This window comes from Kogia breviceps, chromosome 14 (assembly GCF_026419965.1).
Source record: "Kogia breviceps isolate mKogBre1 chromosome 14, mKogBre1 haplotype 1, whole genome shotgun sequence".
Classification (NCBI taxonomy): domain Eukaryota; kingdom Metazoa; phylum Chordata; class Mammalia; order Artiodactyla; family Physeteridae; genus Kogia; species Kogia breviceps.
In genome coordinates, this window is record NC_081323.1 from 85,972,620 (window position 1) to 86,547,442 (window position 574,823).

The window sequence follows — 574,823 nt, forward strand, 5'->3', positions numbered from 1 at the left end:
GGTTTCCCTCCAGACGCCACCCGGCCCTGCCCCAGGGTCCTCTCCCCGCCGCCCCACCCGCACCCCACGCCCCCCTTACCTGGGGATCCGTGGCCGCACGCGCTGGGGCTGCCCACGGGGGACAAGGACACGTCGCTTTAGGCGCCGCGGGCGGGGCGGCGGCCGCATGTAAATGAGCCCGTGGGGCGGGGGCGGGGCGGGGCCGGAGTCCGCGTGTCCCCGCCCCGCGGCGGGGGCGGGGCGCACCTGCGGGCTGGGGACCTGGGGCCCCTCCCCGCCCGCGAAAGGTTCCCGGGCCGCCGGGGCCCCGCCCGGCGCAGGCCCCCGGAGCCAGTTCCGCGGGCCTCGCTGCGAGGCGGCCTGCGCGGAGGGGAAGCACCTGGCCGCCGCACCTGGCCTTGGGGTTAAGGCTCAGCACACGGAGCCAAAGTCAGATTCGTGGAAAAGCCGCTCCGCAGTAATACGAGTTTCTCAAACGGGCGGCGGCCACAGCCCCGAAGAGCAATAGCCCAGGCACCCCGCGCCCTCACCCCGCGTTTCGGGAGGACCCTGCAGCACCGGGGGCTTGAGGCCCCGACCCCGCCACGCCCGCGGCGCCGAGCCAGGTGCGAGCGGGCGGAGCCCTGCCCGGCCGCCTCTGGGCAGCTAACCGAGCACCCACTGGTCATCGGTTCTAGGAGGTCTCCAGGGGGGAGAGGCAGCTCGAGCTCAAAACCCGCTGCCACCCACCTGCTTTACTTCATCGTCCCCTGCCTCAGTTTCCTCACCTTTGACCGGAGCACTATAAGGCGTTAAAAGCAGCAACTGCACAGGGGTCTTGGGGGCTGATGGGAGGCACCGGAGCGCAGCAGGCCCCGCGGTGGCACACGGGCCCGGGCTCCCACGGGCTCCGGTCCTGCAGGCCCAGGGTCTGCGCTGCCCCCCGCACTTCCCCCGGACACTGCACTCGCTCCCTGTCTTGGGCTCTGGGAACGGGGGTTCACAGGTCTCCTCCATCTACTTCCCCGAGGGTCACTCTGCAGTTGGTGTAACCTGAGCCGGGGCCAGGCCCCTACTTTGGTAGGAGGAGCCCCATTTCCCTGCTTGTGACAGCCGGGACCAGGACAACAAGGAGGGGACACTCAGGGAACAGAAAGGCTAGTTTTGAGCCGATTAGCCTCTGGGCTTAGAGCTCCTTAGAGGCTGGATCTCAGAAATTAAAACGCTTCTGGGACTTCCCTGGTGGCCCAGCGGCTAAGACTCCGCGCTCCCGCTCCCAATGCAGGGGGCCGGAGTTCAATCCCTGGTCGGGGAACTAGATGCCACACGCATGCCGCAACTACGAAGCCCGCATGCCGCAGTGAAGATCCCGTACACGGCAACCAAGATCCCGCGTGCCACAACTAAGACTTGGTGCAGCCAAATAAGTAAATAAATATTAAAACAACAACAAAATGCTTCTGAAGTTCATCAGTAAGTCCAAAGGTTTGAATTACAGGTACACTTTATGGCAGCGCAAACAGTCCATGCCAGTTTTCCGTTGATTATGCAAAGCTTCGTGCTCTCAGGAGCGCAGGGTTTAGGTCTGTCACAGAAAAGGGCCTCTCATCTCTAGAGACCAGGGCGGCGAGTGACCCAGGGCTGCAGGCTCCAAGCACCCACAGTGGGGCGGTGCCAGACCGCCCACCCCAGGCCTTACACCGTGGAAAACACACAGAATCAATGCGGTAACAGAATCTATAAATATATAACTATATTTATTTTGAATATTAAATAGTTTTTAAATTACAAGCAGTTTATTGAATCACACTATGCATCAATATACAGTAAAAATCTTACAATTTAAAAATGTACACGATTTAAACTGAAAGTTCATTAACTATTATATTGCCGTGAACTTCTTACAACTGTGTTAAAGCACAACAGGGAGACCTCGGAGGTGGGATGGCCCGATGCGTCCTCATTTGCGGCCAGAATGAAGCAGTGGGTACTCACAGCGGGCCGCTGTTACCGTCTGTCTATGCCCGTGCCAACTTGAACTTGGCCATGTTCCAGCCATTCAGATAACAGGTTGTTGGCGATTCAATACTGTCCACACATCTTTGAAGAATTAATTTACATACTAAAGAGAGTTTTCCTTTTTGATAGCCAAAGCTTGGGCCAACCCCGTTACTGCTTAGGAACATTGTTTTTGAGACTTACACCCGAAGTAACTGTGTACACCCATTCTTATTTTAAGGCTACTTCTCCTAAGGCTAGTATTTTGAAACCCCTCGTAACTGAAGCCCGGCATCTCCAGCCTCACACTTGGTTCGCTTCTGGAATTTTCAGACGACGGGCTGAGCAGAGTAAAACCAGGAGCTGGAGCTGCCTCCCTTGCACCTGGGCCCTCAGGACAAACGTACAGAAAGTCATGAACCCCACAAACACCCTGTGGAAAGTGTTAATAAAAGGAGGCGGCTTTGAAAGGGGCTTCAGGGCAGCAAGACATACAAAGACCTTTCTTAGGTAAACCCATTTTCATAGAAACAATCGCCGGTACACTCAAAAATAGAACAGATACTCTGTTCTCCATTCAGCTTCCTGGAGCTTCTTCACCCTTAAGATGAATGGCTTCTTACCCAGACGCACAGTCCAAGTTTCAGAAGGATTTGGGGGGAGCGCTTTTTCTACATTGCTCCTACTGGCTTATGGCCAAGTCCTTTGGATAACACAAATTAACATCTAGCTAGGAAGGAGATGAAGGTTAGATTATTTTTACTGTAGGACTTAAGATAGGTAAACTCCACCAAAGTAAGACAGATCCCAAAGGAGGCCAGGAAATATCGTTGTGAACCAGGTACGACAAACCTCACCCACCTTAGCTAGAGAATTCCACTGATATTATTTCATTGTGTAACTTATTAGAACAAAAGCAGTTTAAAAACCCACTACTGGTAACCAGGTGAAAAGAAAACTGGAACAAACAACAAAGCACATGCTGACATTTCGAAAATGGGCAGAAAATTTTAATCTATATAATTTCCTGTGTATTGCTTGAGATTTCAAAAGAACATGTTAATTCCCATGTTTATTATAAATATAAACTCTTCCTGACCATGCGACGCCACACTGAGACCTACTGCTCCAGCCCGGCCCCACCCCTGGCGCCCTGGATAAAATGTTTTTGGCAATTCATTGTCAGAGGGATGTAGACCTTAAAATAAATTACAATGGGAATTATGTTGTTAAAAATCTCCTTAATCATAGTGAAAAATGTACAGCCCCAAAGCATCAAGAAATTTTTACCACAGGCTGACTGTATAAGAAGACTATCTAGTCTCTGGATCTACTTGATTTTAGTCATCAGATCTGAACTCCTTAAACCTGTAAATTAAAAAAAAAAAAAAACGAGTATAACTGCCTCTCATTTTTCTTTTAACCAAGACCGGGAGATGTAAAAATTCAGAAAACTCTGGAGGGCTCCAGAGCAAGAAGTTGAGAGTTGTGACAGTTTTGGCAAAATCACCTCCTAATGCCCTGTTAACCGTGTCTTTAACACGCTCGCCCCAGGGTCCGGCTCGGGCAGTGCTCTGTGCTCACACCGGGGGAGGGGAAGGGCGCCCCTGCCGCTCTGGAAAGTCACTGCTAGTATGAAAAGGGGGCGAGCCAGAACTGAGAACACAGGTCACAGCTGACTACTACGTCAACTCTAGCCAGCGGCGCACACACCTGCACCGGGCCCCCGGGTTCCCGTGACCGACGTCCTGCAGCCCCAGGCGGGCCTGGGGGGGTCATCCGGCCTCTCGCTCAAGTCGGGAAAGCATGTCAGCACCGGACAGCCCTGGGGTGAGGGGCCCGTGTGCGGGGAACCCAGCCCCAAGGCCCCACCCGTACGCACTGGCTGCCACGCTGCTGGCAGAGAGCAGAACTCGAGGGCCGCCGAGTGAGGTCAGCTTTTTATTACCAACACCCGACACCCGCCGACATCACGAGGCTGCACTGGACGCACTCGGTCCTTTCAGAGCAAGGGGAGAACTGGGGGCTTAACGCAGAAGGGGAGGGTCAGTGCAGATGAGCCCGGGGCGGCGTCTGGGGGCGACGGCCACTCGGGCTGCCCGAGGGCCCGACCAGGAGGACGTGCTGGCTGTGGAGGCTCCTCCGTGGTCCTCACGGCTGCGGGACGTAGTGTATCACCTCGGTTACAGACACCAGGCCACGCACGGACGGGACACGATCCGGACTGGCTCTGGGGGCCATGAGAAGCTCACCACCTCAAGGGCACAGACAGAATGAACTCAAACCGTCCTCGGCCCCCAGGGCCCACTGTGGAGCAGCTTCTGTGCTCCTGAAGGAAGGAGTGACCACACAAGGGCCCTGAAGCCACCGCCGTCTGCGCTTCTAGAAACCAAGCAGAAGAGCCGGCTCTGAGGGGAAGTGACTTGGGGCCCAGCTGGGAGGAGGCCTCGTGGCCCCTGGGGACAACGGGGGGACCTGGATGTTCCAAGCAAGCTGAGCTCTGGGCACCACCTGTCGACTTTTACCCAAAGGGTTTTTTTGAAGTTGGGGGAGGGGCGGGTGGGAGAGTCACACAGCGGAGCTGCAAGGCCCGTCAGCCCCTCAGAGAAGCCTCAACTGCAACAGGCGAAAAAACCACCTCAGAGAGAAGAAACAGAAGTGTGTTTCATTCAATCAGCAAAACAGAGCAGTCTTCTTGGACTCATCAAAAATACTTCCTATAAGAACATAAAACACTAACATTCAGAATCATTTATCATTTACGAAAGAGTACCGTATGTACAAGTCCAACAATTTCTAAAGACAGCGTTAACACTCAAAATACTTAAGCTTTACAAGTACCATGCAAACAAACTATAAAACAGAAGAAAAAAAAATCAAACTAGTGGATAGCACCAGCTTGACCTGCCTTATTTTCCTTGAATAATTTAAGATTCTGTACAATATCAGGGACTCTCAGGACATTTACCCACAGTGCAATTACAGAAAGCAATTAGTGATCTCTCTAAAAACAATAAATATGGCTCACTGGCGCCAATTCCCGTCGTGGTCCTCGGGGGCCTGCGCAGGGACGGGACGCACAGGCGCGGGCGCGGAGAACACCCCACGTGGGAACCAGAAACCGCCCGGAGACGCGACAGCCCCGCACGCCGGCCAGGCTCGGGCTCCCCGCGGACGGCAGGGGCGCGGGCCCTTCCAGCGGGCGGGGCGGCGAGGGCAGCAAGTAGCTCTGGGCGAGCTGGGAGACACGCCTGGGCCGGGCGTCCCGCGGCGCTGTTCCCTCGGCCTCCTGAGTCCTCCTCCCCGTCCCGTGTCAGCAGCTGTCGAGTGGGCGCCACTGGGCAGCCGGGAACGCCGCCGCCGCCGGGGAGCCGCCTGGGCCCAAAGGTGCCTCAGCATCACCTAATCTTTCTCCCCGTCTTCGCTGCTTCCTATTAGGAGAGAACAAGCACAGCTGTGTCTTAAAACGATCGTCACCGATAAAAACAGTGTGGACGGCGTCTGAGCTTCGCTGCGGAAAGAGGAACTGAAGCTAGAAGTGTGGCTCTCAGCCGCCTGCCCGGCTGCTCGCCGCTTCCTGCGACAGCAGCACCTGCCAGGCTCTCTCGCAGACACATCTGTGCGGCTCACACGCTGCTCGATGCCAGCGCTCTGGGCGCGGGAGAGAACTGGCTCTGAGCCCCACACATCTGCCCCCGACAGATCGTTAGGTCACGGGCGTTATCTAATCGGCACAATTAAACCCAGGACAAACACAAATAAAGGCCTTCATATTTCACAGTTATTATTTGATCTGCAAACTTCATATCAAAAAAGTGTACCTATTAACATTTATCTTCGATCTAGTTGTGGGGAAAAAAAGGATCCATATGTTCAGGTACCACTACTTCAAATGTGCCCGGCCCATGACCTCCCCCGGGCCTTCTGGTGGCACACGAAGACTAGGACTTAATGGCAAAATCAATACCCCCGGGGTAGGGCCAGAGTGCATTTGGGTTCAAGCCCGAAGTCAGGGCCAAGTGTTCTTTAAAGCAGGAGCTTTCTGAAGAGCCACTCCTCTCTGGGGGAAAGAAGGAGAGATGGGGGTTGGGGGCTAACAGAAAAAAGGGAAAAAGGAGAAGAAAGATGGCGGAGCAGCCCCAGGACCAGCGGGCCCAGCAGGGCAGAGACGGAGCCCGGAAGTGGGGGACGAGGCCCCGGAGCACACCGTCAAGGCTGTGAGCTCCTCGGAGAGATGCGTACGCGCCTCTCTGCCAGCGCCGGGAGAGCGTCCCCTCCCCTGGCTCCGCACCCTCCTCACCTCCCTGCTCCATGTCCGAGTCTGTGAGGTGCGTGAGGGAGAAGCTGGCGATGCTGGCGGGCGTGATGGAGAACCTGGAGTAGGGCGCCGCGGGGGGCCAGCTGGGCTCCGTGCCCCGCGGCGGTGGCGGCGGGGAGAAGTACTTGGACGCCTGCAGGGAAGGCCTGGGGCGGAGGAGGTGGCTCGCTGTCGTCGACATAAAAGGGTCCGGGGAGAAGTCGTCGTCCCACTCAAAGCCTCCACCTGGCAGTAAGAAACAAGAGTAACTCTCCCCTCACGACCTCCTTCTAAGGAACAGAGAGGGCAGTGCAGGCGTCCAGGCGGGCTCAGAAGGGCACCGACGGCGGAGCTGCCCATCCCCCCGCCCCGGGGTCAGAGGGGGGTCTACGAAAGCGACATGTGAAGTTATCCTCAGAAACAGCTCACATCACACTCATGTTTAGTTGCTTTTTAAACCCGCCAACGAGATACCTTCTTCATCAGTGGAACTTTCGGAATTCGTGCACCTGCTCGGGTAGGGGGAGCCTGACGGCGGTGCGGGGCTGCCCAGCTCCGGCCCACAGGCCTCTCCTCCGCAGTGGCCCAGCTCTTTGGTCGGCGTCTCCTGAAAAGCCCAGCGTAAGTTCCCATCAGCCAGCACCTGCTCTCAGGAGCCCTGGGGCAGGGGCCCTCGCTGACCGTTTGTGACCTGTCCCTCCCACCCCCTGGGGAAGGTGGGCCAGGAGTCCCTGCCCCATCTCTCCCGTGGAACGGGCTCCAAATCCTGGGCAGACACACAAAGCGGCCACGGGAGACCTCGGAGGAGGAGATGCAGCAGGCGGGTTGGGGAAGAGCGCTGGAGTCAAAGGACACCAAGCCAGCGGTGAACCAGCCCCACCCCTCCACCCACCCCCCGCCACTTGGGTTCTGGCTCCAGATGCAGGAAGGGGGGGGGGGTCTTCTGATGCTTAGAAAGAGGAGAGGAAATTCCAGGGGTTTGCTTTTTTCCCCCCGTTCTCTTGCTCCCAGCCCAAGCAATCCTGGGTGACAGCAGCAGGGGCGGCAGGCACCTGAGGGCTGTGAGCTTCCTCTCTGCCTGGAGAACCCACACGCCTTTTCCCTCTCTGTCCTGCCGCCGCACAGCTGCACAGAGTACTGTGGTAACCCAAAGCCCAGCCTTCTGGCCAGAGGACCAAGAAGAGAGGGACCAAGACACTGGACAGTCCAGGGAGGGGGGAGCTCAGAAAAGGGATCCCATCAAGTTGTCTATGAGCTCCCGGCTTACCCCCAGCTGCTCAGGGTAGATCTGACCCTAAACAGCACACCAAAGCGTTGGGAACTGAATTTCAGGGAGACCACTGCCAAGGTCCAGTCTGGCCAGGGGGTGGCACAAGCACAGGACAGGTTCAAAAAGCACAACAAAGGTTTGAAAGGGGACCCCAATCCCCAGAAGGCTGGTTGGAACTTGTGACCTGAACCCCACTGGGTCAACACCTTCCAAGAAGAAAATATCAACATTCTCCATAGAATCTAAACAAGGCACAGAATCGGAAAAAATAACAAGGGTACAATCTAAAATTTCCCAGCAAACAAAGAATAAGGAAAACCTCAATTCCCAGGAGAAAAAAACAATCAACAGATGCCAATGCCAAGATGTCCTTAGATGTTGGGATTACCTGAGAAAGACTATTATAAATATGCTCTTACAAAGTATGGGAAAACCCACTGGAAATGAATGGAAAAGTCTCAGCAAAAGAATAGATAAAAATAATGAGTTGCGGATTTCGGAACAGAAAAATACAATAACCAAAATTTTAAAACTCACTGGGTGGGCTCAATAGCAGGATGGACATGAGAGAGGACAGAATAAGTTAATGTGAAGGAGATCAACAGAAATGATCCAATCTGAACAACAGCAAAAGCAAACACTGGAGGGAAAGAAAAGAACAGAGCCTCAGGGCCTATGTACTAGGATATTACCAAAAGGGGTAAAGCTGGAGTCCCAGAAACAGAGAGACAGAGTGTGGTGAAGAAGAAAAGAAGACACTAGGGCTGAAAACTTCCCAAATCTGGTGAAAGACATAAAACTACAGGTTCAGGAAGCTTTGCCAACTTAAAATGAGATAAATACAAAGAAATCCATGCCTGTAATCCAGAAATCCATAATCATACTACTGAAAACCAAAGACAAAGACAAAAACTCTAGAAAGCAGCCAGGGACAATGCTGAAAGAAAAGAACTATCCCCTCAGAAATCTATGTTCAGAGAAAATATCCTTAAGAAATGAGTGTAAAATAAAGACACTCTCAGATGAAGAAAAACTAAGAAAATTTGTTTAAAAAAATTAAAAAAGCCACACAAACTTCTTCAAACAGAAGGGAAATGATAATAAAAAGGAACCTGGAACATCAGAAATGAAAAAAGAACAGTAGTAACTATCTGAGTGACTATAATCCTATTCCTCTCCTCTTCAGTTTCTTAAAACATGTTTGATGACTAGAAGTAAAGCATAGAGCACTGTGTGATGGGATTTTTGATGAATAAACATATGACACATCAGACAACCTGAAGAAAAGGGGTAGGGGGGGATGAAGGGCCCACAGGGTACAGGGGTTCTTATATTCCACTTGAAATGGTAAAACACTGATTCTAAGGAGGCTGTGAAAAGTTAAGTATGTACATTGTAATCCCAAGAACCACTCCAAAAACTACACTAAGAGAAGACATATAGTAAGAAATGCAACAGATAAAAGGTAATTCTAAAAATTGTTCAAATTACCCAAAAGAAAGCAAAAAGAGGAAGAAAAGAAATAATAACCAGAGGAACAAAGAGAAATACTGAATAAAATGGTGCACCTCAATCCAAATACAAATAACTCTATTAAATGTAAGTGGCATAAAATACCAATTAAAAGACAAAAAGTTTCAGAATAGATTTTTAAAACCACCCATGTGCTATCCACAAGAAACTACTGTCAAGTACAGGGATGCAGGTACGTACAAGGATGAAGAAAGAGACATCACACAAATACTACTCAAAAGAAAGCCGCAGTAGCTTTATGAATATCAGAGAAAGGAATAAAGAATGACATCATATAATGACAAAAGGTCAATTCACCGAGAAGATATAATAATCTTAAATGTGTATGAAGCTAACAACAGAACTACAAAACAGATGAAGCAAAAACTGACAGAAATGAAAAGAGAAACAGACAAATCCATAATTATAGCCAGAGACTTCAACACTTCTCTCTCAGTAATAGACAGAACAAGGAGACAGAAAAATCAGCAACAATACAGAAGAAATGAACCACCAACTGCATCTGACATTTATAGAGCAATCCACCCACCAGAAGCAAAATACACACTCTTTCAGGTGCACATGGAACATTCACCAAGATAGACCATATCCTGGCTCTACAGCAAAACAACACATTTAAAGGAGTTGAAACCCTACAAAATATGTTCTCTGACCAAAATAGAATTACACTAGAAATCAGTAGCAGAAAGGTTAAAAAAAAAAAAAAAAATCTCCAACCCTTGGAAATTAAACAATATTTTTTATAAATAATCTGTGGGTCAAAGGAAAAGTCTCAAGGAAAATCAGAAAATGTGTTGAGGGACTTCCCTGGTGGCTCAGTGGTTAATAATCCGCCTGCCAATGCAGGGGACACGGGCTCGAGCCCTGGTCCGGAAAGATCCCACATGCCGCGGAATAACTAAGCCCGTGTGCCACAACTACTGAGCCTGCGCTCTAGAGCCCGCGAGCCACAACTACTGAGGCCGTGTGCCACAACTACTGAAGCCCGCATGCCTAGAACCCGTGCTCTGAAACAAGAGAAGCCACCACAATGAGAAGACCGCACACCGCATCTGAGAGTAGCCCCTGCTCACCACAACTAGAGAAAGCCCGCATGCAGCAATGAAGACCCAACACAGCCAAAAATAAAAAATTAATTAATTAGTTAATTAATTAATTACGAAAAAAGTCAATCACGTTTCTATATACTGGCAAGGAGCAAATGGAAACCAAAATTTTTAAATTAGCTCCCCAAGAAATGAAATACTTAGGTATAAATCTAACAAAACATGCAGAGGATCTGTCTGCTGAAAACTACAAAACACTAAGAAGAACTGAATAAACGGAGAGACATACTGTGTTCATGAGTTGAAAGCCTCAACATAGTAAAAATGTCAACTCTCCCCAAACTGATCTATGGATTTTATGCAACTCGCATCAAAATCCCAGTAGAATATTTTTGTGAATATAGAAAAGCGCACACAGGCCCCCAGGCTCCCCGTCTGCCCCAGGACAGGCAGTCCACCTCACATCTCTGGGGGCTCCTGGCTGTAAGACTACGACACAGGTGTCCCAAGCATGGCTCGACACGGCTCCAAGGCCACACTGCTGAGTCCCGGCCCCGTCGTTCCAATGACCAGCGCTGTGATGCATGGGACTGAGCTCGGAGCTCATCTGCCCTGTGACAGGCTGGAGGGCAACCACGCGTCCCGTTGACTGCAAGCATCACTGTCCACCGTTCTGGCCTCGAGAACACCGTGCATCCGGAAGGGGCAGCGTGAGAGCTGAGGGTCAAACACCCTGCCAGGCTCATTTAGGGCCCATGAAAGGCACATGGGAGACCACTGATGTGTGGGGAAGCTAAGGAGACCCTGCACGTGAAGTGCCAGCACCCGAACCGCTCACTCACTGGGCCGTGATTTCACGAGAAAGTTGCTTTACATACAGTAAGTGTTCACCAAGCATCTGCTGAACCAACAGTGAAATAACCAAGACACAGAGCTGCCAAAACCCAGGAGTGCTCAGTGAAAACTCTGGAGTTAAGGTACTGAAACTACTCAAAAACGAAACTACTTCAAAACCAGCTCATCAAGCTGCACAGCAAGAGCAGAAGAAAATCTACCAGCCATCAGCCTGAACCAGCAGGTAGTTCTTACTCCAAGGAAACTGCATGGAACGCAGGAGAAAACTAACTAGAGATCACAGAAAGACAGACTTTTCAGGACTTCATTCTGGACTTCACCCACTTTCCAACTTTCTCTACGACACTAAGCCTTCTCAAATCTCACATCTATTGAGCATGTCTTACACTTGATTACTGTACCTTCGTTCTCATGCCTCAAATCTCGATCTTAGGCAATCCTGCCCTGTCTTCTGAAGCCACCAAAACATCACCTCCCCTCCACCCAAAGTCATCACACGAGTGCAGCCCTTCTGTAGCCCAGGCGGGGGCTTCCACGGGAGCTGAGTCCATCCCCCTGCTGCAACTAGCCCCCCAGACGTCTTCCCCGGCACGCACTTTGTATCTCTTTCTATCCCACCTACAGATCGTCTGCTCTGTGGTGAAGTCTCGTACAATTCAAGGTCACAGAGCAGGTGAAGAAAGGGATACGGGAATTCGAACGACTGATAATAAAACACAACATCTGGGGCCAGGTGATCCCTTCTCTCTTCCACTCCCGGTAAAACAATGGCAAACCAGTTTCCTAGGCTCCCTGAGCCCTCAGGTTCTGAAGCTGGGATGTGCATAAGCCTCCAGGCCCCTCTCACAGATCGGATGAACTGAGGTTGGGGCCAGGAGTCTACTTTTTCTTTTCCCAAACACTTACCTACCTCCACCCTCCCTGCCCCACATGTCACAGTTCAAATTTTTTTGAGCGACACCGTAGAAAGACAGCCCACAGAAGCGACGAAGCGTAAAGTAACGAGCAACTGCAAGCAGGCCCAGCCCCCAGGGAAGAGGCGGGGCAGCACGCAGGACCCCCCGCGGGTGTGGGCGGAGCCTCGAGTGTGGGGCCCAGAAGGCCCAACGCTGAATGAGAGGCTGAGATACCAAGGCCCGGTTCCAAGGACTAAATACACAGGGAGGGCAAGCAGATCCAAGAAGAAATCATCAAGGACTCCCACGCCTTCTAGAACGGGAGCTTCACTTACAATCCAGCTGATTCAAGAAGCAAATTCAAGGGCTACAAAGACTAGTCAACAAAGAACACACACACACACACACACACACACACACACACACACACACACACACACACACACACACACACACACACACACACACAGCTTGAATTGGAGGCTGCCTCATTTTTAAAGAAGCCAAAGGCTGGCCCCCTGAGTGCTGACAGCAGGCAGCCCGCCCAACGGCAGGGAGGAGGGCAGGGCCAGCCCCTGGCTGGGAGGGCCACAGACTCTGTCCTGCTGCCCCGTCCCCGTCCCCGTCCCCATTCCACAGGCAGGGCCGCTGGTCGGTGTCTCCAGGGCTACGCGTGAGCCTTGGACTGTTCGAGCAGCAACTGCACGCCGGGCGTTACTTCCGACTGTCAGAGTGTAAGAATCTGGTCTGGAAAGGGTAAGCAACTTCAGCGGGACTCTGCCAGGACACCCAGGAAGAGCATGCAGATCTTCTTCCTGTAACGTAACGGGAGCTCCCTGTGCAAACCCCATTTCTGCGTGTTCTTGGAACTGACACTATAGCCAAGACCAGATTCCTTTTTCTGAGTAATCACAAAACAATCCGTGGCCTCGAAGCGGCAGTCGGAAAAACCAAGCACGCTCGTTCCCCTAACACGTTCTGGAATTCTCTAACAGGACAACCTGGAGGTGGCAGACCACAGATACCTGGTCAAAGAGGTAGACCGTGACGTCATCGAAAAAGGTCACCGCCTTCTTTTCTCTCTTCCAGCGGTCGGGCGGCGGGCCCGCAGAGGCCGGGGGCCTCAGCAGGCTGCGCAGGTGGCGGCCGTCCTCACGGCTGAGGACCACGGGCGCCGGGTGCCCCGCCTCGTCCTCCGACCCGGAGCTGAGGCTGTGCGGGGTGCAGGCCCGCAGGTCCTCGTCCTCCGACCCGGAGCTGTCTTCGTCCTCCTCATCCGCGTCGATCCCGTCCTCGGTGAGCTCGAGCACCCCTGGCACGCCGAGTTTCCCCAGGTACTTCCCTTCGACGTCTGGCTCCTTCAGCTTGGGGCCCTCGGAGTGGCCGCGCGAGGCCTTCTCCGCCATCGGGGCTGCGGGGCCGCCAGGGCGGAGGGGGGCATCTGCACACGCCGGGAGTCCGCTGGCGTCGGTTCCGGTGGAAGCCGGTGTGCTTCCACTGCAACTGTCGCGGGGGGGCTCCCCCCGGGCCTCGAGGTCATCCCCGCTGCTCAGCTCCGAGTGCGACAGACTTGAGGGGCTGCCGGCCTCGCTGCTGTCGGCGGGGCGCATCTGTCTGGACGCGCCAGCGGGTGCTGGTTCTCCCGCTTCTCTTGATTCCGGGGGACTGGCGTTCCGCGGAGCAGGGGGACACCTTTGGCCAGGCTGGCTGCTGCTGGTTTCCAGGCAGCCGTCCAGGGGGCTGGGACTCTGCTCTGGGGCGCCTGGCTCAGTCAGGGGCCGGTCCGCTCCCAAGGCCGCCGCCGAGGCTCCCGGGACCCCCTCCGGCTTCTTATCGGGCTCGGAGTCATTGTCTGAGAAGTAAGCGGAGTCGCGGTACGAGCCCTGGCAGCCAGCGGCAGAAGTCTGAGAGGTGACCTCTGCACCCCCGTGGCCATCGGCTGCGTCTGAGACGACGATGATGGGGTTGGGAGGTGGCCCCCCGCGAACGCCGTCGCCCGCTGAACCTGCGTCGGGGGCTACGGCGCCGTCGGGGGCCGGGTGCAGCGTCCACTCGGGGGACTCCAGGTTCTCCGTCTCGTAGCCACTGTCCGCAGGCTTATCGGGGGGCAAGAGTCTCTGTGGCGTGTGAGGGCCTAAGGAGCCCAGGAAAACCTCCCCGACATCCACCGAGTCCAGGGAGCCTGGGGTCTCCACGGACTGCTCCGAAGTCGGGATGGGCGTCAACAAGCTGTCCTCTAGAAGGCTGTCCTGACTGGCAGAGGCCAAGGAGAGGGCACACAGCAAGCCCCGCTCCCCTGGGGCAGCATCTCCACAGCCCAGCTGACTCGGAGCCTCCGCCGCCCCCGAGGCTCTCTCGGGCAGGCCTCGACCGCAGTGGTCTTCCAAAAGTGGTTGACTTTGCAAGTTCTGCCGCAGTTCTGGAAGGCTGTTCCCTGTACTCACCTTACTGGCAAAAGTGCTGTGGACAAGGCCTGAGTCGCTCTGGGTCAGTCTCAAGGCCCCCTCCCTCTGGGGAGTCAGGTCTCGGGACCTGTCGCTGGTGGGAGCTGTGTCCACCGGGGCAGGCGCGGAGTCTGGGTCCACCTCTCGGCAGACACCGTCTTCATGGACACCGACATCCGAACACGTGGGCTTGGCTCCGCCCTGCTTCAGGGACACACCTGGAGGGACATCGTGAGGCAGCCCCCCTGTTTCGAGCGAGGTAGGAGGTACCTGCGCCTGCGGGCAAGGCGGCGAGGCCGCGGCCCAGGCGCCGTCCTTGGGCGCCACGCCCGGGCCTCTGCCCTGCGCGCTGACATTTTCCTGCAGCAAAGAAGAGCCCGGTTTATTTTCGGCAAACTTAAGCTCAGCATCTAGAGAGTTTCTACTCGGACTTTCTAAAATGGTTTCAGGAAAACCAGCATTTCTAAGTTCTGTTTGAAGATCATTTATATGTTCTTTGCTGGACAAGGAGTCTTTCAGTAAGTTCTTCTCTTGAAGAAATAAAAAGTTTTCTGACAATTCTTCAACATCCAGCTGATCGAGACCATCTTGGTGCACGAGGTTTTCTGATAAGCAAAGAGGCTCACAGTCAAAAAGCTTACGGGTCTTTTCTTTCTCCAAGTGGCGCGTAATTACTGACTCTCTGGGGTCATCCAAACTTGAGCTTAAGGTGGTCGGCTTGAAGTCAGCTTGGACTCCATTTAGTTCCATCAAGTCAAATATTTTTCGGTGACCGGGCAACGCCTCTGATTTGTCAAGATCACTAAATATACTGTCGAAAGGGCTCTCGGGACCCTTGGTGACATGCACATCCTCGGGCACCCTGGCATCCCTGGGGTCTGCAGTGTTCTGGAAGAAATCCTCATCCGTACTGGACTCCTCCAATCCCACATTCCTGAGGGTCAGAAGCTGGGACGCTGTGTCACTGGCCCTTTCTGGATTATCCATTTCCGTGGTGAGCAGCGCAGCTGGGTAGTCCAGCTCCAAGTTGCTACCGCTTTTCTCTTCTAATTGGATGTAATAGTCGCTCCCGACGGAAAGGTTGTGGGCGTCAAAGACGGGCACTACCCCGGGGGCCCGCACGGGGACATCCTGGACACTGTCATCTTGCTTCCCGGGCCCGGGATCTGAGAGCGGACTCTCAAACGCTTCGGTGGCAAAGATGATGCCGGTGTAGGACACGGCTTCGTCCGGGGGGCCCCGGCCGCGCTCCTCGAAGTGGTCGTGCTTGGCCGCCTCCCAGACGTACTCGAAGCTCAGGCCCTGGCTGGTCTCGGTCACGGTGAGGACCTCCTCCATCTCACGACCGAGCCGGTCCCTGGCGAAGTGGTCGAGGATGGGGAAGGCGGCGTCACTTGCAGCATCTCTGCTGTTGGTGTTTGGCTTGAGTGCGTTCCACTGCTGCTCAAAGTCGACTTCCGGGTCCCTCTGGCTTTGCATCCGCAGGTAGGTGAGCAGCCGGTGCACGTCCTCGGCCGCTGGCCTCTTGTCTGGTGACAGCCAGCAGAGCTGTAAGACTTCATACCTGAGCGACACAGACAGGTGATTAGCGCACGGATGATAAATTGTTTTAAAGTAAGGAAAGAGCTCACAAGGACCCCTGGGCCAACTCAACACCCCAGAAGCCTCGACACTTTAATCACTGCCGACCACCTGAAGGAGTTCAGCTCACGGTGATATCGGCGTGAAAGGGAAAATGGAGACAGAGAAAACGTGGCTCATTTTCTCTGTCCTCAGGACACTGCACAGCGTCACTGCAATTCCTTTGCTTTGTCATCTGTTCTTCTGGCGTCTTCCAGGGACTCAGCCACCGAATTCAGAAACAGTTCTAAAATGCTCTCCTCTTAACACTACTGCCATAGGTATCCTGCTTAGTAAAGGATGCACGTATCTAACGTTCTGAGATTCACTCACTTTATTTTGCAAGAATTCACACAGACAGATGCTGTTGTGACTCATCTCTAATTATTCCCCCAATAAATGATCTCCTGCAGCACATGGTTTCCTCGGGTCATAAAAGGCGCTGAGGGTGGAGGGAGGGAAAGAGTAGAGAAAGAAGCCCCAGAGACGGTGGCAACCAGGAACTGGTTGGCTGAATACGGCCAGCAACTTAAACTGTAGCCGTGAGTGGAAGGGAAGACAGAGGCGATGTCATGGTATTAAATTTACAGCGTGAGTGTCCAGTTTTTCTGGGTGAGTTAGTTCTAGCCATTCGGCGGCGGGGTGGTGGTGGTGGAGCTGAGCAACGGCCACACAGAGGGGCACCGAGCTCCAGGGGCAACATCAGCCGGGCACAGGGTGACGCAGACAGAGGCCTTGACACAGGTGAGCCCGATCCTAACTGGAAACTGAGTAAGAACTGGTCTGGAGCATCATACGAAGTAAATTTGTTTTGCAAATGTCAACACACATTATGCAAATGAGTCTCATGTGCCAATTTAAATATGATCATGTCTACGCCACCCATCTCTCTTCTCGCACGTCGGGTATCACTTAAACCAACAGCCTCATTTAAAAATAATTCCACAATAGGAAATTCCCTTAGAATTGACTTTTCTAATAAGTTCAGACTTAACATTTTTCTTATTGCATGTAATACCTAAATTCCTGCTTGTTCTACACATTTTTAAAAAATAGCATTACATTAAAAGAATGGATGTTAATTCTAAAATCAGTCTGGAATAATATACAAACGATTGCTTTTCTTTTTTTTTTTTTTTTTTTTTTTTTGCGGTAAGCGGGCCTCTCACTGTTGTGGCCTCTCCCGTTGCGGAGCACAGGCTCAGCGGCCATCGCTCACGGGCCCAGCCTCTCCGCGGCATGTGGGATCTTCCCAGACCGGGACACGAACCCGTGTCCCCCACATCGGCAGGCGGACTCTCAACCACTGCGCCACCAGGGAAGCCCACGATTGCTTTTCATAACATTTACTGTTCAAAATTAGAGAATACATAACTAAGACCCATGCAGACAGGATTTCCTTATCTTCTGAAAAGAACGTGACGCGACGTTACCCACCATCTGTCGGAGTAAGGCTGCCCCAGCTGTGGCTTTGGGAGTTTTGTGTCTCTCTCTCGAATGACCTGGTTGAGAACCTCTACGTTGGAAAGGTTGGAATAAGGCTGAGCGGCATTCTCAAAAAGCTCCCAAAGTGTCACACCCAGGGACCTGCAGAAAAAAGAACACGGTTATTTCTTTCTCCCTTGGGATGTCGAAGTTTTAACACCTACATTTTTAGTTGTACGGTCACTAGTAATTTCAAGCACAAGGTGTGTCTACTGAAAAGGTTACTCAAGATAGCTCTTTAACATGATTTAAAAAGCAGGCATTTCCATTAAAATGAGGCCCACAACAAGAATACCTCCTCAGATTTACTAACGGAATATTACTTTAGGAATTTTGGCCAATGCAAAAAAATATGAGATGGAGCCAAGAGGCATAATTACATGGAGAAGCGAATATGAATGCCAACCTTAAAACTTCAAGAAATTAGAAAGATCATCACGATGACTTTTAAGAGTTCAGCAACACAGCTAGGTACAAGGTAAATACACTGAATTCTAGACTTTTGGTGGGGAGAAAACATCCCATTCACAACAGCAGTAAACGTCGGAGATCTTGACACGAACAGTCCTTCCCTGTTTGCCCCGTGTATTTCTTGCCGTAGCTATTCCTGAGTATCCGGGGCTCTCTGCTCTTCGGAAGGGCGCCCCCCACTACTCTGCCAGAAGCGGCCACCTGCCCGAGCCCCTCGCCACCTGCAGGTGCACAGCCGTCAGCACGGGCAGGGCCAGCCTTCGCAGCACCCGGCCCACTCGCCCGCGCGCGCCCGGGGCTGTCCCCGTGGAAGCGGCCTCTGGGGCTGAAGCCAGAGGGACGCCTCCCCTCCACTCCCTCTGTGCGACCCCTGCGTTCGCTCCCACCGCCTCCACTTCCGCCGCACACTGCAGTCTATCTTCCGCAACGGCCCCCAAACCTGGCTGACCGTCTGTGTCATCTGGATGCTGGTACTTAGGACCCCCCCCCCGCCCCTCCCACCCCGAGGACTCTTCGTTGGCGGCCGCGGGTGTGGCTGCCTCTTTAAAAAGCTCCCCCACGGTTCTGACGTCCAGCCAGGTTTGGCTATTGATGGACTCCGTGACTACGACCAAAACGCACCAGAATGCGTGTGTGAATAATGAGCCGGGCTTGAGCAAATAAGTTTATTATTTGACGTGGTAGAGGGCACGGTATAACGTATGAGTTAAACTCTCTTACACTAATCTCACAGACCAGTGAGAAAAATCAACATATTCAGTACCTAAGTGGAGAGGGCATTTCAACCAAAGGAGATAAAAGGACCCAAATCTCCCAATCCAGTTCACGAAGGGAGAAGTTTCCCTGGCACAGAACTGCTAGGGGCAGAGGGCTGTTGTGGATACAAAGAAGTTTAAGACACTGTCAACGACTTTAGGGGATTAACAACGTATGTGACTGGAGGAAAGTAAGAAGCTTACATGAAACGCTAAAGACCCCGAAGGTGGCCTACGATGAGGGGCAAAACGAGCGCGGTCGGCACCAAGGCTGGTTTGACCCTGGGCGCGTACCTCTGCCTGCCTTATTTTCTCCACATCCCCGACGTAACTAGCTTGCTCTCTCCCAGCAAGGCCTGTTCCCAAACCAATCCCCTCCCCAGTTCTTCAGAGACAGTGAAGCATGGGTTTTCTTCTAAACTCCCCACCCCCCCCAGCTCCTAGCACCTCCCTTGAGCATCCCTTTCTCCTGGCACAGGCCACATAGAAAGAGGAGACGCGTGCCCACCCTGCCCTGCAGCTCTCTATTCCCTAGTCTTTCCCGCCCAGTCTCCTCGGGGACAAGTGCCATCGGCCACCGCCAGCATTCCCTCCTCTCCAGCTCTTTGCCACACACTGGCCTGTGTCTCCCTGAGGACCGGCAAGCCTCTTCCTCCTGGGAAGAAAAAATGTCCTGTAGCTCTTATCCCCTCTTCCACCAAACTCACTGAGAGAGGACCCTCTCATTCACCCCTGGCACAGGGCAGTTTGGTCCCTGCCTCTCGTGGAAGCTGGCACCACTGCCAGCCCTGCCACCAGAGGCTACTCAACCCGTCAGAAACAAGGGGGAGGTTCTGCCTCTGGGAACGCAGGCTAAGTTTTCAGGTCAATCACCCTGTAGGAATAGTAAAAATACGAATGAAGCATGGAAAGCAACCTCTTAAAACACAACAAACAGCAGATAAGATAGCAGGGAATTACCTGGACAAAATCTAGAGCTTAGTGAACTAAGTAGAACACTAAATCCACCTCTGACTGCAGCATCTGCTGAAGCACAGAACTCGGGCTCCTGTGTCTATGGTGCACCAGGCTCGGTGGGGGTGATGGTGGCGGTGGACAGGCCAAAGCCCTGGGCCTGCACAAGGTAAGGGGTCTCACAGAGACCTCCTCACAGTGGGAATAAACTGCCTCTCTCCCTGCCTCTCTCAGGGGCCTGGAGGGCAAGCTGCCTTGGCACTGAGGTCCTGTGAATTAGTGGACGTGTGGGAGCGTGAGTACGTGTGTGTGTATCTGTGTTGGTGGGGGAAGTGCAGTCCCAAAGAAGTTGTAACCACAGAGCTGGCCCTTACTTGGACTTACAGCCCAAACTCACATCATCTGAGCGCTCTAAAAGACCTTGAGCTGCATACATAAAGCCCTGAATTAGAGTAGTCCCTTACATGATGGGACACCCAAGTACCTGACAAAAGCAAATGTGGACCCTCTCTGGAGAAATGTTTCTCAATTCTAGGTTTCTAAGATCCTCACCATAAAAAAGTCCCGAAGGAAACAAACCACCATCTAGAGCCAGCAAGATCAAATCCACAAAGACTTCAGATACTGGAATTATCTGATGTAGATCATAATCAAATAGACCTCCTAAAACCGAAAAGCCAATATCTGAACTACAGAATTCAATAGAGAGATTTAACAGAAGAATAGACACAGCTGAAGAGAGAATTTTTTAAGAGAGAGAATTAGTGGATAGAGCACAGGTCTGAAAAATTATATAGAGTGTGGCACAGAGAGTCAAAGAGATGGAATATATAAAAGAGAGAATAAGAGACAGAAGACAGAGCAAGAAGGTATAACACATATCTAATCAGACTTCCAAAAGGAGAAAAAATGGGGCAGAGGCAGTATTTGAAGGGTAAATAAGGGCTGTGAACACCAACCTAAGATATGAAAAGCCAAATAAATCCCAAGCAGAAAAACAAAAAAATCCACACCAATACACATTATAGTGAAGCTACAAAAATCAAAAGACAAAGAGAAGAGTTTAAAAGCAGCCAGAGAGGAAAAAGTCACGTTACCTTCAAAGAGCTTAGGGAGATTTACAGCTGACTTCTCAAGAGCAACAATGGAAGCCAGAAGACAGTGGAGTGAGATCTTCAATATGCTGAGAGAAAATAACTGTCATCAAGTAAAAATATACTTCAAGAACGAGGACAAAATAAAGGTACACTCAGACCTACGGAGAAAGACCTGAGAATCTATTACCAGTGGAACCTCACTAAAGGAAATTCTGAAGGACATACTTCAGACAATAGGAGAGTGATCCCAGATGGAAGGTCTGAGATTTAAAAACAAACAAACAGCAAAGTGATTTGATTACGTGGATAAAACTAAACAAACACTGATGCTAAAAAAAATAATAGTAACATCTTGTGGGGTTAAAAGAAAAACTCAACATACCCAACAATAATGACATATAATTGCATGTGTGTGCGTAGAGTAAAACTAAACCAAGTTAAAGTATGTTAAAGTAGCCTGGGGTCCTTGTATTGCTCAGAAACAGGGCCAAGATGAGACCTACTATTAGACTAAGTTAAGTGAAGTACACGTTATAATTTCTAGGGTAACCAATAAAAGTATAGGAATAGAGTATACAGGTCCCAAGTTAAGAGGAAAAAACAGTTTAAAAAAAAAATCAAAAGAAGGCAAGAAGAGAAAAAGAAAATAGAAAAAGCAGGACAATAACACAAAAAAGTGTAGACATAAATTAAGGAAGCTGTAATAGAAGTTGCTAAAGACTCAGATACATTTTTTCAACTTCCATTAAACTAACATACATCTCAGTACTACATAATGGTCCAAACCTTTCTGTTTTTCCATTCACTTCAATAAATATTTACTAAACATCTATTATAAGCCAGGCCTTGTAGGAGGCAAAGAAGATAGGCTTGGTCTCTGCTTTTATGGAGATGATTCCTGTCAAATGGGTAAGAGAAAAGTTAACTGCCTCATGGCCACTGTGATAACCGCCATGCTGTCAATAAGTTGTTTTTTTTCACACAGTCGGGCACTCTGGTGTTCCTCTGTCTTATTCAATTACCTTCCCTTAAGAAAGTACTTGAGAAGAAAGAAGTCAGGACTTTGCTAACAACAAAAGCCTAACAGAATGATAAATCAATACATACCAGATATTACTATACTTAGTTTGATCTGCAGTTAGTAGTCTGTCTTGAAAGCTGGTTACTAATTCTGGAGCAGTCCATCGCAGAGGGAAAAATTTTTTATCATCTGTTTCAATATAATCCTCCTGTTTTGTTAGAAAGCATACAGAATTTTGAATTTTATAGCACTTTTAGTGAGCTCAATGATTTAATTCCAGGTCATTCTCAGAAAACACAAACCCCACCCCAAAAAAACATGTCAGGAAAAGAAGGCAGCCCGAGACCGACTTTCTGGGCAGAAGGTGGGTGAGGGTTTCCCCGAAGCCTCCTGGGCCTCGTGAGCTGGCCTCTGAGCCATGAACGTTTGCTCAGTCATCCTTCCTGGAAAAGGAAGGTACACCGTGTCTGATGCATAGAACACAGACTCTGAGCAAAACATCTTGTAAAATATACTGGGCCGTAACCCCGAACAGGGGAGTGGGGCGGTTAATGAGTAAGAGCGCAGGCTTTCCAATCAGACAGGCTGGCTGAGTCCACGTTCAACCATTTACCAGCTCTGTGACTCTGGGCAAGCAGCAAACATACTAAGCCGCCTTCCTGATCCGTAAGATCAGGAAGACACCCCTACCTCCCTTTACAGGGAGGGTTACATGAGACCGTGCGGGCAAGTACTTCATAGTGCCTGGGTGGTATGCAGCAAGAGGTCAAGACGCTAGAGCTACCATGTAGGCAAAGAACTGACTTACACCTGTGTGACATTTTTTTGCCCCACATTATAGCACCTCACTCAGCTGGGCTACACAAACACACACAAATAAAGATCTCTCATACTTCATTTATTTTCTCTGGGGGTATAGTTATAACAGAGTTTAAAAATCCAAATCCCAAGCTTACCGAATCTGAGCTGAAATTTTACTGAACATGTAACAGAGAAATATTTATATGATGTGTATTTTATTATACAGGTAGCAATAATGATTTACCCCGCTTTCCAAAAAGGCATGGCATTTCGTGATATGACCACTTCATGAGTATGAAATTAAATCAGGTCAAGGAGAGGACCCTTAAACTTTTTGCTTACCTTGTACCTGCTGAATCCTATTCCATAATCTCCCACTTTCACATTTAAGTCCGAGGTAAGAAAACAATTCCGCAGGGCTAAATCACTGAAAACAGAAAGAGTGAAGTGAACACGAGAACAAGGAGAATCAACACCCAGGATGATGTGACATGAAATTGCTATGGCTAAAGGCTTTCTTGAGTAATCAGTTAATGTACTGAGCTCCCTACTTAATAATTCGTGTTTTAAAATCCTTTTTCACAGAAAAAGGTAATACCATATTTCTAATTACTTAAAGAATGGAGATGATCAGATTTTTTTGTAAATCACTCTGACTGCTAAGGTTAAATACTGACCATATCCGTACCTTGTTCTGCATTAATACCAGATTTATGGCTCATTTCCTAGTATTTTTAGAGTTACCAAGAAAGAATTCCAGATTGGCTAAATTGTCTGAATTTTTAAAATAAGTTGCATTACCTGAGCAATAGTCTAGTAGTAGCCTCTTTAATGTAAGTAAAGAAGAATAAAGTTACAACTTCAAGCACCTGAAAATAATCCACATTATTAAAAAGGTTTGGTTTTTAACTCCTTTTTCAAAGATATGCAAACGTTATAAGGAGACCCTTTCCAAATCACTCTCATCTCTTCCAAACTCCACCTCCCCAAGAGGGAGGCAAAGAGCATATTTTCAAGACTCACTTAAAACAACTTATTTACATAGTTTGTTTATTTAAGAACAAGTTAATTTTCAAAAACACCTAATTTGCAAAGTAAAAACTACTTTTTCTAAAGGAACTTCCCATAAAAACAGCAGGTTACATTTTTTGGATTTTTTTGGATCTCTAAGCACCTGACACGTATTAACTCACTTAATCTTCACGACAAGCCTTTGAGGTGGGCACTATTATGTTCCCCGTTTACAGAAAAGGAAACTGAGGCGCAGAGAATTGGAGTGACTCTGCCAGGGTAGGTATTTCCATCTTTCACAGCCGATAACCACCACCACCAACCCACTACCCGTCAGAGCACGTGCCGTGTGTGCGGCCTCTCCTCAATACACATGCTGATCTCAATTTCCAGTTAGATGTGTCCAATTCTTCTTTACACTATGTTTACAAGCCGTATTTCCACGGCGCACCATCCAGAAGCCATCAGGCCTGTGGAGGCATCTGCGGAAAACCTCGGGACACCCCTACTGTTATAGACAGTATGCAGGTACACGTGGGAGATACTGCGGGTTTGGTTCTAGACCACCGCAATAAAGCACATCTCGCAATAAAACGAGTCCCGTGAATTTTCTGCTTTCCCAGTGCATAGAAAAGTGATGTCTATACTACACTGTAGTCTACTGAGTGTGCAAGAGCATTACGTCCAAAAAAGAAAAAACAATGTATAAACCTTAATTTAAAAATACTTTATTGCTTAAAAAATGCCGAAATAATTACAATAAGTAACATCAAAGATCACTGATCACAGATCATCATAACAAACATGATAACAATGAAAAAGTCTGAAATATTGCGAGAATTACCACAATGCGACACAGAGACGGGAAGTGAGCAAACGCTGTTGGAAAAATGCACTGACAGACCTGCTCAGCAAAGGGCTGCCACAGGCCCTTGATTTGTAAAAATAAAACCGCAGCACCTGCAAAGCGTGATAAAACGAGGTGTGCCTGTAGAAACTTCCCATCTCAAGGAGAGAAGCGGTCCCTGTCTTTTGGAGTGAAGGAAGAAATGGAGGGGGGCCACATGTGGGCAGGAGAATACAAGGCTCTAAGGCAGCCCGACCCTCTGGACCAAGAGCTGCACCCGTGCGGCCCCATGGGTCCTGCCACAGAGGCCCTGAGCACCTCCAACCAGAATTTCTGGAGCCCCTGCAAACAGATCCTTCTATTTATTTATGTACTTATTTATTTATGGCTGTGTTGTATCTTCGTTGCTGCACGTGGGCTTTCTCTAGTTGCGGCGAGCGGGGGCTACTCTTCGTTGTGGTGCGCGGGCTTCTTACTGCAGTGACTTCTCTTGTTGCACAGCACAGGCTCTAAGGCGCACGGGCTTCAACAGTTGTGGCACGTGGGCTCAGTAGTTGTGGCTCGCGGGCTCTAGAGCGCAGGCTCAGTAGTTGTGGTGCATGGGCTTAGTGGCTCCGCGGCATGTGGGATCCTCCCGGACCAGGGCTCGAACCCGTGTCCCCTGCATTGGCAGGCGGATCTTAACCACCGTGCCACCAGGGAAGCCCCAACAGATCATTCTCAACCTCCCCAACACCTGTGTCCTAGGACCAGAATTAAAAGCTGGGTGCCAGCATTCCGGCCGGGGTGTGTGCATGTCTGTGGTGAGGCCAGCAGGGCACCTGCAGAGCCCCTGGCACCTTCCACTCAGGCCACTAGAGCCACTCCAGGACCACCCAGCTGCCTCCCTCCTGGCCTCTCTCCTCACACGTCTCCTGCAGGTCTTCAGATACAGGAAAGGAGAAGCTTAGATAAAAGATGAAAAGTTATACCTGCAAAAGACCTGCGGCTCTCGTTATAAACGACATTGTGAAACTCTTGCACAATTCAACTGTTGCTCTCAGAGAAGGAGGAAGCGCTTCTCATTACCTGAAAACTAGGGGTAATGAGGAGGAAAACAATGGTGTGACTGAGAGAATTTCTTCTAAACCTGCTCCCTCCCTCTACTCCAAACATCCCGTCACCAGAGTACAGTGGCAAAAGCACTGGACAAAGTCAGAGACCTGGGAACGAGCCTTGGCTCCACTGCTAAGGGCTGTGTGACTTCAGGCTAAGTCAATTCACACATCAGAGCCTCATCTTTCCTTGCCAGAAAAAGGGGGGGGGGGCCTAACCTGTAAGGGTTAACTCACAAGGTTTTTATAAGAATAAAATTTTTTAAAATATGAAATGTTTTCAAAACATTGAAGTGTTATCCAGATTCTAAATGATGATATAATTCAATTCAAAATTAGCAAAAATAAACACTCTCTGAAGGCCAATAACATGCCAAGCTAAAGAATAGGAAAACGCAAAGGTGTAACTTTTGAATGGCAGAGGTAACTCTTGACGTCAATGGCTGGTTTGGGTCAGGAAATACAAACATACCCAGTATATTCTTCCTTCAAGTGGAAAAACAGGTCTAGTGGCAAAGCTGCCAAGCGATCCAGCCCTGAAAGGCTCTAAAGCGCTGGCCCCGTCCCCCTTGGCTGACAGCGCTCGAGGTGGCCTCAGCTGTCAGTGGGACCCAGCCGCGTGAGCAGAGCCACCAGACACAGGAAGCGTGCGTTCACAGAGGAAAGGGGTTCTAAACGGCTTCCCATCCCGAGCCACAGGAAGCATCACCACTTGTTCTCTGCTTCCACTGGCATGAGAGTACACCCATCTCCAGGAGGACTGCTCTCGTGGAAACGGCTCAGCGTGGCTGGAGCCACTTCCAGAACCATCCTCTCCTCTATTCACGTTACCCCTGAGGGTCTCCCAAGAGACCCTGAATTCCTGATCAAAAGAGCAACACACAAGCGAAAGTTACAGAATGCTCTTCTAGGGCTTGGCCCACCGTTACCTGATGTAATCTTGACCAGAGCGCTTCAGGGCAAGATTATCCCCATTTCACAGAAGAAACAGGCTCAGAAGGGTTAAGGAACGTGGCTCACACTGGCAAAGCCGAGGAGAGGCCACTTACCAGCACCAGCCTGCCACTGGCAGCCACGAAGGTGTAAAAAGAAAAGAGAAGAGACTCTGTGAAGAGACTCTGCCACTTAACCACTTGAAGGTGGGGTGCAGCTCACAGAGACGCAGGTCGAGGAGTAAGGCAGGAGGACTCCGACGTGGCACCGAAGAGGCAACTCTGCTTAGGGTTTGGAGCTTTCACCCCTGCTTATCAAGTCAGCCCCCATCATGCTTCTCCTCCCCGACACACAACACAGCCAGCCCACAGGTCTACAGCAGTCCTTCCTAACCCTCCCACAAGTACCTTCTGTGTAAGCTGGGTTAGATGAACACTGGGCTCCTGGAACACTGGACACCCACACTCTCGGGGCTGGATGACTTAGTCCCCTCGGTGTTTCTCAGCAGAGAGTAACTTTAAAACTGGGAGAGCCCTACAGAGGTCCTTTCATGCACAGCTGCCACCTGGGTACTCCTCAAGGCCACCGTCACACAGGTCTCCAGCTATGTGAGCCACCACAGGGCCCACGCCGCGGGCTGGATGCCCTGTGCACTTAGCTCATCGCAGTGACCTGGCGGCTTCTCGTGGGAGCTGCTCCTTCAGGAAGACCGACAGGCTGGGGACAGCAAGTCCCAGGCTCTTGGCCGGCAGGGCAGGGCAGGATGGCGTGGAGCGTAACACACCGGCAGCTCCTGCTGTTTATGCGGCCTTCACGAATGTCACGTGTTTGACTGCAGAAACACGGGCTACCCAAGACCCAGGCATACGTCTCCTCTGAGACGATAAGTAAAAATAAAATTTAATTGGGGGTGTTTTACTGGATCAGCTTCCAGTTGGACATGTAGGATATTCTATTTTCAACCAACACAGAAAGTCCGACTTTGAGTTAGCAAACAAATATTCTAAAGTCCAACTTACAAATACGCTACTATGTATTCAATATCTTATAATAACCTATTGAAATAATGACAAATAATCTGAAAGAAATATATATATATAACTGAGTCACTATGCTGTACATGTGAAGCTAACACAATACTGTAAATCAACTATACTCCAATTTTTAAAAGATGCTATTATGCTGTGCTACCAACAAAAAAAAATAAAGCACAAAATTTTGCCCCAAATGGAAATTTTACATAAAATATGGTTATTTTTTTAAAATAAAATGAAACAGTTGTCAATGGTTTCAAAACTTTTCTTTATCTTGAGTTTATGCACCTGAATTAAATCCAAACCACGTGAGTAAATTTATCAACTTTATTTGTTCTAAAGTTCTTAAGATTCTAAATTAAGTAAAACTTTAACCTAAAGACACTCACGGGAAGCTAACATTTACTCTGACATCTTTGCCAATTTTTAAAATACAAGAGTAGAAACCGACTTGGGCTTTAAACACAATTTCTAGCTGTCTTTGATAACTTTATGTCGCTGATTCTGATATGATATTCTTTTTAAATGCTCCAGTCTCCAACATCTAAAAATTCCTACACCAAGTATTAGGTAATAATCATCTGTGTTTCACAAAAGATTAACAATACAAATATGCTGGGAATTAACCTGTCATGACGTTAAAAAACAAAATATAAGATTTCTCCTTATAAAATAAATAGATCTTTATATTTTGAAGTTTTGTGTAAGGGTTTCTGCCTTGGCTCTGAAGAAACTCATGATCTTCTGGGTCCCTTAAAAAGCACTTTATCAGAATGATTCACTCAATATGCAAGGCAGACAAGACAGATGTGTAAGAAAAATGTTAATTTTCTTCTTCCCACCCTGAAGTAATGTTGAGAATCTGATAGGTACTTTTCCATGTCTGTTCACACACACACACGCACACACACACGCGCACACACGCACACACCCCTACAAATACAAGAGTGGTTTTTTTGAACGTTGTCATATTATAAATATATTCCTGTGCAACCTGCTTTAAAAAATATACAAAATACTTCATAGACATCCTCCACGCCAGTACACACAGGGGCTCCTTTCCAGGTCTTTGGATTGTTAAGAGTTAAATGACTTAAAGTCAACTAAAGAGACACTGGCCGGTTTGTCCAGAGACCTGATAAATCATTTTAAACATAAAATCAGAGCCCATAAGGCTATCCAGAGTCATCATCTCGGACAGGACTCAAAGCCCTTTGTTGTCTGAATTACAGAAATTACAGTGCCGATCTGAACAAGATGCGACGCGCTCCAGAGAGCTGCAGCCATTCACGGAGGAGCAGAAAGCCTCGGACAGAAGCGTGTTACCCTGACCCCTGTGCTGCTCGCACACAAGCCCCGATCACCCCCAGCCTGGTCTGGGTGGCGCTGGCCGGAGAGCAGTGCTGGGACCTTCTACGAGAAGATGACGTCAGCCCTTCGGATCCCTTCCTCCCATCTCCGGGACGGGAGGCGGGGCCACAGCGTGAAACCCAGCGGGCAGAGTCGGAGCCTGAAGCTGACAGGAGGGGGATGCGAGACCGGAACTGTTCCCTCTGCGCTCTTTTGCATTCTTTGAGACCCTGGGACTAACTTCTAGGCCTTAGGCTGTATTAAGGCACTCTGTTCCCCGGGAACTGGAGCAAATGGAGCCCAGCTCAACCCTCACTCTGACACTGGACGGGAGCGGACACCTTGTTTGTACATCGCGATTTCCCATTACAGCTGGTCCTCCTTGAGATCCCTGCAGGGCCTCTTCCCACACGTTTGGGGTCAGCAGTGCAGGAGGTGCACGCAAGCAGAGGGACCCACCTGTGCAGGAAGTGCCGCTTGTGCATGGCCGCCAGCCCCGCCGCGATCTCGCACGCCAGCCTCTGCAGCAGCGCGGTCTGCGCGTCCCCCCGCGCCGGCTCGGGCTCGCCGCCGCGCAGGTAAGCCTTCAGATCGCCCTGCGGAGACCAGCCCAGGTCAGTTTCCGAAGAGGACCGGGGGGACAAACGGGCATCTCCACACACGCCTCGGCCGACCGAGACGGCTAAGTTTACTTACTGGAAATTATTTCGATTTGAGCTTAGCAAAGAATAATCTCACCCTGAACGAGTTTGAAATTACAAAAAAGCAATTCCAACCAAATACTTCGAAGGTAGAGAAAACACTACTCTCCTTTTAGGATCATTCTAAATTAAACATTGGTTTACCTTTGTCATATAAACACACAGATAACAACAGTTAAAAAAGGTAAATTGGCAATAATGCACAATTTAAGTGCAGAGGTACAGAAATTTCCAGGTAACTGAGAGATGAGATGGAGAGTAAAAGAAGTGCCATTCACTTCTTTTACTTCACAATCCACCTTCAGGGATTCCAGGAGAACGTCACGTCACAAAGGCCACCACCAAAGCACTCGTGAGCAACAGAGAGGGAGACGAGGAAAGAAACATGGGTGGAAGAGGAAGAAAAAGTACTCTCAGTGCCAGTAACTGCTTCAGTTCTCTGCGGGCTTCCCCAGGGCCCTGGGTTGCCCAGAGACCACTGCGAGAAAGTACATTCTAGCCACTCCAGAAAACTTCGTGATGGTAATTTAAATAAGCCTGTTCAAAGGACAGCAGCACGGGCAGGAAAATGGGCAAATCCACATTTTTAGACTCCCAGCACACGTGTTTCAATGCCGAGTACCCCACGTTCTCACACAGGACTCCCCTACCTTATCCTGTTTCTGTTCCGTGACTTTCATTTTAGGGCTGTATGTCTTGGGGGATTATAGTGTATCTCTTCTGGGAAATACACTTTTGAGGCAAACTTCCACATTCTGCCTACCACACGAGTAAGTACTTATTGATGTGATTTAATTCCAAGTTTAAGCTTTATATAATCAGTTAATAAAATTTAGAGAGCAAGCCAACAGCTTTCACTTTTCTTTACATCTGAGTCAAAAAAGACTCCAGAGGAAGGAAATTTTTCTCAAGCAATTAAAGATTCTGATACTTTTTTTTTTTTTTTTTTTTTTTTTTTGTGGTACGCGGGCCTCTCACAGCCACGGCCTCTCCCGCCGCAGAGCACAGGCCCGGATGCACAGGCCCAGCCGCTCCGCGGCACGTGGGATCTTCCCGGACCGGGGCACGAACCCATGTCCCCTGCATCGGCAGGCGGACTCCCAACCACTGCACCACCAGGGAAGCCCTGATACATTTCTTAATAACTGCTACTGAAGATAGCAAATTCCTCCCAGAATTAAACTTTAAGACACAATATCCCTTACTAGCATTTGTCCACAATGGATGACAAATGCACTCTAACGTAACTTCTACCCACAGCGAGAATCGAAATGTGTTCTCATCATCTTAATATGAACGATAATGTTGACATCAATAACTGTTACCACCGGAGCTTTCCAACGTTCGCCAAGCACCGTTCGGCGAGTTTCCACACCTGCCACCCTCCTATAACTCTCCCAATTTAAAACACTTTCCAGATGTGGAATAGGCTTCGGGAGGTTAAGAACTTTGCCCAAGGCCACAGAGCTAGCAGTGGGGCTGCACTTCTACAGTTTACCAACTTGTCAAGACAATTCTATTTGGTGAGTGAACCAACTTAGTACGTAGATCAAATCGATTATTCTATAAGAATGAGTGTCCAGCAAATTCAAGCCACTCACACAGCTGTGGAGGAGTCTCCCAGACTTAGTGAACTGCTCTGCCAGGGCAGCAGCTGCGCCCCTCGGGACCACCGTCCTCCTATGTCTTCGCGAATGTGCTGCTTTCCCCTTTTGCTCCCCTAGCAGTTACAAGCTGCTCCAGCGGAGCAACAGACACCTTTTCTTCCCCTTTAAAAATGCATGCCCCTCCCCCATCCCAACCCCACCTTCACCCAGGCTAGGCTCTGTCCAGCATGGGAGTGGTGGGAATAAACCCAGCTTTGGGCGACAGTTAAATTAACCCAGAAAAACTCCAGCAAAAAGCACCGGGCTACCGGCTAATGGGATTTTCATAAGGGAGCTCATACGGAAACGAAATATGAAAACAACGAGCTGAAGTTTATTTACATTACCAGTGAAGTGACCACTCAAGTGCATTTGTCAAACCCCTTTCTTGCAACGTCCATCTAAGGAAAAAACTACCCTCACACAAAAGTAGGATTATGCTGTGCTGCATCTGGCCACTTCTCAAAACAAACAGAAGCCTCGGGCAAACAGCAAGTACTTCCCAAGGGACTCTGGCCACCAAGGCAGGAGTGGCAGACCGGGTGTAGTTATTTTTCAAGGTTACCTAAAGCACATTCCTTACCACTCGCTGTTCTGAAGTTATCATCTTCTCCCCACAATAGGCCACTCCCCAGATTTCACTAGAAGATAAAGTATAATAAACAGAAGGGGATTTTGCTTCAGACTGCTAACGCTCTGAAAGTTTCCAGCTTGGCAAAAACTAAAAGCCTCTCCCAACCCGCACCTGGAGGGGGCGCAAAGTGAGCGCGACCCCGGAAAATACGTCTCTAAGCTGGGGAGTACACACGGGCGATTACAGAGCGGCCCGATGACTGTTTCTCAAGGATGAGACCTGTGATGGGTTGAGAGGGGCTCTTTCTGTGTTCTGGAAAGAGCCTCAGAGCTCTCCTGGCACCACCATTTAAAAGAAAAATCAGCATAAAACCTTTAATTACAGAAAAAAATCTTTATATTATATAAGTACCAAAAATGGACTCATTCTATCCAAAACAGATAAAGCTGTATTTAGATATCTGGCTTATTTTATTTATGTTTTAATGATGCCTAGTGAGTAGCCAGGGATTATTACTTTGGTCCATTATTTGAAGAGAAAAACACTGAGAACAGCAATGTATTCTGAACTAAAATAAAGTTTCCTTTACCCAAGTTTTAAAAATTTCTCAGATCCTCCCCAAACTGCGCCCCTCTGCAAAATACTCAAAAAGCAACATGTATGACACTAGATGGCAGCAAAGCGCTTATACTAAGAGCTCAGATACCAGAGCAGCCCCTTGGCGGACTTCTTGGACCTAGTCACTGGAAGACCTTTAGATGGTTTTACTCACAAGGCTCGTCCCCGTAAACCCCAGCCTCAGCTGCCATGAGGGCTTTTCGCAGGACACTGAGAACAATGAGTGAATTTCAATACAATGTAAAAACCCAACAAGTAAATAGCTTTATAACTGAAAAATTAGTTGTTTATACATTTAATAGGATTGGGGAGGAAAATTTATGTTTTTAAACAAAAGTCTGAGGGCTTCCTTGGTGGCGCAGTGGTTGAGAGTCCGCCTGCCAGTGCAGGGGACGCGGGTTCGAGCCCCGGTCCGGGAAGATCCTACGTGCCGCGGAGCAACTAAGCCCGTGCACCACAACTACTGAGCCCGCGCGCCGCAGCTACTGAAGGCCGCGCGCCTAGAGCCCGTGCTCCGCAGCAAGAGAAGCCACCGCAGCGAGAGGCCCACGCAACACAACAAAGAGTAGCCCCCGCTCGCCGCCAACTGGAGAAAGCCCGCGCGTGGCAATGAAGACCCAACGCAGCCAAAAATGTTAAAGATTAGAAGAAAAAAAATCTGAGTGAGAGGAGGAAAGAACAGCAGCAACAGCCGCGGCGTGCCCGTGCTCGGTGCCCACCGACAAAACGAAACAGGGAGGTAGGGCGGGAGCCCTGGGAACGCCCCCAGCCCCGGGGTTTCTGTTACCCTCAAGCCCTCCGACTGCGCCTACTTTTCCCTCCACCACTCGAGTCCCGCCCCGCCCCCCAACTCCCACACCTGCACGGCACCTTCCGTCATCATGGATTATTCCCCCTGAGCCCATCCCTTCGGTGCTCAAATACCTCTCGGGCGAACCCCTCAAAAAAACAGCAAGCGCCCCTCTGCCTCGAAACCCGGTTCCCGCTCCCACCCCACTTCCCTCCCCTCTTCACGGACAGGCGCCTCAAAAGCCGGATCCGTGCTGGCTGGCCTGCCTCCTGGCCCCCCAATCTCTCTCGAACCCCCTCACCCCCCAAAAGGCTGGGCTCTAGCTGCTCCTTCTGGGCAGGACCAAGTGAGGGGCCCGTTCCTTCCTTCCCCACCTGTCTCCTGGCTTTCTTCCGAGCTCACTGGCCACTCCTTTCTGGGGCCCCTGTGCCGGACCGTCCCCCTCTTCCTGGTCTGTGGGCGTCGGCACGCCCAGGGCTCGCTCTGTGGTCCTCAGCCCTCCTCACCGGGACACTCATTCCCGGTGACTCTATCACCCTGTGGCTTTGAAAATCATCTCTCGTACATCTCTCTGGCTCAGACCCCTCCACCTCCAGAGCCCCAGACCCATCGGTCCAGCTGCGGACTCGACGCCCTTCCCTAGATGCCCTAAGAGGCACCTCAAAGCAATACGCCCAGTGCAGAGCTCCGACGGTCTGCTCAGGAAATGGCATCTCCGCTTTCCCAGTGGATCAGGCCACGACCAAAGCCCTCATTCTTGACTTTGCTCTCTCTCTCGATGCCCACATCCAACCCATCACCAAGGCCCAGGTCTATTTTCACAAAGAGCCAGGGCCTCGGGGCCCAGGGCAGCAGCCACGTGTGGGGAAGGGGAGCCACTGGCAGGGCCCGGGGACCGGGGATGTGCCGCCCCCACCAGCTGCCCCCCTTTCAAGCCTGCTGATGCCGTGTCATTGCTCTGCACGTGTCCCTCCTGCTGGCTCCGAGGGAGGGACACCGTCTACGTGCACCTCTGTTCCACGGTAAGCCCACGTCCTTTCTTTTCTACTCCCGCTCCCGAGTGGCGGGGACACAGCACCCATCTCTGCCGTATGCCTGGGAGGGTCCCGGTGCATGCGCTTTTATAACGAACTCATTCACAAATAAGACGCGGACACGGACTAGGCATTTTCTGTACAAAAGGCCAATTTGAAAATTGAGGCTTCCCACTGGTGGAAGACAAACGTACAGCCATTCAACTACCTGATACAGAAGTACACAGAATAAAATTAAGTCATTAGTTAAAATCCCCACTTTGCCAAGCAATCATGTGACACCAGGCAAGTCAATTAACCAAAGAAGAGAAGACAGAAAGCCTGGTGCTGAGGTTGGGCGTGGGTGTGGCCCCGAGAGAGGCCTTTCATCTCTGGCAGCCCGGTTTTCTAATCTGTAAAACAAGAAGACCCAGCGAAGGAGAAGCAAACACCTCAGGCCCAGCACAAGGCCCGGCACAGGTCGGAGCCCTCCCTCCTCACACCGCCACCCCTGTGTGGGCAGCGGCCAAGCTTCCCACAGCCCTGGGAACCCGGGACCCTGCATCCCTGCCTCTCCTGAACGGCTGAAGCAAGCCCGGCCCGCAGAGGACTGTGGAAATCTGTACACGACACCAAGACCGCTCCCTTGCAAAGAGAAGACTATCATCTCTTGCTTCGGAGTCCGGCGACAGAGGAAGAAACTGCTGACTGTCATGGGAGATAAGACGGAGTGGAGGTGATCTACTTCCTTGTCTTTATCACGTGGGCCTGCAGTCTGGCCTCCAAGCAGATGGTCTCTGCTTGTCACCTTTCCAGCTGATCTTTCCCAGCGGACGCCAACCAGCCTCTCCTGACGTAGCGCTCTCTCACCGGGTCCCCAGGCCACCCACGGTGGGACCATCTATCGCCGCCCCCCAACCCCGGTCCGCACGCACGGTTGAGCTTCCCTGCCTGGCTCAGGCTGTTCCTATGACCCTTTGCTGCGGACGAAAGTCCATCCACCCACCTGTCCACACTCAGACCAAACGCCACTTCCTTCGTGACGCCTTCCCAAAGGAGCCAGTGAGCCTAGTTAGAATTGCTACACAGAACTACTCAAACCTTTAAATCATGATCAACAAGAAACTGAAAATGAATAAAAATAACTACTTCCGGAGCGCCTACCAGGCCTACAGGGCGGGCAGCAACACTCCCACGTTACAGGTGTCTGCACTGAGGCTTAAAGGGGCCAGGTCGCTCTGCGGGGTGATACGCAAGTCAGCGGCAGGGCCGGCATCGGAAGGCAGGCCCGCCTGGCTCGACAGGCGGAAAAGGCAGCATCAGGGTGACGCACCCGTGTCCCCGCGAGCGCCGGGCACAGCTCCTCGCGCTCAACAGGTGCTTGTACATTTCTGCTGAGCGGCCCCCACCCCCAACCACCTTGCCCGCACAGACATGCGAGAGCGCAGGTGAGAGCAGGGCGTACCTCCTACGGCCACAGGTCGCACACAGCGCCCTGCGGCGACCTCTGCCCTCACGGACGCCGCACCGTCAGCAGTGCGCGGCGGTGACTCTGGTCCGGCTACCAAACTCCGAAGAGTTTTCATTTTCTTTCATAAAAATTCTAAGATAAAGTGCTTTTCAGAGACTGGTAATTCCATCTCACAAGGAATGACTTAAGTAAGTGCGAAAATATTCTCTCCTTTCTCCTTAAAAGATGTTATCGCTGAGCATGGTCACTGCCTGGTGACGACGGAAAAGGCCAACGTTCACTCAATAGCTCCTGACCTACTAAGGACATGTGAAGGTGGTGGCTCCTCTCCCTGTGGCCGCGGCTGCTGCTGACCGACCCCGGGCTACAGGCCTCTGGCCTCTGGACCCGGGCCAGAAGGTGCTTTTGCCCTGAACGACGCCCCTCTGCTCAGTCTGGCCTCTTTCTGGGAGGGCTCTGGGGCATCCAGGCTGGGAGCAGGGCTCAGGTGAAGCCAGGCTTTGGGGTGTTCCGGGAACGTGCCCGCAGTCCAGGCGGGAGAAGGCACCTCGATGGCTCCCGGGCCTGACACAAGCTGCCCGTTTCTGCCGCCTGGTCCCCGCCCACACTGAGTCCCGAGGACCTAACTGCAGGGCCAGCGCCCCCGGTCGAGGCCCAGCCCTTGCTGCTCAGGAGCTGGTCCCTCTGCCACTTACTAGGGTCCAGAGATGACGAGAACGAAACTGCCCTCGGAGATAAATGTGGCGTCACTGCCTGGCAAGGGGGGGGCTCCCTGGGTTAACGGCCTTTACCTCGATACGAGGCTGGGCATTCCAAGGGCTGACTGGCAGGTCCCCCAAGGGCATACCAGCCTCCTCCACGTACAGTTAACGGTGGTACAGCCCCTTCCATAATAGTAGGTAGTTACCAATGTCTTCTGGGTGGTAAAAACCACGTAACGTAGAATGACCCCCTTAAGTGTTTCTAAGTGTACAGTTGAGTGGCGTTAAGGACACTCACACTGTGTGCAGCCGCCACCACCGCCTCTCCACGGAACTCTCTTCATCTTCCCAAACTGAAAGTCCGTCCCCATTAAACACTAAGTCCCCCATCCCCTCCTCCCCGCAGCCCCTGGCACCAACCCTTCTGCCTTCTGTCTCCGGGACTGACCACCCCAGGGACCTCATGTAAACGGACTCCTACAGTATCTGTGTTTCTGTGACTTAGCGCCTTTCACGGAGCATAATGGCCTCAAGGTTCTTCCATGTTGCAGCACGTGTCAGGATTTCCTTCCTTTCTAAGGCTGAATCATGCGCCAGTGTACGGACAGACCCAATTTTACCTGTTCAACCACTGATGGACACCTGCGCTGCTTCTGCCTCGTGGCTACTGTGAATAGTGCTGCTGTGAACACGGGCATGAAAATGAGACCCTGCTCTCAACTGTTTGGATATATGTACCTAGAAGTGAAATTGCCAGATCGTGTGGAAATTCTATTTTAATTTCGGTGAGAAAAATGACTGTTTTTTAATTTGACTATTGATCAATGTACCCTTGGGCAGTGCACTTAAATAAAAACGACTATTAGCTCTGCACAGCCGGTGAAAGCTTTTGGTGGGGATGGGCTCTTTCCGGATGTTCAGCCTTCGGGAGTGACTTAGGAGAGCCACATAAAATGTGTTTCAAGAAGTCACATTTCCTAATTCTGGAGGGCTGTACCCATAACCTTCATCCCAAAATATGCAAGCCACCAGAAATGTAGGTAAGTTAATATGTATGTTCTGAATACTTAGTCTAGTGTAAGTACTTGGAGAATATGCATTTGAATCTGAGATAGGGCTTCCCTAGTGGCGCAGTGGTTGGGAGTCTGCCTGCCGATGCAGGGGACGCTGGTCCCAGTCCGGGAGGATCCCACGTGCCGCGGAGCGGCTGGGCCCGTGAGCCATGGCCGCTGAGCCTGCGCGTCCGGAGCCTGTGCTCCGCAACGGGAGAGGCCACAACAGTGAGAGGCCCGCGTACCGCAAAAAAAAAAAAAAAAAAAAATTCTGAGATAGAAAAGTACGAGGGAAAAATTCTATAAAAAGAATGTTGGGGGCTTCCCTGGTGGCGCAGTGGTTAAGAATCCGCCTGGCAATGTGGGGGACTCAGGTTCCTGCCCTGGTCCGGGAAGATCCCACATGCTGCGGAGCAACTAAGCCCGTGCTCCAGAACAAAGAGCAGCCACTGCAATGAGAAGCCCACGCACCGCAATGAAGAGTATCCCACCCGCTCGCCACAACTAGAGAAAGCCCGTGCGCAGCATCGAAGACCCAACGCAGCCGATAAATAAATAGATAGATAAATAAATAGAATTTAAAAAAAGAATGTTGATTTAACATAAAACATGTATGTATCATATTTATATAAAAATAATGTCTGTACAATGACAGTAATAGAATCTTGTTGATACTGGGTCATTCGTGGTAATTGTAACGGAGTTATTTGTGTTTTTTGTGATGTCTTAGTGTTTCTTTATAAGGTATAAACTATTCCCAAGAAAACCAGGCAGCTTCATTTAAAAACAAATTAGAGGGCTTCCCTGGGGGCACAGTGGTTAAGAATCCGCCTGCCAATGCAGGGGACACGGGTTCGAGCCCTGGTCCGGGAAGATCCCACATGCCGTGGAGCAACTAAGCCCATGAGCCACAGCTACTGAGCCTGCGCTCTACAGCCACAACTAATGAGCCCATGTGCCACAACTACTGAAGCCCTCACGCCTAGAGCCCATGCTCCACAACAAGAGAAGCCACCGCAATGAGAGTAGCCCCCGCTTGCCCCAACTAGAGAAAACCCGCAAGGCAGCAATGAAGACCCAATGTAGCCAATAATAAATAAATACATTTTTTGTTAAACAAAAGCAAAACCAAATTAGAACAGCACTAAAACTAAACCCATTACCTGAAGCCACTTAGAAGAAAACAGTAAGCTTTTACTATTCCAGGAAAAAACAACAACACTGTCTAGTAAAACTTTCAGCAACGGACAAACAGGGTGAAGAATAAGAAAATGCCAAAGTACATGAGCTAGTTTTACAAACCACCTCGATTAGCCTGGAAACGTGCTACTTCAAGAAGACGGTGATTCCTGCTGTTACTTCTGTTACAGTCACTCATGAAGAACGTTCCCATTGTTATTTATAATCAATATCAGGAGCTTAGGGACCCAAAAAAGATACCATTAAATGTCTCAGAAAAGCAGGACTCTGACAAGCAGACTTGTCTCATCACATAAAAATGCATCTTTGGTCTTGTTTCCTCACCTGCTGTGTCACCTATCATACTGGTCACCGAGAGCTAGACTAAAAGGAGTTATTTTCACATTATGATAAGTAAGGATCATACATGCCGTAGCTCTGATAATTCTGAGATAATCAAAACCAGCTACGCAATAAAACTATGAGAAACATCCTTGCGAACTCCTCCCTCTTCGTTCTCGTGCCCCTATTAAATAATCAGACTAAAGGACAATTATCACGTGTCTGCTCCCTCTAAGTAGGAGACCTAGGGGACAACGACCAGTTTTCTCTCTGGGTCCCTTGAGAACAGCATGCTGCCTTCCTACACCAAGCGCTCAATCAGGAAGCACCCTCCAAGATGGAGGAAAACGCGGGGAGGGCACAGAAAAGTAGGATTAACTCTGGTTTCTTTACACGGAGAGAGAGCTTTATGAGGTCCCAGCACCTCTGGAGAAGAGTTAAAAATATTAATTTTAGACCTTGTTACACTAAATATGCACGTTGTAACTTCCAGCGTAACCGTACACAAAATTAAGAAACAGTATCTAAAATAGTAGATGGGGAAAACTGAAACAAACAAAAGCATTCAAGAATCTAAAAGAAGGCTAGAAAAAAAGCAAAAAAGAAAAGTTGAAACAGGTAAGAAAAATAATACACAACAGGCACATAACATCCCCAATTATCTCGTAGGGACAATAAACATAAATGGGTGACCTGTTCCATGTTAAGTGACCGAGACCGACAGGTTAATAAAATTCTAACTAAGCTACTTACAAGCGATGCCAACCAGAGAAGAGGACTGACAGAGACAAACCAGGCACACTCTCACCAAAAGAAAGCTGGCATAGCTACATTAAGGTCAATAAAAACAGACTTAATCCCCGGTCATGCGTTCAATCTTAAAGCGAGTGCATTCATAACGATAAAAGTTTCAAACTAAGGGAAGTTATATCAACTCTAAATTTGGATCCCTGACACAGCAGGGCATCAAAGTGTACAGAGCAAAACAACTAGAACTATAAAGAAAAATAAGGAAAATCCATAATCAGAGCAGGAAATGTTAACATGCCTCTCGGTAACTGATCGGAAACTGACCCGGGCTCCCTCTGTCCCTGCCCCTTCCACACCAATCAGAAGGATACAGGAGACGTGAACAGTCTCATAACCTTGACCCAAAAGATCCATACAGACATACTGGACAGATCACCAGAATACGCGTTTTTCTCCCCAGCATCTACAGATAGAATAAAACACTGACCCTGGGGGTAGGGGTGAATATAACCTGGAACAGAGCTGCAGCTGACCCAGAGCCAATGAGAACCACTTTGCTCTTATCAGCCACTAAGATCGGGGGGGGGGGGGGGGCTGGTTGACTATAATATAACCCACTGAACGCTAATATATCGAGTTTACTAATAATTTTTCTTTGGAATTAACTAGCTGGGACAGAAGTGAAAGCAGTCCCTCATCCAGCATTTCTATCTGTCAAAAACACTTTGGTAAAAACTTCTGAATACTTGACTTTGAATTTCTACTGAAAACTTACCAAGTCACAGAACTCAAACACCAGAAGATAGGGGATTGCTTCTACACACTGTCCAACACACTGAAGAATATTTGGATGTTGAAGAATACTGGTAAAAATAAAAGTCATAGTATTGTTCATGAGGGAGCAGGCTAGTAAAATTGTTCAAACAGTAACCGCAAATTTAACACTCTTAACGATTTAAATATGATCAACTGAAAAGAGCACAGTAAGATTCTATTTAACAGATGTATTCTAAGTTACGTAATGATTAAGTAATTCAAAGCCAATCAGAAAACATCTCCTAACATAAGAATCTTTAACTTTAGTCATTTAACTTTATAGATATCATTTTGAAGCATCGTTTAAAAGAAGGCAAACTATATTCAATGAGCATTTCAATCCACATAATAAAATATCAGTTACCTCTTAGGCTATCTAGCTTATATACTATTTTCATAAATCACAGTACACACAAACTCTTTTTGGAAAATATTTTGTCCAAAACAAAGTTAAAAAGAAAAAAAGATATGCCAAAATGGTTTTATAAACTTCAAAACCTTATTTTGAAGCAATAATGAATTAAAAGTAAGTTGCAAAGATAGGACAAAGAGGTGCCATGTCCCCTTCACCCAGTTTCTCCCACTGGTGACACCTGACACAATCACTGCAATCCCGAAACTAAGGCCCTGACACTAGGGTGCGGTGTGTGTGTGCTTGTAAGCCCTGTTATCACATGTGTGGATGTGTGCAACTACCACTCGACAGAAAGGCACAACTGCCCCCCCCCACCAAGATCTCCCATGCTACCCCTTTCTGCTACCCCTTTCTAGTCACATCACCGCCACCCCCAACCATTCCTCAGCCCTGGCAACCACGAATCTGGTTCCCTTTTTTATAATGTTCTCATTTTTGAGAATACTATGTAAATGAAATCACACGGCATGTGGCCTTCTGAGATTGACTTTTTCACCCGACACAATGCCCTCCAGATTACCGGAGTCACTGCCTGCACCAGCAGTCCCTTCCCTTCCACTGCTGAGCAGGATTCCATGGCTGCACGGACCACAGTCTGTCTAGCCGGTCACCTATGGAGGGCATTTTAGTTTTTCCAGTTTGAGGCTACTATGAATAAAAGCTGCTATAAATAATCACACAAGAGATTCTGTATGGAAATAAGTTTTCGCTTCTATGTGATAAATGCCTAGGAGTGCAACAGCTGGGTTACAAGATGTGATAGTTAATTTTCTGTCAACTCGGCTGAGCCACAGTACAGATATTTGGTCAAACATTATTCTGGATGCTTCCGTGAGGGCGTTTTTGGATGAGATCATCATTTAAATCAGTGGACTTTCAGTAAAAGCAGACGGTGCTCCAAAATGTGGGTGGGCTTTGTCCAAAGAACAAAGACTAGCCTAGCCCAGTGAAGAAGGAATTCTGCCAGCATAGATGGATGGATCCATCCATCCATCCACCCATCTCTCTCTCTCTCCATCCATCCATCTACCTATCTATCCATCCATCCATCTTTCCATACATCCATACATCCATCCATCTATCTACAGATTCTACCGGCTCTGTTTCTCCGGAGAACGTTGACTAATACATACAGTGGTAAGCGTATGTTTAGTTTTTTAACAAACTGTCAAACTATTTTCCAAAGTGGCTGTACCATTTTACATTCCCACCAGCAATGTGTGAGAGATCCAGTTTCTCCACATCCTCACCAGCATCTGGTATTGTTGCTATTTTATTTTAGCTTTCCTAATACTTGTGAAGTGGTCTCTCATCATGATCGAAATTACCCTAGTTAATGATGTTGCTCTTTTCATTGCTATCCACAGCTCCTCTTTGGTGTCACTTGATGTCTTTTGGATAGTTTACTTTTGTTTTTTACTGTTGAGTTTTGTCTATCTCTCTGCCAAAAACGCAGTCCTAATTATGTAGCTATATAAGAGGTCTTGAAATTGGGTCAAATGATTCCTCCAATTTTTATTCTTATTTTTCATAACTGTTTCGGCTATTCTACTTTTGCCTTTATATATAATTTTATGATAATCTTGAATATAGGTTTTTAAAATCTTGCTGGGATTTTGATAGGAATTGCAGGAATCTGACAGGGAAGAGTGGACATCTTCACGAATCTTCCAACCCATGAATATGGTATGTCTCTGTTTATTTAGACCTTGATTTCTTTCATCAGTTTCTATAGTTTGCAGCATACAAGTCCTGTACATGTACTTAAGTTATTTCTTTTTTGTTTTTGAGTGAATATGAAAGTTATTTTATTTAATGTTGGTTTCCACATGTTCATTGATAGTATACAGAAATAAAAGTGACTTTTGTATGTCGATCATGCATCCTGCAACCACGCTGAATTCTCTTACTAGTTCTAGGGGATTTTTGTGCTTTTTTGGAGATTACTTGGGATTTTCTGCATAAACATTTTCTGCATATAAACACAGACACTTATGTCTTTCTTTCTGATCTACAGGCTTCTGAATGTTTCCTTTTCTTGCCTATTGAGCTAGTTAGAACTTCTGGCTCTTATTGAATAGCAGGGATGAGAGCAAACATCTACGTCTTTCTTGATCTTAGGGATAAAAGCATTCAGTCTTTCACCATTAAGTATGATGCTAGATGTAGATTTTTTGTAGATGTTCTTTAATAAGTGGAGGAGAGTCTCATCTAATTCTAGTTTTCAAAGAGTTTTTATCATGAATTAGTGTGGAGTTTTGTCAAATGTTTTTCTCCATCAACTGACACAGGATCATGTGATGTTTCTTCTTTACCCAGTAATTATGGTAGATTACACTGATTGATTTTCAAATACTGAGTCAGACTAGCATACCTGGAATAAATTCCAATTGGTCATGATATATAACTTTTTATATATTTGCTAATATTTTGGTTAGAATTTCTGCATCAACATCGATGACAGATATTGGTCTATTTTGTGCTATCTTTGTCAGGTTTTGGTATCGGGGTAATACTGGCTTCATAAAATGAGTTAGGAAGTGTTCCCTCCTCTTCTATTTTCTAGAAAATATTGGGTAGAATTGGCATTAATTCATCTTTAGTCGTTTCGTAGAATGCTCTGGTCAAACTGTCTAAGCCTGGGGATTCTTTTTCAGAGTTTTTAAGTTGCAAACTCCATTTCTTCAATGATTATAGGTCTATTCAAATAACCTATTGCATATTGGGTGAGTTGTGGTGGTTTGTGCTTTTTGAGTAATTGGTTCATTTCATCCAAGTTGTCAAATATATATATAGAGAGAGCTGTTTGTCCCTTTTGATGTCTGTAGGGTCTCTTTCATTCCTGATATTAGGAATCTGTATCTTCTCTCTTTTATTCTCTGTTAGTCTTGTTAGATGTTTGTCAATTTTATTATCTTTCCAAAGAGCCAGCTTTATGTTTCAATGATTTTTATCCAATGTTTTTCTGTTTTCAATTTTATCGACTTCTGCTCTTATCTTTAATATCTACTCCTTCCTTCTGTTTGCTTTGAGTTCATCTTGCTCCTCTTTTTTCGGTCCTTTAAAGTATGAGCTTAGGTTATTGATTTGAGACGTCTCCTCTTTTCCAATGTAACCCCCCTACAGGTGAGGTGGTGTTTCTTTCTCCCTGCTTCTGAGATTTTTTTGTCTTTCAGATTTTTTTGTTTTCAGAAGTTCGATTATGATGTGTGTTGGCATGAATTTCTTTGGGTTTATCCTGTTTGAGATTTGATCAACTTACGAAATCTGTAGGTTTGTCTTTTCAAAATGTGGAACATTTTCCAGTTAATATTTCTTCAAATACTTTTTCTATCCACTTTCTATCTCCTTTCAATCTGGGATGTCTTGATCTTTTGTTCAAGTTCCCCAAGTCCCTGAGGCACTTTTCGTTTTTTTAAACCTATTTTCTTTTTGCTGTTTGAACTGGGCGATATTTATTGTTTTATCTTCAACTTCACTGATTTTTTTCCTCTGTCCTCTCCATTCTGCTGTTGAACTCATCTACTGAGTTTTTACTTTATTATACTTTTCAGTTCTAAAGTGTCCACTTTGTTCTTCTTTATGTAGTCTATGTCTTTGCTGAAACTTTTTTTCTTCATTTGTTTCAAGGGTAGTATAATTTTTTAATATAAATTTATTCATTTTATTTTTGTTTTTTTGGGTTTTTTTGTTTTTTTGCAGTATGCGGGCCTCTCACTGTTGTGGCCTCTCCCGTTGCGGAGCACAGGCTCCGGACGCGCAGGCTCAGCGGCCACGGCTCACGGGCCCAGCCGCTCCGCGGCACGTGGGATCTTCCCGGACCGGGGCAAGAACCCGTATCCCCTGCATTGGCAGGCGGACTCTCAACCACTGCGCCACCAGGGAAGCCCTATTTTATTTTTGGCTATGTTGGGTCTTCATTACTGCACATGGGCTTTCTCTAGTTGTGGCGAACGGGGGATACTCTTTGTTGCAGTGCGTGGGCTTCTCACTGAGGTGGCTTCTCTTGTTGCAGAGCACGGGCTCTAGGCATGCGGGCTTCGGTAGTTGTGGTGCACGGGCTTAGTTGCTCCGCATCATGTGGGACCTTCCCAGACCAGGGCTCAAACCCGTGTCCCCTGCACTGGCAGGCTGACTCTTAACAACTATGCCACCAGGGAAGTCCCAGCGTATTATAATTTATTGCTCACTGAAGCATTTTTACAACAGCTGCTTTAAAATTCTTGTCAGATAATCCTAACATCTCTGTCATCTTGGTGTTGGTATCTGCTGTCTTTTCTATTTTTTTTGTGTGTTTATTGAAGTATAGTTGATTTACTATGTTGTGCTAATTTGTACTGTACAGCAAAGTGATTCAGTTGTAAATGTATATATATATTTTTTCATATTCTTTTACATGATGGTTTATCACAGGATATTGAATATAGTTCCCTGTGCTGTAACAGTAGGACCTTGTTGTTCATCCATTCTATATGTAACAGTGTGCATCTGCTAATCCCAAACTCCCAGTCTATCCCTACCCTGGCCCCCCTCCCACTTGGTAACCACATGCCTGTTCTCTATATCTGTGAGTCTGTTTCTGTTTTGTAAACAAGTTCACCTGTGTCATATTTTAGCTTCCACATGTAAGCGATATCACATGATATTTGTCTTTGTCTGACTTCCTTCACTTAGTGTGATAATCTCTAGGTGCATCCATGTTGCTGCAGATGGCATTATTTCATTCTTTTTTTATGGCTGAGTAGTATTCCATTATATATAACGTACCACATCTTCTTTATTCATTCCTCTGTCGATGGACATTTAGGTTGTTTCTATGTCTTGGCTATTGTGAATAGTGCTGCTATGAACAGAGGGGTGCATGTATCTTTTTGAAATTAGAGTTTTGTCTGGGTACCTGACCAGGAGTGGGATTGCTGGACCATTTGGCAACTCTACGTTTAGTTTTTTGAGGAATCTCCACACTGTTTTCCATAGTGACTGCACCAATTTACATTCCCACCATCTATTGTCTTTTCTTACTTGAGTTGAGTTCTCTTGGTTCTTGGAAAGATGAGTGATTTCAGCTGAAACCTGGACATTTTGGGTCTTATGCTATGAGACTCTGGATCTTATTTAAATTTTGTATTTTACAAGCAGAAATCCCAAAGGCGTTTTAAACATCTGATTTTCAACAGACCACAGACCACGTTTACAAAACATTCATTACGGTTTACTTACTAGTATGGTTCTCCATTTTTCAAAAAAGTATCGTGTTCCTTTGGGCTCGCACTTGCTTTTAACTCCTTCACTATTACTCTCACTACACTAGTGCCCGTGTAGATCTCTCCAAGGAGCACCTAAAACCAAAGAATAGTTTTTTAACTTCACTTCCATCAACATGATAAAGAAGTATGTTACACTTACCAGGAAATGGAATACAGGAAAACAAATTAAGCAACAGTCAGATGGCTTTCTATTATTTTAAATTCTACCTCACGAAAAGGTTGGAAAGCTAAAATATTTTCCTTAAGTTTTAAAACAGTCATCAGATGTTTACAACATTCATATATTTATATGTATTTCTTTTGTATTTACTTAAAAATGTTTTATACTTTCACGGAAATTGCCAATGACATTACAGAAGAGTAATTTATTAGTTTGGTTCAGATATAACCCAAATATTTCTCAAAAACACTTCAACTGGGCTTCCCTGGTGGCGCAGTGGTTGGGAGTCCGCCTGCCGATGCAGGGGACGCGGGTTCGTGCCCCGGTCCGGGAAGATCCCACATGCCGCTGAGCGGCTGGGCCCGTGAGCCATGGCCGCTGAGCCTGGGCGTCCGGAGCCTGTGCTCCGCAACGGGAGAGGCCACAGCAGTGAGAGGCCCGCAAAAAAAAAAAAAAAAAAAAAAAAAACCCAAAAAAACACTTCAACTGAGTTGTGTTATTTTGTTATGTCTACTTCACATAGGACAAAGTCAACTGACAAACAGCCAGTGTACAAACTATCATTGCATTATAGCTTTACAAATCCATGGCATGCCAATTATTCCAGGCCTTTATCTTGTACTAAGGCTTCAGTCAAAACACAGGGAAAAAACGCTCCACTGAAATTAACAGAACACAAAATACGAATGAAAATAAGAACAAGCCACAGGTGATATATTAAGTATTAATATAGGACAGGACAAAGGCGCTCCAAAATACAATATTTAAGATGAAAATGATGATGAAGTAAAGATTTTTATCTAATTTGAGAATGGTCAAAACTAAAAGGCTTCCTTTTAAAATAGGTTTTTTATATTTTTATAAAATAGATTAATTTTAATGCCCTGAAACTAGAGAATAAGAACCTGAACAGAATTTAATGTTGTATTAGGAATATAAGGGCAGAAAAATGCATAGAACAGGAAACTCTGATAATTAACTAAGCCATATTCTCTGTTTCAAATAACCAGTTTGCACAGATATAACAAGCCGAACACGTCCATGGTGCCGATTTGCAAAGAGGGGAGAATAACCAGGGGACCAGGACAATGACCTGGCTCTCTGTCTCTCTCTCTCTGTCACCAGCACTGCTGTCATCCTTGGAGGGCAACATCTGCAGGGACTATTCACTCAACACCGGGACCTCTCAGTTCTCTGACCTCACTCCCGCTCATCTTTCCTACGACCCCATCGCAGCAAACACTCCCAGGGGTCTAGACCTAGCTAGTAATTATGTTATGTCCAAAACCTCGAATTTCAACTTCTTCTCTACCCGTCCTTTGATTTCCAGCTCACTTACTTCAACAGTCTAATCCAACAAGTGCACAACTTGCCCCCCAGTAACGATCCCGCTTTTCCACCCTCCTGTCCTGACTGCAGGCCCCGCTCCCCTCCCTGACAGCTTAGAGCCCACGACCCTTCACTCCCATCGCCCCCGCGCCCTCTCGCTGAGGTCTATTAGCTCAGCCAAGCCTCAGCGCTGCTTAAATCCATCTGTTTGCCTACGATAAAAAGCATCAAGAGTCAACAAAAGCCATGATGAGTGGTCTCATTTTAAATCTGTGAGGGTCCTCAGCGCTGCTCACCGCCCCCCGCCATTTCCCCAGTTGATATACTTTCCTACCTCCTCCTCCTGTTCAAACTTCATGTACATCTTTTCACTCCTGCATTTCAAACGGGCCTCCTATCTACTGAATAAAACGATCAGAAGTGAACCTGCACCTGTGTAGACATCCTGTTTCTGCTCCCATTTCAGGAGAGAAACTCTCTGTGCCTAAGACCAAGTCCTACAAAAATGCTATGGAAACCCCTTCTACGCGGACACCCCCTCCCACAGTATCAGTCCCCCCTCCCATATAAACATGCTAAAATAGCAGCATGTACTATATAAAAAAAAAACAATCAAAAAACCTTCCCTTGGCCCTTGGCTGGGCCCAAACAGCTCATAGTTTCTCTGTTCCCTTTAAGATTAAAACTCCTCAACAGGGTTGTTTAAATGCGCTGTCTCCAGTTTCTCCCTGGAACCCACCACACGTGAGGATGTGACGTGGCCCTTTCTTTTGAGGTCAGAGGGCGCCACGGACCGCGCGCTGCTGGGCCCTGATTCTCCCAGCCTGCGTCTTGCTCCGTGTGTCCGCCGCTCCTACTGCAACTCCTCTTCCGGAGCTCCTCCTCGACCTTCAGAATAGTGCTCCCCTCGCCTGTGCCCTCTCCTGCTCGCCGACTGACCCTTCCGTCCCCCTCACAGGGTCTCCCTGACTGAGCTGACCCCCCCGCTGCAGGGCCTCGGGGCTCCGTCCTCGGGCCACGCCCTGTCCTCTGTGTCAGCGTTCCCGGTGATTTCATCTAGCCTCGAGTACCCCCTCGACACCGAGTGCTCCCAAGTTTGTATCTCTGTCTTGAACTCTCAGCTTGCGTTTCCAACTGCCTACATGGTACCTCCACTTGCACATCTGAGAGCCATCTCAGCCCTGATGCGGCCAAAAGTGAACCCGTCCTCCTCCTCCACGTCCGCTTCTCCCCAGTCTTTTCCACCTCAGATCACAGCAACTCCATGCTTCTTGCCGATCGGGCCATAAGCCGTCATCCTTGACTTCCTTCCCTCTCCAGGCTCTGCATCTGCTCCATCCCAAACCCTGTGTGCTCCTGTTGGAACCGCGACCTCTCCAGGCTGTCACCCAGGTCCAAGCCTGCCTGCAACTCTCCCTAGACAACTGCGGCAGCCTTCTCACCAACTCCCCTGCTTCGCCGTGGCCCTCTACAACGGGGCGATCCTCTCGACCCGCAAGCCAGGGGATGTCACTCATCCCCAGATCCTGGAGCACCTTCCTAGCCCCCTCTGAGGAAAAGTCAAAGTCTCTAAGTGCAGGAAATACCTCATGGCCCCTGGCTCCCCTACCCCTCTCTGAGCCTGTCTCCTACCACTGACTGTTCACTGTCTGATCACTCCCCAGCCCCAACTAGACATTTCAGCTTTGCCAGGGCAAGGGTTCCATCTCACTTGCTGCCACGTTCCCAGGACTCCACAGGCCAGGACTTGACCATCTTCCTCCACATCTTGGTACTCCCAGCACCAAGAACAACGTCTGACACATAACAGGTTTTGCTAAATGGCTTAGAAGAGCTGGTAACTAATGAAGTTTGGACGACATGAAAGATACAGGACAAACAACTCTTAACAGAGAGACAGGAGCATGAGATGGTTGACTACAGAGCAAATACGTTTTCTGGTCGTGACCACCCTGCTTATGAAGCAATGATCACTCAGTTACACCCTTTTACAAGGAATGATTTTGCTCCATCATAGAAGCAGTTGTTATAGAGAGACCATTCCTTCTGTGGTACAAAGATCAACAAAGTCTGTTATTATAGGTCACTTAACAGGCTACGAGAAACACAACAGTTCTTCACAACGGTTTGCATTATAACCATACTACCCATCTATTATAAAGTGGTTTAAGTGTCATAAGGGAAGGGGGAGAAGAAAGAAGAAACAAATAATTTGAGGAGGACAAAAAGCTTCTAAAATTCCTGTCCCTTTTCCCTTCTTACCGTTGTCTGCCAACTGGAAAAGTCTCTGATATAGAAATGAAAGACCTTCTTGGAAAAACTCACACACCCAGGAATGCTGACGCTCACACTTCCACATGGTTTCAGGGGCCAATGAAGAAATTCAATTGGTACCGTAGTGTGTGGACAGTATGTGGAATGTCACGTAACACAAGTCTTAATTAGCTTTAAATTCTAAACAGTGTCAGTAAGAGGGGAAAAAATGAAAGCGAACAAACTTTACCTTTCCAAACCAGCCATTTCCAATTTCCTGTATATAGTTTAGACTGTGGCGGGCAACTTGAGACTTCAAACCTTCTGTAGGAAAAAGAACATTGAAAACTAAAGGTAAGTATTTAACTGAAATAAATATATAACCTATAAAGTACAAACACTAACATAAATTTAATGTTTGTGATAATAAAGGTAGAAATAAATACATAAAACATCTCTCTCAAACTAATAGTGCCAAAATGGTCCCAAATTTTAAAACTGACAGTATTTGTGAATGAGTATCCTGCCCTGACTTTAAGCTCTTGCACTGAATCCTCTGACCAACTACCCTACTATAACCACCAGTCACCACCAGTCACCACCACCTCACTGGCCTTCACTCAGTCCTTACTTTTATGGCAGAGTAGGGACCGCCGGGGCTGTCCCTCCCTAGAAACACTAAAAATCTTGTCAAAAAACTGTCAGCATCAACCTTATCAGAACTCTGGAGGGTGGTAAAGGTTTACAGCAACCAAAGAGAACCAGGAGGAAGGCCACTGAAACAGGGAGACTTGTTTTGTGGCCTTTAATTTACTCATGTCCTACCTCCCTCGCAGCACACCTTAAAGATGACCCATGTGCCAGAGTGGGTGCTGGTTCCAGAGGGAGCACAGTGACCTTCTTCCCCAGGAACTGTGCTTCTTTTTGACCTGACCGGGGTTTCCCAGAAGGCCTGCTGCCGTGGTGCCCCTTGTTCCACCTAACTTGGGCTCTATCAGGATGGAGAGGCTTCATGTGCCTCAAAAACAATGAAAGCCAAGTGGACAAGGCGCTGCTGCCCGGGGCAAAAAAAACCCAACTGAGGCAATAATAGACAGGCTGGAGCTTTAGCAGAAAAGCCCAGTGAAATTTGGGGGGTTTGGGGGGATATGGGCTTTTTTTAAAAAAGCTATTATTACACAAACAGGGAAACTTAGAGAGCCACATGCATGCCCAGGGAAGCACACACACTCAGAAGAGACCCAAGAAGAACAGAGGCTTCACCTCTGGCAAGTCTCATGCTCAGCAAAGCAGGAAGTGAAGGCTAAAGCAGAGCTGTCAGTGGCCAGGCTGAGGACTTGCCCCAATACAGAGCCAGTCTGCCAGGACCTAGACAGCATCTGTCGTTTGTTTCCTTTCTATTTTCTTCTTTTTTTGCATATTATTCAAATTGTCCAGTTTTCAACAAAAAATTACAAACCAAATAAAAAACAATAAAGAATGCTACATGCACTGGTACAAAAGATATTTAAAAGAAAGTGTCCCTGAGAAAACAGACATTGGCCTTACTGGACAAGACCTTAAATCAACTGTCTTAAACACGCTGAAAGGACTAAAGGAAACCACAGACAAAGAACCAAAGGAAACTTAGAGAATGATATCCCAGTAAATAGAGAAGACCAATAAAGTGATAGAAATTATTAAAAGGAGCCAAATAGAATTTTGGAGCTGAAAGTGCAATAACCAAAAAAAAAAAAAAAAAAAAAAATCACAAGACGGTTTCAACAACAGATTTGAGCAGACAGAATAATCAGTAAACCTGAAGGGAAGTCAAATGAAATTATCCAATCTGAGAAGCGGGAAGAAAAAAGAATGAAAACATTAATGAATGAAGTCTAAGGGACTTGTGGGATACCATCAAGTGGACCAACATACATATAAATGAGAGCCCCAGAGGATGAGGGAGAAAAGGAAGCAGAAAGAATACTTGAAGATATAATGGTAAAAAATGTCTCAAATCTATGAGAAACATGAATGTATACATCTAAGAAGTTCAACGAAGTCCAAGTAAGATAAACTCAGAGATCCACACCAAGACACATTATAATCAAACTATCAAAAACCAAAGATAGAGAATTTTGGAAGCAGCAAGAGAGAACAAGTCATCACGTTCAAGGGATCTTCAATAAGAATAACAATTCCATGTCTCATCAGAAACCATGGAGGCCAGAAAGCAGTGGGATGGCACATATAAAAAGTGCTAAAGAACAGTACCATCAACCAAGAATTCTATACCTAGCAAAACTGTCCTCCAAAAATGAAGGAGAAATTAAGACATTCCCAGATAAACAAGTTTAGGGAGTTTGCTGCCAGTATACCTGCCCTATAAGAAATGCTAAAGGGAGTCCTTCAGGCTAAAATAAAAGGACATTTAAAAAAATAAAAAATAAAAAAAGGACATTAAAGAGTAACTAGAAGTCATATGAGGAAATAAAGATTTCTGGTAACTACACAGGTAAAATAAAAGCCAGTATTATGGTATTTTTGTGTGTAGCTCCTCTTTTTATTTTTTATATGACTTAAAAGACAAACACATTAAAAAATTGTATAGTTGACCCTTGAGCAACACAGGTTTGAATTGCACGGGTCCACTTAAATGTAGATTTTTTTCAATAAATACTATAGTACTACACAATCCACAGTTGGATGCAGAACCATGGATACAGAAGGCCGACTATAAAGTTATACACAGATTTTCGACTGTGTGCAGGGCTGGTGGGTTGTGGTTGTGTAGGGTGTGGGTCAGCACCCTTAACCCCTTCCTTCATTGTTCAAGGGTCAACAATAAATCTATGTTAATGGGCACACAATGTATAAAGCTGTAATGTGTGGCAACATAAAGGGAAGGAACAGGTTTTATATGCTGGTGAATATAAATTCAATTATAAATTCACACTCAGTTGTTAAAAATTTAAGGTAATTGTAATCCCATTATACTTTTTAAAAATTTAAAAATATAAAAAATATACACAAAAGGGAAAGAGAAGGGAATCAAATGATATGTATGCATGGGCACACACACACCCACATACACACACACACACACACACACACACACACACATATACAAATTTCAGTGGCCTGTCTTGCAGAAATGGAAAAACTGATCCTAAAATTCATATAGAATTGCAAGGGCCTCAGAATAGCCAAAACAATCTAGAAAAAAAAAAAAAAGTTGGAAGACACATACTTCCCAATTTCAAATCTTACTACAATGCTACAATAATCAAAACAGTGTGGTACTGGCATAAGGATAGACATACAGATCAAAGGAATACAACTGAAAGTCCAGAAATTAACCTAAACGAATATGGCCAACTGATTTTCAACAAGGGTGCCAAGACAATTCAAGGGGGGAAGAACCGTCTCCTCAAAACTTGTTGCTGGGACAACTAGTTATCCACCTGTAGAATTAACTTGGATCATTACCTCACACCATATACAAATATTTTGTATGAAACACACCAGCTGTGTCATGTTTTAGCTAGCTTTTTTTTTAATATAGCCTATAGCAATATTAATCAACTGTTCAGTTTATACTGCCCTAAACATACACCACTGTGTGTGCAGTACCAAGGCAGGCTTGGTACATACAAAGATTTAAAGAACCTTCTCAGCAGTATTAGAAATCCCTAATTATTGAACCACTAGTGATATTCTATCTTATAATAAGAAATTAACTAACATCTAGTCAAACCTCTATCCTCTATCTTAGCATGAAAAGTAATATCCAGATTACCCCTCCTCCCCAAATGCAGGACATCCCAGTAGAAAACAGCAGTGTCCTACTCAGCCAGACAGGCAGTGTTGAGAACTGGCAGAGAAGCCTGCCTACCAACACAGAGGCCAGGAGCCTCTGTCAGAGTATTCCATTTTGAAGAATCGAGGAGACCAATTTACTCTTATGCCAGAGCCAAGGTCCAAAAGGAAAGGACTCAGCTTTTGCAGGAATGCAATGGGCCTGACCACTAGAATTCAGCTTCACCAGAGAGCAGAAGAAAGAACAATTAGCAAGCAGAGGAGACAGGCAGTCCAATTATTTTATGATTAGTAGCAAGTCTCCCTTTCTCACTTCTCAGAAATTATTCATGGAGACATGAAATCAGGATGGAAGGTCTTACCTACAGAAGGCTGGAATTGTGATGGAGCTGGTAGTGAAATATTTGGTACTGAAAGTGTGAAAACTTCTGCTGGGGACTGAACAGAGGGAGTATCTTCTGCTGGTGGTGTGAAGTCAATCTCATCATCAAAATTATCTTCAAATTCCTAAAAAAAAAGGACGAGCAATGTTATATCTAATATAAATCAGCTTGAGAGTAAATACCAAAAACATCTGCTAACACTTAAGATATGAACATTTATTCACTCATTTGGAACACACTGCCGTAATATTTTTTTCCAATTTGTACCGACTTCAAGTAAAAAGCATATGTAATTGTGTTCTCCAACTCAAAATAGCAAAATAAATAAGATCTGAAAATAAATTATACATATTTTATGTAACTTTTTAAACTGATAACTTGAAGTTAAATGCAAAGTTTTCTGAAATGACCCTGGAACTTAAGAGGGAAATACTCTTCCAGTTTCAAAATTTTAAGTTTAAGTTACTATAGTTTAAGGTATTCTTTTTATTACTATTATTCACTTTCACAAATCTCTTCGCATATTGAATCAAAACATTTATTTTTCAATTGTATATGTACTTCTAGTTGCTGTATGATTTCAGTCAAAATAAAGATAGTTAAAAGACTCAGAAAATAGATTTTTAAGCGAGTCCTATTTCTCTGGAAAGAGTAATAATGGATAAATTATTAAACTGGGTAGAAAAATCATCAAGGTCTGAACCAGGAAGGTCAGTACTAAACTCTGTATCACATAAGTGCAATCAACATTCTAAGAACATCCAGCTTTCTAAAGATGGCAACTTTACTATTGAGGCTGCACCAATAAAGCTGTGGAAACCTTTTAAGTGACTCTGTCCAGCAGAAAGCTATCCTGATTCTTCCTATCATCATTCCAGTGAGCTGGGCCTACCTTGGTGTCCACGTTAACTTAACATTAGATACAGATGATTATCAAGGTCTTTCATTCAGATAATTAATGAGCATTACCCCACCAGGCGCCATGACAGAAGCTGAACGAGACTGTTTTCCACTCATCTACACAGCTCCCTTTTCTACGACCTCCCTCTACCCCACCCGCCCCCATGCAAGGGAGAAGCTGAAAGTTGCAAGGGTGGATTTCTCTGATATAACACTTATGCTCTCACACGCATGCAAGAGGGCATATTCTTATCTATGTCATACACGTTGTCAAATGCATTAGGACACTATCACTATTTGTATCGGGGGAAGGGAAAGCAGGACACTTCAATCTGTGAGGTCACCTCTAAACACAATAGCTTTGTCCAATTTCCCCTTCAGACATTCCTAAAGGTTCTCTCACTAAAAAAAAAAAAAGACTTCATCCATCACTCCTAACCCTGGCAGCGGCAGGATATACCATTAGGCAGCAGATGATTCTAAAGATTCACAGAAGTAATACAGTATAACAACAACAGTATAACAGCAATAAGAACAACAGGGCCGAGAGAGAAGACCGGGTCACTTGTAAAAGACTGCAGCTTCTTGGCCTGTAAATGACTTCCCAGGGACCATTTAGTTCTGAAACGCCACACTTCTAAGTCTAAAGGAAACCCACGAATGATAGATGGTGACACTCTTCTTCAATTACAGTCTGGAAGCTGGAGAGGATCCTCTGAACGGGGTGGTCCCTGAGCCGCCTGCATCAGAATCGCCTGGGGAAGCCCAATAAAAACACACCCTCCCTGAATCTGAGTCGTCATAAACGCCCTGGCTCCACACTAAGTGTCAGGGGGGTTAGAACAATTCGAGGCAAGAGTGAGGTATCGTGATGTGACAGAGAAACTGGCTTTCATTTTCAGAAACACTGATCAGGCTTTATCTTTGTCCCCAGAGGGCCAGGGGTCTGTGCAAAGTCCCTCAGCAAGACTGACAGTCAAGGGACACAGATTCTCTGCCAAATCTGTGGCCCCGTGCGGCGCAGTCGCTGGGTTCCCACAGAAGCGTCTGCACTGATCCGAGGGCCTAGGCGCTCATGTCCTCCATGTCTGGGGTGAAATCTTCTAAAGAAAATGACCTGTGCTCATGACCCTTTTCCCCCAGACCCCCACCCGAGTCCTCGACCCTCCATCCTCTGTGTGTATAACCCTGGTGTCCAGCCAAAGGGACAGCACCTCTTCTGTCCTCAGAGCTGCCACCAGACCCAAGGTAAAGGGAAAACACGACGGAAACAGGCGTGAGGCTCGAGAAATAAGGTCCACACGTCCATGAAAAAGGTTTTCCCCTGATCTGAACCACAGTCCTCAGGACTCCTGGGACAGTCCCAGTCCAGTTGGTAAAGCTCTATATTAAAGACCATTTCCTCTGCATGTGCACATTCCTTTTTTTTTAATAAGTCTTCACTGAGCCCTAACACATGCCAGCAGTAAGTTCTAGAGGGGATATTCCAGCTGGTTTCTGGCAGACTCCCCCCATCCTCAGCAGCTATGACAACAGTCCTTCTATATTATCACCTCCCCCACCTCCACCCCCCACCCTGGGCAAGCTTTACAACTGGCACCCTTCTTTTCTCCTCCTTAGGGAACTCAGGGCTCGAGGTAAACTGAAAGATGCTCTTCCTCACGCACAAAACACACTGGCCTCAATGATCTCAACAACCACAAATTCACCAGCACACAGTTTGGAAAAAAGTCAAAACCAGCCTGCTTCTCCTTATAGGCCTTATAGCAAGCGAAGTCAATCATCATTCCTTATTCCTCACTTGACAAAACTTAAATTAAAACAGGCAAGTGGCTACTGTCAATGATGCTGAGGCGGGGCCAGCACATGCAGCCAGTGAGGCAAATCCAGACCACCTACTTTCTTCTGCACACGAGATTCCACTGGCACACAGCGGTGACCACCTGCTCCCAGGCTGGCTGTGGCTCACGTGGCCACAACGGCCGAGGTGAGAGCTGAGTAGCCAGGACAGAGACTGTATGGCCCACAGTATTTACTATTTACAATAGCTCTTTATTTAACTTTCATATTTACTATCTGGCCCCTACAGAAAACAATGTGCCAACCCCTGCACCCAAGGGGCTGTGATATACAGCCGTTCTATTGGTAAATGTATCAGAGGATGACTTTAAATGCTCCTGGCAACTGTGCTCACCTTAAAGTCTATCTCTGGGTCCTTACAGCAGGATACACAGTTTGCAATTAACACTATTAATATCATTAAACTGCACACAGACAGGATCACAAAAGATGAGGAAATTTCAGCAGCAGGTGCCTCCCCTGGAAAGAGAAATAAACAATATTAACATGCACATTCCAAAATCAGCTTTAATAAGTGAGTCAATATATTTTCTGCCAGATACAAATGGGACCAAGAGTTAATAAAATAATGCTCAAGGTAAAGCTGAGGACCAAGCCAGGATAAGAAGTTAGAGGTTTTTTTTAAAAAAAAACTTCTGATTTGGGGACGTCCCTGGCGGTCCAGCGGTTAAGACTTCACCTTCCAATGCAGTGGGTGTGGGTTCAATCCCTAGTCAGGGAGCTAAGATCCTGCATGCCTCAAGACCAGAAGCAATATTGTAACAAATTCAATAAAGACTTTAAAATTGGTACAAATCAAAAAAAAACATCTTAAAAGCTTCTCATTTTGAAACAATTTCAGATTTACAGAAGAGTTGCAGAGACAATGCAGACAGTCCTCATATACCCTTCACCTCGCTTCCACTAACATTAGCATCTTACGTAGTGTATTTATCAAAGCTAAAACAGTAACACTGGTACAATACTATCAATACTAATTGAACTTCTGACTTTATTTGGATTTTACCAGTTTCTCCATCAACACCGCTTTTCCTTTCCAGGATTCAATCCAGGCCACCAATGTTGCATTTACTCATCATGTCCCCTTAGTCTCCTCCGATCTCTGACGTCTCTCTGTCTGGGTTTCATAACTCCAACACTCTTGAAGAGTACTGGTCAGTTATTTAGTAGAATGCCCCTCAAATGGGGTTGCCTGCTGTTTTCTCATGACTGGACTGAGGTTACAGATATCTGGGAAGAATCTAGAACATCACACGGTGAAAGGTCCTTCTCATGACATCGTATCTGGGGCATGTGATGTTGGCACAATCATTACCAGTGACGTGAAACTGGATCCCTTGGCCCGGGGGGTTTCTGCCAGGTCTGACCACAGTGCAGTTACCCTTTTCCCTTCGCATACGCCTCTCTTCAGAAGCGGGTCACAAAGTCCAGGGAACACGCACGGTAAGGGAATTAAGCTGTACTTCCCGTAGGGAGGAGTGTCCCAGGATGTGCCCACACAGGTTAAAAGGACCTCCGTTACTGATACCCGGGGATACACTCGGAGGCTCTTCACACACCCCGGGTCTCCGGGGAGCTGTACCCCGTACTTTTCACCGGAGTCGTGCATCTTCCCTGCAGCAACGAATACTGTGATGTTCTAGTGGTGATTTTTCTATTTCCCTTATTCCTTCTACATTGATTACCTGGTACTCTTCTGTCAGGAAGATTTGCCCCTCCTCCCACACTTATTTATTCAGTCATTTACAAAGTTATGAACTCATAAGATATTTATCTTATTCTTTGGGTTATAATCCATTATTCTCATTTCTTTGCGACTCAAAGTGTTCGAGCTTTGGCCTCTGGGAGCTGTTTCAAGCTGACTCCTGGGTCCTTCAGACATGCCCCATCCTTTACTTTTTTCCTCCTATACTTCTTCACTCTCTGATGCTATGGGATGCTCCAGGCTCCTCTTATATTTTCCCTCCTCCGGCTTTAGTATCAGCTACTTCTCCAAGGATCTCCTGTCACAATAAGGAAACTGAAAACTACAGCCTGTGACCAGTTTTTGCTTGTGGGGGTGGAGGCAGCTAAGGAAGATTTTTACATCTTTAAAGGGCTGCTTGTGGGGGAGGGAGAATTTGTAATAGATACTGCATGTGAGCCATTGACAGAAAAAGTCTGCAACCCCTGTCTAGAGCAGAAAGATTCTCTCCGCTTACTTTCAGCAAAGACTTAGTTATCTGGAAAGCATCTTATTCAACTAGGGCTAGTTTGAACCTTTTTTTGTTAGAGCAAATTGTCAAGTCTTACATACCGGCGTTTTACTAAGCAATACCCTTTTCTTCTTTTCTCTCCTGCTTTGAGATATAACTAACATATAACACGGTGTAAGTTTAAGGTGTACAACGTGATAATTTCATATACATATATATTGTGAAATGATTATCACAGTTAAGTCGGAAATAAACTTTTCCTTAAAATCCTCACCAACGGCTAGTTATGTGTTCGAGGCACCAAGCAGGAGGCCTGGAGACAAGTTAAGGAACGATGCCACCATTTTTCTTAAATGAGATCACAGTACCTGAAGAAAGCAAAAACTAACCAAACTCTTATGTGAGTAAAACACATTCTTGAACATCAAACGCTCTTCTTTAGTGAAGAGCAGAGAACCTAAAGGAGCCAGCACATCAAGTGCAAAGCAGGAATGAATTCCTTTCCAAGAACAAAAGGCTATTTGAGGGCTTCCCTGGAGGCGCAGTGGTTAAGAATCTGCCTGCTGACGCAGGGGACACGGGTTCGAGCCCTGGTCTGGGAGGATCCCACATGCCGCGGAGCAACTGGGCCCGTGAGCCACAACTACTGAGCCTGCGTGTCTGGAGCCTGTGCTCTGCAACAAGAGAGGCCACGACAGTGAGAGGCCTGCGCACCGCGATGAAGCGTGGCCCCCGCTCGCCGCAACCAGAGAAAGCCCTCGCACGGAAACGAAGACCCAACACAGCCAAAAGTAAATAAATAAATAAAATAAAAAGTAACTGTTAACCAAAGGTTGTCAAGCACCTGCAAGCTCTAAACCCACAAAATTGAACACTGAGGGAAATCCACACGTGAACACAGAAGAACGCAGAATTCCCTAACTAGGGACACTGGTGTCCATCTGGAAAACTAAGCGTAGCAAGGAGCCTGAGCCACTGAGAGTCGACCTTCTAGAACCAATACACAGCTTGGCCTGTGCTGCTCACAGGTATTTTCTTATAACTCTGTTTCACTCCCCCTGACTCCTATAATAAGGATTAAATACGACTCCTGAGGCTTATGTGGCAAAGCACTTTCATATACACTGTATTTTATTGATTTTTTTAAAAAATTAATTTATTTATTTATTTGTTTATTTTTGGCCACATCGGGTCTTCGCTGCTGCACATGGGCTTTCTCCAGTTGCAGTGAGTGGGGGCTACTCTTCATTGCAGCGCCTTCTCTTTGTTGCAGAGTCTGGGCTCAAGGCACGCGAGCTCAGTAGCCAGGTTCCCGGCTCTCGAGCACAGGCTCAGTAGCTGTGGTGCACGGGCTTAGTTGCTCCGCGGCATGTGGGGTCTTCCCGGACCAGGGATCGAACCCGTGTGCCCTGCGTTGGCAGGAGGAGTCTTAACCACTGCGCCACCAGGGAAGTCCTATTTTACTGATTTTTAAGATGAGGTTTGCCCACTGCATTTTAAGATCTCTAAATTTCAGGGCTATCTTTCACTCAAAAGAAAGCTGTTTTCATTGGCAGCATTTCTTCTTTCTTAATGGCACAAAAATAAGGGTGTGTCATTATCGGACATATCTGAGATTTGATAAAATACAGTATTATTTCATTTGATCATCACAACGCCAGCTCCATGTCACAGACGAGGACACCGACGTGCCTAAGGACACGAGGTGGGAAGGCGGCTGGGCCAGACTCTGGGTTCAGGGGTGCTGGGTACAAGTCCCTTGACACCACATTGATTTGCCTCATCGTTTTTAACATTTAAAAACAGCCTAAGTGCTTTGAACCGAAGCCTCTCACTGTAATTAAGACAGTTCATACTTCTCCAAACTCCAGAGAATGAATAGTAAACAACTTTTTTCTCTTTTCATCTATAATTTATCATCACACCCTATCATAAAATTTGATCAAAACTGCCTGAGGGCCGCCAGCTCAATATCTGATCCATCAAACTGTCTTCTGTGAGTCATCAGACAGGCATGAAGAGCCATACCCGTGTTGAAAATAACTAGTTACGGGCTTCCCCGGTGGCGCAGCGGTCGAGGGTCCGCCTGCCGATGTGGGGGACGCGGGTTCGTGCCCCGGTCCGGGAGGATCCCACATCCGGGAACCCGTGAGCCACGGCCGCTGCGCCTGCGCGTCCGGGAGCCTGTGCTCCGCAACGGGAGACGCCGCAGCAGTGAGAGGCCCGCGTACCGCAAAAAACAAAACAAAACAAACAGGGCTTCCCCGGTGGCGCAGTGGTTGAGAGTCCGCCTGCCGATGCGGGGGACGTGGGTTCGTGCCCCGGTCCGGGAGGATCCCACATCCGGGAACCCGTGAGCCATGGCCGCTGCGCCTGCGCGTCCGGAGCTCCGCAACGGGAGAGGCCACGGCAGTGAGAGGCCCGCATACCGCAAAAAAAAAACAAAAACAAAAAACTAGTTATGCGGAGTTTTGCCCGACTTTGATAACGTATTTATTTCTGTTAAGACACTGCAGGGGCCTCTGCTCTCCTGGACTCAGATTTTCTCAAGGCACACAAGTCTACTCCACCTCTGTGTCTACCAGGCCCACTGAAAGAATTCTAAATCACTACCTGAGAAATTTACTAGATAGCCTCTAGTAGAAATTTTTACAGTTTTACCACTTCTAGAAACTATTTTATTTACTGTATTTTTCTTTTGATCAGCCCAAAGTCCTATGCTTTAAAAAAAAACAACTGTATACCAACAAAGGAAAACTTCCATACAATAAAGAAAAACTTGTATAAAATGAAGAAATCAAACCAGAGTCCTATATAGGCTGGAAGGTGAGATGGGTTTGCATAAACCTCAGAGAGGAAGTAAATTCTAGACTTGAGGAACTACAATTAAAATCCCCGTGGCCCCAGTGGTCAAACTACAACCCAGGCCCCTGGAAGGTTCCTGGTTGCGACAGCTGGAAACTATGAAGAAAGACAGCTTTCTTTTTTTTTTTTTTTTTTTTTTTTTTGTGGTATGCGGGCCTCTCACTGCTGTGGCCTCTCCCGTTGCGGAGCACAGGCTCCGGACGCACAGGCCTAGCGGCCATGGCTCACGGGCCCAGCCGCTCCGCGGCATATGGGATCTTCCCAGACCAGGGCACGAACCCGTGTCTCCTGCATCGGCAGGCGGATTCTCAACCACTGCGCCACCAGGGAAGCCCAAGACAGCTTTCTTTTGACATTCTCAAGTCAGCAGCATTCAGAGATGTGTTAAGTCAAACCAATCATCGCCTACAGAAAAACATCAATAATGACAGGAGTGTCTCTGCACACTGAGGCTGCCTCGCAGATTACAAACTGCGAACACGGATAATTAGAGGTTTGGGGTACTTCGTACACCTCCCCAAGACACCAATGCAAAAACACACGGCATCTCCAAGGTGCAGTCTATGAGTTTTCATTTTAGTTTCCAAACCATTTAAATAGATACCTAGCACTTGATTTAATAAGCAGAAAACCTAAGAAACTCTGAGAGGTAGGTGCATATTATCTGTTTTATCAACAGGTAATCTAAGGAACACAATTTCTCAGTAATGACGCAGAGTAAGTGAGGAGTGCTATCCGATTATTAATTCAACCATTATAAATCCCTGCCTAGAACCATGATTAGAACTTGAACACATGCATAATTAACTGAAGAGTCACCTGTGAATCCTTTTTCAGATTAAATTAAAAATTTTAAAGGTTCACAGATAAAAAGAAATGATGATCAATGTCTAGATCCATGAGGGACTGCAAAATGCTGATATTCTAATTTTTTGTCATTCCCTCTTTGGTTACCAGCTGATATACTGATATCAGTTTACAAAGAAAATTTCCCCATATTTACTTAGCCAGTGGTTCAAGTCATAAAGGGTGAGACTGAAACTTCAAACCCTTTAATCACATGGTTGGTTCCCCTGGCCACCGGCCCCCACCCTGAAGCTACTTAGGGGCCAAGAGTCACTTCAATAGCATAAATTCGGGTGTGGTTGGAAGGCGCTTGTTATTAGTAACAAGAGGTGCTCCTGTCACCCCATCACTCAGGAAATTCCAAGGGTTTCAGGAGATCTGTGCCAGAAAAGGGGACAAAGACCAAATAGATATTTCCTATTATGTCCAAGATATACAGACCCTAGAACAGGGCTCAGGAGACAATGGCCTGTCGGGAAAGACTGCCCACTGTTGGTTTTGGTATGGCGTGCTGGCTAAGAATAGTGCTTACATTCTTAAATAGCTGTTTAAAAAAAAAACCCAAAAGAAAAATATTTCATGACAGGACATTTGTATCGATAGCTAATAATGCGAAAAGACAGACAACCTGACATTACAGTGCCTGCAGATGGAAAGACACACCACCACCCACTACACAGTACTACCCAAAACAAACAATCCAATAGTAACAAAATATCAAACCTGTATCTGACCAAGCCTCTAGATCTAAATACCAATTAACAGGAAATAAAGAGAAGAGTGGAACATATTAAATTTCACAACAAGAACATAATCAGCAAAATTCAGGCTACGAAAAACACTCAAGGAGAAAACCCTGATGAATTAAAAGGAGACAGACACAGAGATGGAGAAGGAATTAAAAGAGATTTTAAAAGACAAACCAACCAACTGCAATGTACAGGTGTTAATTTGAATCATGATTCAAAGACCTTAAAAAAATTATGACATTGAGACAATTGGAAATCTGGACACTGACAACGGACCATATTAGGGAAGCACGATCTAGTTCTCCTGGGAGAGGGTGATACTGGCTCTGTTTTTAAAACTTGTCTTTATCTCTCAGAGATAGTGACCTATTTAACAATGTCTGGAATTTGGTTCAGAATAGTATGAGGGTAGAGAAAGTGATGGGGGTATTATGAAAAAAGATGGCCCTGAGCCGAGACAATGTGGGTGAAAGGTACGTTCGTGGGAATTCATTATAGCCTCTGTCTAGTCTGGTGTATGTTTGAAGTTTTCCATTTATTAAATAATTTCTTCACATCCATTAAATTAAAAGTTTAAAATAGGAAAAAAAAACAAGTAGATGTAACAATTTACAATCTGCGTGTCACAGTTTGCTAGAAATGCTGTAACAAAGTCCGAACTGGTATGGACAATCCTAGAGGCTGCAAGAACAAGATGAAGCAAGGTTGGTTCCTCTGAGGGCTGTGAGAGACCCATCTGTCCCAGGTCTGTCTTCTCCCTGGGAATCTTCACATCACCTTCCCTCGGTGCCTATATCTCTGTGTCCAAATTTACCCTCTTTATAAGGACACAGTCATGTTGAATCCCAGTCCTCCTAATGACCTCAGTTTAACTTCATAACCTCTGTAAAGACCCTGTCTCCAAGTAAGATCACACTCTTTGAGTTATAAGAGGTTAGGACTTCAATATGTGAATCCGGGAGGGGGATACGATTTAACCCATCTCCAGGATGTATGTTTAAATGAAAACAAGAAAGAAAAAAAAAAAAAAAAACAGAAACGAACAGAACAGGTCGGAACAGCGTGTACACAACGTCACCAGCAGGCAACAGTGGGCACCTACAGGGAGGGAGGCCAGGAGGAGGGGACACGGGGAGGTGCTCCGTCCCTTCACGTCTTGACTTCTGCACCAGGGGCTTCCCACGGTCGTCAGCCGAAAGTCCAAACCCCTTCACAAGCCTTTCAGCGTCCCTGGTCCTCCAGCGCCCGCGCACCTCTCCACCCTGCACCCTCATCACTCGCCCCAGCTCTCCTCCTGGAGCCACGACCGACCTCTCCCAGTCCTTCCAGGTGGATTCTCTGTGACCTCAGTCTTCAGGTTCACCTTCTCCCCCACCAGAAATCCATCATTAATCTACTGGTTAACAGGATAAACTCATGCTTTCAGGGTCAAACAAATAAGACCCAAAAGCAGCGTTCCTTCAGTAATTTTATGCTCTTACTCAGCAAAGATTCTCCCCCATCACTAGTCACCCTATGTCCACGGCACGGGGGTGTCCTTCCCTTGCCCCGGTCGTGGCTCAGCCCTCGTTCCCCAGGTTGCACACGACCCCCACACTCTTCACTCGCCCTTTCTGCAATTCATGTTTAGCAGTGTAACTCTTAAGTTGTTTTCTTTCAAAAATAAGTTTTCTTAAAGAGTGGAAACGGTTTCCCCCAACTTATACTCTCCTGTGATAGTGGGTATTCATTTCCACGCGCCATGCTCTTTGCACAGCCTCATCTCACGGGAAGCCATCACAGTGGTTTCACCCCACGCCGGCAGAGAGGACCCAAAGGCACCCTCTCCTCCAAGGGCCCCCGATGGTGCTGGATGAGGAGCCTCCACTGTCGGTACCCCAAGTAACAGGGACTCTTAACAGATGCCTTTTTTTTTTTTTTGCGGTACGCGGGCCTCTCACTGTTGTGGCCTCTCCCGTTGCGGAGCACAGGCTCCGGACGCGCAGGGCCAGCGGCCACGGCTCACGGGCCCAGCCGCTCCGCAGCATGTGGGACCCTCCCGGACCGGGGCACGACCCCGCGACCCCTGCATCGGCAGGCGGATTCTCAACCACTGAGCCACCGGGGAAGCCCCAGATGCCTTCTAAGACACGAGGCTAACCCTGCATACGTATTAGTCTGCTTGGGCCACCATAACCAGACACGAGACACTGGTGCAGCTTCAACAACAGAAATCTGTCTCACAATCTGGAGGCTCGAAGTCCAAGACCCAGGGGTCAGCACGGTTGGTTCCTTCTGAGGCCTTGGCTTGCAGATGACCATCTTACAGATGACCATCTTTTTTATTTTTTTTAAAATTAATTTATTTATTTTTGGCCATGTTGGGTCTTCGTTTCCGTGCGAGGGCTTTCTCTAGATGCGGCGAGCGGGGGCCACGCTTCATCGCGGTGCGCGGGCCTCTCACTGTCGCGGCCTCTCTTGTTGCGGAGCACAGGCTCCAGACGCGCAGGCGCAGTAGCTGTGGCTCACGGGCCCAGTTGCTCCACGGCACGTGGGATCCTCCCAGACCAGGGCTCGAACCCGTGTCCCCTGCATCGGCAGGCGGCCTCTCAACCACTGCGCCGCCAGGGAAGCTCCCAGATGACCATCTTCTTGCTGTGTCCTCGCGTGTTCTCTCCTCTGAGCGAGCATCCCTGATGTCTCTTTGTGCTCAAATTTCCTCTTCTTGTAAGGACAACAGTCATATTGGATTGGCAACTAGAGAGCTAATGGCCTTATTTTAACATATTCACTTCTTCAAAGGCCTGATCTCCAAATACAGTCAGTCACCTTCTGAAGTTGGAGAGGGATTGAGTTCAGCCCCGAACACTGTAAATTTATTAATTTAGGAACACCACCCCCACTGGTAGGGGATCCATTCCTGCCGGCACCAGAGACAAGTGTGCGCAGCCTTCCTCCCTGGCTTCCCAGGACGCAGTGGTCTGAAAACGGGAACGGGCTCTGTAGCAGTTAAAGCGAGTGTCAGCTACGAACCTAACCCTTCTGTTCCCCGCCCTCACCCTCAGGAAACGCACAGGAGAGATGTGTGTGTCTACTTGACACTTAAAGCTGGCGCCCACTGGGCTGACTGGACAAAGGACACCTGGCAGCGCTCAGAGAAGCTAAGGACTAGCAATCTGCCAAACTGGACCTGACATCAAACCCAGGCTTTTTTTTTTTTTCTTTTTTTTTAAGGGTAGGACCAACAAGTCCGCCTTCCTTTTCCAACATCCTGACAAGCAGCTCTACATCTGGGAGACCAGTCAAATGAATCATACTACTCAAGGAAAAAGATTCAGACAATCATTGCGAATCACACATTTTTATTTAACACCTCAAAATTACAAACCCATCTATCATGAAGGTTTCCTGCGCACAGAATCTTCAGTCACTAAGTGTTTTCCTTGCCTCTGAATTTAACAATACACCCATTTATAATGACATTAAACACTCTAGAATCTCCCCCGGTGAATTCTAATATTAGGAAGGGAAAGTGAAGCAGAGCACTATATATACACCCAACCGCAGGGAACAGTAAAGAGTGCGTTGGTTGATGATCTAGCTGATGAGTCAGAGATTCCACAAAGACCCCTAAGCCAGGACGTCAACAGCCTAGAAAAGCAAACCATGCTGTGTGCTAACCAGTGAAGTGCTCTTCTTGTTCAAAAACAACTTCCAAGGTCAGCCAACCCCACTGTTCTCACACCTGCAGAAAGGTTATATACTTTGAGCGCTGACTGGATACCGGTGAATGAGATCATTTTAGATGAAGCTGCCGTTTCTCTCAGCTGTGTCCATTAAAGTCTGTTATCCGAGGCTCATTCTATTCCAATTTGAAGATCACCAACTAGGACGGACACTACCACAAAAGAGCTCATCTCCGGCGAGCTTGGCCACAGGAATGTCGGGTTTAGATGGCCTCTGCCAGACTACCCCGGACCCACACCCCAGGAAATGACGGCAGGGGTAATATTTTATGCACTAGAATCTTAATTAGGCCGATGGCATAGTTAAGGTGTGGAGCCATCCACAGTGCCGGATGTCTGTAACAGCTCTGAATCAGGACCTCCCTGTGGCCCAGGAAGCCGGCTGACGAACAGGCAGCATCTGGTCCCAGAAGGAGAAACCCCGGGCCAGCTTCCCAGGGCTTCTTCCCCCACAACTGGCCACTCCAGTGCACCACTAATGTCTGGGGAAGAGGACATTCTGTCTTTCCATACAACTTCCCATCGAAATCTGCAGCATCGTCACAACACGTAGCCGGTACACCTTCTGCAAAATACGGCCAGAAAGGAAAGGAGAGATGACCTAGATGTGTGCTCCTTACCTCCCAGGCAGGGCAGACCCCAAACATCCTAGAAAAACACGTCTACCTGTTTCTTAATATTTCCTACAACACCCTGACAGAGTCTATGGTCTCGGAACCTTTCCAGCTTCCTAAGGTCTAACGGAACGTCTTGCCAATATAACTGACACATATTCTCGGGCCATGTCTTTAAAAGCTCTCTCTCTGGAGGAAGCAGATGGTGGTATGGATGCAGTTGGACCGGCCGTAGGGATGGCTGGACCTGGGGACAGAGAGTTCACTACACTCTTCCCTCTACTCTGCGTATGTTCAAAATTCCCCATAATAAAGTACTACCTTCATAACTAAGCCAGAAACTGCTTACAATACTGAACTGGACAAGGGTCTATGGAACATCAAGGCAAGATTACCTAGGGCTTCCTATCTGATAATGCTCCTCTGATACTGTCTTTATATTACACAGAAAAATAAACCCAATATAACTCGGTGCTTCCAGACACTCAGGTGTCCAGCCCAAGTCAAGAGACCTATAGAGAATTAGAAGAGCTCTGGGGACAAGGTGTCTCTTATGGAAACAGCTGCTCCATCACCAGACCGTGAAGTCTGCCCACCAGTAAGCCCCACCCAACACATCGATTCATTCAGCAAGTGTTTACCAAGCATCTTCTACAGAACAGGCACTGCCACAGGTTCGGGGAGTACAGAAGTGGAGAGAACAGAGCCCCTGCATTCACAGCTTACGTTCTCGCGCAGGAGACGGACCACAGGCAAATTAATAAGTATATGGTACCTCGGATGGTGATAAGCAATGTGGAAAAATAAAGCAGGGAGGGGGTGTGGGAGACTGGTACTGTATACGAAGTGATCAGGGAACACATTCTGACATTAGAATAATTCACATGAGAAATGATGGTGGTTTGGCCCCAGGTGGTTATAAAAATAGCTAATACATAAATGGTGCTTAACTATGTGCCAGGCACTGTTCTAAACTCATCCAAGCCCCTAACGACCCTTTGAGGTGGGTACTATCATTAGCCCCACTTTAAAGTGAAGAAGCTGAACCCGGGAGAGGCAAAGATGCTTCTCCCAGGTCACACAGCTCCCACGTGGTCATGCTCGGGGGCCCACTCGTACTCCAGGGCACTGAGGCAGGAGTGCCCGGGACCTGGCGGCAGATGCGACAAGGAGGGTGAGGGGACGGGGTCGCAGGGGACACCTCCCATCGGTGCCCCTCATTCTTAAACACGGGCAGGCTTTCAAGGATCGCCTGACATTTGAGAAAACCCTCCTTAAAAAAGGTGAAAGAAAGTGACCAACCCAAAGAGGGAAAAAGGGATCTGAAGGAGGCAGACCGTACAGCGGTTAAAAAAAAAAAAAAAAAAAACCTAAAAATTATTACAAAGCCATAATTAATATCCTCAGAAATAAGAGGAGATACTACACTCGTGAGAAGATGCTATTTAGAAAGGGGGTGGGGGAGGAAGGAAAAACTCTTGGAAATAAAGTGTAGTAGAAAAAACAAAGGCCGTCACATAGTAGAACGAAGAGATGAAACATGAACGAAAGGAGAGTCGAAGCTCACTCCAAAAAAGCCCAACATTCGACTAACAGACGTTCCAGGAGGAAACGAACACAGAAAAGGAAGAGGAAATAATTCCCTAAAAAAATACGTGTATGAAATTCTTCTGGAACTAAAGGATGCCACTTTCCAGATTCAAAAGGCCCACTGCGTACCCACCTTGATGAGTGGGGTGAACGGTAAAGACTCACGCCAAGGCATCGCTTTGCAACCTTCCGGAATTTAGAGAGAAAGTCTCAAAAGCTTCTATCCAAGGCAGGGAACGGAGGCCACGTGGGAGAGGAAATCAGGCGGCCTCAGGCCTGGCAGCAGAGCGCCGGGGGCAACGGGAGAGCCACCCAAGCCACGCACAGAGCGCAGCCAACCCACCGAGAGGACATTTCAACTCCTGCCAGGGAGCGTGGGACAAATCAATGACATACTCACCAGGAGCTAAGGAAATGACAACATCTAGCGAAAACAAAAGACGCCGAAGAAATTTAATCATCAGAAACACTATAGGCTCAGCTGTGGATAGTATTTGTAGTCGTAAAAATATGAACGCTGAATGCTGATTTAACCAAAAAGTGTACATAACGATGCTGAGGAGGGGGAGAGTGTGGACGTGTGTAAGTACATAAATCCACTCCTTCCACAGCAGAGATTCAGTACCTACTGAAACCAAGAAACGGCGGCTCCACCCTGTTCTTTAGCAACACGGCTAAAAGAGCTGGCGGGCAACGCCCAGGGGAGCAGAGAAGCCCAGGATGGGACAGGGGCTCCCTAAGCTATGTTTATTATAAGCCTGGGAACACTTTCACTTGAAAAAAAAATCTCCATGCACTAATTGATGCAAACAGAGGGGCGACGGGGAGGGGAGTAGAAAAGAGAGAGCCAAGGGGGTGGAAACAACATTTAAGGGATGGGGGTGGGACGAAGAAACAGGGTCAAACGGGAAACAGGACGCTGTAGAGGCAGATGGAGACAAGGGTGTACGGAAGGCAGAGGAGGAAAGCATTTTAAAAAGTGTCTTGGAAAGAAATATGGTGATTAGTAGCAAAAGAACCATAAGAATGGTTCACCTTTTTTTTTTTTTAACTACTCCTGAGAACTTACACTAATAAAGTTATTCAAGAGTAGAATAAAGCTATGCGGGAAAATATATACATTAAACTGTCATCTTTTACACGTGAACTGAGAGAGAGGGTCCAGGAGAAAATATGGAAGCTACTGCTGCTGCTGACTGAGCCCTGGAGGGAAGCAAGAGATGAGCAAGGATGGGGTCAAGGTCATCACTCAAGGAGGTGGTCTTAAAGAGCTGAGAGAAAGAGGAGGAAAATGACTTGTCTAAGACGCCACGTACATTTCTTGACACCTGCCTGTGACTCTTCAAATCACACACAAACTATCTGCTCGCGAGCACTCTTCTTGGAATTCACAGCCTCCAGCAGACATGGTCCACGCCTCCACAAAAGCATTTATTTAATCACAGTGTTTAAGTATTTTTCACGTTCACAAGCGAATGTTTACAAGTTTACGATTACATTTCTTTCAAGTCAGAAATATTTTTAAATCACCGTTAATTAAACAGTGCAAATCACTTCATAGGTGGAAGCTGTTGTACTTACAAGTTAAAAAAAATTAAATATGAATGTGGTTTTGTGAGCCTAACTATGGAAGTTAGCACATTTCCTAATTCAATAAGGAATTATCTATAGTACTTCAAGAATCAAGTATATCAGAAATATTTTTAAATTTCACTCAGGACTTTCAGATAATAAATAGAAATAAATATCCAAAGGAAAAATAACTGGAATCAGTCTATGGGTGTGCATCACACTAATCAAAAGTTTTCCTGAAAGTACGAGGCAGTGAACCAGAGAACAGGGTGGACTGGATGTCAGGTCCCCTCAACCCAGAATGAAGTCAGCCTCTGACAGGCTGTACGGGATTGAATTTACTGCTTCACGTCTCTGGGCCTCAGTTCCCTCCCCTGTAAACTGGCATTTCAGCTCTAAAGTTCTATACAAAAGGATTATAATTCAAAAATTGCATGAGTTCGCCAAGCGCCTCTACAGTGAAAATTGGTAATCAGAGCTTTTCTTGAAATTATTTTTTTTAAAGCAAACAGAGTTAAATTACAGACTTCTGGATTGCACTGTGGCATCAGGCCTCTGGTGGAGTGTTCCCAGGGGACTATTTTGGTAAGTTCGTTACTTTTCAGTGCCTCACCTGCAATCAGTGTCCGGGTGTTGCATTTTAATAACAGTCTGAAGTCAGAGTCAAGTGGGGCTCTGAGCAGGGAACCTGCAGCCTGCATCCTTGGAAAGTAACACTTGCTGCTGACACAGAACCATTCTAGGAGGCACACTGCCAGGTAGCATCAGGAAGAGGAATTTTTTTTCCTTCTGAAAGGAGCGCAGGTTGAATTTATTGAGGGTTCTGAGGAAGAATCTGCAGCGTGAAAAACACACTAAACTTAAATTCAGAGGCTAATCTGAGAGGTAACCAGTAGATCGCAGCCTTCGGTTTTTTTTTTTTTTTTTGCGGTATGCGGGCCTCTCACTGTTGTGGCCTCTCCCGTTGCGGAGCACAGGCTCCGGACGCGCAGGCCCAGCGGCCATGGCTCACGGGCCCAGCCACTCCGCGGCATGTGGGATCTTCCCGGACCAGGGCACGAACCCGTGTCTCCTGCATCGGCAGGCGGACTCTCAACCACTGCACCACCAGGGAAGCCCCAGCCTTCGGTTTTTTGCAATAAGCTGAAACTACAGAATTTTACAATTACTGGTTGGTTAGAGTAGATATTTTAAATGTGCAAAATGACTGCAAACTCATCCTCCTCTGTCTTCTAAGTCCAAAATGTCTTAGAGATTTACTTGCCATAATTAAAGGCTGCAGTTATATCACATCAAATTCAAGCCTCCTGTTCAGTGTAGCAAAAAGGGGAAAAAGACACATTCAGGATGGACTTTGAACATGGACCTCAAGGAGAAAAAAAAAAAAAAAAAAAAAAACCACGAGATTTAAAAAATTAAATTCTGGGGCTTCCCTGGTGGCACAGTGGTTGAGAGTCTGCCTGCCGATGCAGGGGTCACGGGTTCATGCCCCGGTCCGGGAGGGTCCCACATGCTGCGGAGCGGCTGGGCCTGTGGGCCATGGCCGCTGAGCCTGCGCGTCCGGAGCCTGTGCTCCGCAGCGGGAGAGGCCACGGCAGTGAGAGGCCCACGTACCGAAAAAAAAAAAAAAAAAAAAAAAAAAAAAAAAAAAAAAAATTAAATTCTGGACTTCCCTGGTGGTCCAGTGGTTAAAAATCTGCCTTCCAATGCAAGCGATGCGGACTCGATCCCTGGTCGGGGAACTAACATCCCACATGCCGTGGGGCAACTAATCCTGTTGTGCACAACTAGAGAGCCCACGTGCCACAACTACTGGGCCCACGCACTCTGGAGCTTACACACCACAACTAGAGAGAAGCCCATGAGTTGCAACTAGAGAAGCCGGTGCACTGCAACTAAGACCCGACGCAGCCAAATAAATTTTTAAAAATTAAAAAAAATTAAAATTAAATTCTAGTGGTTTCACTTTAGGATAAGAGCAACTTCTCTCTCAAAAACCACTATCTTAGATTCTTAGAAAGAAATTCTTTTCTCCTATGCAGGCATATGTGTTGCCAAAAAAAAAAAAAAAAAAAAAACCCAACAAAAAACGAAAACAGAGTCCAGAATTATCTGTGCTAGTGTATGGGCCTATGATGTTCTTTTTTTTAATTTATTTATTTTTGGTTGCATTGGGTCTTCAGTGCTGCACGCGGGCTTTCTCCAGTTGCAGCGACTAGGGGCTACTCTTTGTCGCAGTGCACGGACTTCTCATTGCAGTGGCTTCTGTTGTTGCAGAGCACGAGCTCTAGGTGCGAGGGCTTCAGTAGTTGTGGCATGCAGGCTCAGCAGTTGTGGCTCGCAGGCTCTAGAGTGCAGGCTCAGTAGCTGTGGCGCACGGGCTTAGTTGCTCCGCAGCATGTGGGATCTTCCCGGACCAGGGCTCAAACCCGTGTCCCCTGCATTGGCAGGCGGATCCTTAACCACTGCGCCACGGGGGAAATCCCGGGCCTAAGACGTTCTTAATCAAACCCAACTGATTATACAATCATCATACTGTAGCAGTTTCAGAGAGAGATAGTTTGCTTTCTTTAGCTCGTCATAAAAATATTTTGTACATATCAACACACCCACAGCAGATACATCAAAATACATCAACTAGCTTTAAAAAAAGTACCTGTTGAAAAATACAAAATGGGCTACAAACCCGAGGCTATTCCAAAATAAACCAGTTTAGAAAAAAAAACTTTTTTATAGCAAAATGTTAACAACATGGTATTATACTGGAAAAAAATAACCCTGCAAGTTCTTGTACAGGTCAAGAATCAGGGAGTCTCACAAAGCATGCACATCTGTCACCTGGAGAACTAAGAATGCTGAGTTATACTTGCTCAAGCTTAGCTTCCTTGCTGGTCTGAGCTGCAGCGGGCAGAAGCCTGGCAGGCCAGGGCAGGAATGTCTACACCAGGAGGTTCACAGCTCACAGTACCGGCATCTGACTGTCAGGCTACCCGCTCACATTTCTTTTTTACTGAGTATTTATACAGGAGATTCATAAAATGTAAAGAGGTTATTATTTATACTGACTCCCAGAGAAGGGGCTAACATTACCAAAAAAAAAAAAAAAGAAAGAAAGAAAAGGTCTTCGGAGCAGTTAAGTGCCGTAAGTGTGTTCTACCCTGTTTAAATTCCTTTGTGGTTATAGCACACATACTTTTCACAGGAGGTTTCTTCAGAATGATATTCATGTATGGTGGTCAGGAGCAGAGAGCACTTCAGATTTTAGGTGTTGACATTAATTTTTAAATTTTAACTTGTTCTTCCTTCCTTGAGTCTCACTAGCTCTACAAGTCAACAGATTTCTATTAAATAACTGATATTATTTTGTATCTAGTAGAAGATAAAATATTTTGTGTCTCAAGATTGGAGAAATCACCTGAGAAGTACTACAAATGCAGATTTCCGGGCCAACATCCAGAATTCCGATTGAGCTGGTTTGTCTGGGGGCCCCCAAACTTGCATTTCTACAAGTACCTGGGTGATCTTGATGCAAATGATCCTGTTTTATAAAAACATCTTTACTTTTTTCCTGAAACAAGTTCAGCTGAACTTGATACTGTGGCTGGGGTTGATATCAAAACAGTGGGGGCCACTGGGCCAGTGAGGAAGGTACATGTGAACAAGATTCACCATAAGTTCAAAAGTGCTGATGCTGGGTGATGGGCACATGAGGGTTCATTATATTAATTATTCTACTTTTGTGTATGTTTGAAATTTTCCATAATAAAAAATGAAAAGAAAGAAAAGATCACAGCAAGTCTACAGCCCCCTGTACTTTCCAAGAGACTTGCCATTGGACATTTTATCTGAACTTTCACCAATTAAAGGAGTTGCCTATGATCCCTTTCAACAATTTCCAAAGCTGATAGGCCCCCTAAAATAATTCTCTCTAACTAGATCCTTAAGCTTACAAGGTTTCCCTCCTATTCTTAGAGATTAGGCTGCTCTTGGAGAGAGTCAATAAAATCTTTCAAATATCCATTGCTCTGAAAATAAAAATAACATCTTGCCAATACCATTATACCACAAGTGTGGGATGTGTAGTATTTACAATGGTATTAATAGGCGGTTAAAAGGTGGTCAAGTGACAGGGTCAAACATGCGCAGGGTCCGTCCAAGTCATCTGTCTCTTAGAGGCCCTCTGATCCTCCAAAATCTCTCACTCGCTCTCTTTTCCCAACACCTGGGATTAGATACAGGAAGCAGAGGATCAAACCCCTATAATATGGGACCTAACGAAACTTAAAAGCTTTTGCACAGCAAAGGAAAACACAAACAAGACGAAAAGACAACCCTCAGAATGGGAGAAAATAGTTGCAAAGGAAGCAACCGACAAAGAATTAATCTCCAAAATTTACAAGCAGCTCATGCAGTTCAATATCGAAAATACAAACAACCCAATCCAAAAATGGGCAGAAGACCTAAACAGACATTTTTCCAAAGAAGACAAACAGATAGCCAACAAACACATGAAAGGATGCTCAACATCACTACTCATTAGAGAAATGCCATCCTCAAAAAATCTGCAAACAGTAAATGCTGGAGAGGGTGTGGAGAAAAGGGAACCCTCTTGCACTGTTGGTGGGAATGTAAATTGATACAGCCACTATGGAGAACAGTATGGAGGTTCCTTAAAGAACTAAAAATAGAACTACCATATGACCCAGCAATCCCACTACTGGGCATATACCCTGAGAAAACCATAATTCAATAAGAGTCATGTACCACAATGATCATTGCAGCACTATTTACAACAGCCAGGACATGGAAGCAACCTAAGTGTCCATCGACAGATGAATGGATAAAGAAGATGTGGCACATATATGCAATGGAATATTACTCAGCCATAAAAAAGAAACGAAATTGAGTTATTTGTAGTGAGGTGGATGGACCTAGAGTCTGTCATACAGAGTGAAGTAAGTCAGAAAGAGAAAAACAAATACCGTATGCTAACACATATTTATGGAATCTAAAAAAAAAAAAAATGGTTCTGAAGAACCTAGGGGCAGGACAGGAATAAAGATGCAGGCCTACTAGAGCATGGACTTGAGGACACGGGGAGGGGGAAGCATAAGCTGGGACAAAGTGAGAGAGTGGCATGGACATATATACACTGACAAATGTAAAACAGATAGCTAGTGGGAAGCAGCCGCATAGCACAGGGAGATCAGCTCCGTGCTTTGGAACCACCTAGAGGGGTGGGAGGGAGATGCAAGAGGGAGGAGAGATGGGGATATATGTATATGTATGACTGATTCACTTTGTTATAAAGCAGAAACTAACACACCGTTTTAAAGCAATTACACTCCAATAAAGATATTAAAATAAAAACAAACAAAAAAGAAAAACCCTATTATAAATCTACCAGTAGCAGCAAGCAAATCCAGTGCCCAGATACTGGTTTCTCATATCACTCTCCAATAAAAGGAAGCTGCGTGAGACATGGCTGATCCTAGGGCTGGAGCAGGGAATATACCAGGTGAGCCTATAGCTTCTTAGAGCGCCAGAAAACAAGGAAGTGCTTTTAAAAAAAAAAAAAAGAAAGATGGACATATGTCTACAGGACACAGGAGCCAACTGAAAGGGCTCCCAGGGGCCAATTTAAGCAGCAAAATAAATAACAGAATTGAATTATAACCCCAAGTGTAAAATCAATATCCATGTGTCCATAGTGATACAAGTAACTGAATAAGGAAATAAACGGGGAAGAATAGTTAAATACCCTGTACAGAATCCCAGGTAACTGCTACCTCAAGGAGGTGGCATGGAACTCATCGCCAGCGTACGCGCAGCGCGGAGAAGGGAGGAAAGGGTGACCGGCCAGCGGAGAAGGCGGACACACAGCAACTCGGCCGGGGTATCAAGGGACTAGTAGTCTTGAAAGCACGTATCCTTGACATGATGTGATGAGAACAGCATCAACTCTGTGGTCCTCCTCTCCAAAACAGAGAATCCCAGCCTAACAGCTAGAAAAACACCAAACACGCACCAGCTGAGGGATAATCTACAAAACTCCTGACCAGGACTCCTCAAGACGTCAGGATCATCAGAAACAGGGAACAGACTGGAGGGGCCCAAGGAGCCATGACAACTAGACATACTTGTGGGATCCTGAACCAGAAAAAGGACATAAGGGAAACACTAAAGAAATGCGAGTAAAGTCTGGACGCTGCTTAGTAACAATGTATTAGTACCGGCTCCTGGTTGTTACCAATGTCAAAAGGGAAAACTGGGCAAAGGATACACAGGAGCTCTTTGTACCATCTTTGCAACTTTCCTGTAAATCTACATTTGTTCTAAAAGAAAAGTTTATGGCTAAAAATAAAAAAACTATCCATGGTCTCATTCCAGGTGAAGGACTGGGGCTGGATGAAGGTGAAGTTCGCAGGACAACGATAGGGTCTAAGCTGGCACCCCCTCCTTTTAACACACGCACGCTCTGGAGTACTGGTCTGGTGAACTCAGTTCTCCAACAGTTCTCTCAGCACCATCATACTTCAGCATCACCCACAAACTTCAAAACCACGCAAACACGAGAAATACTGAGGCAATGAGACACAGAGCTTACAATCCAGGTGAAGAGACAGGACTTAAAGAAACAGGTGGGACTTCCCTGGTGGCGCAGTGGTTAAGAATCCGCCTGCCAATGCAGGAGACACGGGTTCGATTCCTGGTCTGGGAAGATCCCACATGCCGCGGAACAACTAAGGCCGTGTGCCACAACTACTGAAGCCCACGCTCTCTAGGGCCCATGTGCCGCAACTACTGAGCTTGCATGCTGCAACTACTGAAGCCCACGTGCCTAGAGCCTGTGCTCCGCAGCAAGAGAAGCCACAGCAATGAGAAGCCCGCGCACCGCAATGAAGAGTAGCTCCCGCTCGCTGCAACGAGAGAAAGCCTGCATGCTGCAACGAAGACCCGACAAAGCCAAAAAAAAAGAAACAGGTGGTATTTGCTAAGTGCAAGTGGTAGGCTGGTACAACAAACGCAAACCTTTTTTGATGAGGCAACCCACCAGTAAATTTTCTTCTTAGTCCTTCCATTTCATGTAAATTTATTTACAAGTCATACAAATGCATTAGTGTACCAATACATTCTATCCCTCAAAAGTCACATAAGTCAAAATTTTTTAAGCGCGAAATGAAAAGAAATTAGAAAGTTCCCACGTTTTCATGCTGCGTCCCCTGGAACGTCTTGTCCCACAAGGAAACACTCTAAGAGTTCATCAGGGGTGGCAATCGCCAAGCCTGGGCAAGGAGAAAAGTCTTAGTAGGGAAACTGGGGCTGCAAAGAGGTTAAAAAAAAAAAAAAAAAAGACAAAGAAAGAGATGACAGCACTTAAAAGATACAAGGGGAAGAGTCCGGCAACTGCAAACAGAATATGGAACGCTGGAAGATGGAACTCTGCACAGGATATTTTGCAAACTATGAGCAGATCAATTTAGCTGTTAAGAAAGTGCCATGAGAGGGGGAAAGCAGAGGCTGCGACAGCAGAAACTCAGCTGCCATGACCTCCCTGCCCAAAGCTTCCCAAACTGGGGTCAGATGCCGGGTGCCCAGAGCTATTCCAGCTGCATCACAGCACCAGGTCGTGGCACATCTGTTTGAGGTGATGGGAATTTAAGCTTTTTACAACAAACATATAACACAGTAAAATGCAAAATCTGCCAAGCTGTTAAAAATAAAATGTTAGGTTTACCACCACCCCCGTGAAGCCCCAGGAAGGCGGAAGAGTACAAAGCGCTCTTTTGCAGTCAGGGTGGAGGGCAGCGGGTGGGGGGCGGAGGCTTTCAGAGAAGTAAAGGCGCTCACTGTGTTGTGTGTCTCAGGCACCTGCGACATTCGGCATCAGCTGTTCTCATGTTGCCCACGTGAATCACAATAAAGTCCAATGAAATCTGGAATCTCTGCACTGGGCTAACCTTTGCACAAAACCTTCTTTTGAAATGCTGAGGTTCTTTTTCCGATATGCCTGTTCTTTGTGGCAAATAACTGTTAATGCCAAGGCATGGTTCCGAATCAGTCATTTACTACAGCTTAAAAATCCTTCACTCCAACAACGTTTTGCTCTGACACAGGTTTTGCCACATCTCCTCAGCCTTCCTACAGCGTCTTCATATGAGGGTTCACAGAAAAGCAGGAATTCGAATCTAAAAACCACCCCAGACACAGTAGTTTGTTTTAGACCAGGAACGTTTGTCCAGCTTCTCCTTTATATAATATCCCTTTCCTCGTGTCTGAGTAATAAATTAAAATGTCAAAGAGTGAAGCACCGCTAGAGGACTGCAAAAATACACAATTTTAAAAGAGAGAGAGAGAGAGAGAGAGAGCGCAAGTCTGTCACATTCGTCTCTCCGAATGACATTTTCTTAGGGGAAGCCTCAGCCCTTTGCTGGTCCTACCACAGTCGGCGTGAACGGGGTGCCTTCAGGGACGCTTTCTGCGAGTATACAATTTTGTCTGGGATCAACCCAACTTACATTGCCCATGGTTCCTTCAAGCAAATTAAAACCAGCAATTGTTCACATGCAAGAGCTTTAGTCATCTCGATGTTCAAAAACAGGTTTATTATATAAAAGCAGACTAATCCAGATCATCTTAAAATTTTCTAGCATAATTCCCCAAGACTATGAATTTCAAGAAGTAACACTACCAGCTTATACATCATACTTCAATAAGCCAGACTGCTCTCTAAAGGATCTTCACCCATCATATAATTTGCTGTTTTGAGAAACGCAGATTTTTTTTTACATCCATAAGTTCTAGGCATTCCATGATAAGCAGCTATCATGGTGACTTCCTTCTTTGAAGCCATACCACCCACCACTAGTCAATTCTAGGATAACCCACCAAATTTACAAAGAAATCAGAAGCAATGAAGGAATCTATGTTGCCAAGGGCCTAACCTGTAGCAGACATGGCTATCACGTGACAGCAACCCCTTAGGTAAATATTACCATCATCCTTTTTTAATAGTTGAATTCCAAGAAGCTTGGAGAGGTCAAGGGACTGGGCACAGTCTTAAAAGTTTTAAAGTGGCCGAGGAAGGCCTCACACCCAAACTCCAAAGTCCAAGCTCTGGCCACAACGCCACTCCTCCTGTGACTGGTTCATGAATTTTACTCTCAACTGAGCTGAAAAGGTGGATTCTTTTTATATGTCCACCTACAAGGACTTCTTTGAGGACTAGTCTGTTTAACAGCTTCAGAACCCTGGCTATCCCCGACGTGACATTTACATTACAAAGTGTTTTTCGTTATACGTGCAGCCCTTCTAAGTGACACAGCCCACAGGAGCACAGAGGGCCCGAGGACTCAAAATTTCAAGAGAACTGCGTGAACGGTCAGCCATCAATATCAGCAAAACTGTAGAGATTTGGTAACTTCGATGCCCATCAGCTACAAAGCTGCTGGACAGATTTCCTATTACTATGCAAATGAACACACTTGGTTAACCCCAGAATATCACCCACTGAAAGCAATTAACAGCATTCCCAGTCTAAATCAGATCTCAAGCCTTAGAACCATATATCCTGACAAGAATTTGCATGGAAAGCTCTCAGAAGCTGTTAAAATAAACACAAAAATTCACACTTTAGAAAGCACTTCCTTTAACTTCAGAAATCTTTTTCAAGATACAAGCCTGTTTGCTTAATCTAAAACAAAAGCCCCGGTTTCACAAGCTGCTGTTTAATCAGTAGCTGAGTCCCACCGGCTGCACAGACTTCCGTGAGGTCCTTTATCTGGAACTGCTAAAAGCTTCCTCTGTACTCTGTGACCTAATATGCCACAGAACAATAGAAGTGAGTTTCCTTGTCTCACCACTATCCTAATATTAATAACAAGTTGGGGACTCAGAGGAATGCCTTCACACATACAACATCTTCCTTTATGATGTGAGTTCTGAGAATCTTACAAAAGGCACATAAATATTTGCCAAGAGAAGAAAGGTCCGATAACTATGATCTGGAGAAAAAGAATTTCTTAACTGTAATCTTAGTTTGGTAACTGAACTGTGTGTGCAACAGTGGACTTCCTCTCTTTACATAAGCTTCCTAAGTGAGGGCCAGCAGGATCTCAGTCTATATAACAAGGGCCCTTGCAGAAATACAGATTCTCAGGAAAAGACACCCCCCCCTCCCCAGGGAGGACATAAGGGACTCTCAGAGTGATAAAGAGATTCTCCCCCCCCCCCCAATTCAACCTAGAAATGCCTTCTTGCTTGATGGGCAAAGGCAATCCACATATTTACAAAGCTTATTATGACTGAATGGGTAAATATCGTTTTTTCAACTTTAGAACCTAGAAATGATTTTGGATGACAAAGAAACGTGGGATAAATGAACTTCGATTTAAATGCTGAATTTCAGTGAACTGTCTCATTTCCCCATGCAAACAGGCTGGCAAAGGATACAATTCAAGTCTTTTTTCCCCACCTACTGTTGATAAGCCATGCTTTCTCCAAGGCAGTATTAACCAGTTTGAACTTTAAGCAGAGTAAGGCCAAGGAGGCAAAGACCATATACAATGGATCTGCTCTGAATCTGAAAATGGCCAGCTCTCCCTTTGTAAGGAGTACAGGCCCCCAGGTAATCAAAAGCTTGAGAGTTGTTTTCAATGTTTAACTGCTCTTTTATCTACTATGTATGTTCCAGAGGGTTCCTCTTTCTTGACCAGCCAACTCACTTATCAGGATTAGCTCAAAGGTTTCTTTACTCTTCTTGGTCAAGAATCTACCCCCATTACCAGGATTAACAATCTCTTCCGAATGGGAATAAAAACTCCCAAATCTATGTGGGATTGTGCATCTTTTCCACGTAATTTAACCCTAGTAGGTACTTGTCATTCACAGGCCACAAGTCTCACCATACACCCTCCAAGCAATAGAACATGAGGGAACATCGACAAAAGCTGCTACAAGTCACCAAATAGTTCTTTACATTTTTTTTTAATGCCGAGATTTAATATTTCTATTTATGGATTTTCTTGATTGCTTTGTTTTACATACAACACTCCAAAAAAAAAACTTCAATTTTTTGATTCATACCTCCATGAAATAGTAAAAGAAGGGAATAAACACATTAAGAGGTTTATAGGGACTTCCCTGGTGGACCGGTGGTTAAGACTCCATGCTTCCACTGGAGGGGGCACGGGTTCAATCCCTGGTCGGGGAACTAAGATCCCGCATGCCTCACGGTTCGGCCAAAAAAAAAAAAAAAAAAGGTTTATAAGCAGACACATTTCCAAAGTTTCCTAAATAGAATCTGTTTTACAAAATATGTAAAACTTCAATTAAGAGCAAAGTCATCTGGAAACTTCTTGAATCCCTTTCACATATGTAATCTTTATCCACTATCCTATTCTAGTGCTAATTTTCAATTTCACTATGAATATGTTTCAATATCAACACCGACACGTTCCCCTACAGTCTTTTATAATTTCCCAAGTACGTTCTGTGACTCTTACCTGGGCTGCCTATACATTCCTCATAATATTCACTCTTCTTATCTATCAGGTCAGAAAACAGAATTCACCTTACACATATTTGATCTAAGGCAGTGGCAGAAATTTAGCAATACACGACATGGTACAATGATAACAGTTTATACCCAACTAAAGGGCACTCAATGACATAACCTGGTGTGTCTCTGGAAACAATTATATTTAGCTTCCATTGTAGATGTGTTTGGAAAATATGTCTTAACTAGGGACAGTACTTTCCACATTCTGCACCCAATTAACATCATTCTAAAATAACTCTTGACCTCAAGAGTATTCTAAACAGCTAATAAGAGACCTGAAGTGGTAAAGCAGAAAAATCACACAGCTAGGGCAATCTAAGACCTGGGTTTAAGTTGTGGCTCCTCCTAAAATTTAGCTGTGTCACCTTGGATAGGTCATTTGACCCCCAGGGCCTCACTATCTTCAACTGCAAAATGAAAGAAATTGGACTAAATTTTCTTTAAGGTCTCTCCCATCTCTAAAATTCCATGATTCTATGAAATTTCAGTCTCCCCTCATTTCAAAGATAAGCAACAGATGATAATGGCAAATTAGCCTAGATTATTTTTTCCTTAAAAAAAAATTATCCAACTTGAGATGCTTTCCTGGACTGAAGTTTTATCTGAGAAAATAAACCACAAACGAAAACGATGGGGAGAAAAAAAGAAAATCACACACTGACGTAACTAAAATAGAAACTTCAATCACCCTTGGGCCATTTTGTCAATAGTTATTCAAAGGCTGCTACTCTAATCGCTGGCTTCCTAAAGTAGAGATATTTATAGAGTGGTTTCCTTCTCATCCCCAGAGATTCAATCTGAATAAAACGCACAGCGTCTAAAATCAATTTACAACTTCAGAACAAGTTACAGGGAGCGAAGGAACCTCTGCGCAGCTCTCCAAGTCATTTGCATTTAAGTATGATTAGGGCTAAGAAACGGTTCTTATTATAAGATGTGAGAAAAGCACAGGAGGCAGGTGACATCTGGAAAAGGAAGCAGAACTGCCAGCAAGGGATGTAGGCTGAGGACCTTCAGGCAACAGGTCCAGAGCCGGTGCTGCAGTCTACCCCGGGAGGGGTCGGTCGCTGCCGCCCCGCTCGCAGTCCTCTCCAGCCCCATCCGCATCGCCTCGCCCCCGCTTCGGCCCTCGACAGGCAGCCCCTCCACACACACACACACACACACACACACACACACACACACACACACGTCCCTGCTGCAAAATCTCCCTAATCACTCGCTTCCCCGGGCCTCCCGCCCCGACAGGCCCTCCGGATTCCTCGGCGCCGAGGACGGACCGGGCCTACAGCCTCCTTCCCAGCCACCCCCGTCGCAGCGGCCCCGCAGCCCGGTCCCCTCAACCCCGTCCCTGCCTCGGGCCCGCTCACCTGCACCTGTTTGCGGAAGTGGCGCGGCCCCGGCACTGCCGGCGGCCAGGAGCAGCAGCAGCAACGGCGGGGGCCCCGGCATCTCGCCCACGGCGCGGCCCCGGAGACTGGCTCTCGGGTTGCCTTCCGTCCGTCCGTCCGTCAGTCGGTCCTGCCTCCCTCCGCTGCCTCAGCGGCACCCGCGCCGGCTGCTCCTGAGCACACGTCGTTTCGGCCAAACCTCAGCCCAGATCCTGGTCCGCACCCACCGCTCCAACCACAGAAACACCATCCTTCCCGCCCGCCCGCCTGCGCCGCCACCGCCGCCTCTCAACAGAAGCAACGGCAGCAGCTCTGCGGAGCCGCGGGCCAGTGCAGCCGCGCTCCCACCGCCATGATGGGCTGCGTCATGTGACGTAGGGTGGGGGGCCGGGATGCCGTGATAGACAGCCCATCCCGCCAATCGCCAGCTCCACACCCACCTGGGAGGCCCCGCCCATCACCGTGTCGGAGGGAGGGTGGCCGCCGGTGCGCCCCCTGCAGACCAAGAAGTGCGTGAGCAGCAGGTGATGCCAGCAATTATTTTACAATTTTTTTTAAAAGGGAAGTATAAAGAAGACAATGAAAAGCATCCAGAATCCATTCTGAATTTTTTTCTCAGTATTTCAAAACGTGTAAAAATAGGTCTGTTTTGTCTTCTGCCTTTTTTACTTGCAACAGACGTTTTAGACTCTTCTTAGGTTGACCTATCAGCCACCAAGGAGCTTTGGGCTTTTTTATTTCAGTTCAACAAGAATAGAATACCTCTCCCCTTGCACCCACTAATTCAGCTCCTGAGCTCAAGCTGTTCCTCTTGGCAAGAGTGCCCTTCCTATCCTTTCTTGGCCACCTGGCAGACTCCCTTTCCGCCGTCGAGACTCACCTGAAGAATGATGTCATCTAAGAAGGCCTCTCCCAACCTCAGGAGAAATGACTAGCAACTCCTAAGGTGCCCCTCCCTGTCCCTGGACAGACTGCTATCCCAGCTGCCATATTTTACCGTTCCTGTGACTATAAGCTCCCTAAGAGCAGGAACTGTGCACGTGTCAGCTGGGGGCAGCTCCAGTAGGAATTCTCCAAAGCAATGGTGCCTGGTCCTGGGTGCCCGCCTCGTCCCACCAAGTGACAAGACCCAGCCAACAGGTGAGGAGAGCATCCTTCTGCAGAAAGGGTAGAGAAAAAAATACTTGCCAGGTAGAAGTGACATTGATCAGAAGCCTGGAGGCTGGGAAAATGCTGGGCTCTTCCGGAGAATGCACTCATAGCCCAGTTTGTGCATGAGAGGGACTGTTTTGAACCTTATCAGATGGGGCAGCACGGGGGAGCCTCCCCAATTCTCCAGACTCCCCAAATGTCCATCCCAAATGCCAGCTCTCTGTGGGGGGCTAACCCCGTGTGGACACATGGACCATGCCCAGGGGATATTTGTTGAATGATTAAGGCAAGCCAATAAACACCTAAGTAAACAAATAGCTGGAATGTGTTAAGTGCTGGGTTAAAGCGTATATGGCTGTCTGCTGATCTCTATGTGGGAAAGGGAAGGAAGGCAAAGGTCTGGAAAAGAGACACAATCACCCTGTTGTGCTTCTCCTTGGATCGGGAAGCTCCAGACTTTGAGTTTAAGAAAGCCAGGGAACGCTCACACTGTTTCCCGTGGGGAGTCACTGGATCTGTGTGCAGCAGTGCTGGCCCAACCAAAGCCCTGACTCATAATCCTTGTGGTTGTTAATCATAATTACAGTGAGCTCCAATGACCACATGTCAGACCACAATCCCAAAGCAGGTTTCGTTATTATTCGACCAGCTGAAAAGTTTTTTTAAAAACTTTTTTCCTTTCCACTTCACAGAGCAAGGGTTAAGGTGCACATTCCTCAGACGGTGTCTAATGGAAACCTTTAACCTACCACCTACCTCACTGCTCACACCTTTGCCCAGAGCGTCTCTTGAAGACTTCCAGTTAGAGAATTTATAAAGCAAATAAGAACCTGTTTGCTTTGTTTAGTTTCCTCTAGGAATCAGAAAACAACCTTTGGCACAATTTGGGATTAGATCCCTAAGATGAGAAGCAATATCTTTCAGTGTTTCTATAGCTGTTCTCACCTGTGCTCGGCCTTTTCCAATTTTTCTTACCTGCCAAGCCATCACTTGGATGATTCTACAGGCATTGTCTGTCCTGCCAGCAAGCTCTGGCTGAGGGCTGGATTCAAGGGAAATGGATTCAGTTTAGTACTGGATGAGCATGCATCTCTGAGAATCTGGCACTCAGTGAGTACCCTAAATGTTTGCAGGGCTGAGCTGGGTCAAATGGGTGCATCTGTGAGGGTCCTGTCAGTGGTATACTGGAGCCAGCTGGTACCAGCTTGTGAAAGCCAATTGCTAAACCTTCAGGAATTTTGCACGCCAGCTGTTAGACACAGCCATTGTTGAAAATTAATTTATATAAACTTGCAATTAAATAAATTATATTAAAACAAAAGTAATAAGGGGAAGCATTTTCAGAATGGAAAGCAATGAGAAGACTAGCAAAAATTGTCAAAATCAACTTCTTCAGAACTCTAGAAATTAGCCAAAGGTTTGCAACAACACAAGGAGCATTTATTAAAGAAAAATGGCTGACCTCAGTGAGAGCTGTGAGCTTTGTGGTGTGTTCACTTGCTGTAGCCACATTCTTCTCTCCCATCTCCATGGTAGCCTTGAAAAACATCAGCCTCACAACCATGGTAGCTGTGAAAATGAACAGCCTAGCTAAGCTACTGGAGGGGACAGAACAGGTTTGGAGCTCTCCCGAAAGCTGCATCCCCGGAAAACTGTCATGATTTGACCTGTCAGGCAGCTCCCTAGAAAGGCATTATTCTCAGGATTTGTCTTTATTTGACAGGATTCAGAACTCCCTTAGTGCAAAAGCACTACCCCCAGTTTGTTGAAAACAATCAGTGGCAATTGTTTAACATTGCAGCTTCCTGAGCCAGAGACACCAGATGGCTGATTGAAAATGTAAAAGAAAAATTTAGGAAATGAGGTGCCAATGGGCAGCTGCTTTGGAAAATAGTCTGACAGTTCCTCAAAATGTTAAACGTAGAGTCACCATATGACCCAACAATTCTACTCCTAGATATACACCTAATATAATTGAAGACATATGTCCACGTCAAACCCTGTCCACCGACATTCATAGCAGCACTATTTATAATAGCCAAAAGGTGGAAATTACGCAATGTCCATCAACTGATAAATGGATTAACAAAATATGGTATATCCTTGTAATGGAATATTATTCAGCAATAAAAAGGAGTGAAGTACTGATGCATGTTACAACACAGATGAACCTCGGCGTTATGCTCAGTGAAAAGAGCCAGTCACGAAAGATATGTTGTATGATTCCATTTTTATGAAATGTCCAGATTAAGCAAATCCATAGAGGCAGTAATTAGGTTAGTGGTTGCCTAGGGCCAAGGGAAGAAATGGGGAGTGACTGCTAATAGGTATGGGGTTTCTTTGGGGGGGTGTTGGAAATATTCTAAAATTAAATAATGGTGATCATTGCACAACTCCGTGAATATACCAAAATCCATTTTAGAGGAGTGAATTTTGTGGTTTGTGAATTACATCTCAAAGTTGTTATTAAAAAGCAAAGGTCATAAATACTAAAAAGTCAATTATTTTGCTACATTTACTGTTATCCAGGCTTTGAGGTTATTTACATCTGTTGTAGCTATACAGTATAGCAGAAATGCTATATAAGACTGTACTATGCACAACTCTTGCCAACTCTGACTCCAGTGATATCATGTCTATAGCTTGAGTATTTACACCATGGAAATTGGCAAACATTACTAATCAAGGCTCTTTTCCTCCCAGAGGGCCACTTGTTATGCGCACTAGAGGTCTTGCCATAGGGCACCCTGCATAGGGTCTCTATGACTGCCGCTTGCTGACTTGAATCCTTTTCGTGGTTGCATTACTTTAATTCAGCTTTGAGCACATAAAGAGACCATGCAGCTTGGAAATCACCTCTTCCTAGTTCTCTGCCAATGAAACAAGGGCCACACACCTCATCCTCAACTCTCCTTCTAAATGCCTTTGTATGAAGTCCTCACCTTCTGTTGCCTTCTAGATCCTCTGTCTAAAGCTGACTGAGTCAAGGACAGCTCGCCAGGTGTGGTGGCCTTTCAGATCCCTGAGCTGCCACCCATTTATGGAGGTGGGGCCCCAATATGGTAAAAATGAATGAATGAACAACGCTATCCCCAAGATAATTACAGGATTTATTAAAGTACTCAACAGACGGTGAGATTCAGGAATGGAATACCACTTTAAAATCACATTATGAGCATATTTTTCCCAATCTCATCAGGGGGAAGGCCTTCATTTGGAAGTGAGTTTTACTTAACAATGACTTACAAATCATTTTCTGTATTTCAGGAACTGCTCTAAGCATTTTATTATGACTCTTTAAACTTTATCTAATTTTAGAATATTTTCATCACCCCTAAAAGAAACTCTGTCCTCACTTGCTGTCACTCCTCATTGCACCCCTCCTCCTAGTCCTTGGAAACCACGAATCTACTCTTCGTCTCTATGGATTTACCTAATCTGGACATTTCCTATAAATGGCATCATTCAATATGTGCCTTTTTGTGACTGGCGTAAGCTACTGACATTCCCATTTTACAGATGAGGAAACAGAAACAGACGAGTTAAGTACTTTAGCCAAGGTCACATAGCTAGTAAGTGGCAGGGGCAGGATCCAAACTCAGGCAGCCAGGCTCCAGAGTCCTTGCGAGTCTCAAAATCAAAACTGAATAATGTCAAAAGCAAACACTGAAGGACTTTTGTGAATATGAGCTATGAGCCAAATTGCCCTATGTGTGCCCCTCAGGTGAGAGGTAGGGATGGGGAAGAGAGGAGGTGGGGAAACAAATACTACCCTGAAGGCAATAGTTGCTCAATAAAATAAATCTGTTGCGAAAGACAGATTCTCCTCCCGGGATGAACACTTGGGTTTTTTCACTCTTTGGCCTGTCCAGGAGCTGAATTCCTTCCCATATTGAGAAACCCCCATGATATGAATCTTGGTAGCAGGGAGGTCACCTCCCACCATGAAGACTATGTGCCAGGCATGCCCTCTGGGGCCCCAGCAGCCAGGGTATAGTACATCTTTCCAGGTCCAAGGGGATGCTGGCAGCTGCGTCATCCTGGCACGCAGTTCCCTGCTGCCCAGCCCCCTTGGTGGCTGCTCATGTCCTGAACGCAAGCCCAGCTCTTCCGTGGCTGTCCACTGCTCTCCAGCCACTTCTCAGCCCTGTGCAACCTCTCAGAGCATCAGAAGATCCTTGAAACCAAGTCTCAGCTACTTCAATCTTCTGCAAGGATCCCCGGTGGCTCCCTCCCGTGGGTCCGGCCAGCACCCTGGGGGCTGCTCCTGAGCCAGACCCTCAGGTATTCACCAAGCATCAGCTGCAGTCAGCCACTGCACTGGGCGGAGAACATGATGGACACCTCTGCTTGTTGCCTCCCTTGGTGACCTGTCCCTGTCACCGTCTGACCCCCTACTTGACGTCATCACTCCCCGGAGCACTGTGTCCTCAGGCTTATCGCCCGTTGCCCTCTGCTGGAACAGAAGTCCCATGTAGGGACCCCTGCCTGTTGAGTTCTCGGCTGCACCCCCACCGCTAGAAGGTGCCCGGCGCCAGTGGGATCTCCGTCCACCACCGTTGAATGGCTGTGGGTTTGTGGCGTGTCAGAACCCAGGTGGGCTGATGTCCGTGTGTCCGGCCAACGCACCACCTCCGTCTGCAGGGTGAGCCAGAGGCGGGGCCCGATGTGCACTCACTCGCCTCCGGAAGCTTCTCCAGGAAAATCTGGTGCAGGCTTAGCCCTCTGGTCCTCATTCAGCCAGACACAGGGTTTTACTGTGACTCCTTCAGCGTCTCTCCACACCCACCCTGCTGCCTCCTGAGCACCGCTGCCCAGCCGGGTCCCCGGCTGATCTCACAGTCACTGCGTCACTCTCCCTCTCTCCCGCCTGCCCCAGTCCGCCTTCTGCGGTGTCTTCTTCCTAGATGAAGGTCTACGCGTCAGTCCTCTTCAGTGGCACTTGTCCACCGAGGGCTCCCCCGCTGGACTGGCCGGCAGGCCTTTCTCAGCCTCCGCTGGCCTCTCCTCCTGCCCTGCCTCTCTTCCACTGCCACCGACCCCTCAACCTCGGAGGTGTGCCCTCCATCGAAAAGGCCCTTCCTTCTTGCTGCTGATGCAACCTGGGCTGCTCTCCACAGCCCTCTACTGACTCCTTCCCCAGTGTCTGTGGACCGAGGCTTCTCTAGGGCAGGGCGTGTGTACTGTTCACGCCTGCCCCTCGCCGGTCATTCACCCGCGATGCCGACAAACTTTGGAGGCGGCCGTGATGCGTCGGGCCGGACTGAGGCACCGGAGTGAACGAGAAGATGAGGCCCGTGCTCTCAGGAGGTGGTGTCCTAGGACAGGGAGCGCCAAGGCTGCTTTGGGAATCCCCTCCTGACTCAGCCTCCCTTGCCCCAAACCTGCAAAACTGAGGCTGACGTACAGCGGTGACCGCCTGCATCGGCCCCTGCAGGCCAGCCTGTGCTGGGCGGGGCTGGCACGTGGGCACAGGGTGGCTGGGCAGGCCCGGCGGGTGCCTCGCCCGGACCCATCAGCCAATGCACACCACCCTCTGGCTCTTCCTTGGCACTAGGAAGCGCGGCCTGGGAGCTTCAGGGCAGGGGACCCCTAGGGAGGCTCCCCCAGCAATGCCACCCTGTCCCATCCGAGGTGCCCCTGGTGCCCCAGGAAGGGGCGGAGAAGCAGGAACTTTCCTTATTATTTCTGTCTGTCTCTGCCCCCAGATGTCGGGGAGACAAAGCCTCCGTGGGACCCCAAAGACGAGGACAAGTGAGGAATCGACTCCGCCAGAACCCAACTGGCCAGAACCCGGGGCCGAAGTCACCCAGACGGACCACAGGCCGCTGTTTGCAGTTGGCGCCTCGCCCTACCTGCAAGTCTTTCCGGGCCCAGCGCCCAGGAGGAAGCCTCGGGCCACCTGCGGCACCCTCGCCCCGACCTGCGCTGCCGGAGCCCAAGTCAGGGAAGCCACGTGACTTCCTGCACCTCCCCGCGCCCCACCTGCTGGAGCCTGAGGTTGTTTAGGGCGGTTCCAACATCTGCCAACAGGCTGGGCCTGAACGGGTGGTTCCTTCTCTGTTGCTCAGTGAATTGATTACTCACGAGCAGAGGGAGTGTGGCCAGTTTTTAAATTGCCAGATTTTGTGTGTGTGTGTGTGTGTGTGTGTGTGTGTGTGTGTGTGTGTGAGTGTCGCGGAGCACAGGCTCCGGGCGCGCAGGCGCAGCGGCCACGGCTCACGGGCCCGGCCGCTCCGCGGCACGTGGGATCTTCCCGGACCGGGGCTCGAACCCGCGTCCCCCGCATCGGCAGGCGGACTCGCAACCGCTGCACCACCGGGGAAGCCCAAATTGCCAGATTTGATTAAAACGGGTCTTTCCGCTGCTCTTTGCACATCTGGCTTGTAACCATAAGCCACAGTTCTTCCGGGGCCCAGTGTGTGTCCCTCTCTCTGCTTCCAGGGACAGACAAGCCAGAGTCCACTCAGGATGCTCGGACAGGAGCTGTGGCCTGGGTGACACACAGGCATTTCTGGTGCGCTACTTCATTAAGTCCCAGAATGACCCTCTGGGGTCGGGGCTGGGCCCATTTTACAGGTGCAGGAATTGGGGCATCTTAATTTTCCCTGAGGATGATGAGGCTGTGGGGTGACATTTGATCAGCAGCAAGAAGGGCTCGTAGGGAGGCTGACCTTCCGCCATGGGCTTCGCTTGGGCCCAAGGCCGTAGTCTCCCTCCTCACGCCTGTTTCCTCTTGGGGGCGATGGGCCCCGTCCCAGCTGCTCACCTTTCCTCATGGAGGGCGAGGCTGCCACCTGTGGACAGGTAAGGCTCGTCCCAGGCGGGGCGGGCTGGCGGCGACCCCGAGGAAGGACGGGGCAGAGGGGACCTGGGCATCAGGGACCGACACCAGGTCTGTCCTAGGTCTTGAGAGGACAAAATACCTCCAGCAGCTCTTCAGCTGGACACAGGGCTTTCCCGCTCCTGGGAGTGTCAGGCGTGGGTGTGAGGGATGTCTCCGGGCATCCCCTGGACCCAGCCTTCCTCCTGCTCGTGCTGTGTTTATGTGGGTCGTGCTCAGCCACGCCCCAGATTCCTTCTTATCAAGACAGCTATGGAGTCGAAGCCGCGGAAGCTAATGATTCCTGTGGGGAAACAATCGCAAACTCCTTTGCCCTCCAAGAAAGCATTTCAGAGAAAAGACCCGAGGCCTCCTGAGCCATTTAAATCCAGGCTGGTGAAAGAGCTGGAGGCAAGGCGGGGGAGACTGAATGCAGAGGTTGCCCTGGCTGATGAGAGGCCTGGCCAGAGAACCAGGGTCCAACGGGGCTGGCTGTTGGGTGCCCAGAAGGGTCTGATGGCCTCACACAGGCTCCGAGCACAGAAACTGCAATGAGGAGGCATAAAAAGCAGAAAATCACATCGCAGTAAGGCTGGATGAGAAAGGGAAGTGTGAAGCGAGAGAGAGAGAAAGAGAAAGAGAGAGAAAGAGAAAGAGAGAGAGAGAGAGAGAGGGACCATACCGAGGACAGAGGCCAAAAGGCCTTAAAAGGCAAGAAGGGGATCAAGACCAAAGTGACCACGTTAACAAGGGAAAATGCCATGTTGCCATGTTAAGTTAAAGGAGGCAGCATAATCCCATGTTCATATTCATATGCATATCATACATATTCATAAGGACTAGATGGAAATCACCAAAACACTAGAATACTAACACGCTTATGTCTGAAAGGTAGAACTATGGATGTTTCATTTTTTTCTTCCTTCCATTATTTATTCATTTCTTCTTTTCTTTTCTTTTTTTTTTTTTGGTATTTCCTCACTTTTCTATAATGAGCCTGAATTATTTTATAGGGAAAAGGGAAAATTGTTTTCCTTGTGTGTTTATTTTTGTTTTTAAGCTGGTGGATTTTTACAGGCTCGACTGGGTGATATCCTGTCAGGGACAGAGACTTGGGCACCAGCATCGCTTCCCAAGTAGAGAATCGTGAAGAATTTTTAAAATATGCTTTCCGTAGAGGAAAATATTCCAGATGACAATAAAACGATAATATCCACTTCTAAACATTTATATTCATGGCGTGAGGGCACCGCTGCTCCCGGCCGGGCCAGTCCGCGTTTTCTTTTACACCTTGGGCTTTACTTGCTTGATTATGTACTGTTATCCTCACCAACTCGCTGAATCTGCTGCTTGCTGGGAGGTGTTAAAAAAAAAGCCCTTTTTTAGAGAGATAATTGAATCGGCTAAGGGCAGTGGAGTGTTTTATTTTGGGTGGGATGGTTGGCTATGTTCCAGGTACTCTCTTTTAATTTGACCTGAAAGATTGTTGCTGTCTGGTGATGGTGGGTAGCTTTTCCATTTGGCTCTTCTGCATTGTTTCCGTGCAAGGTATAGACGCATGGAGTTGAAATTCTATTTGTCATGTCTTTATTCAAATCTGGGTATGTGTGTCTATGTTCAGAAGGAAGCTGGAGTCGTGAGCTGGCTTGTTTGGGGACAAGACATCCTATGTGGCTTTTGGAATATCTAAGCAGAAATCGGCACCTTTCCGCGAGTCAGGTTTGAGGGCTCAGGGGGTGTTGTCTCCTTTACGTGAGAACGGGGTAGGGCTGACTGTTATTTTTCTCTGTATTGATTACAATTATTTACGGACTGAGTGAGTTGATGGGATGTTTTGGCAGTAGGTTACTTGGCTTTAGTCCTGCTAGTGAGATCCAGCAGAGAGAGTCTTTGAAGACACTGGGCTCTGAGCGAGCAGACGTTTTCAAATTATTATTATGGTAAAATATATGACATAAAATGCAACACTTTATTTTTAAGTACATTCACATCGTTGTGCAGCCATCGCCTCCATCCGTCTTCAGAACCTTTTCATCTTCCCAAACTGAGACTCTGTCCCCACTAAATAACTCCCCATCCCCCTCCCCCAGCCACCACCATTCTACTTTCTGTCTCCATGAATTTGACTCTTCCAAGTGCCTCATATAAGTGGAATCATGTACTATCTGTCCTTTTGTGACTGTCTTCTTTCACTGAACATAATGTCCTCAGGGGTGGTCCACGTTGTAGCAGGTGTCCATTTCCTTCCTTTTTAAGGCTGAATAATACTCCAGTGTAAGGACAGACCACTCATCTGTTGGTGGATACTCAGGTTGTTTCCACCCTTTTGGCTCTCGTGAATAATGCTGCTAGGAACGTGGGTGTGCAAATATCTGCTCGTGTCCCTGCTTTCAATTCTTTGGGGGCGTATATATACACCCAGAAGTGGAATTGCTGAGCAAGCGGGCATTTTAATAGAAAAGGGGACGAGTCCAGTTGGAAAGTCTTCTGGCTCCCGGTCCTTGGTGTCAACGACACCTGCATCCCGGAGGGACCCCAGGAGGTTTAGAAAATGCAGCAGCACTGAGGCCCAGAACATCAGTTTGGGCTGGAAGGGTCTCCAAGAGCATGGAGCCCAAAGCTCTCTTTGTGGGTGAAGAATCTGCACTGAGTTCAGGTCTTACAGCGAGACAGTTCCTCTGTCCTGGTCGTGAAGCTTGAGCCCTTCTCCTCTTAGGGATGAAGAGAAAGCCGAAACTCCGGAGTAGGAGTTGTAGGGGGAATTTTCTGCTGGATCAGGAGTTACCTGTGCCCCGTAAGAGCTCGCCACACATGCACTCACTTCTCCTAAGCACGGAGGTGAATTTCAAGAGGCGCCACACAGATCGAGTTACATCCAGAGTGGCCGGCAACACAGAGCATTAAAAAGTGCGGCTGATTCAACCCTAGAGATAAGCCCCTGTCCGTCAGAGATCCCCTCCACGCAGACATAAATCGGAGGCTCCGTGCACTGAAAAGCCGTCTGAGATTCTGGTCTGGCAACAACTGTGGGGAATGCCAGAGATGGGTGTCGTGGCCTTTTATCATTCTCTCAGGTCCCCAGTGCCGGCCACGGGAGGCTGCCAATCATTTTCCCAGCCTCCTTTGAAGCTAGGGCCCTGCCATGTGACCGTATTCCACCAGTCAGATGCATAGGTGCCTAGTCAAGAGGCTAGAAACAGGAGCAGGCATATCCACTTTGAAGCAGGCAGGGAATCAAAGGGAATGTTATTCTAACGGGGTTCCCATCTAAACCTGTTCTGTAGTGTGCTTGGGGCTTGCTCCTGGTGGTGTAGACTCCAAGCCAGGTTCTCCAGCCTTTCTGGAGATTGTGAGTTACTTAGTACCCTTTAACACATCTCTTTTCTGTTCAAGGCAGCTAGAATTAGTTTCTGGGGTTACAACTAAGAACCCAGACTGATTCATCAGATTACTGGTTGTCAGTTAGAGTTAGGTTCAGCTGAGAATATCGGCGACTCCCAAATAAGAGAGCCTTAAACAAGACAAAAGCGTATTCCCTTCTCATTTAAAAGTCTGGGCAAACAGTCCTGGCAGCACGAAGGCCCCGGATGTCCTGGCTCCTTTCAGCTTCCTGCTCTGCCATCCCTAGGGTGTGGTCCCATCCTCATGGTCCAAGGTGGCACCTGGAATGCCAGCCATCACATTCACCTTCCAGATTACAAAATGGAAGAAAGGACAAAGAAGGGGCAAAGAGTTTGTCACAGCTGCCTTTCAGGGAAGGTTCCTGGAAACTTAAAACTCATTAGCCATTCTGGAATTCAATAGTGGTGATAGTTGTACAACTTTGTTAATGACACTGAAAATCACTGAAATTCCCTTTAAAAAGGGTGAATGTTATGGTACGTGAATTATATTTCAATTTTAAAAAACCCTTTACTTGCTGTTCAGCATCTTCTCCATTGCCCCATTGGTATATAAGATAATGCTAAAAGAATTTCATTGAATGAAGTTTTACAGAAGGCAGCTTGCTTTCTAACCTATGCACCTTTGGGATTTTAGAAGAAATTTTCTTCTTTGCTGTAAAAAGGAGCTGCTGTAAGAGTTGGAAACTTTGCACCTGCGTACATATATATTTTGGCAATAAAGCAGCATGGGCTGAGAATGCACTGAAAAAAAAAATCATCGCTCAGAACTTAGACACATAGCCATACCTAGCTGCAAGGGAAGCTGGGAAATGTAGGCTTTTTTCTAGGTGGCTGTGCGGCCAGCTAAGAATTGGGGCTTTCAGTTACTGGGGAATTAAGGAACAGCAGACATGGTGGAGAGTTGGCAGTCCCTGTCAGAGTAAAGGGACACAGAAGAGGGTATTCAAACACTTAGATGGTTCAGGTCTTCTCCTTCAGCATTCCCACGCTAGTCAGAGTCCTGGAACTGGTGCCTTTGTTTTCATAAAGGCACATCCCCCTGGTTTCTGATGACCAAGCCCCAGTTAACTCAGAGTGGTTAATTTTAGCATCCTGGACCCTGGCTGGAGAATACAGCCCCAAGTGGCCTACAAAAGCCAAGGTGAAGATGTCTTACTGACAGAGGGTTTGAAGAATATGCTCATCACAAGAGGCCTTCTATGTGCCACCCTTGGGATCTGGGCATCAGAAGTTAGTGTGGTACCCAGACCCGAGGTATCAGCATCATCTGGGAAAGTGTCAGAATTGCACGTCCTCAGGCCCCAGCCTGGAGCTCTGGCAACAGAAACTGGGGGCGGGGCCAGTGATCTGTGTCTAAACCAGCCTTCCAGGGGGATCTGATGCTGGTGTTTGAGAACCACCCTCCCAAGACCACATACGGGGATGCAGTAGCTCTTCCTCTTACAGAGCCGTCTTCACGGGGTTGCATTTTGTTCATGAGTGTAATTCCCAACACCTTGAGCATCATAGGTGCTCAAGAATTATTTGTTGCATGAATGCATAAGATGTTCTTGGCTCTCATGAAGGAAACTCCATTGACATTCATTGCTGATTTTGCTGGCGAGATATCGTTCACCACCACCCACCCACCCCCATTCCCTATCTCCTTGATCACACTCCACATGAGACATTTATTTTCAAACTTAGGGCCAAAGGTGCTTGCCTACCCTGAGAAATGGATATTGTGTCAGTCAAGGTCCCATCAGGATCACTCAAAATAGGGTAATTTTAGGAGGGTTTGTTTACAACGGAGCTATTTACAAAGGTGTGGGTAACAGCAGACGAGTCGTTATCACCCCTGGCTGGAAGGAGTAGGGAAGGAGTTGCCAGACCCAGGAGGGGAGAGGGCTAGGGAGGGAGAGATGACCTTCGGTTGAGAGGACAGCCAGCTCAAGGCAATTTGACCTTGAAGGACGAGGAGCTGGGGATGGAGGGGGAGATGACTAGTCCAACCTCTGATCTCACGCCAGAGCTCTGCCTGGAGTGAACCCATCTGGAAGCTGGAGGGCACAGGAACCTGCTGGTACGGTCCGTATAGCGCCAATATGTGGGACAGAGACTGGCCTGGAGAAGGGCTGAGAGTAGATCTGATGCAGTAAAGGGGAGATATCTGGTGTCCCTGACAACGAGACAGATGTGACTGATGGCATCACCCTTTTCACTTTGCCTGCCAGGAAGCTCTGAGCCAAATAAGAGGCTTGTGTACAGCAACTACGTCAGCCTTTGACTTGCCTTTTGACTTCTTTTGTCCTTAACTGTCACTTTTTTTTCCCCCATTTAATTGGCCCTGTTTCCTTCCTCCTGAGTTGTGATGATTTTATTGCATATTTTCCTTTTGTAAGTCATCTCAGCCTTTGTGGCAGGAATCCTGGCACAGATACAAGGGTTTTGTTTTGTTTTGTTTTCTGTTTTTTGGGTTTTTTTTTTTTTTTTGGCCACGCCACATGGGATCTTAGTTCCCTGACAAGGGATCGAACCCACTCCTCCTGCATTAGAAGGGTGGAGTCTTAACCACTGGACCACCAGGGAAGTCCCCAGATACAAGTTTTTTTAATTAAAAATAAAGTGTCTCAAATGGCTAATTTGTGCCAAACTTTGTAATAGGTGCTACAGAATGTAAACAAACAAACAAACAATAGGTGAAATGCAGCCTCTGTCCTCAAGGAACCCCAGTGTGCATTGTGAGGGCAAATTTCAAGGGTGCAAAGACTCCGCAACGAGGGAAAATAAGTTCGAAGCCATTTGGAGGGAGCTGGACTTGCTACAGTCTCTCTAAAGATGGGTGAGATCACACATCTCTTTTGTCTGTAAAGGTAAGCACAGGGCTGGGGGCTCTGCTTATGTGATCAATTCCGGTTTGTACTCGAACCATCCAGGAGGATGATAGGAAAACCCAAGAGGGCATCACTCCCTCAGCATCAGGCTCCCTTTGTCTTCATGTTTCACCCACGATGATGAGATCCATAAGGAGAACCGCTGGGGTCCATGGCACCCAGCTCCTCCTTCACGACATCCTGGTATCAGGGCTGGCCGATAGAACTTTCCGAGATGACAGAAACGTTGTATATCTTTGAGCTATGGTAGCCACTGGCTACGTGTTGGGCACTTGAAATGTGGCTGGTGTTACGGAGGAACTGATGTTTTTTATTGTGGGAAAATATACGTAACGTAAAACTTACCACGCTAATCAGTTACCATTTTAAATTTACCATTTTAACCATTTAATCATTTTTAAGTGTACCTTTCGGTGGCATTAAGTACATTCACATTGTTGTGCAACTATCACCACCATCATCTCCAGAAGTTTTTCATCTTCACAAACCGAAACTCTGTCCCCATTAAACGCCAACCAACTCCCCATTCCCCCTCCTCCAGCCCCCGGCGAATGCCATTCTACTTTCCGACCCTGTAAAGCTGAGGATCCTAGGTATCTGATCTAAGTGAAATCCTACAGTATTTGTCCTTTTTGGCTCTTTCACTGAGCATAATGTGCTCAAGGTTCAACCATGTCGTAGCAGGTGTCGGAATTTCCTTCCTTTTTAAAGCTAATACTCCATTGTGTGGATAGATGACATTTTGTCTCTCCAATCACCCATCGATGGGCACGGGTTGCTTCTACCTTTTGGTTGTGAATAATACTGTGTGCAAACATCTGTCCAAGCCCCTGCTTTCACTTCTTTGGGGCTTATACCCAGAAGTGGAATTGTTGGGTCATACGGCAATTCTATGTTTAATTTTCTGAGGAATTGCCATACTAAGGAACTGAATTTTACATTTAAATGTAAATAGTCACATGCGGCTAAAGACCGCCTACCAGACAGCACAGATACAGCTCCCACAGCACTCCATTCTCTCCTGGCATCAGCATCTTTTGAGCGACACATCCTTCAAAAAGGCAGAAGGTTCGGACAGTCTACCACACGTACCAGGGCCGTCACTTGAAACTGTTCCCCACACGTGTTTTTCAGCATCTCTGAGGAAAGGTTCACCTCAGAGACATGCAGGTGGGGGGCTGAATATGCAAGGGGGGGGGAGGGTAGTTAAATATTGGGGGCCTTTATAAAGGACACTGACCTACATCAAACCAAAAAACCGCACAGCAAAAGAAACCAGCAACAAAATGAAAAAGCAACCTTCAGAATGGGAGAAAATATTTGCAAATCATATATCTGGTAAAGGGTTTATACCCAAAATATATAAAGAACTCACACAACTCAATAGTAAAAACAGACGAATAATCCAATTAAAAAGTAGGCAGAGGGCTTCCCTGGTGGCGCAGCGGTTGAGAGTCCGCCTGCCGATGCAGGGGACGCGGGTTCGTGCCCCGGTCCGGGAAGATCCCACGTGCCGCGGAGCGGCTGGGCTCGTGAGCCGTGGCCGCTGAGCCTGCGCGTCCGGAGCCTGTGCTCCGCAGCGGGAGAGGCCACGACAGTGAGAGGCCCGCGTACCGCAAAAAAAAAAAAAAAGTAGGCAGAGGAACAGAACAGACATTTTTTTCCGAGACGACATACAGATGGCCGATAGGTACATGAAAATGTGTTCAGTATCACTAATCATCAGGAAAATGCAAAGCCAAGCCACAATGAGATATCATCTCACACCTGCTACGAGGGCTGTCATCAAAAAGACAAGAGATAAGGGTCGCAAAAAGGGAACTCTGCGCTCTGTTGACGGGAATGTAAACTGCTGCACCCACTATGGAAAAGAGTACGGAAGTTCCTCAAAAAGTTGAAAAGAGACCTTCCATATGATCCAGCAATCCCACTTCTCGGTATTTATCCAAAGGAAACAAAATCACTATATTGAAAAGTTATCAGGACGGAGGAAAGAGGGGAGACCAGTCAGGAGAGAGAACACCGCAGTCATTGAAGGCGGAAGTGAGGGGCGAGGTGGCAAGGACAGAGATGACGAGGAATGAGAGGACTGGAGAAAGCCTCCCTAGATGTAACCCACAGAACGTGGCCATCAATTGAGTACGGTGGCCCGGGCAGGGCAGGAAGCAAAAGGGAGGCACGTGAGTGGGTGGCTCTGAGTCTCTGCCTTGGACGGCTGTCCATCTGCTTTAGCCAGGGCCCTGGCCCACGCGCACGTACTAACTCATTTAATCACCCCATCAATCCAACGCGGTAGGTACTATTACCAACTTGATTTTTACAGATGAGGAAACAGAGGCACAGAGAGATTAAGTAACTTGCCCAGAGCCACACAGCAAGCTGAGACTCATACCCAGGCAGCTGGCTGTACAGTCTTTAAGCTAACCAACCACACTACACGGAGTCTCTGCAGTAAAAACCAGACTAAGAAAAAGAAGGAAAAAAACACAACCCCAAATATCTGTACCTACTGATTATAGCTGTGTACAAACCCAAGGCCCTCAAGAAAGATTAAAAGATCATTCGGAGAGAGTGGGGTTTAATGATGTGTAGGTATGTTTTCCCCTGAAATTCACTAGAGTTTCTCGTTCAAAAAAAAAAAACAAAAAAAACAGGTCTGGCGTTGCAAAGCATTTGAGACAGGCAGTAGTCAAAGGTTTATGTCCCACATCACCAGGGCTTGATGTGGTGTCTGCAGAATTCTCCGTTATTGCTTCAAGACCGGCTGCCGCCTGGAAGTCCTACTTCTGAGCCAGAACTGCATGGAGGAGGGAACAGTGGACCCTGTTCAGAGACTCGTGTTTTTTTTCTTTTTTTGCGGTACGCGGGCCTCTCACTGCTGGGGCCTCTCCCGTGGCGGAGCACAGGCTCCGGACGCGCAGGCTCAGCGGCCGTGGCTCACGGGCCCAGCCGCTCCGCGGCACGTGGGATCCTCCTGGACCGGGGCACGAACCCGCGTCCCCTGCATCGGCAGGCGGACTCCCAGCCACTGCGCCACCAGGGAAGCCCCAGAGACTCTTAAAAAGACAACTTTCCCTCAAGTCACGGTAAGGCCCAACGTGTGGCTGTCGGCCCGTTTCAAAGGACCGTGGGACACTGAACACCTCTGAATTCATTCACTCAAAAACACACAACACCCACCGTTTGCCTTTTTATTCCTGCTGTTCAGATGTCTATGAGCCATGGAGAGAGTTCCAGGTGGATCATATGTTCCCCATCTCAGCCCTTTTATTCCACCCCTTGGGTTGAAACCAGGCAGGTCCTAGGCGGGGTTAAATAGACACAATCCCCGCTGGATCACCAATGACTGGATTAAATACTCACTAAAAATGCTCAAGAACTATTCATTGGCTGATTGCATGAATGCATGAGAGCGATAAGGAAACAGGTGTTAGAAATACAAGGTGTTTGGGGCTGTAAAGGAGGTAGAGAGCCCTGGAGGCACCTAGCCAGCCTGGGGGTATCCAGCTTAGGTGTCTGTGTTCTCTGTACGGGGGAAGGCCAGGGGCAAGTGTTAGAGGCAGCTGTGGGGCGCACTGCAGGGCGTGTGTTAGTGCCCAGAGGAGGTGGCCTGGGGAGAACAGAGGCCAGGTCACGGGGTGAGGAGTTGCCAGCTCCAGGGTTTGGATTCTGTCCAGCCACTGTTAGGGACTGCTGAAGGGCTTTTTCACTCAACTTTTTGCTGGGGGCATTTCAAACATGCAAACAGAGATGATGGAGTGTAAGCACAGCCCCCCCCCCCGCCCCCCGCACACACCTGTCACCAGCTTTAGCAAACCTTCAACTCAAGGCCAGCCTGGTCCCACCTCCACCTGCTCCTTGCCCCTCCCGTATTACTACACAGCAAATTCCAGACGTCCTACCTTTTCATTTGTGAATGTTTCGTGGTGCATCTCCAAAAGATAAACACGCTCCATTAAAACAAATATCCAGGGCTTCCCTGGTGGCGCAGTGGTTGGGAGTCCGCCTGCCGATGCGGGGGACGCGGGTTCGTGCCCTGGTCCGGGAGGATCCCGCGTGCCGCGGAGCGGCTGGGCCCGTGAGCCGTGGCCGGTGGGCCTGCGCGTCTGGAGCCTGTGCTCCGCGGCAGGAGGGGCCACAGCAGTGAGAGGCCCGCATACCGCAAAAAAACAAACAAACAAACAAATATCCACAAAAAATAAACAATTCCTTAATATCTCCAAATCTCCAATTCCACTGAAGGTTTTTTTGGTTTGTTTTTAATATTTTATTTATTTATTTATTTATTTTACTTTGGTGGTGCTGGGTCTTAGTTGTGGCAGGCGGGCTCCTTAGTTGCAGCCGACAGGCTCCTAGTTGCTGCTCGTGGGCTCCTTAGTTGTGGTTCACCAGCTCCTTAGCTGTGGCATGAGAACTCTTAGTTGCAGCATGCATGTGGGATCTAGTTCCCTGACCAGGGATCAAACCTGGGCCGCCTGCATTGGGAGTGCGGAGTCTTAACCACCGTGCCACCAGGGAAGTCTCCCATTGAAGGTTTGGTTGTTTTTGTTTTTGTTTTTTTGGCTGTGTTGGGTCTTTGTTGCTGCACGCCAGCTTTCTCTAGTTGTGGTGAGCAGGGGCTACTCTTCGTTGCGGTGTACGGGCTTCTCATTGCGGTGGCTTCTCATGTTGTGGAGCATGGGGTCTAGGCACGCGGGCTTCAATAGTTGTGGCACGCGGGCTCAGTAGTTGTGGCTCGCGGGCTCTAGAGCTCAGGCTCAGTAGTTGTGGCACATGGGCTTAGTTGCTCCGCGGCATTTGGGATCTTCCCGGACCGGGGCTCGAACCCGTGTCCCCTGAATTGGCAGGCGGATTCTTAACGACTGTGCCACCAGGGAAGCCCTCCATTGAAGGTTTTGAATGGAGAAATAAATAACACAGTCTGATTGACGTCTTATAAAGTCGGAGGAGGGAGGGAGGATCAGGAAGGTGGGAAACCAGCTAGGAGGCTGCGGTGTTCCACCAGGGGAAAGCTGACCGCGGCCTGGACTTGAGCTGAGCAACGGAGATGATGCAAAGGCTCAGGTGTGAGAGGCATTGCAGGGTATGGTGCCCCCATGATGTGGAATCTGATAGGATGCAGAGGGGTTGGCATGAAAAGGAAGAGGTGCCCTGGACCATCTGCCCTTCCAGGCCTTTCCAGACGTCAATGGCACACACGCCTGCATCTTCCTGCTCCTTACCTGCTCACAGCATCTCCTCTGCTTGCAAATCCCTTTTCACTCCCCTTCTCAGCCTGGTGAAGTCCCGCTCCTCTCTTGCCCTGCAGTGTTTACTTGTGATCAAAGGAGGATGAAAAACTCTTACACAGTGTATCCATCGTGTCTTTCATTTTGTGTGCTGATGTTTCCACATCTGGGGCCTTCTTAACCCTAGAGGGACGGTGGCTCCCAGGGTTAGCCAAATCCTGGAGATAGTAAATGACCCAGGCGCTCCTCTCCTATGCAAACCAACCAACCCAGAGCCCAACCCCCAACCCCCTCCTCTATGGGGCTCGCACACTCTGGGCCACTAGCCCCCTGCCCCGGAGTCTGTCTGCTGAAATGATTGATCCAAACGAGCCGGTATTAAGCCTGCTCACCCTACCTCGCCCATTCCCTCCTGCAAAAGCCACAGTAAAAGGTCTTGCCCCCAGCTCCACCCCCCACCCCCTGACCAACGCTGATGCTTCCCCCTGTGACCCTGCAAGGCATGGTGTGTCCCTCTTCTTGGGAACTCGGTGAGTAACCAGTTCTTTTTCGATGGCAATCATCTCTTGATCTGCTGGCCTTACTATACCTCACATTTTCTATTAAGTTTTTGGGGAGTACAATTTTTTAAAATTAATTAATTTAACTATTTTTGGCTGCGTTGGGTCGTCGTTGCTGAGCGCGGGCTTCCTCTAGGTGCGGCGAGCGGGGGCTACTCTTCGCTGCGGTGTGTGGGCTTCTCATTGCGGTGGCTTCTCTTGTTGCGGAGCACGGGCTCTAGGCGCGCGGGCTTCAGTAGCTGTGGCTCTCAGGCTCTAGAGCTCAGGCTCAGTAGTTGTGGCTCATGGGCTTAGTTGCTCTGAGGCACGTGGGATCTTCCTGGACCAGGGATCGAACCCATGTCCCCTGCATTGGCAGGAGGATTCTTAACCACTGCGCCACCAGGGAAGCCCCTATTGGAGTATAATTGCTTTTCAATGTTGTGTTAGTTTCTGCTGTACAACAAAGTGAAATCAGCTGTATGCATAGCTACATCACCTCCCTCTTGGACCTCCCTCCCCCCACATTCCACCATCTCAGTCACCACAGAGCACCGAGCTGAGCTCCCTGTAGCAGGTTCCCACTAGCTACCTATTTTACACAGGGTAGTGTATTTATGTCAAACCTAATCTCCCAATTCATCCCACCCTACCCTTCTCCCACTGTGTCCACATGTCCATTCTCTACATCTGCGTCTCTATTCCTGCCCTGGAAATAGGTTCATCTGTACTATTTTTCTAGATCCCACATACATGCATTAATATACGATATTTGTTTTTCTGACTTTCTATTAATGTTTGAAACACACAGTTTTGGGCTGGAGTGTGTGTAGCATGTGGATGGCTCGTGTGTTGTAGGAAAATTCTTTGCTGGACTGCAGAGCCCTCCACTTGGACACACGGTTTTCTACCTTAAAGTTTGAGCAAAGACACCATTATGCATCTATAATAAGGGAAATGCTGGTGATTAAAATCTGGGTTTCAAGGAATTTCAACTACCCCCACCTTCATTCATTGCAAACCCAGCTCTGCCGCCTTTAGCTGTGTGACTTCGGGTCTGTTACTTAACTTCTCTGAACCTCAGTTTCTTCTTCTGTAAACAGGGACCTAGCTCTTTGAATTATTTCGAGGACTAAATGCAAAAAATGTATGAACTGTATTCGCATAACTGGCTGTTCAAGAAATGGTGAAAATCACAATTGCAACAACTCCTGAGACTTGTGTTTAACACCCAGACAGTGTCAGATCCTCAGATACAAGCTCTGAGCCCAAGGCACCTGAGCTAAGATCAGGTTGTGGCCTCCCTCCATGGAGATGCTGGCAGGGCCTTGGGCTTGAGTTCCCAAGGGCTGGCCACTCAGCCCTGCCTTTTGGTGTGAGCACAGCAATTACATGGCGAAAATGAACTTCCACCCCTTGGAGACAAAACCCACAGTTCACCAGGGAGGGGTGCCCACTGCTGCACTTGCGAGTCTACCAGACACTTGGGCCTGAGGATGAGACCCCCCCCTCCCCGCCCTTCCCCCTAAATTCCTTCCTTTTGTTTTTTAATTAACCACCAAACACTCTCGTTTGGGAAGGTCCCCTAATCAAGATGCCCAGGGAGCCAATGTTTCTGGGGAACTCAACTTGGGCTTTTCAGACCCGCCTCCCCTGGCCCCTTCTTGGTTTCCCCTGAAAGGCACTGGTGATTTCAAAGTCTCCAAAGACAGCTTTCAGCTAAATAGTCTGTGTGCAGTAAAGGACTGACCCTGCCCCCAGATAGGTCTGGCCTTTGCCCTCAGCTCCTAGGAGGTGATCTGTAAGCCTTGGAATGTCCTGCTGATAAGAGTGTCTTCATTTACCTGGGGGCCTTGGGCCATGCCGGACTGTCTAACAATGTCACTTAGAGAGACGGCTTGGGGCCACGCGGTATCAGCTTGACCCGCTTCACCAGTTTTGCCATTAATGTCCTTTTTCTGTTCCTGAGGCCAATCCAGGATACCATGTTGCATTTAGTCATCCAATTTATTTTTTTCTTCCAGTTTTATCAAGATATAATTGACACACAGCACTAAGTTAAAGTGTGCGATATAATGATCTGATTTACGCACATGGTGAAATGAACACCAGAGTAAGTTGAACACGAGAAGCTGGCGGCCAGTGATCAAGTCCTGATGGCTTAGGGCTGGTTGCTGCAGAGGCTGGGGGTCACAGTTCTATTTTACTATATGGTCTGGCCATTGTTGGTCTGTATGCATATTCAGAAGTGATTCGTGCCTGCTTCAGGGTTGGGTTTTTACTGTCTCCTCCCTTTCTTTTGTAAAGTATATGCTCTCCTTGATTTACATGCAGATAACCTACAGCCACCAGGGCTGCAGTCTTCTTCCCCAAGTCCAGTGAGGGGCTGGGAGGCTGCTTCCAGTGTTTCTCCCAGGAGCCCCCAGCCAATGGCAAACTAAGGGCAGTGTAGGGGCAGCAGACCCCACCTTCTGACTGCAGGCAAGGAGGTGCAATGGGACTTCCCTGGTGGCGCAGTGTTTAAGAAACCCCCTGCCAATGCAGGGGACACGGGTTCGAGCCCTGGTCCGGGAAGATCCCACATGCCAGGGAGCAACTAAGCCCGTGCGCCACAACTACTGAGGCTGTGCTCTAGAGCCCGCGAGCCACAACCACTGAGCCCACATGCCACAACTACTGAAGCCCGTGCACCTAGAGCCCGTGCTCCACAAGGGAAGCCACCGCAATGAGAAGCCTGCGCACCGCAACAAAGAGTAGCCCCCACTCGCCGCAACTAGAGAAAGCCTGCGTGCAGCAACGAAGACCCAACGCAGCCAAAACATAATAATAATAATTTTAAAAAAACACTAACTGCAGCAAATTTCATAAAACTTAAACCAACTGCAATTCTTGTTTTTCCGAAGAGGAGTGTTTTATCGTTGACATTGTTGAGAGTTGCTGGCACAAGGTGATCATAAAAAGCAGACGAATGTTGGATCAAGCTTATTGTTATTAAATCCTCAACAGATAATGCACCTCCTTCTTTTTTTTTTTTTTTTTTTTTTGCGGTACGCGGGCCTCTCACTGTTGTGGCCTGTCCCGTCGCGGAGCACAGGCTCCGGACGCGCAGGCTCAGTGGCCACGGCTCACGGGCCCAGCCGCTACGCGGCACGTGGGATCTTCCCAGACCGGGGCATGAACCCGTGTCCCCTGCATCGGCAGGTGGACTCTCAACCACTGCGCCACCAGGGAAGGCCCCCCCCCTTTTTTTTTGGTTGCTCTGGGTCTTTGTTGCTGCGCACAGGCTTTCTCTCTAGCTATGGTGAGTGGGGGCTACTCTTCGTTGCAATGCGCGGGCTTCTCACTGCGGTGGCTTTTCTTGTTGCGGAGCAGGGCTCTAGGTGCGCAGGCTTCAGTAGTTGCTGCACGCGGGCTCAGTAGTTGTGGCACACGGGCTTTGTTGCTCTGTGGCATGTGGGATCTTCCGAGACCACAGATCGAACCCATATCCCCTGCATTGGCAGGCGGATTCTTAACCACCGTGCCACCAGGGAAGTCCCTAGTGTTGGGTTTTCATATCATAGATTGAAATTCAAATTTGCACATCCTTTTTTTTTTTTTTTTTTTTTTTTTTGACAGCACCGCACAGCATGCGGGATCCTATTTCCCCAACCAGGGATCAGACCCGTGCCCCCTGCAGGGGAAGCACGGATCCTTAACCACTGAACCTCCAGGGAGGTCCCTGCACATCTTTATTTCTAAGCATTGCATTCTACCTGGAAGTTAACTCAGAGAGCTCCCAGTTAGACAGCTGGCCCCGCCATGCACAGACCAATTCGTAACAGTTCAGTGCTGCTGGAACCGACTTTTGGCACCGTTTGTGTCTCTCACCCCTGTGGTGTTTCTTCATCTTCCAGGGACAGAGACTTGAGTTTCTTCGGTTCTGTCCACTCACATGGCCACTTGGGGATTTGCATTTGGGCTTAAAATTTAAAACTGTGAAATAAAGTGCAAATTGCAAGGTGTGATTGTTTTTTATTAAGTGTAACATCCAGTTCACATGTGAAATAGTTTACTGATTTTTGGATCCTATCTTTAAAAATAGAAATGAATTCTTTCCTAAATCGAGGGTTTGAAAACCAAGGAACAAATCTAGAAAATGATCATCTTTACATAATTATTACTGAAAACCATTTTGTCTTATAGAGAAGGGGGGTGTGAAAAATCATCGGATCGGCGTCGCATGAACTTGGCCCACCAAGCCGCAGGGGCTGGGGCGAGGGGGTGCGTGGGCCTTCAGGCTGAGGAAAATGTTTGCATCTAGATTGAGGAGGTGTTTCCACAACATGGTGAACGTACTAAATGCCACGGAATTGTTCACTTTTAAATGGTTCATTTCGTGTTATGTGAATTCCATCTTATAAAAAGAGAAAAGAAAACAAACCCTTCACGGGCCACGTGGCAGAGGTGCAACCACCAGGATAACGACCAAGAGGAGGGCAGGTGCCTCCTCATTCTTTAGAGCGGAAGGAAGGAGAAGCCGCAGGTCTGCCCGGAGAGGAGGCTGCCGGCCGGGGGGATGCTGCAGCCGGACATCCTGTGTGAGTGCAGCGGAGCTGTGTGGCTTGCTGTGTTTGGTCCTAAGTTAGAAGTGGGGACAAAGAGTCAGGAAGGGGCAGTTCTTGACGGCGTCCCGGCTGCCTGGGGCCGGTGGCTGCAGAGGTGGTGGTCAGAGCTCTACTGTCATCTGTGGTCTGCCCACTGTCGGTTTGTGTGTTGAGCCTCAACGGAGGGCACGGGCAGTAACCCACCTGTTCCCGCGCAGGGCAGTGGGTGTCACAGAAGGGCCAGGTAGCACGGGGAGCGGGGTCCATTACTGTCAGTGTCTGCGTCCAAGAATTTGGGCTCGGAGCGTCAACTCCGGGCGGAGTCCCGGGCTCTCCACTTAGTTCGGGCAAGTGCTGGCAGGAGGTGTGTATCTGTGCGCTAAGCGGTGGCACAGACAGCCAATCCAGGGGACCATCAGAGACATGGCCCTCCTCCATCCCTGCCCACTCCCCTCTGCACCCCTCCCTTGACCTCTCAGTGCCTCATTTTCACCCTGAGACCTGCCTGCACTTGGCCCCCACCCTAAGGCTCACTCTAAGAGAGGCTGGGCTTCCCTCGGGTGGAACATTCCTTCCTGGAGCCGTCCCAGGAGGGCGGGGCTCTGGGTGTGGGGCAAGGGGCACGCCGAGAACACCTGGGACCATTTGCCAGCTATGCCCAATACCTTCCAGTAGGACGGGACCCAGCGCTCTGGGCTTTGTTTCTGTAGAAAGCAAATATCCTCCATTGTCCCAAACCTGAAAAACAAGCCCAGCCCAGCGCTGCTGAGGGAGCCCAGCGACATTCTTCTATGCAGCCCTTGGCTCGGAGATCAAGGCTCCTAACCTCCATTCTTGAAGAATATTCACGTGAGAGCTTCAGGGGAAAGGCAGGAGCCAGGGATTCATTCGTGCTTTCTCAGAAACTTCTGCGCCCAGGAGAACCCCCGCGTGATGCAGGAGAGAAAGCAGGGGAGCCCCACATGGCGCCAGGCTCGGGACCAGGAGAAGGTGGCCACGGCGCTAGGGTGGCCTGGATCCCGCCTGGTGGGTGAGAGGGGAGCTGCTGTGTGCACGGCACGGCCTGACCTCGGCGCTCCATCTCCCGGGTGCCCTGTGGTCCAGGCCCCACCACTTCTTGTCTGGGGACTGCAGCAGCCCCCTCCGCCTCCTCCTTGCTTGCTGGGGTGGCTTCGGTAGTGTTTTCCCCAAATTCACATCCACCTGGAACCTCAGAATATGACCTGACTTGGAAATAGGGTCTTTGTAGATGTCATTACTTAAGCATCTCCGGCTGAAATCCTGCTGGATTTAGGGTGGGCCCTAACTCCAATGACCAGTGTCAGGACACAGAGACACACGTGGAAGCAGTTCACGTGACAACACAGGCAGGGATTGGGGTGATGTGGCCACAAGCCAAGGAACACCTGGGGCCACCAGAAGCTGGAAGAGGCAGGAAGGGTCCTCCTTTGGAGCCTTCGGATGGAACGTGCCCCCCCCCCCCCCCCAGCACCTTGACTTTGGACTCTGGCCTCCAGAATAAGAGAATACATTTCTGTTGCTTGAAGCCACCGAGTTCGTGTGATTTATTACAGCAACCCCGGGACACTCATACACATGCCCTCTGACCTGTGCCCCGACCCCACCCCACCCTGGAGGGCTCTCTCAGGTCAGAAGGCATTCCACCCCCTCCCCATAGCATCGGGCCCTCGCCTGCCTCTCCCCTCATCCCCTCCCTCCCCGGACTCCACCCCTGAACTCTCATTTCCTTGAAAACTTCCACTTCCGGAAACTTCTGTTCCCAGCAAATCTGCTGAGTTTGTCCCCACCTCGGGACCTTCTTGTTTATTGTTCCTTCTTCCTGGAATGCCCTTCCTCTGGGTCAGTGGATCTCCACGGGGGCGATTCCGCCCCCCCAGGGGACTTTTGACCATATCTGGAGACACTTCTGATTTTCACAACGTGAGGAGGCTGCTACAGCATCTAGTGGGTAGAGGCCAGGGGTGGGGGGCTGCTCATCACCCCACGGGGTGCAGGACGCCCCCACAGCCAAGAATTACCCTGCCCCCCAAGGGCCGAGGTAGAGAAACCCGGCTCTGGATCTTTCCATAACTCAGTCCTCCTCTTTCAGGCCTCTGCTCAAACGCCACCTGTTCTTAGAGGCCCTCCAGACCATCCTGTGTGTGAAGGGGGCACCTCCTGTCACCCCCTTCTCCCATCACATGGTTTCTCTCTCTTCATGGTCCCTATCATTGTTTGAAGCTATCTTGCCTGTTTGTTTTGACTTAAAGTCTGTCTTCCTCCACTGGGGCGCCCTGGCGGATTTGCACAGCCATTGTGGATGGAAAGTTTTACTGTCTAGCCATCTCCCCACCAGTCCACACCCCCAGAATCCCCAGGGAGCCATCAACTGAAGGGTTGTTCTTTTCCATTTAGCGAACAGATCCTTTTTCCCTTCTCCCAGGTCTTTGTGTGGAGGTGCGCGCTGCCAGCCTGGACCTGTCTGAACAATCATCACTCCACACAGTTTTTCTAGCACTTTCTAGTCTTGCCAAGGCTGTGAGGGTCACGCTCGCCTCGCATAAAATAAACCGTTCTCGGGCTTCCCTGGTGGCGCAGTGGTTGAGAGTCCGCCTGCCGATGCAGGAGACGCGGGTTCGTGCCCTGGTCCGGGAAGATCCCACATGCCGCGGAGCGGCTGAGCCCGTGAGCCATGGCCGCTGGGCCTGTGCGTCCGGAGCCTGTGCTCCGCAGCGGGAGAGGCCGCAACAGTGAGAGGCCCGCGTACCGCAAAAAAAAAAAAAATAAAAAAAAAATAAAAAATAAAAATAAAAATAAACCGTTCTCCCCGAATGCACCTCCCCAGCTGCGTGTTTCCTCCTGGTCTAGACATGCAGCCCTAGAACCAGGAGATGCTGGAACCGAGGTCCCTATACGTCCACTTCTTTCAGAATGAGAACCTCAAAATAACAGAAAGGGGGCTGTTATGGGATAAATTGTGTCCCTCAAATTCATGTGTTGCAGCCTCAAACCCAGGACCTCAGAATGTGACTCTAAGTAGAGATGGGGCCTCTAAAGAGGTGATTAAATTAAATGAGGTCATATGGGTGGGTCCTCACCCCTTCTGACTCATGTGCTTATAATTTAGAACACAGAGATGGACAGAGGGAAGCCCAGGTGAAGACCCAGGGAGAAGGTGGCCCTCTATAAGCCAAGGAGAGAGGCCTCAGAAGAAACCAACCCTGCCGACACCTTGATCTTGGACTTCTAGCCTCCAGAACCGGGAGAAAATTAATTTTTGTTGTTTAAGCCACCCAGCCTGCGGTTGTGGTGACAGCCCTGGCAAGGTGACAGAGGGGCCAACCCCTCACTGCTCATGTACTCATAGGCAGGTCTGCCTCCCCTCCCTGAGGCTCACTGCTTCCATCAGTGAGATGAAGAGAATGAGACACAGCTACTACACACCTACTTTCTCGAGCTGTTATGAGCAATGAATGAGTCAACATTTCTTGAGCACTAAATACATGCCAAGCCTTTGCTCATGATTTATTTTGCATTTATCTTGTTTGATCCTCACAGCAACTCTCTGAAATGGGTTCTGTTACACCCATGTTATGGTTCAGGAAACGGAGCTCCAGAGAGATCACATAACTTGCCCAAGTCCACACTGCTGATAAGTATGATGGCTACAATTTGAACCCAGGTTTGCCCGACTCCAAAACCTGGGTACTTAACCATAATGAATACAATGTGCCGGGCACACAGGAGAGCCCAGTAACTGTTAGTTGAATTCCCTTCAATAGGCTGAGCTACTTAAAGTCTCTGAGAGAGCATGTAACTTTAATCACTATTAAAGAATTGAAGATCACTGGGGTAACTTAGAGCACCTTCGGGTCAAGTCTATAAACATTTACTGAGTACCTATAGTATTTTAGGTGCTTTAGGGAGAGATTCTGCTCTGAGAGCTTATAATTTATTTCTGGAAAAGGCATGTATTATTCTCCAGAGTTATTTTGTTTGTTTTTGGATTTGTGTCGTTTTGTTTTGCAAGGCAGGAGAGAATACCTGTATTAGTTAGCTACTGCTGCATAACAAATTACTTCAGGACTTGGTGCGGGTGATTTCTGTGGCTCTGGAATTTTTGAGACGGCAAAGTGGAGATGGCTTGTCTTTGTTTTTTGGGTTTTTTAAAACTATTTTAAATTATGGTAAAATGTAAATAACATAAAATTTATCATTTTGACCATTTTAAGTATACAGTTCAGTGGCATTAAGTACATTCACAATGTTGTACAACCATCACCATTATTTCCAGAACTTTTTAACATTCCAAACAGAAACTCTGTGCCCATTAAATAATAATTCCCCATTGTGTTGTCTTTGCTTCTTAATGTTTGGGTTCTAAGATGGAATTCTGGAAGACTGGAAGGCTGGGTACTGGAATCATCTCATTCATTTACATATCTGGCAGTTGATAGGCTGAGGCTGTGGGCTGGAACACCTATACATGGCCTCTTCATGTGACCTGGGCTTCCTCTAAAAATGGTGGCTGGATTCTGGAGGCAAGCACTGAGAGAGGGGGAGAGAGAGAAAGAGAGAGAGAGAGAGAGAAGAAGAAGATGATGATGATGAAAGAGGAGGAAGAGGAGGAGGGGTAGGAGAGAGAGGAGGAGAGGAGAAGGGGCGGGTAGGAAGCTGTATTCTTTTTATGGCCTCATCCCAGAAGTCACATAGCCTCACTCTGGCTGTGCCCCATTGGATGGGGCAGCCACAAAGTCCAGATTCATGAAGAGGGCACACAGACTCCACTTCTCAGGGGGAGGCAAGTCACTCAATTTTTGTAAGAAGAGCACGTAGGATGGATAAATATACTGGTGAGGCCCTCTTCAGAAAACACAATCTGTTGCACTTGAGGAGGCTGAATGCGTAAGTGCTGAGACATTTCTAAGTATGGATATGACCATGGAGGGATGTGGCTGAGTGTGGAGGAGGTGAGTTCTGGTCTTGACAGGAATATAGGATTTTTTGCGGTGGGGAAAAGATAGTAAAGGCAGTCAATGCAGACTGGAGAAGAGTTCAAGGCTTGGCTACTCCTGTTTGTCATGTATGGCCTGCGCTTTTGGACTTCCGTGGGACTCAGCAAAGTGATGCCTTGAGACCATCAGAGCCACAAACATCCAGCCCATGTATGTGGGGTTGGAGCCAGAGCAATGAGCCCAACAGAAAGCCAGAATGGAGATAAGTTTAGAATCTACTACAGGTGCTCTCACAAATCAGTGCAGAGAGATTGGATGCTCTGATAAATAATGCTGGGACAACTGGTTGGGTTATTGTGAATGAGAATAAAATTAGACTTCTTAGGTCTCACCTTATGGTATCAAAATACATTCAGATGGATTAAAGAATTTAATTAAAAGCCATAAAGGCACAAAACATTTAGTTGAAAATGTTTATCTGATCCTGGAGGGGGGGAAGGTCTTTCTGAAAATTAAAAGGAACAAATCATCAATAAAGGAAGCAACTAATAAGGAACATCCTCTGTGGCATTGTTTGTAAAAGGGCAAAGTCAGGAACCCTCAAATCCAAAGGTGGAGAATTGGTTAAATAAGTTATTAGATACATCTGCATGTTTAAATACCATGTGATCATTAAGAATCACGTTCTTAAATAATATTTAAGGATACAGGGTGTGAGATAATAGAAATTATATACTGGTTTCTGCCCCTGGTTCCTGGCACAGAGCTCCTAAACCCCTTGTAATTGCCTAAACGAAAAGAACACTGAGAGCATCTCCTTCTAATATTTGTCTTTGACCCCTTCCCTTCCCTGACCCCGGGCTCCTAAAACCCTTGTCAATTCCGACATGAGAAGAGTGCTAGGAGCATCTCTTGCTCTAATGAGGTGACTCCCGATGGGTTCCTGGATGGGGGCCTCCAGAAAGACCAAGCCAGGATTAGAAGCTTGGAATTTTCAGCCTTACCCCCCATCCTCCAGAGAGGGGACAGGGCCTAGAAATAGAGTTAAAAATTTATCATATCAGGGACTTCCCTGGTGGCACAGTGGTTAAGAATCCACCTGCCAATGCAGGGGACACGGGTTCGAGCCCTAGCCCGGGAAGATCCCACATGCCGCGGAGCAACTAAGCCCACGCGCCACAACTACTGAGCTTGCGCTCTAGAGCCCGCGAACCGCAACTACTGAGCCCGCGTGCCACAACTACTGAAGTCCGCGCTCCTAGAGCCCATGCTCCACAACAAGAGAAGCCACCCGCAATGAGAAGCCCCTGCTTGCCGCAACTAGAGAAAGCCCGCGCACAGCAACTAAGACCCAACACCGCCAACAATAAATTAATTAAATAAATAAATTTTTTAAAAAAATTTATCATATCTACGTGAGCATGTCTCCATGAAATCCCAATAGGAGGGGCTTCAGAGAGCTTTTCAGGCTGGCAAACACATCCACATTGGGAGGGTGACACACCTCAAATCCATGGGGACAGAGCTCCTACACTTGGGACCCTCCCAGACTTCACCCTATGTATCTCTTCATCAGGATGTTCATCTGTATCCTTTATTATATCCTTTAATATACTGGTAAATGTTAAGTAAGTGTTTCCCTGAGTGCCGTGAACCACTCTAGCAAATTAATTGAACCCAAGGAGGGCACTGTTGGAACCTAGCACAGGTGATAACTCGGGCTTGCGACCGGCACTGGAGTGGGGGGGGGGCAGTCTTGTGGGACTGGGCTCTTAACTTGCGGGATCTGACACTGTCTCCGGGTAGACAGCGTTAGAGTTGAGTTAAATTGTAGCACACTCAGCTGGTGTCACAGAGAATTGCGTATCGTGGGGAAAACCTCTTCTCATTTGCTGACCAGAATTGTCACGAGGGAAGTGTTTCCTCTTAGTAAAGGAGACTCACAGGTGAAAGAAACATATAGAGAAGAGCTGGGGTTTTCCCTACATGGAAAGGAAAAAACTAAGGGAAAATGCTCAGGCTGTATTAAATGAAAAAAGTGGGTTGCAAAATATAGTAATTATACCATGCTATCCTTTGCTATAATTTTAGCGATGGCTGAGGTTCTATTGCTTCCTATGTACTCAACACTGTACTAAGTGTTTGTATCACTGAAATTTCCCCAATGACCCTGTGAGGTAGGCACAGTTAATATTCCCATTTTACAGGTTAGAAGGCTGAGGTGCAGAGAAATTAATTCCTTTGCCTGAGGTGGCAGTTAAGCAGAGGAGTTGAGCTTGTATCCCAGGCGTACCTGTCTCCAGAGCCCTGGCGAAAAATCACTCAGGGGCCATGGATTTCCAATTTTGTAAGAAACAAACCCCTCAAAAAATGAATGGAGGGCTTCCCTGGTGGCGCAGTGGTTAAGAATCCGCCTGCCAATTCAGGGGACATCTGTTCAATCCCTGGGCCCGGAAGATCCCACATGCCACAGAGCAACTAAGCCCGTGCGCCACAACTACTGAGCCTGAGCTCTAGAGCCCATAAGCCACAACTACTAAGCCTGCGTGCCACAACTACTGAAGCCCACACACCTAGAGCCCGTGCTCTGCAACAAGAGAAGCCACGACAATGAGAAGCCCGTGCACGGCAAAGAAGAGAAACCCCCGCTCGCTGCAACTAGAGAAAGCCCCCGCGCAGAAAAAAGACCCAACGCAGCCAAAAACAAAAACAAATTAATTAATTTATTTTTAAAAAATGAGTGGAGCAGAGGGATACTGGAAGGATAAAGGCCCAAATGTTAGCTCTGGTTAAGCATGGGTGGTGAGATGATTTTCCACACTCTCCACAAATTTACGTTGCTTTCTTTTTCGGTACGCGGGCCTCTCACTGTTGTGGCCTCTCCCGTTGCGGAGCGCAGGCTCATCAGCCATGGCTCACGGGCCCAGCCGCTCCGCGGCATGTGGGATCCTCCCGGACCCGGGCACGAACCCGCGTCCCCTGCATCGGCAGGCGGACTCTCAACCACTGCGCCACCAGGGAAGCTCTATGTTGCTTTTAAAGTAAGACAAATTTAGGGAATTCCATGGCGGTCAAGTGGTTAGGACTCCACACTTTCACTGCCGGGGGCCCAGGTTCAGTCCCTGGTGGGGAACCTAAGATCCCCCAAGTTTAGCGGTGCAGCAAAAAAAAAAAAAAAAAGATTGAAACAAATCTATAAAACCCATATAAAAGAAGGGGCATACGCTATATATAAGTCCACACCAGCATGTCATAAAAAACTCTCCTCTCTTGGGGTCTCTAAGGAATTTGTAACCACGGGCTCTGGGGTCCCCACGAAGAGACACACCCATAAATGCCCAGAGCAGCACAGGGCTCCAGAAGATGCCCAGAAAACACTTGATGGTCAATGGCTACAGTGGAAGTTTAATGAAAGCAGTTTCTGAAATGAACTGCCATTGCCCTAAGGGCAGCAGACGCAGCTATAAGGGACCTGCTGTGACAGGACAACGCTGCTCTTTATATCTAAGCAGAGCCTCTCAGTGCTGCCCCTCTGACTCACGCCTGGGGACCCCCCTCACAGACCGCGCCACCAGATAGGCCACTAGGTGGCGCGCGTCAGCCTGACTCGACGACTGGTCCAGCCAACAAGGCGGACTCTGGTTGCCGTGGATACCGCTGGGCGGGGGCGGAGCCAAACTGGAGCCAAGAAGGAAGGGGCTGGTCTCATCTGTCTGCCACCCTCCTGTTACCAATCCCCACCCCATCGCCTCCAATCCTGTCGCCCCACCCGCAGCTCTCAGTTTCCCTGTCTTCAGAAGTCAGAGACTGGGGAGGAGTGAAAAACAAAAGGAAAACTTTTCAGGACTTTTTTTTATTATTATTAAAATTATGGAACGGTTCGAACATACAGAAAACTATACAGAGTAAAAAAAACCTCTCATGCACCCTTCATCCAGAATAAATATATGTTAACGTTTTTGTTTTACATGTTTCTGATTTTTAAGAAATCCCCCTTGGATCCCTCCTGAATCTCACTTTCCTCTCCCTGGAGGCAAAATCCCTAACTTGAAGTTGGCCTTTATCCTTCCTGTCTACGCTTTTCTACTTTCACTACCTCAGTAGTATCCATAAGCAATGGAGAGTATTGTTTTTGTTTTCAAATGTACATTTTCACACCAAACATAGTCTTCAAACTGCTTTGTCACCCAACATACTGTTGAGATTTATTCTTGATAGATGTTCATTTTCACTGCCTTAGAGACGTCCTTTGTTTTAACATACCCATTCTTACTTTGTTTAAATAGGGTCATTTCTAGTGTTTCCAGTTTTTTTGCTATTACAAACAATGCTGCAGTGAACATCCTTGCTCTTTGCTCCTGGTGTCCCATACAAGAGATTCTTTCTGGAATACGTTTAGGAACACGAGTTCTGGGTTGTGAGAGATGAGTAGCCTCCAGTCACCAGGGATTGCTGATCGCTCGGTAAGGGAGTGAGGCAATCTCTACTCCCACCGGCAGGGTGCAAGCTCCCATTTCCCCAAGTCCTCACCAGGACTTAGTGTTGCTACCCTTTCCATTTTTCAGCTTCACGTCTTCCTGCCAGCTCCTCAGGGAGGTGAGAGGAGGTGGCTCACTGATAACAGTGGCTGATCTTTGAACTGCATCCCTAGTGGACGTTTTTGGTTGTTTTTTTGTTGTTGTTGTTGTTTTTGCTGTACGCGGGCCTCTCACTGTCGCAGCCTCTCCCGTTGCGGAGCACAGGCTCCGGACGCGCAGGCGCAGCGGCCATGGCTCACGGGTCCAGCCGCTCCGTGGCATGTGGGATCTTCCCGGACCGGGGCACGAACCCGTGTCCCCCGCATCGGCAGGCGGACTCTCAACCACTGCGCCACCAGGGGAGCCCCCTAGTGGACTTTTAAGAATACGTTTTTTAGCTTCTCCTTTTGCACAGACCTGTGGGGAGTAGGGCAGGCTCCTGCCCTGGGTACCATCGGTTTCTTCTAAGTGCCCACAATGCCATCAGAATGAATGCCCTTGACCTCACTCCTTGTCACCTCTGCTTGCTGCCTTCCTCCCACCCCGTTTCCTTCCTCGCTGTGCTCTTAATCTGCCCAGTCCCAGCAGAGTCAGCAGAGCAGGGCTGGCTTCCTGGGTGAGTGACGCGTGCAGTTGGCAGGACCCCACGCTCAGAGGAGATGGGGTTCCCGTGTTTAGCTTCATGCTCTGCTCTCACTGTCTTGAAACTCTTGACAATTTTCTCTTTGAACCTGTGTCTGTTAAGTGAGGCCCGATGGGACAACAGCACAGGTACATAAACAAGAGGGAACCTGAAATAAGCATGTCCGTGGTTGTCTGCCACCCCATTTGCTTACTGACATTCCGGATGCTCCGACGGACCCATGGCGTGTGGGCGTTCAGGGAGGCTCAGAGCTAGGATAAGGGGTAAGCAAAACGGGGGCCATCCATACCATGGAGTGTCCTTCAGCCTTAACAGGGAGAAAATTCCGATACAGGCCGCGCCACAGATGAACCTTGAGGACATTCGGCTCCGTGAGATAAGCCAGTCGCAAAAGGGCAAATGTTGTACGATTCCACTGACATGAACCTATTCTAGGTTCCTGGAATAGTCACACTCATAGAGACAGAAAGTTTGAGGGAGGTTGCCGGGGGCTGGAGGAAGGGAAGATGTGGAGTTTTTGTTGAATGGGGACAGAGTTTCAGTTTGGGAAGATGAAAAAGTTCTGGAGACGGATGGTGGTGACGGTTGCACAACGATGTAAATGTACTTAATGCCACTGCGCCACACTCTTAATAAATGGCTAAAATGGTAAATTTTATGTTAGATATGTTTTACCTTAATAAAAATCATCACCACCGGCAAAAAAAAAAAAAAACCCCACAACAACCCACTTTCCTTGAAATTAGGTGGGAGCTGCTTCATGCTGGGGGCGATGCAGGTCCCAGTGGCAGCCCTGAGTGTCTGCGGACCTGTGAGCACATCAGTATAAGCCCCTTGAAGGAGCCCAGCCCCTCTGCATGCAGAGCACCGCGGACTGAGGCGCTCACCCTGCCAGCCCTCGGCGCAGAGGTGGGGGGCGGACTGCCTGTCTCCCGCCTTGGGAGGCTCTGTACTCACTCCCCCCTCTCGAGCTATATCAACTGCACCACCAGCAACAAAGGACAAAACAAAATGAAAGTTGCCCACGCCAACACATACATCTCTCTGCCTTCCGTCCAGTGTTTGTTCACCCGCAGGTGTATTTGTGCCCGGTTTGAGTCAGCACAGAGACACTTTGGGATCCTGCTTGTTTTACTTCAATGTTGTGGACATTTTCATACATGGCTGCAGTCCTCGTGGTTGTTATTTTTAAGAGCTGGGAAACAACATCCCATCTGGTCAATGTACCATGATTTATTTTGCCCTTCTCCTACTTTTGGACGTGTGGCCTGTTTTTAGCCTCCCGCGAATTTAAGGAGTGGCCTGGCCAGCTGAGCACTTTCGTGCATCAGGATTTCGTCCTTGAGTCTCAGGCCAGCATGAGACGTGCCCTGGCTGTGTCCCAGAGCGTCTCCAAGAACCCCAGGAGCTGGAGCAGGCACTCAAAGAGCCCAGGTTGGGGAAGCACCTGAGCCGTCAGTGGACCCCAAGAGGACCCCAGAAGGGAGCACACACTGCGGGACACAGGCACCTACATGGGCCACATGGATGCTGCCAAACTTTTGCAATTTCAAGTTCGAGGGAGCCCAGGGCCAGCCTCAAGGTCAATAATTTCCCAGAAGGACCCAGAGAACTCTGCAAAGCTACTGTACTCATGGTTATGGTTTATTATAGCGAAAGGACATATATTAAGGTCAGCCAAGGGCAGAGGTTCATGGGGCAGAGTCCAGGCAGGTTCTACACACAGAGCCTCCAGCTGCCTCCCTGCAGCGGAGGCATGGACAGAGCCAAAGAATAAGGTTATGTATTGATCAGTTGATGAAAAGGTGATCAGAGGCTGGTGGGAACCTAACCCCATATTTTCCCCATAAGCAATGGTTCTGTGTTCACTAATTCAGTGTTGGCGGAGATTTTACAGAATATAATGACCTCGAATAATAGGAATTGACTGTAAGTGAAGTCATGGGTGGTGTGAGACTATCACAGAAGACAGCGTAGGGTGAAGGGGGACAGCATCCATCCTGGTGCAGGAGGAGGGGCCTGAAAAGCAGACTGGGAAGGCAGGTCCAGTGAGGCAGAGGAAACTCCACCAAGCCCAGCAGAAAGAACCTTCTGGCATCTCCCCTGCCAAGAGGACAGGTGAGAACAGGACTGAAATGCCCCGGCTCTAGTGACATGGAGGTCATCCCTGATGACCTCAGTGGCAGGGTGGGGACAGACAGGGGCTCGAGAGAGCATGGGGGATGGGAGGCTGTTAGCTTAGAGACATCTTTTGGGGAGTTGGGCTGTGAAAGGGAGAAGAGAGAAAGCTGGTGTTAATTAAAGGGGGTGAGGGGTCCTGAGAGTGTTCTTTTTTGTGTGCTTTGTTTTGTTTCCAATGAGAGAGGTTAAGGGCTGTTGAAAAGCCGAGACGGGGAGGATCCAGTGGCTGGAGAGATGGGGTGGGGGTGGGGGAAGGGGGGGGGGTCCAAGCCCCATGGGGGGTCCGGATGGAGGGAGGGGAGAGGGGCATTGGGTGTTTCTAACTAGAGGCTCCCAGGATCTTTGTGAAGTGGGAGGCGAGGCCACTGGTGACAGGGTGTTATGGGGAGGTAAGGGGCAGAGATCTGAGGTTGGAGGAGAGAAGGGGGAGGTTGAAATAGTTATCGCAGAGTGTGGGGGCGTGCCGTGGGCCCTGGGGGACAGCCGTGGAGGATGTACAGCAGAGCCCCTGAGTCCTCTGACTCTCCAGGCCCCCCGCCCCCTTCGCCCTCTCCTCAGCTGCTCAGGGCCAGACCCAGAGAGAGCACCTCGCCTTTGTTCCTGAAATCCCACCCCCCAAATCAGCTGGCACCAATGTAGCAGAGGGTATCCATGCAAAGAAATCTGAATTTAAAAGATGTCAACATACAAACTACCACCATCTCAGCCCAGGGAATGGAAAGCAACTGTGGGACGTGTTTACAAGATCCAGGGCTTTGGGACGGTGGCTTTAAAAGGGGTTTTGTGGTCACCTCTTTCCGATTTCGAAGGATGGCCCCGTCCCCACAGCCGGTGGAAGAGAACCAGAGCCCGTCTCCCCACCGTCCTCACCGCAGGCGCCATCTGTGCCTGAGAACAGCTCGCCCCATGTGGCTGGCTCTGTTTCTGGAAACCAGCAAGGGGATGAAGTATCTCCGATGTGGAGCCCACGGGAGACCCACACGTATGAAGCAAGCAGGCCAAAAAAAGGCAGAGTCCAAAATAGATTCTGTCTTTGGCAGAAAATGACTTCGTGCCAGAATGGAAAAGATTGACCAAAATGAGCCATTTTCAAGGCCCTCTGAAGGAACATGCATGTGGAGAACGGTGAGTCCAGAGGTGAGAGCCAGCAGAGAAGGGTCGAGAGGCCTTTTCCGGAGCTTTCTCTACATGTGGCCAGTGCTGCCTTCCGCCTGGGCCACAGTGCCGGGCCTGGCCCTCACGGCGCCTTGAGGAAGCCCAGATGCCTCTGGTCAGGGTGACACTGGGGGTTCTGAACATCTCTCCTGGGTTGGCCTTAGTGCTGAGACCAGGCCCCGCTCTCACGGGAAGCCCATCACCCAGGGCTTTCTGCCTAAAAGAGGTCCAAGAGCCACGATCCCAGCAACAGGCTGCCTTTCTCCAAGGGGCCTTAAGCCCAAACGGTAGGTAACTGGGAGATTTCAGGATGGATGTGGGCCCCTGGGGGGTGCAGATGCCCAGGCCACAGGAACCATCTCCCAGGATGCACTGAAGGCAGAACCGTGGGAATCACTTGGAAGGAAGACCTTACTAGAAAAACACAATGATATGTATATCAGGACATTTCTAAGAACAGCAGGAGAAAAACCATGGTGGTTTCCAAGAAAACGGCTTTTTAAATGTTAAGCAAATCTGCAGGCAGCAAAGGAAAAAATAGATAAATTGGAATACCTCAGAATTTAAAATTTGTGTGCATCTAAGGACACCATCAGCAGCGTGAAAAAGCAACCCATGGAATGGGGGGAAATAGATGCAAAGATTACATCTGATAAGGGGTTAATATCCAACATATATAAAGAACTCCTACAATTCAACAACACCCACCCCCACCCCAAACCATATGATTAAAAAGGGGCAAAGGTGGACTTCCCCTGGTGGTGCAGTGGATAAGACTCCGCGCTCCCAGTGCGTGGGGCACAGGTTCAATCCCTGGTCAGGGAACTAGATCCCACGTGCACGCCGCAACTAAGAGTTTGCATGCCGCAACTAAGGAGCCCACGAGCCACAGCTAAGGAGCCCACCGGCTGCAACTAAGACGCGGTGCAACCAAATAAATAAATAAATATTTTTTTAAATGGGCAAAGGGTTCAAGTTGACATTTCTCCAAAGAAGATATACAAATGGTCAACGGGAAAAGATGCTTAACATGTCTAATCATTAGGGAAGTGGAAATAAAAACCACAATGGGACACCACTTCATACCCATAGGATGTCTACTGTATTAAAAAAAACCAAAAAAGACAGTGACAAGTGTTGGTTAGTCTGTGGGAAAAGTAGAACACGAGTGCACTGTTGTTAGGAAATGGAAAATGATGAAGCTGCTGTGGAAAACAGGATGATGGCTCCTCAGAGAACTAAAAGTAGAATTACCATACGATCCAACAATTTCACTTCTGCGCATACACCCAAAAGCACTGAAAGCAGGGTCTTGGAGAGATATTTTCACACCCATGTTCACAGCGGCATTGTTCACAACAGCTAAGACGTGGACGCAACCCGAGTGTCCATCGACAGATGAATGAATAAGCAAAACGTGGTAATACAATGGGATATGATTCAGCCTTACAAAGACAGGACATCCTGACACCTGCTACAACATGGATGGACCTTGAGGACATTATGCAGAGTCAAGGAAGCCAGTCACAAAAGGTCAAATTCTGTATGATTCCACTTCGACGAGGTACCTGGAGCCGTCAAATTCATAGAGACAGGAAGTAGGATGGTGGTTGCTGGGGGCTGGGGGAGGGGAGGGAATCAGTGTTTAATACGGAGAGTTTCAGATTTACAAGAGTTACGGGGATGGACGGTGGTGATGACTGCACAACCGCGTGAATGTACTTCCTACAACTGAACTGCACACTTGAAAATGGTTAGGATGCTAAATTTTATGGTATGTGCGTTTTAACACGATGAAGAAAAACATTTTGCATTAAAATACAAAACCACTATTGAACTAAAAAAATAAAATAAGTACAAGATTCTCTTTCGTCAGTTTGGAGGAAATCTGGAAATCTGCCAACCCAGGGGACAGTCAGCAGCTTTGGCTCCAACATGAGAGGGGTCCCCAAGCGTCCGGGAGATGAGACCCCCTCCACCGACGAGGAGGGAACAAACCAGCGAATCCCACCCTCTTTTCCTCTTTCCAGCATCTGAGTCAACGCTGATTCTGTTCCTTTGCCCCAGAACAAAACCTGAGCTGCATGGTGCAGGACTGGTTCATCCCGAAGACGCTGGCAGGCGGGCCCTGCCCCCGGGCACCGTCTGCACGCAGCAGGGACAAGTTAGCACATTTCAGAGCCTCTCCGCTCCCCTCTGCTGCCCGCTCTCTTGGCTCACCCTGCATCCTGGGGCGCAGCCCAGCACCCGTCTTTGTCCTTGGCTCTGGGCTTAAGGAGAAGTTTAAACTTTCTGCTTAAATCATAAGAAATTTGATCTGGCCAAGCACTTTCCCCAGATTTAGCCACTTATCCTGTTTTGTTTGCAAATATCAGGTGCATTCTCTCAGGATAAAAATAGCGAGAGGTCATTATGTGGCAGGGCCCTGCTTGGACGCCAGGCCCCGGGGTCTGTGCATGGGCTCAGCTTAGGGTGTGTAATGGCGGGGAGTCCCGCAGGAGGCAGCACCCTGCTGCCGGACACCCGTAGGGCCCCATCCAGGAGCACCCAAAGGTGAGCCTGGGAACCTCTCTACATTTCTCCAGGAGGAGCCTGGAGGCCGAGAATGTGCTGCCAGAAACTTGGGGGGAGGTGATTTCTGACGTCAAGTCCCTGGAGTGTGGGGACTAATGGGACAACTGAGGCTGGGGCCAGGCCTGAGCATCTCTGAGGGGCCCTTTCTTGGTGGGCTCAGGACCCTCTTTCAGGCCAGACCCTAGTGATGAACTGATAGGAAGACCAACCACCTGTGGACCAGCAGGCACAGATGCAAGCACTTCCCTCCCCCTCCTCCCCCTCCCCCTCCCCCTCCTCCTCCCCCCCTCCTCCCCCTCCCCCTCCCCCTCCTCCTCCTCCCCCTCCCCCTCCCCCTCCCCCTCCTCCTCCTCCTCCTCCCCCTCCCCCTCGGTACCACGTGCCCGAAGCACAGTCAACAAACTCGCCTTGAAGGATCCCTCAGCTACGAGATCGGCCCTTAGGACCAGCAAGTTGGTCCCTGCGACAGCATGGCTGGCAGTTAAGAGCCAAATTCTAGTGTTGGTGACCTTGGGCAAATCTTGGCACCTCTCTGAGCCTCAGTGTCCTCATCTGTAAGATGGGGATGTTAAAGTAACATTCCCTCCCAGGGTCGGTTGTGACATTTAAATGAGTTAATTTACATACAAAGCACTTAGAACAGTGCCTGGCACAGAATACGCTCTATATGATGTTATTATTGTTACCTTCTAATGAGTGGAGACAGACCTCCCCCAAAGTAAACCAAGGCCTGAGATAATTTCAAAGACATAACACTTATGAAGAAAACAAAACAGGGAAGGCAGACCTGAATTTGGGAACATGGTAATATGCAAATCAGGACATTCCTGATGACCGGGAGAGGAAAACCAGTGGTTTCCAATTGAGTTGTCTTTCAACACTTAAGATTTCATCACCCAAGTAATACACGGGTTACACTTAATACCTTCTCCGTATGAAACTTGGAAACATCACACATAAGGCTGACCTGAAGCGGCTCCAGAGAGGGTGTGAGGCTCACCCAGGAGCCCACCCTCCTCCCCGGCATCTATTTTTATTGATTCCTGCCTGCGTCATCCTGCTCCCAGAGAGATGAGTTAGTTCACGACAGAAAAGAGAAGTTGCCTTGGCCAGTTGTAAAGAGATTTATAAGTTCCCTGATCTGTTAATTAGATAAGTTCTTTTGAGTCCATACCGAGACCTGCTCTCTGGGGGGACCATTCCCAGGCGGGACCCCCTCCCCAGCACGGCTATTTCTGGCTTCCTCTGAAAAGAGGCATAATGACAAGGCAGAAGGGCTTTTCCTTACCGTCCTCCGTGGCTGCAAAGCTCGCACCTCTTTCCAAAGCATTAGCTCAGCGTGGTGGAGGCCAGGTCCAGGGATCCACTTTTCTTGATTAAACGGAGAATGCATTTGCCGACCAGAAGTTCTGGATTCCAGACTTGGTGCTGGACCGGGTGCAGCTGTCTGTGGGGCCCCGCTGGCAGGGGCGCCAGTGCAAGTCAGCCCCGGGGATGGTGACCGGGAGTGCATGTCCTGTCCCCAGCTCACGGGTGTGAATGGGCCAACGCAGGAACGGGCCTGAAATGCGGGGCTTTCCTCTCCTTCTGTTTCTGAGAACGCCTCCCTCATCACCAGACTCCAAACTCTCAGGCTTCGTTTGGGTTTCAAGGGTCAGCAGAGGCGGGCTGGGGACAAAATAGTCCAAGAGACTCACTCTTGCTTGTCACTTTTTAGCGCAGCCATGGCGATGACCAACACTGTCTCCCCAAAGGACACGAAGGCTACTCTGTCCGCAGCAAAGGTGAGGGCGTCTGCTCTCTTCCCCAAGTGAGGAGGGTCCTGGGGTGTCAGAGCAGCCAGACCTTCAGCACTCAGTCCAATCCTCCTGCTTTCAGATGAGGAAACTGAGGCTCAGAGGGGGGTTGGCTTTCCCCAGGGCCATCACCGGGCTTCCAGACTCCCAGGTTCTGCTGCTGGCACGGAGACCACAGCTCCTCCTGTAGCATCTGGAAGGCAAGGGAGTGGATTACCTTGAGAGACAGCACGGGATCACGGTTAAGTGCACAGGCCCTGGGCTCTGCCTGCCCAGCCTGGGCCTCTGCTTGGCCACTTACCAACCCCAGAACACCAAACAGCCATTTAATTCCCATTTAATAGCCATTTCTCCTCAGGGAGTTCATTTGTAAGACGGAGATTAAAAACAGAAGCTGTTTCCTACAATAGAGCCCAGTATCTGACACGAGGTTAAGCGCTCAATAAATTCTGGATACTATTGTTATCAATTTTGACATCTTTCATTGAGACCTCTTTGTGAATTAGAGAAAATTTATATTCTGGGGAAGGACATGAGAGCCTTCCTTTGCTATCTGTGGCCAGGTCTGTAAATCTGAGATATTGCTTCAGTTGCCATTAGCATCCAAGCATGCCTATAACTAGTGGATAAGTAAAAAAGTCTATCTGTGATGACTACTTCTAGATATAGATACCTCGGCTCCTCTAGAAGAGGATATTTGATATGATTTCCTTAATGACTGTATGCCAAATACATCCTATAAAAGCACCAAATCCCTTCACACCCACTAGGATGCATACAGCAGCGTTATATACAATAGCTCAAAGGTAGAAATGACTCAAATGCCCACCCCGGATGCATGGACGAACAAAATGTGATATATACATACCATGGAATATTATTATTATTTTTTTTTTGCGATACGCGGGCCTCTCACTGTTGTGGCCTCTCCCGTTGCGGAGCACAGGCTCCGCGGCCATGGCTCACGGGCCCAGCCGCTCCGCGGCATGTGGGATCTTCCCGGACCGGGGCACGAACCCGTGTCCCCTGCATCGGCAGGCGGATTCTCAACCACTGCGCCACCAGGGAAGCCCCATGGAATATTATTTGGCCACGAAAAGGAATGAAGTACTGACACCTGCTACAACGCAGACAAAGTTTGACACAAAAGGACAAATATTCTATAATTCCATGTGTATGAAATATTAAGAACAGGCAAATCCATAGAGAGCAAGTAGATGGGTGGCTGTCAGGGGAGAAAGAGGGGGGAGTGAGAAGCAATGGCTTATTGGTGTGGGGTTTCCTTTCGGGGGTGATGACAATGTTTTGGAACTAGAAAGAGGGGTGGCTGTACAACATTGTGAATGCCTTCGAGCCCACTGAATTGTTCACTTTTAAATGGTTAATGTTGTGTGAATTTCACCTCAATAAACACACACACACACACACTCGTTACCCATCTATGAGGAACTTCGGAGGAGATGGCAGGTAAAAGCATGAGGCACTGATTTAGGCTGGGCCACACCTTAAGTTAAAAACAAAAGAAAAAAATAACCCTTAAGGGTCTCTGTGTCTTTTTCAGAATCTGACAGCTTCAACCACAAACCTTTCTTTTGGAAAGGAAATTATGGTAGCTGAATGGGATGTAAATGGGATAAACTTTGTCAGGTAAAAATCCTGGAGAAGGGCAAGGGAGGTGGGAAGACACAAAGGTGATGGATGTTAACTAGACTTACTGTGGTGATCACTTCTCAGTCTAGACAAATGGCGGATCACGATGCTGTACGCGTGAAACTAACATATGTTAATTACACCTCGGTTGAATAAACAAGACACGAGGGAGTTAGTCTCATCTCTCCCAGTACAGCATCAATGGGTGATTGCAAAATTAAAACACGGTATTTTAGAAAAGCCAAAAAAAAAAAGATAAAAATTAAAACAGAATTTTAAATATTCCTGTAGAGATATCAGGCCCTAGTTTGAGAAACGCTGGCTGGGACGTGAGCTGAGTTAGTGGCCTGGCCCCAGACCTTCCAGCCCACCTGTGCCAGCCAGGGCTACGGGCCAGGTGCCAGGAATATGGGCTGTGTGTTCCAGCTGCCTCCCGTCTCCCGGAGCCCTGTCCCACCCGATTGTATCGAGGCCTCCTTTACAGAATAACTAAGTTACTCGGAGTAACTCAGAAACCTCCGTTCCGACGAGACCACGCATGCCTGTGTGGTGGGGCAGAGGTGCCCAGATAGGCCTCAAACAAGACGCCACAGACTCCGGTTCTCCAGGTGGCCTGGCCCCGAGTGGCCGTGTGACCCTGAGCACCTCCCCCAGCCTCAGTGCCCCCCCGAGGCCCCATCTTTAAGATGAAGCAGTTGATCACCGAGTGGGCCTTGAGATCAGGATGCTCTAAAGTTCCAGGGGTTCCTACCGCTTGGGGAAAGCGGCCCCGGGCTCCGCTGCCTGGTCCTCCCCAGGCTCCGTGGGACCCGGTGTGCTCCCCTGTCGCGTGGGGAGAGTGATGCTCACCCCTGGCCCACGCGGCAAAAGAGACACCTGACTAGCTTACACATTCTAAATGCATTTTCCGTGACATTTCGCAGCATTGTCACAGCAACTTGTCAAATCTAAGCACATTTGAATGTGATCTCCCATAATTTGAAATTTAAATAGTTTTGTGGTTCTGTATATTATGTTTAAAAATTAAGCATGGGAACCTTTCTTCGTCTATGAACGTTTGAATTAAAAGAAAGTAATGGGGCTTCCCTGGTGGCGCAGTGGTTGGGAGTCCGCCTGCCGATGCGGGGGACGCGGGTTCGTGCCCCGGTCCGGGAGGATCCCACGTGCCGCGGAGCAGCTGGGCCCGTGAGCCATGGCCGCTGGGCCTGTGCGTCCGGAGCCTGTGCTCCGCAACGGGAGAGGCCACAGCAGTGAGAGGCCCACATACCGCAAAAAAAATAAAAATATTAAAAAAATAAAAAATAAAAGAAAGTAATGGAAGGATTAAAAAAAAAAAAAAGTCCTCCACTCTGGATGATGCGTCGGATGCGCTATGAGTCCTGGGAGGCCCCGCCAGACAGGTAGGTGTCCTGGGGGCTGACAAGCGTGCCGTCTTAGCAGGACTTTTCAGGGACCGACTGACCGCCAGGGGAGTGTGCTCACACCTCTCATCCAGGGCCCCAAATGGGACATCAAATGAGGTAAAAAAGCCCCACCAGCTCCTGCTCTGCCCTGCTCCCTCCCCTGCTTCCCCAGCCAGAGCCCTGGCTATGAAGGGGACCCCACGCTGGAGCCGCCTGGAGGCGGCTCAGGACCCAAAGACAAAAAGCCTGGATTTGGTCCCATCTAGATGACCTTGTACACGTGGGAGAGACTTCTGGAGTTAAACTCCATCTCACCCCATTCTGAGGCTCCATGCTTCCGACGCCACACAAGTCCAAGCTCGCTGACCGTGTCTTTTGCCTGGGAATCTCCCAGAAGTTCTCAGCAAAGATGAAAACCTCTTGTGAAGGCGGGAAAGTCCCCAGGCCTGGGGCGCTGGGAGCGGTGGCTCTGGGCCCCCATCGCGTGAAGGCATACGGCCCTTGTCCCATCAGGACCAATGGCCAAGTCAGCGTGTGGGGTGACACAGCCATGGGTCCCCACGGGCAGAACCAAAGGCGAGAGACCGTGGCAACCCGCAATGTGGCACCTCAGCCAGGAGTGAAAAAATACAGCAAAGAGCAGCCTACAAAAGGATGTGTCTCTTTTTCTCTGTGCCGACCCTTGTGGCTGCCCGGCCTCCCGTGACTGGGTGTCTTTGTCTGTGGGATCCAGTGGAGATATTGATCTGCCTGGGTTGCAATGCCTGGGACAAGGAAGCAGTTAAAAGCTTAGAAAAGGGAAATTCCACTAAACATTGCGATAGCGGCAAAGTAAAGTTAACCTGGATGAACCTTGAGGGCAATGATGCTAAGTGAAATAAGCCAGGCACAGAGAGACAGATGCCATGTGATCCCACTTACATGAGGTCCCTGGAGGAGCCCACCTCATAGAAAGCAGAAAAGAGGAGGGAGATGGGAAGTTAGTGTTTAATGGGGGCAGGGCCAGTGTCATCAGATTGCTTAAGTTTCGAAAGAACTAGAAATCCTGATTTTTAGGTTAAGTTCATTGGGAGTGAACTCAAAAAGTTAAAAAAAATACTTTGTAATCTAACACGATGCAGGCCATATAAAACCCATTTGTCGGTTAAAAAAAAAGAGAGACTGTCATCTGAAGCTTCACCCATGAATATGAACTTGAACTGAAGTTAGGGGATGTGGATTTCACTTTCACTCATCACGATATTTTGTCTACTCTGGAGATACAGCTAGGTTGTCTGCTGCCACGATCGCTCCTGTGGTGTGTACAGTAGGTCCAGTGCCCTTTGCCTGTGTTTTGGGACCTCACCTGGCTGCCGTTCTGTCCCTATGGGGACTTGTCTGCCCCGTGGCTGCAGGTGTGAGAATGATCCAGACCCACCCAGTCCTGGCTCAGTCTGAGCTCCTGACCCATCCCACCACATTATACTTAGGTCTGTTCTCATATTCCTGCCCCATCGCTGAAAGCAGGAATGCAGGAATGCATGCATGAATGAATGAATGGAAGCATGGGCAAGTGGGTGGATGAATGAATGAATGACTGGGTGGGTGGGTGGATGAATGAATGATTGGGTGGGTGGGTGGATGAATGAATGATTGGGTGGGTGGGTGGATGAATGAATGATTGGGTGGGTGGGTGGATGAATGAATGATTGGGTGGGTGGATGGATGAATGAATGATTGGGTGGGTGGGTGGATGAATGAATGATTGGGTGGGTGGGTGGATGAATGCATATGAATGCAGGAAGAGGGTACAGGCCCCTTTCCTGCCCCTGTGGCACTCAATGACCTGGACTCCTAAGCGGCATCGTTCAGCTCCCGGCCCTCTCTCCTCCCCATGTCTGTGCCCACGACCAGCTCTTCGCTGCCACCCCTCCTCACCCCTCACCCCCGCCGGTGCCTCATTTCCTCTCCTCCCTTCTCTGGCTCTTAAGTTCCCTGCACAAAACTCCCTCCTCCTTCTCAGGCTTCACCCCAAATCAAACGGCCTCATGCTCCTCGGGTTCTGCACACGGAGGCTGGGAGATAGGAGTGCTTTTTCCCACCAGAAGCATCGGGCACACTGCAGCCAGCTCAGCCACAGAACAGAGAAGACTTTACACCTGAAACCAGGGGGACCAACCATGATGGAGTTGGTAATGAAACACTAGTAAAAAAAAAAAAAAAAAATCATAAAAAGTTAAAAGGCAAACAAGTTGGGAAAATATTTGCCACAAGCCTGACCCACAAAAACTAAGTAGCCTTATCATATCAGGATATCACACAAATCAAGATGAAAAATACTAAGACATAATAAAAGTAAGTTGTTTTAAATATATATATATATGAAATGAATAATTATATGATACATATGACCACACACACTAGAAAAAAATGAATAAATACAAGATACCATTGCTTTGTCTATTAATTTAACAAAGGAAACAATGATAATATTTGATGAAGGTGTTAGAAAAATGGCACCAATAGACTTACTTGATGCAGAGTTGCCACAAACCTTCAATTTGTAAAAAATGCAGTATCTGTGAAGTGCACTAAAGGGAAGCACAGTAAAACGGGGTGTACCTGCAGTGGTCCAGCTTTATTTTTTTGTATGTGGCTGTCCAGTTTTCCCAACACCATTTATAGAAGATGCTGTCCTTTTCCCATTGTATAGTCTTAGCTCCTTTGTTGTAAATCAATTGACCATATAGTGTGGGCTTATTTCTGGTTCTCTATCCTATTCCATTGATCTATTTCTGTTTTTTCTCTCTGCCAATACCATACTGCTTTTATTACTATAGTTCTGTAATACAGTTTGAAATTAAGGAGCATATGCCTCCAGTTTTGTTCTTTTTCAAAATTGTTTTGGCTATTTGGGGGTTTTTGTGGTTTCACAGAAATTTTAGAATTCTTTGTTCTATCTCTGTGAAAAATGTCATTTTTGAATTTTGACAGGGATTGCATTGAATCTGTAGATTGCTTTGGGTATTATGGACATTTTAACATATTAATTCTTCCAATTCATGAACACAGAGTACCTTTCCATTTATTTGCATCTTCTTCAGTTTCTTTCATCAATGTCTTATAGTTTTCAGTGTACAGTTAGTTCTTTCACCTCCTTGGTTAAATTTATTCCTAGGTATTTCTTTCCTTATGATGCAATTGTATGTAGTGGTTTCATCTAGTTGAAGAAATTATGGATAAATATTTTTCTTTTTATTGTTTCCTGTAATTTCGCCCTGATGCACCTATATTTCCTCAATATTCAGAAAAAAGACATTTTTTAAAGGAGAGGAAAAGGAAAGAAAGAACTAACTAAGCAAACATAGCATGCAGAAAGCCACCTTCATTTGCACACCTGAGCCAGGTCCCTGGTGGGGGAGGAAGGAGAGTTGAGAATCAAGCTTCCCAAGCAACATTCCCTCCAAACACAAGACTTGGGAGCATGGGTAGAGCTAGTTCTGTGACCCCAAGCAAGTTACTTAATCCCTCGGAGACTTTATTTCTTTATCTGCAAAATGGGTGAATAACACCAGTACTTACAAGCTTGCTTCGAGGGTCTAATGCTGAACTGTCCAATATGATAGCCGCTAGCCACATACGGCTATTTCACTGTAAATGTATTAAACTTCAGCCTGTCAGTCCTACTGGTCACCTTTCAAGGGCTCAATAGCCACATGTGTCTAGTGGCTTCTGCATTGAACCGAGCAGATACAGAACACGCCCATCAAGGTAGAAGGTTCTGTTGGACAGAGCTGGTCTGGGGCATGTGCAGTGCCCAGTCCATCATTAGGACCCAAGAAGGCCAGCTCTGATTATGATTCACTGTGAACTCTCAAATCTAGGCCTACTGCAGGGGTAAGGGAAATGAGGAGAAAGCCTCTTGCTGAGAACTTAGGAAAAGGAGAAAAAATAGTGGAGGTGTTGTTGCTGAGGAGAAGAGTACAGAGCTCTTATGACTTCAGCTACCCTCCAGGATGGATGCCCGTCAAATTCCTCCCTGGCATCAGCAGCAGAAGACTCCAGCGGCAAACTCGTATGTTTCTCCCTTCTCCAGAGGCAGAGGCCACCTTTCATAATGAAGTGCTGGAGAAATCTGTGGTTACCTTCACTTCTTGCGATTGGCAAGGAGAATAGCTTTCCCTCAATTGGATACAAAATTTCTGAATCACAAAAAATGTTGCTGTGATAACTATCATTTGTTTTAGACAATTCTGTTCCAGCTGCACTGATTTAAAAGGAGCGTGTGTGTGTGTGTGTGTGTGTGTGTGTGTGTGTGTGTGTGTGTGTGTGTGTGTGTGTAGTCAGCTCTTTGGGGAGCTACAGAGAAAGAACCAGAATTATTTTGCCCTTGGTTGTATCATCCTCATTAAAATCTGACTTCGTTCATTCCACGGAAGTTAAGCCTGGGGGAGGCGGTGTGGGATAAATGTGCATGGGAGAGCTGCATTCAGTATTTCACACTTTAGCATTTCCCAAATTAGGGAAATGGGTCACCTCCTCAGGACTGCTTGATCCAGCTGCCCGCTCGGGGTCAGAAGCGAAGGCAAACCGGGACCTCCACCGTAAGTCCTGTCCGCTGGACGCACATGGGGCGGGTGGGAGGGACAGGGCGTCTGGCTGCTTATTGCACCTCAATACGAGCCCGCCCTGCGAAGTCCCAATTCAGCCCCTTAAGAGGCCCCTCTGCCCAGCGCATCTGTGTTGGAGTCCACAGCTGCCGTCACACTCACTGGGTGGTGTGAAGAGCTGAACGTCAGGACTTTCCAACCCCACCCACAGGGACACTCTTTCCTCCCAGCCTCTGCCTCTGCCTCCTGTCCCCGGGGTCCCTCCATTCAGAGGACCATCCACACAGTCCATGGGCAGCGTGAGGTTGACCTTTCAAGGGGCGGTTGAGCCATCAGTGTACAATCAGCAGTTTCTTGGGTCCTTTGGGAGCCCCCAGAAATGCCATCCTGGCAACACAGGGAGTTGTGATGCTCTTATGTTTAAGAGTCTGGCACTGATGCCGTATGTGGGTTATCGAGCGTCTCTTGCTCCTTGGGCAAGAAGTCTTGCGGGAGAAGGAGTGAAGCTGAACAGCTCGGGGAGGTGGGATACAAGTGGGGCTTTTTGAATCTCTAGGTTACTGGTTCAGCTTGGGTCCCAGGGGAGACACCAAAGGACCCCTCCTCCCCCCCCACAGGAGAAGCCGGAGTCCCGGTCTGTCCCTGAGGAGGTGAGTACCAAGGAGCACCTGGCGGCTAAAAACCCAGCTCATCCCCACGGTCAAGGTCAGTGGTATTTCCCATCGGTCACTGACCACATCTTAAACAAGACCCCATCAGAGGATGCAATGCGGCACCCAAGGGCCAAGACCAGCCTGCAGAGCGTTCTGATTGGTCCATGAAGAGTTTGAGAAAAATTGTCCCTAACTGGCCATATTGAACATTTTGGAGATTTCAGGTGAAAAAAGAAAAATCTGCATTTTCAGATTCCCTTGAAAAATGAGAATATCTGGCCACACTGAGCCCACACTCAGGCCCAGCAAGTGACCATGGGCCGGGCTTCAGGAGCAACCACCCAGCACCCCCTCAGAGTTGGTCACGGTGCCCAGGGCCGCATCTGCTCGACCCTGTGGACACCTAAATGCTCCATCCCTGCTCAGAAACTGCAGTCACTCCCGCAGGTGGTCCTGACCAGGAAGGACTCCTCGGGGCCCAGGCCCGGGACTCACGGCTGCTGTCCCAAATGTTCATGAGTACTTTCCCACACATGGCCTCACTTAACTCTCGGAAAAGCCCTCGAGAGGGAAACAGAACATGGTAATTAGCTGCCGCAGGAGATCATTTGGCCCAGATAAATCTGCCTACACGATGGCCTGAAATTCCTGCAGAAGGAACCCCCGCTGGGAGGAACGGGGCACGGGTAACCAGATAAGGTGATCCGGCCTGGATCACTGGGGAACTTCTTGTTCCTGGGTGAAAGCTGCGATACAGGAAGGCGGTTGGAACTGTAGAGTCAAAAGGAACCGGGAGAGAGTAGAGAGTTAGGGGCCAAATGGTGGGAGCTGATGGAGGGCGGAGGCGGGAGGCCATTCCGGCCCAGCCAGGACTCAGCTCCGAGGGCAACAGCGACCTCTGGTGGACGTGACGAAGCATGCTCCCCCCTTTCCCCGAATCTCAAAGCTGACGACAATCATGGTGAAAATGACGGACAGCTGGGTGGGCACCCCGCGCCACCCAACGTACAAAACACGTGAGTTTAAATACCTCTCACAACGATCCTGCGATCAGTGCTACTATCATTATTCCTTTTTACCGTTGAGGAAACGCAGGTTCTGAGAATCAAACTGACTTCTTATCACATCCCACGGCTGTGCCGGATTAGAGCAGAAGCGCCCCGGCTCCCCGAACCAGTGCTGACCCGCTTCAAACACAAAAGCAGATCCAGCAATTCCACTGCTGGGTATACGCCCCGAAGAACTGAAAGCAGGGCTAGATACCTACTTATCCATGTTCATAGCAATATTATTCGCAAGAGCCAAAAGGATAGAAGCAACGCCAAGAGTCCATCAGTGGATGAATGGCGGTCCATCCATACGATGGAAGATTATTCAGCCTTGAAAAGGAAGAAAATTACAACACATGCTGCAACATGGATGAACCTTGAGGACATGATGCCGAGTGAAAGGGCCAGTCACAAAAGGTCAAATACTGTATGTTTCCACTTAGATGAAGTCCCTAGCACCGTCAAATTCATTGAGACAGACCGCAGAACGCTGTAGGTGCCCTAGAGTAGGGTGCCAGGGGCTGCGGGAGGGGGGAATGGGGACTTAGCGTTTAATGGGGACAGAGTTTCAGTTTAGAAAGATGAAAACTTTCTGGAGATGATGGTGGTGTGATGTGAATGTACCTACCTGACCTGCATGTTTTCCCTTTACTGAGCAAGGAAGGATCAGATAGATGCTCTCTTTCCCTTCCGTCACACCTCAACCTTCCTTGCCTCACGACACTCGTGAAAGGAAAGACTTTTGCTGCTGGGCCCTCGAGAGGGAAACAAAACATGCGCTGTTCCAGGCAAGGCTGGTGGGTGCAGGCATCACTCATCTCTCTCCCCCAGAGCAGGGCGGGAATCCATTCCGTCACTGCAGACTCAGGCTCAGCGAGGTTCAGGCTTGGGGGTGGGAAGGGGCTCCTCTCTGGCTTTCTCATCAACCTGGTGCCAGCATCACCCCAACTGAACAACCTCTGCACGTTTATCACCTTCCCTTCCATCCCCGCTCTCCAGAGAGCGGTCAGGCCCTTCCAGCCGGGACCTGGGGTGCACGGTCTCCTCTGAGCATGGGCAACGGGTGGTTGAAGGTTCCATGGGGCAGCAGGGTCCCAGAGGCCTTTGGGACTAAAGGAATTAGACTCCTCACAGCTCGTCTTATAATCAGCCACCGAGTTGCTAGCTTGATCCAAAAATTCTCTGCTAAGTCTGTAAAAAATACATCATTGGTCTTGCCTGTTTGGACTACAGTCTTTCTTTCTTTCTTTCTTTCTTTTTTTTTTTTTTTGCGGTACGCGGGCCTCTCACTGCTGTGGCCTCTCCCGTTGCGGAGCACAGGCTCCGGACGCGCAGACTCAGCAGCCATGGCTCACGGGCCCAGCCGCTCCGCGGCACGTGGGATCCTCCCGGACCGGGGCACGAACCCGCGTCCCCTGCATCGGCAGGCGGACTCTCAAACGCTGCGCCACCAGGGAAGCCCAGTCTTTCATATTTTTGCCTTCAACGTGCTCCTTCTCAGCCTGATTTACAACAAACTGGCAACTTTTAAAATGTACAATAGTCAACACTTTCTTCACCCAGAGAAAACTTTTCCAGTGAGAATTCCCCCACCCAGGCAACTGAGAACCACATGAAAAGAGCAACTTCATTTACTTTACAAAATAATAATGTTTATTGAAACATCAATTTGTCTTATTCTTGCTGCTGGAGCCAAAAGAGTGAGGCAGGTCCTGCTTTTTGCACCCCTTGCTCCTGGAGTGCCCTTGTCTGCAGGGGACAAGGATACATGTGCCAGGGTCAGATTGCTTCGGCTCAGCCCCGCCTCTATCTAATTTACTAAATTTGAGCACAGCCCTCAAGCCTTAAGTTTCCCCGTCTGTAAAGGCACGGAGTTAATCACTGTAACTACATCATATGTCACACAGTGCTGGGCACAGAGGAAGTCCTTTCAGAAATGTTATTATTATTATGTAGTTAAGGACAATGCATGACTTTTTTTCTCTTCCTCACTGTAGGCATTTCGACGGAGAACATGGCAAGGAAGAAAGGACGTGAAAGGACCAAGGGGTGATGTAGGAGATGCTGTTGGTGCCTCACCCTACCCTCTTGCCCGCACCACAGGGGTTTACCCAAAGTTTGTACGCGATACACTTGGGGCTTGACCCGAAGCAATCTGGCCTTCGCACGCTTAGCTTTGTGACTCTGAAGGACCACTCCACGTGCCAGGAAGGCTGCAGGTGCTGGGGAGGCAACGGCCCCAGGTTGAGCATCCCTCAACCAATCAGGGACGGGAGCTGGTGGATATTCTTACACAGTCTGGAAGCCGGAAGTCCAAGATCAAGGTGTCAGCAGGGTTGGTTCTTTCTGAGGCTGTGAGCGATAAACTTTTCCGGGCCTCTCCCCTACCTGCTGGCGGTTGGCTGGCCATCTCTGGTATTTTCTGGCATGTGGATGCATCACCTCAATCTCTGCCTTCATCTCCACGTGGCCTTCTACCTGTGGTGTGTCTGTGTCCAAATCTCCCCTTTTTATAAGGACACACTCATATTGAATTCGGGCTCACCCTAATGACCTTATGTGGACTTGATCACCTCTGTAAAACCTCTATATCCAAGTGAGGTCATTTTCCGGGGTACCGGGGGTTATGACTTTGACGTATCTTTTTTTGGTGGGCGGACATAACCCAAGCCATACCACGTGGTGGGAGTTCTGCGTTTGCTATGACGAGGATAGGAAGAGGACAAACACAAATAAATAACACAGGCCACTGACGGCCTCCTCTGCCTTCACCAACATCATCGTGACCTTGGCCTGAATCGAGTCCTTAGGAAACCCTTCACGGCAGCCCTCTCTCTCCAAGCCATTTCTGCTACCCAGCTTCAGGGAAGCTTCTCTGAGACTCAGGGGGATGTTGCTGAAGCTTCAGTTTTCAGAAACACGCGTGTGTGTGTGTGTGTGTGTGTGTGTGTGTGTGTGTGTGTGTGTGTACTACTGGTGTGGTTAATTGCCACCACCCACCTCAATGAATTGTTAATCTTTGAAACCAGATACAGCATTTTACAAATTGTTTACGATTCACAGCTGGAAGCTGCATAAACGCGACGGATGACTGTGTGCGCCAGGAATCAGCAGTGCACTCACAGCCTCGCCAAATGCACTTTGCCAGGGTCGCTCACTCTCTCTCCTTAGATCCAGAGCCACAGATTTCCTCGCGGGCCTGCTGAACCCCATGTTATCGCACTGATACATTTTTTTTTTGTCCTTTTCTGGGTGATGCTGAGACGTTTGAATATGTGTTCAATGTATATTACAGTGAATACGAAAAGCAAATACCTTACTTTCCTTGTGGAGTTAATTTTTTAAAGGGAAAATAAAAGAAAATGCAGGATGTTCATCAAATCTGGATGATATCATTTTATTTTTTAACAGACTGATATTCTTGATGACACCGTGTGCACTTGCCTATGGATCAAGAGGCGTCACGTGAAGGGAAGTTCTGTGACTTTAAAAAATCATGTGAATTCACTACCTGTGATCCCACACTCTATTCCCATGAACCCCTTTTTAGCGCGGACTTGGTTCCCAAACTATGTCACTTAGCCCCAAATTGGGGTTTCAGTCCAGATTTATCCATCGGGAACAGGATGTGGTGGGGAAAGTAAATGAAAAGTAGAGAAGTATAAAACAGTGAAGAATTACAGGGTGAGGGGCGAGAGGCTGCGGAAGCAGCGGAAGCGCCTGGAGGTCGGGCAGCCCCATGTGAAGAGCGCGGCCTCGGCCCCCCGGAGAGCGGCCCGGGCTCAGAGCACCTGGGACTTTCTCGATGGGCATCACAGAACCTGTGGCCTCGGGAGAGGCCGGTACGGGTCAGATGGGGACAGGCGGGATGACGGCCCCCCAAGCCCCTTGTGCAAGACGCACAGGAAGTATCAGCAGACACCAATCATCGTTTGTGCTCCACAAATAATATCCCTCAAATCTTGAGACAGCGTGTGAATCCAGAGCGGTCAGGTGGTCACCAGGCCCCGGCCTCGGGACCTCCCAGCAAGGACCGTGCTCCCAGCCCCACATCATGCCCCGCCATGAAGATGGGCTGTCCGGCCGTCGAGACACAAGGGGTGGACTCCAGCTGCGGGAGTGACCCAACTGCAAAGTCAGAGGGGACAGTCCTCCCGAGAGCATTTTCACTTCTGATACCAGCTGCAAGTTCGGGAGATTCCCCGAAACCCCTCTCAAGTCTGGTAATTTGCTGGAAGGACGCACAGAGCTCACCGAGAGCTGTTGCACCCACGACTATGGTTTATGGTATCAAGGGGCCAGAAGAAAGTCAGCCAAGGGAACGGGCACACGGGCAGGTCCAGGAGGGTTCCGTGTGCAGAGACTCTGCTGTTCCCGCCCGTGGAATCACGCAGGTGACATCATGCCCAGAGTACCGGCAACCATCACGCTCCGGTGCCCAGGGTTTGGGCTGGGGCTCCGTCACACACGGCCCAGTGGCTTTGCTCTCTCTAGCCCCTCCTGGGGGGAGGGCTACACCTGCCCCAAACCCCGACAAAGATGCTCCTTGACTAACCTTTAGTCACTACGAAAGCTCAAGGCAGCCAAACACGTGCTGCTTGAGATCCACTCTGGCCCAACGCCTGCTCCGCCTAACAGTTCTCATAGAACAGCCCCCTCACGCACCCTTTGTCATTGTCCACTCCCCTGACTCTGCTCGAGCCCCTGCCCATTCCCCCTGAAGGCTCTCTCACCCTCCCTTTAAAACACGCCCAGTCACCTCTGCACGATCAGGGCGGCGCTCAGTTACACAGAAGCCCCTCCTGTACAAAAAGCCTGAACAAAATCTGCCATGCTGCCGGCACCGATGTCTGGCTCTGTCTCTCTTTGGTATAAATTACAAAAAGTCGCACTGCTCGACGGTCCGGTGGCCAGAGCCCCCGCAAACAAAGACACTCCTATCAGGCAGGACATTCCAGGAGCCTAGAAAAATCGCCCCCCAGTAGCCCAGGGCAAAGGGCAGCCGTCTCTCGGGGAAAGGTGAATTCTTCTCTCCACGCGAGGGCAGCGCTCCGGGCCCTGGCCCGGCAGAGAGCAGCTGGGCGAGCCGGGGCTTGGGTGGGCTTCCTGGACCCGGCGGCCCTGGGACGTGGAGACAGGAAGAGGAGCCTGCGGCCCAGGGGCAGTAGGAGCCAGCGAGGGCACGGCAGAGAGTGGCCGTGGCGGTCAGCAGTCCCCTCAACTGCCGCCGGGGAAGAGGAGGGCCTGGGGTCCTGCAAGGACAGCCGGGCACCACTGACTGGGCTTCTTTACGGTGCCCCCTGCATGAAAACACTTTAATAAAATTACTGTGGTAAGGACGCTTAACGTGAGATCTACCCTCTTAACAAATTTGCAAGTGTACAACACAGTGTCGTTAACTATAGGCAAAATGTTGAACAGAACTAGAACTTATGGAAAGACCTTTTACAACCCCCTTTAAAGATGAGAAAACTGAGGTTTGGAGAGGGCAGCTGACCTGCCCAAGACAGGAAAGTCAATGTGTGGACATGTATCCGGTACACAGAATTGCCTGGGGCACCTCATTCCACGTGTTCCTTATAAACACCTCTCCCTGCACTTAGGGGGCAGGTCTTATTAGGACCATTAGCGCTGAGAAAACCGACTCAGAGAGACGACGGGGCTCGCCTGAGATCACGCAGCTTCTAAACGCAGCTGAGTTGGAACCGGATCCGAGCTCTTCTGCGGTCGCCGGGCACTGTCTACGCAACGCGCATGTGCCCGTCCCAGAACGTGCTGGAGGAGGATGGGGCGGGCACTGCGGCCCCTGCAGTCCAAAGACAGGGTCCCAGCCGTCACCATGTCTCCCTCTACTGGAGTTGCTTGGCTTTTAGGATACAAAGCAACTCAGCCGCTTAAACAAGAAACATGTCTAAATGCTTTGCCAAAAAGAGATTCGGACACACGTTAATAAATCTCCAAACCGTTTCCCTAGTGACGGGCATACGGTGACATGAGAACATGAGCTCGTAAGGCAGGAACGGCGAGCCCCTCCGCTGTGTCTTATTTGCACATTAGTGTTTTCTTGTTTGTTTGTTTAATAGTCGCCCTTCCCGGGAAGGTTAGCTTCATGGCAGTGGGGATCTTGTGCCTTGATCAACACTCTATCTTCAGCAACTTGAACAACAAAAGTTGTATTCAATTAATGAGACCCCGCCCACGGACACACAAGGGGCCCTTTATGAGAAACACGTGCTTAAGCTCCAGCCCAAACTCCCAGCTTTTAAAAAGAAGAATTTGATCAAATGTGACCTCAGTTAAATCGGTCCAAATCCCTGAACATATAACCAAATCTTTCCTCATTTGTTTTTAACTTGGACAACGTTTAATTTGGTTGCTTATGATAATATTTGTTTTAAGAAGGGTTTCATTATATCCTTGTTAACACATTTTGGTTTTGTGGATTGATTTTCTTGATTTAAACTACAACCTTCTTCCATTCGTTTTTCTGCCCTCTGCTATGATGCTGCGGTTTTCACTCCAGGATTTCTGTGCCCTCTGACTTGCCTTCCTCTGGTGACACCTACAGGGAGCTGCAAAATTTATGCCCACAAACAGAATCACCAAGGAGTCTGGAGAACTCAGGGTTCCATGGGAAATAAATATTCTGGCATCTAGACACACATAAAAATTATTTAAGTTTCTTATTTACTTATTATCAAGAAGCTTAATGCATTAAGTCTTTAACCAAAAATTCTCCTAGTAACTTACAATTTTTTAAAAAAATTGTGGGGGGCGGCGTCAAGATGGCGGTGTGGGAAGACGCTGAGTTAGTGTCTCCCCAAAACTAGGGTGGCTGCCAGCCACTGGGGCACGACCCTGACACCCAAGGAGACGGGAGGAACCTCCAAGTGAACTGGTAGGACACTGGGGGACTGAGGGGGGAGGAGAAGTGGAGGCCAGACAGGATCGGCGCCCCTGAGGCCCCAAGATCACGAGAGGCCGGCGGGAGGGGCCCTCTGAGAGGAGTGGGAATGAGCGGAGGGTGTCTGCCCCACCCACTCGAGTCCAGGAGGCCTGCTGGGCTCCCAGGTGAGGTCCCCGCCCTCTGAGACCAGGGTGGGGGGCACGCCTGGGCCCCTTCTGATCCGTGAGCCTAAGTCCCACCCCCCCCAGCCCCCAGCCCTGAGGGTCCTGAGCATTGGCCCTGCCCACTACCCAAACCTCGCAGCCAAGCCCTTCCCCCTTTTTTTCTTTTATTTTTCTTTTCTCTCCTCCTCTTTTTTACTATAGTGATACAGTTGTACCTTCTGGTGTTGATTCATCTATATTTTTATTTTTATACTCTTTCTAACATATCTGTTAGTTTCTTAGTCTAATTTTATTTTTTACTTTATTGTTCTCTCTCTTTCTTTTTTTCTTTTTGCCACCTCACACAGCTTGTGGGATCTTGGTTCACAAGCCAGGGGTCGGGCAGAAGCTCCTGTGGTGGGAGCTCGGAGTCCAAACCACTGGACTAACAGAGAACCTCAGACCCCAGGGAATATTCACTGGAGTGAGGTCTCATGGAGGTCCTCATCTCAGCACCAAGACCCAGCTCTACCCAACAGCCTACAAACTCCAGTGTTGGAAGCTTCAGGCCAAACAACCAGTGAGACAGGAACACAATCCCACGCATTAAAAAAAAAAATGAGATGGCAAAAAATTATGTCACAGATGAAGGAGCAAGGTAAAAACCTACAAGACCAAATAAATGAAGAGGAAATGGGCAACCTACCTGAAAAAGAATTCAGAGTAATGATAGTAAAGATGATCCAGAATCTCAGAAATAGAAGGGAGGCATGGATTGAGAAAATACAAGAAATGTTTAACAAGATCTAGAAGAACTAAAGAACAAATAAACAGAGATGAACAACACAATAACTGAAATGAAAAATACACTAGAAGGAATCAATAACAGAATAACTGAGGCAGAAGAACGAATAAGTAAGCTGGAAGACAAAATGGTGGAAATAACTGCCAAGGGGCAGAATAAAGAAAAAAGAATGAAAAGAATTGAAGACAATCTCAGAGACCTCTGGGACAACACTAAGTGCACAAACATTCAAATTACAGTGGTCCCAGAAGAAGAAGAGAAAAAGAAAGGGCCCAAGAAAATATTTGAAGAGATTACAGTTGAAAACTTCCCTAACATGGTAAAGGAATAGTCACCCAAGTCCAGGAAGCACAGATAGTCCCATACAGGATAAACCCTAAAAAAAACACACCAAGACACATATTAATCAAACTAACAAATATTAAATTCAAAGAAAAAATATTAAAAGCAGCAAGGGGGCTTCCCTGGTGGCGCAGTGGTTGAGAGTCCGCCTGCCGATGCAGGGGACACGGGTTCGTGCCCCGGTCTGGGAGGATCCCATGTGCCGCGGAGCAGCTGGGCCCATCAGCCATGGCCACTGGGCCTGGGCGTCTGGAGCCTGTGCTCCACAACGGGAGAGGCCACAGCAGTGAGAGGCCTACATACCAAAAAAAAAAAAAAAAAAAAAAAAAGCAGCAAGGGAAAAACAAAAAAATAACATACAAAGGAATCCCCATAAGGTTATCAGCTGATTTCTCAGCAAAAACTCTGCAGGCCAGAAGGGAGTGGCAGGATATACTTAAAATGATGAAAGAAAAATCTACAACCAAGATTACTCTACCCAGCAACGATCTCATTCAGATTCAACAGAGAAATCAAAAGCTTTTCAGACAAGCAAAAGCTAAGAGAATTCAGCACCACCAAACCAGCTTTACAACAAATGCTAAAGAAACTTCTCTAGGTGGGAAACACAAAAGAAGAAAAAGACTCACAAAAACAAACCCAAAACAATTAAGAAAATGGTAATAGGAACATAATAACCTTGAATGTAAATGGGTTAAATGCCCCAACCAAAAGACACAGACTGGCTGAATGGATACAAAAACAAGACCTATATATATGCTGTCTACAAGAGACTCACTTCAGACCTAGGGACACATACAGACTGAAAGTGAAGGGATGGAAAAAGATATTCCATGCAAATGAAAATCAAAAGAAAGATGGAGGAGCAATACTCATATCAGATAAAACAGACCTTAAAGACTGTTACAAGAGGTAAGGAGGGACACTACATACTGATCAAAGGATCAATCCAAGAAGAAGATATAACAATTATAACTGTTAATGCACCCAACATAGGAGCACCTCAATACATAAGGCTAACAACCATGAAAGGAGAAATCGACAGTAACACAATAATAGTAGGGGACTTTAACAGCTCACTTACACCAATGGACAGATCATCCAAACAGAAAATAAATAAGGAAACACAAGCTTTAAATGACACAATAGATCAGACAGATTTAATTGATATATATAGAATATTCCACCCCAAAGTGGCAGAATACACTTTCTTATCAAGTGCACACAGAACATTCCTCAGGACAGACCACATCTTGGGTCACAAATCAAGCCTCGGAAAATTTAAGAAAAGTGAAATCGTATCAAGCATCTTTTCTGACCCACAACACTATGAGATTGGAAATCATTTACAGGAAAAAAACTTAAAAAAAACACAAATACATGGAGGCTTAACAGTGTGCTACTAAATAACCAAGAGATCACTGAAGAAATCAAAGAAGAAATTTAAAAATACATAGAAACAAATGACAATGAAAACACAATGACCCAAAACCTATGGGATGCAGCAAAAGCAGTTCTAAGAGGGAAGCTTATAGCAATCCAATCTCACCTCAAGAAACAAGAAAAATCTCAAATAAACAATCTAACCCTACACTTAAAACAACTAGAGAAAGAAGAACAAAGAAAACCCAAAGTCAGTAGAAGGAAAGAAATCATAAAGATCAGGGCAGAAATAAATGAAATAGAAATGAAGAAAACAATAGCAAAGATCAATAAAACTAAAAGCTGGTTTTTTGAGAAGATGAACAAAATTGATAAGCCCTTAGCCAGACTCATCAAAAAGGGAGAGGACGCAAATCAATAAAATTAGAAATGAAAAAGGAGTAATCACAACTGACACTGCAGAAATACAAAGGATACACAGAGACTACTACAAACAACTCTAGGCCAATAAAATGGACAACCATGAAGAAATGGACAAAGTCTTGGAAGGGTACAATTTTCCAAGACTGAACCAGGAAGAATTTGAACATATAAACAGACAAATTACAAATAATGAAATTGAAACTGTAATTAAAAATCTTCCAACAACCAAAAGTCCAAGACCAGATGGCTTCACAGGCAAATTCTATCAAACATTTAGAGAAGAGCTAACACCTATCCTTCTCAAACTCTTCCAAAAAACTGCAAAGGGAGAAATACTCCCAAATTCATTATATGAAGCCACCATCAACCTGATACCAAAACCAGAAAAAGATATCACAAAAAAAGAAAATTATAGACCAATATGATTGATGAACATAGATGCGAAAATCCTGAACAAAATACTAGCAAACAGAATCCAACAACACATTAAAAGGATCATACACCATGATCAAGTGGGATTTATTCCAGGGATGTAAGGATTCTTCAATATATAAGGATTCTTCAATAAACACAGATCAATCAATATGATACACCAACAAATTAAGGAATAAAAGCCATATGATCATCTCAATAGATGCAGAAAAAGCTTTTGACAAAATTCAACACCATTTATGATAAAAACTCTCCAGAAAATGGGCATAGAGGGAAACTACCTCAACATAATAAAGGCCATATATGACAAAACCACAGCAAGCATCATACTCAATGGTGAAAAACTGAAAGCATTTCCACTAAGATCAGGAGCAAGACAAGGATGCAGACTCTCACCACTCTTCTTCAACATAGTTTTGGAAGTCCTAGCCACAGCAATCAGAGAAGAGAAAGAAATAAAAGGAATACAAATGGAAAAGAAGTAAAACTGTCACTTTTTGCAGATGACATGATACTATACATAGAAAATCCTAAAGATGCCACCAGAAAACTACTAGAACTAATCAGTAAATTTGGTAAGGTTGCAGGATACAAAATTAATGCACAGAAATCTCTGGCATTCCTATACACCAACAACAAAAAATCAGAAAGAGAAATTAAGGAAACAATCTCATTTACTATCACAACAAAAAGAATAAAATACCTAGGAATAAACCTGTTTAAGGAGGTGAAAGACTTGTACTCAGAAAACTATAAAACACTGATGAAAGAAATGAAAGATGACATAAACAGATGGAGAAATATACCATGTTCTTGGATTGGAAGAATCAATATTGTGAAAATGACTATACTACCCAAAGCAGTCTACAGATTCAATGCAATCCCTATCAAACTACCAATGGCATTCTTCACAGAATTAGAACAAAAGATTTTACAATTCATATGGAAACACAAAAGACCCCGAATAGTCAAAGCAGTCTTGAGAAAGAAAAATGGAGTTGGAGGAATCAGGCTCCCCAACTTCAAATTATACCACAAAGCTACAGTAATCAAGACAGTATGGTACTGGCACAAAAACAGAAATATAGATCAATGGTATAGGATAAAACGCCCAGAGATAAACCCACACACATATGGTCATCTAATTTACGACAAAGGAGGCAAGAATACATAACAGAGAAAAGACAGTCTCTTCAATAAGTGGTGCTGGGCAAACTGGACAGCTATATGTAAAAGAATGAAATTAGAACACTCCCTAACACCATACACAAAAATAAACTCCAAATGGATTAAAGACCTAAATGTAAGACTGGACACTATTAAACCCTTAGAGTTAAACATAGGAAAAACACTCTTTAACATAAACCACAGCAAGATCTTTTTTGACCCACCTCCTAGTGTAAAGGAAATAAAAACAAAAATAAACAAATGGGACTTAAAAGCTTTTGCACGGCAAAGGAAACCATAAACAAGACAAAAAGACAACCCTCAGAATGGGAGAAAATATTTGCAAATGAAACAACATAGGATTAATCTCAAAAATATACGAACAGCTCATGGAGCTCAATATCAAAAAAAAAACAAACAATCCAATTAAGAAATGGGCAGAAGACCTATATAGACATTTCACCAAGGAAGACATACAGATGGCCAAGAGGCCTGTGAAAAGATGCTCAACATCACTAATTATTAGAGAAATGCAAATCAAACCTACAATGAGGTATCACCTCATGCCAGTCAGAATGGTTGTTATCAAAAAATCTAGAAACAATAAATGCTGGAAAGGGTGTGGTGAAAAGGGAACCCTCCTGCACTATTGGTGGGAATCCAAATTGATACAACCACTGTGGAAAACAGCATGGAAATTCCCTAAAAAACTAAAAATAGAACTACCATATGACCCAGCAATCCCACTACTGAGCATATACCCTGAGAAAACCATAATTCAGAAAGAGACATGTACCACAGTATTCATTGCAGCCCTATTTAAAATAGCCAGGACACGGACCAACCTAACTGTCCATCAACAGATGAATGGATAAAGAAGATGTAGCACATATATACAATGGAATATTACTCAGCCATAAAAAGAAATGAAATTGAGTTATTTGTAATGAGGTGGATGGACCTAGAGTCTTTCATACAGAGCAAAGTAAGTCAGAAAGGGAAAAACAAATACCATATGCTAACGCATATATATGGAATCTAAAAAAAAAAATGGTACTGATGAACCCAGTTGCAGGGCAGGAATAAAGATGTAGACATAGAAAATGGACTTGAGGACATGGGGTGGGAGGGGGAAGCTGGGGCAAAGTGAGAGTAGCATCGACATATATACACTGCCAAATGTGAAATAGTTAGCCAGTAGGAAGCAGCAGCATAGCACAGGGAGATCAGCTCGGTGCTTTGCAATGACCTAGAGGGGTGGGATACAGAGGATGGGAGGGAGGCTCAAGAGGGAAGGGATATGGGGACATATGTATGCATATGGCTGATTCACTTTGGTGTGCAACAGAAACCATATTCCAATAAAGATCTATTAAAATTTAAAAAAATTATGGAGATCTCCTCCACTTCTGGCCAAGATGAAATAGCAGGGACTGGATGAACCCTCCTGCCTTAAGCACCTACAAAACTGGACAAAACATAAGAAACAGCAGCTTTTAGACACTGGAATGGCAGGCAGCATAGGACAATGATCCCTGATAGAGGGGGAAAATGAGGTAAAGAGTTTCTAGGCTGCAGTGCAAGGAGGGGGACCCAGGCAGAGCCTGGAAGTCTCCCTGAGTTAGGAGTTTGGGGAGGGAAAAGCAGCAAGAATTTGCAGGGCAGAGTGCCACGGAGGAGACGGTGCTTAGAAAGCCAGCTCTGGAGATTTGCAAAGGAGCCCTCTTGAGTCTTCAGCTGAGTATCATCAGCACATGCACGTGAGGAAACTACCTGGAGTCGGGGGGAAATGCTTGCAATAAGCAGGCAGAAGCCCACAGATTGCTGGGAATTGTCTCAACAGGCAGAATGAAAAGCTCCATAATATACGGGCATGAAGTCAAATACTCAGAAGGTGGGGCAAAATTGGCCCTAAACTAAAGATGGCTCTGGTTCTGTCTGACAAAGCTTAAAAGCAAGCCTCAAAAGGATCAAACTACTTCCAAGTAACTTAACTATGTCCCAGAACAAAGCTCGAGAAGATAGTTTTTTTTTAATAGAAGAATATCTAACACCCAACAAGGTAAGATTCACAATATCTGGCACCCAATCAAAAATGACCAGACATGCAAAGAAGCAAGGACTATACCCCATAATGAGGAGAATAATCAATCGAGTGAAATCACACAGATAAAACTAATAGAAAAAGACATTAAAATAGTTACTACAACTATATTTGGTACGGTCAGGAAGATTGAGGAAAATGTGAGCAGGTTAAGAAGAAACGCAAAAGAGATACAAAACACCCAAATTGAACTTCTGGAGATGAAAATTACACTGAATGGGATTAACAGATTAGACACTGTAGAAGAAAAGAGTAATGTACTTGAAAACACAGCAACAGAAAAGATATGACTAAAATATAGACGGAAAAAATTCTGGGGGAAAAAAAAAAACCCAGGCATCAGTGAGCTATAAGACATCTTCAAGAGGCATAGTAATATATGTGTACTTGAGTCCAGTAAGAAAAGCGGGAGTAGGAGAAAGAAAATATTTGAAGATATAATGGCAGAAAAGCTTTCCATACTATACTGTAATTGCTGTGCATCTATTGCCCATAAATATTTTTTTCTCCATTTATTCCCAGCTCCACCCCATTTTTGCTGGATAAAAAAGTAAATCCTAGACAGAATGTCCTTTACCTGTAAATGCTTCAGTGTGTGCACAGTGTTCTTTATTAAAATTTTTTTTATTATTTATTTTATTTATTTTTGGCTGCGTTGGGTCTTCATTGCTGCACGCAGGCTTTCTCTAGTTGTGGCAAGTGGGGGCTACTTTTTGTTGTGGTGCGCAGGCTTCTCGTTGTGGTGGCTTCTCTGGTTGTGGAGCACGGGCTCTGGGCATGTGGGCTCAGTAGTTGTGGCACGTGGGCTCAGTAGCTGTGGTTCGCAGGTTCTAGAGCGCAGGCTCAGTAGCTGTGGCGCACAGGCTTAGGTGCTCCGCGGCATGTGGGATCTTCCCGGACCAGGGCTCGAACCTGCGTCCCCTGCATCGGCGGGCGGATTCTAACAACTGCGCCACCAGGGAAGCCACTGATGTTCTTTTAATAATACCCAACATCCTTAGAAATTCTTGACTACAAAGCAGGAAAACCTAGTGTTATTTATATGGAAAATTTTAGGCCTGGAATTTTGCATAAGTACATATAATATTCATGAAGTCTTTAAATTGCCCTGCAGTTACAGAACTGCAGCGATTAAAATCTTTATGCAAATGGAAAACTAAAAGTAGACAATTATACCATTATTTAAAAGTTGGCACATTTACCTCACATCTAGATGTGTGTATTCGTTTTGCTTTCCAAAAATGACTCAAGAACTAAGGAGTTCAGTGCTGTCCTTATCTATTTACTTAAATACACAGCTAAACTCACTTTCTCTAAACGTGCTGCCTCAGTGCTGAACAGCCCTCGTGGATCCCTAGGGCACTGCTGAACCTGTTTATTTCCAGAATTTCATTTTCTTCTGTCGCTAGAAGTGATTCATGTTTCTTAAAAAAAAAAATCGCCTCAGCCTGACGAGCTAAGGAAATGGTGTGGTCATCATCCACTACACCTTCATGATGCTCTAAAAAAGCGCTGACTTTCAGGCCAGGTGGGGAGCGCTCCTCCTCTAATTAGTCAGGCTTCTCTCCTCTGGGTTCTGTGACGTTAACGCCACTCGGCATCACCATCTTTCATTTGGGGAGCAACTGTGCGTCATTAGTGAAGCCTCAACTCCCATAAGAAGCAAAACCAGCAAGAAAATTCACCGTGTCCCGGTTTTCTAGGCATCCTCCTCCCAGATCACACCCAGGTGCTTAATAATTTAGCCTTTTGGGCAAAGTTCTCGTTAGAATAGGTCAAAACCATGAATAATTCAGGGCACTGGCGAATCATACTGCTCAGCTGTGCTGACACTGGCCAAAAATACCGTGAGCGCTTATAAAGAGGCTCAAGGTGACTAGATCAGGTGGCTGGGTCATGATGACACCAAATTTGGTTAATGGGAATCCCAGGCCAGATCCAGTGGTATCAAACTACAGGCACTGCCTGCTACGTTTTACAGGTCGTTGAAGTCTGAAATTTTTCACAAAGTAAAACTTCCTGCCAGGAAACCACACTCTGTATCTCTAGTCTCCTCTCTCTCTCCCTCTCTCTCTCTCACTTCCCCAGATCACTCTTTCAACCCTCAAACCCCAAAACTTCTTCATCCTCAGCAGGTGAACTTGCTTCTTCACTGAGAAAACAGAAACCATCAGAGGAGAGCTTTTTGCCCCTCCCCCAAACCAATTTGTCCACCACCAGCACCTGCAACCCACATACCCTGCCTTCTACGCTTATGTATAGGATGCTCCAGCCCCATCCTACCTAAGCCAGCTTCTCCATGTGGACACAGGACCCCATCACACTCAAGGAGGTCACTCGAATCACTCTCCCCTCAGTCATTGATTTTTCACTGCCTAATAAATCTTTCTAATTGGTGTACAAATATGCTGTTATCGATCCTATCTTTAAAACTACAGGCAGACCTCTGAGATATTTCAAGTTTAGTTACAGACCACCGCAATAAAGCGAATCTTGCCATAAAGTGGATCACAATAACTTTTTGGTTTTCCAGTGCATATAAAATTTATGTTTACACTATACCATAGTCTGTTATGTGGGCAATAGCATTATGTCTAAAAAAATGTACATACCTTAATTTTTAAGATACTTCATTGCTAAAAAATGCTAACCATTATCTGAGCCTTCAGCAAGTCATAATAGTAGTGACATCAAAGATCACAGATCACTAAAACAAATATAATAATAATGAGAAAGTTTGGGGCTTCCCTGGTGGCGCAGTGGTTGAGAATCTGCCTGCCGATGCAGGGGACACGGGTTTGTGCCCCGGTCCGGGAAGATCCCACATGCCGCAGAGCAGCTGGGCCCGTGAGCCATGGCCGCTGAGCCTGCGCGTCCGGAGCCTGTGCTCCGCAATGGGAGAGGCCACAACAGTGAGAGGCCCGTGTACCACAAAAAAAAAAAAAAAAAAAGTTTGGAAATTGCAAAAATTACCAAAATGTGACACAGAGACATGATGTGAGCAAATGCTGTTGGAAAAATAGCACTCATGGACTTACTCGATGTGGGATTGCCACAAACCTTCAATTTGTAAAAAATGCAGTATCTGTGAAACACAATATAACGAGGTATGCTTGCAATTCTCAATATGGATGTCTTACTTCATTTAGGCTCCTATAACAGAATATGACAGACTGAGTGGCTTAAACAACAGAAATTTATTCCTCACAGCTCTGGAGGCTGGGAAGTCCAAGATCAAGGCACTGACAGATTTGGTGTCTGGTGAGAACCCTCTTCGTGATTCACAGCCAGCGCCTCCCAGCTGCGCCCTCACGTGGCAGAAGGGGGCAAGGGAGATGCCTGCAGGTCTGTTTGATAAGGGCACTAACCTCACTCATGAGGGCTCCACCCTATTTAGGAGGCGATTTAGGAGGGACCTAATCACCTCCCAAAGGACCCAGCTCCTAATATCCTCATACTTGAGATTAGGTTTCAACCTTTGAATTTTGGAGAGATACATTCGGTCCATAGCATAGGCACATGGAAAGATGCTGAACATCATAGTCAGTAGGAGAATCCCACTACAAATCAACGAAAACGTCCTAATTTTCAAAAAGACCTGCCATACCAAGTGTTGGTGAGGACACGGAGGGGACTGGAAGTCTCTCCACTGCTGGAATTGCTTTCTCTCTGTGTGAACGGGTGTGTTACCCAAATGCCGATAAGATCTCTTGGGCTCTTGGGTTACTTTTCAACATGTTTTCTCTCCTGAATTTAAAATTCTTTGGAAAACGGGTTGACAGGGTCTTCAGACTATATGACCCAGCTTTTCCACTCCAGCTTCCTCCACTGAAGAATCGCGATTCCCAAGGCACGGACGCCCTTCCTCCCATTCAATAAAAAACAACCAGCACCGCCTGCTACAACACAGCCCGTGCCCGCAGCGGGGCTGCCCCCACGTTCAAAGACTTCTTGCCAAGAAGTTTCGGATCATTTTTCAGTAAAAACCTATCCTTGAAGTTTTTGCTCTCTGACCAACTCTGTGATTTATTTGCTAAATGTATCCGTTTTTGACCAAGGGCAAAAAATATTAGGAGAGCCCCCAGCTGCTCGGGCACATATGAAATGTTAGAGGAGAGAAGAAACAAAATGCTTTAGAAGGCTGATTCTTTCCTGAACGAGAAATGTGAGCATCTCCATCTCAACTTACCGATGGGCTGCAGGTAACATTTAATGGAGACTAAGTGAGTTAATTAAGGAGAAATAGCAATGAAACCCGACAGAACGAGAGAGGCGGCAGCTCTCACTCCAGGGCACCCTCTTCTTATCTGTCTGCTCTTCCCTAACATACAGGGGCTATGGCAGGGGCGGGGGAGCTCCTCGAATTGGACGGATATCCCCCTGAGAATCAGACCCGGGAAAACCATCTAATAAGGGGAACTTCAAGGAAGGGGGGCACTGTCATCCAGAAGGTTCTGGAGACCACAGACAGCAGGGCCGGGTCCAAATCTAGGAGATTGTTGTAAAGCCTCAGAGGCCCCTCATGTTCTTAATCTAGGCGTGATCTCGAACAAATACACAATCAGAAGACGGAGAAGCTCACCCTCGCTGTGACTTTTCCAGCTGTCTGACCTTGGGGAATTCACCCAAGCTCTTAGAACATCACTTTTCTTATTCATTTATGCACTAAACCTTTAAATAAGATCCTCTACACACACACATTGATTTGCTACTGAAAACTGAAACAGCACATCAAACATTTTCATTACAATTCAACACGCTGCTCTGGTAATGCTCTAGCCAAGCTACCCGATGTTTTCTTTACATTCCCCTCACAGAAGTTAATTTGTTTCAAATTCTTGATATTGGGTTTCCTCTTACAGACAGGAGGCTTCTAAAACAGGTAATACTTGAGACCTACTAGTGCTTCTTTGTGTCAAATCAAAGTGAAACTAAAGGAGATTCAAGTCATTCAAACGCTAACTACATAGATCCCTTATAAGTTACCTGTATTAAGGCAGAAAAGAAATGCCAGAAAAAAGACATCACAGAACTTATAATATAGGTTATCAAAATATTGGTACACAGTCTGTCTTATGTGCAATAAATTTTTATGGAGTACCTACTACATGCCTGGCATGACTAACAAAATTATTAATTAACTGGTTGGCTAATTAATTAAATATTACTGGTGTAGAAATAATAAATATAAAACCATCATGTACATCACCGAGCGCCAGAGGTCTCACTGTGTACGTGAGATAATAGAAAATATATATCCTGGTCTCTGCCCCCAGCCCCTGGCACAGAGCTCCCGGACCCTTGGCATTTCCTAAGTGATAAGAGCACTGGAAGCATCTTTTGTGCTAATATTTGGTCTTTAACTCCGGTTCCTGACACCAGCTCCTAAGTGCCTTGGAATTTCGGGGGCGACAGGAGTCTCCTGTTCTAATGAGGTGACTCTTGGTGGGCTCCTGGATGGCGGCTGGTCACCAGAGAGACCAAGCCACGATTAGAAGCTCAGAGTTTCAGGCCCACCCTGCATCCCCCAGAGAGGGGAGAGGAGCTGGAAATGGAGTTAATAATTGATCATGCTGATGTGAGGAAGCCGCCATAAAAATCCGCAGAGTATGGAGTTCAGCGAGCTTAACTGAGTTAGACCGTAGGACGCCCAGCTGGTGTTGCAGAGAACTGCTCGTTGTGGGGCAACGCAGCCACACACATCTGGTGTCAGAAGTGTCGTGAGTGGGGTATAGGGATGTGAGCGTTAAGGAGAAACACAGGAGAACGGAGGGTTTCCTAGACAGTAGAGGGTCCATGGCAGTAAACGCAGGCTGTTCAAGAGGGGAGTGCAGCCCACGAACCCAGAAGGTGCTGGTGGATTGGAAAGCTTTGCCCATGTCAGCCTTTTCTTCCTACAATTCTTCTCAAAGCCCGCAAAGACACAGCCAGGCAAAGGCTTATGTGCAAATGAATTAATAGATGTTTGCCATCAATTCCACTGAGTCATTAAAGTAAATCTCAAAGAGGAAAAAAAAGACATAAGTGTGGTCACCTCTGGGATGATTTTAAGGCGTTAGAAGGGAAGGCAGAGAGAAGGAATTGTCCTCTCCTGCAACATTTGGGTAAAAAATGCTGCAGCTTATGCTGTCCTCTGAGAGCCAGTGAGAAGGCTAAGGGAGGGGGTGTTGGGGGCCTGACGCCCATTAGGGATCTAAGGACACCCAGAATGCCAGCTGGACCATTGCTGAAGCCCGGAGCGATGGATCCAACATTCCAAACACTCAGAATACAGTCCAAACAGAAAGCTGGAGGAAGACCTGAGAGAGAAGAACTAAAACCCAGGACGCACCAATGTTCTCACAAGTGGGGTGCTCGGCCCTCTCAGACCCTCTCCTGAGCCCAAACTTTCTGCAAAGCCATTGGCAGCTGTGACATCTGAAAAGATTTCCTGCAGCTCTGCATCCCCTCCTGCTGAACACCTTGGCCTCCCTCTCACCTGTTCGCCTCCCACCTAGAAGCTTCCACCTGCGTTGCCCCAAAGCACTCACATGCATCGTCCCCACATGCTAAGCCTCGTGGACACTCTCAGGCCTCATCTGAACCCCGCAGAAGCATTCGACACAGCTGATCCATCCTTGCCTCTCCAAATATTCTTGCCCTCGCTCCCGGGGGTCAGCACAGAGGCCCACGCGCCACACGTGCATTACAAGTGAGGCGAAGAAGCGTGAGTACATCGTGCTGTCCTCCGACCTTGACAAATGCCTTCTCACAGCAACTGAAGCACAGCTACGGCTTCTCTGTTGTTTTTTTTTTTTTTAACATTTTTGGCAGAGGCGATTGACATCTGCAGAATTCCTTATACACTCTCATAGCGGCCCTTTGGGGCCGGGGCAGGCCCTTCCTAATAACCATCATCTCACTGGGACTCTGCTCTCTGTGTCTTACAAAATTAAGCAGTTAGTCCAGAAACTGTAGAAAAAGCAGGGAACCAGGAAGATTTCAGTAGGAAGCTGAGGACTGGCACATTCTCTGGAATTTAGCTTAGTTTCCTCATCTATAAAGAAGCATCAATACCTGTCTTTCAGGAATGCTCTGAGACGTGACATACACAAGTGTTTCACACACATTTTAAGTGGATAGGCTGTGTACGGCTTTTTGCATGAACAAAATAGGCAAAATATAAAAAATGACTAGCTTTTATTATTTTATATGTCAGTATTGCCAGGTCAACAATGTTTGGATGAATAATAAAACAATGACGAAAACAAAAACAACTCATCCAATTAGGGGAACTGCCTGGCAGCCCAGTGGTTAAGATGCCACACTTCCACTGCAGGGGGCACGGGTTCGATCCCTGGTCGGGAAACTAAGATCCCGCACGTCATGTGGTGCGACCAAAAACAAAAACAAAAAACAATGATGTACGTAATTCATAAATTATTATATTTTAAGTTCACAGAATTTGTTTTTCTTCCCTTCTTTTTAGCAAAAACTATGTAATGATAGCATAAGATTTTCACATAATTAATGTTCTACTGTCAATAATGAGCTCAAGGACTAAAAAATAAAATGCAACTGTAGGGACTTCCCTGGTGGTGCAGTGGTTAAGAATCCGCCTGCCGATGCAGGGGACACGGGTTCATGCCCTGGTCCTGGAAGATCCCACATGCCGCGGAGCAACTAAGCCCGTGCGCCACAACTACTGAGCCTGCACTCTAGAGCCTGCGAGCCACAACTACTGAGCCCTCGTGCCACAACTAGTAAAGCCCCCACACCTAGAGCCTGTGCTCCGCAACGAGAGAGACCACTGCAATGAGAAGCCTGCACAGCACAATGAAGAGTAGCTCCCGCTTGCTGCAACTAGAGAAAGCCTGCATGCGGCAGTGAAGACCCAACACAGCCAAACATAAATAAAGAGTAAATAATAAAATGCAACTGTATTCAAAGTATGACATTTGAATATATTTTCATCAAAAACACATATTAAAGGTAAAAAATTTAAAAATCAAAATTATTTTTGTATGTTTTCACAAACTTGCTTTCTTCTAAAGCATTCAAAGTCAGCTATTACACATAAAAGGTAAACTATGAATTATAGTTAAGGAAAACCAAAATTTTTAATCAAAATGATTTAAATAAAACAAAAATTTTTAATGTTTTAAAATATTCACTGGGCTTCCCTGGTGACGCAGTGGTTGAGAGTCCGCCTGCCGATGCAGGGGACACGGGTTCGTGCCCCGGTCCGGGAAGATCCCACATGCCGCAGAGTGGCTAGGCCCGTGAGCCATGGCCGCTGAGCCTGCGCGTCCGGAGCCTGTGCTCTGCAATGGGAGAGGCCACAGCAGTGAGAGGCCCGCGTACCGCAAAAAAAATAAAAAATAAAATATTCACTGAATTTCATTAAACCTTGCTAAATTTTTCTAAACATGACAGTTCACAATTCTAATATTCAATGTTTAACTAGTTGCCAACATAAAAAGTTGATATAACACTTCTCTCATGTTACATCTAGACCTATATGTACACAAATAAAAAATAACATGAGTTGTTTAATATTGCAAATTTTCCTAGTCACCATGTGCAGTTGTTGGAACTAACAAGCTACTCTGTGAATACCTCTGGGACTAGTCCATACAAATTAACTATAACGATAATACAAATTACAACACCAAGAAAAGGAAAAAAACAGACATTTAGCACTACCAGGAAACAATACTTTGTTATATGAGAATCTATCATATTCACCATATCTGAGAAAAAGGATTTGATGACTTAATTTTGTCTTTTTGTTTGTTTGTTTCCTAAGGTTCCTGCCACTCAAATCTTCCTTCGTCTCCTGTCTCTGGGATCGGAGAGGCACAGCCTCCACATCTTTAGACACAGTCGTCTTTTGTTTTGAGGACACAGAGCAAGAGATGTAAAGAAGCATTTTCCTGGGACCTGAGAAGTGTTAGCCGGGCGAGTGGATGTTTAGTTACAAGTCCCCCCAGGCTCAAGTGACAGGAGGGCCCGTGTTTCCTTTTCTTCTCCATTCTCCCTGCTCCTCCCCTTCTTCTTCTTCTCTTTCTGTATTTAACCTTCACACACACACACACACACACACACAGAGTGCATGTAAGCCAGGCTAGTGGCTTGTTCATTCATTTACTGAAAGTGCCCCAGCCTAGCCAGGTATCATATGAGAGCTTACTATCCTAAGTGTAGTCCAGATACAGGTTATGCTAAGTCAAGCTATCCTAACATTATCATATCTTAAAGCACTGTATCCTGTCTTGCCCTTAGAAATTCCCCCTAAGTACATATATACAATGGAATACTACTCAGTCATAAAAAAGAATGAAATAATGCCATTTGCAGCAACATGGATGCAACTAGAGATTATCTTTCTAAGTGAAGTAAGTCAGAAAGAGAAAGACAAATACCATATGATATCACTTATATGTGGAATCTAAAATATGACACAGATGAACTTATCTACAAAACAGAAACAGACTCACGGACATAGAGAACAGACTGGTGGTTGCCAAGGCGAAGGGGGGTGGGGGAGGAGTGGACTGGGAGGTTGGGGTGAGCAGATGCAACCTATTATGTACAGGATGGAAAAACAACAAGATCCTACTGTATAACACAGAGAACTGTATGCAATATCCTATGATAAACCATAATGGAAGAGAATATTTCAAAAAAAGAATATATGTATGTATAACTGAATTACTTTGCTGTACAGCAGAAATTAACACAATATTGTAAATCAACTCTACTTCAATTAAAAAAGAAGAAATTCCCCCTAAGGAAACAGGTCCAGCCCATACATGACCCTGGGTCTGACGTGAATTATCAAGGGGAACAGGTGGGTAACTCTAGATTTCCACCCACATCACTGTACAGAGGCATCAGCTAGATGTTGAAATTCAGATTTTTTCAGGTTTTCTAACTTGTCACTCAGGAGTTGCTTTCCCATGGGCCTTGGAATTTAATCACCAACATTTAAGAATCTCAGCTCGTAGTGTCCTCAAATTTGCCACAGTCCTGCAAGACACTGGAGACTCCCTTAGACTCGATGGGGAATGACAAAGCATGAGGGACGTTTTTAACCACACTGGCCACTGTTTAAGTAAGACTTCAGACTCCCACCGGATCCACCTTACAACTACTCACGTCTCCCAGATGAGGCCAGGCCCTCTGTTCTCCACTGAGGGGGCCCCTGGTGCTAGTAAGTGCCAGGCCCTGAGGATTAAGGGTGAACAGGACACACATACAGTCCCTACTTTTCAGCAGATTCCAAGCAAACAAAGAAGTAAACCAGGTAATTTCAGACCATGGTAAGTGCTCTCAAGAAAAAAAAAAAATACAGAGTGATGAGATGAAGGCAGCAGTCAGGGAGGAAAAAAACTTTTCCTCCAATCTCTTAGGTTCAGTTCATGGAGCCTGTGAATTAAACTGACAAAAGACAGGTTAACAGGAGAAAAGGTACAATTTTATTTTACCTGCATGGGAGTTGAGAGGGAAGAAGATGCAGACCTACTAGAGAATGGACTTGAGGACACGGGGAGGGGGAAGGGTAAGCTGGGACAAAGTGAGAGAGTGGCATGGACATATATACACTACCAAACGTAAAATAGATAGCTAGTGGGAAGCAGCCGCATAGCACAGAGAGATCAGCTCGGTGCTCTGTGACCACCTAGAGGGGTGGGATAGGGAGGGTGGGAGGGAGGGAGATGCAAGAGGGAAGAGATATGGGGACATATGTATATGTATAACTGATTCACTTTGTTATAAAGCAGAAACTGACACACCACTGTAAAGCAATTATACTCTAATAAGGATGTTTAAAAAAAAAGAAGTAATTAAACTTGGGGGCTTACATACCATTTTAACAAAGGATGATAAATTCTGGAGAAGTGACTAGACCAAGGAACGGGGGTTTGGGCTTCTGGGGGTGACAGATCATGGGGAAGTGACTAGGAAATATATGGGGAACTAAGGGAAGATAAGGGTTCTTTTAGAAAGGACTGTTTATGCAGACTCATCCTGGCATCAACTCTCCACCTCCAGTGATGAGTTGCTCTCCCTTTCCTGGTACAGGAAAAGCACTTTTCTTGCAGGAAATTTATAACCTGCTTTAGGCAGATAAGGGCAGAGAAGAGAACTCTTCTTGCATTTGTTGTTTCTCGATTGCCTTCAGCCCAAAGTGGTCCAAGTGGCATACTTTGGGGCAGCACATTCTAATCCCCTTTACGGCCAGAATGACTTCTTTCTGAGCTCTGAGGTAATTTTCCTCATTCAGTGGGTACAGCCTGGTTCTGGTTAAGCATCTCTCATCACAGCCCCGCTATGAACATAGGAAGCACCCCAGCTCAGAATCTGGGTCTTCTCTGGTGGAAGTCCACAGAACCCCATGGTCATTCAGCCCAGAGGACAGAGAGCGGCGGCAGCCAGCCATGCCTGGTCCCCCCTCCTCCACCCACCACACCTCAAGGCCAAAGTCACAGGGCAGGACCCTCCGTCCTTCTCTGCTCAACCTTCGGGGAGTAGTAACCCCGCCCCCTTTTTTTGGGCTGCATTGGGTCTTTGTTGCTGCGCGCGGGCTTTCTCTAGTTGCGGAGAGCGGGGGCTACTCTTCGTTGCACGGGCTTCTCAATGTGGTGGCTTCTCTTGTTGAAGAGCATGGGTTCTAGGTACATGGGCTTCAGTAGTTGCACCACGTGGGCTCAGTAGTTGCAGCACACATGCCCTAGAGCACATGGACTTCAACAGTTGCAGCGCATGGGCTCAGTAGCTGTGGCTTGTGGGCTCTAGAGCATAGGCTCAGTAGTTGCGCTCATGGCTTAGTTGCTTGCAGTATGTGGCATCTTCCCGGACCAGGGATGGAACCCATGTCCCTTGCACTGGAAGGCGGATTCTTAACCACTGCGCTACTGGGAAAGTCCCACAACCACTTTTTTTTTTTTCTTTTTTTTGCGGTAAGCGGGCCTCTCACTGTTGTGGCCTCTCCTGTTGCGGAGCACAGGCTCCGGACGCACAGGCTCAGTGGCCATGGCTCACGGGTACAGCCGCTCCGCAGCATGTGGGATCTTCCCGGACCGGGGCACGAACCCGTGTCCCCTGCATCAGCAGGCAGATTCTCAACCACTGCGCCACCAGGGAAGCTCCCACAACCACTTTTTAAAAGTAAACTTTCTATTGAAGTATAACACAGGTACAGAAAAGTGATCAATGCATTTCTGTAAAGTAAACACACCATGTAACCAGCACCCAGATCAAGAACCAACACATTATCAACACTCCAGGATCTCCTAACCCCCAGTTACTGTCCTCTCCTTTTCTAGCGCTTTGCATGAGTTTTGCCTGGAATGTCTTTGTTTTAAAACAGCAATAATGGCAACAACAACGGCCACCATTTATTCCTCATTCGCTGAGTGCCTGGCCCAATGCCAGGTGCTTCACACGGATTATCTGTCAACAACCTGTAGCTGGAGTAGGTTGTATCATTATCTCCTCTATAAAAGGGGGAGGGCTTCCCTGGTGGCGCAGTGGTTGAGAATCCGCCTGCCGATGCAGGAGACACAGGTTCATGCCCTGGTCCGGGAAGATCCCACGTGCCGCGGAGTGGCTGGGCCTGTGAGCCACGGCCGCTAGGCCTGCGCATCCGGAGCCTGTGCTCCACAACGGGAGAGGCCACAGCAGTGAGAGGCCCGCATACCGCAAAAAAAAAAAAAAAAAAGGGGGAAACTGAGGCTCAGGATAAGAGACCTGCTCAAGTCCACTCGTTCCAATGTGTTTACTGAATATTTACAATGTGCCAAGGAAGGTGCTGGTGAGAGACTGAATATAAAAATGGACAATGGTCAGAGCACATGTGAAAACAGAACTCTGACCCACCACCCAGGAAACCAGTCTATCAGTCAGACTTGTAGGAAGTCAGAACACTATCTCCAGCAAGTAATCCAGGAAGCCAAACTAACCCCTGTAACAGTCGGCCCAAAACAATCGGGACTTGACTAATCGACAACTCCCCTCATTTTTGTTCCTGCTTCCAACTTAGGACCAATCAGAGAAAGCCAAATACACTCCCCGACACACTCACATAGGATGTCCGGCTTCCCCGCTGACAGCCTCCTATCAGAGCATATCTGAGCCTTCCTTTTTTTCCACTATAAAGCTTTCCTGGGCTTCCCTGGTGGCACAGTGATTAAGAATCCGCCTGCCAATGGAGGGCACATGGGTTCGAGCCCTGGTCCAGGAAGATCCCACATGCCGCGGAGCAACTAAGCCGGTGCACCACAACTACTGAGCCTGCACTCTAGAGCCTGAGAGCCACAACTACTGAGCCCGCGTGCCACAACTACTGAAGCCCTCGCACCTAGAACCCATGCTCCGCGACAAGAGAAGCCACCGCAATGAGAAGCCCGCGCACCGCAACAAAGAGCAGCCCCTGCTCGCTGCAACTAGAGAAAGCCTGTGCGCAGCAACCAAGACCCAACGCAGCCAAAAATAAATACAAAAATAAATTTATTAAAAACAAAATAAAAGAAAGCTTTCCTGCTCCTCTGCCTGCCTTCGGGGCTCTGCCAAACACAAGTGATGGTGATCGACTCCCTTGCCTCACGATGCTCTGAATAAATGGCCCTTGCGTGCTCTCATTTGGTTGGTCTTTGTTTGTGTCCACGTGGGGAAACAGAGTTGAACAAACACAGCCCCTGCCCGTGCCCTCATGTGTCTTACTGGCCAGTAGGCAGAGAGACACTATTCAAGCAATCACAGCAAGTGGGACCGTGCAGCTGTGGTTTTGCTATAAGAGAGAAGCATGGTGGTTCAACTGCCTGTGAAGTGGGGGGTCTGACCTGGTCTGGGAGTCAAGGAGGGCTTCCTGGAAGAAGTGACGCTTGAGCAGAGATATAAAGGCTGTGTATGAGACATCTATGGCGAGAAGAAGGAGAAGAGTGTTGCAGGCAAAGTCAACAGTACAAAGAGGCCGTGGACGGCGGAAAGGTAACTCGAGGGACTGAAGTGGGAGACAGTGTGAAATGAGGCTGGAGAAGTCCTCAGGGGACAGATCAGGCAGGGCCTTCAAGGCCATGGGAAGGACTTCTGTCTTTATTCCAAGAGCAAGTGGAACCCAGTGAAGGACTTGTGGTTTGGCGGCAGAGGCGGGAGAGAGGGATGAGGAGCCATATGCTTGAAGTTAGGTTGAATCGTGCCCCGCCCCCCAACAAGAGATATGCTGAAGTCCTAATCCCCATCCTTCAAAATGTGACCTTATTTAGAAATAAGGTCATTGCAGATGTAATTAGTTAAGATGAGGTCATACTAAAGTAGGGTGAACACAATCCATTATGACTGGTGTCCCTCTAAGAAGAGGACACAAAGGGAGAAGATGGCCATGTGATCACAGAGGCAGAGATTGTAGTGATGCAGCTACAAGCCAAGGGATGCTGAGGGCTGCCAGCAAAACCAGAAGCTGGACGAGGCAGGGACGGATCCTCCCTTAGAGCCTTTCAGAGGGAGCATGGCTCTGCTGTCACCTTGATTTGGGCTTCTGGACTCCAGAACTTGAGACGACAGATTTTAAGTCACTCAGTCTGTTACAGCAGCCCTAGGAAACTAACCCAGGTGGGTTTTTAGAAAGGTCCACCCAGTTAGGTTGCAAGGGGAACCCAAGTGGATGAGGCTTGGCCAGTTAGGAGTTCACTGCAATTATTCCCCAAAGAGACGATGGTGGCTTGGACAGGGTGGTGACAGTGGGACATGGAGAGGAGATGAAGTTGAGAAACGTTAGGAGGTGACATCCACTGAGAGAGTATGCAAGTAGGTCAGCTGTGCTTTTATCTACAGCGTCATATACAGTGTAGAAGCCTCAGACACTTCTAGGAAATGAGTCACCAGCAAGGCAGCTGGGGTTGGGCATAGGCAGCGATGACATCTTGGACAGGCCGGTGGGTCGGGAGATGGGTCAGGCCAGCGTGGCTGCAAAGACGACATCGCAGAGCTACACAATCAGCAGGTGTGTGGGCTCAGAGTAGAGGAAGTCTGCAGGATTAAGAGGCACACCAGGGATTTGGACTGAAACAGGTGACTGGGGACAGCATCAAATATCCGAGACAGAAGCGTGATCTCAGAGTTCAGGGCCCTTGGCAGGAGCAAAGTCCAAATACACAGCACGGCCAGAATCGCCAAGCTCCCTGCTCCCTGCTGCCGGGCTTCCCCACTGCAGACATTGCTAGCCGACCCAGGCATCCATTCCTTCCACTCTGGGAAGTCCCTACCAACCGAGCGGAATGCATACACGAATGAAATACTCTTGCAATCCCAGGACAGGGGTGGGATTCAACAGGGGACCCTGAGACCTCTCTGGACACTTGCAGACCTGCACTTGGTCCCTTGACCCTCCAAACAACCCAGGGAACTTGACGGAGCAGACACTTGCATTCCTCCTATTTCCCACAGGAGGAAATTGGGACCCAGAGTTACGCAACTAATAAAGGACAGATCTGGGCTCAGGTCTTCTACTTCTAGAGCTTCCTGCTACTCTTTCCCCGGAGCAGTTGTCAGCTGGTGGCCAAAATAAGGAAGATTACTGAATCAACATTTTTTATTGCGGTAAAATACTCATAACATAAACGTTACCATTTTAACCATTTTAAGTGTACAGTTTTGTGGCTTTAAGTACACTCACACTGTTGTGCAACCATCGTCACCATCCATCTCCAGAACTTTTTCATCCTCCCAAACGGAATCTCTGTCCCCATGAAACACTAACTTCCCCTTCCCCCTCCCCTCCCCCTCCCCCACCCCACCCTTCCCCCTCCCCCACCCCCACCCCCACCCCCACTCCCCAGCACCCACCTTCTACTTTTTTTTTTTTTTTTTTGCGTTACGCAGGCCTCTCACTGCTGTGGCCTCTCCCTTTGCGGAGCACAGGCTCCGGACGCGCAGGCTCAGCGGCCATGGCTCGGATACTCAACCACTGCGCCACCAGGGAAGCCCCCACCTGCTACTTTCTGTCTCCATGACTTTGACTCCTCCAGGGACCTCATGTTAGTGAAATCACAGACTGTTTGTCCTTCTGTGCGAGTCAACATTTTGACCCCCAGATTGCACGTGGTGGAATTCAAGTCAGAATCCTGGTTACACTGTTGATTCAGACATCATGTTTACTGGGTCTCTGTTATCTTTAGCTTCTATCAGAAAAACAGCATGAAAATCTAGAGCATCTTGGTTTAACCCACATACTGTTTTCATTTAAATGAGCAGATTTTTTAAAATGTCTTTATCTCTGTGGACAGTTGTAAACCTCTCCACAGAAAGAAAGGACTCAGCCAGTTTCCATGGCAACTTAATGTCAGCAGCCTAATTTCTTGATTCTTGAGACTTATTTTCAGAAACTGTTTTTTTAAAGGCTGGGCAAGTGGATGCTGGCTGGTAACATTGTTTTCAAGTTCTCTTTTGCTGTTTTTATATATCTGTTCATGAAATAATGTCCGAGTACCTAACTAGGTCAGGCACGTGCTAGGCATTGGGGCAATGTCATGCGGGCAAGACAGAAACGGTGCTGACCTGAGGTAGGTTAAGAAATGCTGTAGGGACACAGAAAACAAACTTATGGTTACCAAAGGGGAAAGGGGGGGAGGGATAAGTTAGGCGTTTGGGATTAACATACACACAATACTATATATGAAGTAGAGAACCAACAAGGACCTACTGTGTAGCACAGGTTAACTATACTCAATATTTTATAATAATCTATATGGGAAAAGAATCTATATCTGAATATATATATATATATATACATATATAAAAAACTGAATCACTTTGCTGTATGCCTGAAACTAACACACCATTGTAAGTCAACTATATTTCAATTAAAAAATAAAAATAAAAACCTTATAAAATGCAAAGATCATGCTGCAGATGTTCCTGAGAGAAACTGGTCATCGATGACACTCGCAAAAGTACAGAGCAGGGATGGGGGTAGGGAAATACATCTGGGATCAAACTGAAGAGAACTATCCAGCCTGTACCCCCCGGGGGAAGAGTCTGAGGCCCTTCTCTGAAAAACCACTGAATTATTCTGTTTGCGACATGGAATCAGTTTCGACTTTTAAAAAGCTTGAATTCAGCCTTAAAAAAAAGGAGGAAATCCTGTCATACGCTACCACGTGGATGAAGCTTGAGGGCATTTTGCTAAGTGAAAGAAACCAGTCACAGAAAGACAAACACTGCCTGATTCCGCTTCCAAGGGGCATCTAAAGTAGTCTAACTCTGAAGAGACAGAAAGTAGCATGGCGGTGGCCAGGGGCTCGGGGAGGGGAAATGGGGATTTCTTGTTCAATGGGTATAGAGATCGGTTTTGTCAGATGAGAAAGTTCTAGAGATTTGTTGTCCAACCATGTACGTGTAATTAACGCTACTATACGGTGTGTACACTTGAAAATGGGTAAGATGGTAAATTTTATGTGACGTGTTTTTTTACCACAATTTTTAAAAAAGAGTCTAGCACAGTGATGGCCACATAGAGACTCTATAAACGTTTGCTGAAAGTAAAAACAAACAAACAAAAACAAATCATGAGGTCCCAAGTCCTGGCCTCATATATTTTCCGCAAATTTTACCTACGGGGTTGGGAATGGGGTTGTTTTCCTCCTTTTTGCCTTTTTAGTGTGTGCAATTTAAGATACAGCTGAGAGCAACACGGATGCAACTACAGATGATCATACTAAGTGAAGGAAGTCAGAAAGAGAAAGACAAATACCATATGATACCGCTTACGTGTGGAATCTAAAATATGACACAAATGAACCTATCTACAAAACAGAAACAGGATCACGGACACACAGAACAGACTTATGGTTGCCAAGGGGGGAGGACGTTGGCGGAGGGACGGAGTGGGAGGTTAGGACGAGCAGATGTGAGCTTTTATACGTAGAATGGATAACTGACAAGGTCCCACTGTATGGCACAGAGAACTAGGTTCAGTATTCTATGATAAACCATAATGGAAAAGAATATTTTTAAAAAGAATGTATGTATGTGTATAACTGAATCACTTTGCTGTTCAGCAGAAATTAACACAACATTGTAAATCAACTATACTTTAAGAATAATTTTTTTTAAAAAAAAGATACAGCTGAGAAAAACCGAAGTCAAGACTTTTTTGTAAAGTCATCTAACCAGTGCCATCCCCTGGGCTGGACAAGTCCTTCGTACCCATGTGACACTGACTTCGAGTCTGTCAGGCCTAGGCTGAGGTCCGCCTCACGTGTCTACAGTTTCAGAGGCTGACCACAGACCTGCCTCTGGCAGCAGCTCATAACACCTGGGGGGCCCTTTTCAGTTTACAGAGCAACCCCGGATGTGTTTACCTCACTTCAACCACTGTCTCCTCTTTACCAGGCCTCTGGTGCCTTTAAAGTTTGCCAGCAGGGCTGGTTTGCAGAATCGAAACCTTCGTTAAGGCTTGTTGAGGTTTGTTTTTGAAAATTGGACGTTTCCACCCACATTCCCTTGAGATATAAATAGAAAAAAAAAAAGAGGTTTAATTAGTAGAGCAAGACATCTGAGCTACGTCTACCTGATCCTTGAAAAGGTAATCTGAGAGGTTCTTACTATCGCTTTTTCAGTCCTATATAAGGTAGGTCAGTAAGGCAGCAAAACCGCATCTGTTTTTTTTTTTTTTTTTGGCTCTTTCAACTCTCTTCCCTGATTCTTCTTAGAGGAAAATCGAAAACGGTGAGTAGCTGGTGGACCTACCAGACCCCAGACTCTTCTTTCTTACACGCATTCATATTAGGTTGGTGCATGCTGTGCTCAGATTCTCTTTTCCCATGGAGTTGACACATGGATGGATTTTGATCTCTGGTAGATGGGTTTTTTGATGTCTCTGATTCCCATCCTTCAGGACAGACAGCAACCCTCCCATAGAAGGTCTGCAAGCAGCCCAAGCTCTATCCTTCCCTAACTGGAATTTGCAACACTGCATTTCTCTGGCTGGTGTGTTAAAATGCTACTGCATTTGTAACATGGTTTGCTTCTGAATGGTTTGTAGATACCTATGTAAGTGGTCGGTGATGTAATTAGAATTTTTACAAGAAAACAGAATCCAATTGTTCTTTGGGTTGTATTTTTAAATTTCATCTTTAACTCCATTCGGGAGAGGGCACTGAGACACAGGGGACTGGGATCTTTTCGATATTTGCTTTTTGTTTGGATATTCAGTCCCAGCTCTTAATACAACACTATGCGTATCACATTTCAAAATTTTTCAACAAATTTGCATTTTCTGGGGGCCTGGGGGTGGGGGTGGGGGTGGTCCCCCCAGACGTGCATGTTTCTGCTTGCCATTCACCACATCTTGTTTATTCTGCGTGAACAGGTGGAAAATGAGCATCACAGATGTCCTTAGTGCTGATGACATTGCAGCAGCCCTTCAGGAGTGCCAAGGTAAAGCGGAAACAAGGCAGGGGTGGGTTTCTCTCACGTACCTCTACCTCCCGAAAAGCTACAAAAATTCAAATGTGAACTTTGCTGAAAATTCATGGGATCGGAGAAACACTTATTAACTAGATAACTACAATGATAAAAATATGAGATCTGAACATACGATCACATTTCTGTAAGGTGAAAGAAACTTAACTAAACGTGAAAAAAAGGAATCGGTGGAAGCCATGCAGCCGGTTTGAATCCCATGATTGCATTTCTCCCACCAACTAGACCAGTGTTGCTGGCCTCTGGGATACGCAGCCAGTAAAAAGAGCAGGGGGAGGCACAGAGGAGACGAGGCGAGAGCAGGGGAGAGGGACAAAGCCAAGCGGAGAGGGAGAGCTGGGAAGGGTGGAAGGAGATGAGAGCACAAAGCCATCCAGTCTTGGCTGCCTCAAAATCTCAGTCCCTGTAGCTCAATGCTGTTATGAAAAGGAGTATTTTTAATAACCTATGTTTTCAGCACTTTGGCCCAAAGACAGAATGCAGTCCAGTGAGCGTGAGAGTAACCCATTCTCTGTTCTTCAGACCCGGATACTTTTGAACCCCAAAAATTCTTCCAGACATCGGGCCTCGCCAAGATGTCAGCCAGTCAGGTGAAGGATGTTTTCCGTTTCATAGACGACGACCAGAGCGGGTACCTGGATGAGGAAGAGCTGAAGTAAGCTTGTCCTAAGCCCGCCAGGCCCCCCGACATCGCCAGGCGGGGCCGGGGCGCAGTGGGGGCCAGCCCTCAGTGTCCAGCCTGGATGCCGGGCGCTCAGCAGAGTCTCACGGAAGGGAAGAGCATGAGTCGGTGGGCCACATATCTAGCCACGCAAAACACGAAACATGGGCACCAAAGACTGTGGGTGCAAAAATTCATTAGACTTAGAGGTTTCCTTGGGCAAACGGACTTATAACAGAATTCTGGAAAGATGTTTTAAAACAAAATGCCCGTTAGTGTCTACAATGAAGGAAACCTCTGCCTGCTAAGATCTTGACTGATTATTGCAACTGTTGGAACAGACGGTTTGCTTCAAGATAAAGGGGTAAGCATAGAAATGTGTGTGGGTTTTCAAAACAGTCCCCTCAATCTTTATTATCCTGTAGGTTTTTCCTCCAGAAGTTTGAGAGTGGTGCTAGAGAACTGACCGAGTCAGAAACCAAGTCCTTGATGGCGGCTGCAGATAATGATGGAGACGGGAAAATTGGGGCTGATGGTATGTTCACACCTGTACACAGCATAAGAGACTTTAGCTCAGGCAGCATCCGGGGCAGGGAGCTTAGGCCATGAGATCAGACAGGTATGGGTTAAAATCCCCCTTTCTTAACCTTGCTGAGGCTCAGTCTCCTCATCTGCAAAGCAGAACTAAAATGAGGATGCAGATGATTTATGTCAGGACCCTGGCATGATGCCTGGGGATGTACCATAGAAGCTGGTCCCACGGGTCACCGTCTATGAACCAGAAAATACTCTTCACCTGACCAGGGTACTAGCTACTTTCCTGGCCAATTATTTGCAATACACCCTAATGCACCTTGAAAATGATGTAAGGAATCTCCACCAGTGGGATGTGAGTCTCTCTGAATAAGGGAAGGACTGACATTCTCAAGTATGTCTCATACTCAAGAGTCTACTGACTTGAGTAGGAAAGCCTCTTAGCTTTCAAGGGTTTAAACAAATACGTTTTATTGGACAGTAGCCCGAAATATTAGAGAGCAAATCAATCATCATTTATGCAGTCTTCTGTATGCAGAGCCCTATATTCAAATTTTAGCATAATTGCATGGCTGTAGGATTATGTTTCTCTGATTTTGTCATGTTGCTTACGTGAGTTTCACCTACTTTGTGCATGTCAACTCAGGAGAACTTACGTGTGGTTCTTATGGTGGTACTAATTAAAATGTAAAACTGCTACTTTAGATCCTCATTTAAAAAATCTATTCAAAATGATACCACTATAACTTACTACATGGGACTTAACGCACCTTGCATAGAAAGGTTAGAAAAATAACTTAGGTAAGGGAAAGTTGATTTATTTAAACCTAACCATGAAAGACATCCAAATAAGCAAAGCTCACCAATAAATATAAAGCAAATCCCCAGTTTTCAATTTCAGTCTGTAGCATCCACACCTTACTATTATTATTATTATCTTTTAGTAATATAAGTTTGGGGTAAGGTTAGGGTTCAGTAAAGAAAAGTTAGTTCAAAGTCCTGCTCTATTAAATGTTTCCTAAATATGCAATATGTAGCTACTTAATAGAAAAAGAAAACCTCCCATTTCTGTCCTGAATTGACCAGACAAAAGGTTGAGTGAGCACAGACTGTGATGGGCCACTATACTGAATTCACGCATTGTCAGAGAGAAACAACTGGGTTGGCAAATTCTCACACGAGGGGCTCTATCGAAAAGCTAAAGCTGTTTGTTAGATTAGGCAGGAGGACGGGAGGCTGCAGACTGTCAGGACCGGTGGGCAGTGACCCCTTTTCTTCCGTTTGTGCCCGTGGAGGGGGCCATGCCCATCGGCTGACAAGCTGCTTCGTTCCCTTTCCTTCAGGACTCTCACTGGCCATAGCACTGTAAAGTACAAAGCCATCCTCCCTGACCCTGTTCTCACCTCTTCTGTTCTAGAATTCCAGGAAATGGTACATTCTTAAAGGGCCCAGACTATGGAGATAGAATCAGCTGGAAGGCCTCCAAAGCCCCAGGAACTGGGACACCCCGCATCCTCCCCCTAATTTATTTATTAATTTCCCCCGAAATGCTTCTGCAATTTGCCCATTGTTTTAGTGAGGTCATAAGACAGTCATCCATGACTTTTTGGTGGTGGGTATGCCCTGATGACTCCTGTAAGATCCTCAGCAGACAAAAAATGCCTTTTAAAAAAATCATCCAATAAAGACACCTTTCTCATCATCTGCTGATGTGTGGGTGTGGTTTTTTCCTCCGAGAGGTACAGGGATGAAAGTAACTTGGAGACCGGAGGCTTTTAGGAAGAATTCTGGTCTTACCGGGCGTCAGGCTAGGGTTTTCTCCGCGATTTATCTGAGTCTGAAATGCCTATGAAGAGATTTTAGCCAGCAGAAAGTCATGCTTGCTTATGTGTTTTCTGCTACTGGGTGTTAGATTGCCACAAGAGAGATTTACGTTAAAGCAAACAGTACAAGACAGGAAAAGGTGCGAGGCTACCGTGGCCCTAAAGCTAAAGAGACTTGCTATGCTGGTTGAGACAGGCAGACATATTTTCAAGCTTTTTTTTTTTTTTCTTAGAAAAACAAGCTATCAGACACTTGCCGGCTCTGACCCATTCTCCTGTCTCCCCCCTCCCCCTCCCTTTCCCCTCCCCCCCTTTCTCTCCCCCCCCACCCCCTGCTCTCCCTACCCCTCTCCATTTTCTCAGCCACTACTTTCCTGGCTCTTATTTGATACCACCTGAGCCAATTACACCCAGAATTGCCCGAACATTTGAGGCGAGCCTCAGGGTCCCATTACAGGACTTTCATTAGGGTGGGGCAATCTCAAGCCAGGAAATTCTCATTAGGCTGATTTCCAGGTGGCAGGTTCAAGCTGTTCTCTTGGGCTGACCCCGGGGTTGAGGACTCCTGGGAGGAAATGAGGCATCTTCCCGGGAGCTCGTTTAAAAGCTCGCACTTTTTACCCCAACACACAAGTTAACAACGCCCTGGCCTCTGCCATCCTGCTAAGTAGCTTAGCACCTCTGAACTCCTGTTTTTTGGAGGGCTGTGGCAGAGCAGCTTTTCAAAGTGTGGGGCATGTACCACAAGGGAGCCTCAAGATGATTTTAGGGGGACAGGGGTCAACATTGTTAAATTTAATGACCGTGTATTTATTTTAATAGGAATCAGGAAAATAAAAGTAGCACAAACCTGATTTCAACATCGCCGCTTTAGAATGAGGCTATTAGACATTTGAAAGTGTATCAATTTGAAGAATATTAAGTCACGTTGAAGGGACAAAACCCATAAAGGTCGTTTTCAGATGAGTCAAACTGGGGAAACGTAGCCTGAAACTGAAGCACTCTTTGGGGAGAGCCGAAGAATGGAGCTGTGTCATCTCACGGTTCTCTCTTCCCCTCTCTCGGTACACACCTGCGCCTTCCTGCTCTCCTCACTCCCTGGCCATCCTGGCAGGAACTGGTTTAGTTCCTCCCCACCTCTAGCTTCCCTGGGTGTGTGACAATGTCTCCCAGGTACCAGCAGAGGGCTTTCTGGGCCAGGACTGATGACCTAAGAGCCCTGATTCCTAAAACAATCCAATGTTGCCTGCACCGCCGCACCATGTGGCTACTCTGACCCTCCTGATATTTCTATTCACTCCGTTGGCCCTTCCCAACTAAGGGCTTCTTCACCCCAGCAATTCTGAAGGGGGACACTTTAAATAACTCAGTGTGATCCTGTAGCCAGCCCTCTTTCCACGGGGCTCTGGCTACCATATGCCTCGGAGAAACAATGTGAATGATGACGCTTTTAAATAATGGTTATGAGCTGTTAATCGACTGAGCAATCCATCATCCACTGGAGCAGCAAAGGCAGCCTCACAGCATCTAGGTAAAGCTGGTGGATTTCTGTTATTTCTTTTCTGTCACTCAAGAGGGGATCTGTTTGGGAATAATCACTGGAGGGGTTATTTGGAGCACCCAGGGGACACTGTGGCATTGGATCGTACTGATGGTCTGAATGTCTTGCTTAGAGATTGCTTAGAGGATGGATGTATACAAAAGGATGAATCGCCACAAATTTTCCAAATACAGAATGATGGTTATTCATGAATTGTGTTCATTCTACTGTTTCAAAAGTACAATTCAAATTCTTTTTGCCCATTTCAATGACATCAATTTTTCATTCTTCTAACCCAGTCTTAGGAATTTAATTTCAGTCTCTGTCAGTAGATAATAAACAGCAATCAAAAGGAGCCACCTCGCTATATTTAACACCCCGAAAAATGTCAGCTGGCATGCTTAAATGAAACAATAATCTTGTGTGGTCTTGATTCATACCAATTTTTAATTATGTTGTTTGCATCGGGGGTGTTTGGGGCAGGGGGTGAGTATTCTACTCTGAATGCAGGTAAGAACAGCTCTGGGTATTTGAACATACCTGTGAATTAGCACTTTTCATTTTGGGGGTGATTTTTCTAAGTTGAAATTTTGTAGCAACATTAGCATTTCCAAATTTTAGTGTTAAGTATAATTTGAAAACAAAAAATGTTTTCAAAAATTTCCCTAGTTTTAGTCATCATGCAAATATAGTACAAACAATTAATTTTTAAATGTGTCCTATTCAATATGTGCCTCATGGAAAAAAAAGAGTGAAAGGACATATAGCAAAATGTTAACAGTAGTTATCTCCAGCTGGTAGGATTACAGAACAACGAGATGAGAGGGAAGGCTTTTTCAGCGGGGGAGCGTAGTAACTAGAGAAAACAAAAACCAGACACGTAGAATTCACCCAATCAACCTACCTCAAGAAAGCATGTTCTCGGCAGTAGGGTGATGTTATTTTGACTTTGAAATGAGGGCCTAGATTGCCTAGCAGGTCACAGAGCTGAAAAACCTGGTGTCTCTTATTTTCCCTAATTGCTAATAAAATAGGGTGGCAACAGCGGCTTTAATTTGGATATTTTTACTTAACTATAATTTTAGTTTATAGTTTGGTAGTTATAATTTAACGGAACACGATCGCAAAGTCAGCTTCGTGAATGTGCTTAATTGTTGAGACTAATGAAAACTATTAAAATACTTGAAACGTTTAGTATTTTGCTTCAGCCTCTGCACTTTATGAAATACGTGAACAATTTTTTAACGTATAGGTTTTCGCAGTTCTTTCCAGCTCAAACACAAAGTGTAGCAAAATGGTGAAGATGTGAAATATTTGTCTAGTTGTTCAGGTTTACAAGCTACATAGTTAATTCCGTGTAACGACTGCAGTTTTATTTTGTGTAATGAGTACTCAGGAATCCAATTTCAAGCAAAAACCTATCTTATATCTCTTCTGCTAATGTTAAGGTATGGTATTACTTTGCAAACACTTAAGAAGACAGATGAAATTGGAATCACCGGGATCGTTTCCATCTGGCCTGTTAATTTATTCACTGGAAAGGCTATTCATTTACATAATGTTCTAACTGGTTCCAAAAAGTCGACTTCTTTTGGAAGGGGGTGGATTTTGACATCGTTTTCTTACGGGTTCTACAATGAATGTAGATGGACTCACACCTTAAATTGTAAGGTATTTCAAACACACATCTTTGACCACACAGATATGTAGCAAACACCTGTGTGCCTACCGCCTCACCGTATCAAAGCTTGGCAGGAACTATCTGGTTGCTTCGTAATATGTCATCTTGCTTGGGCTGTAGGTATCTGGTAGGGTGGGCGGCAGGGGACATCTTGCCTGGGATTAGGAGGGTGGGAGTGAAGCAGCCACGGTACTGATGCTCCAGAGGTCGGTGCAGGGGTGGCTTACCTGCTGGCTCCCCTCCTTGCTGCTCCCAGCTCCAGGTGCGCTTCCTCCTGTGGCAAAGGACACCAGCCTTTCCTGAAGGACATCAGAGTTGGGGGCAGTGAGAGACTGACATGGGCTCCAGTCTGTCCTCACTCTACCCCTCTTTACATCCATCTTCCCTTCCTGTCTGCTCTGCAGATTTCAAGCTTCAGCGTCAGATGAAGGCAACAGCCTTATAGAGACTATTGAACCAGACCTCACAAGCTCAAATGTATGTATGTAATACATACATGTATATATATCACTGTGTATATTACATGACTATGTAATTGCATCATACCTATAATTCATATCTAAAAAGTTACATTATATATAATACACATATTTTTCTAGATGGTTCTCATTCTCCAGCTGAACACTGATTTACCAAATTTCCTTCAGGTTTTTCATTTTTTAATAAAAAGAATCACATTTTGGAAGATCTTTACAGGTGATCACAGGAGGAGACGGAGATCAAGGACAATCTTAACTGCAAGAGGGAGATGTACCCTCAGGATGAAGGCCACCTCTGAATGACACAGTCTCTGGGCTCTAAGTCAACAGAGAAAAGATCGATTACTTGACTCATGGGTCTGTTATTTCTGCCAGCAGAGAGGAAGTGGCTCTTTGTACAGGTGGCCTTGGAGGTATATATCACACCCAGACCTCTAGCCAGCAGTTTCCTCTTGGAGCTCAGTACTGAGATGAGCGTAGGGTGGAGAGAACTCAGTAAAATGTCTGATCAGCCTGTACCCGAGCTTTGTCTGCACAGCATGCAGCAGACAGAACTATGAAGGGGAAAAGTGTGTTTCTCCATCCTCCCTGTTCCTAAGGACTCCATAACTGATCCATCAATACACTTTTTTTTTTTTTTTTTTTTTTTTTTTTTTTTTTGCGGTACGCGGGCCTCTCACTGTGGTGGCCTCTCCCGTTGCGGAGCAGAGGCTCCGGACGCGCAGGCTCAGCGGCCATGGCTCACGGGCCCAGCCGCTCCGCGGCACGTGGGATCTTCCCGGACCGGGGCAGGAACCCGTGTCCCCTGCATCGGCAGGCGGATTCTCAACCACTGCACCACCAGGGAAGCCCCCATCAATACACTTATACTGCGTCCTTTAAGGCAGGCATTGCGCTGCACAACAGGAACAAGAGGATGACTTCAACTGGGTCCTACCATTGACAAGCTCACTTTTCTTGTTAGCGGGGAGACAGACATATGTGAGAACACGTCTAGAACCTCCCTCCCTGGAACTGTGCCTATATCTTATTCCCCCGGAATTTTGAGTCCACAAATTCTTTTTCTTTTTTTCAGCTTTACTGAGGTATAGCTGACATTTAAAATTGTGATATATTGAAGTGTAGAACGTGGTGATTTTATACACGCCTGGATTGTGAAAGGATTCCCACCATCAAGTTAAGAAACACATCCATTGCCTCATATATTTACTTTTTTAATGAAAATACTTAATTCTACTTTCTTAGCAAATTTCAGTTATACAATAGTGTTAATAACTATAGTCACCATGTTTACATTAGATCCTTAGACCTTATCTATCTTATTAACTGAAAGTTGGTACCCTTTTACCAGCGTCTCCCTACCTCCCTCACCACCACCACCCAGTCCCTGGCAACCATCGGTATTCTACTCTCTGTTTCTTTGAGTTCCATTTATTTTTAAAAAGTTTCCACGTATAAGTGATGCCACACACTATTTGTCTTTCTCCGTCTGGCTTAGTTCTCACTCAGCACAGTGCCCTCAAGCCCCATCCGTGCTGTCACAAATGGCAGGATTTCCTTTCTCCTCATGGCTGAAAAATATTCTATCGTGTACATATATGCCTCATTTTGTTTATTCATTCATCCTTCAATGGACACTTAGGTTGTTTCCATACCTTGGATATCGTGAATCATGCTGCAATGAACATGGGAGTACAGATATCTCTTCTAGATAATGACCTCATTTCCTTTGGATATATACTCACAAGTGGAATGGCTGAATCACACTGTAGTTCCATTTTTAACTTTTTGAGGAATCTCCATGCTGTTTTCCATAGTGGCTGCACCAATTTACATTCCCACTCATAGTGCACCAGAGTTCCTTTTTCTCTACATCCTGGCCAGCATTTACTATCTCTTGCCTTTTAAAAAATAAACCTGACTGGTGTTAGGTGCTATCTTATTGTAGTTTTGATTTGTATTTCCCTGATTAGTGATGTTGAGTAACTTTTCGTGTACCTGTTGGCCATTTGGATGTCTTCTTTGGAGAGATGTCTATTCAGAGCCTTTGCCCATTTTTTTGTGTTATTTTTTTTCTATTGAGTTGTATTAATTCCTTGATATTTTGGATATTAACCCCTTATCAGATGTGTGGTTTGCAAATATTTTCCTCCATTCCGTAGGTTGACTTTTCATTTTATTTATGGTTTCCTTTTGCTGTGCAGCTTTTTAGTTTGATGTAGTCTCATTTTTTATTTTGTTGCTTTCTCTTTTGGTGCCAAATCCAAAAAATCATTGCCAGGACCACTGTCAAGGAGCTTACCCCCTGTGTTTTTCTAGTAGTTTTACTGTTTTAGCTTTTAAGCTCAAGTCTTTAATCCATTTTGAGTTGATTTGTGTGTATTGTTTAAAATAGAGATCTATATACATGGATTTATTTCTGGGCTCTCTATTCTGTTCTATTGATCTATGTGTCTGTTTTTATGACAATACCATTCTGTTTTTATTCCTATAGCCTTGTAGTATAGTTTGAAATACGGAAATGAGATGCCTCCAGCTTTGTTCTTTTTCAAGATTGCTTTGGCTATATGGGGCCTTCTGTAGTGCCATATGAATTTTAGGATTTTTTTTCTATATCTATGAAAAATGTCATTAGAATTTTGATAAGAATTACACTGAGTCTGTAGATCACTTTGGTAGTACTGACATTTTAGTAATATTAATTCTTCCAATCCATGAACACAAAATATCTTCCATTTATTTTCTCTTCTTCAATTTCTTTCATCAGTTTTATAATTTTAAGTGCACAGATCTTTCACTTCAGTTAAATTTATTCCTAAGTAGTTAATCCTTTTTGATACTACTGTAAATAGGATTGTTTTCTTAATTTCACTTCCTGATATTTTATTGTTAGTGTATAGAAACACAACTGATTTTTGTGTACTGATATTATATCCTGCAACTTTACTAAATTTGTTTATTCTAACAGATTTTTGGTAGAGTCTTTAGGGTTTTCTTTATATAAGATCATGTTGTCTGCAAAAGAGACAATTTTACTTCTTCCTTTATGACTTGATGACTTTTTATTTCTTTTTGTTGCCTAATTGCTCAGGCTAGGGCCTCCAGTACTATGTTGAATAAAAGTGATTAGAGTGGGCATCCTTGTCTTCTTCCTGATCTTAAAGGAAAAGCTTTTAGCTGTTCACTGTTGAGCATGATGTTAGCTGTGGTTTTATCATTTATGGGCTTTATTATGTTGAGGTACATTCCTTCTATATCCAGGTTTTTGGAAGTTTTTATCATAAAAGGATGTTGAATTTTGTCAAATGCTTTTCCTCCATCCATTGTGATGATTATATGACTTTTATCCTTCATTTTGTTAATGTAGTGTATCATATCGATTGATTTATGGATGCTGAACCATCCTTGCATCCCTGGAATAAATTCCACTTGATCATGGTGTATGATCCTTTCAATGTACTGTTGAATTCAGTTTGCTAATATTTTGTTGAGGGTTTTTTGCATCTATGTACATCAGGGGTATTGGCCTGTCATCTTCTTTTCTTGTAGTATCTTTTTCTGACTTTGGTGTTAGGATAATGCTGGCTTTGTGAAATGAGTTTAGAAGTGTTTTCTCCTCTTCTGTTTTTGGAAGAGTTTGAGAGTACTGGTATTAATTCTTTAAATGTTCGGTAGAATTCACCAGTGAAGCCATCTGGTCCTGAACTTTTGTTGTTGGGAGGTTTTGATTACTAATTCAATGTCCAAATTAGTAATTAGTCTGTTCAGATTTTTTATTTTTTCATGATTCAGTATTGGCAGGCTGTATATTTCTAGTGACTTATCCATTTCTTCTAGGTTATATAATTTGTTGGTTGTTCATAGTAGTTTATGATCCTTAGTATTTCTGTATTATCAATTGTAATGTCTTCTCTTTCATTTCTGACTTTGGGTCCTCTTTCTTTTCCTTAGTTTAGCTAACAGTTTGTCTATCTTGTTCGTCTTTTCAAAAAACCAGCTATTAGTCTCATTGGTATTTTCTATCATCTTTTTAGTATCTATCTATTTTCAATCTGACTTTTGTTATTTCTTTCCCTCTACTAAATTTGGGATTAGTTTGTTCTTCTTCTAGTTCCTTGAGGTTTAAATTGAGTTCTTTCTTTGTTTTTATTATAGGTATTTATTGCTACAAACTTCCCTCTTGGAACTGCTTTTGCTGCATCCAATAAGTTTTGGTAGGGTATGTTTCCACTGTCATTTGTCTCTAGATTTTTTAATTTCCCTTTTTGATTTCTTCTTTGACCTATTGGTTCTTCAAAAGCATGTTGTTTAATCTCCACATATTTATGAATTTTCCAGTTTTCTTCTTGTAACTGATTTCTAGTTTCATACCATTTGTCATTGGAAAAGATGCTTGATAGGATTTCAATCTTCTTAAATTTATTAAAACTTATTTTGTGGTGTAATATATGATCCATCCTGGAAAATGTTTCATGTGTGCTTAAGAATGGTTATTCTGCTGCTGTTGTCTGGAATGTTCTGTGTATGTCTGTTAGGGCCATCTTGTCTAACACGTAGTTTAAGTCCCATGTTTCCTTATTGATAGTCTATCGGGATACAGGACAGTGAAATTCGTCCAGAGGAGCCTACTCCCTCTGCACTGAGCCCAGCAGTACAGCCACTGGGAGGTGCTCTTGAATCTGTTTAAAAACTGCTTTTTGTTTGATGTGGTGCTGTGGGACTTGTGAATGTAAGCCTGGTTGGCTACCAAAGCCAGGTAAATTGGGGGCCCACACTTGGGTGGCAGCTGTAAATGTTGGGGGACTAGATGTGTGGACAAGGTCCTCCAGGAAGAAACAGTGACTTGGTTTCATTGTTGGAGTGAACCAGTGGGAAAGTCAGGGAAAGCACCCATCAGCTATTTGGGGCTTCAAGGAGGATCACAGCCAGCCTTTAGATGAGTGCTAAATTAGAAGCAGACCCTTAGGCAGCAGTTTGGAAAGTGTGCAGTCAAATCCCTTCCAGGGAAGACAGAACGACAGGCATTTTTGTCTGCTCCCTCTGCACTGAGCCTTGGGGAAACAGCCGTTGCATGTGCTCGTGTGCTCATTAAGAACTGCTCCTTTGCTTGCTATAGTCCTGTGGGTCTGGTGGATACAAATCCCACTGGATTTGAGTCAAGTGTTTTGTGGGACTGGCCCTCAGTGAGACTCCTTTTTTTTTTTTTTTTTTTTTTTTTTTTGCGGCACGCGGGCCTTTCACTACTGTGGCCTCTCCTGTTGCGGAGCACAGGCTTCAGACGCACAGGCTTCAGACGCGCAGGCTCAGTGGCCATGGCTCACGGGCCCAGCTGCTCCGTGGCATGTGGGATCCTCCTGGACTGGGGCACAAACCCGCGTCCCCTGCATTGGCAGGCAGACTCTCAACCACTGCGCCACCAGGGAAGCCCTCTCAGTGAGACTCTTAAAAGTTGAGGTGCTGGATGTGCAGTCCAAACCCATCACTCCTCAAGGAGAAGCTAGGAGTTGGGGATTTCCTCCCAATTGTATGGAGCTGTGCAGGAGGTGGGGCTTATATGGCAAGAGTGTGTCTCAGACTTTGCTGCCCGTTTTGATGTGGGTATTTCCTCATTCACCTTCCATGTGGGAGTCATTCAGCTAGTTTCTAGATTTCTCTCAGATGAAATGACTCTGTGTGTAGCTGTACATTCAGTGCATTTGTGGGATAAAGGATGCTCAGGAGCCTCCTACGTCTCCAAATTGGTCTCCCCTTCTCAGTTCACAAATTCTCTGTGCAAAGGATCTAATTTTCTATTTCTATAACTGGACTTAGTTTTGAATCCCCATCATGCTCGATGACAGAATCATAATTCAGGATGACATAAGGCAATCAGCCTCCTCCTCACCCTTCTTTCCCTGGGTGGAGAGAGGAACTGGGTACTCCAAAGCCCTTCATGGGAAAGGAATATCTGGTGCTCAGTCCATACTAGTGACCACTGAGTCATTCTCATTCCTCTCTAGTCTTGTGGCCTTCGGTGGTGGGTCCACCTAGGCCACAGCTAGCTTCTCTTTGTCCTCATCTTATGGTATCTCAGGTCTGGCTTTCTCTGAATTACTTCTGTGCACAAGTAAAACATTTGGTTGCTTCCTGCATCAAAGTAGCACTTACAGCCTAGATACTCACGTGGCCACAGCTACCCTACTGTTGTTGCATCATGCTTGACACTGAGGGGAACTCTGCAAGGCTTGCCACCTCCCCAGCTCCACAGGGAACAATGTACACATCCACATCCTCTCTCCTCTGAGATCTCCAAGCACATCTAAGTATCTATCATCATTACTCCTCCCACCTCACACCCAGGCAACACCCTAGGACTGTGAGAGAGGGGGATGCATCACTACCTAAGCTTTCTTGCTTCCTTGGCTTTTGAAACTTAAAAGCATTTTGATTTCTGGTTTTGTTTTTTTTGTTTTGTTTTTATATCATTTCTCTCCTGTGGCAATCAATGCAACTGACTGAACGGGGCACAGGAGGCAAAGTAATCAAGGAAGTAGAGGTGTGCTGGGGAGAATGCTATAATGCTATAAAATGTTATCTCACCACATGTATATAGTACTTTGCACTTCATTTGTATCATCTAATGTAATATTTGCAATAACCCTTTGAGGCAGGTATTAATCTCATTTTTCAGAGGAGGAAACTAAGGTCAAAGAAGTTAATTGAGTAGTCAAAGGTCATACAACTGGTAAGTGACAAAACCAGAACTAAAATTCAGGTGTTCCAATCTAAGCCCTGGGCTCTTTCTATTACTCTTCCAACAGCATTTGTTCTGAGACAGAGGAAAGAATTCTTTAATCTGGAGTTTTCAAATTATGGTCCCTGGAGGCCCAGAGTCCTGTGCAGGTGCTTTAGGGTCCCCCAGGGAGATAGAGATTGAGGGGCGGGTAGCTCCTGGAAAAGGCCAGAGGGACATACTCTTAGGTCTCAATCCTCTCACATTCAACCAGGGTAGCTCTGTGTCTATTTAATATATTAGAAGTTCTGACAGACTTTGGGGGCAGGGATAAAAAGGGGAGAGGGGATTTTGCTACCCTAAAATTCTTTGAAAATTATTACTTTAATGTCAAAACAAGTCTTTCTAACAGGAGAATGTCATACACTAAAGCAAGTAAGGACAGTAACCTTTTGTTGAATAATGACTAAGGGCTGGGAACTACTATACATACAATCATAGTCCCATTTAATTTTTTTTTTCCTTGCCCAGCACCGTGTGGCTTGCAGGATCTTAGTTCCCCAACCAGGGACTGAACACAGGCCAGGCGGTGAGACTGCCAAGTCCTAACCACTGGACCACCAAGGAATTCCCACCAATTTTTTTTTTTAAACTTATTTATTTTTGGCTGCATTGGGTCTTCTTGCTGCACGCGGGCTTTCACTAGCTGCAAAAAGCAGGGTCTGCTCTTTGTTGAGGTGTGCGGACTTCTCACTGTGGTGGTTTCTCTTATTGCAGAGCACAGGCTCTAGGCATGTGGGCTTCAGTAGTTGTGGCACCTGGGCTTCAGTAGTTCTGGAACACAGGCTCTAGAGAGCAGGCTCAGTAGTTGTGGCGCACAGGCTTAGTTGCTCCGTGGCATGTGGGATCTTCCCGGACCAGGGCTCAAACCTGTGTGCCCTGCATTGGCAGGCAGATTCTTAACCACTGCGCCACCAGGGAATCCCCACCCACTTAATTCTTAAAGTGAAATTCCTACTAGAAAAGCATTAGCCCCACCCATTTAATCTTAAAGTGAAATTCCTACTAGAAAGGCATTTACTGTTAGTTGTTTTACATGTAAGACACAGAGACTTGAAAAAGGTTACATAATCAGTCGAAGGATGCACGCCTAGGGAGTGACAGAGCTAGAATAAGTACCCAGATCTGTCTGATGTCCAAATTCCAACACCGCCTCCCTAAACGTGAAGGTCTATTTTGCCAGGCTGGATAAGAAGTCCTGTTTGCAAACCTAATCTGTGAGGATCACCTAAACTAAAATCTTGAGTTTGGTCAAGCGGTCTGCTGCAAGGGCTTGAACTCCAAGTGCCAGACATAATGAGCCATTCCAACTGCCACAATTCACAGGCCCCAAAAGCTGAAAAGGGCGATGCCCTGCGCTCCAAGGTCTGGGACTGGGCACTATGGGGAGATGCCACGCTCTGTCCCGCTTAGGCCACACACCACGCCTCGCCATGTGCAGCAAACTTTATCCCTGAAGCCAGAGGAATCCGCGTACAGCACAGTCCGGACAGTTTGGTTTGATCCAGCGGTCACCTGAGGTCTCTGAAAGAGGGGGAAAAAAACGCCCACAAACGCCCGGAGGGACCCTGTAGATGATAAAAATGCACGAGTTGCCTGGCTGAACGCACGACCGCCCCCTAACGCAGGGGCTTCCTTTGCACCTTCACACTACCTTCTACAGAAAACTATGTCCGTCTCATTTTTCTTTAAACACGCAACCCTCGCCTTCAGCCAGGCCAGAAATCTGCGAACAAACTAAAAAAACCGACTTCACCCTCAACTTAACTCTTACAGGTATAAGAAACACCTACCCAGGGCACAAACGGGAACGAATCCACACAGGCGCGCCAGAAGAGGAAGGTGGGAGGCGAATTCTTCTTCCGGGCCGGCAGCGGCCACTTCCGGGACGACGGCGAGCGAGGCGGAAGTGCGGTCTCCGCGCGGCAGCTGTATTTGGGCGGGCAGAGGGAGGCTCCCGAGGCTGGGGGGCCGGGCCGGGATGGCGGCAGCGGCGGCCGGGGCAGGAGCTGGGGCGGCCCAGGAGAAGCAGTTCCCGCCGGCGCTGCTGAGCTTCTTCATCTACAACCCGCGCTTCGGGCCGCGCGAGGGAGAGGTAAGCGGAGCGGGGCCGCGCGCGGGCGTCCGTAAGCGGCCGAGGAGGGCGTGGGGCGGCGGTACGGCGTCGGGCCCGAGCAGCCGCAGGGTGCGCCCGGGAGGCGGCCCCGGCCCTCCCGGAGCCGGGCAGCACCTGTCACCCTGCCCTCGTCGAGCGGCATTTACCGGGCCGCTTTGTGCCAGGTGTGTGCCCGGGCCAGGGGCTACGGCGGGGGCCAGACAACGCGGGCAGGGTGTGTTCTAGGTCCTGGACCAAAGCCTGTGTATGGAGTGAAGGTGCGTCAGGCTAATCACTCCACACAGGTGGAGTCTCTCTTCTCTACATCAATCCTGGGGGATTAAAGTTGAGTTTACGTCTTTGTTGCTAGAAGTCCCCGCCTAGAAGCGTGGAACGAGAGTGGGAGAATGTAGTCCTTTAAATGCAGGCTTGGGGGATCTTCGGAAAGGTTTATTTTTCCAAATTAATAAATTAGATCGGATGGGGGCGGGTGGGGTTTTTTAAATGGTTCTTTTTTAAGGTGGGGACGGTGATTTCCTCAACGGATGTCCGGCGGTAGGTTGTGTTGGCAGGAAATCACGGTCCTTTTAAAGGCTGTCAGTCCAAATGCCTGTGAACCTGCTGGGTTTAATTTGTGAGGAGGTGTAAGTCTGTGCACCTGCACACACGCTTATTTCTTAACAAGCGTTGGTGTATTATAAATTAGCATGAGGAAAGAAATCCAAAGACTGAGTTTTCAGAATAGCTGTCTAATGCTATTTCAGATGGCATATGATTTACCGATTATCACAATTATTTTTCAGGCAGGTGGGCGTTGTTTACACCGTGAGGAGAAGATAATTTTTGTTTTCCTAAAAAAGGGTGCTTTGTTTTGTTTTGCCAGCTACCGTGTATGGCATGAGAGGTTGACAGTAAATGTAGCGCTTTCAACAGCTAAGACGGAAAAAATGCTTATGACAGTGTTGTGATTCTTTTTCTTCATACTTTAGGAGGAAAATAAAATTTTGTTTTACTATCCAAATGAAGTAGAAAAGAATGAAAAAATTAGAAATGTCGGATTATGTGAAGCTATTGTACAGTTTACAAGGTAATACTTTTCCATGTGCTTTTGCAGAGTTCAGTGAATTCTTAAGGCTTAGGCTGGAGAATTGTCCCTAACATTCTTTTAAACTTTTTAGGACCTTTAGTCCATCAAAACCTGCAAAATCTTTACATACACAGAAGAACAGACAGTTCTTCAATGAACCAGAAGAAAATTTCTGGATGGTCATGGTATTTACATGCACAGTACACCTTTTTGAATTTGTATTATAAAGTGACGGGTGATCTTTCCTGTTAGGAATTCAGGAAAGTCCTCTAGTCATTGCATCAGAGGAGAGTTACAGTAGGGTTGGTGGCAGTTTAAAAATCAGACTCCTGTTTGGTGTATTTGTTATTGGGGCTCTTTTAAGAAGTTTTGGGTTGGGACATGTCCACGTTTTTTAATTTAGGGGAAAATTTAAAACACATATAGTTGATACATTGTGTAATTTCAGTTGATCAAACTTTGTAGGTTGTTAGGAATCCCATAATTGAAAAGCAAAGTAAGGACGGAAAACCAGTTGTCGAATACCAAGAGGAGGAATTGCTGGTAATGTGTCATTTCTTATTTCATATTTTTAGAAAAAAATCTGTTAGTATCTTGAGCGACTTATTTTTTCAGATTTAAGCTATGTCACTTCTGCAGAAGTTTCTCAGGGTACACACAGCAAAATTTTATGCTTATCATTTCCATTAGCACAATCTTATAGAAATGTATATGTACTGTCTCTTACGAATGCCTTCTCATCATCTGTGTTTAAAGCCCTCCTAAAAATTGGGCTTGCTGGTTCATAATTGAATTTCCATACCTCTTATTTTCAACACACAACTACTATAGGACCAAGTTTAGGAGCATTGTATTGCTTTGCCAAGAGTCACGGTACCTTTGCTATGCAATAGACTTTTTTTGCCTTCCCTCTAATTAAGATCTGTGCCATGTCTTTGTGTTGTTTGTAGGACAAGGTTTATAGTTCGGTGCTCCAACAGTGCTACAGCATGTACAAGGTAAGCGTGACATGCTTTCTGAATTGAGAGTCCAGCCAGTTACCCCAATTTACATGGGATACTTAAAATAATTCTTAACTCTTTACATGACTGCAAGGTGACTATGTGTCCATTTTAGGGGGAGGAAATAATGGGGCCTTTGAAACAGTATTGAGGTTTACGCGTGCACTTACTCAGTACTGAGCCTTCTCTCTTCCCAGACTTGTGCTAGGAGTATATCTGCATTAGTGAACAGTAGAGTCCATGTTCTTGAGGAAAGTACATAGTGCAGGTGTTTGCATGATTGAAGAAGTCTGGCAATATTATTTATGTAAACTGAAACTTAGGTGTGAGTTCAGGTTTAAAAAAAAAAAAAAATGCCCAAAACAGGTGATTTAATAAAATTTACAGTATCACTTAACAGTGTTTCGGTATTTTGTGACTTATAACTCAGGCTTTGTCATGTAAATATTTTCTATATTCAAAAGGAACTGGGGGATGAAATTAGCAGAATTAATGTAAAAGGAAAAGAAGAACTTGTTATATTGGGAAATTGAAGGACATAAGAAAATGACTGTTGGTTTTTTTTTTAATCTTTTACACCATTAGCTTTTTAATGGTACATTTCTTAGAGCCATGGAAGATGGAGGTGTCAAGCTCCTAAAAGAAAGATTAGAGAAATTCTTCCATCGGGTAAGTATTTTGAATTTTATTTGTAATCTAGATAGTTATCCAAACAGACTGTTAGACACAGACAGGTTTGTTTCTCACATACAAAAGAAACCTAGAAGCTGGAAATGGCAGAGAGCCTCAGGCATAGTGTGACAAGATCAGGCCAGTGAGGAGACTCATTAGATTTGCACTCTTGAATCGGAGCTTCTTGACATTTGTACACAGCTCCTTAAAGCATCTTGGAGATGTCTTTTGGCTTCATCCTTGTCCCACCTGTGTCTGTCCCTGTGGGCTTACTCAAAAGCAAACTTCCTGTTTGGTGGATCGGTTAATTAGCAAAATCTCACATTCTTACAGATCGATTATGTTCACTAAACAGGCGTAATCTGTATTGACTCAAGGTGAAGTCTGTGGCTGTGACACAGGCTTTCTTCCCTTAGAGGTGATGAGTGTGATTTTTCTTTCCCAGCTGATGTGAATGTGTCTGCACAGTTGCCATTCTCCTTCAGTGTGAATTTTGCATATTTGACCTTCCCCTGGTCAAATCCAGTTTATCTTAGAGAAATGACTCTCAATTTATCTTTCTCCCTACACTATTTTTGAATTATTTTGTTTTTATGAAGTACTTTTTTTTTTTTATGAGGTACTTTTCTTTCTTGTTTCTTCACTTTAATGACCATAATTATTCACTCTGACTGTCCCCTCTTCCTCTGAGTCTTCATTTCTCTCCTGTCCGTCTACACTGACTGTACGCCCTTCCAGCGTGATTTTGGCCTAAGATGGCCCATGGTATCATGGGTGGAGGTCAGTCTAATCTGAGGAGCGCTGATAGGAAGACTTAAACACTTCAAAGAGAGAGAGCACAGTGCTGAATGAATACTACTTACGTTTGAACTTGATTTTTTGAAATTGGTACTGATTCCAAATCCAGCTCCCTGTGACTCACCTCTGTGTTGGTCTTGGCAGTGTGCTGTTTGCTAGCATGTAATTGTACCATAAATTAAGACTAATTATTTTCAGTTGTCAGAGTACTATCTTCAATATACTATTAGTAACTTTTGTGCCTTATTTTTTTCCTATAGTATTTGCAAACGTTGCATTTGCAGTCATGCGACCTACTTGACATTTTTGGCGGGATCAGCTTCTTCCCGTTGGATAAAATGACTTATTTGAAAATCCAGTCCTTTATTAATAGAATGGAAGAAAGCTTGAGTATAGTCAAGTACACTGCCTTTCTCTATAACGATCAACTCATCTGGTAGGTATACCCTACGGCTCGGTGTGTAGAAGAAGAAAGTCTTTGAGGATCATAAAATAGCAATGACTCCGTTGATAGCATGTTGTCAAACTGGAAGTACTAGCTGGTGGGGGCTGGAGGGGTAGGATGCGTCTTTTTAGATATTGTTAAAATAAGGCAGTGATTGTTGAAACCCAAATTAGGGTAATTTTGTTTAAAATTGCCAAGCAGGGGAGTTTAAAACTGGTTCCATGGAAGATAGAGAAAATGTTAGGTTGAAGAATCCTTTTTTTTAAAAAGATTAATTAATTTATTTATATTTGGCTGCGTTGGGTCTTTGTTGCTGTGCGCAGGCTTTCTCTAGTTGCGGTGAGCGGGGCTACTCATTGTGGAGTGGGGGCTGCTCATTTCAGTGCGCGGGCTTCTCATTGCGATGGCTTCTCTTGTTGCGGAGCATGGGTTCTAGGCACACGGGCTCAGTAGTTGTGGCTCACGGGCTCTAGAGCGCAGGCTCGGTAGTTGTGGTGCACGGGCTTAGTTGCTCTGCAGTATGTGGGATCTTCCCGGACCAGGGCTCGAACCCGTGTCCCCTGCATTGGCAGGCGGATTCTTAACCACTGTGTCACCAGGGAAGCCCATAATTTTCATACTCCCTTTTAAGGAAGCTAATTTTTAAAAAATATCCAACAAGTTATAAGTGCTATAAAACCAGGAAGTAACCCACTGTCATTAAACTGTTTGCATCCTGTAGTAGGGAGAAATACATAATGTCTTTGATGAAAGCATTGATACTAAAGAAGCAAACATAAACTGTTACGCAAAGCTTTCAACTCCCAAACACGGAACTCTGGAAGAGCTGTGTGAACGTGCCTGAGACCACGGGGAGAGGTCCCTGAAGACTTGAGTGGGAGCCAGCCTATCTTTTCGCAGATGAGAGTGGTCTGCCTGTGATGAGCCGCTGAGGTTCATGGGGGAGCAGCCAGCTGGAAGCACTCCGGCAGCTGCTCAAGTGCATTCGGTTTTTGTGCTCGTATCTTCTGGCACGTTGTGCTCCAAGAACGTTGATGGTGAGCTCAAAGCAGATGGTAGGAAATACCTTAGAGTTCTGTTTGGACCGTGTTGCCTCGAACTCGTGGATTTGGTTTTAGCAGCGGCTGTGAAAGGATTTAGCAGTGGCTCCTCCTCTGTTGGGAGGAGGGTCTCAGTTGACTATCTCGCCCAGATTTTTTGGCCTGTTTTCTGAGAGAACTTTCTTTTTAGTGAATTGATTTCCTTTTTCAGGGGTGAATGCTTTTATGAATAAATGCCTTAGCTATTTCTTAAGTTAGTCAAAGTTGACCAGACTCTTTGATCTTGGCTAGATTATTTTAAATTGAACACTTGACAGTGACATAGTCTGTATGATAGACTGAACTGATCATACCGTGAAGGGTTCTGTTGGATGATGCCCACTTCATTCTCGGTAATGCTCCTGCTGAAAGAGATTCTCGAATAACTTGGCATCGCCACCAGAAACAGAGTTGGCGGGGTCTGGAGAAGTGCACAGAACCCGGACCGTGGCTGTGCGTAGCTCACAGCGCTGGAGTTGAGGCTTCACTCAGAGCAGGTGTGGAGGTCTTAGAGCAGAACAGGTGAAGTCCATTTAGCATTGAAGTGAAAACAAGGCACAGAGTCATATATAAAACAGAAAGAACAGTCAGTCTTGAGAAAGTAGTAGCATCTCATGCACGCAAATGAATCAGTTGAGCAGAAGAATAATTTTTCTTTTTTTAAATCGTTCGTATCAAATGACTACTTGAGAAACTTTGAGAACATCTGTCCTTCTGAGCACCAGTGGGCTCTTTCCTGTTTGATGTGGAGCCACTGACAGAGCCCTGACTCGCGTGGCCCTGGCAGTACAGGGTCTTGTTTGCTTTTATTTGTTTACTTGTGCTAAGAAAGGAACTCTTGTTTTTGGGGGGTTTCTTTTGTTTGGTCTCCCGTTGCGGAGCACAGGCTCCGGACGCGCAGGCTCAGCGGCCACGGCTCACGGGCCCAGCCGCTCCGCGGCACGTGGGATCCTCCCGGACTGGGGCACGAACCTGTGTCTCCTGCATCGGCAGGTGGACTCTCAACCACTGTGCCACTAGGGAAGCCCAATATAAAAAATTATTAACGAGCTATTCTTTTTGTGCTCAATCCTAAAAGTCCAGTGTGTATTTTACACTCATTTCCACCAGCCACATTTCAGGTGTTCAGTAGCCAGATGTACCCAGTAGCTACCGTTTCTGGAAGCGCAGCTCTGGAGGAACTTGCCCAGAGCGTGATTCTTTACATACTGTCTGCTGCTTACCATTAGCACGCTCTCTCCACCAGGATTTATGTCTTGAGTGGAAAGTAACATCCAGAGCCTGTTTTATGTCTTTCTCTTTCTTGCCCCTGCCCTCAGTTCTTTCTGCAAAAGGAAAGAGTGGGGGACCTTCTGTGTGGTTTGAAAGGTCCGTCTGCCCGGTCAGCTGCAGGTTACTTTCAGAATTGGTGTTGTCCCAGGCCAGGCGCTGACAGGTCTCAGCTGTTTCTGTTTTGGCCTCACCTTTGGACCCGAGACTTCGTTCTACTTGGCAGGAAGCTTCAAACCTGCTTCAGAGTGTTTGGCCTCTTTAGAGTTTTAGCTGTGGACAGACATTCTGAAAATGGGAGAGGAGAGGTGGTGTAGGAGGAGGAGGAGATCAGACAAACGGGAGGAGTCCAGGGAAGCAGGCAGCGTTCCTGTGCCGAGCCAGGCCGGACTCCCCACGTAACCTGCGATCCCACTGGGAAAGAAGACAGAGCCCCTGGAATGTGGTGCAGAGGCTTGGTTGATACCAAGTTAGACTTCCTCAAGGATTTTTTCAGTTATCTTGAATAGAACAAAAACGCCAGATTCAGACTCATTGTCTGTGTGTATCCTTATCTGAAAAGCCGGTTTCAGGTGGAGTCCAGCAGCACCGTTAGTTTCTCAGTACTTTTCCCGGTGCCACTTACTCCTGCCTGGTTTCAGGTTGGATGGTTTGCCCAAAAGTTTGTTTCTTTCTCTTCCCACCTTTTGCCTACACTGAGTTGAGAGAATTAAAATCCAAATACATTTCTGAGACGTAGCGTTTTGAGTTCCCCGTCTACAGCATAGCAGTATGTTGAGGATGCCGGGTGAAAGAAAATGGCCTTACTGTGAAACCCAGAAAGCGGACAGAAACCTGCTACCTGAAGGGGAGTGTGGCAGCTGCTAAAGCTCCCTGGATAATCCCACGTGGTAGGCTAATCAGATCTGCTGTGGCTTTTTACTGCAAATGGCATATAAAATGCAGGACTGTGTAGTAGTAGCCTTTAGCAGGTCAGGGTGGAGTTCTAGTGTTGGACTCGAGTTTAATTCATTCCATTCTTGAACTTTCCATCAAGGAAAGGGCTTTTTGGTATCATGTTAAAAAAAAAAAAAAAAGAGATGAACTTTTATCACAGAACAATGGAAAGACAGAAGACCAATTCCAGACTTTTAACACAGTGCTTTTCTGATGTTTCAGGAGTGGATTAGAACAAGATGACATGAGAATTTTATACAAATACCTCACCACATCTCTATTTCCAAGGCATATCGAACCTGAGGTATGATGGGGTACTGATGTCTAGATAAATAGATATATAGACAGACATATATACATACACACACACACACATACTCACACAGATTTGGGGGTGGAGTAACTTGGTGGGTGGGGCAATTCTGATCTCTATTTTGCATTATCAGGGTGCTGTGTAGTCATGTAGCTGTCCGTTGGTATCCATGGGGGATTGCTCCCAGGACTCCCCAGATACCCAAATCCACACACAGATGCTCAAGTCGCTTATATAAAATGGCATAGTATTTGCATGTAACCTACGCACATCCTCCCTTACACTTTGAACCGTCTCTGGGTTATTATAATACCTAATAAAATTGAAAAAAACCACCCTAATACAATGCAAATGCTATGTAAATAGTTGCCATTGTGCGGAAAATTCAAGTTTTGCTTTCTGGAACTTTCAAAAGAAATTTTTGCCCCAAATATTTTTCAACCTGCGGTTGGTTGAATCCACAAATGTGGAAGCTGCAGATGTGGAAACCTCAGATCCGGAAGGCCAACTGTATATATTTAGCGTGCGTCACTTAGCACGGAAAACCACGTATGTCAGCTTTTCTTCATTTTGTTAGGTTCAGATGCAGTTGCAAAGCTATGTTTTTAAGGGGAGCAATTCATTGAGTAGAGGAAAAACTGGATTTTTAGGTCGGGTTCTGGGAACTCTGAAAATGCCAGGGATCTTGGACAAAACAGTGGTTAATTCTGTGGTCTTTTCACGTACAAACATGAGATCTGATTTTGAGTTGATTTTATACTTCCCGCCTGGCTTTTCCATTCTGACACTTAATTTCTCAGTTTTCTGCAGAGAACTGTAAATAATACTGCAGTGTTTTCCGCAAAGTATCTTTTAGCTTTATTGGGTTGGAAGTGAAAAGTGTTCGTAAACCATAACATCATCATTTTGACCCAGGAGCGCATACACGCACCCTCTCCCTCGCTCTGTTTTTTTAAGGCCATGACTTGAAACAACAGGAAAAAAGTGTCTTTGATAAGAAATCTCAAGGTTTTGAGAAGGACCTGGTCCTGCACTTTGCTCCTTTCTGGGTAGTTTGAATACAGTGGCTAACGTTTCTGGAGCGTGTAGCATACGCCAGACACGGTGTAAGTGCCCAGCACACTTGCATTATCTCATGACATCCTGACAGCTGTCCTGAAAGCCGGGTACCTTATCTGCATCTTACAGATAGGAGACCCAGACTTGGGGGTTACGTGATTTAGCCCCGTGTCACCCAGCTAGTAAGCGACAGAGCCAGGACTTGATGTCGGGGTCTGCCTGATGCTAAAGCACCTGCTTCCAACCACACCCTCAGAAGGATCCTTCAGGAGGCTTTCCCATGGTGGACAGTGCTATTGTAACAGCAGAACACTCTGTTGGTGCTTTATTATATGTCTAAAGAGCCGGGCTTATAAAATAGGAATGTACAAAGTGGCAGTAAGGACATGGATGTGTGAAGACTTCTCTCATTACAGGCTGCATGTGTGAGAGCTGTGCATTTTCACTATTGGATTTACTGTTTTTCAATCTTTCATTTTCAGTTACATGCTAGAATTTTATATAGACGAGAAGAACATCAAAAAGTTTTAGAAGAATAAGTTTTAGCTAATGTGACTATTAGATTTGGATTTTTTTTTTCATTTCCTATGTACATTGAAGTAGTGTATCTTCAGCAGAAGAAACCAGGAATGGGTTACAAATACAGATCTGTGAGGAGGCACCATGTCATGGCTGAAGGCAGGGAGTTTCAGGTCACACAGGCTTGGGTTTGATGCCTGGCTCCTCCACTCAGGGGCTGGGCATGTTGGTGAACTTCTCCAAACTTGTTTCCATTTCTAGAAAATAGGAAGACGGCATTCCCCATAGGGGTGATAGGAGATGAAATTATGTAATTTATGTCATCACCTAGCACGTATTAACCACATGGGAGATTTCAGTTATTGCTGTAAGAGGTACTAAATCAGTATGTGGAATTTAGGGCATAGTGAAGTTATGATAGTTCTGTTTAAAACCAGTGAGTTCTTTCTGTAATCCCCCCTCTTTTTTTGGTGGGGAGGAATATGGAAAATTGATATAGAAAAATGGCATGGAGTCAACTAGTAAATATAAATGCTGTTCTTCAAAGCTTTGAATATAGGAAATCTAATAAGTCACTTGTCAACATTAAATTTGTTTGCAGTTGGCGGGAAGGGATTCTCCAATAAGGGCAGAAATGCCCAGAAATCTTCAACACTATGGAAGGTAGGACTTCTGTCCTTTGATAGACAGTATTGGATTTTATTATCTTTTTTGGTAAAGATAAAATCATGACCGCTGAATTACCTTTGTGCTGCTTTATTGACAATAATCAACAAAGGAAATTCTTTTGTTTCCAATGAATTAAGACAATTACTTTTTTATATTCTGATCTGGTGTTTTCTAAGTAATGTCTAGCTTCCCAAAAAGGCTGTATATTAACACCCTTATAGGAATGCACTGTGTATATATTCCTGTTTGTAATCTGCCTAATTGAATCAAGTCATCTCTGTGCTTCCTTTTCAGATTTCTCACTGGACCCTTGAATCTTAATGATCCAGAAGCAAAATGCAGATTCCCCAAAATTTTTGTAAATACGGATGACACATATGAAGCTCTGCATTTAATTGTTTATAAGGTAACAGTGGTTTTTCTCTCCAGGGTTACAGATTGATACTAAAGTAAATCTTTCTTGCACGGGTACACTAGTCGGTGCACAGACCTCATGCGTTTCTTGGAACAGGTGTCACAAGTTCTGATTATTGTAAAACTCAAAATGGGTGCTTTCTGGAGTAAGAGGGTTACTTTCAGTCCCCATTAAACAGTAGTTCCGTGATTATCAAGAGTCACTGTCTGAGGCTGTGACTCAAATGTTTCAAATCCTGCACGTGGACAGATCAGAGGCCGTCAAGGCCGGTGTTGCCTGTTGTTCGATGCCTGCCCACACTCCAGTGGATTCTGCCTTCGCTCTGATTTTAAAGCTGTGGACTTGCTAATTCCATAAGGATAGTCTGAGTTTCTGTCAGGATGTTATCTTGTAAGGATGTATATTTATGTTAGGTTGGGTTTTTTTTTTTATAAATTTATTTATTTACTTATTTTTGGTTGTGTTGGGTCTTTGTTGCTGCGCGCTAGCTTTCTCCAGTTGTGGCGAGTGGGGGCTACTCTGCGTTGCGGTGCGTGAGCTTCTCATTGCGGTGGCTTCTCATTGTGGAGCATGGGCGCAGGCTTCAGTAGTTGTGGCACACGGGCTCAGTAGTTGTGGCTCACGAGCTCTAGAGCGCAGGCTCAGTAGTTGTGGCGCACGGGCCTAGTTATTCCACGGCATGTGGGATCTTCCCGGACCTATTTCCCCCCCCCCCCCCCCCCCCCCAGTACACGGGCCTCTCACTGGGTGGCCTCTCCCTTTGCAGAGCACAGGCTCCGGACGCGCAGGCTCAGCGGCCGTGGCTCACGGGCCCAGTCAGTCCGCGACATGTGGGATCTTCCCGGGCCGGGGCATGAACCCGTGTCCCCTGCATTGGCAGGCGGGCTCTCAACCACTGCGCCACCAGGGAAGCCCCAAGCAGGTGGATTCTTAACCACTGCGCCACCATGGAAGTCCCAGGTTGGGTTTTTTTAAAGCAGTTTTTGGTTCAAGAAAGAAGGCTGAGCCTGTGTTGTTTTTCTTCTTTCCCGCCTGAGAGTGCAGTTACATTTTAGTTCATAAAGGCTTAGAGGTGATGCCGTAAGCGCACAGGAAGGAGGTGAAATCGGGATGAGGGGGATCCTGTAACTTCCGGGAAGATGGCCAGGTGTGTTTGGCAGAGGAGAGTGAGGAAGCTGCAGCCTGGAATGTGAGTGGAGGACAGGGTGCACTGAGGCAGGAGCCCTCCCGCCGCCCCAGGGGGCCTGAGCAGCCCCGGCTTGGGGGCCGGCGGTGACCCAAGGAGTCAGGAGTGGGCAGTGAGCTTGGAAAGAAGGGGAGCGAGTGAAGTGGTGGCTGTAAGCCGGTCAGCCACCTGTTCCCCGTGCTCAACACAGACGCTGAGCGTCTACCCTGGATGCAAACTGAGGAGCTTCTGAAAGGAAGTAATGATCTGGGGAAAGCTGAAGCGGCTGACATGGATGTCAGCACCTGCTGCCCTCAGCTCCAGGCCAGGCCTCTTCACCCCGTCAGCCTTTCCGTTCCCTCATCCGGACGTGCGACTGTAAAAACCAAAACTGTGGGTGCTGAGAGATGCAAGAATGATTCTGGGATCAGAAGAGAACTTTTAAAAATTAACATCCACGAGGGCTTCCCTGGTGGTGCAGTGGTTGAGAGTCCGCCTGCTGATGCAGGGGACGCGGGTTCGTGCCCCGGTCTGGGAGGATCCCACATGTCGCAGAGCAGCTGGGCCCGTGGGCCATGGCCGCTGAGCCTGCACGTCCGGAGCCTGTGCTCCGCAACGGGAGAGACCACAGCAGTGAGAGGCCCGCATACCGCCAAAAAAAAAAAAAAAATTAACATCCACGAAGACTAGAAATTGTATCTATAAAAATGAAATAGGACGACAGAGATTCGGGGTTATGTTAAACTTAGGTTAATTAAAGATATAATTTTAAAATGTTTTATTATGGTAATATGTATAACATAAAATTTGCCGTTTTAACCATTTTTCAGTGCACCATCCAGCGTACATTCAGTATGTTGTACAACCCTCAGCACTGTTTCCGAAACCTTTCTTCACCCCGTGTAGAAATTCCCAACCCCCCAAGCAATAACCCCTCATCTCCCCTCCCTCTGAAAACGTAGTTGTTGACTTCAGAAATTTATTAGAAGTGTTAAAGATGTTGGCCTGTCCCCGAATGTAAGCTAAGATGACCAGCGATAAAACATGAGCAGAAGGATGAGAGAGAGGAATTCCAACATCTAATTAGCAAAGGGGAGGAGGTGCAGTCAGTAGAGTGGCCTCTCATGGAGAGACACGTGCAGCTGAAGAGGAACACGCTGTCCAGGTTGAAAGGCCTGCTGAGTGTCTAGCGCGGTAAATGGAAGTGACCCAGGCCTGCACACAATAGCGGGCAGTTTCAGGAGCGTAGAGAAGATCCTCAAGGCTTCCAGAAGGAAAACCAGGTCACCTATAAAAGATAAAGCTGAGATTAGCAGTTTCCTTACCAGCACTAAATGTCAGGTGACAACGGAAGAAAGACTTGTAGAGTTCTGAGAGGCAATGATTTTTGGGGTAGGATGGTTGCCGAGCCAAACTGTGGATGCTGGCTGAGATAGAACAGAGAGAGATTAAACATGAAAAGTCTCAAAAGGCTCCCCGTGCATCCATTGTTAGGATGTTGCATGAGGTTGTATCTCAACAGAATAAGTCAGGAAACCGAGAAACAAAACACCTTGGAATCCAGAACAGTGGACCTTACCCATGAGAACAGTGAAAGGAAGGCCTGAGATGACAGCACTCCTCAGCTCTGCTGAGGGACTTCTCACCTGAGGTGCTTCCACAGTGGACCAGAGGGGTGGGGGGCTGGCTCTCTGTATTAGGGGCAGGGGCTCCGTAATGAAAAGAGGCTTCATTTGTAAGGCCGTATGACTAAGAGCTTTGACTCAGGGACTTCCCTGGCAGCCCAGTGGTTAAGATGCGTGCTTCCAATGCAGGGGACACGGGTTCGGTCCCTGGTTGGGGAGCTAGAGTCCCGCATGCTGCAGGGCATGGCCAGAAAATAAAATTTTAAAAAACAGTTAAAAAAACAGAGATTTGATTCAATGTGTGATGTGAAGGAGTGGTGAGGAAGGAGGGAATTGTAGGGAAAGTATACAAAAAGGTGTGGTCTGAAAATGAGCCAAACTAAAATGAGGCATAATTTAGAGCAGTAATTGGAGGGGAAATGTCCATGTTTATGTCAAGCGAAACTCATTCTCCTTTGAGTGACTCAGGTGTAATGACTTTGATCCCTTTATGAAGGAAACATGAACCTGGCTTGCTGTGTTGTATATTGCATTTTCATTTTTAGAGTCAACCGTAGAGGTAATTTTAGGTGTGATGATGGCATTTCAGTTACATTTAAGAGTTCGGTCTTTTTTTAAAAAAAAATTTCTTTCTTTCTTTCTTTTTGGCTGCACTGGTTCTTCATTGCTGCACACGGGCTTTCTCTAGTTGTGGTGAGCAGGGGCTACTCCTCGTCGCAGTTCAAGGGCTTCTCACTGCGGTGGCTTCTCTTGTTGCGAAGCACGGGCTCTAGGCTCGCGGGCTTCACTAGTTGTGGCTCATGGGCTCTAGAGCGCAGGCTCAGTAGTTGTGGCGCACGGGCTTAGTTGCTCTGTGGCATGTGGGACCTTCCCAGACCAGGGCTGGAACCCGTGTCCCCTGCATTGGCAGGCGGATTCTTAACCACTGCGCTGTCAGGGAAGTCCCTGTGTCTTTTTTTAAAACAGCTTTACTGAGATATAATTCACACAGCGTGTATTCATCCATTTAAAGTGTACATTTCAATGGCTTATGGTAGCAAAGTTCAAGGGTGCCCAAGATCACCTTCACTTCTCACACCAACTGCTGGTTCAGGGGTCCTTTTGAAGTCTTTGTGTGGTTTTGGCATCAGGGTTAACACCCTTTTTTGTTTTGTTTTGTTTTTAATAAACTTACAAAGGGTCTAATCAGGTTTTTTTTTTTTTTAATTAATTAGCTAATTAACTTAGTTTTGGCTGTGTTGGGTCTCCGTTTCTGTGCGAGGGCTCTCTCTAGTTGCGGCCAGCGGGGGCCACTCTTCATCGCGGTGCGCGGGCCTCTCGTGGCGGAGCACAGGCTCCAGACGCACAGGCTCAGTAGTTGCGTCTCACGGGCCTAGTTGCTCTGCGGCATGTGGGATCCTCCCAGACCAGGGCTCGAACCCGTGTCCTCTGCATTGGCAGGCAGATTCTCAACCACTATGCCGCCAGAGAAGCCCCCTAACACCCTGTTTTTTATAAGACTTTGTGAAGGATTGGTGTGAATTCTTCTTCAAATGTTTGGTCACAGTGAAGCCACCTACATCTGGGCTTTTCTTTGTGGGTAGTGTTTAAATTGTTAATTAGTCTCTTTGCTTATTATAGGTCTTTTCTGATTTTCTATTTCTCTTTGAGTTAGTTTCAGTGGTTTGTATCTTTCTAGGGATTTGTCCATTTTAAGTTATTCAAGTTGGTGTACAATTTTTCATAATATAGCCTTATAATCTTTCTTTTCCTTTGAAGTCAGTAATGATGTCCCTTTCATTCCTGATTTTAGTAATTTGAATCTTCTCTCTTTTTTCCTTGGTCTAGACAGGTTAGCTAAAGATTTTTCAGTTTTGTTGATCTTTTCAGAGCATCATCTTTTTTTTTTTTGCAGTACGCGGGCCTCTCACTGCCGCGGCCCCTCCGGCCGTGGAGCACAGGCTCTGCACGCGCAGGCGCAGCGGCCGTGGCTCGCGGGCCCAGCCGCTCCGCGGCATGTGGGATCCTCCCGGACCGGGGCACAAACCCACGTCCCCTGCATCAGCAGGCGGACTCTTAACCACTGCGCCACCAGGGAAGCCCAGAGCATCATCTTTTGATTTCATTTTTTCCTCTTCTGTTTTTCTGTTCTCTATATTTCTGCTCTAATCATTGTTATTTCCTTCCTTCTTCTTGCTTTGGGTTTAGTTTGTTCCTCTTTTTTCCAAGGTCTTAAGATGGAAGTTTACATTATTGATTTGAGATCTTTCTTCTTTTTAATACATGTGTTTACAGCTATAAAGCTGAGAGACTGTAATACTAAGATGTAGTAGATTGTCTTTTATAACCATTCCTCCATTTGCTGTCTGCTGTTAGGACAATTTCCCTCTGGAAATTTAAGTGATTGCTTTTTATATTTTTCTCCATTGATGGTGTTTCACTGGGAGGGAGCATTAATATGTGGATCGGGGAGGTGGATGGGGCAGGATTGTCCATGAGTTGACAGTTATTGAGAAAGCGATGGTCAATGGGGTTCACGTATACCATTCTGTGTACATTTTTAATATATTTGAAATTCTTCAACTTTTAAAATAGAGACTTTAAAAGGCACTTAAAAAAAAATCAACCCGTGAGAGATCAGTTGTGCAAATGCCAGAGGCAGACATAAGGGAAGCAAGCTGGATCAGGCTTCAGTACCCTGTGACACACAGAGTTCATGTCCCAAGGAGACCAGCCGTTGCACAGGTCTGCCAGGTAGTGACCAGAGTGAAGAGCCAGTGGTCCCAGATTTCTTGATGCTTTAGGAGAGGCTGGAATTGGAATTTTGGTAGAAAACCAGTTGGCATCTAAGTCAAAATTCCTTTAAACACAAAGAAACACCTATATTGGATGGAACTGGCCTGTAAGTCACCCAGTTTGCAGCCTGTTTATGGGCAAATAATAATTATGATTCGGTTACAAAATAGCATAAATGTTATTAACTTTGGCCACTTAAAAATAAAGTTAACAGGGCTTCCCTGGTGGTGCAGTGGTTGAGAGTCTACCTGCCGATGCAGGGGACACCGGTTCGTGCCCCGGTCCGGGAAGATCCCACATGCCGCGGAGCGGCTGGGCCCGTGAGCCGTGGCCGCTGAGCCTGCGCGTCCGGAGCCTGTGCTCCGCAATGGGAGAGGCCCCAACAGTGAGAGGCCCGCGTACCGCAAAAAAAAAAATAAAGTCAACAGCTGATAGAGGTTGAGAGGCAGAAGTGGGGAGAGGTACAGGGACAGGGGCAATGTTAATATCCTCATTCATTCAGAAGTGGCAGTTCAGGAGCTTGTGCCTGTGACTGGTGGCTGAGAAGTGAGCCATTTGAGACTGTAAGGTGACCATCCAGTGGAGGAACTAGAGGGGCTGTAAGCTCTGGGGGTGGGGGGAGCAGCTGGAGAGGGGCCTCATCCATCATGACGGCCAAAGGCGACAGTGGTGTTAACCATATTATCTAGAACGTTAACAGTGGTTGCCGGGGGAACAGGCCTCAGAGAAGGAAGTCTTTTGCATTTTCGTCATAAGCCTATATGTTCTGTTTGACCTTGTTTCTAACACTATACATTGCTTTGATAAATTTAAATATTGGGGGCTATTTATTTATGATCTGGCTTGCTGTAGGTTCCTGTTATTTACTCACGTCATAACTGCAGTATTTGCTATAATAAAAAGTGAGACGAGGTGACATTAATTTGCTGGTTTTTTTAACTTGTGTTAATGTAGATTATCAAACATTCACAAAAATAGATTAGAATAATGAATACCCAGGTACCTATCACAGCTTAATTAATAATATGCTAATGTTTTCATCTCTCTTCTCTACATGTTCTGGTGTTTGGGGTTTTTATAATAAATTTTATTTATTTATTTATTTATTTATTTTTGGCTGCGTTGGGTCTTCATTGCTGCGCGCCGGCTTTCTCTAGTTGCGGCGCGCGGGGGCTACTCTTCACTGCGATGAGCGGGCTTCTCATTGTGGTGGCTTCATTTGTTGTGGAGCTCGGGCTCTAGGTGCCAGGGCGGTAGTTGTGGAACATGGGCTCAGTAGTTGTGGCTCCTGGGCTGTAGAGCACAGGCTCAGTAGTTGTGGCGCACGGGCTTAGTTGCTCTGCGACATGTGGGATCTTCCCGGACCAGGGCTGGAACCCGTGTCCCCTGCATTGCCAGGTGGATTCTTAACCACTGCACCACCAGGGAAGCCCCATGTTCTGTTTTTTTGTTAGAGCATTTTAAATCATCTCCTCATTTCTCTTATAAATAGTTCATTTTGTGTCTGTAACTAATAAGGACCTCGGCTTTAACCTCACCACCCTGCCATTATCACGCTGCACCAAAACAACGTCAGTAACTTCCTTCATACCGTCTATTATCCACACCCTATCCAGATTTCTCCAGTTGACTAAAAAAGTCTTTATAAGGTTGATATGTTTAAATAAAGATTTAAACAAGGCCACTGCATTTGATTATTTAAGTCTTCTTCTCTTTTGTACCATTATCTAATCTTTGCTTTCTTTTCTGCCCTCCCCCCGCAGGCCATGAGTGCAGCTGTGTGCTTTATGATCGATGGTAGGTACACACCTGTATCTGATTTCTCCTGATTAGCTAAGCCTTTTCTCTTTACACTGTGCTGCGGTCTGTTCCTAAATGATAAACAAGTTGTTGTAGCGACAGGGAGCTGTATTAAGCCTCCATCTGGGGCCTCTGCCATCTTCACCAGCTATTTCTAATATTGTCAAAGTCCCAGCTTTCCCGCTTCTCAGCAGTAGGACCTGGGCACCCTTCTGTGCCTTCCTGCCCATGAAGCGACTGTGGGGGTACCCATCTCAGAGGGGGCTTTAGGATTAGATGAGGGGATATTTGTAAAGCGCCAACAGTGCCTGGCCTGTGAGTGCTGTGTAGTGTTTGTTAAATAAATATTTGACCTTCCTAGTTCTACTGGGGGTAGGCAGTCAGTTGACTACCCCGCAGGGAGTGCTTCAGTCAACATTCACAGTGAGATAGTTCTTTGCCTCTTTCTCATCTTAAATACGACTGATTCTGGCTCCTCTCTTTCTCTTCTGTTTGGGCGGGGGGGGTGGGGGTGGGGCGGATCTGATCCTTTCATTATTTCCCAGATCAGTACAGTTTTCATTTGAACGCTGTTAAGACGGTAGAGTGAAAACTGACCTTTTTCGCACGGCGTCCTCACACTCACCGGTGTCTCTTGAATTGCATGTTAGCGTCTCTCCAGCCTACGTTGGACTTTTGCCGGAGACTGGACAGCATCGTGGGCCCCCAGCTGACAGTGCTGGCGTCCGACGTCTGTGAGCAGCTTCACATCAACAAGAGGGCGTCTGGGTTCGTACTCTGCTTTGTGTTTGCTGTCAGGCCCTTAACCGGCTCTGGAAGGATAAGGGCGGTTTTTGCTGAGAGCGTGGACGGTGTTAGGGTTCGTGTAATGTCTGAATCCAGAGAACGGATGTGTCGTTTGGTCCTGTCCGCAAAGCTCCCTGGGGAGCTGCTCCTCAGTTTTTCTGCCCCACGATGACGGCCGGGGCTGGGTCTCCTCTTACTGCAGCCCCTCGGGCCTCCTCAGCAGCGGTAATGAACGTGCGGGGTTAGGCGTGCTAGCTCTGCCTGTGGTCTTGGCCTTGTGAGTTCACCTCACACCCCACACGACCCGCCCAGGCTGTGACATCCACCCTGGCAGAGGTAGTCAGCAGGGTTTTGCTTTGCGCAGACGGAAGGCACTTGGCCTCTCGTGCAGAAATGTTCCTGGTGAGGTGACCCGTGACGTAAGCCAGCAGGCGTCGGCGCTGAGTCTGGCGTCTTGAAAGGCTCTAGGCTGAGTATCAGGAGACTCGAGGCTAAACTCACCTTGGTTCTCAAAACACCCTGAAGAGTCACTGAACCTCTTTCTACTCTTTTCTCTGCACAGCCGAATGACTGTAAAGTGCGTAGATGGACAGGACTTTAAGGAACAAAAGGCTTCTTTATATGGGCTTCCCGTGTGTTTGAGAAGTTACTAAAATGCTGTGAATCCATATATAATCTTGTGCTTGCAGTGATCGTATGTCGTATGTATGTGGTCTTACATAAGCAGCAGCAGCCCACAGAGAGGTCCCACGTGGGCTCCAGGTGAAAGCACGGGTGGGTTTGGTATCTGCAAGTGGATTTTTACTGCTGACAGCTTACGTAGTTTTAGGAAAGATACAGCCAAGGAATGAAAGTGCCTGACCAACTTACATCTTGATAGTGCTGTTTAATCTAATTTTTTGACCGTGAACCTGCCAGATTTTCAATTTTGAAGGAAGCATGTGCCTTAAATCTGTGTTGGATCATGCAGGTTATGAGTGGAGAATGATCAAGTATAGTTACCTACATCCCCAAACCCTTGGGAGATGACTGGACATTTTAACTGCTCTGCCTGTGCTTTCGGCAGAGATGATGAATATCGAGTAACTCACTGACAAATATCCAAAGGTAAACTTGCTGTCTAGTACCTTTTATTTTACAAATCAGGTTAACCCTCTTTGGGATTGTACAGAAGAGAGGAGATGGCCTTGGATATTAATTATCCTATCATTAGACAGCAGTTTTCTCTCCGATATTTTATGAAGATTTTCAAACATAGGAAGGTTGAAAAAACTGTACAGTGGATACACATATACCCCCACTTAGATTCTTCCATTGGCATTTTGCCATGTATGTTTGGGCACAAATCTGTCAATTCCTGTCGAAAGGACAATTTCTTGACTGTTAGGAGAATCACTGAACAGTACCATTAGCCCCTGGAGGATAGGGTCCTGGCAAACGTGATGGTAAAATAAGTGCCACACAATTTAGGGGTGTGCCCAGTAACAGGAATCCTGGGAACGCAGTTGTTCTTGTCTTTGAAACCGTGACCTGAACTAAGGAGCTTCGATTGCCGAACCGTAGCCATCAACTGACTACAGATGAAAGCTTTTGAGTACAAAAGATAATGTCGTTTTCTTCCAGAAATCCTTCTGATGCAAGGCAAGCCATCTTACGTGCCCGTCCTGGGACCTCCCTAAGTCATATCCCAGAGAAATTAGAGGCCGCCCTGAGGGAGGAAAGACCCCAGCCAACAGCACGTCAGGGGCATTGTTGGGGGGCAGAGGGGGCTACGTTAGCCCGCCGTCCTGGTCCCAGAGGCCAGCTCCGGGGCCTCTGTTGTCTCGGCTGCAGCCCCCGCTAGAAAGTGCCCACAGGGCTGTGCACCAGTGTTTAGCGTTGACTCCAGACTTACAAACTGCAGCTCTTAGCGTTCCTTATGGAGTTGGGCTCAGCCTTTAGGGAACACGGTGTGAAGCAAGTTTGTTTGGTGATTAGTTTGTGGCCCACCTCAGTGTTTTTCTTCTCCAGAACTTAAAATGCTACTATTTTTATTTTGAGAGTAATTTATGTCCTTAATTTTTAAACAATTCCAAAATAGAAATACTGGAAATCTTATTTGGCTTCTGTCTTTCTGGACTTGTACACCCATATAAACACAGTGACATACACACATGGTATTTTCTACACATGGACTTTTGAACATATATCATGCTGTAAATCTGTAGCTTTAAATAAATATATGGTATGAGCATCAGTTTAAACCAGTAAATACAGACCTTCCTCATTCTCTTTAATGGCTTCATAGTATTTAATAGGAAAGGTGTGTTCTATTTGCTTAATCGTTCTCCCACTTAATGGTTAGGGCTGGTTATGGCTATTAGTATTTCAAACAGTTCTGTATTGAACAGTCTGGTACTTAAGCACCTAATTATCTCCTCAAGAGAAATCCCTAGGATTGAGCTCTGGGGCAAAGGAAATGCACATTTGCCGGGTGGCTCGGCTCCCGGCTCCCCCAAGGGTAGAGCCCTCTTCCCCTCCCGCCAGTGCCGCCAGCTCCTGTTCTCCCGCGCCCTCGCACGTTCACAGTGACGCTGAGGTTGGGTATCTCCTCGTCTGTCTGTGGGCGTGGCTGTCTCCTCCCCAAATTGTCCCCGTCCTCTGGCTCTTTCCACTGAAGCGCTTTGTCTTTTTTCTTTTACATCAGTAATACCCTTTAGTCATGTTGCATCCTCTCTCCTTTAGATTTAGTCAGTCTGGTTAATCATTGCCTTTGGATTTGTCTTTAGTGGCACACTTGGGGCCTTCCACCGCAATATTGTAAAAATGTCCCATTTTTATCTCTGGTACATTCCTGGCTTTATTTTCTGTGTTAAATCTCTAATTCACCTAGAATTTTTAAGGGCTTGCAGGAGGGCTGTAACTTAAAATTTTCCCCCTTAAAATTTTCCCCCCAATCGATAGTTTTCTGAATCTGAGACTTTAGTTTTTGTTTCTTTCACACACCCCTATTCACTAGCCAATTCTAATATTAAATTTGAAAAGGCAGGAAGGAGGAAGAGGATGTAGGAAGTTATTAGAAAAGGAACCTCTTTCCTGTGAGCAATTTTCTTTTAATCTTTTTTATCAGTCTTCTTGAATAAACGTGTAAAGTAACCCAGTTGCCTAGGAGGCTGACTGCGCTGGGCTTCGTACCACAAGTGAGAAGTGTAACCATTAACAGTAAGGGTTGGTTATGATCAGACCCAGGACTGGACACGGGGAGGAGCAGGAGGAAAGCGAGATGGGAAGAATTGGCCCCGGCTGTGGTCAGTGGTGTTTAGTGGTGGAGCGGGGTAGAGGAAGTCTTCTTTGCCTTAAGTTTGGTCTGATAAGTGAGGAATGGCCAGTAGCCATATTCATCTAGAAATCATCTATCTGGGAACCTTCAGCTCTCTGGAACACAGCCCAGAACAAATGAAAACCACAGCTGGTCCCTGCTCCCAGCCAGCTGCCCAAGTCCACAGGCGAAACTCTGCGAGCAGTTAGGTGTGCACTGAACATCTGGTCATTTCCTCCCCTGGCTCACAGCTCACAGTAACCTTTCCAGGTAGGCTTTGGAAGTTTGGAAATGTTTTCACATAACTGGTCCTTAAACATTTAAGTCTCTGGCATCTCAGTAAAATTGATGCTCTTTACTCATGGGAGATACCCCTGTGACCTCTTTTTTAATATAAATTTATTTTATTTTTGGCTGCATGGGGTCTTCGTTGCGGTGCGCGGGCTTCTCATCACAGTGGCTTCTCTTGTTGCGGAGCATGGGCTCTAGGCGCGTGGGCTTCAGTAGTTGCAGCACGTGGGCTCAGTAGTTGTGGCTCACGGGCTCTGGGTGCAGGCTCAGCAGCTGTGGCGCACGGGCTTAGTTGCTCTGCAGCATGTGGGATCTTCCCAGACCAGGGCTCGAACCCGTGTCGCCTGCATTGGCAGGCGGATTCTTAACCACTGTGCCACTAGGGAAGCCCTGCTATTTTTAATGTGAGCAGATCTTGTTATCTTTTCTTATTTTTTATTTTTTTAATTAATTAATTTTTTTGGCTGCGTTGGTTCTTTGTTGCTGCGCCCGGGCTTTCTCTAGCTGTGGCAAGCGGGGGCTACTCTTCGTTGCTGTGCGCTGGCTTCTCATTGCAGTTGCTTCTCTTGTTGCAGAGCACGGGCTGTAGGCGCGCGGTCTTCAGTAGCTGTGGCTCACGGGCTCTAGAGCGCAGGCTCAGTAGTTGTGGCGCACGAGCTTAGCTGCTCCGAGGCATGCGGGATCTTCCCGGACCAGGGCTGGAACCCATGTCCCCTGCATTGGCAGGCGGATTCTTAACCACTGCGCCACCAGGGAAGCCCCCCTATTTTTAATGTGAGCAGATCTTGTTGACTTTCATTAACAGTACATTGCAAGTAACTGGTTTTTTTCTATTTTCCTTTTTACATCATCCTTCATGGTGAGTGGAGTGGAAAGAGGCCACATTTGCCCTGTCCTAACTACCTAAATAACGTCTCTCATGTGAATGTCCACGTGGGGTTACAAAAGGAAGAATTCCGATCTTCTTAGAAGGGTGTTGTACATGTTATAAATGAGAGAAAGAGGAACGCCACACAGAGTGTTAGACAAATAACCAGAACTTTAAGCCGGATCAAAGGTCATAGAAGTTAGTCTGTCCAAACAACTAAATTTACAACTCTTTCCAATCTTCTTTTAAAATTTTCATCTCTCCAGACAATTTTTCTTGTAGTAATACTTGGTTTTCTTAGATTTAGGGGCCTACTAAAAACAAATTCTGGTTTTATAAGGATGCTGTTTTCATTTTCCTGGGAACTAAATCGTCCACATTCTTTCTCTGCCTAGAGGTAGAGTGTTACAGTAGTAGCCCACTTCCCCGGAGGTCGGATTTCTGGCGCCCTCAGCCCCCCGGCGCGTGGCTGCTCCCCCTGTACTAAGCAGAGGTGGCTTCTGGTCCCCAGTGGCAGGGCTGCCCAGGCCCTCACACAGACCCCCGATTGTGAATTTAAGGCACAGTGAGAGGTGAGGGAGGGGAGACCCCTGAGAGCCGAGTGGCCCAGCTGCCAGGGTGGCTCCCCGAGGGGCCTCAGACTCCGACCCAGGAGACAGCGAAGTAGCACTGCCCAGTCACCCAGGAGAGTGAGAGCGTAAATCCCAGTTAAATCCTTCAGAGGAGGTTCACACGCGTTCGAATGATCTCTGAGTAGGACGACGAAAGCTTTGTTACTCACGGTGCTAAGCTTCCGTCCTGTGGCGGTTTACATACCTGCAGCTGTGGGACGGATGAGATGTGCGGGGGTCAGCAGCCTTCTTCTGCAAAGGATCGAACAGTAAGCACTTTACGCTTTGTGGGCTGTGTGTGTCCCAAGTACTCAACTATCCTTTAAGCGTGAGAGCAGCTGTAGACAATACATAGGCGTGTGGGTGACCCAGTAAAACTTTATTGAGAAAAACAGGGCCTGGTTTGGTCCCAGAGACATAGTTCGCCGGCCCCTTCACTGGAAGGTAAGTGACCTGCATTGACTTACTTTGTGTTTTGTTTTTTAAGTGAACAAATAACTGAGTGGCTGCCATTTATAAAACACTGTACTTAAAAAAAAAAAAAAATCATCGCATAATGGTTAAAATATTTGCGGTTTTCAAAGTACATACTTGAGCTCGCTGGGGAATTCAGTCATTTTGAATACCTCACGGATGTCAGATAAGTTACTGCTGAATGTTACGTCTTAACTGAGGTTCTTGATTTGAAGGGCCAGCCATTGAAAATAGCACCTCAGCCATTCCACAGGTAGAGTTTTTACAGGGTAGTTGCACATTTGGGTAATTGTTGTTCCGTAACATGTTTTCACAGGTCCGAAAAAGAGCCCCAGTTTAAGTTTATCTACTTCAACCACATGAATTTAGCAGAAAAAAGTACAATTCACATGAGGAAAACACCCAGTGTGTCACTTACGTCTGTTCATCCGGATTTAATGAAGATTCTGGGTGACATCAACAGTGATTTTACAAGGTAATTCTAACCACCTCTCCAGTTAGGCGTCCACTTCCTAATAAGAGACACTAAAGGAATCCTCTTCAAAAACCGAGTGACCCCAGGCCCCTTCAGAGGCCTTGACCACCTCCCTGGACACCATTAAGCCCAGAAGGGGCTGGTCACTCACAGGGGGCTCCCTGAACCGTTCACAGGGCTCAGGTCCCCTGTTTCTTGTTGTAGAATGTTTTTCACAACCCAGCTATATCCATAAAATAAACAACTGCGTTTTGAAACTCTTTTCTTACAGAGTGGATGAAGATGAGGAAATCATCGTGAAAGCAATGAGTGATTATTGGGTTGTTGGGAAGAAGTCTGACCAGCGGGAGCTGTATGTTATTTTGAATCAAAAAAATGCAAATCTCATTGAAGTAAATGGTAAATAGGTGTTTGGTGTTTGAGCAGAATTTTAATGCCGCTGATATTTAAGAACCGTCTTGTCAGTGCACTAAGGAGCATGCGCTGAACGGAACAGGTCATGACTGTTGGGGTTCTAAGCAGATGCCCCGTTGCTTAAAAGGAATCATCCTTTGGCCTCTTCGGGAGTGGGGCAGTGGGGCAGTGCACCCCAAGTGTCAACTGTGAGGACAGTCAGGTGTGAGGTTTCTTCTGGGGTGTATGACATTTTTCTCTTGATACCAGTACTTGTATTAATAGTCTATGCACTAGAAACAGCCTCAGGGAATACATGCCTCATTTATTTATTTATTTATTTATTTTTTGGCTGCGTTGGGTCTTCGTTGCTGCGCACAGGCTTTCTCTAGTTGCAGCGTGCGGGGGCTACTCTTTGTTGCGATGCGCGGGCTTCTCATTGCGGTGGCTTCTCTTGTTGCGGAGCACGGGCTCTAGGCGCGCGGGCTTCAGTAGTTGTGGCTCGCGGGCTCTAGAGCGCAGGCTCAGTAGTTGCGGCGCACGGGCTTAGCTGCTCTGCGGCATGTGGGATCCTCCCGGACCGGGGCTCGAACCCGTGTGCCCTGCATTGGCAGGCGGACTCGCGACCACTGCGCCACCAGGGAAGCCCCTACGTGCCTCGTTTAAAACGGGAATTGAGTAAAGTCCAGATAACGACGCCGCTGTTGGACCTCCCGACCCACCGCTCAGGGTTGCAGCTAGAGTTTCTGTATCAGGTTCCCCAAGACTTTAGAAGTTGTGCTCCTCACCCCCCGACCCGCGGGGTCTTAAACACTTTGGGTTTGAGCTATCTCAGGCCCAAAGAAGCAACGTTACATAGCGTTAAAATCTCCTGTGCGTCAGGCCTTTTTTTCTCTCTCGACTTCACATTTCTTATCAAGGCTTCTGAGATTTAAGGTCAAAATTAATGCAGACCTTTATTTATGACCAACTTTACTCTAGGGAATTTAAGGTACTGGTACATATTAAATAACCTTTTAAGTGAGACTTTCTATACCTTACTCACCATTTTCTGTTCTTTTTGCAGAAGAGGTCAAGAAGCTTTGTGCGACGCAGTTCAATAACATATTCTTCTTGGATTGACTGACGAGGGCTCACCGAACCGTCTTCAGCTCAGCAAGCATTCTGTTTACCATTGCAGGTTATCGGGCATGTTACTGACTGGATTAATGACGATAGTAAAGCAGTACTTGCCTTGAAGAATCACATCTCTACTCAGCCTGATCATCCCTGAGGTTTTTAGACTTTAAATGTTTAATGTGGAATTAAAGGCAGCCAGCTACATCTCTTTCATTCCGTTCTTTGGACATCATGTAACTATTTTACTGGAAAATAAGACTAATAAATTGTTAACGTTTTTAAAGCTCTGGTGGTGCATTGAGTCTCTCTGGTTGCTTGTTTGTGGACCACACCGGCCATGGGTGCCTGGTTCACCCTCAGGAATATTGTAGCAGCTAAAGGTGTTCAGAGTTGGGGTTCCTTCCCCAGTCCCTAGGCCTGAAGTGGTAAACGGTGAGGCATTTGCCCAAAGTAATTGCTGGACTTGGTTTTTATCTTGAGCAATAATGTGATTTTTAGACCACAAATAAACGTCAGACAGAGAACTTAATGCAAGTGCCCCAGTCCGCTCCAAACATAAAGCCACGTAGAACTCCCAGGTGGGCACAACCCCACCTGCATGCTCACAACTGAGATTAAGCCTGGCAGGATCTGATTTAACTGAACTTTTGGTGGTCTGTCTGGACATCCCAGAGTTTGGTTGAAAACTAGCCGGGCATGGTCTGGAAAAACCGGTACCGACCCGGCCCTAATAGGAGCTCTCCACAGCCGCCCACACCCAGCCTGTGAGTTAGGGTGGAGCAGGGAAATGACTTCTCATCTATTTGCAGTTATTTTCATTGTCACCCGCTAATTCACAATCTCCCTTATGATTTCCTCTTACCCCGTGAGTTACTTAAAATGGTTTGTTTTCGTTTCCAGTGATCTTAGGCTTTCTTTACTGTGTGTTTATTGCTGACTTTGTAATTGCAGCAAAAATAGACCGTGGTCTCTGATATATTATTTGAAGTTGTTGCAGTTTTCAACCTAAAATGTAGTCACAGTTTTTGTCAGTGTTTATTCTCTGTTGCATCCTGGTTGCTAACTCTGTTAGTTCCAACTTTGTAGTTTAGTTGGTATAAAATGCTCTGTATCCTTACTAAGTGTGTGTCTTCCTGATCTGTTTCTTCCCTCGTGGCTGCCGTCTTCCCTGTAATTCTCTCTGCTCTTGCAAGGCTAGTACGTACGGTGTATGTGAGTAATGTACCTCTCTGGTTGTTGGTCCTTTTACTGTCATCTTTATCTGTATCTGTATCTTGCACACGTTTGCTTTAAATTCTGTTTTGTCTGTTCTTCATATCGCTTGTTACTCCGGTCATCGTGATTAGATTGTCAAGGTACATCTTTTTCTATATCTTTATTTTCAGCCTTTCTATCTGATTTTGTTTAAGATGTTTGCCTTGTGAAGAATAACAGTGAATTTCTATTTTCTTTTAAACCCTATCTAATTATTTATGGGATTTTGAAGGGGAGGAAGAGGTGAGTTAACGTGTTTGCTTGGTGATGACGGGTAGGTTTGTACTTTCCCTGCCATCTTTTGCGTTTTCTGTTTCCATTCTTCTTTTTATTCTTTTTCCCAGCTTTATGTCAGATGATAGTTTCCTTCCTTTTTGCTAGTTTGGAAGCTTTAGATTGTATTTTTATGCTTTTGGTGGTTACTCTTATATTTAACACAACTATTAACTGTAACATTTTCCTAACAGACTTAAAGTATTCACTTAACTGCTGACTGCACACCTGGCTCTTTATCCTACGTTGTTCGGCCTTTTGTCCATGCAGTGCTGTTTGCGATGCTGTGGGAATGGATGGGAAAGGACCAGGGAAGAGGCCACGTAAGAGGCAGCATGTGAAGGACAGGTAGGATGTGGGCCCAGGGCGGTTTCAAGGGGCAAAGGAGGCGTGCCAGGCTCAGGGGAGGCCTAAAGAAATGTTTAATCAACTTCACTCCCCACTGGTTTTATCAGATTCTAAATTTAATCACCAGTTTTATACTTGGATTTTTTAAAAAAACAATGAGTACCCACTCATTTAATACCCACATGTGTCTATTTTCATTCAGCTCAGTTGTCAAAACGCAGGCATTTCAGTGATCCAACCATATTAGAAACCCAAAACCCAGTGGGCCCAGGTAGTGGTATTTCAAGAAACACTTAGACAAGAAGAAAAACACAAGTAATTTTATTGGGTAGGAAATTTGTTACAGGCTTTGGTTCTAAATTCCCTTCATACCTGCTTGTTCTCGTGGCTCATTTACAGACCCAGTGATGTCGACTTTTTCTTTTTCTTATTTGCAGTGGATCTGCTGGACTGGGACACCACTGTGTCGTCTTTCAGGGGGCTCGGCGTGAAATTCAAGGATGTGGCATCCACTGGTTCCTTGATCACGGTGATGGCGACCTCATAGTCTTGCCTTTTGGTCTCTTCGTCTCTCAAGCTTTTCAGCCTAACGAGAAGCAAACACAAGGTAATCTTTTTTTGTCTTTGAAATTTCAAAACCAGTTTTTATGTTGTATGTGGTGTAATGGAGTCCATACCTGGATCGCAGCGGTTTCTGTGAACACAACTAAACTATCATCACTTTGCCTGAAATAAAAAGTGGTGCGATAGCTAGATAGTTCAAGACAAGGTTTTCACACATCTGAGGTGACTTGTGACGCGCTCGTCTCTGAAGCAACTTAGCTAGTAAGTAGAATACTTACTAGCTAAAATACGGTTGTAAAAAAATAAAATACTGTTGTAGCCGTTTTCCTTAAGTCTAATGCTGTCTTCCACAGACCACTGGGCTTGAGATGCCCTTTACAGAGGTCAGACGTTTGCACTTGGGACTGACCTGTCTGCATGGAACTAAGCCTGGACCGTGGTTCTAGAAAGGTAAGTGTGTGGCCTCTGCTAGGTGCTCACCACGCACCAGGCATGGTTCTCGATGCTTCACAAACACCAGCTCACTCAGTCCTCAACAGCCCTACGAGGTATCACCTCCACCTTAAAGATGCAGAAACAGGCACACGGGGACAGACCACACCCAAGGTCACCAAGGTGATATAAGTGATGAGGCTGGGATATGAACCCAGGCAGTCGGTGGAGACTTTTTAAAATTATTTTATTCTTTTTTTTTTTTGGCTGCGTTGGGTCTTCGTTGCTGCAGGCGGGCTTTCTCTAGTTGCGGCGAGCAGGGGCTACTCTTCATTGTGGTGCGCGGGCTTCTCATTGTGGTGGCTTCTCGTCGTGGAGCACGGGCTCTAGGCTTGCGGGCTGCAGTAGTTGTGGCTCGCGGGCCCTAGAGCACAGGCTCATCACTAGTTGTGGCGCACGGGCTTAGTTGCTCCGTGGCATGGGGGAATCTTCCCGGACCAGGGCTTGAACCCGTGTCCCCTGCATTGGCAGGCAGATTCTTAACCACTGCGCCACCAGGGAAGCCCGGAGGTTGTAGACTTTTAATGGAAGTGTTCGGTCCTGAAGCTTCTGGCGGCTCCAGAGGACAGGAAAGAAAGATGCCCGGGAGGGAGGGATGGAGCCAAGGGGTTTTATTGAGTTACCTCGCCTCCAGCTCCTCATTCTCCATCTTCCTCTGAAGGGCCATCACTTCATTATGTAGCCTGTTTTCCTTTACTTTCTCCTTGAGGGTTTCTTCATGTTTATATGCTTGGAAGAGGGTGTCCACAAAAAAGATGTACATGTTACTGATCCACGGATTGAATTTTTCCTTTTGTTCATCCTTGGATTTTTCTTTTTTCTCTGGAAGAAAGTTTGATTAACATGAGCATTAACACAGTCTTGCAATAACTCTGGGGTCTGTGTTCCTGTTCCCCAGTTCTGTCACTTCCTGTGCTGGGCTGAGTGTCCTCATCCCCCCATAAGGTGGGTGTCACTGTACTTCTTGTGGGCTTGTGAGGATTCAGGTAACTGCAAAATGCTTCAGGGACCTCCTGGAACAAGGCTGGCCTCAGCTGACCACAGCCATGATTGGCAACGCTTCCTTCAAGTCTCCTGGTACCTGTTATTTTTTTCCTAAATAGCTTAAATATTTTGGGTTTTCTAAAATTAAAATCTTAGAAAATTTACAGCATTCCCATGTCTCAGAGAAAGAAAACTCTTGGCTTTTGCATACGTTATCTTTAAAGGCAGTTTTCATTAAGAAAATTTTATGTGTTTGTTTTGTTTGGCCGTGCCACGCAGCTTGCGGGATCTTAGTTCCCCCACCAGGGATCAAATCCGCGCCCCCAGCAGTGAAAGCACAAGAGTCCTAACCACTGGACCTCTAGGGAATTCCAAGAAAATTTTAAGAAGGATTTTAACTCTGAATTGAAGAAGAAGGTAGGTAAAATCATTGACTTGGTGAGGAGTTGCTTCACATCTACTAAGGCCAGCAGATGCGCACTTTGGAATGTGTTTAATTAATATAGTTGATTCCAGGAAGAGGATGCTTTGGATAGTTCTGTAATATCAGTAAGACTGGGCATCTTTCAAGAGAGCAGTTGTTTTTTGACACTGTCTACAGCTTGGGCTGCTCTGCTGTTTGATGGCAGTGATGGGAGAGGAGTGTGGGCGTAGGTACTCTGTAGACGTAGCATTCTGTGACCAATCTACCCTCCATCCCAGGAGCCACTGTGAAGAGCCCAAGGGTGGAAGACTAATGCGGAGAACCTTGATGCGGTGCCAGATTTTGTTTTTTTAAATATTTATTTATTTATTTTGGCTGCTCTGGGTCTTTGCTGCAGCACACGGACTCTTAGTTGCGGCAGGCATGCGGGATCTAGTTCCCTGACCAGGGATCGAACCCGGGGCCCTCGCATTAGGAGCACGGAGTCTTACCCACTGGACCACCAGGCAAGTCCCGCCAGTGCCAGATTTTACAAGGACTAAGAGAAATGAAAACGTATCCGTAAAGACTTGCACACCAGTGTTCATAGCAGCATTACTCCTGATAGCCAAAAATGGAAACCACCCAACTGTCCGTCAGCTGATGAGTAGATAAAATGTGGTGTATCCACGCAGTGGAATACTACTGAACAATACAAAGGAACAAAATACTAATATGTGCTACAACAGGAACAAATCCCAAAATAATTATAAGTGAAAGAAGCAGATGCAAAAGAATATGATTCCGTTTCTAGGAAATGTCCAGAAAAGGCAAATCCATGGAGAAAGTCAGTCAGTGGCACCAGGTGGCCCCCAGGCACCCCCAGGGCTCCAGGCACCTCACCCACACACACCTCCCCCCTGTGGCCAGCTCCCTGTGGGGGTGAGAGGGCTCTGGCAGGTGACGAGTGAGCACACACAGAAAGCTGGCCCAAATCTGTGGGCCACGGAAGGACCACAAACTCAAGCTTTAGCACCAACCTTGGGAAAAGCAAGGTACATGAAAAGGTCCTTGACACCACTGATCATCAGGGAAATGCAAATCAAAACCACAATGAGATGGACTTATACACACGGCCAAATATAAAACAGCTGGTGGGAAGCAGCCGCAAGGCACAGGGAGATCAGCTCGGTGCTTTGTGTCCACCTAGAGGGGTGGGATAGGGAGGGAGGGAGGGAGACACAAGAGGGAGGAGATATGGGGATATATGTATATGTATAGCTGATTCACTGTGTTGCAGAAACTAACACACCATTGTAAAGCAATTATACTCCAATAAAGATGTTTAAAAAAAACCAAAAACACACAACGAGAGGGAATTCCCTGGTGGTCCAGAGTTTAGGACTTGGCGCTCTCAGTGCCGAGGGCCCAGGTTCAACCCCTGGTTGGGGAACTAAAATCCCACAAGCCATGAGACAAGGCCAAAAAAAAAAAAACCCACCAACTCACACCTGCTAGAATGGCTTGCTTCAAAAAGAAGAGAGATGCTATCATCGATGTGGGAAAACAGGACCCTTGTAGAGTTTTGGTAAGATTGTAAATTGGTGCAGCCAGTATGGAAAACAGTATGGGTTTCCTCAAAAAATAAAAAAAGAACTCCCCTATGATCCAGCAATTCCACTTCTGGGAATATATCCAAAGGAAATGAAAACACTGTGTCGAAGAGATAGCTACACCATCACGTTCACAAAGGTACCATTTACAACGGCCAAGACAGAAGACGGCCTGAGTGTCCCTCAACAGATGACTGGATAAAGAAGAGATACATACACAATGGAATAGTACTCAGCCGTAAAAAGGAGGAGAGCCTGCCATTTACAACACGGATGGACCTTGAGGGCATTATGCTAAGTGAAATAAGTCAGAGACATACAAATACTGTATGATCTCACTTATAAGTAGAATCTAGCATCTATTTTTTAAGAATACAAACATATAAAAAAAGATCAGATATGTGGTTACCAGAGGAGGGAGATGGGGGACACTGGAGGAAGATGGTCAAAGGTACAAACTTCCAGTTACAAGGCACACAGGTACCAGGGATGTAACGTACAGCACGATGACTGTAGCTAACACTGCTGAACGACACCTGTGGAAGTGGTTAAAAGAGAATAAACCCTAAGAGTTCTCATCACAGGAAGAATTTTTGTGTGTGTGTATTTATGAGATGATAGATGTTAACTAAACGTATTGTGGTCATCATGTCACAATATATGTAAGTCATTATGTTGTACACCTTAAACTTATACGGCACTGTATGTCAATTATATCTCAATAAAACTGGGGAAAGAAAAGGGGAAAAAGATCAACGCCTTGAAAGGGAACTCTGTCAAGCCAGGGGGCGGAGTTGGGAGCAGCTATCCCAGCCTAATTATATTTTAAAAGATGGTTGTGGGCTTCCCTGGCGGCGCAGTGGTTGAGAGTCCGCCTGCCGATGCGGGGGACACGGGTTTGTGCCCCGGTCCGGGAGGATCCCACGTGCCGCGGAGCGGCTGGGCCCGTGAGCCGTGGCCGCTGAGCCTGCGCGTCCGGAGCCTGTGCTCCGCAACGGGAGAGGCCACAGCAGTGAGAGGCCCGCGTACCGCAAAACAACAACAACAAAAGATGGTGGTACATTTTTTTAAATGTTAAATCATTTATAAGCAACAGTTTGCTAATACCAAAGTTCTATAATTAAAATACTCACCATTTTGAGATAAAAGAAAGGTTAGCTCCTTTCCTGGAGATTTAAAATTCATTTTGGAAGTTTTTCCATCACTTAGAGACTTCTTGATGTTGGGCTTTTTCGTTAAAAAAAAAAAAATTATAAAGCAAAATATAACTTCTGCATCATTACGGACCAAAACTAATTTTCTACATTATAAATAATTAGAAAAGTATTAATGAGGCCATTATCTTTATACTAATTTGACTATTTTTAATCTGCCTAAAATTTGACTTTTTAACCTGTATATTTGTCCTGTTAAGGAAATGAATAACAGAGCTATTGTATCTGCTGGAAGGCTTCCCCCAGAAAACCAAAGACTAGAAAATACTCCCTGGATGAAGTATTAATTCATCTTTTAGTGGCTTTAATTACCATATATATATATATATATATATATATATATATATATATATATATATATATATATAAAACCATATCTCAGTACATGCTGTTTATGCCCCTATTTTTACCTCCAGTAGATCTCACCCTTGAACTCCAGACTATTTTCACCTCCAGCAGATCTCACCCTTGAACTCCAGACTATTTTCACCTCCAGCAGATCTCACCCTTGAACTCCAGACTATTTTCACCTCCAGCAGATCTCACCCTTGAACTCCAGACTATTTTCACCTCCAGCAGATCTCACCCTTGAACTCCAGACTATTTTCACCTCCAGCAGATCTCACCGTTGAACTCCAGGCTATTTTCACCTCCAGCAGATCTCACCCTTGAACTCCAGGCTATTTTCACCTCCAGCAGATCTCACCCTTGAACTCCAGACTATTTTCACCTCCAGCAGATCTCACCCTTGAACTCCACTGTCTCCAGCTGCCACTTGCTGTCACCACGTGGATGTCTCATCAGGCACCTTAAGTCTGACATATGCCCAAACCCAGCCCTTTAATTTCACCCCCAAAACCCCTCTCCCCCTCAAACCCCAGCCCTCTCCTTCATGATAAATGGCAGCTCTGTTCTTCCAGTCGTTCAGGCAAAAAAAAACCTTAGAATCATCTTTGCCTTCCCTCTCAAACTCCACAGCCTTCAAAATACATGCAGATAATTCCAAGAGCTTCCTTCCGGGTTTGCCAACAGCAAAGCTATCGTGAGCCTACTGACCCCCCCTTGCTCAGGGCCCCCTCCCGGCCGGGCACTGCCTCACTCAGTGCTTCTTCCTGGGCCACCCCGCCGTGGCTACACCTGCTGCTACACCCCTTCCAACACCCCAGAGGTCCTCCCGCCTCAAGGCGCCCGCGCGAGACGGTCTCCCCCAAGCTGCGCTCAAGTGTGGCTTCATCCGAAGACCTTCCCTTCCCGCCCCGCCCTGTCACTCAGTCTCCACCGCCTGCCTCGCTCTCCATCGCACCCATCACGGATCCCTCCCCAGTGTAAAGAGGTGTAGCACTGCGGTAACGGCTGTAAATCCTGGAGTCGAACTCCCTGCGTGCAAACCCCCAGCTCCACTGCTTACCAGTCCCGCGACGGTGGGCAAGTTACTCGACCTGTCGGTGCCTCACTTCCCCCTTGGAGCCCATAAAGCACCTACAGGTCGTCTGGGCATTAAATGAGCGGACCCCTGAGAAGTGCGTGGCACCTGGTAAGCACCCCGAGGGTGTTCACCCTTCCTGTTCTTCACGTGTCACCACGTCCCTCTCCCCCGGAACGTGATGCCCACGAGAGGACGGGCTTTCTGTTCCCGCCAGAACCCTGGCACCAGAAGAGCCCTCACCACACAGCAGGGGCGCGACAGCGGTAGACACCACGGCCGCGGCACCGGTTTCACGGTGAGCTGTGGATACAAACCTCTGATTTCCTGATCTTGCTCACGTCAAGCAAGCCTCCTAACTTGCTTGAAGACGACTCGGTGCTGCGATACTGCACCTCAGACTCCCGGCTTCTTAGCGCACTTGGACTCCTGTTCTGGGTGTTCTGATCAATGGCAAACACATGAGAGGATTTCTGTTTTCCGTGGAGACGCACGTGCACGTTGAGTTTAACGTGGCCTGATTGATTTACAGTGACCTGCACATAACACGCACTAGGGCGGTGAGTTCCGACGTGTCTACACCTGTGAAGCCGTCACCTCAGAGAGTGGACGCACCCGTCACCGCAGGTTTCCTGTGCCCCAGGAAGCCCTCTTCCCTCAGCCTCGGGCAACTACTTACCTGTTTTCTGTCACTACAGATCACCTGGCATTTCTAGAATTTTATGTCATTGGAATCACAGCGGTATGTTTCCTTTTCTGTCTGGCGTCTCTCACCCAGCATGATTAATTCACCCATGCTGTCGGCACGTGTCATGAGTTATTTCACTGCTGGCTCGTTCTCCGTTGTATGGTTATAATAGGGCTTGTTTATCTTGAGGGATGTGCGGTGCCAGCTTGGAAAGCGGACGTGAACTTGATCGGACGGTTTGAGGCTGTCCCCGAGGCCAGCGCGTGCGTGCGTGCTTACTGGGGTCCGTGTGCTGCCGTCCACGCGGGCGAGGATGAGTAAGGTGGGCCCCGCGCTTCCTTCCGAGCAGAGCCCCGGACCCAGCCTGTGGCCAGGCTCTGGGATGAGCTGGAGGGGGCTGATCTGCTGATCGGGTGGACTGCGTGCTACTGAAGTTGCACCCGCGTGAGGGTCCAAGGCAAGTCCTGGGGCTCGTGGCCAGAGGCGCTCCTTCGGTGACCGACAGTGAGAGGTCTTCCTGAGTGAGCAGCTCCGGCGAGTTTCCCAGCTGGGGCTTCCGCTGGCCCCCAGCACTCTCCCTTGTGGCTCCGAATGAAGGACTCGACGATCAGAAACCCTTCCAGCCCACCGCCCCGAAAGCCCCGCTCCGTCTGACCCAGTGGCTAGATCTTTCGCTCAGCGGCCCCAAGGCTTCGGCGTGAAGCCGCGTCCAGCCCCGCGAGCAGGTCCTGTCCTCCGGGACGCGCCCAGCATCCCGCACGCGCTCGGGAGCCGCTCCTTGGCATCTGTGCTCTGGGACGGGCGACCCACTCTTGTAAACACTAGATCGCGGGATGACACGTTTCACAAAAACCACCTCAGATGCCGTAGGCCTCGTGGTCCAGCCAGGGGAGCCCCACAGCCCCGAGGGTGTCGGTAGGCGCTCTGACACTCATTACATGTCTCCACTATCATAGCTCATGACTAGAAAATACATTTTCCCTAATGTAGAAAAAAGACAACACACCCCTTTCAGAATGTAAAAACAAAGTCTTAAATTATTTACGTTATTTCCTGAAGGGTTACAAAAGCCCAAGAGAGTCTTGATGATGGTTGAACCATTCCAGAATAAAACCCATTCCTCACTCTGTAAATTCTAAGATATGATTTGTTACCTGATTTATCATTGTATAAATGCTTCCAGCTTTGTTTCCAGACGAGTCATCATTTGGAAGATTGACACAGAATTTAGTCGATTGGTTAGTAACAGAGATGAGCGCGAAGCCTAACAGAGCTTCAAAGAATTCCAGGAAAACCAGCTGAAATATAAGAAAATATAAAGCGTCTTTTTCATCCTGACATACCTCGAGGTGGACCAGCAGTTCTTCTGGGTGTCTGTTATCCGAAAAGGACCACCTTGTTCCACACTCAGGCATCATGGGCACACACCAGTTTGCAATAAAAACTATAGCATTGGGCTTCCCTGGTGGCGCAGCGGTTGAGAATCCGCCTGCCGATGCAGGGGACGCGGGTTCGTGCCCCGGTCCGGGAAGGTCCCACGGGCTGCGGAGCGGCTGGGCCCGTGAGCCATGGGCGCTGAGCCTGCGCGTCCGGAGCCTGTGCTCCGCAACGGGAGAGGCCACAGCAGTGACAGGCCCACGTACCGCAAAAAAAAAAAAAAGAAAGCTACAGCATTTAAAAGATCTGTGAGGATGTATATTCTCTCCTTAGTTTGTAAGTCATTTTTCTATTTGACGGAAACAATTTATTTTATATTAGCTTATTGAGGACAGTCACTTTCAGAAGTATTTCTTTTTTTCTTGGACAACTAGAGAAGTGGCACCTGTAAGAGTTGGTGCTGGAATGGCTAAGCCGTCTGGAGATGCTGGGATAGAGTGAACGTATTTTGTACATAAGGAGGATATGAATGGGGAGGGCGGTTGCAAAGGGAAGACGGTTACGGTTTGAACTGTGCCTCCCCAAAAAGCGTTGGAGTCCTACCCCCCAGTAGCCTCAGGTTTACAGATAACCGAGCTAACGTGAGGCCATTAGGGTGGGCCCTAGTTCAATGTGGCGGCTGTCCTGATAAGAAGAGGGAAATGTGGACCCACAGGCAGCAGCGTAGGAGACAACGTGAAGAGACACGGGGAGAGGCTGGAGCAGATCCTCCCCACGGCCCCCAGAAGGACCCAATTCCAGCAACACCTCGATGTCTGACTGTTCGCCTTCCGAACTACAGGCAAGATGTGTGTTATATAAGCCAAACACAGGTGGTGGGGGCAGAGGTTAGCAAGTACAAATGTCCTGAGGTAGGGGTGTGGTGGGCATATTCAGGGAACAGCTAAGCGGCAGGTGTGACTCAGTGTCAGACGTGGACCCAGAGAGGTGGCCGTGCTGGCACCACTGGTGCCAAATCCAATCCTGGTGTCCAAGGTAGAGCAAACAGCCTGAGCTGGATCTGTACCGTTCGTGACACCTCTTTACAAACCTCAAGTTTAAAGTTGCTGTCAATTCCATCATGCATGAAGGGATTATCCTCTGCTATGACCTCCACAAATTTGCTTGCTGTTAATTCTTTATTTATCATTTTAAAGCTCTGTAAAAGAAACAACCAATCAAATCATAATGGCTGATAATTACAAACAGCTATATATATATCTATATCTATCTATCTATCTATCTATATAATATATATATATATATATATATATAGTGGGTTTTTTTTTTTTTTGTGGTACGCGGGCCTCTCACTGTCGTGGCCCCTCCTGTTGTGGAGCACAGGCTCCGGACGCGCAGGCCCAGCGGCCATGGCTCACGGGCCCAGCCACTCCGCGGCATGTGGGATCTTCCCAGACCGGGGCATGAACCCGTGTCCCCCGCATCGGCAGGCGGACTCTGAACCACTGCGCCACCAGGGAAGCCCTCAGCTATATATTTTAAAGTTAGTTTATACCAATACAGCACTTTAAGGAGATGGTCTAGAAATAAGTATCTTAAAAACTGGTAATTTTGAAAAGCATTCTGGATTAACATTGGTATTTACCTCTCTACTCCTTCCCTAATCCCTCTAAGACAACAGTAAAGATTTTTTTAGAGGCATAAACATAGGACAGAGAACGGGAGAGTGGATGACCCAGATGTGAGATACCAACACAGCTCTACTGGTGGGAAAGCGCTGGACCAATGGGCTTAGCAGAACAAGGAGCAGAGAGCTCAGGGGGTCAAGAGGCAAGTCGAGTCCAGTCGGAACTCAGGAAGGAGTCAGCTCTGAAAGCCGTGCTACAGGTAAGGCTGAACACAGGAAGACTCCCAGAAAGTCTAGGTGAAGCCCCTTTCCGCATCTAGACTGAAAACAGAAGGTTGACTCGCTGGAGATACGGAACCACAGTCCATTTGGCTCCCCTAAAGTCAGTCCTGCTGAAAACAAGAATTAGGGGAAAGTGCATGTTGGTAGGGCCCTCCCTTCACACTGACCCTTCCCTCCACTCTATTCTAAGAACTATGAAAACCGGGTTCGTATCCCCCAGGCAGGAGTCAGGAGAAATCCTCCCCTGGAAAATCGAACATCCAAGAGAAAAGCCCTGTCAACCGTAGGCTGGTGGAGGGTCTTCCCTGGCAGTCCAGTGGTTAAGACTCCACGCTTCCAATACAAGGGGTTTGGGTTCGCTCCCTGGTCAGGGAACTAAGATCCCACATGCCGCGTGGCACAGCCAAAAAACAAAAGACAAAACTGTAGGCGGGGGAGGAGAAAGGGGAGAGGTGGGGCAGTTTCCTGGCTTGGTTACTCCACAGTGAAACCTAATCTTTGACAAGTGCCACTCATCCACAAGAGCTTCCAATCAGCCTTAATTTATTTAATTAATTAATTTATTTTTTGGCTGCGTTGGGTCTTTGTTGCTGTGCTTGGGCTTTTCTCTGGCTGCAGCGAGCGGGGGCTACTTCTTGTTGCGGTGCGCGGGCCTCTCATTGTAGTGGCTTCTCTTGTTGCAGAGCACGCGCTCCGCAACAAGAAACTGGCTGCGCCAGTTTCAGTAGTTGTGGCACATGGGCTCAGTAGTTGTGGCTTGCGGGCTCTAGAGCACAGGCTAGTAGTTGTGGAGCACGGGCTTAGCTGCTCCGCGGCATGTGGGATCTTCCCGGACCAGAGCTCGAACCCATGTCCCCTGCACTGGAAGGTGGATTCTTAACCACTGTGCCACCAGGGAAGCCCCCAGTCAGCCTTAGAGTGCCACAGTCCTATCTATGAGTGGACAGCCAAGGTTCACCCCAGATGCTATGGGGAAAGCCTTAATATAAAAGCCAGAGAACAAAACCAACAGAGGTGGGGAAGGGAGATAGGGACTTGGAAGGAACAGAGGCAATGTACAAAGCCAAGAAAAAAAAAATTCCATTTAGCTCCCCCACCCCCAATTCATTTCAGTGGAATAAGAGAGGTTGCATCCATGTTTTAAAAACAAACAAAATGCTTAATAAAGGGACCAAGGATTAGAAATTTGATACCAGAAACTCAAATAGAAGGGGAAAGATAATGCAGGAACTCTCTCCTAAAGGAGAACAAAAAGTGACAAAGATACGGATGGATGGTCAGACAGAAAAGACTAAAATAAAATTAAATTGGTCCAGGAGGTTTGACACCCATGTTCCACAAAAAGGATGGAGAAAATGGAAGGCAGGAAATCTGAACAAGTAATTCCAGAGCATTTTGCAGGACTGAGGGGCACAGGTTTCCAACGTTAAAACTCACGAAATAAATGTAAAAAGACAAATACCAAAGCTGCATCACTCTGAAATTTCGGAACAAGGATAAAAGTAGATGGTAAAATATTTCAGCGAGGAAAAGAAATTACATCAAAATGATTGAGAAGCAACAGTAATCAAGACAGTGTGGTACTGGTAAGAGGATAAACATACAGATAAATGAAATACAACTGAGAATCCAGAAATAAAGCCATACATCTATGGCCAACTGATTTTGGACTAGAATGCCGAGGCCAGTCAATAGAGGGAAAAACAGTCTTTTCAACAAATGGTGCTGGGACAACCGGGTATCCACACACAAAAGAACTGTTGGACCCCCTACCTCAGACCATATATTGTACAAAAATTAATTCAAAATGACCTAAAAGTAAGAGATAAAACTCAGAAGACAACATAGAGGTTAGTCTTCATGATCTTGGATTGACAATGGATTCTTAGACTTAACACCAAAAGCACAAGTGAGAAAAGAAAAAAATAGATAATTGGACTTCATCAGAAACCAGCAAAAACAGGTTTTATCTAAATCAGAGTCTCAACATAACATAGTCAAACGTTCAGGTTTCAGTGGAAAATCACTGACTCATGGTGCCAAGAACCAGGAAGATCTCCAACTGAATGAACAAAGACAGTCAACATATGCCAACACCAAGATGACAGAACATAGAATTAAGTGACAAAGATATTAATTAAAACGCTTAAATGAGCCATTACAAACAGGCTTGAAACAAATGGGGGAAAAAAGAAAGTCTCAGCAAATGAATGGAAAAAATAAAGCACTAAATGGAAATTTTAGAACTGAAAACTATAATAATTAAATTAAAAACTCAATAGATGGGCTCAACAGCATAAAGAAGGGGGTAGGAGAAAGAAAACCTGAAAATGGAATAATAGAAATGATCCAACCTGAACAACAGAGAGAAAATCGACTGAAAAGAAACAGACTGAGGGACCCATGGGCCTATAATAAAAGATCTAACATTCATGTTATCAGAGTCACAGAAGGAAAGGAGAAAGAAAGGTGGGTTGAAAAAGTACGTGAATAAATAATGGCTGAAAACTTCTTAAACTTGATAAAAACACAAACCTACAGATCTAAGAATTTGAGTGAGTCCCACATAAGATAAACCCAAAGAAATTCACGTCAAGACACAAGTCAAACTTCTGAAAACTAAAGACAAAGAAAAATCTTGAAAGTGATAGTGAAATGACACCTTCCTATAATGGAAAAAATTCACATGACAGCAGATTTCTCACCAGAAAGCACAGGAGCCAGAAGGAAGTGGCACAGCATTTTCAAGTGCTGAAAGGACAATCAACTCAGAATCCTCTAGCCAGAGAAAATATCCTTCAGGACTGAAGGGGAATTCAAGACATTCTCAGATGAAGGCAAACCAAGCATTTGTTGCTAGCAGACTACCTGAAAAGGATGGCTGGAGAAAATTCTCTAAATAGAAAGGAAATGATAAGGAATCCAGGAACTTCAGGAAGGAAGAACAAAGATTGTAAGCAAAAAATACGGATCAGTACAATATACTTTCCTTTTCCTCTTGAGTTTTATAAGTTATATTTGGCAGTTAAAGCAAAATTATAATACTATCTGATGTGGTTCTAAAGGTAGGTAGAGGAAATATCAATTATAAATGGTAGGGGGTAAAAAGATGTAAAGGGAAGTAAGGGTTTCTGTACTTCACTCGAATTGGTCAAATGATGACACCATTAGACTGTGATAAGTCTAATATATTTATAGATAGATACTCAAAAAAACACTGTTAGATCAATCAAAATGAAATTCTAAAAAATGTTTAAGTAACCTACGGGAAGGCAGGAAAAAGAAAACAAAAACAGAACAAAAATCAAAAAATTAAATGGCAAACGTACACCTAACAAACCAATTATATTAAATGTACATGCTCTAAATACACCAATTGAAATACAGATACTGGCAAATATTGCCGGTGGGACTCTAAAATGACCCAGCCACTCTGAAAAATAGTTTGGCAGTCTTTTAAAAAGAATTAGACAAATACTCACTATATAACTCAATAATTGCCACCTGGGGCATTTATCCTATAGAAATCAGAACTTATCCACAGAAAAACTTGTACGCAGTCGTTCATACTATATGTATTCTACAGCCACAAACTACAAACAACCCAAAGGTCCTTTGATAGATGTGCGCATAAACAAACCATCACGGTATATCCACTGAATGGAATGCTATTCAGCAATAACAAAGAATGAACTAGTTATACGTGCAACAACATGAATGAACCTCAAAATAGCTGCTGAAAGAAGCGACACAGAAAAGAGAGGAAAGAGGTACAGAGAATATAGTAGTATCAACTATTTTAGCTAGAGTCCCAGAGCAAACAAATGGTTCCGAAGCAATGATTAAACAAGTAATAGTGGAAATTTTTTAAAAACTGATGAACAATGTTAATCCATGGATTCAAGGTAGCAGGTAGCAAGTTGGGAGAGATTCTTACTGGCCAAGCATGGGACAGTTTGACCATGGGAGATGGAGGGAAGACTGCAGTGGACTGAAACACATCAAATATGTGTGAGTCCAGGAGTTACAATGATATTTTCAAAAGCTCATCAGTCACTGTTGAAGAACTGCCAGGATATCAACTCATTCTGAACATTAATAAAGGGAAAAATTGAGCACTTATCCTTCCTTTCCTGTGTATTTCAGTCATCAAATAGCTGATGAGGTAAAGTTCTCCTTTATATCGGATTCACAGCTAAGAAATGCAGATGGAATGATAGAAAATTACTGTTGTGGGACCCTTAAGGAAATAACGGATGTCAGCAATGACTGTCAGGGCTACTGGAACCACTAGTGAAAGGTTTATGGGGAACGCTGAAATGGAAGGTTTCTGCTGACACCATATGACCCACTGGTTGATCTCAGCATCACTAAAAGGGAACATCCCTGATGTGACACAACAGGAATTAGCCAGAAGCACCTGCAGCTTTGTCAGGAAAAAAACAAAACCTGAGGGACTTCCCTGGTGGTGCAGTGGTTAAGAATCCACCTGCCAATGCAGGGGACACAGGTTCGAGCCCTGGTCCGGGAAGATCCCACATGCTGTGGAGCAACTAAGCCCGTGGGCCACAACTACTGAGCCCACGCACCACAACTACTGAACCCACGCACCACAACTACTGAGCCCACATGCCTAGAGCCTGTGCTCCACAAGAGAAGCCACCGCAGTGAGAAGCCCGTGCACCACCATGAAGCGTAGCCCCCGCTCGCCGCAACTAGAGAAAGCCTGCATGCGGCAGTGAAGACACGACGCAGCCAAAGATAATAAATAAATAAAAATTTAAAAGCTTTAAAAAAACCATGAATCTAATCAAGCTTCTAATTCTAGTGACCACTTTGATGGAAATAAAGGGGAAAAAGAACACCTGTCATCAACTCTCTGAGGATGCAGCCAACCAAAACTGAAGTCTGACCAGTCAACCTACAGGGACAAATGGCCTCATTTCATCAATAATAAGGGACCACGGACAAGAGGGAAAGTGAATAAACAGCTGTATAATATTCCATCCCAAAAAACCACATACTTCAAAAAAATTATTTCCTATCAATACTAGTTTTTTGTATATATGACATTTAAATTTGTAAAACCAGTTTTTTCTATACATGTGACACTTAAATTTTTAAAATCACTCTATCCCCTACTAGTAGTCAATCCTTTTAGTTTTATCCTTTATCTACCCACAAGTATAAATTAAAAATATCATGAAAGAAAAACTACCAAGAGTATGAGAATATTGTATAAATTAGATATACTCACTATTTTCCAAACTAATAACTTTCTTAAATCACTTTTTTGATGAACAGTAGTTTTTTTAAAGTGACATCCACCCCCCCATCTTCCTTTACATGGAAAGGTCTGCATCAGTAAAGATGCTGGAGGCCCCACCCGACCATACCCCTCCCCCCCTCGCTGGGAAGCCCGTTGCGCAGAAGCTCCTTCCGTTTCTCTTCCTTCCACTATCACAGGCCATTAGAGGTGCTCTCCTCTGCTGATGGCTACGCAAATTTATCTCAGACCTTCACCTTGTTCCTTGCACGTCATAGCTAGAATATTTTGCCTTTCTTAAATTAAAATCAAAGTACCTATACATATAAAGCCAGTATCAGCCATGAGTGGTCACCTTCAACATCCAGAGGAAGTGTCTCATGTCCATTGTGAGCTCATGGGGAGGGGCTGCATTTGGTCTGCAGTAAGCTGTGTAGATCTCCCAGCACTTATCCATGTAATTCATTGAATAGAGTGTCCGGTGCGCCTCGCAGAATAAATTGCCTAAAGATGTAATGGAAAAATAAACATTACAAAACTCTATTTTGGAAAAAATTATGGTAAATATAATCCTGTCGGTTTTGTATTTACCTTTTACGCGGCAGGCATTTGGGCGAATGTTCTCATTCATCAGTTTTGTAAAACACAAAAAGAGTGATGGGCTTCTGTCTCTGTGATTAAGAAGATACCATAATCACTGCTCCTTCCAGGAGGCGGAACTTAATTCCCCTCCCCGTGAGTATGCGGTGGGCTTAGTAACTGGCTTCTAACAAGCAGAGTATATAGCAAGGGGAAAACGGTAAGTCTGCAGTAGAGAAACAGGGCTGACAGCACTTAACCACGTGATCAAGGTTAACATCCCCAGCAATGCGACAGATGGACATCGTTTACCTGATAGGATGGTATTCTTCCCCCAAACTCACAACCTCAGTGTGATGATGAAAAAAAATCAGCAAACTGAAACCGAGGGGCATTTCACAGAATAACTGACCGATATTCTTCCGAAGTGTCATGGTCATAAAAGACAAAAGAAACTGTGACAGCTGTAGGGGACTAAGGAGATGTGATAAACACAAGGTGTGATCCTGGACTCGGTCTTGAAACAGAAAAGGGAAAAAACTCAGGAAGTCCTAAAAAACCCTGGAATTTAGTTAATGGTGGTGTAGCAATGTTAATTCCTTCATTTTGATAAGTGTACCATGGTTCTGTAAGATGTAATAATTAGGGAAAGCTGGAGGAAGGGTATATAGGAATTCTCCGTGTTACGAGAATTGTGTTGGCGACGCTCTGTAAATCGACAATTATTTCAAAATAGTTTTTTTTTTTTTTTTTAAAGATACAATATCAATTTTGCTCTGAGAAAGACAGGAAATTCTGGTCTAAGGAAGAGCTGGCGGTGACTATTTCTGAATAAAAACTTGAGGGCTATGTGCAGAACTGAAGAAACATGACCCATGTCGGAAGGGTTTTCAAAATTTAATCTTGTTTCTCGCGGTTTTGTGGTTAATATTTGTGGGAAACTTTTGTTTCTGATCATATCAAGAGTATGAAAAATAATAATATCGAAGAAAAAAGAACAGTATCATAACAATCCTAACGGTGAGCTCAGCCCTCATCCTATCATGGGGTCCAGAAGGAGTACTTACTGGTATTCCTTGTGATGGATGTGGTACGCCAACTGCAGGAGATAATTCAAAAATGTTCTCAGAAGTATTGTTGTAAATGGAGAATGAATTTCTTCAACTGGTACGTCCTCATTGGCTAAAACAAGAAAATTGGGGAGGATGACTGGTGGTCTCTAGAACCTTCTATCTTATTTGCTCCTGGTACACAACTCAAAGAACTGAACACAGTGGAGTACATTTGTTTCCTAGAGGCCACCCTGAACAGCATATAAGCGTCCACCTAAACATTAAGGCCCACAGAGGGAGCACCGTCTGGTCACTTTACAAGAAACTTACGAGATACCTTGTCCTGGTGTTTTTCAAACTGCTCTGAGCCACAGTCTGATTAAGGCTGCTAATTCTAAGTGCGTTTGAAGTGTGTTTCAGACACTGAAATTTGAAGTAAATAGGCGTTAGTTCTAACATCAAGAAGGTGATCTGAGGCCTTCGAGCCTGCCTGCCTGCCTGCCACAATTCAGCTGAAAGGAATAAAGCCTTCAAAGTTGTTAATTTTACTGCAGGGACTTTTCAACTTGAAATCAAGCCCAAGCCCAAGATTATCTAAAGCCTTTTCTTTCTTTTTCTTTTTAAAATTTATTTATTTTTGGCTCCGTCGGGTCTTCGTTGCTGTGCGCGGGCTTTCTCTAGTTGTGGTGTGCAGGCTTCTCATTGTGGTGGCTTCTCTTGTTGCAGAGCACAGGCTACAGGCGTGCGGGCTTCAGTAGTTGTGGCGTACGGGCTCAGTAGTTGTGGCTCGCGCGCTGTAGAGCGCAGGCTCAGTAGTTGTGGCACACGGGATTAGTTGCTCCACGGCACGTGGGATCTTCCCGGACCAGGGCTTGAACCTGTGTCCCCTGCATTGGCAGGCAAATTCTTAACCTCTGTGCCACCAGGGAAGCCCTCTAAAGCCTTTTCTAGGCTATTCCAAGCCCTCCCTGATCCTCTCTGCTTGTGACCTGACAACTGGGCGGTTTGGGGGCTTTTTTTGGGGGGTGGGGGGTGGATTGTTGTTGTTTTCTCAGGGATAGGCAGGCTCCTCTGTAAAGGGCCAGACGGTAAATATTTTAGGCTCTGTGGGCCAGCCTCTGTCACAGCCACTCAGCTGTGCTGGTGCAGGGCAAACGAAGCCACAGACAGATGACAACAAATGAGCATGGCTGTGTTCCAATAAAACTTTATTTACAAGAACACGCAGTTGGGCTGGATCTGGCCCACGGGCCGACTTTGCTGCCCCTGCTAGAGATGGTCTGTGACTGTTGCTGTCATCTCACGAGATTCTCTCCTCAGTCACATCTTAAGCACCTTGGGAACACGACCACGTGTTGCTTTCTGGAACACCTCTCCCAACATCTGCCTTCCTCACTCGCTCAACATTTCCTAACTGGTGTCGGGGTGCTGTGATGTTATACTACTCTTTAAGCCAGATGCGAGGGATCTGGTATACTCACCACTTAGTACCCTGTCCATATCAGCGAGGCTTATTTTCTGATGCTGGAATTTGCAATCTTTTAGGAACCTCCAGAAGTGAAGCTTTGTCATCTGAAAGGTGTTACCCAGAGAGCGATCGCATCCTAGGCTGCTGTAAAAGCTATAGATTCTTCTTAATTCTGTAATATTTCTTAAGACAGCATATTCTACCTGAAAAGGGAAAGCCATACATATCTTCATCTTACCTGATAAGAGCAAAGGTAAAAGAAAACCTGTTTTGTAAACCAAACGAGCTAACACAGGCAATCGCATTTACCTCTTACCACTGTAAGAGCTCAATACATGTTACATTCTCCCCACCCATCCCCAGGTCAGTAAAGTGCAATTTCTGAATACGAGCAGAAAGACATGCTGTTATCTGGACAGTGGAATTACTTTCATACTGCTCTGTCCAACCCTGTCCTGTTTCATCCTGTCGCAATGACAGCGATAAAATTCTCTTGTCTACAGGTCGACACCCCTCGTGGGCACGGACACAAAACTCTTCAACGAGGGACTAGCCAGCCGGGGAATCCTCCCGCAGGCCAGCAGTTAGGGCTCCGCACTTCGCTGCCGGGGGCCTGGGTTTGATGCCTAGTGGGGAAACCGAGATCTCACAAGCCACACAGCATGACCCAAAATAATTAATTAATTAATTTTAAAAAATGTTTTTAAAATAAAAGACATTCAATACGTGACAGCAGTCATCAACTGCATCTTCCCAGGACTGTGGAGAGTCTGCTAATGTTTTCGCCTAAAATATAAATTTATAACAATACAGAAGGTTTCTACCTGCTTCTTTTCTTCTGGTCGGTCTCTCTCCGGGTACATTTTCAGCAACAAACTGAGATCCAGCTCGATGCTTGAGCCTAACATGGAATTCCTTTCACTGCCATCAAGCTTTCTGATGATTTCTAGCAGATGAGGACAAATATACAGGATACATGTGAAACACAATGTTAAAATATTTCAATGTCATGTCAAAATGATTTTCTGCAGAAGTGTGACACAAGAGTATTCAAAAACCTATAAGAAAGCAGTTGCCCACCGGAAACTTGTGTTTTATGAAATATTAGATGTATTTTTGATGCAGTGTTACACATTAATTTGCCTTTAGCTGACAGGTGGACGCCCCCTACCGGCACTGATGGAGGATCCGCAGTACTGGTTCCTGAGGGCAGGTTCTGGAGTCGTGTCCAGGTAGCTGATCAGTTCACCTTCAAGATTTGGAAACTCTGCTATGTGGTCATTGGAAAATGGGCCATCATACACACGCCCATTCTTAAAAGTTAACTGGCCCTGCAGAGAGAAAAATAACTTTTTGCAGCTTAGGAAAAGCACTTTTAGAAAACCATTGGTAGGGACTTCCCTGGTGGTTCAGTTGGTTAAGAAACCCCCTTCTAATGCAGGGGACGTGGGTTCGATCCCTGCTCGGGGAACTAAGATCCCACATGCTGTGGGGCAACTAAGCCCGAGCTCTCCAGAGCCTGCATGCCACAACTAGAGAGCCTGTGTGTCCCAACTACTGAGCCCGTGTGCCCTGGAGCCTGCGTGCCACGACGAGGACCCAATGCAGCCAAAGAAGTAAATAAATATTTTTTAAAAATTATAGAAAAAGAAAACCATTGGTAAACGTCCATCAGTGTCTTTTTCAAGGGTTTGGAGGCTTCTGTTTGCTTGTTAAGATCTGCACTTAGTCCACATACAGTCAGGCTCCTAGAGTCTCTTGTCACCGTGTAGATCGCCCTTCTCTCCCCTCACTGTATCTGCCCCACAACCTCTCCCCAGCTTTAGGCACCCCTAGGTCACAGAATGTGGCTTATTAAATATGCTGATGACCAGCAGAGGTGCCTGTCACAGAATGGGGACTCTCTTGGTATTTATCAAACCCAGGCCAGTGGTTGGTCTGACTCAAAAGGTGGGCAAATGACCCCCAGTTCAGCTCAGTGAAGCTAAAGGTCTTTGTGGAAAACTTCTCCAAAAAGAGTTTCTTCTCTCCTTCTACTTAGTGGGGTATGTAGATGTGAAGCCTGGAACCATAGCAGCCATCTTGCAGTCATGAGGGAGGGCAGCATAATTGTGAAGCTGACATGGTAGGAGACATGGATGGATGGAGGAGAAACCCTGATGTCACAGAGCTGCTGAATCAAACCAACACTGAAACCCACATTATTCTTTATCATTTATGGAAGATTAAGCTAGATTTTCTGTTACTTGCAACCAAAACCACCCTAACATACACACACACACACACACCAGACTAATTAAATAACCTCCAAATACAGAGGAAATTGATGATATGTTAGAAGTTATTTTAAAATTTATGTAATCATCTTAACAAAGCAGTAAGTTATCCTATGCAAAATGGATAATGTGCTTTACTAGACAGAGAATGACATGCCTTTACATAATCTTTCAAATGTAATCTTCACAGGTCTGTACTCACCATGCCATGTTTTTTATTGGCAACCCACTCTCCCTCATACATGGCTCCACTGGCATAGTAGAACTTTCCATGGCCATGACGGTATCCATTCACAAACTCTCCTACATATGCATTTCTCAAAGGATACTGGGAGTAGGGGATTCTCTTTAGAAACCATGTGTGTGTGCCAAAACCATTCTGAAAAGAAAGCAAATTTCCATGAGAAATGCTCAAAATGTTTCCTCTTTTTACCCAAATCCATTTAAAATTAGGTATGAGTCAAATACAGGGACTCATTTGAAGGGGCAAAGAGCATGCGTGATGGAGTCTCACAGACTTGGGTTCAGCCTCAGCTCAGTTATTTACAAACCAGCCCTCTGACGTAAGGCTAATTAGTTAAGCCCTCTGGGTCTCATCTATAAAGGGAAATAACACCTACCACAGGTTGGATGTAATAATTGAAAATAGTGTATACAAAGTGCCTGACTTAATATTATTTTAAATTTTAATTATTTTTTAACATACAGATGGATAAAAATATTCCCTCCTCAATCCCACATTCCAGAGGTAACTACTAGTTGGGTTTGAAATTCATCTCTGTTTTCCCCAGAAACATACAATCATACTAAATCAACATGTTATATACATATATAAAGACATACACAATTTTTTCAACAATGGAATGTTTCTATATATACACCATTTTAAAAAAAATCCTATCTGACTTTATTCATTGTTATACAAGCTTACGCAGCTTGGATATATATACTATTCTGTAAATTCTGGGTATATACTGAAGAGAAATGAAAGCAGGGAATCGAACAAACAATGTGTACACTCATGTTCATAGCAACATTTGCAACAGCTGAAAGATGAAAGCAACCCAAGTGTCTGTTGAGGAATGAATAAACAAAATGCGGTCCATACAATGGAAGATGATTCAGCCTTAAAAAGGAAGGAAATTCTGACACATGCTTACAGCATGGATGAACCTTGAAGACAGTATGCTAAGTGAAATAGGCTGTTCACGAAAGGACAAATACTGTATGATTTTACTCAGATGAGGTATCTAGAATAGTCACATTCACAGAGACAGACAGTAGAATGGTGGCTGCCAGGGGCTGGGGGGAGGGGAAGTGTGGCGTTATCGTTTACTAGGTACAGTCTCAGCTTTGCAAGGTGAAAAGAATTCTGTGGATGGATGGCGGTGACGGCTGAACACAGTGTGAATGTACTTAACCCTGAACTATATACACTTAAAAATGGTTAAGACGGTAAGTTATATTTTACCACCATTAAAATTAAAAAGAAGAAAACAAAGTTGGAGTGGCCATATTCATATCAGAAAAAGTAGAGCTCAGAGAAATAAAAATCACCGGGGTTAAAGAATGACATTATAAAATTATAAAAAGGGTCAACTCACCAGGAAGACATAACAATCCTAAATGTGACATAACAACAAACTGTCAAAATACATGAAGCAAAAACTGATAGATCTGAAAGGAGAAACAGACAAATCCACAACTATACTTGGATACTTCAACACGCTTCTCTCAGAAATGGATAGAAAAAGTTGACAGAAAATGAGTAATGATATAGAAGATCTGAACAACACTATCAACCAACCTGATCTAACTGACATTGACAGAAAACTCCACGCAACAAAATCAGAAATACACGTAACATTCACCAAGATAGACCAAAATAAACCTCAACATACTGAAAAGAAATGCAATTATAGACAGTGTGTTCTCTGACCACAGTGGAATTAAGCACACACAAAAAAACAACAGAGAAGTATCTGGGAAAATACCCAAATATCTGAAAATTAAACAACATACTTCAAAATAATTTATAGGCCAAAGAGGAAGTCATGGGGAAATTAGAAAATATTTTGAACCGAACAAAACTTAAAAAACATGATATATTAAAAATAAGTGGGATACAGATAAAGCAGTGCTAAGAGGAAAAATTGTAGTATTAAATGTTTATATTAGGAAAAAATAAATGTCTCAAATCAATAAAGCATCCATACAACTCTAGGAAAAGAGCAAATTAAACCCAAAGCATGCAGAAGGAAGGTAATAACAAGAATAGATATCAGTTATTTTGAAAAACATCAGAGAAAACAAAACTAAAATTGGCTCTTTGATAATTTTAATGAAATTGATACATCTCTAGCAAGACTGATGAAGGAGAAAGCACAAATTACTAATATTAGAAGAAAGAGGGACCATCACTATAGATCCTATATATATTAAAAGAATAAGGTAATGTTATAAACAACCTTATGCCAATAACATTAACAATTTCTATTAACAATTTCTAAACCCCTTCAGTATAACACAAACTTCCACAGCTTACTTAAGAAGAAATAGCTAACCTGAATACACATTATTTACTAAAGAAATTGATTTTATAGTTAATATGTAGTTAATTTAATCATCCCACAAAGACAACTCCAGGCCCAGAAGGCTTCGCTGGCAATATTCAACTATATGGCTAAGGAAGAGATAATGCCAATGCTACAAACTTCCAAAAAATTGAAGAGAACACTTCCCAATTCATTTTGTGAAGCTGACATTACCCTGATTATGACAAGCTGACAAGATGTTATAAGGAAATAATACTATAGATCAATATCCCTCAGGAACATGGACACAAAAATTCTCAACAAAATATTAGGAAATTAAACCCAGCAAGATATAAAAAGGCTAATATCATCATGACCAAGTTGGGTTTGTCCCAGGAATGTAAGATTGGCTCAACATTTGAAAATCAATGAATCTGGGCTTCCCTGGCGGCGCAGTGGTTGAGAATCCACCTGCCGATGCAGGGGACACGGGTTCGTGCCCCGGTCCGAGAGGATCCCACATGCCGCGGAGCGGCTGGGCCCGTGAGCCATGGCTGCTGAGCCTGCGCGTCCGGAGCCTGTGCTCCGCAACGGGAGAGGCCACAACAGTGAGAGGCCTGCGTACCGCAAAAAATAATAATAATAATAAAAATAAATAATCGCTTATTATATGCCAGGCACTATTTCGTATTTATTCAGTCTCCATAATAACCCTCTGAGGCAGGTACTGTTATTTAGGGAATAGTTGCTTCTTAAGCCCTGTAACAAGTAGCATCTTGAAGCACTGCAGAGAAACGGTAACAGGTAATAATCCCATATTCCAAGGCAGTTGGCAAGTCTGGATCTGCTTTGGTCTTTTGACCAAACTTCTTTGAGCCTTGTTAGCGTCATTTAAGATCTCTACTATAATTCTTTATCAAAAATGATCATCTTGTACCCAATAAAATCTTGTCTAGCCAAATAAGTCCAAATAAATAAATAAATAAATAAAATGTAAATAATAGTCTCAGCCCTCCCAAGAGTCATGTGACTTATGAATTTGCCAATGGAAGAACCTCGCTTGTGTGTGAGACCTCTAGAGAAAACTAAATACTAATCAAACAGCACTTAAAAAAAAAAAGAGGTCAATTTAGCCATAAAAAGGAATGAAATAATGCCATTTGCAGCAACATGGATAGATCTGGAGATTATCATACTAAGTGAAGTAAGTCAGAAAGAGAAAGACATCCTATGATATGGCTTGTATGTGGAATCTACAATACGACACAAATGAAGAACGTATCTACAAAACAAAAACACAGACATAGAGAACAGACTTATGGTTGCCAAGGGGGCGGGGAGGGCGGAGAGGGATGGATTGGGAGTTTGGGATGAGAAGGTGTGAACTATTATATATAGAATGGATAAACAACCAGATCCTACTGTGAGGCACGGGGAACTATATTCAATATCCTGTGAGAAACCATATGGAAAAGAATATGAAAAAGAACATATATACATGTATAATTGCATCGCTTTGCTGTAGAGCAGAAATGAACACAACAGTGCAAATCAACTGTATGTCAGCAAGATATATTTTCTTTTAAGAAGGCTGACTTAGACAAGTAATCGTAACGTGAGTTTGTGAGTTTCTAAATGTAACACGGCGTGAATTTCAGATTACCGTGCAATACCCCACAGCGGACGATTCACAGGCTGAGGGTGAGCAGAGGGCCCACCTCGGGGTGCACCCCGCTAAACGCAGCCAGCACGGTACCTGGACCCCGTCCTCCCACTGACCGGCGAACTCCTCATTAGCTGTCAGCCACCTCATCCGGCCTTCCCCGTGACGCGTGTTGTTCCCCCACTGACCCTCGTATATATTTCCGGATTTGTAACTAGGACGGACAAAAATGAAAAACAATCAGTGACCTCATGTATGACATTTACCTTTAAGACTTTCTTAAACTTTCTCCCTAAATACCTTTGAGAAGGTCCAATCCCTGGGTGCCTATACAATCTTCCCTGTATTGAAAGTCGATGAATAGGCACGTGGTCCATAAAAACAGTCATCGGGGGTGGGGTGGGGTGGGGGTGGGGGGGTAGAATAAATCACTTTGTAAAAACTTCTGATTACTTCATAAGGTGACAGTGGCTAAGAAAGAGTGTTTTTAATCTTTTTAAGTACCTCCCTATAGTATTATGATTAATATTTTGCCCCCAAATATTTTAATCCTTAAAATAGTTGGCTCCATCAGCTCAATCTAAAATCAAGCCGATATGTCAATATCCCTCAGAAAATATGAAACAATGGAGACCCATGATTAATATAGAAAACAAAGGAAGGCAGTTTCTACGTATAATAAAGTGAAACAGTATGATTAGCCATCATACTTAATATGGTGTTTTCCTAAATTTTCCGAAGAATACTTCATCCCCGTTGAGGTTATATTGGGGTTAATTTAAATATCCCACCCTGCTTGTATATAAAACGTGTTCTCTGTAAGTTCTGCACCTTATCTTTAAATAGCCCACGTGAAAGTTATCTGGGCCCAGGAACGCTTTTCGCCAACACCCCAAACGCGGCGGGGGGATACCTACCACCTGATCCCCCAGCCCTTTTTGACGTTGTGCACCCAGTCTCCCTTGTACCAAGAGGTGCCCTCTTGATTGTAATAAATGGAGCCCTAGAACAAAGAATAGCATTTTTATAAAAACATCAAGCCTCATAAAGCAAATGCTTTTCTAAAGGTAAAGATTAAAATGTATGATTTTAAGGAGTCTAAATGATGCGGAAAATGTCATCCTCAGGTAAGACATATAATCTGTGTTATGTTTCTGGTTTGTGATTAAGAACACTGTAAAGTGCCCACCAACTTGAGAATGAGATAATGTCACAAATCAGTTACCCCTGAATAACAAAGTGTCACATACGGGATGAAATGACTACCTCCATTACATTCAGTATATTCAGTAATTATTAGTCAAATAAGTACCTAAAGAAATCCTATTTTGTTGTCACCTAAAGTGAAGAGTAGTACCTTCCGTATAACTGAAGCTCACTCTCTTTTATGTACCAAAACCACTTTGTTTTATCCATTTTGACATCTTATTTTACTGCCTCCGAGCATAAGTGAACACGGCATAAGTTTTCTTTGATGATTCCTTGAAGGGGGTGGGAGTAGCCGCTGTGCAAAGCATTTGGATCTACGCTAAATGGCCTGAAATAGCTTGTTTATTCGCGGGTTTGTTTCTGTGCGTGTGTGATTTTTCCAACGTCTTCCTCATTATCACGCTAACTTGTTCCTTCCGGCACCCACCCTGGTGCCTCCGTCTAGAAGCCACCATCCCCAACTCCCCCAAATATCTGAACTGATCTGCTTTCAGCTAAAAAACAGAATGCAGAACACAAGGGAACAGTCTACATCTGAGCAAGGTGATAATTTTGAAGACTGACTTTCTTTTCCTTTTGACATTTTCTAAAAACAGTGCTACAGTATTTTATCATCCTATACAGAAGTGAGACAATAGTACCAAAAACGGCAACCTCGCCTCAAAGTACCTATAACCTACACTGCCGGTGAGAGAGTAAACTGGTTTAGCCACCATGGAAAACAGTTTGGTGGTCCTTCAAAATGTTAAACATCAAGTTACCGCAGGACCCAGCACTTCCACCCCTAGGTAGATACCCAGAAGAACTAAAAACAAGTACTCAAATAAACCTTTGCACTCACAGGCATAGCAACACCATTCACGGCAGCCAAAAGATGGAAACAGCCCACATGTCCATCAGTGGATGAACAGATAAACAAAGTGTGGTCCATCTGTCCAGTGGAACATTACTCAGCTGTAAAAAAGGGATGAACTACCTACAACACAGATGAACCTCAAAAACATGATACTCAGGGAAAGAAACCAGACACAAAAGGTCACATACTGTATGATTCCATTTATACAAAATATCCAGAATAGGTAAACCCATAGAGTGAGAAAGCCGATCGGCGGTTGCCCAGGGCTGGGGAGGTGGGGAGAAACTGCCTGCTGGGCATGGGGTTTTATTTGGCGGATGACGAAAATGCTTGGGGACTAGACGGAGGCGGTGGTGGCACAATACTGTGAATGTACTAAACGCCACTGGATTGTTCACTGTAAAAGGGTCAATTGCACGTGATGTGAATTTCACCTCATTAAAAAAAAGTGAACACGCCCTTCACAGCCCCCTGCCTCCCCCTCTCTGTGTCTGCACATCCTATTCATAGCCGGGGGCGCGTGGCGGCCTCGCCCACCTGGCCGTGTCTCTTGCCGTGGCACCAGTGGCCGACGTAGCACACGGGCCGCGGGCCGCACTTGAACGTGCCGAATCCGTGTCTCACGCCGTTGAGCACTTCTCCTTCGTAGGTGCTGCCGTCCGGCCACGTGTAGACGCCACGGTTCATGGGCATGTTTTTCACGAAGTCCCCCTAGGGCACAATGGGCATCAGTGTGGCAGAAAGAAGGCAGTGGAGAGATCCCTCGTCCTGTGGGCTGCTGGAGATGCGGATACCACGCCGGTCTCTCCTCCCTTGGAAACGGTTGAATAACCCCTCCAGCTCCCACGCCCCTCCTGCCGTCTCTACACATCCCACCCTCCCACACCTGCTCCCTCCACCGGGCAGAAGCCCAGGCGGAGTGAGCTATCGGGAAAGCCGTGTGCAGACTAAGCTCGAAGAAGCCGGCAGGTGACGTGGTACCGTGGTGGCTTCCAAGCCTGGCCTTGAGAATTTTGGATTCTAGAACCCGCCTGGGAGGTGGCTAATTCACTGGGTTCCAGCGTTACCCCCAGGAGATGCTGACGATTAGCCAGGCTCAGGGATCACTGGGGGAAACGCTAATACGCTGCAGACGCACCAGCCGAGCGCCTGCCCAAGGATGAGCAGCAGCATGCGGTGCCCCCACACCCCAGCCCAGGGGCATCGCGTTCTTTTCCAGGAACGTGAACTCCTGGAGGCGAGGGCCCAGCAGAGGTCCCAAGAGGCCAGCCAACCTCCCAGAGGATGCTTCTGGGAGAGCCTGAATCCTGCCCATAAACCCTCCCCTGACCGGGTGCTGGTGTGTCTGCGATGGGGGTGGGTCTGTGTCTGCAAGCATGAGCCCCACCTGACCTTCCGGAGCTGACGAACCAGAGGTCCGGGCCAAGAGGCGGGGCTTGGGGGCAGCGGGGATTTTCCCGGGAAAGACTGGCCTGAAACGGCAGTTGGGACCCAATCCTCTGGCCGCCCTGGACCTCGGCTGTCCTCTCCCCTCTGTGACAATGAAGGTGGACCCTCCCCTCGCTCTTCCCTGGCCCCATCTCCCACTTTCCAGTCCACTTAGCTGCCCACGTGGCCCAAATGTGCCTCTTTCCCTCACCTGGCTGTTGTTTGCACGTGAGCCTTAACATCCCTGGTTTTAAACACTTTCATTACGACTTATGAACACCATCGCGTTAGCAGCTCTGCAACCGTGATTTTCAGGGCAGCGTTTCAGGCCCACACGCACTGCAGAGGCACCGGTCTAAAAATACACATTCCCCGACCCGGCAAGACCGTTAAGTGAGGCCCAAACGCAGCACAAGCAGCCAGTAGAGATAGCTAGATCTGAGTGAGTGGGTATGGTTTGGTCTCTAGAGAAAAAAGGTACAGAAGAGAGTGTATAACAAACTATTTGTGGGGCTTCCCTGGTGGCACAGGGGTTAAGAATCCGCCTGCCAGTGCAGAGAACACGGGTTCGAGCCCTGGTCCGGGAAGATCCCACATGCCGCGGAGCAACTAAGCCCGTGCACCACAACTACTGAGCCTGCACTCTAGAGCCCGCGAGCCACAACTACCGAGCCCACGTGCCGCAACTACTGAAGCCCACACGCCTACAGCCCGTGCTCCGCAACAAGAGAAGCCACCACAATGAGAAGCCCGTGCACCGCAACCCCTGCTCGCTGCAACTGGAGAAAGCCCACGCGCAGCAACGAAGACCCCACGCAGCCAAAAATAAATAAAATGAAATCTTTTAAAAAAATAAACAATTTGTGTTTGCAAAAAAATAGGAGAGGCTGAATACCTCTAGAACACACAAACGAAACTGGAAACTGGTGACAATTTACAGAGGGTCCCCTGCGGTAACAACTAACTTGTCACCTCTGTTCTTTGGTTCTATGGATATTTTTTTAACCCATGTGCTAAGTTACTTTTATGAAACTAGTATGTTTAATTGTGGGAAGGTGACCATTAAATCACATAATTCGTTTAGAACTATAACATAACATACTATACGCTTTACCTCATATTTCAATCCATCAGCCCAGACGTAAGTCCCCCGTCCATGCATGAGTCCTTCTGAAAACGTACCCTTTGAAACAGAGCAACAAAGCGTCAGGCCCAATCTTGATTTACACAACTGCCACCCAGGGATTCAGCTTTTAAAATGGAACCACGTGCCACAAATACGCTTGTCCAGTGTTCAGCTGGGAGCTGGCACCACCCCGGCATCCACCCTGTTCTAAAAAGGATCTGAGGAAGAGTCCAAAAAAACCCAGTTCCCTAAAACTGACACAAGGCAGTGCTGCCCAGCTGTTAAACTGAGCTGTAAATTCCGCCTCTTCCTCACCCAATTAAGCTGTCGGAAAACTCTATAGTTCAGAAGAGCTCATACGCTTTGGGCTTGGCATTTCAAAGTTTAAGGGTCTTTTGAAAATTATTTAGACTAGATCGAAACCATCATCTGGATGTCAGAAATTATGACATTTGTCAACGTCACACTTTGTCTTCCCTTCCTGGGAACTATCAGTGCGTGTGAGTGAGTGTGTGCGTATTGACACAAACACAAGTGTACATAACGTACCGTTGTCCATATCGTTCATTTTGAGTGTCTGTTGTTAACGTATAGGAACTAGTTGTTAAAAACTTCACACCCCTGAATGTCCCAATGCAATCAGAGGAAACGCGTTTAACATTACACCCAGTTCTTCCTCGGAATCACTTCTTTAGAGCAGGTGGTGAGGTCAGGGGTTGATGACTGAAGAGGACCGAGAATCTATGTCAACAGGGCCCCGACACTGGGGTTCTAGACTCGACTGTGCACCAGAGCCACCGGGGCAGGGGAGGTGAAAGCACAGATTGCCGGGCCCACCCTGCACGCTGGAGACTCTGACTCATCACCAGCTCCGGGCCGGGGCCCACGAATTTGTACTCTGCACAAATCTCCAGGAGCTGCTGGTCCCTGGGGACACGCCTGAAGAACCACTGCCTTAACTTCACTGGCGAGAAGCTCCCTTGTATCACCCACCCGGGTGAACCTGGCCGCACATCAGGCAGGGCTGGCGCTCAGGGAAACGGGGGGCAGCCAGAGATCTTCCAACTGCAGGCCGAGGCTCTCATTTGGATCATGGAACCGATCGCGGTCGCAAGAAGCAGAGTGTTGTTTCGTTTTAACAGAGTATTGATAGAACAGAAAGCATCGCGCTCCATCTGCACGGGAAGGGCAAGTGTTTCCTGAAATGTTTGTTTTCAAGTTTTCTCTTGAGGAAATTGTGATCTAAACACGTGACCGATGCAGGTCTGACCCCTGTGGGTCGTGGGGCTACTGGGTCGTTCCACTGGGTCTGCCTCCTTCACCCAACGCATGATCCCTTTTTCAATCGGAAGAATCTGAGTCTAAGGAAAACATGCGAAGTTTACAAAGCAGGCAGCTGGCGGCGAGGAAGGGGGCCCCCTCCAGAAATAAAGGGGAGTTTGCCTCTCATTAGCGCGAAGGGCAAGGCTGCCTCAGGCTAACTTTCAAGTTATGGAAACCATACATTGATACAGCAATGTATTCAAAACTGAAAAAAGATTCAAGGTGTTATCTACAAAATTAATTCGGCCATGTAAAAACACTGATCCATCCATTCAAGAAATAAAAGAGGAACTTCCCTGGCGGTCCAATGGTTAAGACTCTGCACTTCCACTGCAGGGGGCGCGGGTTCGATCTCTGGTTGGGGAACTAAGATCCCGCAAGCCACGCGGTGCCCCCCGCCTCCAGAAAAAGAGACACAGCAAATTGAAAACATTTATGGCAAAAGGATACTGGGATCTTTACTCTTTGTTTTTTACTTTAGTGACCTTAATGTTGTTTGTACAAAATAAAACTTGGCAAAAGGAAAAAATCTTAAATGACTACTTTGTACTGAAGTAGTCATGTTTTTACCTTAAAATATGTACTCAGGGTTCAAACTAAAATCAGCATCAAGTACTTCCAATTTCTTTTGAGGAATCAGTGGACTTTCTGAAGATGCAAATCTAAAATTATCACCCTGCTGTCTGCCCTGTGCAGTCCCCAGAGGTATAACTCACGTGGTAGGTACAGCCGCCTTGAAAGATGGCAAAGCCTTCTCCCTCATACAGTCCACGGACTTTTTCCCCTTCATAGCTACAGTGAAATAAAGCTCAAGGCAATAAATCATGTGAGCACACCTCAGTGACTATGTGTTAAAATACGTAATGAACATGAAAAAGTACAAATATCTCACATTCATTCAACAAGCATTCCCCACCGAGGACCACTGTGTGCCTGCCCCCTTCTAAGTACCAGGGCTGCAACTGTGAACAAGTTCCTGCCCTCGGGAGTTTATGGTTCAAAGAGGAGAGACAGGCAGTAAAAAGGAAACAAAGGAACAAGATAATTCCAGATCACGTTCAGTTTTTGTGAAAGGAATGATGGGGGAATGTGATCAGGAGTAAGGAGACGGCTACTTATAACAAAGAACCTGGAGAAGAGGATCCCCAGGAAGAGGAAACAGCAAGTGCAAAGGCCCTGAGGCAGGAAAGAGCCTGCCGGCTCAAGTTCAGCTGCATAGCTGGACCACACTGAGTAGGCGAGCAATGGATGGGACGTAGAAGAGGCTGGGCTGTGATAAAGACTTGCTATAAAATCTAAAAGCTCTAGGAGGAATCATGAGAGGGTTTTAAGAGGTGGGTTGGACAAGACCAGATATACGTCTTAAAAAGATCACTCCGGCTGCCGTGAGAACGGACTGTGTGTGCGGGGGAGCTAGCTGCCGGGAGGGAGGGGAGAGAGATGGAGGCGTATGGAATATTCTGGACAGTTTTCTGTCTGGGGTGATGAAAACATTCTGAAAATGGGTAGTGGGGATTGTTGCATGACATGATGAGTGTATTTAATGCCTCTGGATTTATACTTAAAATGGTTAAAATAGTACATTTTATGCTATGTGTATTTTACTATGATAATATTTAAAAATTTTTAAGATATATTCTGGACATAGAACCATCAAGGCTTGCTGACGTGCTGCCTTCGGGGAAGGGAGGTACCGAGAACAGCACCCAGATTTTTAGTTCAGCACCCAGATTTTTAGTTCAGCACCGAATGGATAATGTGTGATGTGTCACCTAGCTCGCCTCTAGGCTCTGAGGTGAGTGAGGTGGAAAACAAACGGACCTGTGACAGCTATGACCACACCGGGCTTCTTCCAAGAATCCAAGGAAGAGTAAACATTAGAAAACCTATAAATGTAATTCATGATATCGGCAAATCAAAGAAGAAAAACCATGTTTATATCAAGATGCCAGAAAAGTATTTGATAAACTTCAGCAATCATTTTTTTAAAATTCGAATTAATGGCAGTCACTATGGAAAACAGTATGGAGGTTCCTTAAGAAAACTAAAAATACAGTTACCATATGATCCAGCAACCCCACTCTTGGGCATATATCCAGAAAAGACAGAAACTCTCATTCAAAAAGACACATGCACCCCAATGTTCACAGCAGCACTGTATACAACAGTGAAGCCAGGGAAGCAACCTGTGTGACCACCAGGGACAGTTGTGGAAGTGACAGATGGTGGCGTCCGAGACTAGGGCATAAAAGACACCGAGGCTCCCAAAGCCTGCTCTCTCTTGGTCACTCCCCAGGGAAGCCAGCTGCCATGCTGGGAAGACACTCCAGCAGCCCTGAGAAGGCAGCGCATGTGATGAGGAACTGAGACTGACGGCCACGCCAGGGAGCCACTGAGAAAGACTGTCCAGCCGGCCAAGCCTTTAGACAAACCCTGGTTGACGTCTTCACTGAACCTCACGAGATCCTAACCCAACACCATCCAGCAACCAGCAAAGCTGCTCCCAGACTCCTGAGCCCCATAAGCTACATGGTATTTATTGCTTTGTCATGTTTTGGGGTGACTTGTTACATAGATAATAAATACAGGGAGTGATGTAAACCAAGTCAGCATTCGGAATTAAATCTACGAGGCCTGGGGAGAGAGGCTAGAAGCAGGGGCTCTTTAGGAAGTGAGTCCAATGGCCCAAGCAAGAGATATGAAGACAAGTCTGTGCACAGCGAAAAGGACGAACGAGAGAAGCATGGAGGGGAAAGAAACACAAAAGGCAGGGGGAGGGAAGAGATTAGTTCTGCTACTTGGAGCCTGGATGCCCTGATAGACACAGGGACCAAGGGAGGAGCCAAAGGCTGGGGGAGGAACAGCAACCTTAGAGGAACCTTCTAAGGTGCGAATACGCATTTATCTCCCCCCATTAAGAACCTGAGGCTCAGAAAGGTTCGGCGATGGGGCTGATGTCCTAGAGCCAAGACTCAAATCCAGATCGTGGTACTTCAAGTCCTGCAGTCTTTGCGTTGGGACACAGAAGGTTTGAAGTCCAGAGGACGACGTCCACTAGGGAGGTAAAAATCTGAACCTAAAACTCTCGGAGAGAGAACAGCACTAAAGACATAGATGTTTACCGTCATCTAGGGAGATGGAAGTAAAGCTACAGTAAGAGATTATCAAGAGACAGAGAACAGAGAGCATGAAAGTCGTAGAAAAGGGAGCATGGACGATGCAGTTCATTAAAATCACCTTTCAAAAGAAAAAAAAAAATCACCTTTCTACTATGAGTTTGGTCAGAACGGGCTCTTCATACTGGGTGGTATCTTCAGGCGGCAGATTATCGTTTTCGCACTCTCTGAGTCCTGGCTCTTTGAGCTCCGTGTCCAACGGTGGCACAGCACCTGGGGACGTGTCTTGCCTAGCAGCGCTGCCATCTTGCTTGGAAACCTCTGTATAATCGGAGAGAGACGAGGGAGAACAGGCCAACTTATCCCCCTTTTTATCTGCTCTTTTCTTTTCTTTCACCATTGCCTTCAGAAGACCTAAGGTTTACTTTATACAGGTAAGCATCAGATGACTCCTCTGGCTGAAAGCTGTTTGTTTCAAGGCGTTGAGTTTTACCTGAAAAATAAAAATTATGTCTCGTTTTACAACCCAATGTCATTATCATTCTCTTCCTACAGCCTGAAAAATTAATTACAAGTATCAAGTCTCACCAGTTTATAAAAATAATACTTTTTCAATATTACATTGTTTCCTACAATTTTTTAAATTGGGACCACCATCTACCACTTCTTTTCAAACAGTGCTCCAGTAAGAAGAGCAATCCTGTGTGTGAAAAATACCGACTTAACCTCTAACATCTTACATGCCACCAGTTCATCCTTTAAAAGCCCGTCTCTTGGTATGTCGGCGTGGCAAAGCGCTCATGAGCTGCGTTGCCCCTTCCCAGCTGTTACTTGATGTCCTGCTGCTTCAGCTGTCAAACAGGAGTAACAGCTCCCTGTCTGGTTACAAGGATGAGATGATGCACAAACTCCCTACGGATCAGACAGTGTGCACAGTCAATAACGAAGTGATTGTTTTTTCACGTTCCTGTTTTTGAACTTGAAATCATCGGCTACCTACTCCCTAGGACAGCACTGCCAGGGTCAAGCAAAAACTCTTGTGCTAATTATTTGCCCAAGGTCTTAGAGCCGAGGCACAGGGCTCCAAAGCCATAGTTCCTGTGGCCCTCCAAAACTGGCCCCACTGAAGACATCCCAGTGCATCAAGCAGGACGCACAGGTGAGTCCCGGAGGGCAAGGCAAGGTTCCTCTTCACGTGCCCGCGGGGTGCCGTGGACGCCCCATGCCCTCCTCTGCCTGCATGGCATCCTCTGGCATCCTCCCGCCCGCCCCACCTCTAGGCTCTGCTCTCACCAACATGGTCCAGCTTCCCTCTTCCTTCAAGACTCCATGACCCTTCCCTGCCCCGCACACCCCACTCCGTGCTGTCAGCGAAGCAAGCTGCTCTCGCTTCTAAGCTCTCCTTTACCATAGGCTTTCTGGTCCTCCATCAGTGAAGCCTGAGCGGCTAATAGGGCAAACTTAACTTTCTCGTGGCGTGTTTCCTATTAACTTTTGTATATCTTCTGTTCTCCCTGCCTTGAGACTCTATCATCGACCGTTGACCTTCCTCAGACCGCACAGGAGCGGGGTTCCAGCTCGGTCCTACCGCTTCCTAGGGCCCTCCCCGCCTACCGCGCACCTGCTCGGGTCCTCGGAGGCCGAGGAAGAGCCGGACCGGGCCGTCATGTCCGTCGCGGCGCAAGCACGGCCACCGGCCTGGGACCCCGGGACCCCGCGGGGGCGCTCACCTCGCTGGGGACGCCGTGGGGCTCCGCCAAGCCCGGACGGAAGCGGCGCGGCGTCCGGATCCTGCCGGTCTCCGGGAAACCGCGGGCCCCGCCCCGCTCTTAAAGGGGCCGCCGCGCGTGCTCAGCCCTTGAAGCAGAACTCTGAAGCTGGAAGCACCTGACCTGGGTTTTCCCAGCTCTGCTAATTGCCGCGCGCGCGACGCCTCTCTCAGCCTTTATCTTCGCGGTAACACTAAAATAACTCAGGTGTTACTTTTTCATTATGGCCCTAAACGAATTACCCCAAACTTAGTGGCTTAAAGCAACACAAGTTTATCATCTCACAGTTCTGTAAGTTAGGAAACCAACAGGACTGGTTCCTTTGGAGGCTCCAGGGGAGAATCTATGTCCTTGCCTTTTCCAGTTTCTAGAGGTCGCCTTCCTCCATCTTCGAGATCAGCAACGTTCCTCCCTCTGGCCCAGCTGGGAAAAATTCTCCACTTTTCAGAAGCCACGGGCTAGACGGGGCCCACCCAGCCAACCCAGGGTACTGGCCCCATCTCACCACCCTTCCCTTACTCACACCTGCGGAGCCCCTTGACCACGTAAGAGATTTTTGAGGGCTCTGGGATGAGGACAGGTGGTCTCTGGGGAAGGCCTGCCTCCCACAAACCCCAACATGCAGAGTTCTTGCAAATATTAAATCTTTCGGACACGTCCAGCAGTGCAGTGCTTGCACAAGTGGCAATGATCATTACTTGACTGTCTCCTTACACCTAAGGAATTCTAAGTTTGTAAATGGAAGGAAGCCCACTGTTTGGGCAAAGAGGTCAAGAGCAGGGTGTGGGTGGGAGGTCCACACTGGCCACTGTACCCCAACTGCCATCTGGACCCCGCAGAGGGCATTTTTACTTCCATTCCTGGCAGAATTCAAATGGGACGAGACTCCATGAAAAACCATTTGACAACAGACAGGGATTCTTCTACCTCCAGTACCAGTCAGTAACTAGACCACCTTGCAGTTCACACTCCCAGAAAACCGAATCACAGCATCAAAGTTACAGAAAAATCAAAGCCTTTTACTTCCCCTTGCATACAATGCTCTTTGCCACCCTGGCTGCAGCGGGGAACATTTAAAAATAGAGACCCCCAGGAGTGCCCTGGTGGCCTACTGGTTAGGATTCCGGGCTTTTGCTGCCGTGGTCTGGGTTCAATCCCTGATCAGGGAACTGAGATCCCGCAAGCAGCGCGGCGCAGCCAAAAACAACAACAAAAAAAACAAAAACAAAAGAGACCTCACCCCACCCGGTCAATTTCTTCCAGCTGGACAGAGAATATCCCTTGGGTTTTTTTGGATTATCTTCTAAATTTAATATGCATCAGGGCTGAAAATGACTACTCAAAAGGACTATAATTCTCAATTTATGAAGTTAAACCATTATGGATTTAATCATCATTAAGAGCTGAAAGTGGCAAGCTAAAATACGGTCAGGCCAGAGCAGAGGTCTAGGTGACTTCCAAAGTGCTCTCTTTTTGTAAAACATGCTCTTGCTGCTACACCACACACACACACACACACACACACACACAATGTTCAAATATGAAACAAAAAGTGTTGCAAGCAACGCTCCATAGGGATTGAAAAAGTTCTCAAGATCACTTCTAAACAGACCTTATGCATTTTTAAGTAGCAGGTTCATTTAGAAACAAACCCCCAAAATGGTTACTTAAAACCCTGCCTTGGGCTTCCCTGGTGGCGCAGTGGTTGAGAGTCAACCTGCCGATGCAGGGGACACGGGTTCATGCCCCAGTCCGGGAAGATCTCACATGCCGCGGAGTGGCTGGGCCCGTGAGCCATGGCCACTGAGCCTGCGCGTCCGGAGGCTGTGCTCCGCAACGGGGAGAGGCCACAACGGTGAGAGGCCCGCATACCGCAAAAAAAAAACCAAAACAAACAAAAAAAAACCCTGCCTCGCAAAACAGAAACCCCTGCAATAAGATCAATAGCTCTTTAAAATGAGAAATGTTGTCAGTTTTGAGAAATGATGTCCAGACTGGCAATGTGTCTCATGGTGGGCCTTCCGTGGGGACAGTTCCAAGGATGGTCCATCTCCCCCATGTGGGTGATGAGTTTCTTCATCTCACTTGTGTTAAGAGCAGTTCCAATCATCACCTGCATGTGAGACATGACGGCTTACATTAAAGTTTTACTGGTTTTTGGTTAGAAAAGCAACTCTTCAGAAGCCCTGTTCTCTACAAAGAGGCTGCACAAGATTACAACAAAAGCAACAATTTCCTGAAAAGTCCTCCCCCGAAGAACCCGACCTTCTAGCATCTCAGCCCTCGGCCTCTTTGTGAAATCCAGCCCCTCCGTGGCTCTGTCGTGGCAGCATATCCTCAGGAGAGACGCTGACCACTCCCGTCCAGGACCAACCAGTCTCACCAGCTCCACCAGCATCCACATCCCAGCCACCCCGACCTCCCACCATGGCGACTGCAGCGGCCTCCTAACGAGCCTCCCCGCTTTCCTCCTTCTCCAACTCGAGGCCAGTGATTCCTTTTAAAGGCGTGTCAGATCACGTGGCTCCTCTTCGAAGCCCCACCCCCACCTGGATAAAAGCCCAAGTGCATCACCTGACTTGGCCCTCACCGGCCTTAGTGTCCACACCTGCAAGCAAGCAGTCCTTCCGCCCCCACTGCAGCCACACCGGCACCCCCTTGCCTCTAGTACAAGCCCATACAGCGAGTACCTGCCTCAGGACCTTGTCACTGGCTGTGCCCTCTACCCAGGATACGCTTCCCTCAGATATCTGCGTCTCTCATTGTTCCCTGTCCCGCAGGCTGCTGCTCAAATGTCCCTGCCTCCCCGCAATGGAAGAGCTCGCCTTGTCTGTCCTCTGTAGCCCTCGGGCTGGGCCTGAGCACCCAGGAGAGGCTACTTCAGTTGGGTGCTCAGGGAGGCCCGAGGATGGGAGGGGGCCAGGTGGGCGAAGAAGGCATGCGGAGCGGGGCATCCAGGCAGAGGGACAGCGGGCGAGGACTTGGGGCGGGAAGGAGATGGTGTGGCAGGCGTGGCTAGAGCCGAGCCTAGGACACGGGGCCCACGGGTGCAGCAGGAGACAGCCCGTCCCCATCAGCCCGTGTGCTGTGCGGAGACAGCGCTGCAGCGCCAGGGACCTGCCAGCGTGGGGACTGAGGAGCGGCCCGTGGCCCCAAAGATCTCTGCCTCACAGGAGGACAGGGCACTGTGAACATCAGGCCCAGCTCTGACTCCTACCCCCAACTCCAGGACGGGAAGGTCAAGGTTAAGCCTTTATCAAAGAACCATCTGTGGCTGAAGTCAGGTCCTGGGCCCTATTCTCTCATCAAACTCTTGCCTGGAGGAATTTCATCCAGTGCCATGGCCGTAACTTAGAAAACCTAACCCTTTCTCTCCGGCACCGACACTTCCCCGGCTCTGGATTCCCTGATGGGACTGTCCTCAGACACCTCCTCTCACGTCTAATGGGATCTCAAATACAACGCGGCTAACGGAGAATGCTGAAGCCCAGCGCCCCCAAGTGAAGATGCCGCGGCCCTCGCCCCACCTCCCTCACTTCCGTTACGACACCCTCTCCGCGCTCTCTCCCCCATGGTCACCCTCCAGCACCTCCTGACACGGGCAGCGCAGACGCCCAGGTTCGGACCAGGATCCCAAGGACCTTAAGTGGGTCCCCGGACGGGACCCCACTCCCATCCTGGTCCCCCACCCCAGTCACACGGGGTCGGCCTCTGGCTTCGCCAAACACCCCGAACCTTTGCACTTGCTAGTTCTTCTATCTGGAAAGTTCTTTCCCAACCTTCCAAGTGTCAGCTGGGAGGTCACCTCCTCAGACAGCCTCACCCCGACCGAACTTGTATCTGAGGCTGCCGTTATTAATGTTATATCCATTTCCCCCACTAAACTATAAGCTCCACGAGGGCAAGGACCTCGTCTGCCGGGTTACCTGCGCCCCCAGCACCCGGACCAGGGCCGGACACCCAGCGGGGGCTGAAGGGGTCTCTGCTGAGCGCATGAAGGGGTTAGGGCCAGGTGATGCAAACACACGTGCTCTGCTCTGACATCAGGCTCATCACCAACCACTGCTATCGTTTTCTAGAACCAGGCTGAGCCGCGGTAGCCAGACAATACGCAGCGTCTGCCCTTGGGGCTCCTGTGAAAGGCGAGCTGACTGCAGGGTTCTGGATAATCTCGTGCAGGGCCCTTGAGGGCTGGCAGCACCTGATCTTTACCCACCAGTGTCATTAATACCCGTGAGGTCCATGGACGAACAACGTGGATACCCAGCTAACTGCGTGGAGTGATGAAAGCTCTGAGGACGCTGCTTCAGGGACGCTGAGAAAGAGCCGTAACTATGGGTCGGAGGTCTGGCCTAAGGCAGACGTGCAGGGCTTGTGTGTTACAATGACTGAGGACGGTGGGGCCCCACGCACACAGCCCAGAGCGAGCGTCACCCACACTGAATAAGGCTGACGAGTCAGGGGCTGAACTGAGACCTTCCAAGGCCCACGAGCAGACCCGTCAGGCTCCTGCAGATAAGCTTTCTTCACTTACAGACTTCCGACAGGCCCTGGAGGCAAACATCTGCCTGACCCGGGAAGGCCGGCACATGACACCGGGGCTGTCGCTCAGCATGAAGATCAGTTCATCTATGTCCTGGGGTCCAAAGGTCCAGCTTTTACTAGTCGGCAAGGAAATCAATTTAGCTCTTTCAGTGACCGGCGCTAAAAGAAGAAAATTTGGAGAAAAAGCCATCATTTGAAAAATCCGTTTCATTTGGGTGCTATTTGTAAGGAACATCTGAAAGACAGGGCAGAAGCAAAACACTTTTTGGGGGGAAGCATGTTCATCTCTTATAAAATACGCTGAAGTGTATGACTGCAAAGATCGTTCTCGGGCTTCCCTGGTGGCGCAGTGGTTAAGAATCTGCCTGCCAATTCAGGGGACACGGGTTCGAGCCCTGGTCCGGGAAGATCCCACATGCCACGGAGCAGCTAAGCCCATGCACCACAACTACTGAAACCTGTGCTCCAGAGCCCGAGAGCCACAACTACTGAAGCCCGCACACCTGGAGCCCGTGCTCTGCAACAAGAGAAGTCACCGCAACGAGAATCCCGCGCACCGCATCGAAGAGTAGCCCCCGCTTGCCGCAACTAGAGAAAAGCCCAGGCGCAGCAACAAAGACCCAACACAGCCAAAAATAAATAAATAAAATAAATAAATTTATATTTAAAAAAAAAAGGATCCTTCTCAGCTCTAAAAGGACACAGTTCTACAGTCCTAAGTAATAACTTACCATCTTCATCGATAACAAAGTCAAAGCCATTCTTTCTGAATATTTCCAGATTTTCTATTAGAACTGCTTCATTGACAGCCGTTAAGTTGAGGGTCTGAGGTCTGAAAAACAGAGACCCAAACTAGACCTTGAAGGCAAACATTTGGCTCTAAAGCAGAAATGAAACTAAAACAGCAATTCTGTGATTCTTTGAATTCATTTCAAAAAGCAACACGAATAACATGCTTTCAGCTATGAGCCTCTCCTGTCACAGAACTCTGAGCATTTCCTTTTAATTTCTTTTCTTTAAAGTTCTTTTTAGAAGTTAGAGTAACTCCAAAAGTAGTCCGCCTTTCCTCAATCTGCCATACCACCCCAATGACTGTCTTTTTAAAAATTCTCTTCTCCAAGATAACGATATGACCTAAAAATGCTGTTTTTCCTCCTCACAATAAAGACAATTTGAAAAGTGGGGTTCGGTCACTACAGACATTTGAAAACAGAAGAAACAGCATCTGTTCTGCTATCCTGCTCCTTCCGCTTGCATTCTTTTTTTTAAAAGATTTGTTTTTTTATGTGGACCATTTTTAAAGTCTTTACTGAATTTGTTACACTACTGCTCTTGTTTTATGTTTTGGTTTTTTGGCCCCAAGGCATGTGGGATCTTAGCTCCAGGGATCGAGCCCATACCCCCTGTACCCCCTGCACTGGAAGGCGAAGTCTTGACCACTGGACTGCCAGGGAAGTCCCCCCTGCCTGCATTCTTTATCCATCCGTCTCTCCTCCTGGATTTCCTGAGTGCTTAGTAAGACAGACACCGCTAAAGGCAGGAGATACAAAGGTGAGCAAACACAGACTGGTTCTCTGCTCTCATGAAACAAACAGCCTAGTGGGGAAAAAAAGACACTGATCAAACAGTCAAACAAACAAACTGTAATTACAAGCTACACTGGGAATCAGGAAGAAGAGACACCCAGGGCCACAGGAGCCCAGAGCATGTGAGACTTGGCCTGGAGAGAGAGGGTGTCAGGGAAGCCTTCTCTGAGGACATGACCTTTGAGCTGAGATCTGGGGCTGCGTGGAAGTTATCAGGTGATGGGGGTGAGGGGCGGGTGCAGGGGCAGAGACAACAGTCTGTAAAAAGGCCCTAGGATGGACCACGGACGTTCCCAGAGCCACACACAAAGACCTGCTTCATTCTGCTTAATGGCTCTGTAGGAACTCTCAGGCCTGTCAAGGGAAAAGGAAGGATGGCCAGAGTATAGAGAACGGGAGAAGAGGGCTTAGGAACAGCTGAAGAGGTCCTCAGGGCCAAACTATGCAGGGCCGGTAGGAAACGGTGCAGTTGTGGCCTCTATCGTTTCATCCTGAAGTGTGATCCACGTGGGACCCACAGTGGCCTGTGATTATCCAGGTCAACTTGAAATGCCACAAACGAGACCGCGCTTACACCAAATGGCTAAAAAATAAACGACCTCTGTAACAGGGGCAGGAATAGCTCGGTATTATAAAGTGGCTCATTCAATGTCTTTACTATTACTACTTTTACTCCTCCTGAAAATAGATATAATTAAGCCATTCTGTAGGACACAGAGTACTCAGCAAATAAACTAGGTATGTGTTCCAGCCGAGGGGCTGTTTTAGTGGTAACTTCTTCATGCTGGGATCTGCTGCTGTTGGGATCTGAGTTAATTAAGTAGTTTAATTTCCCAAATGAAAATCCAAGACCTCTCCTTACGAGTTCGCTTAAGAAAAGACTTCTGGTTTATATGCTACACCATCACACCGTCTTGTAAAATGGTCAGTGTAAAACATTAAATTTGGCAAAAGAGAGATAAATACCAAATTCTGTGCAGTGACTTAATCATTGCTCTACCATGGCTGAGGACAGACACACAGGCACTGCTGACCTTCTGAACGCGTGAATTCCATGCACTCTAAGTAGATATACTCTGTACCATAAATTGCTCTTCATCAGAAGGATTTTCTGGCCAACCAGTGATCAGCATTTTTGAACAGCTTAAAAGCACTTTAAGTATCTTTTGATACTTAAAGAATCCACTAGCTGTGTGACCTTGGGCCAGTTATAAACGTCTCTCAGTTTTATCACCTGTGAGACCGTTGGTGGTAATACATAGTAACTACTTCAAACGTGTGTGTGATTAAATATAAATTGCTTCAACAGCGCCTGGCACCAAAGAAGCACTCCATAAATGGCAGGTATGACTATTATTACGCAAAAAGTGTAAAAATCTGCTGTAAGGATACATACAGCCAAAAAATATACATGGACAGACAGACAGACAGATAGATAAATAGGTATAGATAGGTTTAGACAGAGATAAAGACAGACACACCTATAGCTAAGAGATCTTAAATTTGGGGGATGAAACAACACTGAAAACTCTGAACACTGAAATGAACTTACGCTATCAGCCTTTGACCCTGGAGGACAGTGTGCTGTTGCAGCATCTCGAAGTTGTATTTCTCGTCTGTGGCGTGCTGGTCCACTATGAAGATATCTGCATTCAGTTTGGTGATGATGAACCCCAAGTTAAACTGACCAATGATTTCCATTTCTGCAAACATCGCTTTGCTGCATGTAGAAAATGTTAATTACAAGACATTTTAACTTCTTTTTTGGTCTGTGCTGCGTGGTTTGTGGGGTCTTAGTTCCCTAACCAGGGATTGAACCCGCACCCTTAGCGATGAAAGCGCGGAGTCATAACCACTGGACTGCCAGGGAATTCCCTTTTTAGAAGACATTTAAAAAGATTCCTTCTCTGCTTATAAAACACTAATAAAAAAGTACAGGGCTTCCCTGGTGGCGCAGCGGTTGAGAGTCCACCTGCCGATGCAGGGGATGCAGGCTCGTGCCCCGGTCCAGGAAGATCCCACATGACGCGGAGCAGCTGGGCCCATGAGCCACGGCCGCTGAGCCTGCGCGTCCGGAGCCTGTGCTCCGCAACGGGAGAGGCCGCAACAGTGAGAGGCCCGCGTACCGGAAAAAAAAAAAAAAAAAAAAAAAGTACAAAAACATAAAATAGGCAAAGTCCCTAAAAATCCCACTTTCTAAGGATAACATTATTCATTCCTCCAACTCTCCAGGTGACATTACTTACTACTATTAATGATTTGGTCCATATCCTTCCAGACCTTTGACTATACACCGTTTAAAAAAAAAGAAACAATAATGGAATCAATTCTTCATACCGTTTCACTCTCATCACTTAACAATGAATCTCAGATATTTTTTCAGACCCATATATAGAGACCTACTTCATTCTTTTTAATGTCCATGTAGGAATTCATTATGTGGATGTACCAATTTGTCTGACAAATTCTCTACTAAAGGACACTTCAGCTGTATCCATTTTAAGAAACACAAACAAACGTGCAACACCCCTATACATAGATCTTCTCTACTGTGGATGTATCTGTATGATAAATCCCTAGATGTGTTATTATATATGTACACTTTACTTTGATAGGAGATCTATAAAAGTTTACACTCCCACCAATATGTACAGTTGTCCCTGGGTATATGCAGGTGATTGGATCCAGGACCCCCAGGATGCAAAAATGCACAGATGCTCACATCCCTTACATAAAATGGCACAGTACGTGCATATAACCTATGCACATCCTTCCCATATACTTTATTTTTATTTTATTTATTTATTTATTTTTTTGCGGTACGTGGGCCTCTCACTGTTGTGGCCTCTCCGGTTGCGGAGTACAGGCTCCGGACGTGCAGGCTCAGCGGCCATGGCTCACGGGCCCAGCCGCTCCGCGGCACGTGGGATCTTCCCGGACCGGGGCACGAACCCGCGTCCCCTGCATTGTCAGGCGGACTCTCAACCACTGCGCCACCAGGGAAGCCCTCCCATATACTTTAAATCATCTCTAGATTACTCATAACACCTACTACAATGTCAATGCTACGTAAAATAGTTGCCAGCACGCAGCCAATTCAAGTTTTGCTTTTTGGAACTTTCTGGAATTTTTTAAAATTTTCGATCTGCAGTTGCAGAACCGGCAGATACGGAGGGCTACCCGTATACGAGTACCTTTTCGTCAAATAGTGGATATCAATTCTTCTAACGGGGAGCACCCCCCGCCCCCTGCCCACCCCAGGCTGAGCTTCAGACTCTGTTGCAACAGGCGTGGCTGCATTTCATTCATTTACCAATGAAAATAAGTTGGTTGGAGTAGCAGAGTGAGCACTGCTGGGCCTCCTGCCTGCTGCCAGTGGCTGCCTTGTAGGAGGAAAAGACAAGGGCATCGCAGAAGCGAAAGAGAAGCCGCTGCTCCTGCTGTCTTGCAGTGGCCCTCCAGCGCCCCCTGCTGATCAAGCCTAACAGTGCACCAGGAGAAACGCTCACAGCTTACATGGTTCAGCCTCCAGGACTGCAAAACAGGGCAAAGAGTGGATTTGGAACCGAGAGGCAATAAACTGGTAATTGGCACAAATGCCAACTCCCTGGCTCTGACTGCTCTTCCAGGAACCGCCTGAGTCTGCTCCAGTTCCCCAGGCAGATTGCCCATGGGAATGAACCTGTGCCGGCCTGAAGACCCGGGTCTTCTGTGTCTTTGGCAGGTGTATCTCCCACCATAAACTAGAACCTAGCATCTGGCTTAAAGAAACCAAGTTTTACAGCTTGGCATATTTAGTTATAATTCAAAATGCAGAAACAGGAGCTGGTAAACACAACCTCAGTATCTTCACTGCTGCCTCATCTTTAGCTCAGTACTTTTTCCTGTGCTTCTCAGGAAAAAGTAAACCTCATCAGACCAATAGCTCAGAACAGAAGTACAGCCAATCCAACAGCCGTGCCCTAAAAGCCAGAAGCCAATGCCAGGCCCTTGTGGATCAGCTTCTCAATGTGACCTTCTGGGGTACTTGTCAAAAATGCTGATTCCTGGGCTCCACACCCAAGATCCACCAGAGCTACTAAAGCAGAAACACTGGAATCTGGCCATACACAGGTCCTGCTTGTTCAACAAGCTCTCCAAGTGATTCTTAGGCATACCAACATTCGTGGTGATCAACACATGTTTGCAAACTTAATGAAAATCTCTATTTAAAAATATTAAAGGAACCTGGCTCTCTTCACTGGCTCCCTCTGAGTTCACAACCAGAGAGGTTCGTTTCCATTAATTACACACCTTTTAAAAGAAAAAAAGGTTCCTGAAAACCCTTCTCCGTGTAAGCTAGGCACTATGAATAACAAAGAAATTATATAACGCTCGGTGAAGAATTTATAACTGAAATTAGGCAACGCCCGTGTGGTCCAGGCTAAAAGTGCTACAAAAATGCAATGTACTTGCTGAGTTGCACTGTGCACAGGACACAGCACATTTCAGTAACTGGTGACACAAAACAAAGACAAAATTTTAAAAATAAAAACTATTTCAAAAGAATTCATCCTTTTTAAGAGTCCCAACGTTGGACGTGACTACTGTTAAGAAAGTGCTGGTGACCAGTGTTTTCTATTATCTGTATTGTGAAGATTTTTCTTTAAATTGACTTTTTTTTACTTAGCCTTATCTGATGCAATCTTCTTGAAATCATAGCTTCGATAATGTGATAATTTTTCCTCATACATGTTAAAATTGGAAGATGGGAAATAGCAACATTCCCCAAAGCTGCCCTGAATTCAAGGCAGGGAGAAGTCACCATGGGCTGAAAACCTCCAGAAAAAGGAATAAAATTGGGGTCAAGAAGGCCTTGATTGATTTGGACCGATGGAAAAGATGTGCAGAGAAAAAATCTAAGGAAAAAAATTCTTGCAAGATTTCAGGCTGCAGAACTGCCTGGCGAAAGAGTTCTTAAAAGAAAATTAATGTGATGGATGTGAGAGGCGAGGAAAAGAAGTTGGTGAGTGGAAAAAGTGTTACCTTATCTGTTTTCTTAGTTCCTCTTCTGCTGCTTGATTTTCTCCAGGGCAAATCTTTGCCCGAAACTTCCTATAATTTTGTCCACCTTCTCGTTGTTGTTCTTGCTGACATAACTGCTTTATTCGCTTGGCTAAGTAACTCATAGAAAAGTCAAGGGGCACTATTTTCTTGTTAATTTCAACAGCTACATCCACCTCGGATGCTGAAGCGTTCTGAGTTTTCACGGCCTCTGGAGGGACATCGGGATTTAAAGGAACCCCTTCCTTTTTGAAACGCTTTGCGTTTGGGGATGAGAGATGCGTAGGCTGCGGCAGGACTCTAGGTCGGGAGTCGCTTTCTTCGTGGTCTGAGTGGCAATTCGTGCCCCAAAGACGACGGTCAGTTTCAGGTAACTTCTCCAAAGACTCCACATTTTCTTGCGAAAACCCATCTTTGGGGGAGCTTGCCACATGGTCACTGCTGGGGTGGCTGCCCGTTTTTTGGGTGCCGGGCCCCTCCTCAGGGCCGGCAGATCCGCTGCTGTGCCCCCAGCCCTCCTCCGTGTCCGGTCTAACCACCGGGTCACAGGGGCCCTGAGTGGAAGTCATCCCTTCCTCCCGAGGTTCAGAGATGTGCTTCCAGGAGCAGAGGGGCCCTGAAGCGCTAGGAAGCGGGGTGCTGCTTTTCTGTCGCGGAGAAATCCGTCTTGGGTCGGTGGCCTTCGGGCCCCGAGGCTTGTTCTCCACTGTGTGACGAAGGGAAAAGGCCTCTCTCAGCCTGGAAATGGTCGCTGCCCTTTTCTCTTCCCCGCGGGTCCTTAACGGGGCGGGATCATCCTGCTTTCCTGGCATGGGCTTCTCCACCTCTGCCGAATGCCTTTTTATTAAGTGACCTAAGCACATGTGAACAGAGAAGGGCATCAGGGGCTGCGCGGAGACAGAATGAGGGGACGCTTTTACGTGAACAGGCATTTCACAAAAGAGGAGCTCCGAACGGCTGATCCAATGTGTGAACACAGTTCTACGTGAACCATAAAGGAGACATGAACTAAAACCACAATGTGATGCCACTATATACTCATCAGAACAGGTAAAAAAAATTTTTTTAATGTTTACAAGGCTGAAGATCAAATGGGATGCTTAAATACTGCTGGTGGTGTTGAAACTGGTACAACTGCTTTGTAAAACTCTCTGGGAACATCTCATCTGAACATGCACACCTGTGACCCCGCACTGCTATCCTACCAGAAATGTCTACCTGTGCTGGCCTAAACCGTGGACGGGGGTGTCCGTGACAGCTATGCTCACGGCAGCCCAATCCCGGAAACAACCCAGCTGCCCACAAATAAGTCGTGGTATTTAAATACAGCAGAATACTGTACAGCAACGAGAATGAATAAATGAACTGTCCCACAGGACTTGGGTGAATCTCACATACAAAATATTGAAAGAGAAAAACCAGCGATGTTAAAATGTAAATACTGGGTGCCTTCAAATCAAAAACAGATAAAACGAATCCATGGTGTTAGAAGTCAGGAAAACAGTTCCCACTGGGGGTCAGTGTCTGAAAAGGGGTACAAGGGGGGTGCTGTGGGTGCTATTTCCTCCTGATCTCGGGGCTGACGCACTCACAGCACATTTGCTCCTGTGTGGACGCTGTACTTCGATGAAAGGGCTAAGAAGAGGGCGTCGACTTGATTGTGCCTCAAGATGCAGAGATAAGTTGAGCAGTTTCTCTGTATGGGGTGGCCTCTCTGACCACGCACGCGCTCAGAGATGCCACCACCGGCCCATTCCACAAAGATGTGACGCTCCCTCCCATCCTCCGCCCCACCCCCACCCCCAGCGGGCCCGTGCGCGCACGCGCGCATGCGCACACACCCCCCGCATGCAGTCATACTAGCCCGTGCAGAGAGTGGGCGGCAGAGATGCGAGGTCAGTAGCTCGGCCGCACTCATGGCGGTGCTCCTGTGCGCCTCTCCCGCCACCCAGCAACCCCGCCCCACCCTTAGAAGCTTGTGTCCCCACCATACACTCCGACTGTCACAACCGCCGACCGTGGCACTCGATGAGAGCGCACCTGTCTTCCAAGTCAGCCTCTCCGCCCCCCAACCCCAGGGTGTTAGGAAACGTGAAGACAGAGCCACTCTGCGTCCCGCCCCTCCTCTTAACCCCTGGCTTATGGCTCCTGGTACCCTCGGGTTACGGGTTACGAAGCCTCATCCCAGAACGACTTCCTGCCATCGTCACCTGAGCTTTCCACCAAACGTATTTTCAGCTTCCTGAGCTGCTCTCTGGTCTCTTCCCCCCGCCGGAGGACAGTGATTGGGACCCGCCACCTCCGTCTCTGCACAGACGTGGAGCTCGGGAGCAGGTTGGCCTAGAGAAGGGTATCCACCCCAAGGAGTGGATCTGGCTGTCAGAAGGGGTAGCGGCCAGCTCCTGCCTCTGCTACGGAAGGCTGCTGGGGCTCAGCTGTGGACTCCTCCCCGCAAGGTGCCCCGGATGCAGTTAGTTTGGATGCAAAAGAATAAACCAACTATTCAAACGAAAGGCTGCTCACTCAGGACCAGGAAGTAAAACAATGATTGTGCATATTTTTAGAGGTCAAACCAGCTTTGGGCCAATGAATGCACGGGGGGACATGAGGGAAAACGGAAGATTAAGGGCCCCCCCAAATTCCCTACTCCATAAAAGATAGGAGAAAACGGGTAAAAATGGTCAGAATCAACTTTTTCAGAACTCTGGAAATTAACAAAAGGCTTGCCACGATCGGGGAGTGTTTTCGTTTGTTTGGTTTTTGGTTTTGGCCGCACCGCTTGCCTTGCAGAATCTCAGTTCCCCAACCAGGGATTGAACCCAGGCCCTGGCAGTGAAAGTGCTGAGTCCTAACCAATGGACTGCCAGGGAATTCCAATGGGGGCGTGTTTACTGAAAGGAGAATGGGTGAGTCTTGGTAAGAAAGTATCCCTGGGTGAGAACGGAGGGGGCTTGCATCCGTTTTAATCCAGATTACCTTAAACGTGCAGCTACATACTTTCTAGGGTGACACGTCCTCTCTGAGTTGGCCATTACCGCCTCTGACAGCCAGATCCACTTCTTGGGGCAGAAACTCCTCTAGGCCAGCCTGCCCCCCATCTCCATGTCTATTTGGGCATTGTGCAGAGATGGAGGTGGTAGGTACCCATCAAAATCTGACAGATTTTGTTTCATGCCAAAAAAAACTTTACCTCCGAAAAGATAAGGAAAGCATCACAACAGCTACAAGTTTTAGAAGCTGTTTATACACTTGTGTTTTTCTTACCTTTGACATCAAACAGTGGCTGCTGACTGACATTCAGTTTGTTAACATCACTATCGAACATTCCTATCAAAGACGTCTTTAAAACTGCCAACAAAAGCTTCTCCTCCTGTAGTAAAATTTGCCTTTTATCTGGAGTAACGTTGATGTCGACACATTCTAAAGCAAAATAGAAAAGATGCCAACTGTGTTTAAGTTCACGTTTAACAAGAGAGATTTCCCCATCGACTATTTTATTCACTTGCACTTGCCAAAAGCCGTGTCCAGATTCATATTCATACTATAAAACTAACTCTTTCAAATAAACAAGGAAAAGATGAATAATTTTTTTTTTTTTTTTTTTTTTTTTTTGCGGTATGCGGGCCTCTCACTGTTGTGGCCTCTCCCATTGCGGAGCACAGGCTCCGGACGCGCAGGCCTAGCGGCCATGGCTCACGGGCTTAGTTGCTCCACGGCATGTGGGATCTTCCCGGACCAGGGCACGAACCCGCGTCCCCTGCATCGGCAGGCGGATTCTCAACCACTGCGCCACCAGGGAAGCCCAAGATGAATAATTTTTTAAACATATGAAATATGCAAGCATTTGAGTAGATAAATTGCAAAAGAAAAAATAGCAAATAAACCCATGAAAAGGTATGATAAAATTGCAAACTAAAATGTCATTTTTATCACCTATTGAATCTGGTTAAAAATTATAATACCAGGGGCTTCCCTGGTGCCGCAGTGGTTGAGCGTCCGCCTGCCAATGCAGGGGACATGGGTTTGTGCCCCAGTCCGGGGGGATCCCACATGCTGCAGAGCGGCTGGGCCCGTGGGCCGTGGCCACTGGGCCTGCACGTCCGGAGTCTGTGCTCCACAGCGGGAGAGGCCACAACAGTGAGAGGCCCGCATACCGCAAAAAAAAAAAAAAAAAAAAAAAAATTATAATACCTAGTACATTGTTGGTAGGTGTGTAAATCGGTATAATTGGATCCCATTCACTGACCCAATGATTCTACTTCTAGAAATTTATCGTAAAGAAATAATCAAAAATATAGGTAATGATTTATCTATAAGAACAGTATTTAAATTTCTAAAAACCGAAAACTAAAATAGGCACAAACATAAAAGTTTACAATCAAGATATATCCACACATTGAAATACAATACAGCTATTAAAATCATGTTTCTGAATAAACTTTAATGACATGGAAAAGAAAATGTTCATATCTAAGGATAAAGAGCACAAAATTATCCAAAATTATTTTCTCACTCCAAAAAATATGGATAGATATATATATCATTATACATATACGTTTTTTAAGGTGTGCACATATATATTTCTAAGTACCTAAAAAAAATATTGGATAACAGTAAACCATAATATTAGCAATCAGAAGAAAAGCATCTACATGAAATGAATTATTTTCAAAATCAGGGAGAACATTTAGTCTACTTTCTCCCTCGGCTGACATGAAAAAGTCACATTTTCCAAACAACACAATTAACATAGTTTCAAGTAGAAAGCAGGAAAGTGTGTATAAAAAATAAAAGTCTAAAAAGATTTTTTTTAATTAAAAAAATTTTTTTAAGTCTTTAAAAATACATATCACCATTAATTGTTGCTATAAAAGTCTCTTTCTGGTCATAGCAGACCTTTATAATCTCATTTTATTCTTTTAGGAGTAAGTCACCAGGGACTTCCCTGGTGGCACACTGGTTAAGAATCCACCTGCCAATGCAGGGGACACAATTTGATCCCTGGTCCGGGAAGATCCCACATGCCATGGAGCAACTAAGCCCGTGCGCCACAACTACTGAGCCTGCGCTCTAGAGCCCGCGAGCCACAACTACTGAAGCCCGTGCGCCTAGAGCCCGTGCTCCGCAACAAGCGAAGCCACCGCAATGAGAAGCCCGCGCACCGCCACGAAGAGCAGCCCTCGCTCGCCACAACGAGAGAAAGCCCATGTGCAGCCTGAAAAAAAAAAAAAAAAAAAAAAGGAGTAAGTCACCAATTTTACTGAAATGTCAGTGGAACTTACCCAAATCAACAGAAATGTTAAGAGCAACAAATGGATACTGATGTCGGTTATACATGTGATAGACCTCATTCACAAGTCTGGAAACCTATACAAAAAACAAAGATTAGAAAAGAATAAATGTTTCCTTCCCCCAGTTTCTAATAACATGCTACTACTCTAACCAACCGTTAAAAGGATACATTTTGAACAGCTTTCTTGAGGTAAAACAAACTGCACTTAAAGTATACAATTTGATAAATTCTGACATATACATATACACCCACGAACCTATCCCCACAGTCAAGATAATGAAGATATCCATCACCCAAAAAGTCTCCTCTTTCCTCTCAAAGGGGTATCTTTAATCACAGATTCATAAAACGGAATCTTTTTCCATACTCAGGATGCTTTTGAAGAAATGTCAATAAAATGAGGTGCGGTTTAAATGCTCATAAAACACATTCAAATGTACACAGAAATGTATTTATATGACTTTATAATGAGATTATTAAATGGCATTAGGGATAAGCCATAAAATCACACCAATTACAATATAGGTTAAAAATTCAGGAGCTGAGGGACTTCCCCGGTGGTCCAGGGGTGAAGACTCTGTGCTCCCAATGCAGGGGGCACGGGTTGGATCCCTGGGTGGGGAACTAAGATCCCGCATGCTGCACGGCGCAGCCAAAAAAAGATTAAAAAAATAAAAACTTCTACGCTCTATACGCTAAAAAATATTTTAAAAAGAAAAAGAAAAGAAAAATAATAGAAGCTGAACCATATCTGGTTGATAGAAGTAATTTTGGGGAATCCCCTGGTGGTCCAGTGATTAAGACTTGGAGCTTTCACTGCTAAGTATAATGTTGCTGAAGATGCAAAGTCAAAACTGACCACTGAAAGGGCTATAATCATATCAAGATGATCAGTTTAAGTTTGAGGCAGAAGTAATCTGGGCCCTTATTTTCCTGGAAAATGGACAGAACAAAGAGAAAATACAAAAGCCTATGCACGCGTGTCAGTCTATACCAAATAGACTAGATAATGGTGAGTGTTTTGAAATGTTTACTTTCTTCTAATAGTGATAATTTTTATGATAATAAATATATTGGTTATTAATATGTGTCCATATGTATGCACGCGCACATATATATAATTGAAACCACTGTATGGTAGGTGTTTTTAAATGCCTAAAATAAGCTAATTTATAGATAACCAACAAAGGATCTACTGTAGAGCACAGGGAACTGTACTCAATATTCTGTAATAACCAAAATTGGAAAAGAATTTGAAAAAGAACAGACACATGTATACGTATAACTGAATCACTTTGCTGTACACCTAAAATTAACACAACACTCTAAATCAACTATACCCCAATATAAAATAAAATTTTTTTCAAAGAAATTAACGGCGAGACATTTTAAAGATATTTTAAAAAATATTTTAAAATGACAATATAGCATTGTCTGTTAAAATAAATAATATCAATATATTTGCATAAAAACATGTTTTTAGAATAAAATTGATTAGAAGAATGAAAAAAAAGATAAAGTAATGTTTCTGAGTCAAAGTCCCAAGTTCCATGTAAATTGCCTGTGTCAGAAAATATTATTTAATAAAAAATAAAATTAAAACTAAAAGCTAGAAGAAAAAAACGAATCCCCCCATATTTTGAAATACCTTTGCTGGGTCACAAGGCCGCCGGTTGATAAAGAAAAACTGTCTGTCCGTTGAACTTCTTCCCACGCCGTGAGTACAGTGCGAAATAAAACCTGAGATACTGTTCAATGTTCGTGCCATTAGGGCGGGATTCCAGAGCAGAAAGGATCAGACACACATCAAACGGCACATTCCCAAAGTGGAAAATAAAAACATAACCCCTGGTGATGAGCTGACGAGTATTAACATTTCAGGTAACGGGTATCTGTGCTCCGTTCTGGTGAATCATGAAGGAACACAGACCCTCTGGAATGTTCCAAAGCTCCCATCGTTGACAAATCCTCCATGGGCAACCCAGCGGGTTCAAAGCTGATTCGTTTCAGCTCTCACTTTCCCTATTAAATCCTTGGCCTCCACGCAAGGAGTGGGTCTCACCCCACGCTCACATTCTAGAGCCTTCGTGCAGCCGCCACCAAGCTGTCCAGGGAGCCCAAGGACCTGTACCCAGGCTCTTTGCCCACATTCCCCGCCTTTTCAAAATCTGTTCTCTTGGGATTTCCCTGGGGGTCCAGTGGCTAAGACTCCGCACTGCCAGTGCAGGAGGCACAGGTTCAGTCCCTGGTCGGGAAACTAAGATCCGTACGGTGTGGCCAAAAGAATAAATATAAAACGCAAAATCTGTTCTCAGGTAGCAAACTTCTATCTCCTATGGCGTTGGTTAAGGGCTTCACCTGAGATTTACCCTGGGGATATTTAAGTTTCCATAAGAATGATACCTTAGCATAAAAAATGAACCCCCATCTTTAATTTCAGGGATAAGCCAAAGGCAAGTGGAGGGGGGCGGTAAGCAATATGGGCTCAGTTCTGCTATGGAAAAATGTCTGGTTTTCTTACACTGAAAGTAATGATGCTCGATTGGATTCTGGGTAAGGCACGAGTTGAAGGAAAAGCGCCTCTGCCCCTCTAAGCCAGGCCCTGACCAAGTGAAACATTACACATAACTGAAGAGTTATGCTGACTGTTCACGAAACAGAGCCTCTTCTCCAAACGCTAATTTAATAAGAAGCCCCTAAAAGGCACCAGTTACCCAGAATATTGCTTACATCAAGAACTTGACTCCTCCATATAAATCATTTTTCTCAGCAATAATACTGCCTACAGTTTATAATGGACATAAGAAACTATAAGCTTTAAAATCACAAACTTTAAAAACAAAACCAAAGGAAAAAAAAAAAAAAAACCTCAAAAAAAATTGTTTCATCATCATTTTCCTGGCACCAATTAACTTACCAAAACATGTTATGCAGAGCCTGGGCAGAGCTCAGCCCGTATTCTTCTCGGACAGTGTCACTAGGGGGCAGCTGCACAAAAGGGATGAGGCTTTGCAACTGAAAGAAATCAAGGTTTACATTTATTTCCTAATAAAGCAAGAACCGGCCTGACTTCAGAAAGGAAGATATAACGAAGGTTTTCTGTGTTTTCCTTCCTAGCCAAGCTATCCGCATCAAGAGGACAAAGAATCTCAATAGTTGCATTTTGCAGTTCTATAAAAAATAATTTTGATTTATTAGCAAGATGAAACACTTGTGCTCCTACTTATCCATAAACAATACATTGCCCACAATATTTTGTTTTCAAGGAGAGAGTAAAAGGATTATTTAAAAACTTGCAGCTCCTAACGTTAATTTTTGTGATAGGGACGTAGTTTAAAAAAAAAAGATCAATTCTTAGATTTTATTCTTTACACTATTGGAAAGGACAGTAGAAACCTGCCGTAATCACTAGAGCAATAAAATGTTTTTAAACAACTGGCCACCCAGTTTTTTGTTTTAGAATGATGATTCTCATTGCGTGGCGGTGGATGTAAGAGTGAGCTTCGGTCTAGAAGCTAGGAGACCAGTGGAAAGACTGCCGGAGAGCTCCAGGTGAGGGATTTGAGCACCTGAATCAAGAAGAAAAACAAAAAAACAGGCCACCACTACCTGTTTCTGCCCAAACACAGATCCGATATTTTCCTTCATGCTGGAGCCTCCGCTGGTGCTCACCACAGGCTGCCTCTTACCCTGTCCGACCTGATTGGTGCAACTTACACGGACGCCCGCTGAAATGATACAGTAGGCGTGTAAGACCTGGACCATTTTGGAGAACTCCTGTTTAAAAAACACAAACGCAAGGGCTCAATGTTACTTCAATCTTACAAGAAGCGCATGATTCAAGTTACACAGTCAATTCGAGGTTCTCATATCGTCTCACAAATAAGGCAAATTATTCCTGACAGAATGATCCATGAGTTGAATCTCCCTACGTGGTATCAAAGGGAAATCAGAGGATGAGGTTCTTGACCACACTTCCCTCATTTCCAAAATGTCGAGGTCTTCTGCTCCAAAAATCGAGAAGTATGTTTGTTGCCTTTCACCTTGAAAGCCCTCCTCTGGAAATTTATCCTTGTAGAAAGACTGGCATAAACAATCAAAGGTCTATTATGAAAGGGCTTCCCTGGTGGTGCAATCGTTAAGAATCCACCTGCCAATGCAGGGCACACGGGCTTGAGACGTGGTCCGGGAAGATCCCACATGCCGCAGAGCAACTAAGCCCGTGCGCCACAGCTACTGAGCCTGCGCTCTAGAGCCCGTGAGCCACAACTGCTGAGCCCGCATGCCTAGAGCCCATGTGCCTAGAGCCTGAGCTCTGCAACAAGAGAAGCCACTGCAGTAAGAAGCCCGCACACCGCAGCGAAGAGTGGCCCCTGCTCACCACAACTAGAGAAAAGCCTGCGTGCAGCAATGAAGACCCAACACAGCCAAGCATAAAAATGATAAATTAAAGAAATTTTAAAAAAAGATATATTATGAAAATGTTCATTGAAACAATCTATAATTGTGAAAAATTATAAACAACCTAAGCAACTATCAACCAGGGGCTAATTAATTACAGTATATCCACATAATGGTGCCATGGTAAAAATTAAGGTAGTTACCATCGACCAAAAAAAGGTATCTACAATATACTATATTAAAAAGTCAAGGTACAGAACAGTATATATATTATGATCCCAATTGTTTAAAAAAAAAATAGAACCATATGTATAAAGACTGTATATACATGTATGCATTTAAAGTCTAAGGGATATAGGGACTTCCCTGGCAGTTCAGTGGTTAAGACTCCGCACTCCCAATGCAGGGGGCCCAGGTTCGATCCCTGGTCAGGGAACTAGATCCCGCATGCATGCCGCAACTAAGAGTTTGCATGCTGCAACTAAAGACCCTGCACACCGCAACTAAAGATCCCATATGCTGCAACAAAGACCCAGAGCAGCCAAATAAATAAGTAACAAATAAATATTAAAAATTAAAAATAGGGCTTCCCTGGTGGCGCAGTGGTTGAGAGTCCGCCTGCCGATGCAGGGGACGCGGGTTCGTGCCCCGGTCCGGGAGGATCCCGCATGCCGCGGAGCGGCTGGGCCCGTGAGCCGTGGCCGCTGCGCCTGCGCGTCGGGAGCCTGTGCTCCGCAACGGGAGAGGCCACAGCGGTGAGAGGCCCGCGTACCGCAAAAAAAAAAAAAAAAAAAAAAAAAAAAAAAAAAAATTAAAAAAAAAAAATAAAGTCTAAGGGATATAAACCAAACTCTGGGAGGTAGGCAGAGACAATACCAACTTTCTACTGCACACAATTCCATGTGACTTAAATGTTTAATATTCTATGTCACTTGATTTCATTTTTTAAATATTTATCTTGAAAAATTTTCCAAGATTTGTAAATACATGAAACTAAAAGGAATCTAGAAAGACTCACCAAACTGTTAACAATGGTCATCTCTGGCAAGCACAAGTTCTTTATGCCTATATTTTCTGAGACACCAATTTTTTTTACCAAAAGATACAAAATAATAATAATAATAATTTTCTCTGTACAAAAAATTTTTAATACTTAAATTAAAAAACATTTTTAGTTTCCTGTATTTTTCCAAAATTAATAAAGTTATACCTAGCACAAACTGCTTTAGAGGTAAAGAAAGTTTTTAGCAGCATATGTTGAAGTAACATTTTTGATTATAAAGAATGTAAGTACAAAACAGAAAAGTACAAGGAAGATGGCAAAAAGCACAGGTGATCGCACATCCAAGAATAACCACGGGTGGCATTCATGCGTCTACTATCCCAGGCTTTTTCTATGCATATTTTGGCCAGTTGCTTTGTTTTTACAAAACTGTAATCACACACACACATATATATATATACACACACACACACACACACACACACGATTATACGTGTATATATATGAATACATATATACACATGTACGTATACACATATATAGACAATTTATAACTACTTTTTAAAACAATTATATAATATTTGGCTTTTTCATTTTCATTCCAATTCATAAAACTTGTAATGATTCACTTCTCAGGGAGCCAAGAAAAATGACCTATTAAAAAATAAAGATAGAATTAAAAAATAATACTTGTCTTAAAAGACTCATTTCCCATATTAGAAGACCTCAAAAACACAATTTGACGATTCTTTTCCAGAAAAGAAAAGGGCGGCTTCCCTGGTGGTGCAGTGGTTAAGAATCCACCTGCCGGCTTCCCTGGTGGCGCAGTGGTTGAGAGTCCGCCTGCCGATGCAGGGGACGCGGGTTCGGGCCCCGGTCCGGGAAGATCCCACATGCCACGGAGCAACTAAGCCTGTGTGCCACAACTACTGAGGCTGCGCTCTAGAGCCAGTGTGCCACAACTACTGAAGCCCTCGCACCTAGAGACCGTGCTCCGCAACAAGAGAAACTACTGCAATGAGAAGTCCACGCACCGCAATGAAGAGTAGGCCCCGCTCGCCGCAACTAGAAAAAGACCATGTGCAGCAACAAAGACCCAATGCAGCCAAAAAAAAAATTAGATAAATAAAATAAATAGATTAAAAAAAAAAAAAAAGAAAAGAAAAGGGTAAATCACCCAAAAATTAGGTCTTTGAGGGGAAGAAGCAAGCTAAGCACTTCTCCAAAAATTAAGGGGAGAGAATGAACGGGAGTGCAAACCACCCTGAGTGATCTTGGACTACGTTTGGCCATCACACTCTCTAGGCTCTCGGATTCTGAATTAACTTTCTTTTTTAAATTAATTAATTTACTTATTAATTTATCTATTTTTTGGCTGCACTGGGTCTTTGTTGCTGCGCGCAGGCTTTCTCTAGTTGTGGTGAGCAGGGGCTACTCTTTGTTGTGGTGCACGGGCTTCCCATTGCAGTGGCTTCTCTTGTTGCAGAGCATGGGCTCTAGGTGTGCGGGCTTCAGTAGTTGTGGCATGTGGGCTCAGTAGTTGTGGCTCGCGAGCTCTAGAGCACAGGCTGGTAGTCGCGGCACAAGAGCTTAGTTGCTCTGCAGCATGTGGGATCTTCCCGGACCAGGTCTTGAACCTGTGTGCCCTGCATTGGCAGGTGGATTCTCAACCACTGCACCACCAGGGAAGCCGTACCTTTTTCTTTTCTTTTTTTCTTTTTTTTTTTTTTTTTTTTTTTTTTTTTTTTTTTTTTTTTTTTTTTTTTTTTTTGCGGTACGCGGGCCTCTCACCGCTGTGGCCTCTCCCGTTGCGGAGCACAGGCTCCGGACGCACAGGCTCAGCGGCCATGGCTCACGGGCCCAGCCGCTCCGCGGCACGTGGGATCTTCCCGGACCGGGGCACGAACCCGCGTCCCCCGCATCGGCAGGCGGACTCTCAACCACTGCGCCACCAGGGAAGCCCCCTACCGTACCTTTTTAATATTCCTCTGAAACTCCTTATGGCGCACAGGTAGCGTATAAAATAACTGCTGCACGCTGACTGTTGTCCCTCTGGGTCGTGGATAGGGGGTTTTCTGGAGGATTTTTCCATTGTGATCAAACACCAGTCGGGTCCCAACCTTCGCAGATGTGTGGCAGGTAGAAATAGTTACATCACTGTACGAAAAAGCCAGCAGAGCACAGTCAGCTAGAGACTTCCAGGTGCTGGTCATGACATGCTCATTTTCTCACTTTTGTTCTCTCTAAGCTCCCCTAAAAAGAGGATGATCCCTCTGAGATCATCAGGAGAGTTTAAATCTGTGAGGAGTCATCATAAAATCCAAGGTTTGGCCCACAGATAGTGAGAGAGTTCTGTAAACGTTTTGTTTTGATATAAGCTTTGATACTTATTTTGGTTAAACTGCAAAATGAAATATCTCAAAACTTACATATTCACCAATAAAGATTTATTTCTCAGTTTGGCTACTACTGTTCTAACAAAATCTTAGAAGCTGTTGTGTAATTAAATAAGTGCTTCAGCTAAATTTTTTCCTCAACATCAAAATAAGTTAAAACCAGTAGCATATGGCATCTATAATGCATTATCTATATGTTACTTTTAAATTGAGAAGTTACTGCTTTAATAAGGGTAACAATTTTTTTACAATACTATTTGCTTCACTTCGTTCATTCATTGCTTACATTTCAGAAGTATTACCACTTAGGTTGGTAGTAAGATAAAACAGAATGCAGGAGTTAGTAGCTGAGACATTAGATGGAAAAGTGTAAACAATAATGATTCTAATCATACTTTTTAATTTTCAGAGAAATGTTTATAAGGGGGTCAAGTTAGTGGATAAAATTATCGCATCACCTCAGTGCACAGAGTGAGCTCAGAGCTTCCCCCCGAAAGCCAAACGTTTCAACCTGAGTGAGGTCAGCAAACTCCTGAATCTTAGAAGTGTGATGCTTCAGAGCTGAAAGAGAGGCGGAGAGTAAGGCCGAAGAGATCGCAAGTGATACAGCAATGAACACACACAATACCCACCCAAGTGACTGGTTTTAAAAAAGCTGTTTTGTGTTTCCTAAGACGGTGTTACCCCAAATTCTCACACATTTGGCCCAAATATTTTAATATAGGATTAGCAAAATTCAACTTACTTAAGCCTTCAAAGTTTTCTTCTTCTACTCCACATCCGTTGTCTGAAACTTCAATGAGCTCCACACCGTAGTCTTTAAGCCTGAGCTCTAAAAAGGTTAAAATATTGATTTTTCAAATCGATCCATGCGAAAAGCCTTTAGAGTGACAGTATCTATAACTTACAAAATGCAACTTTGAGTCCTAACTATATTTATTTAAATGTACTACTGTCATTTCGTATATTTTATTTTTTAAAGTCCTTCTTGGCTATTTACTAGCCCAGATAAAACAGTTTTGTTTTTATTTTCTTTCTTTTTTCTTTCCTTCAAGGGGATAATTTTAACACAGTCATTAAAGAGAATAAGTTCTGGAATCAGACTCCCTGGGATCATATTTTACTAGCTTTATAACCTCAAAAAAAAAAAAAGTAAATTCCTTGTGCCTTAATTTCCTCATTTGTAAAACGGAGATAATAATTATAACAATAATAATAACTCCAATCTCATAAAGTTATTCTACAGATTAAATGAGGTATCCCGTCAGAATAGTTCTTAGCACAATGCCTGCCTGGCACATAGTAAGAACACAATAAAAGTTAACCGCTATTATTATTATGACTGCCTAGCTAAATATTAGGCACATAAGTGCTAAATTTATGTTTAAAAAATAATAATTTATCTGTATATCAATACCTGATTGTCTTATTAGAGTAACAAACACTTCTTGAATAAAACAGCATAAACTGATCATTTCTTGTGGTTTAAAACTCTCCCAGACTTACCAACGTTAGTGGCACTGGCGTCCACGCTATTTTCCACCAACTCCTTCACAGCAGTGCTTAGACTAAGAACCACCTGCCCAGAACAAATCTGATGGACTGACTTCCGATCGATAGGTTTGATGGCCTTAGCAAGTTCTGAACTAAAGAAACGGGTTACAAGAAACAGCAAGGAGGCAATTATGCATTTTCATCCTGGTTTTAACTGTGGGAAATGATTCATCTCCATTAATAGTTAATGGGTCTAATCCATTCATTATATTAACATATCCATTTTATTTATTTATTTATTTGCGGTACGCGGGCCTCTCACTGTTGTGGCCTCTCCCGTTGCGGAGCACAGGCTCCGGACGCGCAGGCCCAGCGGCCACGGCTCACGGGCCCAGCCGCTCCGCGGCACGTGGGATCTTCCCAGACCGGGGCACGAACCCGCGTCCCCCGCATCGGCAGGCGGACTCTCAACCGCTGCGACACCAGGGAAGCCCCATATCCATTTATTATATTCACAAATATAAATGTTGGTCTACAATCCTTAAACATGTCAAAAAGTCTTCTGGACACCAGGGAAGCCCCATATCCATTTATTATATTCACAAATATAAGTGTTGGTCTACAATCCTTAAACATCTGTCAAAAAGTCTTCTGGGGGCTTCCCTCGTGGCGCAGAGGTTGAGAGTCCGCCTGCCGATGCAGGGGACGCGGGTTCGTGCCCCAGTCCGGGAAGATCCCACGTGCCGCGGAGCAGCTGGGTCCGTAAGCCGTGGCCGCTGAGCCTGCGCGTCCGGAGCCTGTGCTCCGCAACGGGAGAGGCCACAGCAGTGAGAGGCCCGCGTACTGCAAAAAAAAAAAAAAAAAGTCTTCTGAATAGATACTTCAAATGAAACAGACATTTAAAATCTAATTAAACTGGGATCTACATGGAGGAGACACATCCCCCTAAAGCTGTGGGTGAATAATCTTTTGCGACAATAGGATCTTCTTTCTTGAAAATGGAAAGCAATGTTTCCCACACAATTTGAAAAGCCAAAGTTTTGCTGGGAAATCCAGTGTTCATGTCAAAATCAAAACCATCTCAGAAATCGGGTACCAGTTGGTTAACTATTCCTATGGCTGCCTACAAATCCCCAGTCCAAACACAGGCTGCTAGCTCCTACCTTAGCAAAGGCCCTCACGGTTCTGGCTGTACCTACCTTCAGAATTTTCCAACTGGTTTGTCTCCAATTTTCTCTCTACTTCAATCAATTCTCCATGCTACCTCCAGAGTTACTTTAGAAATCACAAATCTGGTCAATTAATTTTTCTGCTTTAAGAACTTAATATCAGGGCTTCCCTGGTGGCGCAGTGTCCACCTGCCGATGCAGGTGACATGGGTTCTTGCCCCGGTCTGGGAAGATCCCACATGCCGCGGAGCGGCTGGGCTTGTGAGCCGTGGCCGCTAGGCCTGCGCTACCGGAGCCTGTGCTCTGCGGCGGGAGAGGCCACAAACGGTGAGAGGCCCGCGTACCACCAAAAAAAAAAAAAAAACTTAATAGCAGACTTCCCTTGTGGCGTGGTGGTTAAGAATCCACCTGCCAATGCAGGAGACATGGGTTCGAGCCCTGGTCCGGAAAGATCCCACATGCTGCAGAGCAGCTAAGCCCATGCACCACAACTACTGAGCCTGCGCTCTAGAGCCCACGAGCCACAACTACTGAGCCCACGTGCTGCAACTACTGAAGCCACCACGCCTAGAGTCCCTGCTCCGCAACAAGAAAAGCCACAGCAATGAGAAGCCCGCACACAGCAACGAAGACCCAACACAGCCAAAAAATAATTATTTAAAAGAGATAAAAATTTACTAGCATCCCACTGTCGGCTACGTAAAGTTTCAAATCTAGTCACAATTGGACCCCAATCTACCTTATTTTCTCTCTCTCTCCAATCCTCCCATTGCCAATTCCCCACCATTCTGGTCACAGTGAACAACTGTTTCCTGAATATCACAAGCTCTTTTAGACACTGCATCTTGCCCATACAGGTGTGTAGCCTCCTTCTCCTCTGCCTGGCAAGCTACCTCTCGTCTACATGTTCACTAATTTAGCAATTTCTAGTAAACGGTTTTTTCGATAACGTGTGTGTAACTGAACACAGGAGCATCCCTGAGAGGGAAATCTTTGGGTATTTCCCACAACACCTAACACATAACAGACCCTCGGTAAACCCTTGTTTAAAAAAAAAAAAAGAGAACAAACATCTTTACTCTTATTCGACCTTGCAAAGAATTCCACTCAAACTTGTCTTAAATGGAAAAACTGCAGATGACACCACTTAAAATGGAATAAATATCTCTAAAAAATTTGTTGATTTGGCAAGACACCATAGGCTACAGGTCCATTCCTGATATTTATTTGGAGGGGTGGAGATAAAACATTTAAACACAGACAGCGAATCTGGATTCAGGAATCTGACACAGTGCAACAGTGCTACCCGAAGATTCGCTACCCCTAATTCGGTGTAGCTGCCGGTAATCGCATACTCGAGATAACAGAAGCAATGCGGTTTTTAAAACTGTCCGCCGCAAATTAGCATGTGCCTTGAAGCCTCCCCGAAAATAACCCTCAATTTTAAAAAAGAAGAGAGAGCAACCGGGTAAAAAGGAAATTAATTCCGTCTACTGGGATCTCAAGCTCCGGCTTCAGGTCCACAGATGCATGGCGGCGTCCGGGCAGCAGGCCGAATCCCCCGCGGACCCCGACCTCAAAGTGCACCCACAGGGCAGCAGGTTGGGGGAGCGCCGAGGAGCCTGGCCTGGGGCCTCCGTGCGGCCGGCTTGCCCAGCGCCGCGGTCACTTTCCCCACAGGGGTCTGGAACGCTGTGGGCCTTAGACAGGGTGACCGCGAGTAGAGGATGCAAGTTCGGCTCACCTCGGCCCGTCGGCTGGCTCCATGGATGCAGAGCCTCACCCGGGAATCGGAACAGTTTGCGCCACAGCGTGGGGGGAGGGAATCCCGCCAACCTGCCGCCCATTGGCTGCTTCCGACACTGTGTCCCGCCACTTCCGGATAAGGCTACAAACGCTTCCACCTCTCCTTCTCGCTGATTGGTTGTGTCAAAGGTCGAGTCCATGACGTCGAATGAGCAGGGGCCAATTAGAGCACAGGAACTGCTCTTTCCCGGACGCCAGCCTCAGGGTCGGAAAGGAGGTGGCCGCAGCCTGTAGTGGACTTGGACGGTTTCTGAGCGTTCGTGTCTCTCACCCGCCACCTTCCCTCCCTTGGGTTCCACAATGCCGATGTACCAGGTAAAGCCCTATCACGAGGGCAGTGGATCTCTCCGTGTCGAGCTTCCCACCTGCATGTACCGGCTCCCCAACGTGCACGGTAGGATCGGCAGCCCCGCGCCAGCAGCGAGCCACGTGCAGGTAGGAGCGCGCGGCTCTTGCCCCGGCCCAGCATCAGCCCAGTGCCAGGCGCCAAGGCTCTAAGTCCCACCGCCCGCCCGTCCAGTGCTCAGGCGCCCTGGCTCCGCCGCGGCCCCGCCCCGCTGCCCTCTTGTTCAGTGCGCACGCGCTGCCGCCCGGGCCCTCAGTTGGAGGTCTAGGGGCAGGGGTCCTTCCAGGCCCGGACCTTGAGACCCGAACTGTCGCGAACAAACCGTGGGGACCAGACCCGATCGCCTACCCCACTCCAACCTCACGCGCCCGCCCGCCTCCGAACGACCGTAACTCTTATCTATTAAAATAGCTATCCATCTGGTATCTTTTTTGCGCTTATGACTACTTAAACTTTTATATGACGAAATTTTACCCACAGAAAAGCGAATAGCACGTAAATGCTCGTTTTGAGGAATTATAAAGCGAATCCCAGTGTCACCACCACTCGAGTTAACACGTTGTCAGCGCCCCACTTAAAACTACCCCCAAAGTTCCCAACTTCCGCGGTCATTACGTCCTGCTTTTCTCTCTTATTTTGTCACCTGAGTAAGCATCCCTAAACCATGTAGTCTTGGTGTAAGTGGAAGCATGCAGCGTGCGCCCTGCAATGTCTGGCTGCCTTTTCTAGATATGATTTGAAGAATCCCTTTGCCGCCATGAGAAAGCGAAGCGTTCGTCCTCTGCGGTCTGCTGCTCCTTGGCTTGACTGCGCCCCCACGGCTTTATCCATCCCGCTACTCACGGGCGTCGGCTGGTTTTGCATTTTAGGCTGTTATGAATTATTCTGCAGAATATTCTTGTACACGAATAGGCAAAGGGTATATACTAAGGGATGGGATCGCTGGCTTAGTGGGCTGGTCTGTCTTCAATTGGATCAGATTGCTTTCCAAAGCGGTCATCCCAGTTTATGCTCTCACCCGCAGTGTATACGAATTTCTGATGCTGGCACCCTCCCCAAAGCTGGTGGGTGTACATAGGCATCCTAATGTAATTTAGTTCAGATCTCCGAGTCCCTTTTCATGTTTATTGGGCATTTTGATTTCACCTCTTTTGTAAAGTACCTGCTCAACTTTGACTTTTTTTGTTAATTGCAAATACACATTTTAATTTTCTAGCTGGAGAGACTTTCTGTCCATTCTGACTCAAGATGAGTGAATAGATAACATTCGTGGCTTGTCTTCCCTGTCATCCTTTGTCTTAAGACCTTTCTACCTCGATTGGAAGGGCGGTGGTTAGTTTAGTTGGAAACCAAATAACACAACTGTTGTCTCACTGTAGAGCTAAGGCAAAAACGCAGGCATGGTCCAGTATCTCTTCACCTGGAGATTCCCATGCAGGCATGGTCTGGTGCCCCTCAACTGGACAGTCCCATGGAATCAAAAAGAAAACCCCAGAGTGGGGAGCATAACATCTCTTTTGAGACCCAAGTCCCCCCCCCCCCACCCTTTTTTTTAGGTCTGCTGCCTAACTTCCTTTGGGCATTTAACTGTGAACTTGCAACTTAGAAGATGATAACTTAGCAGATGGTAACAATGTGGATAGATCATTAGAAATCTAGCATCTCCAGGAGAAATGAGAGCAACACAAAGAATAAAATGCCTCTAAATCCATGTAAAATAACACAAATGGATAAACACAACATGCCAAGTCACAGTCTCGCCTGAACAAGGAAAACAACAGGCCAGCATTAGAAGATGCGGTAGGTAAAGCAGAACTTGAGCATCTCGCGTTCCTCAGGTCGAGCTATGCTGGGCTCTTGTCACAGGCCAGGTTCCACACGCAGTACTGGGTTCAGTCTTCAGTGAGTATTGATGGGTTTTGAATACAGTAGGTGCTTCTTCGCCCGTTTGGGCAGGGACCCGACTGCCATTTGTAGCGAGGAGCAAAGCTGTACACAAAGAATGCATGCATACAGTCTGGATTAAAAGATTGGAAGTATTACTCAGGAGGACTGCTGTTAACATGAGGATATCACACGGGTGGTAGCCTTACCAGTCACCCATTTTGCACACTTAACTTCCAGTCAGCACCACATTATTTAATTGGCACACTGAACTCTGTCCTCCTTTCTCCCACCCAGATGCTAGTCATCTTGCGTTTCTCTGCTGTTTCATCTTAAACAAGAGCAGCAGGTGAGGGGAGCCGAGATCATAGAGATCCAGCTCTAGGGTAAATTGGCATTAACCAGCCGAGAGAAGGGGGAGGGGTGTTGCAGACAGAGGGAACCTGATGAGGAAAAGCCCTGTGGCAGGTGGGGGCCTGTGTGTTTTAGGATCCAAAGAACAACATGGCCAGAGCCCAGAGCAATGGGGAGAATGATGGGAGAGCAGGTAACCAGAGAACCACTCGTACAAGCTATTTATCAAGCTATTTATCTTAGGCTTTTTAGCCTAAGAGGTTGTTTTGATTTCTGGCTGCCATCGTAGGGATGGGTGGGGTGGAGGGGTGGACCAGAATGGATGCAAGGTGACCAGTGGAAGTAGGCCAGGTGAAAAATGGTGTCTTGGCCTCAGGCATTGACCATGGAGGAACACTTACAAGTCATTGGATTCCAGAAAACTGACAACAGCGGGTTTTGCATTGGCTCTGCGAAGAGGGCAGTGTTGTGAGTGACAAGGGGACAAACAAAATGTTCCTTAAACTCACCAGCATACAAATGTGAGCGGGCCCTCTTCCAACCCTCACATTGTATCATGAGTGCATGTTTATTTTTTACAATACATTTTTTAATTTATTTTTGGCTGCGTTGGGTCTTCGTTGCTGCACACGGGCTTTCTCTAGTTGCGGCGAGCGGGGGCTACTCTTCGTTGCGGTGCTCGGGCTTCTCATCGCGGTGGCTTCTCTTGTTGCAGAGCACAGGCCCTGGAGCACGCGGGCTCAGTAGTTGTGGCTCGCGGGCTCTAGAGCGCAGGCTCAGTAGTTGTGGCGCTCAGGCTTAGTTGCTCCACAGCACGTGGGACCTTCCTGGACCAGGGCTCGAACCCGTGTCCCCTGCACGGGCAGGCAGATTCTTAACCACTGGGCCACCAGGGAAGGCCATGAGTACATGTTTATAATAAACTCAAGGTCATTGCCTATTGACCCTTTTGTCTAGTCATGAGCGTCTTACTCTGCTTAACCTGTTCTTTGTTCTCTTGACTCAAATGGATTATCTTTTGTGAGAGCTTGTGAATCTGAAAATAGGTTGCACAGTGTGACTGCTGGAAGGTTTCTTGTTACTGCTTTTAAAGTAAGTTGGTAGGGACTTCCCCGGTGGCACAGTGGTTAATAATCCGCCTGCCAATGCAGGGGACACGGGTTCGAGCCCAGGTCCAGGAAGATCCCACATGCCGCAGAGCAGCTAGGCCTGTGTGCCACAACTATTGAAGCCCGTGCACCTGGAGCCCTTGCTCCACAATAAGAGAAGCCACCACAGTGAGAAGCCCGTGTACCGTGGCGAGGAGGAGCCCCCGCGCGCTGCGACTAGGGAAAGCCCACGCGCAGCAACGAAGACCCAACGCAGCCAAAAACAAATTAAATAAATAAAAGTAAGTCTGTAGAGATGGGAGATTTATTTCTCAGCAAATATTGGGTTGGCCAAAAAGTTCCGTTACGGAAAAACCCAGACAAACTTTTTCACCAACCCAATATTACTAGTTACTTACGGTGTGCTAGTCCACTGTACCAGGCAAGAAAGCTGCAAAGATTCAGTGAATGAAGGCTGTGAATATTCCCTCTTTATGAAGTAATACATTTCAGCAGTGAAAAAGTTCTAGATGATTCTAAGATAATGTGAGTGCCAGTATTGCCTAGGGAATGATTTGGGGAACGGATCATTTGGCCCCCCTGGACAGACTTCTAAGCCTAAGGACACTTTTTTTTTAACCTGTGTGTGTGCTCCCTTTTTCCCTTCGATCGGTATAAATGATTGATTACATCCTCATCGCCACCCCCAATCTTTTGCTATTCATTTATGCAAAGTATTTTGAACTGGTTTGATAGGAAGAACAATTTGTGTTTGTTTTCTCTCATTCTCTGTTCTTAAAGACTAACCCACGTGAAATCGGAGTCCTACAATGTTCAAAGTTCAAAGGCTTTCAGGCACAACATTATGTGTTTTGTAGCATTCGGGGACTGATTTGCAGGACCTATTGGACTGGGGCAAATGAGATGATTGTGCCACCTCATCTTAATGTCTTCTGAAAGGTGGGAGGTTCGAACTCAGTGGGAGACAAGGGATCAAACAGAGTGCTTTGATGTGAGAGGAGGTGAACGTTTTGATGTTGGTCTGTTTAGGAAGAGCCGGACCCATCTCTTCAAGCTCTTGAGTCCCGCCAAGATGACATTTTAAAACGTCTGTATGAATTGAAAGCTGCGGTTGATGGTCTCGCCAAGATGATTCAGACACCAGACGCGGACTTGGATGTGACCAACATAATCCAAGCTGACGAGCCCGCTGCTTTATCGACCAGCGCATTGGACTTAAATTCCGTGCTTGGAAGGGTAAGTGCATCTAGGAAGCTAAAGAACATCAGTGCGCTAGGTGGATATTAGTGCTGGAAAACTGTGCCGGTGTGATCAAAGCCTTGGTTTTCGAGTTTTCAGAGGTGGTGCAAAAAGCACATTCCTTCTCTGATTGTGCGTTTGCACAGAACAGACTTGTGAGCTTTGAGTGAAGCCAGGCAGGCTCTAATGCGGCTTCTGCATTTCTCAGACCCGGTGGAGAAGGGGGGGATCCTTAGGCAGGAGAGGCAGCCAGGAGTCCCTGCTTCCTGCAGCTCCCGGCAGCTCCCGGCACACTCCGAGCCCTGGAGAAATGGTCGTTCACTCAGTGCTTCTCTGAGGTTCAGCCGAGTCAACCCTGACTCCCTGAGAGTGGCCTGCATGTCAGAGCCTTGGCTGTCCAGGTGCACAAATCCCACCGATCCTTTTGCAATTTGTTGCTAAAAGCCAGTCACAGTCTCATACCTCAGACATACTTTGCTTAAATTCAGCTTGCTGTGTTAAAATTCAGCTGCATCAGCCACCTTTCATGTCAGTCTATAGGCTTCAGCTGATTTACAGGACAATCTGATACGCAGAGAAGGAAGATCTTGTCACAAGTGGGTGCGAGAGGGTTCGTCCCGAGAATCCCTGCTAGCACCCTCCCCTAGAATTGGTGATAGAAAACGGTCCTGCCTAAAGACCTCTAACAGGCGGAGGCAGCGATGCCATGTCTCCCCCCGAGCTGTTTTTGGTCGCACCCGCCCCTCTGCACTCGTGTCTCCCTTCATGCCCTAGTTTGTGTCTGCGTGCACCGGGGGCCCGGGAGACCCCGCTCAGCCAGCCCCCCAGGGAGCCAGTCGGCATAGGGGGTGAGTCGGTGAGACAGCTGTGCCGGGTGTCCCCGCATGCCGGGGGGCCTCCGAGAGCACGCGGTGCTTCAGAGAAATCTTGATGCCGCGGAAGGCACAGCGTCGAGTAACACGATATGTTCAGAGAAACGCACAGCATCCAGCATAGGGCCACGTGAAGGGCATCGGTCAGGAGTCGCAAGACCAGAGGCCAGACTGTGGCCAGCGTATCGCATGATACGCTGTCCTCTGTCGTATCGCATGAGTTCATTAGTTACGAAGAGTGGATGTACAGAAATAAGATAGTCCGCGTCTAAAGGCAGTGCGTGTTGCAAGTCAACTAGACTTCAATCAAATACATTTTAAAAACAAAATAAAATAAAAAGGCAGTGTGTTTTGGCATTTTAATGCACACCTAGTTTTTTTTAAACCTCCCTGAGCGAAGACCCTTTTCCAAGGGGGTTCTTCATTGACACGTGACTCAAACAAACTGCCGTAGAAACGATATCCTGTCGGGCATTAGAAAGATTTAGTAAAGGGAGTAATTACACGTGTGGTTTTTTTTTTTTTTTTTTTTAACTTAGGGGCACATAGAGGTGTCAGCCCTAACGTGTTGTACTAATTTGAGTCGAGTCACCTTTTCTTTATTGGGAGCAGCGCTGCAGGGGTGGAGGGTGGGGGTCGGCTGCTGTCCCCTGCTTCCTACCGAGCCGAGCCCCCTTGGCAGCTTCCTTCCCTCCCCAGCACTCGCATCCTTGGCTGCAGGTGGGGCGGCATTAGTTCCTTCTTCCCGGGAGGTGACGATTCTTTCGAGAAGCCTGGCGGGGTTCTCAGCACAGCACCTGGCACAGTGGCAGCACCCAGGTTGCTGCTGGTGTCATCTGCTCCGTTGGGGTTCTGCTCCCCAGGATTACGGGGCGCTGAGGGACATCGTGATCAACGCCAACCCCGCCTCGCCACCCCTCTCCCTGCTTGTGCTGCACCGGCTGCTCTGTGACCGCTACAAGGTCCTGTCCGCCGTTCACACGCACTCGGCGGTCAAGAGCGTGCCGGCCAGCCTCCTCCGGTGCTTCGGCGAGCAGACGAGGCAGCGGCCCCGCCACGAGTACCAGCTGGCTTTCACTCTGATTTGGAAGGACGGTAAGCGGAGGGGCTGGGTGACTAGGAGGCAGCGGGGGGTGGGAAAGGGGCGCTCCGCAGCTGCGCAGGCTCCTCGGCTGCTTGCCGTCGAAGTCTAGAGAGCTTGTGTGGGGGGGGGTTCCACAAGAGGGGCCGGTGCACCTTGGCCCAGAGATGCTCCCCCTTCCCCCGGGAAGGTGAAGGTCTCAACTGAGAGCCGTCTCCGAGGGAATCCTGTCTAAGCAGCCAGGGCGGGGGAGCCACGGCTGTGACAGCCGTCTTGCCCTCACATTCCCAACCCCATCATTATGGGGGCACTGATGTCCTCCTTTAATGGACATTAGCCGTCAGAGGGGGGCAGGATGTCATTTATTCCTCATCTCACTGCTGTGTGCGCTTCTCCCGGTGAAGTTCCTGCACAGGGAACTGAGTTCAGGTCCATCCGTCGAGGCCTTACTGCCCTCGGCCACACGATGCGAGCCCAGGTGAGGGCAGCAGGAGGTCCTGGCCTGGGAGACGGGACCCCTGGTCTGCAGGCCTCACGCCCAGATCCTTCAGCACAGGGGTTGGAACAGACGGTCTGAGGTCCCTTCTAGCTTGAAAACTGTCGTCATCAAACACCAGGAATAGATACTTTGTAACTTAACAGTTTGCACTGTTTAAACCTGCAGTCTAAACTTTCTTGAATATTACTAACCTTTTGGAGACCGACTAAAACTGCGATTTTCTTGAAAATACACTTCCCCTCGCCACCGGTCTGTGACTAACAGGGACCCCCTGCCACGCTCTACAAGCGCTTCCTCCGGCGGCGCTGCGCTCGCTGACATCTCATGGAGTGCTTATTTCTTTTCAGTGCCGAAGACTCAGATGAAGTTCAGTGTCCAAACGATGTGTCCCATCGAAGGAGAAGGGAACATTGCGCGCTTCCTGTTCTCTCTCTTTGGCCAGAAGCAGGACGCTGTGAATTTAACCCTCATAGATAGCTGGGTAGATATGGCTATTTTTCAGCTAAGAGAGGGAAGCAGTAAAGAAAAAGCCGCTGTGTTCCGCTCCATGAACTCTGCTCTCGGGAAGAGCCCCTGGCTCGTTGGGAATGAACTCACGGTGGCGGATGTCGTGCTGTGGTCCGTTCTCCAGCAGACGGGGGGCTGCGGTGGGACAGCGCCAGCCAACGTGCAGAAGTGGATGAGGGCCTGTGAAAACCTGGCCCCTTTTCACACGGCCCTCAAGCTCCTTCAGTGAACCTCAGTCACTGATTTTAAAGGGTTTAAATTTTAAGGATGGTGCCGTTTTGTGCCTATTATTGGTAAAGGGACTTGTACTAAAATCAAAGTCTTTATCTAGGCCAGTGGTTAAATATCAATAAATGCATCATATAGTTAATTTGTGGTTTTCATTTTATTTAAAATCCAGCAACACTGTATGCAACATACCGTGACGATTGCCAGCTACGTGGCAGGCACACTGGGGTACAAATATGAACGTATCACATCGCTGCCTTCGAGGAATGTAGACTTGGGGGGAAGCAAGTCCATGAGGAAGGAGGGAGCCCGTGGGAACAGCGCGGCGCGGAGGGTTGGGAAGGCCGGCAGCTGTCAACCTGCAACGGCGCACCCGGGCTTGGGCAGCGACGGGTCCAGAGCACGCTTAGGTCTCTGCAGTAGAACCTAGAGGAGGACTCGGTGGTCAACAGGCAGAGTTCAGAAGAGAAAGAACAGCTGAGGATGAGGCCTGCACTTTCACTTTCAGAGACTGGATGGATGGTAATATGAAAGTGAGAAGTCCGGGAAAAGGGGCGTGTGGGGTAGGAGAAAGGCAAGAACAGAACAGGTTTCGTTTCAAGCAGCCTTAGGTTCAAAATGCCACCCTTAAAAGGTACTTTCACAACCTCACTTTAGTAAGTCTTACACAGGCTTCCTAAATACAATTAGAGTTATACCAGCCATACCTACCCTAAATGAAGATTGAAAATGTACATTCCAGTTGACTACTTAGCTTAAAAAGTCCACTCTCATATTTACAGAGCCTACTGAGGCTAGATGGGCACACCCCCATCTTTCATGTCACCCTCTTAACCCCTTTGTCTTGAGAGAGGAGACTTAGCTGCTTCTTTAGTTCTTCAATTTCTTTTTCTTGCTCTAGTATCTTCATCTGTAGGGTAAGATTAACCTGTAAAGAGAAAATTTTAAGCTCCGTTACAACGGCTTCTTCCTTTACTTTTTTTTTTTTTTTTTTTTTTTTTTTTGTGTGTGGTACGCGGGCCTCTCACTGTTGTGGCCTCTCCCGCTGCGGAGCACAGGCTCCGGACGCGCAGGCCCAGCGGCCATGGCTCACGGGCTCAGCCGCTCCGCGGCATGTGGGATCCTCCCGGACCAGGGCACGAACCCGTGTCTCCTGCATCGGCAGGCGGATTCTCAACCACTGCGCCACCAGGGAAGCCCCTTCCTTTACTTTTAAATATGCAGGCCTGCCTCTCTTTGCACAGTTGCAATATGCGTGGATTCCGGTTCTCACAGCTAAGTACGCGTCACCCAGCAACGTGGGCCAAGTGTCAGGTACCAAGGTAGAGTGACTAACTGCCTTAGCGCTTCAGTCCACAAACCACTGCGACCCACCATACATGTCATAATCGCGGACAACCATCACTTCTTTCAGCGGCTCTGGCGGTTGGTCACCGCGCACCTGTTGGTCGGTTCACACACGGGCGCTGTGTGCAGCTGTGCTGCCTCCTGTCTCCCAGGGATAAACCCACGTGACATTTCTGAAAGGGGGAACTGGCCGACAAAGATGAAAGTACAGCAAAGTAATGAAAAGTGAGGATGCTAGAAGCGAATATCAAACGCACGGTGTTACAGACGAAACAGCTGGTCGTGGGAACGCAGAGCCCGCCACCGTCAGACGCACTGAGCGAAGACAGCTTGTCGACGTGAGCAGGAAAAGGATGGAGACGTCCCCAAGAAAACGTCACGTTAAAAGAGCTCTTGGAGACAGATCATAACATCAAAAGTGCCAAAGATAAAATGCCAGAACCTGATCCAAACTTAGCAAGGAATATGACAAGTCGCCAAGGCAAAGAAAAGGTGCTCCACTCCGCGTCCTAAGTTACAGGACAAGATGGAGGTGGGCACTCTTCAAACTACTCTCGAAACACTTTAATTCTCAATTACAGTTTTATCATTTTTTTCATTTCCGCATACATCTGTAACTGATAATAAGAGTTTTAATGTTCTGACAAACATTTTTAAAGGTCATGGAACAACTGTAACTTTTCCCCCTGATTATTAAGCTCCTTTTGTATGCTGTGAGCTCTGCGTGGCCGTCTTCACAGCCCTGCACTACACAAAGTGCAAAGTGAGGGCCACCTGTCTGTGCAAATTTATCTGTACAGGTATGCATAGGTTACTTTATAAACAATTCTACAAGAAGGAGAAATCCTTACCATTAACAACAAATAACTACGGTCTCTACTCTAGCTTCACAGGGAGTTAGAAAATTCTCTCCATACAAGGATATCAACTTCACCACCACATCTGCTATTTTCAGAGACTGAGAGAAAAGCACTACACCTACCTGTTTAACGTTCAATCTACTAACGTTCACTGTTGTGCTTGAAAACAAATAAGCCTTAAACAAAAGACAGATCAACTAACCGCCTGCAAGTGGCTCCCCAACCCATGTGCCTCAGAACCGCTTCGAGGGTTTGTGGAAGCGCAGAGAGCAGCCCCTTCTCCCCCAGATGTCTCTTTTAACAGGGGGGCGGGGGAGGGGAGGGGGGGGTCCCAGAACTCTGTCGAGCTCACGGTGATTTCACGCTGCTGGTCTGGAGTCTGCACTCTGGAACCGGCGCAGCCACACGGTGCAGCTCACACGCTGCGTTATCAGTTACTCGGAGATCTTGCCACAGTGCGGGTCTGCGCTGGAGCCCCGGAGCCTGTGCTTCTGACGAGCTGCCACGTGAGGCTGATGCCGCTGGTCAGAGGAGCCGCTCTGAGTAGCAAAGCACTAGAGAACCTGTGAATTATCTTTGAATCAAGCTTTTTTTTTTTTTTTTTTTTGCTAAATGCCCCATTTGTTCTGCAATCAAGGTTCAGAAATGTGGGGACCCAAGTGCAGGCTGTGCAGCTGTCACGTCACAGCCACACTTGAGGGGGGACGGTGATGACGGCGTCTCTGCACAGTAATCCGCTTCTCTTGCTTAAAGCAAACGCGGTGAGGATGGATCACCCATCGCCAAACCTCTCTGCTCTGACCTTTAAGAACCAGCGGGGCCTTCGCTTGTTCGGCCACCTCCTTGCGGGCCAGCGCCTCGACAATCGCCAGAGCAAACTCGAAGCTGCTTCCCGGCCCCCGGCTGGTGAGGGTCAGGCCGTCCCTTTCCGCACGGTTCTCTGAGTAGCTGTAATGACTTCCGTCCATCATTTTGTCTTTAGCAAGTGGGTGTGTTGTAACTTTGCTTCCAAAACCTATTTCATGAGCCAACAGAGCCGTAGGTCCCGCACAGAGTGCGGCGATGGGGCCCTTCCTCTTTTCTTGTTCCTTCAGTATCTCCTTCACAGCCGAGGACTGGGATAAATTCTGTGCGCCCAGACCACCTCCTGGCATGGCCACCACATCGTAAGGTCCCTCTTTTTTTTGCATCTTCTACAGTGGCATCAGGACAAATGACAACATCTCGGCTACACTGTACCGGGTCTTTTCCAGCCAGACCTGCAATGGTGACCTTAATTCCAGCTCGTCTCATGACATCAGCAGGGATGACCGTCTCCATCTCCTCTGCTCCTGTAGCCAGGATGACCAGAGCTCTTTTTGAAGCCATTCTGATGTTGGATTTTTGAAAGATGTAACCGAACCAAACCTCTCTTCCCAGGGACGTGGAGACTTGGCCGGTTCCGGCGGCACCTCTACCCTCTGAATCAAGCTTTTTTAAGTCTTAGAAAGCTTCTGTTTATACCTGGCACTGAAACGACACGTCAGGAAGGAGGAAAGGGATGGGCTGCCTGGAGCAGGACCTCCCACAGGACAGAAAACCAGACTCCACACTGGGATGCTGGGATCTTGGGTCGGGTTAGGCGGTCTCGGCCACAGATGCTCCGGCTCCCCTGAGAAGCACTGCGGTCCTATATCCTTTCTGCTAGTGGATACTTTGTAATAATTCACAAAAGGCCATGCACCATAGTTAGAAAGGAAAACTAAAACCTTTCGACTTAGCAAGACGAGGCTCGCAACTGGAGCCCACGTGACCATTTTCAGAGTAGACAGTAGTTGGCGGTGGTCCTCTAGCTTACCTGACGAGTACGCCACTGGCAACTCTGAGGATGGGCTGAAACACGTGGTTTCCATAAACCTGAGTCTAAGCTCAACTGCTCTTCGTGAACCGGGATTCACAATTTGAACAAATTCCATTTTAAGCTTCATATTTCCCCCAGTGTTAAAAAAAAAAAAATCATACATACATTTCCAGAATTTTGGAACAGTTCGCTCTGCAGCAGCTGAACGGCAGGTGGCCTCTGGGATGAGTTCTTTCTGGTTAAGTGCTCGATGTACTTGGCTTGGACGGGACACCTTTTACTGAGGGACTCGGGGATCTGTCCAGTTCTTAAACCCAGTAAAACACGTGCTCGCTCCATTTCTGTCCCAAACGGCTGAAAGAGCTCCAGCAGGATAACACCCAAGCTATACATATCTGACTGAAAAAGGGGGGGCAACAGTCAAGGAGTAGTGAAATGCACAGAGGAACATTTCCACTCCCACCCGCCCTCCTTTCAAAAGCGAGAGGATTTTCTGCAGAAGGATGACTGACGGTCCCCACGACAGAGGGGACACAGCGGGCTGGCCCGGCCCTCACAGAGGCAGGTGTCTGCCAGCTGGATCTACAGACGGATGACTGCACTCTTGCAATCCCCAGCTCTAACACCAGAAAGGGGCATCCAGGGGCACGAAGGACTGAGGGCTAGGCGGGGGGCAGGGGTGATCCTGGCCACCCAGAGCCGTCATTACCATGCAAGTGACTCCACTGCTCCCTGAAAACCCAGGCCAGGTACAGCCTGAGAGAGACAGGAGAGGTCACCGAGGGTCCCTGCGGCCTGCCCCGGTCCCACCTCCGCCTCTGCTGCGAGTTAGGCATTCTTCGTAAAGTTTTAGCAGACTCCGCATGAAACCTGTCACTTTTCCTAAAAGCAGTCTTTTAGGAAGATGTTTACAACATGGGATTTTCGGAGCTGCCATGGTTTTTCTGGCAGCTCTTTCCCAATCACTAAAAAGTTGAACGATTCATCAAAAGGAAGAAAATTCACTAGGCTGTTATTTTGAGAAAAGGATTTACTTTGAACATTCCTTCGAGGAACGAGCTGGATTAGAACTTTTCCGCATCTTCATTCTACCGCAGAGGGAAGAAAGTGTCACGCTGGTCGGGTCACTGATTTAGCTAAGCTTGAAAGAATGAATGGCTGAAAATAGACTTTGGTGCGTCCTGCCTTCCTGAGGGGAAGGTGATATCTTAAAGGGAAAGCTCATCGCAAAAATTATCTTGTGACGCCCATGGATTTGGAAATAGTAAAGTAGCCTATAAAAGTCAGATTCAGTTGAAAAGTCAGGCTTCGCACTATGGTAGTTTGATGTAAGAGATAACCTACCACACTCCGCTATTTCCAAATCACTTCGACGTCAGACCTTCCCCTGCATTTACTGCGCTTTTTGTCACTTGTGACTGCGGGGTAAGTCCACTGAAGGCTAGAAGGGAACAAACACTACCTTGGCATCATACTCGGATCCCTCCAGCTGTTCAGGGGACGCATAGAGGCAAGTGCCCACTCTGGAGGTATGTGTGGCTGCTCCTGTAATTTGAAAAGCCAGAGATTAAGCATGGCAGGGTTAGGACTGTCTACACAAAGACCCCTGACTGCACAGGGCATTGCAGCTCCCAAGGAAATGAGAGTTGCTTTTTTTTAAAATCTCGCCTTTGCTGTTACGTCTTTATGATTCTCTTTAAATACTGACAGTGTTCCACCATGTGTCTCTCTCTCTCTCTTTTTTAATGCAAAAACAAACAAAAACCACCACCAAAATAAACTTACTCTTTCCATTCCCACTGGCCCAGTCTGTGTTCTGTATGATGTCTGCACAGGCCAGGCCAAAGTCTCCTATTTTTACTTGCTGATTGGGGCCATGAAGAAAAATATTTCTGGGCTGCAAACAAACAGAACAGGTCAAGTCCACGGTGTTCTAGAATGAATAGTGAAAACGTGTGGATGTTGCGAGTTTTCAACTCAGGAGCCAATAGCCCCTCAAGAATTAAAAATGAGAGCAGTGGTTCTCAAACTCAGCCGCACATAGCATCACCAGAGGAACTTTAAACAAATCTCAGCGGCCAAGCCACTCCCCAGACGGATTAAATCAGATTTCCTGGAGGTGGACACAGGCACGACATTACTTAAAGTCCCCAGCTTATTCCACTAATGTGGAGCGTGCTTGTGCCCAAGTGCATTTCAGCCCTGACCGAACCTCAGAGTCACCGAGGTGGTTTTTTTAATTTTTAAAATAAATTTATTTATTTTTGGCTGCGTTGGGTCTTCACTGCTGCCTGTGGGCTTTCTCTAGTCGCAGTGAGCGGGGGCTACTCTTCGTTGCGGTGCGCGGGCTTCTCATCGCGGTGGCTTCTCTTGTTGCGGAGCACGGGATCTAGGCGCGCGGGCTTCAGTAGTTGTGGCTCACGGGCTCTAGGGCGCAGGCTCAGTAGCTGTGGCGCTCGGGCTTAGTTGCTCTGCGGCATGTGGGATCTTCCCGGACCACGGCTCGAACCCGTGTCCCCTACACTGGCAGGCGGATTCTTAACCACTGCACCACCAGGGAAGTCCCACCCAAGAAGGTTTTAACAACTACTATCCTCGCAACAAGTCAAAGACTTTCATTATTATTATTAATTTTTTTTTTGGGGGGGAGATACGTGGGCCTCTCACTGATGCAGCCTCTCCCGTTGCAGAGCACAGGCTCCGGATGCGCAGGCTCAGCGGCCACGGCTCACGGGCTTAGTTGCTCCGCGGCATGTGGGATCTTCCCGGACCAGGGCACGAACCCGTGTCTCCTGCATCGGCAGGCGGATTCTCAACCACTGCGCCACCAGGGAAGCCCTGGATACGCTTTTGTGACTAAGTAGAAAGTCCTGGAAACTGTGCTCCTGTATCTGGCACTACAGATACAGGAACAACATGTGAAAAAGTTTGGTTCTGATATAAAAATGCATCATCTTCACAGATACCATTCTCAACAATTCTAGAACTGAAAGGAAAGAATCATAAAGAGATTGCGACTGACCAATTCTGTAACACGTTTGCCCTGAATTCCTAAGTCCCCTCTCGAAGTTGCACTCATGGGAAACGTAACCAACAGAGGCGGCAGGGGGCTGGGGGCTGGGGGCTGGGGGCTGACGGGGCCCAGGCCCCGGAAGAGGGCGCGGTGGTGCCATTCCACGCCAGGCCCTACAGGGCCCTCCTGAGCGAGGGCAGCACCGCACTCCGGGCTCTGCTCAGAAGCCAGCTGTCACCCAGCCCCTGGCCATCCTGGCCAACTCCGCCAGCTACAGGTCGCTGCTGAGCCAGGTACCCGCATTCTCTCCTCGGTCACTTTTAGGAGAAAGACGTGGTGCTTCGGAAGGAACGCCACCGGACTCTGAGGACTCACTCCGCCTGGCTGCCTCTGCGTGTCCGAGGCTGGGGGTCCGCGCCGGGCACGCCGCACCCCAAAGCCGTGTTCTGCCGGGTCTGCGACGCCTCCTTCCAGGGCTCACAGGGGCGCGGACTGAGCGGAGACTGGGGCCCGCTTGGCTGAAGAACATTTACGTCGTCCTCTCGAATGTGCCAGTGCTGATTATGTCTGTGTGCTGGAATTATTTCTCCCTTTTTTACATATCCTTTTTCATTTTCTGAATTTTTATACAGTAATTATTACCCTTATAACTTAAATTTTTTTCAGAAAGTCACCCTCTGCCCTTATCTTGCAGTCATGCTGTAAAGGCCTGTGTGTGTGTGTGTGTGTGTGTGTGTGTGTGTGTGAAGAACTCGCATAAACATCTCTGCTAATCATAGACAGAATACAAGCAGCATTAACTTTGAAACTCTAAAAGTGCAGGTTATACTATTGATACTATGACTTTGGCAAAGGCTTAAAAAACAAAACCTACTTGTCAATGACTCTCTGGGTTAATTTAAGGACTAAGGGACTTGATAACAATTACCATTAATTTTACAAAATGAGCTCTTCACAAGAATCAACTTTCGAAGCTTTAAGTAAATTGTATCTGCCGCCTTGGTAAATCTGCATTTATGTAAAACACAGATTTTTATAATATCAATATAAAATTGACTGGTTTGGGGTAATTTAAAACAGGCAAAAGGAGATTTTCAATGCACATAACAGAGAAATACTGAACCAAAGAGATGCGAAATACAATTACTTCCTTTGAAAAAGCAAGCTAACACAATTATTCTAACTCTACTGGGCTACTTGTACTGTAGTATTTCCCCCCAAAGCAGACGCAGTCCGTCACCCCCATCCACCTGGCTGCGGAATACGGCAAGCACAGACTTTGCTCTGTTTGTTAGAACGTGGTGCAGACCCAGAAGTAAGGTAAGTCACCTCAACAGGCAACTGTTTCTAAATGGACACACACACGATCTGTGTTCCTTTCCCGGTCATGTCTGGACTCATCCATTCTCCATAGGTGATGGACTACAGGTTACCACGTTTGGAATAAACCAATTTCCTTACTGACTAGATGAGATCCTCCGAAGAACCGGAAATGATACAGGAACACAAATCAGTCACCCACTTAAAGCATCGTGAGTATTAAGTGCTCAGCAATGGTGCTGTGGAAAATTAAGTGCTGGTGACAGCCCTCAGGGGGTTTAACAACCTAAGTTAGATATGAAAAATAAGAAAATGGAAAGAGACAAGGGATTTTCTTGGAAAGAAGTTTATCTTGCTTCCCAATATATCTTCACCACCTATCAATGCTGACACTTCCTAAGTGCCCAATAAATATCTGAATGAATGGGAGAAGTACATGGTATAAAAGAGAGTCGAGCCCCAAACCCTCACCACGCTCCGGAAGGGCGCCCCACCCCGTCTCGCTCTCACCCTGCCCCCGAGCCCCACCCCAGCTCTGCACGTCCTCCCAGCACTGGACCAGCACGTTCCCCTCCCCACAGGATTCCTCAGTACACCCTTCCCACCCTTTCTCGCCCTGGGTGGGGCCTGCAGACCTCTTTGCCCACTGGCCTGTTTCCTTAGCTCTTTGGGATTAATGTCTCCTCCGCAGCGGACTGTAAGCTCTGCAGGGTGGGGACTCTGCTCTTTCCCCACAGCCCTGGTGCAGGGCTTGCACTAAATCAACAGGTGAACTGAAGGTCATCTTCTAATCCCAGTGGGGCGGTCAGATGCTCGTAAGAGACCTTCCCTTTTCTCTGCCACAATCAAATTTCGGAGGCAATCCTGAGAGATTTCAGGAAAGGAGAAGAGGGCCGAGTTGTCAAACTCTCACTCCGCCTGCGCTGCGGAGGGACTGACGATAAACTCCAGCTGCAGCCCCGGCCCCCCCCACACACACGAGTGAAAAGGTCAGGTGCAGGAGCAGGTGCGGGGCCACCAGGGACTGAGTCAGCGGGCGTTCTGGCCCTTCACGGCTCACCTGTGTGCGAATCCCGGATCACGCTCGAGTCCGCCCAACTTTACTGAACGGCTGCTAACTCAGCACAGCCTGAGGGGCTGTGGACACAGAGCTAACTGAGATGCAGCCTGGAAGAGGCCACCGCCCCAGCAGGAGTAACAAAGCTGACACGCGCTGCGATAGGAGGCTGGGCCCCTCCGTGCTGTGACGCATCACCCTGTCCCCGCAAGACACTGGGATACCCCAAGAAATTAAACGGCATCTTTAGAGTAATGACGGGGGATTATCTTAAATAAATGTTGCCCCTTAAGTAGCAGCTCTCTGCGCCGAGCCATTCCCACTGTGAACTGAGTGTAATCTGCCACCAACACCTATTCCAGGGACACAAGAGGCCTCTCCACGCTCCACCTCACGCTCCCGCACTGGCCCATCACCTCTGCCACGTGGACGGGGCCAGGGAACAGAACCCAAAGGACCCGGGCGGGCGTCCAGAACAACGCAGTCCTGCGTCTCGGCAGTCTGTGCGCACACGGGGCCCAGGCGAATGCGCGAGCGGACAACAGGCACCCCCGCTGCACCTGGCCGCCGAGTGCGGGACCTGCCCGGCTCGCTCCATCCGGGCCCCGAACGGCGCCCGGGCCAACGCCACACACGACTCCAGCGTGACACCCCTGCACGTGGCTGCAGATACCCTGAATGAGGAGGTGATGGAAACGCTCACGGCCCACGGGGCGAACGTCAACCGGCGCCGTCTCCTCCACAGGCAACGCGGCCCTGAAGCTGGCGGTATGCGAGGCCGCGTCCAGCCAGGCCGGCCGGCGGCTGCCCGCGGGCCTGAGCTGCGTCCACCTGCTGCAAATACCCAGCGCCGTGAAGCTCAAGCCACGATCCACGAGGCGTGTTTTGGAGGCAGAGAGGCAATAATCAATCTCTTGCTCGAACTTGAAGCCGATGTTAACATATTAACAAGAAGTGGGGAACCTCCAACATATATGTACCTTCAGCACGGTTCCAGTATGAGAGACACGGCACTTCTCACCAGGCTGCTTTACCACCCTTATCCTTTGAGACTGACCGATAACCAAGGAATTCTACCTGCAGGGATCATGCTCCCAGAATTCCACCTCCTAAGGGAAACGCTAATAAAGTTATCTCAAAAACCCTTAACCCTAGAGGACAACTGTAAAAGAAATGTCAGAAATATTTATGGGGAGAAACACAAACAGCACGTGAAGTGACTTCTCCCGGCGAAGATCTGGAATTCTGTATATGGTTATTATGACTTAGCTCACCTCCTGAATAAGATCTCAAAGTTGCACAGAGCCACAGAACTTCAGTAACTCACGTCGCATTTTCTGGCTAGACGTGTACCCAGAAAATACTTAACCCATCCCCTTGTACATCCCAAATGTACAAACTACTGGTTCTTAAACCTTTTTCAAAAAATGAAATGATTTGCACATTAACTTTTCCTAGTCTTTTAAATGCGTTTTCCATGATTTAATTTTTGCCCCAAAAGTAAGTAAATTAATTTAAAACTCTCAGCCAAAGAAGTACATATATTTTCTCTCTCACGCTCTCTCTTTTTTTTTTTTTTTTTCTGGCCGTGCCACATGGCTTGCGGGATCTTAGTTCCCCAACCAGCGACTGAACCCACACCCCCAGCAGTGAAAGCATGGAGTCCTAACCACTGGACCCCAGGGAATTCCCTATTTTCTCTCTTTCTGGATAGTCTTTTATAAAAATTGGAATAGTCATAACAGATTTTTAAAACATCAGAAAAAAATTTCCCATGTTAAATTTCTTTTAAGAGGAACAATTACAGAAACAGATTTTACCTCTAAGGCAGAAATGAGTATTTTTGTCAGCATGAAATACATTTAGCATCATCAGTTATATTAGTACTCAGAGCAAACTTACTATCTGAAAACAGCTAGAATTTTCGAATGCCCAAAGATTACTCCTTTTAAATTCAATCTAAAGTTTTCACATTCTAGACGTATGGAACAATGATTTATACAATATAAAGGTAATGATTTTCTCCGAGGTAAATAAACTAGGGTACATGATCTCACTTAATTCAATAAACCAACACCCAAGTCATCCCTGTAAGCAGCTGTCAATGCTTTCATCTTCCCCACTTACCTTTAGATCTCGGTGTACAATTCCCATGTTATGTATGTAAAATACACCTTCCACCAATTCTTGAAAAATTTTTGTTGCAACACTGGCCATAACATAAGGACCTTTAAGTTAAAAAAAAAATAGTTTTATTTCTCTAATAGTTTTTCACTTGTTACATAACATCAAAATGTAATGAGGGGACTTCCCTGGTGGCGCAGTAGTTCAGAATCTGCCTGCCAATGCGGGGGACAAGGGTTCGAGCCCTGGTCCAAGAAGATCTCACATGCTGCGGAGCAACTAAGCCCGTGCGCCACAACTACTGAGCCTGTGCTCTAGAGCCCGCGAGCCACAACTGTTGAAGCCCGCGCGCCGAGAGCCCGTCCTCCACAACTAGAGAAGCCATCGCAATGAGAAGCCCGTGCACCCCAATGAAGAGTAGCCCCCGCTGGCCGCAACCAGAGAAAAACCCGCGCACAGGAATGAAGGCCCAACGCAACCAAAAATAAATAACTTTATAAAAAAAATGTAACAAACGTAGTTATAAATACATTAACACCTGACACCACACAACATTCAGATTGTCAACACAGTCAATACTCCACAATGGTTTCAAACCTAGAAATCAGCAAACAAAGAAGCCCCTGCAAACTAGCTCCCAAGAGTCGATGGACTTCCTGTCACCAGAAAGAGAGGACCTCTCATGTCACTCAGAGCCCCTGTATTGACTGCTTTGTAAACAATTCTCAGGCATCGGGTGGCTAGATTAAACTACGTTTCAGTCCGCTTCAGCCTCTGACATCTGGGGTTTAACGCTAATAAATCTGGTGTCCTGGCCCACTGTGGATTAAACACATTATTACAAATAACAGAATAAGAAATAAGATAAATTATGTTAGCCCAAGGGGTGAGCTTCTATTGCCTGGAAGATTTGGAATGCCGCATTTTCCAAAAATGATGGACAAATGAAGTATAGGGAGGAAAAGGTAAATGAATTAATTAATCTATTAATATCATAACATAATATGGGAATATAGAGGGTGGAGAGGTTTAGTAAGACTAAATCAGGGGCTTCCCTGGTGGCACAGTGGTTAAGAATCCACCTGTCAACGCAGGGGACACGGGTTCCAGCGCCGGTCCAGGAAGACCCCACATGCCGCACATAAACTAAGCCCGTGCGCCGCAGCTACTGAGCCTGCGCTCTAGAGTCCACGAGCCACAACTATGGAAGCCCGCGCACCTAGAGCCCGTGCTCCTCAACAAGAGAAGCCACTGCAACGAGAAGCCCGCGCACCGCAATGGAGAGCAGCCCCCCACTGGCCACCAACTAGTGAAAGCCCCCGTGCCGCAACGAAGACCCAATGCAGCCAAAAATAAATAAATATATTAAATAAATGAATAAGATAAAATCATAAACCTATTGTTTACCTTTGAGCAGGAGAGCACCACGTGCTCCCTTCTCCCTGAATGGGCCGACTTTGTTACAGAGCTCAAACCTATTCCACACCCTCCTTTTACACTGTCTAGCATATAATTTAGGGACCTCAAATACTTAAGACAGAAAACTCGTGTGCGTGTGTGTGTGTGTGCGTGTGTGTGTGTGTAAGAACAATGGTTCCAGGGAATTCCCTGGTGGTCCAGTAGTTAGGACTCTGCGCTTTCACTGCCGGGGCCCGCATTCAGTCCCTGGTCAGGGAACTTAAGATCCTGCAAATCTCGTGGCACAGCCAAAAAGTAAATAAAAATTCAAAAACTAAAACAAAAACAATGGTTCCACTGCGAGTACCTCTAGTATGACTCCCCCGCCCCGCCCCTGAAGTGTCCAACCCGTCTGGGAAGAAATGCAAGAAGAAGGGCTTTCTGACTTTCCGAACTATCCAGAATAACGACCTTGTTTTGGTCTGTCTTTAATACGGTTTTCCTTTCAGCTCACCTAACACATCCAAGCGGCAGGCAACCGCTGGAGGGTTCAGTAATTGTACACACACGTGCTCCCGTGCTCGCGGCTGCCACTCAGTGCTACATCCTTCGCAGGCACTGCTCTAGTCCTCACAGCCAGCCCGTGAAGCGGGGATGATCCACATTTTACAGGTGAGGACAGAGACAGAACCGTTAACCGACTTGCCCCAAGCCTCCTAGCGGTTGGGGACCAGAGCCATGACTCAGACCCAGGTGTGCCACACATGGGAGTGCTGGCAACGAGCCACGCAAAAAATGGCGCTGATGTAAAGCTGGCCACACAGGGCTGGAATGCCACAAAGATAAAACTTTTTATTTTAAGATAGTTTTTAAAAGAAAAACAGACATCCCGTTAGCAGTACGATCCATCTCTTGCCTTCACTGTTTTGACAGGTTTGCCGTACTGGACGGTATAGATAGAGTTCTCAGCCCACACTTCGTTAAGGACTCACTTTCCAAACGTCAGCTTCAAGATCAGCTGCACGCGGGCCTGGAATGAACCATTCTCTTTCCACAAAGACGGGCACACAGCACTAGAACGCACGTGCAGCAGGCCAAGGATCCAGTTTTACCGGGCCCGAAAAATACCCCACGCACCACTTACCATGACTGAACTGAACAAAGTCCGGCATGTTCTAATGTCATGGTAAACAGAGGGGCACTGAGGAGCTGCCAGAGAGAGACGTTACGTCTCCGTCTCCACGGGAAGCTAGTCTAAGATTCTGAGCAGGCCAACTGACCTGTGTTTTAGGCCAGATAAAGGGTTACAGTGTCACTAGGGGTGAACGGCAAATGATTAATGATCGATATTTAGTTGAGCCTTTACTTAAAATCAGGTCACTCGCACCCCCTATTTTGATCATCTACCACAGTGAATTTCAACTTTGGCCGCCCATTAGAATCAACAAGAGAACCTTCACAAAAAAATAACAATCACAAAAAAATAACAAAGGCCAAGCCCTATCCGAGACCAATTATATAAAAATTACTGGTGTGGTCCCAGACAACACCCTTTTTCTAAAAAGATTTCATTTTTAAAAACAGTCTTAGATTTACAGGAAACCTGAGAAGATAGTTCCTACTTACCCCACACCCAGTTTCCCTGTCACCAACACCTTACATCAGTCTGGTACACGCCACAGTGCACCGATCCTGATTCAAGTCCACAGGCTATTCAGACGTCCCTACTTTTTACCTAATGTCCTTTTTCTGCTCCAGGATTCCATCCAGGATACCACAGTACATTCAGCTGTCATGCCGCTCGAGGGTCCTCTGGGCTGTGACAGTTTCTCAGACTTTTCCTGTTTATGATGACCTTGACAGTTTTGAGAAGTACTGGTCAGGTGTTTTGTAGACTGTCCCTCAGTTGGGATTTGTCCGTTTTTCTCATGATTAGACTGGGGTTATGGGTTTGGGGGAGGAAAATCACAGAGATACCGTGCCCTTCTCATAGCCTCTTATCGAGGGGACATACTATCAACATGAGTTATCGCTCTTGATGCTGACCTTGATTACTTGCTAAGGGGGTGTTTGAAACGTTTCTTCCACTGTAAAGTTACTCTTTTTCTTTTTTTTTTTTTTGTGGTATGCGGGCCTCTCACTGCTGAGGCCTCTCCCATTGCGGGGCACAGGCTCCGAACGCACAGGCTCAGCGGCCATGGCTCACGGGCCCAGCCGCTCCGCGGCACATGGGATCTTCCCGGACCGGGGCACGAACCCGTGTCCCCTGCATCGGCAGGCGGACTCTCAACCACTGCGCCACCAGGGAAGCCCCTAAAGTTACTCTTTTTTATTGACAACATCTTTTTAAAAGTTCCACAGGTGATTTCTACGTGCAGTGTTAAGTTGAGAACCAGTGTTATAATATTCCACGAATATTAACCTAACAGAGTACTTCTAGAGGCTACTGTATAACTGCAGGGGAGCGGGGGCGGATATGGATCTTGAGAGAGCCAAACTTTTGACCACATGCCCTTCTATAAGGGATTCTTGAAAGGTTTCTTTTTATAGAAGTATCGCATTTTCAGTCTTTTCTTTTTTTCTTGGCCACACCGCACGGCATGCAGGATCTTAGTTCCCCGACCAGGGATCGAACCCATGCCCCCTGCTGTGGAAGTGCAGAGTCTTAACCACGGGACTGCCAGGGAAGTCCCAAAGTATCACATTTTCAGGTTAAAAAAAATAAAACAAATATTTAAACTTTCCCTTAAAAATTTTTTAAAACACCTTTTCTACCTGAAATCATTATACTAAACTCTAGCATAGTACTCTTAAATATCAACAAACTATGTATCTATAACAGAAAATATTAACTTCCCAATACCTACTTATATTTTTAAAATGTGATTTTTCCCCCAATCTGGAGGCAGAAGGCGGCAGATCTGCCCGCAGTTCCCAGCCCGGCCCTCGAACACCCACATGGTACTTACATGCGGACTCATCCATGCTCTCCTGGCCCTGCTGGCTCCTCTCCGTGATCCAGTCCCGCAGCGAGAGCTCACACAGCTGCATCTGGATATGCAGCATCAGGTGGTACTGCACCTAGGGGGCGACACACCGCGGGCTCCCATCTGCACCATTTAGCAGACAAATGCTCCCTTGCCTACCCTAGGCCACGCACCAGGCTACGCGCTGTGGACAGAGACGACAGACACAAGCCCGCCCGAGAAGCCCGAAGTCTAGTGAAGGAGACAGAGGAATAAAGCAATACTTAACACAACGCATCATGACCCAGGTGGGCAGAGGCAGGCCCGGCTGGGGTTAGGCAGGTATGCAATGGAAGAAGCTCTTGAACGTGACAGAGTCCGTGGGCCCGAAACCGTTTAGTCTGCTCTCGAGATAAACAGTTTTTAAAGCTGCAGATAAAGCGTCAGGCTGGCTGTATGGTATTCTGCTACTCTGTGGATACCCCAGAGTGTACACACACTTTTATCTGGCTTCACATAACTCATAATTGGTCCAAGAAAAAAAGTAAGCAAAAATTAAGCTCACTGTGGCCCATTCAGGAAAATTTTCCAAATGTATTACACAGCAATGAAATGATTCTGATGAAAAGTCCCTCAAACTCAACTCCTGTATATTCAGGGAACCTACTCAAAGTTTTATGTGTTTCATAAAAATAGAGAACCTCCTATTCCTGGACAGCCAGAATTAATTCTAAGTGTGAGTGTACAGATGGTATATACAGTTTCGTTGATCCCAACACGACAGGTTATGCGCAGACCCTGTTAACGGTCAAGTTTAAACACTGACACTCAGTAAGGGTGAAGAGTACCAGCACATCAGTGTAACCCTAATTACTGGAATTAGGACACCGACAGCTCACCTGGAGATCCGCCTAGGACTTGTCTCCTAAAGTCACGTTCCAAAATACAGAACATCTTTCTGCATAAATATATTGTGATAGCGTAATGCCAGCCAACCACAGAAACAGAACGTGTGTGATGCTTCCTGCTCCAGGGTGTACCTACGAAATGCCCCAGTCAGGGAGGTCAGAAAAGGACCAGGAGGAGTTAACTAAGAGAAGGAGGGAAGACCAGAGACAAGGGCCACGTGTCAGGAGGGAGCACGAGAGCAGAGACAGGCCGCGAGGGCAGAAGAGCAGGAGCCGAGACAGGGAGAGGGAGCCGAGGAGGGAAGCCAGCTGCGGAGGAGGGAAGCCAGCTGCGGAGGAGGGACGGCCGCGGCTAATCACAGTCCTCCACGCCGTTATTACAGGGCAACAGCAAACGGGCAGGTTCTGGGAAAGTCATCTACCTCCGTCTGCCCCAACAAGTTTAAGTTTTCTTCGGAAGATTCCTCAGTGGATGCGAAATTCTCTTCCTGGTCTGAATTATGCCCAAGTGGCAGCCGATGCCCAGCAATGGATCTGGAAGACTCGCCAGCCACACCTTTTTCTTGGGGCTCGAGGGACGGTTCAGATTCACCGGCATCTCTTGTGACTACACTGGCGCTGTAGTTCACCAATCTATTATTCTGATTTTCAACGCCAGATTCTCCCCAGGATTTTTCTTCCTCTGGGGCGAAGTCGGCGAAGATAATGGATGAGCTGTTACTTTCATCACTTTTAACATCACACTGATCTCTGGAAGCCAAAAAAAAAAAAAAAAACAGTAAAGATAAATACCAATGTAAAAAAAGATCCAGAGTACCTCAACTGTTCCTTCAAGCCTGTATGAATCTGACTGGTTAAACTCCTGACAAAAGACAGCCAATCTGTCTCGCAGCAGCATTTACTTAAAAATACTGACAGGAAATACCCGAGAGGAGGAAGAAAATAACTTAACATTTTGTAATGAAAAGAAGCAAAAAGAAAGCCTAAAACACTCCTGAGCTCCTAGCTGTAAAAGGTAAAGGCGACCCACGGCAGGTGACTGGAGGTAACGACTAGGGCGTGAAAGGACGCGGCTGCCCACGTACCTGGGGTCCCCCTGGTCAGAGATCACTTCCAGAGATGGCAACCGAACAGAAATTCTACCTGCTGAACAGAAACAAAAGGAAATCTTCAAGCAGCCCAGTTTTCTAATTTATAGTCAAAGGCAGAGCTAAAATACATAAGTTAAGACCAAATGAGACAACAAGTTAAAAATGTCACGACCTTCCGGCAAAATGCAAATACACCAAGCTTATTCAAATGACTGGCAGATTTTAGAAAAGACAAAGACAGAGCTGTTCAACTACGCGAGGGCTCTTCAAACCTTCCGTACAGGATCTGCCAGTACATATTTCAGGTTTTGTGGGTCCTGGGAGACTCTGCTGCCACTAGCCAACTCTGCTTTCGTAGTGCAAAAGCAGCCAAAGATAACACACGCGCACGAGCCTGTGTTCTAATAAACTTTACTGACACTGAAAGTTGAATTTCATATCATCTTTACAAAATAATTCTTCCCTTGATTTAACTCTTTAAAAAAAAAAATTCTCAGCTTGTGGGTGGGGTGCACAGAAACAGACCTGTAGGCCTGGTGTCCCCCACGGGCTGAAATTTACCAACCCTTCAACTGTTCCATCGAAAACCGCTCACCTTGCGTTTGGGCCATGTGAACATGTTCTATCCAGGCAGTGTGATAGCCCACAATGTTAGGGTGCTGCAGACCAGCCAGCACCTTAACTTCCCGCAGTACCTGAAGAAGAAACGTACTTAGCGCTGGTTTTTACTGACAGATTTGTTAAATGTTCATGGTATTAAACAATACTCGTTCCCTCTGTACGAGGAATCTAGACTGTGTTAAAATAATGGGAATACTTTTGTGAGAGACAAACGTAGTTGTTATAGCAACTAAATAACTTACACGCGTACAGCACTTTACACTTTTTCATGGCTCATATATAATCGTTCCCTCATTTCTTTCCTACAAGTCAGTCCAGACCTCCAAGGTAAATAAAACCATTCTTGTCACCACTATTTTCAAGGGCAGGAGACAGAAGTGGCTTAGAGGACTAGGTCGTTTGCCTGGGACCACACAGCATGTCAGGGAGAAGACTTGGACCTGAACTGGGCGCCTGTGTTTATCATAAAAAGCTTGTTATATATTGTATATGAATAGTTTACTTAAAAAATTAATTTCCCCAGCAATGACCCTGAAATGTGGTCAACCTAAAGTGCCCATAAAAAATTTAAGTCAAATAAAAATTTAATCTTGATGTTTGTTTTACGGTAACCCATTCCTAGTAAACCGCAATCCATACCACCAGGTATTTCCCAAATACACACAAACACACACACACACACAAACTCTTTCAAAAGGACCTAAATACTCAATTATTCAAAATAAGTCAATGTTTTAAATCATACCTTCATGCAATCTGTTTTAGTTGCACCCTTAATCAGGATTTTTTTAATTGCGTAGTACTGACCATCTAATTTATTCCTGACCTAAAAGTAGAGGAAAAGACAAAGTCTATTGTACCATTAAATCCAACTGAATAAAGAAAGTTCTTTTAACCTGACCTTAGATAATCCAAACTAGCCAAAGAGATAAAATTAAGCTAAAGACACACGTCCTGGGGAATTCCCTGGCGGTTCAGTGGTTTGGACTCCACGCTTTATGCATCCTCTTTACTATCTATGTTCAGAGAAGTCAGCCGGAGTCAACCAGACTAATAGTTTTTCCAACGGTACTGAGAGTCCAACTCCTAGAATCCCTAGGTCTGAAGAATGGGAATGTTAGCAAACAGGCTGTGTGCAAAACACAGCAGCAAAACTTTTTCATGTAATACATTTTTTAATAAAAATTAACTACAGAACAAAAACTCAAAGTTTCCAGAATCCACCCAAATCACCAGTGTGGTTAGGAAAAAATTAAAGCCTGCCCACGTGCCTGTAAACGACAAATGTAAATAAAAAGTAAACATGCGGGATTTCTGGAATTTTCCTTTGAGCACTTTAAATAACAATAATGAAAACAACTCCTGCAAATACATTGTTTAGGGCAGGGGGTCAAAACAAGTGTGCGGAAAGCCACCTTGTATACTCTTCCATATCCACCTTTTCCTAAGATGGCAAGCTCTTCAAATTCATTCAAGTAACGTGACGTTTGGGCTTCATAGCCTACTTCCCTTGATCTGAAAGTTAAACACAACCAATCGATCAATCCCCAAGCATGAGAGAACCAAGATGTTTCTAAGACAGACCATGTTCACGGTGTTACTAGCCTGGCAGGCCTCGCTTATCGCTGAACTGTGACATTTTGGAAAGGATGAGCTAAATGAAGGTTTTCATCCTCTATGAAGAAAACATTTGATGATGAGCTAATCAACAGTGTAACAGAGGTTGCTAGGGGATCATTAATTTTAAGTATTTCACCAGTAAGCAGTATGCCAATTAGAAATTATTGTTTTAATAATTATTAAGTTAATATTATTATTTATTATTATTGTTTGAACAGGAATCCTAAGGATGACTAACAGGCGGGAGTTAAGTAGATAAGCTCAGTGATGAGTTTACTTAAATTTCTTAATGATCCAGACCAGTTACAGACTTTAAACGAGCATTTCCTACATACAGCCGAAATTCAGTGGTGTTCCCCTGACAGGGACTGGATGTCAGTGCTCTGGATTAAGAGTGGGGCTTATGGAATCCACACGGAATTGCGGGGGAAGGGTAGTCAAAGAGAGAATGAGAAATCTTACAAAGCTTTTAGCAAATCTTAAAAAGTTTTTAGTCTTACAACGTTTTTAACTTTCATAAACTACCCTAACTGCGTTACTTTTAACCCCACTACTAATTTCTGATTAATTCAGGATTAATTCTTAATCCTGATTTCTTTGGGATCAGTTGACCCCTTGCATAGTCAAAAAACTATTCAACACGTACCTGATCTTCTGGATATGAGAATTATCCTCACAAGGACCCTAAAATCAAAAAGTCATTTTTAAAAAGCATCTTGAAAATTTCATGGAATAAGGAATCTATCAAAATTCAATGTTAGATTGGTATAAATGCTAAAACTAGTATTAAAAAAACCACACCACACCCACCCGATGGCTTTTTCAATATTACTTAAGAGTTTGCAATTGAAGACATTGTTCTCTTAACTAAAACATCACCCGTGAAAAAGCTGTATTCTTGCCACGCAAGGACAAGGCTGAGATTCACCAAGGAGCGCCACCGGCAAACAGCGCCAGGTTCCCCTTTACATAAAAGCAGAAACTGACCACCGCTACCGCGTCACCGTTCCAGGCCCCCAGCACCCGCTGCCTGTACGACTGCACGTGTCTCCCTGCTTCTGCCCTCAGTCCCCTCCTCTGTGTATTCTCAACACGGCAGCTGGGGAGAACCCGTAAGAGTCAGATTACGTCACCCCCATGCTCAGAACCCCGCCACGCTTCCCACGTTACTGAGTGAAAACCAAAGACATTAAAATGGCGTCCAGATCCATCTCCACCTGCCCCCGGGCCCCGCCTCTCCCACATGCCGCCTTGCTTACTCCACCTTCGCCACTGGCCGCCTGTCAGCCTCACAGACGTGCCAGCACACAGCTGCCCCTGTGCCTGGAACGCTTCCCCTCTGCCTGATTCACTCCTCCACCTCAGCTCCTTGCTCCGGTCCGAGCGAGGCCCTCCCTGCCACGCTACACGGCCCCTCCCAACATCTTCTAACGCCCTTCACTGCTTCATGTTTCTCCTTGACGCTTCCCACCACCTAACACCCCGTGTATTTTTCTTTCTCTATTGTTTACTGCCCGCTTGCTCGTCAGAACACAGGCTCCCTGAGGGCAGGGACTTTTTTTTTTTAATAACAGCAGGTTCTTATTAGTTATCTATTTTATACATATTAGTGTATATATGCCAATCCCAATCTCGCAATTCATCACACCACCACCCCCGCCCCAGGGCAGGGACTTTTATTTTGCTCACTGCCTGAACCCCAGCTCCTACAAGAGAGCCTAACACATAGCAGCCATTCGATGAACACCTGTTGCATAAACAAATGGAAGTTAACATTAAACCTATGTTATAATCAGGATTTCAGAATGCTTTAAAATACAGCTCTCTTGAAATGAGAATGTTTTTATCACACTCCAAGTACGCTTCTTAGTGCTCACCTGACGAACTCTCTCCTTAGCTGACCTCATTAAGTGCGTGATAGCTCTGTTGTGATGTAGCCTCAAGGAGCTAAACTCATCACTACACGTGAAGGATGACAGCAGTCCCATTTTGATAAAGGTCTGACAAAGTACTATAAAAAAATATGGAAAACAATTATTAGAAAGGCCATCAATTAGATGGCAATTTTCAAGAATACACAGAAAATAAAGAGTCATAATAATAGCCTCTATAAGAAAAAAGTTATGTTTGCGCACACAGTACAGCTTGGGGACTGATTCTCTGAAGAGATGGAATGACTGGTTACACGCGTTGATCAGGGGCTCATCTGTTATTTATCTGACACTCTACATTCTACAGTCATTTGTTCACCGTGCTTGGTGAGTCAGTAAAGTACTAAGTTCTGTTTTTTGAAAAGGCAAGAAAAAAAAAATGGAGGGGAAGGGGTAGAATATATAAATAAATAAAAATTTAAAAGGCAGGAGTGGAAACAAATGATTAGAACTGACAACAGAAGTGAATATGAACTGTTGTTTTCAATTATGGAATATCCTTAACCAACATACGAAGAGCACATCTGAGACGTGTGTACAGACCAAGTACCTGGGGAGAAGTCAAGTCTCAAGTCACAAGACCAGGCTGCTCAGAAAAAGAAGTTTCTAGAGAAGTGCTTGGTTTTTACTCATTCAAGGAATACAGGTACTACAGAGAAAATTCTATGTGAAAAACTCTCCACTTAGATTGTCAACTAACTAAACCACATCAAAAACATTTACTTAAATATCCTTTATTTTGAACACCGTGACACGAAGGAAGAAAGGAGACCGAAATTCATACTCAGAAGAGGGAAACAGTAAGTAAAAGGTAATCATGATATTAACTCTCATTTCTCTTTAAAAAATGATCACCTTTGTCTTAAAGTTCAGGCTTTAAAAAGGCTGTATATAAGGAATTTTAAAACATCTTAAAACCAGCAAGAGTTTTAAGGAGCTTTAATAAGGAGGAATAGTAACATATTAAAAGCATTACAATCTGCTTCTCTATACCAGAAAATAATCCCCGGGTTTGGAACCTACAGAACACCCCCTTTTGTACGACCCACCCCCCAACACATATTCAAGAAAATAAGTGTATACTGGACAAATAACATTTTTTACCAGTTCTTATGTCCCATGCAGCTTATCAAAATGATAATTACCTTTAGCTAAAAACATTATGTTCTTCTAAGATCACATACAAGTATCTGTAAATGTAAGGCTTTCTAACACCAAACAAGACTTGGGAAGACTTTTGGTAGAAAAGACACTGAGAATCTGTGGTGTGGGCTACTCAAGAGTTCAATCTAGGAAGCTGAACCAGAAATGCCATAACCTGTAATTCTACTCATTTCTGTGCTTGCCCCTCGGACAAGTAACCTGTGGCAGGAGTAAACATTTTCAACCACTGTGATAATTCTGATCTTTGTCTCGCGCTCCTGACACACAGCGCCACAGTTATAAAACTCTTACAAGCTTCTGAGTGATAGGGGTATTAGGAGCATCTTCTGTCTCAATATTTGGTCTCTGACCTCAGTTCCTGACACAAGAGCTTCTCAGAGCCTTGGAGTCTCCAGTGAGGAGTCTTTCTGTACACTAATGAGATGATGGGGCTGGAGGCCCTAGGTCACTTCAGGATGGGGGCTGGTCCCCAGAAAGACCAAGCCTTGATCAGAAGCTTAGAACTTTCCACGTGATGAAGCCTCAATAAAAAATCCCTAAAGTACAGGGTGGGTGAACACATCCAGTTGCCAGGAGGGCGGGGAACCCAAACTCTGTGCGGACAGAAGGTAGAGCAGCACTCTAGACCCTCAGGACCTCACCCTGTGTGCCTCTGTAGCCTTTATCATAATAGACTGGTAAGCATAAGTAAGCGTCTCGGGCTTCCCTGGTGGCGCAGTGGTTGAGAGTCCGCCTGCCGATGCGGGGGACGCGGGTTCGAGCCCTGGTCTGGGAGGATCCCACGTGCCGTGGAGCAACTAAGCCTGCGCGCCACAACTACTGAAGCCCGCGCGCCACAACTACTGAAGCCCGCGCGCCTACAGCCTGTGCTCCACAACAAGAGAAGCCACCGTAATGAGAGGCCCGCACACTGCAATGAAGAGTAGCCCCGGCTCGCCGCAACTAGAGAAAGCCCACGCGCAGCAACGAAGACCCAACACAGCCAAAATAAATAAATAAATAAATTTATTTTTTGTTTTAAAGTAAGTGTCTGCCTGAGTACTGTGAGCTGTTATAGCAAATTACCGAACCTGAGGGGGGACGCTGGGAACCCCCAGTTTGGAGCCAAGTCAGACACAAGTGTGGGTAACCTGAGACCCCAGGGACCCCCTACTTTCGACTGGCATCTGAAATGAGGACAGTCTTGTAGGACTGAGCCCTTAACCTGCCAGATCTGACACCAACTCCAGGGAGATAGTGTCGGAAGTGAATTGTAAGACACCCAGCTGGTGACAGGAGAACTGGTCCGCTGGGAGGAAAGCCCCACACATTTGGTGTCGGAAGTAGTCAATGTGTAGAGGAAAACAGTTTCCTTCAACGACACAAAACACAGCCGTTCCAGGGCTCTGCGCAAAAACCAGTTCTGAATCAATACCTGGGATTTTCATGCACCTGTTCACCAACTAAACCATAACAGATCTTCCAAAATTGTATGAATTATCACTGATAAATCAAAAACAACTACCTTTATTTAAATACACACAATTTTGTGGTGATTAATCTTTTGCAGGGTCCCCAGGGATGATATTCGTAAGGAATTACCCAAAGGAAAACATAAAATAAATTTACAAGATGTACTACTAAGGCTTATTTCAAATGTTTATATACCAGCTGCTTCTCAGACTGACAGCGTTAAACAAGAGTAATTTTACAAGTTTTATTTAGCAAGGTTAAGTTATTCTTACTAACATTTAAACACCTGTCTTGAACGAAGCGGGTTTGGTTCGTGCACATGGCTCAAGTGTTCCAGCAGAGAAACCAGCAATAGCTGGTTTGCAACTGCAAAAGGGAAGGTCGGCTGCTGGATGGGTCCTTTCAGCAACTGGAGTTCTGCAGGAACATCAGATTCTGCAAATTAAAACAGGGAAAAATTTTTAAGAAATGGTAAACATATCTCATAACGACAAAATAGCATATTCTAATTAGGAAAACACTATTTAAATTTAAGGAAATCAAAAGCAAAACAGTAGGTTAAGGTGAGTGGGGTTAATCAAGACAGACATTCTGGAATTGAGTTTTCAGTTGAATTCTGGAAGTCTGGAAGGACCAGCAGAGAGATGCCAGTTCGGGAAGGGAGGAAGTTCTGCTTAGGGATGATGTGTACAAAGGTAGAAACAAATAAATATTCCAGTAAACAAGCAAGCAAGCAGGAACAGGATGGCTTCCTTCCTTCGAGAAGCAGAGAGAAAGAAATTTGGCAGCAAAGAAAGGGAAAGGGAGGAAGAACGGAATCTTTACTCTGAGCTACACACTAGGGACCAGGTGTTTTATACGCACAATCTCATCGAATCCTCCCGAAACGCCCTCTGTTACCATTCCCATTTTACAGGTGCAGACACTGATCTCATTGAGAGGTTAAGGAACAAGGTAGCAGGCAGATCAGACTGACTCCCAAGCCCATCCTCTTTCCACTGAACAAGACCAAGCGGACTGCTGAGTGGGCACTTAAAGCTGACAGTCGTTAAGTTCTCACGCACAGTTTAATACGTTATTTAACGGGCCAAAAACACAATGCAGGAAACATGTTTGAGGAAGCTGTTCTGGACACGTGATAGGTAGCCTGGAAGGAGACATGCAAGAGTCAACAAGAAGGGGCTTCCCTGGTGGCACAGTGGTTAAGAATCCGCCTGCCAATGCAGGGCGCACAGGTTCGATCCCTGGTCCGGGAAGATCTCACATGCCGCGGAGCAACTAAGCCCGTGCGCCACAACTGCTGAGCCTGCGCTCTAGAGCCCGCGTGCCACAACTACTGAAGCCCGCACACCTAGAGCCCGTGCTCTGCAACAAGAAAAGCCACAGCAGTAAGAAGCCCCCGCGCCTGAACGAAGAGTAGCCCCCCCCCCACCGCAACGAGAGAAAGCCCGCGCGCAGCAATGAAGACCCAACACAGCCAAAAATGAACTTAAAAAATAAAATAAATAAATTTTTTTTTTAAAAAGAGTCAACAAGAAGTCAGGGTGAGCCTATAAAGCAGGTAAGTGACAGAAACGTGGAGGAAAGGACAGGTCCCAGAGATAGCAAGAAAGAAATGGACTGGTCAGGATTTAAAACACTAGGAATGAGAGGAAGGAGAGGTTAACGAGAGTGAAAACTGGTAAGAGGGGCTGTTGGAGGAAAGATGAGGAATTTCAAACTCTCAGGGGCTGCTGACCCATTCAGCTGGAAACAGCCTGTGGAAACAGGGCCCAGGCATCCTACACCTTCTAAAATCAGCCCCATTCCAAACACTTCATTCCACGCTTCTCTATCAACTACTAAAGGTCCTGGAAGAGAGGTTTTGAAATCCAGACTTCATTCACCAATTCACCTCTCCGACCTGTAGGTGGCCCAGAAAAGACCTGCATGAATGGAGATGTGCTATTCATTTTAAATGAATACTTATTGCCTGAATATGAGAAAGAAAAGGAATGGAAAATGTGGCCATGTAAAAACTTCTCTGTGTAAAGACATCTTAAAGTTAAAATATGAATCACAAAATCAGATACAGTACAGATACCTTTACTGTACATGACAAGAAAAAGGGAATAAAATTTATATACCGCTCTTACAAGCTCGTAAGAAAATGAAGCACAATTAAAATCCAAATAGCCTTAACAAAACTAGTAAGTAATGACATACCTATTAAAATAACCACAGTACAAGAGTTTGCCATCAGTCTGGTAACTATTTAAAGCCTGGAATCCTTGGTATTGTTAAGGGCACAGAGAACTAGATACTTTCAAACACGAGGGGGTGTTTGCAACCTTTGACAATACACTGTAGAATTTCACATAGTGCAAAATTTTACTTCTGGAAACATAAACCAAGGAAATAATTAAACAAAGCACAACAAGTATGTATGTACAAGGTGTTCAGGATAACGAAGTATTAAAAGTTACACATATATAATAGAATACTACGTACTGTTATAAATGATGGTGTATAGAAAGATAATCATAAATAATCCTGTATCACGTCAAAGCAGCAGGCCATAAACAGTAACACTAATGAAGGTGAGGAGATAGTTTGATACAAACCAATGCAACCTTTCTGGTTATCATTTTAGCAAAACATATCAAAACTTTAAAAAATATTTTTCTTTGACCCAACAAGTCCTACTTCTGTGGGTCTATTCTAAAGAAATAATCAGATATTAACAAAGATTTATGTATACACATGTCAAACCCATCATTACTTCTAATGGTAAAAAAACAAAAAAAAGATAAATCTGTTTTCCACCAATACAGCGAAGACTAAATAAGTGATAGTACAGAATGTGACGGTCTTAAAATAACGTTCTTAAAGGCTAATTTGTCACAAGAAAATGCTAATAAAAGTTCACATTTAAAAAGCAACATAGGGCTTCCCTGGTGGCGCAGTGGTTGAGAATCCGCCTGCCAATGCAGGAGACACGGGTTCGTGCCCTGGTCCGGGAAGATCCCACATGCCGCGGAACGGCTGAGCCCGTGAGCCATGGCCGGTAGGCCTGCGCGTCCGGAGCCTGTGCTCCGCAACGGGAGAGGCCACAACAGTGAGAGGCCCGCATACCGCAAAAAAAAAAAAAAAAAAAAAAAAAAAAAAAAATTAAAAAAATAAAATAAAATAAAAAAATAAAAAGCAACATAAGGTAATTCCCTGGTGGTCCAGTGGTTAGGACTCTGAGCTTTCACTGCAGGGTCCTGGGTTCAACCCCTGGTCGGGGAACTAAGATCCCGCAAGCCGCAAGGCATGGCCAAAAAAATAAAAAATAAAAAGCAACATAAAATTTTTACAATCACGATTTTAAAATATATTTATTTTACATCTATATAAATGTACACACACACAAAAAGAATGGAAACATCAAAACAGACAGAAATCTCTGCCCCCTGTGTTTTCAATGACAGAGGCTACAAAAAGAGTGAAATTACAGTAAGCAGCTGTTTTATAGTCTGCCTGTTTGATCCTTCATATCTAGGCATCTACCTGGCATACAGCATCTCTTAGGAAATATTTGCAAATGAATACACCAAATTATTAGCAGTGAGTTCTCCTCAGAGATGTGAATAAATACACTTTCCTCTCTTCTTCCTTTATGCCTTTAAATTTTGCACATGACTTCTCTAAATTTTTATCTTATCTGGACGACGAAATCAGACAGAAATCTTGAATCCATTCAGAATACCTTTCTTTGACAGTTTTAAATGCAAAATTCACCCAAAAAATTGTCTCTAGCTAAGCCAAAATGTAATGTTTGTATATTTAAATTACAAACAGTAATCTCTGGGCAATGAGATTATGGTTTTTCTAATTTTCTTCTTCATTCTTTTCTACATTTTTAACATACTCTGTAATGTGAAAAAAAAATTTAAGTACTAAATTGTCAACAGTGGTGAGATCTTTTAGGAGGGTTTTCTGCTTCTACACTTTCCTATTTTTATACTCTCCTATTTTCTACAATGAGAAAATTCTACTTTTTAATAAAAAACAAAAAAGAATGGTTGCTCAGTGTGGTCAACTGAATCTAATAAATCAAGAAAATGCCAACTTTAAAAAGACCAATGGACAGACACCCAAATGCAAGGAAGGAGTAAAACTGAAAGGAAATGAAGGCTGAGGCTGAAAGCTTCCCATCTCACAGTTCTGGTCAAGAGAAATGGAAGAGGTTAAGTGGCTAAAAGGAAAGGTGAGGTCAAGTTCTCTTATTAAAAAGTAGGAGGGACTTCCCTGGTGGCGCAGTGGTTAAGAATCCGCCTGCCAGTGCAGGGGACACGGGTTCAAGCCCTGGTCCAGGAAGATCCCACATGCCACGGAGCAACTAAGCCTGTGCGCCACAACTACTGGGCCTGTGCTCTAGAGCCCACGAGCCACAACTACTGAGCCCACGTGCTGCAACTACTGAAGACCGGGCACCTAGAGCCCGTGCTTTGCAACAAAAGAAGGCACCACAATGAGAAGCCCGCACACCACAACAAAGAGTAGCCCCCACTCACCGCAAGTAGAGAGAGCTCGCGCACAGCAGCAAAGGCCCAACACAGCCAACAAATATAAATAAATAAATAAATAAAAGAAAGGTTAAATAATTTTTTTAAAAAAAGAGTGTGAAATGGTATCCAAACCCAATGTGCATTCGAGTTCTAGAATTCTGGCAAGAAGGAGGGGAGCAAGACAAACAGGAAAGGGATGGCCTGATTCAACCTCCTGAGGAAAGTAGGATCCAAATGGTCCATTATTAAATTAAAGAACCTGTAGAATTAATCTGAGGTAAAAACATTTGTGTCAGATGAAAAAAGGAAAATGAATGAGCCTGACAATGGACTTACTGTCGGCCCTCCTTCTAACGCCGGCTGTTCCACAGGAAAAAAAAAAAAACATGCAGAAACTCAGATCAAAGGCGGATGCCGGCTGGCTCCGGGAGACTCCCTACAGGAGGAGCTGCTAAAGATCACAGGTGTTACTTACATCTAGGTTGCAACTTTTCTGACGCTACCATTGGCGGGCACAGTGACCTCCTCACGTCAATACAAACGACCGTCGAGAAATCGTCTACCTATTGTTTGAAGTCTAGAAACGAAACGAACATTTCTCACAGACCTAACTTTTCATATAAAAAGATAAAGTACGTCTGGACATTCTGGGCTTCTTTGGAAGAAAAGGCAATACGTAAATGCGGCAGTATTATTAGTAACCAAAGGAGGAGGAAATTTTTAGAAGCTTATCGAGGATCACTCCCTTCAAGAATTATCTTCGGTTTGCAGAAAACCTTATCACAATGTTACAGAACAGACAGACTTGCCTGTTTACAGCTGGGACTTCTATGACATAACGCTTTACGCATCATTGCGCTGCTATAATATGATATAATATAATATTTGGAAAAATCAGTTTGTCCATTAAAAAGCAGTTATCTTACAACTCTCCCGTGCTAAGGGCCTACTTAAATCGCCCTCACAGTCTGTTTTTGTTTCGCTTTAAGATCAAGAATTGTAGGTAGTAATAAGGACGAAAATCAAAGAATTTAAGGAATAAATTAAGACCTTTTCAACTCGGCTTGCACCTTTAAATCCCTACAACATTTTAATATTTGTTTCATGCTTCAACTTAACGTGTATTCTCTGTAATCATTCGAACAATCAATCTATTCGAACTACCACATAGTAAAAACCTCCTTGAATCAATGTATTCATTTTTTATGGCACAATTTTATTTTAAAAATGGCCATACAGGGACTTCCCTGGTGGCCCAGTGGTAAAGAATCCACCTTACAATGCAAGGGACGTGGGTTCGATCCTTGGACAGGGAACTAAGATCCCACGTGCCGCAGGGTAACTAAGCCCGCACGCCTCAACTAGAGCCCACTGAACCCTGGAGCCCGTGTGCTACAACTAGAGAGGAAAAACCCACACTCCACAACTAGAGAGAAGCCCACGTGCCACAACGAAAAGATCCCGCATGCCGCAACTAAGACCCGACGCACCCAAAAAATTAATTAATTAAAAGTCCATACACACTACTATATATAAAATAGGTAAACAACAAGGACCTACTGTATAGCACAGGGAACTATACTCAATATCTTGTAATAACCTATAATAGAAAAGAAACTGAAAAAGAATATATATGCATATGTATAACTGAACCACTTTGCTATACACCTGAAACTAACACAACATTGTAAATTAACTATAATGCAATTTTTTTTAAGTGTTCATCCACTAAGAAAAAAAAAGACCACATTCTGAGAACTTGGGATATTTGTTACTACTGGGTTACAGAATATCGATACCTATACTACCACCATCAATATATTTACTGCAGAGACCAAACTTTTTAAATACATGCTTTCCCCACTCCGCTATTTTTAGTTGTCCAATATCTAAACTGAGCAGACATTACCTACCAGACTCTCTCCATTTTGGCCCCTATTTAATCTTAGTTCTGTTCATAATTATATGCTGTAATACTCACTCCCAATCTTTATGTTGATGTCTGCAAGGGCTTAGCCAACTACAAATGTTACAGGGTAGACTGTCCCCATGAAACCTCCCTCCCTTCTGATACCAACTGCAAGTTTGGAAAAGTTTTCCAAATCACGCTCATGTTCAATTTCTTAAAAAAAATTTTTTTTTGCCAAAACAACTGGTTGCAGCTAAAGAGCCGATTGCACTTTCATTAAAACATTAGATACTCTGAACTGGTTAGACTCAATGCTGTAAGTATCTCTCGCTTTATGAATAACTTGACTGACTTTGCCGACTTAGCCCTATCTCCTATAAACCAAAAGCCCCAAGAAAACTCGGGCGTTTTATTTTTAACCGAAGAGGATGATGTCCATACTGCCTCACTATGAGAAGTCTTTAGCTACGCGATTACCGAAGCAAAAGACAAGCGAAGCTACAAATTAAAACTCTTAACCCAAACTGTTCAGCGCATACGGTCTGCAGAGTTCCATTCCAGTAGTTTACAAAGCTCAAGCTCATCGCCCGACAACACCCCAGGGCTCAGGAGCTGGAAAACAGCCCAGCACGTCCGCAGCCCCGAGTCCACAGAGGAAACCAAGGAACAGAAATGTAAACGATCGACCGGGCTGCAGACACCCGTTTCAACACGAGTTCACCTAATCCAGACGGCCCGCCCGCCGCCCCTATAAGGCACCGCTGGGTCCCGGTTCAAGCCCGGATCCAGACGAGCTCGTCCAGGTCCTGGGCCGAACCTCGCAGCTACCTGCCCGCCCCGGGAATGAAGGTGGACAGGGTCGGGGAGGGCCGCCGCCGCCGCCGCCGCATTCCGGGTCCCTCACCATCATACTTGGGGTCCGAGCCCTCGGCCGGGAAGTCGATGGCAGGCGGCGCAGGCACAGCCCCTGCCGCGTCGCACTCCGCCTCGCGCTCCCGGGCCCCCAATATACCCCCCAGCATAGTCGGCCGCGCGCTGGCTGCAAGGAAGTCCTCCCGCCACCCAAGCGCCTCCTCCCTGTGCACTCCCAGCGGCCGCCACCGGATCCGGAAGTAGCCCCTCGGAAGGCGGAAGACAAGCCCCGCGGGCGCTTGAGGGGGCGGGCCCTGCCGCAGGCCCCGCCCCCGCCCCTTCCCCTTCGAGGAGGGGGGTTGGTCCCGTGCCGGCGCACCGCGGGTGCTGGCGCGTGGTGGACTGCTCTGCGGGCGGCGGCTGGCGCGGCGTTGAGGGAGGAATTGGGTGGCCCCCACGTGGGGTCGACTCCGGCCTTTGCTCCCCGCGGTTCAGCCCCACTATCCTCGAGACCTGAACACCCGACGAGTCAGCTCTCTCACTTCTCACGTCAAGACTCGGGTGCTAGTGTAAGAATCGGATGTCTGCAGGGACGCTGATCCAAATGTTTACTTTTTGCGGATACAGCGGTGACCGTTCATTTGTCATTTATTTATTTTTTTAAATCAAACGCATCTGCAAGACTCGTCTCAAGGAGAACTGAACATATTTTGGTGAACCGTTCGGCCACAGCAAAACGGGAAATGCCAAATAGATTCCAGAGTGAATCAGCCTAATAAAAATTCCGCTGGTTTTGAGACGACTTTCACAAACCTGAGACAGGCTTTTCCAAGTGATCCCCTGGCCACACTAGACCAACGGTGGTTTGAAGCCATTGGCTGCAAAAATCGTCTTTGCCTTCTGGCGATGTCTCTGAAGACTTAATCGCTGACACAATGCTGTTGGAAGTTGATTCTTAGATTGCAGATCAGATAACATAGCTGGAATACAAAGCGTTTGGGGGAGTTCCCTGGCGATCCAGTGGTTAGGACTTGGCGCTTTCACTGCCCTGGCCTAAATTCCATCCCTGGTTGGGAAACTAAGATCCTGCAAGCAACGTGACTCGGCCAAAAAGAAAAAGAAAAGCGTTTCAGATTTGGGGCCTCAACCCCAGTGCGATGGCAAAAATGGTACTGTTTAAGAATTTTATTTAACTTCCCTGGTGGCGCAGTGGTTGAGAGTCTGCCTGCCAATGCAGGGGACACGGGTTCGAGCCCTGGTCTGGGAGGATTCCCACATGCTGTGGAGCATCTAAGCCTGTGTGCCACGACTACTGAAGCCCGTGCACCTAGAGCCCGTGATCCGCAACAAGAGAGGCCACTGTAATGAAAAGCCCGTGCACCACAGCGAGGAGTGGCCCCCGCTCGCCGCAACTAGAGAAAGCCTGGGCACAGCAACGAAGACCCAACGCACCCAAAAATAAATAAATAAATATTTTTTTAAAAAGAATTTTATTTGATGGTACTTCCCTGGTGGCGCAGTAGTTAAGAATCCGCCTGCCAATGCAGGGGACACGGGTTCGAGCCCTGGTCTGGGAAGATCCCACGTGCCACAGAACAACTAAGCCCGTGCGCCACAACGACTGAGCCCAAGTGCCACAACTGCTGAAGCCGGCGTGCCTAGAGGCCGTGCTCTGCAACAGGAGAAGCCACCACAGTGAGAAGCCCGCACACCGCAACGAAGAGTAGCCCCCTCTCAGCAACGAAGACCCAACACAGCGAAAAATTAATTAATTAATTAATATTTTTTAAAAGAATGAGCAAAAAGATTTAGCTTAAAAAGTTATTAATTGCAACACTAATTATAATACCCCAAACAGGCAATATAACTGGTTAAATAAATTACAAGCATCAATACAATGGCACACTTTGCAACCATTAAAAATATTGGTATGCATTATCTGGTTCTCACCACTTTTCTACCACCATCAAAATGGAGAAAAAAAAAACCAAACTCATTCTGGTCAGAATAGAATGAAAGAAATCTTTCTAGAAGATGGCCTGCAATTTATAGTTAAAAGCTTTTAAATAAGCACACCCTTCCACCTATGTATATAGGTGTATATCCAAAGGAAATAGAGTGGTGAAATAAAGATAAATTACAAGAATGTCCATCAAAGTGTAATTTATAATAAAAAAGCACTGAAATAATCCAAATTCCAAATAGAAGACCAGTTAGGGTACATCCCTGCAATGAAACCACATGCAGGAAAAAATTGGAAGAAAAAAAGAGCACATTCCTCTCTTGGCTTCCATAATATCACACAATTTTAGTTTTTCTCTATTTTACTGGCCCTTCATCTCAATATCCCCTTCTGGCTCCTCCTTCTCCAAATGTGTAATTCTGTAGGGCTCTTGTCATGTCACTGCAAATTCTGTCAGGAGATAACCACGTGCACCGCTATCACGTTACATACCATCTATAACCTGACAACTCCCAAATGTATCTCTGCAACACAGACTTGTTCTCTTGGATGGCTTAAAAGCATCTCAAATTTGTCTGAACGTGAACTCTTGATATTCCTCCTAAAACTTGTTTTCTACTACCCTTCTCCATCCATTTAAATTAGCACACAATCCATCCACATGTCCAAGCCTGAAACCTGAGAGTCAACTTTTATTCCATATCCAGAATATATCTAGGCTGCCTACAAATCAATAAAAAAATTTAAAAATAGAAACATGATACATATAAAGATGCAATATTAAGCATACAGGTAACCGAAAAGGAACCCCTAATGGCCAATAAACATAGGAAAATATGCACACATTTCACTAGTTACAGGTAAGTGTAAGTTAAACAATGAAATATCATTTCAAACTATCATTTGCAAAAATTGGAGTTTTTGATACCGAGGGTTGGTGAGGATATGGAGAAAAGGAACTATCCTACATTGCTAAAGAGCTATTTAGGGATATTGAGTGAAGCTGAAATGGTGCATACCCAAGATCCAGTAATTAATTCCCCTCTTGGGGACTTCTCTGGTGTCCAGGGGCTGACTCCACGCTCCCAATGCAGGCGGCCCGGGTTCGATCCCTGGTTGGGGAACTAGATCCCACGTGCCGCAACTAAGACCCAGCACAGCCAAATAAATAAATAAATACATTTTAAAATATATTCTAAAGATAATAATTCCCCTCTTGGTTCCCTTTGGACACCCCTATCTGTGCCTAAGGATATGTGTATAAAGATATTTATTGCAATATTGTTTGTAAAAACAAATACAAAAATAGCCTAATATCCATCAGTAGGGAAATAAACATATATGCAAATAAATATTATAGAACAGTTAGAATGAATCAACTAGATATACTTGTCTTATCATGGACATTTAAAACAATACAGTGGGGAATTCCTTGGCGGTCCAGTGGTTAGGACTCTGCGATCTCACTGCCAAGGGCACGGGTTCAATCCCTGGTTGGGGAACTAAGATCCTGCAAGTCATGCACTGTGGCCAAAAATAAATAAATTAATTAATTAATTAATTAAAACACAGTGAAAGTTTCAGAAGCTTTATTTTATATGTACAATAATGTTTACTGAGAACTGTGTCAGCCTCACACACAGTTCTATGTGCTTTTACAAATATTAACTCATATATATACAAATATTAACTCATGTATATCATATATGTGTAAATGAATCACTTTGCTGTACAGCAGAAATTAACACAACACTGTAAATCAACTATACTTCGATAAAATAAAACAAAATTTGTAAAGGCCATTTCACTGTTTTGTCAAGCCAGCTGCTTCAAGAAGGTAGGGGACATGGTAAGACCAGAGAATTTCATGAGCATAGATGCATTGCTGCACTTCACTTGCTGGAAAGTGAGTTCCTTGATCAGAAGCTGTGTAGAATACCATTTCAGTGGATAAACCATTCTGTAAGTCCAGATGGTACTTTTGGCAGAGTAATTGCATGCAGGGAAGGCAAATCTCTACCCAGAGAAAATGTCTAGTCCAGTAAGAACAAAATACTGCCCCTTCCATGATGGAAGTGGTCTAATATAATCAACCTGCCACCAGGTAGCTGGCTGATTACCCCGAGGGGACGGTGCCATATTGGGGGTTCAGTGTTGGTCCTGGCTGCTGGCTGATTGGGCCCTCAGCAGTGACTGTAGTCTCGGTGAGTGGAAGCCCGTGTTGCTGAGCCCACCCATAACCTCCATCCCTGCCACCATGCCACTTTGCCCATTGGGTGATTACAGGGGCAACTGGGGGGAAAGGCTGACTGGTATTCACAGAGTGGTTCATCTTGTTGACTTGATTATTACAATCCTTTGCTGAGGGACTTCCCTGGAGGTCCAGTGGTTAGGACACCACGCTGCCACTGCAGGGGGCGAGGGTTCGATCCCCGGTCAGGGAACTAAGATCCCGCATGCCACACAGTGCGGCCTTACTTAAAAAAAATAAATAATCCTTTGGTGAGTATTCACCTGGGACAAAAATATCTTCACCTCTTTCACCCATCCAGGGACGTGTATCCACATATCTCTTCCCCAGACTTCCCTGTCATCAGTTATAGACTTGCCTTCCTTCCCAGTCCCTGACCATACAACCAAATCATTGGCCACATCCCATGAATCGGTACATAATCACATCTGGCCGCTTCTCCTCACAAGCAAAATGAATAACCAGATACATTGCTCAAAGTTCTGATCAGCGGGGGGATTTCCCTTCACCATGTCCTTCAGGGGTGTCCCAGGGGGCGGCCGTGGCGCTACAGCTGCCCACTTGTGGGTGGTGCCTGCATACTGTGCAGAAGCATCTGGAAACCAGGCCCAAGTCTTCCCTTCCTTGGTATATGCTCTGATCATAGGCAACTCTCCATAAGGCCACGCTCGCAGGCGTGGAGAGAGAAGGTAATTGTAGCAGGAGTGGGAACCGTGAACATTCGGGCCACTTCTTCATGTAAGTTATGGGTGCCTTCAGGGCCTCCCTGGGCATGATTTCACTTCCATTGGGTGATGCAGTGCTTTTGTGCATGCCCTACTTTATGGCTTGTTGAGTCAAAGAACACCCAGTTCATGATAAGCCATTCAGGTAAATAAGATGTAGGATCTTACTTCCCCAACCAGGTATCGAACCCACGCCCCCTGCACTGGAAGCACAGAGTCTTAACCACTGGACCACTGGATCCTTGGGAAGTCCCAAGGATCTCTTCTTTCAAGGCAGACACAGAGCTTCCACGTCAGTTAAAATCAAATCTGCAAGCTCATCCTTTTCTTTCCCCTCTTTGTCCAGTGACATTAGGAGTCACCAGTCAATCTCATTCTACTTTTAATTTAACAAAATGTTTTAAGGTATCATATACAAGGTCACCCAGATCCTTGCTTCTTATACGTGTTTGATTAAGAGGATCCAGTGGTGATATTTTCTGTATCTCTATTGCCATATCATGCCGTGGGCTACGAGCATTCCCTTTACCTCTAGAAACAGAGTCACTACTCTTTGCTACATCTATTTCGAGGTGAGAATGAAGACCATTCTCAGCAATCAGACTGTCAACATTCCAGAAAATGTCGACATTGCTCTGAAGGGACGCACAGTTATTGTGAAGGGCCCCAGAGGCACCCTGCAGAGGGACTTCAATCACATTAGTGGAGAACTCAGTCTCCTTGGAAAGAAAAAGAAGAGGCTCCGGGTTGACACATGGTGGGATAATAGAAAGGAACTGGTGACTGTTCGTACTATCTGTAGTCATGTACAGAACGTGATCAAGGGTGTTGCACTGGGCTTCAGTTACAAGTTCTGTCTATGCTCATTTACCCGTCAATGTTGTTATTCAGGAAAATGGTTCTCTTGTAGAAATCCAAACTTTGGGGAGTGAAAAATACATCTGCAGCGTTCGGATGAGGCCAGGTGTTGCTTGTTCAGTATCTCAAGCCCAGAAAATGAGTTGATTCTCGAAGGAAACGACATTGAACTTGTATCAAGTTCAGCTGCCTAGATTCAGCAAGCCACGACAGTTAAAAACAAGGATATAAGAACGTTTTGGGATGGTATCTATGTTTCTGAAAACAGAACCGTTCAACAGGTCGATGAATCAGTTCTGAGTGATCCAGATGCGGAAACTGCAAGAGGCCAGACTCATACGTGAGATTTCAAAAATGAATACAATCTCTTTTGACTTGGGAATTTTTCTTAAATTGATTATCCTTTCCAACTCTTTGGCCAGTAAGCAGGTAAGTAAATTCTAGTGTGGTAAGAACAAGAACAGAAGGAATGAGTGGGGTTTTTTTATTAAGACTTTAACAGGAGAAGTGGCTTGAAGGAATAGCAAGGGTGTTTCAGGCAAGAGGAACGTGGGTACTGGTGACAGGCAGCGCTGCGGTTGTTCATTATTGGACGAAGAACTTTGAGAGAGGTCCTGAAGGTACCTGTAATTTTGCAGAGGCACGAATTTGAATATTTGTGAGGCAAGTGCCCGAGTCACAGTAACTTTGCGTGAAAAAGCAGCTGAGAAGTGATACAGTCTTAGTAAGAATTAGGAAAATTAGAAGAGGGAGTTCATTTATATTTGTGATAAACATGGTTCCTGTGGCCCAAGGTTCTCTCAGTTTTACCCTAATTTCAGCCATTTACTCCTATGTCCTAATCCTTGATATCTAAAAAAATCCCTATAACCCTTCCATAGTCTCTTCGTTCCATGTGTCAAGCTTCAGAAACACTACCTTACTAGACTATGTTAACTCAGTAGAATTGCCTCTAAACCTCTTCCTTGATAGAAACTCCAACCTTATGATTTCTCAGGCAAAACATAACATTCAAGTTTGATTTCTCTTACATACTATGTGTCTAGTCTATGAGAAAAATCTGTGTGCTGTCCTTCAAAGTAAGGTATGTTCAAGGAACAAGCAAGAAAAAATAAAACCTATTTGGAACATAAAAAAAAAAAAAAGAAAGGAAAAAGAAAGAGTCGCTAGTCTTTCAACCAAATTTATTCAGAGAGCCAATTCCAGAAAGCCCGGAGCCAACTCAGAAAACTCACCCTTAAGTTTCCTCTCCTCTAGAACAACTCCTGGTATCAAAATCTGCGTAGTCAGAGTGCTCCAGAAAAAAAAGAACGAATGGGATGTGTGTATATACAGAGATTTATTTTAAGAAATTGTCTCGTGCACAGACGTATGGACACCAAGAGGGGGAAGTGGTGGGAGGGAGTGGGGGTGGGGGTGGGATGAATTGGGAGATTGGGATTGACATATATACACTAATATGTATAAAATAGATAACTAATAAGAACCTGCTGTATAAAAAGATAAATAAAATAAAATTCAAAAAAAAATTTTTTAAAAAGAAATTGTCTCATGCAATTATGGAGGCTGGCAACTCCAGACTTTGCAGGGTTCACTGGTTTGCTGGAGGCCTAGGGAAGAAATGAGGTTTTGATGCGTCTGAAGGTTCAAGTCAATCTTTTTGCTCTATTCAGGCCTTCGACTGTTTGGGTGAGGCCCACTTAGATTACGGAGGGCCAGCTGCTTTATTCAAAGTCCACTGATTTAAATGTTAATCTCACCCCAAAACACTCTCATAGAAACATCTAGAATAATGTTTGACCAACTATCCGGGCACCATGGACCAGACAAGTTGACACATAAGACAAGTGAGACACTGAGATAGGAAGGGGGTGGGGCAAAGGAGGGGGTGAGGAAGCACCCCAGATTTCAGGACCAGAGGAAACCTGCGTGAAGAGGCCTCTTTTGAGCTGTCACTTGAATTATAAGAAGGCATCATCAGTATTAGGACCCGGGAGGTGTCCTGAGAGAGAAAGAAAGTGCAAACACCCTGGGGTAGGAATGAATTTAGTACGTTTCAAAGAAAGAAAGAGACCAGGAGAAAGAAACAGGAGTGTCAAGAGAACTGCTTAGCCGTTGTGATGGGTCAGCCTTTCCACTGCACTTAGAAGAAAATTCAGAGTCCTCTGTAAGGCCCACAGGGCCTTTCAAGGGCTACCCCAGCCTTCCTTTTCAGTCTTCAGTCGTGCCACTCTCACGGCAGCCCAAGGGACCAGGCCGATGAGCAAGACCCATGACTTACACATTCATGAGGGAGGGACAGAGCAGAGATTGTTCTCAAGGCCACAGTTTCTGGAGCAGGGACAGTGTCACACAAGAAGTAGGACAGAAATCTCAGTAACTGAACAATTGGCGATTGGCTGCATAGATGGCCTTCACCCACCTCCTCCACCTATACTACATGGACGGTATAGCTTTTTCTTCACGGTGAGGCGAAGACGAACTCTCTAAAGAGGTGGAAATTTCTCTGTGGCAGGGGTGGGGATCGCAGAGTCAGGGCTGGCATCCCGGAGGAAGGCTGCCTCTTTGGGGCTGTGTAGGCGTGCGTCTGTGTACATCTAGGTGTGTGTGTCTGCGTTATGTGCACAAATGCCTACCCAGTCTCTCCTTTACCTCCCCCATCACTAAGTCCTCCAATGTGAAGCCTTCCCACCGATATCCACATGGACTTCAAAGTCACCTCTCAGTTATGGGGGAGAGATCAGTAACCTCAGAGGATGTCCACCCTAGCTGCCTTCATCAATCATCCTGTTACATAAATAATTACGGTTGCCCAACAAGAGGTAAGTGCTATAAACCTTAATAGAATCAGTGGTGTATCCATACATGTTTGGAAGTGATGAGATGGGGAGAGGTAGAAATTTCTCCTCTGTGCTGGGGAGTTAGCAGATACTGTCTCAATTGGATGGATCAGTAAACAGATATTTATATTATAGAAGGTAGCTAATAAGGAGCTTAGTATACTGTGTACAGCTGGGGATTGTATACATTTTATCATCTTTCCTGAGTAGTTACTCATCTGATGTTAAGGAAGTTGCCCCAGTGGCACATTGGGATCCAGTCTTCTCCAGTTTGTCTCTGATTCCACCGGGTCTCTAATTCCTCTATTTTTACCACAACAGCCCCAGCCGCCTGTAGGCATCCAGTAATGACAGGTGAGAGTGAGAGTTTGGGAGAGGGTACCACACCTCCGGAGCTGGACTTCAGGAAGGCCCCCAATGATCTCTGCCTCCTGCTCTTCACACCCTTTTCAAGTTCCCACTCACCCCAAACTAAGGTTGGTTTGTATGATCGTTAGCATATGGAGAATTGATGGTCTGAGATGTCCAAGGTGAGTTGAAAAGATACTGTGACTTCCACCTTGCCCTCTCTCCCTCATCTCTCATTCTGGGGGAGACACGCTGCCGTGTTGTGAGCAAGGCCCAGGTGACGAGCATCTGCGCCTGCCAGCGACACGGAAGCATGCTTGGAACAGATTCTTCTTCCCCAGCAGGACCCTAAAGTGACTGCAGCCCAGGACAACTGCTGGACGGCAACCTCAGGAAAGACTGAGCAAGGACCACTAAGCTTTGCTGCTCTCAGATTCCTGACCCTCAGAAGCTGTGCGAAAGGGGCTCCCCTGGTGGCGCAGTGGTTGAGAGTCCGCCTGCCGATGCAGGGGACGCGGGTTCGAGCCCTCGTCTGGGAAGATCCCACGTGCCGCGGAGCGGCTGGGCCCGTGAGCCGTGGCCACTGCGCCTGCGCGTCCGGAGCCTGCGCTCCGCAACGCGAGAGGCCACGACAGTGAGAGGCCCGCGTACCGCAAAAACAAAAAAACAAAAAAAAACTATGTGAGAAAATAAATGCTTGCTTGGGGGTAATTTATTACATAGTAATAATAAATACATATGCTTAACTAGATTCCCAGCCTTCAGCAGGGCGAGAAACGGCCTAAGCCAGTGCCTTGGAAAGATTCTGTTGATCTGACTGGTTACCAGGCAACCGTGGTGATGTCATAACGATTAAAACCTACTTAATAGGGTCCTGCCAACCGTGGGAAGGCAAGTCCCAAACGAGAAGCCACTTCTTCGAGGCGAGCGGATCTATTTCTCCTTATCTCTTTACTTTCCCAAATAAGGTAACTTACTAATGGATCCTCAAGCCAAAACTGTTTCTTGATACTCCTTATGTCAGCGGACACGTTTTACATGGCTACTTCACGTGGTTATTGCCAATTAGAGTGGGTCACTCCCATTTCAATCCCTGGACTTAGCTCTTTCAGTTTTGGGGGGTCTCAATCCCAGTGCAATGTGGAAGAAATGTTAAGTTTTTGTTTTTAACAATTTTAATATAGGGATAGTCAGATAAACAATTTTAGCAAGTTGTTAATATTAAAAATGAATAACTTTGCAATAATCACTTTATAAAGTTAAGCTATAAAATGTTTCAACCGAAAATAAGTATACATACTTGAAAAAATATTTCATATTACTTAATGCCTGTTTCGATCCTATATGAACTATGTAATGCACAGCTAGGGCAGTCGGAGGGAACATTTTTTTTAAGCTCCTTGAGACTAAATAATGAAATACTGCACTATTAAAAACGACTTTTAATGTCTCTTTTAAGTGTCCCTGAGAATGCTCGACTTTTTTTTTTTTTTTTTTTGCGGAACGCGGGCGTCTCACTGCTGTGGCCTCTCCCGTTGAGGAGCACAGGCTCCGGACGCGCAGGCTCAGCGGCCATGGCTCACGGGCCCAGCTGCTCTGCGGCATGTGGGATCTTCCCGGACCGGGGCACGAACCCGCGTCCCCCGCGTCGGCAGGCGGACTCTCAACCACTGCGCCACCAGGGAAGCCCGAGAACGCTTTACTCTTATGTTCATATTCTTATAACCCTCACACCTTAATGGTGGATTTTGTTTCTCAAATTATTCAAAAAACTTCGTAAGGAAACAGTTCTATTTTACCATAACCCTTAAATCCCTGTCTCTCTTCCCTCCCCTACTCTCCGTTGTCAGTTTAGCGTATATTATTACTCCAATCTTTCCCTATTCATTGACAAAGATATGCAACACAATAAAACAGCATCGTTTTGAGAGGGTTTGTTTTTGCGTAAAACAATGGCTAAATACCTATTGTTCTGCAACTTGCATTTTGTTCTCCACTTTAAACTATGTCCTGGGGAACTTTCCATGTGAGTGGAACATAGTATTTTATTCCACAACTGGATATTCCATAATTTAGCCGTTCCCCCAGCGGAAGGGGAATTAGGTGTTTCTGATAAGTCAATATTTCAAACTGGAAAAGTAACATCTGTATCTAATTTGTTTACAGGGAGTCCCACCACAGGTAGCTCTGATTTAAACAAATTAACCTGTCTCAAGTTAATTTGTAAAGATTTGTAGAGGAGATTCATTTGTAAGGAAGATTCTGCTATCACCTAACCTTACAGGGTGACAGGAGGATTAAATAAATTGACATATCTGTGGGCGGCCCTTTGTAACTGTTATCCAATGCAGTTATTTGGAGTGACTCCTGCTAATAAGCAGAGATTCTAAACATAAAAGTGTAAGGACATAATTATGGAAAGGCACTTCGTATTCTTTACTATCTCCCTGTTCCCAGTAGCTGTGTAAAGTCGCTCTTTCAGGAGCTAACATCAAGTTTGCGGCCCAGGGATCGGAGAACCAATCTCTAAAATTTTACACTATTGACATTGTGTTTGTGTCTTATCCTTTGGAATTACCTGAAAGCATTTTCTTTGTTCTGCTCACCAGCGCCTTAATGGTGCCTGTCTGTTATGGAATCCAACATAGAGGATAATACAGAGGAATAAGAGTGAAAGCTAAAACAAAGTCATATATTGGGGAAAACAAGATTTTTATTGTGAATAGTATCATACAATAGGGAAAATCTTCTGGGAAACATTAACACATTTTGAGTCAAGTTCCATATGACCATGAAACTCTATCCCCTCTTCTTTCCCCTTTCTAGCATTAAGCACCCTTTACTTTTTTTTGTCCAAATCTTTTTCTGTTCACTTCTTTGGCTAGCCATGTGCCCATAGAAAAATATATATAATATTTTGGACATTCGTTTTTGTATTCTTAGAGAATGTTGTATTACTGTCTCACAAATTGTTTTATCAGTCAGCGATTTGACCCTGAGAACTTCTTCCATTACTGCATTTTAACTACTTCTCTGTGCAGAGCTTCTATGACAGAGCTGGGCGAAAATACTTTCAGATCCCCCAGCAAGAGTGGATTCGTAATTATGTGCACCATGATAGCCTGTGAGGCCCCCTTTCTGACCACCATTGCCACCTTTTTATGCCAGTGTCCCGCACTCCTTTTATTTGCCTGGTAGATCTTACACAGTTTTGTTTTTTAGCCATTCCCTTGTAGTTGTTGGGACCTGTAAAATGCAAAACTAATTCTCCCTTCCTCATGGTGTCGTTGAATGTAATTAATGAGTTAACGTGTAATTCACACGTACACAAGAGGTACCGGCCATATCATACCACGATAACAAGTATTATTATTATATTATTTTATCACCCCTGATGTATGTATTCCCTTATTACCCAAGAAGCAACTCTTCAGAGAGACCTCATTCCACCACAGACACAGAGTGACAACGCCGAGATCAAACACCCTGGTGGGGGCTTCCCTGGTGGCGCAGTGGTTGAGAATCCGCCTGCCGATGCAGGGGACACGGGTTCGTGCCCCGGTCCGGGAAGATCCCACGTGCCGCGGAGCGGCTGGGCCCGTGAGCCATGGCCGCTGAGCCTGCGCGTCCGGAGCCTGTGCTCCGCAACGGGAGAGGCCACAACAGTGAGGCCCGCATACCACAAAAAAAAAAAAAAAAAAAAAAAAAAAAAAAAACCACCCTGGTGGTAGCAAAACTTCTTGATATTTTTCAGAAAGAAGAAGACCATGGGAATTTTCTCCCACCGCTCTTTACGGCAATCTGCACGCTGAGACCCCCCCCTCGTTCTCTTTTATTTCTGCTTTTTTCATACACCGCCCCATCTGCCTGGAGAAGCCCCGTGTCCCTAGCCTGCGTTTCTGGTCTTCCAGGAAATCTGGGCCTGTACAGCTTAACGTTGAAGGACGTTTGTTCGGACACGAACTGCGAGATCGTGAGCAATGTATTTAAGCCCTAATCTGTAAAATGGAAATATTCATCTGAACCTGCTTCATAGTCTTGTTGTACATAGGAAGTGAGTTAACATACCTAAACCATTGAGACGAGGTGCCTGGGGCATAGGAACCTCTCCGCTGTCGGCTGCTGTGAATAACACCTTTGCTTAATGACGATCCTTCCTCTTGGCTCCTAGGAGGCTGATTCTTCCTGTGAACGAACGCTGACCACCACCACTCAGGTCAAGCTACCAGCAGGCCACCAGCCGGCCACCGGCCGGCGGTCCTTCACCGTTAGAGTCTCCCTAAGCAGAAAGATTTCTTCCGAGAGGGTATAAGTTTGTACCTTCAACCCTCATCCAGGTGAGTGTTAGACATGATGCTTCCGTTCTCTCCATTTCTTCCCACGGCCCCTCTCCTTGAAAGCTGCAGCGTCCTGAAATCCCTGGCGGTCCAGTGCTTAGGACTCCACACTTTCACTGCTGAGGGCGCAGGTTCAATCCCTGGTCGGGGAACTAAGATTCTGCAGATCGCACAGTGTGGCCAAAAAAAAAAAATAAAAATGAGAAAGACGAGACCCGCTGTGTCCCAAGAATGTAAATGTTGTCTGTGTGTGGTTCGGTGGCTGCAGCCACAGAAGGAGACGCAAACAAGACTTGGAAGGAAGAAGTCTATTATCCTCCCAGGTGCCAAAGGAGGGGTCGCCAGGTGCCATGCGAGGGCACAAGGAAAGCAATGGGGTTTGGTCAAGTGGCACAACACAGGAGTGAGGGTTACGTCTGAGCCAGAGCCTGCGTTGGGTTTCCATGGGAAAGGCAAGGCACAGCAGCGTGAGCAGCTTAGGATTGGCTGGGGGAATAATTCCAGCAGGCTTTGGGCCATAGGGGTATCTCTCGTGGCCTGGTACCCGGCCCTGGGGTGATCTAGGGCAGAGGAAGTATTGACTCATGTGTGAGGGTTAGATAAGAGCAAGGCAGGATCTACAGGCTTGGGATTGGTTGCTTTGCATGGGTTGATGGAACCCTTTGCTATCTCTAAGGATTGGCTAGCTCTGGGAGGGATACTCTCTCCTGGCCAGCAAGCTTTTTAAGACGTCAAAACATCATAAAATACAGAAAATAAAAACACATGATTGGGACTTCCCCGGGGTCTATTGGTTAAGACTCTGCACTTCCAGTGCAGGGGGCATGGGACACGATCCCTTGTCAGGGAATTAAGATCCCGCATGCTGCAAGGCGAGGCCAAATGCAAACAAACAAACAAACAAAAAACACACGATCGGGGACTTCTCTGGTGGTGCAGTGGTTAAGAATCCAGCTGCCAGTGCAGGGGTCCCGGGTTCAATCCCTGGTCCAGCAATATCCCACATGCCATGGAGCCACTAAGCCCGTGCACCGCCACTACTGAGCCTGTGCTCTAGAGACCATGAGCCACAACTACTGAGCCCGCGTGCCATAACTACTGAAGCCCGCATGCTGCAGCTACTGAAGCCCATGCACCTAGAGCCAGTGGTCCGCAGCGGCACCGCAATGAGAAGCCCACGCACTGCAACGAAGTGTAGCCCCCGCTTGCCACAACTAGAGAAAGCCCGCGCACAGCAGTGAAAACCCAATGCAGTCAAAAAAAAACCAAAAACATAAAAAGAAACACCCAAATAAGAACACATGATTAATAAATGCAGATCTGGTTCTTTCGTTCCAGAACCCTCCCCTGCTCCAGCCCCCACTTCACCGGACTTCCAGTTACTTATCCCTCAGGTCTCTAATGAAATGTGACTTGTTGCGATTTATACATATCACACTATGTCCCTTCCTTTTTTAGTTTTCTAGAGCTACCGTAACAAATTACCACAAGTTGTGTGGCTTAAACAACAGAAATTAATTTCCTCATGGGTCTGGAGGCTGAGCTTCCAAGATCAAGGTGCCAGCAGGATGGGTTCTTTCTGAGGGCTGTGAGGGAGAATCTGTTCCATGCCTCTCTCCTATCTTCCAGTGGTTTGTTGGCAATCTTTGGTGTTCTATGGTTTGTAGAAACATCACCCTAACCTCTGCTTTCATCTTCACATGGCATTCTCATGTGTGTGTGTGTGTGTGTGTGTGTGTGTGTGTGTCCAAATTTCCCCTTTTTATAAGGACTCCTGTTACTGGATTAAGGTCCAATTCAAGGACTTCACGTTAACTAGCTTACCTCTATAGAGACCTTGTCTCCAAATAAGGTCACATTCTCAGGTAGTGGGAGTGATGACATGAACATATCTTTTGGGAAGGGACACACTCTAACACAGAACACTCGTCTCACAGCTTTCTCTTCATCCACTATGTTAGTACCTCCCGCTGTGCACTTTATAGCACATGTACCCATGCCCCCCACATAGCATTTAGCACACTTCATTGTAGATGTTACTTTTTTTAAGCCAATTTTTCTTTCTCCCTCTAAATCCTCTCCCCATATAAACACAGTGGAAATCCCCTTAGTACAAGCACTGTTATATTTGTCATTCATTTTTCTCTATATCATACACACCCTCTGATGCTCAGTGGATACTCAATGGAAAATTGATGAATGAATGAAAGAATGAACCGTTTGGAGGTGAAGATGGTCAACGTACACAGCTGTACTCATAACGTAATGTGTTTATTGCCTAGAGAACATTTAAAACATTTTTTACTAATTTCCAAAAGGAATCCTCTTGGGATGCATGACATTATGCTTGTAACTTAATTAAAAGGTATTATACATTTATCCAATAAGCAATTTATTATGTTTTAGAAAGAATCCCCTTGGAATCAGTTTCATCACGGTTGCAATTTAATTTGGGACACATGATACCTATTCAATATTGCGTTATAACTCTGCCTTCAGCAAGTATCACTCCATTGTGTTTGATCATGTTCTTCATATAAGTCCTACAAGTAGTTTCAGCTTGTTATTTATTATTTACTATCTTGTTTCATCTGTGATGAGAGTCACGGCTTAAAACATTTCTAAGTTGTTACCGTTAATACTTAGAGATCAGTGGACTTTACATATATGTCTCTTTTAATCAGCCAACCTTTTATACTCTAATTGGGTTTCCATTGATTATATTGATTCTCTCTTATTATTTTTAAATAAATTTATTTATTTATTTTCATTTTTGCCTGCATTGGGTCTTCGTTGCTGTGTGCGGGCTTTCTTTAGTTGCGGAGAGCAGGGACTACTCTTCATTGTGGTGCGCGGGCTTCTCGTTGCAGTGGCTTCTCTAGTTGCGGAGCACGGACTCCAGGTGCACGGGCTTCAGTAGTTGTGGCACACGGGCTCAGTAGTTGTGGCTCGTGGGCTCTGGAGTGCAGGCTTAGTAGTTGTGACGCACGGGATTAGTTGCTCCGCAGCATGTGGGATCTTCCCGGACCAGGGCTCAAACCCGTGTCCCCTGCATTGGCAGGCAGATTCTTAACCACTGCGCCACCAGGCAAGGCCCCACTCTCATCTTATTTTTTTTTTACATTGGTCCAAAAAACATGAACCCTGTTAATCTATTACGGTAATAACACGCACTATGGTTTTGTTCCTGATTAGAAATTATTTTAAATGTAAGATGTTTTATCTTTCTTTATATGATCAGCCAGCCAGCTAAATCCTTATTTCTTAGTAAACGTTTTCACAGCTGTTTCTTCTTCCTCATTTGAAACCTGAGGTCATTATACTTCACTGCCCTTTTCCCTGCTTTTGTCTTCTGACTTTTGTTTCATTCCCTGATGTTCATGGGAAGGCTGTAGACCCCGACTCTGTTTTAGCCATCCTACTCCTCAATTAAAATGATTACTCTCAGGACTTCCCTGGTGGTCCAGTGGGTAAGAATCCACACTCCCAATGCAGGGGGCCCAGGTTCAATCCCTGGTCGGGGAACTAGATCCCGCATGCATGCTGCAACTAAGAAGCCTGCATGCCCCAACAAAGAGCTGCAGGTCGCAACTAAGACACAGCGCAGCCAAAATAAATAAATTAATTTTAAAAACTTTTAAAAATATTACTCTTAATTTCAACATCTATATGGATGACAAAGTCACCTTGGTATATAATCTGTACCATTTTTCAAAGAGAAGTAGGGAAAATGGATTAATAGAAGAACCAAGAGACTGGTGGTTGGTGGTCTTTGAACTCTCTTAAGAACCAGCCCCTGCCCCCATGACCATGTTTCTTGTATTTTCCATGTGTAACACCACTTCTATATTATGCCCAAACAAAACTGGCATTAAAAAAAAAAAACTTTTAAGAGTGATGTCAGCAAAAGCGGTAGAGTATGAACTTGAAGGAGCCAACTCTAGCACCAAAGATCCTGGCGAAAACTGTCAGAATCACCCTTATTAAACGTTTTCAACAGCTAAGCAAATGCTTAACCGTGAAAAAGGTCACTGAAACAGGCTGGGAGAAGGCTCTGGCTTTTTAAAATTTTCTTTGCCACGTGGCTTTCTGGCTCTTATTTCCCCGACCAGAGATTGAACCCACACCCTTGGCAGTGAAAGCGTGGAGTCCTAACCACTGGACCACCAGAGCGTTCCCAGGCTCTGACATTTTAAATTAGTCTTACCCTATTTTCATGAACCCTTCCAAGGGTAGCAGCGATCTTGAAGTTGGCAGCCTGTTCCCAGTGTAGCCATCTAGTCCAGGAACAGAGAAGACCTGGATCCGAAGGAAGTCTATTTTGACTTGCCTATGGGTGCCTGAAAGATGCAACGGCCTGCCTTTGTTTTATCTAACCCAGAGCACTCTCCGGATGGAGAAATGGCTATGGCTACCTGGAGGGTGCTCCTGGAAAACACTGAAAACCAAGTGAACAAGCCACTGCTGCCTGGGGCAAAAACTAGCAGCTGAGTCAAACAGTGGACATGGTATAAGATGGAGAGGTAAAGCTGGGGAGTGAGAAACTTTGGAGAAAAGCCTTTGAAAAAAGTCCCACATATACTGGGAACCTAGGAAGCCACGTGGATGGTCAGGGCAGGATGCAAGCTCAGAAAAGATCTGGGAAGTCTGGCTTGTCTTTAGACTCTGCATAAGCAGAAAGTGACGGTTAGGGCAGAGTTGCAAATGGCCTGGCCAAGAGTTGAAGGGATGCCCTATATACAGCCAACTTGCAAAGAACTAAGGGCTGTTTTTTCTTTCTTTCTTTCTTTCTTTTTGTTTTAACATAGTATTCGAAATATCCAGTTTTCAATGCAAAATCATAAAGCATGCAAAGACACAGGAACGTATGGTCCATTACCAGGACAGAAAGAGACAAACAGTAAATAGGGAAAAACTCTTCCCTCTGCCAAGAAGTTGTGTGACATCAGCTGGAAGTCCTAGAGTTTAACTCAATTCTGACACTATCTGACTGGAATTAGTGTCAGGTCTCACAGGTGAAGGGCTCAGTTCCACGAGACTTGCCACAGTTAGATGCCAATCACACGTAGTAAGACCCAAGGTCACCCACAGCTTCTGACTTTTCTGTAAATCGGAGGTTCCCACGACCCCCACCTGGGATTTGATTCTTTGCTAGAAGAGCTCACCCAACTCAGGAAAACACTTTTTTACATTTACTAGTTTATTAAAGGATTTGTTAAAGGATATAGATGAAGAGCCAGATGAAGAAATATATAAAACAAGATCTGGGAGGGTCCCAAGAACAGGAGCTTCTGTCCCTAGGAAGTTGGGGTGCATTGCCCTCCTGGTACTTGGATATATTCATCAACCTGGAAGCTCTCTGAACACCATATTATTGGGATTTTAATGGAGGCCTCCTCATACAGGCATATCAATGATTAACTCCTTTTCTAGCCCCTTTTCAAGCTTCTAATTATGGCTTGTTTTTTCTGGTGACTAGCCTCCATCCAAAAGCCCACCCAGACTCACCTCATTAGAAAAAAAGATGTTCTTAGGGCTCATATCACTTAGGAACTTGCAAGGGTCTTAGGAGCCCTGTGCCAGGAATGGGAAGAAGATCAAATATATATTACTAACTATAAATCACAAGCAGAAACTGTCCTTGAGAAAACACAGACATTGGTCTTACTGGATAGACAAAGATTTTAAAGAAACTGTCCATCAACAGATGAATGGATAAAGATGTGAGATTGTATATATTCATATCTATGTACTTTATACCCTAAGGAACTAGGAAAAGAAGATCAAACTAAACCCAAAGTTAGCAGAGGGAAGAAAAAAATACAAGTTAGAGTGGAGATAAATGATATAGAGAATAGAGCAACAGAGAAAATCAATGAAACCAAAAGTTGGTTATTTGAAAGGTTAATAAAATTGATAAACTGTTAGCTAGATTGACTAAGGAAAAAAGAGAGAAGACAATAAAGTCAGAAATGAAAATGGGGACCTTATTATTGATCTTATTTTTTAAAAAGGATTATAAGAGAATACTATGAACAGTTATATGCTGACAAATTATATAACCTAGATGAAATGGGCAAATTACTAGAAACACACAAACTCCCAAAACTGACTCAAAAAGAAATTGAAAATCTGAGTTGAGTGTTTTTATCATGAAAGAGTGTTGGATTTTGTCAAAGACTTTGTCTACATCAGTTGAGATGGTCATGCAGTTGGGTTTTTTCCCCCTCATTCCCCTCATTTATATAACAAATAAAGAGACTGAATTGGCAATCAAAAACCTACCAACAAAGAAAAGTTCAGGAATGCATGGCTTCACTGCTGAATTCTACCAAACATTTATAGAGGAATTAACACCAATTCTTCTTAAACTCTTCCCAAAATCTAGACGAGGGAATACTTTCTATTTCGCCCTGAGGCCAACATTATCCTGACGCTCAAGCCAGACAAAAACATCACAAGAAAACTACAGGGGAATTCCCTAGTGGTCCACTGGTTAGGATTCAGTGCTTTCACTGCAGGGGCCGGGGTTTGATCCCTGGTTGGGGAACTAAGATCCCGCATGCCGTGTGGTATGGCCAAAAGAACAGAAAACTACAGACCAATACACATTATGAATATAAATACAGAAATCCTCAACAAAATACTAGCAGCATGCTGGAATGATTAGACATCATGACCAAGTACGATTTATCTCAGGAATGCAAGGGTGGTATACATACAAAAAATACACACACACACACACACACACACACACACACACACACACACACAAATCAATGTAATACACCACATTAATAGGATGAAGGGAAAAAAAGCCCAAACACATGACCATCTCAATTCACACCGAAAAAGCATTTGAGAAAATCTAACACTCTATCGTGATAAAAGCACTCAACAGACTAGCAATAGAAGAGGACTTCCTTAATATTACAAAGAGTAGCCCCTGCTCGCCAAAACCAGAGGAAGCCCAAGCGCAGCAGCGAAGATCCAATGCAGCCAAAAATTAATTAATTTTTTTAAAATTAAAATGGGCAAATGACTTGAATAGACATTTATCCAAAGAAGATATACAAATGGCTAATAAGCATATGAAAAGATGTTCAACATTATTAGTCATCAAGGAAATGCAAATCAAACCACAATGAGATACCACTTCACACCCACTAGGATGGCCATAATTTTTAAGTAAGAAAAAAAACAACAAGTGCTGGCAAGGATGTGGAATCTTCAAACATTGCTGGTGGGAATGTAAAATGGTTCGGTCACTGTGGAAAACATTTCAGTGGTTCCTCAATAAGTTAAACATAGGGAATTCCCTGGCAGTCCAGTGGTTAAGACTCCGAGCTTCCACTGCAGGGGGACATGGGTTCGATCCCTGGTGGGGGAACTGAGATCCCGCATGCTCATGGAGAGTGGTGTGTCCCAAAAAACCCAACAACATAGAATTACCCTATGAGCCAGCAATTCTACTCCTAGGTATATACCCCAAATAATTGGAAACAGGTGTTCAAACAAAAACTTGTCCACAAATATTCATAGCTGCTTTACTCACAATATCCAAAAGGTGGGAACAACCCAAATGTCCATCAGCAGATGAATGGATAAATAAAATATGGTATATTCGTACGATGAAATATTATTCACTCATAAGGGATGAAGTACACCCTACACGGTGGATGAAACTTGAAAACACGCTATGTGAAAGAAGCCAGACATAAAAGACCTCCTATTGTGTGGTTCTGTTTACATCAAATACCTAGAATAGGTAAGTTCATAGAGACAGAAAACAGATTAATGGTCACCAGGGGCTGGTGGGAGGGGTAACTGGGAGTGATCACTTAATGTATAGGAGGTTACCCTGTCGCAGGGGGTGGGGCAAAAAGGCTCTGGAACTAGTTAGTAGCACTGGTCGCACAACATGTGAAGGCACTTAATGCTACTGAACTACACACTTAAAAATGGTTAATATGATAAATTTTATGTTGTGTGTATTTTACCATACCATTAAAAAAAGCAACGAAATGAGGATTCTTAAGTACGTGCTATAAATATTTGATAGTCTTCGATGGAGACATCTCTAGGGGATTTCTATGAAGTGACTTATTAAGTATCACAGAAACTCAAGATAGGCTTAAATAGTTTTGGGGTTTCATATCTATATAGACATACAGATATGCAACTTGATTTTATCATTTGATAATATGCCTCATGGAACTTTGGCCCACTAGTAGGTATAGAATAGTTTCTTTCCTTTAACTGCTGGTTAGTAGTCTACAGACCTTTATTATCCAATAGGGGAGTCACTAGCCATAATTGGCTATTGAACAACCAGAAATATGGCTAGTGCCACATGTTTAAGTGATAATATTTGGGGTACACTGGATTAAACGAAATATATTCTTCAACTTAACTTCACTTAAAAAAATACATTTATTTATCTTTTGGCTGCGTTGGGTCTTCGTTGCTGTGCTTGGCCTTTCTCTAGTTGCGGTGAGCGGGGGCTGCTCTTCATTGTGGCAGCTGGGCTTCCCAGTGCGGTGGCTTCTCTTGTCGTGGAGCGCGGGCTCTAGGCGCGCGGGCTTCAGTAGTTGCGGCACATGGGCTCAGTAGTTGTGGCACACAAGCTCTAGAGAGCAGGCTCAGTACTTGTGGCTCATGGGCTTAGTTGCTCTGAAGCATGTGGGATCTTCCCGGACCGGGGCACGAACCTGTGTCCCCCGCATTGGCAGGTGGATTCTTAGCCTCTGCGCCACCAGGGAAGTCCGTAATTTCACTTAAAAAAACACAACTCCTTAAAATGTGAAAATTTACGAAAATTTTAAATTACACATGTGGCTGACATTATATTTTTATTGGATGGGGTTGCTACGGACTGCTCATTCAGGAACCATGAGAGTAGATGAGGGCCCAGAAGAAAATCAGGGATCCCAGAAAGGGTGGATCTGTACTGTAAGCAACGTATATTTACCCAGGCCCTCTGTCCTGATGTTCCAATTTTATAATTTTTACTAGATTTCTCCATTCCCCTCATTGGACCTGTGTATATTTCTTTTTTTTTCCCCCTTTTGGCCACGCCACACAGCATGTGGGATTAGTTCCCTGACCGGGGATCGAACTTGTGCCCCCTGCAGTGGAAGTGCAGAGTCCTAACCGCTGGACCGCCAGGGAATTCCCTGGACCTGTGTATATTTCATAGTCTATTTTAGCCATTCTCCCATTTAAAGTTGTTTCTAATTTTTCAATATTATACGCAATGCTACAGTGAATATACTCTTATCAAAATAACTTAGAGCTATGCTGTCCAATACAGTAACCACATGCGGATATTTTAATTCAAATTAGTTAAAATTAAATAAAATTAAAAACCTAGCTCCTCAGGCATACAAGCCACATTTCAAGTGCTCAGTAGCTCTATGTGAGTAGAAACTACTCTGTTAGCACAGAACCTTCTCATCACTGCAGAAAATTCTACTGGACCGTGCCAGCTGAGAGATTGAAGAACATGGATTCTGCCGCTTTCTGGCTTGTGCGGTCTTGAATGAGTCAGCCTTTCTTTCCCTCAGTCAATTCGCCTATAAAATGGAAATGCTTTTAGTACCTACATCAAGTGGTCATGTCAACAATTAAGTGAGTTAACTGGTGTAAATCTTTAGAAGTGATGTCTGGCACATAATCACTTGTATTGAACTGTTAACAGTTACTAGTATGATCGTTTGTAAACTCTCTTGAGACTTGAGTCTACTGTCAGACGTTGATTGTCTTTCTTCACCTAAGAGAAGCTCTGAGCCTGGTGGTAGCCCCTTCCTTTGGCATCCTTCACTTTGTTCAGCTCCACGTTGAGACATTTTTCTAATAAAGTTGTAAACTGTTTCCTTCAAATGCGTATCAAGGTGAATTAGACATTAAGTCCTCCTTTCCTCCCTTGATTTTCTCTACCCGTCTCTGTCTCTGAGTCTCTCCTATCTGAATTGGCCCAGTCCTCATGTCACTTTGCTCATTGCCCCCCAACCCACAGGCTTCAATCTCTCTGTACTTTCTGCAGGGAAGCCCACCCTGAACTTCCCCCTCCCGTTTATCTGTACCCCCCACCCCCCAACTATGTTATTTTTTTCCCACTCTTCTCTTCTGGAAAATTGTCATTGTTTAACTGTTTTTCTTAATAAATTTATTTATTTTAGGCTGCATTGGGTCTTCGTTGCTGGGTGTGGGCTTTCTCTATTTGTGGTGAGCGGGGACTACTCTTTGTTGCGGTGCGCAGTCTTCTCATCGCGGTGCCAGTAGTTGCAGCACACGGGCTCAGTAGTTGTGGCACGCAGGCTCGGTAGTTGTGGCACGCAGGCTCTAGAGCGCAGGCTCCGTACTTGTGGCTCACGGGCTTAGTTGCTCCGAGGTATGTGGGATCTTCCCAGACCAGGGCTCGAACCCATGTCCCCTGCATCGGTAGGTGGATTCTTAACCACTGTGCCACCAGGGAAGTCCCGCTTAACTGTTTTATATCAACATCCTGAAAGCTACCAAGGCAGGAACAGTTTGGACTAATATATCATTTCTCTTTCCCTGACTTCCAGAATAGAGACCCATATATTTGGTTATCTAGGTGGATATTTGCTGAATGAATGCAAGTGTGAACTGTTTCAGGAGAAAGGAGCTATACACAGCTAAGGGTTGAGTGTGTGAACAAATGACTTTATTGCCCAGATGAACATTCAAAACATTATAGTAAGTGCCACAGGAGTCCTTTCAGAGTGCATTGCATTTGTACACTTATTTTAATCTTTATATTACAGGCATTTTATTAAGTTCTGGAAAAAAATCTCTTTGGGATCAGTTACATTATTCTTAAAATCTTTACAAATTGAAGTATGCCTCTTCGATTTAGATAGACTTTCTTTGAGTCCTGCACGTCTTTCAAGTTTATTATTTATTCTTTAGTATTTTGTTTCTCCCTCGAGATTATTTTTATTATTTTTCCTAATTAGACGTTGCTAGTGTACAGATTTCAATTGACTTTTTATTGCAGAAAAATATATATGAGATTTACCATGTTAACCATTTTCAAGTGTAGAGTTCGGTGGCATTAAGTAAATGCACACATAATTGACTTTTTTAATAGTTGTCTTAGTCACTTTCCTGACAACTCCTAAATGGGTCTTATGTATTTTCTCTTTTTTTCCCAAAGAGATGCATAACATGCAAATGAAAGTAAGTTTGTCTCCATTCTAATAGAAATATCTTGTTTTGATGGAGGTGGGAGGGTAGACTTCCAGGACCATGTTTAATCATTGTTTAGGATAGCATGCATTCTTGTTCATGAATTGGACAGGTGTGGATTTTCATTTTTTAAATCTAGGAAGTGATATTTTTCCTTATAGTTTCATCCAGCCAGTTGGATCTATAACTCTCAGAGTGTCTCCTTTGAAACCCCAAGTCTACTGAATCAAACTACACCCTGAAACTTCTCCTTGTTATCACCTACATTATTTACCTTCAGTTTTGCACATTTCCAAGGGCAACAGAGTTCTAAGAATGGGAAAGACTTTGTTTCCAAATGGCATTTGATCCTGAAATCCTGACATCCCTTTCCTACCCCTTACTTTCCCGGAAAACTTTTACTTAATCCTTAAGCATCCATTTGAAGTGCTACCACCTTAGTAAAACTTCTCCTGCAAGGCATCTACCTCAGGTTAAACGTGCCCACTACCTCCTAAGCTTCCCCTTCCTCATTTGCAGCACTGTCATAATGTGGGAAAACTAATTATGCAAAACTCTGTATTCCAAACAAAGTGGTCTCTAGAAAGTACGTACAGACCTCCAATGCATGACTCATTCTGGGTTCTACATTAATATTTTAGCAATACATAAAGGAATGACTTGGGATTTGTCACTTAAAAACAAACTGGGTATAAGATTTGTTGAGCCACAGTCTCAGATTTCCTTCATAGGAGACCATGATCCTCAGAAAATCAAATATATCTCACCTGAAACATTGTAAGGGCTTCCCTGGTGGCTCAGTGGTTAAGAATCCGCCTGCCAATGCAGGGGACATGGGTTCGAGCCCTGGTCCGGGAAGATCCCACATGCCACGGAGCAACTAAGCCCGTGAGCCACAACTACTGAGCCTGAGCTCTAGAGCCTGTGAGCCACAACTACTGAGCCTGTGTGCCACAACTACCGAAGCCCATACACCTAGAGCCCATGATCCGCAACAAGAGAAGCCACCGCGATGAGAAGCCCACGCGCCGCAACGAGGACCCAACACAGCCAAATATAAATTTAATTAATGAATTAAAAAATTGAAACATTGTAGATCAACTCTACTTCAATTTAAGAAAAAAAAGAAAATCAAATATATTCTTCCTTGAAAACTTTTGGGTTCTAAGGTCTTATGCTGGGTTGCTAACTATGCATTAGGATAAAGTTGGCTTTGATAACTTGGATTTCATGAGAGTCCAAAGCAAGACTCAAAGACCTGAACTAATGAATAGAAGCTGGAGCTGGAATTTACACCTGGTCCGTGTGTCTCCCAACAGGACTTCTGGTCTGTGTCCAAACAGCACTTCCTGGTGACTGCGTCTCAGGCCAGGCAGCATAGACAAGTCTATTGGTGGTGTTATCTGTGCACTGTAATAGTGAAAGGTAGGTACACTTTTTCTTTTTCTTTCCTTTCCTCTTCTGTGTGTGTGTGTGTGTGTGTGTGTGTGTGTGTGTGTGTGTGTGTGTGTGTGGCCAAATATGGTTAGGTACTACTTTCGAATATGCTTTGTGACTAATCCATTTTTTGTGTGTTTATATCATTTCTCCTTTGTTCATACTGATTATGAGTGAAATCCATAAGAGATAAAGGACCTAGTGTATGTTTACTCGGGGGAGTTCAGAGAAAGGATTGACTAAGATTCTAGGTACTCCTCCATGCCGCTGTGAGTGTAGAAGAATGCCAAGGGATGGAGTGGGTCATGGTGGGATTCAGCTGGTGCTAGATGAGCCCTTGTTGGTTAAGTTTGCAGTGGTCCCTTGTCAGCCTCCATGATCCATCCAGTTTCTGCAGGGGCCAGACTGGTTACTAAATAGGCCCATGATGGAGACCACTAGCCCTGCATCCTCTGCAACTCTGAGGGTGGCACTGTTCCTAGCCACTACCCCCAAGAGTTGCTCTCTTGGCCAGAGAGGACAGTTTCGGGGCCTTCCACACAGTTTTTTCTGCTACAATAGCTCTTACTCTACAAGTCCAGGAACCAATGTGAGGGCTCTTGCAACCACTAAGTATGACCATTTGGATATTACATTTGGAAACCAGGGAAGTGACCACTGTAGCCTGAATGCACTCGCTGAGAGACTGGGGTCAGGACCCAATATATTGCTTGACCCCATATATTCTTACTCCCTTAGCCAAAAAGGATCCCTGTGGCTGCTTTAAGTCCCCATCCGTCTGCATTAACTTGGACTCTGTATCCAATAGCCTGGAGATACCTGAGTATTGCTCTTTGTAACCCAGTGCATGGCTCCCCAAGTAAATTAAATGGCCAGAGGTCTCTTTGGGAAGGATTTGGAGAATCACTGCTGTGTACGTTTGCTGTGGATCTGGCTTCTCTTTTACGGAATGGGTGTTTTGGATCTGAGAACTGGCTCAGATGGGGAAACTGGGAAGGAGATTGTGAATTTCCACTGGGTCAGCTGACTTCAGTCTTCTGCAATCCAGATTATATATATATATATGTATGTATGTATTTGATAACATATATTATGCCTTTGTTGACCACCCATCTATCTAGTCCCATGTCCTATCAGCCATCTCCATGGATCCCTGCAAGTCAGGTGCCCCTGTCATTCTGACCCTACTTCCCTCTACAGCAATCATGCCCACATTGCTTCTAATGGGTAAGAGCTGCCACCCAGGCTCTGTCACTCCAGGATCCCATTACTAGAGAGCCCAGTTCTGTAACAGCGTCCCCTATTGTCGGCCCTGGTCTACAGATCCCACTAGGTGTCACCGAGTTTCTCAGCAAAGCTGGTGGTGCCCCCACCCCTCATGGCCTTGGTAAGCAGAGTGTCCTCTGGGTCTTCTTATGGAATATATTCCACTAGGAGCATCCATTCTAACAGGTTCACTTCCCTGAGCTTGTTGACCTCTTCCTTCATCTACCGTGGAAGTCATATTATCTTGACTTTGCTTAATGTGTCTCACTTCTCTTGCCAAGTACCATCCATATGGTGTATCAGAAGCAGTCCACTCAGGGCCCTTGACCAAGTGTTAGACCTATATTATGGGAGGGTGAGCCCCTATCTACAAAGCCTTCCTTATCCCCACTCCCACACCTTGCTCTAGCCCATTGGGATCCACTTTGAGGCTTATTTAAAGTTGCTGCTAGTATATATTAGCACGGTCCTGCAAGGCCATTCCATTCCTCCCTTAGCAAGCCTACAACACTTCCCCAGGTAGGCCATACTGAGGCCTAATTCTACTTTATTTTGAAAATTTATTTATTTATTTAGGCTGTGCCGCATGGTATGTAGGGTCTTAGTTCCCCAACCAGGGATTGAACCCCCTCCCCCTGCATTGGAAGCTTGGGAGTCTTAACTACTGGGCCACCAGGGAAGTCCCTGAGGCCTAGTTTTAGTGATCGGTCTAGTGGCCAGAGGGGGCTATTGGGGCACATCCTGGAAAATGCATTGTCTTGTAGGGGACCTGCCTCATTTGAAGCTTCTGCAGTCTTCAGATTGGGGGGTGGGGGTGGGAGTTTGCCACTTCTACAGGCCCCAGAGGTTCAGAGGGGTCTGAAGTTCTACCACGGTTTGGTTCTCATCTTTAGTCTCATCCCTAGTCTTGGACTCCCACCTCTCCCTTATCAGAGCCCAGAGTACGGTGCTGGGGATTAACCATGGCTGAGGAGTTGACCATCTCTCAAGATCAGCTCATTTTAAGTGAACCTGAGAACGAACGGTCTGCTGCCTGACTGCAGGCAATGGTTACAACAGGCTCCTAGGCAGGCCCACTGGCTTTGCTGTATATTGATGACAGATTGACTAGAGGCAGTCATTTTCCCTCTTTCAAGCATCAGTGGCCACCTAATTTCAGTTTAAAAAATTACTATTTCCCCCATGTCCTCAATCACCAGACAGATTGAATAAGCCAATGCCTCCCCGTCTACCTCTCTCCCACCCAGCTCCCTCAAGGTGAAGGTCATCACACAGCTGTCGGCATCCCAGCTACCACTCGACACCCTATCCTTAGACTCAGCTTCTTAGGACCATTCCTGGTACTGACTCTCTAAGCTGGACCACCGAGAAGCAGGGCTGGAGCCAGAATTCAGATGCACAGAATACATCAAGGGGGTGTTAAAGGGAATGAAGGGAGGGAGAGGGCAGCGAAGAGTTAGGCATGGATGTAGTCTCAGTGGGAGATGAGCTTCCTTCTGATTCCACTGGCTCTGGAATGTAAACTGCATCGCAGGACTGGTCACTAATTGAGGCAAGGTCCTTCTGAACCCCTGTGCCGGTGAGCCATTGGTGTAGACTGAAAGGGGGGAGGGTAGGTGGGCTTAACTTCCCCAGAAGGCAGCTCCCCATCAGCCAAGAACAGTTGTCAGAAGGGGGCAGCTGTGGGTCATTAGCGACTTACATATATAACAGCTGGGAGGGGAATTCGTGAGTCAGCCAGCAAAGGGGATCTAGGTGGGGCATTAACAGAGCCCACCACAGGCTCCCTCGGCAGCTGGAGGTCCTTGAAAAATCTAATTTATTCCTCTTTGACACCTTTTGCTCTTTGATCATCTGATCACCCGGATTGGGAGGTGACGCACTTGGTGTCAGTTTACCTCTCGCCTAAAGACAGGTTTGGTCAAGGCAACTGGCTAAGTAATTTGTGTAGGTCCCACAGCTTGTAAGAACAGAGGCAGAGTGAAATCTTCTCCCAACAGCATTCACTTTGGATTAAGCTCTGGTCTGGAGGAAAACGAATTTCTGGGGCAAAAGCCAAAGACCTAGCTGTTTGAAAGCAGGGACTTCCTAGTGTCCTTTGTTAACTACTCTGTTTATGTCATGAGTTTGCACTAAAGTGGCACCAAAATTCTTTAGAGGAAAAGGGCCTCTATGTTTGCTTTCAAGGCATGCAGGAAGCACCAGAGGGCTGTGTAACAACCCCTCCCCTCCAAAAAATTCTGTTCTGGAGAGAATGCCAAGGAATTTTTTTTTTTTTTTCTTAATCTCTTCTCCTACTCTACTGTATTAAGACGTTGACTGCAGGGGCAGTTCGTCAATAGGATATGAAATGGAAACTGGTATTAGATGCCAAACTTCTCATGTGACTTCCAAAGGAAGCATTTTGAAATAACCACAAAGCTCAGGTGACTACTAGGCATTTGACTCTTTCATTCCTTCTTATTCTGTATTTAATCACCTGAAAGTCATTTGGAAAAGGCAAGCAAATGACTGGATCCATTCCTATGGCTATTCTGTCCTCCAAGTCTCTTATTGGTGTTGCCAGGACCGTGCAGGTGAAATTTCATAACCATTCTTCATCAGGAAGTAAATTGTGGTGTTAATCCCAAAAGTGGGTCCTGAATTTTGGAGGTTTGGAATTCCCCTTTTCCTTTTTTGTTTTCTCAGACAACTTCGGTGTTCTGCTCCAAACGCACAACTGCTATTTTATCACTTCAGTGATTTCTTTCCATAATAGTGAAATTAGCACTACTTTAAAAGACACAGGGGGAGCAATACGATTCTGATGGCGGCTTCATGTTAGAAGAGACACAGGCAGGATTTCTATAAGCAGAAGTAGGAGTGGGGTGTTTGTAGGAAAAAGGAGGTTATGGCTGGGACACAAAAGAGGAGAGGGAACTGTAGGCCTTCAATGCCAGGTAAAGGAGTTGAGACTTTTCCGTGGGCCAAGAAAGTAGCTAAAGGCTCTTAGGAGGGGACCAACATCTCACGTGTGTCTTTGAAAGATCCTGGCCACAGTAAGTTGAAAGAGAGTGGAGTGACTGGAAGGAGACTGTGGGAAGGCGAGGGGCGAGATTAGGAAGGTTGCCCCGGGAGGGTGGGGATTACAGCCCGTGGGTAGGTCGGGTGGTTATGACCTGGTGTAAGGGGTTAGGTCAGGAAAGGAGAGAGAAGAGAGACAGAGGGAGGACTCAGGTTAGTGCGAGAGAGGGCCACGTCCCTAATCAAAGCAGGGAACCCCACAGAGAGGAGCAGGGTCGTGGTGGAGGGGAGATGCCACGATCAATCAATTCGTTCTCTGCTCGACCTCGCGGTGGAGACATCAAATAAGCGGCTGGAAGTATGGATCTGGCCCTCCCGAGCAAGAGCTGGTCTAGCTTCCCTCCAAGAACGGGCAACGCTCAGATCTGAGATGAGATCGTGACGGGATAGGAGGGAATCTGCCTTTTCTAGAGCTGGGTTTAAAATTCTCCGCTTCCAGTAACAGTTGGCAAAGTCTGATGGCGCGCTGCAGCACCGCTGGGTCTGGCGTTCTTCAATGCCGGGTCTCTAGGCCGAGGGGCGTCTCCCGGAGCCGTGTCCATTTGGGGGGACCAGGTGTCCCGCGTGGGCCGTGCACCCGCGCGGGCCGGACTGAGCGCACACGCCGTGGAGCTGTCTCGGCCCTCCCGTCGCGGCCGCCGAAGGCCGCACGGTCGGCTCCAGCCGGCCACTGGGGAAAGACCTCACCCGCCCGCGCCGTACGGCTCGGCTCCACCAATCAGCGCGCTCCTTCCGCGGCCGACCGGCGCTCCAGTGACGCGCGGGCCAGCCTGCGCCCGCGGCGCTTTGGCGATGGCCCCTCCCGCGCTAGCCCGGCCAGTTAGCTGCGCGCTGCGCCTCTTTTGCGACGGCCCCTGGGCGGCGGCGCGTGCGGGCGCGGCCTTGGCGCGCCCCCTGGCGGCCCGGAGGGGCGCTGCGGGCGCGGCGCTGACCCGGAGGCGGCGGCGGCGGTGCCCGGATGGAGGCACGTCATTGTCCCCCGCCGGGCGGCTGGGCTGTGTGCGGCGGCGGCGGCGGCGGCGGCGGCGGCCGAGGGGGATGGAGCGAGCGCCGAGCCGGGTTAGGTAAGCTCCCGCCTCTTTCCTGCCCGCCGCTGGCCGGCGTGGGGCCCGCGGAGCGCCCCGCTCGCCTCGGCCACAGCTGGCCTGGCCGCCCCTCTGCCGGCGCGGCCCGCCGGGGGCTGGCGCGGCCCCTCGCCCGCCGCCCCCTCAGCAACGGCGGGCCGCCCGGGACCCCGCCGCGCCGGTGGCAGTGCCGCCACCGCCGGCCGGGGCAGGCCGCTGGGGAGGGGGCGGCGGCCGCGGCGGCCGGGCTCCCGGGCTCCCAGAGCGCAGGGCTGCGCGGGGAGGCCGGACCCCCCTGGTTGCCATGGACACTGCTCTCCCACCCCCACCCGGCCCAGCCCGCCCCTCTCGGCCCGGGGGCAGGGCCCGGCTGGCTGCTCCGGGGCGGCCAGGCCCGCATGGGTCTGCCCGGGGTGGGCGTGTGCCGGCGGCCGACCGCTGAGCCGCCCGGAGTCCCCGGGCCACCAGCCGCCCCCCGCGTGGCTGCCACCTCCCGCCCCCGAGCGCCCCTCGGAGCCCCGGGCTCGCCTCCCCGCCCCCACTGCGCCCCCCAAAAAGGCAAACTTTCCCACCCGCGCGTCCCGCCGGCCCTCCCGCCGCGCCGGTCCGTCCTCGCGGGGCCGTCCACCTGGCTAGTCCACCGGGTGTCCGAGTTCCCCACGCCTGCCGCCGGGCGGAGCGAGCACCCTCGGGAGGAGAGGAGGGGCCGGCCGGCCCGGCGTCGCGTCCCCCAAAGCGCGTGTGTCCTGGTCCCGTTCTTTATCTTCGGGACAGGAAGACCCAACTTACCTGGGGCGGGGGGGGTGCAGGGGGAGAGGGCGGTCAGTTTCAGACGTTGGAGATGAAAATTTGATGGGACAGAAGTTTTACCATCTAGGACTTTAACCTCGCTATAATGAATGCAATTGGGATTACTTTTGTGGAATAGCTCTTTTATATTACGGGAGGCCTTAGGGCTTACTTGTTTATGGGAAAACATGTTGGTTATTTAAAGTAAATACACTCAAATAACAGTAAAACTGGTTGAAAAACTAGTTAGCCCTAAAACAGCAGTATTTTAGGTTCTCGTACGTTTTAGTGGAGTCTCAAATTTTAACCTGTACATTTGAAACATAATTCTCCACTTCTGACTGTATTATTCATTCAAAGTGCATCGGTGTTGTGAATAATCGGTTTCACTTATTCGTATTTAGGGGCAGTTTCACTTTCTTTTCTGTATCATTGAATTAAGTCTACAGAGTTCTTTTTGTAAAAGTTTAAAGCGAAGTGATTTGTTTCCTTACAAATAAGTAAAATCCAGGTTGTCTTTTTAAAGCTTGTGAGTTTTCAAATGGAAATGCAGCAAGAATGTGGATTACATTGTTTATTAAGAAGCACAGGTATAAAAGTTTCTTTTTGCATGTATTGATATTTTTACCACAATGTATGTGGAGTGCCATAATGTTCAAATAGCCATATGCTTATTCTTTTTAAAATGAAAAAGAATAATGTATTCTAGCATTTGGTCACCACAATGGAGAAATACCATATAAGAGACAGCATTTTAAGACTTTAAAGTAAAACTTTGTACTTAAGGCAGGTACTCTTAATGGAAACAATTGAGAAGTCACTTTGTCTCATTCCTCCACACACATCCAGCCTTGATTTTTGTACTCAGTTTTTTAAAACATGCTTTTGTAACTTTTTGTTTGTCTATCATCAGGAGGTGTTGAGAGAAATTGAAACTTCTCATTGAAGTAGTTGCTTAAAAGTCCTGAGATCTATTTCAGTGATGTTTAGAAGCTTTACTGAGAGTAAAGAACATGTAACATCTGAATCCTGAGCCCTACGCAACATTGTTTGGCTTCCAGAAAGGTTTTCTCCATAGCAGATGGAGTTTAGTTTAATACCTGATGGTTTCAGGGTAAGAAGTCATTGGCTGAATATACATCTGAAGGGGAATGGATGTTTTTGGTTTTCCCAAATTATAATGCTATATGGTTATCAATGACTGCGTTGTATGTTTTCCTTTTTTTTTTTTTTCTTAATTTAAGAGTTGACCCCCACCCCGCGACCCCCCCAAAGGCAACTGGAGCAAGTAAAATGGTTTTATTTGGTCATTTGTTAATGATTGTCCTGAAGGGATGTTTGTCCCAGAAAATCAAGGTTTTTGCTATTTAACATTACTGTAAATAAGGCTGGCTTCATCTTCACTGTTTTGGCTTTCTTCTTCCTTTTCCTCCTCCTCTACTTCTTTTTCCCATGTTGTCTTACTCTTGCCTCCACACTGTTTTGTAATTTCTTTTGACTGTCAGATGAGGAAAGTATAAACTTTATTTGGATAATATGGCTCAGGCTTTCTTCCTGAATAAAGGTCCTGTGTTTTACCTAGATTGACTTAAAATTTCACTTCAGTTTTTCTTTTTGTTAAGATCTAATTAACATCTTCTTCTCTATTTCTACATAAGATTCCAAAAATATTTAAGTTTGTACTTTTTGGGGGAGTGATAATCTTAATTTAAATCTTTAATTTAAAATCACAACAAAATTGAGGCTTTTAAAAAAACCTTATTGTGAGTAGACAGTGCATCATAACATTTGTTGAAGTGTCATGTACATGGGTAATTATTTTACTGTGTTGAATATTTTTTAAAACAAGTTTTAAAGGCTATTCCTACTTCAGAGTTTTTAAGGATTAAACGAGATACTTTATATAAAACAGTCAGCGAAAATTGGTGCTAGGAGCAAATACTGGTTACGTCCTGTCTTCACAACTCATTCATTTGTTCAACACGTGTGTGGAGAGCTTTCCTTATGCAGGTCAGGGCATGTTAACGAGAACATGATGGAGAGCCGCAGGCAGGATGGCTGTGGAGTCCGTGTCCAAGCACTACGGTGGAAATCAGCCCAAGGGTGCCCAGGGCGCCGCCAGAGCTTCCAGGAGGGGTTTTCAGACTGTGTTGGGGGAGGGCACTATCAAGGCAAGTGTCCCAGAGGAAATGAATTCTAAACGGAGAAGGGGGGTGGGTGTTCACTGGCTGGAGGTGGAAGGGTGGAGGAGGTTTGGGGAAAGAACAGCATGTGCAGAGCCGGGAGAGAGAAGGCGGGACAGGACCGCAGAGAGGCTCCTAGGACGGGAAGCGTCCAGAGCCCAGGTGTCAGGGTGCCGGGCCGGAGGCAGTCGGGGCAAGCCTGGAAGGTCATGTGCAGAGCAGTGGTCCGCTAGATTTGGTCGCCGCTGGGCAATATGGGAAACATTCCTAAAGTGCTGTGTTGTGGAGCTTGGTAGAGCCCGAAGGGACCCCAGCCGGGAGTGTTGGGCTTGGGACCTTTTCCCAGTAGTGACTAGTTCGGGTAATAGTTGCTCCGTTTCGTAGACCCAGTGGATTCTGTCCAGTCTCTCGTAGGTCATTATGAAAATTAAGTGAGTTAGTGTGTGTTCAGTGAGTAACACAATGCCTAGCACATAGAAAGTGCTCAGTTAGTGGTGGCCCTAAGATTTTAATAGGGTTCAGAGAGAAAATTATAATTAAGTACTTTTATAACATGTATCTGTGTTCCAGTTTGATGTCAGTAATGCCTTATGGACTTCATTTTAAAAAATCATATATGTGAAATAAATGAGCCTCTTCAAAATGTGTTTCAAAAGTGAGACTTCCTATATTTTTTAAAAAAGTAATATATTTCAAACAATGTCATTTTGGACTTTAAGCTTCAAATTAAAGCTCGGTGTTCTTTTCATGTAGTTGAGAGTTTTCCTGGAGGAATTATATATGAATTGAAAATTGAGCCACATGTGTCAGTGCGTTTCACATTCTCGGTTTAAGCAAGGGAGAGAAAAAATATAGGTACTTGGTGAATGTATAGAGTTGGAAATTGAGGTACCTGATTATAAAATGAAATATCAGATTTTCAGAGGGCATGGAATAGAATGACAAGATCTAATCAAATACTTCATTGAAGATTTTATAATTAAAAATTGTTGGCATGTTCAGATTAGCACAACAGTGAATAGCCCAAGGAAATTATTACAAAGTTAAAAAATAGTGTTGCTTTTGTGTTGGGGTGATTTGTTGGAAAATTAACCTAGCCGTTTTTAATTGTTTTCAAAGATCTAATGGTAGAATAAGTAGATTACTTTTCTTACCTTATGAAACAAATGTATGCTTTTCTCATCTTTTACAGAGGTGAACAATGACCATAGTTGACAAAGCTTCTGAATCTTCAGACCCATCAACCGGTCAGAACCAGCCTGGCAGTTCTGAGGCAGTCTTACCTGAAGACATGGATGCAGGTTCTGCCAGCTTGGGTGCTGTGTCTCCGTTAAATGATGTTTCAAATCACACGCTTTCTTTAGGACCAGTACCTGGTGCTGTAGTTTATTCAAGTGCATCTGTACCTGAAAAATCAAAACCATCACCACAAAAGGATCAAGGTAGTACTTTCTAAAATACTCACTACAAGAAACTCCTGTATAAATGCTGTCATTGGGTGGGTAGTTTCAGAGAGGGTCTTATTTTTGCAAGATACACTGCCACCTGAATGGCCAGCAGAGTTACATTATTTGACAGGCTTCATTTTCCTCTGCTGCTTGTTCATGATTAACATATGTATCATAACAAAGTAAGATTATTTTTAGTTACTATGAATTTATTTGTAGTTGAATTCCTAATTTTTTGAAGGATAAACATTGTCTTGGTGAGAACTGAGATGGCAAGCATTTTATTAACTTGTCAATTAACTATAGTGCCCTAAGTAAATGTCTGTCTACCTTCTAAAAATTTAAAGATTTTTTTTTTTTTTTTTTTTTTTTTCGGTACGCGGGCCTCTCACTGCTGTGGCCTCTCCCGTTGCGGAGCACAGGCTCCGGATGCGCAGGCTCAGCGGCCACGGCTCACGGGCCCAGCCGCTCCGTGGCATGTGGGACCCTCCCGGACCGGGGCACGAACCCGTGTCCCCTACATCGGCAGGCGGATTCTCAACCACTGCGCCACCAGGGAAGCCCTAAGATGTTTTTAAAAATGGCTGCCTTTTGACAAATGAGCTCCACCGAACTTTGTTTTGGTTTTTTATTTGTTTAGTTTTTGCCAGTTAAAATCGTCTGTAGAAGTAAAGCTCTTTGAAAGCGAGCAGATCATGTACATGTTACATTATGTATAAAGCCAGGTTAATGTGGTTATATTTGTTAAAACCCATCCTGATAAGTAAGACATTGACACTTTAGTTGGTACTCCTGAGACTCGGATTTGGAAGCTTTGAAACCTTAAGAGATTAGTTCCTACTCAGAACATTGTTTGGTTTAGAATAATTTGGCTCTCACGTTGTTTTGAGTCTTCCTAGTATGTGTGATATTGTGATGTGGAGGTGGGTGGTATGATTTGCTGAAGGTGTTTTGGGTGAGGGGACATTTACATCACAAATCAAAACAACGTAACTGAATGTTATACAGAGAGGTTTAAAGACCTTTATAAGCAGGGCATTCCCACAGGACATCCTCTCACAGACTCCAGCCTCCTGTCACCTTGCTGGGGCTCCTCTCTCTTCCTCAAGATTTAGTTTGTATCACGCCACCTGGCCCTTTTGGGGGCCCTTGTCACGCTCTTTGAACATCCATTTCTCCTTTCCTGATTTTGCTCTCCGTTCTTCCCGAAGCTGGAGCCTGCCTTTTTGCATATGCTTATTAAACGCTCACTATTGCTGTTAAAATAGAGAGCCGTCTGTTGGGCACCTCAGTCTTTGGCAGCACTGAGGGACTGCCAGACTTTTGAAAAACCAGTCTTGCTACGGATGATTTTTGACCTTTCCTAAATAAATTGTTTTTGAGCCTCACCTGAGTATCATTAGCAATCTGTTTCTAAGTTTTAAAAATAGATAAGAAATTTTTAGACCATGTAGACTATACTTATGAGTATGTATAATGATGTCTAACAGCCTGTTTCCCTGATGGTAAATTTGGGATGACATCACTACCAACCTTTAGAATTGAGAGTATCCGACAGCTAGTGAGGACTGAGTAGGTGAGATGATGGTGAGGATGACGGGCCGGTGAGGGTACAGAATATGCGCATCCGTAGCACATACTACGGGGAATCGACTTTCCTGCACTTTTATTGCGTTGTAGTTTATTTATTTTTAAAACTATTTTAATGAAAAATTTTAAGTAGATGCAGAAGAGAGAATAATTGTAATGAAGTCTTACGTGCCCCTCAGCCAGCTTTGATGTTTATGAGCTCCTGGCCAATTATACCTCCACCCACTTACTCCTCTCCCCACTCCCCATCATTTTAAAGCAAATCCAGGACTTTATACTTCATCTATAAATAGTTCAATGTGTATATTTAAAGAATTCATGTCTGAAAATTAAAAGCTTTTTATATTAAAAATCCAGTCAATGTGCAGATTTCCCTGGTTGTCGTACAATTTTTTTTAGCAGTTGGCTGTTGAAATCAACCTCCAAACAAGGTCTATGCTTTGCATTTGGTGGATATCTTGTAAGTTTTTTTTAATCTGTTAAATGCTGCCCCCCCCTTTTTTGTCCTTGCAATTTGTTTATCAAAGAAACCAAATCATATAGAGTTTCCCACATTCTGGGCTCTTTCTTTTAAAATGTCCCTTTCTCCCCTGTATTTCTGGTTAGCTGGTCATAAGAATCTTGATCAGATTCAGGTTTGATGTGTTGCTATTTATTCAGCTTCGGAAGTATACAGAGCCTTCTTTTTAAGTATTTGTTTCTTTTTCTAGCCCTAGGTGATGGTATTGCCCCTCCGCAAAAAGTTCTTTTCCCATCTGAGAAGATTTGTCTTAAGTGGCAGCAAACTCATAGAGTAGGAGCTGGGCTCCAGAATCTGGGCAATACCTGTTTTGCCAACGCAGCGCTGCAGTGTTTAACGTACACGCCACCTCTCGCCAACTACATGCTCTCACATGAACACTCCAAGACATGTAAGTGTTCTGGATTATGTTATGTGTGTAGTGTTATGGTATGCTAACCTACTTTCATTTTTTTTCTCTGAAATGAAAGTGAAGATTTAAGCCAAGAATTTGATCATCACTGAGGAATTGGTTTCTTCTTTTAGAAATCATGGAGGAAGACTCTTAAAGATTTACATTCAGGTTGCATAAAAAACATTTTGCATGTAATTTGACCTGTAGAATTATTTAAAAAGAAACGTATTTTATCAGCATTTGGCATTTCTGAAGCCCCTGCTGGCTTTCTACACTTGCTAAAAAATGTGACATAAATGTCTACTGCCAACAGCTTGGGACAAGCAGGGTTAAGAATCCCACTTCTCCTGGCATCCATCCTGGGTTGAACGCTTGATTCATTTACAGACTTCAAGCATTAGCGGAGAGGAGCCTCTTGTCACTGCTTCTCACCTCCTGGAAATTCATGCAGAACTTTCCTTTATTGTGTGAGAGCTCCACTTTCAACCCAGAGGGCAGGAAGTTAGTTAACACACGTTATGTCTTTAATTAGATGAGAGCCAACTCCGTGGTCAACTAGTGAAATTCAGAATTTAGAACATACCTGTTTTCTGAGGGTTTGACCTTCTGCATATAGTATTGTACATACTCTTCACCCTTTATAAATGAAATCTCCCTGTTCTTTGATCTACATTAATGTGTGTGTGTGTGTGTGTGTGTGTGTGTGTGTGTGTATGTTAGGGTGCTAGTCCTTCATTTATAGGGTGAAAAAAAAGCCCCTTGGTTTCTTTTTGAATAGCTCTTTTGTTTTTTTTGCGGCTTGTGGGATCTTAGTTCCCCCACCAGGGATTTATTTATCTATTTATTTATTTGGCTGTGCCGGGTCTTCGTTGCAGCGCGCGGGATCTTTGATCTTCATTGCGGCGTGTGGGTTCTTTAGTTGTGGCATGTGGGATCTTTAGTTGCAGCATGAGAACTCTTAGTTGCAGCATGAATGTGGGATCTAGTTCCCTGACCTGGGATCAAACCCGGGCCCCCTGCATTGGAAGCGTGGAGCCTTAGCCACTGGACCACCAGGGAAGTCCCCCGACTGGGGATTGAACCTGGGCCCTTGGCAGTGAAGGTGCCGAGTCCTAACCACTGGACCACCAGGGAATTCCCGAATAGTTTCTTACTTAATGGAGAATTCAGACTCACTCTTTTTAAACTTTATTCCCCCAAAGAGCAAAATAATGGTTTTAAAGAATTTGGAAAGTACAGAAAATTTTAAGGTAACCAAAAGAAAATCACCTAGAATCTCACCATCAAGAGGTGTTTCTTATGCCAGGGTTTCAAATTACAGAAGGTTCTGTTTGCCCTCATTTTCTTCTTTTTTAAGTCCATAATTCATTCCCCACAGACAGCTTTCCTATCACTTTTGCGCTTAATGAAAGTAGGATGTGGATGAAAACCCAGCACTGGCACCTGGACAGAGAGAGAGAGGATGGAGACAAAACGCAGACGCTCGGGGTGTCCAGAATTAGGTGCCTATCTTTTATAGGCCATTGCTAGTTTTCTCTTTCTCTCTTTTTTCTCAGCTTTATTGAGATGTTGTTGATAAACAATTAATTGCACGTTTAAAATACACAATTTGTTGCATTTTGACATTTGTGTATACCCATGAAACGATCACCGCAGTCTACATGTGGACATATTCATCACCCCCCTAAAGAGTCTCAGTGCTCCTTTGAAATCAGCCCCCCCCCACCCTTTCCTGTCCCTCATCCCCTCCACCCCGGGCAACCACTGATATGCTTTCTGTTTACTACAGATTAGTTTGTATTTTCTAGAATGTCTTATATGTGGAATTACACAGTATATATTTTTATATTGCCTGGCTTCTTTCACTCAGCACAATTATTTCAGCATTATTCCATGTTATTGCATGTATCAATAGTTAATTTTTATTGCTGAGTAGTATTTATTGTATGGACAGATGTACCACAGTTTGGTTCTCCATTCACCTATTGATGGACATTTGGGTGGTTTCCCATTTTGGGCCATCACAAATTAAGCTACTATGAGGACTTCCCTGGTGGCACAGTGGTTAAGAATCCACCTGCCAATGTAGGCGACACTGGTTCAATCCCTGGTCTGGGAAGATCCCACATGCCACGGAGCAGCTAAGCCTGTGCGTCACAACTACTGAGTCTGCGCTCTAGAGTCCATGAGCCACAACTACTGAGCCCACGTGCTGCAACTGCCGAAGCCCACGTGCCTAGAGCCCATGCTCCGCAACAAGAGAAGCCACCACAATGAGAAGCCCGTGCACTGCAATGACGAGTAGCCCCCGCTCGCCGCAACTAGAGAAAGCCTGCGTGCAGCAACGAAGACCCAACGCAGCCAAAAAAATAAAACAGAACAACAAATTAAGCTACCTTGAAGTCTTTGTAAGGACGTGTTTTCATTTCTTGTGGGTAAATATCTAGGAGAGGAATGGCTTGGTCCTATAGTATGTCTGTGCTTAACTTTAAGTTACTTCTAAGCTGTCTCCCAAAGGGATTGTGATATTTTACATTCCTACCAGCAGTGAATGAACCTTCCATTTGCTCCCTCTCTCCCCCAATACTTGGCGTAGTCAGTCTTTCCAATTTTAGCCACTCTTACAGGTATGTAGTATAGTAGTATCTTACTGTGGTTTTAATTTGCGTTTCCGTCATGAATAATGATATTGAACATCTCTCCATACGGTGCTTTGCCGTCTGTGTATTTGCTTTGCTCAAGCGCCTGCTCGTCTCTTTTGCCTGGTTTAAAATTGGGTAGTTTTCTTATCGTTGAGCTTTGACAGTTCTTTATGTATTCTGGATAGAAGCCCTTTATCAGATATGTAACTTGCAAATGTTTCCCAATCTGGAGAAGATAGTCTCCTCACACTGTCTTTCAAAGAGCATGTTTTTAGCTTTGAAGAATACTACTTCATTAATTTTCCATTTTTATCATCTGTGCTTTGGGTGTTGTATTTAAGAAATCTGCCTAACCAGAGGTTGCAAAGATTTTCCCTTTATTTTTTTAGCAGTTTTATACTTTTCGTTTTTATATTTAGGTCAGTGATACATTTTGAGTTAATTTTTATTTGTGGTGTGAAGAATCGATTAAAGTTCATGTTTTTCAATATGGATATCCACTTGTTCCAGCACTATTTGTTCAAAAGATAGCCCTTTCTCTACTGAATTATTTTTGTACCTTTGTCAAAAATCGATTGATCATATACATATGGATCTATTTCTGGACTCTTGTTTTGTTACACTGATCCACTATCTGTCTTGACCCCATGACACAGTGCCTTGTTACTATATATTTTAAAGTTTTGAAGTCAGGTAACTTTTCCAACTTGGTTCTCCTTTTTCAAAGTTGTTTTTGCCATTCTTGGTCCTTTGCATTTCCAAATGAATTTTGAAATCAGTTTGTCAATTTCTACAAAAAAGCTTCCTGAGATTTTGATTAGGATTGTGTTGAATCTGTAAATCAGTTTGGGACGAGTGACATCCAAACAGTATTGGCTTCTGACCCACAAACTAGGTATTTATTTAGGTTATATTCAGTTTTTCTTCACTGTGTTGCTTAGTTTTCAGTATACAAGTACAATGTGTACATTTTAAAATCCGATATATCCCTAAGTATTTCATATTTTTGAAAGCTATTATAAATGGTAATATTTTTTGAATTTTGATTTTTGATTGTTTATTGCTAGAATATAGAAATGCAGTTGAACTTTGTTTATTGATCTTGTATCCTACAACTTTGCTAAGCTCCTTAATTCTAGGTTTTTTTTTTAAAATACAATTACTTGATTGATTGCCCTTGTGATTACTTAGAGGCATGTTTTTAGTTAAGAGATGATTGGGGATTTTTCGGAAATTGTCCTGTTACTGATTACTACTTTAATTCCATTGTGGTCAGAGAAGATACTTTTATTGTTTGAATCCTTTGAAACTTGAGACTTGTTTTATGCACCATGGTCTAGCTTGTTAAATATTCCACGTGTACTTAATAAGGATGTGTATTCTGCTGTGTTGGTTGGAGTTTCTATAAATGTTGATTATGTTTAGTTACTTGATAATGTTGTTGAGGTTGTCTTTTATGTCCTTTTACTGCTTTTCTGTCCACTTGTCCTATCAAATTTTGAGAGAGGTATGTTGAAATAAGATAAATTTTTGAATTTGTTTCTTCATTCTGTTCTATCAGTTTTGCTTCATGTATTGTGAAACTCTGTCACTTAAGGTTATTATGACCTCTTGGTGAACTGACCTATTTATAACTTCTGAAATGACCCTCTTTATCCCAAATAATATGCTTTACTCTGAAATCTGCTTTGTTTGAAATAGAGCCACTCCAGTTTTCTTATTAATGTTAGCATGGTATATCTTTTTCCATCTTTTAACTTTTAACCTATTTGTGTTTATATTTAAAGTGGATTTCTTGTAAACAGCCTATAGTTTGTTCTTGTTTCTTAATCCAGTCTTACAGTCTCTGCCTTTTAAAATATAAATCATTTATATTTAATGAGAGTATTGATATGATTGGTTTTACATTTACCATCTTGCTATTTGTTTTCTAATTGTCCTGTATTCTTTGTTCCCTTTTTCATTGTTTGCTGCCTTCTTTTGGAATGAGTAATTTTATATTTCCTCTCCTTTATTGGCATATTTTCTCTAACTTTGTCTTCTCTTTTTAGTGGTTGCTTTTGGGTTTAGCATACATTTTTAACTTACCATAGCTTACATTGAGATACTATTCCCTTTCTTGTGTAGTATAAGGACTTTATGACAATATACTTTCATGGTCTCTCTCTAGGCATTTGTGCTATTGTTGTCAAACATTTTATTTTTACTTAATTTGTATCCACATAATATATTGTATTATTTTGCTTTAAATAAAATTTAAAAGTTTTATTTTAAGTAGTTTGTTAAGGTTTCTTTACCAGTCTTTTATATTTACTTACTCTTTTATCATTTCCACTGCTTTTAATTCCTTTGTGTAGATTCAGACATCCATCTGGTATTTTTTTATATGCCTGGAGGAGTTCCTTTAACTTTTCTTGCAGGTGACAAACTCTGTTTTTTTTTGTTTGTTTGTTTGTTTTAATAAATTTATTTATTTATTTATATTTGGCTGCGTTGGGTCTTCATTGCTGCGTGCGGGCTTTAGTTGCGGTGAGCAGGGGCTACTCTTCCTTGCGGTGCAAGGGCTTCTCATTGTGGTGGCCTCTCTTGTTGCAGAGCACGGGCTCTAGGTGCATGGGCTTCAGTAGTTGTGTCACGCAGGCTCAGTAGTTGTGGCTCACAGGCTCTAGGGCACAGGCTCAGTAGTTGTGGTGCACGGGCTCAGTTGCTCCACAGCACGTGGGATCTTCCCGGACCAGGGCTCGAACCCATGTCCCCTGCATTGGCAGGTGGATTCTTAACCACTGCTCCACCAGGGAAGCCCCAAACTCTGTTTTTTGGTTTTTGTTTTATTTATTTGTTTGTTTTTTATCCTTGGTCTGAAATATCTTTATTTTGCCTTTTTTGAAGCTAAACTTTATTTTGAGGTAATTTTAGATGTACTTTCAGTTGTAAGAAATCACACAGAGGCATCTTATGTACCCTCACCCAGTTTCCCCCAGTGGTGACGCTGTAGTTTAGTCTTACAGCCAGGATATTGCTATCGATACAGTCAAGGTACAGAACATTCCCATCACTAAGGATCATGTTTCCCTTTTATAGCCAAGCCCACTTCCCTCGTGCCTCCACCTCCTCCTTAATCCCTGGCAACTACTAGTTATCACTTCTATTATTTTGTCATTTCAAGAATGTTACATATATTGAATTATATAGTAGGGATTGGCTTTTTCACTCAGCATAAGTCTCTGGATATTCATTCACTTTGTTGTGTATATTAATAATTTGTTCCTTTTTATTGCTGACTAGTATTCCATGATATGGATGGACCACAATTTGTTTAACCACTCATCCATTAAAGGACATCTGGGTTGTTTCCAGTTTCTGGATATTATGAATAGAGCTGCTGTAAACATTAGTGTGTAGAGCATATGTGTGAACACAAGTCTTTATTTCTCTGGAATAAATGCCCAGAACTACAGTTGCTGGGTCATAAGGTAGTTGCATGTTTAGTTTTGTAAGAAATTGCCAAATAGTTTTCCAGAGTGGCTGACCAGTTTACATTTCCACCAGCAGTGTATTGAGTTCCAGTTGCTCTGCATTGTTGCCAGCATTTGGTGTTTCACTATTTTTCATTTTAGCTGTACGGTAATGATGAGTATACAGTGATATCTCATTGTAGTTTTAATTTGCATTTCCCTAGTGTCTAAAGGTCTTAAACTTCTCTCCATGTGTTTATTTACCATCTGTATATATCCTCTTTGGAAAATATCTCTTTGTGTCTTTTGTTCATTTTCTATTGTGTTCTTTGTTTTTATATTGTTGTTTTGTTCTTTATATATTCTAGATATTAGGTCTTTTTCGGATGTATATTTCCAACATTTCCTGCCAGTTTGAAGCTTGTCTTTTCATCCCCTTAACAGGGTCTTTCACAGAGCAAAAGTTTTAAATTTTGGTGAAGTCCAGTTTTTCCTTTTATAGATTGTGCTTTTTGCTGTCAAGTATAAGATCTCTTTGCATAGCCCTTGATCCTAAAGATTTTCTACTTTTTTTCTACAAGTTTTATAGTCTTACATTCAGGTATGTGATCCATCTTACATTAATTTTTGTATAGCATGAGGTTTAGTTTTTCTGTCTGTGGATGTCCAGTTGCTCTAGCACCATTTGTTTAAAAGGCTATCTTTGCTTCATTGAATTGCTTTGGCACTTTTGTAAAAAATCACTTGGGTGTATTTGTGTGGGTCTATCTCTGGGTCTGCTATTCTGTTCTGTTAAGGTATGTATCTGTCCCACAACACGGCTGGTCTTTGTTATTGTAGCTGTGTAATCTTGATATCAGGTAGAGTGAGTCCATCCACTTATTCTTTTTCAAAATTGTTTTTTTCTATTCTGGTTCCTTTGTCTTTCCATATAAATTACAGAATAATCTTGTCTATATGTACAAAAAAATCTTGTTGGGATTTTAATGGAAATTTTGTTAAACTTGTATCTCAGTTTGGGGAGAATTGACATCTTTACTATGCTGACATTTCCAGTCTGTGGGTGTGGTATGTCTCTCCATTTACTTAGATCTTCTTTACTTTGTTTCATCAGTGTTGTGTAGTTATCAGCATGTTTTGTTTTGTTAGATATACACCTAATCCTTTTATTTTTTTGAGGAATTATAAGCATCATTATATTTTTAATTTTGGTGTTCACATTTTTATTGCTGTTATATAAAAATACATTTGATTTTTGTATATTGACCTTACTGACTTCACTTAATATTTCTAGGCTTTTTTGGGGGAATGAGGAGTCTCTGTATTTTTCTATGTTGAGAATCATGTCATATGCAGATAGGGACATTTTTACTTACTCCTTGCTGATCTGTATCCTTTTTTCCCTTTTCTTGCCTTATTTCACTGGCTAGAACTTCTAGCAATATGTTGAATAAGAATGATCAGAGCTGACATCCTTGCCTCATTTCTGATCTTAGGGGAAAAACATTCAGTTTGATGTTAGCTGTAGTTTTTTGGTCTATCCTTTTTATCATGTCAAGGAAGTTCCCCTCTATTTCTTTCTTTTTTTTTTGCTTTCCTCTTGTATTTCTGTTTTACTGATTCCTGCTTTTTATCTGAATGAGTGTTGATTTTTGTTAATAGCTTTTTCTGTGTCAAATTGATATGATTATGTGAATTTTTTCTTCAGCTTATTAATATAGTGGATTATACTGGCAGATTTTCCAATACTGAGTCATCTTTGTATTTCTGGAATAAACTCCGTTTGGTCATGATGTTTATTTTTATATTTTGCTGACTTTTTGTCAAGGATTTTTACATGTGTTCATGAGATGTGTCAGTCTGTAATCTTCTGTTTTTGTACCACCTTTGTTTGGTTTTGTTATCAGGGTAATACTAGCTTTATAAAATGAATTTGGGATATGTTAACTCCTGTTTTTCGGAAGAGATTGTGCAGAATTTATGTAAATTCTTACTTAGTGTAGAATCCATCAGTGAAACTATCTTGGCCTGGAGATTTCTTTTCTGGGAGTTTTAAAATTGCAAATTTAATTTCCTTAATAAGGATAGGGCTATTCCAATTATTTTATATTGGGTGGGTTGTGGTAGTTCACTTCTTTTGAGGAATTGGCCCATTTTTCCAAAGTTGTCAAATTTATGTGTGTGAAGTTATTTATAGTATTCCCTTGTTATCCTTTTGATGTCTGCAGGGTTGATATCCTTGTTTTTGCTTCTGATATTGGTATTACTATAAATTTCCCTTTCAACACTGCTTTAGCTGTGTCCCAAAACTTTTGTGTTTTGTTTTGTTTTGTTTTGTTTTTCAGTACGCAGGCCTCTCACTGTTGTGGCCTCTCCCGTTGCGGAGCACAGGCTCCGGACGTGCAGGTTGCACTCACGGGCCCAGCCGCTCCACGGCATGTGGGATCCTCCCGGACCGGGGCACGAACCCATGTCCCCTGAATCGGCAGGCGGGCTCTCAACCACTGCGCCACCAGGGAAGCCCCCCAAAACTTTTAAATTAATTAATTAATTAATTGTTTTTGGTTGCGTTGGGTCTTTGTTGCTGCACACGGGCTTTCTCTAGTTGTGGTGAGTGGGGCTACTCTTTGTTGCAGTGTGCGGACTTCTCATTGCAGTGGCTTGTGTTTTTTGTGGATCACAGGCTCTAGGCACACGGGCTTCAGTAGTTGTGGCTCGTGGGCTCTAGAGCGCAAGCTCAGTAGTTGTGGAGCACAGGCTTAGTTGCTCCGCAGCATGTGGGATCTTCCCGGACCAGGGCTCAAACCCATGTCCCCTGCATTGGCAGGCAGAGTCTTAACCGCTGCGCCACTAGGAAAGTTCCTGTGTCTCCAAACTTTTGTAATGTTGTCTTCTTATTTTTATTCAGTTCAATATATTTTTTAGTTTCCCTTGAGACTTACCCTTTGAACCATGGGTTATTTAGAAGTGTGTTACTTAGTTTTCAGGTATTTATAGACTTTCTTGTTATCTCTCTCTCTCACTGATTTCTAGTATTTTCCATTGTGGTCAGAGAACACACTTTATTAATGATTTCAGTTGTCATATTTTTTGAGGTTTGTTTGTGGCCCAGGATATAGTCTGTCTTGGTATATGTGCTGTGAGCACTTGAAACAAATGTGTTGTTGGGTGGAGTGTTCTATAAATGTTGATCAGATCTCATTGGCTGTTGGTGTTGTTGACTTCTTCTGTATCCTTGCTGATTTTCTGTTTTAATTGTTCAATCAATTGTTGACAGAAGGATATTGAGGTTTCCAGCTCTAATTGTGGATTTCTGTGTGTCCGTTTTCAGTCCTATCAGAGTTCAGTTCATGTATTTTGCAGCTTTGTTGTTTGGTACAAACATATTTGAGATTGCTTTGTCTTTTTGATGGACTGATCCTTTATATAATCTCCCTTTCTCTGATAGTTTTCTTTGCTCTGGAGTCTACTTTATCTGCTATTAATATAACCATTCCTGCTTTCTTTGGGTTAATGTTTGCATGACATGTTTTTCCATCATTTTTCTTTCAGCCTGCTTGTATCATTACATTTGAAGTGAGTTTCTTATAGGCAGCATATAGTTGAATCATGTTTTAAAATCTGCTTTGTTAATTTAAGTCTTTAAATTGGTGTAATGTTTATTGATATTTAAGGTGGTGGTTGATATATTAGGACTTAAGTTTGCCATTTTGTTTTTGTTTTCTGTTTTTCATTTCTGTTTTCTTATCTCTGCCTTCCTGTGGGTTATTTGAATATTTAAAAATTTGTGTTTTTTTTATGTTTTTGAGTGTATCTCTTTATACAGTGTTTTTAGAGGTTGCTCTAGGTTTGCATTATTTATACATAACTTTTCACAGTCTACTGATGTTGCCATTTTACCAGTTCAAGGGAAGTGTAGAAACTTTACCTTCTATCTCCTTTACTCTTCCCTAGTTATCATGTAATTAAATATTTCCTTGCAAACATTTGGAACCACATCAGACAGTGTTATAATTTTTATTTCAACTATCACATAATTTAGAAAACTCAAGAGAAGGAAAGCCTATTGTATTTGTCTGTATTTTTGATTACCATGTTTTTTTCTTCCTTCTTGATGTTCCAGGGTTCCTTTTTTAAAAAAATTACTTCTTTTTTGTTTAGAGAACTTCCTTAAGTCCATTCTTTTAGGCTAAATCTACTGGCAACAAATTCTCCTCGTTTTGCTTCATCTGAGAATGTCTTAATTTCACCTTAATTCCTGAAGGACATTTTCACTGGGTATAGGATTCTGGGTTGACAGTCCTTTTCTTTCAGCAGTTGAAAATTATTCTGCTACTTCCTTTGTCCTCCATAGTTTTTGATGTGAAATCCATTGCCATTCAAATAGTTTTTCTCTTATAGGTAAGGTGTTGTTTTTTTCCCCACTACTTCCAAGATTTTTTCGATGTCTTTAGTTTTCATAAGTTTAATTATGATGTGTCTTGGCATAAATATCTTTGTTCTTTTTCCTGTTTGATGTTTGCTGTGCTTCTTGAATCTATAGAATCATATCTTTTGCCAAATTTGGGAAAATTTCAGCCTTCATTTCTTATAATACTTTCAACCCAGCCTTCTCTCTCCTCTCCTTCTGGGATTCTGATAGCATGTGTTTAGATATTTTGTTAAAGTCCTGAAGGTCCCTGAGGCTCTGTTCATTTTTCTTTCCCAGTCTGTTCTTTCTGTATTGTTCAGAGTAGGTAATTTCTGTTGTTCTGTGTTCATGTTTACTGATTCTTTCCTCTGTCAGTTCCATTCTTCCACTTAGCTCATCCACTGAGCTGCTTATTTCAGTTACTGTGTTTTTCATTTCTAAAATTTCCATTTGGTTCTTTATATCTTCTATTTGTTGAGTTTTTCTATATTGTTTTATTTGTTTCTAGTATGTTCATAACTACCTGTTGAGGCATTTTTGTCATGGCTGCTTTAAAACTTCTGTTAGATAATTCTAACATATCTACTATCTTAGTGTTGGCATCTATTTTTTCATTGTCATTTTTCACTGAGTGAGAAATTCTTGGTTCTTAGTATGATGAGTGGTGTTCACTTGAAACCTGGACATTTTTGTGTTACATTATAAGGTGTTGAATCTTATCTAATATGTGTTTTAGCTGGCTTTCTCTGACACCATTCTGGCAAAGGAAGAAATATTAGGTGGAGATAGAAGTCCACGTTCCCCACGCAGTCTCTTGACACCTAGGGTGGGGTTTGGGACTCCATGTTATTGCTGGGCGGGGGTAGGACTTTCTGCTCCCCACATGATGTCCCTTGACACAGCAGTGGCTTTTTACCACTGGGTGATAGTGAAAGTCCTGATTCTGACATTACCCACTGGGGAGTTTGAGCGTTGTTTTCTTTCTTTCTTTTCTCTCTCTCTTCCTTTTTTTCTTTCTCTTGCTCTCTCTCTCTTGAGGTATAATTGATTTACAATATGATATGTTACAGTTGTACAGTATAGTGATTCACAATTTTTAAAGGTTATGCTCCATTTATTTTATTTTATTTATCTATTTATTTTTTGTGGTACGTGGGCCTCTCACTGTTGTGGCCTCTCCTGTTGTGGAGCACAGGCTCCGGACACACAGACTCAGTGGCCATGGCTCACGCGTCCAGCCGCTCCGCGGCATGTGGGATCCTCCTGGACCAGGGCATGAACCCATGTCCCCTGCATCGGGAGGCAGACTCTCAACCACTGCGCCACCAGGGAAGCCCTCCATTTATGATTATTATAAAATACTGGCTATATTCCCTGTGTTGTATACTATATCCTTGTAGCTTATTTTATACATAATAGTTTGTACTTCTTAATCCCCTACTCCTTTCATGCCCCTCCCCCTTCTCTATCCCCACTGATAACCACCGGTTTATTCTCTGCATCTGTGAATCTGTTACTTTTTTGTTATATTCACTAGTTTGTTGTATTTTTTAGATTTCATGTGTAAGTGTTATCATACAGCATTTGTCTTTCTCTGTTTGATTTATTTAACTTAGCATAATATGGAGGGATGCTTCTTTATTACTGGGTTTGTGGGTGGAAGTCCAGGCTCTTCATTTGATCGTCACTGACATTGTGGGACAGAGGTGTGGTTTGTTATCACTCAGCATGGATGAAAGTTCCCATTCCTAATTTACCTTTTCTAACACTACCCCCGTGGGTAGGTTGGGATGCTTCATTAAAGCCTGGTAAGTGGAAGACTAGGCTCCTCACTTGGCCATGGGTAGGTGTGGCACCACAGTTTTTCTGTGTGTTTGACTAGGATAAAGCAGTTTTTGTAAGTTTTCTGTCTTGCTAGGCTGCCCCTTTCCTGGTCCTTTGGCTAGAGATAGCAGGCTTTCATTGTGGCTTTGTTTCCTCCATTTGTTGGTGTTTCCAGGTCATTGGCTTCTTCAGCTCCAAGTCTGGAATATATGAAGCACAAAGAAATCCGAGGGAACTCACTGCCATGTCATTCCTTGGGTTCTGAAATTGCTAGCTTGTCTTTCACAGCTTTCTTATCTTTGCTTCATATACAATGTCCAGGATTTTTTGTTGTGCCTAGTGGGAGGAGTAGGGAAAGGTACCGCTAATCCATCTTCCAAGAAGTGGAAGGTCTCATCTTTGGTTTTGAAAGATGTTTTCATGGGGTATGGAATTCTCTGTTGACATTTTTCTTTTAATACTTGACAGGTGTTACTCCACTGTCTTCTGTCTTGCATTGTTTCTGACAAGAAGTCTGTTGTCAGTTTTACCTTTGTTCCTATATACATAATGTTTTATTTCTAACTGCTTTAAAATTTTTCTTTTTATCACAGTTTTAAGTAGTCTTTTGTTTGGGGTTTGTTGAGGTTGTTATATCTGTTAATTTACTGTTTCAGATTTGTATACCTTTCAGTCATTTAAAAAAACTATTATAATTAACATAAGGTTAATTTCTTTAGTGTACAGTCCTATTAATTTTGGGGGGGGGTCAGTTTTACGAATTTTAATACAGGTATAGGTTCATGTAAACCACCACCTCAGTCAGAATACACAACTGTTTCATCACTCTAAGAAAACTTCCTTGTGCTATCCCTTTGTATACAATCATTATTTCTTAAAATATTTGTTCTGTCTCTTCACCTTCAGGCTCCAATTTCATGTACATTAGGGACAACTTGAAGTAGTCCCACAGGTCACTGATATGCTTATTTTTTGTTGTTGTTATTTTGAGAGGTTTTTGGGGTTTTTTTTTGAGGTTTGTGTGTGTGTGTTTCATTACAGATAACTTCCGTTGCTAAGTCTTCAAGTTCACTAATCTTTTCTTCTTTTGTTTCTAATCTGTTATTAATTTCACCTGGTGTGTTTTTCATCTCAGAGATTCTACTTTTCAGAGGTAAAGTAGATTTGGCTCTATTTCCATGTCTCTCCTTAACATGCTCTTTTTTCTACCTCGAGCATAGAAATTATATATATATATATATATATATATATATATATATGTATTTTTTAAATGTCTTTTTAATGTCATTTTTGAGTTTTATATCTGTGTTATTTTCAGGTCTGTTTCTGTTCATTTGCTCCTTGTTATTGGTCATTTCTGATCTTTCCATGCCTCATCTTTTTTTTTGGCAGTACTTGGGCCTCTCACTGCTGTGGCCTCTCCCGTTGCGGAGCACAGGCTCCAGATGCTCAGGCTCAGCAGCCATGGCTCATGGGCCTAGCCACTCCGTGGCATGTGGGATCTTCCCGGACTGGGGTATGAACCTGTGTCCCCTGCATCGGCAGGCAGACTCTCAACCACTGCACCACCAGGGAAGCCCCATGCCTAATCTTTGAGTATATAACTCCGTTGTACTGTTCAATTAGAATTTTATGTTGTTGGGTGCTGGATTTTCTTTTTATTCCTATAAATATTTTTGAGCTTTATTCTGGGACACAGTTATGTTAATGGGAAATAGTCTAGGACTTTCCTGGTGGTGCAGTGGTTAAGAATCCACCTGCCAATGCAGGGGACATGGGTTGGAGCCTTGGTCCAGGAAGATCCCACGTGCCACGGAACAACTAAGCCTGCGTGCCACAACTAGTGGGCCTGCGCTCTAGAGCCCACGAGCCACAACTACTGAACCCACATGCTGCAACTACTGAAGCCCATGTGCCTAGAGCTTGTGCTCCGCAACAAGAAAAGCCACCACAATGAGAAGCCTGTGCACTGCAAAAAAGAGCAGTCCCCACTCGCTGCAACTAGAGAAAGCTCACGCGCAGTAACGAAGACTCAACGCAGCCAAATAAATAAATAAACAAATAAATAAATTTTTTTTTTTTAAAAAAAGGAGGGCTTCCCTGGTGGCACAGTGGTTAAGAATCTGCCTGCCAATGCAGGGGACACAGGTTCAAGCCCTGGTCTGGGAAGATCCCACATGCCGCGGAGCAACTAAGTCCATGCGACACAACTACTGAGCCTGCGCTTTAGAGCCTGTGAGCCACAACTACTGAAACCCACATGTCTAGAGCCCGTGCTCTGCAATAAGAGAAGCCACCACAATGAGAAGCCCGTGCACTGCACCGAAGAGTAGCCCCTGCTCGCCGCAACTAGTGAAAGGCTGTGTGCAGCAACAAACACCCGATGTAGCCAAAAATAAGTAAAAATAAAATAAATAAATAAATTTTTAAAGAAGGAAATAGTCTGGACCTTTTGAGGCTTTTAAAGCTTTGTTAGGCAGGTCTGAGCAGCCTTTAGTTTTAGGCAGTTTCTTGACTTCAGTGTAATTGACATTTAGGACCAGTTAATTCTTTATTGTAGGGGCTGTCCTGTATTTATTGTAGGATGTTGAACAGCATTTGTGGGCTCTACCCACAAGATGCCAGGAGCACCATTTAGTCATGAGCTAAGAGTGGTTTTCATTTTTTAAAAAAGTTGTTAAAAATAAATGCAGCAGAGACCCCTGTATGTGGCCAAGAAAGGCAGAATACTTAGAGAGATTTTGAACCCCTTGTACAGGAGACATTCCGTTACTGTTTGAGACAAATGGTAGTATAAGAAAAGAAATTCTTATTTCTTCAGTATAGACAATAGTTAAGAGCAGAGGCTTTGAAATTAGAAGGGTATGATTTGAGTCCAATTATGTGTCTGCCCCTTAATAACTATTTGACTTAGGGCAAATTTTTAACTCTCTGAGCCTCAGTTTCCTTTTTTGTAAAGTAGAGCCAGTATATACTTATCACTTAGGTTTGTTGGAGAATTAAATGAAAATGAATAAAAGTATATGGCTCAGGGCTTCCCTGGTGGTGCAGTGGTTGAGAATCTGCCTGCTGATGCAGGGGACATGGGTTCGAATCCTGGTCTGGGAGGATCCCACATGCTGCGGAGCAGCTGGGCCCGTGAGCCACAACTACTGAGCCAAGAGAGGCCTCAACAGTGAGAGGCCCGCGCACCGCGATGAAGAGTGGCCCCCGCTCGCCGCAACTAGAGAAAGCCCTCGCACAGAAACGAAGACCCAACACAGCCCAAAATAAATAAATAATAAATAAATAAATTTTTCAAAAAAGTATATAGCTCAATACATGACACATAGTAACTATTATTCTTTTTTTAAAAAATATTTATTTATTTGGTTGTGCTGGGTCTTAGTTGCAGCTTGCCAGCTCCTTAGTTGCAGCTTGAAGGCTCTTTAGTTGAGGATCGAGGGTTCCTTAGTTGTGGCCTGCGGGCTCCTTAGTTGTGGCATGCGATCTCTTAGTTGTGGCATGCGAACTCTTAGTTGCGGCATGCAGGTGGGATCTAGTTCCCTGGCCAGGGATCAAACCCAGGCCCCCTGTATTGGGAGTGTGGAGTCTTAGTCACTGCACCACCAGGGAAGTCCTGTAACTGTTATTCTTATTTCAGGAGTGTGCCCGTTATTTATAATACCCCTATATATAGAGAGAGAGTCATATTTTGCTAATTTGGAGGATTATCATCTGTTATCTTTCAGGTCACGCAGAAGGATTTTGTATGATGTGTACAATGCAAGCACATATTACCCAGGCACTCAGTAATCCTGGGGACGTTATTAAACCGATGTTTGTCATTAATGAGATGAGGCGTAAGTATCCTCTATAGTAGTTTATATTAGTATTTGTTAGCTAATTGGTCTTAATGGTCTAACTGGTAAATGATGAGCTCCTTGTGTATTACAACTAACAGTTTATCGTATATGTATATGTCTTTAATGAATAACAGGTTTTTAGTAAACTTTTTACTATATAAACACATTTTGAAACCTAAAGTAAAAGATGACAATATAGTAAAGAAGGTGGTATTCGGTTTAATATATAAACACATTAAAATTTTTTTAAAACTCAATTTGTTAATAAAATCATTGATAAGCTTTACAGTGTTTTTCTCAGATATTTGGATTTCTATGCTAATACTAACTCTAATATTGTCCCGCAGGTTGCTTTAGTTTTCAATTAGTTTTAATTCAGTGAATGAGTATTACACTGTACATACATGATGGGAATTATCAAAATAAAGTTAATTATACTTTTAAAGAAAATTTTGTACTCATAACTTAGCAAATTTGTGGATAAATTTCACTTTTTCTATACAATTTTTAAATGACTTTAAAATTTCCTCTTGAGTTGTAATGATCCTGATAGGTCACATGAAATATTTTTGTGCACTTTCTGCATGTTTTTTGTAATAAGCTTTTACATCATCTTAATTAACTGAGTTGGAATAAAAAATGCTTGCAAATAAAACAAAAACCTAACTCTTAATCTGGTATCTAGCTGGGTCATTATAGGGGTGGATAATTACACAGTGACAATTTATAATTTTTTTGCCGAAAAAGCTGCTGAAGATAAAGAGGTGTTATATCGGCCCTCGGTAGTATTAACGGGCCAGAGTAGACAATGCAAAAATTTTTTAAACATTGTAGGATCCTGGCAGAATTTTAGCCAGGGGTGATTTTGTTTGTTTAATTACGTGTATATAGTACACACACACACACACACACACACACACACACACACACACACACACACACACGGCAGGCATGTCTAATATTTTTAAACTTAGTCTTTAAGAGAATGTCATTGTGTGTATATACATACATCCATGAACATAGACTGCCCCGCTAACTCCAAACATATATGGTTGAATAATGAAATTGTCATTTTTGTAGGCCAGAACTGGTAGAATATTGGCAATTTCATATGATTCAAGTTAATATATATTTATATATATTCATACACATTAAAATTCTATGTATATTGTTTATACTTTTGTGTTGTTTTTCATTATTATGTAGTTTTGTCTTGCGGCTGTTTAGTCAATTAGAAATGGGACCAAGATGATATTCAGTGGAGAATATAGTATGTTCTCTAGGTTATTGGGATAGAATTTAGATAGGTTCACACGTTTATGTTTTACATGGATTCTCTCAGGGAGATCTAGGGCCAGATTTAAGATGTGTGCACTGACATAACATTTGGGACACATATTTGAAACAGTACAGCCAAAGTTGAATTTATTCAGGTACTGTTTTATTGCTGAAGACATAGAGTCTCTGGGCTCTCAGAAACTCTAGCCCATGTGGACTTTTAATGGTCTAAAGGGCCTGTCCTAGCTGTTCTCAGGGGAGCTTATTAATGCTGTTTCCTCATAAAATAATTATCGGTTCTTTTCTAACCAACGTATTGACATAAGATGTAACTTTGGGGGGAGTACAGCCTGGCATGTCATGTGATGATAAAGCTTTGTCTTTACTCAAACTTTATAGGCATAGCTAGGCACTTCCGCTTTGGAAGCCAAGAAGATGCCCATGAATTCCTTCAGTACACTGTTGACGCTATGCAAAAAGCATGCTTGAATGGCAGCAACAAGTGAGTACAACACAGCATCGGTCAACCCCCATTCCCACCCCCTGCCTACCTCGCTGGCTCACCAGAACTCAGTCTGGCCTTTTACGATGGGTGTGCAGAGCTCTCTTTCAGCCTCAGCTTTTGACTTTGCACTGCCTCTTCCTCAAGCGATTGGCATTATTTTCAAATGGTTGAAATTTTAAAAGGTTTGCTTACTGTAATAATTGGGATTTAACCACAGAGGTCAGGACATGAATATTGATCTTGACGTTATTTAATTTCTCAGTATCATCATCCCTCTGCAGGTCAGAACTAACCGCTTCTCCTTGCTTGTGCCAACGTGTTCTGAGTTGATCTCTAGACTTTGAAATCTGTATTTGTTCCCTGTGTCTTTCTCACTCTGGTCAGTTACCAGTTTCTTCTTTAAAATCTAAATGTGGGCTCAAGAGGAAGATTGGAGAAATAATTAGATAACAAGTCCTAACTCACTTGCTGTTGCCTCAGCACACCCAGCAAGTCTCCCAGGCCCTTCCCACTGCCACCAGCGCCGCCTCGGCCAGGCTTCCTTGTCTGGATGACAGTGAGCCGCAGAACAGGGGAAGGTGCTCTGTGTTCCCTGCCTTCGCCAGCAAAGCCTCACACTCGGTGTCACGGTCCTGCTCTAGGGTGCCTTCCTCTTACTCCTTGCTGCAGGGCCAGGTTCCTGCCTTAATTTTGAAGCCCCTTCTTCATACCGTCCTGCCTCTCTTCCTGCCTCACCCCGAGCCCTCACTGTGTTCTGATGAGGCAGGGCTGTTCTCCGGCTGTCACACATACTGCGCAGCTCTGCTCTTTGAATTATCGTTCTTTTATACATGTACACGCTTTTAAAATCTGGTTATAGCCTCTGTCATTTTTGTAGAACTCTTCTCTCATTTTACTGTTTGACTTTTTCAGATTAGACAGACACACCCAGGCTACCACACTCGTTTGTCAGATATTTGGAGGATACCTAAGATCTAGAGGTAAACTTCTGCTTAAAGGTTGATAAGTGTGATACAGTATGTGGTTTAAAAAATGCAAAGGCTAGGAAAGGGTTAATAGTGGGAAGTGTGTCTCCCTTCCAGCCTGGACTCCCATCCCCCATCCCCAAGGCAGCCCCGTCCCAGTTTGTGGTTAGCCTTCCAGTGGTTTCCTGTGCGTGAGCAGACTGGCTTCTTTTCACATTTCAGCACATACACGTCTAGCGGAGTCTTTCCCAGCTGCAGTAGAATTCCATTGCTTTTAGTTCCCTATCAGGGAATTTTTAGATTATTTCCAGTTTTTGTTGTTGTTACCATCAGTGCTTCATTGAACATCCTTGTATACACATGCCTTTATGCCCATGCAAACGTGTATACACACAGGATAATTTGTTAGAATCTCCTTATCAAAGGTTGTGTTTATTTTCAACTTGGACTCCGACGTGTCGCCCTCCCGAGAGGTTATGCCGGTTTACACTCCGGCCCTCGGCGAGCGCGCATCACATTAGCGCCTCTCAGTGTGGAGTCGGTAAGATTGTTTGCCCAGCGTGATAGAAGAAAAAAGTACCTTGTGTTTTTTATTTTGTGATAGTATTTATATGTTCTGTCATTTCAGTAGTTGGTATTGCCATACTGATTATACTTGGCTTATCCTTTGCATTTTCTTTTTATTTCAGTTAAATGTTTAAATTGCAAAGGTGTGTCAGATACTTTTGATCCATATCTCGATATAACATTGGAGATAAAGGTAAGTTTGATAGTAGTTGTGGCGGTGAAGTTAAAAAAAGTCATAGTTTATGTATTTATAGTTCACTTATAATTCAGACTACACTTGTTAGAGAATATAAATTGAAAAATTTAATATGCTAGGACTTTATTTAGAGGAGATTATTTAAGCTTTGTATTAGGCATCATAAAAAACTTAAAACGTTTAATAATTTTATTACCCTTTGACTTTTCACTTAATCTTAATAAAACCAGATTCTGATGCCTATATTAGCCAGATTTAGGTGGTTGTTATTCTTTAGATACTGTTTTGCTTCTTGCGTTTTCTAAACTCCTATTTTTTGTTGTCTGAAGCTTTTGTTTTTCTGATTACAAGTGTAATAGATACTAATGATAAAAATGAGAAACATTGCAGAGACGTGTGAGATCCTATCCCTCAGAATGTACTCTTGTCAGCAGTTGGATATAAAGTGCTTCCAGAGTATCTGTTTTCTGTTGATAAAAATGGCTTTCCGCCTTCAGCCTGTTTGGCCGCCTGCTGTGTCTTCATTGCCGTTTGCTTGGGTCCTTCCGTGTGTTGTGCTTCAGCCGGTCTACATGCCCGACTCCTTGCTGCTGGATACTTCGTTTGTTTCCAGCTTTGTACTATGTTAAATAATGCTGCAGCGAGCAACCTCTTCATATATTTTTGTTGACTTTAATCTGCTCTTTTTTTTAATGGGAGGGGAAATAGCTTGGTGTGTACATGTATTAATATAAAACTAAACGTCATAATGAAAGAAGATTTTCTCTTTACATAAAAATTCACATTTGCTTTTATACTTTCGAGTCGTCTTTTTCCTCTTCCCTAACGAGCGGCAGTGAGTGGTAACGTGGTGGTGTCGCTGCTCTGTTCCCAGGCTGCGCAGAGCGTTAACAAGGCGTTGGAGCAGTTTGTGAAGCCGGAACAGCTCGATGGAGAAAACGCGTACAAGTGCAGCAAGTATGACGGGTGATCTTGGACGCCGCATGGGGGGCGGGGAGGCTTGGTTTGAAAGGGTTCGGTGTGTCTCCGTAGCCCAGGGCTGGATTCCTGTTACCGTCTGCGAAGACTGTGGGTCTCTCTTCCCCAAGGGCCAGGGCGTGCTGTGTCTCAGTGTTTACACTCTTCAGAGAGGTGCACTGAGGAGTGGGAGATGGGGCCTCGCTCCTGGGGAGGCGGGTGGGAATGGAGAGGTACGGTCATCCACTCAGCACAGGCTAGCGCTGCCACGCGTGAAGCTTGGCTGTGGTGGCGTGTGTGTCGAACAGCATTTATATGGACTCCCCTGTGTGAAAGGGTCGGGGTGGATGGGGAGTCACTTTCTCCCAGAGCAGCTCAGGATCTCTCTTAACTGCTGGCTGTCTCCCAGGATTTGGGGCAGCATCTGCTAGAAACCTCGAATTTAAGTTATTCTTTAATGTTTCCCCATTGAGTCAACAGAGCCTATTTTTTTTTAAAGGGGGCAGTGTCTTTTTTTCTTTCTTCCTTCCTTCCTTCCTTCTTTCTTTCCTCCCTTCCTCCCTCCCTTTCCTTCAAGATTTATTATTTATTTATTTATTTTATTTATTTATTTTTGTCCGTGCTGGGTCTTAGTTGGGGCATGCAAGTTCTTTCGTTGCGGCTCACAGGCTTCTCTCTAGTTGTGGTGTGTGGGTTTTCTCTAGCTGTGGCATGCAGGCTCCAGGGCACGTGGGCTCCATAGTTGTGGCGTGCAGGTTCCAGAGCGTATGGACTCTGTAGTTTGCGGCATATGCGCTTTCTAGTTGAGGCGTGCAAGCTCAGTAGTTGTGGCACACAGGCTTAGTTGCCCCACGGCATATGGGATCTTAGTTCCCTGGCCAGGGATCGAACCCGCATCCCCTGCATTGTAAGGCGGATTCTTTACCACTGGATCACCAGGGAGGTCCCAAGAGAGCTTATTTTAAGAAAGCCCTGTTTCATATGTTTTAAGTAGATTTTCATTTTAAGTCAGGTAATACAGGTAAGTGTTGTTACTGAATATAGGCAGACCTCAGGGATATCGCGGGTTTGGTTCCAGACCAGACAATAAAGCAAATCTTACGATGAAGTGAATCACATGAATTTTTTCGTTTCCCAGTGCATAGAAAAGTTATGTCTACGCTATGCTGTAGTCTACGTGTGCAATAACATTATGTCTAAAAAACAATGTACAGACCTTCATTTTAAAATACTTACTGTTAAAAAAATGCCACAATAACTAGAATAGTAACATCAAAGATCACTGATCACAGGTCACCATAACAAATATAATAATAATGAAAAAGCTTGAAATATTGCGAGAATTACTGAAATGTGACACAGAGACACGAAGTAAGCAAATGCTTTTGGAAAAACGCTGCCAGTAGACTTGCTCCATGAGGGTTGCCACAGACCTTCAATTTGTGAAAACTGTGATACCTGCAAAGGGTAATAATATGAGATGTGCCTGGGTTCATTTTGTGGGGGGCAGAAGGCTCCCTTTCCTCCTAAGACCATAGGGATTTCTCCTTTGTTTTAAACTTCATGGACATTTCTAGTCTTTACTTTCTTCCTTTTGTATCTGGGCTTAGTTTTCACAGTTTTTTTACCAGCCAGTTTTTCAGTTTGTTTTGAATTGAGAGAAACTTATATTGATCTAACTGTTAAAATATCAGTGACCTATCATACCTGACATTTCAGAACTGTCCTTTTTCTTTCATGCTAATTAAGCAGTTTCCCCCGTACTTTAAATTTTAATATTTTCACTGTTGGTTGAAAAGGGTGGTGTTTCTCATCTCATAGCCTTCTTTTGGAAACTTAATTTAGAATGTTTCAGAGGAATAACAAGGGAAAGATTTTTTAAAACCCATATTAATCTTCTTAAACATCTGTTTCTGTTTTTTTCCAAGGTGTAAAAAGATGGTTCCAGCTTCAAAGAGGTTCACTATACACAGATCTTCTAATGTTCTTACACTTTCTCTGAAACGTTTTGCAAATTTTACTGGTGGAAAAATTGCTAAGGTATGTAGATAATATTATTAATAACCGTTTATGTTGAGCCTTTCAAGGCTTAAGTGTCAGCAACTAAGTTGAAGTTTTATTATCTGATTTTCTAAGTTCTTCCAGCACTTGGTAGTAGAAAAAAATGTCAGAGAATTGAGCTAGTAGTTTGGTATGTGTGTTTATGAGCATATGTGTTTTTTCCTATATCCTTTAGCTGGCTAGACTTTCTGAAGGGAAATTGATGATTATTATCTTCATTTGGGCTTCATAGTCAGTGCATGTGACGAGTGGCTGCAGGGAGTGAGCTCGTGTCATTGAATCCAAAGAGGGTTCCCGGTCAGATCTTGCCATTCTTTCATCAGAGCTTATTTTGTTTATTCATTTGTTTTCTGACTGGTCGTATACTGAATTTTCCCATTTTCTTCCCACTTTCTGAAGATTGAAAGTGGTCAGAAATCCAGTAACATGCAAAAGAAATCTGTTCCTGAATTGTTAAAAATAAATATAGGACTGTCTGGACTCTCAAATCCAGAGTTGTGATTGTTACTGTCTCCTTGGATGGATTTGGAGAATTCACTTAATGTGGATCCTTATTTGTTTAAAGGAAATAAAGAGTACAGTGGGATTGCATTAAACACATTTAGGTTCAGGTGTGCTTCAGGTTAATTCTGTCTTTTGAAATGAGGTTCAGTGTGTTGGGTTTCTGCCAGAACATAGGGTGCAGTGCTCTGGGGTCTCCTGTGCCTGTGCACGTGGGATGGCCTGCACCCCCAGAAATGACGCTCCCTTTCCCTCTTTCCATTCCTGTGTAGGATGTGAAATATCCTGAGTATCTTGATATTCGACCATATATGTCTCAGCCAAACGGAGAACCGATCATTTATGTTTTGTATGCAGTACTGGTACACACTGGTTTTAATTGCCATGCTGGCCATTACTTCTGCTACATAAAAGTAAGCTCTGTGGATTTTGCTAATAACTATTTTTACAGTACACTGTAAGATAGCTCTGGCATTTTGGGGAGGAAAGGTGGGGCTTTCACAGTTAAAATGTGAAAGCCCATTTTTCTTACGCCTCTGGATTGGTGTTCCCTGTTTACCTAATTGTATCTAATATCTCTTTTATTGGCTGTTTTGCAGGCTAGCAATGGCCTCTGGTACCAAATGAATGACTCCATCGTATCTACCAGTGATATTAGATCGGTACTCAGTCAACAAGCTTATGTTCTATTTTATATCAGGTACTGTCAGGAAAGCAAATTTTCATCTTTTCTGTTATGTCATCTCTCTTCCTCTCATCAACATATTTAAATTCAAAATTGTTTGTTTAAACAGCATCTCGACGGTGGGGGAGGGTAAGGAAGGTGGTTTTCAGTGTGGATCATGAGTTCACTTTAGCTCCCAGCTCTTCAGCAGCTGAATAAAGAAACGTGCAGAAGAAAGGGGAGGCGGTAGTCTCAGAGGGTGGGCCTCTGCTGCTGGTGGCAAACCGGGTGGGCCGGGGGACCTGGGAGGCAGTGAGCGGAGGCCTGGACAAGGGGACTCTTGAGTACCTGGGTGTGGTCACCTCTCAACCACTGAGCACAGGCAGCCGGCCACCTCCGTGGGCCAGCACCCGCACCCCTGCTGCTGCCATGTTCTGACTCGCTAATTCCATTTCTGGAAATGTAGGGCCTTGGAGCAATCTGATGTGTGCTCCAGTGTACTCATTTGTAGTAGCTGGAAATGAAGAACATCATAAAATTTCCATCAAGAGCAGAAGATCATATAAATTGTAGCATATCCATATGATGAAATACAATGCAGCTGTTAAAAGTGATTTTTATAAAGCTTTTTAAAATGATATGAGAGAGTGCTCCCTATATGGAGGAAAAGCAGTTTGAAATTTTACACACTGATACTGAAGAAATCAGTACAGGCTAAAGCCTGGAGGAAAATCCACTAAATCTGAATAGTAGACGCCTCGAAGCAGTGAGGGGAGGCACAGTGTTTTTGTTTGTTTCTAACTTTTCAGGATATTACAGATTTTTCTACAATGGTATGTATTTGTAATTAGAAAAACAGAAATAAAAAAGAAAAGAAAAATAGCTTTCAAAAAATTTAAAAGTAAAGAACAGTAGCTTTCAGATAGTGGCATCCTCAGAATACACAGTTCAAAATACCGTTTGCCCAGTGACCCTGTTATCTCCCGATCTGAGCACCCGGCGTTGGCCTGGACTTGACGGGGACCCTGCGTGTAGCTCTGCGCGCCATGTCACCTGAGGGTGGGGTGTACGTGGATCTCTTTGGGGAGATGTCCCGTGTCCCCGTGAGCACCGTCACTCTCTGTCCCCAGGTCCCACGATGTGAAAAATGGAGGTGAACTCACTCATTCCGCCCGTAGCCCTGGCCAGTCCTCTCCCCGGCCGGTGATCAGCCAGCAGGTTGCCAGCAACAAACAGGCGGCATCCGGGTTCATCGGACCACAGCTTCCTTCTCACATGATGAAGGTAACACTCCACGGGTAGAATGCCATCTTTATGTTCCTCTTTCCGGCCCTCTAGTTAACACCGCAGCAGTTGTCATGACCTCATCTGTAGCCGAGTTTCTTGTCCAAAACGTTTATTCAAGCTGCTCATTATATTTCACACATACAGAAGATCTCCCGAGTGTGAACATAAGGAGCACGAGGAAAGTCTGGTGTAAGTCTGTTGAAACGCTGGAGACCTTAGCTCCACCTGCACTTCCATTCACTTAGTGGATTAAATATTTGGGGCTTGTGGATTAATGCTGGCCTCCAGGAAAGTGGTGCTTTTACAAAAAGAACACTTTAGCTGTATCCGTTTAGCCCTTTCAGGAGTGTGGCATTTTCTGTCTGCCGCCCGGCTGGGTCTGACCACACTCCCTCATGGCTTCTCAGGGGGAATGGAAGGCATGCCTGGTCCCCGTGAAGCTCTGAGTCCTCGGTGGAGGCCTGGCTTTTGCTTGACGTAGGTGTTGAGATTGTGGACGTGTTGGACTTGTTGGAATAGCCTGTATACGCCTTGGAATAATCCTGTCACCTGTGCCATAGTGTCGTAACGGCCTTCAGTTTGATGGGGAGTCGCAGATTCAGTGCCTTAGGGAGCTGGACAGGCAGCGCGTCCTGCACTGGGCTCTGCCTGAGTGAGACCCCGGGACACGGCCACCCGGAGAGCACGTGCCCTGTGTGCAGGGGCCGCCGCTGTTGCTTTTCCAAGACGTTTTAACTGTGAAGCCTTCCAGTGTTAAGATCGCAACTCATTCAGATATTTAAGCAAACATTTTGAAGACCAAACAGAATTTATCTGTGCGTCAGAATTCACCCATGACTACCAGTTTGCAACTTCTGGGTTACAGCAGCAAAAGTTGGGATCTGGAGCAAAATAACTGCTCGAGTAGGAGTCAGGGCTGGTGGGGGCAGGGATGGCTTAGTTGAGTGTGTCTGTCCACGTGCCTGTCTCCCTCGCTCCCTTGGCCCGTGGGGGTTCCCTTGTGCCCGGACTGCGGTGGGCTCCCAGGAAACCGCCCAAGGGGAACCTGTGTGACCCCGCGCCCAGAGGGACCTGCTTCTTTCTGTCAGATCGGAGCAGGAAGGACTGGGTCTGGGTGTTGTTCTCTGACAAAAAGAGTGGTCCCTGTCCACCAGAGACTGATTTTCAGAAAACTGTGCCCTGTGAAAGTTTGTGGTGGGCAGGCCCACAGGAGAGGGGAAGGGCTCTCTAGGTGCGTGAAGCTTGTTATTCACAAAAGAAAAAGATAACCAAAGTGGGAGAGGCCCACGGCCTCAGGTTTCTGAGTCTGTGACTGTTTCTGGAGCTCTCACCTGGCTGTGGTCTGCTTCCTTCCAGAACCCACCTCATCTAAACGGGACGGGACCCTTGAAGGAAACGCCAAGCAGCTCCATGTCAAGTCCTAACGGGAATTCCAGTGTCAGTAGGACTGGTCCTGTGAACGCCTCAACGTCTGTTCAGAACTGGTCAGTTAACAGGCCCTCAGTTATTCCAGAACATCCCAAGAAACAGAAAATCACGATCAGTATTCACAACAAGTTACCTGTGCGCCAAGGTCAGTCTCAGCCTGTCCTCCACAGCAATTCTTTGGAGAGCCCTAACAAGCCTGCCAGCTCGTCTACCGTTACCACTTCTGCAATACAGTCTACCTCGAGCGCCCCCCTGATGCCCGCGTCTAGTAAGGTAACAAAGCAGATCACCCTGAGGGAGCCCTGCCCTGAGCGCGTGCTGAACGGCAGGTCCAAGCTGAGCCCCGGCGTGCTCGTCCCCTACGGCGCGGAGTCGTCCGAAGAGTCGGACGAGGAGGCCAAGGGCCTCGGCCAGGAGAACGGTCTCGGCGGCCCCGAGAGCGCGCGCACCCCTGCTCCGGGTGCCGAAGACGTCAGGGCCTCTCCGCACGAGCCCCGAGAGCCCGTGGCTCTGAATGGTGCTACCGGTACGGACGGCGACCCGGAAGAAAACGGCCTACCCTCGGATGCTGCCACCTGCCCAGTCCAGCCTGCTCCACACTCAGAAAACCCCTTCTCTAAGGCAAACGGTCTCCCCGGGAAGGTGAGTGTGCATCAGCGGGGCCGGGGCGGCCGTGGCTTCCACCCTCGTGCCGGGCGGGTCACGTGGCTGGGTTTCAGGTGGCCCCCGGAGCTGAAATCTCTCTGTTTTTTTATGGTAGTTGATGCCTGCTCCTTTGCCACCTCTCCCAGAAGACAAAATCTTAGAGACCTTCAAACTCGGCAGCAAAGGGAAAGGGTCCACAGATGAGACGAGGTAGGATACCGTCCCAAGGCCGTGGGACGCGGGCCGGGGAGTCGCAGCAGGGCCTGTGGGTGCGGCCGCTCATGGAAGTCTCAGGGTGAACCTTTTAGACCCTGGAACAATTTGAATAACGATCTGTCGAACTCGTTCACGTTCCCTTTAAGGAAGTAAACACGTACGGGGTCTGTTAGTCCAGCTGACGGCCCCCCTCCCGCAGGGCCCCTCCTCTCTGGGGCTCCTCAGCCTCCGGCCGGGCCTCCCGCCAGCACCGTCCCACTCAGCGCCCCGCGTGACCGGCACCTGAGGAGCTGTGAAGGGGTGGCGCAGGGCTTCTCGACTGTCCAGTAGCGAAGACTTTGTCTTGCTCCCTTTAGAATTCTGAAATTAAATTCCTCGTTAAGATAGATAGTCTGTCTCCACACTTAAAAAAAAAAAAAGTCAGTCAGTGCGTTGACCTCGGCATCACGTAACGGGAGTAGAAGGAAGGGTCGGAAGGCAGTGGCGTGTCGCCGTGTGAACAGCCCGGGAGACGGTGCCACCTTAGGACGCGGGCTGAGCCAGCAGCTCGGCGCCACGCACAGGTCACATCACGCATGTCAGCGCCGTGATGTCCCCCTGGTGGACGACTTCTGGCCAAGTTTTGACCAACCTGAGATCGACACCCTAGCGGTGTCTGTGAAACAGCCAGTAATAGAGCCGGGGTTTTCACCCACGTGAATGTTGGGACGTGGGCTATTCTGTGGGACCGCCTGCCTCGCCCCCGCCCACTGGTGCTGGTGAGGCTCCCCCATCGTGGGGCTAACCCCAAAATGCACCCCACGTTTCAGAAGGGTCCTGCGGGGGGCGTGCCCTCACCAAGAACCACTGTCAGGAATGCTCACTTAGAAAAGGGAGCAAAGAGCACGCACTCCCAGTCGACCCTAAAGAGGGGGTACTTGAACACTCAGTCCCTGACAGGATGGCTGTCCTCCCTTCTCTATCCTTGTCCCGCTTAGTTGGTCTTCAGGTGTAATGTGCGTGAGAATTATGACAGGTGATTGTATAAGCAGTCAGTCCCCAGCTACGCACGTTTCCTAACCTCACGTGTGGCCTTGAACACGTCACTGCCACACTTTAGATCACACGTGTCTTCTGTCTCCCAGTAATTCAGGGAGCTCTTGGCTCTGTCTGGAGATAGCTACTCTAGCTCTGAGGCTCCAGGAAAATTCAGAGAAAAGGGATCCAGAGGAAAAGTAAGAGCCCCATCGTTATTTGACTTTTTTGATGGTCTGGACTTAGTTATTAAGAAGAATTAGAAGTATATCTGAAAACAGAAGCCACCTAGAATTGCAGAATTATTATTGCTGAAAAATGGGGTAGGCTTGATACAAATTTTTATTTTTATTTAATGAGAAGATTTGAAGTTCCAAAAATGATAAGCCCAGTTTTAGGTTTAAACCAGATGTAGTAAAGCCATAAAATATTTAGTAAACGAACGACTTGAAGTGTTTGTCCCTGTAAGCCAGAAAGCAAACAAGTAAATGGCTGATTTCTTTCTTTCTTTCGGTGGGGCTGCAGTACAACTGGGACAGAGGAGAGGCCTCTGCAGGACCCTGAGGCTGAGCTGGAGGCTGCCAGCTCCTCTCCCGCTTCCCGTGAGAACCTGGAGCTGGTCACGAGCCTTAGCAGCAAATTCAAGAAGGTTTTGTCGCCCTCAGACCCCAGCATCAAACCTACCAAAGAAGAAGTCTCTGAAAACGTGTTGGCAAAACCCGAGGAGGCTTTGCCGAGTATCAACACCTTTTGTAACACCAACAAGGATTCCCTCGGGGATGATCAGCTTCCTAAGCCGTGTGACCCTGGGAATTTAACAAACGATCAGAGCAAACCGTCCCAGGACATGAAAGGGATGTTACCAGAGCGTCCCCAGGACCCGGCGGCGGCAGCAGCAGCAGCAGCGGGGAGGCTGAGCCCGAGCCCCTTGTCACGTGCCGAGGGTGACTGTGAGCCTGAGTCCTTGGGTCACAGCGGTCGGGACAGAGGCACGGATGTGGAGGGTCCCCCTAAAAGCACAGGGGTGTCCGCGGATGGGGTGCCCTCTCTGCTATTGGACAGGGTCGCACAAAACCATCCAGAGGGGGTCCCCGAGCAAGGTGCCGGTGAGAGAGGTGAAGACAGTAAGGCCGGGCAGAAGGTCCAGGAGGCTTGTCCAGTGCAGGAAAAAATCAGCAGCCTCAGAAAGGTTGACCGAGGACATTACCGCAGCCGAAGAGACCGATCGTCCAGCGGCGAGCGCGCGCGGGAGGTCAAGAGCAGGACGGAGGGGCCGCATCGCCGGAAGCGGCCCGGCCACAGGCAGGAGCGGTCCCGGTCCATGCGGCCCGAGCCCTGCGCCGCGGCCCTGCTCGCCCCCTGCCCCGGGTCCCAGGCCAGGTCCGACCACTGGCGCGCCTGGAGCAGGGGGGTCTCTGACCAGGAGTGGGGCCGCTACCACCACGCTGAGGGCGAGTACGCCTGGGCCCGGGAGAAGCACTACGTGGACAGGGTGCGCTGGGAGCGGCGCAGGTACCAGCACGACAGGTACAGCCCGTTCCCGGCCCGTGAGCCGCGCCAGTGGAGGCCCTTCCACGCCGGGCGAGAGGACGACCGAGCCGGGTCCGGCGGCGGCCGGCCCCACAAGGACCACTACAGAGGCCGCAGGGACTGCCAGCCGGCGGCCAAGGAGAGGGACCAGCGGCGCTTGGGCGGCCCCCGGGCGGGCCTGGCCCTCGCGCCCGCCCCGCAGCCCGCTGACAAGCACGCCCGCGGCCACGCTGCCCTGGGGGCTGAAGGCAGCAGCTGTGAGCTCGCCGGCCGCTTCCACGCCCACGAGAGCGTCAGGTCGCGGAAACGGAGGTGCGGCAGCGTAGGGAACGACGGCAGCCATGCGGGAAGGAGGGCCTGCAGAAGCTTCCCGAAGGATCCCTCAGAGGAGCCCAAAGCGAAGAAGCGGAAAAAATCAAAGAAGAAAAAGAAGTCCAGACACCGAGCCCGGGATTCCAGGTGAGCGGGCGCGCGCCTGCGACGGGGGAAGGGCCGTGGCCGTGCGTGTGATTTTCTCATTTGTTTGTTTTATCTCTGTGGGTTTTGGACCTCCCTGTTTTTATGGATTCCTAAGACTTAGCTCTGCGTTAAGCTGGATCTTATTTCATGGTATTTTAAAATGCCCGAAGACCATCTCTTAAGATGATGTTGCCGTTTTCAGTTAGTGCTTTTTAGCTTCTAGGAGTCAATGTGCAGTGCTTGGTAGATAAAACTTGGGATTCTTTGACTTCACAGGGATTGGTGATATGGTGATTCACAGATGTCGTCATAATTTCACATCTGCTGGTGTTTCCTTCAACCTCAGGGGCGCCCGCGTGGCAGGAAATGGGGGGCCGCCATCCTGTCGAACGCGCCCGTCACCCGGAGCGCTGGGGCACGTCCGTTGTTGCGTTTGCCTCTGTCTGGGTTTCCGTCTCCATCTCTCAGTTTGAGATCTCACTGGGACATTTGTTTTTGTATTTTTCGAAAGCTGAATTGGTCAGTAGTTTTCTTGAAAATGAAAAGCTTTTCTCGAGAAGAGAGAACTTCTCCGCGATGAGCGGGGTGAGCACGTAGTGAGTGCGTGGCGCGCGCTACGCACCGGCGCCCCTGCGAGTCGGAGCCGGGGACAGGCCAGCCGGAGGCGCGGGGAAGCAGTGGCTACTCGAAGGCAAAGGACCTCAAACCGCCTTCCCTCCTGTGTGCCCGAGGCACCCGGCAAGAGTGTTTTTTCCTTCAGCCACTAGTTTCAGGAAAAATAGACGAAATCCTTCCTCTGGTGTTTTGGCCACAGCCCCCCGGCCAAACAAAGCTGCAGGGCCTCGGTGGGGAAAGGCTGAAATTGGTGAACTTGTGACCCCAGACTTAAGAAATTATTGCAACGAAAACAACGCATTTTTCGTTAGATGAGGGTTTCCCCGTGTTCCCGTAATGAGTGTCGAGAGTAGTGGGTGTAAGTCGCCGTCAAAGACCCGCCCTCTTTGGGGCGGGCGGCTCGTCCGGTGGCTTGAGTTCCGGCTGTGTCTTCCGCAGGCGTCAGCAGGGCTCGGACCTTTCGGCAGCGCACTCGGACACGGACCTCCACAGACACAAGAAGAAGAAGAAAAAGAAGAAGAGGAGGCACTCAAGGAGATCAGAGGACTTGCTTAGAGATTCAGAGCCGCACTTGTCCAAGGCCGCCAGCTGTGAGACTGTGGACCATTTCCAGAGAGCGGACAGCGCTTTCCCCCTCGCGGCCAGCCAGCCTCTGGACGGCGAGGGGCCTTTCCGTGAGAAAAGGAAACATTTCTCCATGGAAGCCAGGGACGGCAGGTGTCATCTGAGTGCGGCCCGGGTAAGAGGACATACTTGGAACTGCGACTCTAGAAACTCTTTTCTTTGGAAAGGGTGGTTAACACGGGGAAGGAGCCTCAAGGCGCGTAGAAGGCGAGAGTTCCCCCTGAGCTCCCCGCGCTCTGCCCGACGGCTGGCCGAGCCGGAGACCTGAGTCACGCGGGACCGGGAACCTCTGGGATCGATGGCTCGGCGTGTCTGTGGACCAGAACGTCTGTTTTTAAGCCAGTTTTGATAGGAATATTGTTGTGGTCCATTCTTTCTCGCCAGAATCCTTAAGCCTTTGGCATTGTGCATAGAACCTAGAACTCAGTTTGGTGAGTGGCTCGCTGCACGTCCCGCTTCAGGCCTGGGTTGGTGAAGCTCGGGCTCCCGGCGGGGTTCCCTGGGTCACTGCAGGCCTCTGGGCTCTGGGCTGCTTGTCTGCTTTGCACGGTTCTGCCTTCCCTTGCCACTTCCCAGCCTTTTCTACTCTGATGGCTCTGAAAGCAGCCCCCCTTGCTTGCTCGTCTGTTCCGATGACCTGCGACCCTGGGAGGAGTGCTGAGCGTTTTTGAGGGCGCCGGGGGGCCTAGGGCAGGGCTGCACTGGCCGCCGCGCCTGATGGTAAGGAAGGATTTGACGTTTTTAAGTGGTTGGAGGAGTCAAAAGAAGAATATTGCATGTCACATGAAAATCGTGTGAAATTGAGGTGTCAGTAGAGCCACAAGGAGCCCAGCCCGGCCCGCCCGGCCGCGGGGACAGGTTTGCTGGCCTCGCCCTGGACCCCTGAGGCGCAGCCTCGCGACCCTGCCCGCTGTCCCAGATGCCCAGGGGCCACGGGGTTCTCGGCTGCGTCCTGGACCCGGCTGAGGCGCCGTTGGTTCGGGGGCAGCCCTGTCCCTTCCAGTGGCCCAGTCCCATGATGGTTGGTGGAGGAGGGCCAGGTGGCCGCACGGCGCACTGGCGTCCGGGAGCAGAGAGCGAAGGGGTGGGGTGTCGCCGAGCGCTGGGGGGAATGCTGGGGCACGCGGCGTGGGGGAGGGGTCGCAGGGACGGCAGGAAAGGGAAGCTACCGGCGGCTTTGCTCTGTGTGTTTGTTCAGACGGGAATTATTTGCATTTGCGCATTGGTTTCCCGTGAACAGTTCAGCGATTCGGGTAAGGCGCTTGGTGGGGATGAGCCCCTGGTGATGTCTGCTTGGTGCTTGGGGCGAAGCGGAGGCGGGCTGTTCGTGTGCGTTCTGCGCAGGTCCGCAGGGATTCTACGTTTTTGCCAGAATCTTCCCCGTTCGGCTGCAGGTCTCTGGTGAGGACCACAGCCGGAGGCCGCCAGCACGCCTGCAGAGCTGGCTCGGGGGACAGTAGGTGGCGTGCAAAGCCCAGTAGTGGGCATGTGGTGGCCCAGCCGCGCGTCTCCAGAGGCTGCAGGCAGGGGGTTGGCCCCTTTCCTGTCCTCGATCTGATGGCGCCCAGTGACTAGTGTGCTCCTGGCTCGGGCACCCGTCCCGTCCTGACCTCCCGGGAAGGGCCGCCTGCTCGGGCCCAGGCCAAGCATCGCTGTCGGCTGGTGGAGGCCGGACCTCTTGGCCTGCGTGTGTCTGTCCTGGTGCCTTGACCACTGACCTCTCTTCCAGACTCCTGTTCTCTGGCGCCATCAAGCTCTCGATTTCTTTGGCCTAAGACCTGTTCTTACCTAATGTGGAAATGCTGATGGGTTTACTGGGCTCAGAGTGGACTTTTGCCGAGGGGACGTGGCCCTCAGTTATCACCTCAACTCTTGTTTTCAGTGAAGCACCCGGAGACACAGCTTGTGTAGGGCTGATTTCAGGCAGCGGACATTAAGCCACTGAGGACTGCTTCTGAGTGTAATTGCGTAACGTACACAGAGCATAGGCGCTAAAATTTTTGCAGAACCATCATTGAAATGTTTCCTAACCTTTGCTTTCTAGGTGATTGAAAATGTGGCCTCAAAACAAAAAATTCACTAGTTACGGTAAGCTCTCTTCGTCTCGGTATGTTCTTCCTGTTTGTTTGTAGAGCCACCGAGGGGCCCTGAGGAGGGAGCTTTGGGCCTCGGCTTCGGGGGTAGCAGGTGGGGGAGTCAGTCCTGGGAGGAGGATTTGGGCCCCTTAAGTCAGAGTCGCTCTGCCCCCTCCTCCCCTCCCTCCCTCGTTGTAAGAAAGTGAGGGCAGGTCAGAAGCTTCAGAATCAAGTCGTTTGCTAGACAGTTGCAATATGGGGAAGCCATGTCCTCTCGCAGCCCCACCGGAGGGGCCGAGAGAGGGGAGCCCTTCCCGTGGCCGCCCGCCCCGCGCGCAGAAAGGGCTCGGGCTTGGTTTGATCGGAATGGGTTTGGGGTGCTTTTTTACAGCAAATCAAAACCTGGAGTGTCATTTCCTCCTGGCCTCGTACTCAGTGGCCCCGGGAGGTGGGCTTGGTGTCCCGGGTGCGCTGCACCTGCGGGGTTGCTCTCCGGAGGGAATTTCGTCCAAACGTGTAACTTCTGGTAGTCGGCAAGGGGGGGGTTAAGTGAACTGTCCGCCGGAGATTAACTTGCAGTTGATTGACACGCTTTTCGGCGTGTCCTCAACCGGAAGACCCGAGCCGCATTAAGGAATTAGCCTCTTCCTACCTGGAAGCAAGGGAATCGCCGGGTTGCGGCGGCTCCGCGGCGGCCGGGCTGGCGGGGCCGCGCCCGGCAGAGGGCGCCCTCCCCGCGGGCCTCCGCGCCACCGCCGGCGCCTTCAGCGCCCGCGGGGAGGCAGGCGGGCTCCCCGCAGAGACGTGGGGGCGCCTGCTACGGAGAGGGCGTGAACGCGCGTGAATGCGGCAGAGAAGCCCCGCGCGGGGCTCCCACTCCCTGCCTCCGGACCGACTAACGCCCGCCGCCTCTTGTCTTTCAGATTCACCGCGTCCGACAGAAGCCGTCCCCAGCCCGGCTTAAATTATAAATAGGAAAAAACAACTTTGTTCAAATCTGTGTGGTGCTTCTTTAGTAAATGCTGTACAGGTTTTACCACGGAGGACTTTTTTTTAGTTTTTACCTTTTCGTAATTACCCTTATTCCAAATGGATGAACACTTTCTACAACTGCTGACCATTGTAAAATACTGTGTATATAAATCACATTGAAAATAACGCCCTGGACTAGAACATCTCAAATGCTGCTGAATCACAGACTCAGGTTGATCGCTCGCACTCCATGCAAGCGCCTCCGAGGTAGACATCCGGTGCAAGGCCGACCGGGAAGCCATGGAGTTCGTAAAGTACAAACTGACAGCGTGTATACTTAATTTAAAAACTTATTTAAAGATTCACACGCTCTCAACTAGACTTTTGAGAGCAGTCTGTTTAATGTCTGATACTAGAAACTAATTTGCTTCATATTTTAGTTGTATTCAAGATTTGAAGATGTATTTTATAGACAAGTTCTGTTTTTGAACTTTGTGGAACTATTCCAATCAATTTACCAGTTATGATGAGTATTTACATTATGAATGTATAATCCGAACATTATTTGTAAGGCCCACAGTATGTTTTTATTACATAACACTTTTTTATACAGTGTCTCGTCTTGACTATGATATCGGAGTCTGAGTTGTCAGCTTGGTCCCTTAAAGTTTCTAGTTACAGACAAAAGAATCATACTGTGATTTTATTTTTAATATGGATATGCTATCAAACTGTGATACACTTATAATTCACTGGTCCTGCATCAGGAGTTGGAGTGGGGAAAACTGTATTTAATACAGTTTGTATCTGAATAATCTGTATGGTTTATACAGTTTGTGTTGTTCAGAGATGTCTAAAGTTTGATCTTTGTTTTTTTAAAGATTAAAAAAGCACTTGCCCCACTGTAAATATACAGCATGTAAAATTTATATAGTATATAAATGGCAGCAAATTAAACCTTTTGTGTCTTATTTTTTACTGCTGTTTTTTCCCCATTTGCTTACAGACACTTCTCATGGACTTCTTTCTCTTTGCATTCACTTTCCTAAAACCTCTAAAGCTCAAGCCACGGGCCCTCAGTCCCAGACGGAGAGGTGCAGACCCCAGATGGGTAAGTAAGGGAGAGTCAGGCGTGGGCTGCTGGCCCCGACAGTCTCCCTACTTTAAAGAACCCAGTCCCAGGCAATCTCGTTTTAACAGCGGGTTTTTATTTAACCAACACAGTGTTTGCAATTTGACAGCCATACACTCTCCAACTTCACCGTCCACTTTACAACAAAATATCAATAGATATAGGGTGTCTCTTCATGCAAGTTGGAGTATATACACTGAATAACAAACACTCCAGAAGTCATATATGTACATTATTTACATATTAGCTATATTGACTGTAAATAGAAATGTTTTCTAAGAAAAAAATAAAACAAGAAATCACAATGTGTGGTTTCTGGTCTACAACAGACCTAACTTCTCAGCAAAGCACATCTATGTAGATATATGCATTTTAACTTAAAAAATATGCATTGCTTTATATGCAGCATTAAATACTGCTTCATCTATAAATAGCTCCTATTTGGACTCAGTCTGGTACCACATTAAACTGCTCAAAACTGTTCCGTGATCCTGAAGACACTTGCCTGTCTGGGTCCCGGGGGGGGGGGGCAATTAAACCCCACACGTTAACGGGGGCTGGCGGGGCTGTGGAAGCCGCCGTCTCCCGCCCAGCGACCCCCTTCCCTGCCCCGTGCCCTCTGGCTCTGGAGGAGAGCTCTTTGGCCAGAGTTGCCACTGACCGTTCAAGCACCGAGCGCAGACGGCGGGGTGGGGTGGGGAGGGGGGTGAGCCGGGGACCACGCAGAGGTCCAGGCAGCCGGGCCCCGCACCCCACAGCCCTGTCAGGTTAACACTCTCACACGAAACCTGGAGTTACACGATTTCACCTGACACTCCCGAGGGCAAGTGACACAGATTCTGAGCACCACGGCCTTCTGCATCGTTCCGGGCAAATAGCCATCAGGCGAGGCTCCTGCACAGGTGGCCGGAGGCACAGATTTCTTCCAGGTGTTTCCTTACGCTCACTTCTCCCAGCCCCACCCTGAGGCAAACCCGAGAAACAGAAAGCCCTGTATCTGCAGGGTCCTACCTGGGTCAGACAAAGGAGAGACCGGTTATTCCACACAAAATCCGGACGGAGCCCGGAGCCCGCGCCCCAAGCAGCCCGCGTACGGGGCCAGCCCGAGGGGAGGGCGCGGCCGGGTCGTCGTCGTCAGCACTGTTTGGTCTGGTGGTCTGCGCAGCGTCGCTTGCGGATACGCCAGTCACGCGTTTCAAGAATGCTGACTTGCCTTTCTCAAAACTAGAGGTTCGAATCTGAGGTATCAGTACAGTAGCAAAGCCTAAAAGCTTGGGAACGAACCAAAAAAATCAGTTTGATGCATGCTGGAGAGTCGTGGGCGCAGAGCCCTTTGCAGTCCGGTGTGACTTAGCGCTGCATCAAGGTCAGCTGCACCGAGGCCAAGGGCCCATAGCCGTTCCGTCTCAGCGCCAAGGCAGCTCCCAGGAACAGTTCCTCTGCCCTTTACATCTCCGTGTAAGTGCGTACAGCCTGCGGCTGTCATTCTCGGACTCTGCTTTTGCACAGGAGAGGTGGTGACCTCTCAAGTGTGCAAACGGAGGGCGTGCTTTCGCGACCGGGTCAGGGAAAGGAGGTCGTGCAGGGGAGGCACCCGCCACCGGAACTGCCCCTGTGGGCAAGGGGGTCCCATGTAGTACATGCGGGGGTCTTGGCAGTGGAAATCAAGCTCCCAATAAAAAGGCAGCTGTCACCAGCCCAGAGTGTCCCAGCACCCAGCACCTCTCGGCCGGCCCACCTGTCCACCCTTGGGCCAGTTCTGCGATGTGCCGGGGCCCAGCTGCAGCGTGCCCTCAGCGCACGACTGAGCGCCTCTCATTCAGCCACCAGCAACCCGACAACCCCCTGGTCCGCAATCTCCAGCAGCCCCACCACCAGTGCATATTGGGGTTTTAAACTGTTTACAGAAAAGCCTAAGCGCTCCACTTCTTCATCCCCTCCCCCCCGCGGCGGCCTGCTCTTTTCCCTCCCCATGACGGAAGATCAAATCTCTGAAAACACGGAATAAGGTCATCTCTGTCTCCTTATATGTCTACTCATTGCGTTAAGAAATCTGGTCCACTTATTCTAAGCATCCGTTTTGCCAACAAGTTTTAAGTACTGAAGACGGTGGTCACAGCTGGTCTGAACCACAGGACACTGCTGTTTGTGGGCGTCAGAAACGGTCAAACACGAGCAGTTTCATGTGGTCCAACATATACACTGTCTATCCTGGGATTCAGAAGTTACAGGACAAATGCCCCAAACCGAAATTTATACTTTAACAATTTGCCTCTTTAGAAAGTATCTGTGGGACCACAAGGTCTGAGCTGAACGGTCCCAGAGGACTGGGCTCCGCTCTGCCCCGCCCAATGCTGGTCGTCAAGGACACGTGCGCCTGCCTCCACCAGGAGCTCCCCCGGGCACCTCCCCCCCCACAAGCGGGGCGCCCCCCCAGCCCCCCGGGGGCTGCATACGTGTACACATGTAATTGTTCTCAGTGCACAGTATATTCCTGTGTCCGGAAGTTAAATTTATAGCTGCCATTCTAAAAATACTACTGTTAGAAAGTATCTTTCATTATAATTTGAGAATATAAAAAGGCATATAAAAGCTATAATCCTATATATCTGAGAAAAAAAAAACTCAATAAAAAACTGGTAGCTTTTCCTTTCCTGTTAGGATACAAAACAGCGGCTTCCAGAACGGCGAACACCGCCACAAAGGAGCACGTGTGACCCCACGTCTGTCACGCGGATTTTCACGGCTGAACCACCAGGCACAGCTGCTGGACGAGACTTCGAGAAGGATGCGCTCGGCGCCGGGAAGGGACGACGTGAGGCCCCTCGAGACCAGCGGGGGCCGCCGTCCCTGAGGAGCCAGGCCGGGGGTCCAGGGTGTCGCGGGGAGGCCCCCAGTCACTCTTTGCTGCGGGGTTTGAGTTTACTTTTTTACCTGCTGCTCAGGCCAGGAAAAGCTCTATTTCTTATTGGCAATCCTCCTTTTCCTCGTGGCCAACATGTCATAGAAAGGATCCCTGCTGATACTCGCTCTGGGGCAAAAATGAGAAAGAAACTCGGTTAGGCCAGGAGGGCCGGGTCCTCTCCCGCGAGGCCCCGCCCCCTCTGCCCCCACCCCCCCAGGGCCCACCCACAGTCCCGGGCCCCGCCCTCCGGCCCCGCCCCCGCGGCCCCGGGGCGGGCGCACCGGATGGACTTCATCCACTCCTCCTTCTCCTCGGGGCTGGGCGCCGAGATGCGGTACACCACGTGGTTGCCCTCCACCACCCGGCCGTCCGCCTCCGTCTTACAGGCTTTGATGACCTGCCCTTTGTGGCTCGGGTTATAAAGCTCGAAACAGTTCTGGTGGAGACAGACACGACAGTCACCCGGCGGGCGGGCGCCGGGGCGCCGAGGGGAGGGCAGGGCAGGGCAGGGCGCGGGGAAGCCAGCTTACGGGTTTCCGCGGGTCTTCCACCTCCCGGATGCTCAGGTTCTCCAGCGGGATGATCCCCCGGGGCTCCTTATCCTGCGGGAGGAGAGCGCTCAGCCAGCCTCCCCGGGCACCCCGGAGGGTCCCGCGACGCGACGCGGAGGACGGGCAGCCCCGCACGTGCCCTGCACTTACCGTCGTGTATTCAAAGTAATAGAGGCAGTTGTCGGTGAGGATGAACCAGCGCCGCTTCCAGGTCTTCACGCGCCCCCCTACGAGCACAGGGAGCCCGTGAGTCAGGGCGGCGCGGGCCCTGCACAAGTTAGTGCGCTTTTCGGAAATGCCACAGGGGCCGAGCTGGGTTTTAAGTTTCCTTCCTCGTGGAAAATGTTTCACATTCTGCCCCCCCGCCCCCAATTCCGCCCGACACTCAGCCAAATGCTGGCCGTGCTGTGTGTGCTGCCTGGCCCGCCCCCGCATGCACCCCGCCCGCCTGCGTGGCGCGCAGATGACCCGCAGATGACCCCGAGCGAGCGAGCGAGCGCTTCCCAAATCTGCTTCCTGGAAGTTAGTCCTGATGAATGGTCTTAATTTCCCCACATGGAAATGACAACAGGATGAAGTCAGCGCTGCTGCAGGTCTGTCCAGGACTTAATCCTGTTACGTCAAGGCCATCATCACATTACTGAGGACTTCAGGCGGCCCTGGGATCCATCAAAATCGATTACGCCTTGGCCCAGGGAATTATTAGATTGAATTAATCTCTTAAGATCTGGGACACGTGTACGTACACACACACACACACACACACACACACACAGCTCATCTGCACCTACTCTCTCTACACTATGAAAAAGAAAATCTCTTTTACCCTCAAATATACAGCAGAAACAAACTGGTTTCCATTTCTAGTTTTGGTTCCTGATACAAAGTTTATAAAAAAAGAACTGAAAGAGAAAACATGAGCCTGGTGACAGATGCCCATGATCCATGGGCAACGAGGTGAGCAGCCGCTCCCCTGACCCACTGTTCCCCAGGGCACATGCAGGCAGGCGAGACCCTCACGGCCGAGGGTCACAAACCCGGTCTCTGCTGTGAGGCGCTTGCGGAGCCCAGACAGGGACCCGGGGGGACACGAAGGAACACGAAGGTCACCCTGAGGGCCGAGGCACGAGGGCCTGACGTTTGTGGAGATCCGGGGCGGGGGGGGGGGACACGCATGAGGACAGCCAGCTGCAGGGAGGGAGCCCCGCCTGCAGATCCAGTGCCACTGAGGGGTCCTCAGGGACCGAGACCCTCACCCCTGCGTCCCTGATGATACATCTGTCCTCGTGACAACCGCAGGCGGCCATGCCCGGAAGGAAGGTCCCCAGATTCCCCAGGTCCCCCCATCTCGCTTCCCATCCCCGTCAGAAGCCTTCATTCCCCCAAGGCCTCCATCCCCTTGAGGCACCCCCCAACCCCGAGCCCTACGTGCAGGCTCATCGGGGCTCTCTGTTCCCTGGAAGGCCTCTCGGCTCTTCGTACCTGGGCTCCCACCCCACTGCGCCCAAGTTCAGTGGCAAGTCTGGAGACGCCCTCCCTGGTCCAGCTCTTGAGACCACGGGAGCCTCTCGGGCCGGGGGCTGTGGGCATCAAGATGGAAGTGTGTGGTCTGCGTTGACCCCTGAGCCGAGCCCAGCCCAGCCGCGGGCCCCTTTTCAGGGTGGCTGGTAGTGACACTCTTGGTCTCTGAACCCCAGCAGGTTTTGATGCAGGAGACCAAGTGGCTCCGCTCAGGCACGTGTTTGCAGCTGGACGTCAGGACGTGGGGACACACACCCAGACCTATAGGAAGGAGCCTGGCAGCACGTGACTAGTATAAGCACCCACTTTCTCTTTGTAAACACCCTGCTGTCGGCATGGCTGTTAGCAGACACGCGCTCTCGTGCACACCGCGCGCGCCTCCTCTCCACGCCAGCCCCACTCTGACCGCACTCCCGTCTGCGTTAACGTAACTGACTCATCCTCAAAACCCAGTGACTACATGGCATTTACTGCGTCAGCGTTAAGCGACACCACCCAGCTCTGCGCTGGTGGGGCACCCGGGCCTCCTGGAAGTGCTGTGTCCTCTAACTTCACGATGAGAACCAACCAAACGAGGTCACACTGTGATCTCCGTTCCTATCCCAGCACGTGCGTGGCCACAATTCTGGCCTCTCTGCCCGTGTGTCCAGGCCATGCAGGGGCCCAGGGCTGCGTGTCCTCACCGAGTACAGGTGCTGCACCCAGGCCCAACCCAACGTGGCCTCCACATCTGCTTCCTGCAGACCGACCGCCTCCTCGGTTCCTCGTGGACTGACACCCGGTGACCCTTCCCAGCAGCTCGGCCAGCATCAGAACTGTTGGCAGGAGCCTGGAGCGCAGACGGGCCACCCGTGTGCTGGGACACCCCTGGGGACACTAACAAGCCCTGAGAGCAGGGCGGCCTCGGGAGCCGAGGCTCCGGGCCTCCAGGCGTGAGCTGCGCCATCACCAGCTCTGTAGCCTTAACGGGAAAACGAGCGCGTGGCCTCGGGAGCGGGGTATCAGCAGACCCTGGGCGCCAGCCAGCCCTGCGGCTCGTGACGGTGCTCTGTGCGCTGGCGCTGTGGCCCGCTCATCTCAACCAGGTCACAGCCTGTTGTCACTCATGTTGTTCAGTCTCCGGAGCCAGCCGCATCCCCACTGGCGCCGGGGCACCCTGGCTGCCAGGCCCGCTTGTGCTGTCACCATCCCGAGGGGGGTGCTTGCTGGCAACACAGCAGCGGGAAGGGCCCACGTGCTGTTCTGGGGGCACCTTCCTCTGCCCTCACCCCAGGGCCACGGGCTGGATGGGGCCTCAAGGTCTGCTGCCTCTGGAAGGTTACTCAGGCATTCAAGTCCAAGGCTACGGTTCTGTTTTTAGGCAAAGATCCAGAACTCTTCCCAACCCTGGCAGAGCCGGAGAAAGGTCAGAGCAAGGCCCCAAATCAGAACAGCTGAGCGGTGTTGCGCACCCCACGCCCCACACTGTCACCAGGCCCGTGTTTATCTCAGTTAAAGGCACGAAATCACCAGAACTCTGGAGGCCCCAGTGTCTGCAGAGGGCCTGGATGATAAGGCAGATGGCTCAGGCTCCAATGTCACGGGAAGGTGGAAATCCCAACCCCGACCAGAATAAAAGCCCCCCACCAATTCCTAACATTGCCCAGAAAATAAAAATGCTATTCTACTTGTTTGCCAGCGGTCATGAAGTCCTTAAAACGCCGCTGGACTCTACACAGGTGGTGCAAACGTGCACGGCCCGGTGAGTGGGCGGCGGGTGATTTAGCGGCCCGCGCTCGCGCTCAGGCCCTGAGGATGCGGAGGCGTGAGCTTGTTCCCCCGGGCATCCCCACGCGCCTCCGGTCCCTCACTCCTCACCCAGCCCCGGGGGGGCGTCGTGGCCAGCGCACCCTGCAAGGGGGATGAGGTGACCCCAGCACGTCCGAAGCCACAAGGGCCAGATGGATGACAGCCGAGTCAGAGCTTCACACAAACCGACAGAGAGAAAGGAGAGCAAAGAGCAGCCGGGAAGGGGCAGGAAGCCACTGGGTACGTACCTCCTAACGCAGAACAAGCAGGGACAGCCCGTCACAGAACAGAAAGGTGGGAGCCACAGGCAGAAGGGAAACAACAAGAAGGCACATTTAAACCACTCATCAAAAACCAGCCGCACCAAACCGAGAGAGGCGGCGGGCTCCGGGCGGGCGGCGCCGGCCTCCGGTACAGAAACTGCCGTGGGCTTGTCTGGACACTAGGGGGCGCAGTTGGCCGGGACGGGCACTGCGCGCGGCCCGGCACGATGGCCTCGCTCGGCCGGCCGCGTGGGTCGGGGAGGCGCTGCAGGCACCGCGGGGGCTGCTGCCGCGGGAGGAGGGGCCTGGCTCGGTCCCGCCCCCGGCGCCGCTCACCCAGCTTCAGGAGCCAGCCCTCCCGGTCTGGGTTGAAGAACGTGTGCGTCAGGTCGTTGCCGTCGTCCTCGGGAATCTTGAACGGCTCGTTCTTGATGCTCTCGTACAGGTTCTGCGAGGAGGGAAGGCGGCGGGCGCGGGGACTCAGGCGGAGGAGGAACGGCCGCCGCCGCGTCGCCCCCCCAACACGGGGCCCAGGGACCCTGTGAAGACGCCGTGAAACGAACGACCTGGCGCCGCTGCCCTTGAGCTGAGCCTGACGCTCCTGAGCACAGAGATCGGGGACGGGGGACGCGGGGGCTCACCCGCAGCAGCTCCTCGGGGAGGTCCCCGCCCTCGTTGATGCCACGGTTCATGGTGACAAAGCGCTCGGCTGTGGGCTTGTCGCGCACGTTGTGGTTGTGAAGGCTGGTGTTGAGCATGATGATGGCGAAGGACAGCACGTAGCACGTGTCTGGGGGAAGTCAGGGCCGCGGGGCGTCAGCGCTGGCCCAGCGCGCGCCGCCCCTGCGTGTGCCTGGCGCCCGCAGCCCGCGCTCACCCGTGGACTGGAAGACACCGGGGTTGCACAGGCAGTAGCGAGCCGCGAACGCTTCCATCATGCGGTCGATCTTCTGCGCCTCGCCCGGGAGTCTGAAGCTCCACAGGAACTGCCTGCATGGGGACGAGAACCAGCGGGGAACGCGCGTCTCCACGGCCCCGGCTGGGCGGCGCCTCCGCGCCTAGAGGCCCCGGCCGGGGCTGCGGGCGGAGTGCGGGGACCCACGGGACACAGTGGCACGGCCGCTGTCTGTGCTCCGCCACCCACTTGCGGGAGCAAGTCGCGAGCCCCCGCGGCTCTGGGCCAGACACTGACCCAGAGGAACAGAATCCACGTGGATGCACCCCAGGCTCGCCAAGCCTGCACCTCCCCATGACACCATTTTCAAACACTGAATTTAAACTCCTGAACCACGGCTGCAGGATTGGAACCGGCCAGTGTGTCCTTCAGCCGAGGCCAGGGGCTAAGCCCAGAGGCGCGAGTGTCAGACAACACCACGGCTGCCACCTTGGTCCACAGGTAGGGGAACGGCCATGAGGAAACGGGCTCGAGCTGGGGCAGAGCACAGAGAAGGGCCAGACCGGGACCAGCCAAGGCCGTTGGGCACACTGGGGCCAGGGGTGGCCTCGGATGGCAGGAAACCCACACCCTCCCAGGCACACGCTGGGTGTCCACACGGTTGGTGTTCAAGGCCAAGTGTGGCGTAAAGTGGGCGCGTGCCCGGGCGGCACTGACACCACGCGCAGAAGTGGGAAGGAGGCACGCCCACAACTGTCGAAGATCACACACAATGAGAAAGCAAAGCAACTGTCAACGGGACGCACGACCGGCGGCCACAAGGAGGCAGGCGTGGCCCGACACCCCCGCCTCCCCCCCACAACAGGCTGCAGGTCTGCAGAAGCCCTTCGCTTGCCCGTGGGTCACCCGGCATCACTGGGCCACCCGCCCTCCCTCTGTTCAAGAGCAGGTGATGAAACACTCACCTTAAGGCTTGTACAAGGTTGAGATCGGCAAACTCGTGGAGTTCCACAAAAGCTTGAAGAACTTTAATGTTAAACTCATCCCTAGGAAAGAAAATGTATTTTACAGCCTCCCTGCATGTTATTTCAATAATTTTATTTATTTATTTATTTTTGGTTGTGTTGGGTCTTCGTTTCTGTGTGAGGGCTTTCTCTAGTTGTGGCAAGCGGGGGCCACTCTTCATCGCAGTGTGCGGGCCTCTCACTATCGTGGCCTCTCTTGTTGCAGAGCACAGGCTCCAGACACACAGGCTCAGTAGTTGTGGCTCACGGGCCTAGTTGCTCTGCTGCATGTGGAATCTTCCCAGACCAGGGCTCGAACCCGTGTCCCCTGCATTAGCAGGCAGATTCTCAACCACTGGGCCACCAGGGAAGCCCTATTTCAATAATTTTAAATGACCCTTCCTAAAGCAAGTTTTCATGGTTTTTAATGTGATATGACTAAAAGATCAGGTATTTTTCACTGTGCGTTTGTCTTCAGGCTGAAAACAAAGGAGATCCAGTAGGATATTAAGCGTTTACTTCACAATCAGTACGAGTTAGGGTAAGACCCCAAATACAAGCCTGATGGCCAACGTTCCGAGTTCCCTGCGCTGAGCTGTAAGGCACCGACCCAGGTGCTTGGTACAGATTCTCAACCTCCAAAACCACCACAAAGCAGGCGCTAATCTCGTTCCCACCTCCCAGGTGGGGTTTTGAAGCTCAGAGACAGGAGGCAACTCCTCCAGGGTCACAGCAGAAAAAAGCACAGTCTGGGACCCAGAAAGGGAGGTTTGGAAGAGAAGTAATACCTTACATTAATAACTAGCTTTTAAAAACTAAACTTAGCGTGAGAATACAGTTAAAAAAGGTAAAGTTTTATGACAAAAAAATTGAAATGACATAACAGCGACAGCTCAATACACTGGCATTTTAACTCCAAACCGCTCCCACAGGCCCTGGTCTGGAGAAGCAGTAAGGACGGCCCAGCCAGCAAAATGATAGGGTAGCACCTAACCCAGGCTGCAAAGGGCTGGCTTACGGGTGTGGGCCACTGACCTTGCGGACACCTATAACTCGCCCTCCCGGGACAGCAGACCAGGCCTCACCTGAAGATGCTCACCTCCACAGGTGCAGGCCCATGACCTGTCAACAGCAAGGAACGGCTGCAGCTCAGCACCCGTGACTGCGACACCACCACCCACCCGAGGGCTAAGGATGAAACCCAAGGTGGGAAGAGGCCCCGGCACAAAGTATGTCTGCAACTTCACCCCCTCCTTTTTCTTTGAGATGAGCTGGTGGCAGGTGTGGGGCTGCTGCCTGAGGGCCCTGGGGCTCCAAGCCCTGGGTGTGCCGAAGGGGGTGCGGACGGGACCCTCGCGGGAAGCAGTGAGCGCTCAGCCCGTTGGAAAGACTGGCTATTGGGCCCTGGTTTGTCCGACACTGCACCCGTCAGCTGGTGTCCTGGGGTAAAGGCTGCGTGACATCGTAAAGGGCACGCTCGGGGTGGGTGGGTGTGTGCACGTGTGCGCGCGCAAGCGTGCCGGGCACCGGAGGAGTGGCAGGCAGGCTGGGGTACAGGTTTGTGCAGCAGGGACAGGCCTGCGACCCAGCACAGTGGTCTGTTCTGAAGTCCGCGTTAAAGGCAAGACGGCACACAGCAGGGTCCCAGAGCGCAGGGAGCCCGGCCATGAGGCCGCCACCTCCACCTGCAGAGGAGAAGCGGGTGGGGGTGGTCCGGGCTCACAGGTGTTCAGTGCTCAGCTTGCAGCCAGTGTGAAGCCCCCCAAGGCAGGGAGCCTCCACCCATCCCCCGCTGGAGGGCGGTGTCGGGGGCCTCAGTCCTGAGAATTAAATTCTACCTCCGCGCCAGTGCCCCAGGGACCGCCTGCAGGCCAGACCGCTCTCCAGAGCTCTCCACCTGAACGTCCCCACCAGGCCCCGCGAGCCCCTCGGCCCCGATGCCCCACCTCCCAGGCGGCCGGCCCCCAGCCTGGAGCCTCTCCCCTCCCGAGCAGCCACCAGCCTGGCCAGAGCCCCTCCCCCCTCCCGCCTCCGCTCGCTCCACAGGGCAGGGTCCGTCTGCTCCAGAGGGAACACACAGCCCTGCCCCTCCCCCGCTGGGAGCCTTCCACGCCCCCATTTCCCATCAGCCTGAGCACATCCGTCCCTCCCTGCACCCCCACCAGCCCCAGTCGGACGCCTGAGCAGCCTGTCACACTGCTACCCACTCCCCCAGCTCCTGTGCCGTCCCTTTGCCCTGGTCACCTCTGACATACCACCGTTTTATTTAGTTTACTTGTTATGTACTGTCTGTATTACTGCAGCCAACGCAGTTCCACCGCGGAGGTACCAACGCCACCCAAGTGCCTAAAACAGTGCCTGGCATGGAGCCAGGACTTCATTTCTTTCTTTTTTTTGGCTGCGTTGGGTCTTTATTGCTGCGCGCGGCCTTTCTCTAGTTGCAGCGAATGGGTGCTACTCTTCATTGCGGTGGCTTCTCTTGTGGCAGAGCACGAGCTCTAGGCACGCGGGCTTCAGCAGTTGCAGCAGGCAGGCTTCAGTAGTTGTGGCTCGCGGGCTCTAGAGCGCAGGCTCAGCAGTTGTGGCGCACGAGCTTAGCTGCTCCGCGGCACGTGGGATCTTCCTGGACCGGGGCTCGAACCCGTGTCCCCTGCATTGGCAGGCAGATTCTTAACCACTGCGCCACCAGGGAAGTCCCCATATTTTTGGACTAAAAATCCGCAGGCACTGCCAGACCGCGTATTATACTAACGTCATAGTTAATCCCCATAGTCGCACACCTGCCAGAGGACGCGGGGAGTCACTCAGACTCTGGCCCTCCTGGCACGTTGTCCTGTGCTAGGTGCCCGTTAGACTCGGTGCCTGAACTCCTAGGGGACCCTTCCATTGTTTTAAAAAAACAGCTTTGTCGAAACATGATTCACAATCCATACAGTTCACCCGTTTCAAGTGTATAATCCAACGGTTTTTAGCATATTGAGTATATCACAGATCTGTGCAACCTTCACCACGAGCAATTCTGGAACATTTTCATTCCCCCCAAAAGAACGCCCACACCTGAGCCATCGCCTCCCAATCCTTGCCGTGCCCGAGCGCCCGGTAACCACTCCGCTTTCTGTCTCTATAAATCCGCCACTTCTGAGCACTTCATATGAAATGGAATAATACAACATCGTGGCCTTTTGTGACTGACTTCTTTTCCTATCATAATGTTTTAAATGTTTTAAATCCACGTTGTAGCATGCATCAACACCTCCTTTCTTCTTAATGCCAAGTAACATTGCACTGTATGGAGAGACCACATTTTCTTTATCCATTCGTCAGCTGCTGGACATCTGAGTTGTTTCCACTTTGGGGCTGTGATGTGGCTGTGAACATTGGTGCACAAGTTTTTGTGCATACAGGCTTTTTTTCCCCCCCCCTTGGGTTTGTAACTAGAGTAGAATTACTGGATCACATGGTAAGTTTAACATTTTGAAGAACTGCCAACTACTTTCCAAAGTGCCTGCACCAGTTTTTACACAGCAGTGTATGAGGGCTCCAGTTTCTCCACACACCCACCAACATTTATCATCTTCGTTAATTACAGCCGTCCTAGTGGATATGAAGTGCTGCCCCACCGCGGTTTTGAGCTGAATTTCCCGGATGACTGATGATGTTGAGCATCTCATCGTACACTTACTGACCTTATCACACGCCTATGGATATGTATCCTCTTTGGATGAATGTCTATTCAGACCCTTGGCCCATTTTTGTACTTATTTGTCTTTTTATTACTGAGTCGTAAGAATTCTTTTTATATACTAGATACAAGTCTTTATCACATTTATATGTGACCTGCAAATATTTTCTTTTCTCTGCGTTGTCTTCTCCCTTTCTTGAGGACGTCCTTTGAAGCACAGATGTTTTGAAATTTGATGAGTCTTTTTTCTTTCGCTGTCATATCTAAGAAACCCTTGCCTAATCCAAGGTCACAGAGATTTACCCCTGTGTTTTCTTCTCAGTGTTTTACAGTTTTAGTGCTTATACTTAGGTCTTTGACCCACTTTAATTTCTGTATATGGTGAGTGACCCAGTGGCACTCTTTTGCAGGTGGCTGTCCAGCGGCCCCCACACCACTTGCTGAAAGGACCATTCGTTCCCCTGCTGAATTGTGTTGGCCCCTCACTTGATGTATATATGAGGGTTTATTTCTGGATTCTCAATTCTATTCCGTGGCCTTTTCTTCTACTCTTATGCCAATACCACACTGTCTTGATTAGTGTAGCTTTAGTCTGTTTTGTAATTCGAAACTGTAAGTTCTCCAACTTTGTTCTTTTTTTTTCCAAGACAGTTGTGGCTATTCTGGGTCCCCTGAATTTCTACATGAATTATGGGATGAGCTTGTCAACTTCTACAAAGAAGTTAGCTCAGATTTTGCTAGGGGGTATGTTAAATTTGTTTTGTTTGTTTTTAATTTTAAAAAGTTTTTTTAGTTAATTATTTTTTCACTGCGTTGGGTCTTCGTTGCCGCGCGCGGGCTTTCTCTAGTTGCAGCGAGCAGAGGCCACTCCTCATTGCAGTGCACGGGCCTCTCATTGTGGTGGCTTCTCTTGTTGTGGAGCACGGACCCTAGGCACGTGGGCTTCAGTAGTTGTGGCACTCGGGCTCAGTAGTTGTGGCTCGTGGGCTCTAGAGCACAGGCTCAGTAGCTGTCGTGCACAGGTTTAGTTGCTCCGTGGCATGTGGGATCTTCCTGGACCAGGGCTCAAACCTGTGTCCCCTGCATTGGCAGGTGGATTCCCAACCACTGTACCACCAGAGAAGTCCCGTGTTAAATTCGTTTATCAATGTGGAAGGTACTGCCATTTTTGTGATATTAAGTCTTCTACTCCATGAACGTGGATGTCTTTCCACTTATTTGGATCTTTTAATTTTTTTCAATAATATGTTAGTTTTCAGAGTAAAAATTTCGTTCTTTTGTTAAAATTTATTCCTAAGTGTCTTATTCTTTTTTTTTTTTTTTTTTTTGTGGTACGCGGGCCTCTCACTGTTGTGGCCTCTCCCTTTGCGGAGCACAAGCTCCGGACGCACAGGCTCAGCAGCCCAGTTCTGCAGCATGTGGGATCTTCCCAGACCAGGGCACGATCCCGTGTCCCCTGGGAGTGCTGGACTCGCTCGGCCTCGGGGAGCACGGCCACCCCCAGAGCCCATGTGATAGACCCTGACGCAAGGGTCGGCCCAGGTGGGCAGGCTGCCCCCTGCCCTTGAACTCACCTTTCACCCAGGTAGTCCCCGATCACGGTCTTATTCAGGCCTTCCCCTTTATACAAGAACTGGGCCACGTCCTCCGGGGAGCACTGCAGCAGGTCGTTCTCTATTAGAAACTGAATTCCCTGAATAGGAGCGTAAAAAGGAAGCACCAGTTAGGGGGGTCACCAGACTCGTATTTCAAAGGCAAATACATTTAGTGTCATGACCTTACTGGTTCGGACACGGCAAAACTAATACAAGAGCACGATGGGATTCTCACATCACCATAACACATTTTACCCATCAGAGAAAAGCACTTCCACGCCTACTGGCAAATGAACAGGCTAAGAGACAAACAGGTTCCTGAACAAACCGTTCTAAGTGTTATTAGAGATTATTACGGCAGAAGGAACAATGACACCGAATTCCCCCAGCTCAGGAAAAGGATCTGTGCTGTGTGCGACAGGAACACATCGTCCGTGGTTGACCAACCCAACACCCATCCCAAGCCCCCCTTCCCAGACTCCCCTGCAACCAGAAATGACCTTGTGAGCAGATCTGGTCAAACAGACAGAGAGGAAGTCTGTGAGGAGGACCCAGGAAAGCTGCTCCTTTCCTGATAAAAGGGGACCTGACAGCGTCTTCCTCCTCCTTTCTGCCCTGAACGCAGACGTGATGGCAGGAGCCCTTGCAGCTGGCATACAGGGAAAGGCTGGGAAGAACACAGGACCCCAGTCCTGCCACCCGGGAGCCACTCGACGCCCTGCGGCCACCTCTGCCGTGAGAAGACAGCCCACTGCCTAAGCTGTCTTCACGGATGTGCTGCCACCTGTGGCTGAACGGGTGACCAGTCACCATGCCACTGAGCTCACGGCAGTCAAATCCACTTCCAAATGGAAGGATCTACGGAGACCAGCCCTACAGTCTCTATGAACGACTGCAGAGGGGCTGCTGGGCCCAAACTATCGGTTCTCTGTCTCACAGGAAACCCTAAAAATAGCGAAAATTTACCTCGAGCAGAGCTTCTGAGCTGGTTTCAAAATACATGTTGGAAAGCTTGTAAGGGAAGAGTTCTGCCCAGAAGCTGTTTCTACAAATGCAGCGAACAGCCTAAGGGCCCAAGGCCAGGGATCCCTCACGCCCCATGAATCCATCTGAAGAGTCTATTCATTTTTTTAAACACATGAATGTCCACAGCAGCCTCATTCAGAATTTCTAACAACTGTAAACAACCCAACAGTGGGTCAGTAAGAGAACCAACAAGTACCGTGTAGCACATTCACATGATGGAAAACTACAGCACGAGATGGAACGAACAATAGCACAGATGAATCCACAGACGTGACGTGGATAAAAGGACTCAGCGTATTTTAATTCCACCTACGTAAACTTTTAAAAAGGCAACACTCATCTATGCTGACGGCACAGAATTCATTCCCCAGGAGGAGACGCCAGAAAGGTGCCCTGTAATGTCCCACAGCTGCGTCTTGTCCTGGGTTGTGGTTACATGAGTATTTAAATTTGTTACAATTCTTCAAGCTGTACATTTAACATTTGTGCACCATGTTATTCTTCAAAAAAAAAAAAAAAAGTTTACCAAAAAACCCCAGTGAGTCTGACAAGCTTAAATTAACTGCCCTGTATTTCTGGTAGGAGCTTGAGTGGGTACAGCCAGCCGGGTGTCATCCTTCGGATCTGAAGACACACACACACACTGGGACAACGCGTTCTGATCCCAGGTGGGCAACTGTCCTCACCCAAATTCCGGAAAACGAGGCCTTGGACGAGGGCGGTGCTGGCGCTACTTAGGGGACGCGATGCCACGCCCGGGTGCCCGTGGAGCAAGGCAAGGGGAGACTGCAGGGCTGGGGGCGCCCTCGGGGCTCTGTGAGGGAGAGGATCTCTGTGGCGCTGGGCAGAGGTTCCGAGTCTGACCTGAAAGCCCTGCCGAGAGGCCAGGGGCAGAGCCGCCCCCAGCTGCCTCGCTGGAGCCCTTGGAGTCCTTGTCGTGAGGACTCGCGGGCTGGCTGTGGGCAGAGACAGGAGACTGCGGCTCCCAACGCCGCGGGGGGGGGGGGGGGGCCCTCCTAGGAGCCCGAGGTTCCAGCAGAAGCAGAGGCTCCCTGGGGGATCGAGGCTCACATCGGGGTGGCAGTTCTGGCCTGGTCTTTTGTGACCCCTTCTGCTGTGATGCCAGTGAGGGCGGCGGCCCAGCGGCCAGCCTCCCTTCTGCGGATGCTACTTGGCTGTGTGTCCTCCGCGGGGCCGCGACTGCAAGAGGGTCTTTGCACGCTTCCGGCCCTGCTCTCTCCCCACCCTGCCGGCAATCTCTGCAGCCAAGGGGCCCCGGCGACCCCATCAGCCTATGCCCCCCAGAACTGAACGGGCTGCGGATGAGGCTTTCCTGGATTCTTCCAGGTGCACACGACCTGCTCTAAAACCCAACGCTCCCCAATCACTCAGAAACTTCTCCGAGAGGAAGTGCCATCTAACCACCTCCCAGGATCTGGGAAGGCGGACAGGCTCAGCCTTCTGCCTTCCCAGAAGGGGATCCCTTCTGTGCTTAAACGTCACATAAGGCAGGCAGAGGAGGCCCCGAGGGAAGCCTGAGCTCCCTGTGCAAGAGACAGAGGCCCTCCCTGGTCCTGGAAAACACGGAGCCACTGGCGTGAGCCCAGGCCACAGGCAGAGAGAGCAGCTGCGAAGAAAGGGGCTGGCTGCACCTGGGAGGGGGTGAGGGCACAGAGCAGAGGAAGAGGCCTGCTCTCGGCCTGAGGACGCGCACCCCTGTCCAGAGAGCAGGAGACGTCACACGCCAGGAGGGGTGCAGCCACGGGCAAGGATGCTGGCCGCCCCGGGAGCTGCGAGAGAGGCTGCAGCAGAGGCTCCCCTGGAGCCTCCGGAAGGAACGGGCCCCACCCACACCTGGATTTCGGGCTTCCGGGCTCCCGAACTGCGAGAATGAATTTCTGCTGACTGAAGCCACCAAGGCTGTGGCAGTTTGTTACGGCAGCCCTAGAAAACGAATCCATTACGTAAACGCTGATAATTCAGAGGTCCTATTCTATTGCTATTTTTAGTGGCGACTCTTAATTTTAACAAATTTTTAACCTTATGTTCATCTACCAACATCCAGAAAACCTTAGCCAGGGCCTTCCCTGGTGGCGCCGTGGATAAGAATCCACCTGCCAACGCAGGGGACACGGGTTCCCTCCCTGGTCTGGGAAGATCCCGCATGCCACGGAGCGGCTAAGCCCGTGCGCCACAACTACTGAGCCCGCGCTCTAGAGCCAACGAGCCACAACTACTGAGCCCACGTGCTGCAACTACTGAAGGCCGCGCGCCTAGAGCCCGTGCTCCGCAACAAGAGAAGCCACCGCAATAAGAAGCCCGCGCACCGCAACGAAGAGCGGCCCCCGCTCGCCGCAACTAGAGAGAGCCCGTGTGCAGCAATGAAGACCCAATGCAGCCAAAAATAAATAAATAAAATAAGAATTTTAAAAAAAAAAGAAGAAAACCTTAGCCAGCTTTTCATTTCCTTCCTTTTCTTCTTGCTGCTTTTACATATTGAGATAATCTGGGACTTAACTTTAAAAGTATTCTTACAACAGTCACTATGTAGATGTAACTGTAAGTTCTTCTAGTCTCTCTGCTCTTCTTTTTTTCAATCCTGCATCTCGCCCTTGGGCTCACCTCTGGATTAGAGATGTACTACTCCAACTACTCCATTTCTGGCGCTCAGAGAAGGTCTCAGTGGTTAATTTAAATCACTTTGCCCCAGACTTCGGAAAATATGATTTCCCTATTGTCCTTGATTCGGTGCTGCTGATGATGAGCTTGCTGTGATTTTGTTTCTTCTTAGAGAATCTGCTCTTTCCTTCCTGGAAATTTCATACACTTCTCTTAATCCACAGGTTTCCTGATATCTTAGTCAATATATCTATGCATATAGGTCTTTAAGAAATGTATCCTGCTTGGCATTTGGTGAGTCCTTTGAATTTGAGGATTTGATCTTAATCTAGTTCTGAAACATTCCAATATTTTTTTGAAATATTTCCTCCACTCCAGTTCTTTTTTTTTTAAAGGTTTTTTTAATTTACTTTTTTTTTTTTTACTATTATCTTTTAAATTTATTTATTTGGCTGCCTTGGGTCTTTGTTGCTGCACGCAGGCTTTCTCTAGTTGCGGCGAGTGGGGGCTACTCTTCGTTGCGGTGCGCGGGCTTCTCACTGCAGTGGCTTCTCTCATTGTGGAGCACGGGCTCTAGGCGCGCGGGCTTCAGTAGCTGCGGAACGCGGGCTCAGTAGTTGTGGCGCACGAGCTTAGTTGCTCCACGGCATGTGGGATCTTCCCGGGCCAGGGATCAAACCCGTGTCCCCTGCATTGGCAGGCGGATTCTCAACCACTGCGCCACCAGGGAAGCCCTGGCAGGCGGATTTTTAACCATTGCGCCACCAGGGAAGTCCCCGCTCCATTTTCTCTTCTCTCCTTTGGGGACTTCTATTAAGCAGCCTTTGAGCTGCCGGGCCTGTCACCCACGTCCCCTTGCAGTTCCACGCGCAGCTACGGCGACAATCACCCAACTCCACCTTCGGCTCACGAATCAATCTGCAGCCAGGTCCTCTGTGGGTTCCAGCCCAGCCCTTCGGTTTCTACCTGATGCTGTTTTCACTTCCAAGGATCTTTCCCCCAACTCCCCACTTCTGTATCACGGATAAGCAACGTCCTACCACGTCTCTGATGAGATTTATATAAAATACAAACATATGCATGTGAATATCCTACTTTTAATGTTTCCTTCTGTTGTTTCTATGAGGTCTGCTTCCTCCAGAGCTGGTTCATTTCTGTTGGTTGAGTCCACGTCTCTTTCGTGGGGTCTCTTTCCTCCCGCTCAGCTGGCTCCTGGTTGGCCGTTCAAATTCGCAGGGAGGATGCTCTGGGAGCTAGAATGCAGTCTGTCTCCCACCTTCGTGGCAGCTGCCTCCAGGGATTTAGCAGAGGGGTGGGTTACGCGGGCAGGCTGGGGGTGAGGGCTCGGCAGCTGGTCTCCGTCAGTGGGTGTTTCCCCCTTAGTGACGGCAGCCCCCAAAGACGTGGCCCCCTTTTCACGGACTAAGCGCGCCCCTGGCTTCTCCCGCCCGGGGGCGCACTCCACTGCTCAACACGAGGGGAAGGGTCTAGATGCCCACCCCCGGGGTGCGGTGGTCCGACACCCACACCTGCCTCCGGGCAGGCAGGGGCCCCGATGCTGCTCCCCTTCCTACAGCCTCCTCTCCCCTACTTGTGCTTTGGGCAATTCTGCTTGTGTCTTTAAGGGATTCCTCAATTTCTAGGCCACCGGGTCCACTCCTGCGTGTTGCACTTCTATGCATTATGTTTCTAAAGGCGCTTCTAGGAAGCTGGGAATAAAAGGGAGAGTCTGCTGAGTGTTTTCAGCTTCCTTGATCTCATCAACCGTCTCTCTTCTGTATTTATGAACCCAAGTGCTACTCCTGGGTATCCATGGACCCTAACAAGCCAAAGCTCCTTGCTCAGTGTGTTATCGCTCTGGGACTTAAATCTTCTTCCTGGCCTGAAAGAACGAATTCACTCTGACAAGAGCCTTGTGTTTCACAACATCACATGGTTTAACGGGGGCCTGGGCCACGGCAGAGATACAAGCTTGAATCGTGAGATCATCCAGTGCTGTTACAGACTGAATGCGTGCGTCCCCTGAAAATTCCTACGTTGAAGTCCTCATCCCCCATAGGATGGTATTTAGGAGGTGGCCCTTTCGGAGGTGATTTGGGTTCGAGATGAGGTCATTTGGGCAGAGCCCTGGTCTGGTGGGATCAGTGTCCTTATAAGCAGAGATGCCAGAGAGCCTGCCCCCTGTCTGCCATGTGAGGACACAGCAACTGGACAGCCGTCCGCAAGCCAGGGAGGGGGTCCTCACCGGAACCTCACCGTAATCTTGGACGTCCAGCCTCCAGAACTGTGAGAAAAATTAATCTGTGGGGCTTAAGGCACCCAGTGTACATACAGTATTTCGTTGTGGTGGCTGGTGTTGACTACAGGTGTTGAAACCAAGTCTACAAAACCAGAGAATTTTGATACTGACTCCCAGAGAAAGCAGACACGCAGACTCAATGTGTCAAGTGCTTTCATCGCACAACATAATTACAAGTAAGTCGTCAAATGGAAGCAAGAATTAATACTTCAGAAACTCTCTTAGGTGAACAGTGACACAAAACGAAGCCTGTGGTGCAATCTGCCGCAACCCAGTCACAGCAGATGAAACACCCGTGTCCGAGACGGGTCAGCAGACACCACAGGGCTGGCCAGGGGCCTGGGCCACCTAGGCTGGGCTCAAGGCCACCTGCGAACCAACCCCAGAGCCTGCCAGAGCCCAGGAAGCACCACAGTTACAGGCATGAGCCTCAGAGTCGGGTTCTGTGCCCCTTGGCCGCTCCGCAGCTGCGACACAGGATGAAGACGGAACCAACCCCAGGGGGTCGTGGCAGGGACTAGCGTCTGCCAGGCCACATGCTTCCTTAGCACAGCTCCTGACAGGGTTACTTCTCAATAAACGTTAGCCATTATTGCTGTAAATCTGACGCACAGCGTATGTAAAATAAGACAACAGGCGAGACCGTGATGGCGAGGACTTCAGGCACCACTCAAAGCAAGTACTTCTTTGTCTGTTTCGAGAGAAGATCTGAATCTCTCCGTGAACTGAATGGTGTGCTACCCTGCGCTGCACTTGACAATTTAAGGCCCAGTTTTTAACTTGTTAGACCGTCTCTCTCCTGAGATGCTTCCAATGCTTATTACATCTGCTGATAATTCTACTCTATAAACTCAACTTCTTAAAAAAAAAAAAAAAAAAAAACACTGTTACTAATCCCAAATATCAAATCGTTACCAAATTCACAATTTGAATTGTTCTCACTGACAATCTGGAGTTGATTTATACCCTGTAAGCAGAGAATTAGGAAGCAACAGGGAAACTTTCACAGTGGCCAGAGTACCCGAGTTAAACTGAGACCCTCTTGTGCTGCAGCCCTGCTAATATCTTGACAAAACCCAAATCTGCAAACCTTGAATAGGGAAAAGTGGTACATGTATCTTTAAATAACATCTGCAACTGTGCTTGCACCTACAGATGTAAATGTACAGATCTGACACCTTGTGCAGTGTAATTCCAGCCATCAGCAAACATTTGCCAAACGAACAAATAATTAAGTAATTAGCAGAGAGATGCCAGGAAAAACGAGGAAGACATTAGAAGTGAACACCAATTAAAGACCAGTGAGGGGACTTCCCTGGTGGAGCAGTGGCTAAGACTCCACACTCCCAATGCAGGGGGCCCGATCAAACCAGGGTTCGATTCCTGGTCAGGGAACTAGATCCCACATGCATGCCGCAACTAAGAGTTCGCATGCCACAACTGAGGAGCCCACCTGCCGCAACTACGATCTGGTACAAACAAACAACAACAACAAAAGACCAGTGAGGAATGAAGTCACCAGCAGGGAGGGCCTGAGGCCACCTCTCTGTGGACACGTCTCTCCTCTCCTAGACCATGAACCTTAAGCGGCTGATCAGGTCCACTCTTCTCAAAACCAAAATGATGTTTCGACTGAGCCATGTGTCCCACAAAGCTTTATAGGTTCAGCTAATAGGTCCTTTAGCTCAGATCTCAAAAACAAGATGCTACCTGTTGCAGGCTTCATTTCTTGGGGGGTGCTTTCCTAGAAAATCCAACTTGAGGAAAGACTAAGATATTGGCTTAAATCTGGAGTCGCTTGGTCTTTCAGAGAGATGTCTTCTTTTTCAGGTAAATGAAAGGAAGGAAGACCTCTCCCTTGAACCTTTTAACCCCCTAGACCGTAAAATCTACCATCTCCGCCCCACGGGCCATGTGACTCCCTGGCCTGGGGCTCCTGAGGGCCAGCAAAAAGCTCGGCCTGGGGGAGCCAAGGGGCCCGACTGAGCGTCGGGCAGCCCCCGTGAGGCTGGCCCCAACTCGGAACCTCCCAAAGAAAGGCCTTCCGGTCCAGGGGCTTGTGCCGCCCCCGTTCCTCAGCAGCCCCCTCTGTGGTAAATCTGAACATCAACTCGGTGTCTTTATGAGGCATGCACCCACCCTCGTCCAAGAGGGAGCACGTCTTTAAAATCGATCGATCCATCCATCCATCCATCCGTCTCTCACAGGCCAGAAAACTGAAGACGGCCTCTTACCTTCTTGGGATCCATGTTGAATTTCTTCCTTCCCGTGGCTATCTGCTTGTTCCTCTGAGTAGTTTTGCTGTGCGTTTGAACGAATTAAGCAGTTGTTACTGGAGACGTTTGCACAAAGCACCGGGAGCTCACATCCCCTCCCGATAGGGCAACTCGGGGAAGAAAAGGGCACAGGCCCCCAGGCCCTCCTGCCCAGGTGGAAGCAGCAGATGTACGGCCACTGCAGCTCTTTTCTTTCACAGTTGCTAACGTGATCAGCAAAAGCAGGACTCCTCGCTACACAGAAAGGTCACGTCTCCGCAGGGTGTTCTGAGGGGCCTAAGCGGCTTCCTCAACTACAAGGCCTGACGGTGAACTGGACCACGTGGGGAGGGGCGGAGCCCGGGGAGCGCGGGAAGCAGGGAAGATGAGGGGGCGGAGGAGGGGGACCAGGCCCCAACAGGCTCCACCCCCCGGCCCAGCCCCAAAGCTGGGCTCCGCCGCGGCCACCACGGCGTCACGAGCTCAGCTGGAGGGTGACCTGAAGGTGCGGCCACAGCTGCTCACCTCTCCTCCACGGACGTGAGGTTGTCGATCTCCGTCATCACTTCCGCGATTTCATATTTCAGCCTCTGTCGAGAAAGAAAAGAAAAAAGAGAAGAGAAGAGAAGAGAAAAGAGAAAAGAAAAGAAAAGAGTTGTGGGGGTGAGAGAGGGGGTCTCCACCTTCAGAGACCTTTTAGCCCCCCAGGTGCAAGGTCCCCTCAGGTCTCTTCGGGACATCACAGGTATGGAGAAACCAGCACTGCTTATGGACACAGAGAGTCTCGCAGGCAGAGCCACCCTGACTCAAGAGCAGGGCTTCCCTGGTGGCGCAGCGGTTGAGAGTCCGCCTGCCGATGCGGGGGACGCGGGTTCGTGCCCCGGTCCGGGAAGATCCCACGTGCCGCGGAGCGGCTGGGCCCGTGAGCCGTGGCCGCTGAGCCTGCGCGTCCGGAGCCTGTGCTCCGCAACCGGAGAGGCTGCATCAGTGAGAGGCCCGTGTACCGCAAAAAAAAAAAAAAGAAAAGAAAAAAACGAAAAAAAAAGCAAACAAAATCACTGTCTGTCCACCTCCCATCAGAACAAGAGCAGAGGGGTCCTACAGGCCGATTCTGGAGCGTGTGTGCGTAAAATCAAGACGGCACCCTGGGGAGAACATCACAGGTGTAAAAAGATACCAACAGCACAAGGAAAGCAATGAGTCCCGTTACACGTCAGCCACACGCGCCCCCCGGCCTTCGCCGGCACCTGACTTCTTCGCAAGACCTGGGGCGAGGCTTAAACTCAGGTCAGTATCGGGCCTCCAACCACCGTCTCAGGATGATTTCTGTCACTTGACATGAGACGAGGCACCGTGGACAGAGCCCGGGAGGTGACAACGATCTTGCCTGGGGCCCTCAGGCAGGCCAAGGACCCCAGAAGGGACAGACCCCCCACCGCTTACTGGCTGAGGCAGCTCTGACCCCCTGGGCCTCGGCGTCCTCACCGCAGAAGTGAGGCTGCGGGAGCTGCACGAGGCTCCACGGGCACCATTATTACTAGCGTCCAGGTCGGAACGTTAGCCTTGGGATATGTTCTTGTTCCCCAACCAAAGCACACATTCTGGGTTATCTGACTTTCCTGAGAATGACGGGTAACCTTAGAAGGAAAAGTTTCATGAATTATCTCTCAAATACAAAGAGATGTTTATTCAGACCCTATGGTCTCAGGTGCCAAGAAACTTCAGGCTCAAACTGTGAGCCCCTAGAAAGGAGCTACTGTCTGGACACGGCTCGGTTCCGCAGCAAGTGGCCGGGGAGGCCACATTGACTTTGGCGGGACAACGGTTATTAGGAAGCTCCCCAGGGAGCAGCCACATGTGCGATCGACTTCCCGAGGAAGCCCCAGACGGGAGCCACGAGCGCTGCCCCTCTGCATCGTTTCCGCAACTGTTACAGACGCTCCGACTCTGAGACTGCGGCTTGACCCCCCGGAGTCTCCCACGGGACCCCCTCCACGCTGTCTGTCCTCTGAGCACACAAGTGTGGAAAGTGCAACGGTTGGCGCTGTGTTTTGTCTGTCACTCTACTGCCACCAGCTAGTAGATGCTCGGGCACAGCTGGAGCTCAATATATGTTTAGTCCATTATTCAAAAGACACCTGAGTGCCAACAATAAGCCAGGCGGCACGCCAGGGACCCTGGCAGACGAAGCGGGGTCTCGCCATAGACTTTGGCGAGCAGTACACGTGCAGGCGCCACCGCCGTGTGAAGACGCCCTTCGTGACTGCGGAGTCACACGTGCCGCCCGCCCGTGACCCCAGGCACGGCTTCTCTTCCAATGCGTCCACGCCGCCCGTGAGCACGAGCTCTGCTTCACCAGCCTGGGTAACGCTTATGCTCTGCCTCTCCGTGTGGTTCAGATAAATGCATACTAAATACCCACTTTTCTACACTTTCATGAAGCTACTTGATTTACAATTTTTAAAAACATTTATTTTATTGAAGTATAGTTGATTTACAATGTTGTGTTAATTTCTGCTGTACAGCAAAGTGATTCAGCTACACACACACACACACACACATTATATATAGTCTTTTTCATATTCTCTTCCATGATGGTTTATCACAGGATATTGAATATAGCTCCCTATGCTCTACAGTAGGACCTTGTTGTTTATCCATTTTTTAAAAATTGGAGTATAGTTGCTTTATACTGCCATGTCAGTTTCTGCTGTACATCAAAGTCAATCAGCCATGCATGTACATCTATCCCCTCTTTTTTGGATTTCCGTCCCATCTAGGTCACCACAGAGCACCGAGTAGAGCTCCCTGTGCTCTACAGTAGGCTCTCATTAGTTATCTGTTTTATAGTAGTGTATATATGTCAATCCCAATTTCCCACTTCATCCGACCCCCCGCCCTTTCCCCCTTGGTATCCATATGTTTGTTCTCTACGTCTGTGTCTCTATTTCCTGCTTTGCCCATAAGATCATCTGTACCATTTTTCTAGATTCCACATACATGCGTTAATATACGATATTTGTCTTTCTCTTTCTGACTTACTTCACTCTGTATGACGGTATCTAGGTCCGTCCACGTCTCTGCAAATGACTTGATTTACAATTTTACCTAAGAGCAAAAACTAAAAGACATTTTTTTTTTACCTCGATGTCATCAATAAGCTCCTTTTTTCTTCGACGAATGTCTAGAAGTTCTTCTCTCTCTTCTAATGAGAGGTCTTCAGGCACTGAAAGAAAAAAAAAAAAAAATCAAGTTAAACAAGTAAACAACAGCTACTCCAGAGACCAATTTGCCAACTTCTGGTGAGGCTGAAGATGGGTATATGTACAAGCCAGCAATTGTGTGTATAGGTATTTATCCCAAGGAACCCTCACTTACAGACCACACGTAAGATATTCGTAGCGGCATGGTTTTAATAGAAAAACCGAAGTTTCCACCAATAAGAAACTGTGGTATCTTATCAGTGGTATATTTATGAAACGGGTAACTAAATTAACAATGGCTGAACTCAGTCTTCCAACACAGATGAAACCCACAAATGAAAAGACGATAAGAGCAGGCTGAGGACATACACTGTACGTGACACCTTCCACAGAGGGGTGACATATACATACACAGAGCATAAATAAATGCACAGAAATGATCAATACCACATTCCTTTTCTTTTTAATGGCATTTTGGGTTTTTTTAAAATATTTATTTACTTTGGGCTGCTTTGGATCTTAGTTGTGGCATGCGGGCTCCAGAGCATGTGGGCTCTGTAGTTGTGGCACACGGGCTCACTAGTTGTGGCACGCAGGCTTAGTTGCTCCATGACATGTGGGATCTTAGTTCCCCGACCAGGGATCGAACCCACGTCCCCTGCATTGGCAGGTGGATCCTTAACCACTGTGTTGCCAGGGAAGTCCCTCAACACCACATTCTTGATAGTAGTTCCTTCTGAGAAGGTTGGCTTGTGAGGAAATACATTCCAGGATGATATTAGGGAACGTCAATGCAGTGGGTAAAGGTTGGCTGGTACATGGACATTTAATTTTAATTGACAGGGTTGTTCATAATATCCTTGCATTAATGATTAACCTCTGCAGTATCTTCCTTTCCTACTATGTCTATATTCTCTTTTCTTTGTGCTAGAATTGGCTTTTATCTCATTAAGCTTTTCAGAGAAACAGCTTTTAATAATCCTCTACCATGTGTTTAATTTCTATTTCATTAATCTGTTTAAAGAAACAAAAGATTAAGAATCTGAGTAAATAGCAAGAGAACATGTAGAGCTTCTACAAACAAATTAAGATAATGTGATCCTGGTGCAGGGACAGACAAATGGACTGATGAACCAGAAGACAGTAGCCAGAAAAATACACACAGACTCACAGAAACTTGATTTACAACACAACTGACATTGCAGCTCAGAGAGACAGGGCAGACTCTTCTATGTATGTTACGTGCTATGTCAGTTATCTCCATGTAAAAAAAATGAAATTGAATTCCTGGTTATCATTATATTTTTAATCGGTTCCAAGTAGAATAAAGGCTTAAATTCAAAAGGCAATAAATATTACATAATTTCTCAGGAAGAAAAATAGAAAATGTGTTTATAAATTCAGAGTAGGAAATTATACCACACCACCAAACACCCACCCCTGCCACCGCCAAATAACTCTGAGAGCAGCCATTATTATCCTAATTTTATAACTGAGAAAAACTGAAGCCAAGAGACATCTAATGATTCTCCCTGGTGATAGAGAAAGAATATTTGAAGAACTACTGGCTAAAATGTTCCATATTTGATAAAAGACATGAATATACACATCCCAGGTGCTTGAACTCCAAGTAGGATAGAACCCAAAGATCCACAAGGTCCCAGAGTATGCTACGGGCAGGCCCAGCAGCTCAAGAGTGTCACCAGGGACCCAGTCTATACATACTCTCTGAAAACATACAAAAGGGCATACAATGAGAAATTTCCTTCCTACCTCAATAAAAGCTTTTTTTTTTTTTTTTTAAAGCAAGTGAACTGGAACCTGCTGGTGAAATTCAGTGCAATCACTGCAGTTGATCATGACCTTCCTGATTCTCCAGAGATAAGGGCCTTGCTTACGCCTCACCACTTGGGGCCCGTTTCTCATCTGCAGAATGACGGGAGAGAGCTAGCCACAACACAGCAGGTGTGGTTTCTACAAATATAAATGTTTTCACAGGGGACAAGCAATGTGGAAGGATGTCAAGAAATTCCCCATTTTAGTACAAAGGTGTTGCCAGAGAGGTTTCAGATTAAGAATCAGGAGCAATTTGTGTAATTTAGCCCAGGCCCCTGCCTTTCTTGAGAAGGCACTGGTTTCTCACAAATGGAGGCTTGTGGGTGGGAGGTCTGTGTTTGGGGTTCCTGATTTGTATGAAGTTAATTAAAGTACTTAGGTGGGAAGTTCTGCTTTCAGCCAAGACAAAGTAACAGGGATAGATTTACCCTCCTGTCTGAAATGACTAAAACAATGGACACGGTTCTACACCCTGCCAGGTATCTTTCAAAAAGGAAGGTGAAACAAAATCATGTTCAGACATTAAAAACTTGAAAGAATTCATCACTAGTTGATCTGTACTATAAGAAACGTTTACAAGTCCTGGGGTGGGGACTTCCCTGGTGGCACAGTGGTTAGGAATCCACCTGCCGATGCAGGGGACTCGGGTTTGAGCCCTGGTCCGGGAAGATGCCACATACCGTGGAGCAATTAGGCCCATGCGCCACAACTACTGAGCCTGTGCTCTAGAGCCTGCGACCCACAACTACTGAGCCCGCGCGCCAGGAGCCCGTGCTCCGCAACAAGAGAAGCCACCGCAGTGAGAAGCCCGCGCACCGCAACGAGGAGTGGCCCCCGCTCGCCGCAACTAGAGAAAAGCCCGCGCGCAGCAACGAAGACCCAGTGCAGCCAAAAATAAATAAATAAATCTATATATATTTAAAAAAAAAAAAAAAAGTCCTGGGGTGGGGTGGGGGTGGAGAGATACCAGATGAAAGTCCGTATCTACACAGAAGAATGGAAAATACTGTAAATGGGAACTATGTGAGTAAACATTTTCCCCTCATTATGTGAATCTCTTTAGAAGATTTACTGCTACTGTTCAAAGCAAAAATAACAAAAAGTGTGTTGGGTTGATAACACACATAAAAGTAAAAGAGCACAAAGGCTGAGGGGGGAGAAATGAAATGAAAGTACACTGTTACAAGGTTCTTCCCCTGGATGTGAAGTGGTGTAATATTATTTGACAGTAGACTCTGATAAATTAAAGGTATATGATATCTAAAAAGCAAGACTACTTAAAAACTAAAATAAACCACTAAGATAAAGCATGCAAAAAATATATTAGTAAGAAACTGAGAATCATTACTTTATGATGTTTAATGAAATCTAAGATCCCATAAATATAAGATGAATCCTCTACTTCAGTGATTTCAAAATGTAGAAAATTTTGCAAATCAGAATCAATGCAAAAAGGGAGATCATCATACATACTGACATCAAAGCACAAGCAAATGGTATCTCAACGTGTTTTCTAATTTTCAAATTATATTAATAATCTGTTTACCTAACAGATTCCAATCCACCAAGAAGCTGTAATTTGGTTCACTGCTATAAATTATCTAATGACTCCCTTACAAATTTCACACACGCGCACACACACGATCTTCCATAAAGTTAATCAGCAGTTCTCCTAGGGGAAGATAATGTTCCACAGATGTGAACTGTGGTCAGAAACCTTCACCTTGTTTTAGTCACTACATGTCGAATGTGATACTGTAACAAATTTGATAATAGGTGATAAAACAGGGTTTCAAACAATCCCATGCACGTGACTCACAAATGCATATTTTTGGTACCCAGTCCTAATGGAAACTGACGTCACTTAACCTTAATTTTACCTGGATTACTAGTCAATGCTAACTTTTTTGTTATCGTATGGTATTTTTCAAAGTTTTGGTCAATGTCATGGGACACTAAGAGAGCTGGGAAAGCATGGGCTTGGCCTCTGGTCCCGTTCATTCACTAAATGGGAACTCTGCACTGGAGTGTGGTTTAACCCAAGCAAATAATACCTACCTGGAACACGATAAAAACCGGTGACTTAACCGTTAAAGCAGGACGAGTTCCTAGCTACTAGGAGGCAGTGAGGTTACACCAGGAACATAAAGGCAGGCTGTGGCCGTGGCAGCTGTGCCTCCGGGTCTGGTCACCACCCGAGGACTGTACGCCTCCGGTGAGGTGACAAAGCTGAGTTCAAAGGGCCAGCGGTATGTCAACCACGCTGGGGGGCCTGGTCAGTGGAGGCTCCAGGTCGCCAAAGCGCTGGCAGCAGCCTTTCTGCCAGGGAACAACCGAGAGCGCCCCGCGGGGAGAGAGGCGCTCTCAGAGGCGGGGTTCCTACGGGCCAGGAAGGTCCCGACCCGACCCCATGGGCCACTCAGCAGCCACCTCCTGTCACTTGCCCTCATCCTCCTTCGTGATCTTTTTTTGTCCTGGGACGCTCGTGCTTTTCCCAGCCTCCTTTGGACTGGGTTTAATACCCCTTTGGACAAACAAAAACTCAAGAGGCGGCCACCAGCACACCGTCGTTAAGGGAAATTCTGAAAGAATGAACTTCAATCAGGAGAAAAGACCCAGGATGGGAGGGGCGGGACACCAGAGGGAATCACGGGCACAGATTTACAGAAGGAAACCTAAAGAAAAAGTGACTACAACAGGATGATAACGTCTCACAGAAGAAAAGATAGCCAGCAACACTAGCATGGACACGGGAAGAGAAATAACTTGCTCTGACGTTCTTAGAGTCCTGAGGAGGAGGGCCTGCATCATTAACTTTGACCTGGCAAGCTCGGAATCCATATTAAAATGTCTGGGCTAAGCAGCAAAGGAATGGAAATGGAGTTCAAAATGCCCAGACTGAGAAAGAGGAAGAAAAACTGGAGTGAGAAAAAAACCCAAAACCACAAAGAGAAACAGAGAAAAACTGTTAGATACGTCAATTCTATCTCAATACAGCTGAAATTTTAAAAAGAAAAACGATTAGAAATACAAAATGCAAAATATGGGAGTAGGAGGGAAAAAAAAATCCAAACATTGATTTTTACTGTGGAAGACTGAAGAAAGAGTCTGTGATCTGGCACAGTTCCTCCGATCGGGAAGGTGGGAGGCTCGGGGACTTCCTTCGCCCAGGAGAGGGTGGCATAGAGGACACCACGCAGGACCCGGACCCCAGGCCTCGCGCCCCTCCTGTCTGGGAACCCCAAAGACCACCGTGCTCCGGAGAAGGCCGGGTCAGCAAGCTTCTGAAGGAAACCTCCTGTGGAAAGAGACCACTGGCAGGGAGAGTCCAAGACACCCCAGCTGCTGCAGCCGCCCCGGCTGAGGCCCCGGACCTCAGGGAGGCAACTCGGGCCCGGCGGACCTGCCAGCTCCGTGCAGCCACGGGGGCGGGTGGACCCAGACAAGAGCGGCCCGTGAACCGCCAGCCGAGTCCCAGAAGTGTGAGCAATAATAACCACTGTTGTTTTAAGCCAATTACCTTGGAATGCTTTGTTATGAAGTCATAAGTAACTGATACATTTACAATGAACATGAACAGGAAAAAGGACCAAGTTTAAAAACCCGGACATAAAAAAACTGCACAATGAAAAAACGCCCAACTAAATGCTCTTTGTAAGAGGTTTACTTTTTTTTTTTTTGGCCTTTTTTATTGAGCCAAATATACACAACATAAAATTTACCATTTTAATCATTCTTAAGTGTACAGTTCAGTGGCCCTAAGTACATTCACGATGTTGTGGCACCATCCCCACTGCCCATTTCCAGAATTTCTCATCATCCCAAACCGAAGCTCTGTCACCATTAAACACTAATTTCCCATTCTCAACCCCCAAGCCCCAACCGCGGGCTAGTAACCTCTTTTATACTTTACATCTCTCTGAATTTGCCTGTTCTAGGTACGTCATGTAAGTAGCATCATACAATATTTGTCCTTCTGTGTCTGGCTGATTTTACCTAGCATAATGTTTTCAAAGTTCATCCACACTGTAGGATGTATCGGAATTTTATTCCTTTTTGCAGCTGAATAACATTCCATGATGTTTAGCCACCATTTTGCTTATCGATTCATCTACTGATGGATATTTGGGTTGCTTCTAAATTTCGGCTACTGTGAACAACGCCGCTATAAACGTGAGTGTACAATCTTTGAAGTTTAAATCCACAAACACGGATTTGGTCCACGATCAAATATCACACTATATATCACCCCTCTTAGTACATCATGATACATGTTAATATGTTAAAGATTCCATGAAATCTGTTAACCAAAAAAAGAAGCAGCAACAACACTAACTGAATTAAACTAAGAGGATTCTTAACTGACTTGACCATGGACTCATCTTTTAAAAAATAGAACATCTCTAGGCTGTGTAGCCTGCTGAACATAATTAAGGACAAACAGGCCTAGGTTTGTTGTTTTTAATTAATTTTTATTGGAGTATAGTTGCTTCACAACGTTGCGTTAGTTTCTGCTGTACAGCAAAGTGAATCAGTTATACATATACATATATCCACTCTTTTTTAGATTCCCTTCCCATTTAGGTCACCACAGAGCACTGAGTAGAGTTCCCTGTGCTATACAGTAGGTTCTCATTAGTTACCTATTTTATATATTGTAGTGTCTATATGTCAATCCCAATCTCCAAATTCATCCCACCCACCCCCCTTGGTAACCGTAATTTTGTTTTCTACATCTGTGACTCTATTTCTGCTTTGCAAAAAAAAGTTCATCTGTACCATTTTTCTAAATACAAGAGGCTTATTTATTTGCTTATTTTTGGGTGTGCTGGGTCTTCATTGCTGCGCGCGGGCTTTCTCTAGATGTGGCGAGTGGGGGCTACTCTTCATTGCAGTGCGCGGGCTTCTCACTGCGGTGGCTTCTCTTGTTGCGGAGCACGGGCTCTAGGTGCGCAGGCTTCAGTAGTTGTGGTGCGCGGGCTCAGTAGTTGTGGTGCACGGGCTCAGTAGTTGTGGTTCACGGGCTCTAGAGCGCAGGCTCAGTAGTTGTGGCGCACGGGCTTAGTTGCTCCGCGGCATTCGGGATCTTCCTGGACCAGGACTCGAACCCGTGTCCCCTACATTGGGAGGTGGATTCTTAACCACTGTGCCACCAGGGAAGTCCCAGGGCTTATTTAAAATATAAGAACACATAACAATTGAAGGCAGAAGGGTAGGGAGTGATATACCAAAGGAAAACTGGTCCCGTGACATGAACACAGGCAAAACAGACTAAAGATAAAGTCACTAGATACTGACATTGTTCCATGAATCACAAAATTAACAAGTCTGAACATATATGCATCTAACACAATAGCTTCAAAACATATAAAGCAAAAATTGACAAGGTACATGTAAAAATGGACTCTTCCTAAAGGCAAAAAAAAAAAACAAAAGAAAGAAAAAGCTATAGATTTGACTAATACAATTAACAAGCTGAACTAGTAGACGTAATATGCTTCATCAATTTTAAGAGGTGCGTCTTTACGTCTCTGAAATCTAATGTGACATACAGAGGTCACTGCCTTCACACCTGTGAATACGTTTATGACTGCCAGGGGCATTACTAAAGTGCTACTCCTTGATGGTTCTGCTAAAACAACAGTTTAAGAACCACTTCATAAAGAAATAAGAGGCTGATTATGGCTTCAAACCTTGCATTGGTACCCTCTAGTAAGATCAAAAACGTCTCGGCGTGAAAACCTGCAGAACTCGAACCCCGCCCCCCCCGACGATACCGGAGGGCCCTTTAGAAGTGCTGTACACCTGCGCCTCGAGCAGCAGAGAGGACAACGCTGCTGTTTGCACTGCTTCCGTCAAAACGCAGACACCTGCTCTGTGCAGAGAACGGGCCTCTGGTCCTAAGCTTCAGGGGTTCCTTAACCAACTAATTTTGCTCATATTTCACCTTCTGTATGTATGGACAATTAGTAAACATTGTTTAGAAATCAATGCTTAAAGAAGTTTAAAGAACTCTTCCCATTAGTATAAGTAAAAAAATTCGAAGTGAGAAGAAATCATTAAGTCTGGTTTAATTGACAGCTAGCTCTTTTTTTTCCTTCATGGAACATAAAATAATGACATCAGTCTTACAACTGATGGAGACACAGATTCAATCCGATCACTGCCCCCAGCAGCTGTGCAGCATGCAGTCTTTTCGGGGGCATGGGGAACATTTATGCAAACCGACTGTATACAGTCCATCAACGAAGTCTTACTAACTCTCACGGGACCAGTGTGGTGGATACAATGAATTGGCTTTGCTCCACCGAAAACCCAAAATTACATCGCCGGACTCCCTTATGTTTAGACTTCTGAAGATGCATTAGGCTCTACCCGTGGGATGCACCACCCAGGATTCCACAGAGGGGAGTGAAGCGGGGGTCCGCGGCCTGCCTTTTCTTAGAGAACGCTTCTTGGCTGGCCAGCGAGGATGTGGACGCAGAGGATTTCCTTCAACAGCCTCCTTGCGTTCATTCTCCAGGCTCCTAGGAATCGAGCCGGTGCTGCGGCAGAGTGCCTTCTGGACCCAGGCTGGTGGACCCCTTCCTCGCTGGAGATACACGTGGATCTCAATGATTCCAGGGGTCGCCTATGAGGGGCTCCATCAGTGACTCAATTCTGGAGACCAGGCCAGAGCCCAGTCCCCTAGTCATTCCAGGGCTGTGTCCAGCACCCTAGTTCCCTATTACTTTATCCCTTCCTGCCCCAGACACAGCCAGCTTCGTGTGTCTCCTGTGGAACTCTTACGGAAACAATGCTATCATGAAGGCGACATTCTCTAAGCACAGAATAATTACGTTAGAAATCAATAACAAAACAGTGATTAGAAAAACCCATTTGTTTGGAAATTACGGAACACAATTCTAAATCACTCCTTGGTCAAAGAAGATATAATGTAAACGTGAAAACTCTGAGAAGACGACGATGATGAAAAACGGCATACCAATACTTGTGCTCCAGCGAAAACAATCCTTAGAAACTCCCAACCTAAAATGCTTACTTTAGGAAAGGATTAAGCTGAAAATAAGGAAAGCATTCACCTTAAAAAAATTAGAAAAATAATAGTTTAAAACCCAAAGGAGAAAATAATAGAAAAGAAATGCATTTAAAAAATGCAACGAGGGGCTTCCCTGGTGGCGCAGTGGTTGAGAGTCCGCCTGCCGATGCGGGGGACACGGGTTCGTGCCCCGGTCCGGGAAGATCCCACGTGCCGCGGAGCGGCTGGGCCCGTGAGCCGTGGCCGCTGAGCCTGCGCGTCCGGAGCCTGTGCTCCACAACGCGAGAGGCCACAACAGTGAGAGGCCCGCGTACCGCACACACAAAAAAATAAATAAATAAAATAAAAAATGCAATGAAGTGCAGCCCCTCTGGCAAAAGTCTGGCAGTTCCTCCAAAGGTTCAACACTAAGTCTGCATGTAATCCAGTGAGTCCCCTCCTCCCAGGTGTTTACCCAAGAAAACCGAATACATATGTCCACACCCAAACTGGTGCATGGGTGTTCACAGCAGCAGCAGTCACAACAGTCGAGAAGCAGAAACAACCCAAATGTCCACTGAGTGATGAATGATTAACCGAAGTGTGATACCCCCACACAATGGAATATTACTCCACCACAAAAGGGACTGAAGCACTGATATTGGGACATGTTATGCTCAGGCAGCCACAGAAGACCACATACTACTGCATGGTTCCACTTACAGGAAATGTTCAGAACAGGCCAAGAACAGGCCAAACAAACCTGTGGTAACAGAAACCGGAAGAGGGGTTAATGTTGGGTGGGGGGAAAGGTGCTGAACGAGAAGTCAGACAAGAGGGCCTTCTGAGGGACGGCAAATGTTCTGTATTTTGATCTGGGTGGTAGTTACACAAGCATGTGTGCTTATCCAAGTAAAACAGCCTGAGTTCTGTGTGCCCTCGATGTCAGGGCATCGTATTCACTGCCCCTGCAAGTCTACTTCTGGGTAAGTGATCCCTTATGACCCTCCACAGAGAAGGAAGAATTTCCTTGAAAAGACACGAAAAGAGCATTCCAAGAGCCTGCCACACACTAAGAGAAACCGATGCCCGCCCACTAGGAGGACTTCGGGACAGACTGGTCTGAGGTACAAAAAGATGAGTCCGACGGCCTCACTGCCACCTCTGCCTCACGTTCCGTACCTCTAAAGCACGGAACACCACGTAAAGGGCAGGAAGCCACTGCGGCATTATAAGGGACACGGGGGAAGGGGAATTTATTTTTCTTTTTAGAGCAGACCTCATCTTTATTGCACTTTACTCCATTGTGCTTCACAGATATTGCCTTTTCTTTTTTAAAAAAAACAAATTAAAGGTTTGTGGCAACCCTGAATTGTCAGATGTTATTTTTTAGCAATGAAGTACTTTTTCATTGAGGTATGCACATTGGTTTTTTTTGTTGTTTTTTTAAAATAAATTTATCTATTTTATTTTTGGCTGCGCTGAGTCTTCGTTGCTGTGTGCAGGCCTTCTCTGGTTGCAGCAAGCAGGGACTACTCTTCATTGCGGAGCATGTGCTTCTCACTGCAGTGGCTTCTCTTTTGTTGCGGAGCATGGGCTCTAGGCACGCGGGCTTCAGTAGTTGTAGCACGAGGGCTCAGCAGCTGCGGCTCGCGGGCTTAGCTGCTCCACGGTATGTGGGATCTTCCCGGAACAGGGCTTGAACCCACGTCCCCTGCATTGGCAGGTGGATTCTCAACCACTGCGCCAGCGGGGAAGCCCACACATTGTTTTTTTAGACGTAGTAACGCTTCCGCACACTTAACAGACTGCAGTACAGTGTAAACGTAACTTATATGCACTGTGAAACCAACACACACAACGTGACTCGCTTTACTGCAGCGGTCCGGAGCTGAATCTGTGACGTCTCCAAGGTTTGCCTGTACAGAATAACTTACTTCAGAAAATTGAAAATCCATCAATTATTAAGTAAACCATTATTTTATGTTCTGTTAAGAAAAAGCACTAAGACTACCAAATTTAATTTTATGATGCCAAACTGTAAGATGCATTCCAGTTTTACAGAGGTTAAAATGTGCGTCTTAGAATCAATGACACGAGCTATGAAGAATGCTTACATTATAACGGAATAACATCTCTTAATTCAAAATTGTTTTTAGAGCAGATAAAAATCATTGCTAACTGCTCTAGAAGACGAAACCTTTGTAATGACTGCTATTATTCCAAAGTCTCCCTCACCTTTCAGTGTTCGCATCTATCCCTGGGTAGGAGTTAAGAATCATCGCACAGGGGCTTCCCCGGTGGTGCAGCGGTTGAGAATCCACCTGCCCATGCAGGGGACGTGGGTTCGATCCCTGGCCCAGGAAGATCCCACATGCTGCGGAGCAACTGAGCCCGTGCGCCACAACTACTGAGCCTGAGCTCTAGAGCCCGTGAGCCACAACTACTGAAGCCGGCGCACCTAGAGCCCGTGCTCCACAACAAGAGAAGCCACCGCAGTGAGAAGCCCGTGCACCGCAACGAAGAGTAGCCCCTGCTCGCCGCAACTAGAGAAAGCCCGTGTGCAGCAACGAAGACCCAACACAGCCAAAAATAAATAAATAAATAATTTTTTTTTTAAAAAAAAAGAATCATCGCACAACAGAGAGATGATAAAGTCAGCAATAAAGTAAGAATGAAAGCAGTCACTGCAAGTTTTTTAAATAACCGCTTTGTCTTTACGCTCACACGGGGGGCCGCACCCCCTCCCCAAGTGAGTCTGCACTCGTCTCTAAACATCCTCTTGATGACCAACTTGCCAACCCACAACTGTCTCTCCTCCTGGTGGGTGATGCAGGAGGACTTCCGCGGTGGCGTGTGTCCTAGTGAAAGCGGTGGCGAAAGGCTATTATCCCCTGGATCCATCCAGCAAAAGCACACGGGAGAGCCAAGAACTCGACCGGCTCTCTGGACTCATCAATAGTGTGGACAGTGATCTGAATCAATGATTCCAGCTCGTTATCTACATCCGTTCTTACACAACACGGTCCACGGGACTTCTCCATCAGCATCACTTGAAAGCACTTGTCTAAAATAGGGTTCCAAGGCCCTACCCCATGCCTATTAAATCAGAATCTCTGGGTAGGAGGCCAAGGACTCTGAACTTTAACCTTCCCAAATGATTTTGTTGAACATTGCTAAAATGTACCTATGCACAGCTAAGTCCTTAACACAAATCACGAACGCAATATATTAGAGAGGCAACACGACACAGTGGTTAGAAGCCTAAGTCCTGCAGTCAGACTGCTTGTCTCAAAGATTGTCTCTGCCACTTACTAGCTGTGTGACCTTAAGCAACTTACCTAACCTCTCTGTGCCTCAGCTTCCTCACCTGTAATAGGATATTATCTATGTCTGTATTACTACAAAAAGCTAATCAAAATTTAATGGTCTTCTTGAATGTTGCTTGAAATTTGAAGTTGAATATTACATCTTAAATCAAAGCAAGAAGCATTTAAAGATGTTGAAAGAGACATGTTTTTACCTCAATCATGAACAACTAATTATGAACAATGAGACTTTCTGTTTCTACCGTGGATAACTGAAAAAGCAAAACAAACAACTTTTGACATCAAGCCTGTTTAACTGAGTTTTTTTTTCCCCAGGCAGAAGTTGTGATAAGGGGTGGAGGATAGAATGGGAACAGCTTCACAAATACACAGGCATAAAAATCGTGTGAAGACAGATCGGCAGTTCCCGATAAAGCTAAACACTACCTTGCAATATACGATCCAGCAATCACACTCCCAGGAATTCGCCCAACTGAGTTGAAAACCTCTGTCCACACGAGAACTTGCACATGAACGCTTACAGCACCTTTATTCGTAACTGCTCCAGGGAATACCCTGGCGGTCCAGTGGTTAGGACTCTGCACTTTCAGCGCTTGGGGGGGAAGGTTCCATCCCCGGCTGGGGAACTAGGATCCCGCAAGCCGTGGGGCATGGCCAAAAACAAAACAAAACAACTGCCCCAAACTGGAAGCGACTAAGATGTCCTTCAGCAGGTGAACATAAATTGTGGCACAACAGACGACGGAATATTACTCAGTGTTAAAAAGAAATGAGGATCAAGCCGTGAAAAGACACGGAGGAACCTGAAATGCACGTTACTAAGTGAGAGAACCCAGTCTGAAAAGGCCACACACTGTGTAATTCCAGCCACATGAACTGCTGAAACTATGGAGATAGTCAAAGGATTAGTGGTTGCCAGGGGTTCAGGGGAACCAGAGGAGGGATGAATGGGTGAACACAGGAGGGTTTTAGGGCAGCGAATCTATTCTGTATGATACCGTAACAGTGGATGCATGTCATCATGCATTTGTCAAAACTCATAGAACTACACAGCACAAAGAGTGGACCCTACTGTAAACTATGGACTTTAGGTAACAGTAATTTATCAACACCGGTTCATCAATTGTAACAAACATACCACACCAAAGTAAGATGTTAGTAACAGGGAAATCAGATGTGGAGGGGACCATATGGGAACTGTGTACTGTCTGCTCAGGTTTTTTTAAATGTAAATCTAAAACTCTAAAAAATAAATCTATTAATAATGTTTCTAAAAAGAGATAATGATATCCAAAGCTTCTAAATAATTTTCTTAAACAATTTTATGAAAGTCAACTCTGGCAATTTAATCAGCCCTGACTTCCAGCAAGCTCTTCTGAAGATCAGAGAGAAGATGAAAGAGGCTCCTTATCAGATTTCCAATGAGATTTTTCAACCACGATGTCAGAAAAACATCATCTAAAATTTAAGATCAGATTTGATTCTTTTCATTTAAATTACTGTCAAAAACTTTGCCTTTGAAAGCTTCATTAAGCTGGGGAGATAAGAACGTTTTTATAACCAGTTTGCTGAAGCCATAGGTGAGTTCTGGCTAGAAGTGCATAAAATCTGCATCAGTGAGCATGTCCCCCAAAGAAAGCCTCGCTGCATCTCTCCATCTTCTTTCCATTTCGCTAGTTCCGATGAGTAACTGACATCACCTTGAGTAGCGGCCCCCAGGCTTAAAAGGAAAGCAGCATTTCTCCTTCCAAGGTGTATCTTTAACTATGTATCTTTCAAAAAGAAATGGATGGGGGCTTCCCTGGTGGCGCAGTGGTTGGGAGTCCGCCTGCCGATGCGGGGGACGCGGATTCGTGTCCCGGTCCGGGAAGATCCCACGTGCCGCGGAGCGGCTGGGCCCGTGAGCCGTGGCCGCTGCGCCTGCGCGTCCGGAGCCTGTGCTCCGCAACGGTAAGAGGCCCGCGTACAGAAAAAAAAAAAAAAAAAAATGGATGGGCATCAGTGCTTTCCTTGGTAGACTGCCTTGATTGGTAGATTCATCACACTTAAATACGCTTGAACAGCCCACCCCCCACCGCAAAAAAAGTGGAGGACAATGATTTAATCTTATAGATCCTGAAGTCAGATTATCTTCAGGCAAGGCTTCAGCCTGATGATTGATTACAAAATGGCCAAATAGCCTAGACTTTCTTCTCCACTTCCTTTCCAGCTGCAGTTTTGGAAGTGCGCACTAAACGAAGCCCATCCCTGCTCAGAACACAGAGAGCTCCCGTGGCCCTCAGCACAGAATACAGCCTCCTCTCCCGGGCCTGGGGGGCAGCGCCCTCCCCAGTGGACGCCGCCCGGTACAGCTCCTCTGCTGGCTCCTTGTCTCGCTTTCGGACCTCAGCGCAAACGCGGCCTTCCCCGTGGCCTGAAGGACCCCAGGCTCCCTGCGCGACATTTTCTGTTAAGACTCCACTGCCTCAGTTTTCCTAAGCACCCAGCAGCATCGGGGTGTAGGAAGCAGTCGGCACAGTGGCTGCACCCAGGTGCTCTGCAGCCCCAGGGCCGGGCGCAGCTCCTGCATTAGCTTGTGATTCTGGACTCCTGCACTTCACTCTTCTAAACATTTTTAATTTTTAATTGTGGCTTAAAAAGAAACATAAAATTTACCATCTTCACCATTTTAAAATGTACAGTTCAATGGTATTAAGTATATTCACATTCCAGAACTTTTTCCTCTTGTAAAACCAGAACTCTGTACCTGTTGAGCCCTAAACTCCCTAATTCCCCTCCTCCAGCCCCTGGTAACCACCGCTTGAGATTCTGTTTCTGTGAATTTGACTACTTTAGATACTGCTTACAAAAAGAATCATACAATGTTTGTCCTTTTTGTGACTGGTTCATTTCACTTGTCCTCAAGGTCCATCCATGTTGTAGCATGTGACAGTTTTACGTATGAATATACTATATTTTCTTTATCCAGTCTTCTGTCGATGGACATTTGGGTTGCTTCTACCCCTTGACTATCGTGAGTAATACTGCAGTGAATATGAAACTACAAACGTGTTTGAGTCTTGTTTTCTACTCTTTTGGATATACACCCAGAAATGGAACTGCTGGATCATATAAATTTTTTTTTTTTTTTAAGAACCTCCATACTGTTTTCCACAGCAGCTGTACCACTTTACTTTCCCACTAACGGTACACAGGGGTTGCAATTTCTCTGCACGCTTTTCTCCTCTTTAATAGGGACAATATTAAGCACTTCAGAAGACTGTCGTACATACAAGTACTGTGTGTTAATATTATCATCTCACTGACTTATTGTTAGTTTGTCTCCTCCTACAAGAATGTCAACTCCCAGGGATAGGTTTCTTGCCTATTTTGTTCACCACTGAATTCCCAGCACCAAGAACTATGACTAGCACACAGTGGGTGCTAAAAAATATTTGAATTATCTTAGCACTCAGAACACAGGTTTTTCACAAAAGTTACTCCAGGGATGAGAGTTGTTTGCTTATTTGTTAATTCTTTGCAATTAAAACAAGTAGTTCGTACACTTTCATGGTCTTGGTGGATTCCTCAAAATATGTTCCAGCATCATCCACTGTCATGCGGTGCAGAAAACAGTTTGGGGAGGAGGGGGGAAAAAAAGCCTCCCAGAGCATTTAAATAAGGTTTCCATGATTTTGTGTCAAGTAACGTTCACATCGAGGGCTTTAATGACACTACTGCCAGCATCCTACACAGTGAGGCAGTCTGATCCCACGCTTTTCATTATAACCTCAATCCTGGTACAATGTCCCTACCTTTTTCTGCCATTGTCTTTAATTACTCAATCAAAAAAAAAAAAAAATTAAGCTCCTTGGCCCTCAACCTGGGGGCCTGGACGGCCACAGTCTAAGAAGTACTGCTCCTAAATGTGAGCTGTTCTCTTCTTGGGTCCCCTCTTCCCAGATTCCTTAGTTAATTCAGGATCACGCCCAGTAGAAGATAAACACTGCTCCTTAGAAGCCAGCAAAGCAAGAGCTTATCAAGATGGCCCAACACTGAGGAGAGGTAAACCTGAGCTGCACAAACACGAATTTGGAGGGAGCTCTTCTTGGCAGAACCACAGAGGGCAGACTCCTCTCGCCTTGTGGCGGTAACTGGAGCTTCTAGAAGACAGGTGCTTTGACTCCAGGTTTCTGGAGGGCCCGTCTTGGACCATATAAATAAGAAAAACACCTGCCAACGGAGTGAAGTGTTGTGACACCTACAACTCTGAAATGCCTATAAAATAAGATGGACTGATGGATGAGAGATGGATAAATGGATACACCCGGGGTAAAGCACACAGCAAAAGGTTAATGGTAGAATCTAGGGGGTGGGCTTATGCATAGCCACCATATAATCAATTCTTTAACTTTCTGTATATTTGAAATTTTTCATAATAAAATGTTGAAATTTTTTTGAAAATCTGAAACATTAAAAAAAAAACTTTAGAAGCCTCATTAGAGAACTCTACAGATTTCTAAACCAGTTTAAATTCTCTTTAATTTCCCGTATAAGGAATGCCTTACAAAAAAGAAGAACTCTTATTTTCTCCTCAAATATTACTAAGTATTCCCAAATAACCTACACGATATCTGGCTCTTCAAAACCACACAAACTGGTGTAATCTCAAAAACAATCATGTATTTTCAGCCGTGGGATTCCCTTGGGCAGCTGGCACCTAACAGGGCCACAGCCCTCCATGGCCTGGGTGTGACCTTAGAAGCTAAAAAAACTGAGCACGCCTGACAAAAAAATCATAAGAAAAAAATTAAAAGATTAACAAACATGGAGCAAGGATAACTTGCTAGTTTAAGAAACAAGGAGAACCTGTAAGATCTATTGTTTCCCTCTTTTCTGTAGGATGCGTGAGGTTTGTACGATTTCCTACAGTAACATAAAATTACCACTCATAAAACAAAATGATTTAAGGGCCAATGCTGACAGTCTCCCTGTGAAAGGCCGTGCGAGTCTCTTCACCACCCCAGGCGAGGGGCTGCCAGGTCACACTGTTTGTGCAGAGACGATACTAGTTCTTAGCCTGATTTTAATCAGCTTTGGACAAAAAAGTAAGGTTCTCGTGGTAAACAAAAATGGACAAAAGTTTAAACAAAACCCACCCTACACAAAACACTACAGAGTTATTTTGTGTGTGAAGAGGATGGGATGGGACACCCCTTATCCCTTTGAGGGGAATTATACCTGTTACTTTTGAGTATTTTGAAAGCTTAATGACAGGATTTTAGACAGCCCTCCCCAACAGGGGGCACCGGGGTCAAAAAACGTCCCAGAGAGACGTGCACGACCAGCAAGTTGTTCTCAGCTGTTGCCTGAACCCCGACGGGCCAAGAGGAGAAGCTGTTCCACAGGTGACAGGGGCATTCGATAGTCACAAAGGACACAGAGAATTCCCCTGAAACAAATGAGGACAAAGAGGGCGGGCTGCAAAATGCTTTTTTTTTTTAATGACTGAAAACTTCCCACATCTGTCAAAAAACAAACCTATAAAATTCAAGAAGCTGAGCACACTCTAAAGGATAAACCCAGAGACCTGTGCCAAAACACATCATATGCTTTTGTTTTTCTGTTGTTATCTTTTTTTTTAAAATTTTTATTTGCGTATAGTTGCCATCGTATGCTTTTGAAAGAGAAAAAAGGTTTGATATCAGCCAGAGAAGATGACACCTTACCTACAGGAGAGAAACAATTCAAATGACTGGATTCCTCATAGAAACCACAGTAGTCAGAGGAAGAAACGCAACATTTTTCAAATGAAGGGGAAAAAATTTTTTTAAACTATTCTATCAACCCTGAATTCTACATCTGGTGAAATTATTCTTTAAGAACAAAAGAAAAATTAAGATATTCTAAGATGAAGTAAAACTAAGAATTTGTTACCAGCAAACCTAACCTAAAAGAATGGCTAAAGGAAGTTCTTTAAAAACAAATGATAAACAGGGAGTTCCCTGGCAGTCCAGTGGTTAGGACTTGGTGCTTTCACTGTGAGGGCACAGGTTCAATCCCTGGTCGGGAAACTAAGATCCCACAAGCCAAGCGGCGCAGCTGGGGGGAAAAAAAAAAAAAGAAGATGAACAAAGGAATCTTGGAATACAGGCAGACCTCAGAGATATACTGCAGGTTCAGTTCCAGACCACTGCAATAGAGCCAGTATCACAATGAAGCAAGTCACACGAATTGTTTTCAGTTCGTATAAAAGTTATGTTTACGCTACACTGTAGTTTATTAAGTGTGCAATAACATTATGTCTTTTCAGAATGTACATACCTTAATGAAAAAACACTTTTTTGCTGAAAAACGCTAACCATCATCTGAGCCTTCGGTGAGTCGTAACCTTTTTGCTGGTGGAGGGTCTTGTCTCGATGCTGGACATTTAACTGAGTTAAAGGTGCAGGCTGGTTTCTTGTTGCTTACAGTAAAATGCAAGAAGAAAGAGATCAGTTGAAGGAAAAACTGTTACACAAAAAGGAACCAAGACGTGATGATTTGAGAAAATCGCATCTTATCCAGATTGTAAAAGATAATAAAATCAGGACGTTCACTGTAAGGAACACGTGCTGTAAAGAGAAAACCAAGGTGTGGCTGGCTAATGTCTTGCAAGTGCTTTGGAAGAAATTAAAGAACAGAATATTCACTCACACAGAAAATTCTCTGACAAGCCTGCCACTCATTAATCCCTCCAACCATCTTGGCAGAAGCCGCCAGGGATAGAAATAGGGTTATACAGGAAAGATCTATGGGGGACCCTCTTGTCTAATGGAGTGAATCCCATGAAATAGAGACCCACAGGTTTCTGAGAATGTTACACCAGCAGCAACACGGCCTGCTTGGTATGAAAAAGACAGAGAGGATGAAATGAAATAAAGCTGTCAGACTCCCAAAACTCTACAGACAGGAAAACTGGCTGGTAAAACTACTCAGTTGCAAACATGCTAACTAACCTCAAGAAAAAGGAAAGATCACTGTGAGGACAGAGCCTTGAGCCACAGAGGATTTTATTCCCGGGCCCGGACGCCTAATGACCTTGCTTGGTTCGGTTTTGAAATTGCTTGGGAGCAGTGACGACTTCTTCCCTTCCCTTCCCTTCTCTCTCTCTCTCTCTCTCTCTCTCCCCCTCCTTTCTGGAATGGGAATGTGTGTAACTGCTATCCTTTGCCTGTCCCACCACTGGATTTGGGGAACAGATCATTTGTTTTCTAACTTGACAGAGCCACAGATGGAGAAGAATTTTACCTCAGGATGGATCATACCCGTAGTCTCACCCACACCTGGTTGAGATATGGGATTTCTGAGCTGAGGATATTTAGATGAGACTTTCTTACTTTGATTTGATGATGTAATAGGTTGAGACTTCAGGGGATTTGGGGACGTGATGAACATATTTTGCGTGTGAGATAGGTATGAATCTTCGGTAGGCTGAATGATGCCCTCCCGCAAAAGAAATCTAGGACCTAATCTAACAAAAATTAAGTTAACACAGACAAATACTATGATAGATCATACCCTGGTGCATGAAATAAACCTCAGTAAATTTAAAAGACATGAAACCACACACAGTGAGTTCTCTGACCACAGGGGCGTCAAATTAGAAGTCAGTAACAGAAATATATCTGGAAAGTCTCCCAATAACAAAAAACTTAACACACTTCCAACTAATCCATGGGATAAATGCAAAATCCCACGTGAAATTCAAAAACGTACACTGAACTGCGTGAAAATGAAAATACAACACATCAAAATTCATGGGACATCACTAAAGCAGTTCTGAGAGGGAAATTTATAGCACTAAAATGTTTACATTAGAAGGGGAAATGTATCAAATCAACAATCTAAGTTCCCATCTCAAAAAACTTTAAAAAAGAAGAGTAAAATAACCCTAAAGCAAGCAGAAAGAAGGAAAAAATAAAGAGCAGAATCAATGAAATTGAAAACAATGATGAATAGTCCAAACATTTGTAGCTTCCACCAGAATTTCAGAAAGACAATAGAGAAATATCAATGAAACAAAAAGTTGGTTCTTTAAAAAGAAAACCAACTATCCTCTAACAAGATAAAAAGAGAAAAGACAAATTACCAATATGAGGAATGAAACAGGGGATATCAGCCCTTGCAGACTATAGTGACATACAGGATAGGATATATATATATATATAGGACAGTGAGATAGGACAGTGATATATAGATATATAAATATACAGGATAAATACTGCAAGCAACTAAGATAATACGCACCAATTCCCTAAAGAGCAAAAACTACTACCACTCACCCAAAATGAAACAGATAATTTGAAGAACATATAACAATTAAGGGAACTGAATCTGTAACTTAAAACTCCCCCAAAAAGAAATGGCCAGGTACACATTGTTTCACTGGAGAATTCTACTAAATGTTTAAAGAAGAATTAACACCAATTCTACATAATCTCTCCCAGAAAAAAGAAGAGGGACCACTTCTCATTTCATTTTATGCAGTTAGTATTATCCTAATACCAAGATGAGACAAAGACAGTACAAAAGGAGTAAATTACCAACCAATATCTCTCATGAATATTGATCTAAATATTGTTATACAGAGATCTTAAGGAAGAATTGTGTCCCTATTTGCAGATTACAAGATAACCTAAAAAGAGAATCCTAAAAAACCTCCTAAAACATTAAAGTGAGTTCAACAAAACTGCAGGATACAAGAACATATAAAAATCATGTTTCTATGTACTAGCAGTGAACACATAGAAACCAAAGTTTAAAATGTAACACCAGCACTCAAAACAAAACACTTGGGTGTAAATCTAACTACACATGTACAGGACCTTGTATGCTGAAAGCTACAAAAAAGTAATGAAATGAAAACTTTAAATAAATGGAGAGATATACCATGTTCATGGATTGGAAGACTCACCCAAGTAAAGATGCCATTTCTCCTCAAATTGATAAACCAGTTTAATGTAATTCCTATCAAAAACCCAAAATCCCAGCAAAATTTTTGTAAATGTATGTATATAGCAAAGATTATCCTAAAATTTATATGGCAAATCAAAGGAATATTAGAATAACTAGAACTATTCTGAAAAAGGCTTAAGTTGGAGGAATCACTCAGAATAGAAAATTCCAAAGAACCCACACTCCATGCAGCCAACTGATTTTTTAAAATAAATTTATTTATTTTATTCACTTATTTTTTGGGTCTTCATTGTTCCATGCAGGCTTTCTCTAGTTGCAGCAAGCGGGGCTACTCTTTGTTGCAGTGCGCAGGCTCCTCATTGTGGTGGCTTCTCCTGTTGTGGGGCATGGGCTCTAGGTGCATGGGCTTCAGTAGTTGTGGCACACGGGCTCAGCAGTTGTGGCTCGCAGGCTCTAGAGTGCAGGCTCAGTAGTTGTGGCGCACAGGCTTAGGTGCTCTGCGGCATGTGGGATCTTCCCGGACCAGGGATCGAACCCGCGTCCCCTGCATTGGCTGGCGGATTCTTAACCACTGCGCCACCAGGGAAGGCCGGGCCAACTGATTTTTGACAAAGGTATAACAGCAATTCAATAGAGGATGATAGTCTTTTCGATAAACAGTACTGGAATAACTGGATATTCATAGGCAAAATAAGGAAACGACCTACACTTTACACTCTATATAAAAATTAACTCAAAACAGATCACAGATTTACCTATCAAGTGTAAATCTATAAAACTTTTAGAAAACAACGTAAGAGAAAAGCTTTGGGAGCTAGGGCTTAAAAAAGAGTTCTTAGCCATGACAACAAAAGCAATAACCATAAAGGAAAAAAAAAAATCAATAAACTGAACTTCATCATAACTAAAATCTTTTGCTCTGATAAGAGGATAAAAACTAAGCTACAGACTGGGAGAAAATAAGCCACATGTCTGATAAGGGACTCTTATCTAGAATTTACAAAGGACTCCCAAAACTCAACAGTAAAAAGCAAACAATCCAATTAGAAAATAGGCGAAACACAAGAAGAAACATTTCACTGAAGAGGATAAACAGCAAATAAGCACATGAAAAGACAGTCAACATCATTAGTCATTAGAATAATGCACCACACCTATTAAAACAGCTATAATTTAAAATAGTGACAATACCAAAGGCCAGTCAGGATGCAGAGAATCTGGTGGGAATGTAAATTGTTACAGCTCTCTGGAAAACAGTTTGCCAATTTCTTACAAATGATCCACAGTTACCATATGACCCAGCGATATCAGTCCTGGACATTTACCCCAAGAAATGAAAGCTAAGGCCACACAAAAACCTGTACACAGATGTCCACAGCAGTTTTACTTATAATATCTAAAAACTGGAAACAACCAGTTTCCTACAACAGGTAAAGAGATAAACTTGGTACACGCATACCACAGAATACGACTTAGCAATAAATATGAATGAACTAACCATTGATACACACAACTCAGATGGATCTTAAGAGCATTATGCTGAGTGGGGTAAAAAAGGCAATCTCGAAAGGTTACATACTGTATGGTTTCATTTATATAACACTTTTGAAATAACAATATTACAGACATGGAAAACAGATTAGCCCCTGCCTGGGGTTAAGGACGGTTGGGGGTGAACAGTAGGTATGACTACAGAGGGATAGCAGGAGAAAGATAAAGATCTTTGTGGTTCTGTATCTTGATTGCAGCAGTGGTTACATCAATCCACACAAGTGTTAAGATGACAGACCTATACACACATTGTACCAATGCCAACTTCCTGAGTTTTATATTACAGTTACATGAGATGTAACCAATGAGAGGAGATGGGTGAAGAGCAAGGAAGACCTCTTTCTGTGAATTTATAATTAGTTCAAAATTAAAAGTTTTTTTAAGTTACATCACCTAAGGGGGAAAAAAACAGGTGTTTTTCTATACCCTTGTGACAGGACAGAAGGAATTGGTTACACCCCTGATCTCCAGCTACACGGTCCTGCGAGCCATCTCAGGGAAAACCGGCAGGGGGTCCGAGAAGAGCCCTTGGCTCAAGAGCAGAGAAGGGCAGGCCCCCTGCCAGTGCTCATCACAGCCTCTGAATGGGGTGCGACCAGAGCGCTAATGAAACACCAGCCAGACTCCCAAGGACAGAACTGTCAAGGCCCATCATCACTGACTGAACATCAGGGCTCACTTATTCTAAAGATGTGCCACCAGGTGGAAACGAGCAGGGGACACAGAACCAGCGTCTCTGTACTACAGGAGGCAGGAGCCTGGCTTTCCTCACCTGCTTCAGCAGTGATGCCCGCCCACCTGGAGGGTTCGTTAACATCTTAACAGCGAGGGAAGGAGCAGCCCAGACAGAAGTTACCGTGCAGTGCTCTTCACCTGAACCATTTCGTTGTATACCACATTATAATTCATTATAACAAAGAAATGTTCCAGATTTTCGGGTGACGGTTAATTTTTGTTTGACAACACAGCTAATATGACGAAAGAATATTTTATAAAGTAGTTCTACACAACACTTTGGTTGGCCTGTTCAAAACAGTCAATGAATCAGTAATTAATTCAACAGGGACTGAACATTTGCTGGCAGCCTCTACTGAAAGCAAGAAAAACTGCATAAGGATATTTCACTTCTCCACTTACATGGAGATTAGGTATTTATACACAAATTAATTCTCCAGGATTTCAAGAACAGACAATGTGTGTGACAACAGCAGTCAAATCATCAAAACCTGTGAATGGGGCAAATACTGTCTTTTCAGTTTCCACACAAATAATTCTCATTGATTAACAAGTCTACCCCCATTCACTCATCTTTTAAATCTTTCTACCACACGAAAAGCAAAGACACATGTTCATGCAGAAAAAGAAAATGAGAAGCAAAAGAAAAAGCAGCTACACCCCCCCCCCCCCAGAGATAACCTCAGTTAACATTCCAGATTCATCCTCCCAGGATACAGACACATACGTACACACAGACACAGAAAAAGAAACAGAACTCTTCAGAATTTTTAATGGGATGATACTAACATTACAGACTTCGATGGCCTGGGCAGCTTGGGAACCAGGTCGCACAGGTGTGGCTCCATCTTTAGTGCCACTTTCTTTCTTATAATAATTAGCACCTCTCTGTATCACTTCTCCTGACCACACAAACTAGCACTTTATAAAACACCATTCTACCCTTTTTTAAAAACTTTGTAGGGCTTCCCTGGTGGCGCAGTGGTTGAGAATCCGCCTGCCGATGCAGGGGTCATGGGTTCGAGCCCTGTCCGGGAAGATCCCACGTGCCGCGGAGCAACTAAGCCCGTGAGCCATGGCCGCTAGGCCTGCGCGTCCGGAGCCTGTGATCCGCAACGGGAGAGGCCACAGCAGTGAGAGGCCCGCATACCACAAAAAAAAATAAAATAAAATAAAATAAAAATAAAAACTTTGTAAAGATATGATAATCAATAAAAACAAAATTAAATCTTACACCACAGGACCAAGACATACCTTTTGTGTCAAAACTAAGTTTCTTAAGTCACAATTTATCTCAGTCTTTCTTAGCTTATTTTACATCAAAACTCACTCCCAAAAGAGAAAGACTGCATAGCACTCATTCAAGCAAAAACTAATCTACTAGCAATTCTAATAGAGAAAGAATGACTAGCTTTCACTCATCCACTTAATTTCAAATGCTTAAATTTAACCCAATTTTCAAGCTCCCCGTACTTAGATCACAAAACCCAAAGTGTGTTAATGTTGTTCTACACTACTATATCTTTAGCTTTCACAGCTGAAAGAAAAAAGATAAATTGGACTTTATCAAATAAAAACTTTTGTGCATCAAAGGACATTATCAAGAAAGCGAAAAGACAGCCTACAGAATGGGAGAAGATATTTGTAAACCATATATCTAATAAGGGTCTAGTATCCGGAACACATAAAGAACTCTCATAACTCAAAGACAAACAACCCAATTAAGAAATACAGGACCCGAATAGACATTTCTCCAAAGAAGACACACAGATACCCAAAAAGCACACGGAAAGACGCTCAACATCATCAGTCATTAGGAAATGCAAACCAAAAACCACAATGAGATGGTACTGCATACCAAGTAGGATGTGGCTACAAGAGATTTTTTAAATTAGTTGATTTACTTAATTATGGATGCGTTGGGTCTTTGTTGCTACACGCGGGCTTTCTCTAGTTGTGGTGAGCAGGGGCTACTCTTTGTTGCGGTGCGTGGGCTTCTCATTGCGGTGGCTTCTCTCCTTGCGGAGCACGGGCTCTAGGCACACGGGCTCAGCAGTTGTGGCTCACGGGCTCTAGGGCGCAGGCTCAGTAGTTGTGGCGCACGGGCTTAGTTGCTCCGCAGCATGTGGGATCTTCCCGGACCAGGGCTCGAACCCGTGTCCTCTTACACTGGCAGGTGGATTCTTAACCACTGGGCCACCAGGGAAGCCCCAAAATAATTTTTTTTAAGTATAGTAACAAGTGTTGGCAAGGACGTGGAGAAATTGGAACCTTCATACATTGCTGGTGGGAATATAAAATGGTTTAGTCACTCTGGAGAACACTTTAGAGGTTTCTCAGAAAGTTGAACACAGAATTACTATGTGACCAAGCAATTCCACTAGGTATATACCAAGAAGAACTTAAAACAGGTATTCAAACAGATACTTGTACATGAATGTCCTTGGAGCACTGTTCACAACAGCCAAATGGTGGAAACAAGCCAAATGTCCACCAACCAACAGACACACGCACAGGTTGTGGTACAGCCACAGAAACAGAACATCATTCAGCAAAAAACAAAAAAAACCACGACTGACACCTGCGACCACATAGACGAACCGTGAAAACACGATGCTAAGCGAGAGCAGCCAGCTACAAGCGACCACATGCTGAATGGTCCCATTTATGTTCAACGTCCAAAGAGGGCAAATGCACGGAGACAGAGAGCAGGTCAGTGGTGGCTGAGGCTGCTGCGGGGCTGAGGGACCCCGTCAGGACGGCGATGATGCTCTGAGACGGGCTGCGGACGACCACACAACGCGGTGACTTTGCCGAGAAGTCACCGAACTGCACACTTTAACTGGGTGGATTTTACAGCGTCTAACTTGTACCTCAATAAGCGGCGAGACAAAATGAGATTTTCGGTTAGTCTTTTCGTCTTGGACCCAACTCTGCCGCCTTGTGTCTGTTTCTCGTTCTCCCCTTCTCTGTATTCCCACGGAAGTCAGAAAAACCGGAACACGTGGCACGTGATGGTGGCCCCCAAACAAATTCTAAACCGACAGACAGCCTATCACACAATGAACAAAATGTCTAACATTAATACTGAATTATAAGATAAATCGAGATAGCAGAGTCTTATTTATGTCACACTGTCCAACAAGATGAATCCAATAATCTGTTCACAGAAATTGCTCTGGGGGCAAAGATCAAGCTCTGTGATAAATGTTGTCCAAAGAGGGTCTCTATTACTATGAGGCTTGCAAAAAACTAAAGGTAGAGAAAATTTATGCTGAAAATATATTTTTTTTTTTAAAAAAAAGGTGATTTTGTCTATGAACAAAGAAAAGCCGATTTGAAACACTCTTCACTAGGTGACCCAGAACATCAACCTCAGTCACTAGCCTGACAAACCCTACCTCAGGGAGAAAGGGTGTATTTTTTTAAATTAATTTTTATTCGAGTATAGCTGCTTTATAGTGTTGTTAGTAGAGAGGGTTTTTTCTTTAAATAAATTTATTTATTGTATTTATTTATTTTTGGCTGTGTTGGGCCTTTGTTGCTGCGCGTGGGCTTTCTCTAGTTGTGGCGAGCGGGGGCCACTCTTTGTTGTGGTGCGCGGGCTTCTCAACGCGGTGGCTTCTCTTGTTGCGGAGCACGGGCTCTAGGCGCGCGGGCTTCAGTAGTTGTGGCTCAAAGGCTCAGTAGCTGTGGCGCACAGGCTTAGCTGCTCCGCGGCACGTGGGATCCTCCCGAACCGGGGCTCGAACCCGCGTCCCCCGCACTGGCAGGCGGACTCTCAACCACTGTGCCGCCAGGGGAGCCCGAGAGGGTGTATTTTTAAAAAGGCAGCAACGTACTCATGCCTGGCTCCCGCTTTCAGCTGGAAGACCGGACAGGTCCCTTCCATGCCCTCTGCACACCCACCCCTCAAACAACAGACCCCACCACCCTCCCCCGGAAAGCAGTGTAGAGACTCCCTCATTCCGGCCAGGAAGCCCGCGCACCATGGCTCCGTCTTGAGCAGGCTAAACACAGCTGTACAACAGCTGGCACTCCGCTCCCCATTCACAAACGTCTAAAAGGTACACTGGGACACTGGAGGAATTTAACGTGAGGTGGGGGAGGGCTATTTTAGGGCAAAGCACGCAAACCAGGGTGGAACCCACGTGGTTTTTATCTCACAGTCCAGGAGGGAAGGGGAGGCTGGCAGAGTCTGGGCTAAAAAGGCCAGAGCTTCTTCCAGCTACTTTGTGGCCAGGGTCCCATGAACCTTCTAATCATCTCCTGAAAGTTCAGCCTGAGCTGTCAGGTTCTGTGATGCAATTCCGAGCCCCGATTCACAGTCAGGGTCTCAAAGTGAAGTGACAGGACATCTCAACGGCTTCAGGAAGTTGACAGCACAGCAGAACTTGGGCGAGGAGGGCTGGCTTTTCAAAGTCCCCAAGACCGGGTCAAAGGGCAGCCCTGGCAACAGGGGTGTGTGCTCTCCCTCCTCTAACCCCATGAAATGACAGGAGAGGCTTCTGAAGAAAGAAGAGATCACTAACAGCCTAGAAATGCTGAAATCACCTCAAAATGGAAAGCAGACAGGTACAGATGGAAGGAGAAATCAAATTCAAGGGAAAACACAGGCAGTAACATGGCTGCAAAGTCAGTGTTTTAAAGGCGTTCTAAGCCTCCGGTGAGGGGACGTACTATGTGCAAATGGTTTTTTTTAAAAAGTCGAAGAGTACAGAAAGGCTCCTAATGAAAAACACACGACCGTCTCAGACGGAGAAACAGCATTTGATAAAATTCAACAGCCCTTCGTGATTTAAAAAAAAAAAAAAAATGCAGTAAACTAAGAATAGAAGATTTCTCAACCTCAGCAAAGGATCTCTGGCAGAAACCTGTAACACTCATCAGACCTGGAAGTCTTCCCAACAAAGACGGGCCAAGGCGCGGGCCCCGTCACGGACAGCTGCCTCCAATTCCCGGGGCTCCCAAAGGGAAGAAGCATTCACATCAACTAAGTTTTCAGTAATTAGCAAATCTGTAGTTCTCCACCCAAATGGGCTGTTAGATTCTTTGTGTATCTTCCAAGACCACCTCATCTCATAAACGTCATTGAAAATGTTCCTGAAAATGTTCCTATGATTCCTCCATCAGAAAATTCCCCCGTGGATGTGAACAAGCAAACTTACAGGACCTCAGCGGAACCAGCGTTTAAGAACGCAACTCTTCGGAGAACGAGAGCCTCCGATTTGCTGCAGGTCTGTTTCTTTAATCACGGGTGTGGGGTAGGTGGGGTGGATTGCAACCACCAGACCATTGCCCAGGCTCACGCTGACTCAGAGTCTCCTACTTAAAAAAAAAAAAAGTTAACAATGAATGTGAATGTGAAAATGTGAGGCTTTCCCTTATTTTACATCCTTGTTTACGTGTTTAACTCTGCTAAACCAAGGCTCACAGAAGAATGGTCTAAGGAACCGCTTTCTCGACTCTCCATTCCCTTTTACTATCTCAAACCGCCGCGGATCACCTTCCTTCCAGTTTCAAAGAGGCATGTTCAATAGACCACACAGCGCAGCACTTTCATAAAGGAAAACCGTGTGTCTCTGGCTTAGAGAACACTTCCATTTTTATATACATTTGCTTTAAAGCTCGTACTTTTCCCATGCCCACAGGACAGAAGGACATACTTAACAGGCCCTCTAGCCACGCTCCGTGCAGAAGCAGAATACACAGCACCAAATACGGAGTATTTTGCGGGGAAGAGAGGGGTTGGAAAGACGTCTTTGTGAGCAAGGAAATCAAGTTCTCAAGTTGTGTGGGAGGGTAGGATTCAGGGGTCAGGCCACACTGAAAGAGCCAGCTGGGAGCAAAGAGACTCCCCCCAAATGACCTTAAAAATAAAAAATGAACGGCTTTAAAGCAAGTCGAGGAGGCAAAAGAACTTCTTATCTGCATCCAAGCCACGCTCAACATTAACATTTCAGCTTCTGGAAATCTGGGCTGCCCCCCCCCACCCCCGCCCCGCTCCAACACCACTCCTGCTGCCCAGATCCGCAAGAGGTTTCCCTCACACTTGAGAACACTGTATTTTCAAGAATGATTTTTAAAAATCTCCCTTTTTAGTAGGAGATTTCCTCCTTCCACTTTGTCTTATCTTTTTCTTTTCCTTTATTCCTGTGATGGGAAAAGGTCCCTTAATTTTGTTAGACGTTTTTATTGGTAACTGGCAGCTTCTGAGGCTGCGGTGACCAGGAGAGCAGAAGACACTGCACAGGGCCGCGAGAGCTCCTTCGGTCTGAAGGCTCTCGGCGCCGACACCAACAGGATCAGAGCCACTGTGTACACACACCCACCACGCGTCCTCAGAGCAGAGAGCAACAGATGTTTAACAGCTGTCCAGTAACAGCACAGACCAGAGGAACAGAAGGTAAAACTTGACTGAGCCAAAGAAAGTGAAGAGGGAAATCCAAGGAGGAAACACGCAGTCGTTAAAGGCGGCCGGGGCACCAGACCCCCTGACTGACTCACCTCTCCCAACCGCTACAATCTGCAGCCAAATAAATAAAAGCAGTCACGTCTTAACTTTAAATACGTTCCCCCAAAATGTTAAAACATTTCTGCTTCTCTTTTTAAAAATACGGCGCCTTGGGCTTCCCTGGTGGCGCAGTGGTTGAGAGTCCGCCTGCCGATGCGGGGGACGCGGGTTCGTGCCCCGGTCCGGGAAGATCCCACATGACGCAGAGCGGCTGGGCCCGTGAGCCATGGCCGCTGAGCCTGCGCGTCCGGAGCCTGTGCTCCGCAACCGGAGAGGCTGCATCAGTGAGAGGCCCGCGTACCGCAAAAAAAAAAAAAAAAAAAAAAAAATACGGTGCCTCTTCAACCTTATAAAGAAACTATCTCGCTACCGCCAGGTGTGCTCATGTTCCTGAGACGCACACGGAGTGGAGGGGTCGCCAAGGCAGACCCCAGGAGCACGCAACCGGGGGCCCACAGCTCAACTCCATCCTCACAAGCCTCGTTCCAGTTATTTCATCTGGGTAGGTCTCAGTTTCCTCATCGATACAATGGGGCCGATAGCACCAATCTCAAGGAGTGCTGCGAGAACCACCCAGGAGCTACTATTCCAAACGCAAAGCACCCGAGCACGCAACATCTGGCAGTGGTGGACAATTAACGACCGACCATTAGTACTGCTGCGGCCGTTACTGCGACTCTATTAATAACTGTTAACCTTCTTCACCTCCAAACTTACAAGAAGTTTCTCCTCCTTAAAGTAGAGCCTCAGGCACCTAAAGCGAAAAACTACCTATCTATTCCCATTCTACTAGGCAGGGAAAGAGGAAATTTGGGGGAGACTTTTGCATCCTGTGGAGGGCATCAAATGACTAATGCAAACGCCAAGGAGACAGAAACAGTCAAAAATAAACACTTGGAATCCTAATTTGCATTCTACTCTATCAGCCACCAGACTCAAGGAAAGTTCTGTCTTGAAGGACTGAAATTACAATCTGAAGAATGTTCATCTCAGTGAAATTTACATGGGATAAAAACCCCAATGTAATCTAAGTGTTCACAATAGGAGACAGGCTTGCATTCCAACGACAATACCACACAGCCGATCAATGACAACGTGGATCTCGCTGACATGGAAGGATGTCTACAACATAATTAAATAAGAAGAGCTGGGTAGGAAACCATAAGTACATACAATTGTGATCGTGTTTTGAAAAATATATATACTCACTCACAGCAAAGTCAAGTTACACAAACCAAAATGGTGAAAATGGCAGGATTATAGATGACTTTCATTCTCCTCTTTGTAATTTTCTGAAAATTTTTAGGAGTTTGTACTTTTACAATCAGAAAAAAAGAAAATCGATAATGCTATCTGCATCTTAAAATAAGACATCCCCCCGCGGCTGAGCAGGTCGCGCGTGGCACGCCACGGTGCACAGACAGCTGCTCTCGCGACCTTCAGCAGGGTTTCCCCTCACCCCTTGGGGTCCTCTCTGGGCCTTTTCCCTCCCAACTGTACCCACCACACCCAGGGCTTTCATTCGTTTAGCAAATACTACTCCACGCCTGCCGGGAGCAGGGACTGTGCCTGCAGCAGGGCCGTGCACGCAAACAAGACCACACGGCCTCTGCCCGGCTTCTGCTTTCTGCCCTGTAAGGCAAGGCAGCGTGCCCCCACCCCCCCCCCCCACGCACCTCATCGTCGTCATTATTACCATAATAGTAACAGTAAGTTCTACGAGGGAAAAGAGAGACCAATAGGAACTTTAGATTGAGGACTAGGGAAGGCTGAGGAGGTGCCCCGGAAGCTGAGGAGGACGGAACCAGAGGAGGAGCAGGGTCAAGGATAAGCGTGTTCCGGGCAGGGGGCCCCGGCCGGGCAGGGACCCAAGGGCTCTGCAGGACTTGAGAAACCTGCTCACGGTTCACGTGACAGCGTGACAGTGTTTTGCAGGGGGGGGGGGGCCAGCACCTCTCCCGAGGAGCCTCACCCAGAGATGCTCACCACCGGAGGGCCTCTGCAGGCCCAGAAGCTGGATTTGTTTATTACCTGCCGGGAGTGGACCCATCTCTCAGGTCCTCGATTACATTAGTCACACTCGAGAAATTTATGTTTCAAATCCGCATATGCCCGATTATCCATGTGCAATAAGAAATACAACCGCATTGCTTTCAATGCTGACTGATCAATTCAGAGATAAACAGGAACCTATCCCAGGGGACAGACAGATACTAGAAATTAACATGATCGTCACCTCACTCCCAAAGTGGGGAGGAAATGGAAAACGCCGTGTGCCCAAGCAATCAAACCAGGAGGGAGGCTGTCTAAGGGCATCAGGACCCCGACCAGATGTGCCCAGATGCCTCCACAGGGACGGCGCACGGACACCCGAGCCCACTGCTAGCGGCTGCCGCGTGCATCTTCACGTTCAGGACGGGGTCTCCTCCGAGCTGGACCCCCAGAGGCCAGCGGGTCAGCTCTGCCTCTGCACCTTCGAGGACACACCCCATCCTCGCCTCTGTCTCACTGGTCAGGCAGCCACCTGCGTTCCTCGGAGGAGGAGATGGCATCGATTTTAGTCTGTAACCCCAGGATAGGAATTAACTTCCCCCATTCACAACGCCTTTGAGGAGACCTCACTGCTGTCCTGAAAAGCCTCAAAACAAGGCCCTCGTCCAGATCCTCTTGTCCTAAGTTCCTCTCTGATCCTAACCGGGACAACCTGGGTGCTCCGCTTTTGTGCCCCCACCTGCACCCCTGTCTTTAAACTCGCCCTGTCTCCTGGTCTCTCCACACCCTCAAGGTTTCACTTCCTCCCAGTCAGCCCGGAGATGCACCTTTCTAGCACTCTCCTTACTTTCTAGCCCCTCCACCAGACCCACAGCCAAGCCCAATCCTGGAATGAGCTCAGCCACCCTTTAGTCCAGCCTAGACATAAGCACATCCTTGACAATGAAAACAAACCAGGAGGCCAACCAGTTCTCCCACCTTGGGAAAACGCCAGCCAGACGCAGGCAGGCCCCGGGAGTCGTGGCTGCAGGAGAGGCCAGAGGCCTCCAGGGATCAAGCACGCTCCGGCTCTGACGGCCGGGCTCGGGCACACAGGGCTCTCGTGCAGAGAGAGCAGGCGGGAGGCCTGCCAGTTATTCTCCCAACTGCTATCCCCCCCGCTGCTGCTAAGACCACCAAGGGCGCGGTGCCTGCTGACCCCCCGGCCTGACGTGAGGGGCCACCTGCCACCGTGCAACCCGCGGAGCCCCGGGGCCGGGAGCCTGCTCGGCGAGCTGCTTCTGGCCAGGGCTCTGACCCACAGGCTGCGTCAAGACACGGACAATCTGGAAATGGCCTGGCCAGTGCCAGCGGCAAACAGGACCCAGTGGTGCAGCCACAGCGGTAGCCAGACGGCACCCTAACCAGGCTCCGACGGCCCAGCTGCCTTGGGCAGTGCCGTGTTCTGGGCGGGGCTCTCTAGACCTCCCGCAGGCTCTGTAACTTCCCCTGTGTCTTTCCAATGATTTCCTTTGGTCACTCGAAGCCGCTCTCCCACTACCTCCACTCTCACTCCCCTTTCTACCTCAGCTTCCTGGCATCCCAGGATTCTTTTCTTCTCAAGCTCCTTAAGCAGTGCTTCTCCCCAAATATTCATCCCTCAGGCACCCACTTTCCTCACGCTGCACATCCTCCACTTCCCGCGATATCTCAGTGCTCTCACAATGTCAGACATCACCTAGGCGCTGGTTCCTCCAGGATACGCAACGGCCGCCGGACAGCCTCCCAGGGCGTCACAGAGAAACACCCCTGTGCCCGAAACCTAACCCATCACGCTGAACTCTGCCTGTTCCGTTTGTCCTCTTCCGTGCCCGGACTCAAGTCTTTACTGGGGATCCTGCTGGACAAGCTTTGAGTTATCTTTGACCTACATCCAAGAGGTCACCAAATCCTGTCAACTCTACCTCAGTAACTAGTTTTTGTTTTGTTTAAGACAGTAAACCTGTCTCTTCATCTCTAGTCCCAGTCTGCACCCTACCTCAAGACCTTATCTCTGGTCCAAACTTGACACCGCACAGTTATCTTTCTAAATCACAGAGTTACCACCCTACCGGCAGAGCTGTACCCAGTAACTTTGACCGCGTGCTGCGTGAGCCCGGTGCCCAGTGGGGCCGACCTTCCTGTGTTCTGGAGCCACTGCAGAGCTGCTCTATCAACAGGAGAGGTCTGTGAGTCAGCCCTCCCGAGGATGCAATTATCAGGTGAGTATAGGTACCCACTGCCCTGGAAAAAGGATAAAAGCACCTTCTGGGTCCTGACCAAGGTTTCCTTTGCAGTCATTCAAATTCCACTGGTCCAGTCTGCATCTGGGCCAAGGAGCCTCTTGGAGGCAAAGGAGAGGTGCCCTCGTTCCCTCCTGTTAGAGAAGTTCCCAGGCAGCCTGACACACTGCGTGTCCCAGGTCAGCCGGCAGGCGAGGACACCATGAAAGGGTGACTCAGGCTCAAAACCAAGGCCCGGATGCTCAAGGAGGGCGCTGGTTTCAGCACAACTTGTACTGAAGACAGAAGGCCCTGGGGACCCAGCGACCCCACCAAGCAGCTGTGCTCAGGAAGGAGTTGCTGCGTGCTCCGCGCCAGCAAACAGAGCTGCGCCTCCCCCGGCCCTCTGGGACACGGCCCGGCCAAGGAATCCCCGGAGGGCTGCAGGACAAGTCCTAGATCGAGAAGGGGCATCCTGACGGAGACGGTGGACTTCCTAGTCCTCAGTAACGAGAGGGCTGGAGTGATTTGTTGGAAAAACAAGGGACGTGGCCCAAGCTGGTGAAGAAGGTCGTTCCGTCGTGGACGGTTCTTCCTCACCTACTCGGCACAGGAACCAGAGCCTCCCTCGCGCCATGTAAGGGCCTCTTCTCTGGTCCTCAGAGATGCTTCCAGCCTCTTCTCCGGCCCGGCCCCTAGCCTTGGCTCGCGGCCCCGAGCCCACCGCGCCTCCCGGCCGCTGCGCATGCGTGTCCTCCCTGCAGGAGGGCCCGCCCCGGCCGTGGGCCGCCTGCTGCTCCTCCCAGGCTCGGCCACCGCCCGCTCCACAAGGTCCGCCCTGGGCCCTGCGGCCAGAACTGCTCTTCCCTAAGGCCCTCCGCGGCGAGGCCCGCGATGCCACCAGCTCTCGGCCTGGTCTCCGCGTCCCCCCACAACCCCCGCCTCCAGGCTCCTCCTCATACAGGATGCTCACCTAACACATGTCACTCCCAACGAAAACTGGACACCACACAACAGCTGGCAGGGTCCTGCTACCAACTTGCACAGGTTCCTCACCTCCGAAGTCGAGCAGGTTGTAAAGCCGCCAGGAAAGAGAAGCCCCTTTCAAGTTCGGGGATCCTGTTCTCTTCTCCACAACTCGACTCCACAAAAGAGCAGGGCCTCCCATTATTAGAAACTTAATTAATTTTTAAAAACAGTTAAGGAAAATCAGTGCAAGTCAGTAGACACAAACCCTCCACTGTTTAAAGAAATCTGGAATGTCTGTATAGACAGGATTGGCTGCCGCTTAAAACATGAGACCAGCCCTGCCAGTCGAGGACACCACGCGTGAACACCCCTCCCAGGCCACCTGGGTTCTCCGCTGTAACTACAACTCCAGGATTACAGCCTCAAGCAGGAGGACAACTTTGGAATCCGCGCACCGCTGCACCGCGTAGACACAGAAGGGGTTCAGACACCCTGCAGAATGTGTTAACAGCCAATGATCATTTCTTATGATTCGCTTTGTGCCCCCCGTCTCCACAAGTGTACTTATACCCACCTGCTACATACTGTTTCAAAGAGATTACTGAAATTTCCAGATTTCCCAATTTTCTAAAAAATTTATTTTGTTTATTTATTTTTGGCTGCGTTGGGTCTTCGTTGCTGCGCACGGGCTTTCTCTAGTTGCAGCGAGCGGGGGCTACTCTTTGTTGCGGTACGTGGGCTTCTCATCGCGGTGGCTTCTCTTGTTGCAGAGCATGGCCTTTAGGCACGCAGGCTTCAGTAGTTGTGGCACGAGGGCTCAGTAGTTGTGGCTCACGGGTCTAGAGAGCAGGCTCAGGAGTTGTGAAGCACAGGCTTAGCTGCTCAGCAGCATGCGGGATCTTCCCCGACCAGGGCTCAAACCCATGTCCCCTGTCTTGGCAGGCGTATTCTTAACCACTGTGCAGCCAGGGAAGCCCCCAGATTTCCCAATTAATGTTCTAGAACAGAAGGCCGGCTTCTCTTTTTTTTTTTTTTGCAGTACGCGGGCCTCTCACTGTTGTGGCCTCTCCCGTTGCAGAGCACAGGCTCCGGACGCGCAGGCTCAGCGGCCACGGCTCACGGGCCCAGCCACTCCACGGCACGTGGGATCGTCCCGGACCGGGGCACGAACCCGCGTCCCCCGCATCGGCAGGCGGACTCCCAACCACTGCGCCACCAGGGAAGCCCGTGCTTCTCTTGTATACAAATGAATAAAGCTACAACTCTTCATACGAAAGACAGCCAAATCAATAAAACAGTTGCCTCAACGTCAATAGTCAACGGGCCTGGATCAGCTTCTGACTTTCTCTTGGCGGGGGGCGCATACTTCCTCACTCCACTGCTCAGAGAAGGCTCATATCTAAGCAGAGGGATCCTTGTTGAGAAGCAGCTCAGAATACTGCAGGTCAAAGGAGTTGGCTGCAGGGCAGGAGCTGATCAATGGCCACCACTGGGCAGCCATCACCCTTGGGCAGACACGCACCGTGTCAATTCACGTGAGTTTAGCCTGGGACAGTGTGGCCTGTTAGGGACGGGAGGCACAGGTGCCATAGAATCCCGGGATTCAGCTTTTCAGAGGACGGCACCTATCTCCACCCATAAAGGCTCGGGAAACAAATCACCACATTGATGACATTAGTTACTAAGAAGCAGCACCCAGCTCTCACCTACCTGGTTCTCTGATTTCTATTTTAAAAAAACACAACTTCGATTCCCACAGGACATTATGCCAATTAGAAAGTTCCACTTATGTGTCCAAGCAGCACCCAGGAATTTGGCTACTTATAAATTTATCTTTATTTCGTCTACAAAAAGTCTCAGCCTACTTCCAGGGATGGCAAGAGTAACAAACCCAAGAGAGGACGTAAGACTTAGCTACACACATGGATGAACCCACCCTGTGTCGCTAGAGAGCGGGCTCGCACATCCATTTGGCTGAGAAGCTGAGCAATGAGTACGGGGTCGGCTATGGGCAAAGAACCAAGGCTCTCACTCATTCAAACGGTCCAATAGGAGGAAATACATTTTAAACACCTTGGACAACCTTCCCTGTCTATCAAGTATCCTCTGTGGTTGGCTATCATTCAAACCTAGGAAAATGACTACAGAACTTGTTCCAACCAGAAGAATGAACTATTAACATTTTAAGAGCTAGTTGTATTCTTTTTAAAAGAATTGCTTTTTAAGTTCAGGTCCGTGAAAATCAGAAAAAACACTGTGAATCTTAGTATCTATTTAATTGCTTCATCTGTCACCAAAAGGAACAACCGTCAGGCTCCCACTCAAGCACCATTCCTCCCGGCAGGTAAGCGCTTGAACAATTTCCACTACAGGAACTTCTGTACTTCTCTTCTAAAAAGAATAAAAGGAAGGAGGAAAAGATACTGAAAGATTAAAGAAATGACTGCTAACAAACAAGATGAAGTTCAATAAAGACTGGAGAAAGCAGTCTGCTTAGTAAAGAAATACAAACGGCAGAGTGGTGTAAATAACCTACAGTATGGGTAAGCAGGCTGAGTTAGCGAAAGCACACTCAGAAAAGCCTTTTGTGGAACTGTTCTGTGTGATACTATGATGCACACATGTCCTCACACAGTTGCCCAAACCCACAGAATGTCCAACACCAAGAGTGAGCCCTAACATAAACTGGGGACTCTGGGTGATACTGACGGCTCTTGGTAGGGGCATCTCTGTAACAGGTGTCCCACTCCCTGGGGGCTCCCCACAGGAGGGCGGGGGGCAGTGGGGGGGAGGGCAGCAGGTACATGGAAAACCTCTGAAATTTCTGCTCAACTTTGCTGTGAACCTAAAACTGCTCTAGAAATTAAAGTCTATTTAAGAGGGGGGACGAAAAAAAGAAAGCCAGCCCTTCCTTTCTGCTCTCTGTGGTCTCTGGCCATCCCCGCCCACATGTTGTCACTGTTGTCTCCAGCTCTGTCCCCTTTCCCCACTGCACTTTCTCCTTTGGCAAACACACAGGCTCCCAGTGTTTGAACTACCATCTTCAGTTAATGACCTGCAAATGTGATTCCCAGCCCTAGTATCTCTCTCTTAAGCTTCAAACCTATGCCTCCATATGGAGGGCTCACTAGCGACTCAAAATGAACATTTTTCAGAACAGAACTCAAGGCCAATGCAAAAGGACAAGAGACTAAAATCAGAAGAATAAAAACTGAAAAGGAGGAGATAAAATTATCACTTGCCAAAGAAATGACTATGTAAGTAGAGAATCCAAGAGAACCAACCAAAAAGCTACATTTCTAAAACCAGTAAGATAATTTGGTAAGCTAGTGAGATACGAAATATACAGAAATCAACAGCTTTCATAAATCCAAACAATAACTAGTTAGATAATAAAGTGGAAAGAACACCTCAATTATGATAGCAATAAAACATCAAGTATCGGGAAATAAATTTAATAAATGTATAAAACTTACATAAGTGGAAGGAAAACTTGAACACATTCCTGAATGACCTAACAGACTTGAGCAAGAAGACGCAGCATGTTCTTGGATATAAAGATGCAACATCAGAAAGATGTCATACCCTCCAAGGTCATCTATAAATCTAACGCCATCTCAAAGCGGCGGCTGTTTATTCTGTAGTAGACAGGCGGATTATAAAGATCATGAGGGGGCTTCCCTGGTGGCACAGCAGTTAAGAATCCGCCTGCCAATGCAGGGGACACGGGTTCGAGCCCCGGTCCGGGGAAGATCCCACAGGCCACGAAACAACTAAGCCCGTGCGCCGCAACTACTGAGCCTGCGCTCTAGAGCCCACGCGCCACAATTACTGAAGCCCTCACGCCATGACTACTGAGCCCGTGCACTGCAACGAGAAGCCACCACAATGAGAAGCCCACGAACCGCAACGAAGAGCAGCCCCCCCACTCACAACTAGAGAAAGCCCGCGCGCAGTAACGAAGACCCAATGCAGCCAAAAACAAATTTAAATTAATTTTTTAAATAAATAAATAAAGATCATGAGGAAAAACAAGCAAACAAAAAGGGCCAGGAAAACTCTGAAAAGGAAGAAAAGTGAGAAGCGGGGAGGAAACTAACCCTAAACAATATTAAAACACCATGGCCTACGAAGAAGGAAAATCGTGTAGTACTGACATAATAGACAGACCAATGGAACAGTATAGTAAGTCCAGAAAGACTCAAATCAGATGGAAATTTAGTGTATGACAAGGTGGAAAGGTAAAGATGAACTTTTTAATAAATGGTGTTGGGATAAAATAGTCTTTTGGGAAAAAAAGATAAAGCTGTATGTATACCTCACACCATACACCAAAATCAATACCAAGTAGTTCAAAGATTTACATGCAGCAAGGGAAACTATAAAATAAAACACAGACAACATTCTTTTATAATCCTGGAATGGGGAAGTCGTTTCTAAGCATGACTCAAAATTCAGATGTTGCAAAAGAAAAAAAAAATACATTTGGCTACATTAAAAAAGTAAGATTTGAGACTTCCCTGGTGGTGCAGTGGTCAAAAATCCGCCTGCCAATGCAGGGGACACAGGTTCGAGCCCTGGTCCAGGAAGATCCGCATGCCACAGAGCAACAAAGCCCATGCGCCACAACTACTGAAGCCTGCGTGCCTAGAGCCCATGCTCCACAACAAGAGAAGCCACCACAATGAGAAGCCCGCGCACCGCAATGAAGACCCAACGCAGCCAAAAAAAATCAGTAAATAAATTTATTTTTAAAAAAGAAGCTGGGGCTTCCCTGGTGGCACAGTGGTTAAGAATCCGCCTGCCAATGCAGGGGACACGGGTTCGAGCCCCGGTCCAGGAAGATCCCACATGCCAGGGAGCAACTAAGCCCGTGCGCCACAACTACTGAGCCTGCACTCTAGAGCCCACGCTCCGCAACAAGAGAAGCCCGCGCACCGCAACCAAGAGTAGCCCCTGCTCTCCGCAACTAGAGAAAGCCTGCGCACAGCAATGAAGACCCAACACAGCCAAAACTCAATAAATAAAATAAATAATTTTTTTTAAAAAACTATTAAAAAAAGGAAGCTATTGTATTAAAAAAATAAATAAGATTTTCTTTATGGCAACAAAACAAGCAAACAGAAAGTCATAAAAGCAAAGTCAAAAGAGAAATGGCAAATTGGGAGATAACATCTGCAATTCATGGGAACGAGTCCCCCTAACAAAGAATGATCTTCTAGAACTTGAAAAGGAAAAGGCCAATAACCCAAAAGATAAACGGGCACATAATGAGAGGAAAGCAAATCAAAACTAAACTAAGATTCCATTTCTGACCCATCAGGCTGTCAAAGTCCCCAAGTTGGCCAGCATTCTCTGCCAGCGAGGCTGTGGGGACGATGCGCCCTCCCACGCTGCTGGTGGGAGTTAAGAACAGTAAATGGGTGTGGAGGGAAGTCTGGTAACGTCCACCAACGTCTCAAATCCATTTTCCTTTTGGATCTGGAATCCCGCTTATGAAAACTTGTCTCTCAGATAAATTTGCAAAAATTGGGGATCCGTAAAAGGGGAGGCTATGGGATTTGCAGATGCAAACTATTGTACACAGGATGGATAAATGACAAGGTCCTGCTGTAGAGCACAGGGAACTATGGTCAATATCCTGTGATAAACCAGAATGGAAAAGAAGATGAAAAAGAATGTGTGTGTCTGTGTGTACGTATATATATAAAATGTATATATATATATGTATAACTGAATCACTTTGCTGTACAGCAGAAATTAACAATGTAAATCAACTGTACTTCAATAAAGTTTTTTTTTTTTTGTAAAGGGGAGGCTGAGTTGGGGATACATTTAGTTCGGGTTCAGTGGGATATATTCATGTGGCTTCTGGTCCTTTCTGCGGATCACCTTATAGGAAAGAGGCAGAATAGACCAATGACTCGAGGAATGCTCTTCCTGCCCTGCACCTACTCATCTCATGAAACCATCAACAGTGGACAGGCAGAGGGGGTATTCTACTGTGCACAGGTCTCTCAGTGTCCAACACCAGAAGGGTGGTGAGGGTAGCGGAGGAGAAATGAGGTTTGGACGGTGTGCGGTCAGAAGGCAGTCCGTGGAAAATGGTTCCCATCATTGGGTAGGTACATTTTTAAACAGAAGATTTGATTCTAACACTGAAGTTTAATCAAAATGGAAATGCTCTCCTGTTAGGAATATACTTGATGATTACCACATGCAATAATATAAAGACATCTTATTTTTCTCTTCTTTGGTGTTTATTGTGAAAAATAGAATTTACGAGAATTCCTATGTGTATAGGTTCTAAGCCTGTGGTCCAGAACTAGCAAGTAAGTCTGTGTGGGACTTGCATGTTTGATGCAGCCCCGTGAAATCACACTGTATCTGGTGCACCTTGTCCTGATTAAGTCTGGTAGTGCCAGATTCTACAGATAAAACAGTATACAAACCTGCCACCTAAGCGACAAAACAGCCTGAAGAAACATGGTTTCGGGTGACAAAATTCCAAACCTGCTCATCTACAAGTCACGATTAAATTATCTAACTCAACACAACTTAGTTGCAATTTTTAAATGCATTTCAATTGCATTTGTACATGCACGACATTTCGAATAATTTTGTATATTTTTATCATTCAAAAATTCAAATATGATATGAAGAAGTATCCTGGTAAGATCCAAAACCAGAAGCTGTAAGAAAGACTGGGAAAAGCCTCAAAATGTAAAAAAAAAAAAATTCTTGTATTACAATGGAAACTTAAAACTCTCGACGGTCAAAATCGTGAAAGAAACTTTCCTAGATTATCAATAGTTTAAATTTTGCATTCAACCATCCTAGAGGAAAGACTGAAATATCTTTGTATTCCTTTCACAGTAAAACAGGAAATTACTGCTATGTGGAGAGGCTTACCAATTGGCTAGAGTAGGCGACGAACAACGAGAGGAGAAGCATAAAGTTGTGGAAGAACAGCAAAGAGCTGTGGCGTTTCTCTGAGTTTTCACCTGTTTGTGGTTTTATAAGCTCTTCAAAACTGCTAAGTTGTGACTTCGTTTTCATTCTAAACAATTTCGCTTTGATAGTCAATTCTGTATTATTTTTCTTGAGAGAGAGTGTTCCCAATGATAAGTTTCGGGTCCCACAAAAGCCAGCTCCTCCCCCGCTGCCCGCGGATGCTCCGAAGGGGCAGTGCACTCGGCTTCCAGTGCTCGGCACCCGCGAAGGGTGCACCTTCGGGAACCTGCGTCCAGGGGGTGCGGCCGCCACGCCACACCCTCCTCACTTCACCTCCAGCCACACCACCCCTTCCTCAAGCCCTTCTGCCTCCGAGACCTTTCTAAAGATCTGTCCCAAAATACCTCGAAACGTCATGGGGATGAGTCACGGATGATCTAAATTTCTAAAAGGATACATTTCACAACACGGACAATCTCCCACCAACCCCCTCCTTTTAAAAAATTTTCCCAAGTGTGGGCCAAAAAAAAAGCAGGTAATGCTCCTCTAAATAAATTCAAAAAGCCAATGACAAAAAAGAAACCGGACCATGGTACTCTGACCTGATGTGACCTTATCCCATGATCAAACTGACCTCTGTTTTTCTCCCTCTAGTGATGTGGAATGCATATATCTTACTTTAGATTTCTAGTGGTTACCTTTAAGTTATTTTTTCAAAAACCACACCGCTAACTGTATTTTTCTATTTTTCAAAATCAAAACTAAAACAGTTGATACCCCCCCCTTTGTAAGACAAGGCAGGGCTTTCACTTTCTCCCAACCTTCCCGTCTCCCCCATCGCCTACTTCTTGGCTTATGTTAGAGCTACTTGGATCCATCTTTATTACTGCTGCCATTTTTACTGAATTAATGGGTTTTTTTCTTTTCATTACATATCTTCTCTTTCAAGATTTACGACATCTGAATTTTGATTTGTAACCAAATTTATAATTATACACTTAAATTTATGTTTACATGATTTCAATTCAATGTCAGTTTTATTTTATATCCCAACTTTCTCCTTCCTGAGTTATTTTAATTAATCTTTTAGCGGATTGGAATTTATCTTTGAAAAAGTTTTTTTTTTTTTCAAGAAAAACTCACAGCTGGTCTGTCAGGAGAATATGAGGTACAGGTAGCAGAAACAGAATAAGGGCTAAGGAAACAAACTGGCTCTCAATTCTTAAGTGCACAGGCAGGGTGAGCGCGGTGCACAGGCCGGGTGCTAGGCTGGCTTCTGTGCCTTTAGAGAACATCTGTTTGTTGCCTTCACAGAGGAACAGCAATTAGTATAATTATCTAACTCTTGGTTACAACCTTTTATTTTTTTATTTTATTTTTGGTTACAACCTTTTGGCCACAAAACTCAGCCTCCGCTCTACTATCTTGTGGCAATGTAGTAAAGCCTAAAATCATCCTGATTTTTCCTTCTTTCTAGGTAGCCTTTTTTTTCTCTCTCTCTCTCTCTTCTGACTGGCTGCTTGTAAGGTATTTTATCTTTGAAATTTAAAAATTTCACCAGCACACAGTTGCTCTTTCCACTAATTTCATCTTAGCAGAATGAGCCCTTTCAACACACAGAAGCAGCTGTTGTTTTTTTCACCTCAAAGATATGTATTTCCATTGTATCTCTGATTACTGTTTCTGTTCTACTCGTTTCCGTAGTTTCTTCAGGAACAACTTATTTAGATCACAGCACTAATTTAACTTGTTACATTGGAAATGATGCTCTTCCTACAAATGCATTTAGTATCATTACGGTTTCTCCCTCTCAGCTCATTCATTTCACTTTATCTGCCTGTTGCCTTATCTCCTCTTTCAATCATTTATTTCAGAGGATGCCTTGAATTTTATTAAAAAAACAACACAAAGCAGATTCAACCCGAAATTTACCTCTAGTTTCTATGATTAGTCTTCTTCAAAATTACACTTTTCCTCTGCCTCAAAAAGCATGCAGCCCCCTATTTTATTTTGGCAACATGCTGTTTTATTTATCGTTGCACAGTGATGTTCGGGTGCAATTTGCCCCCAGAACAATGTCTGGTACTCCTTAGGATGCTGAGTCTGGTGGGCTTTTTTTCCCGATCCAAGTCCATAAGCTGAGGGGCTGATGCACGTGAAGTTGCATCACCCGCCCATGGGCGGCCCAGCTTCTCCGTGACTCTACCCTGTTGGCTCTGCGACCTCGTTTCTGTGCATCATCCTCCGTCCGGCAGGGCTTCCGACCCAGAGAGCTGGGGCGCTCCCACTGCACCAGGGAGGGCAGCCGCAGAGCCGGGGGAGGGGGGCACCCCACTAGTCTTGAGCATTTTGCAGCCGCGTGTGTCCTCCGGCTCCGAGTACAGCTGCCCGAATACCACTGCTTCGAGGCAGCCAACCCACCCCAGCTGCCTGCGGCCACGTGGCCTCACTCACCCTCTTCTCCCCCAAAATTAGCAGAGGCGATAGCACGTCCTCTTACACTTCTCCTATCCCTGCGCTGAGCTCTAGGGAAAGAGTCATGAGTCAGCACTTGGTATTTCTTCACCCTGATCCCGATTCTCCCCATTCATTTTCTACACTTTTTTTCCCCCCTCAATCACTTCCATCAGGACCTAGTGATTCAAGGGAGGAGGGGGAGGTAGAAGTTAGACAAACGCGAGTGCTCAAGTCACATCTTGCCTCGAGTCTCCAAGGATCCTTTTTTTAGGTGTTCTATCTTCTGAACGCTCTTTCTTTGGGGGTCAGCTATTCCCGCTCTAAAAATGTATTAAATTTTCTCTTCCATGTTGTCAGTTTTTTCCCATCTGTCTGGAGGCTGCTGCTGTCTGGACAGTTTTACAACTGAGATGCAGCTGCGTGGCTTCCTCCAGCACTGGATTAAGTACCTCCTCTCGCCTGACTTCTGTCCTGAATGGGAAGGTTCACTGTCTTCTGTCCCTGGCAGGTTTCACTTGGGGTGAAAAGTCAGGACAGCAACCTTTAGGTTGAAAAGCCCCCATAAGATAGAAGAAAAAAAGCTGCACTTGGGGTGCTGGTACCTACCCAGGGAGATCCAATTCTCCCCCGGAGAATGCTATCTCCATAAAGAAATATTTGCCTGATGGTAAAATGCTACCACCTGCCTGCCTCAAAACAGGAAGAAGGGAGAGGTGGGAATTTCCTGGCGGTCCGGTGGCTAGGACTCAGCGCTTTCACTGCCATGGGCCTGGGTTCAATCCCTGGACAGGGAACTAAGATCCTACAAGCCACGTGGTGCGGCCAAAAAAAAAAAAAAAAAAAAATCAACAACAACAACAAGAAGGGAGAGAAGGAGGGGAGAGGCTCCTGGGGGACGGCAACAGCCCAAGTCTACGTGCACGTCCCCGCTCGCTCAGCTCAGGGGGGGCTGCCTAGGAGCCCTGCCCGCTCACTCGCAATCTGCATTCTGTCTTATCTGTTTATGGGTTCCAATTTCTTGTTCCTTCCGAAGGTGTGTTTAAAAAAACAACAACAACTTTCCTCCGGTAAAGGTCCCTTTCCCAGTCTCTGCTGCTCGGAGTTTCCTATCGCTTCCTTTTTTATTGTTCGCTGGGATTTCAGGGTGAAGAGAGGAAGAAAGTCTGGCCTCATGTGTCCACCGCTGGGATCACACTGGCAAAGCCTCACTGGACCCCCAACCAGTGGACTCTCCCCGCTTTTACTGACACAGTTCGGTACAGCTCCCTGGGAAATTCGGTTTCTTGAACCCATATACTGGTCTTCAGAGTAAAAATCTTCTACAGGCGCCACGCTTCTGCTCTGGAGGCAACCACGCACAGCAGTACAGACGTTATAAACTGAGGTATCCTGACAGGAAGGCTTCGATTTAGTCCTTCGAGTAAAAAGGCTGGAAATAAACTTCAACTTTCTCAATGAGAAGAAACACACGCAAACCTAAGAACCTTCAAGGTGGCATACAAACCACAGATTCAACCATGTGACAGAGGTGAGCAAAATCTCTCCCAACACCAAAACCCGTCCAAGTCTGCCCTGCACTCGCAGGGAAAGTATAGGCTCTCTGCACCGAGTCACGTCAGGACGGGGATGCGCCTGGAAAATGGACTCATGCTACAACGCGGATGAGCCTGCCCGGCGAAGGAAGCCAGACACCAAAGGCCACAGGGCACCTGATTCCATTTACATGAAATGTCCAGAACAGGCGTGTCCGTGGGGACAGAAAGTAGACGAGTGGCCACCAGGGGCAGAGTAAGGAGAATTATGCTAACGGAGATGGAGTTCTTTGTGAGGCGGTGAAATGTTCTAAAATTAGGTGGTGGTGGCACAACTTTGTGAATATACGATACTAAAAACCACTGAATTGTGTTTTTTAAAAGGGTGACTATTCAGACGTAGAAAACAAACTTGTTACCAAAGGGGAAGGGGGTCGGGGTGGAGAGGGGTAAATCCAGAGTTTGGGATTAGCAGATACAAACTACTATATATAAAGTAAACAACAAGGTCCTAGTGTATAGCATGGGAAACTATATTCAATAGCCTGTAAAAAAAAACCATAATGGAAAAGAATATGAAAAGGAATACATATATGTATAACTGAATCACTTTGCTGTACACCAGAAACACAACACTGTAAATCAACTATACTTCAATTAAAGAAAAAGGAAAAGTTTAAAAAAAAAAAAAAGGAAAAGTAAAATCAGCAGGATATTTGAAAAAATGAAGTTTGAAAAAATTTTCAAAACCTAAAAAAATTAAAATAAATAAAAGGGTGAATATACTGTTATGTAAATGATGGTTCAATTCCCGGCCCCACCCCCACCCCCCCCCCGCAAAAAAAAGGCTCACTGCTGTATAACACCTTCATTAGATCAAACAGTACTTCAGGAGAACAGGGTCTCTGATACTATACAGAGCAGCAAACCAATCATTTATAAATCTAAGAAGCTACCAGATTATTCTTAAGTTTAACAAAAAAGCCCAAAACTATGAGTAAAACTGGGACAGGAGAGAAGCGAAGGAGACTAGTAGGAAGTCTCTTGCAGGGTCGTGAAAACGCTCCTTTCAGTGGGAGACAGAAAATAGTAACTTGCAGGGACCCAGGAGACTGAACTGTCCTAGTGTAAAACAGGTAAGGATTCTTCAAAATATCGTTCCTGCTGGTACAGATACAGCAGTGACCTGAGAAAGAGAACAAAACTCCCTTACATTTGTTAAGTAGTACCCATCTCTTATATCCACTGAAGTGTCACTGGTTTATGTTTCCTATAAAGTTCATACAGCCTTAAGACATTCAACGATATTTCTGTGCTAAATACTATATTTACTACTGATGCCCTGAACCACTGAAATGTAAAGAGATCATCTAAAACTAGAGTACAGAATTTCAAGGAAACCCGTCCATAACATCAAATCCAAAAACAACAGCCCGGAAGACCACTACAGAACCGCGTGATTCCTTCACAGGCAGCACTGGTCTCGATTTGCCCCCAAACAGGATGTCTGGCTACAATTAGAAGAAATCTGAGAAATGTGACCTCCTTAACATAAAAAAAGGAAAACAAAATGTTCAAGATACACAAGCATGTGAAAATCACTAGTCGTATGATAATTACATTTATCACAAAAACTGTTTCAAAACACACACGATCCATCTTCAGCTACAGGGTGATGATATGTACTTGGTCCTTGTAAGGCAGGGTTGATCAGAGATACAAAGCTTTTATAGGAATTACTTCGAAGCAGACATGCAAATATGAAGTTTAATTTTATTGAACTGCTGACTCTGTACTTACTTGCTCTCTGGTAAACGCCTAACTATGAGTTCTACCGAACAGACCTAAGCAAAGAGAACGTCGCTTTTCACAGACGCTGCCACCTCCACAGGCGTGCGGACGGGTCTTTGAGGAGTCCATGCCCCGTTGTACGAGGAGGGGAGGGCTCAGTCCTCTGGGTTCTCACAGGTTCTATTTTCTGCCCTCCCGCCCCATCCCGAAAACAACACGTCAGCCTCATGCATGTCCTCTGGTTACATGGCTGTATACCTAACACGATTAACAGGGAGAGACTAAAACACCTACTGGACTCATCACAAACAGAACGAACACTTCAGGGTGGGTCTGAAAGGGAGACTCCTGGATCAGGTCCTGCTTCTTGAATACTTCTGCAGAGTGTCATTTTTTTTCCCACCCTGCCCTTTCCTTTACTGAATTTTCATACAATGAGCTTGCTATGACCATCACCGGATATACTAACAACAACAAAGAGGTTACAGCTGGATCCTGTATGAGTCTCAGCTGCAGCTGAAGTTCAAAAACATCTAAAGCCAATAGGAAGGCGCTGAGGGAAGGGAGAAGAAAAAGACTCCTTCCTGGGAGTTAAAAAGGTCTGTTCTTCCTCCAAGGTTCTGGCAGCAAAGGCATCTCTTCTGTATTATGTAAATACAGTTTGTCTTACTAAGTTTTCCAGCTCTAAAGTTCGTTTCTTTGTAAAACCATGGCCAAATATTAACATAAAACCCTTACTGGGTTAAGCCAGATAACTAATCACCTCCATATGCGGGTAGGCCCGACCAACCACTGGGTGTATTTGCTCCAAGTTCGCCCCCGCGCATATTCCGCTGACATCTGAGCTCTTTAGTAACTCCTTTTGGTCACCAATCTAATCCACATTTACCAAAGAACAAGAAAAATGAATGGGACTTTGACCTTGAATCAAGCAGATGATTTTAACATATTTATAATTTTAAAGTGACCTTCAAGAAACCAAAGCAGTCCTCTCTTCTGTTCATATATGTAATCTAGACTATAGCATTCAAGTAATGATATTAGGCAACCAGCCTGGACTCTTTAAAAAAGTCAGTCACTGGAAAAAAAAAAATTTTTTTTTTAAGACTGAGGAGACATAACTAAATACAAGGTGTAAACCCTGATGAGAACCTAGATAGGTAAGAGAAACAGTTATAGGAGACATCTTGAGAACAGACTGGGGAAGGCAGAATTTGGACTACGTGTGAAATGATAGTATGGAATTACTATTAGTTCTCTGTAAGTATGGTAACGGTTGTGTTTCAGTAGGAGAATGTCCTTAAGGAGATGAATGCTATTTACTATTTAAGGATAGAGTGTTATACCATATGTAGCTTACTTTCAAACGGGTTAGCCAAAAACAAAGTACTACATAGTAGAGATCAGGCAAACGTGGCTAAAACGCCAGCAATCAGGTTAAAGACACACGGGTATTCACGGCACCATTTCAACTTTTCTGTAGCTCTGACCCTTTTCAATACACCGAAGCTGGAGGAGAAAAGAAACAATCCTCATACCGCCAGTCGCCCGTTACTCCTAAACCCAAACACAGAACATCTTCCAGTTCGCGCTGCCAGCGCTTCTAAGGGGGGGGCGAGGGGCTGACTATGCTGACGACAAAAGGTTCTAAACGCCGGCTGTTTACTGGGGATTTTTGATAAATTTTTCATTAAATAACTTCACTCGGGTTTTTCAATGTCCATTTTACATATGGGAAGACTGAAGCTCTAGGAGATTAAGTAATTTACCCAATCAAGGCTAGAGGTACCACAGCTGCATATATTTGCTTAGAAATACGTCAACAACAAATAACAACCAGTTCAAATGTTTAAGCAAACCTCTCTAAGAGTCTCAGATTCTCAGAACCACTAACATCAACAGCTGACTATTTTCTGCCCTGAGCTGACGAAACTGTCTGAAACATCCTTCGATGGCTGACCTGAGAGAGCAAACAGGCAAAAATTCTGAAATCTCAATTCCCAGAGATCACAAGGGGGAAGGGGGCCTCTCCACTCCCACGGGACTGAGGTTATCTGGGAAGGGGTAGCTGCGGGGTTCTCTCCGGCACGGCTCATCCCAACACAGCCCGCCAGGAGGAAGCACGGCCGAGGACAAGGAAGGCCGTCCAGCACAGCGCTGGACCATCCTGAGGCTCCCAGTTGCAACAAGTGGATGGAAGTAATGGTCTCTGAACGGAGGGGGGAGGGCAGGAGGGACATGTTTAGGGACATTAGGGGCAAAGAGCTTCAATAAAACATGCAGAAGTGGTCTCATAAAATGAAGGGTTTACACTAAAAGCCTCCCCTCTCTAGCACTGGGGGAAGATGATCAAGGTTCGTTTTACCACCTGAGCGTGGCCTTTCATCTCTAACTAGTGAAAGCTGGACTGGCCCTGACTGTCAATTTACAACTCTTTAATTAAGGAAATGGCTCTCCTGTCAAATCCTTTCCTGCAATTCCCAGTCACCGATCTGTCTCTAGACTGCTAAAACCAAGATAAAACCGCCCAAGCCAAGCTCACGTGACGAGAGAGCTTCCAGACGCGGGGAGCCAGCTGGGGCCAGCGGCCGGCCACAGAGCCAGCGGGGCTGAGGGTGTGCCCCCGATTCCGCACTGCTGGGCAGGCCTGCACCACGTTTCCAGACGCAGACTTTTCTCTCAAGAGTGCCATTCTTTTTACCCTACCTCGAATTTTCACAGGTCAAACAGAAAAGGGAGATAAGATTTCAAATGCAGAAGTAGCCAGAAGACTCCTGGAAGTCTTTGTCGTCTCTACATGCGGCAGGGTCTGCTCTTTGTCAGGATCATAACACTGCACAGGAAGGTATGAGAAAAGAAAGGCCTCAGACGCCCCTCCACTGGAGGAGGAGAAAAGGATGGAGGCCGCCTGAAGGTACCAGGGACTCAAATCCTAAAGCCAAATGTCTAAGTACTGACAGCAGCGGAGTCCAGGGGGAATATCTCGGCTTATGTTCTTTCCAGGTTAAAAAAATAATCATGTTCTGCACGTCCAGCCAAACCGCTGGGCATCTGTGAGGCATAACCACCACGAGGGCTGCCAGAGGAGCGTGGGGGACACGTGCTCCGGACGCCTCTCGTGAGCAAGGGTCTGAACACCTAAAGACCAGTCTGACCCACAGGAAGGAGGGAAGAAGGCACGTGATGTCCTTCTGTCAAAGTAAAAACATCACAGTAACAGTGTGACCAGCACACAGCTTGACCACCATTTCAAATGAAAAGGCTACGCTTTGGAAACATGTGACTTCGGGGAGGCCACAGCAGACACTCCGTGATTCCTGGGGAAACGCAACGCTTCAGAAGAACAATGATCTAGCATTAAGATTCTTGTTACACAGGCAATGAAAGGCGTCATTTTATCCTCAAGATGGTTCTTGCTCTCATGAGGGCATCACATACTGAATCAAAGTCTGCAGTCACTTGTCCTCCCACACTCGGGAAATACAGCCGCATCGTGTGAACAGGCCCAACATTTAAAAGTCACTGAAATCCTCCCATTTTCCCATACTCTAATACAAACAAAAATGAATTCATTTGCCTGTCTCAATTCAAAAAAATTTTAATCTAATTACTGAAACTTGGAAAAGGACATGCTTGATCATTTTATTTCCTCTCCGAAAAGAGCTAAAAGGAAGTCCTGTCTTCTAACAGAATATTAAATGGCCAATGCCTGCCACTTCCGATTACTGCATTTTAAAAACTATTTCTGTGTTAAAATAAATGTAGTCATGGACTTCCCTGGTGGCTCAGTGGTTAAGAATCCACCTGCCAACGCAGGGGACACGGGTTCAAGCCCTGGGTCTGGGAAGATCCCACATGCTGTGGAGCCACTAAGCCCATGTGCCACAACTACTGAGCCTGTGCTCTAGAACCCATGAGCCACAACTACTGAGCCCATGTGCCACAGCTACTGAAGCCCAAGAGCTCTAGGGCCCAAGCGCCGCAACTACCGAGCCTGTGTGCTGCAACTACTGAAGCCCACGTGCCTAGAGCCCGTGCTCCGCAACGAGAAGCCACCGCAATGAGAAGCCCGCACGCCGCAACGAAGAGTAGCCCCCGCTCGCCGCAACTAGAGAAACCCCAGGTGCAGCACTGAGGACCCAACGCAGCAAAAATAAATATATAAATAAATATTTTAAAATGATAAAAAATAAAGAAATGTAGTCAATGATGATGTGCCAAATGGAACTGTTAATGGGTTTACAAGCATGTGAAAATATATTTTGCTTTATTCAAAGTAGCAGAAAGTGTTCATCTCAAAAAGAAAGGGTAACCTAGCTCAGTTCTTAAAGGGATAAATATATACACCCGGTGAACACGTGTGGCAGAGAGAAGAGGTTTCCTCTTGGCCCTCAATGGCCAAGATGAGATCCTTATTCTTAATAAATAAGAGAATGAAACCCGTCTACCGCTCCAGCCAGTATCAGACGACCCCGCAGCCCTGGTTCCAGCCACTTCCCCTCAGCCCTGGAACAAGACAGGTATTTACAGTCACATGGGACAGGACACGTGGAGACGCGGGGGGCGGGGGGGCTCCCCAGTGGGTGAAGCCCAGCAACTCCACCAAGGGTCCATCAGATCACCCTCAGCGTGGGGGCCTGGAACTGGATGGACTTCAGGGACACCGTGAATGTAAGCTGGCTACCCACCCAGGCCCAACAAAGGCCATCGCAAGAAAAGGAACTGTTTCTTCCCTGTGTATTTTTCCAAGAAGGAAGGTACCCTTCCGAGAAGTCCCCCTGCAAACTGCCCTTCACAGCTCATTGGCCAGATTTAGCTTACACAGCCAATAAGGAAAACGGGGTTACCTTACCTGGGTTAGACCATTTAAGATTCGCTTCCTCGTGGTGATAAGGTCCCTTCACAATGGACAGATTACCTGCACCAATCAGGGTTGTTACGCAGGGGAGGCAGGGAGGATGGGTTTGTGATGGGGAGCGCACTGGCCCGCCGCAGACTCGAATTCGGCCCTACCAAAGGCCAGCCTGCGCGGCGACGGGCGACGGAGAAGTAAACCAGCCGGCCGCCCCTTCCCCTGCCGCCCCAAAACATCTAGATCCCGTTTTATGGTTTAAAATCAAGGGTTGTTATTTAAAAGTTACATTTTACAGAAAGGGAAACTTTTAAAAAATATTTTTAAAAGTCTATCAGCCACTCTGGCACTAAATTAACTATAGAAATAGCTAAACAGTGACTGTTTTAATGAAGCCTCATATTATCAAATTGTGGTTTTAAAGAACCTCCAGAATGTAAAATAAATGCAACCCAGATGTTCATGAAAAAAAAAATGAAAACAAGATTGTTTTTACTTCATAGCAACCAAATAGGTCAACCCATTTCCTCCTTCAGAGAATTCTCAGAGGACCACAAAACTCCACTCGAAGAGCATGTGTTTCATATGCATCTGTCCAAAGAAAAAGGAAGCTCTGCTGTCCAAGACAAACGGAGAACATTATATGTTCCCATGGAAGTGAATCAGAAAATTGCAGTTAGGCTGTGTCTACGTGTTGCCAAACATCTGGATGAAAACCGAAAAAAAAAAATTCACTAATTAGCTAGATATTGGGAAATACTTTTCAATCATCATTAAAATGTCTGGCTTTATAGCAAACTGCCATTTTTATTTATTAATTACAGGAATAAGTTGTTCCAAAGAAGAGTACAGTGATTAAAAATAGCCCTGCTGCAAGTTTAAGACAGGAACTTATTTCTCCCTATTTGCACAGTGCTCCTGGTGACATTAAGTCAGCAAAAAGAGTAAATCTGCTCTACCAGAGTAAATCACAAAATATTCTTAGCCAACTAAACTGACTCCGGTGAGTCTTTTCTAATATTTACGGAATAGTGAGAGATATTTACCCAAAATAAACACTTGCTGAGCTGTCGCGGTCACGTTATAAAACACTAAGGGATCCCATGTCTATTCATTCTATCATGTCGACTGGGGGGCTGACATTAACTATAAAAAGTTTATGTTTGATTAACTTCAATATCAGGATGGAGAGTCATGTATTTTCTACTCTCATTTAAATGATTTACTATCTTCCCACAAATTCAAAATATTTAATATGCTTTATGCAGCTTTTAGGATACTTTGGTAAAACCTATTTTTTCATTTCATTTCACTTCAGAAGTTTCAATAATCCTCTACTACAAACTGTTAAACCTGCTTCTCGAAGGACGTGCCAATAACCTCTAAAAAAATAATTTCTCTCTCCCAAAGTTATTTACACTAAGAGCGTGAGCGTGCAAACGGCATTACTATTCTAACTCACCTGATGAATTACTGTCGGTCCTCTATCAGAAGGACTTACTTGAGCAATGCTTTGTTGCAAAACAAACCCACATCTCCCTCCCTAAACTCCCGGCCACTCACCACGCGCCACGCTTTCCCTCTATTCTCACCACACAGCAAACTTCTAGGGAAGGGCCATGGCCCAAGTTTCTCCTTCAGCAAGGAAAAATCTCTCCCATTCACTCCTTAGGCCTCTCCAGTCTAGCCTGCTCCCCACCTTTCACCAAACTTTTTTTGTTTTGTTTTGTTTTGTGGTACGCGGGCCTATCACTGCTGTGGCCTCTCCCGTCGCGGAGCACAGGCTCCGGACGCGCAGGCTCAGCGGCCACGGCTCACGGGCCCAGCCGCTCCGCGGCACGTGGGATCTTCCCGGACCCGGGCACGAACTCGTGTCCCCTGCATCGGCAGGCGGACTCTCAACCACTGCGCCACCAGGGAAGCCCTCACCAAACTTTTTTTTTAAAGACACCAAATCCCGTAGACACTTTTCCATCCTCATTTTAGTCCATCTCTCGGGAGCATTCAGCTGAGCTGAACACTCCCTCTTCTTAAAGCGCTCCTCCCTCCTGCAACTCCACACAACCTTCAAGGTTTCCTCGACCTCACGGGTTACCCTTTCTTGGTCTCCTTTTCTGGGCTGTCTTCAGTCCTGGGATTTTTCTCCTCTCTCTCAACTCTCTCCCCTAAGTGATCTCTCACCCATTCCCATAAATTAGAAGAATTTAAATCTTCCCAATGTTTATCTCCTATCCAGACCATTCTTCTAAGCAGCAGACCACATAGCTAAGCATCTCCTACCATCTCTACCAGGACACCTCACAAAAAAGTCCGATTTTAAACACCAAAACTGAATTCCTAAGATTCTGTTTCTCAGGAAAAGCTGACCAGCTTTTGCAGACAGCCCTTCTGCCAAGAACAACTAAAAAAGCTGAGCAAATTGTAAGAAACAACTGTTTGAAGGTATCAGAGAGCTACCAACGCAGTGAGGACCTAGGATAGGAGGTCAGGATCGCAGAGAGAAGGTGGAGAGGTGAGCCCAATCATCTGAGCCACTTTTCTCCTCGAGACATTTGCCAATTCACAGCAGAAAGTCAAAGGCCAAGAAGCTAAGCAGAGACAAGTAGTTGAGAAGAGAATATGAGGTCAACAGAATCTCCAGCAGTCTGATGGGACTGGGGGGACGAAATGAGAATTCAGGGGCTGCCAAGTAGAAGAGGCCCTGGTAAACACCCCGAGCTTTCAGCTGGGACCACCAAAGCACTATACCCTGGGAGAAGGGTAAACCAGAGGGAGACCAACCCTCACAATGTTCAAGTGATTATTTCCCCACCCTAACTGCCTGCCAGAAGCCTCTCTTGAAGAAGACAGCCTCAAACTACCTCTCCAGTTTTCCATGAACATCATCTAGAATTTAATGAAAGCTTAACAGGCAATCCAGAATCAAGATCACAGACTGAAAACCAAGGGTAAAATAGACAACAGAATATATTCACAGGATGTCCAGATATTGACATTATCAGACACCAATAACTAATACAGAAATTCATTGGACAAGATGAAAAATTTTAACAAAATTGGAATCTAATAAAAGAATCAAGAACACTGAAAAAGGCAATAACTGAAATTAAGAACTCAACAGATGGGTTTAAAAGCAGATTAGATAGAGATGAAGAAAGGATTGATGCACTGGAATGTAGATCAGGAGAAAATATACAGAGTGAAGCATGGAGAGATCAAAAGGATGAGAACAGAAGAAAAGTCGACAAGATATACAGAACACAGTGAAAAGGTAATTAGTGTCCCAGAGGAGAAGAGACAGGAAATGCAGCCAAAGTAGTAAATGTAGAGATAGTGGCTAAGACTTCTCCAAATCTAATTTAAGATTAAGTCTTGTCACAGCACTACCAACAAGAAGGAGAACCACCCATCCCAATAAGAATAAATTCAAAGAAAACCACATCTGGACACTTTACAATAACACAGCTAAAAACCAAAGGCAAAGAGAAAAATCTTTTTTGTTTTAAAGGGGTGTGTGTGTATGTGTGTGTATGTGTGTGTGTGTGTGAGGGAGAGAGGGGGAGAGAGAGAGGGGGAGAGAGAGAGGGGGAGAGAGAGAGGGGGAGAGAGAGAGGGGGAAAGAGAGAGGGGGAGAGAGAGAGGGGGAGAGAGAGAGGGGGAGAGAGAGAGGGGGAGAGAGAGAGGGGGAGGGGGAGGGGGAGGGGGAGGGGGAGGGGGAGGGGGAGAGAGAGAGAGAGAGAGAGAGAGAGAGAGAGAGAGAGAGAGAGAGAGAGAGATGTGGACCATTTTTAAAGGCTTTATTTGTTACAATACTGCTTCTGTTTTATGTTTTAGTTTCTTGGCCGTGAGGCATGTGGGATCTTAGCTCCACAACCAGGAATTGAACCCGCACCCCCTGCATTGGGAGGAAAAGTCTTAACCACTGGACTGCCAGGGAAGTCCTGAGAAAAATCTTAAAAGCAGCCAAAGGGGAGGACAAAGACACACTATCTTCAATAGAACAAGACTAATACAGCTGATTTCTCAACAGAAGCAATGGAAGCCAGAAGGCAATGACTTGACACATCAAAGCACTGCAAGAAATTAACCTGCTAACCTACAACTGTATACCCAGGGAAAATGTCCTTCAAAAGTGAGGACAGGGCTTCCCTGGTGGCGCAGTGGTTGAGAGTCCGCCTGCCGACGCAGGGGACGCGGGTTCGTGGCCCGGTCCGGGAAGATGCCACGTGCCGCGGAGCGGCTGGGCCCGTGAGCCATGGCCGCTGAGCCTGCACGTCCAGAGCCTGTGCTCTGCGGCGGGAGAGGCCACAACAGTGTGAGGCCAGCGTACCGCAAAAAAAAAAAAAAAAAAAAAATGAGGACAAAATAATGACATCTTCAACAAAAAACAAATGAGCCCTCCAAATGGTTTTCTCTCAAGACTCCCCCTCTCCTGAAGCAGCACCACCCACAGTCACGTGAGCCAGAAACCTAGGAGTCATCTCTGATTCCTGCAGTTCCTTCGCCTTTAACCTCCCAGCTATCACTATGCCCATTTGATCTTCCAAAATACATCTAGCAAAGCAATGCAAGTTATAACAGTACATCATTTCTTACCCAGAAGACAGGCAAACATTTAAAAGTCTGACAAATGCCAAGAGCTGATAACGACACTGGTAAAACACCTAGTGAGAAAGCAACCTGCCAGCATCTGGTGAAACAGAAAGCACACCTATAACCCAGAACTGCGATTCAAGAGATACTCAAGAGAAACTTTCACAGTTTGTAAAAGGGGAGGAGCCTTGGTATTCTTTGCAACAATGTAAAATCAACGTAACAGTCCAAGGCAGGACAAGAAGAATAAAATGTTATGGCAGTCAAAAGAAACAAACAGGGTCTCTACATAATAATGTGGATAACCTCAAACACGGGCTGCAGAACATTACACACAGTATGATGCCATTTTTTGATAATTTTTTAAACAAACCGAAAAGAGATCCATATATTGCTTAGACACACACACACACACACACACACACACACACACACACACACACACTCCAGCATGAAACCTATTCCAGAGGGCCCACATCACATTCATCGTGGTTGCCTTTAGGAAACACAAAGGAAAGGAAGGGGAACAGGACCAGAACTGCTCGACAGGAGCGAGCTCCACTTTGCGCAGTACTTATTAACAGGTATTTACTGAAGGCCTATTCCACACGACGTCTCAGGTCTTGGAGACACAGCAGTGGTTAAAAGCAGATGCTGCAGAACTTACATTCTACGAGGGAAGAGACGAACGATGAACCAGGTATGCAGCAGGTGCGGGGCGCCAAGAGGAACAATGAGGCTGGGAAAGGGGACAGAGGGTGCTACTTGAGACAGGCTGGCGGAGGCAGGCCTCTGTGGCAGGGAGACGTGCGAGCAGAGGCCTGAAGGGAGCAAGCAAGCGCACACGCAGATACCTCAGGGGAACCCGCCGCGGGCAGAGCAAGTGCAAAGGCGCGGAGTCAGGGCAGCGCTTGGCAAGTTCACGGAACAGCAAGGAGGCCAGCGTGGTGACAAAGTGAGGGAAAATATCAGAGACCACAGGGGACTAGAGCAGGGGCAAGGACAGCCCCAAGGTGAGAACGTTTTTTAATGTTTTTAAAGGGTTATCAAGAAGAAGAGTTTGTGAGAGCCCAAGTGTGGCCCACACGTCTGAGAACGCCTGCCGTCGGGCCTTCTGACGACGGGAAAAGCGCGTACGCCCCTGGCCTAGCGCAAAGGGACCCACCACTGCAGGCAGCACGGGGCTCTGAGCGCACCAAGGACGGGGCGACACGACCTCTGCTTCGGAGAGGCTGCTCTGGCTGCCGCGTGGACCGGGGCGGCGGCGACGAGAACGCTGGCGGCCGAGGCAAAGGCAGTGGAAGCCCGCGCCAAAGTCTGCGCCTGAGCGACGGCCGGAACGACGCTGCCAGGCCCTAGGACGGAGACGCGGACCCGAGACGCTTTCATTAGTTTTTGTAAAGATCTTAAACGATGGGACAGAACATTAACAGCTACGACATGGACTCTGAGTAACGGGGACGTGTGTTTCCCTGCTTTCTGCGCTCTTCCGTGAGTCTGTGTACAGGCTTGCCCTACACCCATCTCGCCCCCGCGACTCCCGCCCGAATCCCTCCTCACCGGCGCCTATGCCCACGTCCTCTCTTCCCCTCCTCCACTCCCGTTCCCCACTCGGGATCCCAGGACACTCTTCTTCCGAGGCAGAGTGCCCAACGCTTAAGCACGTGGCCCCTGCGGCTAAGACGCCCGGGCGCAAAGCCCCGCCCCGCCACTTACTAGCCGGAAGCTACTCGGCTTCCCCGGGCCTCCGCTGTCCACTGTCGTCCGTAAATGGCGCTCCTGTTAAGCACCTAACAGGGTTATTGCGAAAAGTAAATAGGTTAAGATCGGTAAAGCGGGCGGGGCGGAACTGGACGCGGAGACCATTGTGTAAATATTAGCTACAACTACTTAAACATAAATCAAATGTCACCCCCGGTTTAAAACCCTTCATTGGCTTCACACACTTAGAATAAAATGTAAATTCCTTACCTACGCGAACTGCCTGAAGCGTGCCAGTCCACTGCTGGCTCAGACCACACACATGCTTTCGGCCCTCTGGAGGCGCTCCGCTGCCCCAAGCCCCGGGCCCAGCCTCTGCCTGGTCCTCGACCCCTTTAGGTCACACCTGAAAGAGTTTTCCCTCCAAGAGGCCTCCCCTGGCTACGGGCCCTACCAACCCCTCCGGCCACAGGCCCCCAACTCTCCCCTCAACCCCTTGTTGATTTCCTTTCACACATCAGCATCATCTGCAATGACTTTATACATCTGTTTACATTTTTCTTCAGTCTCCCGTCTAAACAAAAGCTCCAGGAACGCAGGAAATTCATCTGCTTTATTCACTGTATTCACCCTTCGGCCAAGCACAGGACCTGGCATTTGGTCGTGATGCTATCAATATTTGTTGAATAAATAAATATTCTAGAAAACAATATGCTCTAAGCATACCCTAAAAGCACCTATCATGTCACTTTTTAAACATTCAAAAGAAAGCAGTTAATTTCCTAGGCAGACTGAAAAAATAAGTGATTTATTTTATCACTTTCTACATGTTCCATTGATTTTTTAATGTACAAAAACTCCAAAAATATCGAATCACTTTGTTGTACACCTAAAACTAACATAACATTGTAAATCAACTATAATTCAATTTTTAAAATTCTCTCACAAAGGGTGTTTTCTTCCTAGCATACTATTTTTCTGTGAAACTGGTTTCCAGTTTGGGAAACAGTGGAGACGGACAAGCTTTTCTGAATTGCAAAATATAAGAAGGCGTAGAGCGAAGTTTCCCGGCACTGACATTCCCCATCTGCTCGGTTCCCATCACCCTCCCCAACAGGTAACCATTGTTATTAGTTCCTCGCTTAGCCTTCCTGAGAATTTTCACGCATATGCAACCACTTCCTTTTTTTCTTTTTAACAGAAATGGTAACAAACGGTGCACACTTGCCTACTCTTTGCTTCTGTAACTTAGTCAAACATTTTGGAAACCTCTGCCTATTGGTTCATAAGGAGCCTCCTCATTCCTTTATACAGCCTCACGACTTCAATCGCCAGGGTACCTAACGTGCAGTGAACACTCGGGTTATTCTCCATCTTTTACTATTACAAACAAGGCAGTGAATAATCTTGTACCTATGGTATCTCATGCATGTAAAAATATACCTACACGTTAAATTCCTAGAACTGGTATTGCTGTGTCAAAGGACGTACATGCTTGTAATTTTAAAAGCTGCTGCCCAGGGCACCTGTATCTATCGGGTTCCAACCAGAGAAACAGAAGGCCCTCAAGGAGTTGAAGTAGAGGGAATTTTAAACAAGGAATTGGTTACACATACAATAGAAAAGCCGAGAATCATACAGGCAATGGTAAGACAATGCAGAGATTAGCAAGAGGAACAAGCTGCTAGCACCTCTAAACTGGAGGGTCACAGGGAGGAGGTCCTTCCAAAGCTCAGGGGCTCCGTCCGTCAACAGGCAGGAGCTGGAGCCAAAAGGAGACCGACCGCCAGACACAAGGCTGAAGGCAGAATGCGAGCAAAGACGATAACCTGGCCTCTCCCTTCCTCCTGCCATCCAATCACCCACCAGCGGCTCCCACTGGCCACACCCAGCCCCAAGCCAGCAGACCCAGGCTCTGGGAAATGTCCCTCTGCAGGCGAAGGGCAAGCAATGGATCCAAGCCAACCAAGCACAGGCTGGCGCAGCCTCCTTAAGAGTGGTAACTAATTTACACTCCTATCGCCCACAGGTGGTTTCGAATGTAGGGGTTATCGCTTGCCTGACAGGCAAGATCTGGGATCTCAGCCTGGCCTTAACTTATATTAACTTTATTGGGTTAGGTGGAGCAGCCTTCCACCTGAAGCACAGGCTTCCATCTCATCTATGCTGATTGGGGTAAGGGGTGACGGGGGTGCAGGAGGGAGGGGAAATCAGTACAGTTTTTCACCTCATCTGCCACAGATGGTCCAGGAAGTTCAATCACACAGACTCCCAAACTGAGCATCAGGATGGTGGCAATGAACCAAACTAGCCAGTCACCTTCCAAGTAGAGACATATCTCAAGAACTGGTCTAGAAAAACTGAAAGGCAACAAGGCCCCAAAGGAATGAAAGATACCTTAACTACACTCAGCACACATTATAAAGAACAGTGTGTTCTTGTAATCTAGTACCCCCCATGTGTTCCTCCTTAGAACTGCCTTCCAGCCATTCCTACCACCACCCTCTCTCCTTATCCTGCAGTTACAGAACAAACAGTAATCCCCTGGACAAAAACTTAAAAGTATCAAAACAGCAAGTAGGAATCATTTTTTGAAATCTTCTAACCCGACCAACACATTAGCAAAAAAGATATTTTAATTCTTTTGCCCCTGGCATAACTACTGTTTGAATAGATTATTTACCCTCTCTGGTAAACAAGCTGAAAACTGACGTCCCCATATACAGTCCAAAGTTCTGTACCACACTCTAAAAATATACCCAAAAAAGTTATGTTTTGCAAATGACTGGCAAGTGAAACTATTCTCTTTCAAAGGACTGAGCTTTATTTTTAAAAACATGAATTTTAAAGCAAAGCATTTTTAGAAATCTAAATGGTGATAAAAACTAATGAACCATAAAAAGGTATGTTAACTTCAAAACCTCCATCAATCAAGAGTTAAACATAAGCACACCAAATTTATAGGACAAGCACTATTGTGACTCTTCTTTCAAAACTCTTAAGATTTCCATCTATTCAAAAACACACTTACTCTAAGAATGCCAAACATATTTTAAAGTGTCTTCCATAAGGCAAAGAAGAAAGAATTTAATAAACCATATCAATAAAGCTTAATGAGGCAGGGACATTTTAGTAGATAATCAATAAATATCTGTTCATTGTTGACTGTTCCAGTGAAGTGAATTAAACGATACTTTAAAAACAATCATACCCTTTTTCCCACTGCAGGGTAATTTTTTTTTTTTGAAGAGATGATTTTATATAATTTCAAACATTCAGAAAAGTTCCAAGAATTGTACAAAAAATACCAATATACCCTTGACCCAGATACACCAAGTATTTACAGTTTGCCCTATGTTTATCCTTCTGTCTCCCTCTATTTTTTTCACGTGTGTGTAAACTTTTTTTCTGAACCATTTGAGAGTAAGCTGAGGCACTGTACTTCTTTATACCTTAATAATTCAGTGTGTATTTCCTAAGAAAAGGAATATTTTCTCTTTTTTATTATCAAAACACAGAAATTTAATATTGATACAATACCATTAACTGATCTATTGCCTGTTCAAATTTTATCAATTGTCTTATTAGGGTAAATTTTTAAAGTTTTTTTTTTTTCCCAAATTTGAAAGTAATATACATCATTCCACAAACTTGGAAAATATAAAAACCGAGAAAATAAAACATCCATAATATCAGCAGTTTTTACATTGTTTAGACCATAATATATACAACTGCTTATTTTTAATGGTTGTAAAATATTTCATCCGGTCAACTCCCCATAATTTACCTCACCAGTCTCCTATTAGGCACTGTAGTTTCCAATTTTCTATTATAAATAGCGTTAATGCACAACTCCTGTGCATGAGTTGTTGTTTTTTTTTTTTTTTAAATCTCAGGATTGTATTCCCAGAAGAGCTATATTAGCCCAAAGAAAGTCTTGATACTTGGGAGATGTAATACTATCCTTCGCTATAGTATTCAAGATCTATACTGGCTTCCTTTTTTCATCTTTATACCTGCTTTTACGTAAACTTCAAGTTTTCTACATTCCTTAACGTACAGAGTCCAAAACTCCTTCAAATGAAATCGCCAAGCCAGCCAGCTGCCTGGGCTCGAATGTCAAACGTTTAAATATTACAGTTGTTTGTCTTTGTTTTCTAAAAAGGAGACACTTGCCTGCCGGTGCCGTTACCCCAACTGTGAGAGGCAGGAAGCACCGCGTGCACGGAGAATCCATCACTTACATCCTTTAGACATCAGCCCGGCTGCAGGAGGGCGTGCACCTGGGCTCCTCCGTTCCACAGAACTTTCCGTCAGGAACAAAACACCCACTCGGTGCCACAGTGCTACCCCTAGCTTCAACGATGAGAAGTGAACTCGACAAATGCCAGCATTCGGGCGGACTTCCCCCCATCCCAGCCCCACCGCTTCTTGGGGCGCAAACATTGCCCCCGGAGCAGCACTTAAATGCTAGAAGGCACCTTGATTAACCACTTCATCCTGAAGCTTTCAACACTGCTGCTGCTTCTTACACGCAGCTGCTCCGCAGCCTGTAATTAAGATTTTTTTTTTTCCAAAACGCTCCCTTATTACAAGGGATTCTGATGATTCCGTCTGTCAGCATAAAGGAGATCTTTAGCAAAAACATAGAGAGATCCTTAACTTTGGGTGTTCCTGCAAAACAGGGGTATTAACCCTTTGCTTCCCAAGCCAACGACGCACTCTTATCCACAGACACTACACAGACACGTTGTTCGCTTTTAAAGGCGTAATTCGCATCATGACACAACAGTAATCTGTATTCCACTAAATAATTTACAACAAACGCGAATCTTCTAGCAAGAGGTGACCGAGAGTCAGACGGACAGCTTGGTTTTCTGGTCTCACCTCCGGGCGGGCTGCAGCTCCTGACTCCGACCCCTCGGCTCCTCTGACTTTTTTAAAATTTATTTTTGGCTCACTCCGTAACGTTCACCTATTTCATAAAATGCATGCGCTCTAGCTGCCCCCTCCTCATTTAACGACCCCACTGACCACTTCTGACCTAAAGCCAAGAAAACTGTCACGACGTTCAACCCTCTCCCCCCAGCCGCCCTTCTTGGACCCGGAGGATCCCCAATTCAAAACTTTGCCCTCCCGGTTTCCCGTGGACTCCCCGCTTCCCACCACCTGAGGGAAGACGCGGGGAGGGTCGTCACCAGCGGTTGGGCTCCGGAGGGCGTGGACGCCCTTGGCGACCAGAGGCGGAGAAGGTCGCCCCCAAGGTCCCCCGCCTGGGGAGAGCGACCCCCGAACCCGAGCCTCCGGGAGGCCCCGGCCGGCGGGCAGCCCCGGCCTCGTCCCGGACCCTCGCCCGGGCTCCGCAACGACCCCGCCGGCCCCCGCCTCGGGGCCCCCGGACCCCCGCCTCGGGCCCCGGGCCCGGCGCGCGCCGCGGGCCTCGGCGGTCGCCAGTCGGCACCGTCGCTGCCCAGACCCGGTCTTCTCAGGCAGACCCGGACCGCCGTCCCCGCTCCGGTCCGGCGCGTCCGCGACCCCCGCCCCAGGCCGCCAGCCGCGCCGGCCACACCTCCGACACTCACCGCCGCCGCCCTCGCCGCCGCCGCCGCCGCCGTCTTCGTCCATCTTGAGGCCGCTCCCGCAGCCGGCGAGCCCGGGACCGGCGGACGAGGGGCCGCGGGTGCGGAGCGCGCGGGCGGCCGTGCGGCTCCAGCAGCGCGCGGACCCGGTCGCTGCCCGGGCCTCCTCCCGCGGGGCGGGGCGCTCGCCGCTCGGCGCCGCCGTCACGTGGCGCGAAGGCCCCGCCCCCGGCTGCGATGGGCGTGGCCCGAGGCCGCGCGGCCCCGCCCGCGGGAACCCGCCCGGACCCCTCGTGAACGCGCTCGGCACCGCCCGGAGCCCCGCGAGGGTGAGAGGGGACCCTCCGGGGGCGAAGCGGGCGTGCACACCCGGCCCCGCCCCGCCTTCGAGCAGCCTTGGGACGGACGTGGGGTCCGGGACAGGCGAACGCCCAGTCTACAAAACCCGGCGGCGGGTGGTCCTCCTCGCACGTGCACCCAGGGAAAAAAGATCAAGAAACGTATTTAAAAGTCAAGCCTTCGCCCTTCGGCCCGAGAAATTTTACAGTAATTCTAGCCTTCCCGCTTTCTGGTGTAGAATGGAGGCTCTCCTTTCCTGGAGATGCGTGCACTTCAATAAAGTGTAAAGCTTGTAAATAAACGTTATCATGAGGTTGGAACCGAATCCCCAGCCGGCACACCTGGGGCCCACCCTCAGAGGGCTTTGTAGGGTTGGTCCGTCTGGCCCCAGTTGCTCCTGCGCTTTCTCTCCCGTCTCCCTTGGAAAGCTGCCAGCTGCCCTGGATTTATGATGCAGAAGGAGCTCTGAATTCAATTTCCCCTGGGCACAGACGGGGTCCTCAGCACAGGCCTCCTGGGCAGAAGGCCTCAGCTTGCCCCTGCTCCATATCTTCCCCGGATCTCCTTTCCCACTCCACATCTTGCTTCCAGTAACTCCTCCTGAACCATTGAATGGGGCCCCTCCCAAGCTTTTCTGTTCAATTTGCTGGAACTAAATTGCATTAAAGAAAAGGAAACATTGTAATGGAGGAGATAATTCATCTCTAATATAATTTTCCAGCAAGTGTTTTATATTTACAGATGGCCCATTGAGTTGAAGGAACTTTCTGCTGTCATTTATCAAAATGGACATTTTTCACTTTTTTGTTCAAGGTTGTGGGATGATTCCAAAGAGTGCAATCTCCTAATAATCTCAAAAATTAAACACCCAGCATTCTAATGCTGCTTAAGCCTCCCGGCACACTTCTGGGTAACATAAGACCTGCCACAGCTTATATGACAAATATACAACAGAAAAGGGGTCTAGGCATCAGGTGATGTAGGTTTGCATCCCAGCCCACAGACTTGGCTTCCTGGTCTTGTTCCTGTTGGCTCGGTTATCTTGGAGATAACAGCGTAGTTACTGAGAAAAATGACAGCATACTTTGAACTTGATAATGTGACATGTGGAGCTTTGAACTCAGTGATACTATCAATTTTAAGTGCTTTTAAATGTCAACTCCTAATTCTTTAGGTTTCTTAGAGTGTGATCCATAGATGCTTCTCTCAAAGTTTGAGTCTGAAAATTGCTTCTCTGATCTCCACCCAAGCTCATTTCCATCAGAATCAGCCATAGCCCAGTTATTTGTAAGCAGGGTATTATATTATCCCCACAGCTTACCCAGGGCCTCCATTTCGACAAAGCCTGCAAAAAGTGTTGGGAGAATAAAGCCTCGGATTATAAGCCTTTATTTCTGCACTTGAATGGCATAATTGGAAGACTTAAAAACCTTTAGTATGCGAAGGAATTAATATCTAATTGAAAAATTAGATTTTGGGGGAAAGAGCTGCTTTCCAGTACCTCTTAAATGCCACCAAGATAGCAGGTATCTAATTTGCTCACATGCAGGTTGGCCCTACGTAGGAACATCAAGTATCCTAATTATCCACTAAGATAGGCACTCACTTTATGCCCATCTGTGTTACTCGGATGTTGAAAGCTTTATAAGTGAATCTGTAAGGAAAATAATTCATGCAGCAGATACCACCTCAAGTGTTAAACCCAAAACCTTGTTGCAATCATTCCATCAGACAATACATATTTAGGGACCTGCTGTGTTTCAAGCACTGTCCCAGGTGCTGGGAATACGATGATGAAAAAGATAGATTCAGTTCCTGTCCTCAAGGGACATATGGCCTAGAAGGAATACAGCCATTAAGCATATAATTACTCAACTAATTATTTAATTGAAATTTTGATGTCCTATCCTATTTATAGACTGTCTCACTATGTTTGCTGTTTCCTGTCTATTGGCTTTGCAGCCTTGAAACTGCTTCAGACCAAGACTGTAGTCTGTATGTACTTTGTCTCTGTGATCCACTGCAGGGCCTGGCCATATCAAAGAAAAGTAGAAAGCAACCATTTTTGCTTGAACTGGACGTATTTGGTATTGCTGCTGGAACAGGGCAAGCAAAAGTGAGAGATATCTTGAAAACATGTTGAAAGCCATTTATCAGCCCTTTGACCATTGTAGAAATAGTTTAAGAAATCAAGAATGGGGCACACATTCTGGAAAGGTCAGAGGACTTCTCCTTTGTGTATTCATCTCCATCCTCCAAGTGGAAGTCTGTGAAATTGGACAGAAGTGTCCTCGCCCAGCATTAAGGTCACGATAGCCAAAACCCTGCCAAGGCCAGTTTCTTCGCACTCAGTCAGAAAGAGGCTGCCCACGCCGCCTACACAGAGCAGTTCCCATCTCCTCTGATACTGATCAAGAAATGCAGAGACAGCAGTAACCGTCAGCAGATGGAAACCCCAACTAATCCGTTACATCTGCTCAGAGGTCTCTGGTCCGGTCTGGGAAAGGCGCACACGGCGGCCAGCTCGCTGCTGGCTCACGGTCACGAAAGGAAAGCAACGCTTTCCAAAATCTAATTTCATCTAGGAAAGAAAACGTCTCATTGGAATCGAGATGATCTTGTGCAGACTAGCATTCTCCGCTCTGCCCAGGCAAACAACGGGGGTCCAAGTGTCAAGTCACATCCTCATTAAATTTTCAAAAGCCCAGACATAATGTCCTTCACAGCGTCCATCTCCCTTTCCAATCGTTCAGTGCAGTCTACCTTGGTCTTATTCTCTCCCCCCCCCCCCGGAATCCACACAATTGACAACAGTTCTCTAGCCTCAGATTACCAAGGGCAGCTTAACTCCTTTTAGATTGATTAATCACTTGCATTTTTGCAAGAACAAAGGCGGTCAAATTTCTCAGTAGTGGTAAACTTGGGAAAAAATATTTTGGCCACCATTTCAAGCTATCACTTTGGAAGAGAGGTATTTCACATACCCACTCAAGGCAGCGCGGATATGAAGAGTTATCAAATGCAAAGTGTCTTCTGTAGTAATAAAAAGCTGTGTTATTTTTATCTCGTTCTTCATTTCCTCTCACTGCTGCGGCCTCTCCGGTTGCGGAGCACAGGCTCCGGACGCGCAGGCTCAGCGGCCACGGCTCACGGGCCCAGCGGCTCCGCGGCATGTGGGATCCTCCCGGACCGGGGCACGAACCCGTGTCCCCTGCATCGGCAGGCGGACTCTCAACCACTGCGCCACCAGGGAAGCCCTCGTTCTTCACTTTTATAGGACGTCCCTGAACTACTAAAAACAAAAACAACAACAACAACAAATTTTTTTTAATTTAAAAAGGTCGCCTTCAGATGTTGGTCAGAGTCTGCTGTGTGCAGCTTAAGCTCATCAAGAAAATCCATCCCCGGGTGCAGAGTGGACTATCGGACAGGCAATTAAAAAGGAAAAATGATGTGAAAATGACAAACATTCGTACATGGAACATCTGTCTGTGATCATCGTCCTCTGAATAGAAACTGTGCTCTTAGCCAGCAATCGAGCGACAGAACAACACCCATCACAGACCCAGAGAGCCTAACTGTGCCCAAGCAAAGGTGAGTCTGCAATTTGACTTGGAGGATGGCTAACTTTGCCAAAAGGCCACATAATGCCCGGTAAGGTCACTAGGTTCCCAGCCACGATGCATCACAACACACCACCTCTGCTAACTGGATACTTCAGGCTCTAAAGTCAGACGGCCCAGGCACTTTGAGTTCTTGGCTGTGTGACCTGGGGCAAATCGCTTCACCTCTCTGTGCCCTAGTTTCTGCAGCTGAAATGGAACCAACAACGACTCTGCCCCATATGGGTACTCTGAGAACTAGAACTAGATGCTATCATACACCAACAGTGTATGGCACACAGTAAGTACTCAGTCAGTGCTCACCATTGATATGCACAGAGGCAGAGAGCTTCTCCACTCCCTCTCTCACAAGCCAGACAGCATGCATGAGACACGATCGTGAGGCAAAGCTGAATCTTAGCAAGGGCTCCCCGCCTTCACGGCCCCCTTCTAGCTGCTGTGTTTTCCTCCAAGTCTGTCTTCTGGAACATTCCTTGCCGCACTCCACGCCCTCGGCTTGTGAATTGTCCCACACTTCATACCTCATTAGTCCTCTAAAGAACTGGGTTCTTAGGGCCACAGTCACATGCGTGCAGCTCCGCAGGGAAATCTGGGGACTCTGTGCCCATCCCTCGATGTTACTTTATTCATTCGAAACCTGCTTCTTAGCTCCCCCACCATGCAGACCTGGGGATTCAACAAGAGCCAGCAGTCAATGACGTTTAATGATGGCCCCATCAGACCTCGGCGTCCAGAGGGACCGTAACGGCCCCAGAAACCTTCACCACACACCCCCTTGCAGCTGCCAGGTTTCCTTTTCTTAGGCAAAGAAGAGAGAGGGGAAGGCTCTGGCATGCACACCCCACTCAAATACTTCTCCCTCAATAATAGATTCATCATACTAGTTTAATTTGTAGAGATCGTGTGTTTGGTCAATACATTTTTAGCATTTAGGAAATGTAGTAGGGCTTCCCTGGTGGCGCAGTGGTTGGGAGTCCGCCTGCCGATGCGGGGGACGCGGGTTCGTGCCCCGGTCCGGGAGGATCCCACGTGCCGCGGAGCGGCTGGGCCCGTGAGCCATGGCCGCTGAGCCTGCGCGTCCGGAGCCTGTGCTCCGCGGCGGGAGGGGCCACAACAGTGAGAGGCCCGCGTACCGCAAAAAAAAAAAAAAAAAAAGAAAGAAAAAAAAGAAAGAAATGTAGTAAAATTCATCACTGAGGTTTCAAATATATAAACACACTATTGAGGATGCCTATTCACTGAAATAAAACCAACACAAGTGGTTGCTTGTCTTTCCATCATGTTGCCCAATGACACAATATTAAATCTCTCTTTCCCCCTCCTTTAACAACATACAGGGCAGATTTTGACCATACAGATCACTTTTGTTGTTAAAAATAATGTGGCTTAGACAGACTTCTGATTCCAGAAATATGGAGTTGATGTACTTTTTCCTATTCCTCCCGCTAAGTACAACTAAAATCCATGAATGGGCTTCCCTGGTGGCGCAGTGGTTGGGAGTCCGCCTGCCGATGCAGGGGACGCGGGTTCGTGCCCCGGTCCGGGAAGATCCCACGTGCCCCGGAGCGGCTGGGTCCGTGAGCCATGGCCGCTGAGCCTGCGTGTCCGGAGCCTGTGCTCTGCTGCAGGAGAGGCCACACCGGTGAAAGGCCCACATACCACAAAAAAAAAAAAAAATTAAATTAAAAATAAAATAAAATCCACGAACATTACACAAGAAGACTTGGAAAGATGAAGGCAGAAGGGGTATGGAAATCAGAAACCAAGGGACAACACGGTGCTGAGTTCCCTGAGTTTCCTTTTTGCCTCAGAGGCACCAGACTTGATGCTGGGGAAGCCAGAAACCCAGACACACCAACTGGTGCAAAGAAGGAAAAACCACAACAAAAGCCTCTTCTCTCTAGTCAAAGGATCAGGAAAGGTACAGCCTAACAAGACAGAAAACTTTTAGATAATAAGTTTCTACTCCACTGCAGCCAGCCCCACTCCCACCCAAATCAGCAAAAGGCTGAGAGGGGAGCCCAGCTCTCCACTCTCTCCAAGCTGAAAGGAGGTATCCCAAACCAGTGCCCCCTCTCCAAGGTTGGTACTGGAGAGAGTCAAGTAGGGGACCCAGACTTTCACTCCAGCCAGGCAGTAATGAGGCCCCCTCTCCCTCTCCACTGGGGTGGCGTCAGAGAAGGTCTGGGGAGCATCAGGACTTTGACCATACTCAGCAGTGACAAGGCCCCCTGTCGCCCATGGTACCAGTGGAGGCCATGGGTAGCAGTGATAAAGCACCCCAGCCTTTCCCAGCTAAGGCGGTATTAGCAGGGTCCTGAGGGAGCCTGAACTTCCATCTCCACTCAGCAGTAACAAGGTACCCTTTCCCCCAACACAGGATGTCCACAGAGGCTAAGTGGAGAACCTGGACGTCCACCCCCCACCTGGTAGTGATGAGGAGGAATTCCCCCCCTTACTTTGCTGGAGGTGTCAGTGGAGGCAGGCAGAATAAAAATATGTATTGAAGGCCCAAAGTCTTATAACAATACCAAAAAGTCCAGGAAACGATTGAAAATTACTCATCGCACCAAGAACCAGGAAAATCCAGGTCGAATGAGAAAAGACAATTGATAGATCCTGATACCAAGAAGACAGAGATGTCAGAATAATATGAATCAGATTTTGAAGCGGCTATTAGAAAAATTTTCAACAAGCAATGATGTACACACTTGAAACAAACAAAGACATAGAAAGTCTCAGCAAAGAAATAGAAGATCTTGAGACTTCCCTGGTGGTCCAGTGGTAAAGAATCTGCCTTACAATGCAGGGGATGCAGGTTCGATCCCTGGTCAGGGAACTAGGATCCCACATGCTGCAGAGCAGCTAAGCCCGCATGCCACAACTACTGAGCTCACGCACCCCAGAGCCTGCGCACCACAACTAGAGAAGAGAAAACCTGCACACCACAACTAGAGAGAAGTCCGCACACCACAACAAAGAGCCTGTGAGCTGCAACGAAAGATCCCGTGTGCCGCAACTAAGACCCGACCCAGCCAAAAGTAAAATAAATAAATAAATAAATAATTCTAAAAGAAATAGAAAATCTCAACAAAGAAATAGAAGAGGGACTTCCCTGGTGGCACAGTGGTTAAGAATCCGCCTGCCAATGGAGGGGACATGGGTATGAGCCCTGGTCCAGGAAGATGGCACATGCCGCAGAGCAACTAAGCCCATGTGCCACAACTACTGAAGCCCACACACCTAGAGCCCATGCTCTGCAACAAGAGAAGCCACCACAATGAGAAGTCTGCACACCTCAACAAAGAGTAGACCCCGTTCACCAGAACTAGAGAAAGCCTGCGTGCAGCAATGAAGACCCAATGAAGCCAAAAATAAATAAATAAATTTACTTATTTTTACAAAAAAAGAAATGGAAGAAACAAAGAAGAACCAAATGGAAATTTTAGAACTGAAAAAAATAACCAACCCCCCCACCAAAAATCAATTATGGGCTTACAGCAGAATGGAAGGGATGAAGGAAGGAATCAATGAACTTGAAGAAAGAGCAACAGAAATTACCAAATCTGAACAAGAGAGAAATATAGGCTGTAAAAAAATAAGCAGAGCCTCAGGCATCTGTGCGACTATAACAAAAGAACTAACACTCTTGTCATCAGAGTTCTGCAGAAAGAGAGGATAAAGAGGGTGGAGTAGAAAAAGTATTTGAAAAAATAATGGCTGGAAACTTCCCTAATTTGGCAAATATCCTAAACCTACAGATTCAAGAAGCTGAGCAAATACCGAAGAGGATGAATCCAAAGAAGTCCATGCCAAGACGCATCATAGGAAAACATTGAAAATAAAGAAATGGAAAAAAATCTTGAGGGCTTCCCTGGTGGCGCAGTGGTTGAGAGTCCGCCTGCCGATGCAGGGGACACGGGTTCGTGCCCCGGTCTGGGAAGATCCCACATGCTGTGGAGCGGCTGGGCCCGTGAGCCATGACCACTGAGCCTGTGCATCCGGAGCCTGCGCTCCGCAAAGGGAGAGGCCACAACAGTGAGAGGCCCGTGTACCACAAAAAACAAAAACAAAAACAAACAAAAAATCTTGAAAGCTGTGAGAAAGAAACACCTTAGTTTCTATATATATATATATATATATATATATATATATATATTTTTTTTTTTTTTTTTTTTTTTTTTTTTTTGTGGTACACGGGCCTCTCACTGTTGTGGCCTCTCCCACTGCGGAGCGCAGGCTCTGAACACGCAGGCTCAGCGGCCGTGGCTCACGGGCCCGGCTGCTCCGCGGCATGTGGGATCTTCCCGGACCGGGGCAAGAACCTGTGTCCCCTGCATCGGCAGGCGGATTCTCAACCACTGCACCACCAGGGAAGCCCTAGTTTCTATATTTTTAACCAATAAAATTAATTATTTAATTATTTTTTAAAGCTGAAAAAAATGTACAAAGTGAAAGAAAAAGAAAAGCTGGTGCTCTGAAAAGACAGGTAAAATTGACAAACTTCTAGCAAGACTGAAAAAGAAAAATGAAAGGGAAAACACGCATTACCAATATCAGGAATGAAACAGTGCCTGCAGAGATTAAAAGGACAATAAAGGCATACTTTGAAACCTATATACTCATAGATACATGACAACTTAGATGAAATGGGCCAATTTCTCAAAAATCAAAAACTGTCACCACTCACCCCAAATGAAATAGGTAATTTAAAGAACCTGTAACAATTAAGGAAATTGGAATCATAACTTTAAAACTTCCAAAAAAGAAATCTTCAGGCCCAGATAGTATTACTGGAGCAGTCTACCAAATGTTTAAATGAACATCAGTTCTCCACAATTTCTTCCAGAAAAGATAAGCAAAGGAAACACTTCCCAATTCATTTTATAAAGCCAGTATTACCCTGTTAACAAAACCAGACAAAGACAGTACAAACAAGGAAAATTACAATGTCCTTCATGAATATAGATACAAAAATCCTTAACAAAATATGAACCAAAAAATGTAGCAACGTATCAACAGAATTACACACCAGGATTGAGTGGGATCTATTCCAGGGATGCAAGCCTGGTTCAACACTCATAAATCAATTGATGTAATCTACCATGCTCACAGGCTAAGAAAAATTACATGATCATATAAATGGATGTGGAAAAAGCATTTCACAAAATTCAGTACCATTCATGATTTAAAACTCACTAGGCATAAAGGGGGACTTCCTTAATTTGGTAAAGAAAAAAAAAAACTATCTATAGGACTCCCCTGGCAGTCCAGTGGTTAAGACTCCATGCTTCCCCTGTTGGGGGTGGGGGGGCACATGAGCTCAATCCCTGGTCGGGGAACTAAGATCCCGCAGGCCACGTGGTGCGGCCAAAAAGAAAAAAAAATCTACCAAGAGCCTACAGCTAGGACTTCCCTGGTGGCGCAGTGGTTAAGAATCCACCTGCCAATGCAGGGGACACGGGTTCGATCCCTGGTCTGGGAAGATCCCACATGCTGCGGAGCAACCAAGCCCGTGCGCCACAACTACTGAGCCTGAGCTCCAGAGCCCGTGAGCCACAACTACTGAGCCCGTGTGCCACAACTACTGAAGCCCGTGCACCTAGATCCCATGCTCTGCAACGAGAGAAGCCACCGCGATGAGAAGCCTGCGCACCGCAAGTAGAGAAAGCCCGCGCACAGCAATGAAGACCCAACAAATTTAAAATCAATTAATTATTTATTTTTTAAAAGCCTATAGCTAACATCACACTTGATTTTGAAAGCCTGATGGATGTTCCCCTAAGATTGGGAGCAAAGCCGGGATTTCCCTCTCACCACTACCACTCAACATAGTCCTGGAAGTTCTAGCCAGAACAACAAAGCAAGAAGAGCAAGAAAAGGCATATAAATGACAAAGGAAAAAGCAAAAGTGTTCCTATTTACAGATCACGTGCTTGTCTACATAGAAAATTCCAAAGAATCTACAAAAAAATCTCCTAGGACTTATAAGTAAGTGAATTCAGTAAGGTCACAGGATGCAAGATCAATATATGAAAATTAATTGTATTTCTGTATACCAGCAATGAACACGCACAAGTTCCCTCACTGCACTGACCCCAAAGGACCCCTTGTACCTCTAATTGCTCCCTGAGGGCACCAAGTGCACAGTGGCTACCTGGGGCAGGGTGGTGTTGTCTGGGAAGGGGTAAAGGGAGCTATGGAAGTTTAATCTAAACACACACACACACACACACACACACACACACACACACACACAAAAAACGCAGTCGCGCTTAAAAGAGAAGGAGGGGAACATAGGTAGTCTGGCTTGGAATCTGTGTTTCTGGGTATTAGGTTCGTGTGTTTGGGGTTTCTGGATCATTGCTGCCATTTGTAGTTTTTGTTTGTGTACCAAGTTGAATAGTGTCACCCCACCCCCAAATTCATATCCACCCAGAATGTCAGAACATGTCCCTATTTGGAAGTTGGGTCTTTGCAGATGTGATCAGTTAAGATGAAGCCATACTGGATTCGGGTGGGCCATAAATCCAGGGCCTCCTGTCTTTATAAGAAGAGAGGAGGCACACAGGGGAGATGGCCGTGTGACAGACAGAGGCCAAGATTGGAGGGAAGCAACTGCCATCTAAGCAAAGCCAAGTACTGCTGAGGACCCAAAGCTAGGAGAGAGGCACAGGTCGGCCCTAACTGATACCTTGATCTCAGACTTCTGGCCTCCAAGACTGGAAGAGAATACATTTCTGTTGTCTTTAAGCCACCCAGTTGGTGGTCACTTGTCACTGCTGCGCTAGGAAACAAATACAGTCCGATTCTGCCTTTCCCACGATCTAGAATAAGTGGTATCTTGCTAAGGATGCCTGGGGGGGTGGGGGGATGGGGGGGCTCCTCGGGCAATCAGGGTGGCTTCCTCACAAGGAGAATGAATCCCAGATCCTATCTGGGAACTGAAGAAGTGACTTCCACACAAGAAAAAGAGGGACACCCCCTCCAGCACGCAGCATTTTTCTGTGTGTAAAAGAAGAGCAGGAAAACCGGCAAACAAAAATCACATTCTTGTACAGCCACATGAATGCACTGCCCGGGGCGCGTTCGCCTGGCGCCTGCCTGCTCAGCAGAAGGCCGCGGGTCAGCTGGCTGGGAGCTTAGTCACGGCCTTTCAAACCCTCCTCCGCAGCTTCCAAGTTCAAAGGAGACAAGAAACAAGGCTTTCTGAACCGTCTCAGGGAGACGCCCTGCCGGTACATGTGAGTCAGGGTGAGACAGTATCCTCATTTCTTCAAAGGTTTCCAAGTTCCCTTGGCTTCTCCTGCGTGGAGTGGTTTTCAAGCTCCTCCTAAGTCTCACCCTCATTCTTCACCTCTCCGCCTCTGTTAATGCCCCTGGCCTCAGGATCAGAGCAGGTAACCAGGGTGTGTGGCTTCTCCTGGCATCTCCACCCACAGCAGCAACATCTCTCCCCCATCACCAGCATCACCACCGTCTCCGTCGTGGAATAAGTACAATATTACAGGAACGACTTCTGAGCACCTGCCACGTGCCAGCCTCCATACGAAGTCCCCTCCCCGCTGCCCTCCAGGTAGGCATTGTTCAGCCCCCGGAGAGGCAAGGATGCTGAGTCTCAGTAACATAACTTAAAATTGTGTAAATAAATAGTGTGCCTGACACCATCCAGGTAGAAAGTGGAGGCCCCACCAGGGAAGCCCCAAAATAAAATTCTTTAAAAAAAATGTTTAATAAATAAAATGGTACAGACTTCCCCGGTGGCACAGTGGTTGAGAATCCGCCTGCCGATGCGGGGGACGCGGGTTCGAGCCCCGGTCCGGGAAGATCCCACATGCCGCGGAGCAACTAAGCCTGTGCACCGCAAACTACTGAGCCTGCGCTCTATAGAGCTCGCGAGCCAGAACTACTGAGCCCATGTGCCGCAACTACTGAAGCCTGCGCCCCTAGAGCCCATGCTCTGCAACAAGAGAAGCCACCGCAATGAGAAGCCCGCGCACCAAAACGAAGAGTAGCCCCCACTCGCCGCAACTAGAGAAAGCCCACGAAGACCCAACACAGCCAAAAATAATTAATTAATTAATTGTAAATTAATTAATTAATTAATTAAAAGGTTGGTTTTTAGATAATCAACAAGGACATACTGTATAGCACAGGGAACTCTACTCAATACTCTGTAATAACCTATATGGGAGAAGAATCTGAAAAAGAGTAGATATATGTATATGTATAACTGAATCACTTTGCTGTACACCTGAAACTAACACAACATTGTAAATCAACTATACTCCAATATAAAATAAAAATTAAACTCTCTCTCTCTCTCTCTCTCTCTCTCTCTCTCTATATATATATATATATATATATATATATATATTTTTTTTTTTTTTTTTTAAAGAGGGAATTTCCTGGTGGTCCAGTGGTTAGGACTCAGCTCTTTCACTACCAAGCGTCCAGGTTCCATCCCTGGTTGAGGAACTAAGATCCCGCAAGCTGTGCGGTGCAACCAAAAAAAAAAAGAGGAAAAAAGAAGAAAGAAAGAAAGAAAAGAAAGAAAGAAAATGGTTGGTTTTATGTGATGTGAATTTTGCCTCAATAAGTTAAAAGGGTTTGGGAATTGCATGACAAAGACACTCCATGGCTGAGGATTTTTAATGCTGTCACAGCCTAATAGCCCATCTCACCTCTTTTTTTTGCCGGAACCACGTTCAGGCAGCAGCCGCCTCCCCAGGACAGCCTTGGCGCTGGCGGGCCATTCGGTGAGCCGCACTGGGGCACAATTTCGGTGGCACTGTCCTGCCCTCCCATTTCAGTGTCCCCGTGTCTTACACATCCTGTTCACACTAAAGCTGAAGTGAAACAGGATATCCAGGGACTTGAAAGTAGGGTTTGCTGAGAGGTGACTCAGGAAGATGGATTCTCCGAGTACCTGCCCCTCCGAGGCTATGATATCCCCTTCGGTGGTGCTTCTAGAAAACCGATGACGGACACAACGCCCCGCGCACGTCGCTGAGCACCCTCCCCAGGGAGCATGACAAGGCAGCTGCCTAACTGTTGGGTGGCCTCTGACGGCTTTGACCCTCTGACACGTGTTGCCCGGCAGGTCTTCCAAGAGATGCCGCAGGAGGCCCCAGCAGGACCAACCTGGCCACAGGAGAGGACGGGCAGCTTCCAGGCTTCTTGACGAGGAGAGAGAGGAGCCGAAACAAAAAACAGCCAAATAATCCCATCAAAGGTGCCCAAGCAAATCCTGATCCACACACGTTCACGACAGCCAAAGGTGAAAGAGGTAGCTAATGAGAACCTACTGTACGGCACAGGGTACCTGGTGCTCTGCGGTGACCTAAATGGGAAGGAAATCCAAAACAGATGGGGTATATGTATACGTAGAACTGACTGACTTTGCTTTACAGCAGAAAATAACACAACATTGTGAAATAACTATACTCCAATAAAAATTAATCTTAAAATAAGTAAAGTTTATAAAATAAATGATCAAAATGGTAATTAAAAAACCAGTAGCCAAAGGTGGAAACATCCCAAGTGTCCATCAACCATCAATCAATCAATGATGGATAAACAAGGGGTGGAAATCCATACGATGAACCATTGCTCAGCCATAGAGGGGAATGACACATACTATGAGGTGGATGGACCCCGAAAACATGACGCTCCGTGAAAGAAGCCAGACACAAAAAGACCACAGTCCGCATGACCCCATTTATACGATCTGTCTCAAATAAGCAAATTCGTAGAGACAGAAAGTGAATGCGTGTTCGCCAGGGACGGGGGAGGGAGGGGCGTGGCGGATGAGGAGGGATGCGTCACGGTATGAGTTTCCCTCTGCAGGTGAGGAAAATGTTTGGGGAACTTGTTACAACATTGCAAATGTACCAAATGCTACTGACCTGACACTTTAAAATGGTTAATTTAAAAAATTACATACATGTTTGTAGGAAAATGTACATAACCTGAAACTTACCGTTTTAGCCATCTTGAAATGTCCCGTTCAGGGGCGTGAAGTACATTCGCAGTTTTGTGCAACCATCCCCGCCACCACCCACCTCCAGAACTTCGTCATCTTCCCCAACTGAACCTCTTTCCCCTTTAAACACTAATTCCCCCTCCTCCTCCTTCAGCCCTTGTCAGCCACCCTTCTACTTTCCGTCTCAACTCTAGGGACCTCTTATAAGTGGAATCATATCATATTTGCCCTTCTGTGATTCAAATAGTTACTTTTATGTCATGTGAATTTCACGTTGATTGGAAGGAAAGAGAGAAAGAAGGAAAGGAAGGAAGGAAGGGGAAGGAGAAGGAAAGGGATGGGAAGGAAAGGGAGAAAGAAAGGAAGGAAGGAAGGAAAGAAGGAAGGAAGGAAGGGAGAAAGAAAGAAAGGGAAAGTGAGAGCGGGAGGGAGGGAAGGGTGGAAGAAAGGAAAAGAAACCAATCAATCCATCTGAGCCCCGCCCCCCTCCCTGAGGCTGTTGTAGCCACAGACTGGATCTGGGTCAAGGTGACTACAGCCCCTTCTGCATCTACCCTTCGCCCTCCACTGTCTTCCCCAGGGATGAGACTGAATTGGCAGCAGGTCAAAATAAAATGTTTGTGGGGCAGTAGCAGCCTTAGGGGGCCTGTGAGATGCTGGTGGGAGAAAATGCCGTCCTCAGATTACAGCTTCATGAACAACTCTCCCGTTTAAGTGCATGAGAAAAGTGTCTCGGCTGTGGTTTCCTCTCTAAGGGTTCCAGAGCGGACAGCTCATTCTTGCTAATGGAAAGGTCTGCATCCGCTTCCTGGATTTCGTGAACGGGGTAAAAACCCAGGAGAGAAAGTGCTCACACCATCGCCAATGGCACCCCGTCCATGTGTGGGCTGAGCCTAACTTCAGGTTAATTATTTATGACGGGGCTCCAAAGGAAGTGATAGTAAGAGACTGGCTGCCTCTTCTGATTGCCAGGTTTCTGAGAAGAAGCTTCAGCCTGGAGGGATTTTTGTGATTAGAATGAAAGGAAATGTGAAAAAGCAAAGTGTGCTTTGGCCTGGTCCAAAAGAACAGGCTACTGAGAACTAAAAAGAAAAATTAATTATTAAGAACCAGAATATGCAAAGAAAAGGGGACCACAGGGGAAAGATGGTTTCCACCCAGCCCTCACCTGAATCTCCTGCAACCAGAAACCGAGGAGAGCTGCCCACAGAGTCATACACCAGACGTGGAGCAGATCGGTTGTCGATTCTGGAGATGAAACAGCATTAAGGCTGCCTTCTGATGGGAGATCTCAGAGCCGGGGGTCTAAGGGAGAGCGGGCTTCACCATGAAATCAAATTGAACTTTGGTTTTCCAAAGACAGCACGTGTGATACTTATTTAATTTCTAGCCATTTTTCTCTTATAAGCTCATCATCCAACTTTACAAAAAAAATTTTTTTTATTGAAGTGTAGTTGATTTACAAAGTCGTGTTAATTTCTGCTGTACAGCAAAGTGATTCAGTTATACATATGTATATGTATTTTTAAATATTCTTTTCCATGATGGTTTATCATAGGAAATTGAATATAGTTCTCTGTGCTCTACAGTAGGACCTTGTTGTTTATCCATCCTGTACATAAAAGCTTCCATCTGCTAATCCCAACCTCCCACTCCATCCCTCCCCCAACCCCCTCCCCCTTGGCAACCACCAGTCCGTTCTCTATGTCTGTGAGTCTGTTTCTGTTTCATAGATAGGTTCATTTGTGTCATATTTTAGATTTCACATATAAGTGATATCATATGGTATTTATCTTTCTCTTTCTGACTTACTTCGCATAGTATGATCATCTCTAGTTGCATCCATGTTGCTGCAAATGGCATTATTTCATTCTTTTTAATGACTGAGTAGTATTCCATTGTCTATATGTACCATATCTTCTCTACCTGTTCATCTGTTGATGGACATTTAGGTTGTTTCCATGTCTTGGCCATTGTGAATAGTGCTGCTGTGAATATAGGGGTGCATGTCTCTTTTTGAATTAGAGTTTTGTCTGGATATATACGCAGAAGTGGGATTGCTGGATCATACGGTAGCTCTATTTGTAGTTTTCTGAGGAACCTCCGTACTGTTTTCCACGGTGGCTGCACCAACTTACATTCCCACCAACAGTGTAGGAGGGTCCACTTTTCTCCACATCCTCTCCAGCATTTGTTATTTGTAGAGTTTTTAACGATGGCCATTCTGACTGGTGTGAGGTGGAACTCCATTGTAGTTTTGATTTGCATTTCTCCAACAATTATCGATGACGAGAGTCTTTTCATGTGCCTCTTGGCCATTAGTATTTCTTCTTTGGAGAAATGTCTATTTAGGTCTTCTCATCTAACGCTTTTGTAGCTGCCTCTTACTTGGGCAATGAGTGCCCAGACCCTGGATCATTCACATCCCGCAAGATCAGAAAGGAAGAAAAAAATAGAAAGAAAAAAGGCTTCCAAGTAGTTCCATTTTGCTACTCAGAGAAAGTTTGGTAGGGGAAGAAGTTATAATGATAGCAGATAAAATGCAATTTGAAAGTTACCTGTTTGTTTCTGTATCACCCTTGTTCCCAGCCACCACTGACAACTAAGAGTTGACTTATTTATCAGTTTAAATCCCAGGTACTCTGCCTTGGGAGCAAGAAGTGGCGTATCAGGAAACGGTGAGAAGTTCCATGGCAAAGACACAATTTGTAGCTCAACTGCTGGAGGATTTTTTCATTTGCATCCCACCAGGCAAGCTCAAGTCTGAGTTGCTATGACTTTTTTTTTTTTTTTTTTTTTTTTTTTTGCGGTACGCGGGCCTCTCACTGTCGCCGCCTCTCCCGTTGCGGAGCACAGGCTCCGGACGCGCAGGCTCAGCGGCCACGGCTTACGGGCCCAGCCGCTCCGCGGCACGTGGGATCTTCCCGGACCGGGGCACGAACCCGCGTCCCCTGCATCGGCAGGCGGACTCTCAGCCGCTGCGCCACCGGGGAAGCCCTCTATGACTTCTGAGGCACATTTTACTTCCTTGCCTGGCACTCCACTCACCTCAGCAAGAACTATCCATTAAGGTGTGGAATTTAATAACAGTCATGCTTAATTACAGACGTTGCATTTGCCTGTCCTGGAGGACTGAAAACAAAGTGTCTCCTAAGAAACTCAAGACGGGGGTCATGAAGCGGATCAGACTCGCAGATCAAGAAATGCCACCAGACGTTTAAGAAATGGATGGGTGGGGACTTCCCTGGGGGAACAGTGGCTGAGACTCCGCGTTCGCAACGCACGGGGCCTGGGTTCGATCAATGATGGTCAGGGAACTAGATCCCACACGCGGCAACACAGCTCCCGCAGGCAGCAACGAAGACCCGACAGAGCCAATTAAATAAATAAATAAATAAAATATGTTTAAAAAAGGAAATGGGCCGACGATGAAGCAGGGAGGGGCTGTGTATGGTGACTGAAACTCTTCCAGGGTTACCCGCTAGCTGAGCCGCCCCAGCGAGGCCCCTGATGATATGGGCAGTGCAGCGCACAGGTCCGCGTTGGAAAATATCGCTCTGACTTTTCCTCTGCCAGGAAGGTACCTCCCTGTTTCTTTCCTCAGTCAGCTCAACTCCCTCAAGGCCGTTGTCCGACGATGTAATTGTCCCCCCACCATGGTGGAGTGAGCCCCCCATCACAGGAAACATTCAACTAGAAATAAGAGAAAATACGTCTGTATTACGTTTGTTCCAAAGTCCCTTCCAGCTCTTCAGACTGTGTGAATTTTCAGGTTAACAGAATTGAAGGTCATTCCCAAATCACAACAGCTGCTCTCCGGCCAACATTCCATCTGGTGAATCACGGAGGGAAACATCGGTGGAGGTTATCAAAACTAATGATGGGGGCTTCCCTGGTGGCGCAGTGGTTGAGAGTCCGCCTGCCGATGCGGGGGACGTGGGTTCGTGCCCCGGTCTGGGAAGATCCCACATGCCAAGGAGCGGCTGGGCCCGTGAGCCGTGGCCGCTGGGCCTGCGCGTCCGGAGCCTATGCTCCGCAACGGGAGAGGCCACAGCAGTGAGAGGCCCGCGTACCGCAAAAAAAAGTTAACTTTATGGGATTTCCCTCGTGGTCCAGTGGTTAAGAATCCGCCGTCCAATGCAGAGGACGCAGGTTCAATCCCTGGTCTGGGAACTAAGATCCCACGTGCCACAGGGCAACTAAGCCTGCACGCCACAGCTAGAGAGAAGCCTGCCAGGCGCAACTAAGGCCCAAACGCAGCCAAAAATAAAATAAATAAATTTTTAAAAAAGAAAAGAAAAGAAATGTATCACAGAGCTAAAAAATACAACCAACTAGTGAATATAACAGAAAAGAAGCAGACCTCACAGATATAAAGAACAAACTAGTGGTTACCAGTGGGGAGAGGGGAAGGGGGAAGGGAAACTTTTTAAAAAATAGTTAACTTTATGCTGTGTGAATTTCACCTCAGTTAAAAATCTGTGAATGGTTCCCAGCCCAGAATGAAGAGAGGTCCCTGGAGCTCACTGCTGTGTGCCTCAGGGCAAGGTGATTGACCTCTCTGTGCCTCAGCTTCTTGGTTTATCAACGAGAGACAGTAATACCTGCCTTTCAGAGTTGTTCCTAAGATTACAGATCATTTACATTATGTGCCTGGCATGTATTAACTATTGTGAAAAAAAATAGGAGACACCCTGATGTGAACATTTCTAGAATGGAATGGAAAGGCTCTAGAATGCAGAGCCAGGGTCCTCCCCGACATTCTTCAATCAACAAAACAGGTGGTCTAGTTGTCAGAATATACTACCTCCCTCTTGAGAATCGGTTTGTAACAGAGAGGAACAAACGTTACTATTGTATCACCTTCTGCTTACACAACTATCAAATAGGAATCACCAGGTCGGACGGAACTCAGCATTTACTGTGTGCTAAATGCTTTCCTTGTTGGAGCTCGTCCAACCCTGGAGGCCTTAAGCGTGTGTTATTATTCCTGTGGGTTTGAGAGCTGGGCGAGCCCTCGGAGTGGGCGGGGAGGCCCGGAGAGGTGATTCGTTGCCCCCATCACACAGCTTAGGACCCATGTCCTAGCCCCTTTGGGAAACCCCTTTCCACCTCTCCAAGGTGCACTGGAGGGCAGCTCAGAAATTTGCTAGAAATTTCTACATGAGATTTGAAATCTGACACGAAGGACAGGCGATGTGCACCCCTGAAACTCAGCAGTACACCCCAAAAGTCAGTGTCCCTGCAGAGTTTTTCAGAAGAGTGGCTACATCTCAGCAAGCTTAGCTTTCACTGCAGTTTCCACCCTAGATTATTAAGCTGAATACAAACAGGCCATTTGCAAGAGATGATAAATGATTTAAAATACAAATGAATACATTGAACCTTACCAGCAATTCAACTAGCAAAAAAGAGAGAGAGAGAGAGATTTACCTGTGCTGAGGAAGGCACATGTGAATGGGTAAAACCCTGTAGGAAGAGTAAATTGACAATATCTTTTTCAAGCCTTTCAGGGGCTTCCCTGGTGGCGCGGTGGTTAAGAATCCGCCTGCTAGTGAAGGGGACATGGGTTCAAGCCCTGGTCCAGGAAGATCCCACATGCCGCGGAGCAACTAAGCCCGTGCGCCACAACTACTGAGCCTGCGCTTTAGAGCCCAGGAGCCATAACTACTGAGCCCACTGCCACAACTACTGAAGGCCATGCACCTAGAGCCCATGCTCTGCAGCAAGAGAAGACACTGCAATGAGAAGCCCGCGCACTGCAACGAAGAGCAGCCTCCGCTCGCTGCAACTAGAGAAAGCCCGCACGCAGCAACAAAGACCCAATGCAGCCAAAGATAAATAAATAAATTCATATTTAAAAAAGCCTTTCAAACGCTCACACCCTTTCACCCCATAATTTCCCCTTCTAGGACTCGATCCTAAAAAGCACAGAAGTACAGATAATGTTTTATGTCCCCAGTGCTAATCAAAGTATTATTTATAATGGAAAAATAGACAAAGCCTAGAAGACCAACAGTAGTGTTACAGTTCAGTAAATCATTACATAAATCCATACAATGGAATAGTAAGCAGTCATTAAATGATCCTAATAATTTGGGAAAATACTTATGATATAATATCGTTCAAAAAAGCAGGATAACATAGAGACAGATTCATAGAGACCAAAAGTAGAATGGTAGTTGCCAGGGGCTGAAAGGAAGGGAGAATGGTGAGTTATTATTTAATGGGTACCAAGTTGCAGTTTGGGAAAATGAAAAAGTTCTCAAGATGGATGATAGTGATGGTTGTGCGAAAATGTACATGGACTTAATGCTACTGAACTGTACGTTTAAAAATGGTTAAACAATGTTCATTGCAGCACTATTTACAACAGCCAGGACATGGAAGCAACCTAAGTGTCCATCGACAGATGAATGGATAAAGAAGATGTGGCACATATATACAATGGAATATTACTCAGCCATAAAAAGAAATGAAATTGAGTTATTTGTAGTGAGGTGGATGGACCTAGAGTCTGTCATACAGAGTGAAGTAAGTCAGAAAGAGAAAAACAAATACCATATGCTAACACATATATATGGAGTCTAAAAAACAAAAATGGTTCTGATGAACCTAAGGGCAGGAAAGAAATAAAGACACAGACGTAGAGAATGGACTTGAGGACACGGGGAGGGGGAAGGGTAAGCTGGGACAAAGTGAGAGAGTAGCATGGACATATATACACTGCCAAACGTAAAATAGATAGCTGGTGGGAAGCAGGTGCATAGCATGGGGAGATCAGCTCGGTGCTTTGCGACCACCTAGAGGGGTGGGATAGGGAGGGTGGGAGGGAGATGCAAGAGGGAGGGGATATGTGGATATATGTATACATACAGCTGATTCATTTTGTTATACAGCAGAAACCAACACAACACTGTAAAGCAATTATACTCCAATAAAGATGTTTAAAAAAATGGTAGATTTTGTTATGTGCATTTTTACCACAATAAAAAAAGCAGGATAAAAAACATACATATATGATATGATCCTAACCACATAAGAAAAAAAGTCATATACGAAATATTACCAACAAAATAGATCAAAATAGTAATATTGGTTGCCTCTTGATAAGAGATAGATTACTTTAGGGTCTTCCCTGGTGGCGCAATGGCTAAGACTCCACGCTCCCAATGCAGGGGGCCCGGGATTGATCCCTGGTCAGGGAACTAGATAGCACATGCTGCAACGAAGAGTTCGCATGCCACAACTAAGGAGCCCGCCTGCTGCAACTAAGACCTGGTGCAACCAAATAAATAAATAAATATTTTTTAAAAAGAATATCTAAAAAAAAAGGAGAGAGACAGATGACTTTAATTTTCATGTCTCTGTTTTTCTGTATTTTCTATATATTCTATTATGTGGATGTATATTGTAATATTCAGGAAAAAATAAACTTGAATTTTAAAATGCAGCCTAACTGAACAAAGGAAGAATTAGAGTTTCTAGCGTAGCTTTTTCCCACAATTTGCTCACAAATATAGCAACCTACCCTCTGCATTCTTTTCAGGGATGAGAAATTGTTCTATAAAACAATTTTAAAACCCAGCATTTCAGAAGAAAAAATTATGGAAGATAAAGTCCGTGTGTGTTTACAGTGTCTTGATTTGCCGTCATGTTTTGTCTTAACCCGTTCTTATTCTCTTTAATTCCCCATGAACTTAGAAGACACAGTCACAGTGCAGCTAAAATTTTGCCTTTGCTATGACTTAGTTTATGAATGTTATAAATATAACTGATTTGTAAGGGAGAAAGCACATTCTTGGCAAAAACCAAATGTCTCTTAAGATGGGCTTAATTAAAACAAAATACTCTCTAAATAGAATACCTCATCAGAATGCATGAAAATTTTAGAAGTTGGACATGACAAAGTAGGTTTAAAGACATAAGATTATTTAAAGCAAAACATTCTTCTTTGTAAGAGACCCAAAATACGCCTAAGGGTGCATGAAAAGTCAAGACTGCAGAACAAAGACTCTGTGTTTGAAATTTTAATGTGCACATTAAAAAAAGCCAAGAAATACGACCGTAATCTGGGTGAGATTAGACAAAACCAGGAAGGTGATAAAATAGCAGAAGGAAGTGCCTTTCAACAGAAGAATTTTAGGCTTTATACGAGAGACCTTAGCTCTAAAAATGACAGTGGCGAGCAGCCATAGTCAAGGCAAAACTTCATGGTTAAAAGACAAAGGGCATTTTTTAAAGTTATTTCCATTTTCCCCCTCTGAAAAGGGTTTTTTCATTTGCTCAGTTAACTGTGAAAGTTTACTACATTTCCCAAATGATCTTGACCACATACCATGTAAGTAACCAGGAATGAAGTCCTTCCAATATGAATTTCTGAAACAGCTACGAGTTGAAGGTACACCTAGTGCAGCCTCATATTCCAAAGGGTCCGTTAAAAACAACCTCTGAAGAGCAAGAGCCCTTAAAATGTATTTGCCAAAAAGCAAGCATCGCATTTTAAGTTCAAAGTTTTACCTGTTCTGTTTGCCGACATTTAAAAGGTGACTTTTGGGGAGATGTTGGATTGTCGGGTCCCATGGGGCAGATGTTTTTTTCTATCAGTAAGGACCCTGAAAGCCTGGGTCTGCTCACCTGGGCCTCCTGAACCCAGCATCTCTGGCCAGATCCTTGTTTTCATTGTTGACCCACCTAAGGAACGTTGTGTGGTTGAAGAGCACATAAGACTAAATTATATTTAATTTTTCCACATGCAATTAAATAACTAACTCAAGAGTATATAATTTTTTACCTGTCTATCTGGAATTCTCAGGGCCTGAAGGGTTTTAAGATAATTTTTCAAGGATGGGTAAACTCAGAGTACTTACATGTTTCCCAAGTAAAGAACTTACTTTCTGTTTCCAAAAATATCAAATGCTCTGAGCACCATCAGGTTCTTTATCTTTTTTTTTCCAGGCCGGATCAGAGTGGGCTGGGATAAAGGTAAAGCCCCTCATTACAGTGAGGTACACCACACTATGAATCTTTCAATGTTGTGATTAATCGCTCCAGACTTTCATGAGAGATGCCTGGGAATCATTACTTGGGTAAGGATTGGGGAAGGCAATTGGGACATATTTGCGTTTTAGAAAGATGTGTGTGGTAGAGGGAGGTTTAGAGGGTCAAGACAGGAGGCAGAAAGACAAGTTTGGAATTTGATGCAGGTCAAAGACAAGGGTCCAAGCTATGATGGTAGAAGTGGAGATGGACAGGGAGAAGTGGTCAGATTCGGATATAAAAAGAGATAGAATTGGCAAGACAGCATCTGTATCCTTGTTCTAGTCACTACTGCTGTGTAACAAGCGAGCCCCAAACCTAGAGGCATGAAACAACCCTTCTGTAATGTTGATGGATGCTGATGGGTGTGGAATTAACACTGGGCACAGCAAGGATGGCTTCTCCCGCCTCCTTGATGTCTGAGGCTTCAGCTAGGACGATTCAAAGGCTGGGAGGTGTGGGGGGCAACTGGATGGCTGGGGGCTGGAATCATCTGGAGGCATCTTCACTCACTGTTTGGCAACTGACGCCCGTTTGCAGCCAGGACCTCAGCTGGGGCTGACAGCCAGAACACCTATGTGTGGTCTGGGCTTCCTCACAGTATGGTGGCCTCACGTAAGGTCTCTGACATGATGTCAACTCAGTGCTCCAAACACAAGTGTTCCAGTGAACAAGGCAAGAGCTGCATAGCCTTTTATGATGCAGCCTTGGAGGTCATTTAGTGTCATATGTCACATTAGTTACAAGTGAGTCATAAATTTGCCCAGACTCAAGGAGTGGGGCTGATTTGCACTCCATCTCTTGACGGGGTGACAAGGTTCTAGAAGGGCATGTGAGACAGGAGCTCTTGTTGTGGCCATCTTTGTGAAATACAATCGGCCACAATCATCAACCATTCTCTCTGCAATGACCGAGTGCCAGCCCATGTAATCCCCACAATGACCACGAGACAGGTGTTATCAACTCATTTCACAGGCTTAGTGAGATTGAGTGACTCGTCCAAAGGTATTAGGCCAATGAATGAAAGACCCAGAACCAGGGGGTCTGACTCCGAAGTCCCTTTCCTCATCCATTCTCCGGTTGTAAGTGACCATGGGGGCATGAGGACAGGAAAAGTAGAAGTCAGGACCCACACATTCGATGATGAAAGGAGATCAGGAGAAGGAACAGGCTTTTGTTGTGGCATCGAGGTGAGGCCAGTGCTGGAACCCTGCAGAGATGCCCAGGACAGAGCCAAATGTCTGGACCGGAAGTGCCCAGAGAGCCAGAATGGGAGCTGTCAGCTGGGAAGAGGGTGTGAAGGTGGAGGGAGAGGAAGCCACTGAGCGCCGAGGTCCAGAAGACACCAGGCTGTTCCCTGGAGAGGACCGGAGAACGAGGCGCTGGGCAGGGATCGGCGGCTGGGTCAGACGAGAGGCCGGGGCCGGAAGCACTGAGACCATGGAAGTCAGGCTGATGGAGGACCCAGCAGGAACGCAGACCGTCATTGTAGAGCCACGCGTCTGATCCCCCAAAATCTATCATCTGAAAACACCGTGCTAAGTGAAAGAAGCCAGGCACCAAGGGCCACATGTTATATGATTCCATTTATCTGTGAAATGTCCAGAGCTGGCAAATCCATAGAGATAGAAAACTTGGGGCTGTGCGGAGGAGGGAACGAGCCTGGGGGTTGCTCCTGGAGTGATGAAAATGTCTGGAACGAGATAGTAGCGATGGTGGCACAACATCCTGAGCGTACTAAATGGCCACTAATAGTAAATGTTGTGTCATGTTTTATGACAATAAAAAAAAAAAATCATCCCATATCCATAAAGGGAAAAATGGATAAACTGAACCTCATTAAAACTAAAATGATTTGCTCTGCAAAAGACCCTGATAAGGCGATGAGGAGACATCTCACAGAGTGGGAAAAATTATTTGCAAATCACGTAGCCAACAAAGGACTCGTATTGAGAATATATAATTTTCAGAACTCAACAGTAAAAAAGAAAAAAGTGGGCCACTTGGATCCAGTGAAAAGGGTGTGGAGGAGAAATGCCTTTCCACGGCTCTCTTTCACAAGAAGTCTGTGCGATTATCTGACTCATGTCTGTGTGTCCCCAGTTAGAGGCCAGAAAATCAGTTACTAGGCCTGGTTCGGCTCACTACGTGTCCCGTGTCTGGCCCAGCGCCCAGCACATAGTGGAAGCAGAATAAATGGGAATGAATGAATGAACAAACCAATGAACAGCAGCAGGGACCTGGTAAGTGCCGGCCAAATGGGCCCAGAACCTCTAAAGTATGACGACTGGAGATCCTATTGAACAGAGACCCCCCAAAACAGCAACAAGGAGCACGTTCATACGTTCATTCATTCGGTGAATATTTGTTGGGCACCTACCGTGTACCAGACTCTGTTTTAAGCGTATGAAATACATCGATGATCAAAACACACAACAATCCGTGCACTCACGGAACATAACTTTACACTATATGAAAAGACAGGGCATTATTCACAACAGCCGAAAAACGGTAGCAACCCAAGTATCCATGGATGGATGAATGGATAAACACAGGCGTCCATCCAGCCAACAGAGCACTCTTCGGCCTTAGAGAGGAAGTGTGGGGCGCGGCAAAGCGTTGCCGCAAAGCAGGATAGAAAAAGCTGAATCATCCATCCTGTAGCCAGTGCGCATGCGTTGGAATATGCTAACAAGGTTTTGGAGCAGTAACCAGTCCGAAGGTGACGCGTGGCCATGCCTCCGATATGAACCAATCAGAGACTTGCACAGTACCCCGAATCTTATATAAGGCAGCTGCCGTTAAGGCTGCGGCGTCTTCCTTCCATCTTTCTATAACCAAGGTGTACTCCAATAAAGTGTGATACGAGAAGAATCTAGCGTGTGGTGACTGTTATTCTGCTGGTCAGACGCAGCTCGCCATAAGGAAGGAAATTCTGACACCTGCTACAACGGGGACGAACCTGGAGGACATTACGCTCAGTGAAATAAACCAGACACGAAAGGACAAATGCCGTGTGACCGCACTTCTAGGAGGTCCCTGGAGGAGCCAGATCCATAGAGGCAGGAAGTAGGGGGCGGGGCCCGGGGCTGGGGGAGGGGCAGGGGAGTTCGTGTGGAATGGGGACCGAGTCTCAGTTTGGGAAGATGAAATGAGTTCTGGAAATGGACGGTGGTGACGGCTGCACGACAATGTACGTGCACTTAATGCCGCTGAATTGCATGCCTGAGACTGGTTACAATGGTAGATTCTGCGTTCATTGCGTTTCGCCACAATTAAAAACATTCTAATAATAAGGGCTGTGGAGAAAGGAAATTTGTGAACGAGATTACCGTTTTAAGGAGGGCAGTCAGAGTCTTGTTCATACTTCTATCCATATTCAATTGATAGGATTTTTAGCTGCTCTTGAGAGATAGAATGGCATTACTAACTATTGAGAGAATATTTGTGCAAAGAAGAGCACTCAAGGGAATTCCCGGGCGGTCCAGTGGTTACGACGCGGTGCTCTCAATGCCGGGGCCGCAGGTTCCAGCCCTGGTCGGGGGAAATAAGATCCCACAAAGCCATGTGGCGGCGTGACCAAAAAAATTAAAATTAAAACAAGTTTTTTAAAAAGAGATCACGGGACTTCCCTGGTGGCGCAGTGGTTAAGAATCCACCTGCCAATGCAGGGGACACAGGTTCCAGCCTTGGACCGGGAACATCCCACATGCTGCAGAGCAACTAAGTCCGTGCACCGCAACTACTGAAGGCTGTGAGCTCTACAGCCCATGCTGTGCAACTGCTGAGCCCACGTGCTGCAACTACTGAAGCCCAAGAGCCTAGAGCCCGTGCTCTGCAACAAGAGAAGCCACCGCAATGAGAAGCCAGCGCACCGCAAAGAAGAGTAGCCCCCGCTCGCCGCAACTAGAGAAAAGCCTGCGCGCAGCAACGAAGACCCAACACAGCCAAAAATAAATAAATAAATAAATAAATTTTTTTAAAAAAAGAGATCACTTTATTTATATCCTTCTGTTATCCAGAATAAAGGGTGGTGAAGATTCTGGATATTCAAGAGCTATGTCTTACACTGTTGAAACATTTCCCCGAACCTTTCTGTTGAAAATAAGTATGAACTGGGAAATCATACCACTGACCTGCCTTGATAAACATACTATACTTAACTAAAGTACTTAATCTTTTTTTTTTTTTTTTTAAGGAGCAAGACTTGAATGGGGTGAGGGGGTGGGAAGCAGGTCAAAGAACGAGGCTTTTGGGGACAGACGCAGAGGCTGCTGCAGCTGTAATCAGTGACACGTGAGGCAGGAGAGGAGGTCAGGAAAGAACAGGGCACAGATGACATAGGACCTGGAGGCACTGTTAGGGCTTGACTTTTAATCTACATCAGAAGGAGAGGAAGAAGCTTTTGTGCAAAACATCAGATCAATTTCCACAAAGCAACAAAGAAAAGATCCCAAAGCTCTGTTCCCAGGGCTGGTTTTAGCTTCTCACCCAGGGATGTTATGGTTTTTCCTGCTGCTTAATCCACATCAGAATAAGAGGCTCCTAGAAAAAAAAAACTGGCGACGAGGAGAGTCACAGGCTCTTAAGAAAACTTGATAAAAACTTAACAGACCATTGGTCCACATGACTAATATCTCAGTTTCAAGCATGAGCTCAGGGAAACCTGCGACCAGGCTTCTAAGATACTAAACAACCAACCGTATGCTTCAGGATGATAATTCCACAACATAAATGAAACAAAATACAATGGGAACTTTCCTGGCTTTCAAGCGAACGCTTTCATCGTAGTTCTGAAGTCTCACATGTACTGTTGAATTATTACGCAGATGTTAAAAGGTATGAGGTAGGTCTCTACCAACCGTGTGAAAAGATGTCCAGGTTACATTATGAAATGGAGGGGGGAAAAAAGCAATTTTAAAGCCGTTTGCATTCATCTCATTTTGGTTTAAAAATAAACTATTTATGTGAATAGGTTTATAGTACATGCAAAAGCAAAAAAATCCTCTGATATCAGTTAATATGGTTACATATGTGCTAGAATAACAGAGAACTTTCACATTCTATGTTATATATTTCAGAAGTGCTGGAATTTTAAAATAATGAGCATGTATTACCTCTGTAGTCAGAAAAGATAATAAAAAATGTTTTCAGTGGAATATCTAGAATACGTAAATGTCTCTCAAAATTCAATAGCGAAAAAACTCTATACAATAAAAATAAACAAGAAATCTAGGGTAATTCCCTGGCAGTCCATTGGTTAGGACTCAGCCCTTTCACTGCGTTGACCTGGGTTCAATCCCTGGTGGGGGAACTAAGATCCCACAAGCCACACGGCTCGGCCAAAAAAACAAAAAGAAAAAGGAATCTGATTTTAAAATGGGCAAAAGACATGCATAGATATTTCACTGAAACGAATATAGAGATAGCGAACAAGCACATGAAAAGATGTTCGACATCATTAGCCATTAGGGAAATGCAAATTAAGACCACAATGAGATATCACTATGCATTTGTCAGAATAGCTAAAATTAAAAATAGTGACAATACCAAATGCTGGTGATGATGTGGAGAAACCAGATCGCACATCCATTGCTGGTAGGAATATAAAATGATATAGCCTCTCTGGGAAACAGTCTGATGGTTTCTTACAAAACTAAATATGTACTGACCATATGGCATTTATCCCAGCAAAATGGAAATCTATGTTCACACAAAACCTGTGCATGAATGTTCATAGCAGCTCTATTTGTAGTAACTCCAAGTGGAAACAATAAAATTGTCCTAGAACAGGTGAATGCTTACACAAACTGTGAGTTATCTATGCCATGGAGTATGATGCATCAATAAAGAAATAAATGATTAATACAATGCAATAACTTGGATGAGTCTCCAGGGAATTATGCCGGGTTTAAAAAGCCAATATCAGGGGGCTTCCCTGGTGGCGCAGTGGTTGAGAATCCGCCTGCCGATGCAGGGGACACGGGTTCGTGCCCTGGTCCGGGAAGATCCCACATGCCGCGGAGCAACTAAGCCCGTGAGCCATGGCCGCTGGGCCTGCGCGTCCGGAACCTGTGCTCCGCAACGGGAGGGGCCACGACAGTGAGAGGGCCGCATACCACACACACACAAAAAAAGCCAATATCAGAAAGTTACATACTGTATGGTTCCATCATAGAGACAGAGAGCAGATTAGAACTAGTGGTTGCCTGCCCATGGGGGGAGGAAGAAAAGCAAGTGTGGCCAAAAAGAGATATCACAAGGGACCCTTGTGTGATGGGACCGTCCTGCCTCTTAATTGTGATGGTGTTTACATAAATCTACGTGTGTGATAAAATTGCATACAGGCACACACCCACACACACACACAAATGAGTAAAACTGGTGAAATCTGAATCAGTTCTGTCGATTTTATCAATGTCAATTTCCTAGTTATTATATGTCACATTATCTACATATACGTTACTATCTGTATAATAACATATTACATTACTAGAGTCACGCAAGATGTTACCACTGGGCAAAACTGGCTGAAGGTATAGGGCACCTCCCTGGACATTTTGGGAACTTCCCATGAATTTAGAATTATTATTTTTCCAAAGTTAAAAAACTCATATGGGGACAGAGATAAAGTTCCTCTGGATTAAAAAAAACCCACTTTCATCAAAAATTTTAAAATATTTCTTCCATTTTCACTTAACATATATCTTACGGGGATGGATTCTTTGGGACTTTAATGAATTATTTTAAACATCTCTTTCAGCTTGTATGTCAAAATAAGTTCCATCATCCAATCTGATAGATGTTTATTGGATAACTCAGGACATCTGTATCTGCCACAGTTTCACAATTACAATCTATAAACCACCTGGTATGCATGAAAAGATGCAGATTCTGGAGCCCATCCAACCCTTCTAAATTGGGCTATCTGGAGATAGGATCTGGCCGTCTGCCCTTGTATTCAGCGTTTTCAGTGATTCTTAGCATCAGTCAAGCTCAAGAACCACCGGTACAGTTTATGAAACTGAAGTTAGAGCCCCAAAGAAAACAAATATTTTGCATGGTTTAGAAGAAAACGCTAGAGAGTTGACTAAAGTGACAGTGACCTTATATAATTTTCTGACATTAAAAAGAAAACAAAGTCTTCCAAATGTCAAATACAAAAATGGATCCTAGGAGAATAAAAGTCTCCAAAGGGTAATAATTTACAAACTCCAGATCTAGGAATGTCACTGAAATTCAATTTCATTTATTGAATTTCATATATGTCCACTGTTCTGGCATGTAAAGAAGAAAATGCCACAAGGTGGGGGGGGGGGCAGTTGGGCTGATAATCCGCCATTCTAGCATGGCCCCAAGAGCCAGTATGCTCCATCAGGCTGGCTGAAAACAGCCCAAATGTGCATCAACTAATGAATAGGAAAACAAATTTTGGTATGTCCGTGCAATAGAATATTATTCAACCGTAAAAAAGGATGAAGTACTGGGACTTCCCTGGTGGTCCAGTGGTTAAGAATCCGCTGCCCAGTGCAGGGGACACAAGTTGTTCCCTGGTGGGGGAACTAAGATCCCACATGCCACGGGGGAACTAAACCCGCACCAGAACTACTGAGCCAGCATGCTCTGGAGCCCACACACTGCAACTAGAGAGAAGCCTGCGTGCTGCAATGAAGATACCGCGTGCCACAACTAAGACCCGACACAGACAAATAAATAAATAAATTAAAGGAACACTTCTCTAAAAAAAAAAAAGAATGAGGTACTGATAAGTGCTAGAATATGGATAAACCTTGAAAACATTATGCTAAGTGAAAGAAGCCAATCACAAAAGTCACATATAATATGATTCCATTTATGTGAACTATCCAGCATAAGTAAATCCGTAGAAAAAGAAAAAGAATGCAGATTGGTGGCTGCCAGTAGGGTGGGGGGAATTTCCTTTGGGGATGAAAATGTTGTGGAACTAGATAGAGGTGGCATTTTCACAACATCGTGGGTGTTCTAAATGCCACTGAATTGTTTACCTTAAACAAGTTAATTTATGTTATGTAAATTTTATCTCGATTAAAAAAAAATTAACAACAATGTAAGGGAAGATAATTTGGTAAGCAAAGTAATCTGAGTATCACGATCAATTGAAAAGATGCTTTGTAGACAGGGAAAAAAAATTTGTTTAAGGAAGGCATATGCTTATGCCTCAATCCTCCCAAACCAAAATTAAACACACGCCTTTAGCCCTAAATAATTCTATAAGACATTAAAGCTCAATTTAAATTAATTTCTTCCAACTTCTCCTAGTTTTATTTGAAATGCAAAACAGAAATATTGACAGACTGACCAAACTGATAGTTTGTTAAAAGTTGAGTTCTGTTAGGTTAGGTGGCTGGTCAAATCAAGAAAGCTGAGGAGGGCTTCCCTGGTGGCACAGGGATTAAGAATCTGCCTGCCAATGCAGGGGACACGGGTTCGATCCCTGGTCCAGGAAGATCCCACGTGCCTCGGAGCAACTAAGCCCGTGCACCGCAACTACTGAGCCTGCGCTCTAGAGCCCGCGAGCCACAACTACTGAGCCTGTGTGCACCTAGAGCCCATGCTCCGCAGCAAGAGAAGCCACCACAGTGAGAAGCCCGTGCACCGCAATGAAGAGTAGCCCCCGCTCACTGCAACTAGAGAAAGCCTGTGCATAGCAACAAAGACCCAACGCAGCCGAAAATAAATAAATAAGTTTATTAACAAAGAAAAAAGAAAGCTGAGGAGCCCAAACTCTAGCAAGCAGAAAGCAGGGACACTAAAAACTTGGCCAAAGACACAAATGCCGTCTAAAGTAGTTTTTTGGGTTTTTTAAAATGTTTTTGGCCGCACCATGTGGCATGTGGTATCTTAGTTCCCCAACCAGGGATCAAACCTGCATCCCCTGCATTGGAAGCAGAGTCTTAACCACTGGCCCACAGGGAAGTCCCTAAAGCAGTTTTTATGTGGGACTTCCCTGGCGGTCCAGTGGTTAAGACTCCACGCTTCTACTGCAGGGGGCACAGGTTCGATCCCTGAGCGGGGAACCAAGATCCCACATGTTGCATGGTGCGGCCAAAAAATAAAGTAGTTTTGGGGTCTCCCAGCAGGCCTCAAAGTTACTGTCCAAATAAATTCAGCAGACTTTCTTCATGACCATTTACGAGGGATTTCCCCGGTGGTGCAGTGGTTAAGAATCCACCTGTCAATGTAGGGGACACGGGTGCAAGCCCTGGTCTGGGAAGATCCCACATGCTGCGGAACAATTAAGCCCGTGTGCCACAACTACTTAGCCTGTGCTCTAGAGCCCATGAGCCACAACTACTGAGCCCGCGTGCCGCAACTACTGAAGCCTGCGCGCCTAGAGCCCATGCTCCGCAACAAGAGAAGCCACCTCAATGAGAAGCCCACTCACCGCAACGAAGACCCAACCCAGCTGAAAAAAAAAAAAAAAAAAAGACCATTTAAGAATTGTCTGTGATCTCCAACACTGAAGTTGGCCATGGCTGGGAAGGGGTGAGCTGGGCCACCCGCCCAGGCAGCCCGCCATGAAAACCCACACACTTAGCCTGGTAAGCACCCAGACATTGTTGGTTGACTGAGTACATAACCTTTTTATTTTACCTTTTAAATATCTCTAACAGAATTCACTTATTTCACATACTTCTGATCCTCATGTCTGACTGTTCATCACGAACCTTCCCCTCATAGTATTTTCTCTTTAACCACCAACAATCACGCCAATAGTAACCAGATCTGAACTTTGGCCGTAGAACAATGCTTCCTGGTGACCCCAACGTACACACATAGTCTTGAGGACATATCTGCACGTGGGATTAGCAACGATGAGACTGAAAATTAGTTTCTGATCTAATCTTAACCGGTTTGCTAGTAGAAAGTTTGAAAAGGAAGTCTTAACACTCTTGAGCTAGCTAGTACAACTCTGATTTCCTAGTATTTCAAGGAATTTAAGCTCTCAAGCAGACGGTGACGCTACTTCCGATTGTCTCTGCTGCTCGTTGGGTGTCTAGCATGTACCAAGTTCAGACAACGTACTTCGCGTGCTTTAGCACCGGGGGCCCTCCACAACGGCCTGAGGACGGGAACATTACCAACACCGTAATGAGCACAGCTGAGGGACAGAGGTTATGTGCCTCGCCAGGCTCGGCCAGGAGCACGTAAGTGGTGAAGGCGGGACCCGCGTGCTGGTCTGAAGGCCAGCGCCCTCGCGCAGTCTTCCTGCAGAGGCCCCCGGACATAGAGCTTCATACTGGCTAATGCACTGTGTGTGTGTGTGTGTGTGCGCGCGCGCGCGCGTGTGTGTTCGTGTGAACTTCTCTTTTATTGTGACAAAATACCCAAAACATAAAATTCACCATTTTAACCGTTTTTAAGTGCGCACTTCAGTGGCATTAAGTGCATTCACGTTGTCGTGCAACCATCTCCGGAACTTTGTCATCTTTGCAAACGGAAACTCTGTCCATCCCCCAGCCCCAGCCCCTGGCACCCACCCTTCTATTTTCCGTCTCTATGAATTTGACTACAGTAGGTACCACAATCGAAATGGAATCATACAATAGGTGTCCTTTTGAGTCTGGCTTATGTCACTTAGCATAATTTGTTTTCAAGGGTGTGTTTGTGTTTAAAGTTAAAAAAGCAACCTCAGGCACTTCCTAAAGGAAAATACTCTGTTTACCTGCCACCTTTGAAGACAAAGCCTGACTCTGGGGGTTGCCACCAGAGTTGAAGGAGGCTGGCACCTGCGCCCCTAAAACAATGGGGAGAGCCCCAAGACCAAGTGATTCCCAAAGACACAGAAATGTATCAGACCCAGTGAGCTAAGCCAGCAGATGTACAGGGTTGACCCCAAAAGAGGTTAGGGGACTCTTTAACTTACATTTTGGGGGGATGCCTTTCTGGGTCAGGTATATGCTGTTAATCATTGATGAAGGTAAACTTTCTAGTTTAAAAAAAAAAAGAAATCTTGGTTCTAGAAAAGAATTCACCGTTCATAGATGTTCATAGAAATTCTCAGTTTTTCTTCTTTCCTTTTCACCCCAGAGAGCTTCATTGAACAGAAGCAGCACCTGTCTTTCCCAGATTCAAGCTATTTAACAAGCAGCTATTTTTGCTAATCTTTTGGATTACTCTTTCTAATTGCCTGAGAAACGTCACCTTAAAAAGGAAACATTTCTGCCTTAGAATTTATACCAGGTTGAAAATAGTCAGGATCAGTTAAAAAAAAAATAATACTGCATAAGTACCCAAATGATTTACCTTAAAAACTGGTCCAACTGGCTAAAAATAACCTCTAAACAAATAACGAAACCTGGACAAGGACCCGTGGAAGAACCAGAGCCAACAGATTCTTCAGAAGTGAGGCAGGAGGATTGACCAGCTCTTGGCTTAGTTTGACCTGGTGCAAAGATCAAAGGCTGGTGCAGGTCCCTAAAGACAACAGCAACAAAAGCACAAATAAACAAATGGGCCACGTCTAACTCAAAAGCTTCTGCACAGCGAGGGAAAGCATCCACAAAATGAAAAGGCAACCTCCAAAATGGGAGAAAATATTTGCAATCAGCCATCTGATAAGGGGTTAATATCCAAAAGACGTAAAGAACTCACACAACTCAATAGAGTAAAAAAAAAAAAAAAAAATCTGATTTAAAACTGGCACAAGGGGCTTCCCTGGTGGTCCAGTGGTTAAGAATCCACCTTCCAGGGCTTCCCTGGTGGCGCAGTGGTTGAGAATCCGCCTGCCGATGCAGGAAACACGGGTTCGTGCCCTGGTCCGGGAAGATCCCACATGCCGCGGAGCAACTAAGCCCGTGAGCCATGGCCGCTAGGCCTGCGCGTCCGGAGCCTGTGCTCCGCAACGGGAGAGGCCACAACAGTGAGAGGCCCGCATACCGCAAAAAAAAAAAAAAAAAAAAAAAAAAAAAAAAGAATCCACCTTCCAATGCAGGGAACGTGGGTTTGATCCCTAGACGGAGAACTAAGATCCCATGTGCCTCAGAGCAACTAAGCCCGGGCACCACAACTTCTGAACATTCGAGCCACAACTAGAGAGGCTGTGGGCTGCAACGAAGATCGCGCACAACTAAGACCCTACGCAGCCAAAAATAAATAAATAAATAAGTATTTTAAAAATTCAAAAAAAAGAAAAAAGAAAACTGGGCACAAAAACTGCATATATGTTTTTCCAAGGAAGACATACAAATGACCCACAAGTACATAAAAAGGGTTCAGCGTCACTCATCATCAGGGAAATGCAAATCAAAACCACAATGAGATATCACCTCACATCTGTTAGGAGAGTGACTATCAAAAGGGCAAGAGATTACAGGCATTGGCGAGGATGTGGAGAAAAGGGAACTTTTGGACACCGTGGGTAGAAATGTAAATTGGTGCAGCCACTATGAAAAACAGTTTGGAGATTCCTCAAAAGAATTAAAAATAGAACTACCATACAATCCAGCAATCCCATTTCTGGGTATATATCCAAAGGACGTCTAAACAGGATATTTTAAAAAAGATATCTTCACTCCCATGTTCATTGCAGCATTATTCACAATAGCCAAGATATGGAAGCAACCGAAGTGTCCATCAACAGACGAATGGATAAAGAAGATGTGGTGTATATACAATGGAATATTATTCAGCCATGAGAAAGAAGGAAATCCTGTCATTTGTGAAAACATAGATGGACCTTGAGGGCACTATGTTCAGTGAAATAAGCCAGAGAAAGACTAATATGTCATGATATCACTTATGTGTGAAATCTAAAAATAAAAAAGTCAAACTCATAGAAATAGAAAGTAGAAGTGGTTGCCAGGGCCTTGGGGGTGGGGAAAATAGGGATTCTCCCCATGGCCCTCTGGAGCAACAAGGTGGGAGGTGACAGTCTTGGCCCTTTTGTGGCACACCCTCTAGGAAGCACAAAACAATTCTACAAGGCACACTTTCCTCAAGAAGTAGAGGGCTCAGAAATGGGGGCCCCAGGTCTGCAGACATCCCTACAGGTGATACGCCCATTGGGTCCAAGGGGGTCCACCTCACTGCAGGCTCTGCCACAACACAAGACCATAGACCGGGAGGTTTAAACAACAGACATTTATTTCTCACGGTTCTGGAGGCTGGAAGTCTAAGATCAAGGTGTCGGGAGATTCGGTTCTTGGTGAGGGCCCTCTTCCTGGCTTGCAGGCGGCCACCCTCTTGCTGTGTCCTCCCATGTCAGAGATTGAGAGAGAGAGAAAATTCCAGTTTCTTCCTCTTTTTATAAAGACATTAATCCTATCATGGGGGCTGTACCCTCAGGACCTCATCTAAACCTAATTGTCTCCCAATGGACCCACCTCCAAATATCACATGGGGGTCACGGCTTCAACATATGAATTTGGGGGGCACACAATTCAGTCCATGATAGAGGGTTAAGTTCTGTGGCTGGGGAATCAGAGGGTGGTCAGGGTTTGGAGGCAATCCAAATAAGAGAATAAGGGCTTCCTTGGTGGCGCAGTGGTTAAGAATCCGCCTACCAATGCAGGGGACGCGGGTTCGAGCCCTGGTCCGGGAAGATCCCACGTGCCTCGGAGCAACTAAGCCCGTGAGCCACAGCTACTGAAGCCCGCGCGCCTAGAGCGCGTGCTCCGCAGCAAGAGAAGCCACCGCAACGAGAAGCCCGCGCACCGCAATGGAGAGCAGCCTCCGCTCGCTGCAACTAGAGAAAGCCCGCGCACAGCAACAAAGACCCAACACAGCCAAAAATAAAATAAATAAATTTTTTTTTAAAAGAGAGAATAAGAGAAAGAGGCATAGACAGAGACAGAGAGGGCTCAAAGGTCTTCTCGCAACCAAGTAAGAAAGGAAGCCTGGGGCCGCCAGCCACTTCACCGAGCTCTATCTCTGAAGATCCCAGAAATTTTGTTATTTCTCCTTTCAAAACATTTTTTTTTGAAGTTGTTTTGCGTTTTTTTTTCCGGTACGCGGGCCTCTCACTGCTGTGGCCTCTCCCGTTGCGGAGCACAGGCTCCGGACGCGCAGGCGCAGCGGCCATGGCTCACGGGGCCCAGCCGCTCCGCGGCACGTGGGATCCTCCCGGACCGGGGCACGAACCCGCGTCCCCTGCATCGGCAGGCGGACTCCCAACTACTGCGCCACCAGGGAAGCCCTTAAGTTTTTACTGTGGTAAAATACATAACACGAAGTTTACCATGTTTACACGCATAGTTCAGGGGCATCAAGTACATTCACACTGGGGTGCATCCATCAGCACCATCACCTCCAGGACTTGTTCACCTTCCCAAACTGAAACCCTGCCCCCATGAAAGAATAACTCCCCATCCCCCCACCCCCACCCCCATTTTCTCTTTCTTGCTACCTTGCGTTCTCCTTTCTCTGCACAGTAATTACAGTGACATCTTCAAGAGGACAAGCACTCTTGTTTGGGCAGATGACCGGGAAGTGAGGAAGCTGTGTCTGATCTGAAGATGGGGATCTCAAGAAATCAGAGTCAGTGCTGGCAGCTCAGAAGGGAAGGACAGCAGGCTGGGTCCCAAGAAGCCCGGAAGGAGGCGGGAAAAAGGGGGTCAGCCAGCGACCAGCCGGAAGTCTGGGAGCCCCTAGGGGCCAGATGGGGTTCAGGGACCCGGAACCATGGGGAAAGCGTCCGGCTGCAGCCACCCAGGGAGCGGGAGGGAGCAGGAGAGCTGCCTGGGCCTCATCCCCACTATCTGAGACACTTTCATTCTCACTCTACGTGCTCCCAGTAATTTTCTGTCCGGCTTGGTAGCAATACACCCACTTAACAGCAAGTCCAATTAGCCTGGCTTTCCCCCATTTGTCATCTTAAATGGGGTCTTGCTGTCATTAGAACTCATAATGAATTACTTCTGGCAGCAAAGCAAAAATCTGACTCTCATTTCTTCTTCTCAGTTTGTTTTAAACAATTGGGTGGGGATGATAAGGGTCTTTCTTGGGCAAAGAACCGAGGATGGCAAGGCCGCCTCGGGTGCTAAGTGCTGCGGTGGGAGCTGGCCGTCAGCCACGAAGGGAGGCCTTGGATGATGTGGTGAGGGCACAGGAGCCACTGGGCGAGGAGATGGGTGCGGGCCAGGGCACAGGCAGGACCAGACTTTCAGCCTGCCCGCTTTTATAGAGCAGAGGCATTTAATGGCTGGATTCATCTGAGACTGGAGGGCTTTGGATCTTATGAGTTGGAAGGACACGGGGTTTAGGGGTGCTCCGTTCTCTGCCCAGGGCAGGGAGGTGAAATCCTGCTCCTCCAGCCCAGGTACTGCATCTCAAACATGTATGTTGCAAACTGCAGCTCCTAGCGCAGGCCTGGCCGGCTCACCGCAGGGGCTCGGCAGCTCTTCGTGAACCAGTTAGCTGGGACTGAGAGGGGGCTCCTGTGGTAAAAAGCATCCATCCAAGGAGCTGGCGGTATAGTAAGCAAGAGTCTGAGAGCCACGTCCAGTACTTTCCGGGATGCCTCCATCCCCCTCCCCCACCCCATCCCCCCCGGGAGATTTCTCAGCCCTCACAGGCAGTCTGGCTTGACTGTCACTTTTCTCCCCAGCCCATGGATATGCCAGGTCGACTCCTGTCTTGTTTATCCTGAGACCCTGACACGGCTGCAATGAAATGAAGACATTCGCTTCTTATCGCAAATCCTGGAAAACCAAAATTACTGATGCCAAATGCTTGGAGCCCTGGCCCGCCGGCTTCGGTCTGCTGTACGAAATTCTTAATCTCCCGTTGGACCAGTGAACCAAATTCTGTTGTCTGTTCTAATCGTTTGAAGGCTATGAGTGTGTTTCCCTAATGAGATGCCCTCACCCCTTTTGTGAGCCTCACAGAGCCCAGGACAGAGTTCAAGCAGATGGAGGGTAGTATTACTCATACTTGACCATACTTTGTTCATGACATATAAACATCCAGAATCACCCAGATCTAGCCAGTCTGACTATTTTGCTGCACAGTTTCGAAGAGATGCCGTGCTTTCAGACTGAAGAAAGTAGGCTTAAAATAAGTGCTCTGATGTTCTATTGTGAAATAGGAGAAGGACTGTTCTTCCCAGCCCATCTCCGGGGGACATTGCAGGCCTGGCAGGAAAGCATTCACTTCCTGTCCACGACTGTAAGATGCATTATGTCACAGCGGGGATAACTTCCAAATCCTATTTTTAGAGGTGATGAGGGGGAAGCCAAGTCCAGCCTCGAGCTGGAAGGAACCCAAGGGTTCCTCCATGAGCCCGAAGGTCTAGGGGGCAACAGCCTCCAAGACCCGCCCCAGTCCCTCATGCTGTGCTCTCTCACGTTTTGAGTCCCCACGTGGCTCTACTGGGCGTGGTACAGGATGTTCTCATGAATCATCTCAAGTCCATTGAACGAACAGTCCCAGCACCAGTGCCAAGGTCGAGCTTTAAACCTGAGTCTGTATTTCCTTCACAGTGTTCTGAACTGTAGCACACACTCCTCTCCTAGAATCCCAGGCTGGGTGACAGCCTAATACAAGATGACATGTTTCCGAACGTGCAAGATTGAAAGAGACTTTAAAACTCATTGCTATTGGACAATAAAATGCTTAGAATTCAGCAAAGAAAGGCCAAGGGATCTTCGTTTTAAAATATAGTTTTGGGCTTCCCTGGTGGCGCAGTGGTTGGGGGTCCGCCTGCCGATGCGGGGGACGCGGGTTCGTGCCCTGGTCCGGGAGGATCCCACATGCCGCGGAGCAACTAAGCCCGTGAGCCATGGCCGCTGAGCCTGTGCGTCCGGAGCCTGTGCTCCGCAACGGGAGGGGCCACAGCAGTGGGAGGCCCGCATACCGCAAAAAAATAAATAAATAAAATATAGTTTTACTCTGATTCAAAAAGATACATGCACCCCAACGTTCATGGTAGCACTGTTCACAATAGCCAAGACACGGAAGCAACCTAAGTATCCATCAACAGAGGAATGGATAAAGAAGATGTGGTATATATATATACAATGGAATATTACTCAGCCATAAAAAAGAATGAAATAATGCCACTTGTAGCAACATGGATGGACCTAGAGATTATCATACTAAGTGAAGTAAGTCAGACAGAGAAAGACAAATATCATATGCTATCACTAATATGTGGAATATTGGGCTTCCCTGGTGGCGCAGTGGTTGAGAATCCACCTGCCAATGCAGGGGACACGGGTTCGATCCCTGGTCCGGGAAGATCCCACATGCCGCGGAGCAACTAAGCCCATGTGCCACAACTACTGAGCTTGTGCTCTGGAGCCCGTGGGCCACAACTGCTGAGCCTATGTGCCACAACTACTGAAGCCCGTGCGCCTAGAGCCTGTGCTCTGCAACAAGAGAAGCCTCCTCAATGAGAAGCCCGCGCGCCGCAACGAAGAGCAGCCCCCTCTCGCCACAACTAGAGAAAGCCCGCGTGCAGCAACGAAGACCCAATGCAGCCAAGAATAAACAAATAAATTAATTAATTTTGAAAAATATGTGGAATATTTAAAAATGACACAAATGAACTTATTCACAAAAGAGAAATAGACCCACAGACATAGAAAACAAACTTATGGTTACCAAAGGGGAAAGGTGGGGAGGGATACATTCGGAGCTTGGGATTAGCAGATACAAAAAACTACGTATAAAATTGAAAAACAAAAAGGATTTACTGTACATCACAGGCAACTATAGTCAATATCCTGTAATAAACTAATAAACCATAATGGAAAGTAATATGAAAAAGAACATATATGTATGCATGTATAACTGAATTACTTAGCTGCACACCTGAAACTAACACAACACTGTAAATCAACGAAACTTCAATTAAAATTTTTTTAATTAAAAAATAAAAATGAAATTAAAATCGTTTTAAATTTTCAAAATCATGTGAAATAAAGACAAAGAGAGGATGCCAGCCTCTGTCACAGAAGGCCTTCCATGCACGCGGCCCTTGTTCAACTTTCATGCCTTTCATTCAGAGAGAACAACAACTGGCCTCATTGTGAAGGTGAATTTTATGTGTCAGCTTTGCTGGGCCCAGGGATGCCCAGATGGCTGGTGAGACACCGTTTCTGGTTGTGTCCGTGAGGGCCTTTCTGGAAGGGATTAGCATCTGAATCAGGAGACTGAATAAACAGGGGCTCAAACTGGGCTGGCATCATCCAGCCCACCGAGGGTCTGGATAGGACAAAAAGGGCAGAGGAAGGATATTTTCGACCCCTTCCTGAGCTGGGACAGCCATCGTGTCCTGCCCTCAGACATCCGAGCTCTGGTTTCTGGAGTGTTGAGCCACCCATCTTCCCAGTTCTCTAGCTCACAGACGGCGTATCATAACATATCTCAGCCTCCATAATTACATGAGCTGATTCCCATAATAAATCTCCTCTTCTGTATCCTTGTATATCCCACTAGTTCTGTTTCTCTGGAGAACCCTGACTGATACACTTGTGAATAAGATTAAAAGGCAGAGATTAAGACAATCCCTTTTTGTAAACACTTACAGAAAACCACGTGCAAACTCGTGATCTTTCCCCCCCGCCCTCACTTCAAGAGAATGGGGTGTTTGCCTTATACTGCTGGGTGTTAAAAGTAAAAAAAATCACGCACCATATTATATGAAAGATCTTGAAGAAGGAAAATTGTCACATGTCTGTCTGTGATGGGCTATCCAACAGAACTTTCTGTGACGGTGGAAATGTTCTTTTTCTGCACTGCTCAAAGCGGTGGCCACTAGCCCCGTACGGCTGTCGAGCCCTCGAAAGGTAGCTATTGTAAGAACTGAATTTTAGATTCTATTTATTTTAATTAAAATTTAAGTAGTCACATGTAGTAGCATCTACTCTATTTGGATAGGACAGGTATAACGTCCATAACTTTAGATCCATTCAAGATCTTTTTTTTTTTTTTAGTCTTTGACCACGGGTGGAAAAGTCTGCGGCTGGTGTGGCCGGTGCAGCCTGAGGTCAGTGAAGATTCAAGTATGATGTGGAAGGTTTGACGTTCATCCTCGAAGACCCCCATCAACACCAGAAAGTGAAGCGCATCGTCCTCTCCAGACAAAACTTGGATTCTCTGATGTAATAACACCTGTCATTTTCCCCAGCAGAGAGTCAGATATCAAATATCGGTACTTTTGCAAGAGCTGAGAGTTCCCATTTCCCCATTCATGCCCCTCTCGCACATCCAGCCTTCCGCTTCGTTACGTAACGAGGAAGCAAGAGCTGGGCTCTCCGATCTGAAGGGCTCGGTTCCATTCACTCGTCGTCTCCAGCACCTCCTAGGATGCCTGGTATACAGTCGGTGCCCAATCAGCACTTGCTGAATGTTGAATGACTATCTTGGAAGGAAGTGACAAGGAAAGAACAAAACGAAACAGCATGAACAGCGACCTGTGCTCCTCAGCTGTTTCAATCCCGTCTCCGCCGGTTTCCAGCCATGCAGTCTGGCCTCCGCGGGTTCTCAAATGTACGGGATCGTTCTGACTGCGAGAGCGGCCGCCTCTTCACGCTGCCGGGGTGGGAGGTCAATGAACGGATGTTATTAGCTATCCAAATGGTCTGCTGCCTGATGGTGGTTGAAATATTCTTAGGAGTTTGAACACTATCGTTAGCTTCTCTTTTAATAAAACATCCTCATTCCAACACAACTTAAGAGAACAGTAAATGCGGGGATAAACCATGTTCATAAAGACAGGAGTTTTGTAACATCAAGACAAGAGTTTCATGAGAAACGCAGGCCAGATTTTGGGATCTTGCAAAATCTCTCTGAGGAGCTTTGCATATCGCGTGTCTGAATCGAGCCGGAGAGAGGGAGCGATATCTGAGCAATTTTTCCCCAAGAGACCCAAACGGAAATATCCCACAAAGAGGAAGCCTGGAGTTTATTCAAACTGCTTTTATTTTAATAAGTCCTAAGTGGTACTGAGAACATTTCCAAGAAACTGAATCGCTTGTAAGCTATTTATATATACTCTATTATCACAATTTACCATTTTTTTAAATGCCAGTAATCTTTTACCAAAATGCACGAGAAAGAGCATTCATCGACATGACAGAATAATAGCCGTTCCCAATATCTGAACAGATTCTGACGTTTGAAGAATATTTCACTACGAGCCACCAAAGAAATCCAAAGTTGTGATTTCTGCAGTGAAAAAAACGACTCACTGGTGTAGCAGATTTCCCTTGAAGGGTCTCCACGAGGCTCTCACACATGGATCGGGCTCCGGACAAGCTCACCGTGGCCCAGGTTGGATCATCACAGACCCAGGCCCTTCTGAAGGGGCTGTCGGGGTTCAGCCGCTCTGGGCAGAAGTGAATACTCTTGACGAAACCACTGCTCTTGTTTTGTTTCTTAAATTAATTTATTATTTATTTTTGGCTGTGTTGGCTCTAGTTGTCGTGAGAGGGGGCTACTCTTTGTTGCGGTGCGCGGGCTTCTCATTGCGGTGGCTTCTCTTGTTGCAGAGCACGGGCTCTAGGCGCGCGGGCTTCCGTAGTTGCGGCACGTGGGCTCAGTAGTTGTGGCTCACGGGCTTAGTCGCTCCCGCGGCATGTGGGATCTTCCCGGACTAGGGCTGGAACCCGTGTCCCCCGCATTGGCAGGCGGATTCTTAACCACTGCGCCACCAGGGAAGCCCCACCACTGCTCTTGTTGATACGATGTGAAAATGTGGTTTCATACTGAAAGTCGCTCTCCCGAATAAACACAAAACCACCAAATTCATTTTTCTAGCACATGGACCTTTTTGTTGCAAAGCACCAGCTAAGGGTATTGATTTAAAGAGTTACAATCTTATCACTCTTGCTGAGCTTAACAAACCACAATGAACTGAACCAGTGCCAGCATTTTTACGTTCATTTTTGCCTAAGAATTTGGATAAACAAAAAAACTGGAAAAAAAAAAACAAAAAAAACCCAAGACCTTCCCTGAAACAAGACACACCCTAAGTGAACACGTGGCTCCCTCTTGTGGCAAAAGCAGACCTCACATGCCCACTGCTGGGCTTGCTTCACACCCATTCATTCCCCTCAAATTAGCCAGCTACATTCAAATTACCCTGAATTACTAAGATTACTGAAAACACAGAGTCTGGGCAGTAGCGTCCCATCCGCTGGGGCTGGCTTCAGTTGTTCAGAGGCAGGTGAGAATGTTCTGCTGAAATATGCCCAGAGTGATAAAGGCCACTTAGTAGCTACTTGACCTTGCCATCCTACATTTGACCTCACTTGCCAACTTAAAACGCAACATGCATAGGTACCCTTAGCGTCAAAAATAAGCATTACCTTCAAAACACATCCTATACTGATGGACAGATTTTTTAAAAGAAAAATCAGGTTTCTTCCGTCACACCAAGAGCCGTATCACAGTGTTTAAACTATGAAAAAGTCGGGTTTTCCCACTGAGAGAAGGGGGCTCTCTGGGAGTTAAACCCCCAGTCTCCTCCTCACCTGGCAGGTCCCCTGGCCCGAACGATTCTCATCTGGAACGAACCAGGCATTTTCATCCCTTGTTCTGGATCCCACTTCTTTCTCCCAACAAACTAAATCCAGGGCCAGAAGAGTTAAGAGTAAGTCATTTTGGGTGTCATACTCACCATATTAAATGATACAAATGTTAAAAAACAAAACAAAAAAACCCAAAACAGCTGATTTCAACCTTCCAAGACGCTTTGTAGAGACAGTGTGAAAATACAGGCAATAAAGAGGCAAGATCAGAGAATATAACACATCCACCCCAAATCAATATATACGCAGAACCAAAGGGAGGTGTCTGGTAAGATATTCTTGTTGGGAATCCCTAATTGAGGGGAAAAAAGGAAAAGCTGATTTTAACAGAAACTCTGTTTATATGTTTTAAAATTCACGTATCTGCCAAACTTTGACTTTACAAACAGAGGAATAGGAAATGTGAACATTAACTTAACCATGAACCCTGCCTACCACGCATCTGGATGCAGGGACCAGAATGTGGTTCAATCTCCTCTCCCAAAGGCATCACAAGGCTGGAAAATGAGTTTGTTTCCCTTGCCGCTGCAATCTCAGTTTCTAAGTGAATTCAGACAAGTGTGTTTGCCGCATAGAGAACAAAGTACCTGCATGGAAAATAAGCCAACTCCCCTCTTTTCTCAGATCACTGTCACATAGTCGTAGGTGTTTCTAAACAGGAATGAGTACTTATCAAGTCATGGGAGGGAAGGGTGGGGAGTGACAAGGAACAGCACTACGTCCTAGCTATGATATCCCCTTACGCGTCCTACAAAGAACTAGACTATTTTTAAAAAATAATATTTATTTATTTATTTGGCTGTGCTGGGTCTTAGTTGCGGCTTGCAGGATCTTCGTTGTGGTATGCAGGACTTTTTTTTTTTTTTTTTAAGTTGCAGCATGCGGGATCTAGTTCCCTGACAAGGGATCAAACCCAGGCCCCCGGCATTGGGATCGTGGAGTCTTAACCACTGGACCATCAGGGAAGTCCCAGAACTAGACTTTTTGATGCATCTGAGAATTTGGTTGAAAAGAGGTAGCAACGCAACTGTGATGGTTAATTTTACCTCACCTTGACGTACTAGGTGATGCCCTCATAGCTGGTAAAACATTAATTCTGGGTGTGTGAGAGTATTTCTGGAAGAGATTATTAGCACTTGAATCGGTGGATTGAGTAAAGATCACCCTCATCATTGCAGGTGGGCATCTAAAACGTTGAGGGCCAGAATAGAACAAAAAGGAGAAAGGGCAATTTTGCTCTTTGCTTGAGCTGAAACATCCACCTTCTGCCCTTGGACATTGGTGTCCCTGGTTCTCAGGCCTTAGGACGTGGACTGAATGACACCACCAGCTTTCCTGAGTCTCTTGTTTGCAGATGGCAGATGGTGAGACTTCTCAGCCTCCATAATCACGTAAGCCAATTCCTATCATAAATCTCATATCTGTATCTGTATATCCTGTTGTCTTTAAAATATTTATTTGGTTGCACTGGGTCTTAGTTGCGGCAGGCAGGCTCTTTAGTTGCAGCTCTTGGGCTCCTTAGTTGCGGCATGCATGTGGGATCTAGTTCCCTAACCAGGGATCGAACCTGGGCCCCCTGCATCGGGAGCTCAGAGTCTTAGCCACTGCTCCACCAGGGAAGTTCCTATCCTATTGTCTCTCTGGAGAATGACTAATACAGCAACTTAAGATAAAGGAGCAGAGACACTTGCTGCTTTCTCCAAGTCATCTTAGATAAACAGCAGTGGCAGAGTGCTTCTAATCTTAAAAATAATAGAAGACAAGCTTTAAGAGCTAGAAAACTCAGCCTGTTTCCAATCTTGAAGCAAACTACTTGTTTCTGATAGAAACAGAACACTTAGTAGGTAGATGGGGAAGGGAAAACAGGTTAAGCCCACTTCCTTAAAAAAACTAAAAGCATTGGAATTTCCCTGGTGGTGCAGTGGTTAAGAATGTGCCTGCAAATGCAGGGGACACGGGTACGAGCCCTGGTCCGGGAAGATCCCACATGCCGCAGAGCAACTAAGCCCGTGCGCCACAACTACTGAGCCTGCACTCTAGAGCCCGCGAGCCACAACTACTGAGCCCACGTGCCACAACTACTGAAGCCCGCGCACCTAAAGCCCATACTCCGCAAGAGAAGCCACTGTAATGAGAAGCCCGCGCACCACAATGAAGAGTAGCCCCCACTCGCCGCAACTAGAGGAAGCCCGCGCGCAGCAACGAAGACCCAATGCAGCCAAAAATAAACAACTTAATTAATTAATTAAAAAAACAAAAAACTAAAAGCATTAAAGTTAACTGGAGAATTCCACTCTAATACTGTGGTGAGGCACAGCTCCCCTATAAAAATTCCCTGTGTCATGTACCTAAACAATTTTAAAAATGAACTGTAAAGAATCTACTCAAAATATAGGCGGAGCAGAGCTACAGCCATGCCTGCTCCTACTTCTTCAACAAACCGCTGTTTACCAGAAGTAACCAGCCCTCAAAGATGCCTCACGCCCAATGGCACACGCTAGAAAGATGAGGTGTGTGTCTCACCCGGCGGGGCCACCTCACACCCTCCCAACTCAACCCGCAACGTTTCAGTTAAAACACCTTGGTACGCCTCTACAAAGGTAGATCATTCGTTTCAGGATAAAGGAAACTTTATCCTATGAAGATGACCTTTCCTAAGCAGTCAGGCCCTTTGCAAACAATATTCTCTAATCAAATTTCAGCTGTGCATATATACAGCTCAAGGGATAGTTTGTAGAGTTGGAAGTGCAAATAAAAGTGAACAGATGCTTTTTTAAAAAATAAATTTATTTTCGGCTGCATTGGGTCTTTGTTGCTGCACGCGGGCTTTTTCTCTAGTTGCGGCGAATGGGGGCTACACTTTGTTGCGGTTTGCGGGCTTCTCATTGCAGTGGCTTCCCTTTGTTGTGGAGCATGCATGGCCTCTAGGCGCACGGGCTTCAGTAGTTGCAGCACGTGGGCTCAGTAGTTGTGGCTCGCGGGCTCTGGAGCACAGGCTCAGTAGTTGTGGCGCGTGGGGTTGGTTGCTCCACGGCATGTGGGATCTTCCCGGACCAGGGCTCAAACCCGTGTCCCCTGCATTGGCAGGCGGATTCTTAACTACTGTGCCACCAGGGAAGTCCAGAGATGCTTTTTTTAAAAAAATGATCCAATTCAACCAAGTTTCCATAAAATTGGAAAAAAGAGGTAACATTTTGGAAGCAAAGGAGAGCCAAGTAGAAGCAACCATCCTGTGAAATCTTATTTAGGCCTCTAACTTCAAATGGTTACATTGAATGTACAGATTATCACTTGGATGGCATGTGTTTCAAAGCTTCCAGAATTGGCTGGTGTTTAAAGGCCATTTCCAGCTCTGAGTTCATATGGTTTAGGAGACCCCTTAATTCTATTTCTTCTCCTTGGAAAGTTTAAGAAGAATTTAAAAATTATCTATGGCAAAGTGCAAAAAGAATCTTACAGCACATTTCTTTTCTCTCTTTTTTTTTTTTTTTGGCGTGCCGAGAGGCTTGTGGGATCCTAGTTCCCCGACCAGAGAGCGAACCTGGGCCTTCAGCAGTGAAAGCACTGGACTGCCAGGGAAGACCCCACATTTCTTACTCTCTGTGAAATTATAGTAAATGGTCTATATGCATTTTAGAATACACATGCCGAGCTCCAAAATACGTCTTGCTTCCTAGCTATAAAATCAAGTCACATAAAGAATGATCGATTTAAACGCAAGAATTTCTTAATTTTTTATTCTCTATAGGCTTGCAACTTCATAATCACTTCAAGATCTCAACATTCATTCTAATGTTAAAAAAAACAAGATTTTATGATTCCCAAATGAGAATAACCGAGTCCAAGATTTTGTGCTATACACCGTTTCTAAATTTAAAGTGTGTTCAATCTCTAAGAACAGAATCCATAAAGGCAAAAGAGAAGAAAATGCATATAAATGTCAGAACTTTTAAAACAGGCTTTCCTTAGTTTTCATTGCCAAAATGATACAACTTAAAATATTTCAAATGAGTGATCCCTTTTATAATTCAATCATGGAAACAATTTATTCAAAAGAATATCTTATTTCTCTACTAATTGCTTCAAAAATTAAAATGTTTATAGAAGGCCTTCTTTCACAGTCATGAAACTTCATGCACTATAATTATCATCACCTCTCTACCCCAGAACTTTCCACAGGAGAGGCCACCTTCAGACAGAACTGGAACCAATATAGCACCAAAGGGAAAAATTTCAGCTTAGTATATAAGTGTATTAAAAAATTAATGTAAAAAAAAAAGTTATTGTGAGCTTTTCCACAAAGCTTTTAGAAAAAAACACACCTTATTCTGATATAACCATATGAAAACACTTCAAGTTGATTTAGTTAATGCTAAGCAGGAAATTCTGTATTTGTTGTTTGCAATCGGTTGAAAATTTACAGACTTGGAATTTACAAAGCAAAATAAAAAAAAAAACAGTTGATGAGTCATAGAAAGTTCCATCTCAAAGTAGCAGACTGAGCTTAAAACAAAAAGGCGGGGGACAGGGAGAAGGTGTTGACAAGAAAACAGTTCCCATTCTGAAACCCTGAAATGTGTCATCTCATTTCACCACCCACGGGGGACCCCTAGTCGGAGTGTCCACTAACCAGGGCTTGAATCGTTCAGTCAAGTCGGTGTCCTTTTAGACGGGCTAGAGATCGTTTTTTCCACAAGGGTTCTTACTTTGGGGCTCTCTGAGCGCACCCCCCATAACCAAGGAGCACAATACAGCATTCCGTTACATCCGGGGAGGAAAGTGAGACTTGAGTTCCAACGTAACTTGACGTTATACTTTTCATTCTCTGCTTCCAATCTTCTAAATCAGCAAATGACTTTGTGCTAAAAGACTTGCATGTGAGGAGGGCAGCATTCGTAATGAAGACAAGGGGAACCAGGACTACACACGTAAAATAAGACATTTATTACGCTAAAGAACAGGCTTTATTTTTCATTTCCCCAAAACACTGAAATAGCACACGGCATAGTAATCTAGCACACAATATAAACTGATAGATGCAGTCAATAATTCCGAAAATGGTTAAGCCTTACTTTCGGACTCTTTAAAGACTTACACTCTTAAGTGCCTTTTATCAAAGTGATCAACACAGAACAAAAGGTGTTCTCTCAGGAAAAAAACCTTAGTGTAAGAGATATCTTGACTCCTAGAAACTGGAAACCTATGCTTGATTTTTCTCTATAACTGAGTGCCGGCAGACAGGCTCAAGCTCATTTTTTATTCTGAGTAACACTGCTAGGGTTCCTCGCTTGGGAAAGCGTAATCTAAAGGTAAGGTTAATATTGCAACTTTCACCGTAGGGCCTCCATTTAAATTGCATGTCAAGTGGGAGGAAAGGGATGTGAGAAAAGAAATCAGATTTTGCTCAAATTATTCTGCAAAATGCAGAAATGGTAACAGCTTATCATCATCAACTCAGCCTGGCTCAGAGTCGACTTTACAAATATCTACTTCCATCAGACGGTCAGAGACAGTCTAGAGAGACAGTATCTGGGACAGTAGCCCCTTAGGATGGGTGCTGCAGGTAAATTAAAAACTGTGTTAAATCTTTGATTCTAATCTGGTATTTATATAGGATACATCAATATTCTCCTTGACACGGCTTCCCAATCCTGAGTGTCTTTCAAGCACAATTTAAAAATCAAAAATTTCCTTCCGTATCAACCGGCTTTCCATGAGTTTAAATTCCACTGACTTTAAGTATGTCTGGTCATACAAAGCAAAGCAAAAGCTTCATGGCTGCACCCCGTGCGTCCAGACTTAATGCAAAAGAAACCACTCGAGGACAACTTTTTAAATTAATCTATTTTTATTGTTCTGCCTGTACCTTAACTATGGCATAAGAGATTTGTTAATTCAGAAGCTTGCAGAGCCAGTAACGCCAGTGTTTCCTGCAGATCATCTGAGGTACTTTTTACACGCAAAAGCATTTTCTTGTATTCTACTCTTTGCTCTGAAAACACGGGCTTTGAATGGCCAAGGAAAACACATTCTGTCTCATCATTCAAGAATATTTGGGGATGTGCGTGCAGCAGTGCAGACGGGATGGAACGCAGGCAAGAGGGTTCCAACTCAGGGTCCGGCTTCTCCAGAAAAGCACTTGGCGGTTCACCCTCAGAAATGCCCATTTCTGACCATTTTTGACGGCACGGTAGTCCTGACCCCCAAGGCTCTTCTCTGTGGCTCCGTCCGCCGTGGCTGTCAGTGGCCCCGGGCCCTCCTCCCAGCCGATCCCTACCATAAGCTCCTCCGACGCCACAGGATGGCCCAGCAAAACGCTCTTCTGTGGGAGCAAAGAACGGATCCACAGTCTTGCTCTGAGCAGCTGCTGAAGCTGAATTTCTTCGTAGTGGCTCTTGCAGACAGGGAAGCACTTTGCTGCCGTCGTGAAGCAAGAGGCTGGCCTCTCTCAGACCATGTTTCATTTCCAGTGATAACTCCTCACTTTGTGAATTTCCATTTACACAAACTGCAGGCTCACTCGCCCCGGAAGTTACATGTGGTGGGCAAGCGCTCTCCTCCCGCGTTCTCTCATACAACAGTTCTCTGTACAGCAGTCTGTCGGAGTCACCGCCTGCTCCCTTCTCTCCTGCGAGGCAGGTGCTGCGAGTCCCCTTTCCGTCCCTCATGCTGTGTGTTCTCTGACACCCTGAGCCCCAGGACACGCCTGGCAGTCCACGGAAGGCCTTCAATGGATCTCAATATGAACCTGGAAAAGACCAACAAATTAAAGTGTAATGATGAAGACAGGGTCTTAAGAGAGTCCACACACAGCTATTTCCCAACAAATACAAAGATCTCTTTGACAGTCTCCGGTACCCCAAGGATACCTACACTGTGATAGAAAAGAGGATATCAAGCTCCCAACCTACCAATTAGAAACCACAACAAAAAGAACAGTAGTTTATTAATGCAGTGTTTCCTAAAAATACTTAAAAATAATAAAAGTATACATTCCGAGGCTCTGCACTTCTCGTGGCAATATAGTTATTCCTGTAGGTTTGATAAAAATCTGTCCTCCTGGGGGCTTCCCTGGTGGCACAGGGGTTAAGAATCCACCTGCCAACGGGAGACACAGGTTCGATCCCTGGTCCGGGAAGATCCCACATACCGTGGAGCAACTAAGTCCAAGAGCCACAACTACTGAGCCCATGTGTCGCAACTACTGAAGCCTACATGCCTAGAGCCCATGCACCGCAACGAAGAGGAGCCCCACTCGCCAAAACCAGAGAACGCCCGCACGCAGCAATGAAGACCCAATGCAGCCAAAAATAAATAAAATTAAAAATAAAAATCTGTCCTCCCTTTAACCAGGATAAACTGGATGACACAATTAGGCAACCAAGGTCTTAGCAAAGCGTCCTGTTTGAGAATGAGTCTCAGTGACTCAGGCACGACAAGCCACTTTTATGGAATCAAGGGCAACTTTACTTATGGATCCGATGTCTACAAAGCCCTCCCAGGAAAACCAGCCTGTAGGGGTCCTGGGATCCAAGATTACAGACTCAGATCACTCGCCGGCTGGTCAGGAATCTCAGCGAATTCTGGCACCTCCATAAGAGAAGAATTCACCCAGATTTTTATGTACTGCAGGTAAAAATATGGCGGAGAAAGCTTCTTGGGCTTAGTTCCCCACTCTCAGATTCCACGTGAAAACTTCTGGACAGAAGTTGATCTGTAACTTCATCGGTTGTTCAAGAGCAAACTCGAGGTGGCCCATGTGGTCACTGACCCTGAGGCACCTGCAAACCTACTGAGACCAGCCTTTTTTCTGTGACCAAGAATAATCTTTCTGTGACATTATGCTCCAAATGGGGAAGATGTAGGAAAAACTGTGAAAGGCTTTGAAATGGACCCAAAAAACAACATTACTGGGTGTGCTGTCTAGTGCACACTCTGCGTTATCTAATTTAACAGAGCTCCACAACTTTCTCTTTGATGCTTCACAGCTCTAAGTTGTAGAAAACTTAAGAGGAAGGCAAGTGATTTCCTGTCCAAAGAAATGGAAATTAATATTGTCCAGAGGAATGCAACGGGTTACTGCCCTATGCATATTGACCAGGTTTACAACTATTTGTAAATTCACTTTAGCGTTCCTGATTATATGTATGTGTTTTGTCTAAATTCCGCTTTACACTGATTATAACATCTCACTAGTTCCCTCCTTAATTGATGTCCTTTAAAAAGGAGCATACCGCAAGAGAACATCGATAAATGTTTCAACTTAAAAAATACATACTTTGGGGCTTCCCTGGTGGCGCAGTGGTTGAGAGTCCGCCTGCCGATGCAGGGGACACGGGTTCGTGCCCCGGTCCGGGAAGATCCCACGTGCCGCGGAGCAGCTGGGCCCGTGAGCCATGGCCGCTGAGCCTGCGCGTCCGGAGCCTGCGCTCCGCAACGGGAGAGGCCGCAGCGGTGAGAGGCCCGCGTACCACAAAAAAAATATATACTTTGTATTCAGTAACTTTTCTAAGAGGCCAGCCTAAGGAACAGCAACCTAACCAAAATGCAGTAACTCTTTTTGGAAGGAGGAGGGATGGAAATGGCGTTCAGGTAGAAGACAGCTGCGTCTGACTCTTCTCCCACAGTAAGACAAAGACTAACTCAAAAAATGAAAAGTCAAGAAGCAACACTACAAGCGTGCAATTTAGAGACAGAAGTAAACACTAAGAGAACCAGCTGTAGCTGCAAGCGGCCGGCTGGATGGAGAAATGGGAGACAGGAAACTGCTGTTTCTCTTAACTAATCTCGTGGCACCAGGAGACTCATTAAGCTTTACGACTGTGTAAGTATTTTAAAATTTCAAGAGAGTACACTGGGAAGAAATCGCAGCAGGTAAGTATCATTGGAGGCGGAGGGAGAAGCAAGGAGGGCTGAGCAATGGGGCTGCGGAGCCACTGAGGAGCAGGGCCGACAGCTAGAGGCCCCGGCCACCGTCCTAAGGAGCTGGGCTTCATCCAGCAGGTGACGGAGGGCCGCTGAGGAATTTTCAGCCAGGAAACGATGACTGGATTTGCTTCTTAGATTAACTTCTCCGGCTGCAGTGTGGTGGCTAGACTGGAAAGGAATCACCTTGAACAGGCCAATCAGGAGGCTATTCCAATACTGCAGGGGAAAAAAGGAAGTAAGCCTGTGAGAGTAAAGAGGAGAGAGAAACTGAAGAATCTTTTTTAAGTTGGTGACTGACTAGGTGGAGAAGAAGGTGAGCTGACCCGCAGGTTTCTTGACTTTCCGCTCTGGGTAGTGACGGTGTTGTTAACCGCAAAGGGGGAGGACCCGCAGGTCTGGAAGGCAGGGAAGGTGCTCAGACCGGGCAGTAGAGCGGGGCTGTGGGGCTCTGGCACGCAGGTGGATCAGTACATCCTTTACTCAAGAGCGATGTCAGAGCTGGGGGCCTAGACTCAGAAGTCGCCAGCTCTGGGGAGGCAGATAAAATGACGGCCCGGTGTCACAGGTCAAGAGAGAAGACAGAGGTACAGAAGGCAGGGGTCTCCAGGATCTAAAGGCCGGACGGGCGAGGGGCCCACCAAAGCCGCTAAGGAGGGAGACTCAAAGCGCCTCGGGAAAACCCAGGGTTCTGTACGCCAACTGCGTTGAGTGCTTCTAAGAGGGCGGTTACATACGCTTCCTGCGCAAACAACTAAGTTAGCGTCAGGTCAACTCTGAAGAACTCTTCACTCGCTCTACTAGGCCAGCGGCTGTTAAAGTGGGGTGCCCCCAACTCAAGGAGCATGGGAGAAAAAACCAGAACATCTTTGCCTAGTTCATTTTTACCTTGTTCCCCTTGTAACTCTTTCTATGTTTTATAATATATACCATATTTTGGTAGAGCAAAATACATAGTTTATAAAAATAGTATATATATGCTTATTTATACCACGAAGATATATATATATCTCCACAGGGCATGCTCAAAACTTTTTATCTGTACAAGGGTGACCATTATTCCATATAACAACTGATACAAATATATTTGAGCAGTATGAAGCCATACGCAAACATAAGATGCAATTCTTTTTTTTTAAATTGAGATATAACTGACATAAAATGTATTAATTTCAGGTGTACAACACAGTAAGTCGATATTTGTATATATTGCAAAATGATCACCACAAGTTAACATCCATCACCTCACACAGTTATACTTGTACTTTTAAGAGGTGCAATTTTGGCTACGAATCAAAACAAACACTTTCAAAGTTCACCAAGTCAAATCTAATTAACTTCTCTTGACAGTTCTCTCAAATTAACTCTCCAAAGCATGTTATTTTAAACCTTACATTTATTTTACTGATCTGAAATGTACTAAGAATGAACACTGGGGCTTCCCTGGTGGCACAGTGGTTGAGAATCTGCCTGCTAATGCAGGGGACACGGGTTCGAGCCCTGGTCTGGGAGGATCCCACATGCCGCGGAGCAACTAGACCCGTGAGCCACAACTACTGAGCCTGCGCGTCTGGAGCCTGTGCTCCGCAACAAGAGAGGCCGCGATAATGAGAGGCCCGTGCACCGCGATGAAGAGTGGCCCCCACTTGCCACAACTAGAGAAAGCCCTTGCACAGAAACGAAGACCCAACACAGCAAAAATAAATAAATAAATAAATAAATGGTTAGAATTCTTCTACACCTAAGCTCTGAGACAATTCTCCTCCATTTAAAACAAACAAACAAACAAGAATGAACATTTTTCTGAAATGGAAGCATTCCTAAATATATTTTTAATACATATTAGAACAGGTTTAAAAAAAATTCTTAAGAAAAACAGGTCACTTAATGTGGGCCAACTCTCAGGAAAATTAGTTTCTAACTACTTTTATTATGTCCTTGTATGAGGACTTAGTACCATTCAGAAAGATGAAGTGTTGCCATAATTGTGTTAAAATATTTTGAATAAGATACTATTAATGTAATCATACATTCAATAATGATACAATAAACTGCTTACTGAAGATCTCCTAGTTCTTTAGGAAATGCCTAATAAACTATGTATTCAATTATCTTGACAAAAAAACTTCAGTAGGTCACTAAAACATTTTGGCTCTGAGCCCTCAACCAGCCACCTCTTTTGCTATTAGACAGTTACACACATTACTTATATTTTGAGAGCCAGAAATAATTTTCAAATAATTTCCAAACACACAGTCATCTATGAAATATTTTTTGTGGTTTATTCTCACTATACTTTTGAATACATACATATTGGCACACTATATCATACCAAATAAAATATGCACAATTATATAACTAACCATCCTCGGCCCCAGCTCTGTCCTCATCATTTCCCACCCCTCAACCCCCATGTTAAGTCTACAAAATAATAAGCAGCATAAATTATGGCAAACCATCTTATCCACAAAAACGGACACACCCCCTCCCTGCCCCAGAATGAGGGAAGTCTATTCTGAAATTCAAGACCGTACGATTCAGGAAAAACAAAGTGCAGGACTGGGGGTAAATTCCCGAACTTAAACTCCGTACCCCCCACAGGGGCCTCCCCCTGACCCTCAAAGAATTACAAAGGTTGAAAATGGAACCACAGAGGCCAGAGCGGGTGAGGTGTGCAGGGAGACGAGGTCCTCTCGTGTGTCCACGATCCTCGGGCGGACAGGAGCAGTCCCTCCCACCAGAGCCCCCAGCTGTGGAGGCAGCTGACCTGCTGCGTGACAACAGGCCTGACCCAGTTAGGCAGCTGTGCCCTCTTGGACGGCGACACCTTCCCTTCCCTAACCTGAGCTATTAATGGCCGCAGGGACGTGATGGGCTGGATGCCACTGCTCTGGAAACTAAAAATATCCCAGCCTCTAGGCTTCCGAAAGCCAGCCAGCAAGGCTATTCCCAAAGCGGGCCGGCGTGGGGCTGGGGGCGCAGACACAGCTAAGTGGGGCAGGGGCTGCCCGGCCACGTTAGACAACAATGGGCTTGACGGGGGTCCTGCCCGGTGACAGCTCACAAACGCGCTCCAAGGCCACCTGGCTTCACGGCCCTTTTTTGTAAATTGAAGTATAGCTGATTTACAGTATTATATTAATTTCAGGTGTACAGCATAGTGATTCAGTATGTTTAGAGATGACACTCCATTAAAAGTGATTACAAGATGATGGCTATACAATATATCCTTGTTGCTTATCTATTTGATACACCACTGTTTGTATTTGTCAGCCCCGTAGCCCTAATTTGCCGCCCCCTCGGTAACCACCAGTTTGCCTTCCGTGTCTGTGAGCCTGCCTCTGCTTTGCGTGCACATTCCTCTGTGTCATGGTGAGAGGGACCCACGCGCTCAGCTCTCAGAGGTAAGCATTAGCCGGCCTGACCGTCACTGAGCTCACCGCTGAGCCGGCAGCCCGAGGAGGCAGCTGACACACACAAGCTGAGTAACAAATTGCTCAAGTCGCTACAGTTTACAGGATGAGAGACAGGAAGGGCCGGTCACCCCTGCTGCACTGGCTCAGAAGCGCAGGAAGCAGACCACAGGGTCCAACTTCCTGCTGCAAACCGCTCAGCGCGTCCAGATCGCACCTGAGCGCTAAGCTGGCTGTGCAGCTCCTGAGGGCCGCTACTCTGTCCCCTGCTTCCGTCACCCAGAGGCTCAAAGGTGCGCTCGCATGTCTGAGGGCCGAGAGGCGAGAAGGATGGCCGAGCTGGGCGGTGTCCTCTTTCCTCGGGGTGTGTGAGGACTCTTCACGTGAAAGCGCCCGGCGTGTTCTCTGAGCAGCAGCCTGCGGCATCCAAGAAACCGCTGCTCTTAGCACCATTATCAGCAAGAGCATTAGAGGGGACCAGCGACAGAACGCTGCTGAGGGGGCCTGTGAAGCAGAGGACAGAGAAGTGACGGCTGGATGGCAACGCGGAAGCGGCCTAGGCACGGACCGGCGCACCGCAGCGGAGGACAGAGGCTGAGGCCAGGCTGGAGTGGCCACAGGGGGCGGGGGGCAAGCAGAGGGCCCCTGCACGGCCAGACGGGGCACACGGTGCAGCACCTCTGTGGAGGGCAAGTTGGCAATGACTTTAAACATTATTTACAAACGAGGATAACCTTTCCTTTGGGATTCTACACCTATGATTTTCTGCGACAGATTCAATCAATGAGCGTTCACGGCGCCCCTAAGCCAGGCGTCGTTCTAGGCACTGGTGTCAGGACAGTGCACCAGCAGACAAAACGAGCTCTGTCTTCTCGAAACTTGCTTTCCAGTGAATGTACGTACAAGGACAAGCATGTCATACACACGAGGTTTCTCCCGGCGGTGCTCTTCAGAGAACGGTCAGTTTGGACCCACATCATACACCATACACCAGGATAAACTCCAACACACTGCATTTAAAAGTAAAACATGGGGCTTCCCTGGTGGCGCAGTGGTTGAGATTCTGCCTGCCGATACAGGGGACGCAGGTTCGTGCCCCGGTCTGGGAAGATCCCACATGCCGCGGAGCGGCTGGGCCCATGAGCCATGGCCGCTGAGCCTGCGCGTCTGGAGCCTGTGCTCTGCAACGGGAGAGGCCACAACAGTGAGAGGCCCGCGTAAAAAAAAAAAGTAAAACATGATACAATAGTACCAGAACAAATAACAGGTGAATTCCTTATATCTTTAGCGTTTGGAAGGCCTTTCTAACTATGACAAAACCCAAAAGTCAGAAAAGATTGTTAAATTTGACTACATAGACTTCAGTATGGCAAAAACACACTATAAGCAAAGTCAAAAATATACTAACTGGAAAAAAATTTCAACTCTTATCACAGACAACTGATAAGGTGTCTGATAAGTTGGTGGGTTTCTTGGTGGCTCCAAGAAACCCACCAACAACCCACCAGAAAAACGGGTAAAGAACATGTATAGTTCACACGCAAAGGGATGCTAATGAGCTTTTCTCTCACACCACCTCCTCCTTCAAGGCAGGCAAGCCTGTTGGCTCAAACACCAAGATACAGCCACAGTGCAACCTCCTCCCATCACCTCCCCGGCTGCATCCTGAGAAACCACCAGCATCCTCTCCTGTTAATCTAAGGGTCTCCCCGCTTCCACCCTCCACTCTTACCGTGAAGTAAGAGTGATCTCTTTGAAATGGCTGAATGCAGAGTTACTATATGACCCAGCAATTCCATGCCTAGGTACATAACCAAGAGAAATGAAAACACATGCCCACACAACACCTATACAAGCACACCTCACTTTATTACGTTTTGCAGTGTTTCTTACAAACTGAAGGTTTATGGCAACCCTGCATTGAGCAAGTCTATTGGCACCATTTTCCCAACAGCATTTGCTCACTTCGTATCTGCACGTTTTGGTAATTCCTGCAATACTTCGAAATTTTTCATTACTATTATATTTGTAATGGTCGTCTGTGATCAGTGACCTCTGACGTCACTACGGCAAGAATGATGGCGACCCAATGGAGGCTCTGACGATGGTTGGCATTTTTTGGCAATCGAGTATTTTTTAATTAAGGGATGTCCATTTTTTAGACACAATGCTATTGCACATTTAATAGACTACCGCATAGTGTAAACATAACTTTTATACGCACTGGGAAACCAAAACGTTCACGTGACTCGCTTTAGCACGATAACCGCTTTGCTGCAGTGGTCTGGAACCGAACCCACAATACCTAAGGTGTGCCTGTAGAATGTGCATGGCATTACTTATAACAGCCAAGAAGTGAAAAACATCCAAAAGTTGAAAAAACAACTGACGGACATAAGAGACAAGACTAAGGAAATTACAGACTGGATGAGACTAAGGCATGGCAACTAAATGCACTGTGGGGTCCAGGGACAGAAAAAAATTCACTGGTGGAAAAAACTGGTGAAATCCAAATAGTACTGCACCAACGTTAACTTCTTAGTTCTGATGCCTGTACTCTGGCCAGGTAAGATGTCAACATTCCAGGAAGCTGGGGGAAGGGTCTATGGGAACTCTCTGCACTGATTTGCAACCTCTGTAAGTCAAATTACTTCAAAGTAAAAACTAAGCAACAAACCAAAAAAGTGATCTGTTCTGTCTGGGATTTATTTAAAATACTCCGGTGTGTGGTGATTAGATGGACACAGTGCAGGACTGCGGAGAAGAGATAAAAGAGGATTAGCAAAGAGTTGATCCTTACTGAAAAGAAGTGATGGATACATGGGGTTCATTATACTACAGGTGGCCCTCCATATCTGCAAGTTCCGCATCTGAGGATTCAACCAAGAGGAAATAGAAAAAAACAAATTTTTTGGGGGAGGGGGGAATTTCCAGAAAGTTCCAAAAAGCAAAATTTGAATTTGCTGTGTGCTAGCAACTATTTACATAGCACTTACGTTGTGTTTACAACTATTTACATAGCACTTACATTGTATTCGGTAAGGGAGGATGTACACAGGTTACATGCAAATACTACACGGTTTTATACAAGGGACTTGAGCATCTGTGGATTTTGGTATTCCCCAGGGGTCCTAAAACCAACCCCTCGCAGGTACCAAGGGACATCTGTACTCCACTTTTGTGTATATTTGAATATTCCCACAATAAAGGTTTTGAAAAAATATGATCTTTAGAGAATTCCCTGGAGGTCCAGTGGTTAGGACTCGGTGCTTTCACTGCTGGGGCTTGGGTTCAATCCCTGGTTGGCAAACTAAGATTCCCACAATCCATGCTGCGCAGGGGGGAAAAAAAAAAAAAGATCCTTAAAAGAAAAAACAAACCTTTTTTTTTTTTTTTTATAAAGAAGAAAAAAATGATCCTTTATAAAAGCAAGTCAGATTAGGTCACATCTCAGTGAAATGTTTCCCATTTCACTCAGAGTAAGCCAAAATCCTTAAAAATGTACAAGCCACTGGACCCTGGCCACACCCCAAGTTTGTTACTGTGATCATACAAGAACAAAATTAAGAATAGGCTCTTAGAAACTTCTATGGCAACTTAACACTGCCACAACAACCAACAGCGTAATCACTTTTCTAGTACTTAAAAAAAAACTGCTGTAAAATATACATAAAATCTACCATCCATCACCACCACACACCTCCAGAACGTTTTCACCATTCCAGACTAGAACTGTTCCATTAAACAATTCCCATTCCCCCTCCTCCAGCCCCTGACAACCACCTTCTACCTTCTGCCTCTATGAATAGTGTCCCTAAGGTTCCTCAAGCTGTAGCAGGTATCAGAACTTTATTGCTGGGACTTCCCTGGCGGTCCAGTGGTTAAGACTCCTCGCTTCCACTGCAGGGGGCACAGCTTCCACCACCGGTCAGGGAACTAAGATCCTGCAAGCCGCACGGCACAGCCAAAAAAGAACTTTATTCCTTTTCAGAGATGTATAATTTTGCATTGAAAGTATAAAACACTCTGTTTATCCACTCATCTGCTGATGGACACTTGGACTGTATCTACTTTTTGGCTGTTGTCCGTAGTGCTGCTATGAACACTGGAGCACAAGTGCCTGAGCCCCTGTTTTCAAATTTTGGGGGTATTACACCTACCAGTGAACTTGCTGAATCATACAGTGATTCTATGTTTAACTTTCTGAGGACTTGCCAAACTGTTTTCCATAGCAACTGCACCATTTTACATTCCCACCAACAGTGCACAAGGGTTTTAATCTCTCCACATCCTCGCCATTCTTTCCCTCCCCCTCACCCCATAACAGCCAACCTAACGGGTGTGAAGTAGCATCACATCTCGTTGTGGCTTTGATTTGCAGTTCCCTAATTCCTCTCTCCTAGCACTGGATTTTATTACCGCCCTGGCAGAGGAGAGGCATCCTAGGGGCAGTGCCAGGCCAGGCGAGGGCTGCGCAGGGGGCGTGTTTCTCAGCCTGTGTGGCTGGGCTCAGATTTGGAACTGGAGCAGTTAGGGAGGGCTCTTGGAGACTAAGCCTGAAGTAGGGGTCCCTCGGTCTGGGTGGGTAGATTCTGTCAGTGAGAAACGAGTGGTCACTCATCCTTCAGGTCCATGAGTGTCCCTGGAGCGGGATGGGGAGAGGTGCGAGGAGCCGAGTCTCAGGGAGAGAAGTTGACCCGGTGGGCCTGTGAGAGCCCAGAGGCAGGGGGACACTGCGTCCACATCCTGCAGGACTGGTATGGGGAGAGGAGCCTGGCCACCAGGGCCCCTCCTCTGGGCATCCCACGGGGCCACAAGGCTGAAGTGGGCAAGCTGGGGCTCAGAGGTCATCATGATGATGTGTCAGGGCCTCACCTTAGTGGGTGGACGGGCTGCCCACAAACACGTTCCAATTGCCCATCTTTTCCTGGGCTTACTTGCCATTGATATATCTTCTTTGGAGAAATGTCTATTCAAGTCCTTTGCCAATTTTTGGATTGGGTTTTTTGTTGCTGTTGAGTTGCAAGAGTTCTTTACATGTTTTGGACATTAATCCTTAACAGATATATGGTTTGCAAATACAGGTGACCCTTGAACAACTTGGGGGCTAGGGACATTGACCCTCCGCACAGTCGAAAATCTGAGTACAACTTTATAGCAACCCTTCCTATACGTGGTTCCTCCGCCTCTGCAGTTCCACATCTGAAGATTCAACCAACCTCAGATCACGTAGTGTTAGTATAAACTACTGAAAAAGTTCTTCACATTAGTGGACCTGCACGGTTCAAACCTGTGTTCTTCAAGGGTCAACTATACTTTCTCCCATTCTGTGAGTTGCCGCTTTCACTCTCGATAGTATCCTTTGATGAACCGATGTCTAATATTCACAAAGTCCAATTTATCTTTTTCTTTTGTTGCCTGTGCTTTTGGTAAGAAATCGTTGCCAAATTCAGTATCATGAAGATTTTCCCCTACATTCTAAGAGTTTTATAGTTTTAGTTCTTATGTTTAAAAGCAATTCATTTCTATTGGGTCTTACAAACCTATCAGGAGGTGCTACGGTCTGAATGTTTGTAACCCCCCAAAATTCATATGCTGAACCCCTAACCTCCAAAGATGATGGTATTAGGAGGTGAGTGAGATTAATTTTTTTTAAATTTGTTTTTGGCTGCATTGGGTCTTTGTCACTGCGCGCGAGCTTTCTCTAGTTGCGGCAAGCGGGGGCTACTCTTCGTTGCAGTGTGCGGGCTTCTCATTGCGGTGGCTTCTCTTGTTGCAGAGCACAGGCTACAGGCACACAGGCTTCAGTACTTGTGGCACACGGGCTCAGTAGTCGTGGCACACGGGCTTAGTTGATCCATGGCCATGTGGGATCTTCCCAGACCAGGGCTCAAACCCGTGTCCCCTGCATTGGCAGGTAGATTCTTAACCACTGTGCCACCAGGGAAGCCCCAATTAATGTTCTTATAAAAAGATGCCACAGAGATCCCTAGCCCCTTCTACCATGCGAGGACACAGCAAGAAGGCACTGGCCACGAACCAGGAGGGCCCTCAAGAGAGCTTGACCATACTGGTGCCTTGATCTTGGACATCTCAGCCTCCAGAACTGCGAGAAATTAATGTTTGTCGTTTACAAGCCATCCAGTCTGTGGAGGTGAAGAAACACTGGCCCTTCTGCACAGATCATGTGAGAAGGAATGCCCAGGCTCTCTCCAGAGTTAGGGCTGCCTCCTGGTCCTGGAATGCTTCTTCCTGCTCTAGGTATTGACATGTGTATTTATGAAAATTTTTAAAAATGTGGTACTACTTAGATGGTTTTTAAACTTGCTTTTCTTCACTGTATATTTGGTGAATACCTTATAACATTAGTACATATAGACCTAATTCATACACTTTAACATCTGCTTGAACCATTAGGTGAGAATTCATTTCTAAGACTTTTTAAAAACTTGCGTCAAGGATACAGGTGTTCACCGTACTATTCTTTCAAATTTTACGCAGGTTAAAAATTTTTCAAAATCTACTTCAACCTATCTTTATAGGTGGAACTTTTTTCAAAAGTTTATGAAAAACCATGATTATGAATTCCCTTGAAAGATAGGAAAGATTTCATGGTATTTTTATGTGTCCTACATGTTTGGAATTTTCCATCTCAAAGTATATAGCTGTTCAATATCCCAGAAGCCAGAACAAACTCCTACGTTTAACTGAGCTCATGCTTTTGACTTTGCCTCTTAAGCTTTTATGATGTTCCTTAATAGTCTATAATTTCCTCCAATTTTCTTCCAGGAGCACAGGCTCCGGACGCGCAGGCTCAGCGGCCACGGCTCACGGGCCCAGCCGCTCCGCGGCACGTGGGATCCTCCCGGACCGGGGCACGAACCCGCGTCCCCTGCATCGGCAGGCGGACTCTCAACCACTGCGCCACCAGGGAAGCCCTTTACTACTTTTTGAAATTGTCTGGCCGTAAGATGATTTCAGTCAAGGCCAACGTCCTGGCAGTCCAAGGCACACAAGCCTCGCAGTCCCAGCCTCCGGCCACCTCCCACTGCCCTGGGACACGCAGAGCTCTCGCACGGGCTGCAAGGCTTCTCTGCATGAAACCAAACACTCTGCTAGGCCAGGCATCTCCGTGGCTAAAGCCCTCATCCCCTTCAAGTTTCGCTCATCACTGAGCCTCACTCCGAATGCTCTACTTAGAACAGGACCCAGCTTCCCCAGCCCTGCGCACATTCCTCAACTCTTTTTACCTGGTTGGAAGGAATGAATATAGATTTTCAAGTGATAGGTGAACACTGAAACCTATGGAGCTATGGATCTAGAAAGACCTTCAGAGAGAGGACACTGAAGAAGAGCAGTTAGAAACAAAACAGGGAGACGGGCCGCGGAGGACGGGCCAGGAGAGGCTCTGGGCCTGGCCGGCTCAGCACAGGGCCGTGCGGCTGACTGCTCAGAAAGCCAAGGCCACAGCTTGGTCTGACAACTATCGCTCACCTTCATGATGTCATCTTCTCCAGCTGTTCTCTTTCAGACCTCCTCTTTTAATGGTTACGCGAATCTAGGTGACCTGGGGCTAAGATACTTGATTCTTTCCACAGGCAATGTAACTGAAACATTGTAGGCATAACTTGTTCAATTACAGCAGGTTTTCAGTGCACTTTTTTTCATCTTCCTTTTACTACATTTAGTATTTGGTATGGATTCTCATTTTTTTCCACTGCCTTGTATTTCAGATTACATATAAACAAGTAGGATGCTAATGACTCTAGGAGATTAAGCCTTGCTTGCAAACAGTATTTTTAAATCATAGCCCTTCTCAGTTTACAAAGCCCCTTTGTATCTATTCTCTCATTTAATCACTCTCAAATTGAAGAAGAGGTATCAATCTCCTTTAAATGCCTGGCTACCCTACTGACAGATGGTTTGGGGGTCCTTAGTTAACATGTGGGACACAGAGTCCTCTATTCCTTATTACTCACAAAACAGCCTCCAGTGGCCCTGCAAGGAAAAGGATGGACCGAGTGTCCTGAGTAAGCATGTGGTGGTGAGTTGGCCTGTCCCCTATTTCCTGTTGCACTTCCCTTTACCAGAGGCCAGAATCATTAAACCCTCAAGTCAGGTAAGTTAATGATCTTCCACCGATGAACAGAAACTCTAAATCTGCAGGGGAGTTTAAAGCAGCAGATGGAAATATTACAGTAAAGAGACACCCCGACTCCCACCCTGCCCCCCTCAGCATGCGACAGGCTGCTGCCGCACTTGATCCAAGCCCAAGATCACACCTAAAATCCTCATGTAGTTCTCAGACAGCCCTCCCCCAAGGTACCCGGCGACCACCTTGTCTGGGCCTCCCCACATCCCACTCACCCCTGAACTGACCAACAAAGCCCACACTCTACAGCCAGAGCGTCCAAATTCCCCAGGACTCTAAAGCTGTGCCGTACCTGGGCGATGACTTGACATCCAGTGCACCAAGCCATCCATCAGCCTGGTGTACCCAGCTCTCCCTACTGCCCACGCCACTCCTCAGAGCCAACTTCCCGCCTCCAAAATGCATTTACCCTCAATCATGACAGTGCAAACTCCTTGTTCTGAAATCTGTATTTGAACAACCTTTCCAGAGATGATCCTACTGCCTTACAAGCAAGTGAGAGATTTGGAAATCCTCATCATCAGAATAGGAACGGACTCCTCTGCTCCTTATTGATATGAAATAAACAAGCCTTCAGCACTCTAAAAGACCCTCCCTGGTGACCCCAAAATACCCCTCTGAAAGGAGAACCCGGGTGTGAGAATGTATCAGCGCTGAAAGAGCCAGGGAAGAACACTCGAGGTGGAAAGAACAGCAAGTGCAAGTGCCCAGGGGCCGGAAGGGGCTTGGTGCATGCAATGAGTAGATAGGAAAATAAGAGAAACACTAGCAAGCAAGGAACAGGCCACGGGAGAGGTTAGAAAGGTGGAGAGAAATCAGATCTGCAGGATAGAAACGTGAACTGCATGCCACATGCAATGGGAAGCAGTTTTTGTTTTCTGGTTTTTTGTGAGGAATGACACGATCTGATTTATATTTTTAAAAGACTTTTCTAAGGGCCCTATGGAGAATAGAGGGAGGCACCTGCAATAGTCTGGGTGAGTGATTATAGTAGCTTGGACTAGGGGAGTGGTCATAAATAGCTAAGTGAGCATATGAGAAAGCTGATTTTTTTTTTTAAATGGTACCAAACTGGGTATTTTCAATATTACGTAGGTTTTCTCTTACAGTCATTCTTGTGATTTTTACAGACGACTGCAAATTATAAATGTAACACTAGAACAAGAGTTTCCAAAGTGGAGCTTGGGGTCAAATATTTTGTTTTGCCCACAGTTTATTTTTTAAGTTGATATTTAAAAATCAGGATTTCCAATTTCTCTTGTAAACTGCTATATCTGACAAACAACAGTTGGCTAGTGACAAGTGGCTAGAGCACAGGCTTTCTGATTTATCCCAGTCCCCACTCCCAGCACCCTTCTTTACACATTGATACCACATGCTGGAAAGGTATCCGAGGTATCAGGCGCCACTTAAAGGATGCCACAAGTCCCTGCTCACACACACTTGAAAATCTATATTCATTCCTTCCCTGCTCACTTGTGGCTTAAGGATGACACAAGTCCCTGCCGCTCCGCGGCACGTGGGATCTTCCCGGACCGGGGCACGAACCCGCGTCCCTTGCATCGGCAGGTGGACTCTCAACCACTGCGCCACCGGGGAAGCCCGGGTTTTAAGTTTTATGTGGCCTGCCAGCACCAGTGAGAGGCACCCAAAACTTGACAGTTCAAGCTTAGAGACAATTATATTCTGATACAACGGAACCAAAGGGGAAAAGGAAGACACCTGCCCCGCCCATGTCAATTCCGCGTAGTGCTACCGCTCAGGCTTCCTCATTTTGCACACCAGGAAGCACCACAAGTACGGCCGGACTGTAAGCTCTCAATGCACAGGGACCCATCCCTCCATCACAGAGCCCGGGCCTGGCACACAGCAGACACTCCACCACGTGAAAACGAAATCCAAGACACGCTCAGCACTTGGCCATCTATGACACACTCGGAAAGGAATCATTCTCAATTTGATGACCTTCCATTCCACTAGAAAAAGGCATCTGGAATTTGAGGGATGTGGAAATGTCAATCATTTATAGCAAAGATGATCTCCAAGGTGCTGGGTGTGTGTGTGTGTGTGTGTGTGTGTACTATTTCACACCTGAACTGTTTCGAGCCTCTGAACCTTTGCCTCTCTACCTCCTTCCACCTCGTTTTCTCTCATCACCCCCACTCCTTTCACCACCACCCACCCCCGCCAAGATGAGATACCTCCATAAGAACACTGGTTAACATGAATTAATCTCTCTTAAGTTTTAATTCTTTTCAAAGCTTCGTAAAGTTTGGGAACTAGGAAAGTCAACCATAAACGCACCCCCCACCCCCGCGCCCCAGATTTTGTAATGTTCTGGGCAAAATTTCCTCTTCAGGGCCAGGGCCTTCGGCACCCGTGGCAGCATCCACCTGACTGACCGCGGACCCCACGCCCCAGCCGCAGGCCCTTACCCGAGGCAGGCCGCTCCACGTCCCCACCCCGCCTCGTTTGCGGAACAGGGATAACAATAACCTCAGCGGGTTTTTCCCCCGTGGGGTTGCGGGAGAAATGCACGGCGTTTGGCATACGTTCAGCATCCAGCTTGGCAGCTCCCGGCGGCATCTTCATCGTCCTGAGCGAGGTGGGCCGGGCCGCGCTGGGCGGACCGGCGCTCGGGGGAGGGTCGGGGGACAGAGGCCGCGCGGGAGCGGCTCACCCACCTGCAGGCGCACGTTGAGCATCATGGAAGCCACGATGTAGAGGTAGGGGAAGTTGATGCGCAACCTCCAGGCCAGGTCGAAAAAGATGAGCAGCGTGCGGGTCAGCCCTTTGCAGAAGACCCCATAGGAGCGGGCGGCGGCCGAGCGCGACAGCCGGACAGCCAGGCCCGACAGAGCCGCCGCCATATAGACCGGCGACCGCCGCCCGCCCGCCGCGCACCGACCGGCCGCGGACCCGGCCCTCCCGGCGCTCCGAAGCCCGCCCACCCGCCCGCCCTCTCGGCGCCGAGACGCCTCCGGGCCTCCGCCCCGGCCGCTGGCCCGCTCTGAGGGAGCGAAGGAGGCGGCGGTGAGGCGGGCGGGCGGGCCTCGGGGAAGGGAGTCCGCGGGGAGGGGAGTCAGCGCGTCACGCTCGGAGAAGCGCCTCACCGAGCCCGGACCAGGTTCCAGCCCGGCCGCGCAACCTGACGTCACAATGCCCGCGCCGCGCCTGCGTGCCCCGCCCCCGCCCCGAGGCTCCGCCCCTGCCCCGCCCCCGCTTACCTTCACCAGGTGAGAAGCGCATGCGTGGACTAGGTGGTGCGAAGAGGCTGTCTGATGCGCTGTGTTCGTCCGCCCCCTAGTGGAGGACCTGAGGAGCTGAACAGTGGGTTTAGGGTGGCACAACGACGTGAATGTACTTGATGCTGCTGAACTTTAAAATTATTAGAATAGTAAATTTTGTGTTATGTGTCTTACCACAATTAAAAAAAGAAAAAAAGGAAAGCTTGGGGCCAACAGGCAGAACTTACTCTTCGTGTAGATTACAGTGTCAACTTACATATAGTTTAATCTTTTAATAATTATGATATTAATTATAAAGCCTCTGATGTAAAAAGTTAAAATATTGAAACTTTCAAAACTTCTAGTGTTCTGTGGTTTTAGGGGATTTTTTTAAAGGGAGTTTTTTTTTTTTTTTTTTTTTTTGCGGTATGCGGGCCTCTCACTGTTGTGGCCTCTCCCGTTGCGGAGCACAGGCTCCGGACGCGCAGGCCTAGCGGCCATGGCTCACGGGCTTAGTTGCTCCGCGGCATGTGGGATCTTCCCGGACCGGGGCACGAACCCGTGTCCCCTGCATCGGCAGGCGGATTCTCAACCACTGCGCCACCAGGGAAGCCCTAAAGGGAGTCTTTACATTCCTACTTAAGCATATAGGTTTCTATTAAAGATTTGTGGGCCATGTTTGTGTTTCTCGTTTCAGGCACAGTATTTCATGTCATTACTTAAGCCCACCCAAGAGAAAGTCTGGGAATTTAGTTCAGGTGGGAAAAAAGTTTCATTGGTTAAGTGAAAAACAAGTCTATTGTCTCTTTAAGAAAGAGACAATAGAAAGCAACAGTGTAAGATGGATTTAAATGTATTTAAATTTAAAAATCCTTTGCCCCCAAATGGCTTTGTGATAATAATTGTTTTAAAAAAATCATTTAAGGGACTTCCCTGGTGGCGCAATGGTTAAGAATCCACCTGCCAGTGCAGGGGACAGGGGTTCGGGCGCTGGTCTGGGAAGATCTCACGTGCTGCAGAGTAACTAAGCCAGTGCGCCACAACTACTGAGCCTGCTCTCTAGAGCCCACGAGCAACAACTATTGAGCCCATATGCCGCAACTACTGAAGCCCACGCGCCTAGAGCCAGTGCTCCGCAACAAGAGAGGCTACCACAATAAGAAGCCCACGAAACATAACGAAGAGTAGCCCCCGCTCGCTGCAAGTAGGGGAAAGCCCGTGCGCAGCAACAAAGACCCAAGGCAGCCAAAAATAAATTTAAAAAAAAATAATAAAAAATTTAAAAATAATTTAAGAGAATTCCCTTGCGGTCCAGTGGTTAGGACTTCATGCTTCCACTGCAAGGGGAGCGGGTTCAATCCCTGGGGAACTAAGATCCTGCAAGCCTCCCGGTGCTGCCAAAAAAAAAAAAAAAATTTATAATTTCTCTACCACAAAATGAATTCATATTCAGAATCTTTTTTAAACATGCTTTTTCTTCCCTCTGTAATGCAAAGGGGAAGATTATAAACTACATAGGGCATTTCTAGAATTGTCATTATAACTATTATTTAGATTATCATTTTTCTTTATATGTCTACTGTTTAAAAAGAATTGTATTTTTTAAAAAATATAAATTTATTTACTTATTTATTTTGGCTGCGTTGGGTCTCTTGCTGTGTGCTGGCTTTCTCCGGTTGTGGCGAGCGGGGGGCCACTTCACTGCAGTGCGCGGGCCTCTCGTTGTGGTGGCCTCTCTTGTTGCAGAGCACGGGCTCCAGGCGCACGGGCTTCAGTAGTTGCAGCACGTGGGCTCAGTAGTTGTGGCTTGCAGGCTCTAGAGCGCAGGCTCAGTAGTTGTGGCGCATGGACTCAGTTGCTCTGCGGCATGTGGGATCCTCCCGGACAAGGGCTCGAACCGTGTTCCCTGCATTGGCAGGCGGACTCTCAAGCACTGCGCCACCAGGGAAGCCCAAGAATTATGCTTTTTGATGTTCAGTGTTTGGGGCCAAGAAATAGATATTTGAGGGTTTTTAGCTTTTGGCTAGTTTTATTGTTTTGTTTTGTTTTTTGTGGTACGCGGGCCTCTCACTGTTGTGGCCTCTCCTGTTGCGGAGCACAGGCTCCGGACGCGCAGGCTCAGCAGCCATGGCTCACGCGCCCAGCCGCTCCGTGGCACGTGGGATCTTCCCAGACCGGGGCACGAACCCGTGTCCCCTGCATCGGCAGGCGGACTCTAAACCATTGTGCCACCAGGGAAACCCTGGCTAGTTTTTAAAAATATATAAATTTATTTATTTTATTTATTTATTTTTGGCTGCGTTGGGTCTTCGTTACCGTGTGTGGGCTTTCTCTAGTTTTGGCGAGCGGGAGCTACTCTTCATTGCAGCGTGCGTGCTTCTCATTGAGGTGGCTTTTCTTGTTGTGGAACACAAGCTCTAGGTGCACGGGCTTCAGTAGTTTGGCACGTGGGCTCAGTAGTTGTGGCTCACGGGCTCTAGAGCGCAGGCTCAGTAGTCACGGGCTTAGCTGCTCCGCAGCATGTGGGATCTTTCCGGACCAGGGCTTGAACCTGTGTCCCCTGCATTGGCAGGTGAATTCTTAACCACTGCGCCACCAGGGAAGCCCGCTTTAGGCTAGTTTTGTTATTATGAAAATAATATTTTTTCAAAGGATTTGCACATACTTTTAATTTCCCTTATTTTTGCAGCATTGCATTTTGCCACATTTATCGCTGACTTTAAAAAGCTCACTTCGCTTTTTCTGTGAGCCATGTTTTCCTATCGGTGCATAGTGGATGCTATCTTTGAGGACGACAGACACATGCTGCTGAATTATCATTGGTTTTCAAACCATCCCCTCCCAAAAGCAAAATGAACTATTCTTTATACAGTTTTTAGGACACTAAATGTTAAAGGCTAGGTAGGGTCTTCCATGGAAAATTTGCCAAAAGACACAAAACCAGTCTGACAATGTGGAAACAGTTTTGGAGATCAGCTAAATTTATTCTTGGGCCTATAAAGATTTTCATGGGTGGAGAGTTGGCAGTCCTGTTTATTAGAACTATGTTGAAGAACCAGATGGGCTTCGGAGATGTGAGAGATATATATATATCTCCTCCCTGGTTACTCATTTCTTTGTCTCCAAATGCCATTGAGGCAATAAGGCATTTTTAACAAGCTCTTCAGTTTCCATAAACAATGGCAAACAAAATTACCATAAAGCTTAACTGAGCAAGGTAAGAAGCCTGTTGTAATTAGATGTAATGAGAGGTCAAAGAGAAGACATGGGAACATTAACAAGGTTTGAAGTTTACTATATATCAAGGTTAACTAGTTCCTTGCTACAAAGCAGGCAGGTAAATCAGTTTAGCCTCATGGCTTAACATTTCACTCAGCCCCAATCTTCTGACATCTCTGGGAAAGACAGTCTGCTAATTATAATTTGAGAAACAAACAGAACTAATTATGTCAGTGTGAAAAGTATTTTCATAGACGCACAATGGTTTATGAGAGAAAAGAGGCAGAGGCCAAGAGGAAAATAATTTTATTAACAATCCTGATTGTTGATCAACAAGACCCAGGTGACTTGCCTGTAATCTTCTCTCCTGCCATCAGAGCAGCATCTCCGGTGAGGAAAATAGTAAAGCCTTTTCTTCTTTTCAGCGTGACCCGGTGAGAAAAGCGCAGAGAAGCCGGGTTCCAGGTTCAGCAACTGCTCGATGCCCTGCAAGCTGGTTCTGTAAGATGAGGGTAAGGACAGCCATCCTACAGCTTATTTGTGATAAATCAGTGAGATCAGAGGTGCACAGCACCTGGCACATCCTAGGCAGATAGAGGGCACCCAAAAGTAGTAGCTATTTTCATACTCAGAGCCCTTGAGTCCTTAGAAAGCAAGTTCAGTGGATTATAATCATTATAATGAATAATGTTTAACTATGGGTCACAAGCACCCCGAAGAGAAGATGGACACAAACGATCCAAAATGTGGGTCAGAAGTAACGAAAATTATTGTGCTCAGGCTTCCCTGGTGGCGCAGTGGTTGAGAGTCCGCCTGCCGATGCAGGGGACGCGGGTTCGTGCCCCGGTCCGGGAGGATCCCACGTGCCGCGGAACAGCTGGGCCAGTGAGCCGTGGCCGCTGGGCCTGCGCGTCCGGAGCCTGTGCTCCGCAACGGGAGAGGCCACAACAGTGAGAGGCCCGCGTACTAAAAAAAAGAAAAAAAAAAAAAAAATTTGTGATCGTTCCCATGGAGACTTGGAAAGGTGGCGTAGATTTCAACACACTACCTTAACTGTCATTTTGAGGAAATGCAAGTTTCCAGTCTCCTGCTAAGGGGTTCTTTTCAGGCACCTGACTTATTACTTCAACAGATCAAAGTCAACACGAGTTGCTGAGTCAGTACTAGTATGGAGCATTCTTAAGTGAAAAAGTATTCATAGAATGCCACTGTTTCGCTAAGAAAAGGAGAGGAATGCATACACATATGCAGACGTGTATATATATATACATCTCAATACACACATATTTTAAAATACATATTTATAGGGTTTGAGAGGGGTCTTTTGTTTGTTTATTCTTGAAGTAAAACGATAAACCGTAACTTTCTTTTCAAGTGGTTAAGTATCAGAAATAGTCTCACAGACATAGAAAAAAAACTTATGGTTACCAAAGGGGAAAGGAGCAGAAGAGCGACAGATTAATAACTTGGGTTTAACAGGTACACACTGCTGTATATAAAATAGATAAACAGCAAGGACCTACTGTATAGCACAGGGAACTATATTCAATATCTAGTATATAACTGGAAAGAATATATATATATATCTGAATCACTTTGCTGTATACCTGAAACATTGTAAATCAACCAGACTTCAATTTTTACTCAATTTTTTTTTTTTTTCTGCATTACGCGGGCCTCTCACCGCCGTGGCCTCTCCCGTTGTGGAGCACAGGCTCCGGACGTGCGGGCTCAGCGGCCACGGCTCACGGGCCCAGCTGCTCCGCGGCACGTGGGATCTTCCCGGACCGGGGCACGAACCCGCGTCCCCCGCATCGGCAGGCGGACTCTCAACCCCTGCGCCACCAGGGAAGCCCCAGACTTCAATTTTTTAAATTAATTTTAAATAAATAAATAAAATGTTTACCTATAGTGAGAGAGAGGGAATAGAGTCAAGGCTACCGAGATAAAGCTATTCTTCTCTGAATATACCTTCTTTTCTAGAATTTGAGTTTGGAACCATGTAAATATTTTACACAATTATAAAAAAATTTTTTTTTTTAATTTAAAACCCTCGGGCTTCCCTGGTGGCGCAGTGGTTGAGAGTCCGCCTGTCGGTGCAGGGGACACGGGTTCATGCCCCGGTCTGGGAGGATCCCACATGCCGTGGAGCGCGTACCGCAAAAAAAAACAAAAAAACCCAAAAAAACCCCAACAAAATAAATAAATAAAACCCTTAAAACAGAAAGCAAAATGAAACAAATGAACCTGTGTATCCAATTGGTGGCATAATACAGAGCGAGCAGCTGTTCCCAGAAACATCACAACTGTAATTTCACTGTATAAAAAAAATAAAAAACCAAGATAAACTCCTAAACTGTTTTCACTAACTGTATTGTGGGTAGAGGCTTTGGTATTGTTGCTCTGAAACTCGTATGTATGTATTGTAATGAGTAATTATGTTGGTGTTTCTGAGAACAAGGAATTTTGGCGTGGGAGAAAGGAGTTGCCCATATAAACTTGATGAGTTTAAATAAAATACTGTAATTCTGAATTTGAATTGGAGGTATGCTGTGAATTCATATGTATTTACCTTAAAAAGATGAGTGTGTGTTTATCTGAGTAGAACCCTATGGGGTTCCTTCCCAGGACAGACCTCCAGCCATGTCCTCTGCCTGCCTCTTGTTTGCAGAAAAACTTTAGCCTCCTGGGCCTTCCCTGAGTCCCAAAGAGCAAATTTAATCCGAGAAGTAAGAAAACGCAGAAGCGAAGGAAAACAGTCAAACAAGACAAAATAATAGTTTAGCCACAGAACAAAGTCAAGGACCTTTGGTTCCTCTCCAAGGGCTGTAGATAATATCTTGAGCCTTACCTTTGAGCTCTTTTGCAGAGACTGAAACCCACCTGATGATGCCAACTCCTGATTACCTCACCACCAACCAATCAGAAGAATGTCCACGAGCTGAACACACACCCCTTTACCCTCTCCCTTGCCCTGTCTCTAAAAACCCTTCCCTGGGCTTCCCTGGTGGCGCAGTGGTTGAGAGTCCGCCTGCCGATGCAGGGGACACGGGTTCGTGCCCCGGTCCGGGAGGATCCCACATGCCGCGGAGCAGCTGGGCCCGTGAGCCATGGCCACTGAGCCTGCGCGTCCGGAGCCTGTGCTGCGTGACGGGAGAGGCCACAGCAGGGAGAGGCCCGTGTACCGCAAAAAAAAAAAAATTAAATAAATTAAAAAAATAAAAATAAAAACCCTTCCCTGAGATGCAGTGGGGAGTTCAGGTCTTTTGAGCATGAGCTGCCTGTATCCTGGCTTGGCCTTGCAATACATGCTACACTTTCACCACAGCCTCGTGTCAGGAGATTGGGTTTACCGCGCAAGGGCAAACTGACCCAAGTTTGGTTCGGTAATGTAGGTATGTTTCCTAGCTCTATTCACCGAAAAAGCCTAGGAGTAGTGACCAATCCAGTAGCAATGAGCACCCCTGGTGCCCAGGTTAGAGTCTCTAAATACTACTTCCTACTCAAAGGCAGATACCTGATCTGGGGCAGACAATGTACAAGATGAGCCTAGAACTTCCTGTCACACCAGACAGCAGGGAAGTTCTCATAGATGCTAGGGTGGTGTCAAAAAGACTCAGGAGCCAACTTAAAGAGGATCTCACTGGCCAAAATGGGACAGTTTGAGCACCAATAAGGATAATAAGTGATGATGAAATGAAACACACCAAGTATGGACAAATTCCTGAGTTCATTATGGTATTTGTACAAGTCTCCTAAAGGCTGCTGTAATACATTAACAAGCCAGCTTAAAACAACAGAAGTCTATTCTCAGTTCTGGAGGCTGTGAGTCTAAAATCAAGGTGTTGTCAGAGCCACATTCCCTCGAAGGCTCTAGGGAAGGATCATTCCTTGCCTTTTGCAGCTTCTAGAAGTTGTCGGGAATCCTTGTCTCCCTTGGTTTGTAGCTATGTCACTCCAATCTCTGCCCCTGTCTTCACGCAGCCCACTTCCCTGTGTGTGTCTCTCCTCTTCTTAGAAGGACACCCACCAATCATTGGATTTAGGGCCCTCCCTACTCCAGTAAGACCTCATCATAACTATGTCTACAAAGACCCCATTTCCAAACAAGGTCACATTCTTAGGTTCCGGGTGGATATGAAGTTTGGCCGGACATTACTTAACCCAATACAGTACTCAATAACAAAACAACCTCCCTGGTCACCTTAGGAATTTAATGAATGAATGAATCTAAGCAGTGATCGCTGATGACTGCTAATATTACAAAAAGGAAAAACTGGGAATTCCCTGGCGGTCCAGTGATTAGGACTCTATGCTTCCACTGCACGGTGAACGGGTTCAGTCCCTAGTCAGGGAACTAAGATCCTGTGTGCCGCTCGGTACAGCCAAAAAGCAAAAACAAAAACAAAAAAACACACACACAAAAAAAACACAAAAAGGTAAAACTACATATGACTCCTGATGAAACATTATTGGGAAAATATGTGACCCTAAATCTAGATCTAGATCTAATTACCAGAGGAACATATTAAATATCTACAATGATGTGGTCAGCAAAATCAAGACTGTGACATTTTTTTAAAAGGTACTTTAAAAAGGAAAGAGAAAGAGTGGTGGGGAGGTAATAGATTAAAGGATGCTTGTGAGATTTAGCTATCAAATCTGATGTATGGACTTTATTTCAAAAAAAGTCAACTGTAAGAAAGGGAGGGGGCAATAGGGAAAATTTGATGATCTTACGAATTATTATTTTTAAGGAGTTTATCCTTTAGAAATACCTGTTGAAATATTTACAGATGTAATGTATGTTACAAGGAATTTGCTTCCAAATAATGAGTGTGGAGGAGAGTAGATAGAGATGACCCCAAAAGACCCATAAATTGATAACTCTTAAATCGGGTGATACGGGGACTTCCCTTGCGGTCCAGTGGTTGAGAATTCACCTTCCAAGGCAGGGGGTGTGGATTCGATCCCTAGTCAGGGAGCTAGGATTCCACATGCCTCTTGGCCAAAAAGGCAAGGCATAAAGCAGAAGCAATATTGTAACAAATTCAGTAAAAGACTTAAAAAAAAATCGGGCGATGCATATAGATGGAGATTCCCTCTACTATTCTGCTGCTTTTGCATACATTTGAAATTTTCCATAATTAAAAAAAAAGGTTTAAAAAAGTTATTTTTGAGGTAGAGAAATTTGGCCATGAATTAGGTATAATATTTCTGATATTAAAGAACTATTGTGTTAGGTGTGCTAATGTAATTATAGCTATTTTATTGAGTTTTTATCTTAGAGATTCATACTGAAGTAATTATGAACAAAATTGTATGATGAAGGGAGTTTGCTTTAAAGTACTCCGGTGTTGACAGTGAGGAGATAGATGAAACAAGACTGGCCTTATATGGATAATGATTGAAGTTGGGTAATAGGTACCTAAGAGTTTGTTAGACTCTTCTATTTTTCTATATATTTGAAAATATCTTTAGTTAAGAGTTTAAATAAAAATAAAACCCACGGACTTCCCTGGTGGTCCAGTGGTTAAGACGCTGCGCTTCCAATGCAGGGGACGTGCGTTCAAAACTAAGATCCCACATGCCGTGTGGAGTAGCCAAAAAATAAAATAAAATAAAACCCAAAGACAATAAATAAAATGTTTCTGTTAAGCCACAAAGTATCAAAAGTTTTCCTTAGCTGTAAACTGTTTTTTGTTGTTACCAATATCAATTAACAATAATGTTCATGATGTAGCAGATGGAAAACAGATATTTTTTGACTGAATGATCACTCCAAGAATGTGTCAGAATAAAATGCATGACATTCCGAAAGTCAGGGTCATCTAGGTAAACTCAGATTATTCTCTTTGATGTTAACTGTCATGAAATAAATTGCAAAATCCAATTATCTGGGACTTCCCTGGTGGCGCGGTGGTTAAGAATCCGCCTGCCAATGCAGGGGACGCGGGTTCAAGCCCTGGTCCGGGAAGATCCCACATGCCGCAAAGCAACTGAGCCCGTGAGCCACAGCTACTGAGCCTGCGCTCTGGATCGTGTGCCACAACTACTGAGCCTGTGCACCACAACTACTGAAGCTGGGGCGCCTAAGACCCCGTGCTCCCCAGCAAGAGACGCCACCACAATGAGAAGCCCGCGCACCACAACGAAGAGTAGCCCCCGCTCGCCGCAACTAGAGAAAGCCCACGCGCAGCAACGAAGACCCAACGCAGCCAAAAATAAATAAATAAATTTATTTTTTTAAAAAAATCCAATTATCCATGAGTAATCCATGAAATGCTTAAAAGTGTTATACAGCTTGACAAAAAGCTAACGGTAATGCAAATTATAGATGAATTTTAGGAATTGATATGGTTATCCTCTATTGTCTCATTTCAAAAAAATTTTTTGACCAAAATAAGTGTCCCTGTGATGCCTTTTTAAAAATTTTGTTTTATTTAAGTATAGTTGATTTACAATGTTGTGTTAATTTATGCTGCACAGCAAAGTGAGTCAGCTATACATATGTATACATTCTTTTTCATATTCTTTTCCATTTTGGTTTATCACAGGATATTGAATATAGTTCCCTGTGCTATACAGTAGGATCTTGTTTTTTATCCATTCTATGTATAATAGTTTGCACCTGTGATGCCTTTTTTGGGAGGCGGGGGCTGCACTGTTCTGTTTGGTCCACGAGTTTCAAAACACTGAGAAAGGATGGAAGAAAGAGGACGCTCCCCAGAGGTGCCGGACTTGGTGTTCTTGCAGCCCCTGGACCTGAGGATGGGGAGTGTGTTCTTGGTTGAGTGTGAGATGTTGGTGGTTCCATTGTGATAGGTGGGAACATTTAAAAATATTAAACGTGGGGAACGATGTATGCGTGTGAGTACTGGGCAGCCAGATGGTGGCTATGGTAGGACCTGGTCACAGTCCTGGATCCAGGCTTTTCTTCCTTAGGGGCAAAAGAATTTTTAGCAGGGATGATATTTCCCAGCCTGCACTGCAGCTTAGTGTGGTCATGTGACAAAATTCTGACCAATGGGATGCAAGGAGAACCATGACGTTTTCCCAGGATCGTGTGGACACACACTCTGCTCCCTTTCTGCTCTGTTTCTCCATCCTGTACTCGGAACTTAGACATGCTGGCTAGAGCTCCGTCTTGGTACGTGAGGAAGGAACTGGGCCCTGAGGCTTCGCAGATAAGAGGGATATACCAGCCTGAACTACTTACCTCTGGATTTTGACACACACAGGAGGAGTCAACTTTGATCTTGTTTAAGCCGTTGTCACTTTAGGTCTCTGTCACTGGCACGGAACCTACTCCTACAAATGTTTTTTGGCTTTACCTGCATAGCCACAACTGCCCATTGTTTTGGTGCGGGGAGGCTTCCTCTACCTCATTCCTTGTGGTTCAGGCGGGCTGTGACTCACTGGGTCCCTCCCTTTTCCCCAATAGGCAGGCAGGTAACCAGAACAGCCACCAGAATCCCCCCTCCCCTTCACCAGGAAGGGCAACCTGGGTGGAGTAGCACAGGGTCCTCAGGCAGGTGGGTCTAAGTTATTGTGATGTCTGCCCCCAAAAGAAGATCCTTGAGGGCCCCAGAGAGGTCCGGAATCATGTCCTTTCTGAGTCCTGGTTACCTACCATTTCCTTTGATTCTCTGAGCTCCCCGAGTATTTTTCCTATTAATATTTTCTCTTTTTCTTAATTCAGAGTAGGTTTCAGGGGACTTCCCTGGTGGCACAGTTGTTAAGACTCTGCGCTCCCAATGCAGGGGGCCGAGGTTCGATCCCTGGTCAGGGAACTAGATCCCACACGCATGCCGCAACTAAGAGTTCCCATGCCGTAACTAAGGAGCCAGCAAGCCACAGCTAAGACCCAGTGCAGCCAAATAAATAAATATTTTTAAAAAACCCCCAAAACAGAGTAGCTTTCGGTTACTTGCAACCCAAGACCCACAGCTGCTGATGTTTTCCCACATGCCCTTTGCTTCTCTTTCTTCCACCTCTGATGGTGCCAAGGTCTCTCCCTGGAATCCCTGATACTACACAGTCACTATTGTTCCACAACAAATAGCCCCCTAAGCAGCTTCAAACAACCACAACCTGTTATCATCTCTCACAGATCTAGGGCTGAGTGGTTCTCACTTGGAGTCTCACATGTTTTTGCAGTCAGATGATAGCAAGAACTACAGTTGTCTTGAAAGCTTCCTGTATTTTCCAACCGAGCAATTCCTTGAGGCCAACTGGGTGTCCAATAATTCAACTCCATTCTGACACTAGACTCCACAGGTGTAAAGGCTCAGTCCCACAAGACAGCCTTCACTTTGGACTCCAGACACGAGTCCTGGGGGCTGCTCGTAATTCTGACAGGTTGGCTGTAAATTTGGGGGTTTCCACCATCCCTGTTCAGGTTTGATAACTCACTGAAATTATTCATAGAACTCAAGATACCACTATTACTTATGATTATTGGTTTATTATAAAGGATACAAATGAATAGCCAGATGACGAGTCCAATAGGATACAATGGAATATTATTCAGCCTTAAAAAGGAAGGAAATCCTGCCATTTGTCACAACATGGATGAGCCTGGAGGACATTATGCTGAGTGAGATAAGCCAGACGCAGAAGGACAATTACTACATGATACCACTTACGTGGAGAAACCTAAAATAGTCAAACTCCAGATGAGTAGATAAAGAAGATGTGAGACACACACACACACACACACACACACACACACACACCTGCTGAGCCTGCACTCTAGAGCCTGTCAGCCACAACTACTGAGCCCACGTGCCACAACTACTGAAGCCTGTGCTCCTAGTGCCCATGCTCCGCAACAAGAGAAGCCACCGCAGTGAGAAGCTTGCACACCGCAACGAAGAGTGGTCCCCGCTCACTGCAACTAGAGAAGCCTGTGCGCACCAAGGAAGACCCAATGCAGCCATAAATAAATAAGTTTTAAAAATAATAAAACAGTGAAACTCATAAAAGCAGAGAACAGAAAGGTGGTTGCCAGGGGATGGGGGAAGACGGAAACGGGGAGGTGTTAGTCAAAGGGTGCAAAGTTTCAGTTATACAAGATGAACAAGTCCTAGAGAGCTAAGTACATAGCATAGTGCCTGGAATTAACAACACTGTATTATACGTGTAAAAACTTGCTGAGAGAGAGTGCAGGTCTTAGCTGTTCTTATAACAAATAATAATAGTAAGTAAAGGAGGCAGGAGAAACTTCGGGGCTGATGCCTATGGTGAGGGCATAGATGGTGGTGATAATTTCACAGGTGTATATTTATCTCCAAGCTCATCAAGTTACATACACTAAATATGTCTAGCTTTTTGTACGTCAATCATACTTCAATGAAATGGTTAAGAAAAAGAAAGAGGGACTTCCTTCGTGGTCCATTGGTAAGACTCCCTGTTTCCACCGCAGGAGGCATGGGTTCCATCCCTGGTCAGGGAACTAAGATCCTGCATGCTGTGCTGTGCGGCCAGTAATTAATAATAATAATAATAAATAAAATTTGGGCTTCCCTGGTGGCGCAGTGGTTGAGAGCCCGCCCGCCGATGCAAGGGACACAGGTTCGTGCCCCGGTCCGGGAGGATCCCACATGCCGCGGAGCTGCTGGGCCCGTGAGCCATGGCTGCTGAGCCTGTGTGTCCGGACGCTGTGCTCCGCAGCAGGAGAGGCCACAACAGTGAGAGGCCCGCGTACCACAAAAAAAAAATAATAATAATAAATAAATAAATAAATAAAATTTTAAAAGAGTTGAATAGGATGAGCTCCAAGGTGGGGGGAGGCACAGAGCTTCCATGCCCTCTCGTCATAGGATCTAGACACTCCGCCCTCCCGACGTGAAGGTGTGTTCACCAACCCAAAGCTCCTCCAGCCTCATGGTCTCAGGTGTGTATCACACAGGCACAACGGATTAGATCACACTCTTGAACCCAATCTCTTGTCCCTGTCCTACCTCTGGAGGTTGGGGGTGGTGCTGAAGGTTCCAACCCTCGACTCACGTGGGAGATTTTTCTGGTGCTCACCCCCACCCTGAACACATCTAGGGGCGCAGGTCTGAGTCACCTCATTAGCATAAACTCCGGTATTATGGAAAAGGTCTCCTTAGGGGTAACAAAAGACACTCCTATTGCTCAGGAAATTCCAAAGGTGTTAGGAGCTCCGGGCCAGGAAGTGGGGACAAAGACCAGGTATGTTTTTTGTTATACCACACTTCCGGCTCACGAATCCGGCAGCTGATGCCAGCTATTGGCTGGATCAGCTGAAGCTGTCATTCTGAGCACCTGTCTGTGGCCTTTTCAGGTGGCCTAGGCTTCCTCACACTGTGACGACTGGGTTCCAAGAGCAAGAGATCCCAGGCAGACCAGTAGAGCCACTTCTGCCAGAGACATAATCCTGCCCAGCCTCAGGGGTGGGGACTGTAGATCTCATCTCTCAGTGGGACTTGTGTCAATATCACTTTGTAGGCGGGGCCTGTAGGATAGCAGATCTTCCGTGGCCAACTTGGGAAATATAACCTGCCACAAGTATGGAGACCCTATGGACACCTGTCCTTTTAGATCTAGGCTACGTCTTCCTGTGGACACGTCTGATGCATCTCCCTGGCATCATGTCTATCTTCCAAACCACAAATGGTTTCTTTTTGTGAGCGTATTCATGGCCTTGCTATCCTGGAAGCTTCTTGAGGTCAGGGACCAGACCTTTAAGAACTTATAATGAAAGGATGAATAAATGAAGTAGCTTAGTGTAGTAACTAAGACAGAAGGCACTGGCATCCAACTACTTTGGTTCAGAGTGGCATTGGCAAGAGACCTAATCTTGTACAAGTTACTAAATGTCAATATGCCTCAATATCCTCATCTGTGAAATGGGTATAATAGTACTGTCTCATCCACAAGCTGTTTTGAGACTTAGAAAGAACACAATAAAAGTATATGCAAAAAAATAACCAGTATAGTATATGCAGTGCTTGGTAAATAGTATGTGTTCAATGATTAGTTGGGTTTTGTTCTTGTTATTAATGAGCAATTATTATTATTAATGATGATAATAACGCATCCCCCTCAGTATCCATAATAGTAAATGTGAAGGTTAATTTTATGTGTCATCTTGACTAGGTCATAGGGCGCCCAGATATTTGGTTAAACATTATTCTGGGTGTGTCTGTGAGAGTGTTTCTGGATGAGATTAACATTTGAATGAGTAGATTGAATAAAGCAGAATCCACTGTAGGCTTAAGTAGAAAATGTGGGGTAAGGGAGAATTGCTGACTGTTTTCAAGCTGAGACATCGGTTTTCTGCACTCAGATTGCAACTTACGCCCGTCAACTCTTCTGGTCCTTTGGCCTTTGGCCTTGGATTAGAACTACCAGCTCTCCTGAGCTTCCAGCTTTCAGCACATGGCAGACCCGGGCATTTCTCAGCCTCCATAGTTGTATGAGTCAATTCCTCATAATAAATTTCAGCCTCTTTCTTTCTCTCTCTGTCTCTCCATATTTCTCCTATTGGTTTTCTTTGACGAACCCTAAGACAATAAACAGTACTGCATTTTTAAAAATAAATTTATTTATTTTTGGCTGCGTTGGGTCTTCGTTGTGGCACGCGGGCTTCTCATTGCGGTGGCTTCTCTTGTTGTGGAGCATGGGCTGTAGGCGCAAGGGCTTCAGTAGTTGTGGCTTGAGGGTTTCAGTAGTTGTGGAGCATGGGCTCTAGAGCGCAGGTACAGCCTGTTCCTACTCCTCAGTAGTTGTGGCACATGGGCTTAGCTGCTCCGCGGCATGTGGGATGTTCTCAGACCAGGGCTCGAACCTGTGTCCCCTGCATTGGCAGGCAGGTTCTTAATCACTGTGCCACCAGGAAGTCCCTTAGTGCATTTTTAAGAAGGTTTTTTTTGTTTTTTGTTTTTTTTTTGCAGTACGCGGGCCTCTCACTGCTGTGGCCTCTCCCATTGCGGAGCACAGGCTCCGGACGCGCAGGCTCAGCAGCCATGGCTCACGGGCCCAGCTGCTCCGCGGCATGTGGGATCTTCCCGGACCGGGGCATGAACCCGTGTCGCCTGCATTGGCAGGCAGACTCTCAACCACTGCGCCGCCAGGGAAGCCCCCCTTAATGCATTTTTAAAACATTTCCAGGGAGATAAGCCAGCATGACACACCACACCTAGAAACCTTAGGAAACAAAGGAGCAAGCGGCAGCTGGCTTGGGGTCTGGAGGGGTGGGAGACGATCCTAACATCTCTCCCACCTGAATTCTGGGCAGGACTTTCACCTTCAGGCCTCTACCTGTCCAGATGTCAGGGACAAAATCAGTGTACCCTCCAGGGAGGCTGGGGCCCAAGCAAACAGCCTGCCCTTGGGTCAGAGGCCCAAGAAGGTTGGCTGATGCTGCCTTGGTCACTCTCTGTCCAGGCTCAGCACCTGCCGGCCTGGTGAGCCTGAGGAGTTATCCTCATCTTACCCAGGACGATCCGGAGATGATAGCGAGTAAAGCAAAAAAGAGAGGGACAGTATGTTACTTAAAGTTTTACTGGTAGGGCTTCCTTGGTGGTGCAGTGGTTGAGAATCCACCTGCCGATGCAGGGGACACGGGTTCGTGCCCCGGTCCGGGAAGATCCCACATGCCGCGGAGCAGCTGGGCCCGTGAGCCGTGGCCGCTGAGCCTGCGCGTCCGGAGCCTGTGCTCTGCAAGGGGAGAGGCCCCAGCAGTGAGAGGCCCGCGCACCGCAAAAAAAAAAAAAAAAAAGTTTTACTGGTAACCAAGAGAAGAACTCAAATAGTGATATATACAACAAAGGGAGGAATGGTGATAGCAGTGAGCTTAATCTTTATTTATCACAGCACAAAGCCAAGATATAAGGCTGACAGTTGATCAAGCAAGAAATCGTGGTATTGGCTTATTATTTAGAGATTGGGGAAATCACTGCAGGAAAACTGATGAAACTAAAAATGTACGTTTAGGTTTAATGCCTTTTTCTTTCATTTGTTATATTTCACAATTTAAACAAAAAGTGGTTGGTCCTTGGGGGTAGGAGATCCAAAGAGAAGTTGGGCTGAGCGCCGTGGTCTTTAGTATAAGCTTTGCTGTACTAGTTGCTGTTTTAACAATGTGCATGTGTCTTTACTTACCAGAAAATTCCAGTAACGTAATGAGTGATTGGTACAGCTTGTTTCTCCTCCTCATGGTTACAGCCCTTGTTGGAACTGTGGACCCGTAGAATTGAGAGCACAAGGTTCATTGCCATTGTGTGGACCAGGAAAAAGGTTTGGTGACTCACCAAAGCCACAGAGCCCATTAGTGGCGAAGCTGGGCGTTCTCGGGCTCCTACCCCAGCGTTCCTTCCACTGTGCCAGGATTTCAGCATCAAATGTCAGCAAGTCTGACATGATTAAGACAAGGCAGCCGTTTCTTTGGGCCATGGGTGCCCCTTATAGAAGGACTCTGGATCATATCCTGGGGTTTTGCTTTTTTCCATCAAGACAGCAAAGTACATTCACACCCTTGAGATCTTTTTGATTTCCTCCTTGCAATCTCTTACAGCAAGTTTAATTTTTATTCTGATTTCGAGCTGGTATTCCATGCACATAGGATAAAATCTGAAAGGAACAAAAGGGTAAACAGTGAAAAGTCTCCTTCACAACCCTTTCCCCAGGTACCGAGACCCCTCCGCAAAGCCAGCTCTGTCACCAGCTTCCTGTGTCTCCTTCCAGAGAGAGTCTACACATAAAAAACCATGTCTATATGATAGAATTTTTCTTAGTGAGGCAGATTTGTGAAGTTTTTTCTGCCTTACTGTCCACAAAAATCAGAAGACTCTTGCTGAGTTATTAGTTAAAAGAGAGGCATGGTAATAATCAAACACACCAAAGCGTTCCACATCATTTGCATTTCCACTAGGAAAAGGCAAGTTAATGAGATGCTGCTAGAAACCCACCAGAATGACTAAAATGAAAAAGACTGATTAAAAAAAAAAGTCAATAACACCAAGTGTTTGATGATGGGAATGTGAAATGGAACAATTGCTTTGGAAAAAAATGTCAGAGTTTCTTTTTATTTTGAACACGAAACGAATTTGTTTCCCTTCAGCCAGCCCTGATAGTGCGAGCCGGGTTTGGTTCAGCAACTGCCCACGGTGGTAAGGAGCCGTGAGGGCAGTGCCTTACCTCCAGCTTGAGATGATACAAATCGTCCTCTTCTCTCTCTCTCACCTTCCCAAGCTGAACAGAGTGTAAAGCTTGTTTCAAGTCCAGAAGCTGGCCCCGATGTGAATGGCTAGAGGCCACCGTCCTGGAGATGGCCTAGGGAAAGCACGTGAAGCCCTCTTTCTAGGGTTTGGGCCACACATAATGCAGAACGGAGCATCCTTTTAAGGACTTTCCCACTTGGGGTTTATTATTTTCGTTACTATTATTCTTATGACGCATCTAATGTTCATGTCTAGTCAATCTCGTTTGGGTGAAGTGCAGGCTGCTGTGATAATTTGTAAGGACCAAGTATATCTTTTTTTTTAAAAAAATTATTTATTTATTTATTATTTATTTATTTATTTCCGGCTGTGTCGTGTCTTAATTGCGGCACACAGAATCTTTTGTTGTGGCTCGAGGGCATCGCATGGGTTCTGTAGTTGTGGCACACATGCTCAGTAGTTATGGCACATGGGCTTAGTTGCCCCACGGCATGTGGGATTTTAGTCCCCTGACCAGGGATTGAACCTGAGTCCCCTGCATTGGAAGGTGGATTCTTAGCCACTTGGACCACCAGGGAAGTCCCGGACCAAGTATTTCCATCAGAACTGATTCACAGATGCCAAGTGAAGCTTCCAGTGCCTCCATCAGGGGGATGGACAGTGAGACCCAGTTGTTCTGACATCCATTGCCTTCTCCACTTGGGCCAGATTCGGTCTCAGCTGCATCTCAAGGATCCTTTCCAGTTTGATTTTGTTTTGGTTCTGGAGCTTCTGAACCAGGCCATCCTCAACTAACTCACTTCTCCTTTGCTGCTGAAACAAGAGGACGGAGTTTTCTCTCTCCCAATCCCGCAATAGGGTCAGACTGTGCCCAGTATCTGAAATACCCCCCTGTTGTTGGAAAAGCTTTGAACGCACTGATTAGGGTTCTTTTGGAATGAAATGGGAGGGAAGATGTGTTCTTTTTGTTTACCAGTTTATTGTGAAAGGATATGATAGGGACTTCCCTGGTGGTCCAGTGGCTAAGGCTCTGTGCTCCCTATGCAGGGGGTCCGGGTTCGATCCCTGGTCAGGGAACTAGATCCCACATGCCTGCCACAACTAAAGATCCTGCGTGCTGCAATGAAGATTCCGTGTGCCACAGCTAAGACCCGGCGCAGCAAAATAAATAAATATATTTTTAAAGAGTGCCCTAAAAAGAAAAAAAAAAATCTATTTTTTTTTTTAAAAAAGGTACGATAAAGGATAGAGGTGAACATCCAGGTGGAAGAGATGTGTAGGGCAAGGTGCGTGGGAAGGGGCACGGATCTTCCATGCCCTTTCTGGGCGCTTCACCCTCACAGCACCTCCACGTGTTTACCAACCTCTCACAGTTTCTTATAAAACAAAACACACCTATCCTCTGACCCAGCAATGCCACTCCTAGGTACTTACCCGTGATACGTGAAAATACATGTCTAAAAAGATTTGTACAAGAATATTCTTAGCAGCTTTATTCATAACGGCCCACATTGGAGGAAACACCCTAGGTGTCCATCCACAGGAAATCCGTAAACCATGATACACAACACGAATGAATCTCAAAAGCATGATACTGAGGGGAAGAAATTAGATGCAAAAGAGTATATGCTGTATGATTCCTTTTAGATGACTTTCTAGAACAGGCCAAACCATCTCATTTCACCTGTGAACAAGATCTCAACAGAAGTTGCCTTTGGGAATTGTCGCAGAGATCAACTGGGCCAGGGCATGAAGAAATTGCCTGGGGTGATGGAAATGCTTTACATACAGAGGGTTTTTGCATGACACAGGTGTATATACCTGTTCAAACTTGGCAAATGGCAAACTTAAGATTTGTGTATTTCATTGTATGTACTTTTTACTTTAAAAAAAGCAAACTATAAGCAACTGTAATTAATGATAGGCATGCTGAATTGTTTAAGGGTGGAATGTCCCGATTTCTGTAACTTCTTCTGAAATGCATAACATGAGATGAACTGTTGAATGGATAAATGGTCAGGTAGCAAGAAAGTAAGTATAGAAAAATGTTAACTATAGAATTTCGACAGATATATGGGTGTTCGCTGTATATGCCTTTCAACTTTACTGTGCGTTTGAAAAATTTTCCAATAAAATATGGGTGGGAGAAAAAGAAAAAAAGAGAAGCATGGGTGGGGTATTTCATATCCAGAAGTTAAGTACTTTTCTTTTGTTTCATTGTTACTGACTCACTGGGATCACATCCTGGCCCTGTCATCAGAGCTGAGCGGGTCAACACATCTGCAGTACTGTCTGTCTTTCACTATCTCCAGCTGTTCACCCTGAGGGAAGTGGCCAAGAATAGGACTGTGTGCGGTTTCTGGCCACAAAGTTTGCCTGCTCCGAAGTGGGCTGATAAAACCAGTCACTATGCCCGGGGGGTGGGGGGGGGAGGTGGGGAGGTGGGGGGAGGGGGGGAGGGGGGGAGGGGGAAGGGGGAGGTGGGGGAGGGGAAGGGGGAGGGGGGAGGTGGGGGAGGGGAGGGGGGAGGGGGGAGGTGGGGGAGGGGGGGTGGGGGGAGTGGGGGGGTGGGGGGAGGTGGGGGTGGGGGGGAGGTGGGGTGGGGGGGTGGGGGGGAGGTGGGGGAGGAGGTGGGGGGGTGGGGGGGAGGTGGGGTGGGGGGGTGGGCGGGAGGTGGGGGGGGAGGTGGGGGGGTGGGGGGGGAGGTGGGGTGGGGGGGTGGGCGGGAGGTGGGGGGGAGGTGGGGGGGGAGGGGGGGGAGGTGGGGGGGTGGGGGGGGGAGGTGGGGTGGGGGGGGAGGTGGGGGGGTGGGGGGGGAGGTGGGGTGGGGGGGTGGGGGGATTACCCTCCACTCTGCTGTGTTGGATCTCCCATTTCTGCCTCTTGAGGTTTATTTCCTTCTACTGGAGGAACACATGTGCCAGTAGCTTCCTGAGACATGATGTGTGGAAATGTTCCTATTTTACCCGCCCACTGGATCCACGGTTCAGCAGTGAGTAGAATTCTTGGTGGAAGATCATTTTCCTTCAGAATCTTGAAGATGTGGCTCCACCAGTGTAACTGTTGGGAAACCTGAAGCCGTTTTATTTCCTGTTTCCTTAGGACTTGTGTTTTCTCTTTGGAAGCTTGTGGGATCTTATCTGTTCTCATTGTTCTGAAGTTTCTGGAGAAACTTCAGAACAGTGTGTGTGCTCTGGGGTGGGGTAGTTTTGTTTGCTGAGCTGGTGCTTTCCCTCTGTAAACGCCTGTCCTTCAGATCTGGGAAATTTCCTTCAATTTTGTCATGGATGTTTTCCTTCTTTGCTTTTTCTTTGTTCTTTCTTTTCTATTAGAGGATATTATTAGGATGGTTGGACCTCCTGGGCTGGTTCCCTGATGTTCTCACCATTTCCTATTTTCTCTCACTCCATGTTTTTGGGTCCTCTGAGAGATTTCCTCAACTTGCTGTTGCAGCCTTTCTGCTGAGTTTTTCCAGCTGGCTTGTTTTTAATTTCCTAGGGGTTTTTGTTGTTGTTTGTTTTAATCATCTGAACCTCCCTTTTTCTAAAAATAAATAAAAGCACTCCCTTCTTATTCATGGATGAATTGTATTATCTGAGTTATTGATAGTTTTTTTTTAAGTTTCCTTCTCGCTGCTCTGTTTTTGTTTTCTCCAAATTTACTTATTTTGATTTCTACCTGCCATTCTGGAGGTTTTCCTTATGTCTTTTAAGCCATGGTTCTGTTGCTGATCAGAGGTGGGAAACTAGGGGGTAATGGGAGGGTCTAAAGGAGTGGGAGGCTTCCTGGAGACCCTCCCCTGTTTGTTCTTTTCTCCTAGACTGGACAGTTTCCCCAGAGAAGATCTCCCACCCTCCACCCTCCTACTCTGAAGTAACCTTCCAGCAGGAGCCGAGAAGGAGGGGGTTAGGGAGGTCCAAGATTCAGCATAGGCTACTCAATCCTCTGGTCTTACAGTTTTCCAGGCCCTATGCCTGGAGTTACCCACCCCTGCCCCCCATACCCTCTGGTTTACCCTCTCTAGAGAGAGACCTCCAGTCCTTTGTAGGGGAAGGCAGTCACCCTGCCTGATGCATGATAGGACGCCACACAGGCTGCCCGCTCTTGCCTCTCAGCTCTCATCCCATCTTCCTTGTTGTAGGCGCCCAACACCCCCAGTCCCAGAGGTGCCTGGGGCTGCCAGTTCCCAACCCTTTGACGAGTCTCTGCTCTCGATCTGCTGTTGATCAGCTTTTCCCATTGCTGGTCTAGGTGGCTAAACCAGTCTGTCCCTTCATTCCACCTTCCACTATCTCGTGTCTTCTCCATACTTTCTGTTCTAGAATTACATGTCTTTTAAATTGTAATTCCTTTTCTGAAATTCTAGTGGAATTTTGGACAGAAGGGACAGTAGATACAGTACTTGCAACTAGTCATGTCAACCTGGAAATGAATACTGTCTGTTCAGTTGCCTGGTAAGCATCTTCCGCAACAGACTGCAGGTTCCCTGATGGCAGGGATTCGTTCTGTTCATTTCACACTTTCAACATCTGGACAGTGACTGGAGAGGAATAAATGACTGACCTTGAATGAAGGACCTAAGTAGGATATATGATTGCATCCATAACAGGCACTTGAGAAACAACTATGTAGCACATTCAGAAACACACATGGTCTAGTATTTGCTTATTTAATTTTTTAAAATGGAAGTAGAGTTGATTTACAATGTTGTGTTAGTTTCAGGTGTCCAGCAAAGTGATTCAGATACACACACACACACACACACACACATTCTTTTTCAGATTCCTTTTATTTAGTTTTAATTTTTTTTTTTTTTTTTTTTTTTTTTTTTTGTGGTATGCGGGCCTCTCACCGCTGTGGCCCCTCCCGTTGTAGAGCACAGGCTCCGGACGCGCAGGCGCAGCGGCCATGGCTCACGGGCCCAGCCGCTCCGCGGCACGTGGGATCCTCCCGGACCGGGGCACGAACCCGCGTCCCCTGCATCGGCAGGCGGACTCCCAACCAGTGCGCCACCAGGGAAGCCCTAGTTTTAATTTTTAACTTTTTTGGACCACTGGTTGTCATTTGGAACATTGCAAATGGTCACTCAAGGCCAAACTTGGAGAAGTTTTAAATTAATTTTTAAACTAACTCAGTTTTCATTTAAAGCTGCTTTTCATATGTGGTGTGTACATTAACTTTATTATTTTATATATATTTATTATTTTATATTCCTGGTCAACCTTCTCATACGATGGAATTTCACTTTATCAATCTAGAGAAATCATGATCTCAATGTGGTCAAGTCACATGTTTGCTCAGAAACTCCTGTCTTATCAGAATAAAGTCCACAGCCAGTCTGTAACTCAGCCTGCAGTTACCTCCAGGATTCTAGACCTGAAGCAGCACAAGTGCCTCTGTGTCAGGACTGAAGATGGCCGTGGGCCTCTAAATTCCTGGACTTTGTTCTTTCCGTGGAAAACTCTTTTCTTCTTCTTTTTTGTTTTTAATTTTTAAAATTTATTTATTTATTTATTTATTTTTGGCTGCGTTGGGTCTTCGTTGCTCCACGCGGGCTTTCTCTAGCTGAGGCAAAAGGGGGGCTCCTCTGCGTTGCAGTGCGTGGGCCTCTCACTGCGGTGGCTTCTCTTGTTGCAGAGCATGAGCTCTAGACACGCGGGCTTCAGTAGTTGCAGCATGTGGGCTCAGCTGTTGTGGCTCGTGGGCTCTAGAGAGCAGTCTCCGTAGTTGCAGCTCACAGGCTTAGTTGCTCCGCGGCATGTGGGATCTTCCTGGACCAGAATCCATGTCCCCTGCATTGGCAGGTGTATTCTTAACCACTGAGCCACCAGGGAAGTCCAACTCTTTTCTTCTTATTCCATCAAGATCCATTCTACACAGACCATCTTTCAACTCTCATCTCTCTTTTTTTTTTTTTTTTTTTTTTTTTTTTGCGGTACGCGGGCCTCTTATTGTTGTGGCCTCTCCCATTGCGGAGCACAGGCTCCGGACGCGCAGGCTCAGTGGCCATGGCTCAAGGGCCCAGCCGCTCCGCGGCATGTGGGATCTTCCCGGACCGGGGCTCGAACCCGTGTCCCCTGCATCAGCAGGCGGATTCTCAACCGCTGCGCCACCAGGGAAGCCCAACTCTCATCTCTTTGAGGAAAGCCTTTTTATTAGAATAACTATAGTTTTTTGCCTCCTGATTAGCACCATATTGTACCCCACTTCTGTAACGGAGCAGGACCCTATGAGGCTTTCCCAGAATAGATCCCCCACCCATGTCCTCCGCCGCCTTTTGTCTGTAGAAAAACTTCAGTCAAAGAATAAATTTAATCAGAGAAGCGAGAAAATGCAGAAAGAAAGGAAAACAGTCAAACAATACAAAATAATAATGCTTTAGCCTTTAAACAAAGTCAAGGAACTTTAGTTCCTCCTCCACGGCTGTAGATACTGTTCTGAGCCGCGTCCTTGGAGCTGTTTTGCAGGGACTGAAACCCCCGCAGGTGGAAGAAGTTAACTGCATGCTGCCCACAAGCACGTAGACCCCAGACCAGCTGGAACCAGAAGGCTGATGATGCCAACTCCTGGTTACCTCACCACCGACCAATCAGAAGAATGTCCATGAGCTGACCACGCCCTCCTCCTTGAACCCTGTAAGACTCCTCACTACTCCCTCCGGGGAAGGACACACAGTCTCGAGGGCATTATCCTGCTGTGGGCCCTTGTGCCTGGCAAAGCAATTAAGAGCTACTCTTTTCCACTTCACCTAAGACTGTGTCTCCATGTTTCTATTAGGCTGAGTTTCGACAACACTTCCAGCACTGAGCACAGAAGGCCTGAAATCCTGGCAACTGTGTCCTTGTCTGGTTCATTTCCTATCAGTCCATTATGCAACAACAGCACTGAAATATTTGTTTCAGTTAAATTGTTGACTTGAGGCCCCACCCTTTTACTGGCTCCTGGTCTAAAGATAGGAAGGTAATTACACTTAGTAGTTGAGGTTTTTCATAGATTTGCTGGACATTTCTATCAGCAAAGGGACCACAGTTGCTCTACAGTCCTTGAAATCTCAACTCCTCGTTAAGGGGGATTTTTTGGTTTTTTTTTGAACAACAGAAATTTATTTTCTCAAAAGTCTACAGAAACTATGACTAGAAGTCCAGGATCAAGGTGTCAACAAGTTTCGCTTCTGAGGCCTCTCTCCTTGGGTTGCAGATGGCTACCACCTCACTGTGATCTCACGTGGTCTCCCCTCAGTCTATGTGTTGTCTGTGTCCTACTTCCTCTTCTTAAAAGGACACCAGGGCTTCCCTGGTGGTGCAGTGGTTGAGAGTCCGCCTGCCGATGCAGGGAACACGGGTTCGTGCCCTGGTCCGGGAAGATCCCACATGCCGTGGAGCGGCTATGCCCGTGAG

At 46.4% G+C, this 574,823-nt stretch overlaps 11 protein-coding genes, 1 long non-coding RNA gene and 2 pseudogenes across 38 annotated transcripts; 7 read left to right on the plus strand and 7 right to left on the minus strand.

Annotated features, from left to right (window-relative positions):
• Positions 1–1,715: 1,715 nt before the first annotated feature.
• On the minus strand, positions 1,716–184,214 carry LMTK2 (lemur tyrosine kinase 2). 5 transcript variants are annotated; one of them, XM_067012354.1, is made up of 16 exons: positions 184,143–184,214; positions 175,326–175,397; positions 125,835–126,535; positions 57,144–57,268; positions 54,029–54,173; positions 50,119–50,192; positions 46,080–46,198; positions 40,404–40,491; positions 29,251–29,387; positions 22,865–22,949; positions 21,808–21,929; positions 17,376–17,525; positions 12,900–15,882; positions 6,749–6,881; positions 6,278–6,520; positions 1,716–5,408 (listed from the first exon to the last, which is right to left on the minus strand). In XM_067012354.1, the coding sequence occupies exons 4-16, from the start codon at positions 57,207–57,209 to the stop codon at positions 5,380–5,382; spliced, it is 4,374 nt and encodes a 1,457-aa protein (XP_066868455.1). In that variant the 5' UTR covers positions 57,210–57,268; positions 125,835–126,535; positions 175,326–175,397; positions 184,143–184,214; the 3' UTR covers positions 1,716–5,379. The 5 variants fall into 5 exon arrangements, with proteins under 5 accessions (XP_066868455.1, XP_058892372.1, XP_058892373.1 ...); XM_059036389.2 differs by lacking the exons at positions 125,835–126,535; positions 175,326–175,397; positions 184,143–184,214 and adding an exon at positions 83,896–84,292; XM_059036390.2 differs by lacking the exons at positions 125,835–126,535; positions 175,326–175,397; positions 184,143–184,214 and adding an exon at positions 83,902–84,060.
• On the plus strand, positions 168,754–171,550 carry LOC131740532 (oncomodulin). The gene is made up of 4 exons (XM_059036453.2): positions 168,754–168,814; positions 169,382–169,514; positions 169,946–170,055; positions 171,472–171,550. Exons 1-4 carry the CDS (start codon positions 168,754–168,756, stop codon positions 171,495–171,497), a joined length of 330 nt encoding a protein of 109 aa, XP_058892436.1. The 3' UTR covers positions 171,498–171,550.
• A 20-nt stretch (positions 184,215–184,234) lies between the features above and the next one.
• On the plus strand, positions 184,235–210,669 carry CCZ1 (CCZ1 homolog, vacuolar protein trafficking and biogenesis associated). Of its 5 annotated transcripts, none has more exons than XM_059036452.2 (15): positions 184,235–184,444; positions 185,434–185,531; positions 185,623–185,716; positions 185,997–186,074; positions 186,482–186,529; positions 187,118–187,201; positions 188,263–188,438; positions 191,954–192,035; positions 194,224–194,285; positions 194,586–194,697; positions 202,035–202,068; positions 202,722–202,839; positions 208,716–208,874; positions 209,146–209,273; positions 210,334–210,669. In XM_059036452.2, the coding sequence occupies exons 1-15, from the start codon at positions 184,331–184,333 to the stop codon at positions 210,387–210,389; spliced, it is 1,443 nt and encodes a 480-aa protein (XP_058892435.1). In that variant the 5' UTR covers positions 184,235–184,330; the 3' UTR covers positions 210,390–210,669. The 5 variants fall into 5 exon arrangements, with proteins under 5 accessions (XP_058892435.1, XP_066868458.1, XP_066868459.1 ...); XM_067012357.1 differs by having other exon boundaries at positions 209,146–209,226; XM_067012358.1 differs by lacking the exons at positions 185,434–185,531; positions 185,623–185,716.
• A 1,447-nt stretch (positions 210,670–212,116) lies between these two features.
• Positions 212,117–213,737, plus strand: LOC136792503 (uncharacterized). Its single transcript, XR_010836386.1, has 3 exons — positions 212,117–212,261; positions 212,699–212,868; positions 213,179–213,737. It is a non-coding gene; the product is annotated as an uncharacterized lncRNA (long non-coding RNA).
• Positions 212,567–248,630, minus strand: LOC131740530 (radial spoke head 10 homolog B-like). Of its 6 annotated transcripts, none has more exons than XM_067012377.1 (20): positions 248,555–248,617; positions 246,971–247,317; positions 244,425–244,500; positions 242,374–242,442; positions 240,369–240,542; positions 238,684–238,769; positions 237,860–237,980; positions 233,772–233,948; positions 232,465–232,624; positions 232,118–232,239; positions 231,307–231,496; positions 229,841–229,955; positions 228,786–228,865; positions 228,550–228,698; positions 222,110–222,217; positions 220,797–220,940; positions 219,272–219,397; positions 217,451–217,544; positions 213,941–214,139; positions 212,567–212,847 (listed from the first exon to the last, which is right to left on the minus strand). In XM_067012377.1, the coding sequence occupies exons 2-20, from the start codon at positions 247,222–247,224 to the stop codon at positions 212,655–212,657; spliced, it is 2,637 nt and encodes an 878-aa protein (XP_066868478.1). In that variant the 5' UTR covers positions 247,225–247,317; positions 248,555–248,617; the 3' UTR covers positions 212,567–212,654. The 6 variants fall into 6 exon arrangements, with proteins under 6 accessions (XP_066868478.1, XP_058892434.1, XP_066868480.1 ...); XM_059036451.2 differs by having other exon boundaries at positions 248,446–248,588; XM_067012379.1 differs by lacking the exon at positions 222,110–222,217 and having other exon boundaries at positions 248,555–248,630.
• Positions 248,631–249,947: 1,317 nt separating this feature from the next.
• Positions 249,948–277,414, minus strand: PMS2 (PMS1 homolog 2, mismatch repair system component). 6 transcript variants are annotated; one of them, XM_059036399.2, is made up of 15 exons: positions 277,268–277,414; positions 274,367–274,506; positions 273,606–273,692; positions 273,319–273,421; positions 272,438–272,621; positions 268,670–268,837; positions 267,978–268,075; positions 266,709–266,808; positions 265,050–265,134; positions 263,032–263,187; positions 259,750–260,620; positions 256,277–256,444; positions 253,870–253,970; positions 253,128–253,297; positions 249,948–250,706 (listed from the first exon to the last, which is right to left on the minus strand). In XM_059036399.2, exons 1-15 carry the CDS (start codon positions 277,288–277,290, stop codon positions 250,563–250,565), a joined length of 2,598 nt encoding a protein of 865 aa, XP_058892382.1. In that variant the 5' UTR covers positions 277,291–277,414; the 3' UTR covers positions 249,948–250,562. The 6 variants fall into 6 exon arrangements, 4 of the variants coding, with proteins under 4 accessions (XP_058892382.1, XP_058892387.1, XP_066868477.1 ...); XM_059036404.2 differs by having other exon boundaries at positions 274,367–274,501; positions 277,268–277,385; XR_010836383.1 differs by lacking the exon at positions 253,870–253,970 and having other exon boundaries at positions 274,367–274,501; positions 277,268–277,385.
• Positions 277,415–277,499: 85 nt separating this feature from the next.
• On the plus strand, positions 277,500–285,590 carry AIMP2 (aminoacyl tRNA synthetase complex interacting multifunctional protein 2). Of its 2 annotated transcripts, none has more exons than XM_059036437.2 (4): positions 277,500–277,764; positions 282,052–282,258; positions 283,997–284,228; positions 285,061–285,590. In XM_059036437.2, exons 1-4 carry the CDS (start codon positions 277,630–277,632, stop codon positions 285,447–285,449), a joined length of 963 nt encoding a protein of 320 aa, XP_058892420.1. In that variant the 5' UTR covers positions 277,500–277,629; the 3' UTR covers positions 285,450–285,590. The 2 variants fall into 2 exon arrangements, with proteins under 2 accessions (XP_058892420.1, XP_058892421.1); XM_059036438.2 differs by having other exon boundaries at positions 277,507–277,644.
• EIF2AK1 (eukaryotic translation initiation factor 2 alpha kinase 1) lies at positions 285,587–317,856 on the minus strand. 4 transcript variants are annotated; one of them, XM_059036423.2, is made up of 16 exons: positions 317,506–317,704; positions 310,437–310,595; positions 307,491–307,624; positions 306,260–306,297; positions 305,409–305,508; positions 304,739–304,819; positions 303,968–304,067; positions 303,367–303,424; positions 302,704–303,031; positions 301,377–301,488; positions 300,143–300,262; positions 297,013–297,113; positions 291,281–291,392; positions 290,958–291,040; positions 289,661–289,894; positions 285,587–286,376 (listed from the first exon to the last, which is right to left on the minus strand). In XM_059036423.2, the coding sequence occupies exons 1-16, from the start codon at positions 317,621–317,623 to the stop codon at positions 286,266–286,268; spliced, it is 1,989 nt and encodes a 662-aa protein (XP_058892406.1). In that variant the 5' UTR covers positions 317,624–317,704; the 3' UTR covers positions 285,587–286,265. The 4 variants fall into 4 exon arrangements, with proteins under 4 accessions (XP_058892406.1, XP_058892405.1, XP_058892407.1 ...); XM_059036422.2 differs by having other exon boundaries at positions 303,367–303,427; XM_059036424.2 differs by lacking the exon at positions 300,143–300,262 and having other exon boundaries at positions 303,367–303,427; positions 317,506–317,856.
• LOC131741007 (Parkinson disease protein 7 homolog pseudogene) lies at positions 288,249–289,644 on the minus strand (annotated as a pseudogene).
• Positions 291,662–296,207, plus strand: ANKRD61 (ankyrin repeat domain 61). The gene is given in 9 exon segments (XM_067012915.1): positions 291,662–291,722; positions 292,552–292,737; positions 292,740–292,801; positions 293,732–293,771; positions 293,774–293,828; positions 295,248–295,423; positions 295,426–295,610; positions 295,612–295,720; positions 295,723–296,207. Coding segments are annotated over 9 exon segments (1,359 nt in total).
• Positions 317,857–322,969: 5,113 nt separating the features above from the next.
• Positions 322,970–323,594, plus strand: LOC131741633 (large ribosomal subunit protein uL6-like; annotated as a pseudogene).
• A 25,090-nt stretch (positions 323,595–348,684) lies between these two features.
• USP42 (ubiquitin specific peptidase 42) lies at positions 348,685–391,436 on the plus strand. Of its 2 annotated transcripts, XM_067012374.1 has the most exons (19): positions 348,728–348,819; positions 352,984–353,233; positions 355,540–355,740; positions 371,807–371,917; positions 373,598–373,700; positions 374,616–374,683; positions 375,358–375,428; positions 376,306–376,388; positions 378,317–378,428; positions 379,223–379,363; positions 379,550–379,650; positions 380,745–380,898; positions 382,258–382,385; positions 382,500–382,971; positions 383,090–383,184; positions 384,730–386,193; positions 387,247–387,547; positions 389,477–389,520; positions 390,431–391,436. In XM_067012374.1, exons 2-18 carry the CDS (start codon positions 352,993–352,995, stop codon positions 389,513–389,515), a joined length of 3,885 nt encoding a protein of 1,294 aa, XP_066868475.1. In that variant the 5' UTR covers positions 348,728–348,819; positions 352,984–352,992; the 3' UTR covers positions 389,516–389,520; positions 390,431–391,436. The 2 variants fall into 2 exon arrangements, with proteins under 2 accessions (XP_066868474.1, XP_066868475.1); XM_067012373.1 differs by having other exon boundaries at positions 348,685–348,819; positions 382,258–382,971.
• Positions 391,437–391,667: 231 nt separating this feature from the next.
• Positions 391,668–481,972, minus strand: CYTH3 (cytohesin 3). Of its 2 annotated transcripts, XM_067012386.1 has the most exons (14): positions 481,801–481,949; positions 417,158–417,240; positions 414,540–414,604; positions 413,994–414,060; positions 405,795–405,913; positions 400,500–400,580; positions 399,517–399,629; positions 399,281–399,429; positions 398,976–399,087; positions 395,218–395,294; positions 395,047–395,118; positions 394,798–394,952; positions 394,546–394,642; positions 391,668–393,223 (listed from the first exon to the last, which is right to left on the minus strand). In XM_067012386.1, exons 1-13 carry the CDS (start codon positions 481,841–481,843, stop codon positions 394,570–394,572), a joined length of 1,209 nt encoding a protein of 402 aa, XP_066868487.1. In that variant the 5' UTR covers positions 481,844–481,949; the 3' UTR covers positions 391,668–393,223; positions 394,546–394,569. The 2 variants fall into 2 exon arrangements, with proteins under 2 accessions (XP_066868487.1, XP_058892414.1); XM_059036431.2 differs by having other exon boundaries at positions 391,668–394,642; positions 481,801–481,972.
• On the minus strand, positions 417,158–549,658 carry SMIM10L3 (small integral membrane protein 10 like 3). 3 transcript variants are annotated; one of them, XM_067012387.1, is made up of 2 exons: positions 549,473–549,658; positions 417,158–417,240 (listed from the first exon to the last, which is right to left on the minus strand). In XM_067012387.1, the coding sequence occupies exons 1-2, from the start codon at positions 549,656–549,658 to the stop codon at positions 417,220–417,222; spliced, it is 207 nt and encodes a 68-aa protein (XP_066868488.1). In that variant the 3' UTR covers positions 417,158–417,219. The 3 variants fall into 3 exon arrangements, 2 of the variants coding, with proteins under 2 accessions (XP_066868488.1, XP_058892432.1); XR_010836385.1 differs by lacking the exon at positions 417,158–417,240 and adding an exon at positions 532,128–533,046 and having other exon boundaries at positions 549,224–549,658; XM_059036449.2 differs by lacking the exon at positions 417,158–417,240 and adding an exon at positions 532,128–533,046.
• Positions 549,659–574,823: the final 25,165 nt, after the last annotated feature.

What these genes read in the sequence shown, in the direction of transcription:
- LOC131740530 (XM_067012377.1), bottom strand. Translation starts at nt 247,224, where the DNA reads ATGGTGAAAGAAAAGAAAAGAGCAGATAAAAAGGGGGATAAGTTGGCC. An exon ending in ACGGCAAGAGACACGGCCAG is followed by an intron (nt 238,770 to 240,368) that starts GTGGGCGAGGCC and finishes TCTTTGTTCTAG; the next exon opens with GGCTCCATTTATTACAATCA. An exon ending in ATCCATCACAAGGAATACCA is followed by an intron (nt 228,866 to 229,840) that starts GTAAGTACTCCT and finishes TCTTAATCACAG; the next exon opens with AGACAGAAGCCCATCACTCT.
- USP42 (XM_067012373.1), top strand. Translation starts at nt 352,993, where the DNA reads ATGACCATAGTTGACAAAGCTTCTGAATCTTCAGACCCATCAACCGGT. An exon ending in AACGCGTACAAGTGCAGCAA is followed by an intron (nt 376,389 to 378,316) that starts GTATGACGGGTG and finishes TTTTTTTCCAAG; the next exon opens with GTGTAAAAAGATGGTTCCAG. An exon ending in CTGGTGGAAAAATTGCTAAG is followed by an intron (nt 378,429 to 379,222) that starts GTATGTAGATAA and finishes ATTCCTGTGTAG; the next exon opens with GATGTGAAATATCCTGAGTA.
- LOC131740532 (XM_059036453.2), top strand. Translation starts at nt 168,754, where the DNA reads ATGAGCATCACAGATGTCCTTAGTGCTGATGACATTGCAGCAGCCCTT. An exon ending in AGCCCTTCAGGAGTGCCAAG is followed by an intron (nt 168,815 to 169,381) that starts GTAAAGCGGAAA and finishes TCTGTTCTTCAG; the next exon opens with ACCCGGATACTTTTGAACCC. An exon ending in CTGGATGAGGAAGAGCTGAA is followed by an intron (nt 169,515 to 169,945) that starts GTAAGCTTGTCC and finishes ATTATCCTGTAG; the next exon opens with GTTTTTCCTCCAGAAGTTTG.
- LMTK2 (XM_059036389.2), bottom strand. Translation starts at nt 83,977, where the DNA reads ATGCCGGGGCCCCCGCCGTTGCTGCTGCTGCTCCTGGCCGCCGGCAGT. An exon ending in TGTTTGAGTTCTGTGACTTG is followed by an intron (nt 29,388 to 40,403) that starts GTAAGTTTTCAG and finishes TGGTCTCCGCAG; the next exon opens with GGCGATCTGAAGGCTTACCT. An exon ending in CTCGGACATGGAGCAGGGAG is followed by an intron (nt 5,409 to 6,277) that starts GTGAGGAGGGTG and finishes CTCTCCTAATAG; the next exon opens with GAAGCAGCGAAGACGGGGAG.
- EIF2AK1 (XM_059036422.2), bottom strand. Translation starts at nt 317,623, where the DNA reads ATGCTGGGGGGTATATTGGGGGCCCGGGAGCGCGAGGCGGAGTGCGAC. An exon ending in CTAAGGAGAGAGTTCGTCAG is followed by an intron (nt 306,298 to 307,490) that starts GTGAGCACTAAG and finishes TTTTGATTTTAG; the next exon opens with GGTCCTTGTGAGGATAATTC. An exon ending in TCACATGGCCCAAACGCAAG is followed by an intron (nt 303,428 to 303,967) that starts GTGAGCGGTTTT and finishes GTTTCTGTTCAG; the next exon opens with CAGGTAGAATTTCTGTTCGG.
- CYTH3 (XM_059036431.2), bottom strand. Translation starts at nt 481,843, where the DNA reads ATGGACGAAGACGGCGGCGGCGGCGGCGGCGAGGGCGGCGGCG. An exon ending in CGGCGGCGAGGGCGGCGGCG is followed by an intron (nt 417,241 to 481,800) that starts GTGAGTGTCGGA and finishes TTTTTCTTTCAG; the next exon opens with TGCCTGAAGACCTCTCATTA. An exon ending in CTCACGTCCGTGGAGGAGAG is followed by an intron (nt 414,061 to 414,539) that starts GTGAGCAGCTGT and finishes TCAAACGCACAG; the next exon opens with CAAAACTACTCAGAGGAACA.
- CCZ1 (XM_059036452.2), top strand. Translation starts at nt 184,331, where the DNA reads ATGGCGGCAGCGGCGGCCGGGGCAGGAGCTGGGGCGGCCCAGGAGAAG. An exon ending in AGTGCTACAGCATGTACAAG is followed by an intron (nt 186,530 to 187,117) that starts GTAAGCGTGACA and finishes TTACACCATTAG; the next exon opens with CTTTTTAATGGTACATTTCT. An exon ending in AATCTTCAACACTATGGAAG is followed by an intron (nt 194,286 to 194,585) that starts GTAGGACTTCTG and finishes CTTCCTTTTCAG; the next exon opens with ATTTCTCACTGGACCCTTGA.
- SMIM10L3 (XM_067012387.1), bottom strand. Translation starts at nt 549,658, where the DNA reads ATGGCGGCGGCTCTGTCGGGCCTGGCTGTCCGGCTGTCGCGCTCGGCC. An exon ending in TGCTCAACGTGCGCCTGCAG is followed by an intron (nt 417,241 to 549,472) that starts GTGGGTGAGCCG and finishes TTTTTCTTTCAG; the next exon opens with TGCCTGAAGACCTCTCATTA.
- PMS2 (XM_059036404.2), bottom strand. Translation starts at nt 277,370, where the DNA reads ATGGGCGGCAGGTTGGCGGGATTCCCTCCCCCCACGCTGTGGCGCAAA. An exon ending in GAACTAAGAAAACAGATAAG is followed by an intron (nt 256,445 to 259,749) that starts GTAACACTTTTT and finishes TTCTACATGCAG; the next exon opens with CAAAGCGATGTTTGCAGAAA. An exon ending in CCAGGGCCTGTCGGAAGTCT is followed by an intron (nt 250,707 to 253,127) that starts GTAAGTGAAGAA and finishes TCTCACATGCAG; the next exon opens with GTGATGATTGGAACTGCTCT.
- AIMP2 (XM_059036437.2), top strand. Translation starts at nt 277,630, where the DNA reads ATGCCGATGTACCAGGTAAAGCCCTATCACGAGGGCAGTGGATCTCTC. An exon ending in CAGCAGCGAGCCACGTGCAG is followed by an intron (nt 277,765 to 282,051) that starts GTAGGAGCGCGC and finishes TGGTCTGTTTAG; the next exon opens with GAAGAGCCGGACCCATCTCT. An exon ending in TAAATTCCGTGCTTGGAAGG is followed by an intron (nt 282,259 to 283,996) that starts GTAAGTGCATCT and finishes TCTGCTCCCCAG; the next exon opens with GATTACGGGGCGCTGAGGGA.